This window comes from Crotalus tigris, unplaced genomic scaffold (genome assembly GCF_016545835.1).
Source record: "Crotalus tigris isolate CLP2741 ecotype Arizona unplaced genomic scaffold, ASM1654583v1 scf7180000019031.1477733, whole genome shotgun sequence".
Classification (NCBI taxonomy): domain Eukaryota; kingdom Metazoa; phylum Chordata; class Lepidosauria; order Squamata; family Viperidae; genus Crotalus; species Crotalus tigris.
The window spans coordinates 989,264-1,477,733 of record NW_024097335.1 but is presented as its reverse complement, the minus strand read 5'-3'; the positions used below and the strand labels follow the sequence as shown (position 1 = coordinate 1,477,733).

At 42.6% G+C, this 488,470-nt stretch overlaps 9 protein-coding genes and 1 long non-coding RNA gene across 20 annotated transcripts in view; 5 read left to right on the top strand and 5 right to left on the bottom strand.

Moving 5' to 3' along the window:
• Positions 1-14,045: 14,045 nt before the first annotated feature.
• SUGT1 (SGT1 homolog, MIS12 kinetochore complex assembly cochaperone) lies at positions 14,046-40,276 on the bottom strand. Its single transcript, XM_039358573.1, has 13 exons — positions 40,166-40,276; positions 39,956-40,001; positions 35,630-35,720; positions 33,621-33,690; positions 33,233-33,303; positions 29,703-29,756; positions 26,741-26,763; positions 23,872-23,891; positions 22,916-23,012; positions 21,619-21,726; positions 17,662-17,752; positions 16,197-16,384; positions 14,046-14,572 (listed from the first exon to the last, which is right to left on the bottom strand). The coding sequence occupies exons 1-13, from the start codon at positions 40,192-40,194 to the stop codon at positions 14,471-14,473; spliced, it is 990 nt and encodes a 329-aa protein (XP_039214507.1). The 5' UTR covers positions 40,195-40,276; the 3' UTR covers positions 14,046-14,470.
• A 5,527-nt stretch (positions 40,277-45,803) lies between these two features.
• On the bottom strand, positions 45,804-149,351 carry ELF1 (E74 like ETS transcription factor 1). Of its 2 annotated transcripts, none has more exons than XM_039358571.1 (9): positions 149,178-149,351; positions 88,266-88,553; positions 67,182-67,356; positions 64,044-64,151; positions 60,938-61,093; positions 59,466-59,549; positions 56,073-56,265; positions 54,373-54,846; positions 45,804-47,523 (listed from the first exon to the last, which is right to left on the bottom strand). In XM_039358571.1, the coding sequence occupies exons 2-9, from the start codon at positions 88,335-88,337 to the stop codon at positions 46,902-46,904; spliced, it is 1,884 nt and encodes a 627-aa protein (XP_039214505.1). In that variant the 5' UTR covers positions 88,338-88,553; positions 149,178-149,351; the 3' UTR covers positions 45,804-46,901. The 2 variants fall into 2 exon arrangements, with proteins under 2 accessions (XP_039214505.1, XP_039214504.1); XM_039358570.1 differs by lacking the exon at positions 149,178-149,351 and adding an exon at positions 127,243-127,379.
• An 81-nt stretch (positions 149,352-149,432) lies between these two features.
• WBP4 (WW domain binding protein 4) lies at positions 149,433-162,201 on the top strand. The gene is made up of 10 exons (XM_039358572.1): positions 149,433-149,538; positions 152,671-152,743; positions 154,139-154,201; positions 154,291-154,414; positions 155,631-155,813; positions 156,180-156,235; positions 156,688-156,754; positions 158,314-158,414; positions 159,948-160,120; positions 161,655-162,201. Coding segments are annotated over exons 1-10 (1,038 nt in total). The 5' UTR covers positions 149,433-149,536; the 3' UTR covers positions 161,851-162,201.
• A 535-nt stretch (positions 162,202-162,736) lies between these two features.
• Positions 162,737-169,785, top strand: LOC120314975. 2 transcript variants are annotated; one of them, XR_005558576.1, is made up of 7 exons: positions 162,737-163,787; positions 164,469-164,535; positions 166,159-166,322; positions 167,060-167,284; positions 167,824-167,886; positions 168,764-168,934; positions 169,647-169,785. It is a non-coding gene; the product is annotated as an uncharacterized LOC120314975 (long non-coding RNA). The 2 variants fall into 2 exon arrangements; XR_005558575.1 differs by lacking the exons at positions 167,824-167,886; positions 168,764-168,934; positions 169,647-169,785 and having other exon boundaries at positions 167,060-167,664.
• MTRF1 (mitochondrial translation release factor 1) lies at positions 169,233-182,143 on the bottom strand. The gene is made up of 10 exons (XM_039358579.1): positions 182,061-182,143; positions 179,641-180,068; positions 179,010-179,101; positions 177,437-177,518; positions 176,020-176,127; positions 175,750-175,922; positions 174,394-174,511; positions 173,516-173,652; positions 171,447-171,545; positions 169,233-169,780 (listed from the first exon to the last, which is right to left on the bottom strand). Exons 2-10 carry the CDS (start codon positions 180,050-180,052, stop codon positions 169,658-169,660), a joined length of 1,344 nt encoding a protein of 447 aa, XP_039214513.1. The 5' UTR covers positions 180,053-180,068; positions 182,061-182,143; the 3' UTR covers positions 169,233-169,657.
• A 2,912-nt stretch (positions 182,144-185,055) lies between these two features.
• Positions 185,056-229,696, top strand: NAA16 (N-alpha-acetyltransferase 16, NatA auxiliary subunit). Its single transcript, XM_039358578.1, has 20 exons — positions 185,056-185,259; positions 198,004-198,088; positions 198,731-198,835; positions 199,650-199,807; positions 200,940-201,074; positions 202,596-202,749; positions 204,071-204,190; positions 206,780-206,875; positions 208,604-208,710; positions 209,904-209,976; positions 210,138-210,307; positions 211,405-211,557; positions 213,028-213,156; positions 216,230-216,443; positions 218,777-218,970; positions 222,713-222,821; positions 223,775-223,873; positions 224,014-224,157; positions 225,168-225,265; positions 228,767-229,696. Exons 1-20 carry the CDS (start codon positions 185,206-185,208, stop codon positions 228,965-228,967), a joined length of 2,598 nt encoding a protein of 865 aa, XP_039214512.1. The 5' UTR covers positions 185,056-185,205; the 3' UTR covers positions 228,968-229,696.
• Positions 229,697-239,173: 9,477 nt separating this feature from the next.
• RGCC (regulator of cell cycle) lies at positions 239,174-261,010 on the top strand. Its single transcript, XM_039358580.1, has 5 exons — positions 239,174-239,394; positions 242,482-242,640; positions 255,259-255,366; positions 257,587-257,649; positions 259,506-261,010. The coding sequence occupies exons 1-5, from the start codon at positions 239,283-239,285 to the stop codon at positions 259,511-259,513; spliced, it is 450 nt and encodes a 149-aa protein (XP_039214514.1). The 5' UTR covers positions 239,174-239,282; the 3' UTR covers positions 259,514-261,010.
• Positions 261,011-268,612: 7,602 nt separating this feature from the next.
• On the bottom strand, positions 268,613-330,119 carry VWA8 (von Willebrand factor A domain containing 8). 2 transcript variants are annotated; one of them, XM_039358574.1, is made up of 26 exons: positions 330,020-330,119; positions 328,528-328,604; positions 325,996-326,071; positions 324,557-324,692; positions 324,209-324,328; positions 322,530-322,735; positions 318,063-318,214; positions 316,460-316,568; positions 312,876-313,011; positions 310,457-310,659; positions 306,754-306,870; positions 302,870-302,937; positions 302,653-302,778; positions 300,538-300,647; positions 298,111-298,265; positions 296,661-296,862; positions 293,923-294,004; positions 293,569-293,773; positions 291,680-291,788; positions 290,449-290,605; positions 289,549-289,657; positions 283,108-283,233; positions 281,770-281,928; positions 279,321-279,419; positions 276,780-277,018; positions 268,613-269,038 (listed from the first exon to the last, which is right to left on the bottom strand). In XM_039358574.1, the coding sequence occupies exons 1-26, from the start codon at positions 330,086-330,088 to the stop codon at positions 268,930-268,932; spliced, it is 3,456 nt and encodes a 1,151-aa protein (XP_039214508.1). In that variant the 5' UTR covers positions 330,089-330,119; the 3' UTR covers positions 268,613-268,929. The 2 variants fall into 2 exon arrangements, with proteins under 2 accessions (XP_039214508.1, XP_039214509.1); XM_039358575.1 differs by having other exon boundaries at positions 302,870-302,934.
• A 79,502-nt stretch (positions 330,120-409,621) lies between these two features.
• Positions 409,622-437,866, bottom strand: CCDC83 (coiled-coil domain containing 83). The gene is made up of 8 exons (XM_039358589.1): positions 437,730-437,866; positions 425,763-425,950; positions 421,093-421,219; positions 417,792-417,876; positions 414,632-414,800; positions 413,052-413,219; positions 410,894-410,985; positions 409,622-409,718 (listed from the first exon to the last, which is right to left on the bottom strand). Exons 3-8 carry the CDS (start codon positions 421,188-421,190, stop codon positions 409,641-409,643), a joined length of 690 nt encoding a protein of 229 aa, XP_039214523.1. The 5' UTR covers positions 421,191-421,219; positions 425,763-425,950; positions 437,730-437,866; the 3' UTR covers positions 409,622-409,640.
• A 125-nt stretch (positions 437,867-437,991) lies between these two features.
• The window catches only part of SYTL2 (synaptotagmin like 2), a 72,861-nt gene continuing 22,382 nt past the window's right edge, over positions 437,992-488,470 (top strand). For 3 of the 8 annotated variants that reach the window (XM_039358584.1, XM_039358582.1, XM_039358581.1), the window contains exons 1-10: positions 437,993-438,135; positions 460,799-461,162; positions 466,926-467,074; positions 468,675-468,807; positions 472,636-472,705; positions 473,174-473,276; positions 474,960-475,784; positions 479,083-483,114; positions 485,429-485,530; positions 487,434-487,487. In XM_039358584.1, the coding sequence (XP_039214518.1) occupies positions 461,062-461,162; positions 466,926-467,074; positions 468,675-468,807; positions 472,636-472,705; positions 473,174-473,276; positions 474,960-475,784; positions 479,083-483,114; positions 485,429-485,530; positions 487,434-487,487 (5,569 nt within the window). In that variant the 5' untranslated portion in view covers positions 437,993-438,135; positions 460,799-461,061. Of the gene's footprint in view, positions 438,136-460,798; positions 461,163-466,925; positions 467,075-468,674; positions 468,808-472,635; positions 472,706-473,173; positions 473,277-474,959; positions 475,785-479,082; positions 483,115-485,428; positions 485,531-487,433; positions 487,488-488,470 lie in introns of all 8 variants that reach the window. The other 5 variants (XM_039358583.1, XM_039358587.1, XM_039358588.1 and 2 more) reach the window with 5 other exon arrangements.

Sequence of the window (488,470 nt, the reverse complement as noted above, 5' to 3'; positions counted from 1 at the left end):
GAGAGGAGAGAAAATAGAATGAGAGGAGAGGAGAGAAAATAGGAGAGGAGAGGAGAGGAGAGGAAATAGGATGAAAGGAGAGGAGAGGAGAGGTGAGGAGAGGAGAGGAGGAGAAGAGAGGATAGGTGAGGAGAGGAGAGGAGAGAAAATAGGAGAGGAGAGGAGGAGAGGAGAGGAGAGGAGAGGGAAGAGAAAGGAAGGAAGAAGGAAGGAAGGAAAGAAGGAAGGAAGGAAGGAAGGAAGGAAGGAAGGAAGGAAGGAAGGAAGGAAGGAAGGGGGGAGGGAGACTTTTTACAAAAAGCAAGATTTTGGCACCATCAAATCCGCTTCTGCCCCAAGGATTATCAGGTCCTCAAAGAGAGCTGTGGTTGCCTAGGCAAATTTTGGCAACCATTTTTTGATGAAATCCGTTGTCACCATATGGATTCCTCCCTCACTTCAGACCTTCTGGCTAGGTAGCCCTATCTGTAGACAGAACGCACATCCCAATATCTACTTTCCGTTTTTTGCAAGGCTGATGTTAACTTCGAGCTCAGCAGCAGAGGAAGAAGTAATGAGAGAATGTGGCCGCCGTCCAATATTTTCCTGGACAGAAAAATCCTGAGTTTGCAAAAGAAAAGAAAAGAAAAGAAAAGGAGGAAAAAAAAGGCATTAGAAAATCTGGTTCATGATAGCATCTATAATTAAACAACCGGGTGTTTGTTTGTTTTTTATTCTCCCTACGTTTCGCAGGAAACAAGAGAACGCAAAAGGATATGGAAAGCTTTAAGCTAAAAACAAAAAAACTCAAACAAATAAAACAAAACAAAACAAAAGCTTGCATTCTAATAAGAAATTAGAAAGATGTTGAGGCTTTGGAAAGAGGGCAGAGAAGAGCAACAAAGATGATTAATCTACCTTCCTTCCATCCCTTTTTCCTTCCTTCCTTCCTTCCTTCCTTCCTTCCTTCCTTCCTTCCTTCCTTCCTCCTTCCCTCCCTCCCTTCTTCTTTCCTCCTCCCTTCCTTTTTCCTTCCTTCCTTCCTTCTTTCCTTCCCTCCTTCCTTATACTTCCTTTCATAACCTTCGTTCCTTCCATCCATGTGTTTGTCCATCCATCCATCCATCCAACCCACCATCTTCCTCCGTCTCCCCCTTTTGCTTTTTGACCCTTTTTATTTTTTCTGTTGTTTATTTTTTTCTCCTTCTCTAGTTCTTTTTAACTGAACGCAGGCAGAAAACATTAAAAACACCCTCCCCCACATAAAAAGAAATCAAAATTCAGGATATCCTATGGGCACTTCATAATAACAAATAATGACTTAACATGTTCCAGTTAAATTAGCATTTGCTAAAATCAGAAGGAAATTTAACCTCCCTCCTTCTTTCCATCTTTCTTCCTCCCTCCCTCCTTCCCTCCCTCCCCTTCCTTCCTTCCCTCCTTCCTTCCTTCTTTCCTTTCTTCCTTTTCCTTTCTTTCTTCCTCCCTTCCTTCCTTCTTCCCTCCCTCCCTTCTTCCTTCCTTCCCTCCCTCCCTTTCATCCTTCCTTCCATAACCTACCTTCTTCCATCCCTTTCCTTCCTTCCTTCCTTCCTCCTTCCTTCCTTTTCCTTCCTTCCTTCCTCCCTCCTTCCCTCCCTCGCTTCTTCCCTCTCCCTTCCCTCTCTCTCCCTTCCTTCCTTCCCTCCTTCTTTCCTTTCTTCCTTTTCCTTCCTCCCTTCCTTCCTCCCTCCCTCCCTTCTTCCTTCCTTCCTTCCCTCCCTTCTTCCTTCCTTCTTTCCCTCCCTCCCCCCTCCCTCCCCCCTCCTTCCTTCTTTCCTTTCTTCCTTTTCCTTTCTTCCTTCCTCCCTTCCTTCCTTCCTCCTTCCCTCCCTCCCTTCTTCCCTTCTTCCTTCCTTCTTTCCTTTTTTCCTTTTCCTTTCTTCCTTCCTCCCTTCCGTCCTTCCTCCTTCCCTCCCTTCTTCCTTCCTTCCCTCCCTCCCTTTCATCCTTCCTTCCATAACCTACCTTCTTCCATCCCTCTTTCCTTCCTTCCTTCCTTCCTTCTTCCTTCCTTCCTTTTCCTTCCTCCTTCCCTCCCTCCCTATCTGGAGGGAGGGAGAGCCCGGTTCAAATCCACCCAGACCCAGGAAGGGTTCCTGTTACATTCGCTCAGCCCAGCCCTTCCCGGGACTGAGGGCAGGAAAAACGGGGGGAGGCAGTCCTGGGTGCCAGGCCGAGCTTTGAAAGAAAAGGCGGAGGATGAAGGCATCCATAATTTCTCAGCCTCTCGAAAGAGCTAAAATGGACTTTAAAAGCCATTTCTGAAAGTGTGTGTGTGTGTGTGTTTTTAAAAAAAACCAATGTTTGGAAGGGGAAAAAAAAAACCCTCAGTTCTTAAGAAGCATTCAGCTCTTTTTCTGCAGGCACCGTCCATAAAGCAAAGTTATGAAACCTGATTCAGTTTCCTTTCTTTGTTTTCCCCCTGAAGAAAATTGAATCAAGCACCAATAATTAGGAGAAGCTGTACTGAAAATGGCTGGCCTTGAATGTATGGCTTTGGGGTGGGGGGGGGGTGTGCGGGTGTGGGTGCGCAGTACACTACCTACTGTAAAAATAAAAGTGGAAATGCTCCTAGGAGAGGGGAGGGAGGACAGAGGGAGGCTGTCTTAGGAGGACCCCAGAATAATATTTCTGGAAACAGAACGCCTGATGTTCTCTGCCACAACATCAGTCATGCTGTATCTATTGAGAAAGGCACTTCGGATAAATTGATTTAAAGGGGAGGGAGGGAGGTTATGGAAGGAAGGGATGGAGAGAGGGAAAGGAGGGAGGTTACGGAAGGAAGGATAAAGGAGGAAGGAAGGAAGGAGGATAGAACGGAAGGGGAAGGAAGGAAGGAAGGAAGGAAGGAAGGAAGGAAGGAAGGAAGGAAGGAAGGAAGGAAGGAAGGAAGGAAGGAAGGAAGTAAGTTAGGGAGAAAGGAAAGGAGAAAGGAAGGGAGGGGGTTATGGAAGGAAGGATAAGGAAGGAAGGAGGGAAGGAAGGAGGATAGGAAGGAAGGAAGGAAGGAAGGAAGGAAGGAAGGAAGGAAGGAAGGAAGGAAGAAAGGAAGGAAGGAAGGAAGGGAGAAAGGGATGGAGAGAAAGGAAGGAGGTTACGGAAGGAAGGATAAAGAAGGAGGGCAGGAAGGAGGATAGAATGGAAGGGAAGGAAGGAAGGAAGGAAGGAAAGAAGGAAGGAAGGAAGGAAGGAAGGAAGTTAGGGAGAAAGGAAAGAAGAAAGGAAGGGAGGGGGGTTATGGAAGGAAGGATAAGGAAGGAAGGAGGGAAGGAAGGAGGATAGGAAGGAAGGAAGGAAGGAAGGAAGGAAGGAAGGAAGGAAGGAAGGAAGGAGGATAGGAAGGAAGGAAGGAAGGAAGGAAGGAAGGAAGGAAGGAAGGAAGGAAGGAAGGAAGGAAGGAAGGAAGGAAAGGAGAAGGATGGAGAGAGGGAAAGGAGGGAGGTTACGGAGGGAAGGATAAAGAAGGAGGGAAGGAAGGAGGATAGAATGGAAGGTGAAGGAAGGAAGGAAGGAAGGAAGGAAGGAAGGAAGGAAGGGAGAAAGGAAGGGAGGGAAGGGAGGGTGGTTATGGAAGGAAGGATGAGGAAGGAAGGAAGGAAGGAAGGAAGGAAGGAAGGAAGGAAGGAAGGAAGGAAGGAAGGAATCGCTGGATAAAAATTATGCAGCAACCAAGCAGGTAGGGATTCAGTATAAATCGTGTTTCTGCCCTCATGGAGTCCCTTTCATAATAGTCATCACTAAATTGTGCTGCTCGTTTCACCCAAACGAACGTGTGGCTTCTTTCCTTTGGAGCTAAACCCTGCCTCTTTTAAACCTTCCTGGATATTAAATCCTCCCTACCTGGGAAGAGAGAGAGAAAACATAGATGCCTTGTCTCACCTCTCTATCAGCAAAAGGAGAAATATTTGGACGCAGTCCATTGTACACGTTTAGGAGTTGTATCATTTAAAAACGGGGTGTTTTAATCAAGCTATCGCTGCAAGGAATGTGTTCAGAGGCTGCAAGCAGCTGCAAAATCGGATCCCAAGGAAGAATTTCTGAGTTCGGTTCCAACTGTTTTCATAAACCACAGGCAGACCTGGCTTTGCCCTCCCAGCTGCTTTGAAGAGACACCAACGCAAACTCAAAATCTCCCCTGGGACACGACTGTCACCTTTTCCGGGACGGACTGGTCTTTCAGATGTCTTGGGAGAATAGGAAGGGAAGACTATATTCGTATTTCTGAATTCTGATAATAACGATAGCCATGCTGATTCATACCTGTGTGGGGAGAGGAACCCACAGCTGGCTATCTGCAGATACAGTCCAATTTTTATCCAGCTATTCCTTCCTTCCTTCCTTCCTTCCTTCCTTCCTTCCTTCCTTCCTTCCTTCCTTCCTTCCTTCCTTCCTTCTTCTACATAAACCTACCTTCTTCCATCCATCCATCCACCATCTCCTTCCTTCCTTCCTCTCTTCCTTCTCATTCCATCCATACATCCATCCATTTCTTTATTTCTTTATTTCTTTTTCTTTCTTTCTTTCTTTCCCTTCCTTCCTTCCTTCCTTCCATAAAAGTGATTTATTCCACAGGAACTTAAGGAAGTTTACGATCTGAGAGATTTTTTGCAGAAAGTGACTTAGGAGGTCACCAAAATGGACTTTATGGAACATGCCAAACCAGTTTTGTGTACAGTATAGTCCTGGACTTATAATAGTCTTCTATTCTAGTCTATCCTATTTTATTCTATTCTTCTATATTCCAATATCTGTTCTATTCTATTCTATTCTATTCTATTCTATTCTATTCTATTCTATTCTATTCTTCTATATTCCAATATCTGTTCTATTCTATTCTATTCTATTCTATTCTATTCTATTCTATTCTATTCTTCTATATTCCAATATCTGTTCTGTTCTATTCTATTCTATTCTATTCTATTCTATTCTATTCTATTCTTCTATATTCCAATATGTGTTCCATTCCATTCCATTCCATGATTCTATTCTATTCTATTCTATTCTATTCTATTCTATTCTATTCTATTCTTCTGTATTCCAATATGTGTTCTATTCTATTCCATTCCATTCCATTCCATGATTCTATTCTATTCTATTCTTTTCTTTTCTTTTCTATTCTATTCTATTCTATTCTATTCTATTCTATTCTATTCTATTCTATTCTATTCTATTCTATTCTATTCTATTCTTCTATATTCCAATATCGATTCTATTCTATTCTATTCTATTCTATTCTATTCTATTCTTCTATATTCCAATACCTGTTCTATTCTATTCTATTCCATTCCATTCTATTCTCAGTTCTGTGCAACTACATCTGAATAAAGTGTACACACCCCTCGCTGCTCTTTGCTAACATCTAACAATTGGCTTTTTCCAGATCTACAACTGCAGTGTATATTGATGGAAAAATTCAAGAGGGATCAATGAAAGCAGTTACGGCTAACAATCTTGATATCTTTAAAACTTTAAAAGTGGGAAGGAAGATACAGCTGAAGCTCATGATTTTCAGATATTTAGGACAAGCAATTGAGATCTTTTATCCAGAAAAGTATACCTTCAACAAACGTCATCTTAGATGGCTGAAATTTAAAAAATTGATCCGAGTTGGAACAACCTAAAGAATTTGAGAACACATTCTTTAGAAATAAAAGAAATAGAGCGTTTACTTCTCTATTGAGAAATAAATGCTGAGTACTGATTTCAGATAAATTCTTCTGACTCTTGTTTCAAATTCAAGCACATCTTCACGACGAGTTTATTTTGTCAAAATTACAGGGTCCCATCGATCCCTCTCTCTTTTTTTTCTCCTCTTAATATTTTTCTAGTTCCTTCAATACGGCTTATTCAATAGTGAGGATTCTTAAAAATGGAGAGCCTTTTATGATCCGTTCCTAGGTCCTCTGTGGTTGTTCATGTCACTTTTGTGAAAGTGATATTAAACAAAATTGGCTTGGAGTAAAACTGAATGAGCTTTTTCTCTGTTGCCATTGTGGCGTTGTTGTTGCTGTTTTCTAGGATGTTTTTTTTTTTCCAAAGCAATTTGGAAAAAAAAAAAAAGGGTAAAAAACTGTTTCCCCCCCCCCCAGTTTTTCCATTTTTTTCTCCAGGCCTTCCGCATCTCTAAGGATGAATCAGCAACCTTCTCTTCCAGGCCAGTCTAGAATGCCACACTGGGGTCCTTAAAAACACCTCAATCCAGAGGTGAGGTTATTGGCTGGCCAGGTGATCCCTGATCCAACTCTTTCTATGACTGATCTTGGCTGATCTCAAGAAACTAAGTAAGATCACACCTTAATACTTGGGTGGGTCATCACCAAGTAACTCAAGGGTGAGGTTTATTGAGAAGCTATCCCAGAAGAAGACCACATGAGGTGTTAATAGCACTTTACAACCCCTTGGTAAGGCCACACTTGGAATATTGCAACCAGTTTTGGTCACCATGATGTAAAAAAGATATTGAGACTCTAGAAAGAGTGCAGAGAAGAGCAACAAAGAGGATTGAGGGACTGGAGGCTAAAACATATAAGGAATAGAATAGAATAGAATAGAATAGAATAGAATAGAATGGAATGGAATGGAATGGAATGGAATGGAATGGAATGGAATAGAATAGAATAGAATAGAATAGAATAGAATAGAATAGAATAGAATAGAATAGAATAGAATAGAATAGAAAATATGGAATGGGATAGGATAGGATAGGATAGGATAGGATAGGAGAATAGAATAGAATATAGAATTGAATATAGAATAGAATAGAATAGAATAGAATAGAATAGAATAGAATAGAATAGAATAGAATAGAATAGAATAGAATAGAAAATATGGAATGGGATAGGATATGATAGGATAGGAGAGGAGAGGAGAGGAGAGAACAGAACAGAACAGAAAATATGGAATGAGATAGAATAGAATAGAATAGAATAGAATAGAATAGAATAGAATAGAATAGAATAGAATAGAATAGAATAGAATAGAATAGAGCTGGAAGGGACCTTGGAGGTCCTCTAGTCCAATCCCCTGCTGAAGCAGAACTATACCATCTCAGACAAGTGATTGTCTAGTATCTTCCAACCAAAGGTTTTAGCAGATTCACAAGAGAAGGGAGGGAGGGAGGGAGGGAGGGAGGGAGGGAGGAAGGAAGGAAGGAAGGAAGGAAGGAAGGAAGGAAGGAAGGAAGGAAGGAAGGAAGGAAGGAAGGAAGGAAAATAGAACAAATGAGAGTTTGAGGCAACTACACCACACAAGCAAAAAAAATGAAACTTGCTATTTCGGTCTCTAAAAGAAAGCTTGGAAAATAAGAAAGAGCCGAAATTGTAAAAAGCCTGCATTGGAGACCATCCAAAAAAATAGTAATAATTGTTGTTTCTTGCCAGCCGAAAAGATGGTGGGAGCACCATTAATGATGCCTTTAAATTTATACAGGACAACCACCAGTGAGAGAGGCTTTTACATTTAATCCTCCTTGTCCAGCATTTGCATCACCCTCAAGAGTCAGCCGCGTGCCGGGGAGGGCTTCCAGATTTCTCCATTAGTATGAAGGCTCTGATTAAAAGTCTTGTTCAGTAAAAGCAATTATATTGACCAAAAGCTTGACGTAGGCGTTGAGGAAAAAAAGTGAAGTGTCCCCGAAAGGTTTTTCATTGTCATCTTCAAAGCAATGCCGGGAAAATAACACTTGATTGAACTAGAAAGTTTATTATTATTACTGCACAAAGGGCTGCTCTTCTCCATGGCAGAAGGAGCCTAGCGTAGCCTCTGGACCCCACAGCAAGATTGTGAATGTCCTCTAATAAATTGGGTGTGTGTGTGTGTGTGTGTGTTTGTTTTTGGGTTTTGTTTTTGTTTTTTGGTTTTGGTCAGATCGCCTTCGCTACCTCCCTGGATCAATTTTATCTGTCCAAGTTGTTTGCAGGTTGTAACTGTATTGATTTTGTTTCTTGCTGTCTTTTAGCCAAGGAGATTTTTTTAAAAAAAATCCTACATTTTAATCTCTCCTCTGGCTTTTTTTGTGCTGTATGCTGAGAAGGAGGGAATTTAGGAAGCCCTTTCAACATAAAAATAACAGGAAAGAAAGAAGAAAAAAAGAAAGAAAGAAAGAAAGAAAGAAAGAAAGAAAGAAAGAAAGAAAGAGAGGGAGGGAGGGAGGGAGGGAGGGAGGGAGGGAGGGAAGAGAAAGAAAGAAAGAAAGAGAGAGAGAGAGAGAGAGAGAGAGAGGAAGGGAGGAAGGAAGGAAGGAAGGAAGGGGGAGGGAGGGAGGGATGGAAGAGAAAGAAAAAAGAAAGAGAGAGAGAGAGAGAGAGAGAGAAAGAAAGAAAGGAGGGAGGGAGGGAGGGAGGGAGAGAGGGAGAGCTTCAATAAAAGGCTGATCATATTTCATTATAATTCTCTATATTTTCTGGTTCACACGGACCATACCTGATGGTGCAGTCTTTTTTTCCCTCTTTTGCAATCGATTAATTTATTCGTTCCATTCCTAAGCCCCCTGGAATACACTGGAGATTGGCCGTGATGCATAGGTAAAATGTAAGTAAATCAGGGCTCTTCAAACTTGGCCCTTTGATGACTTGTGGACTTCAGCTCCCAGAATTCCTCAGCCAGGCACGCATGCCTGCCTGAGGAATTCTGGGAGCTGAAGTCCACAAGTCATCAAAGGGCCAAGTTTGAAGACCCCTCTTAAATCTAACAAACAAAATGGAGGCTGGCTGAGGAATTCTGGGAGTTGAAGTCTACAAGTCATCAAAGGGCCAAGTTTGAAGACCCCTGCTCTAAAGAGCTGTGGTGGTGCAGTGGTTACACTGCAGTACTGCTGGCTACTTCTGCTGAATTTTTCCCATCCCCTTTTTGATCATAAAAGAGACCAAAAGCCAGAGCTTTGTTGACAGACATTCAGGCTGTGCTTATTTCTTTCTTTTTCAGCAGCTGGAAAGAGGCGACAGGATCAGCTTTGACCCACAACTGGATCATCAAGAGATCTGCTGCATTGGGTCCATCAGGAGCTACACACAACCTCAACGGATTTGTGAACCTCTCCTGGGCTATTCTGCGTTATCACTTATCACTTCTAGGGATGTCAGTCTGTTTGCAGGCTTATCTTGCCTTGTAAATTGGTGGTTTGCTTGTATCCTGGGTGTTGTGTGAAAGGGACCGAAAGCAACCGATTCTAGATGGCAGACTAGATGCGAAAATACATCCCAGAGTCTCCAACTGACGAATTACAACCTTGAGTATTTTCAAAAACAAAGGAATATACCCTCACCTGTTGCAGACATAAATAAAACAGAAGCCTAGCGTTAATATTTTATGCGCTACATAAATGAAAAGCTGTAACTTAGAAGATGCCTCTAAATGCCGTGAAGAAGGGCAATTTTGTAAAACAAAACAAAACAAAAATCAACTTATATCTCCGAATGAGCTACTTTATGTATCGCTTCTTAGCAATGTACGTTTTCCGACACACAAATGCCTTTTGTCAAGTGAAATTCAGCCTGTTACCCATCCTTGGCTGTATGAAATAAGTGTGCACATTTGCTCCAGTGAAGGGCAATTTTGTAAAAAAAAATAAAAATAAAAATCAATTTATGTCTCAAAATAAGCTACCTTAAGTATTGCTTCTGAGAAAAGTAAGTTTTCCAACAAATTCCTTGTCAAGTGAAATTTAGCCTGTTACACATCCTTGGCTGTATGAAATAAATGTGAACATTTGCTCCAGTTAAGGGCAATTTTGTAAAACAACAAAACAAAAAAAACCAAAAACCAACATATCTCAAAATCTTAAGTATTGCTTCTGAGTAACATGTTTTCCCACAAATTCCTTGTTAAGTGAAATTCAGCCTGTTACATATCCTTGGCTGTATGAAATAAGTGTGAATATTTCCTCCAATTAAGGGCAATTTTGTAAAAAAAACGCACCAAAAAACAAAAAACCAACATATCTCAAAATCTTAAGTATTGCTTCTGAGTAACATGTTTTCCCACAAATTCCTTGTTAAGTGAAATTCAGCCTGTTACACATCCTTGGCTGTCTGAAATAAACGTGAACATTTGCACCAGTTAAGATTGTTAGCTACCCGAGACAATTTTTCCATGATGTAGAGAGAGGATGAATTAAAACTGCATTGAAACTCCCTCTGTTGTTATTCAAATAGGACTGGATTATTACAAAGCTGGAAAAAAGTAATTTCCGTACTCCCTTTTTCTTCCCAAACTGCTGCCAAGAGTGAAAAAGGATGGAAGAAAAGAACTCAAAATTAAAAGTGGGGTTATGGGATCAGCAAAAGCCATCAAAATCTCTCTTTAGGGAAGCTGCTGCTGCCAACAATACCTTAATTTTGCTGCATTCTACGGAAAATATATATATATATAAGGGTTTAGCATAATGATTTGATAGCTGGCGTTGCATCTTGGGTTAGCCAAGATTGTGCTGGGCTTTTGGGGGTATGCAAAAGCCGTTGCCTCCCACCTAGACTGAGTTTTACATCTGCTTTTATTTTTACATTTCATTTTCTTTCTTTTGTCAAAGGAAAATGGGAGCTTTTTGTAGGCAGCGTACACCAATATTTTGATTTAGGGTTCAGCTCCCTCTAGCGATACAGAGAAAATGCGGCATTATTTTATTACAAAGGCAAGCTGAAGCCACTGGACAAGGTAATTTTGGTGAAATGCAAATTCTCCTGTGTTTCTTTGTTTTTTTTAATGTATATTTTATTCATTTTTTATAGTAACTGTCTTCAGTGTTTAATAAGCAACACGTTGTTTGGGTTTACGCGTTTAACATTAATAGAAATACAATTTCCATTCCTATCCATTATTCCGTATTTCTAACCATTTATAAAAAATTTCCCCGGTTCGAAAGTATTCTGAATGCTGCTTCCCCTTCGTTTTCAGTGGGAGCCTATCCATTTCTGCACAGTCCAAAATGGTATTTCTTCATTTTTCCAGTATTGAGCAAATAGAATTCTCGCTGCTAACATATGTAATATTAAGTATACACATTTCTTATCATACTTTCCTGAAATTACGCCTAAAAGAAATAATTCCGGTTTATAGGCTACATGTGCTCCTATCGTCTCCTGGGTTTCTTGCAGTGGCGTGGAGACCAAAACTTAAAAGTCCTGGGTTTGCTATTTGAAAAAGAAAGAAAGACAATCAGTCTGATTTAAATGATTTAAAAGAAAAAAAAAACAAGGGCAAAAGCCGTTTCATTCTCTGAACCTACTGTTGTGTGTCTCTTAAACCAGGGGTCCCCAACCTGTGGGCCGTGGCCTACTGGCCACCAAGCCGTGGGACAGGCTGGCCAATGTGGTATGTGCAAGTGCACACACACACACCCTCACTTGCGCTAGCGCCGTGGCCGCGGGATGCAAAAACAGGACACTGTGCAGCGGCGCACAAAAACGGGCCGCCACTGCGCCTCGGGGTGCAAAAACGGGCCGCCACTGCATTGCAAGGTGCAAAAATGGACACCACCCTGCCACGGAGCACAAAAATGGGCCACCGCCATGCCAAGGGGTGCAAAAACGGGGCGCTGCCATGCCATGGGGCACAAAAATGCCACTGCACCGCGGGCTGCAAAACTGGGCTGCCACCGCAGTTTTGTGTTTTCCCTTTTTATGATAAAAAACAAAATAAATATACTTAAATTTCCACAAACCTGCATCTTGATTAATTCCTGATTGGGCCCCTCCATTGCCTCAATCAGTTCAGATGGAAATTTAAAAAAAAAAACGAGAAAGGATTTTAAAAGTTTCAGCCACTTTTTTATCTCGAGGAGGCCAAAAATAAAAAATAAAAAAGATTAAATCTTTGCCTGGTTATCTGAACGGGATACACAGTATGCGTAGCACCTTTAATTAAAGCACAAAAGTATTTCTTAATAGGCATTTCACACCTGAACAAAATCAAGGAAGTCTTCCAATTGCAAAATGTATCAAGCAGCCATTGGGGTGGAGAGAATTACTCCAAGTTGGCTAGAAGACTCAGTACTCCTCTGAATTTTTCTCTGAGCTCCATGAAATGAGCCTTAAATGACAAGGGAGACTTTTTTTAAAACAAGAGGATTCAGTCATGTGTTACAAAAAGGATAATCTGTGTCACTGCAGGAATTTCTCTCTTTAGAGGTAAAAATAATTTGCTAATGACCTGAGGAACTCTGATTAGTAAGCCTGGTAGAACGGTTTAACGTTTAATTCAGGGAACTACGAAGAGATAATAAGTACCCAGGTTCTTTGAATTATACGGGTGAGGCAATACGAAAACACAGATGGTCCCCGTTCAACAACCGCTTATTCAGTGGCCCTTTGACAACACGGCACACACTGGATCTCTTGGACGGTGCAATATTGCTTAACGATTGTGCCCTCGGCGTTCGGCACCTGGCTCGAAATGACAGCTAAGAGCATCCTGCAGTCGTGCAATCATGGTTTGCGATGTTCCTTGCAGCAGGAATTTGGAAGTTGCAGTCACGTGGAGTCCTTAACAGTGAGAAACTGGTGACATTTTCTATGTCACATGAGAAAAGCACATCTTCCTTCCCCTGTCCGACCACTTCCTACAGGGGCACGATCGAGAGCATCCTGTCATACGACATCACAGTCTGGTTTGGAAGCATCCCTGCTTCAGACAGAAAGGCAGTGCAGAGTGGTGAGGACGGTGGAAAAGATCATTGACAGCTCCCTCCCTCCCATCCAGGACATAGCACAGAAGTGTTGCTTGAGCAGGGTCCACAAGATTGTCTGGGACATGACAGATCCTCTTCATGACCTGTTTTCCTTGTTACCTTCTGGGAGGAGGCTTCATAGTATCCGTAGCAGAACATCCAGATTCAGCCAGTTTCATTCCGTACAGCATTAACCGTGTGATCTCTCAAGCTTCCTCCTTTCGTTATATATTCAGGATGGACAGTATTTAATATTTATTTGTAATGTATATGTAGGGGTGTGGGTCTATACCAGTGGTTCTCAACCTGTGGGTCGGGACCCCATTTGGGGTCGAACGACCATTTCACGGGGGTCGCCAAACAACGCAGTCCGCCATTTTTTTCCCCCTTTTCCTTAGCTGTGCTACTCCCTTTTCTTCTATTGGCTTTTGAAAGCCAATAGAATAGACTCTCTTGCATAGAGTCTAATTCTATTGGCTTTCAAAAGCCAATAGGAATTGTCCAGGCTGTCTCTGCCCTGCTGAGCCCGCCAAAAGTCCCAGTCTGCAAACGGTGCTGCATCAGCTGAGTAATCCTCAACTTACGATCGGTTGAGTAGTCCTCGACTTACGACCGATTGGGGGTCACGGCATTAAAAAGGTTGAGAACCACCGGTCTATACATATGTTATATATAGTATGTTTTAGGTGTGTGTCATGTATGTGTTTCACTTTGAGAGCGGGCAACTAAATTTCATTTTTGATGTGTGCCGTAAAAAAGGACAATAAAGGTTATCTTATCTAACGTGGGTTTTTCCAACTTATAACCGTGGTGCAAAATTTGCACATGGGTCAGAAGCGCCGAGGCGCTTCCGGGTTGAAAGGATGAGGCGATGACATCACTGTTGCCCTAGGGACACCCAGTTTGGGGGCTCCCTGGAGCTGGAGCCAAGGACGGGAACTCAACCACGCCCCATGGCAGTTCTCGGCGACTCGAATGCGGGCTTACTAATCTCCCGCCCAGCCTCCTAACCACTCGGGCCACTGTGGTCCTTTTAATTGCATTGCTTAGCAACAGACGCTAATTACTGTCAGTAAACGAGGACTGCCTTGTGTGATGGTGCTGTATGCTTTAACCAACTTCTTTGTCTGTTGCCGATTTTACTGCACTGAATTATAACACAGTGCTAAACCTCAGAATGCTTACACAGCAGTCGGCTGCTCTTATTATTAATAGAAAGAGTAGCTTGAATCTTAAATTTTATTGTGCAGAAGCATCCTTGTGGGCTCCCCCACAGCTCATTAAACCTCACAACGACAACTGGGGCCTGGCAACCGCTTGGCAAACAAAAGAGCCTGACACAAAAGAGCCTGACTTCTTTCGGTAAAAGTGATATATTTACAATTTTTATTTGGAAGCAAAGTTAAGCCAAAAACAATCTTAACACCACAGCCAAGATGTGTGTTTGCCCCAGTATCTATTGCTAGAGCAAATAAATTATTTTGAGGGATAAGGCAATAATCCTACATAGTCCAATTACGGGCCTTCTTAAATTCTCCAAATGCATCGCCAAGCAGGCCAGTGACTCGGGTTCGAATCCTTCTTAAAAACCACCTTTCACGGGGAACAGCAGAAGGAAAAGACCTCACTCCTGATTACAGCTCTTCAAAATCTTCACGAGGAGGTCTGGCTGTAGGCTGTAAAGATTACGACAACAGGAACCACCTTCTGAACCAGCCTTCGGGGCTTCATCCTCAAGACCTCCGTGTCCACGTACGACGGGGGTACATGAACCGTTGATCGAGGAGATTAGAACTTCTTCCATTCCATGTCTTCTGGAGGATTGACCTCTACTTTTCTTTTACCTACATCTGACCAATTTGTGCTCAAGACTGTCCCGCCCGATTCCATCTGAGAAAACAATTTAATATATGAGCCTTTAATGAAACGAGACCCAGACTTCGTGATTATCAGTTTCTGAAGACATGGAGAGAGAGGAAAACGGCTTTAGGACAAGGCTCAAGTAATTCCCACCACGATTGTTGTCAATTCAGACCCTGTCTAAGCCAGTGGTGGGAAATCTATGGCACGGGTGCCAGAGGCGGCACTCAGAGCCCTCTCTGTGGGCACGCGCACCATCGCCCCAGTCCTAGGCCTTCAGCTGGGTTTTATAAAGCCTTTTCGCTTTAGGCCTCTGCCGCCGTGTACAAAAAAAAAAAAAAGGTTCAATCAGTCAATTTCAACTTCTCGCGGGAAAAAAAAGATCTTGCAAAGTTGGAATTGATTGATTGAACTTTTTAGTCCCACCCAGTCTGCCGTTACCACCACAGCCATGCCCACCCAATGGGCCACGCCCACCCGGCACCGGACGATGCATAAGTGGGTTTTGGGTTCCAGTTCGGCCACTCGGTCTCTAAAAGGTTCGCCTTCACTGACCTAAGCGATTGGGGAAAGAAGGAAAGGGATGAAATTGAGTCCCAAAGGTGTTTTTTGAAAAGGCAACTGGACTTTCTCGTTTTTCTTTGAAGATGTTTCGCTTACCATCCCAGAGGCTTCTTCAGCTCTGACTGGATGGTGGGGAGAATGGCAGGATTTATACTCCTTGCAGACCGCTGGTCATTTGCCTTCTTTTAGAGTCGTTGAGGCCATTTGGAGGCTTATCTGGGTCCTCGGGGTCACAAATGGGTGCAAATGGGTGTGGAGCCTCCTTGGAAATGCTGAAAGGACTTGTTTTGTCAATTGGACATAGATGATATCCTATCCCTGCCCCTCTGTTGCAACACTTAGATGACCCTGAGGACACAGCAAATCCCCAAGTGGCCTCAACGACTCTCTAAAAGAAGGCAAATGACCAGCTGTCTGCAAGGAGTTTAAACCCTTCCATTTCCCCACCATTCAGTCAGAGCTGAAGAAGCTTCTGGGATGAGAAGGGAAACGTCTTCAAAGAAAAGCGAGAAAGTCCAGTTGCCTCTTGAAAAAGCACCTTTGGGGCAATCATAACCTGGATGACCAAGAATCTCCATAGACCAGGGATAGGCCACCTTGGCTCTTTTATGACTGGTGGACTTCAACTCCCAGAATTCCTGAGCCAGCCATGCTGAGGGGAAAGGGAGAGGTTTCCAAGCTGAGCCATGCTGGCTCAGGAATTCTGGGAGTTGAAGTCCACCAGTCATAAAAGAGCCAAGGTTGCCAAACCCCTGCCCTAGGCCGCTTTATGACTCGTGGACTTCAACTCCCAGAATTCCTGAGCCAGCCATGCTGAGGGGAAAAAGAGAGGTTTCCAAGCTGAGCCAGGCTGGCTCAGGAATTCTGGGAGTTGAAGTCCACAAGTCATAAATGAGCCAAGGTTGCCTACCTCTGCCATAGATGAATAAAAATGAGGTTTGTCTTTGGCTAACAGAAAGAAAGATACCTATGCCACAGGTTATTTATCTGTCAAATGCTTAAATTAGTTTACATTTGCAATATGACGAAACCCAGCTCAAAATTTACAGAGCAAAAAGAAAGACGAAATATATATATATATATATCTTACAAATGATTTGTTCATGGCCCGTTTCACTTCATCTGTGCCATCTGAATAAATTTGCTGGAAAAGCTTGTTCAATGCCGCGTCGCCCTCCAATTTTTCATTCTTCTCTTCTTCTTTGATTTCCCCCACTAACTTGTCCCAATTCTTTGTATGATGGGAAGAGGATGGGTAGTGAAGTGTGGGATTTGAAGCTGGAAGACAAATTCGATCAGGCAACATCAACCCCGTGTCTCAACGTTGATGAAATAAAAAGTATTGTATCTGGTATTTATCCACCGAGATATGGCTGAGATATTTCTCTTGAGTAATGATTAATTTTAGCAGCTAAATGGGAAAACTGGATTTTTTTTATTAAAAAAAAAACTTTGCAAGTTCCAACACATACCTTTTTTCTATCACTTTGCTGTAGAGGTGAGAGACAGGCAAAGGTCGTGTGCAGAACACTGCCCCTCCAAAGCTTGTGTTTCTTTTCTCTCTGCATCTATCTCCCCCCCTTCACATCACCATGGCTATGTGAAAGTGTGCAGGTCTGTATGACCTTGCCTGCCTGATAACAGCTAGCTGGCAAACAACAAGATGTTATTGCCAACTATTCCCTGTTTCTGGCCTCTGGCTTCTATATTCTTGAGGATTGGTAAAGGAGTTAGCCAATGAAATGCTATTGCCATGTAGAAACTTTTGCTTCCTGTGATCTCTATATAAACAATAAAAAGCTGCATACCAGCGGCCATTTTTTTGCACCCTGCAATGACTGAGCACCGATTACTACACTTTGCCTTGTGTATCTTTGCTCTGAAGCTATAAATTTACATGTTCTCATTGGGATAGACCAGGGGCCTCCAAATTTGTCAGCTTTTAAGACTGGTGGACTTCAACTCCCAGAATTCCCCATGGCTGGCTGGGGAATTCTGGGAGTTGAAGTCCACCAGTCTTAAAGCTGACAACTTTGGAGGCCCCTGTGATAAAAATTCACAATTTTATTCTCCCAGAATTATCCTAAGAGTCCGGGAAAAACCTAGCTTAGATATCTGAACATAAAATAACCTGCTGGTGAATATTTAGACAGCTGTTCTTTCTTTCTGATGTTTCTTTCCCTTTAATTGGACTTATTGCTTGAATAAATCAGGATTCAAGCCTTGTTCTGTATAGTGTTCGCCATCCTTTTTTTCTATCACGTATTATGGTGTGGTGTGCCAACATTTCAATTTTTAACAGCGCCTCCGAGAACTGTTCATCTCCTCCTTTTGACCAGCTTTGCTTAATGAGAGAGGCCATTATTACTTTGTGAACTGATCAAGACACAAGGCCGGTTTTAATAAAGCATCGTGGCCAACGCAAAAGGAAACACGGGCAGGAAATTTAAATGTGGAAGGAGATTTGATGGCTCCCCTCTGATCAGACGATAAATCCACCCAATCTCTCCTGATGTGCCTTCCAAAACTAAGATTGTTGGTTAGTCAACACAAACCTGGTTCACTTTTTTTCAGATCAGGAGAATTCTCTTGTCCTTCTAGTTTTTCCCAGCGTATAACTTCTGGTTTCTTCATTTTTATCTCAATCTACAGAAGAAAAAGAAATTTAATAGATGAGTCCTTTTGAGAAGATTAGGGCTTGTGACAAATATGAAGGGAAAGATCAGTCATTAACTCTGAGGTGTTTTTTTTTTTAAATGCAGCTTGACCAATTTTCTCTTTTAACTTTGTTTTTTAAAAAGAAAGGAATATAGTTAACAGTAACATTGTGAGATCTATTCAGCCTTTCAGAAAATAGCCTGGACTATAAAATTTTTGCTTCACTGAAATAGCAGAAAGATTAAAGAAATTTTGGACTGAATTTATACATACAGATCAAAATGGATTTTTACCTAAAAGATAAATTAAAAAAAATAAAATAAAAATAATTCAAGAATGATCTTAGATATTTTGGAATATTATGAAATGCACCCAGGGAAGCGGATGTCACTGATATTCCGAGATGCACAGAAGGCTTTTGATAACGTAAATTGGCAATTTATGATTCAACAACTAAACAAAATGGATTTTGGAGAAAACTTTACAAATATAACTAAAACAATTTATAGACAACTAGCTAAAGTAATCGTAAATGGGGATTTTACAGGAAACTTTAATATCAAAAAAGGCACAAGACAAGGATGTCCATTATCCCCATTATTATTTATATTAACACTGGAAGTACTGAATAGAAATATTAGGCAAGACTCAGAAATTAAAGGACTGGAAATAAAAGATGAAAAACATAAACTACAAGCATTCGCAGATGACTTGGTCTTTGTACTAGAAGAGCCGCTTGAGACAAGCCTCAAGTTTATGAAAAAGATAGAAGAATTTGGAGAAGTGGCAGGACTGAAAAAAAACAGAGAAAAGACCAAAGTGATAACTAAAAACCTTACAGATAAAGAAACTAGCCTGAATTAGACCTCTGTTCACACCATAAATACAGGGAAGTTTCAGGATAAACACAGGATTTCTCCCCTCAAGCATTTAAGCATTCTGATTTTTAAAATACAGGAAAATGCTTTTAACTTTTGATTTGGGGAATGAGGTATGCAAAAAACACATCAAATAATCCATCAAGATCTTGACAAGCAATTTGCAGGTTGCCATGTGGCTGAAACTCTGCATAGCAAATGGGTGACATACAGATTTTTTTAAAAAATAAAATAAAATAATAAAATAAACCTGGTTTGGATGGCTACCTGAGAATCATTTATCAGATGGCACAGCAACAGTAGCTCTAAAACGCTCCGATACACTCAGGACTTCACCAATCAATTGAAAGACCTGCAGACTATTTTATCAAACATCCCTAGACAGCTGATCAGAAAACTTAAAACAGCTTCAGTTTAAAAACTTGTTCAGTGTAAGAACTTGGTTAGGGACAAACTTCAAGGTTATACTAATGATGAATCACTTGAACAGGAAGAAATATACCGGGTGAACACCTTCAAACACACAAGACACTCTTATAGCCTACAGCAAATTATTCTTTTATGGACTATTTGCTGCATGCAAAACAATTTACTTGCTGCCAAAACTGGGTCTGGGGCTTTTTAAGGTCCTTCTGTGATGATTGGACAGCTAAAAAGCACAACTTGATGAAAACAGTTTAAGATAAGGTATGAAATGCACTCTGTACATTTAAAAAGGAGAGCTCAGGGACAGACAGGAAACGTAATTCAAATTAAATCTAATCCTTGCTATTTAAGAATCAACCGGAGAAGGCCTGTGTTGACCAAATCAGAGACTTCCAAGTTTTGGTATTCATCAAAAATGATAAGACAGCCTGCAGCCTGCTACGATAGCTTTTAATCTGTGCCGGTACCAACATAGAGTCCAACAAAAGTTTTCCTAGCCTTACGTAAAATATTCAAAAGTGAATGTATTTGTAAATCCACGTTGCAATTCTAAGCAATATTTTTCATTCAAAGGCATACAAGATGGCAGATAATATTGAAATATATTGTATACAAGACCAGCTGGTTCTGGAGGAGACCAAAAAACGATGTGGCTACTTCATTGGGCACGTTGCTTACCTGGCCCATAGAAGGATAAGAAACCTGAAATGTAAAACTGAGAGCGAGGAGCTGTTATATTCTATTAACAGCTCTATAATAATGCTTATTCTTGGACCATTTCGTCTTGGCACAGATACCACTGAGAAAAGGGGGAAAAAAAATCATCTAAATTTTTTTGTCAAGCTTTGAGATAAAGAGTTACAGTGACAAACAAAAATAAATAAAGCCCATTCTCTAAATCAAATTCTCCTCTCCATGGAAACAAACAGAGGCGTTTCACAAGCTATCCCGAATCCATTACAGTGTTTGCAATATTAGAAACAGCAAGTAAATTGTTTATTGTGACAACGGACAAAAATGCTTCCATTTTTCATCGCCAATTGTGTCCTCTCGCAAGAAACAAGCAAAAAATAAAAATAAAATCTGTGCTCATTAAGAACAGTTAACATAATCTCACTGTCATTTGTGATATCGTATGTCCGTTTTCTTACTTGTCTAAAAAAAAAAGCAAAACTAGATTAGCCCCCAACTAGATTGGCAAACAATCCAGCTTAACCATCAGGTTGAAGATTTACACTCTGGAAATTGCTTATTTAAAAAGCAATGCAGCAAATTCATTTTGACAAATTAAATTACTTTTTATTCTATAAACCTCCCTCCCAATCGTTGTAAGAACGGTCCTCAATTTACAAGCAATCAGGTAATGCTGTTTAAAGTAACGATGGACTTAAAAAAAGAAACCCTACTTATTATTGTTTTGTTGCACAGTCAGCCAGATATTCAGATCGGATTTGACATTTTTATCCCTCTATCAAGTCCTTCTCAAGGACTCAGATGGGCAGATGCCACCTCAACCGTTGTTTTTCTGTGTCAGCAAAACAAAAGCTCTAGAATTAAATTGTTGTTGTTAACTGCGAAGTCGTGTCCGACCCATCGCGACCCCATGGACCACGTTCCTCCAGGTCTTCCTGTCCTCTACCACCTTCTGGAGTCCATTTAAATTCACACACCTACTGCTTCAGTGACTCCCTCCAGCCATCTCATTCTCTGTCGTCCCCTTCTTCTATGGCCCTCAATCTTTCCCAGCATTAGGCCCTTCTCCAGTGAGTCCTTCCTTCTCATTAGGAGGCCAAAGTACTTGAGTTTCAACTTCAAGATCTGGCCTTCTAAAGAGCGGTTGGGGTTGATCTCCTCCAGGCCTTCCTGTCCTCTACCATCTTCTGGAGTCCATTGAAGCTCACGCCTGCTGCTTCAGGGACTCCATCCAGCCACCTCCTTCTCTGTCGTCCCCTTCTTCTCTTGCCCTCCATCTTTCCCAGCACTAGGCTCTTCTCCAGTGAGTCCTTCCTTCTCATCAGGTGGCCAAAGTCCTTGAGTTTCAACTTCAGGATCTGGCCTTCTCAAGAGCAGTCGGGGTTGATCTCTTCCAGGATTGACTGGTTGGATCGCCTTGCAGTCCAGGGGGCTCGCAGGAGTCTTCTCCAGCACCAGAGTTCAAAGGCCTCCATTCTTTGGCGCTCAGCCTTTCTTATGGTCCAACTTTCACAGCCATACATTGTAACTGGGAAAACCAGGGCCTGGACTATACGCACTTTTGTTGGCAGGGTGATATCTCTGGAATTAAATTACTGGAATTATTTACATACATTATTTGGCCTTGGAAGGATGTACTGCTGTAAAAGAAAGCTCTAAACTCCAAGGTCTGTCTTACTTCCAAAGATGTCCAGTACCCAAATTTTCCTAGAAAAAAAAAAGCAATGGTGGCTGTTTCATTGGGCACGTTGCTTACCTGACCCATAAAAGAACAAGAAGTGTCCTTGTCTACTTAAGCAGGATAAAAATGTGAAGTGGAGGTGGCAAAATCATGTGTTACTTTTTAAAAAAAATTACCTTGGTTGAAAGAATTTTAAATAAACTTTGCTCTGGAACTATGGAGTGGAGAAGATGAAGTTTTAGCTTGTAGTTTTCATCTGAGGAAAATTTCAGCGATGCCTTTAGCTGTCGAGACAAGACAACATTATCACAATCCGGCCATTAGTAAAATAAAGCAGGCTTCCTAATCGTCATTTTACCTATTCAGAAAAAAGTGAATTCAAATAACCTTCCCTGCAAACTGTTAATATATTCAGGCATAAGAATTCCCCCCCCCCCCAAAAAAAAACAACCACAGAAAGCAGATAGGAAATCAACTGAAGACTGATATATTCTCAGGCACCAGAAAGTGATATCTGATCAAAAAGCTATTAGATTGTTACAAAACGTTTCGATACAATTTTAGATTAAAGGGTAGCAACCGAATCAAAAATTACAAATAAGTAAATAGTTTCTTTTTCTAGTGTTATGTTTTCATTCCTTCAAGTTACAAGAACAGAAAGTAGCAAGTTGTAGAACTGTCAAAATACACAGTGCCAGTAATGAAACCTCGGTCTTTGTTTTCTCCTGCCTTTAAGTACAGACAGTCCTTGACTTACGACAACGGAGCCCAAACTTTCTGCTGCTAAACGAGACGGTTGTTCAGTGAGCTGTGCCCCATTTTATGACTTTTCTCGCTCCAGTTGTTCAGTGAGTCACTGCAATTGTAAAGTTAGTAACCCGGTTGTTAAGTGAATCTGGCTCTCCCCATTGACTTTGCTTGATCCCGGGACGCTGCGACCGTCGTAAACATGAGTCAGTTGACGAGTGTCTGAATTCTGATCACGTGACCATGCTGCAACGGTCGTTAAGTGTGAAAAATACGGTCCTAAGTCACTTTTTTCAATGCTGTCATAACTTTGAACGGCCGCCAAATGAACTGTTGTTAAGTCAGTGGTTCTCAACCTTTCTAATGCCGCGACCCCATAATACAGTTCCCCATGTTGTGGTGACCCCCAACCATTTATACATCACCGGGTGCCAGGGGCGTGGCCAAAGGGGAAAAAAATGGTGGACAGCCTTGTTTGGCGACCCCTGTGAAATGGTCATTCGACCCCAAATGGGGTCCCGACCACAGGTGGAGAACCACTGTGTTAAGTCGAGGACTACCTGTACTGGCAGAGAGCCCCAGAATATCACAGCCAGCGACATTTACACGATCGCCCGTTCCATTCCTCGCTGCATGGTATCCCCTCTCTTTTAGCTGGCAGATGGCTACAGATTATAGCCTGTCAAAAGACGTTTTGCTCCGTTCTGAATCTCAAAACGACGTTACCTCTTTCTCCGAGAAGGTTATGTTTACGTCCTCGTGCTTCGCTTGTTTGATCATAATGGTTACAATGACATGAGAATCTGTCTGGTACCAGTCATACCTTTGGGGAGGGGGAAGGGGGGGGGTTAAAAGAAAAAAAAGATTTGTTAACACAAACATCTGATGCTGGTTTCCTCCTCCTGTATTGACACCTTAGAAGTAAAGCCCAAAGGTGCTTTTTTCAGGAGGCCACTGGACTTTGTTTTTTCTTTGAAGACGTTTCGCTTCTCATCCCAGAAGCTTCTTCAGCTCTGACTGGATGGTGGGGAGAATGGCAGGATTTATACTCCTTGCAGACAGCTGGTCATTTGCCTTCTTTTAGAGAGTCATTGAGGCCACCTGGAGGTTTATCTGTGTCCTCATGGAACTTTCTTATTATGCTTTGAAGACATTTCCCTTCTCGTCCCAGAAGCTTCTTCAGCTCTGACTGGATGGTGGGGAGAATGGAAGGATTTATACTCTTTGCAGACAGCTGGTCATTTGCCTTCTTTTAAAGAGAATCATCATCTATCTCCAATCTACAGCACAGTCCTTTCAGCACTTCCAAGAAGGCTCCACACCCATTTGCACCACTGAGGTGATCCTGAGGACACAGGTGAACCTACAGGTGGCCTCAACGACTCTCTCAAAGGATGCAATACACACACACACACATATAAATACACACAAACACATATGAAAAAAACCCCGAGGTGTCCTGTTCATGTTTAGAGCGAGGCTTCCCTTCACTGACAAACCACGAGGAAATTGGCAAAGCTACTTAACAGGAGTCCTTCATCTGGCTGAGAATGACACAGCTGGCTGAGTACTGTTCTCCGATAGGCACATTAAGTGTGGGTTACAAACAGCGTGCAGAAGGTTCACAGAATTTTTACAAAATGCTGTGGGTCAATACTAACATCATGAACCACAAAACTTACTTGATCTTAGATGGCCACGCCTGGTGTTGCGGAAATACGAGGGACATCACCATCATCATCATGAAAAGATGTTGAACAGTTAAAAACAATGTCAGTTTTTAAGCCAAGTATGATCATATTTATTACATTGCAGGACAGATGGATCTCTTAGATAAGAAAAGGAATCATAGAATTTACATAAAATACTTGAATACCCACAGAGGGAGGGAGGGAGGGAAGGAGGGAGAGAAGAGAAAGAAAAAGAGAAGGAGAGAGGAGAGAAAGAGGGAGAAAGAGGAGAGAGGGAAGAGAAAGAAAGAGGAGAGAAAGGGAGGGAGGGAGGGAGGGAGAGAGAGAGAGAGAGAGAGAGATGTAAGACCCATGAAAACAGGAGGCAAGTAATTGATGACCTGGCCATCGTTCATCCATGACTGGATACCCATTGGCAAAGAGCTACTAATTACACTTCCATGTCCAAAGCAAGGAGAGGGGAACAAACATCTAAAATGGCATTTCTCAGAGAAATTTGTGTCCAACTGGCCTTTCCTAACTCTTCAACCTTCCTCTGCACATACTTGGTGACTGTGTTAGCCCAGGGGTCTTCAAACTCGGCCTTTTTATGACTTGTGGATTTCAACTCCCAGAATTCCTCAGCCAGGCACACTGAAGCCCACAAGTCACCAAAGGGCCAAGTTGGAAGACCCCTGTCTTAAATCTAACAAACAAAATGGAGGCTGGCTGAGGAATTCTGGGAGTTGAAGTCCACAAGTCATCAAAGAGCCAAGTTGGAAGATCCCTGTCTTAAATCTAACAAACAAAATGGAGGCTGGCTGAGGAATTCTGGGAGTTGAAGTCCACCAGTCATCAAAGGGCCAAGTTGGAAGATCCCTGTCTTAAATCTAACAAACAAAATGGAGGCTGGCTGAGGAATTCTGGGAGTTGAAGTCCACAAGTCATCAAAGGGCCAAGTTGGAAGACCCCTATGTTAGCCAGACAGGCCCAAACCAGGAAGTCGTTTCCCTACATGGTTAAGAAAACAGCAGCGCTACCACATAAGCCAATGTATAAATAAGGGAAGTACCACCTTATCTCCCATCCTCCGACAACATTAATTGGGAGTCTTACTGCCCCTTCCCAACACCCCATCAAAATGGGAGTCAAACTTCTTGGGTACGGAGGAGGCAATTGGTACTTTCCTGGATGGGTTACTCCACAATCCTGGCCCATTAACAGTGTGAGAGCTGAGGAGACAATAGGAATGCGTTCACAGTGAATTATTCAACATATGGGCCATATTCTATGCTCATGCAGAAGAAGAGGGGAAAATTCAATATCAATTTACCTGTGGAATGAACCAATATTGCAAATATACTTTTGGACATATTTCTACATAACTGTCAGTTATTGTTTAGGATTCCCAGAATAAAGCAATATTTTCTGTTTATTCTTCTGAGTTATCTATTTGTCTTGGATTGGATGGAAAGCAGTCTGTTCTGTCTGGGACAGAATAGTAAATTGATATTGAATTATCCCCTCTTCTTCTGCATGAGCATCACATGTTGGCATCGGATCTCCAAGCCGTGTGGCTAGGAGACATGAGGCTGGATGAACAAAGGCATTCCGATCTGGCTTGTGTCCAAGAAGTCTCCCAATGACCAATGACCTTTTGAGACTCCTCCCACTCACCCATCAACATACCTAGCATTTAACCCAATAACTGCCAGATATTCTAACATAGTGATACATGCTCTCTAGTTAGGGTTACATAGAGCTATACGGTCCAGAATAGGCCACCTTCTCCAACACTTTCGTGCTTTCCAATTGCAATTAATCTGCAACATGGCAAATCCCAAGATTCGTTTTGCCAGATGCCAGCTGAATCTCACCGGCTATAAATGAAGCGGGGCAAATCCATCAGGAATGGAACCCCCAACCTCCCCCCCCCAGACACATATTATCTTCTTTCCCCTCACATCTGTGACTTTAGGTAAACCACGAAACGTGATGCAATTCCTCAACAATTTTAAGAGGGAAAAAAAACTAAAGAAACATACAAACATATTAAATCTCTTATCACGTTCGTAAAGTATAAATAAAGGATACGAAATGGAAGAAGCCAAAAAGCTTGCACCGGTATTGGTCATGATAAAAAATAATAAAACACAGCAAACATTCTGCCAGTTGTGCAGCAAAATCACAGGAGTTGTTGCTTTATTCCCCCCACCCCCCTTACAAACCACAAATATTCCAGTGTTTTGTATGAGCGGTAAATGGGATTCCATTTATTTAAAAATAAATGGCAGGGCAGTGCTGGGACTGTATAGAGAATGAGCAGGAGTTACGTGCTGTATGCATTAACCTTCTAGGCAATCACCTGCATATGCAATATGTTACTGTGTTTTTGGATTTAATTCTGTTTTTTATTCATTTATTTTTATGAATACTCCTTCAGACTCCTTAATGATCATTCCTTATCCTATTTCCCCACAACAACCATGTGAGGTGGATTGGGCTGAGTAAGAGTGGCTGGCTTTCCGGCCCAAGGCGGGACTAGAACTCACCGTCTCCTGGTGATTGGCCCAAAGTCACCCAGCTGGCTGTCCTGCATAAGGTGGACCTAGAGCTTATAGTCTCATTTCTAGCCTGGAGCCTTAAGCACTAGACATAACTGGTTCTCCGTATATTACAGTTTTACATTGCAGATAATTATCATCTTGCCATTGAAAAATAGCACATTGTTATTGTCACACGGTCACGGAACTACAGGATACGTCTACATTTATTTTTTTAAGAAAAAGGCAAATTTCACATAGACCAAGGAAAAGCTATTTTAAAAGTAACTCCTACAACTGCATTTTTAATCAATTAATCTATTAGGGAAAAATCATACCATTTCAGCCTGTGATCCAGGTGCTGCAAAGGAAAATAATTCAGATTTTGAGACAAAACTCTAACAAAGCATAAGCATGTTTTTTAAGATACATGTAGAGCAATCATACAACACATGAACTCAAATTTTCCCTTTTTCCATCAATACATTTTACTAAATAAATGAGCTTTAATGCGGAACTGAAAGTGGATCTACTCAAGTTAAACATTAATAAGGCTGCATCATTGCATTGATAATAAAGACAGGTCCAACAGATCAAGTACTGAAACAGCTTTGATCAACTTATGTTGTTTCTTTTAATCAAAGGTTTTCCCATGCAACCAAAATCTTCCAATTGTTCAGAATTAGCTTTATTGATTAGTAAATCTAAACAGAGTTGTTTCAAACTCCAAAATCAAAACAAGGAATTTCAACTTGAAACAATATGCGTAACATTTTGCAAAATGCATGCTTATATCTAAAAGGGGGAAAAAAACCCACTTCCAACCATTTTGCCAATGAAGGTCCTACGAAATTAAATGGGTGTATAAAGCCTGGCTTTCCTTAATATGGTATGTCGACTTCTAAGACAGACATTAGCAAAGAAGGATACTAAGGATATTCTGGGCAGAAATTGAGAGGCTGACCCAGAAAACATTCAGCTTCCTATCAGACTGCAGGTAATAAAGAGAACAGGCCAACATAAATCATGTTTAGATCAAAAAACTAGATTCAAGGCCTCCAGCCCGTGCACACAAGTTTTTATAATACAGCAGGCATTTTGTTCCGTGTAACAATTGAATATTATGAGGGAATTTGTTTAGAATGCAACACATTTTCATTTTAGTTAAATGAGCTTAAATATGCTTTTTTAGAAAAAAAAATCTGCAGAAAGGTCCTAAGACTGGCAGTTGCAAAATTTGCACATGTATTGCAGGAAAAAAAAAAGACTTCCAAAATGAACCTACATTTGAAGAAGAACGAAGCAGATTTTTTTCCCCACCTTTATCTTTTACAGAGGTTAGGCAATGACATTTCTTACTGGTATGCTTGACATTGAAAACAAGACATAAAAATTAAATAAAATCCATGCATGTGTGTGCAGGCCAGAAGCAATGTTTTTTTTTCCCCCTCTGTAAGATGAGGTGCTAGCATTATTTGTTTATATTGCTTGCCAGCTAGAGGGAAGTAAAGTACTTTGAGAGCTTTACATTCTCTCTAAAGCAGTGGTTCTCAACCTTTTTAATGCCACGACCCCCCCAACCGGTCGTACGTCGAGGACTACTCAACCGGTCGTAAGTCGAGGACTACTCAACTGATGCAGCACCGTTTGCAGAATGGGACTTTTGGTGGGCTCAGCAGGGCAGAGACAGCCTGGACAATTCCTATTGGCTTTCAAAAGCCAATAGAATAAAAGGGAGTAGCACAGCTAAGGAAAAGGGGGGAAAAATGGCGGACTGCGTTGTTTGGCGACCCCCGTGAAATGGTCGTTCGACCCCAAATGGGGTCCCGACCCACAGGTTGAGAACCACTGCTCTAAAGGCTAAATATTACAAAATAGCTGTAAATCGTACTTTTGACAAGATTTTACAGAAAAAGTTTCTAGAAGGCTTGGCGTGCTCTCGTAACTACATTTCCCAAAAGATGTACAGGTATTCCTTAGCTTACAACCACAGACAAGCCCAAAATTTCCATTGCTAACCACAAGACAGTTGTCAAGTGGATTTGGGCCCATTTTATAACTTTTCCTGCCAGCGTTGTTAAGCGAATCGTTTCCATGGTTGAATTAGTAACACAGTCGTTAAAGGAATCTGGCTCCCCCCCATCGACTTTGCTTGTCTCAAGGTTCCAAAAGGGGATCCGATGATCCCGGGACACGGCAACCGTCGTAAACACGAGTCACTTGGCAAGCGTCTGAACTTTGACCCTGTGACCCTAGGGATGTCGCCATGGTCGTTTAAGTGAGACAAATGGTCATTAAGTCACTTGGTTTCAGTGCCGTCGTCGGCCGCTAAATGGACTGTTGCAAGACAAGGTCTACCTGTCTGTCTCGTTTACCCAAAAGGAAAACAACACTAAACTTAAGAAAATTCTCATGGAATTTACAAATCCAGACAAATCCCACCCAATCCTGCATTCTCTGCTTTGTCAACTGAGGCTTGCCAATTCTATCTGCAATGCAAGAAGTTTTCCCCTTTCTAATACCGGAATGTTGTGATTCCTTGCCAGCCAGTGGACCCGGCAGCTAAGTCTGACAAATCAGAGGAGGAGGAGGAGGAGGAGGGGCCTGAAGTCAGAGGAAGGCTTGGAGGAGCTCTGAGACTTATAGTCGGACGAGGAGCTTGGCCCCTCTACTCGCGCACAGGCTGAGACACAGCTGTGCTGGGAGCCTGAGTTGGACGGTGATGAAGAACCGCTGGGACAAATCCCGGAGGCACGAATGCACAGGCAAGAGAAGCGAGTAGGACAGAGGAATGCAATGGGGTGGCTCCAAAGGCAAAGGAGAAGGCATTAGGAAGCCACGCCTTGGCTGAATTATAAAAGGGAAGGAGTGGGAGGTGCTGATGGCCGAAGGCAACCGTTCAAGTTTCTGTGAACTGCGTCTGTTTGCCTTGGACCAGTGTTTCTCAACCTTGACAATTTTAAGGCATGTGGACTGCAACTCCCAGAATTCCACAGCCAGCAATGCTGGCTGTGGAATTCTGGGAGTTGAAGTCCACATGCCTTAAAATTGTCAAGGTTGAGAAACACTGCCTTGGACATTGATTCAGGTCTGTGAATAATAAAAGGGGATTGTTTTTTTTTCCTGCAGTTCCAGCCTGCTTGTTGGAAGAGAGGTTTCTCCTTGTGAGCTCAACAAGGACTCACGTAGGCTGGGACAGAACAGGGAAGTCCTCGACTTACGAGCACAACGGAGCCCAAAATTTATGACCGACATCTTTAGCCACAACATGAAAGTACAGATACGCAAAGTGGAGCTTACCACCGAGGGCCTCTTTGCATCTTTTCATCCAGACAGGAAAGGCTGAATCAGCACCTGCAGGTAATAAAGATGCAGCGTTATATGGTGCCGTCGACTAAAAACATGGACTGCCTCTTTATTTCTGTTTCTTTTACTCTGAAAGGGACTTGAGACTCTGGCTTTTGTCCCTGAAGAGAGATTTCTAGTTTTTAATTTTGGAAAGAAAAAGAAAAAAGGTAAAAAATAGGCAAAGGCAAAACGTGTGGCCCTCCACCACATCTGTGGACCGTTGACCATCATGAGTATAATATGAAGTGTTAGAAAAGGTAACAGAAAACATTTTTTTTAAGAATGCTGCAGTTTCCCTGCATCAAGCAAGTACTCAGATTGAGGGGGAGGAGGAGGAGGAAAAACACCATTAAATAGAAAATACAACCTGCATCTATTCCCCTATATCAGGGATCCCCAACCCCTGGTCCGTGGACCGGTACTGGGATGCGGCATGCCAGCAACTGGTCCACACAAACAAAGCCCCATCCGTGAGATGCAGGCAGCACACAAAACCACGCACCCTCCGGTCCGTGGAAAAACCTCTCTCCACCAAACCGGTCCCTGGTGTCCCAAAGGTTGGGGGCCTCTGTCCTATATTATCACTCTGAGTTAACTTGGGTTTGGATTAAATACAGGCAACTTTGAAGACTTGTGGACTTCACCTCCTAGAATTCCCCAGCCAGCATCCAGAATTTGGGGAGCTGAAGTCCACGAGGCTTCAAAGTGGCCAAGTTCAGATACCCCTGGATTAAAGGGATAACAAAGCATATTTCCAGCTACTATGGTTAGGTTTAGAATTAGTGGACTTTTAATTCTCTCCCTAAAACTAAATACCTGCAATCTAAGGTACACCTAGAGCAGTGGTTCTCAACCTGTGGGTCGGGACCCCATTTGGGGTCGAATGACCATTTCACGGGGGTCGCCAAACAACGCAGTCCGCCATTTTTTCCCCCTTTTCCTTAGCTGTGCTACTCCCTTTTATTCTATTGGCTTTTGAAAGCCAATAGAATAGACTCTCTTGAATAGAGTCTAATTCTATTGGCTTTCAAAAGCCAATAGGAATTGTCCAGGCTGTCTCTGCCCTGCTGAGCCCGCCAAAAGTCCCATTCTGCAAACGGGGCTGCACCAGTTGAGTAGTCCTCGACTTACGATCGGTTGAGTAGTCCTCGACTTACAACCAGTTGGAGGTCGCGGCATTAAAAAGGTTGAGAACCACTGACCTAGAGGTTTTGCAGGAGAGAAAATCTACGCCTGCCTCGGCAACTGGCAACATCTGCCAACCATCGCAAAGACTTTGTTTGCGTCTTCCTTTTTTGAGATGACTGTTTGAACTAGAAACTCTGGCTTGTTTCTCTCCAGCAGGAAACCATGATGGGATCTCAGCTTCTGCTTCTTGGCCCTGCCTAAGAGACAGAAGCCAGAGTGGGTTTTTTTGTTTTTTTTTTGTACATTACAGCAAGTTAAAGTGAAAGGAGCTTCAATTGTTGGTTTAGCTATTTCCACTGCAGGGGAAAAAAAAATTAAAAAATCAAGTGGCCGTTATGGAACAGAGATCACTAAAAGGCTATTTGCTCACGGTAAACCAAAATCCTTCACAATTTCGGTTTAGCGTAACAAACTAAACGCAGCCGCTGACAGATAAAATAGCAGCAACTGACATTTCTACGAATGGCACGATACGACCTCCGCTGGAAAAGTCCAGCTCAGAGAAACACTAATTAATTTTCCCAAGTGCTTAATCCTTTTGCAATTAAAATGTTTTCACCAAGGAAAGCAAGCAGAGAGGCGGTTCCAATACGCGCTCGCACAGGTTGCCTGAGAATCTTTGTGATGCACAGATTTATGACTGTGATGGAGGCCAGAATTTTGGTCGTAAGCCATGGCAGCTGTCTGTCAAGGCACCCACATGACCAGACCCGATTTTACAATTTTGCGGGGTTTAAACAAACGGTGTGCCTGTTAAGCCAATCGATGCATGTTCCTAGGGCCACTTTTTGCTGGAAACTGGCAAAAAAAATTAAAAATGGTCATAAATCGCAGATATGTGACTGCGGAACGCTGCAACAACACATACATTTGAGCCAGTTGCCAAGTGCTCAAAATGCAGTCCTGTTGACAGCAGTGCATGGGTGTGCAGCCACTAGAACTGGTTCAATAGCTTTTGCACATCTGTTGTAACTGAACCCTCACGAAGCAGCTGGTCGTTTTGCAAAAACTACCTACGTGTTACTTCTATGACCTGAGTAGAAATTTTGTACCCGTTTCCTATGAGCTGCTATATGGCCTGTCTATATTTTAAAGCTGAAATTGTATTGGCACATGGAAAGATTATTTTTTTCTAATTTAAAAGTTTTATAAATTTATTACAATATAAACCCCCCACCCCTTCCCCCCTCCCCCACTTCCCAGAGCTGATTACAGGATAAAAAATAAAATAAACAAACATAATCTAACTAACATAAACCAACTATACTATCAATCAAAACCATAACACACTTTAACTCCTTCTCCAAACAAATTAAATCAAAAATAATAAGATAATTAAAACTATTAATAATTATCTAAAATCTACTCAAAAGCAAGATAATACTTTTCAATCTCATATTTCTTCTGAATGTAATCAATCCATCTTCTCCAAACCATAATATATTTTTCTTGTGATTGATCCTTCAAATAGGCGGAGATTTTCGCCATTTCTGCTAAATCAGAAACTTTAAGTATCCATTCTTCCAAAGTAGGCAATAAGTTTTTCTTCCAATATTGCTCCACCAATAGTCTTGCAGCTGTTATAAGGTTCAACATCAAATTAGTTTCTTTAACATCAAAATCTACAATGGAAAGATTATTTTTCAGATTATTTAAAAAAAAAACTGAAAAAAGCCAGGTTATGTTTAATAAATTCACCAAAGAAAGAGGTTTTTTTTAAAAAAAAAAATCTAGAGAAGACCTAGAGGTGTAGTAAACCACTATGTCATGGTTCCGACAGATGAAACTCTTTAGGCCAGTGGTTCTCAACCTGTGGGTCGGGACCTCATTTGGGGTCGAACGACCATTTCACGGGGGTCACCAAACAACGCAGTCCGCCACTTTTCCCCCCTTTTCCTTAGCTGTGCTACTCCCTTTTATTCTATTGGCTTTTGAAAGCCAATAGAATAGACACTCTTGAATAGAATCTCATTCTATTGGCTTTCCAAAGCCAATAGGAATTGTCCAGGCTGTCTCTGCCCTGCTGAGCCCGCCAAAAGTCCCATTCTGCAAATGGTGCTGCACCAGTTGAGTAGTCCTCGACTTACGACCGGTTGAGTAGTCCTTGACTTACGACCGATTGGGGGTCGCGGCATTAAAAAGGTTGAGAACCACTGCTTTAGGCCAAATGGCTAAAGAAAGCTCAGAACCGTACGGGTTGGAAACACGCAGAACAGGCCTTCATCCTGCAGTGGACAGACAATGGTTAAAATGATGAGGATGATATTTGAAAATCCATGGACCATCATACTTACCATCCTGTTTTTGTCCCTCAGCGAAAGACTTCAGGGCAGAAGTGTAATTTTTCAAATAATATTCACCGATTCTGAGGGACAGATAAAAGGAGGGTATGTCATGCCCTAAAGCTAAAAGCTTTGGGTCAAAAATACACACATGGTTGGAGAAATGACTAAAAAAAAACCACATAGATTTTAAGCCAGGATTGTTTCTGTTAAGAATAATAGGAGCAAACAGTGAGAAAGATTGTATGTACTTAATTTGACATGTATTGACGACACCAACTGCCGCTTGTTATAAAAGGCAGGATTTGGAATAAGCGTACTTTCGGCGCAAAGTCAGTATCTTCACTAAAGAGTAAAAATTACAACACGATGGCATATGGCCAGAAAAACTGGCACCTACCCTTGTCTGAGAAAGGCTACAGCATTATTAGGATCCAGCGATAATGCCTTTTTGGCATCAGTAATTGCATCTGCAAAAAAAAAAAAAAAAAAAGTTGCATTTTTTTTTATAACTGATTACGCAGATGCAAAACACAACAGTTGCTACCTTGACTCTACTATTCCTTTTATGAGATCTCTACCCCTCTTTATTTTCCAGGCTCAAGGCAGGATGCGTAGCCCACTCCCGCCCCTTCCATTTTCCCCACAACGACCACCCTTTGGGGCAGGCTGGGCTGAAAGAGACGGAGACGGTCCTAAATTACCCAGTGAGCTTCCATGAGCAGATTTGAACACAAGCCTTTTTCTAGTCCAATATCTTAGTTCAGTGTTTCTCAACCTTGACCATTTTAAGGCATGTGGACTTCAACTCCCAGAATTCCACAGCCAGCATTGCTGGCTGTGGAATTCTGGGAGTTGACGTCCACATGCCTTAAAATGCTCAAGGTTGAGAAACACTGCCTTAGTTGAGCGTATCAAAAAGAATCTCGTCGTGCTGCAAAATCCAAGTAATTTAGGCTCATCTCCATGCGTTAGAAAATAAATAGCTGGCATAACTCAATGAAGGAGAAACTGATATCTTGAATTTGCTGGACTGAAGTAATGCTACCAGTCTGAAAATCTTTAACAGCAGGTTGTCCTTCATTTGTGTTACGTTTCTACAGAAAACTTAAAACATTTAGCTCACACGCAGGAATGCACTGCTGAAAAGAGGCACTGAACTAGTGTTCAAGGCACAGGGATATTTTCCTATCCTACTTCAGTCACCAAAAACCTACTCTTAGAATTAGAGGACCTTCTGCACTGGAGACAAGGTGGAAATTTTGCCTTTAAGCAGACATAAATTATCTTGAACTGTGTCTTGCCAGGAGGAATGTACAACAGAGGAATGATCCAAGTGAAACAATTTGAAATATATGCGTGCATATATGCACGGAGCATACCAATCAAGCAACTTTATAACTTATGGTACATGACATAATGTATCTCTCCTCTTGTTTGTACAATGTATACAAATCACAGCGATAATGCAAATTGCCGTAGAATCTGGCCAATGGTTCGCTCAATCTAATGCACCAAGGGCCAGAACGTAAAGGTTTTACTGCACCATCAAGGGACTTCTCCAAAATTATTATTTCAAAATAGTGGCCTAAGAATTTAGCGGAAAGGATAATTTCTAAGAAACTTTAAGTAGATATAACACAAGAGGAAGATAAGAATTTTACCTATGTATCAATATTTTTAAAAAATGTGATGATAGCTAGATAGCAAGTGATAGATAGATAGATAGATAGATAGATAGATAGATAGATAGATAGATAGATAGATAGATAGATAGGTAGATAGATCTAGATAAAGATGGTAGGTAGGTAGATAGATAGAGACAGATAAGATGCAAGATAGACAAAGATGATAGACAAGATGTGAGCTAGACAGACAGAGAAAGATGATAGACAGACAGACAGACAAGATGGGAGATTAGCTAGATGATAGATAGATCTAGATCAGTGGTTCTCAACCTGTGGGTCGGGACCCCATTTGGGGTCGAATGACCATTTCACGGGGGTCACCAAACCACGCTGTCCGCCATTTTTTTCCCTTTTCCCTAGCTGTCCTACTCCCTCTTATTGGTGGCCACACCCACTTGGGGGTCACCACAACATGGAGAACTGTATTATGGGGTCACGGCATTAGAAAGATTGAGAACCACTGATCTAGACAAAGATGGTAGGTAGGTAGGTAGGTAGACAGACAAGATGTGAGCTAGACAGACAAAGATGATAGACAAGATGTGAGCTAGACAGACAAAGATGATAGACAGACAGACAAGATGGGAGATTAGATAGATGATAGACGAACAGACAAACAGACAGACAAACAGACAGACAGACAGACAGATAGATAGGTGGGTGGGTGGACGGACAGACAGATTTTCACTAAAGAGGAAAAAACTAGGAAAATAAATGATACCGTGGTAATTCTGTAGAAGAATGTAAGCATAAGCTCGTTGGCAGTAATATTCTGGGTCGTCTGGCTTCTGTTCTAAGGCTGCTGTCAGCTTCTACAAGGCAAATACAAAACATTAACTTGATGTTTCCTGCAAAACCTTACACAGCCTACAGTGAAATCTCTGGCTTGAGAAATCAAACAGAACCGATCAGCAAAAATGCCACTTTAGAAGGAACCACCACCAGAAGCAACTTTTCTGAGCTGGAAAGATAGCTATCCGTAACGGGGGGGGGACACCCTCAGAGCCCTTGTGAAGAAATAAACAGAGTGTTCCAGTATTTGAGGGGTTGCCACAAAGAAGAGGGGGTCCACCTATTTTCCAAAGCACCAGAAGGCAGGACAAAAAAAACAATGGGTGGAAACTAATCAGGGAGAGAAGCAAGTTGGAATTAAAGAGAAACTTCCTAACAGTGAGGACAATTAACCAGTGGAACACCTTGCCATCAGAAATCGTAGGCGCTCCATCACTGGAGGTTTTTAAGAAGAGACTGGACAGCCACCTGTCTGAAATGGTATAGGGTCTCCTGCTTGAGCAAGGGGTTGGACTAGATGACTTCCAGGGTCTCTTCCAGCTCTATTCTGATTTAATCAAGCCAGTACGGATTTTAAAATGTTGGAGAGATGAGTAAAACTCATCAATTGTTATACGCCTGCAGCTACTGTGATGTAAGTAAATTCTACTTCATCTTGGGGTCAATCTGAGGTAAAGAAGCAATTCTCTGGAAGCTGAAACCTTAATATCATATCCGATAAAACCGGTTTTCTTGTGCATAAGGTAGAAGGAAAATAAAGCCTCAATACCCAAATGCATTTGATCTGCTGCACACAGAATTTGCCCATTTCCATTACAAGCCTTCCCCCCCCCGCTCCTTTCGGTTAACACAACCTGCAGCTCTCCAAGCTACAGTACGTCCCCACGACAAATGAGGTAGCAATTAAACAGGGCAAGGACAGAGAATTATGGAACTGAGGTCTCGCTGGCAATGGAAAATGGATTTAATATTTCCTTCCTAATGATCTGCGGGAGAAAAGTATTGCTGAGACATGTTGATTTGCTCTTCATCTGTTCATTTGATCCCAGTGTAAATACTCACACTGGTTTAAAATTATTATTTCATCAGTAGATACAGAAGAAGCGGAAATCTATCACCGCCCCCTGGAACTCAGTAGTGGGTGTAGGCCAGAGAGCTTCACAGCCTTTGCAATGTGTTTGAAACACTATAAAAAAGATTATCTAGACCAGGGGTCTTCAAACGTGGCCCTTTGATGACTTGTGGACTTCAACTCCCAGAATTCCTCAGCCAGATTGAAGTCCACAAGTCATCAAAGGGCCAAGTTTGAAGACCCCTGTCTTAAATCTAACAAACAAAATGGAGGCTGGCTGAGGAATTCTGGGAGTTGAAGTGCACAAGTCATCAAAGGGCCAAGTTTGAAGACTCCTGTCTTAAATCTAACAAACAAAATGGAGGCTGGCTGAGGAATTCTGGGAGTTGAAGTCCACAAGTCATAAAAGGGCCAAGTTCGAAGACCCCTATCTTAAATCTAACAAACAAAATGGAGGCTGGCTGAGGAATTCTGGGAGTTGAAGTCCACAAGTCATAAAAGGGCCAAGTTCGAAGACCCGTTTTAAATCTAACCAACAAAATGGAAGGTGGCTGAGGAATTCTGGAAGTTGAAGTCCACAAGTCATAAAAGCGCCAAGTTTAAAGACCCCTGTCTTAAATCTAACGAACAAAATGGAGGCTGGCTGAGGAATTCTGGGAGCTGAAGTCCACAAGTCATCAAAGGGCCAAGTTTGAAGACCCCTGATTTAAATCATAATTTCTAAAAAGCAACTGTCCTCTCTGTCCTGCAGCGGCTCCTTCTCTGACCCGCTGTTGACTCACCGACAGTCCCATTCACTTTAATGGGAGAGCTGGTGATGTGGCCCTGACACCACAAGGTGAGGGATGTGGCAGGCAGCAGGTGAGTGGATGCCCGCTAACAGGCACTGCCATGATGGATCTGAAATGACAGGTGCTCTTTATATTTAAGGACTCATTCTTGCTGGTAGCTAGAATCCTTAATATTATTATTTGCAAACAAAATGAAGGTTTCCTATTTAGAATAATAAGCTGCCAGGTTAGTAAAACAGCGATATCGGAACCGATTTTAGGTTAATCACACATAGTTGGAAAACTACTCAAATTCTTTTCTTTAACTAAAACACTTACAGATGCATTTCTCTTCAAACAACCATATAATTTGTAATGTACACATATTTGCAAAAGAATGGGATAAAGGAATACTCCTGAACTTTGTTTTATGATTTATAAGATAACCTTTATTGACATTTTTTACTGTGGGCACATCAAAAATGAAATTTAGTTGCCCGCTTTCAAAGTGAACACATACAGGACACTCACCCAAACAGACCATATACAACCTATATGTACTATATACAACATATGAATCTCATGGCTACCGTGAAACTGTGCAAATGCATCAACGCAGTGCATGTTATCTCAGCTTGCAGAGCTTGGATTCGTTGAATGAGTTTACCAAAAATGTAAATATTGTGCAGAATATACAGCTTCCTCCTACATAACTGAGCTCCATTTCATGCTGAATAAATTAAATTATTAATGTGCCTTAAATAGAAAACTATAGATTTTTTTTACGCCAAAAGCATTTTATTAAAATAAATTTGGTAAAAAAAAAATCCAATTTAAATTCTAAAAAATCCGATTTTTTTTTAAATCGTCGATTATTCTCCACCCTGTTGGCAACTGACTCATACCTATGATGGTCGCAGTATCCCAGGGTCGTGTGATCCCCTTTTGCGACCTTCTCTAACAAGCCAAGTCAATGGATTCGCTTTACGACTGTGTTACTAATTTAACAAGTGCAGTGATTCTGGGGCAAACCTCATTTAACAACCGTCTTGCTTAACAATGGTAATTTTCGGCCTGCTTATGGTCATATGCCAAGGACTGCCTGTACATGCATCCACAGCTAACACCAAGCCTCCGATATATTTATGGACTTTAGCTCAGGACAGGGACTGACCTGCTTTTTAAGACTCTTATACGTAAAGTCACGCGTGTGTGTATAAATCCTTTATTTGATCGTATAATTCTCTTATTTAAGAATTTGTTTTACATTCGTTACTTCTTGCATGCCAGCCGTGCAATTTTTTTTTAAATTAACACTGCTGGTTTATTTAGCTAGCTAAATAAATAATAATTTATTTGTTTAGCCGAGTCCCAGATTAAACAAACCAACAAATAAAAGCAATTTTTCTCCCCTCCTTTACTCCCCCCCCCAGCAAAATCCCACTTCCAACTCCAAAACTTGGGAGGAAGAAAAGTTCCAGGGCCTATTTTATTCATTCTTAATTACTTTTTATTTTAAAAGTTCTGGACGACTTCCAATTTCCCACCCGCAAGAGAGGATCAAAACTTTGTTGTGGTTGTTGCTGGGTTGTTGTTGTTCTTCTTGTTGCCCTCTCACTTCACTTCACTTCACTCCAGTCTTCACTGGGGATCTTCCAAGAAAGCCTCCTGGCAAGCTTAGCCTCAACGGTGCATTTTCTGGGAAAGGAGACCACGAGGAGATCCCTGGAGCCATTACTCCTCCCCCAAAACACCATGGGGGGAAAAGGGAGCCAAGACACGGGCGTTGCTTCCTGACCAAAATAATATTTAAAAAGCAGAGTGCTTCCAATGGCCCCTACCACCCACCAGGCAGGCTTAGCCTCAACTGTGCATGTCTGGGAAAGGGAAAGGAGACCACGGGGAGATCCCAGGAACCCATTCTTTCCTAAGACGTTCAGGGGAAAAAAAAAAAAAAGGAGCAGGGATTTTCCATTCCCCCATAGCTGCTCCTTCGGTTCCCTCCACGGGAAGAGGCTGGTGTGTGTGTGTGTGTGTGTGTGTGTGTGTGTGTCCAAGATCACAACCCTGTTGCAGTTTGTTGTTATCATTGCCCTGTCTCCCACCCACCCACCCCACTTTACCATTTTTCTTTTCTTTACCCCTCCCCATGTGCTTCCTTCCAAAACCCCCCAAAACCTCGAACCTTTTCCAAAGCTCCCCCACCCCGACTGCGCATGTCTGGGAAAGGAGACCACGGGGAGATCCCAGGAACCCACATCCTTCACACACACACACACCCAAAAAAGACCGGGGAGGGGGAACGGAGAGCCAAGCCCTGGCCAGGGGCTTTTCTATTCCCCCCCCCCCACCCACCCGTCCATGGCTGCTCCTTCGCTTCCCTCCCCGGGGGAGGCCCGAACCGGCGGCTTACCTGCGCTGCGGCCGCGGGCTCCCGCTCGATGTCGGTCTCGGAGAGGCTGCGGGGGGGAAAGAAGCGTTAGCGAGGGCGGCGGAGAAGGAAGGAAGGAAGGAAGGAAGGAAGGAAGGAAGGAAGGAAGAAAGAAAGAAAGAAAGAAAGAAAGAAAGAAAGAAAGAAAGAAAGAAAGAAAGAAAGAAAGAAAGAAAGAGGGCGCCTGCTCACCCCGCTGAGGAGGCCGCCGCCGCCGCCATGCCGCCGCGAAATGGCGGCCGAGCAGCGTCGCCAGGGGGCGGGGCGACGACGCGGGGCGGGGCGCGACGACGACGACGGGGAACGCCCACCGCGCGGCGCGAGGAAGCCCGGGCGGCGAGGAGGGAGGGAAGAGGGAGGAAGGGAGGAGCGGCACTCGGCCACGCCCACCGCTCTCCTCCGGCTCCGGACTTCTGCGGCGCTCCAGACGGGCGGCGCGTTGGCGAAGGGGGGGGAAGGGGGGGCGCTGCTTGCTTCGGGGTGGGCGGGGCTTTCCAAAGGAGGAGGAGGAAGAGGATGGGGATGATGGGCAGCGGGGCGTGGGTGACTCTTCAGGAACCCTCTCCCCAAACCGGGAGAGGAGGAAAGGAACGGAGTGGGATGGATGGGTGCGGATAAAGATGTGGATGAAGGGTAGATGATGTTGATGCCAAGCCTTAAACAAAGCCATAAATAGACTTTCTCCAGGGAAATGTAATGGAAGTAGTGGGATTGATGGAATGGAATGGAAATGGAATAGAATAAAGAATGGGAATAGAATAGACAATGGAATGGAATGGAATAGAAAATATGGAATGGAATGGAATGGAGGAATGGAATAGAATAGAATAGAATAGAATAGAATAGAATAGAATAGAAAATATGGAATGGAATGGAATGGAGGAATAGAATGGAATGGAATAGAATAGAAAATATGGAAAAGAATAGAATAGAAAATATGGAATAGAATAGAATAGTAAATATGGGATGGAATGGAATGGAGGAATAGGAATAGAATAGAAAATATGGAATAGAATAGAATAGAATAGAATAGTAAATATGGAATGGAATGGAATAGAATAGAACAGAACAGAATAGAATAGATGGAATAGAATAGTAAATATGGAATAGAATAGAATAACAAAACATAAAATAGAATAGAATAACAAAATATAAAATAGAATAGAATAACAAAATAGAGAAGGGACCTTGGAGGTCTTCTAGTCCAGCCCCTTGCTCAAGCAGGAGAACCTACACCGTCTCAGACAGGTGAATGTCCAGTCTCCTCTTAAAAATCTCCATTGATTGAGTGCCCACAATTTTTGGAGTCAAAGCTGTTCCACTGGTTAATTGTCCCCACTGTCAGGAAGTTTTTCTTAATTCCAGGTTGCTTCTCTCTTTGATCAGTTTCCAACCGTTGTTTCTTGTCTTGCCTTCTATGTGAAGACTTAAGGTAGACTTTCTCCAGGAGGATGAGACTAAGAAAGCTGAGTCATCGACCCCTTGACAAAATGATACACGCACATTGTTTTTCCTGGACAATTGTATTGGCAAATTGGGAAATTATCAATGATAATAGAACAGAATAACGGAATTGGAAAGGACTTTGGAGGTCTTCTAGTCAAGCAGCAGACCCCATACCATTTCAGACAAATGGTTGTCAGACAAATCTCTTCTTGAAAACCTCCAGTGAATGGAGCACCCACTTCTGAAGGCAAGCTGGTCAAGTGTCCTCACTGTTATCAAGTTTCTCCTTAATTTCAGGTTGCTTCTCTCTTTGATAAGTTTCTATCCAGGACTTCTTGTGCTGCCTTTAGGTGCATTTATGCAAAGGTGCCAACAAAAGTGTGTATAGTCAAGGCCATGGTTTTCCCAGTTGTGAAAGTTGGGCCATAAGAAAGGCTGAGCGCCAAAGAATGGAGGCCTTTGAACTCTGGTGCTGGAGAAGACTCCTGCAAGTCCCTTGGACTGCAAGGCGATCCAACTGGTCAGTCCTAGAGGAGATCAACCCCGACTGCTCTTTGGAAGGCCAGATCCTAAAGTTGAAAAGTACTTTGGCCACCTAACGAGAAGGAAGGACTCCCTGGAGAAGAGCCTGATGCTGGGAAAGATGGAGGGCAAGAGAAGAAGGGGACAACAGAGAAGGAGGTGGCTGGATGGAGTCACTGAAGCAGCAGGCGTGAGCTTCAATGGACTCCAGAAGATGGTAGAGGACAGGAAGGCCTGGAGGAATGTGGTCCGTGGGGTCGCGATGGGTCGGACACAACTTCGCAACTAAGAACAACAACATACAAAGGTGCGATTATACAGAACAGAATAACAGAATTGGAAGGGACCTTGGAGATCTTCTAGTCCAACTCCCTATTCAGGCAGGAGAATATATACTATTTCAGACAAATACTTGTCTAATCTGTTCTTGGAAATTTGCAGTGATGGAGCACCCACAGCTTCTGGAGGGAAGCTGATCCACTGATTAATCGTTCTGTCAGGAAATTTCTCCTTAATTCCAGGTTGGTTCTCTCCTTGATTAGTTTCCATCCGTCGTTTCTTGTCTTGACTTTTGTTGCTTTGGAAAATAGCTTGACTCCCTCTTCTTTGGGGCATCCCCTCAAATATTGAAAGACTGCTATCATGTCACCCCTAGCCCTTCTTTTCATTAAACTGGACTTACCCAATTCCAGCAACCATTCTTCATTTATTTAACTTCATCTTCCCGAATCATGTTTGTTGCTCTTCTCTCCACTCTTTCCTGAGTCTCAGCATCTTTTTTATATTGTGGTGACCAAAACTGGATGCAGTATTCTAAATGTGCCCTTGCCAAGGAACTATAAAGAGATAAAAATCATTCTGAGTTTTCTGGATTAGTGCAACGAGGGGTATCCAGGTGCACTAATATCATCATTGTAGACAGTTATAGACAATTGTGGAGAGGATTTATTTGACAATGCAAAACTCAATAAACAGGCCAGATTCAGATTTTTAAATATTTCAGTAAAATGCCAGGCTCTCTAGTGCAAAATTCCCATCTCAACTTAAAACGAAATAGCCTGTAAAATGTTATGCTAAAGGATATTTAGCAAACTTACTGAATTGCTTGAAAGGAAATAAATTCCACCAGCTGAACAAAGAGTAAGAATTATTTATTAAGGAAGGGACCACTCTCCACCTTCTTAAAATGCCATCCGTCACGGGCTTCTCAATACAGGCCAGATTTTTACAATGGAGAGAATTTACACAAATTAAAAGAAAAATCACCAAGAACCGAATAATCAAAGTGTGCATAAACACATATGCACAAACTGAAAAGAATATATGTGGAATTTATTTTGTTTTTAGAAAAAGTAAGAGTACATCACACCACTATTACTGCTGGTTCTTGTCAAAACAGTTGCAAAAATTCATTTCCATACATCGCTGAGACTGAATTGTTTGCATTCAAGAAAATGCATTTGCATTGTAGCTATTGAAAAAATATAATTTTCAAAATTTCTTGAACACTCCACATACCACCGTTAACAAAAACCACATCATTTCCTAATTTAACCTTGAGCTAGTTATCCTATTTACGAAGCTCTGATCATTTGTCTTACAACAACATTAAAATAATACTCCCATTTTCCAAAAGGAAGATGATCCTCAATTAAGGCTAATCTAGGACAGCTCCTCCATTAAAAGTAAATTATTTATGACACATAAAAATGTCTTCTATTTGAAATAGTTTTCATGAATCTGATTTTCAAAAAAGCTAGCCAGTAACCTAGGACCTAATTACGTGTTTGAAATGGAATTCACAAATATAAGGCATAATTTAGCTGACTCCCATTTTACAGCATATTCTTCAAATAAGACTGAAATGAAAACCTCAGTTTTCTGAAATTCTACTTATTTAACCTAACAGTAATGTCCCACATCAGGGTAATAAATCACTAAGCAGTGTAACAGTGATAGCCATTAGAAATTAACAAATCCTAAATACCAAAAAAAAAGAGAAGGTATCAAACGTGGCCTTTGATAAGTTGTAATAATTTGCTGCAAAAATTCCAAAAATGCAAGTCAGAAGGTTTGACACACACAACCTTTACAAAACCAAAACATAGTGATAGGAACCCGCTTTTTAAGGCTATCTCCTTGACTTACAACCTTTTGTTTTGAGGGATAATTTGAGGTTACGACTGCATTGGGGAAAAAATTGACGTGACCGTTTTTAACCACCCTTTGCAGCCGCCTCGTAGTCACGTGATCAAAATTTGGAAGCTCGGCAACTGGCATGTACTTACGACGGTTGCAGTGTCCCGAGGCCATGTGATCACCATTTAAGTCCCTCTGACAAAGTCAGTGGGAAAGCCAGATTGACTTAGCGGCTGTCTTAATAACAAGACGGGTTGTAAAATGGGACGAAACGCACTAAAAACAGCTTATCTTGCTTCGCAACAAAAAGTTTGGGCTCAGATAGAGTCGTAAGTCAAGGACTGTGGAGAAGAGCATAAATTCCAGGGCGACTTTGGCGTCTGTGTGAGGGCCTCACGTCACTCAAAACGTTTTATGCCACTTATTTCAGTTATAAATTACAATTACGTCACTGATTCCCATTGGGTTTACACATCCTAAATCAGAATTAGGTTTCACGGCTACTCCTGGGGATCAAATGAGTTTATTTGGTCCTCAAGTCAGCCTGTTGAGATTTATGCTGAAATCAACCGTAGGATTGATCAATATTTGTTAATGGGTGCTTTTTTTTTTGAACGGTATATTCTTAAAATTATTTCATCCTGTTACCTCGAGCGTAATTGCTGTTGTTTTGCCACAAAATTCTCATTGTAAGCCGCCCAAAGTCACTTTAAGTGAGATGGGCCAGGTGGAAATTTAATAAATAATATAAATGATAAAGTGGATGCTGCAATTTCCAGGGTACAGTTGGGAAGTTATCGTTTTAAAATGTTGTCAGGGGACATAGGAACTAGTGTATTATTGCTACCCTGTGGAATTACATGAATAAACTATTCTGGGATGCCGAGAGGCCTAAACCTCAGTGCTTTTATTTGCAAAGTAGTATAGTCTATGGCTTCAAAATCTAAGGGATTGGTTTGGGCAAAACTCAGCAGCACTTTTTCGTGCGGCTGTTGATAAAAACAGGATCGCCAATGTCCGATAACGGATATGGCACAAGAAGAAGAAGAATCTATTGTGGATAGGATATTCAATTTTCTATCCAATACAAGGTTCTCCACACATTAGGAGAAGATAGTCAAGTTGTTCTGAATAACGATTTTAAGGTTAAAAAAAAAAAAGACACAGCTTAATTCTGTATTATTGCATCAATTTATGGATTTCATCCAGGTAGAGAAAGCATGAGAAGAAAGCCAGGAGCAGAACAAATATGTCAGTAAGCCAAAAAAACATGTTTAATTTCATTTATGATGGAAATACTAGGGTTCATACAACTTGAGCAGTACTTATTGACATTGGACTTGCTGGAATACAGTTCTGCAAGATATTTCAGCTGCTGTGAGTTCAGAAATAGTTGGGCTTCTTTCTGATCCTATTATGGATTAAACGTGATGCTAGATTCTTTTAATGTATGTAAAGTTGATCAGAGATGAACGCAGCCAATAATTATTTTATTTGCTGAACCATTACTGCCAGCTTCCGAGGCTTCTTAACGTTCCTTATGTTTAATTTCTCACTCTGGATTCTTAGCTTAGGTTGATTTTAAACAACAAGGGTTGTTAAAGGTTTTTGAGTTTGGGGTTGTTGTTTTTTTGCCAAAATAATAAAGACTTCTGTATCTTAAATCTGTATTTTATTACAGGTCTAACGTCAGATTTCAGACAGAGAAAGAAAACCATGCAAGGATGTTGTACTTGATTTATTTTCATGATAAACCAATTAAAATACAAAAAAGAGGAAACAGTCTCAAGAGGTCCCACATTTTAATCTTTTTTCTTTTAAATACAAATTCACTCTGCAATACAGGAATACATATAACTTTTAGAGCTCTAAACATAATGATCTTATTTGTATCTATAAAATATTGTTCTATGGAAATATTTTCTTTTATGAAAAAAAATCTTTTTTGAGAAATTAAATTACATATTTACAATAGAAAAGGTACTTTGTAGAAATATTTTAATCTCAAAATACTCGGGTTAAGTCCCATATACTTCTATTTTTCATTTCCTTATAAAAATAATTGAAAAAAGCCAACAGCGCATTTCTTTATGCCTCAAGGTTTAAATGGTCTGAAAAATAATTGCACCTGTAGTGATAGCTCCCGCTTTCGTGAGCCAGTTCATCAAACATATTGTCATTATTAAAATAGAAAATATCTAGCAAGTAGAATGCATAAGTGGTGGTAAATATTCTTATTGGTAGAAGGGAAGTACATCTCTTTTGCAAAATGTCTTCTCACTGGGGGGCAAAATGCAACAGAACAAACGAAGATCAGATCGCCCATTGCTTCATATCCATATAAAACAAAATATATTCTAAGTACATTGAATAAAACAGATCTTTGGAATTTACTAAAAAAACAAAACAAAAAAAACCCAAGATAACGGCATGGAAAAAACAAACAAACCCTCCTGAAATTAGCTATTGCTTGAAAGCATCGATTACATTATTATGCAAGATAGACAAATAATACAGGAAGTCTTAAGAAATTTTGAATTTTTGGACAGTGATCAAAAAGAAAAGAACAGTTAAAAAAAAGAAACAGCACGTTCCTTCATCCTTGCCTTTTGAAACAGATCATCTTTTATATGGTGGAGGAAAAGAACCAAGCTGGCAATCAACTCTACAGCCTTACTGCTAAAATATAATTCGAGAAATTAAAAGTAGCTTTATATAATGCCTTGCTTTGGAATCAGAGGTTACATACACAATTGGTGGAGGCGTTTTTCATCACATTCAGGAGAAGAGCAATCATAAAACTCTTTATTTTTCTTCTTAGTTACTCGTAAGGACTCAGTGGCTGGGACTGTTCGCTTTCCTGTTTGATGTGTACAGTGGGAGGGAACCCGTTGGAAGCCGACACCATCACGACAAAAGGCGGCTGATGAAAACTGGGCTCGGAGGGGGTGTCGTCTTCCCCCGCGCCGTTTTCGCACTCCGATTTCACCGTCCCTTGAACAACGGCAGCTTTCGTTTCTGGCGCTTTGATCACGGAGGTGATCACGGCGTTGGAACCGCCGTGGGAACCGCTGGGCGTAAAAGTTACTACGGGGGTGGCGGTGCTGAAGGACGTGGAGGAGGCCACGTTGACCGTCCCGTTGCAAATTGTCTGGACGTTGCTGGTGGTGAGCACCTGGTGGACCTGAGCAGGGCTTAAAACGATGGACGAAGGAGGGGAGATCGGCTTGGAGGACGACTGCAACACGACGTTCTCCTTCAGCACGGTCACGGGCTGCGAAGAGGGGATGGCTTGTAGGATGAACTTCTGGGGCGCGGCTGAAGACGTCGGATCCGCGCTGGCAATCACAGTGGTTAAAGGCACGGTCTGGAGTGTGACGGTGTGTAGCTGCTGGCTTCCGGGAGAAACCACCACTGGGACCTGGCCTGAGGCTTGGATGGTCCTGTTGAAGGAAAGATAAATAACATGGGTCAGAACTGCCACCTTAGGCCTACTCTTGGCGTTTGCTAGCTGCCCGTCTGCCATCAGCCATGAGGGAGGCAGGGAGAAGGATGGGATGGGGGGAAAGTTAACGACTCAAGTCCCAAAGGTGCCTTTTTCAGGAGGCAACAGGGCTTCCTGTTTTTTTTCTTTCTCTGAAGACGTTTCGCTTCTCATCCCAGAAGCTTCTTCAGCTCAGACTGGATGGTGGGGAATAGAAGGATTTATACTCCTTGCAGACAGCTGGTCATTTGCCTTCTTTTAGAGCAGTGGTTCTCAACCTTTTTAATGCCGCGACCCCCAACCGGTCCTAAGTCGAGGACTATTCAACCGGTCATAAGTCGAGGACTACTCAACTGGTGCAGCACCGTTTGCAGAATGGGACTTTTGGCAGGCTCAGCAGGGCAGAGACAGCCTGGACAATTCCTACTGGCTTTTGAAAGCCAATAGAATTAGACTCTGTTCAAGAGAGTCTATTCTATTGGCTTTCAAAAGCCAATAGAATAAAAGGGAGTAGCACAGCTAAGGAAAAGAGGAAAAAAATGGCAGACTGCGTTGTTTGGCGACCCCCGTGAAATGGTCGTTTGACCCCAAATGGGGTCCCGACCCACAGGTTGTGAACCACTGTTTTAGAGTGTCCTTGAGGCCACCTGGAGGTTTACCTGTGTCCTCGGAGTCACCTGAGTGGTGCAAGTGGGTGTGTTTTTTTGCCCTGTTGTTGTGATTCCTCGCCAGCCAGTGGACCCGGCAGCTGAGTCTGAGGAATCAGAGGAGGAGGAGGAGGGGCCTGGAGTGACATCAGAGGAAGGCTCTGAGGAGCTCCAAGGCTTACAGTCTGATGAGGAGCCTTGCCCCTCTACTCACGCTCAGGCTGAGATACAGCTGTGCTGGGAGCCTGAGTTGGACAGTGATGAATAACAGCTGGGACAAATCCCAGATGCATGAATGTGCCGGCAAGAGAAGCGAGTAGGACAGAGGGATGCAACGGGGAGGCTCCAAAGGCAAAGGAGAAGGCATTAGGAAGCCACGCCTTGGCTGAATTATAAAAGGGAAGGAGTGGGAAGTGCTGATGGCCGAAGGCAGCTGTTCGTGTTGAGGAATTGAATTTTTGTGAACTGTGTTTGTTTGCCTTGGACACTGACTAGGTCTGTGAACAATAAAAGGGGATTGGTTTTTTCCTGCGCTTCCAGCCTGCTTGATGGAAGAGAGGTTTCTCCCTGTGAGCTTAACAAGGACTCACATAGGCTGGGACAGAACATCTGTGTCCCTTCATTGTTGAAGATGGGCACGGGCTGTTGGGGATGAGTCTGTGTTGTCTGCATGTCAAACTAAGGCGCAAAAACTTCAAGTGGCCACACTGACTCTCAAAGAGTACTAATGACCAGATGACTGCAAAGAAATACAGTCCTTCCATTCTTCTCCCCCAAATCATCATTCAGCCAGAACTGAAGAACCTTCTTGGATGAGAAGCGAAACGTCTTCAAAGAAAAAAAGCACCTTTGGGACAACCGTGACCTGGATGACGGAAAACCTCCGTAGACACCTAACTGCTCACGGTATCTTCTAGAGACACGACTTCAAGTCGCACATCTGGGAATGGTGCGCGGCTTCGCACCGCCCAGTCTACAGTTGAAGAGACCATCCCCCAAAACGGTTTGTTTGAATAGAGCTGGACGATGGGGAGACCAGCAACGGGAAGGGACGAAGAGGGAAAAGTTAAGCCAGGGAAGTTTTGGCGTGCGAGCCTCAGTTCCGGCTTTGCTCTACTGTACTCCACTTGGCTTTTAGGAAAGTAAACCATTCGCGTCGAATGGAGTCGAGGGTCGTTCTTATTTAAGAGAACAAATTTGGGCAGAGTTGACAGACTGAGGCCTCCCTGGGTTATTTTCCAACACAAAACACATTGTAATATTAATCATTAATGCATGCATAAACTATGACCTGGAAGCAACCTCGTGTTTTTTTTTAATATGGAAAGTCACCTGAAATCCCCTTCCTTCCTTCCTTCCTTCCTTCCTTCCTTCCTTCCTTCCTTCCTTCCTTCCTTCCTTCCTTCCCTCCCTCCCTCATTTTTCTTTCTTCCTCCCTCCCTCCCTCTTCATCTTTTCTTCCTCCCTCTTCATCTTCCTTCTTCCTCCCTCCCTCTTCGTCTTCCTTCCTTGTTCCTCCCTCCCTCCCTCTTCATCTTCCTTCTTCCTCCCTCCATCTTCATCTTCCTTCCTTCTTCCTCCCCCCTCTCATCTTCCTTCTTCCTCCCTCTCTCCATCTTCCTTCTTCCTCCCTCTCTTCATTTTCCTTCCTTCCTTCTTCCTACCTCCCTCTTCTTCCTTCTTCCTCCCTCTCTCCATCTTCCTTCTTCCTCCCTCTCTTCATTTTCCTTCCTTCCTTCTTCCTACCCCCCTCATCTTCCTCCCTCTCTCCATCTTCCTCCCTCTCTTCATTTTCCTTCCTTCTTCCTACTCCCTCTCATCTTCCTTCTTCCTCCCTCTCTCCATCTTCCTTCTTCCTCCCTCTTCATTTTCCTTCCTTCCTCCCTCCCTTCATATTCCTTCCTTCTTCCTCCCTCTCTCTTCATTTTCCTTCCTTCCTCCCTCCCTTCATATTCCTTCCTTCCTTCCTCCCTCTCTCCATATTCCTTCCTTCCTTCCTTCCTTCCTTCCTTCCTTCCTTCCTTCCTTCCTTCCTTCCTTCCTTCCTTCCTTCCTTCCTCGTCCCTTATGTTTGTTCTACTCTTCCTACTTTGGAGAATCATGAAACACTTCGAGATAAAGCCCTCCAGGAAATGTGTATCTTCAACAAAACGGAGGCGGTGGCAACCATCTGCATTCTGCAGCCATAGACTGCTCCATGTTTTCTGGGTACTATTAGCAGAACTTCTCTAAAAGAGAAGGAGGAACAAAATTTTCAGAGCTCAAAACCGAGTTCCCGTGAACAACTTCACCCTCTTTTTTTATATATCACCCAGAATACAAGGGAACCATCGTCGTTTCATTTTTCTCTATTAATTGAACTTTTCTGGGTCATTTAGAATCTCAAACAATAGCTGGAGGGGAGAAAAAAAAACCATTTTCCCATTGTTCAGAATCTTCTACACCCAACGCTGAAAGTCAAGATCAACCCATCACTTCTCATTTTCTTTATCTCAAACCACATTTTTATGGTGGACACCTGAACACAATCAAATCAAATTCTAGCTCAAAATGTAAACCAATTTTTAATCAAGGGATACAACAGCTGTCTCTCTCTCTCTCTCTGCTGGAGCTGCCAAACAGACTCAATCCTTCTGTAGAGTTCCAGCCACATCCTAAATGTGTCCTCCACTCCTTTAATGATTTCCTAAATCCTAACACTTTTTTGTTTTCTACTGAAAAGAGAATATTTTAGAATATTTTAAAGAAGGCAGGATAGCCCCAGCTGGAACTATAGCCAAAATGGTGTGCATCATTAAAGAGATTACACAGAACGCTTTCCTTGTCGTCTGATCCATTCGTTGCAGATCGCATAAAATTAGAATCAGGGCTGCAGTTTCCATGCCCTTGCTCTAAAAAGAGCATGAGAAATAATGCTACATTTAAATGCAAAAAAATAAATATTTGGGTTAGATTACTGGCATAATACAGAATGGCTGGAAAAACAGGAATCAAGCGTGCGTTGCCTAGCCCTGTGAATAACCCCAAATTAAAACATTTGTTCTTCGCCTCTCCTGCTCTTTATTCTTAGTCAGCTAGGCAACTGCAGATCAAGCTAGGAGAAGAACAGATATGTGCTTCTATAATTCCTCTCCTGCCAAAATTAGCCAAACCTAGAGATCTCTCTCATCAGACCAATTTAATTTTGCAACAGTGGTCTTCTACTTAATGCAAGCTCCAACCTTAAGAGGAAACACAATTAAAGAGGAAAAAAAGGGATAGAAAAAATGAGTGTTGGAAAAAACTCCAGCTTCATTTTAGTAATAATAATGAAGTTGGAAGGGACCTTGGAGGTCTCTCTCTCTCTCTCTCTCTCTGTGTGTGTGTGTGTCTGTCTGTCTGTCTGTCTGTCTGTCTATCTATCTATCTATCTATCTATCTATCTATCTATCTATCTATCTATCTATCTATGTGTGTACATATACATAACATATACATGTACATAATAGGATAATAGAATAACAGAGTTGGAAGGGAACTTGGAGGTCATCTAGTCCAACCCCCTGCTCAGGCTGCAAACCCTATACCATTTCGGACCAATGGCTGTCCAGTCTCTTCTTAAAAACTTCCAGTGTTGGAGCATTCACCACTTCTGGAGGCAGGTTGTTCCACTGGTTAATTGTTCTCACTGTCAGGAAGTTTCTCCTTAGTTCCAGGTTGCTTCTCTCCTTGATGAGTTTCCATCTGTTGCTTCTTGTCCTGCCTTCGGGCACTTTGGAAAATAGCTTGACTCCCTTTTCTTTGGGGCAGCCCCTGAGATATTGGAACACTACTATCCTGTCCCCCCTCGTCCTTCCCTTCGTTAAATTAGATATACCCAATTCCAGCAACCGTTCCTTATATTTTAGCCTCCAGTCCCCTGATCCTCTTTGTTGCTCTTCTCTGCACTCTTTCCAGAGTCTCAACATCTTTTTTGCATCATGGTGACCAAAACTGGATGCCGTTTTCCAGGTGTGGCCTTACCAGGGCATTGTAAAGTGGTATTAATACTTCATGTGATGTTGATGTTTCGCTTCTCATGCAAGAAGCTTCTTCAGTTCTGGATGAATGATGATGTGGGGCGGGGGGAATGGAAGGACTGTAATTCTTTGCAGTCATCTGGTCATTAATACTCTCTTTGAGAGTCACTAAGGCCACTTGACGGTTTTTCTGTGTCTTCGCCTGAGTGGTGCAAATGGGTGTGGAACCTTCCTGGAACTGCTGAAAGGACTGTGCTGTAGAGAGGAGATAAGGATGTCATATCCCTCCCCATCTTCAATTTGGAGCTAGATGGCCTCTTGGATCCCTCTTTCAAACCAGGGGTCCTCTCTATCCAAAATGTGGACTGTTCTGTCTTCGAAAGAGCGGCTTTCGTCTTTCAAATGCAGATGGACCACTGAATCTTGCCCTGGAGGGTTTACTCTCCTGTGTTGTGCCCTGCGTTTGTGGTTTGTTTTGTTTCTACAGATCTATACACGTATCACTACATTGTTTTGCACAGATCAGGTCTTATCCACTATATCCAGTTGCCTTTGAAAAAAAAAAAACATCTTTGGGACAAACATGAAGTGGATGGCTAAGAATCTCCGGAGACAATTTGCACACACACAAACAAAAAAAAAACCTAAAAGAACCCATGCATCTTTATGTTTTTTTTCACATAGAGGAAAAAACCCCAAAAGGTAGCAAGATCCCTTTCGTGTACGTCCAGTGGTGGGATTCAAACATGGAAACAACCGGTTCTCTGTGTGGATGCCGTTTCCGGAAGTCCGTTCTGGGCCTGCTGGGCAACAAAACATTAGCTACCGGTTCTGCCGCGTACGTGTCTCCCATTTACAAGGCCTTGGTAAGGCCACACTTGGAACACGGCATCCGGTTTTGGTCCCCACGATGTAAAAAAGATGCTGAGACTCTAGAAAGAGCGCAGAGAAGAGCAACAAAGGTGATAAGGGGACTGGAGGCCAAAGCATATAAGGAACAGTTGCTGGAATTGGGTCTGTCTAGTTTAACGAAGAAAAGGACGAGGGCGGACATGACAGCAGTGTTCCAGTAACCCAGGGGCTGCCCCAAAGAAGAGGGAGTCAAGCTATTCTCCAAAGCTCCTGAAGGCAGGAGAAGAAGCAACAATGGATGGAAACTCATCAAGGAGAGAAGCAACCCAAAACTAAGGAGAAACTTCCTGACAGTTAGAACAATGAACCAGTGGAACAACCTGCCTCCCGAAGCGGTGAATGCGCCAACACTGGAGGTTTTTGAGAAGAGATTGGACAACCCTTTGTCTGAAATGGTATAGAGTTTCCTGCCTGAGCAGGGGGTTGGACTAGATGACCTTCAAGTTCCCTTCCAACTTTATTATTATTATTAAAATGAAGCTGGAGTTGTTGTTATTATTATTGTCATCATTATTGTCATCATCATTATTATCATTATTAGTATTATTGTCATCAACATTATCATTATTATTATCATTATCATCATCATTACTGTCATTATTATTATTATTATCATTATCGTTATTATTATTGTCATCATCATTGTCATTATCATCATTATCATTAGTATTATTGTCATCATTATTGTTATTATCATTATTATTGTGACCATCATTGTCATTATCATCATTATCATTATTATCATTATTAGTATTATTATTGTCGTCATCATTATCATTATTAGTATTATTATTGTCATCATCATTATCATTATCATCGTTATTATTGTCATCATTTTCATCATTATCATTATTACTATATCATTATCATTATTAGTATTATTATTGTCATCATAATCATTATCATTATTAGTATTATTATTGTCATCATCATCATTATTATCGTTATTATTGTCATCATTTTCACCATCATCATTATCATTATTACTATATCATTATCATTATTAGTATTATTATTGTCATCATCATTATCGTTATTATCGTTATTATTGTCATCATCATTATCATACTTATTGTCATCATTATCATCGTTATTATCATTATCATCATTATTATCATCATCATTATCGTTATTATTATCGTTGTTGTTATTATTATCATTGTAACCCTCAGAGGCTTCCCAGGCGAGGGAAAAGAGCATTCGGGGTCTGGGCAGCCAGGCCACGGTGAAGATTCGCTCCGAGGTCCTCACCTGATGTTCGGAACGGAAGGATTCAAGGATTCGTCCAGCAAGTTACCGCTTATGGCCGCCTGCCCTTCCGGGATGGGCTGCACAGATGGCATTAAGTGGACTGTCCGATACAGCTGAGTGGGATGGGCCGGCTGGGCCGACTGCATCGTCCTCAACACTTCGGGGCTCATATGAGGCCGGGGCTGCGGTACAGTCTCCAAGGGCTGCTTAAGTTTGGCCGTTTTGGCATTGACGGGCAACTTTAAAAGGGCCGCCGATCCGCTTCCTTTGGCGCCTGGGTTGGGAGAAGCCTTGGACTTGCCCGCTTGGCTCCGGTTGGCCCCGGGGGTGGAGAGGAGCGTCGAATCGGGAGTGTCTATGCTGGAATTGGGGTCCACGTCATCGATGTAGATGATGTCTTTCGGCATCTCCTTGAACTGGTAGACCAGGCGCTGGCCCTCCACTTTGGCTAGAATGCCTCTTTGGTAATAATATCTGTGGGAGTAAGGGGAGCCACAGCCAGGGTTAAGCTTAGAGGCAAAAAAAATCCACTGAAAAGGTGAATTAAAAAAATAATAATTACTAAGCGAAATGTTTTTTTTTTTTCAGAACATGCAGCTGTTTCCAACCGGTATTTGACCACTATTGAAAACTTTTTTAAGTAGGATGATCTGCACGTTCTGAAATATCTCGGCAGAGTCAGTGACAATGGGTGGTATTAGGTAGCATCCTTCAACTACAGACGGGTCTTTTCTCCATTTGAAGCTTCTGTGGTGGTGATGGTGGTGGTGGTGGTGGTGGTGGAGGAGGAGGAGGAGGAGGAGGAGGAAGGGGAGGAGGAGGAGAAAAGGTGAAAGAAAGAGAAGGACAAGTGGAAGAAAGAGAAGGAAAAGGAGAGAAGAATCAGAAGGAGGAGAAGCAGAAGGAGAAGAAATGGAAAAAGGAGGAGAAGAAGGAGAAGGATGGCAGGAAGAGGAAAAGGAGGAGAAGCAGAAAAAGAAGAAGCAGTAGAAATGGAGGAAGAGGAGGAGGAGGAGGAAAAGGAGGAGAAGAAGGAGAAGCAGAAGCAAAGGAGAAGTGGAAGAAGGATGGAAAGGAGAGGAAAAGGAGGAGGAAGAGAAGGAGAAATAGGAGAAGGAGAAACAGAAGGAGGAGGAAGAGGGAGAGGAGGAGGAGAAGAACAAAGAGAAGGAGAAGCAGAAGCAAAAGGAGAAGTGGAAGAAGAAGGATGGGAGGGAGAGGAAAAGGAGGAGGAGGAGAAGCAGAAGAAGCAGAAGGAGAAACAGGAGGAGGAAGGAGAGAAGGACTGGAAGAAAGAGAAGGAGAAGAAGCAGGAAAAAAAGGAGAAATGGAAGAAGGAGAAGGAGGGGGAGGAGAAGGAGAAGAATGGCAGCTTCTCTATGATGTTAAAACTCACTTAACGACCGTCTCGTTTAGCGCAACAGACGTTTAAGGTTCAGTTGTGGGGTTCCCTGTATCGAAGAACCATTTACCTTTCCAATTTCCCCCCCACAATTCGTTTTTTGTATTGGCAGCAGCACTTCTTACGTCGCAAATGCCGCCTGTTGGATGCTGTCCAACGACGTCCGTTGGCTTTTACGGCTGGTTCAAAACGTTGCGGGTGGTTGGGCGCTAGAAGAGGCCAGGACTTGGGCCCAAAAGCTCTCCAGACCCCTCGGCCACAAAGGGAAGGGGAGCTCCCCCCCAGCGGGTTCACCTACCTGAGCGCTCTGCCCATCGTCTCGTAGTTCATGTCCGGTTTGTTTTTGTGCTTCCCCCACAACCTGGACACCGCCTTGGAATCGACTAATTTGAAGATGCCCTTTTCCCTCTGGGTCCACTTGATGTACTTGGGGCAGGTGGCTCTGTCCTGGAGGAGGGCCAGCAAGAATTCCCAGAGATAGATGGTGTTCCCTGAAACGAGAACGAGGCGAGGGCAAATGGGTCGGGGTTAGGTGACGTCCCTAGGGGATCGATGGGCAGGAGGGGCAAAGAGGGAGGGGCAGGCCTTCTTACGCCCATGCGGTCTCCCTGTCTCGTGAACTGCGCCCGGTTGCCAGTCGACTCCCAGGGGCCAGTCAGAGTGCCGTAAAGTCTCCCGCGGCACGGGGCCTGGTGACTGGAGGGCCCTCGGCCGGCCGTAGGGTCTGCCTGGCCAACCGGTAGAGTTGGCAGGCCGAGTTCTTTCGATATAATAACAACAATAATAATAATACCGTACTTTCCGGCGTATAAGATGACTTTCGCAAGCGTTAAAATCGGCGCCGAAGTCGGGGGTCGTCTTATACGCCGAGTCGTCTTATACGCCGGAAATAACGGTAGTTTCCGGCGTATAAGACGACTTTCTAGGCATGCGACTCGGCGCTGAAGACGGGGGTCATCTTATAAGCCAGGTCGCCTTATACACCGGAATATACGGTAATAATAATAATAATAATAATAATAATAATAATAATAATAATAATAATAATAATAAAGTTGGAAGGGATCTTGGAAGTCATCTAGTCCAACCCCCTGCCCAGGCAGGAAACCCTATACCAGGGGTGTCAAACTCAATGTCACCGAGGGCCGCATCAGCATTGCGGTTGCCCTGGGGGGGGGTGTGTGTGGCCAGAGTGGGTGCAGCCTATTGGGTGGGCATGGATGGATTGGGTGTGGCCTACTGGGTGGGCGTGGCCAGTTCTACATCATTCGCATCAAGGGGGCCTATATCATTCGCCTATAGAGGCCTGGGCAGGAGTGGGACAGATCTGAGGGTCTCTGGCAGAAGGGGATGGGACTGGGGCAAGTGCCAAGGCATGGTCCACTGGGGCAAGTGCCAAGATTAATACCACTTTACAAGGCCTTGGTAAGGCCACACTTGGAATCCTGCATCCAGTTTTGGTCACCACGATGTAAAAAAGATGTTGAGACTCTAGAAAGAGTACAGAGAAGAGCAACAAAGATGATAAGGGGACTGGAGGCTAAAACATATAAGGAACGGTTGCTAGAATTGGGTATGTCTAGTTTAACAAAGAGAAGGACAAGGGGGGACATGATAGCAGTATTCTAATATCTCAGGGGCTGCCCCAAAGAAGAGGGAGTCAAGCTCTTCTCCAAAGCGCCTGAAGGCAGGACAAGAAGCAATGGATGGAAACTAATCAAGCAGAGAAGCAACCTAGAACTAAGGAGAAACTTCCTGACAGTTAGAACAATTAACCAGTGGAACAACCTGCCTCCAGAAGCGGTAAATGCTCCAATACTGGAAGTTTTTAAGAAGAGACTGGACAGCCATTTGTCCGAAATGGTGTAGGGTTTCCTGCCTGAGCAGGGGGTTGGACTAGATGACCTCCAAGGTCCCTTCTAACTTTACTATTATTATTATTATTAAGATGGCCACCACAAAATTGTACATTGGCTCCCAACTGGCCTGGGCCAGGGCCAAGGCAGCGGTGGCCGTTCCCTCACTGTTTCCAGAATGCCTTCGAGGCCACATGAAACCACTTCGCGGGCCACATCTAGCCCCCGAGCCTTGTGTTTGACATGTCTGCCCTATACCATTTCGGACAAATGGCTGTCCAGTCTCTTCTTAAAAACCTCCAGTGTTGGAGCATTCACCGCTTCTGGAGGCAGGTGGTTCCCCTGGTTAATTGTTCTGACTGTCAGGAAGTTTCTCCTTAGTTCTAGGTTGCTTCTTTCCTTGATTAGTTTCCATCCATTGCTTCTTGTCCTGCCTTCAGGTGCTTTGGATAATAGCTTGACTCCCTCTTCTTTGGGGCAGCCCCTCAGATACTGGAAGACTGCTATGCTGTCCCCCCTCGTCCTTCTCTTCATTAAACTAGACATACCCAATTCCAGCAACCATTCCTTATATGTTTTAGCCTCCAGTCCCCTGATCATCTTTGTTGCTCTTCTCTGTACTCTTTCTAGAGTCTCAACATCTTTTTTACATCGTGATGACCAAAACCGGATGCAGGATTCCAAGTGTGGCCTTACCAAGGTGTTGTAGGATGAAGGAGAAGGGAAGGGAAGGAAAAAAGAAGAATAAGGGAAGGGAAGGGAAATTAAGTAGAAGGGAAGAAGAAGGAAAGGGAAGGAAGGGAAGAATAAGGGAAGGGAAGGAGAAAGAGAAGGGGAGGGAAGGGAGGGGAAGGGGTGGCTAAGGAATTAAACAGGGAGATCTCCCATTTCATTTATTATGATCACTACGGTGGACTTCTTATGAAATTTTGCTGGCTTTATTTCCAGCCCCGGTCACTGGAGTAAATAAATACATCAGAAATTACAGCCCAAATGTTGGAGATGTGGAAATTTAGATGCAACTTATTTTCATATTTGGTGGACTTGTAAAGATATTAAAGCTTTTTGGATTAAGATTTGGTGGAATATTCAAAAGATTTTTAAGAAAAAGATAAAGTTTACTCCGCAATTATTTTTGTTGGGTATTATTGTAGACTTGGATGTTAAAGAAACTAATTTGATGTTGAACTTCATAACTGCTGCAAGATTATTGGTGGGGCAATATTGGAAGAAAAACTTATTGCCTACTTTGGAAGAATGGATACTTAAAGTGTCTAATTTAGCAGAAATGGCGAAAATCTCCGCCTATTTGAAGGATCATTCGCAAGAAAGATATATTATGATTTGGAGAAGATGGATTGATTATATTCAGAAGAAGTATGAAACTGAAAAGTATTATCTTGCTTTTGAATAGATTTTACATAATTATTAATAGTATTAATGGTATTATTATTTTTGTCTTAATTTGTTAATATTTGTTTTGAGAAGGAGTTAAAGTGTATTTTGGTTTTGATTAATAGTTTAGTTGGTTTATGTTAGCTAGATTATGTTTGTTTATTTGTTACCCTGTAATCAGCTCTGGGAAATGGGGGAGGGGGGGAGGGGATGGGTGGGTGGGTTTATATTGTAAGTTGTAAAACTTTCAATAAAAAAAATAATACATCAGGACCATAAATAAATAAAAGAATAAACACATAAGGACCATGAATAAATAACAAACAAGGACAAGCCATTTATCTTCCTCGGAGCGCTTGACTCCTGCTTCACCCAGAATTTAACCAAATACGTTCCGGTATTTTCCAAAACTCTCCAACTGCGGGCTCTTTTGCGCTTACCCTTCCCGTCTTTGTTTTTCTTTTTCACGGATATATTTGGAGTCAGGCTGGGTGATTCAGGCCGAGGAACTTTGGGTTTCTTCCCTGCAAAGAAAGCAGCCGTTACAGAAAAATCTCCTAAGAGGAACTAGGGAGAAGAAGACGACATTTAACCCGTTCAAGTCAGTCTTTCTACCACATTTTTAGTCACCAAACTGCAGGGAGCGTTTAAAGTTCCGTACGGGATTTCAAGTCTCCCAAGTTGACAGCCAAACTGTTATTTTTTATTTTTTAATAAAATCTCTTTAAAAAAAACAAACAACAGGAGTAAAAATGCTAATCGTCGCCATTGTCCGTATTACTTTAGGCCAGGGGTCTTCAAACTTGGCCCCAGAGTCAGCCTTTTGCCCCCAACAATCTGGGTCCTCATTTTACCGACCTGGGAAGGACGGAAGGCTGAGTCAATTTTGAGCCGGTCAGGATCGAACTGCTGGCAGTGAGCAGAGTCAGCCTGCAATATAGCATTCTAATCACTGTGCCAAGAAAGGAAGGAAGGAAGGAAGAAAGGAAGGAAGGAAGGAAGGAAGGAAGGAAGGAAGGAAGGAAGGAAGGAAGGAAGGAAGGAAGGAAGGAGGGAGGGAGGGAGGGAAGGAGGGAGGGAGGGAGGGAGGGAGGGAGGGAGGGAGGAAGGAAGGGGCAATAGCAATAGCACTTAGACATATACTGCTTCACAGTGCTTTACTGCCCTCTCTAAGTGGTTAACAGAGTCAGCCTTTTGCCCCCAACAATCTGGGTCCTCATTTTACCGACCTGGGAAGGACGGAAGGCTGAGTCAACTTTGAGCCGATCAGGATCGAACTGCTGGCAGTGAGCAGATTCAGCCTGCAATATGGCATTCTAATCACTGTGCCATCAAGGAAGGAAGGAAGGAAGGAAGGAAGGAAGGAAGGAAGGAAGGAAGGAAGGAAGGAAGGAAGGAAGGAAGGAAGGAAGGGGCAATAGCAATAGCACTTAGACTTATATACCGCTTCACAGTGCTTTACTGCCCTCTCTAAGTGGCTTGCAGAGTCCGCCTTTTGCCCCCAATAATCTGTGTCCTCATTTTACCGACCTGGGAAGGACGGAAGGCTGAGTCAACCATGAGCCTATCAGGATAGGATCGAACTCCTGGCAGTGGGAATGTTTTTTATAGCAATGGCATTAGCACTTAGACTTATATGCCGCTTTACAGTGCTTCGCAGCCCTCTCTAAGCAGTTTACAGAGTCAGCCTGTTGCCCCCAACAATCTGGGATCCTCATTTTACTGACCTGGGAAGGACGGAAGGCCGAGTCAACCTTGAGCCGGTCAAGATCGAACTTCCTGGCTGTGGGCAGAGTCAGCCTGCAATGCTGCCTTCTAACCACTGCGCCGCCAGGGCTGCAACGTGTACTTAACCCTTGAACGTAAAGTAGAATAACTCTAGGTCGCTGTGGAGGACTTTCTACTTCTTTACCTCTTCTCTTCTTTGGCTGCTCCGGCGTGCTGGGCGATTCGGAAAACGCCTCTTGGAATTGATGAACCTCTACGACTTCCGGGATGCCGTCCAGAGTGACCGAGACGTGAGTAATCGGAGCAGCTTCCATTTCATCCTCGGCTTCGAAGACGTGCGCTTCCGAAAAACAACAACAGAACCGTCACTGAACCTTCGTAAAGATTGTACTAAAGGTTGTAACGATCGAGTGGCGGGATTCTTCGCAGGCAAAGTCTCCCAAAACAGAGGCGGTTGACTGTAAATCGTTTTATTCTGACTCATTAAAAAAAAAAGTCAAAATACATAGAGGTGGTCCTTGCCTTATGACCACAACTGAACCGAAAACTTCTGTTGTTAAATGTGACATGTATTAAGTGAGTTTTGCCCCATTGTACAGCCGGTCTTGCAAACAGCTGTTAAGTGAATCACTGCAGTTGGTAAGTTACTAACAAAGTTGTTAAGTGAATCACTGCAGTTGGTAAAGTTAGTAACACGGTTAAGCGAATCTGCCTTCCCCCGTTTGCTTGTCAAAAAGTTGCAAAAGGGGAAATCACGTGACCCCGGGAGACTGCAACAGTGATAAGTACATGTCAGTTGCCAAGCTTCTGAATTTTGATCACATGACTTGGGAATGCTGCAACGGTCGTAAATGTGAAAAACGCTCATTAAGTCCCTTTGTTCAGTGCCGTTACAACTTTGAACGGTCACCAAGTGACCTGTTGTAAGCCGAGGACTTAACCTGTACTATATTTATTTATGTAATGTATATCTCTCACATTTTGTCTTGGGAGATTCAAAGGACCCGTTTATCCCAAGAAATAATAATTCCATCTGAGGGCAGACAGATTAAAGCAGTGGTTCTCAACCTTTTTAATGCCGCGACCCCCCAACCGGTCGTAAGTCGAGGACTACTCAACCGGTCGTAAGTCGAGGACTACTCAACTGGTGCAGCACCGTTTGCAGAATGGGACTTTTAGCGGGCTCAGCAGGGCAGAGACAGCCTGGACAATTCCTATTGGCTTTTGAAAGCCAATAGAATTAGACTCTATTCAAGAGAGTCTATTCTATTGGCTTTCAAAAGCCAATAGAATAAAAGAGAGTAGCACAGCTAAGGAAAAGGGGGAAAAAATGGCGGACTGCGTTGTTTGGCGACCCCCGTGAAATGGTCGTTCGACCCCAAATGGGGTCCCGACCCACAGGTTGAGAACCACTGGATTAAAGAGACCACAACAGGACAAAATTGCTACGGGGACTCCGTAGCTAGGAGGGAAATGCAATTTAAATTTCCCCCCATCGTAGTCCTATACATCATACTTGGCTTTCTAAGCTTTTGTTGAAAAAGTCACTTTGGGAAAGTTTTTTTTTTAACGCGTCGCTGCTTCCCTGTAAAAGAGGAAATAAATATAATGCCACGCGGTAGTCCGGATGGCAGTACAAATAGAACAAATGGCTGAATTCAAAGCCGGCTAATTCCCCCCCCCCCCAATCCATCACTGCTGAAATGACGGATGCGTGGGAATGTGTGTGGATGGGAACAAAATAAAGATCAACAAATCAGGAATCATTTGGACGCCTAATCGCGCTGTGAATGCAAGACGGGGAAAGAGCGTTGTATGGATGTCAAATATTTGAGCACGCTCCAGCCCACCCAAGCGCGTTTTCGCATTTCATGAATTTCAACGGGAATTCAAGCTGAAGAAATTTAATTAATATAATTTCAGAGAAAAATGATGACTGTTTAGATTGGGATGTTTTTAATAATTTATGGGATGTTTTAAATTACTAGGATGGATTTTTTGTATGACAACAAAGACATGATAAGGCATGATAAGTAACTGGAGAAAATTTGAATTTTGTTTAATGAATTTAAATGAATTAAGGTTTAATATTATCTCGTTATTTTAAAGACATGGATTGACTTTGGGATTACATATGTATTGGGCTGATCAATATTTTATTGCTATTAGGATATCTGTTGTGTAGTAGAAGAAGAAATAAATGAGATTGGTGATAAAAGGAGGGACGTGAGAGATTAAGAATTAGAATGGATAATCTCTTGTTTTAAATTTAAACTATTGTAATTGTAAACTGATAAAGTTATAATGCAGGTTTAATAGTGATAGAAATTTAAAATAGAAATGGAATATTTAAATGTATCATGTTAATTGAGGGGAATAGAGAGGGGATAGTGAAATTTATTGAGTTGTGTTGTTTATGTATATCTTTACTTTTGAATGTTTGGCCACCCAACCACCACGGTGGGTCCTGAGTACTTTTTAAGAATTTAAAAAAAACAATAAAATGTGTTAAATATACACATATACATATACATATATACATATACACACACATACATACATACATACATACATACATACATACATATATATATATATATGTAGGTCTTTGGTTGTTCGGGTTTTCTCCCGCGTAAAATTGGAAGTGTCTTGGCGACGTTTCGACGAAGTCCCATTCGTCATTTTCAGGCTGGTGTTTTCAGCTTTGTGCTTCGAGTTGCTCCTAGAAGCACGAAGCTGAAAACACCAGCCTGAAGATGACAAATGGGACTTCGTCGAAACGTCGCCAAGACACTTCCAATTTTACGTGGGAGAAAACCCGAACAACCAAAGACCTACATACAAACACCTGCGAAAACCTCAGAAAACATAATATATATATATATATATATATATATATATATATATATATATATATATATATATATATATATATATATATATATATAATTTCAAAGGAGAAAAACAAAACAAAACAAAAAAAACAACCAGGCGCACCGATTAAGAGCTTAATCTCGCTCTTTCTTCCCCAGATAACGTGGCGGAAAAGGATATACTTAGAAAACTGGAAAATTATTACCAATAAATGAATTTCCTTCCCCGGCTTTTACTAAAAACGCCGTTCTAAGCCTATCCGGAGAACCTGCTCAAAAAGCAAAGCTTCCCTCTTTTTTTTTTCTTTTTGCAATATCTTCGCTCAACAGAGCTTTTGCAGAAGCAGGCAGAATTTCTTACTTTTATTTTTTTATTTTTTCCCCTCCTGGCTGAGTTGCTATCCTACTGAGACTTACTTGATCTTTTTCCGTCCAACATGGGGCCTGGGGAATCCATATTGAGGAGAGCCTCGGCCGCTTCAATGGTCTGCATTGTCTCGTCTCCATTGTGGCAGGATGCTTCAACTAAAATTTGGGGGGGGGGGAATATTAACAGATATTAACAGAGGGGTCAATGAAAACATCTTTTCATTTGTCTAGTCCAGGGGTAGGCAACCTTGGCTCTTTTATGACTTGGGGACTTCAACTCCCAGAATTCCTGAGCCAGCATGGGGGAAACTTTGGCCCCTTCATGACTGGTGGACTTCAACTCCCAGAATTCCTGAGCCAACATGGGGGAACTATGGCCCCTTCATGACTGGTGGATTTCAATTCCCAGAATTCCTGAGCCAGCATGGCTCAGCTTGGAAACCTCTCCCTTTCCTCTCAGCATGGCGGGCTCAGGGATTCTGGGAGTTGAAGTCCACCAGTCATAAAAAGGCCAAGTTGGAAGACCCCTGTCTTAAATCTAACCAACAAAATGGAGGCTGGCTGAGGAATTCTGGGAATTGAAGTCCACAAGTCATCAAAGGGCCACGTTGGAAAATCCCTGTCTTAAATCTAACCAACAAAATGGAGGCTGACTGAGGAATTCTGGGAGTTGAAGTCCACGAGTCATCAAAGGGCCACGTTGGAAGATCCCTGTCTTAAATCTAACCAACAAAATGGAGGCTGGCTGAAGAATTCTGGGAGTTGAAGTCCACGAGTCATCAAAGGGCCAAGTTGGAAGACCCCTGGGCTACTTGAATGTGTTCTACACCTTGGAAGGCCGCTTAGACTGATTTCAACGGACCCCAGAAATACAAGAGTAACAATAATTTCAAAGAAAACGGGGTGACCAATAATAAAAGTAGCTGAATTCAACGTTTAATACAGCGTTGAATTGTGTCCTGGAGAGTTATCCTATAGTGTCTGTATTGCATATTTCAGCTAATTATCTGGTTGGCTCACTTAAATGCTATTAGGATATTGTTCAGACCTTCCTTCCTTCCTTCCTTCCTTCCTTCCTTCCTTCCTTCCTTCCTTCCTTCCTTCCTTCCTTCCTTCCTTCCTTCTTTCTTTCTTTCTTTCTTCCTTACTCACTCACTCAGTCTTTTCCTTCCTTCCTCCTTCCCTTTCCCATCAACTTCCTCCCTCCCTCCCTCTCTCCTTCCCTTTCCCATCAACTTCCTACCTTCCTTCTCCCTCTCCTCCCTCCCTCTTTTCCTTTCTTCTTTCTTCCCTTTCTTCCTCCCTCCCTTCCTTCCTTCCTCTCACCTTTCCTTCCTTCCTCCCACTCTTCACTCCCTCCCTTCCTCCCTCCCTCCCTCCCCCTCCCTTTCCTTCTTTTTCTTGGCAAAGGGCAAAAAAATCACTTTTATTTCTGCAATGCTATTTTCTTTGTCTGCAGTCCTCAACACCTCTACAAAACTCTTGCAGCAACTGCCTGCTTCCACTACACAAACAGTGGCAGGCAAAACAACATCCCAACGAGTCACGGATTGCCCACTTGCTTTTAGAAATAAGGGACAGCCTGCCCTGATGGATGGACTGTTTTCTTTTCAAAACGCTAGACACCTTTTCAATACAACAACTTATTCATTTTAATCTATAATTGAATAGCCTTGTCTGTTTTTTCCCAAGTGATTAGACGGTCAGAAAACAAAAATTAAAAAAAAAAAAGTCTGGTGGTGTATTTTAAGGTCACCAAGAGAGGGTCCACTAATCTAAAAAATGTACAATTTAGAGTATACCGAGAGAATAAGCTTGAGAAGGGGATGGGCAAAAATGAAAACTAAGACACAAGCGTCACAAAAGGATATCGATAAGATACTAGTAATTCAGTCAAAACTACTCCAAGAGAACAAAGGCAGCACAACCTAACACAAAGGGGGAAAAAAAGCAGGGGGGGGCATATAACCAGTTTATGAGCAGACCCAAAAGTCTGTGGAAAATGGTCATAAATCTTTTTTTTCTGCCTCATTTTAATGGTCGCTAAATTAACTATTGTAAGTCAAGGGCTACCTGTATTCTAGTGAGAACAGAATAATTGAGTTGTGCCTTCGGAAATGTGCCTTCAAGTATAGCTCTGCTAAGGGATTTAGCTTCAGAATGACAGAAGGACAGAGCTGGAAGGGACCCTTGGAGGTCATCTAGTCCAACCCCCTGCTCAGCCAGGAGACCCTTACAGAATCATAGAATAACAGATTGGGAAGAGACCTTGGAGGTCATCTAGTCCAACCCCCTGCTCAAGCAGGAGACAGTTACAGAATCAGTGGAAAGGGACCTTGGAGGTCTTCTAGCCCAACCCCCCCGCTCAAGCAGGAGACCCTTACAAAATCATAGAAGAACAGAGCTGGAAGGGATCTTGGAGGTCTTCTAGTCTGCTCAGGCAGGAGACCCTTACAGAATCATAGAATAACAGATTGGGAAGGGACCTTGGAGGTCACCTAGTCCAACCCCCTGCTCAAGCAAGAGACAGTTACAGAATCAGTGGAAAGGGACCTTGGAGGTCTTCTAGTCCAGCCCCCTGCTCAAGCAGGAGACAGTTACAGAATCAGTGGAAAGGGACCTTGGAGGTCTTCTAGTCCAGCCCCCTGCTCAAGCAGGAGACAGTTACAGAATCAGTGGAAAGGGACCTTGGAGGTCTTCTAGTCCATCCCCCTGCTCAAGCAGGAGACCTTACAGAATCATAGAATAACACAGTTGGAAGGGACCTTGGAGGTCTTCTAGTCCAGCCCCCCGATCAAGCAGGTGAACCTACATCACTTCAGACAAATGCCTGTCCAGTCTCTTCTTAAAAACATCCAGTGTCTGGAGCACCCACAACTTCTGGAGGTTGATTCATCTTCCCCACTGTCAGGAAATCCCACAACCTCAAACACCCACAACTTACTACAAGAGAAGAGAGACAAAATGAGGTCCCGGCTGGGGCAGGATAGCAACCAACCACGTGGAACAGAAGCACCTGTTTCACGTCATCCGTTTCAGGGAGCGAAACTCCCCCAAATAAACGCGACAATCAAAACGAGTCAACCGCAACTTGGCTAAGGACGCAAATTGCACCCAGGGAGTCACGGTGCCTTCCCCAAGAATGGAAAATTTAAAAATAAAATAAAATAAAAAGACTTTACACACCTGTAAGGGTAATATCATCGTCTTCTATAATTTCTTCCTCCGCCACGTCCAGCGAATTCTCCGTGATCATGTCGCTCGGCTCCGTCACGCACGATAAGCCCGAGTAGTTGTTCAGCAGATCGGCGCTCGGCACGTGCTCCACGATGACGGCGGGAAAGATCGACGGATCGCCCAGCTGTTGGAAAAAGAGGCCGGGGGGGGGGGAAACTTTATCAGAAGATGCAAACGAGACATCGCCGAAATGGTGCAAAACGGGACGTCAGCTAGAAGAAAGAGATGGTTTTGTAAATACATCTCCCCAGCTTGGCTCTAGAATGTTCTGGGTTTTGTCACAATCTAAAGGTCTCCAGGCTTCCTCTGTTAAGTCAGGGCCCATGGCTGAATCACTCCCTTACCTACGAATGGGGAGGGATGTCAAGAGCTACAGGGCTATATTAATTGGAAGAGGAGGAGGAGGAGAACAATGACTGTGGATCCTTGGTGCTCTTTGAGCTTGCTTGTTTTCTTGGAGGCGTTTCATTAGCCAAACTATCAATGCTAGAAGGAAAGGGTGGTTGTGGGGGGGAGGAGGAGGAGGAGGAGAAGGGGGAGGAGGAGGAGGAGGAGAAATACTAACTGTGGAGTCCTTGGTACTTTTTGAGTTTAGTTTTCTTGCAGATATTTCATTACCCAACTGAGTAACATCATCAGTATTAGAAGGACATGGGGTTTCTGGAGAAGGAGAAAGGGGGGAGGAGGAGGAGGAGGAGGAGGAGGAGGAGGAGGAGGAGGAGGAGGAGGAGAGGAGGAGAAATGCTAACTGTGCAGTCCTTGGTGCTTCTGAGCTTGCTTGTTTTCTTGCAGGCATTTCATTAGTCAAACTAGGTATCAAGGATAGTTCGATAGCTATAGAAGGAAAGGAGGAGGAGGAGGAGGAGGAGGAGGAGGAGGAGGAGGAGGAGGAGATTGGGCAAATAAAATCTGAGTTGACCTGACATTCAAATCAGAAAGGCTGGAAGATTAAACCTGTTATTTCTTTCCAGCCCAATGAAAGGTGATATATTGCCCAATTAAGAGAACCATGAGTTTAAATTAGTCACCTTAATTACTCTTCAAGTATTTGCAGCCTGGTTGATGAATACCATGTTCCATTGCTATATTGCTAAATTATTATTAAAGTTTCTCAATACTTAAGGCGTAATCCCCAACTGAAGTGTACGACACAACACAATTAGTGAATCCAGCGGTTACACAGCAGCACATAGAAAGCGCAGCGAACAGCAACCTATTGCACTGTGTTAAACTTCAGATTAAGACCCACCCTTTAAAAATGTCCCATGTAATACACAGAGAAGACAAATAAGGCGGCATTCTATGTAATGCTCAAATGATTATATATATGTACTTAATTCAAACGCACTTTCATACATTTTTATTTTTATTTCTTTAGGCGTTCAAATGTGTACGCCGCCCAACTCACAATATTGCAGTAACAGATCACACGATTCACAAAGAAGAAATGTTCTGCCAAGCAACTAAGATGCTTATCTAAAACAAACCCCTACAATTTCGGTTCGTTTTCAATATTAATAACCTTTTGGTTATTAATGAACGCATAAAAAGGGCTGAAGAATCCGGGTAATTCAAAGAGATGACAAGAAACGATCCCTTGGAAGATATTTCTTTGAGCCTTCTGTAGAATCTTAATTTTGATTGTGTTTGCACAGCAACTTCTAATTTAATGGCAAGAATCCCTCACCATGATAGCATAAGCAGCTGAGCATACTTTTTTTGTTTGTTTAAAAAAAATGAAATGAAATGATGAAACGTAGACTCAGCTGACTAAGGTTCTGGAGAACATTAATAGAGGTGCCATGGAAGAGGAGAGAGAAGAACTTCTGGATTTTTTTGGTACTGCCTTTTCTTTTTATTTTATTTATTTTTTTATTCTCATTGGCCATGTATGCAATTGCAGCTCCTCTCATGACTGCCTTGGCTGTATCCCATAGATTTTGGATATTAAGTCTCCTCTTTCTTGTTGGTCTGGAAGAATGTCCGCATTTGTTCTTCCATCTTATATTTGAATTCTTTTTGATTTAAGATTGCCTTTTTTTATTGAAAGTTTATAAAATTTTACAATAAAATACTCCCCCCCTCCCAAAAGATTGCCTTTTTAAAGGTCCACCTCGTTGTTGTCTTCTGTCCTTTCCATTTGATTATAATAGGGTTATAGTCTGCCCATGTGTTGATATCTATTGTTACATCATCTACGTCTGAATTTCGTTCTTTCGTTGTCCAGACCATATCAATTCTAGACCATGATTGGTGACGCCCTGAATAATGTGTAAATTGTTTTACATTCAAATTTCTCCCCCTCCAACTATCCTGGATATTAAGTTCCTCTGCCATTTTGAAAAAAGTTTACCAGGCAATATTCTTCTAGTTCCTTTCTTTGTGTTCTCACTTTTATAGTCTAATTCTCTATCTACAATTGCACTGAAGTCGCCAATTAAACAAATATTCTCATTTTCAATACAATTTTATTGTTTTTTTTTTTTACATCAAAATGCTCAGGAAAACACCGTGGTGAAAGGGTAATCAATCATAGCAAAACAAGTCACATATGTATAGCTAAAATTAATACCTTAAAGTCTTATTAATATGTTTGTTTAAGATTAATTGGAATATGTTAATTAATTAGTGGAGTTTAAAAGCAGGAGTGATTTATATAGATGTAATAGGGATGATTTTGTGGATTGATTGAATTTTAAGAAGAAATAGATTAAACTAAATTTGTTATATTATATGAGGGAAATAGAGGGGGAAATTTTTTAAGGTATATTCTCATTTTCAATATCACCGATAATCTTATGTAATTTCTTCTAAAATTGTCTTTGTCTCTCATTGGGGGGCATAGATTCCTAGCAGGGCAACTTTATTATTATTATTATTATTATTCAGGAAAATTTCAATTATCAGTATTCTACCTTCTTTGTCCTGATAAATTTGTTTTGCTGGGATTCTTTCCTTGACATATATCATTATTCCTCCTTTTTTCTGCGGTGAGAGTGACACAAATTTAGTTCCTAACTTGGGGTAGTTTAATAGATCTTGGTGCTGGCTCTTTATATGTGTTTCTCGTAAGATTATTATGCCTACTAAGCTTGTTCACTATTTTATTTCTCTTAGCCGGTGAGTTTAAACTATTTACATTTAGTGACAGTGCTGTTAGTTCTTCTGCATTATTGCTTACATTTTGATCTTGTCGCTCTCATCGATCTGTCTTCTTTAGATTCTGTATGTCTGCTTTCATCAAGAGAGACTTGTCAGGGACATCTACCTGGATCAGACCTTGCTCAAACTCAAAAAAAAGTTCCACGTCTCTGGAGATTCTCAGCCATCCAGGTCCTGGTTGTCCCAAAAGTGCTTTTTTTTTCCCCAAGAGGCAACTAGACTTCTTGGTCTTTCCTTGAAGACGTTTCGCTTCTCATCCAAGAAGCTTCTTCAGTTCTGACTGAAGGGTGGAGGAGGGAAGGATTTATATTCCACGCAGTCATCTGGTCTTTAGTGCTCCCTCTGAGAGTTGTTGATTCTATTCTCTGCCCTTCAGTCAGAACGGAAGAAGCTTTTTGGAGGAGAAGCGAGACCTCTTCAAGGAAATATAATGGAAGCCCAGTTGAAAAAGCACCTCTGGGACAAGGCAAGGTCCAGTCCACAAAGATTTCCAAGGAGAGAAATTCAAACTGACTTGTAATGCTCAATTTGGAACGTGTGGTTCGGCGTCTTTCCGATGATTCCGACCTGTTTAGCTTATAGCCGAGTCATACGGAAATTCAGCCCGCAATGTAGAGGTAGATTTGGGGTTCTGTCTAGGTCTCTTCCTGCCTTTTTTTTTTTCCAGAACAGACTAGCTAGGGAGAAGAAGGGCTTTGTTCACCATAGCAAGAACTTCTGCCTATTTGTTTAGCTCAGGGGTAGGTCACCTTGGCTCTTTTATGACTGGTGGACTTCAACTCCCAGAATTCTTGAGCCAGCATGGGGGAACTGTGGCCCCTTCATGACTTGCGGACTCCAACTCCCAGAATTCCTCAGCCAGTATGGGGGAACTTTGGCCCCTTCATGACTCATGGACTTCAACTCCCAGAATTCCTGAGCCAGCCTGGCTCAGCTTTGAAACCTCTCCCTTTCCCCTCAGCATGGCTGGCTCAGGAATTCTGGGAGTTGAAGTTCACCAGTCATAAAAGAGCCAAGGTGGCCTGCCCCTGGTTTAGCTTAATATTCAAATGCTACCACCAGCAAACAATGATAAGATTTTGATTTTCACTTGAAACGCTAGTCAAAGTTTTATATAAAGCTAAAGACTCCACTGTTACATCCAGGCAGTTTTCAAGAGAGCAATAATGGCTTATCTCTTCTTCTCCTAGGACTTTTTTTTTTTCATTTCTTAATCTAGTCTACAGCCTCATCTTCCTGAAGATTTCCCATCTAAGGTGTAACTGTATCTATCTATCTATCTATCTATCTATCTATCTATCTATCTATCTATCTATCATTTTTTGTTTTTCTGTGTCTCTTTTGTCTCTGTCTCTGTCTCTATCTATCTATCTATCTATCTATCTATCTATCTATCTATCTATTATGTTTTCTGTTTTTGCATGTCTCTTTCTCTTTCCCTGTTTTTTTGTATCTCTCTATATCTGTCTGTTTGTCTGTCTGTCTATCTATCATCTTTTCTGTTTTTGCCTGTCTCTTTCTTTTTCCCTGTTTTTCTTTGTATCTCTCTCTATATCCATTCATCCATCCATTCATCCATCCATCCATCCATTCATCCATCCATCTATCTCCTTTTATTATTTTTACAAGCAACCCAAGGCAGCAAACATATCCAACACATCTTCCCCCTTCTATTTTATTCACAACAGCCCTGTGAGGAAGGTTGGGTTGAAAAGAGAGGGACTGGCTCAAAGTCACCCCAACAGCTTTCATTCCTAAGGTGGGACTACAACTCACCGTCTCATGATGATTGGCCCAAAGTCACCCAGCCAGCTTTCATGGCCAAGGGGGGGGGGGCTGAATTCACGGTCTCCTGCTTTCTAAGCCTGGTGCCTTAACCACTACACCAAACTGTCTCTCATCAAACCATCCAACTCTGCTTAGGTTTTCTACATCTACGAAGATCAAAAATCCCATCTGCTGGGATAAATACATATGTTGCCACTCTAGAAAGAGTGCAGAGAAGAGCAACAAAGATGATCAGGGGACTGGAGGCTAAAACATACAAAGAATATTTGCAGGAATTGGGTATGTCTAGTTTAATGAAAAGAAGGACGAGGGGGGACATGATAGCAGTCTTCCAGTATCTCAGGGGCTGCCCCAAAGAAGAGGGAGTCAAGCTCTTCTCCAAAGCGCCTGAAGGCAGGACAAGAAGCAACGGATGGAAACTAATCAAGGAGAGAAGCAACCTAGAACTAAGGAGAAATTTCCTGACAGTTAGAACAATTAACCAGGGGAACAACCTGCCTCCAAAAGCGGTGAATGCTCCAACACTGGAAGTTTTTAAGAAGACACTGGACAGCCATTTGTCTGAAATGATATAGGGTTTCCTGCCTGAGCAGGGGGTTGGATTAGATGACCTACAAGGTCCCTCCCAACTTTACTATTATTAGTATTACTACTACTTCTACTACTATTACTACTATTATTATTACTCCCTTGTCATTTCCAATTTTAACAACATATTCCAAATTCAATTTTGAGTTATTACAAATTCAACTTGTAACAACCAACCTAAGTCACCTGCAAAAAAAGCTAGATGGGTTTGAAAGTTTAACAAGCCCCATCATGCAGACTTCCTCCGACAGGAAGTGAAGCGGCAGCCGCCGCCCCCACCACTGGAACGGAGAGCAAGGTTGCAACAAATAGATGTTAAGCAATGCAGCATGAATTCCTCTGAAGTTGCCTACGATTCAAAATAACCAATCTGTTTGAGGTTGGCGAATGGATCAATATTCCCCTACTGTCTACGCTGCTAACGTCGGATGTTTTGCATTGACAACAGATGAAAATGTAGCCATCTTTTTTTCCTTTCACTTTCAGAGTTAGATGATGCTGGGGGGGGGGGGAATGTGAATGAGAGTCTAGCTCTGTGGTGACGAACCTATGGCACGTGTGCCACAGGTGGCACTCAGAGCCCTCTCTGTGGGCACGCGCGCCGTCGCCCCAGTCCTACGCCTTCAGCTGGGTTTTATAAAACCTTTTCACTGTGTGCAAAAAAAAAAAATGGCTCAATCAATTTCAAATTCTTGCGGGGAAAAAAAAGATCTCGCAAAGTTGGAATTGATTGATTGAACTTTTTAGTCCCACCCAGTCAGCCGTTACCACCGCAGCCACACCCACTCACTGGGCCATGCCTACCCAATGGGCTACACCCACCCAATGGGCCATGCCCACCCAGCACCCAAAGATACATAAGTGGGTTTGTGGTTGCAGTTTGGGCACTCGGTCTCTAAAAGGTTCGCCATCACTGGTCTAGCTAGACATAACAACACTAAACCTAGTGTGAGAATCAAGGTTATTGAGCCCAGAGCTGATAAAAGAATTGGGCTGGAGAACTGGAAAGGAAGCCGTGAGCTTCAAGCTAATTGGGGAATGTGATTTATGACTGTTAATTGGAGGAAGGAATTGTGCTTTGATACTATGTGCTATGGGGAGGGGAATTCAGTTTTTGGCTTTGATTATGTAAGTGCCGATATTATGCTACTCGAATAAAAGGTTCTTTACGTAAACAGTGCCTCAAAGTTCTTTTGAAGAGTTTCATCTGTCGGAACTGTGACACCTACATTTCCACCAATCCACAGACTTAGCCCAGGGTCTACATGAGGAGTCCCAAAGGTGCATTTTCCAAAAGGCAATGGGACATTTTTTGTTTTTCCTGGAAGACGTTTTGCTTCTCATCCAAGAAGCTTCTTCAGCTCTGACTGGATGATGGGGAGAATGGCAGGATTTATACTCCTTGCAGACAGCTGGTCTTTCGCCTTCTTTTGGAGCAGCGGTCTTCAAACTTGGCCCTTTTATGACTTGTGGGCTTCAACTCCCAGAATTCCTCAGCCAGCATGTCATAAAAGGGCCAAGTTTGAAGACCACTGCTTTACAGAGTCCATTGAGGCCATTTGGAGGTTCACCTGTGTCCTCTGTTTCCTTGAGCATCTTCAAAGAAAAACAAGACAGTCCAGTTGCCTCCTGAAAAAAGCACCTTTGGGACAACCATGACCTGGATGATCTGAGCATCTCCATAGACCTCTACATGAGAAAGGTATGAACCAGTGCAAAAATCACCTAGCAAACTTCACAGCCGTGTTTCTTGAACTTGTGTCTTCCGGCAATTGTTATTGTTCACTTGCAAAGTCATAGCCGACTCTTCGTGACTATCATGGAACACAGCATGCCAGCCCACCCCCTTGTCCTCCACTATCTTCTGGAGTTTGCCCTAACTCATGTTCATTGCATCAATGACACCATCTAACCATCTGCTGTCCCCTTCTCCTTTGGCCTTCCCGTCTTTCTCAACACCTTGGTCTTCTCTTCTCATTTGGTGGCTAAAGTATTTGAGCTTCAGCTTCGGTCTCCGTCCTTCCAAAGGACGGTCAGGGTTGACTTCCTTTAGGATCGACCGACTGGACCTCCTTGCGGTCCAAGGAACACCCAAAAGAGTTTTCTCCAACACCACAGTTCGAAAGCATCCATTCTTCGGCGCCCAGCCTTCCTTGTGGTCCAGTTGTCACATTTTTCGGTGCCGTTGTAACTTTTGAGAGCTCATTAAATGAACTTTTGTAAGTTGAGGACCACCCATATTTCTGCTGCATTCAGGATATTGCTCAATATGCATGTTAGAGGCTGAACTTTCCAGTTAATAAGTTTCAGAAAGGCTCCAACATCCTTCTGGTAAATTATTTGATTCCCAAATTGCTATCTTGCAAAATATTCGCGAGGGCATCACCAATTTGGATTTTATATGCTCCTGAGAGGAGGAGGAGGAGGAGGAGGGGGAGGAGGAGGAGGAGGAGGAAGAGGACGAGAAGAAGAAGAAGAAGAAGAAGAAGAAGAAGAAGAAGAAGAAGAAGAAGAAGAAGAAGAAGAAGAAGAAGAAGAAGAAGAAGAAGAAGAATAAGAAGAAGAAGAGGAGGAGGAGGAGGAGGAGGAGGAGGAGGAGGAGGAGGAGGAGGAGGAGGAGGAGGAGGAGGAGGAGGAGAAAAAGGAAGAGGAGGAGGAGGAGGAAGAGAAGGAGAAGGAGAAGGAGAAGGAGAAGGAGGAGGAGAAGAAGAAGAAGAAGAAGAAGAAGAGGAGGAGGAGGAGGAGGAGGAGAAGAAGAAGAAGAAGAAAAAGAAGAAGAAGAAGAAGAAGAAGAAGAGGAGGAGGAGGAGGACGACGCTGGATCCCAAATACGTGGCTTAAAAAAATGATGCATTGTTTTAAAGGTCTTGAGAACTCTTCAGGAAAAAAAATGTTATTTCACCATAATAATAATAAAAAAAGAAGAAGGATGAGTTAACAGAAGTGGAGGAATTACATGCTTTTTCATGATGTATTCCTCTATTAACACTCAAGATCTAGTGTAAACGTTGTGACTCGCTATGCAGATTTATGGATTTAAAATACGATCCAGATGAATTTCCCAAGAAAATGCAACCCTTACAATCTTTCTCAGGAATGTGATGCTTTTTTTTTTTTTAATTTTTACTGGATATGGTAAGATTCAATCATCCCTTACCAGGAGGGGAGAATATAAGCAAGAGACACATTTCTGTCCCCTAAATAGAAAATATATAGCGGCAAATCTCTATCTTAAATAGGGTGAAAGTGGGCTGAAACTTAACAGACACAAACACAAAACCTCTTCACTTAATCCAAGGAAAGCGAAGAACAAATACTAAATGAGTTTATAAACCTACCCAGTTTAGTAAACGATACAAGATAGTTTTGGAATACTGGCACGCTCTAAGCCGAATATAGGTCAACAGTTGTGATGTGGTTGCAAAAAAAGACAAACACCGTTTTCAACTGCACAAATGTCATTTTCATGTTAACTTCCTTGCTCTCATCCCACATGCCCGATTCTGGACATCGTTTTTAAGGTCGACTCAGACTCCGTCCTTCCCAGGTCAGTAAAATGAGGACCCAGATTGTTGGGGGGGGGGGCAAGATGCTGACTCTGTAAACCGCTTAGAGAGGGTTGTAAAGCACTGTGAAGCGGTATATGAGTCTAAGGGCTACCGCTGTCTAATATCCTAATATCTAACAGCCAACCAAAAACCCTGGTGGTTCAGTGGACAAAATGCAGTATTGCAGGCTGACTCTGCCCACTGCCAGACAGTTCGATCCTGACTGGCTCAAAGTTGACTCAGCCTTCCATCCTTCCGAGGTCGGTAAAATGAGGACCCAGATTGTTGGGGGGCAAGAGGCTGACTCTGTAAAACTGCTTAGAGAGGGGCTGTAGAGCACTGTGAAGCGGTATATAAGTCTAAGTGCTAACGCCATTGCTATGAAAAACATTCCCACTGCCAGAAGTTCGATCATGTCCTGACCATCTCAAGCTTGACTCAGCCTTCCGCCCTTCCCACGGTGGTAAACTGAGGACCCAGATTGTCGGGGGCAACAGGATGATTCTGTAAACTGCACAGAGAGGGCTGTAAAGCACTGTGAAGAGGTATGTAAGTCTAAGCGCTAATGCCACTGCTATGAAAAACATTCCCACTGCCAGGAGTTCTGCGCTAGAAAGTCCAATCCAAGGCAGATTTGCAGAGGCAAGTCCTCCTATGTTCAGAAGTGTTTACTCTTTTTTTTTTGTGATCCGAACTCATCCCTTGTGAAAAATTGTTGTTGTGGTTAGTTGCAAAGTCGTGTCCGACCCATCGCGACCCTGTGGACCACGTTCCTCCAGGCCTTCCTGTCCCCTACCATCTTCTGGAGTTCATTTAAGCTCACGCCTCCTGCTTCAGTGACTCCATCCAGCCACCTCATTCTCTGTCGTCCCCTTCTTCTCTTGCCCTCCATCTTTCCCAGCATCAGGCTCTTCTCCAGTGAGTCCTTCCTTCTCATTAGGTGGCCAAATTACTTGAGTTCCAACTTTAGGATCTGGCCTTCTAAAGAGCAGTCAGGGCTGATCTCCTCTAGGACTGACCGGTTGGATCGCCTTGCAGTCCAGGGGACTCGCAGGAATCTTCTCCAGCACCAGAGTTCAAAGGCCTCCATTCTTTGGCGCTTAGCCTTTCTTGTGGTCCAACTTTCACAGCCATACATTGCAACTGGGAAAACCATGTGAAAAATACAAAATACCAAAGCCAGTGCAAAAGACACTGAGTGGCTGATCATAAATCGGAGATTACCCATAATGTTTTCTTGGTTGATTTTAATTATCTTTGCTCTATGCTCTCCCAATCTCGTACAAGGCAGCTCTCTCTTAAATTCCTACGTAAGTCATTCTTTGGGAGGGTATCTCTGGTGCTCGTGATTAAAATCTGCCAAAGAATTCTGCTTGTATTTGTAATGTTTAGTGTATGAAGAAGGCTATTATTTTAGTTCACTTCCTCTTTGGTTTTTTTTTTTTTTGCAACGCTCATCTTAAAAGGGAAGTCGCACAGAGCATATAAAGGAAGTTTTTAAGAGTCTGATTCTGCAATTGTAGTTGCCAAGCTCCTTCAAGTTGAGAGGACTCTTTTTTTTTTAAACTGATATTTTCCATGGGTTAGGCAGCAGGTCCATCATCCCCCAACAGCCCGTGGCCACTGCAAAGGTTACAGCTACTGTAAGAGCTTGATTTTCTTACAAAAGTCAAGAAATAGCTTTCCTACTAAAGTTACTCAGAATAGAATAGAATGCAGAATAGAATAGAATAGAACAGAACAGAATAGAAAATATAGAATAGAATAGAATAGAATAGAGAATAGAATAGAATAGAATATAGAATAGAATAGAATGTATGGAATAGAATAGAATAGAATAGAATAGAATAGAATAGAATAGAATAGAATAGAATGGAATAAAATAGAATATATGGAATGGAATGGAATGGAATATATGGAATGGAATGGAATGGAATGGAATGGAATAGAATAGAATAGAATAGAATAGAATAGAATAGAATAGAATAGAATAGAATAGAATAGAATAGAATAGAATAGAAATTAGAATAGAACAGAATAGAAATTAGAATAGAATTGAAAAATATCCTGGAATAATTTCAGCAGGCAGGCCAAATCAAATCGCTCCGTTCTTTCAAGTGAACGTGGATTTGAGGCAAATGCTTTGACGACGATACCATATTTTCATGGGACTTTAAAAACAAAACACACCACCTTTGTTTAGATAATGTTCCTTCTTAAAAGCAAGTAGACCACACAAAGCACATCCAAAATATTTGTAGAGTTCTATAAACAATATATAAATTGAGCTCGTAAAATGATTAAATTAGTAACCGCGCAGCCCGAGAGTCAACTCAAGCCAAAATAGAAATTCTAAAAGCTCAGAAGGGAAATCCATAGAACTAAACCGATCACAGCTAAAACTGAGCAACTTTCTCAGGACCGTGTCAAATGTTAAATACGTTTTGAGCGTCAATTAATTATGGCTATAAGGTTGCAGGTGAACGTTTTTGTGACTTACCGTATACGCACCAATCTGACATGCAGATACTTCAAGATTTTGAAACCAGTGGCTAGGCGCAGGTCATTTATCCAGAATTGTCGTAAACAATTTTCCAAGCCAAAGCCATGACTGGAATATATTTTCATTTGAACAATTCTATTTTTGACTCTTGTCTTACTTAGCAATTAAAACACTCAGGGCCATGCTTGAAAAAGTTTCGAAAGAGTTGAAACTTTTCAAACTGCACATGGAATCAGTCATGAATTATACTTATTCCATATACAACTCTTTTGAAACTTTTAAATTCCACTTATTCCACTCTATTAATTGATCCCTTTTTTTAAAAAAAAATGAGCATATTCGTTCATTCACTTTTCCTTGTCTCCATTTCTATAAACATTGCATAAATTGAGTGGTAGCAGTTTATCCTTATCCTTATACAATAAATCAAAAGGCTGCCTAACCACTCGGAAAGAAATTCCCAGGCTAAGCCAGTTACGTTGCTATGTTCTGTTAATTTTATTTACAGGACTTATGTGGTTATCCCATGAGATGCCTCATAAGATGAGTCTAGGCAGCTCACAACAGTCAACATGTCACTCTTTTTTATAGGATGGTTGAAAAACAGGAATATTTGACACAGAACTGTGCAGAGAAGAGCAACAAAGATGATTAGGGGACCGGAGGCTAAAACATATAAAGAACAGTTGCTAGAATTGGGTCTGTCTACTTTAACGAAGAGAAGGACAAGGGGGGACATGATAGCAGCATTCTAGTATCTCAGGGGCTGCCCCAAAGAAGAGGGAGTCAAGCTATTCTCCAAAGCACCTGAAGGCAGGACAAGAAGCAACGGCTGGAAAATAACCAAGGAGAGAAGCAAGAAATTTCCTGAGAGTTAAAATAATTAACCAGTGGAACAACCTGCCTCCAGAAGCGGTGAATGCTCCAACACTGGAAGTTTTTAAGAAGAGACTGGACACCATTTCTCTGAAATCGTATAGGGTTTCCTGCCTGAGCAGGGGGTTGGACTAGATGACCTCCAAGGTCCCTTCCAACTCTTCTATTCTATTCTATTCTATTCTATTCTATTCTATTCTATTCTATTCTATTCTATTCTATTCTTTTCCATTCTCATTCCATTCCATTCTAAACTAGTTTACAAAAAGGAATGAAAAAAAACATCAGCTTAATGTCAGAGAATGCCAGGTACTTAACACTCGTAATATGTAGCTCTCCAAAAACAAACTGAGCCAGAAGAAGAAAATGGAACTGGAAAAGCACTAGTTAAATTTCTACATTGGCAATTAACCGCCAACATGGTTTGATGCAAAATGTCTTTTCTCAACCTCATGGGCTAAAATATGAATATAACAGAACTGGCCTGCCTCATTAGTACAGCCGTAAAGGGGATCACCATCGTGAAGTTCTTTTAATGTCCCAAAGATGCAACTGGACCATCTTTTGTTTTTCTTTGAAGACGTTTCGCTTCTCATCCCAGAAGCTTCTTCCGCTCTGACTGGATGGTGGGGAAATGGGAGGATTTATACTCCTTCAAGACAGCTGGCCATTTGCCTTCTTTCAGAGAGTCCTTGAGGCCACTTGGAGGTGTACCTGTGTCCTCAGGGTTTGTCTTCACTACTCAGGTGATACTGCGGACAAAGATAAACCTCCAAGTGGCCTCAACGACTCTCTAAAAGGAGGCAAAGGACCAGCTGTCTGCAAGGAGCATAAATCCTTCAGCTCTCCACCATCCAGAGCTGAAGAAGCTTCTGGGATGAGAAGGGAAACGTCTTCAAAGAATAATAAGAGAGTCCCATGAGGACACAGGTAAACCCAAGTGGCCTCAATGACTCTCTAAAAGGAGGCAAATGACCAGCTGTCTGCAAGGAGTATAAATCCTTCGGTTCCCCACCATCCAGTCAGAGCTGAAGAAGCTTCTGGGATGAGAAGGGAAAGGTCTTCAAAGCAAAACAAGAAAGTCCAGTTGCCTCCTGAAAAAGCATCTTTGGGACAACCAGGACTTGGAGGACTTCAGAACCCCCTTAGACAAGTTCTTTTAATATTCAAAAGATGCTACATACACACTTATGGGTAATTATTTGGCAGAAACGCCAAACACAAAGACTTCAGATCACATCCCTGCAAGTGATTGTAGCCCACAGGCATTTTACTCTGGAGGAGTCATATATGTCTACGTAGAGGAAGTGATATTAAGGAAGCAGGCCACTACTGGAGGAATTAGTAGGGCACATTTGAAGTGGATACAGGAAGTCCTTGATTTATAACCGTCCATTTACTGAAGTTATAACGGCATTGAAAAAAGATATATATATATAAATTAAAAAATTATCGATAAATGTAATAAATATGTTTTTACTTAGTGGTAATAATAAAAATCACTAGCTTAAATATGAGATAGTAGACATCAAGTGAAAAAAGAGAGGAAGTATTCAATATTGAAATAAGAGAAAATTTGGTTATTAAATTTAAGGTATTTGGAAATTACTAGAAAACAAGAATATTACATTTAAGATATTTGGAAATTACTAGAAAATGAGAATATTACCAGAAAATAAGAATATTATATACAATATAATACATCCATTAGTTGATGTAATATTAGATCTTGTGATGAATTGCTGTAAAGGAAATTGGGGTTATTTAAAACTTGGAAACTATAAATATTAAACGTTACATTTAAATATTAATGGGAAACTAAAAATTGGGGAAAAAAAAAACTTACCAGGACACTGATTGTCTAAAAAGATTGAATGTTAAAATAACTGGGATATGTATAAACATTATGGATCAGTGTAAGAAAGTTATTTTTATTACATCGATATAATAAGAATTGTATTAATTTAAATGGGAGTCAGTAAATACCAAGGGGAAAAGAGAGGAAATATTGAATATTAAGAGTTTGTGATCTGTACTAAAGGTATTTGTGCGTTATTGGATTATGGACCGACTCAGCCGCCACGTTCCTTTTCAACTATTTAAATGTAAAACTAGAAAAATCAATAAAATTTTCTAAAAAAAAAAAAATAACAAGTGACCGGCGATCACTTTCCACACGTGTGACCCTTTTGCAGCATCCCCAGGGTCACGTGATCAAGATTTGAACTCTTGGCAACTGGCATGTACTTAAAACGGTTGCAAGTGTCCTGGGGGGAGGGGTCACGTGATCCCCTTCCGACAAGCCAAGTCAAGGGGGGTAAGCCAGATCCACTTAACAGCCCCTTTGCCAGACAGGTCGTTAAAAGAGGGCAAAAACTCACTTTACAGCAGTCTCACTTAGTGACGGAAATCTTGGGATTCAACTTTTGGTCGTCAATGGAGGACCACTTGCGAGTAGAAAAAAAAAAGGCAACACGGTCAAGAAGCCTTCCCGGTTTTTCGCCCGCTGCAAAAGACCTTCGCCACAGGGCATCTAAAGAGACGTACCCGTGCATATGCCAAAGCAATAAATTAGGATTTGTTGCCCCATCTCTAATTTTTTCGTTGAATACAAGATCTGTAAATGACAAAGATATAAGATTGTGCTTTTTACACCTTTCTAGATCGTTTCTGAGCGTTATTTCAGAAACGTGCTTTTAAGTATAGCTCTGCTAAGGGATTTAGCTTCAGAATGACAGAACAGAAGGACAGAGCTGGAAGGGATCCTTGGAGGTCATCTAGTCCAACCCCCTGCTCAGCCAGGAGACCCTTACAGAATCATAGAAGAACAGAGCTGGAAGGGACCCTTGGAGGTCATCTAGTCCAACCCCCTGCTCAGCCAGGAGACCCTTACAGAATCACAGAAGAACAGAGCTGGAAGGGACCCTTGGAGGTCATCTAGTCAAACCCCCTGCTCAGCCAGGAGACCCTTACAGAATCATAGAAGAACAGAGCTGGAAGGGACCCTTGGAGGTCATCTAGTCCAACCCCCTGCTCAGCCAGGAGACCCTTACAGAATCATAGAAGAACAGAGCTGGAAGGGACCCTTGGAGGTCATCTAGTCCAACCCCTGCTCAGCCAGGAGGCCCTCTATCATTGGATGTCCAGCCTCTTCTTCAAAACTTCCAGTGTCGGAGCATCCACCACTTCTGGAGGCAAGTTTTATCTCCTATTGACTACTCAGGTTAATATTCTATTATTATTATTTTCCTCCAAGGAATTCAGGAACGCACGTATTTCTCTTGTTCTCCCAGGAAAGGAGCTTAGACTGGAAAACGGGGACTGGCTCAGGACCACCAGTTCCCAGCCTGAGTCGATGGGACCTTCCAAATCCTGTTTGCAGATAAGAACAAAACTAAGGGAGGCTCCAAGATCACCTCAGATGGGGACCGCAGCCAAGAAATTAAAAGACGCTTGCTCCTGGGGAGGAAAGCTATGGCAAATCTAGACAGCATACTCAAAAGCAGAGACATCACCCTGCCAACAAAAGTGCGTATAGTCCAGGCCATGGTTTTCCCAGTTGCAATGCGTGGCTGTGAAAGTTGGACCCTAAGAAAGGCTGAGTGCCAAAGAATGGAGGCCTTTGAACTATGGTGCTGGAGAAGACTCCTGGGAGTCCCCTGGACTGCAAGGCGATCAAACTGGTCAGTTCTAGAGGAGGATCAACCCTGACTGCTCTTGAGAAGGCCAGATCCTGAAGCGAAAACTCAAGTACTCTGACCACCTAATGAGAAGGAAAGACTCCCTGGAGAAGGGCCTAATGCTGGGAAAGATGGAAGGCAAGAGAAGAAGGGGACGACAGAGAATGGGGTGGCTGGATGGAGTCCCTGAAGCAGCAGGCATGAGCTTAAATCAGTGTTTCTCAACCTTGACAATTTAAGGCATGTGGACTTCAACTCCCAGAATTCCACAGCCAGCATTGCTGGCTGTGGAATTCTGGGAGTTGAAGTCCACATGCCTTAAAATTGTCAAGGTTGAGAAACACTGGCTTCAATGGACTCCAGAAGATGGTAGAGGACAGGAAGGCCTGCAGGAACGTTGTCCATAGGGTCGCGATGGGTCGGACACAAGTTTGCAACTAACAACAACAACAACAACAGAAACACAGCAGTCTCCTTTTCCAGACGAACAAACTCAAATGAAACAATGGGGGGGGGGAGAGAAAAAAAATGCAAGCAGCTTCTTTTGATAATAAAATGGAACCTTTATCTTATCCTGGCACTAATAGCTGTTTTACCAGTGAGGAAAAAAAAGGAATGTGAAAAGGGAGCCTGCTTTAAACTACTTTCATTAGAACCTTGTGGCTTAATCTCCCACCAATAATCTGGCAGGCAAGAAGAATTTACTGCCTCCTCACTGGGAAGCACCCTCCAGCAAGGCCAGCTACAATCTTCAAAGAAAAGTCTGGCAACTCTGGTGGAAAAAAAAACCAAACCAAAACAAAACAAAAAAACCCAGATACACGACCAGAATTAGCACCAAGATTTCTGTTGCTAAGCAAGACGCTTGCTAAGTGAGTTTGGCTCCATTTTACAACCGTTTGTGGCACAGTTATTAAGGGGATCACTCCAATTGTTATCAGTTAGTAACACAGTTGTTAGGTGAATCTGCCTTCCCCCCACCCCCATTGGCTTTGCTTGTCAGAAGGTCACAAAAGGAGATCATGTGACCACCGGTATGCTGCAACTGTCATAGGTACATGCCAGTTGCCAAGTGTCAATATAATGGAATGAAATAGAATAGGAAATATGGAATGGAATGGAATGGAATGGAATAGAAAATATGGAGTGGAGTGGAGTGGAGTGGAATAGAATAGAATAGAATAGAATAGAATAGAATAGAATAGAATAGAATAGAATAGAAAATATGGAGTGGAGTGAAGTGGAACAGAACGGAACAGAATAGAAAATATGGAATGGAATAGAATAGAAAATATGGAATGGAATGAAATGGAATGGAATGGAACAGAATAGAATAGAATAGAAAATATGGAATGGAATGAAATGGAATGGAATGGAATGAAATGGAATGGAATGGAATAGAATAGAATAGAATAGAATGGAATGGAATGGAAAGGGATGGGATGGGATGGGATGGGATAGAATAGAATAGAATAGAAAATATAGAATAGAATAGAGTAGAATGGAATGGAATGGAATGGAAAATATGGAATAGAATAGAATAGAATAGAATAGAATAGAATAGAATAGAATAGAATAGAATAGAATTCAGAGTGAATAGAATAGAATAGGATAGAATAGAAAATATGGAATGGAATGGAATGGAATAGAATAGAATAGAAAATATGGAGTGGAGTGGAGTGGAACGGAACGGAACAGAACAGAAAATATGGAATGGAATTGAATGGAATAGAATAGAAAATATGGAATGGAATAGAATGGAATAGAATAGAATAGAATAGAATAGAATAGAATAGAATAGAATAGAATAGAATAGAATAGAGCTGGAAGGGACCTTGGAGGTCTTCTAGTCCAGCCCCCTGCTCAAGCAGGAGAACTGATGTCCAGTCTCTTCTTAAAAACCTCCAGTGATGGAGCGAGCACCCACGATTTCTGGAGGCAAGCTGTTCCGCTGGTTAATTGTCCTAACTCTCAGGAACTTTCTCCTTAATTCTAGGTTGCTTCTCTCTTTTGGTCACATAAACCATGAGGATGCTGCAATGGTTGTAAGTGTGAAAAATGGTCATAAGGTCACTTTCTTCGGTGCCGTTGTACCTTTGAACGGTCATTCAACGGATGACCGTAAGTCAAGGACCACCTTGTAAACGGCTTGCAATAAGTACCAATTATAAAAGCTACCCTACAACACACATCCCCCTTTGACTATTACAGTTCAGCTGACCTGCATGTGTATTTCTCCCTATAATTTGAATCCTGCGTCCCTACAGCATAAATCCGTGGGCAGGGAGTGAAAACTGTATTATATAGGGAGGGGTGGGGGGGGTAATATCAAATAATTGCTAATAAATCTTACATAGCATGCTTCAGGTAGCTCTGCATAATGTAATAGCCCCTGTTACCCCTCCAAAATTACATATTTTCTCTAGCAATCCTTTATGGCTGATCTCAATTAAGTGGGACCCGGGGTACCTTCCCAACCTAAATTACATCCTTGAGCAACAAACAAAGAAGATCCAATAGATTTGCTGCAATATAGACTAACAACCTGGAAAGAAGTAAACAGCCTCACCCAGGAGAGAGATTTAGCCATCTTTGCTTTGCAAAAAGTCATTATTTTTTTTTCAAAGGCACCATAAGCCAAAACCTGTTTTTGTCTGATCAGAAAGTGTGCAGGACATAGATAAAGAAAAAAGAAAAAAGACAGGGGGGGGGGCTGTCTAAAAGCATCCAATTTAGTTTCTGAAATCAGCCTGTTTCGGGTGTTGTGTTGAAGTGCAAGGTCGCACCGGACTTTCGTGGGCGTGTCGAGGGCCACAGGCCAAAACAGACAAGAGCTACACAAAGCTGTTTGAAAAATAGGCGGAGGACATAAAGATAATTTAAGGGTAATATTCCTAACTATTAAATCATTGAAGTGTTAGCTTTTAGCACAGGCAGTTCTCATGCCGATCCCCACACACCTTAGCTGCCCCACAGATTTAAAATAAGCACAGCTAGTCCTCAACTCACAATGGTTTAGGACCATCCAAAATTACAACGGGACTGAAAGATGCTGACTTGTGACCGTTTTTTTCACACCGACGAGCCATGGCAACTGACTTGTACTTATGACCGGTTACAGCCTCCCCACGGTCACGTGATCACAATTCTACCATCGGGCCGGGCTATAATTTTGAAAATTTTGGACTGTGCAGAAATGGATAGATTAACTTTGGAGATGAAGGAGAAAGAAGATTCAATTTTTAAAAAAAACTCGGGAAAAATCTTATTGATGGTTAGAAACACGCTAGAATACGATCAGAACTTAAAATGGAATTGAATTCTAAAATTGAATAGAATAAATGATAGATTGTTAATTGTTATTTCTTAGATTAATAAAAGCGTTATTATTAGTGACTTTAAATATGAATGGTGATGATTAGAATTTGTTGATATGTTATTGTGTGAATATTTATTTAGAGGAATTTTATTTACCTATCTAATTTTAGTTATATGATTATAGTTAACTTTATCTTTGTAATTGTTTAGTATTATACAAATTATGTTTATTTAATATTTAGATCCGGACGATAGCCTGTTTGTTAAAGCTTAGGATTATTATGGGGGTTACCCCATTATTGTACCTACCCTTTTCCTACCCCAAATTCCTATTCGCACTCCGCCCTCATACACACACACACACACACACACAAACACAGTGTTTTTTGTAAAAAAAAAAAAAAAAAAGGTGCCGGAACTCACACACGTCATACAACCCACCTTGCTTACTACCCTACAAGTTTCCATCCTAAAAAGGTGCCGGAAATCCGTTCTGGGCATTCTATGACAAAAAAATACACACACACACACACACACACTCAAAATTTTGTACTCCGTTCTGGGCATTCTATGACAAAAAAAGCCGTGTGTGTGTGTGTGTGTGTGTATGTGTGTGTGTGTGTGTGTGTGTGTGTGTGTGTATTTGTTTTCTGAGGTTTTCACGGGTGTTTGTATGTAGGTCTTTGGATATTCGGGTTTTCTCCCACGTAAAATTGGAAGAGTCTTGGCGACCTTTCGACGAAGTCCCATTCATCATCTTCAGGCTGGTGTTTTTGGCTTCGTGCTTCTAGGAGCACGAAGCACGAAGCTGCACGAAGCTGAAGACCCCATCCTGAAGATGACGAGTGGGACCTCGTCGAAACGTCGCCAAGATGCTCTCAATCTTAAACGGGAAAAGACCCGAATACACCAAAACCTGCATACCTATACCCATGAAAATCTACGAAAACAAATATACACACACACACAGACACATACTCTCAAAATTTTGTAGCCGACAAAGAGTTAAAGGGAAACTAGTATAGCTATTTCGAGCTATTTAGCTCTCATCAGCTAGCCATACACACACACATATATATATACACACACACACACACACACACACACACAACCAGCGGAACCACCTGCCTCCAGAAGCAGTGAATGCTCCAACACTGGAAGTCTTTAAGAAGAGACTGGACAGCCATTTGTCCAAAATGATATAGGGCAGTGGTTCTCAACCTTTCTAATGCCACGACCCCATAATACAGTTCCCCATATTGTGGTGACCCCCAACCACTTATACATCACCGGGTGCCAGGGGCGTGGCCAAAGAAAAGGGGGGAAAAATGGTGGACAGCCTTGTTTGGAGACCCCCGTGAAATGGTCGTTCGACCCCAAATGGGGTCCCGACCCACAGGTTGAGAACCACTGGTATAGGGTTTCCTGCCTGAGCAGGGGGTTGGACTAGATGACCTCCGAGGTCCCTTCCAACTTTGTTCTTTGTTATTATTTATTGTTATTATATATAACGCTAATGTAAATTAGGGCTTATCTAATAGAGTCAGCTTCCTAGAGATATATTCCTTACCTGCTGTTCATCCTCCATGACATTACTGGCGAATTCAAACATCAGATCATTTTGCTGAACCACGGCTGCCATAGTAAAGCATTCCAAAAGTCTCAATTCAGCATGGAACAAAAATGCTTCTTCAGCATTAAGAAGACAGGACTTATGACCGCGAGGGATGAGTCTGTATCGGTGGCGGGAGGGGGGGGGTCGGTTGAATTTACTCGGGCCAGAGAGAAATTCTTATCCAGTCGGTCTTCCTTTTCGAGTGTCGTTTGAACACTGTTTCTTGGAGAAAAAAAAAAAAACCTAAAAAGAGAGAACAACAACAACAAAAAGAAGATTAAGTCGGTATGAAGAACCAAATAAAAAACACCAACGATGCAGATCTGAATTAGGCCGTGCTTTGGTTTGACGGGACTTTGTTTCGCATCTCTTAAGAACAGGCAAGAAGCATGGATGAATCTTACCAAATATGAAGCATGTGACTTTTTCCATTCCTCTCTCTTTCTCTCTCTCTCCCTCCCTTGCTTCTTCTCTCTCTCTCTCTCTCTTTCTCTCTCTCTCTTTCTGTCTCTCACTCACACACACACACACACAGAGACAAAAAGATAGCTGCCAGAAAGACAATTAAACACAAACAATCCAGACTGAAAACACAAAGGAGACCCACACACCAGAATCAGAGTAGAGCTGGAAGGGACCTTGGAGGTCTTCTAGTCCAACCCCTCGCTCAAGCAGGAGACCCTATAGTACTATTTCAGACAAGTTGGCTGGTCCAGTCTGTTCTTTAAAGACCTCCAGGGATGGAGCCCCCACAGCTTCGGAAGGCAAGCTATTCAATCAGCTGGAAGGGATCTTGGAGGTCTTCTAGTCCAGCCCCCCGTGCTCAAGCAGGCGACCCTAGACCATCTCTTCTTTAAAAACCGCCAGGGATGAAGCACCCACAACTTCTGAACGACAAACCAACCGTTCCGGGGGGGGGAGTTAATGGTTAGCAACTGCCAGCAGATCCCATTTGCAATGCTTCCACCATCAACCCCCCTTTTTAATCAAAAGTCTCTCTTCGCAGCACTTCTTAAAAAAATAAAAAACAACAATCTTTGAGAGGCGTAAAACACACACACACGCACCCCTGTCTCAGACCCACTTTGTAGCAGACCTGGAGGCATTTATTCCTCTCTCTCCCCCCCCCACCCAGTAATACGAAAACACCCCACCGTGAGTGCATTCTTATCTCTCAAATTGGCTTTGTAAGCAGGAAGAAGGAAACACTGACCACGTCATGGCAAGCGAAACATGCAAAGAGCTGCGAGCTACGACAACGCTTCAGTAAACAGAAAAGCACCAATATGTGCGATTGTTGGGGGGGGGGAACCTGGAGTTCCCCTCCTCCCCTCCCTCTACTAAAAGAGTTGAGCGGGTGGTGGTAAGCTACACAGCCGCCACAAACCACTGAAGGATTAGAAACACACCGAGCGAGCGAGGATATGCACACCCAGGTAAGTCCTCCACTTACGACGGATCCGGGAGCGGCCGCTCAAAGTAGCAACGGCACTGACAAAAGTGGATTTACGGAAATGAATCTATGGAAATTCTCCGTCGTCCAGGCCGCGGTGGTCCCAAAGGTGCTTTTTCAGGAGGCAAGTGGACTTTTCTTGTTTTTCTCCTCTGAAGACGTTTCGCTTCTCATACCAGAAGCTTCTTCAACTCTGGGGAAATGGAAGGATTTATACTGCTTGTAGAAAGTCGTTGGGGAAACAAAACAGCCACTTCATAAATGCAGGGCGCAACACAAGAGAGCAAATCCCATCAGGAGAAAATTCTGGATTTAAAAGGCAAAGGCCGCTCTTTGGAAGACAGCAAAAGTCCACATTTTGGACAGAGAGGACCGCTGGATTGAAAGAGGGGTCCAAGAGGTCATCTAGATGCAAACTGAACAGAGGGGGAGGGATATGACATCATCTACCTCCAGTCTAAAACATCGTCCTTTCAGCAGTCCCAAGAAGGCTCCACACCCATTTGCACCACTCAGGTGACCCCGAGGACACAGATAAACCTCCAGGTGGCCTCAAGGACTCCCTAAAAGAAGGCAAATGACCAGCCGTCTGCAAGCAGTATAAATCTTTCCATTCCCCACCGTCCAGTCAGAGCTGAAGAAGCTTCTGGGATGAGAAGGGAAACGTCTTCAAAGAATAATAAGAAAGTCCCATGAGGACACAGATAAACCTCCAAGTGGCCTCACCGACTCTCTCAAAGAAGGCAAATGACCAGCTCTCTACAAGGAGTATAAATCCTTCCATTCCCCACCATCCAGTCAGAACTGGAAGAAGCTTCTGGGATGAGAAGTGAAACGTCTTCAAAGACAAAACAAGGAAGTCCAGTGGCCTCCTGAAAAAAAGCACCTTTAGGGTGACTTATGACAGTTTTTTCACAGTTACGACCTTTGCAGCATCCCCCCCCCGTGGATTGTCTGATCCAAATTCGGAGCCTTGGCAACTGGCTCATACGTACGACTGGCGCCGTGTCCCAAGGACGCGTGATTCCCCACGACGAGCAGAGTCAGATACAACCGGGTTGCTAACTTATCCACGGCTGCGATTCCCCTTAATGACCGCGGCAAGAAAGCATCATGAAATGGGGCAAAATTCACTTAGCAAACGTCTCGCTTAACGACGGCAGAAATGTTGGTCTCCATTGCCATCGTAAGTTGAGGTATATAGCCTGTATAGGTATGTGTGTATTTAGGCAGGCATGCATATCAACATCTCAAAAGGGAGGCGTTGCACTTAATATTTTAACCGTCGTTTCTGCAAATCCCTTTTTCTTTTTGGAAAGGGGAAGAAAAGCCTATTTTAATAAATTCGGTCCTGATTCCATCACTACGAAGCAAAACAACAAGGGGGTCCTCGGTTTATAGCCACAAATGAACCCAAAGGTTCTGCCACTAAGCAAAACAGTTGCGAAGCGGGTTCTCCCCCCCCCATTTTACGGCTTTTGTCACAAGTGTTCAGGGAAATCACAGCAGTTAAGGTAGCAACACGGTCGTTAAGCGGATCCAGTGTCCGCCCCCCCCCGTTGACTTTGCTTGTTAGGTCGCAAAAGGGGATCATGTGACCCCGGGGGGCTGCGACTGTCATAAATGTGAGTCAGTTGCCGAGCATCGCCATGTAAATCACGTGCTGCAACGGTCGTGAAGGGTGAAAATTGGATTGTTAAGTCTCTTTTTTTCAGCGCCGTTGTAATTTTGAACGGTCGCTAAATGAACGGTTGTAAGTGGAGGATTGCTTGAATTAAGCCAGACATGCCTTACATGCCCCCCCCTTTCTCAAGGGCCACTGTGGGTGGGTTTTAATGTTTTTTATAATAGGGACAAAATAACATAAAACGTTAATTCTGCACACTTTCTCAACTGTAAAAATGATGCCAGCACCTTCCTGGCGAACAAACCCCAGCGAGGCATGAACAGGTTAAATAAATATTTGGATTGTGGTTGTGTCCTCTTCTTTCTCCATCTACTTTTTCTGTCGGGACACCACGAGATCATCAAGGTGGACCCAGGCTCAAAGCAACGCTAGCCTAGAACAGGGGTAGGCAACCTTGGCTCTTTTATGACTGGCGGACTTGAATACCCAGAATTCCTGAGCCGGCCATGCTGGGAATTGGCCGTGGACTTCAACTCCCGGAATTCTGGGAGTTGAAGTCCACGAGTTCATAAAATAGCCAAGGTTCCCCACCCCTAGCCCAGAATGTTGTTATATGGAGCACTGTCCTGTGGGGGAAAAAAAAGGTCACCTGCTAGAACTATGGCAACGATAATTGTTTTGTTTAATCCTGTCCTAATTTGAGAGCTTTCAACATTGGAGACAATTTTAAAGTCAAACAACTCCCAAATGGCGAAGTCCAACTCTCTCTCTAAGGCACATGAGCAATACAGATGCCCAAAAAAGGACGGTATTATATCATTTATGTGATTCAATGGCCCCCGTCACTGTAGTTATGGACTGGACTGGACTAGACTAGACTAGACTAGATAATATGGAATGGAATGGAATAGAATAGAATAGAATAGAATAGAATAGAATAGAATAGAATAGAATAGAATAGAATAGAATAGAATAGAATAGAATAGAATAGAATAGAATATTAAAGCAAAGCAAAGCAAAGCATTAGAATGAAGAATAGAAGTAGGGTAGAATAGAGTATTGGAATGAAGAGTAGAGTAGAGTAGAGTAGAGTAGAGTAGAGTAGAGTAGAGTAGAGTAGAGTAGAGTAGAGTAGAGTAGAACAGAACTCAACTCTTTATTTGGCCAAGTATGATTAGACACAAAAAGGAATTTTGTCTCCAGAGCAGAAAGGCATACAGTCTTTAGAAAATGGGGGTTAAACATTAGGTAATTAAGTCTGCAAATCAAAAGTCTGGGCCAACAAAGTAACTTACTATTGAAATACACATTATCTTAGGATTGCAATTCTTTAGGAGTAGGACTATTTGGAAATAACGCTTGTGCATTTGATGCTGTGATAAACACATGGTCTTCCTTGAGTGCAAATCACCCATTAGTGGTTTGTCCCTACCTGGGCATCTAGCACTGCTATCATGCAGAGATTAACAATGGGTGTGTATTTCATTTCATTTGCATAAAGACCTACCACAGCTATGCTAGGACACGAGATTAAAAGCACTCTGAGATTCAAAAAAAATGTATGCAGAAGAGAAAAAAACACAAGGAGACTTATCCACTGGACTTTGAACGCTTAGCTGTTGAAAAACTGGATGCAGGTTCTTGTGTATTCACACCTATCGTGCTTGTGGTATTGCAGTGTTTCCCAAACTTGACAATTTTAAAGCGTGAGGACTTCAACTCCCAGAATTCCACAGCCAGCAACGCTGGCTGTGGAATTCTGGGAGTTGAAGTCCTCATGCCTTAAAATTGTCAAGTTTGGGAAACACTGTGGTATTGGGTCAGATTTATTTCCACATTTGTTCGACAGAATTGTCATCTTCAACACTTGTACGACATTTCAACCAGATGATCATCCAAAAAGTACCTCCAGATCAACCATGACATGTATATAGAGGGAGGGAGGGGGAGGATGGATGGATGGATGGAAAGTAAGTAAGTAAGTACTTAATAGATGGAATGAGAAGAAAGAAAGAAAGAAAGAAAGAAAGAAAGAAAGAAAGAAAGAAAGAAAGAAAGAAAGAAAGAAAGAAAGAAAGAAAGAAAGAAAGAAAGAAAGAAGTGGATGGAGGGAATGGGAAGGAAGGGAGGAAGGAAGGAAGGAAGGGAGAGGGAGGGAGGAGGGAGATGGTGGATGGATGGAGGAAGGTAGGTTGATGTAGAAGAGGAAGGAAGGAAGTACTTAATAGATGGAATGAGAAGAAAGAAAGAAAGAAAGAGAGAGAGAAAGAAAGAAAGAAAGAAGTGGATGGATAGAATGAGAAGGAAGGAAGGGAGGGAGGGAGGAAGGAGATGGTGGATGGATGGAAGAAGGTAGGTTGATGTAGAAGAGGAAAGAAGTATTTAATAGATGGAATGAGAAGAAAGAAAAGAAAAGAAAAGAAAGAAAGAAAGAAAGAAGTGGATGGATGGATGGGAAGGAAGGAAGGAAGGAAGGAGGGAGGGAGGGAGGGAGGAAGGAGATGGTGGATGGATGGAAAAAGGTAGGTTGATGTAGAAGAGGAAGGAAGTACTTAATAGATGGAATAGGAAGGAAGGAAGGAAGGAAGGAAGGAAGGAAGGAAGGAAGGAAGGAAGAAGTGGATGGATGGAATGGGAAGGAAGGAAGGAGGGAGGGAGGAAAGAAGCGATGGATGGATGGATGGAAGGCGGTAGGTTGATGTAGAAGGGGAAGGAAGGAAGGAAGGAAGGAAGGAAGGAAGGAAGGAAGGAAGGAAGGAAGGAAGGAAGGAAGGAAGGAAGGGAAGAAGGAAAGGTTTTAGAACAGCCTTCCCAGATCCCAGATTTGAACATAACTGATCATCTATGGGGAGATCTCAAACATGCAACCTCTGCAAGGTCCCCTAAAACCACCGCAGAGAGAGCTTTCCAAAGCAGAGTTTGGGGTGGGGTGGGGGGGAATCCTTTTTCTTCTTGAAGATGCTTAGCTGGCTACAGGAAGTGTTTGCAAGCTCTGACTTCAGCTGTTCCAAACTGCTCGGTGAAAGAACGGCCACCTTCCTGTCCTTGTGACAGCCGCTGTTTCCTAACTCAAAATCTGCAAGCCGCCCACCCTAAACAAGCAGGCATGCAAATGCACACCCACGCCACCTTTGACGCCGCGCGACATGGTGGCTGGGTCGACCCTGCCTGCTTTGGGATTCGCCCGAGGAGGCAATTTGCCCGGGGGGGGGGGCGCCTAGACTTTTGCTGGCGGCTGCAGAATCCTGCCTGAGCTGTTCTTACAAAACATGCTGAAGGCAGCTTTTGTTCGATTCAATTTGTTTTTTTTTTTTTTTAATGCAAGATCTTATCAAAATTTGCAGCTTTCATCACAAACAGGAGCAAGAAGGGGGAGAATAGATTCGTCCTTCTTACAAGAGAACACCTACGCGTCTCTGACACGGGGGCAGATCAACCAAATTCAGAGGGGGTTATTTATTTGCCTTTATTTTATTTTTTATTTTTTTACAAAGAACACAAGGGAGTGAACCCTCCTATTTCCCCCAAAACGACAACCCTGTGAGGCGAGTTGGGCTGGAAGAGAGAGAGAGAGAGTAATTGGCCCAAAGTCACGAAACTGCCTTTCACGATTAAGGTGGGACTAGAACTCACGGTCAGCTGGTGATTGGCCCAAAGTCACCCAGCTGGCTTTCATGCCTAAGGCGGGACTAGAACTCGCCCTCTCCTGGTGATTGGCCCAAAGTCACCCATCCAAATTTCATAGCTAAGGCGGGACTAGAATTCACTGTCTACTAGTGATTGGTCCAGCTGGCTTTCATGCCTAAGGCGGGACTAGAACTCACTCTCTCCTGGTGATTGGCCCAAAGTCACCCAGCTGGCTTTCATGCCTAAGGCGGGACTAGAACTCCCAGTCTCCTGATTCCTAGCCTGATTCTTTAACCATTAGATCAGGGGTTCTCAACCTTGGCAACTTTAAGACTTGTGGACTTCAACTCCCAGCTTTGCTGGCTGAGGAATTCTGGGAGTTGAAATCCACAAGTCTTAAAGTTGCCAAGGTTGAGAACCCCTGCATTAGATCAAACTGGATCCTGGCTCCTTATTATTGATTTTTTCTGTTACAAATAGCTAGAAGGGGGGGGGAGACATAGAAAGGACAGTCAAAATGGCTCCCAGACTAAGAGCAAGTTGTCTTCCTGTTGCTGCAACTTCACACCACGTTTTGAAGGAGGACGTGGGATGGAGCTTAAAGTTGACTTCTCAACACAGCAGATGCTCCTTGCAGTGGCTATTTCTCCTTGGTCCTCATGGCAATCCAATGGGCTAACTTAGCCCCACCGGAGCGTATGTGCTACTCCAACCTTCTATGTAAAGTGTGCTGTCCTACACGCTGGGTACAGTTTCGGTGCCTACCTATTTATTTACTGGACCTCGCAAGTCCTCACTTAAGCGAGACTTTTGTTAAGGGAGGGGTTTTTTTGCCCCATTTCACGACCTTTCCGGCTGCAGTTCTTAAGGGGATCCCGTTCTCAACCTGCGGGTCGGGACCCCATTTGGGGTCGAACGACCATTTCACGGGGGTCGCCAAACAACGCAGTCTGCCATTTCCCCCCCCTCTTTTCCTTAGCTGTGCTACTCCCTTTTATTCTATTGGCTTTTGAAAGCCAATAGAATAGACGCTCTTGAATAGAGTCTAATTCTATTGGCTTTCAAAAGCCAATAGGAATTGTCCAGGCTGTCTCTGCCATGCTGAGCCCACCAAAAGTCCCAGTCTGCAAACGGTGCTGCACCAGTTGATTAGTCCTCGACTTATGACCGGTTGAGTAGTCCTCGACTTACGACCGGTTGGGGGTCGTGGCATTAAAAAGGTTGAGAACCACTGCGTTAAGAGAATCGGGCTTCCCCCCCCCAACTTTGCTCATCAGAATGGTGCAAAAAGAGATCACGTGACCTGGGGGGCGGCGGCACAGCAACGGTCGTAAGTACGAAGCAGTGGCCAAGCCCCTGAATTGGGATCGCCTGATCCACGGGGATGCTAACTTTGAACGGTCAGGTAAATGAATCGTTGTTAAGTCAGGGACTTAACAACCGTGTAAGGGAGCAAGTGCAATTTTAACAACGCCACCATTGCAGAGAGCAAAGTGGGGTCTTTTGCAGACGTTTGTGGTACAGTGTGACAATTAAATTCCCCCCCCCCCCGCGTGTTTTCACCGGGCTGGCTAGTGATGACTTATGCAGCCGCCAGACAAGCATTTGGATTCAAGCGTTGATGTTGGTTGTTCCAGCTGCAACCAATGGAATGGTGGCTGATTTCTTTGCCCCCCCCCCCTTTATACACTATTTTCTGGATTCTTTGGGCGCCTCTCTGCTCCTTGCACTCCATAAGGCCAGATAAGAGGCCAGGCTGCTGACTTCAACAGAGCAATGATAAATTCCTTTTTTGTGGAATGAGTTTATACTCGCTGAGTAGTGACTCAAGGTCAGGCATCCAATGGCTAGGCCACAAAATTCTTCTTTTTTCTTTTTTCCCTATCGTTTGGGAGTCGGCTGAATTGTTTTGTGTAAGTTGTTTTCTCACAACAACAAAAACCTGTGAGGTGGGATGGGCTGAGAGAGAGAGAGAGAGAGAGAGAACAAGAAAGAGAAGGAGAGAAAGAGAAAGGAGAACAAGAAAGGAGACACACAGAGAGAGAGAGAGAGAAAGGAGAAGAGAGAAAGAATAAGAAAGAGGAGAGAAAGAAAGAAAAAGGAGAACAAGAAAGAGAAGGAGAGAGAGAAAGAGAAAGAAAAAGGAGAACAAGAAAGAGGAGAGAAAGAGAGAAAAAGAAAGAACAAGAGAGGAGACAGAAAGAGAAAGGAGAACAAGAAAGAGAAGGAAAGAGAGAGAACAAGAAAGAAAAGATGAGAGAGAGAGGAAAAGAAAGGAGAACGAGAGTGAGAGAGAGAAAGAGAAAGAAAGAGAAAGGAGACATTTTTCCCCCCCTTTTCCTTAGCTGTGCTACTCCCTTTTATTCCATTGGCTTTTGAAAGCCAATCGAATAGACTCTCTTGAATAGACTCTAATTCTATTGGCTTTCAAAAGCCAATAGGAATGGTCCAGGCTGTCTCTGCTCTGCTGAGCCCGCCAAAAGTCCCAGTCTGCAAACGGTGCTGGGATGAGAAGCGAAACGTCTTCAAAGCAAAACAAGAAGGACCAGTGGCCTCCTGAAAAAAAGCATCTTTGGGACAACGAGGACCTGGAGGACCGTAAAGGGGATCACCATCGTGAAGTTCTTGTAATGTCCCAAAGATGCAACTGGACCATCTTTTGTTTTTCTTTGAAGACGTTTCGCTTCTCATCCCAGAAGCTTCTTCCGCTCTGACTGGATGGTGGGGAAATGGGAGGATTTATACTCCTTCAAGACAGCTGGCCATTGGCCTTCTTTCAGAAAGTCCTTGAGGCCACTTGGAGGTGTACCTGTGTCCTCAGGGTTTGTCTTCACTACTCAGGTGATACTGAGGACAAAGATAAACCTCCAGGTGGCCTCAACGACTCTCTAAAAAGAGGCAAATGACCAGCTGTCTGCAAGGAGTATAAATCCTTCCGTTCCCCACCATCCAGTCAGAGCTGAAGAAGCTTCTGGGATGAGAAGCAAAACGTCTTCAAAGCAAAACAAGAAAGTCCAGTTGCCTCTTGAAAAAGCATCTTTGGGACAACCAGGACCTGACTGATGGAGAATCTCCACAGATATCACACATCCTTATTTTACTTCATACTTCCGGCTGTAACATTCCCTATATATTCAGCTTATGTGTTACGTAGGGATGTACCACCTTCAACACAATCAACAAGCCACTTTCAACTCCATATTCACCAACAGTCTATAATTAAACCAGCCTTATTGTGTGCATTCTCTTTATCAACCGGCATGTAATAAATGTTCCAGTCTGTATATAGCCTGTGCTGCAAAAAAATCTCTACTCTTCCCAAGTTTTGCTTATTTGTCATTTTTTTATGTACCAATTTTAGTTTAGCGTAATGCTTTGTAGTTTTCGCATTCGATCTTGCTGCTTGGAGTCAGGCAACTGTTAACAGCATTCTGCTAACCCAAATGCAACTTTCACACCAGCCATTACACAAACACCGGTTGCACAATAATTCCATGAACAAAAAAAACCACACCTATATTCTAACATTTTTTTCTAGTTACACTGGCTAATCCTATGGCTGCAACATTTAACCCCGTTAGCATTATTTCTTTTTCAACTTTTTTTTAAAGATATTAAATATGTCACTATGACCTCCCATATATTATTGTACAAATGTCTAAAATATTCATGTAAAGATCACGTGAAGGGTTAATACCACTTTACAAGGCCTTGGTAAGGCCACACTTGGAATCCTGCATCCAGTTTTGGTCACCACGATGTAAAAAAGAGGTTGAGACTCTAGAAAGAGTACAGAGAAGAGCAACAAAGATGATCAGGGGACTGGAGGCTAAAACATACAAGGAAAGGCTGCTGGAATTGGCTATGTCTAGTTTAACATAGAGAAGGACAAGGGGGGACATGATAGTAGCGTTCCAGTATCTCAGGGGCTGCCCCAAAGAAGAGGGAGTCAAGCTATTTTCCAAAGTGTCTGAAGGCAGGAGAAGAAGCAACAGATGGGAACTAATCAAGGAGAGAAGCAACCTAGAACTAAGGAGAAACTTCCTGACAATCAGAACAATTAACCAGTGGAACAACTTGCCTCCAGAAATGGTGAATGCTCCAACACTGGAAGTTTTTAAGAAGAGACTGGACAGCCATTTGTCCGAAATGGTATAGTCTTTCCTGCCTGAGCAGCGGGTTGGTCTAGATGACCTCCAAGATCCATTCCAACTTTATTATTATTACTATTATTACTGATCATCGCACAGTCAGCCAGATGTTCAGACTGGATTTGGCATTTTGTCTACCTATCGAGTCCTTACCCAGGACCTGGGATAGGCAGATGTGGATGTTACTATTATTACTATTATTATTATTATTACTATTATTATTACTATTATTATTATTATTATTATTATTATTATTATTATTATTTATAACTCTTCCTTCACCCCAAATCACGTCATCCATTTTACTTGTAATTTTGTTCGGTCCTCTCAAACATTTTCAAAACTTAGTTTTATTTCCATCAGTAAATGGAATGAATGAATGAATGAATGAATGGTTCTGCATTATTTCCAACTCCTGATAGAGAATATTTGTAACTCATGGTTGAAATGAAGGATCCTTGGTGCTCTCTGAGCTTGGTGGTTTTCTTGCAGACGTTTCGTTACCCAACTAGGTAACGTCATCGGTGCTAGGAGGAAGCAGGGCTTGTGAGGAGGAGGAGGAGGAGGAGGAGGACGAGGAGGACAACGACTGTGGAGTCCTTAGTAATTTTCTTGCGGACATTTCAAGACCCAACTAAGGAACATCATCAGTGCATTCACCCAGAGCAATCAAAACAATACCAATTTATGGTATTCTGACCCATAGCTAGATTTTTTCTTCCACAATTAAACCTGTATCTTCCACTTTCATGTCTGTATACATCAATCTCAACGCCAGAAATTGGACTGCGTTCATTCAGAAACATCTATTAAATCCCTGCCCTTCACAAACAATAATCTACTGGGGGTTTTCCATTTGATTCCATTTTCATCCAAGCTGTTTACTCTCTTACATTCTCAACGGTATTCTTTTCTCGGTGGCAGACGGTTGCAGGAACTGGGTATGTCTAGTCTAATGAAAAGAAGGACCAGGGGGTGACATGATAGCAGTCTTTCAATATTTGAGGGGCTGCCCCAAAGAAGAATTGGGGGGGGTCAAATTATTTTCCAAAGCACCAAAGGGCAAGACAAGAAGCAACGGATGGAAACTAACCAAAGAGAGAAGCAACCTAGAACTAAGGAGAAACTTCCTGACAGTGAGAAGAATTAACCAGTGGAACAACCTGCCTCCAGAAGCGGTGAATGCTCCAACACTGGAAGTTTTTAAGAAGAGACTGGACAGCCATTTGTCTGAAATGGTATAGGTTTCCTGCCTGAGCAGAGGGTTGGACTAGATGACCTCCAAGGTCCCTTCCAACTTTATTACTACTACTATTACTACTACTACTACTACTACTACTTCTACTACTACTACTACTACTTCTATTCTTCCCTTTGCATAGCCCTATCCAGCACAAGAAGGGTGAGAGTTATAGACTAAATATTTGTAAAATATAAGGCTGCCTGCCTCTGCCTTAGCATATTCTTTTACGAATAGAATTTGATGTTTTATTTCCTCTGCGTCGGCATGTCAATTATTTTGGAGCGATCTCGTAAGCGATTTATTTAAATAAAATAAGCCATTTATTTTCCCCTGAGTTTTTGACAGCATCCAAACAACCAGAATGAAAATACACAGCCGTTTTCATCAGCGTGCAAAAATAGAGACTGGAATATTCACAGCCATTTGTCTGAAATGGTATAGGGTTTCCTGCCTGAGCAGGGGGTTGAACTAGATGACCTCCAAGATCCCTTCTAACCCTATCATTTTGTTCGGTTAACCTTCTATATGCCACCGTCAACACCAGATGGGCCCACAGATACTGACCCCCACCCACTATCTATCGCAGCTTTGTTCAATTAAGGCTTTCACACCACACTTTCTGGGAAGACGGAGGAACAGCAAATGGGCTGTGTGTGTGTGTGTGTTTCACGTAGCCTTCATCTGGGGAGTAGGCAGCCATATTAACTGAATAATATGGATAAATAAAAGTAAGGAAAGTGCTACTCAAGGCGTGGCCCGTCTGGGCCCTATGCCTGCAGCTTAGCCCACTCCCAGTCTTATCTTTACCATTGCTCACGCTATCTTAGCCAAGTTTTAATCCGGAGACAGACTGCTACAAGCCAACATAGTCCTGCCGACACGCCCACCAATTCGGACACAGGGAAAGTTTTCCTTCACTCCGGAAAACTCACGCCAAAATTAGCGACACATAAACTGGGCGAGATTCGAACCCTTGTCACGGCACGCGGCTCTCAATACACAGCGTATTCAAAAACTCCGGAAGGAAGACCTCACCTGTGACCGAATTCTGCAAGCTTTCCATATTTAATTCTCACTTTACGCTCCAAAGTGTGAGTACGGATTTATAAAGACAATCCCCGGCTTTATGGCAGTTCCTTTAGTGCAGCGGTTCTCCACCTGTGGGTCGGGACCCCATTTGGGGTCGAACGACCATTTCACGGGGATCGCCAAACAACGCAGTCCGCCATTCCCCCCCCCCTTTTCCTTAGCTGTGCTACTCCCTTTTATTCTATTGGCTTTTGAAAGCCAATCGAATAGACTCTCTTGAATAGAGTCTAATTCTATTGGCTTTCCAAAGCCAATAGGAATGGTCCAGGCTGTCTCTGCCCTGCTGAGCCCGCCAAAAGCCCCATTCTGCAAACGGTGCTGCACCAGTTGAGTAGTCCTTGACTTACGACCGGTTGAGTAGTCCTCGACTTACGACCGGTTGGGGGGTCGCAGCATTAAAAAGGTTGAGAACCACTGCTTTAGTGACTCTCCCAAGTTACAGCGGCCCTGGAGGAAGTTAACCCGTGACCGTCTTTCACACATACGGCCGTTGTGGCAGTCCCACCATGGCGGGATCGACATTCAGAGGCTCGGCAACTGGCATGTACTCAGGACGGTTGTCGTGCCCCGGGGTCACGTGATCCCCTTTGACCACCGTCTCGCAAGCAAAATCAATGGAGGAAAGTCAACTTCGCTTAGCCGCCCTGTTGCTAATTCAACCGCCCCAGTGATCGACTGAAGAACTGCGGCAGGAATGGTCACAAAACGGGGCAACATTCACTGGACATCCGTCTCACTTTTGGGCCCCACTTTGGTCGTACGTTGAGGACTGTCTGTGTTTTCTCCCCTCCGTTTGCCATCGACAAGGATCGGTATGAACTACCGTGCCCCGGCTCTAGCCGAGCCACTGATACACATTCAGTTAGACTTGAAATTCCAGTTCTTATGCATTGCTGTCTTATTTTTCCAGGAATTACTCTGTCCTACCCTGATGTCAAAATACAAACAGTCAAGACCTCTTAACTCTTGTAAAAACAAACCATTACATACCTAGATATGTCTGTACTTGCTGCCTCACACTTAACCCCTTTGAATAGCAACTGGACACCTTCACACGAAGGGACATATTTGTCTCTGAGCTGGCTGGCTTTCTGGCAGACATTTCATGACCCAAACTAGGTAACGTCATGAGTGCGAGAAGGGAGGGGGATTTATGGAGAGGAGGAGGAGGAGAAGGAGAAGAAGAATACCGATTGTGGGGTCCTTGGTACTTTCTGAGCTTGCTGGTTTTCTTGCAGACATTTCATGACCCAACTAGGTAACATCATCAGTTCTGAAGGGAATGGGGTTGAGGAGGAGAAGGAGAAGAAAAGAAGGAGAAGGAGAAGAAAAGAAGGAGAAGGAGAAGAAGGAGAAGGAGAAGGAGGAGAAGAAGAAGAGGAAGAGGAGGAGGAGGAAGAGGAGGAGGAAGAAGGAGAAGAAGGAAGAAGAAGAAGAAGAAGAAGAAGAAGAAGAAGAAGAAGAAGAAGAAGAAGAAGAAGAAGAAGAAGAAGAAGAAGAAGAAGAAGAATAAGAAGAAGAAGAAGAAGAAGAAGAAGAAGAAGAAGAAGAAGAAGAAGAAGAAGAAGAAGAAGAAGAAGAAGAAGAAGAAGAAGAAGAAGAAGAAGAAGAAGAAGAAGAAGAAGAAGAAGAAGAAGAAGAAGAAGAAGAAGAAGAAGAAGAAGGCCGATTGTGAGGTCCTTGGTACTTTCTAAGCCTGCTGGTTTTCTTGCAGATGTTTCATGACCCAACTAGGTAACATCATTAGTTCTAAAGGGAATAGGGTTGGCGAGGAGGAGGAGGAGGAGGAGGAGGAGGAGGAGGAGGAGGAGGAGGAGGAGGAGGAGGAGGAGGAGGAGGAGGAGGAGGAGGAGACCACATTACAAAAAAGTTGTTGAGACTTTGGAAAAAGTACAAAGAAGAGCAACTTAGATTATTAGAGGCCTGGAGACAAACACATATGAATTGCAGGAATTGGGTATGGCCACTCTAGAGAAGGATGAGGGGGGACATGATAACAGTCTTCCAGTATTTGAGGGCTGCCCCAAAGAAGAGGGAGTCAAGCTATTCTCCAAAGCACCTGAAGGCAGGACAAGAAGTAACGGGTGGAAACTAACCAAAGAAAGAAGCAACCTAGAACTAAGGAGAAACTTCCTGACAGTTAGAACAATTATTCAGTGGAACAACCTGCCTCTAGACCAGTGGTTCTCAACCTTGTTAATGCCACGACCCCCAACCGGTCGTAATTCGAGGACTACTCAACCGGTCGTAAGTCGAGGACTACTCAACTGGTGCAGCACCGTTTGCAGAATGGGACTTTTGGTGGCTCAGCAGGGCAGAGACAGCCTGGACAATTCCTATTGGCTTTTGAAAGCCGATAGAATTAGACTCTATTCAAGAGAGTCTATTCTATTGGCTTTCAAAAGCCAATAGAATAAAAGGGAGTAGCACAGCTAAGGAAAAGGGGGGAAAAAATGGCGGACTGCGTTGTTTGATGACCCCCGTGAAATGGTCGTTCGACCCCAAATGGGGTCCCGACCCACAGGTTGAGAACCACTGCTCTAGAAGCTGTGGGTGCTCCATCACTGGAGGTTTTTAAGAAGAGACTGGACAGCCACCTATCTGAAATGGTCTAGGGTCTCCTGCTTGAGCATGGGGTTGGACTAGAAGACCTCCAAGGTCCCTTCCATCTCCATTCCGGTTGAACAAAGTAGGCTAGAAAGCAAGACATTTTGCAAAGTTTAAAGTTTGAAAAACATAACATAATCCTAGTCTGGCCCTAATAGAAAGCCAAGGCCAACAGCTACGTCAGGAACCGAAAAGCAAGCCATGAGTAAAGAAGGTCCTCCTTACACAAGCTAGCACATACCCTTATTACGATGACATTAAATTATCCAAACCCAGAGAGTCTCTTTTGCTATTTATTTTATTTTTTTCATCCGCAATCTCTTGTAGGAAACTCCCTTTGCTGTTTTAGGAAGTCCCCCGGCTCCTCCCATGACACAGCCTACCGGGGTTTGCCCTTGTTTGCTGCTCTCGAGCTATTTTCGATATGAGATTCTGGACAGATTTGCTTTGGAGCTGACCAGCCCTTTCTGCGCTCCCGGTTCCCAGAAAAGAAATTGGGCAATCCTCTAACACAGTGGTGGCGAACCTACGGCACGCGTGTCAGAGGCGGCACTCCGAGCCCTCTCTGTGGGCACATGCGCCACGCCCCGGAGATGGCAACTGTCCCTCTTCAACCAGCCGCCCGCTAACTCGCCGAGGTCCCACGTGGCCGGATGCATCCCAGCATGGCTGGTTTCCCCACCCCTTCATCCCTCCTGACCTCGCATGCTCTCCTTTTCCTGGGCACAACCCACTACATCGCCTCCTCAGCTGTCGGCCGGCCGGCCGGCCAGCTCAGAGGCGGCTTCTCTGAACTGCTGGCAGTGGGCTGCGCAGCCCCAGAGTGTGCTGGTCAAGGGGCCGGCAGGCTGTGGCTGCTGACGGACTCTGTCACTCCCAATGTGCTCACTGGTTTCTGTGTGCTGGCAGTGGGCTGCGGAGCCCCAAAGTGTGCCGGTCGAGGGGCCGGCAGGCTGTGGCTGCTGACGGACACTGTCGGCCCCCATGCGCTCGCTGGCCTCTGTGGGCGAGGGCCGATGGTGTCAGGCAGCAGCCACCCCGACCGCTGCCTCGCCTTGCGACAATGGCACTCCTGCCCTGCCTCGCCTTGTCTCATCCCGCAGGACGAGCCTCCTGTCCAAGACTCCCTGGATCTCCCCCAACCCTGCCCTCCCCACGAGCAACATCAAGGTGACCACGCCTACCTTGGCTACACCTACCCAGTGCCATGACCACCACAGCCACGCTCCCCCAGCGGGCCACGCCCGCCTGGCACCCGGCGATACGTAAGTGGGTTTTGGGTTGCAGTTTGGGCACTCGGTCTCTACGAGGTTCACCACCACTGCTCTAACGAGACGCAAGTAGAGTGAGCAGTCACTCAAGGTTGGGTTCCCGTAATGTTGGAGACCGGTCATCAGGTGTATTTCCAAGGGGGGCCTTTTAATAAGAAGTCTGTTCATTTGCAAGTCACCATCAAGACGTCTTTCTCGTATGAAGTATGCACTTTGTATGTTTGTGGACATTCTCAGCCACTGAAGTCATGGTTATCCCAAAGGTGCTTTTTCAGGGGGCAACTGGACTTCCTTGTTTTTCTTTTAAGACGTTTCGCTTCCCATCCAAGAAGCTTCTTCAGCTCTGGCTGGAGGGTGGGGAGTGGAAGGATTTCAAAAAAGTACTAATGACCAGCTGTCTGCAAGAAGTAGAAATCCTTCCATTCTCCCCACCCTCCAGTCAGAGCTGAAGAAGTTAAAAAGAGATTAGGCCCCCTACTCACTTGTGCACCTTGGCTGATCCTAACAAAAAGTAATAATAATAATAATAATAATAATAATAATAATAATAATGGAGGGGACCCTGGAGGTCATCTAGTCCAACCCCCTGCTCAGGCAGGAAACCCTATACCAGTGATGGCGAACCTTTTAGAGACCGAGTGCCCAAACTGCAACCCAAAACCCACTTATGTATTGTCGGGTGCTGGCTGGGCGTGGCCCATTGGGTGGATGTGGCCCATTGGGTGGGTGTGGCCAATTGGTGGGCGTGGCTGTGGTAGTAACAGCAGACTGGGTGGGACTAAAAAGTTCAATCAATCAATTCCAACTTTGCAAGATCTTTTTTTCCCCGCGAGAAGTTGAAATTGATCGATTGAACCTTTTTTTTTTTTTGCATACAACGATGGAGGCCTAAAGCGAAAAGGTTTTATAAAACCCAGCTGAAGGTCCAGGACTGGGACGACGGCGTGCGTGCCCACAGAGAGGGCTCTGTGTGCCACCTGTGCCATAGGTCCGCCACCACTGCCCTATCCCATTTCGGACAAATGGCTGTCCAGTCTCTTCTTAAAAACTTCCAGTGTTGGAGCATTCACTGCTTCTGGAGGCAGGTTGTTCCACTGGTTAATTGTTCTCGCTGTCAGGAAGTTTCTCCTTAGTTCTAGGTTGCTTCTCTCCTTGATTAGTTTCCACTTGTTGCTTCTTGTCCTGCCTTCAGATGCTTTGGAGAAGAGCTTGACTCCCTCTTCTTTGGGGCAGCCCCTGAGATACTGGAACACTGCTATCACATCCCCCCTCGTCCTTCTCTTCATTAAACTAGACATACCTAATTCCAGCAACCGTTCTTCATATGTTTCAGCCCCCTGATCCTCTTTGTTGCTCTTCTCTGCGCTCTTTCTAGAGTCTCAACATCTTTTTCACATTGTGGTGACCAAAACTGGATGCAGTATTCCAAGTGTGGCCTTACCAAGGCATTGTAAAGTGGTATTAAACTTTCACGTGATCTTGACTCTACCCCTCTGTTAATGCAGCCCAGCACTGTGTTGGCCTTTTTGGCAGCTGCAGCACACGGCTGGCTCCTATTTAAGGGACTGTCCACTAGGACTCCGAGATCCCTCTCACTGTATTGCCCAGCAGCCAATATTGGAATATATATTTTATTTGCTACACAGTCTTTCTTGCCAGCTGAGCTACCCGGAATAAAAATGAAAAGTGGATATAAAATCGTGGTGTTCATTTTAAAAATTGTGTTTAAACCCTCCTGAAAGCGGTAGGAACAGAAGCTCGTGAAACGAAACGCACAAACACGCGCTCAAGATTCTCGAAATGCACTTCAAGATCCAGACTGAAACAGGAAATGCTAGTTTAGTTATGACCTTTAATTGTCTACCAGACAGGTTTCGAAAGAGGAATTGGTGTCCCATCTCAAAACACTTTAAATTCGTAGAATTTAAAAAAAAAAACAAAAAACAAGGAAGAAGGCAAAAAGACATTTGGGCCTTATCTTTTTTCTTACTTGGTAAGTTTCAAACGGAGAAGGAAGTAAAATACAATAGAGCAATTCTCCATCTCCAACCACATTCGACCTTCCAAGGTTGTAACAAATGCAAGATACGAGAGTGGTCCTCGATTTACACATTTACAAATTTCAACGGCACCCAAAAAAAAAAAAAATGTGACTTACAACTGTTTTTCACACTTAGAACCGTGGAAGCATCACATGATCAAAGTTCAGAGGCTTGGCAACTGACATGTACTTACGACGGTTGCGGAGTTCAGGGGTCACGTGGTCCCCTTTGGCGAGCTTCCGACAAGCAAAGTCAGTGGGGGCGGGGGGAAGCCAGGTTGGTTTAACAACCTTGCTACTAACTTATAACAACTGCCGTGACTCACTTTACAACGGGGGGGGGGCAAGGAAAGTTGGAAACTGCAGCCAAACTCGCTTTGTCTCGCTTAACGGCAGAATGTGCAGCTCAGTTGCAGTCGTAGGACAAAGGCTGCTTGCAAATACGCATCTCTCAAATAATATAGGCTGAAGCAAGAGGCTAGGAAGGGAAGGAAAAGAAAGAAGGGGAAAAAAAATCTATTATCTCCTTGTCCTGTCTCATTCTGAACGAGAAGGTGAGAAAAATAGATTTTTTTTTCCTCTTTTCTTTCCCTTCTGGACTCTTAATAATAATAATAGTAAAGTTGGAAGGGACCTTGGAGGTCATCTAGTCCACCCCCCTGCTTAGGCAGGAAACCCTATACCATTTCAGACAAATGGCTGTCCAGTCTCCTCTTAAAAACTTCCAGTGTTGGACAAGGGAGGGAGGGAGGGAGGGAGGGAGGGAGGGAGGGAGGGAGGGAGGGAGGAAGGAAGGAAGGAAGGAAGGAAGGAAGGAAGGAAGGAGGAAGGAAGAAGGAAGGAAACATCCACATCTGCCTATCCCAGGTCCTGGGTAAGGACTCGATAGGTTGCCCAAATCAACAATGTGCGATGATCCCAATAATAATAATAATAATAATAATAATAATAATAAATAATAATATAATAATATACCCCCAGTGAGGCACTACCTTGACGTGGTTGTGGGGCTTGTGTACTCTGAGGAAGATGAGAGCTATGCCAGAGGTTCAACCATACTGGACAGGTCTCATCAGAGGAGTCAGACAAAGAGTGTCTCTCCCATAAAAAATATGGTGAGACGTAAATTTCAGAATGCCATACCGGCTCGGACGTCGCCCGGGTTAACAAGGTCCGCACTAGATATTGGAGTTCCTGGATATCTGGTGAAAAATGGGTTACAGGACTCAGGACTGTTGGCTGAGCAACCAGGGCCAGCAGCTGCAGAACTACTGGAAGAAAAGGTGTTTACCCGTCGCAGATACACAGTGATGGAAAACAAAGAAATAATGATCTGTTACTACAGATCAAGTCCAACAAGAAGAGGATATCTAAAACGAATGCACCAGTTCTGGAAAGAACAACATCCAGAATCAGAAATAACAGAACAGAGACTAGCAGATCAACGCCGATTTATAACACGAAATAAAATATTCACAGAAACAGAATTGGACGAACTGCAAAGGTTTACCCAGGGCAAAGAAATCAAAGCCTTACCAGAAGTAATTCAGAATGTAGAGGCAAACCAGGGGGAGTTGGCAGTGAAGGAATCTAGCAGAGATATACAACTGTTCTCATTTGGAAATCAGGCACCTCTACCTCAGGAAGAACAAAACCCTCTAACTAAAGAAATAAAAGAATTGAAACAAAGAATAACTGAGCATCTAGAACAGCACAAAAACAATAGAATAAGGCTACCTGCATTGAAGCTTGTTCCAAAGAAACAGCTAGCACAAGCATTAAAAGATGCAAATACTGCAATATCAAGTATAAGCACCAATTCACTGCAAGAAACAAACCAACTAATGTACAGCACAGCTGCAGTTATAACAGAATACCTGGGATGCAAAATCAACAAAGAAGAAAAACAAACAAACAGTGCACCAGAAAAATGGAAGGTTAGACTAGAAAATAAGATCAGCAAGTTAAGATCACATGCAAGCAAGCTAGAACAGATGAAAGAAAAGAAGCTGAAGAACAAGAAGACCAAAGAATACCTAATCAAGAAATACCACTTAGAAACAAGGAAGATCAAGGAAGCACTGGAAATAATAAAGCAACAAATAACAGCTATAGCCAGGAAAATCAGTAGATATGAAGCTCGAATTGCAAACTATAGGCAGAACCTCCAATTTCAATCCAATCAGAAACGTTTCTACCAATCCATCAATGGAGAAACTGCAAGGAATCAGTCAGTACCTGACAAGGAAGAAACAGTGCAGTTCTGGAAGCAGATATGGGATAACCCAAAGAAATACAACAAGGATGCGGCTTGGTTAAAAGAGGTGGATGCAAATAAAACAGAAGTTGAAATGAAAGAACTAGCAATAACAACAAAAATGGTAGAAAAAAGAGCAAAGAAAATCAAAAATTGGTCAGCACCAGGTGAAGATGAACTGCATGGGTTTTGGTTGAAACATCTAACTGTTATACACCCACTCATTGCCAAACAGTTCAACAATATACTACAAGGAGGAGAAATTGAAAAGTGGCTAACAACTGGGAAAACCTACCTAATAATGAAAAATCCAGCAAAAGGGGCAACACCAGGTAACTACAGGCCAATTACCTGCTTACCAACAACTTTCAAATTACTAACTGGTGTAGTAGCTGATGCAGTGCAACAGCATCTAGTTGAAAACAATCTCTTTCCACCTGAGCAGAAAGGAAACCGCCCCAATAGCAGAGGAACAAAAGATCAACTCCTAATAGACAAAATGATCTTGGAAAACTGCAAGAGAAGGAAGACCAACCTGAATGTAGCATGGATTGACTACAAAAAGGCATTTGACTCTCTGCCACATGATTGGATAATAAAGTGCCTAGAAATAACAGGAGTCAGTAGAAACATCAGAAAATTTGTGCAAAGATCGATGGCACAATGGAAGACACAGTTGCAGATCAATGGTGAGAGGCTGGGAGAGGTTAATATCAAGAGAGGAATATTTCAAGGAGATTCATTATCACCATTACTATTTGTTATTGCACTGTTTCCTCTGTCAACAATACTGAATAACTCAGGACATGGCTATCAAACATCAAAAACATCTGCTAGACTATCCCACCTCCTCTACATGGATGATCTGAAGCTGTATGGAAAAACATCATCTGAAATAGAATCGCTGCTCAACACTGTCAGTATATATAGCCAAGATATTGTAATGGAGTTTGGCTTGGACAAATGTGCCACACTTACTATCAAACAAGGAAAAATAGTGAAAACGGAAGGAATCAAGATGCCCCACGAAAATAACATTAAGAATCTGGATGAGGAAGAGTACTACAAATACTTGGGTATCCTTCAAGCTGACAACATCAAGCACACTGAAGTCAAGAAAAAGATTAGAGGTGAATACATCAAGAGAGTGAAGAAGATCTTAAAATCCAAACTCAATGGAGGAAATACCATAAAGGCAATCAACACCTGGGCAATCCCAGTCATTAGGTACACAGCTGGAATAGTGGACTGGACTCAAGCAGAACTAAAAGCAATGGATAGGCAGACCAGAAAAATAATGACAATGAATCATGCCCTTCATCCACGCAGTGACATTGATAGACTTTATCTACCAAGGCAAATAGGTGGGCGTGGAATGCTACAAGTACATCAGATGGTTGAAGAAGAAAAAATGGCTTTGGAAGAATATCTGAAGAACAATGATGAAGATGCACTGAAATTAGTATATCAGGAAGGCTTACTAACTACTGGAGAGACCAAACTGGCCTACAAGAAAGACCAAATGAAGAACAGAATAGAGGCATGGGAAGACAAAGCACTACATGGCCAATACATGAAAAAAATAGCTGGGAAAGCAGATAACAATAAAACCTGGCAATGGCTAAGAGCAGGAAAATTGAAGAAAGAGACCGAGGGACTAATTCTGGCTGCACAAGACCAAGCCTTAAGGACAAATGCATACAAAGTCAAAATTGAGAAGACAGCAACAGACAGTAAGTGCCGCCTATGCAAAGAAGCTGAAGAAACAGTGGACCACTTGGTAAGCTGTTGCAAGAAGATTGCACAGACTGATTACAAGCAGCGGCATGACAAAGTAGCAACAATGGTGCATTGGAAGATCTGCAAAAAATATCATTTGCCTGTAAGCAAAAACTGGTGGGATCATAAAATAGAGAAAGTCATAGAAAATGATAAAATTAAACTGCTCTGGGACTTCAGAATTCAAACAGACAAGCACCTGCAACATAACACCCCAGACTTAACAATTGTCGATAAGAAAGACAAAAAAGTCTGGATAGTGGACGTGGCAGTGCCTGGAGATAGCAGAATAGAAGAGAAAGAACTGGAGAAGATAACAAAATACAAAGACCTACAAATAGAAATAGAAAGACTGTGGCAAAAGCAAGCAAGGGTAGTACCAATAGTCATAGGCTCCTTGGGTGCAATCCCAAAACAACTGGAGCACCACTTGAACACCATTGGCATTGACAAATTCGCTATTAGTCAATTGCAAAAGGCAGCCTTACTAGGAACTGCTTCCATCCTGCGACGATATCTGTAATACCATCAAACATCCACATCTGCCTATCCCAGGTCCTGGGTAAGGACTCGATAGGTAGACAAAATGCCAAATCCAGTCTGAACATCTGGCTGACTGTGCGATGATCGATAATAATAAAGTTGGAAGGGACCTTAGAGGTCATCTAGTCCAACCCCCTGCTCAGGCAGGAAACCCTATACCATTTCTGACAAATGGCTATCCAGTTTCTTCTTAAAAACTTCCAGTGTTGGAACATTCACCGCTTCTGGAGGCAGGTGGTTCCACTGGTTAATTGTTCTAACTTGTCAGGAAGTTTCTCCTTAGTTCCAGGTTGCTTCTCTCCTTGATTAGTTTCCATCCGTTGCTTCTTGTCCTGCCTTCAGTCGCTTTGGAGAATAGCTTGACTCCCTCTTCTTTGGGGCAGCCCCTGAGATACTGGAATACCACTATCATGTCTCCCCTCATCCTTCTCTTCATTAAACTAGACCTACCCAATTCCAGCAATTGTTCTTCGTATGTTTTAGCTTCCAGCCCCTAAATCATCCTTGTTGCTCTTCTCTGTACTCTTTCTAGAGTCTCAGCATCTTTTTTTATTTTATTTTCTGCCTGCTGCAGCCAGCAACATTTTCCCTTCATAAAAAAAAAAAGATAGAAGAAGCAGCAAGATGATTAATGAGGTGGGGAAATAAAGCACGAAAGGAGTCATAATGGTGATATAATCACTTTGGCACAGTCGATGTGTGCCTTTGCACGGGTTGCCAGGAATGGGAGACACGAGTTCTCACGCCATCCTGACATTATTTTAACATGGAACAACCTGACTTCCATCGCAACCTAAGAAAAATGAATATGATCTCATTTGGGTGGCCCCTTTTGTCTATTGCTTGGCTTTGGAAACTTCCCTCCTTGCACCCTGGACATAAAGAGTTTCAACTCATCCTCTCGGGACGCCGCTATAGGGCATCACACGCCAAAATAACCCGACATGGGGACAGGGTTTTTTCAGAATAACAGAGCTGGAAGGGACCTTGAAGGTCATCAAGTCCAACCCCATGCTCAGGCAGGAAATCCTACACCATTTCGGACAAATGGCTGTCCAGTCTCTTCTTAAACACTTCCAGTATTGGAGCATTCACTGCTTCTGGAGGCAGGTGGTTCCACTGGTTAATTGTTCTGACTGTCAGGAAGTTTCTCCGTAGTTCTTGGTTGCTTCTCGCCTTGATCAGTTTCCATCCGTTGTTTCTTGTCCTGCCTTCAGGCGCTTTGGAGAATAGCTTAATTCCCTCTTCTTTGGGGCAGCCCCTGAGATACTGGAAGGCTGCTATCATGTCACCCGTATTTCTTCTTTTTTTAGACTAGCCAAACCCACGATTTCTGGTGGCAAGCAGTTCCACTGGTTAATTGTCCTCACTGTCAGGAAGTTTCTCCTTAGTTCCAGGTTGCTTCTCTCCTTGATGAGTTTCCACCCGTTGTTTCTTGTCCTGTCCTCTGGTGCTTTGGAGAATAGTTTGACCCCCTTTTCTTTGTGGCAGCCCCCCAAATACTCGAAGACTGCTATCATGTCTCCCCTATTTCTTCTTTTTTTAGACTAGCCAAACCCATGATTTTTGGTGGCAAGCAGTTCCACTGGTTGATTGTCCTCACTGTCAGGAAGTTTCTCCTTAGTTCCAGGTTGCTTCTCTCTTTGATCAGCTTCCATCCATTGTTTCTTGTCCTGCCCTCTGGTGCTTTGGAGAATAAATTGACCCCCCTCTTCTTAGTGGCAGCCCCCCAAATATTGGAACTCTGCTATCATGTTCCCCCCAAGTCCTCCTTTTTTCCTGGTCCCATCACTCCGTTGAACACCTGATCCTCACGGTACTGTCTTATGTCTAAGTGTATTTACCCATGTTTTATGGCTGTAGTGTTGTCATTATCCTTCTCATCTTCTCTACTATCCCTTTTTATATCGCTATCTGTATTATCGTTATGATTATTATGATTACTCGGCTGTTTTGCGTGTACACCAAAGAGCTTCTGTCGCGGAGGTACATTCCTTGTGTGTCTAATCACACTTGGCCAAATAAAGCACAGGTAGGCCTCAGCTTGTGGACCACGACTGAAACCCAAAATTGCTGCTGCTAAGAGGAAAAACAGTTCTTAAGTGAATTTCCACCCTTTTTAATTCCTTTTTCACCAAGACTGTTAAGGGAATCACTGCAGTTGATAAGTTAGTAACACGGTTGTTAAGTGGAATCCGGCTTCCCCAATTGAAGGTCGCAAAAGAGGATCACCTGACGCCGGGACTCCGCAACCGCCGTAAGTACCTGCCAGTTGCCAAGCCTCTGAATTTTGATCACGTGACCACGGGGGTGCCGCAATGGTCGTCAGTGTGAAAAATGGTGATAAGTGCCTTCCCCCCCCCCCCAGTGCCATTGTAACTTTGAATAGTCATTAAATAAAGTGCTGGACTACTTGCATTCTATTCTTCTCTTCTGAGAGCAGAATGCAATGAAATTTCATTTTAATGTATGTCGATTAGTGTACATTCAAAGTGATAATAAAGTTATTATTCTATTCTGTTCTGTTCTGTGTTCCATTCCATTCCATATTTTCTATTCTGGGTTCCATTCCATTCATTCTATTATTCTATTCCTTCTATTCTATTCTATTCTATTCCATTCTATTCATACTTTCGATTGTATGTTCCATTTCATTCCATATTTTCTATTCTATATTCTATTCCATTCCTATTCCACTCCATATTTTCTATTCTATATTCTATTCCATTCCTATTCCACTACATATTTTCTATTCTATATTCTATATTCTATTCTATTCCATTCCATATTTTCTATTCTATATTCTATTCCATTCCATTCCATATTTTTTATTCTATATTCTATTCCATTCCTATTCCACTCCATATTTTCTATTCTATATTCTATTCCATTCCTATTCCACTCCATATTTTCTATTCTATATTCTATATTCTATTCTATTCTATTCTCGTGGCTATCCAATATATGGATATTCTATTCTATTCTGTTCTGTTCTATTCTATTCTATGTTGTCTATTCTATTCTATTCTACTCTACTCTATTTTCTGTTCTATTCTATTCTATATTCTATTCTATTCTATATTCTATATTCTATATTCTATATTCTATATTCTATTCTATATTCTATTCTATTCTATATTCTATTCTATTCTCGTGGCTATCCAACATATTCTTTTTTCTTCTTTAGAGCACTGTTATACAGTGGCCAACATGAAAATAATAATAATAAGGGAGCAGAGTATCTTGATTCATCTCTTCTGGTGGTCTAACTGACAGGAAGCAGGCCCCAGCTCTGATGCGTAAGTGACAAGTGTGTTTCCTGCCTTCACCGCGGCTGTGTCTTTCCTTGACAACTGCTTATAAAACCTTCCCTGCTACAAGGCCCAGTCGTGGAGACAAAGCTTTGGGTGCGACACGCTTGGTGTGCGGATGTACCTTCAAGTCAATCTTGGCTCCTACCTAGACAAGACCCTCCAGTTTTCTTGGCGATGTTTTCTGGAAGTGGGTTGCTATGACTTGCTACTCAGGCTGGCTAGCGTTGTTCCTTTGGTGGTTCCTGATCTGGTGCCTCTACAGCTTGCAGCAAGGTCCAGTTTGGTGCAGTGGTTAGAGCAGGGGTCTTCAAACTTGGCCCTTTGATGACTTGTGGACTTCAACCTGGCTGAGGAATTCTGGGAGTTGAAGTCCACAAGTCATCAAAGGGCCAGGTTTGAAGACCCCTGCTCTGACCACTACACCAAATGGGTCCTTGCTGCAAGCTTTAGACAAAAAACAACAACAAAAAAACAAAAACCCACAGTACAAAGGGGCCACAATTCGCTTAACAAATGTCTCGCTTAGCAACAGAAAGTATGGGTCAATTGTGGTCGTAAAGTCGAGGACTGCCTGTGATGTTTAGTTTTAGTTTTAGTTCAGTTTTAGTTTAGTTTCGTTTTAGTTCAGTTTTAGTTTAGTTTAGTTTAGTTCAGTTTTAGTTTAGTTTTAGTTCAGTTTTAGTTTAGTTTAGGTTTAGGTTTGGTTCAGTTTTAGTTCAGTTTTAGTTTAGTTCAGTTTTAGTTCAGTTTTTGTTTAGTTTTAGTTTAGTTTAGGTTTAGGTTTGGTTCAGTTTTAGTTTAGTTCAGTTTTAGTTTAGTTTTACTTCAGTTTTAGTTTAGTTTAGTTCAGTTTTAGTTTAGTTTTAGTTCAGTTTTAGTTTAGTTTAGGTTTAGGTTTGGTTCAGTTTTAGGTCAGTTTTAGTTTAGTTCAGTTTTAGTTCAGTTTTAGTTTAGATTAGTTTAGTTCAGTTTTAGTTTGGTTTTAGTTCAGTTTTAGTTTAGTTTAGGTTTAGGTTTAGGTTTAGTTCAGTTTTAGTTTAGTTTTAGTTCAATTTTAGGTCAGTTTTAGTTTAGTTTAGTTTTAGTTCAGCTTTAGTTCAGTTTTAGTTTAGTTTAGTTTAGTTTATAATCATCATCATGATAGACTTGAAAGGGACCTTGGAGGTCTTCTAGTCCAGCCCCCTACTGAGGCAGGAAACCCTATATCATTTCGGACAAAGGGCTCTCCAGTCTCTTCTTAAAAACTTCCAGTGTTGGAGCACCCACAACTTCTGGAGGCAGGTTGTTCCACTGGTTAATGGTTCTAACTGTCAGGAAATTTAGTTTAGTTTAGTTTATAGTTTAGTTTTGTTCTTAGACCCAAACAACTGAAAAAGGTAACAGTTTTGGTCACCACGATGTAAAAAAGATGTTGAGATTCTAGAAAGAGTACAGAGAAGAGTGACAAAGATGATCAGGGGACTGGAGGCTAAAACATACAAAGAACAATTGCTGGAATTGGGTAGGTCTAGTTTAATGAAGAGAAGGACGAGGTGGGACAGGATAGCAGCCTTCCAATATCTCAGGGGCTGCCCCAAAGAAAAGGGAGTCAAGCTATTTTCCAAAGTGCCCGAAGGCAGGACAAGAAGTAACGGATGGAAACTAATCAAGGAGAGAAGCAACCTAGAACGAAGGAGAAACTTCCTGACAGTCAGAACAATTAACCAGTGGAACTACCTGCCTCCAGAAGTGGCGAATGCTCCAACCCTGGAAGTCTTTAAGAAGAGACTGGACAGCCATTTGTCTGAAATGGTATAGGGTTTCCTGCCTGAGCAGGGGGTTGGACTAGAACACGGATAGGCCACCTTGGCTCTTTTATGACTCGTGGACTTCAACTCCCAGAATTCCTGAGCCAGCCACGCTGAGGGGAAAGGGAGAGGTTTCCAAGCTGAGCCAGGCTGGCTCAGGAATTCTGGGAGTTGAAGTCCACGAGTCATAAAAGAGCCAAGGTTGCCTACCCATGGACTAGATGATCTCCAAGGTCCCTTCCAACTTCATTATTATTATTATTATTATTATTATTATTATTATTACTATTATTCAACAATGGCTGTGTAGAAATACAGTAGAGTTGATAGTAATTTTTCAAACCAGCAGATGCTATACACAGGGTCCCTCTGGGCACAACTGAGCCCAGATTTTACATTGCTAAGCGAGACTTTTGTTAAGTGAGCTTTTGCCCCATTTTACGACCTTTCTCGCCACGGTTGTTAAGAGAATCACCGCAGTTTGTTACATTAGTCACCCGGTCGTTAAGTGAATGCGGCTTTCCCCCCCCCCCAGTTGACTTTGCTTGTCAGAAAATGGCAAAAGGGGAACCACGTGACCCCGGGGGTCAGTGCAACCGTCATAAAAAGGAGTCAGTTGCCAAGTGTCTGAATTTTGATCAAGTGACCATCGAGATGCTACGACGGTCGTGTGAAAAACGGTCGTAAGTCATTTTTTTCAGTGCGGTTCTAACTTCAAGCGGTCACGAAGCGGACCGATGTAAGTTGAGGACTACCTCCACGTACGTTTCAATTAGAACTTGTAAAATCAAGTATTGATCCCATCCTAAACCCTGCCTGTCAGTCAGCAAGTATGCTTTCCTCTTTCATCAAATCCAGGACAGGTGGTCCTCAATTTACAGCCCTTCGTTTAGTGACCACTGAAAAAATGGGACTTAACAATATTTTTTTTTTTTGGACACAGTTTGGTCACGTGATCAAACTTCGGGCAGTTGGCAACTGGCGTGTACTTGCGACGGTTGCAACGTCCCCCCAGGGTCACGTGATCCCCTTTCGCGACATTCTGACGAGCGAAGTCAACGGGGGGGGGGGGAAGCCGGATTTGACTTCACAACCGTATAACTGACTTAAGAACCGCCATGATTCGCTGAACAATTGTGGCAAGGGAGGTCGTAAAGCGAGGAAAAACCCACTTAACGCCTGTCTCGGTTAAGCAAAGGAAATTTGTGGTCATAAGTTGAGAACCACCTGTAGTTTCCAAAATACGTATCTCACATCCAAAGCCAGGTAACCCAGGTTGACGTGTGGGAGAAAGGGAGGCAGACACTTCAAGTTAATAGTGTTTTTTTGTACATTTACAGCCAGCTGAAGAGCTTTAAACATCCAAGAGCTACTTCTGTAAATTTTGATTGGGGGGGAAGAGGGGGGAGAAAGAAAAATAGTTATTAAAGGAAGTGAAACTTTTCAGAAGCTGGCTAGTTTTCCCTTGTAGGACCTAGCTCAAAAAAAAAAAAAAAAAGAACCCAAAAAACCCCCACGTCTTTGTTTAGGCTTCTATCCTGTCCATAAAGAAGGCTTTATTAGTTTTTTGAATAAGAAATTTTGGCTGCCTTTTACAATGATAAATTTCAAAGACTGCCACTCCAAGAAAAAAAAAAAAAGTCAGGCCTTTCGTCATTAATTTTTATACGGTGTCAGATTACTCATTAAAATAGCATTCAGGGGTTTTGGGGTTGTTGTTTTTTTTTGCACAATAAATACTTACAGCTCACCAAAGTTACGGTTGCACTAGAAAATTCAGCGTTCGAATCAGAACTTGGTGAAATTTGTGCCTTCAATTAAACACAAGGAAAAGTTGACTCAAGGGGAGCAAACTAAACCGAATGTGAAAGGACAGGAGGACAAAAAAAAAAACCTGGTGCTGGGGTTTCAGCAATCAGATTAATCTTCCTTATTCAACTCTGGGGTTATTTTGATTCCTGTTTATAGGAATTCCCCTTTTTGTCAAACCAACATTCCCTATATGAACGTTCTGTGTGTTCATCTTTCTGTCTCAATTTTGCAATCCCTCTTTATAAAGAGCAGCTTTTTAAAGCATGGTTAAAGATTGCAGTTAGTTGCTAGTCCAGCATCTTGACAAAAATCTGTTATTTTGCAAAGGCCTGAATTGTACGTTTTCAAAATCTTACTCATTGGTTTTGCCCATTTTTGTCGTTAAACGGGACATTTTGAATGTTGATCACGTGAGGGGGGAATCAAAGGTCCTAAGTGTGAAAAACGGTCGCAAGTGTGAAAAACAGTCACAAGTCACATTTTCAGTGCCATTGTTAACCTTGAACGGTCGCTAACAAACTGTTGTAAGTCAAAGGTTACCCGTATAGAAAAATATAAACATTAAAAAAAAGAGTAAGATTATTTTAGAAATAGAACAGTTCCAAAACTTGGACCACATTGTTTGTTAGTCCTATTTGCCTCTTAATAAAATAAAATAATAAAATAAAATAAATACAATAAAATAGTAATATAAAATAATATAATATAAAATAATATAAAATAAAATAAAATAAAACAGTAATATAAAATTTATTTATGAGACTTATATATCGCTTAGAGAGTGCTTGCACTTAAAGCGGTATATAAGTCTCATAAATAAATAAATAAAAATAATATAAAATAATAAAATAAAATAAAATAAAATAATAAAAATAATATAAAATAAAATAATAATATAAAATAAAATAATATAAAATAAAATAATAATATGAAATAATATAAAATAAAATAATAAAATAATATAATATAAAATAATAATAAAAATATATAAAAAATAATAATAAATAAAATAAAATAATAAAATAATAAAATAAAATAAAATAAAATGGCATTCCCAAATCTGACACCTTCTGGGTTCAAATCTGAACTGCATTTGCATCAACTATGACCAGCCTTGGGGGAAAAAAAGCTCTTTTGGGGCTGTTTTCTATCAATTTGTCTCCATAACACGGAGCCAAGTCACCAAGTTGTTGATCTTGCGAAGGATTGCTCAAAGGACTCTTCCAATCATAGGAAGGAGAAATGAAACTACGGTCTGAAAACAAACTGCCATGTTAGTCAGTTTTATTGCAAAAAAAAAAAAAAAAAAGAGCTGTAGGTTCAACGATAGGAAAAAACTGCTTTAAACGACCATCTTCCACATCAGCAAAGATCGTTTTAAAGACGTTTTGAGATTTCAAACAGGACACTAACGCTACACTTTTTTGCATTTGGAAGCAATCTCATTGTCTTTTTTTTTTTTTTTTTTTGAGAAATTGTTTGCGCCTACCAGACCATCAGCTTTTAATTCTGTTCCTATTCTCCAAGCATGAAAACAACTTCCACTTCCAAAGAACTAAGACTTCCCCTAATATTTACACTGTGCTGTCTCCACAATCTCCAGCACAAAGGTCATTTCAACAAGCAGGCTCAGACAACAGGAATAGCTAGAATGTGTATTGAAGAAAATACTCAGTGGCATTCTTGGAGAAAAAAAAATAATAGAAAATAAGTCCATTTCTGCCCCTTGCGCTGAAAAACCATATCCGTCCAAAAAAAACAAACAAACAAGCTCTTTTAAAATGAGTTTTGAGATGCTGGCCTGGGTGTTAACAACTGCAAATATCAGCTTGTACGCTATAATTCAAATATGTAATAATAACAACATGGGCTCCTAAAGCATAAAAACCCAGATTTTTAGTTTCAGCTCTCTCTGTTTTATTTACAGTGATTCAGTGGGGATTTCAGACAAAAAATGTACTCAAGCCTTCGTGATTCATCAGAAAGACAAATGGAAATATATATTCAGGGAAACCAATTTTGTAGTGTTTGTTATATTTGTTTTTTTTAAGCACATGAAATGTACTGTATGCAAAAAGCAGAGAGCACAGTCTATTAATAATGGGGGGGGACCCTTAAAATTTTAAGGCGGATTATGGTAACAATAAATATTCTATAGCTTTTTCAAATATGATTGTATTTTATTCTTACAATCCTCGCTATAAACCTGTAAGATTGCACATTTGGAGAAATATTGAAAGTGGAGTTAGCAGCGAGAGGACGGCAAATAAATTTAATAAATCAATCAATCTAGATGGATTCTTTGAAACCGTTGCCTGACCTATTTTTCTGTCCCAATACTAATTAAAATTCCAGTCTGTGCCTTAATATCACATGCTTGAAGTCCAACCTCTATGTGTCTGGACTGATATTCAATATAAAAGTAAATTTATGCGGGAAGAGGTTAAAAAAAACTTGTTGATATCTGGCGCAGAATTCGTGACCCCGCTGAAGTCACCAAGGGATTCTCTATTTCAATTTAAAATTGTATTTTCATGTTAGAGGAACAATCAAGGGTGGTGGTGTTTATTTCTTTTCATTGTTATTTTACATTAATATCCTATCCTCCAAGAATTCAGGACAGGGTATGCAGCACTTTCTCCTCCAATTTTGTCCCATAATGGTGTCCCCAAGGATGCTTTTTCACGAGGCAACTGGACTTTCTTTTTCTTTTCTTTGAAGACGTTCTAGAAGCTTCTTGGATGAGAAGCGAAACGTCTTCAAAGAAAAACGACAAAATCTAGTTGCCTCGTGAAAAAGCAACTTTGGGATAACTTTGATCTGGATGATTAAAAATCTCCATAGATAACACCAGGGGTCTTCAAACGTGGCCCTTTTATGACTTGTGGACTTCAACTCCCAGAATTCCTCAGCCAGCCTCCATTTTGTTTGTTAGATTTAAGACAGGGGTCTTCAAACATGGCCCTTTTATGACTTGTGGACTTCAACTCCCAGAATTCCTCAGCCAGCCTCCATTTTGTTGGTTAGATTTAAGACAGGGGTCTTCAAACGTGGCCCTTTTATGACTCGTGGACTTCAACTCCCAGAATTCCTCAACCAGCCTCCATTTTGTCTATTAGATTTAAGACAGGGGTCTTCAAACTTGACTCTTTTATGACTGGTGGACTTCAACTCCTACAATACCTCAGCCAGGCACGCTGGCTGAGGAATTCTGGGAGTTGAAGTCCACCAGTCATAAAAGGGCTAGGTTTGAAGACCCCTGGACAACACTAATGGTGGCTCAAAGTAACTTGTGTAATTGTGAAGGAATCTCAACACTGGCTTCCCTGGTTCTGCATGGACGTATCCATGAAACCGCCAGCGGTCGAGTCAAAGGAGACTTTGCTCCATAAACAAGGCGACGCGCATCTTACACTTGTTTAAATCCATTCCATAATGAACCATTCACGGTCCAGCAAAGCCAACTTTGGTTAGTCTCATTTAGCCCTAATTAATGAGAAAAACGCTAAGAAAATTCAACGGTTTTAAAAATCGTCATACGCATGCTAAGGCTTTCATAGCTACATTGCAAAGACTTGGTTGATAGCTAAGTTGCAATGTTGCCTCACATAAACATACCGTATATGCCGGCATATAAGGCGACTTCCGCAAGCATTAAAATCAGTGCCAAGGACGGGGGGGGGGGTCGTCTTATACGCCGAGTCGTCTTGTACGCCGGCATATATGGTATTAGTAGGTTCATTATACACACTCTACGGGTAATCCTCAATTTGTGACAGGAATTGGGATGTAAATGTCCATGGCTCAGCAATGCAGTCATATAAAGTATGATGTCACAGGACTGCATCACTTAGTGGGGGCAATCCAGAGCAATAGCACTTAGCAATAGCACTTAGACTTATATACCGCTTCACAGTGCTTGACAGCCCTCTCTAAGCGGTTTACAGAGTCAGCTTTTTGCCCCCAACGATCTGGGTCCTCATTTTACCGACCTCAGAAGGATGGAAGGCTGAGTCAACCTTGAGCTGGTCAGGATCGAACTCCTGGCAGCGGGAATGCTTTTTGTAGCAATAGCATTAGCATTTAGACTTATATACCACTTCACGGTGCTTTGCAGCCCTCTCTAAGCGGTTTACAGAGTCCGCCTTTTGTTTCCAACAAACTGGGTTCTCATTTTACCGACCTCGGAAGGACGGAAGGCAGAGTCAACTTTGAGCCGGTCAGGATCAAACTCCTGGCAGTGAGCAGAATCAGCCTGCAATACTGCATTCTAACAGGAAGGAAGGAAGGAAGGAAGGAAGGAAGGAAGGAAGGAAGGAAGGAAGGAAGGAAGGAAGGACATTAAGCACTTAGACTTACATACCGTTTCTCAGTGCTTTACAGCCCTCTCTAAGTGGTTTACAGAGACAGCCTATTGCCCCCCAACGACCTGGGCCCTCATTTTACCGACCTCGGAAGGACGGAAGGCCGAGTCAACCTGGAGCCGGTCAGGATCGAACTGCTGGCAGCCCGGCAGTCAGCAGAATTAGCCTGCAGTACTGCATTTTTAACCCCTGCACCGCCATGGTTCTTGAGCAATCCAATGGCCGTTGTAGAACCCAAGACCAGCGGGTTGTTAACGATCCGAGCCATTCCTGCTTGCTCCATCCCAGCCCAGACTCTCAGCGAGTAAGGGTCTACTTCTTCTGCCTAATGTCCACCTGCCTCTCTGCCCTCCTTTTCCCACCTCACACAGTGGCGTTCCTCGGTGGCGGTGGCAGTCCTGCAACAGCCTTCAACAGTCTCAGCTGGCCGACGCTGCCTCCCGACCTGTATTTTCATCCCAGCTGAGTGCCACCTCAACTCCCAGGCCGTGAGCAGCCATCGCCACACAAAGTCCCAGCCACCTTGCGCTCCACGGACCCTTCGGCGCCCAGCTGGCCTTCGGCGTCCTCCTCCTGCGGTTGGAGAGGTACAGCTGGGCTACCTTATGTGAGGCAGATGCAGGCCACCCCAGGCCGCCTTCTCCAGGCCCACCTGCCGGTTCTCCAAAGGGCCAGGAGACTAATTTGTAGCTGGGGGTTGAAATGAGGGGGTCCTGGGTGCTCTCTGAGCATGGTGGTTTTCTGGCAGAGGTTTCATTACTTAAGCTAACATCCACAGTGCTAGTCAATGCTAGTCACTAGCAGCGATGATGCTCCCTAGTTTGGATAATGAAAGGTTTGCAAGAACACCACCAAGCGCAGAGAGCACCAAGGACCCCCCCCCCAGTCTTCCTCCTCCTCCTCCTCCTCCTCCTCTCTACATACCCCACTCCCTATCACTGATGACATTACCTAGTTGGGTAATGAAACATCTACAAGAAAACCACCAAGCTCAGAGAGCGCTAAGGACCCCACAGTCTTTTTCCTCCTCCTCCTCCTCCTCCTCCTCCTCCTCCTCCTCCTCCTCCTCCTCCTCCTCCTCCTCCTCCCTGCATCCCCCACTCCCTCCTATCACTGATGACATTACCTAGTTGGGTAATGAAACGTCTGCAAGAAAACCACCAAGCGCAGAGAGCACCACGGAGCCTTCTCCAAATTGTACCTGCCTTTCTCCAAATGGCGTGCCCCATTCTCGCGAAGCTTCAGAGGGCCTTCAGAAAGCTTCCAAGGTCTTCTAAAGCATTGTGAGAACCACACAACTGTTGTTCTCCAGGTAGTGCACCCCATTCTCACGATGCCTCAGAAGGTCTCAGAGGCTTTCCAAAAACCATAGTGCTCTTTTTAAATGTTTCGATATCGCATCTCAAAAATTGTTACAGTCCACTAAAACAGTGGTTCTCAACCTTTTTAATGCCGCGACCCCCGACCGGTCGTAAGCCGAGGACTACTCAACCGGTCGTAAGTCGAGGACTACTCATCTGGTGCAGCACCGTTTGCAGAATGGGGCTTTTGGCAGGCTCAGCAGGGCAGAGACAGCCTGGACAATTCCTATTGGCTTTTGAAAGCCAATAGAATTAGACTCTATTCAAGAGAGTCTATTCTGTTGGCTTTCAAAAGCCAATAGAATAAAAGGGAGTAGCACAGCTAAGGAAAAGGGGGGGAAAATGGCGGACTGCGTTGTTTGGCGACCCCCGTGAAATGGTCGTTCGACCCCAAATGGGGTCCCGACCCACCGGTGGAGAACCACTGCACTAAAAGAACCTCTGAAAAGCCTTATCTCAAAAGGCAGAAAGAATCTAGGTTATTTTGTCCCAGGGCCAAAAAAAAACAGGGCAATTTCATTTTCCATTTCTATTACATATTTTCAACAGGTTCAGAAATTAAAGCCTCGTATTGTTAACAATTACGTTGTTAATTATAAAATGACTAATTCACAGCGAAAGAAATGCAGGTGCGCATCACATTATAACTTACTCTAAATAAAAGTCAGTCTGACCGAAGTTGAATAAATCCTGAACTGTCATAGAGGTAATCAGGATGATCGCTGTTAAGTTTTCCACATTCCCTGGTTTTTGAACCAAGTAAAAGGCACAACAGGACAAGAATTAAACATATACGGCATCAGAATCAGATCTGGCTTCCATTTATTTGCTCCAGGAACAGAAGAAAACAATCCCAGGGCTTCTATGGGCCATTGGATTCATCATTAAGCAGCAGGAATGCAAAACAAAATACTTTTGACATGCCCCAATGGCCTTCATCCTCCACCAGACTCAACTAGACACACAATCCTGAATTATGTATAAAATCAAATCACTTTCAGGACAGATTCACCCATAATCATCTGCTGTTAAATAACCAGTTTGTGAAACTAGTTAATAGCAATATATATATTTTCCTGTATGGAGCACAAATGAGGACTGCAGTTCTTAAGTTTTAAAAACTAAAGAGCAAAGTTCCTATTATTCTCCATCCAAACTCCTAAATCTAGGAAACACTGCTGCTTAAAATACTAAAAAAAAAAAGCCGCTGAAAACCTTATTTTTATTTTTAAAAATAAAAATAAGGTTTTCAGCAGCTTTTTTTGTTTTTGTTTTTAGTATTTTAAAACGAAATAAAATGGCCCATCTTTCTTTTCTCGGGCAAATTTTCAGTTCAAGAAACACCAGACGTTGCACCACCAACAAGAGGGAACGCAAGATCTAAAATCCTTTATCGCAATCTTCCTTGATCTAGTGTCCCTTCAAACATAATAGATATATTAAGAGATCCCCATCATCCGCAGGAACGATTACTAGATTAATACCAGGTGAGGCTGCAATCTTTGATCTGGAGGGGATCCAAGCTGATTTAAGGCAATATTTTTGGGGGGGCCAGGCTGAAATCAGGAGACCAACAAGACCTGAACATTTCTTGGCCTTCAGAAGTTGGGGGTGCTTTGTCTTCAGAAGTTGGGGGTGCTTCGTCGCTGGACGCTTTCAAGAACAGACTGGACAGCCACTTGTCAGAAATGGTGTAGTTGAGCAGGGGGTTGGACTAGATGACCTCCAAGGTCCCTTCCAACTCTGTTATTCCGTAAGACATTTCAAGTCTCTTCTCCTCCTCACTCTTTCCCCCCACCAAAAAAAAAAAAAAAACCCAGACTCCTTCACACAGCATTTGACAACTTAGTCACAACCCAAAGCTTTGACAACTATCTCTGCCAAAGCTCTTTCCAAGTCATTAAGCCTAGCAAGATGTCATCGCCGGTATGAAGCAATAACAGCCATACGGAATAAGTCAACCACAATGAACAACATAGAACTACAGAAAACACGCTTCGCAGAAAACACGCACATTCTCGGATAAATAATCCAAATATTTTACTGAGGTGCCAACAGAGGTTTTTTTTTTAACAAACGTGTCCGTTCCACACTTCAAAACTACAACAGGCAAGGAATACGCTTTACGTCCAGTTGAGAAAGGCAGCTGAAATGCCTAAAATGAATTTATTTGTATTCCGTAGGGCTGACTTTAGTCCAATTCTGTGTCCTTCTTCTCATTCAAGAGAGCCTAATACACATTTAGCGGTAAAGTCGTTAGATCGACAAGCTTCCTATAAACCCGGTTTGTTTGTTTTTTTTTTAACCAGAATCAACTGAAAAGCTATTTTTAGTTTTAGTTTTTCCTCTCTTGACTCTCCTAAACAAAATTTTAAAAGAGAAGGCAAAACATTCTCTGTTCCATATTGCTTCTTAAATGCAATTTAAGCCTGGGACCTAGTTTCATTTATTAACCGAGTCAAAATGCACACACCCGGGTTTGCGTGTGTGTGTGTGTGGCTTTTTTTAAAAAAAAATAAAATACACTCGGCGTGTACATAATCCTCCACCGGAAACAATCCACAAAAGTTCTAGAGTTTTCACAAAATTGAGTCAATCGCAATTACCTGGCTCGGCGTGGCTTGTTGCAGGGGTCCCCGAAAGCTAGACAATCCTTAGAAAATTACCAAGCGCTGGTGTGTTTGTATGTGTGTGTGTGCGTGTGTGTGTGTGTGTGTGTTTGCAGTTAAAATGGCTTCTGTAGATTGGGGAAGTGGGTGCCTGTGTGTTACAGCTCGTGAGTCATACGTGAAACTAAGTGTTTCAGCTTAGGCACGCCCAGGTTGCTGTGAGCCCAATTACTCCGCCAGGTCAAACATGCAAATCCTTTGCAGGTAAAGAGGGAAAAAGAGAGGAGCACCTGAAGCAGCCAGCCACACCTTAGCTAGCAAGGAGCAAAGGCCAGAACAATTGCTTAAATAGAGGTGGGACGCACACAGGCCTGCACACATTCAACAAGTGGACCCAAAAAAATAAAAATAAAAAAATAAAAATAAAAGAAGACCAAGAGAACTTTTTTTTTCTCTCTCTCTCTCTCTCTCTTTTCCCAGATCAGGCTCCCTTGCACACTCTCCCAGCTGAATCCATGAAGCAATCCGATGTTTAGCAAAGTTAATGATCAATCTTAGGATCCAAAGCCGTTTGGCTCTCTTTTATTTTCAAGTGGAGGGGTTGAGGATGAATCGGAATAGGATTCGGTGGGCTGCGGGCCAGACTTTGCTAAAGGAGCAGGAAAGGATGGGGCAGGGGGGGGGAACTTTTTTTTTTCTCTCTCTCTCTCTCCTATCTTTGTTAACAGAAGATTACGGGGATTTTATGATAATTATTATTTTATTTTTTTTAGGAATTTCCCTCCCTTTCCCCCCCCCCTCTCTTCGAAAGCGAGATGGCAAGTGTGCAGTTCTTCCCCATTTGCAAGGCTTTCTTGAGAAGCCACACTTTGAGAAAGGAACTTGGGGCGGAGGGAAAAATTTAAAAAAAAAAAAAGTCATCTGTCTGAAAGCGGAACAGGAGTCAGAGGTGGTTGCCTTACTGAGGACTAGCAACGAAGCAGAGGAACGTCGAAAAGGAGCTGCTAAGCCCGGTTCAGGAGACGGACCCAACTGCTCAAGGCAGGCAGCCCTGGCGCTTTGTTCCAGAACCAGCCGGCTGCACAACGGGGCGTATCCTCAAGAAACTCACAGCTGATAGTACACATTAGGAGTGGCTTCAGGTATTATCGTAAAGGACAAGCAGGTAAGCGATGCCTCCGCTCCTGCTCGCCCACCTGGCCCGGCACTGCTTGAACCCACCCAGGGGGGTGTTGGATATCATCAAACACCCCCCCCCCCGCCTGAAATCACCAAAGCATAATGGTGTCTCTTTCCACAAGGCAAACTCCAGGAAAATAAGAGCGTAAACCTGAAGGCAGGTGCTAAAGGTAATAAAAGAGAAAGGAAAGGAAAGGAGAGGAGAGGAGAGGGAGATAGTGGAAAGGAAAGGAAAGGAAGATAGAAGAAAGGAAAGGAAAGGAAAGGAAAGGAAAGGAAAGGAGAGGAGAGGAGAGGGAGATAGTGGAAAGGAAAGGAAAGGAAGATAGAAAAAAGGAAAGAAAAGGAAAGGGAGATAGAAAAAAGGAAAGGAGAGGAGAGGAGAGGAAAGGGAGATAGTGGAAAGGAAAGGAAAAGGAAAAGGAAAAGAAGCCTGCACGTTTAGCCCAATACAGATAGGGAAGATGTGGTTCCATGATCATAATGTTGGATTTCCAGCCTGCAGAATGATAAGGGGATTGGAGGCTAAAGCATACAAGGAACGGTTGCTGGAATTGGGTATGCCTAGTTTAATGAAGAGAAGGACGAGGGGGGACATGATAGCAGCCTTCCAATATCTCAGGGGCTGCCCCAAAGAAGAGGGAGTCAAGCTATTCTCCAAAGCACCTGAAGGCAGGACAAGAAGCAATGGATGAGAACTAACCAAGGAGAGAAGCAACCTGGAACTAAGGAGAAACTTCCTGACAGTGAGAACAATTAGCCAGTGGAACAACTTGCCTCCAGAAGCTGTGAATGCTCCAACACTGGAAGTTTTTAAGAAGAGACTGGACAGCCCTTTGTCCGAAATGGTGTAGGGTTTCCTACCTGAGCAGGGGGTTGGACTAGATGACCTCCAAGGTCCCTTCCAACTTTACTACTATTACTAAGTGTTTGTTTGAATTACAACAGCACTGAAAAACTTAGGAAGTTAGGACCCTTTTTTTTTTTTTTTTTACACTCACGACGGTTGCAGCATCCCCAGGGTTACGTGATCAAAATTCAGAGGCTCGACTTATGACGGTCACAGTGTCCCTGGGATCCTGCGATTCCCCAGACCAGCAAAGATAAAGGGGAAGCTGGATTCATTTAACGACGGCACGATCCATTTAACAACTGCGGCAAGGAAGGTCCTCAAATGGGGCAAAACTCACTTAACGACAGAAATGTTAGGCCCAGTTCTGGTCGTTAAGTCGGGGACTACTGTACTCAAGAGAATTGGGGTGGAGGCAGCTGAAGTTTCCGTTTCTGATGTTCGCTTCCTGTCCTGTGCTTCTATCATGGTTTGCTAATTGATGTCAGGTTGTTTCTCCCAGGTCGCCTCTGGGGTTTTCTACAACTAGTCCTGAAGGTGAATGGGCAGCCCTAGGCCAGACCCCCCCTCTCTAACCATAGTTTATTCCAGGGGTCTCCAGACATGGCCACTTTAAGACTTGGGGACTTCCAGTTTCCCAGAATTCTTCAGCCAGGAGGAATTTTCTGGGAGTTGAAGTCCACAAGTCTTAAAAATTGCCAAGCTTGGAGAATCCTGGTTTATTCCATGGAACGGGATAAAATGGGATAGAGAATAATAATAATAATGATGATGATGATGATGGTGGTGATGTCCCTTTGATCTGTTTGGAGATAAGACAGACATCAATCTCATGTTGAATTTGATAACAGCTGCAAGGTTATTGGTAAGGCAATATTGAAAGAAGGATTGTTTGCCTACTATAGAAGAATGGACGCTTAAGGTGTCAAATTTAGCAGAAATGGCTAAGATTTCTGCTTATTTGAAGGATCATTCACAAGAAAGATACATTTCGGTCTGGAGAAGATGGATAGATTATATTCAGAATAAATATGGGACTAAAAAGTTCCACTTAGTTTATGAATAAATTTTAGAGTATTATTATTATTAATAGTTTATTATAGTAGAATTTTATTAGTTTTATTATTATTTTTAGTATTAGTATTGTTTAACAATTTGGATATTGTATTGTTTAATAATATCGACTTGTTTATATTATTATGTTTTATTTTTAATTTGCTTATACCTATGTTAAAGGGGAGTTAAAGCGCATTCTGGACTTGGTTATTTATATAGTTGGTTAATGGTAGTTAGAGTTTGATTATTATATTTGTAACCCTGTACTCAGCTCTGGGAAGTGGGGGAGGGAGAGGGGGGGGGTTTAGGGTGGGTGGGCTTTGGGGTGTATACTGTAATTTTTATAAAACTTTTTAATAAAAAAAAAAGACAGACATCAATCTCATCAGCACCAACGCTACAACAATTATGACACAGCCTATGCGCACACAATTTTTTTTTTTCCTGGGTCAAGGTTTATGGAAGGATTACAAAACTTGATGAGACCCACAGATTCTCTGGGACAAAGCAGATCTGGGGGCCTGTTTCATAACATAAATGTTTGGAGATAATGTTGAACTACTAGACCAGTGTTTCTCAACCTTGACCATTTTAAGGCATGTGGACTTCAACTCCCAGAATTCCACAGCCAGCATTGCTGGCTGTGGAATTCTGGGAGTTGAAGTCCACATGCCTTAAAATGGTCAAGGTTGAGAAACAGTCTACTAGACTTTTCTGAAGGTGACAGCAAGTGTTGCAACCAAGAGTTACAGCAAGCTAAAAAGAAAAAATCTCCCGTTGACTTTCCAGAATGTCTGATTCACAGATAAATCACAGAATAAAATTCTATTAGAATTCGGCACAAGGGGTTCCATTCAAGCCTCCTCAGATGCCAGCGTGTTGCTATGAAATTCAACACCTTAAATCAGTGGTAGAAGGATCAGCCGTCTACCAACAAAAGTAATTGCCTAACAACAGTCGCAGGACAATTAATGCTCAGGGGACTGCCAAACGTTTAGAATGGAATTGAATATTGCTGGAAGGGACCTTGGAGGTCTTCTAGTCCAACCCCCCAGTCAAACAGGAGAACCTATACTACTATCTCAGACAAGTGACTGTCCGGTCTCTTCTTAAAAACCTCCAGTGATGGAGCACCCATGATTTCTATACCATTCTTTAATCCAGTGATTCTCAACCTTTTTAATGCCGTGACCCCCAACCAGTTGTAAGTCGAGGACTACTCAACCGGTCGTAAGTCGAGGACTACTCAACTGGTGCAGCACCGTTTGCAGAATGGGACTTTTGGCGGGCTCAGCAGGGCAGAGACAGCCTGGACAATTCCTATTGGCTTTTGAAAGCCAATAGAATTAGACTCTATTCAAGAGAGTCTATTCTATTGGCTTTCAAAAGCCAATAGAATAAAAGGGAGTAGCACAGCTAAGGAAAAGGGGGAAAAAAATGGCGGACTGCGTTGTTTGGCGACCCCCGTGAAATGGTCGTTCGACCCCAAATGGGGTCCCAACCCACAGGTTGAGAACCACTGCTTTAATGATTCCATTCCACTATTTAGAATAGAATAGAGCTGGAAGGGGCCTTGGAGGTCTTCTAGTCCAACCCCCTGCTCAAGCAGAAAAACCTATACTATCTCAGACAAATGACTGTCCGGTCTCTTCTTAAAAACCTCCAATGATGGAGCACCCACGATTTCTGGTGGCAAGCTGTTCCACTGGCTGATTGTCCTCACTGTCAAGAAGTTTCTCCTTAATTCCAGGTTGTTTCTCTCTTTGCTCAGTTTCCAACCATCGTTTCTCGTCCTTCCTTCTGATGCTTTGGAGAATAGCTTGACTCTCTCTTCTTTGGGGCAGCCCCTGAGATATTGGAAGACTGCTATCATGGCCCCCTTTGTCCTTCTCTTCATTAAACTAGACATACCCAATTCCAGCAACCGTTCCTTAAATGTTTTAGCCTCCAGTCCCCTAATCATCTTTGTTGCTCTTCTCTGAACTTTTTCCAAAGTCTCAACATCTTCTTTGTAGTATGGTGACTTCTGTGCAAAAGAAACTGAAGATCAAGTTAAACGAAGTGACTTCCTGAGTTTAGAAGTCCTTAACTCAAGGAACGCCTGCTTGGCAATGTTCTCAAGTCAAAGAAACGTGGTTTTATAGAACTATGGGCAGCCCTGAGCCCAAATTCTCTGTTAAGTGAGACATTTCTTCAGTGAGCTGTGCTCAACCTTCCGATTGTTTTTGCCACCGTCGTTAAGCAGATCACGGAAATTGAGCGAAATGCACAGTCAGTAAGCGAATCCAGCTTTACCCGCCCCACCCGCAGACTTCGCCTATCAGAATGCTGCAAAAGGGCAATCGGATTAGATAACGTTTATTGGAGGACCTGGACAGACTTGAACATAGGGCACTATCTAATAAAATGAAATTCAACGGTGAAAAAAACAAGGTTTTGCATTTAGGCAAGAAAAACCAAATGCACAGGTATAGTATAGGGGGTACCTTGCTCCATAGTAGTAACTGTGAGAGGGACCTCGGAGTCCTAGTGGACAATCTCTTAAATATGAGCCAGCCGTGTGCTGCAGCTGCCAAAAAAGTCAACACAGTGCTAGGCTGCAATAACAGAGGGATAGAATCAAGATCACGTGAAGGGTTAATACCACTTGGTAAGGCCACACTTGGAATCCTGCACCCAGTTTTGGTCACCACGATATAAAAAAGATGTTGAGACTCTAGAAAGAGTGCAGAGAAGAGCCACAAAGATGATTAGGGGACTGGAGGCTAAAACATATAAGGAACGGTTGCTGGGATTGGGTATGTCTAGTTTAACGAAGAGAAGGACAAGGGGGACATGATAGCAGTTTTCCAATATCTCAGGGGCTGCCCCAAAGAAGAGGGAGTCAAGCTATTGTCCAAAGCGTCCGAAGGCAGGACAAGAAGCAACGGATGGAAACTGATCAAGGAGAGAAGCAACCTAGAACTAAGGAGAAACTTCCTGACAGTGAGAACAATTAACCAATGGAACAACCTGCCTCCAGAAGTGGTGAAAGCTCCAACACTGGAGGTTTTTAAGAAGAGACTGGAGAGCCATTTTTCCGAAGTGGTATAGGGTTTCTTGCCTGAACAGGCGGGTGGACTAGATGATCTCCAAGGTCCCTTCCAATTTTATTATTATTATCGATCATCGCACAGTCAGCCAGATGTTCAGATTGGATTTGGCATTTTGTCTACCTATCGAGTCCTTACCCAGGACCTGGGATAGGCAGATTATTTATTATTATTATTATTATTGTTGTTGTTGTTGTTGTTATTTTTTCCCCGTGGGCCCAACGGTGCCCATTAAAAATGAAATTTAGTTGCTCGCTCTCAAAGTGCACACATACACACATTTAAAACACACTATGTATAACATACCGTATGTGTAGACTTACACCCTTACATATAAGTAAAATACAAATATTAATCGCACGACCGTCATAAAGATGAGTCAGTTTGTCGAGCGTCTGAATTTTGGCCACGTGACTCCTGGGGATGCTGCAACGGTCGGTCGTTTAAGCAAGGAAAAAGGGTCGTCGGTCGTTTAAGCAAGGAAAAAGGGTCGTAAGTCACCTTTTTCAGCGCTGTTGTAACTTTGAAAGATCACTAAGCGGGCTGTCATTAAGTTGAGGACTACCTTTACACTGAGAGCTTCTGCACTGAAGACAAACTCCTTGTGTGTCTAGTCACACCTGAGCCAATAAAATATTCTATTTCTATTTCGGTTTAGAGCAGCAATCGGCGGCTTGTAAGAAAGACTTGACTGTTGTTGTGTGTTTTTTGTGTTGCTGTTCTCCTAAACAAGAGTTGCCTGACCTGTTTTGTAGCAAGAGCAAAGCTCAACCCTTATGTTCATCTGGAAGGGGGGGGGGGGAGGAGAGTAATTTGACACTTTGATTTACTCCTGGCTTAAAAGTGCTATTCAGGAAAAGCCATCCCGTAATCCAGAAAGGGAAAACACACAAACTTCAACAAAATCATGGCATGGGGAGTGTTGTTTTTTTTTCCACTTGTGCATCAGAACAAAGATGACATTTTTTGCAGGAAATTTATACCGTTATTAAAAAAGGGGGGGAGTCAACCCTGCCAAATTTTGCAGCAAGTTGGGTAAGTATTTTCAGATGTCATTCTTTGATAAACAAGGATATTAATATAGTCCCTGCTTTTTTTTCGGGATTTGATTAGCAGAAAGGAAGGCTAGGGTCAGATTTAGTAAAAACAAGTGGAATTTTCAGGCTAGCCGACCTTGCTAGTTCAGACTACTGAAAATCTTTTTAATAGCACCGTTCAATTGAAAAATTACTGCCCTTATCCTCAATCTCTCTCTCTCCAGAGACACTGTCTAGTGTACAGATAGTCCATGCCTTAACACAATTGATCCCAAAATTTCTGTTGCTAAGCCAGACGGCTGTTCAGTGAGTTTTGCCCCCATAAATGAGGAAAGACGGAGTAAAAAGCGACAACCTGGTACAATTTAAACTCGCCGTTGAAAAAAATGAAAATCAAAAGATTGAAAGGGTCTACATTTAGGTAAGAAAAATCAAATGCACAGGTATAATATAGGGCAGGGGTAGGCAACCTTGGCTCTTTTATGACTCGTGGACTTCAACTCCCAGAATTCCTGAGCCAGCTGTGCTAAGGGGAAAGGGAGAGGTTTCCAAGCTGAACCAGGCTGGCTCAGGAATTCTGGGAGTTGAAGTCCACGAGTCATGAAGGGGCCATAGTTCCCCCATGCTGGCTCAGGAATTCTGGGAGTTGAAGTCTGCAAGTCATGAAGGGGCCATAGTTCCCTCATGCTGGCTGAAGAATTCTGGGAGTTGAAGTCCATGAGTCATGAGGGGGCCATAGTTCCCCCATGCTGGCTCAGGAATTCTGGGAGTTGAAGTCCACGGGTCATAAAAGAGCCAAGGTTGCCTACCCCTGGTATAGGGGGTACCTTGCTCAACAGTAGTAACTGTGAGAGGGACCTCAGAGTCCTAGTGGACAATCACCTAAACATGAACCAGCCGTGTGCTGCAACTGCCAAAAAGGCCAACCCAGTGCTGGGCTGCATGAACAGAGGGATAGAATCAAGATCACTTGAAGTGTTAATACCATTTCTCCGAAATGATATAGGGTTTCCTGCCTGAGTAGGGGGTTGGACTAGATGACCTCCAAGGTCCCTTCCAACTTTACTATTATTATTATGGATCATCGCACAGTCAGCCAGATGTTCAGACTGGATTTGGCATTTTTGTCTACCTATCGAGTCCTTCCCAAGGACCTGGGATAGGCAGATGTGGATGGCGCAGCAGTTAGAGTGCAGTACTGCAGGCCACTTTAGCTGACTGTGTTCAGCAGGTCAGCGGTTCAAATCTCACCGGCTCAAGGTTGACTCAGCCTTCCATCCTTCCGGGGTAGGTAAAATGAGGACCCAGATTGTTGGGGGCAATGTAAATATATATATATACATTGCTTACTGGTGTACACCGCTTAGAGAGTGCTTGCACTTAAAGCTGTATATAAGTCTCATAAATAAATAAATAAATAAATGTTTGATTGTATTAGAGATCTCGTTGCAGGATGGAAGCAGTTCCTAGTAAGGCCGCCTTTTTCAATTGACTAATGGCAAATTTGTCAATGCCAATGGTGTTCAAGTAGTGCTCCAGTTGTTGTTGTTGTTATTATTATTATTATTATTATTATTATTATTATTATTATTATTAAAAGAGAGGAGGGAAAGGGCAAAAAAAAGGGATGACACAAAAAATGGAAATGATGAAATAAACAGATCATTTGAAAGACAAGCTACACGAAAGAGATCCTGAGTTGTGTCCCAAAGATGCTTTTTTTCCAAAACAGAACCGGAGTTTGTTTTTTTCCTGGAAGAGGTTTCGCTTCTCGTCAGTTCTGACTTCAGCTTCTTCAGTTGATGCTTGCAGCGACTTTCCGACAAGCAACGACAATGGAGGAGCCAGGTTCACTTAACAAGCATGTTAGTGACTTAACGACTGCAATGATCCATTTACCAACGATAGTCAGAAAGGTCGTAAAATGGAGAAAAAAATCACTTAACCACTGTCTCCCTTTGCAAGAGAAATTTTGAGCTCCAAAATTTTAGGCTCGTAAGTAGAGGACTATCTATATTTCCCCCAAACGTTAAGCCTCCCTGTACAGTTTAACATACTACCCAAAAATAAAACTGTACTTCATCACAATGTGTGAAACTAGCCACGGGTGGAAACCAGGGTCCACGTTTGAAGACCAAACGCTTCTGTTAGCAGACAGGCTATTTTCCTGTCTATTCTGCCATCTTGCGCATATCTCAAAATCGGTCCGAAAAACTCAGCAGAGGAAAAAGAAAAAAAAAATGGCATTCTGCTTCCTTTTGCAAGAAAATTTTTGATCTGGATTAGATTTAAACTTTTTGTATTAACGGGTTCTAAAACACCACCGCGCCTGACAGCCCTTTAATTATACACAGCCTTTGATCACCACTTCATGCGTGGATCCATATCCCCACCAATCAATATCCATTACGGAATTTATCCTTTAAAGTGCAAATTCCTTTTTTGCATTGAGGATTAAGCAATTGCAGCTCGGAGGCCGCGCTGCCAATTTTCCCTCTCCTAGGTCGAACGTGCAAATATCACAGGCCGTCCTTGACTTAGGACCACAATTGACCCCAAAATTTATGCCGCTAAGCGAGGCATTCGTTGGGTGAATTTTGCCCCATTTTATGACCTTTCTTGCCACAAGTTCTTAAATGAATCGTAAATTAGTAACATAGTTGTTAAGTGAATTCGGCTTCCCAACTGGCTTTGCTTGACGGAAGGTCGCAACAGGAAAGCACGTGACCCCGGGACACTGCAACCGTCGTAAGTATGAGTCAGTTGCCAAGTGGCCGAATTTTGACCCTGGGGACGCTGCAGTGGTCGTAAGTGTGAAAAACGGCTGTGTCACTTTTCCCAGTTCTGTTGCGACTTTGAATGAGTTGCTAAACGAACTGCTGTAAATCAAGGATTTACAGCCGCCTTAGCTCTTTTATGACTCGTGGACTTCAACTCCCAGAATTCCTGAGCCAGCCTGGCTCAGCTTGGAAACCTCTCCCTTTCCCCTCAGCGTAGCTGGCTCAGGAATTCTGGGAGTTGAAGTCCAAATCTTTATAGCCTTGGGCAGGAGTAGGCAACCTTGACTCTTTTATGACTGGTGGACTTCAACTCCCAGAATTCCTGAGCCAGCATGGCTCAGCTTGGAAACCTCTCCCTTTCCCCTCAGCATGGCTGGCTCAGGAATTCTGGGAGTTGAAGTCCACGGGTCATAAAAGAGCCAAGGTTGCCTACCCCTGGTATAGGGGGTACCTTGCTCAACAGTAGTAACTGTGAGAGGGACCTCAGAGTCCTAGTGGACAATCACCTAAACATGAACCAGCCGTGTGCTGCAACTGCCAAAAAGGCCAACCCAGTGCTGGGCTGCATGAACAGAGGGATAGAATCAAGATCACTTGAAGTGTTAATACCATTTCTCCGAAATGATATAGGGTTTCCTGCCTGAGTAGGGGGTTGGACTAGATGACCTCCAAGGTCCCTTCCAACTTTACTATTATTATTATGGATCATCGCACAGTCAGCCAGATGTTCAGACTGGATTTGGCATTTTTGTCTACCTATCGAGTCCTTCCCAAGGACCTGGGATAGGCAGATGTGGATGGCGCAGCAGTTAGAGTGCAGTACTGCAGGCCACTTTAGCTGACTGTGTTCAGCAGGTCAGCGGTTCAAATCTCACCGGCTCAAGGTTGACTCAGCCTTCCATCCTTCCGGGGTAGGTAAAATGAGGACCCAGATTGTTGGGGGCAATGTAAATATATATATATATACATTGCTTACTGGTGTACACCGCTTAGAGAGTGCTTGCACTTAAAGCTGTATATAAGTCTCATAAATAAATAAATAAATAAATGTTTGATTGTATTAGAGATCTCGTTGCAGGATGGAAGCAGTTCCTAGTAAGGCCGCCTTTTTCAATTGACTAATGGCAAATTTGTCAATGCCAATGGTGTTCAAGTAGTGCTCCAGTTGTTGTTGTTGTTATTATTATTATTATTATTATTATTATTATTATTATTATTATTAAAAGAGAGGAGGGAAAGGGCAAAAAAAAGGGATGACACAAAAAATGGAAATGATGAAATAAACAGATCATTTGAAAGACAAGCTACACGAAAGAGATCCTGAGTTGTGTCCCAAAGATGCTTTTTTTCCAAAACAGAACCGGAGTTTGTTTTTTTCCTGGAAGAGGTTTCGCTTCTCGTCAGTTCTGACTTCAGCTTCTTCAGTTGATGCTTGCAGCGACTTTCCGACAAGCAACGACAATGGAGGAGCCAGGTTCACTTAACAAGCATGTTAGTGACTTAACGACTGCAATGATCCATTTACCAACGATAGTCAGAAAGGTCGTAAAATGGAGAAAAAAATCACTTAACCACTGTCTCCCTTTGCAAGAGAAATTTTGAGCTCCAAAATTTTAGGCTCGTAAGTAGAGGACTATCTATATTTCCCCCAAACGTTAAGCCTCCCTGTACAGTTTAACATACTACCCAAAAATAAAACTGTACTTCATCACAATGTGTGAAACTAGCCACGGGTGGAAACCAGGGTCCACGTTTGAAGACCAAACGCTTCTGTTAGCAGACAGGCTATTTTCCTGTCTATTCTGCCATCTTGCGCATATCTCAAAATCGGTCCGAAAAACTCAGCAGAGGAAAAAGAAAAAAAAAATGGCATTCTGCTTCCTTTTGCAAGAAAATTTTTGATCTGGATTAGATTTAAACTTTTTGTATTAACGGGTTCTAAAACACCACCGCGCCTGACAGCCCTTTAATTATACACAGCCTTTGATCACCACTTCATGCGTGGATCCATATCCCCACCAATCAATATCCATTACGGAATTTATCCTTTAAAGTGCAAATTCCTTTTTTGCATTGAGGATTAAGCAATTGCAGCTCGGAGGCCGCGCTGCCAATTTTCCCTCTCCTAGGTCGAACGTGCAAATATCACAGGCCGTCCTTGACTTAGGACCACAATTGACCCCAAAATTTATGCCGCTAAGCGAGGCATTCGTTGGGTGAATTTTGCCCCATTTTATGACCTTTCTTGCCACAAGTTCTTAAATGAATCGTAAATTAGTAACATAGTTGTTAAGTGAATTCGGCTTCCCAACTGGCTTTGCTTGACGGAAGGTCGCAACAGGAAAGCACGTGACCCCGGGACACTGCAACCGTCGTAAGTATGAGTCAGTTGCCAAGTGGCCGACTTTTGACCCTGGGGACGCTGCAGTGGTCGTAAGTGTGAAAAACGGCTGTGTCACTTTTCCCAGTTCTGTTGCGACTTTGAATGAGTTGCTAAACGAACTGCTGTAAATCAAGGATTTACAGCCGCCTTAGCTCTTTTATGACTCGTGGACTTCAACTCCCAGAATTCCTGAGCCAGCCTGGCTCAGCTTGGAAACCTCTCCCTTTCCCCTCAGCGTAGCTGGCTCAGGAATTCTGGGAGTTGAAGTCCAAATCTTTATAGCCTTGGGCAGGAGTAGGCAACCTTGACTCTTTTATGACTGGTGGACTTCAACTCCCAGAATTCCTGAGCCAGCATGGCTCAGCTTGGAAACCTCTCCCTTTCCCCTCAGCATGGCTGGCTCAGGAATTCTGGGAGTTGAAGTCCATGAGTCATAAAAAGAGCCAAGGTTGCCTACCCCTGGTCTATAATATTCCAATAGCTTGCCTCCATCCATCTTTAACTATCGAAAAACAGCGTCTTATGAACTTAAACCAGGCAAATTGTAAAGGTGTATGAGGCACACAAAGAGGGCAGCAGAGACGTCCCTTGGCGGCCGCCATTTTTTATCAGCCGTAAAATATTATTGGCTGCCCAGACTTTGCAGCAAGAATGAAAACTTTTCGTTTTTCTCAATATCTCCTTCTCAACTATAGGCCGTTCTTGACTTAACAACAGCTTATTTAAGGACGGTTTGGAGTTACAACGGCACTGGGGAAAAAAGTGAGTTAGAACCGTTTTTCACACTTACGACAAGGGTGAAGCATCCCCGGGGTCACATGACCAAAATTCAGATGTTTGGCAACTGACTTGTATTTATGACGGTCGCAATGTCCCGGGATCAAATGATCAAAATTCGGACGCTCGGCAACTGACTCGTATTTATGGCGGTCACAGTGTCCCCGGGTCACGTGATCAAAATTCAGACGCTTGGCAACTGACTCGTATTTATGACGGTCGCAATGTCCCGGGATCACATGATCAAAATTCAGACGCTTGGCAAGTGACTCGTATTTATGACGGTTGCAGTGTCCCCGGGTCACGTGATCAAAATTCGGACGCTCGGCAACTGACTCGTATTTATGACGGTCGCAATGTCCCGGGATCACATGATCAAAATTCGGACGCTCGGCAACTGACTCGTATTTATGACGGTTGCAGTGTCCCGGGATCACGTGATCCCCTTTTGCGACCTGCTGACAATCAATGGGGAAGCCAGATTCACTTCACAACCGTGTTACTAGCTTAACAACTTCAGTGATTCACTTAACAACTGTAGACAGGAAGGTTGTAAATTGGGGTAAAGTGTACTTAACAAGTGTCTTGCTTAGCACAGAAACTTTGGGCTCAGTTGTGGTTGTTGGTGAAGGATTACCTGTACAATCATGGCAGGGGACCCCAGGCAATCAAGATGACCTCATAAGGAATCTTAAAACTTTTTGGTTATTAAATCTGGGGCCTGTAGGGTAAAAGGAAACTACCAGGAACCACCAGGGTAACATGTTCCAACAGAGCAGAAAGAAGATTATGATTACTTTCATAATTTTCCCCAGCTTATACAAACATTAGTCATTATCCTGGGATCCCCACTTGGATGCCCAGAAATATATTTTAATGCTATGCTTATAACCTTAAAAGCTGTCGCGAAACTCTTTTACTCAAATTTATATAGCCCATATCACCAACCCAATTCTGGACCAGCACGCTGCAATCGAATAACAACAAATTATACATTTGCTATTACATTGTTATCTACACTAGCAAATATTTCAGAGTTTTTAAAAAGTTGTAATAACAATGGGAAGGCTGTTAGGGAGGGGTTAAAAGCTTCACTAAAGTTTATTTATTGCCCTACTTATAACTCGCTCCAATCCCAAAGGACACTGGGCAGCATATATCTGAAATAATTCAAGATTTCCCCGTGCAAAAAAAAAAAAAAAAAAAGGGAATAGAGACACCCTAAATCACACCATTTAAATCAAATTCCAACAGAAACCTCCTATGGCACAAGAAATATGATCTACTGCTCAAGAGATTCGGTATTTATTAGCCTTATACTTTAGCTGATGTCTCAAAGCAAACATTTTTCACCCAATTCAGATTTTTAAGGCATCTTTATGTTCTAGTCCTGCTTTAAAAAAAAAAATCATTTCATAGAAACAAAACCCCAACCAGGAAAACTCCCAATATTTATGATCACAGATCTAAATAGATGCACTAGCAAAAAACCAAGTAAAGATCATTTCATAGAAACAAAACCCCAACCAGAAAAACTCCAAATATTTATGATCACAGAGCTAAATAGATTCACTAGCAAAAAACCACCTAAAGATCTTTGTAACTATGTCAGCAAACATATAGACAATACATACTTTTGAAGTTCAGAGTTCCTCATCTACAGTAATTTACAGTAGATCTCGGTTTACGACCACATCTGAGCCCCAAATTTCAGAGATTTACAGTAGTCCTCAGTTTACGACCACAATTGAGGCTCAAATATCTGTTGTTGGGACATTGGTTAAGTGTGCCCTGTTTTACGACTTTGCTTGCCTCAGTTGTTAAGTGAATCACTGCAGTTGAAAAGTTAGTAACCTGGTTGTTAAGTGAATCCGGCTTCCCGCATTGACTTTGTCAGAAAGCCGCAAAAGGGAATCACGTGACGCCCCCGAGGACGCTGCAACCGTCATAAATGCTGTCAAGGATCCGGATGTAAATCACGTGACCCTGAGGATGCTGCAACGGTCCTCAGTGTGAAAAATAGCCATAACTCGCTTTTTTCAGTAATGTTGTAACTTTGAACGCTCACTAAATGACCTGTTGTAAGTCGAGAACTTGCCTGTAGTAAGTAACTCAAGCACAGCAATTTTCAGCAATTTTCAAATGGAAAAGGTGTTTAAAGTGAGCTCTCAGTGTTAGAATTGGACCTTTTTAATTTTTTTTTTTAAATTGGACTAAGGGTGGACCTGTGACATGGCTACCTTTGTTGAGCTCTTCAAAATAATACTTGGGGTCAAAAATCCCCTGAAATGTTGTCTTCCCACGGGTGACAAAATAGCAGATGTAATGCAAACAAAACATCGTGTAATGTTTAAGGCCAGCAAAAATAAACTCCAGAAAGAAAATGCCCGTGGTGTTTTTTTTTTTTTTTTTTTTTTTTTTTTTACAAACCAGGCAGTATTTTAAAGGGCATCTGACACCAAGGTACTCTGGGCATAAAATAATAAAAACAAAATATGGGAAGCAAAGACCCAGGGTTCACCTAGAGCAGAGGTCTTCAAACTTGGCCCTTATATGACTTATGGACTTCAACTCCCAGAATTCCTCATCCAGGCACGCTGGCTGAGGAATTCTGGGAGTTGAAGTCCACAAGCAGAGGTCTTCAAACTTGGCCCTTATATGACTTATGGACTTCAACTCCCAGAATTCCTCATCCAGGCACGCTGGCTGAGGAATTCTGGGAGTTGAAGTCCACAAGTCATCAAAGGGCCAAGTTTGAAGACCCCTGTCCTAGAGGGAAAAGCCCACAACCAACCTAAGGATTTTTCTACTCACCTGAGCCCAAGGCCTGAAGGAAGAACCAGGTCTTCAGGACTTATGTAAAGGACAGTGGGATAATACAGGTGATCCTGACTTACATCGTCCCATTTAGTGACCGTTTAAAGTTACAAAGGCACTGAAAAAAAGTGAGTTATGACTGTTTTTCACACCACTGCAGCATCCCCAAGGTTCTGTGATCAAAATGCAGACGTTTGGCAACTGACCCACATTTATGACAGTTGCCGTGTCCTGGGGTCAAGTGATCCCCTTTTGCGACTGTCTAACAAAGGGGAAACCACTTAACAATCGGGTGGCTAGCTTAACAACTGGAGTGAGTCACGTAGCCACAGTGGCACGGAAGGTCATAAAATGGGGCCAAACCCTCTGAACATCTGTCTCGCTTAGCCACGGAAACGGTCGTAAGATGAGGATTAACCACCCAAAAGTTAGGAGTTGCTATTCATTGGTCAGGAAAGAGATTTTGCAGTCAGGCTGGGTAGCTAATGCAATTGTGAAATCAATGTGCGACGGCTGTAAAAATGCACATCCCGATGACTGAACTCATTGGGAAATAGCACAGGTGATACCGTAATAAAATGATAAAACTGCCATTACAGATTTGCCATCACATCAAATCAAAGGACTGGAAAAACTGCAAGGAAAAAAAAAATGGGCAGCAGCCAAAGTGATTAAGAATAACAATGCAGGGACATTAAACTATTCGTAATTACTTGACTTTACAGCACATTATTATCTGTGCCATCCCAGCAAGCATACCTTAAATAGTAGTAATAGTAATAGTAGTAAAGTTGGAAGAGACCTTGGAGGTCATCTAGTCCAACCCCCTGCTCAGGCAGGAAACCCTACACCATTTCGGACAAATGGCTGTGAATATTCCAAAAGTTTAAAAGCTTCCTAAATGCATTGGGTTAGGAGAGTGGCCTGACACAGGAAACATTTCTTACAAATATATGGGGGGAAAAAAATCTGATGTTAATTTAACAAATTTATATGAATTTATATGAAGCAATTAATGGTATACCTGTTCCGTGCCAAATAATCTAACAAACAATATAACTAAACTATTGCAACAACAGAATTGTTTAAAGTTTCATGCCAGGGAAAATTTGTAAGATTTCACAATCCCAACATCTTAAATACCGGATTATTTAATGTAAAGAGGCCTGCAAAAATTTTAAGTATTTAAATTATGCACAACTTCTGGGCTATTCAAATCAGCTTTCAGTATTTCACAGACTGCTCCATGACTTCACAATAAATATCAGAAAGTTAACCCGTCTGAATTTGTTTATGAAATGTAAAAGCTAACTGAAATCTAAATCCATGATTCAATACATGTATTTATCCATTTGATGGCAGTCATTCAGTCACTAAATATATAATTATGTATTGAAGATTATGACAGAACTCTTATTTGCATATTAACATCCGGGTGGAGAATGGGATCAGATCTGAAAGAAAATAAGGCTCTCGAGAACAGAGATCTTTTTCCCCATGGTACTATAAGCTTTCCTACTACCACAATAAGTTACATATATCCTAGAGGTTCTCCTGCCTGAGCAGGGGGTTGGACTAGAAGACCTCCAAGGTCCCTTCCAGCTCTATTCTATTCTACTCTACTCTACTCTACTCTATTCTGAATTCTATTCTATTTGTTATGAATTCTATTATTCTATTCTATTCTATTCTATTCTACAATCTTTCTATTCTATTCTATTCCATTCTAATTATTCTATTCTATTCTGTATTGTATTCTATTCCATTCCCTTCTATATTCTATTCTATTCTGCTCTACTCTATTCTAGTTCTCATTTTATTCAGCGGTAAACAAAATGAAATTGACTACTACTACGGTATTACATCTAGTTTTGATTTTCAGATACCAATAAATATTTATTTGTGAAGTTTTGTGGGACAATATACTTCCCCGTAACACAGCTTAATTTTTGCTGTTTTGAAAACATAATTAGAGTATATTTATTTTTAAGGCTGACCTTGGGATGAGGTTATTAAAAAAAAAAGGCTATGCCTCTTGGCAACTATGCTGAAACAAAACACAACTGCACTGTGTTCATTCGTTGGCAGAATGGATACTGCTTACTGTACAGCTTGCCATACACACATATATGGCATTATGACATTATATAGTGTAATTGGGAGGGGTACACATAGGGAGACAGAATAGAGAATGACAAACTTGGAAGGGACCTTGGAGGTCTTCTAGTCCAACCCCCTGCTGAGTCAGGAGACCCTACACCATTTCAGACAAATGGCTAACCAGTCTCTTTTTAAAAACTTCCAGTGTTGGAGCATTCACAGATTCTGGAGGCAGGTAGTTCCACTGGTTAATTGTTCTCTCTGGAAATTCCTCCTTAGTTCTGGGTTGCTTCTCTCCTTGATTAGTTTCCATCCGTTGCTTCTTGTCCTGCCTTCAGGCGCTTTGGAGAATAGCTTGACTCCCTCTTCTTTGGGGCAGCCCCTGAGATACTGGAACACTGCTATCGTGTCCCCCCTCGTCCTTCTCTTCGTTAAACAGGACATACCCAATTCCAGCAACCGTTCCTAATATGTTTCAGCCTCCAGTCCCCTGATCATCTTTGTTGCTCTTCTCTGCATCCTTTCTAGAGTCTCCACATCTTTTTTATATTGTGGTGACCAAAGCTGAGGTCATTATAAATACTTCATTGTGACTGAAAATCTGTAACATTAAACCTCATTCATACATATATTATTCCCTCCAAATTCTGATTTTTTAGAATACTTTTTCATAATCAGCCTTTTCACAGCATTGATCCAATTATTAGGAACCAGATGTTTGCATTATTTTAGGTTCAGTGTTTAATTTAAAATGCCCATTCACAGTTTCAATGACAATGTGAAGAATCACATGCTTATTTCAAACTATTTTACAGATAGTTCTTGGCTTACAACCACAATTGCGCCCAAATTTCTGTTGCTATTTTGTTAAGTCAGTTTTGCCCCTTTTTTGTCACGGTTGTTAAATGAATCACTGGAGTTGTTAAGTTAGTAACACAGTTGTTAAGTGAATCCCCATTGACTTTGCGGGTCAGAAATTCGCAAAAGGGGATCACGTGACCCCGGGACACTGCAACCGCCGTAAGTACATGTCAGTTGCCAAGTGTCTGTATTTTGATCACATGACCACGGGGAAACCACAACAATTGTAAATGTGAAAAATAGTCGTAAGTCACTTTTTTTCAGTGCTACTGTAACTTCAAACAATCTGTTGTAAGTTGAGGACTACCCATATTTTGTTGTCATTAAAAGCTATCTTTCCCATAGAACACTAAACTAAGGTTTAAGGGATGAGCTGGCAAAAGCCTTGGAATTGAGCATTTCTTCCAGAACAACTTCCACTGCGAGGAAAAATTCAAAAACAAATTGTCCTGTTTTGACTGTCCCACAGCTTACTATTATGGCTGTACAGTACATGAATAAACTGAGGATCTGAACCACGTTTCAACCGAAAGAACACATCTTCAAATCGTGGCTTGCAAGCTGTCTTGCTTCAGATTTACTTAAGGAAATCCGAAATTTAGGAACTGGATTAAGTTCCTGATGGCCACAACGGCTAAACTCAAGTCATTAAAGCAGTGGTTCTCAACCTGTGGATCGGGACCCCATTTGGGGTCGAACGACCATTTCACGGGGGTCGCCAAACAACGCAGTCCGCCATTTTTCCCCTTTTCCTTAGCTGTGCTACTCCCTTTTATTTTATTGGCTTTTGAAAGCCAATAGAATAGACTCTCTTGAATAGAGTCTAATTCTATTGGCTTTCCAAAGCCAATAGGAATTGTCCAGGCTGTCTCTGCCCTGCTGAGCCCGCCAAAAGTCCCATTCTGCAAACCAGTTGAGTAGTCCTCGACTTACAACCGGTTGAGTAGTCCTCGACTTACAACCGGTTGAGTAGTCCTCGACTTACGACCGGTTAGGGGTCGCGGCATTAAAAAGGTTGAGAACCACTGCATTAAAGGGAAGAAACAGACAAGCATCTCCCCTGTCATGTGAAAACCAGATTTAGTGACAGGAGAGGTTTTTTTTCTCTCTCTCTCTTTTACCCTGGGCTAAATTCTGACTTTTGTAGTGAGTGGCTGGCTACTGGTCGGTTTGTCTTTGGCAAATCAGGAAGCATCAGAACAACACAGGATAAAACTAAATCCATCCAATTGACATAAGAAGGAACAACATGCAAGTTTGTTCTCAGTTCGGGGTCCGATGCAGAAGACACAGTTTTAAGCCGCCTGTCCCCGAAGGCGTGTCCCCAAATTTCATCAGCAAAAGAGACTATAAGGAAGAGGCACCCAAACTCCTGCAACCAAATGCAACCCCCCCACCCCCATGCAATTTTTAAACTGCACCACCCTTTTTCTTCCAGTGAGTCAGATCCCCCAACAGCCTGAATCAGACACATTCAAAACTATGCAGCTCGACTGGTTTCAGATTAGTGCAGCGTGACGTGTAAAGCAGGCCATGATGGCTTGTTCCATAAACAGTTGTTAAAGCAAACTGGGCAAGCAACCCAACAGCCACCGAGCCTCTAGCTAGCGGTTGACGGCAGCCCTTGGGCTTCCCTTCCCATTTGCCCAATGTGGATATACTGCAATGCCTCAGTTTTATAATATTAATAACAATAATCTAGGTGGTTGCAAAATCACAGAGCCAACTCAAGAAAGCCGAAAGGAGGAGGGGGATATTTAACTTCTGAAATTCCTAGGAGGAAGAAAACTTTTAGGCAGCTTTAGAGGGAGGGAGGGGGGAGGAAAGGAAGGATTGAGAGAGAAGAGAAGAGAAGAGAAGAGAAGAGAAGAGAAGAGAAGAGAAGAGAAGAGAAGAGAAGAGAAGAGAAGAGAAGGATCAAGATGGTAGGTAGGTAGGTAGGTAGGTAGGTAGGTAGGTAGGTAGGTAGGAAGGAAGGAAGGATTGAAATGGAAGAGAAGAGAAGATCAAGATGGTAGGAAGGAAGGAAGGATCGAGATGGAAGAAAGAAGAAAAGAAAAGAGAAGGAAGGAAGGAAGAAAGGATCGAGATGGAAGAAAGAAGGAAAGAAAAGGAAAGAGAAGGAAGGAAGGAAAGATCGAGATGGAAGAAAGAAGGAAAGAAAAGGAAAGAGAAGGAAGGAAGGAAGGATCGAGATGGAAGAAAGAAGGAAAGAAAAGGAAAGAGAAGGAAGGAAGGAAGGAAAGATCGAGGTGGAAGAAAGAAGGAAAGAAAAGGAAAGAGAAGGAAGGAAGGAAGGATCGAGATGGAAGAAAGAAGGAAAGAAAAGGAAAGAGAAGGAAGGAAGGAATGAGATAGAAGAAAGAAGGAAAGAAAAGGAAAGAGAAGGGAAGGAAGGAAGGAAGGAAGGAAGGAAGGAAGGAAGGAAGGAAGGAAGGAAGGAAGGAAGGAAGGAAGGAAGGAAGGATCGAGATGGAAGAAAGAGAAGGAAAGAAAAGGAAAGAGAAGGAAGGAAGGATTGAGACAGAAGAAAGGAAGGAAAGAGAAGGAAAGAGAAGGAAAAGGAAGGAAGGAAAGAAGGGAGGGGGGAGATGGAAGGAAGGAAAGAAGCAAAGGAAAGAGAGGAAGGAAGGAAAGAGAACGAGGGAGGAAGGGAAGGAAAGAAGAAGAAAGAAAGGAGAAGAGAATCACCCCTTCCAATGTATTTAATGGGACGGATTTGGCGAGTTTCCTCCAAGTTCCCCCACTGGGGGGGGTCAAGGCTCCCCCCTGCAGACCCCGCCCCACCGCCAGGAAAGCAGGGGCGGCTTTGGGGGTCTCCGAGGGCTTCAAAAAGCTGCTCCGGAGCGCCTCTGACCCCCCAGGAGCGCCAAAGGGGGGGGCCTCCACCCAACCCCCCCCTCTAGCCCCCCCTCCTAGGCAGGCCTGACCCCCCCTCCCGGCTCTCCCCCCCCGCTTCAAGAGGGAGGGAGCGAGCCCCGCCGAGCCGCCCCAGCCTACCTCGCAGGGCTGTTGTGTCGACGGGCAGGGGGAGGGTCCGGCCGAGCGGCGGAGAGGCAAGCCCAGAGGAAGGAGATCCGCGGCCGGCTCGCCCGCCCGCCGCCTTAGGCAGTCCGACCGGGCCCGGCTTGGAAAGCCCCGAGACGCCGCCTCGCCGAGCGCCGGGACTCCCCGCCGCCTCTGGGACCAGAACGCCGCCGGGATTGGCCCTCGCAGGCTGCCGTCCTCCACGCACGGCGCGCGCGTGACGTCACCCGCCTGCGCCTCCCCTTCCCCCCTCCTCCTCCGGGAGCGGCCAGTTCCGGGTTCGGCTGTTCCGCCGGTGGCGCCGCCGCCCCCCGCGCTCCAGCCGGGAAGCCATGTGAGTCTCCTCCCCTCCCCGGCTCGGGGGGCTCCGATCCCGGCCTTCTCCCCGAGGCCTCGCCCGGGGCCTCCCGCCAGGCCCAGGGCCTGCCTTGGGCTGATCGGGTGGCTCTGAGCCGGCGCTTTCCCCTGGGGAGGCGGTTTGGGAATGTATAAATAATAATAATTGAGGTTAATGAGGGGAAAGAACCGTTTTGATTCTGAATTAGATTGATTGGGAGGCTTTGGGCCGGGCCTTTCCCATTGGGTCCCACCACTGTAAATTATAAATAATCTAATAATGGGAAACAATAGTTATGATTCTCCATTGGGCTCCTCAATCTGTCGATTTATAAATAACAATTACATTAATAATGGGAAATAATAGTTATGATTCTGCATTGGGCTCCTCAATCTGTCAATTTATAAATAATAATTACATTAATAATGGGAAATAATAGTTATGATTCTGCATTGGGCTCCTCAATCTGTCAATTTATAAATAATAATTACATTAATAATGGGAAATAATAGTTATGATTCTGCATTGGGCTCATCAATCTGTAAATTTATAAATAATTACATTAATAATGGGAAATAATAGTTATGATTCTGCATTGAGCTAATCAGTCTGTCAATTTCTAAATAATAATAAACAATAATGGAAAATAATCATTTTGATTCTGAATTAGCTTTATTGAGTGGCTTTGGGCCGGCACTTTCCCATTGGGTCACACCACTGTAAATTATAAATAATCTAATCATGGGAAACAATAGTTATGATTCTGCACTGGGCTCCTCAATCTGTAGATTTATAAATAACAATTACATTAATAATGGGAAATAATAGTTATGATTCTGCATTGCGCTCATCAATCTGTAAATTTATAAATAATATAAATAATGGGAAATAATAGTTATGATTCTTCATTGGGCTCCTCAATCTGTAGATTTATAAATAATAATTACATTAATAATGGGAAATAATAGTTATGATTCTGCATTGGGCTCATCAGTCTGTCAAATTATAAATAACAATTTACAATAATGGGAAATAATCGTTATGATTCTGAATTATATTGATTGGGTGGCTTTGGGCCAGTGCTTTCTCACTGGGTCCCAAACTAAATTATAAATAATAATTTGATAATGGGAAATAATAGTTATGATTCTGCATTGGGCTCATCAGTCTGTAAATTTATAAATAACAATTACATTAATAATGGGAAATAATAGTTATGATTCTGCACTGGGCTCATCAGTCTGTCAATTTATAAATAATAAACAATAATGGAAAATAATCATTTTGATTCTGAATTAGCTTTGTTGAGTGGCTTTGGGCTGGGGCTTTCCCATTGGGTCACACACTGTAAATTATAAATAATAATCTAATAATGGGAAATAATAGTTATGATTCTGCATTGGGCAAACCAATCTGTAAATTTATAAATAACAATTACATGAATAATGGCAAATAATACTTTTGATTCTGAATTAGATTGGGTGGCTTTGGCCCAACGCTTTCCCATTGGGACACGATTTGGAAATTTATAAATAAAAATTTAATAATGGGAAATAATAGTTATGATTCTGCATTGGGCTAATTAATCTGTAGATTTATAAATAACAATTAACAATAATGGGAAATAATCATTAGGGTTCTGAATTAGATTGGGTGGCTTTGGGCTGGCACTTTCCCATTGGGACATAATTTGGAAATTTATAAATAGTAATTTAATAATGGGAAATAATCGTTATGATTCTGAATTATATTGATTGGGTGGCTTTGGGCCAGGGCTTTCTCACTGGGTCCCAAACTAAATTATAAATAATAATTTGATAATGGGAAATAATAGGTATGATTCTGAATTGGGCTCATCAATCTGTAAATTTATAAATAAGTACATTAATAATGGGAAATAATAGTTATGATTCTGAATTAGATTGATTGGGAGGCTTTGGGCCAGCGCTTTCTCACTGGGTCACACAACTGTAAATTTAAGCAATAATTTAATCATGGGAAATAATAGTTATGATTCCACATTGGGCTGACCAGTCTGTAAATTTATAAATAATAATTAACAATAATGGGAAATAATCATTAGGATTCTGAATTAGATTGGGTAGCTTTGGGCTGGCACTTTCCCATTGGGACACAATTTGGAAATTTATAAATAGTAATTTAATAATGGCAAATAATCGTTATGATTCTGAATTAATTTAATTGGGTGACTTTGGGCCAGGGCTTTCCAACTGGGACACGATTTGGAAATTATTAATAATTACATTAATAATGGGAAAGAATTATGATTCTTGATTGGGTTAACTGGGTGACTTTGGGCTACCTTACTGGGTTGTTGTTTTGCTTTGTTGTATGACTTCACAGAAAGAGGAGTGGAACCCACTTCCAGTGGAAGTAGTGATTCAGTCCTCAGCAACTGAGTTTAAACATGCTTGGGACAAACACACGTCCATCCTCTGACAAAAATTATAAAATTAAATAAAATATAAAAATAATTAAAATAATTCATTTTAAAAAGAACAAAACACAGATAAAGGGTAGACTTGATGGACTACTGCAGGGGTAGGCAACCTTGGCTCTTTTATGACTGGTGGACTTCAACTCCCAGAATTCCTGAGCCAGCCATGCTGAGGGGAAAGGGAGAGGCTTCCAAGCTGAGCCATGCTGGCTCAGGAATTCTGGGAGTTGAAGTCCACGAGTCATGAGGGGGCCATAGTTCCCCCATGCTGGCTCAGGAATTCTGGGAGTTGAAGTCCGCGAGTCATAAGGGGGCCATAGTTTCCCCCATGCTGGCTCAGGAATTCTGGGAGTTGAAGTCCACCAGTCATGAAAGAGCCAAGGTTGAGGACCTCTGATATAGGACAGGGGTCGGCAACCTTGGCTCTTTTATGACTCGTGGACGTCAACTCCCAGAATTCCTGAGCCAGCCATGCTGAGGGGAAAGGGAGAGGTTTCCATGCTGATCCATGCTGGCTCAGGAATTCTGGGAGTTGAAGTCCACAAGTCATCAAAGAGCCAAGGTTGCCTACCTCTGGACTACTGTATCTTTTTCTGCCGGTCAATTTTCTATGTTTCTGGTTTATTTTTTTTTAAAGTCCTACCGTTTTCTTTCCGATCTCTCTTTTCCAGGGCTGATTACTGGAAATCTCAACCCAAGAAATTCTGCAGTTATTGCAAGTGCTGGATAGCCGACAACAAACCGGTATGATGGACTTCTGGTTATATTCTTAAGCAAATCTAAGTCCTGGAATTTGGGCAACATTTTAAATTAAAAGCTTCGTCAGAGGGTCAGCATTTGATACGTTATCACAAAGGCCACTGGACTTTCTTGTTTTTTTTCTTTTGAAGACATTTGGCTTCTCATCCGAGAAGCTTCTTCATCCAAGAAGCTCTGAAGAGGAGCTGAAGAAGCTTCTGGGATGAGAAGCGAAACGTCTTCAAAGGAAAAACAAGGAAGTCCAGTTGCCTCCTGAAAAAGCTCCTTTGGGATAACTAGGACCTGGATGACTGAGAATCTCCATAGACAGCTGATTTGTTGTTTGTTTTCTAGCTTTTTTCCTGTAGCTGGCAGGATAGAACAAATGGTTTATTTATTTATGTCAATTAATGCCTGGGCATTTGGTGTTTAATATTTTCAGGGTTAGTTGTATCCGGATTCTTGGGGTTCTTTACAGTATCACCTTTATTTGACACTCCTCATAGCAATTTATACGGTTGAGGGCACCTTTTAAAATCAATTAAAATGCCTGCCTGAATGGAATGTCCTTGATTTGATTGCAGTTGAAACCATACTTGGTCAGGTTCTTTGAAAGAATAGACGTGCTTCAAATAGGGTTTGAAATATCTACCTTAGCTGTCGGCCTCAGGTGGATGTGCTTTTGTGGTTGTTAGTTGCGAAGTCGTGTCCGACCCATCGCGACCCCATGGACCATGTTCCTCCAGGCCTTCCTGTCCTCTACTCTCTTCTGGAGTCCATTGAAGCTCACACCTGCTGCTTCAGGGACTCCATCCAGCCACCTCATTCTGTGTCGTCCCCTTCTTCTCTTGCCCTCCATCTTTCCCAGCATCAGGCTCTTCTCCAGTGAGTCCTTCCTTCTCATTAGGTGGCCAAAGGACTTGAGTTTCAGTTTCAGGATATGGCCTTCTAAAAAACAGTCGGGGTTGATCTCCTCCAGGCCTTCCTGTCCTCTACCATCTTCTGGAGTCCATTTAAGCTCACGCCTCCTGCTTCAGGGACTCCATCCAGCCACCTCATTCTGTGTCGTCCCCTTCTTCTCTTGCCCTCCATCTTTCCCAGCATCAGGCTCTTCTCCAGTGAGTCCTTCCTTCTCGTTAGGTGGCCAAAGTACTTGAGTTTCAGCTTCTCAAGAGCAGTCGGGGTTGATCTCCTGCAGGACTGACCGGTTTGATCGCCTTGCAGTCCAGGGGACTCGCAGGAGTCTTCTCCAGCACCATAGCTCAAAGGCCTCCATTCTTTGGCGCTCAGCCTTTCTTATGGTCCAACTTTCACAGCCCTACATATACATACCGGTAGTTATAAAGTTGATTTTTCTCTAAGTTTAGGAGCCTCTCTTTCTTTTCCTTTTTTTTTTTCCAGAGCATCGATTTCCACGAAAGAGGAAAGAACCACAAGGAAAATGTGGCGAAGAAAATTAGCGAGGTAACTCGAAGCGGCCGCCTTGAACCTGAATGGGTCGTCTTCCCAAATGCGGCGTCACGCATCCCGCTCCACCCTCTTTTAAATTGCAGATTAAGCAGAAAAGCTTAGACAAGGCGAAGGAAGACGCAAAAATGGCGAAGGAATTCGCAGCGATGGAGGAAGCCGCTACGAAGGCCTACCAAGAAGACCTGAAAAGGCTCGGATTGAAGGCAGGTAAGAGCCAGGACTATCCGACGGAAGAACCATCAGGCCAACATCCCTCTGGTTCTTTCAAGCAGCTCCCCTTGACACGAATATACAGAACCCATAAAAATGCAGGCAGTCTCCGACTTCTGGGATTTTTAGTGCCGGTTCAGAGCTACAACGGTGCTGAAAAAAGTGACTTATGACCATTTTTCACGCTTCACGACCGTCCCAGCATCCCCCGGGTCACATGATCAAAATTAGGACGCTTGGCAACCGGCATGTACTTATGACGGTTGCAGTCACGTGATCCCCTTTTGCGATCTTTCGACAAGCAAACTCAAGAGGGATTCAGTTGTGGTCGTAAGACGAGGACTGGGTGTAAAAATACTCCAGTTTGGTAAGATTTGCAGATATTACCCCTGCTAGCTATAAATGAATTAGGATAGGATAGGATGGGATGGGATGGGATGGGATGGAATGGAATGGAATGGAATGGAATGGAATGGAATGGAATAGAATAGAATAGAATAGAATAGAATAGAATAGAATAGAATAGAATAGAATAGAATAGAATAGAATTAAGAAAGAATAGAAATAGGAAAGAATGGAATGGAAATAGAAATAGAAAAGAATCAAAATAGGAAAGAGTAGAATAGAATAGAAAGAATAGAATAGAATAGAATATATGGAATGGAATGGAATAGAATAGAATAGAATTAAGAAAGAATAGAAATAGGAAAGAATGGAATGGAAATAGAAATAGAAAAGAATCAAAATAGGAAAGAATAGAATATATAGAATGGAATAGAATATATGGAATGGAATAGAATAGAATAGAAATACGGAAGAATAGAAATAGGAAAGAATGGAATGGAATGGAAATAGAAATAAAAAAGAATCAAAATAGGAAAGAATAGAATAGTAGAATAGAATAGAAATAATAGAATAGAAATAATGAATAGAAGAATAGAATAGAAATAATGAACAGAATAGGATAGAATAGAGCTGGAAGGGACCTTGGAGGTCTTCTAGTCCAGCCCCCTGCTCAAACTACGGTAAGCCTTAAGAAGATCCATGGGTCTGTCTGGCAGAATTTGCTTTGTGGAATTTCATTGACACCATATTCCACTTGGCACACATCGCTGGAGTTCCAGAGATTTGAAACTGAATATCCAATATTCAAACGGTGGTGGAGTTCTGTAGCTGTGAGGTGGGCATTAAAATCGACTACTCCGTGTCTCAGAACCTGTAGCACAGCCTTCATTGCCGGTAAAGCAGGAAGAAAAGAAGGAGAAAAAAGAGAAAAAAGAAAAGAAGGAGAAAAAGGAAAAGAAGAAAAAGGGGAAACAAGCCAGTGGAACAAAGGAATGGGTGTGCGGATTTTCTCCTGAAGGCTACACCTATTATTACAACACGAAATCTGGAGGTAAATTTGCAGCTAAACTCCTTTTATACATCATGTATGCCAGTGTTTCCCAAACTTGACAATTTTAAGGCATGAGGACTTCAACTCCCAGAATTCCACAGCCAGCAACGCTGGCTGTGGAATTCTGGGCATTGAAGTCCACATGCCTTAAAATTGTCAAGTTTGGGAAACACTGATGTATGCCATCAAAACAAAACACAAAGTGATATTTAGCAATAGATTTCTCCTTTCTTTTTTAAAAAATTGCCAGTCATTCTTCCTCTCTATATCCTTTTACTATATATCTAATACTGCATGAATGATTTTTTTTTTTCCTGGATGCCAAATTAAACCTTTTTTAAAAAAAAACCTTCTATTGTTATTAAGAATCACAGTGGGAGCAACCAGAAGGATTTCATGACACCTGTCAGAATTCTCAAAAGGTAAGTAATGTTTATTTATTATTATTATAGGTATTGTAAAAAAAAAAAAAACCAGTCTTCATTATTTAAAATGTATTCTCAATTCGCTGAAAAAAAAATCAGTTGACTTGCATCTGTTCCGAACGGATATGATTAGGAATACAGTTCTCTAAGGATGCATTTATTAGCCAGAATCTCTAAATTAATTTAAGAGCATTATTTCCAACACATAAGGGGGGACCACTCTGTCGGACGTAAGGGGGGACCACTCTGTCAGATTCTGCAATAATTGAATTGTATTATTGCCAAGAAGGAAGGAAGCTTACGGTGGATAAGGGATGATCTTTCGGTTTTAAATAAATGTGATCTTCCTGGCACTTCCGACAAGGTCAAATGAAAGCAAGGTAAAATGAGAAATGAATGAGATTTTAATTAGCCTTTATTGCTGAGTTGATTTAGCCTTTGTTTTTCAGGAAGCAGTTTGGATAGAAGGAATAGACGACAACGGTCACACCTATTATTATAACAAAGACACTGGAGGTGAGAGATTTTATACACGGGCTGCTGGGCCAAGCTACAAAGCCACACCTGTTAGACAACGCATGTATTTCTGCGGATAAAAGAGAGAGGCAAGGAAACCCCTTTGAAATTTGGGGAATTTGCCTAAAGGCTCTCACAAAATGGCTTCTCCACGATGGACGTGGCCCATCCGTCTTCCCATCCCCAGGAACTGTTTATAGGAATGTTCACCTGTGTTCTTTTTCCTGGGAAGGTGGACCCAGTGGGCAGCAGCTAACCCATCACCTATTAAGCTGGACCTAGAGGCATCGTTGTATCCGTTCCCAGTATGTTTTGCGGAATGTCTAAAGGAAGAATCCTTGTGGGAATCAAATTCAACTCCTGGGGACTTGGTGCCGTTTCCAGATCATTGTTGCAAAAGGAATTTGCCGTCCCTTTCTTCCTCTTTCCCTTTCCCTTCCTTTTCCTTCCCTTCCCCTTCGCTTCCCTTTTCCTTCCCTTTTTCTTTTCCTTCCCTTCCCTCCCACTTCCTCTTCCCCACCTTCCTTTTTCTTTCCTTTTTTCTATTTCCTTTTCCTTTCCTTTTTTCTATCTCCCTTCCCTTCCGTTTCCTTTTCTTTCCTTTTTTCTATCTCCCTTCCCTTCTTTTTCTTTCCTTTCCTTTTTTATATCTCCCTTCCCTTCTTTTTCTTTCCTTTCCTTTCCTTTTTTCTATCTCTTTCCTTTCCTTCCCTTCCTTTTTCTTTCCTTTTTTCTATCTCCCTTTCCTTTCCTTCCCTTCCTTTTTCTTTCCTTTCCTTTTCTTTCCTTTTTTTTCTCTCCCTTCCCTTCCGTTTCCTTTTCTTTCCTTTTTTCTATCTCCCTTCCCTTCTTTTTCTTTCCTTTCCTTTCCTTTTTTCTATCTCCCTTTCCTTTCCTTCCCTTCCTTTTTCTTTCCTTTTTTCTATCTCCCTTTCCTTTCCTTCCCTTCCTTTTTCTTTCCTTTCCTTTTCTTTCCTTTTTTTCCTCTCCCTTCCCTTCCGTTTCCTTTTCTTTCCTTTTTTCTATCTCCCTTCTTTTTCTTTCCTTTCCTTTCCTTTTTTCTATTTCCCTTTCCTTCCTTCCTTTTTCTTTCCTTTCCTTTTTTCTATCTCCCTTTCCTCTCCTCTCCTCTCCTTTAATAAACTATTTGTTCAGTTTTTCCAGTCTCTCAAACATGCAGCCTTCAATCCTTGTATGTGGCATGACGACGCTGCTCCTTACTCTTAAACACTGCTATTCCACATTTATTGCATTATTTACTGTATACACTGAGGCTCTGTTTTTAAAAGACAGAGTGTGAAATAACAGAAAATAAGCTACAGAGGTCCAGCCTTGATTCCTGATGGGGTCCAGCAGTTTTAACAGGGATCTAAGAGTACCTCTTAGGTTAGCGAAGCGCGAAAGAAACGTTTGCTTAATCTTATTAATTTGGCCCCGTTGAAATATATGTTACGGCCTTTATGTGTGGGATTCTGTTTCTAACGAATCTGCTTTTCAGAAGATTCATTTCCAGACTGGTCACATAAGACAAGGTTTTGTTTTTTTAATATATTGTCTAGTATCAACATGGGAGAAGCCTGCAGCTTTCGTATCTTGTTCAATAAAGAATAATCCAGACGAAAACTCCTCTGATGAGAACAGCAAAAATGAATCACAAAAGGTAATATTTAATAATAATAATAATAATAAAGTTAGAAAGGACCTTGGAGATCATCTAGCCCAACCCCCTGCTCAGGCAGAGAACCCTACACCATTTCGGACCAATGGCTGTCCAGTCTCTTCTTAAAAACTTCCAGTGTTGGAGCATTCACCGCTTCTGGAGGCAGGTTGTTCCACTGGTTAATTGTTCTAACTGTCAGGAAGTTTCTCCTTAGTTCCAGGTTGCTTCTCTCCTTGTTTTTCTATTTTTCTTAGATTGGCCACCTATTAATGTTTCCCAGGTTCCTTGATTGGGCTATCATTTATTGCTTGATGCTGGGTCTAGAATGAATCTTGCTGTTAATCCCTATTTATCTGGGTGTTGATTGCTAGCGAGGAAGTGTTTGGGTGTTTTTCCTTTTGGGCATGTTGGTTGTCTCTTTTGAATGGTATGTATATGTTCTTGGTGTGCCTGTTGATAACTGTTTTGTCTGATGTGTCAAGCTTCCAGGAATTCTCCAGCATTTTTGGACTTAGCTTGGTCTAAGATGCTCCAATTGAAATTAGGCTTAAATCTGTCCACATGCTGGGCAATTAAGTAGACTCTTACAACAAGCATTTGGTAGACTCTTGCAACAAGCATGTAGTAGACTATTGCAACAAGACAGTAGAATGGCCTGCCTTCAGACATTGTGGGCACTCCATCACTGGAGGATTTTAAGAAGAGACAGTCACTTGTCTGAGATGGTATAGGTTCTCCTGCTTGAGCAGGGGGCTGGACTAGAAGACCTCCAAGGTCCCTTCCAGCTTCTATTCTATTCTATTCCATTCCATTATTCTATTCTATTCTATTCCATTCCATTATACCATACCATTCCATTCCATTATTCTATTCTATTCCATTCCATTCCATTCTATGTTGAATGCTCCAACACTGCAAGTTTTAAAGAAGAGACTGGACAGCCATTTGTCTGAAATGGTATAGGGTTTCCTGCCTGAGCAGGGGGTTGGACTAGATGACCTCTAAGGTCCCTTTATTATTCTATTCTATTTTATTATTCTATTCCATTCCATTATACCATACCATACCATACCATTCCATTCCATTATTCTATTCTATTCTATTCTATTCTATTCTATTCTATTCTATTCTATTCTATTCTATTCTATTCTATTCTATTCTATTCTATTCTATTCTACACTTGCATTTTCCCAAAGGGAGATTTATCTATCATTACATTGTAGCTATAGACACAAAGACACCAAGGACAAGTTATAGCCTATATACTGTAGTTATCATTTGTATAGCAACACGCCGTTACTGACAAAATAGCCCACGTGGTATCCGTAAAAATAGGGAGAGAAGCTTGAGTAAACTCAAGGTAGTGGTTGAAAAAATGATTAGTTTTTTTTTTTTTACCTCCAAGATTGTATACTCACTGAGTATAAAAATCCAAATAGCTTACCTTCGGACTCCTTTCTTTTTTCCAAAGAAAGTCATGTTCTTGTTAACAACATCACTGCCTAAAAGGATGTTCTTTTCCTTGTTTCTCAGAGGAAGACAGGCAGTGATGGAGCAAAGGCTCACAAGCCCCAAAAGGTTGGCCCTTACGGAGAATGGCAGCAGGTCAGAGAAGACAAGGTGGGCCGTGAGAAGAGTCCGGCGCAGTCGTCTCAGAAGTCCACACCTTTGGGCAAATGGGAGAAGATCACCGAGGACAATCCAGAGTGAGTCCTGCTTATCTTACCTGGAAATGCTTGGCCAGTGACAGCTGGATTTGGGCAGAAGGGACACCGATAACCCAGTGTCCAAACTGCACTGCATTGTATTTCTCTGGTTCATGGTTCATAGGGATAGGAACTGATATGGCTGAATATGCAATTCTCTCTGTAAGGAACTTGCTTCGTAGGTATATACAGGACACCGTGCATTGGTGTCACGTCTTTATTTACAATACTGGCCTGGCTAAGCAGTTATGGCAGTAAGGGAGATGGGTGGTTTAGAAAGAGGGGGAATGGAGGAGAGGAGTAGGATAGAATGGAATGGAATGGAATAGAAGAAATATAGAAATGTAGAAAATAGAATAGAAATCTAGAAAATAGAATAGAAATCTAGAAAATAGAATAGAAATCTAGAAAATAGAATAGAAAATAGTGCGGAAATATAGAAAATGGAATAGAATAGAAGAAATCTAGGAAATGGAACAGAAATCTAGAAAATGGAATAGTATAGAAATCTAGAAAATAGAATAGAAATCTAGAAGATGGAATGGGATAGAAGGAATATAGAGGTATAGAAAACAGAATAGAAATCTAGAAACAGAATAGAAATCTAGAAAATAGAATAGAAATATAGAAAATGGAATGGAATAAATAGAACAGAACAGAATAGAATAGAATATATGGAATGGAATGGAATGGAATGGAATAGAATAGAATAGAATAGAATAGAATAGGAGACAGATAGACATCTAGCTTATAAACACAGGCATATAAACTAGTGAGGGATTAAAGTAAAACATGTTTGAAAATTCTGGGACGTAAGGCATTTAATTTGAGGAAGCAGATCATTCACAAACATACTTCAAATCTACACTTCAGAGTAATTTACTCTTCAAAAGATTTGACATCCATCTGGACTCAATTTCACTTTAAACCCAAATGTTCAAAGCAAATTACCATTTTATTTTATTTTATTCTTTTAAGTAAGTTTGGTTCTTTTCACTGACTTTTTTTTTTAACCTACACATTTTGCCTGTGTGTCATACTTGGAGATAAATTTTCGATTTTAAAGAAGAGGCTCAGCAGAATGAGAGGGACCCTGTTTCATGAGCACTGGTAGATAGAGGCAGGTTTTGTTCGTGTAGCTCAGTGAGAATCTTCCTACGTGAGAAGATAAGAGCTTTTTATTGCACAGGATAACTTTTTGTACAGCAGGCGAAGTGGCTTGTGAGCGTGAGACGGGCGGTCTCTAAATTCGATAATAAATGTTTGCCAAAAAATATACCCCCTCCTCCCTTATATCTGCCATTATTAATAGCTAGAGCTATGTCACTTCTCTACCTGCAGGTTATAAATTGGGTGAAACTTTGCCGGCCACAACGTGGTTTCGGCTTGCCGTTTTCAGGAAAAAGATACCCTGAGTTAAACGATGTTTATCTACGGCGAGGGGGCTTCGGGCCTAAATTGGCCACCAAAACGAGCCCGTTTTATTTTATTTTTTAAATACGTTTTTGTTCAACAAACTTCTCATTTCCTTTAGCGAGAACGTCGACCTGGAACTTCCTAGCACGGAGAGCGTTCCGGTTTTAGAAGTAGCGGAAGAGGCCAAAATGATCTTTGAAGAAAAAACCGTCACGTCACTGGGCGAGGCAGCGGAAGAGACGCCAGTCTTCAAAAAGCGGAAATTTGAAAACGGAAAACCTCGAAACATTCGACAGAGACTCAGCGATCACTAACAGCGCGGCCGCATTGTTCAAAAAAAAAAAGCACGTCGAGGACGCGGGGGGAAAAAACAACCACGAAGTGTTTTAAACGATTTTTTTACGAGACGTGACTGTAAAAGCGTAATTTTTTTAGCGCTCAGCGAGTGTAAAATGTACAGAATATTTCTTTTTTTTTTTTTACAGCCAAGTTATTTCAGTTTGCTGGATTTCCTCCCCCCCCCTGTTTGTGAGGTCATGTAAATATAATATTTTTTTAAAATACCGGATCAAAGGAGTTCGGTATATCTTACCAATCAGTAAATTGCTGTGAGTCTTTTTTTTCCCCCTCCCCAGAAAAATAAATGCAGTAATTACTTAACGACATATTTCTCTATAAGTTTTAGTGGATGCTGGGTTACAGGAAAAATAAATGTAAAATATCATGACGTATTTTCATGAGGCATGAAAAATCAGGATCACATCTAGCTTTGATGCTAAATAGGAGTTAATAGAATTCAAGAAGAGTTGAACTTGGAGCATTTGTGGACATGTAATGATTTTAGGCTGAGTCCCCGCTTGACTCCACCCCCCAGGGTCTGCCTGCTTTTTCTACAATGGCAGTGTCGTTCTAAAACTGTAGTGTTAGTCGTATGGCTGATCCTCCTTATTCTCAGATTCCGTTATTTGTGAATTTCACCTCCATGGCCATTTGCAGATAAGCACAGAACAGCGAAAAAAATCAAGTCACCCACCCTCATTGAGGGGCTGCCACAAAGAGGAGGGGGTCAATTTATTTTCCAAAGCTCCAGAAGGGAAGACAAGAAACAACAGATGGAAACTAATCAAGGAGAGAAGCAAGCTGGAATTAAGGAGGAATTTCCTGACAGTGAGAACAATCAGTAAAATTGCCTCCAGGAGTTGTGAATGCTCCAACGCTGGAAGTTTTTAAGAAGAGATTAGACGGCCACTCGTCTGAAATAGTACAGGGTTGCCTGCCTGAGCAGGGGGTTGGACTAGATGACCTCCAAGGTCCCATCCAGCTCTGTTCTGGTAGATTGAACTGCAATGTTCCCAGCTGAGGTCAAACGAGGTGACACTCTGCCACCTTAGCACTCATACAATGAGATTATTACTGCAATTAAAATACTTAACCCCCCCCCAAATTATATTCCCAGCCAAACTTTGGTTTTTCCACCCCAAACTTTCATGCTTGAAAATACGAAATATTTGAAAATATGAGAGCTGGTGTCCTTTTTTGAATATTGGTAACAGCAGTAGAAAAAGTTTAGAATCGCAATAAACTGGGCTTTTTAAATCAATATCATTGCCGGGATTGTGAGTTGAAAACAGTAAGGGGTCATCCCTAGTTTAACCCTTCCACTAACACAGTAATAGGATGGAAAGTTGCCTTGTTTACACTCTTTCTACCTAAAACTGGGTGACCATTTTCAAGGATGCATTGGGCCTTCTTCGAAACATAGGCCCTTAACTGGAACAAAATGGAGTAGTATATAACCATTGCCAGCAAAGTTTTCATTTTTTTTTTCCTTTATACATTGTCTTTATTATTTTTTTTTCTTTTGTCTTTTCTCTTTTCTTGCTTCTTTGCCTTCCTCTTTGCTTTCTTCCTTTTTCTTCTTTTCTTCCTCTTTTTTTTATCAATCTTTTTTATTATTTTTTTCCCCATCAACATATGTTAATTTTTCCATTCAACAAGTGGTCTAGAGTTCAGCAAAGTTTTCAGATGTACTCAGTCATGGGTAACAAAGAGCTTGAAAGCACGTTAAAAATTAACATTAGTTTTGTTGTGGTGAGTGTCTATGCAACAGACGGCTATATTCCAATAACTGTCTCCACGTAAATCAGTTTTCTCTAGATGCTATTCAAAGCTCTGACTTTTGCAGTAGCAACCTGAGAAATACATGAAATTGAAGAAGAAGAAAAGCAACCGTCGAATTAAAAAAAAACAGGTAAGTAAGAAAAAAAACTTTTGTGATATTGTATGGAAAAAAAAGAACTTTTATTCCTTTGGCATTTTAACGATGCGACGGGGCTCACATTGAACACTGCCTTTAGAAATATTTTGCGGAGTTGGGTCCTCAGAACTTCCAAACTATCTTTTAAAGGAAGGAAAGGCAGGATTCAGCCCAAAAGGTCCACTAGGCTGAATTATCTTGAATTTTATAGACCGCCTTTAAATATGTTTAAAATGGAGAGCGCTGCAATAAAACGATAAACTAAGATTCCTTCCCTTGTACTGTTTTTCATCGATAAAGCCAGTATTTAAATTGCATCGATAAAGCAATTTAAATTTAAATTGCTCTTTTTAATGAAAGGGTTATTAAAATAGGATCATATTCTTTACCTTTGACACCAAAGGTAATTAGGATGTTACTGTTCGGGGGAAAAAAGTGTATTTCTCATTGCAGACAAAGAAAAGTGAAGTTTCTGTATGGGATCTAAATATCAGGGAACCAAGGCTTCTTATTAGCCTAACCAATTTGATTAAACGTCAGGCACTTTCGCACCTTGTAAGAAAATGGATTTGTCTGAAAATATTGCTACCAGACCCCTATTGATCGCTGATAAAAAAAATAATGACATTGGTATGAGGTACGGCATACATTTTAATAGAAATCCTTTATTTCTAGCTGGCTTTTCTCTTGAATCAAAGCACCCTCTGGTTCCTGAATCAGAATGGCAAAAAAAGCTCAAGAGGTAAGACAAAGATATTTTATTTTGTCAGAATCCTTTTTGGATCTAACACGTCTAAATTATTTTAAGTACGTATGAGACCAGCGGATGCCTAAGTTTCCAGCTGACTCTGTTTGCTGGCAAACGGTAGGGTGGTGCCATCAAAATCACATGAGTTTTGCATCCGTGTAAATTTTCCAGATCTTTCACTCCAGATTTTTCATTAATCCCTTCAGAAAATACTAAGAAATATTAAGAAATGTGGGTTTTTAAAATAGTGCCCCTGCTCCTTATAACTAACAGTAAAAAAAACCCCACATTTCTTAGAATATTATTGTTATTGTTATTATTAGCATTTTATTAGCATTTTATTGTTGATATACATGGTGTTTATTCAGTGTTGATTAAAGATTATCAACACTCTAATCCAGGGGTAGGCAACCTTGGTTCTTTTATGATTCGTGGACTTCAACTCCCAGAATTCCTGAGCCAGCCACACTGAGGGGAGAGGGAGAGGTTTCCAAGCTGAGCCATGCTGGCTGATGAATTCTGGGAGTTGAAGTCCACGAGTCATAAAGGGAGCCATAGTTCCCCCATGCTGGCTCAGGAATTCTGGGAGTTGAAGTCCACGAGTCATGAAAGGGCCATAGTTCCCCCATGCTGGCTCAGGAATTCTGGGAGTTGAAGTCCACAAGTCATAAAAGAGCCAAGGTTGCCTAGCCCTGCTCTAATCCTTAGGCCATTAAGGGAGGGAGGGAGGACATGGAAGGAAAGGAAGGAAGGAAGGATCGAGAAGGAAGGAAGGAAGGAAGGAAGGAAGGAAGGAAGGAAGGAAGGAAGGAAGGAAGGAAGGAAGGAAGGAAGGAAGGAAGAAGGAAGGAAAGAATGATTGAAATCATTGAAATGATTGAAATGGAAAGAAGGAAAGGGAAGGAAAACGGAGGGAGAATCTATGCTAATTAAAATTTAAATGTCAGTGTTAATGAGCTGAGGATTGCACAAATACTTTGATGCAACCTGCAGCAGTTTTTTTTTTTAGTTTTACATCTACTGTAAATTCTGGATACATTTTTTTTTAAATGAGGTAATGAAAACAGAAAGCAATTCATCTAAATCCGTGTTTTTCAAACTCGGCAACTTTAAGATGTGTGGATTTCCACTCCCAGAATTCCCCAGCCAGCATGGTGGCTAGAGAATCCTGGGAATTGAAGTCCTCCTTAAAGTCCCCCAGTTTGAAAAACATGGATTAGAATGTAAAAAGTCAGGAGTGGTTTTGATTCTTCATACCGCTGCTTTGATGACAGGCTTATCTGGAAAAATTACATATTTGTAGGGTTGTTTGCTAAAAGTGAAGCTTGGTAGACTCTATGGTGGGTTAATCTGTAAAAGTTGCAGATTGGCTTGAATGAGTAGAGACATAAGAGAAAGTCAAAGGAGAACCTGCTTTATAGATGAATTTTCCCCTTGGCTCTATCCTTTATTTGGCCAGGATGAAACTCCACCTTAGAAAAAGCCTAAATGTGTCATTCCAGCCTCTAAAGGATTGGACTTTGGGAAATAAAGACAGTGCAACCCTGATTTTGACAGTCCACTGTTGACTGCATCAAATGCTGGATCATGTCCTACCACTGTCTTCTCATGTACCAGGATGCTGTCATCAATCTCCAGTCCCTCAGAGATCTTGGCAAGCAACTGAGCTTCGAGTGGCCCATGGTGGCCTATGAACTGGGATTCACACGTGCTGAAATTAGCCATATCCATGCCCTCACCCCGGAGAAGAGGAGTCAAGCCCAAAAGATGCTGGAACACTGGTAGGATAATCCTGACAAAGTATAGAACAAATCCAAAGTCTTTGGCATTGACATAAGCTCTCGAGATCTAGACTTATTATCTTCAAATTCATCAAGAATTATCATGATCCGAGGTTGGTGGGTAGGTGGGTGGGTGGATGCATGGATGGATGCATGGATGAATAATTGAAGAATAGAATAGAATAAATGAAGAATAGAATAGAATAGAATAGAATAGAATAGAATAGAATAGAATAGAAAAGGAATAGAATAGAAGGGAGAATATAGAATGGAATGGAATGGAATGGAATGGAATGGAATAAGAACAAGAACAGAACAGAACAGAACAGAATAGAATAGAATAGAATAGAATAGAATAGAAGAATGGAATGGAATGGAATAGAATAGAATAGAGAATGGAATGGAGAATATAGAATAGAATAGAATAGAATGGAATGGAATGGGAATGGAATGGAAGGGAAGAGAAGGGAAGGGAAGGGAAGGGAAGGGAATGGAGAATATAGAGCAGAATAAAACAGAATAGAATGCGGAATGAAAGAAGAGAAGAACAGAAGAACAGCTTAAACCCTGAGCTGCAAATATTCTCTTAGAACTATGAGAGGATTACTTGAACAGCAAAAGGTACAAAGACTGGAGAAGAATGAACTCTTCAAACTAAATACAGAGACCGTTGAATGACGGGGCATCTGCTTCCTTCTGCAATGATTCTGACTCTCTCCGTTGGCCATTCTCTCCAGGTATGAACGGTCGTGCAACAAACTGAACAGGACAAAGCTGCTTCAAGAGGCTTTGGAAAAATCGGGCAGACAAGACTTGGCCGATAGGCTTCGTTGTCTCCACTGGGGCCATCAGAAGCTGAGCGATAAGGTGGAGCTGCCCTCGGCGTTCCCCTTTCTCATCACTGTGTATAAGACGACGAACAACAAAGAGCAGCTCAAGAAAATTAACCAGCTTACTCAACGGTAAACCAGCCACCTCCCCAAATCCTCAACTCAAGAGCCAAGCTGAGCTCAACAGAACTCTTTAAAAAAGTTAAGAATAGGATATACTCCCACAAGAACAAGAAGTCCGTTTTATACGTCAGTCGGGACCCTTCTGTATGATCAACTGCTGTTTGATTTTTATTTTATTTTTTTTTTCAATTTTTAAAGTTTGAATCCAGGAGATCTGAATTTAAAACAAAAAAACAAAAAACCAGCAACGTAATTTAAAATAAAATCCTATGAATTGCAGTTGGGAGAAGCTGTAGGTTTCCTGATAGATTTAATGCAACAGATGGAATGCAAATTGTACCTGGTGGATTTTAATAAAAGCACCCAGAAATGGAATTTAAAATTTAAAACTTGGGAGTGTGTGTGTGTTTGTGTACAATTCCACTGCATTTTTGGCTTTGTGTACCCTCTGCATCGTTGAGACTTTTTTTTTTACCTGCATTTTTAGCAAAATCTGCCACGGCAACACGTGAATTCCAGGTAAAAAGCTGCACCCTGTCTCTCCACAGGTAGTCCTCGATTTACTGACAACTGAACGCAGAATTTATGTTGCTAAGTGGGACATTTCCTAGGTGAGAAACCTGTGAAGCGAGTTTTGCCCCATTTTGCGACTTTTCTTGCCCCGTTTGTTAAGGGAATCACTGCAGTTGTTAAATTGGTCATGCTTCCCCCTGGATTTTGCTTGTCAGAAGCACGCAAAAAGGGGATCACGTGACTCCAGGAAGCTGTGACCGTTGTAAATATGAACCAGCTGTCCAACCTCCGAATGTCCATCAGTGACTCCGGGACGCTGCAACCGTTATAAGTACATGTCAGTTGCCAAGCGTCTGAATTTTGAACAGGTGACCCGTGGAGTGACTGCAACAGTCATAAGTGTGAAAAATGGTCATAAGAAGTCACTTTTTTCAGTGACCGTTGTGACTTCGAAGAGTCACTAAATCAACTGTTAACAAGTCTAGTACGATCTCTACTTAAAACCAACTAGAGCAGTGGTTCTCAACCTGTGGGTCGGGACCCCATTTGGGGTCGAACAACCATTTCACGGGGGTCGCCAAACAACGCAGTCCGCCATTTTTTTTCCCCCTTTTCCTTAGCTGTGCTACTCCCTTTTATTCTATTGGCTTTCGAAAGCCAATAGAATAGACTCTCTTGCATAGAGTCTAATTCTATTGGCTTTCAAAAGCCAGTAGGAATGGTCCAGGCTGTCTCTGCCCTGCTGAGCCGGCCAAAAGTCCCATTCTGCAAACTGTGCTGCACCAGTTGAGTAGTCCTCGACTTACGACCGGTTGAGTAGTCCTCGATTTACGACCGGTTGGGGGTCGCGGCATTAAAAAGGTTGAGAACCACTGAACTAGAGCCATCCAGTTTTCAGAAGCAAATCGGTGTTTGTTTTTTCTTCCTCTCTACTTACTCCCATTTTTATCCATCCCCTATTCCTTATATTCACAGAGTGAACTTCTGCACTTTTAGTATGACCTTTGCTGAAGAAAAGTTTTCATCATGGTTCAGTCCAAGCCGGGCATAAACAAAATGGAGACTGCTTTAGAAAGAAGGTTGCAGTTTATTGAAGAGGAGAGCCAGACAGAAAGATGGATCTGGAAGAAAAGAGAACGAGCACATGTAGGGAGTGGGGTTTTATACCTTCTTGAGCCTTTGTTTGGAGTTGTTTCCTGTTCCTGTTTGAGGCTTTGTATTTCCTGTGTTGTGTATTCTGACCTGTGTCCCTTTGGCATCTGTGGGTTAATCCTATTATATCCTGTCTTAAGAGTTTGGGTGGGGTATGTAGCTGTAAAAACAATAGGGCTGCTGGAATTGTTTTTACAGCTGTTTTGAATATACCTGTTTCCCTTACTTTGCTTTGTGCATTTATTGTAGAGAATATAGATTGGAATATAGCTTCAAATAATATTGGTTGATGTTTTTTTTTTTTTTAATTGCGAGTGAACCAAACTTTTTGCAACAATAATCAATGGTATAAATTTCATGAGGGCATCGACTTGGTGAGCTTTCAGTTACAGGTTGGAGTCCCCGTGTGAGTTCCATTCATCGGCAGTCTTCAAAAGCTTATCGATTTGGTTCTTATTTAATTTGCTGTTAAATCTATTTGTGCTCTCTCCTCCCACTCTCGTAAACCAGTCAGAACACTAGACACTAATGAATTTGCTGCTTTGTGAAGTTCTGTACACATTTTGTAGACAGCGGGGGGAGAAAAATGTAGATTATTCCTTTGGAAAATGATTGTGAAATCAGAAATTAAACAAAGGGATCGGTGTTTCTTACATGGTTCTCTTTAATTTTACAAATACAGAATAAAAGGCCTTTTTTTTTTCAGTTCATTCATCGTCAGGAGCCCGCTGACAGAGATTTCAAATTGTTTTCCAGCTGCTCAGCCAGCAGTTTCATCTGTGAAGTCTCCAACAAGCTGCTGATTAGATTATCCAGATGTTCCTTACCATTTAAAAATTCCTACCAAACAAAGCAAACATTTGAAGGAGTTGCTGTGGACGGAGAGGATCAAAGCAAGTGTTATCTTTTATTGTGACAGATCTGGCCAACATAACGCTCCAAATCTACTAGTCAAGAGGGCTATGAAATTATTCCGAAGCACTTCAGATCTTATGATGTACATTTATTATGTAGTAGAATAGAATAGAATAGAATGGAATGGAATGGAATAGAATAATAGAATAAAATAGAATAGAATAGAATAGAATAGAATAGAATAGAATAGAATAGAATAGAATAGAATAGATACTGGAATATAGAATAGAATAGAATAGAATAGAATAGAATAGAATAGAATAGAATAGAATAGAATAGAATAGAATAATAGGATAGGATAGGATAGGATATTGGAATATAGAATAGAATAGAATAGAATAGAATAGAATAGAATAGAATAGAATAGAATAGAATAGATATTGGAATATAAAATAGATATAGAATAGATATTGGAATATAGAATAGAATAGAATAGATATTGGAATATAGAATAGATATTGGAATATAGAATAGAATAGAATAGAATAGAATAGAATAGAATAGAATAGGTATTGGAATATAGAATAGATATAGAATAGAATAGATATTGGAATATAGAATAGATATAGAATAGATATTGGAATATAGAATAGAATAGAATAGATATTGGAATATAGAATAGATATAGAATAGATATTGGAATATAGAATAGAATAGAATAGAATAGAATAGAATAGAATAGAATAGAATAGATATTGGAATATAGAATAGATACAGAATAGATATTGGAGAATAGAATAGAACAGAATAGAATAGAATAGAATCTTTTTAAAAGAGCTTTGATTTCAAGAGAAGAGTTTGAAGCAGACAAGAATTTTGGACAAACATGTCTTTCCATTAAGTCAGCTCCATATTGTCATCGTTTTAGAGAAACAGCTGTCAGCCCATCTGCCCACATCCAGTTTTGTGGCCTCTGTAGTTTTACCACTGCTTAGGGGTGACACGATAGCAATGTTCCAATATTTAAGGGGCTGCCACAAAGAAGAGGGGGTCCCACCTGTTCTCCAAAGCACCTGAAGGCAGGACAAGAAATGGATGGATGGAAACTAATCAAGGAGAGAAGCAACATGAAACTAAGGAGAAATTTACTGACAGTGGGGACAATTAACCAGTGGAACCGCCTGCCTCCAGAAGCGGTGAATGCTCCCACACTGGAAGTTTTTAAGAAGAGACTGGACAGCCATTTGTCTGAAATGGCATAGGACAAGGGTAGGGAACCTTGGCTGTTTTATGACTGGTGGACTTCAACTCCCGGAATTCCTGAGTCAGCATGGCTGGTTCAGTAATTCTGGGTATTGAAGTCCACAAAGAATCCATAAAAGAGCCAAGGTTCCCTACCCCGGATAGGGTTTCCTGCCTGAGCAGGGGGTTGGACTAGAAGACCACCAAGGTCCCTTCCAAATCTGTTATTTTATTGGTGGCTCATGCAAATGTTTGCCCGTGCAATTGTTCTCAGTTAGCTTTTGAATTAAAAGCAGCCCACAAAAGCTGAAAAAGGAGCAATATATTCAGGTTTAGCCCTTTCATACATCATCACTGCCCCTTGGGTAAACTACAGCTGCTACTGGTTGCTGAAATAAAATATAAATACCTTGATATCACGGACGTCGTAGGAAATCCGATGGTCAGTGACCCGATCTTGATTGAAGTTATACGTGCGAATTCTCTCTGACTGGGATCTTGTCCCTAACTGTGAAAGAAGGAAGCAGGTGGCCCTCAACTTACAACTGAGCCAACATTTCTTTCGCTAAGCGAGACCATGGTTAACGCAGATGTCAAGGTCCCGACGGATGATCCCAACGAAGGAAGCCCGGCGGAGACATTCCAATCCCTCATGCAAAACTTTATTGAGCACAGCGTATCGGCACAGATGAAAGGAAAAGCAACTCTGATTCAATTGGTGCCAGAACAGCAAATTAAAAGCATAGAAATTCCCCCCGACGGCGCAAGTCCCATTCCTCAATTAAGGATCAGACAATTGTTATGAGAGAAATCTTCCATTTTTTCGTAAACCAAATGAAGGACCTTGATTCCCAGACTTCGCAGCTGACATCCTCAAGTGCGCACGCTCCATTCATCCGCCCTGCCCCCCTGGATCTGTAGGCGAGCCATGAAAAATGGCCAAAGCATCCTGAGGTTTCTTTGAAGCTTGACCACAGAATTATCAGAAGATTCTTTTATAGTGTGTTACAACACACACTATCTTCCTGGGCTCCAAGATCACCATAGATGGGGACTGCAGCCAAGAAATTAAAAGACGCTTGCTCCTGGGGAGGAAAGCTATGGCAAATCTAGACAGCATACTCAAAAGCAGAGACATCACCCTGCCAACAAAAGTATGTATAGTCAAGGCCATGGTTTTCCCAGTTGCAATGTGTGGCTGTGAAAGTTGGACCATAAGAAAGGCTGAGCGCCAAAGAATGGAGGCCTTTGACCTGTGGTGCTGGAGAAGACTCCTGCGAGTCCCCTGGACTGCAAGGCGTTCAAACTGGTCAGTCCTAGAAGAGATCAACCCTAACTGCTCTTGAGAAGGCCAGATCCTGAAGTTGAAACTCAAGGACTTTGGCCACCTAATGAGAAGGAAGGACTCCCTGGAGAAGGGCCTAATGCTGGGAAAGATGGAGGGCAAGAGAAGAAGGGGACGACAGAGAAGGAGGTGGCTGGATGGAGTCACTGAAGCAATAGGCGTGAGCTTAAATGGCCTTCAGAAGATGGTAGAGGACAGGAAGGCCTGGAGGAATGTTGTCCATGGGGTTGCGATGGGTCGGACACGACTTTGCAACTAACAACAACAACAACAACAACACACACTTGGCAATTTTTAGTTTCTTGTAATCACCTTACACTTCTGCATGGGTTTTTCAGTTGGGTTGCAAGGAGTCCAAATGGTTTTTCATCTGGCTGATGACTAGGAAGAAGAACACACAAACCAGCTGGGCTTTTGCTGTTGTGACCTGGACAAGGCAGGACGAGGAATGCACAGTACACTATTTGAGTGTGCATCTTGTTTTTCAACTACCTCACAAGGCTAACTAGGGCCTACGAAGCCTGTATTCACTGCAGGAAGGCTGTCCCGTGTCTCTATCTCCCACTTCTACAACGTCAAATGAGTCTTTCTTTGATGAGGTACCCTGATGATGTTACCTAGTTTGGTAGTGAGACGTCTGCAAGAGAACTAGCAAGCTCGGAGAGCACCACGAACATCACATTCCTCCTCCTCTTCCACTTTGCAAGCCTCACCCCCTTTCAGCACTGAGAATGTTACCTAGTTGGGTCGTGAAATGTCTGCAAGAAAACCACATGGAAGCCGAGAATGCGCCAAGGAGCCCACAGTTCTCCTCCTCCTCCTCTCTGCAAACCCCACTCCCTTGTAACACTGATAACGTTACCAAGTGGGGTCACGATTGCTGCCGATGGATTTCAGCAATCCCAAGAAGGCTCCACACCCATTTGCACTACCCTGAAAACACAGACGAACCACCAAGTGGCCACAACGACTCTCTAAACAAATGCAAATGACCAGCTGTCTGCAAGGAGTATAAATCCTTCCGTACTCCACCATCCAGTCAGAGCTGAAGAAGCTTCTGGGATGAGAAGCGAAATGTCTTCAAAGAAAACTGATTACAACTGATTCAGAGGGGGGAAAAAATAGGATCTTACCTGCAGCTTTCTCGTACTTTGTTGTTCGTTTATTTCCTTCATCACAGTCTGAAAGTAGAGCTTTTCTCTCAGAGTCTGCAGGGCTGTTTCTTTATTCATTAGCTGAGACCGGGCCTGCTGACATTCCACCACGATCCCTTCAAAAGACGAGAAAGGATCCGACCGACATCCACAAAGTAATTTTTGCAGACCTCTGAGACTTAACAAGACCATCTCTGCCCTTTAATTAATACCCAAAAGTCCTCTGTATAGCTGTTTTAAATTTTAGATCTTTTGCTGACAAAGAATTGAAGGGAGACTAGCATAGCTATTTCGAGCTATTTAGCTCTCATCAGCTAGCCATACCCTTCTGAGATTCGAACCTGGGCTGCTTGCATGTTAGGCAGCTGTATTAACCTCTAAGCTGCCTAACATGCAAGCGGCCCGGGTTCGAATCTCAGAAGGGTATGGCTAGCTGATGAGAGCTAAATAGCTTGAAATAGCTATACTAGTCTCCCTTTAATTCTTTGTCAGCAAAAGATTTAAAATTTAACACAGAAATAGTTTATCGCAGTAGCTCCTAGATTGGGGCTGAAAGGCAAAAGTAATCATAGCAGTAGACCAGGTGTTCTACTAGACCGGTTTCACCGGAAAAAAAATTCATTTTTCTCACATAGAATGTATTTTTTGTACCATGAAGCATCGCAAACATGTTGGTCTTAAGATAACTTGGGGAAACACATATAAGGCACAATTTTGTGTAGGCGATAAATAATAAAGTAAAGGCGTACAGCTAACCTTGAGGTCTAAGGGGGGGGGGAAGCCTATTAGAATATTAGAAGCTAGGACATTAATACTGGACTAATATTTATACATGTCTACACCCAGCAACATCTTACCTGTAGGGATGTGCACAACTCGAACAGCGCTGTCTGTTTTATTAACGTGCTGTCCTCCGGCACCTTTGGCTCGAAATGTATCAATCCGTAAATCGCTGGGGCTGATTTTTATCTGTACCTTGAGAAAGAGAAATCTGATGTGTAATTTTATGGGGAGGAGGAGGGATGGATGAATGTTAGGGAGGGAGGGAGGGAGAGAGGAAGGAAGGAAGGAAGATATGGAGGGAAGGAGGGATGGACGAAGAGAGAAGGGAGGGACGAAGGAAGGAAAGAAGAAAAGGGGATATGGAGGGAGGGAGGGAAGAAGGGAAGGAAGGAAGGAAGGAAGAAGGGGAGCAGGAAGGAAGGCAGGAAGGACAAAGGAAGAAAGGAATGGAAAGAAGAAAAGGAAGGGGGATATGGAGGGAGGGAAGGGAAAGGAAGAAAGGAAGGAAGAAGGGGAGGAGGAAGGAAGGCAGGAGGGAGGGACAAAGGAAGAAAGGAAAGGAAAGAAGAAAAGAAGGAAGGGGGATATGAAGGAAGGGAAGGGAAAGGAAGGAAGAAGGGGAGCAGGAAGGAAGGCAGGAGGGACGAAGGAAGAAAGGAAAGGAAAGAAGAAAAGAAGGAAGGGGGATATGGAGGGAGGGAGGGAAGGGAAAGGAAGGAAGGAAGGAAGAAGGAGGAGGAAGGAAGGAAGAAGGGACAAAGGAAGAAAGGAAAGAAAAGAAGGAAGGGGGATATGGAGGGAGGGAAGGGAAAGGAAGAAAGGAAGGAAGAAGGGGAGGAGGAAGGAAGGAGGGACAAAGGAAGAAAGGAAAGGAAAGAAAAGAAGGAAGGGGGATATGGAGGGAGGGAAGGGAAAGGAAGGAAGAAGGGGAGGAGGAAGGAAGGCAGGAGGGACAAAGGAAGAAAGGAAAGGAAAGAAGAAAAGAAGGAAGGGGGATATGGAGGAAGGGAAAGGAAGGAAGGAAGGAAGAAGGAGTAGGGAAGGAAGGAAGAAAAGGAAGGGATATGGAAGGAGGGAAGGAAGGAAGGAACAAGACAAGACAATAAGATGGATACAGAAAAGGAGGAAAGGAAGGAAAAGAGAGAGGAAGGATAAAGGAAAAGAGGGAGGGAAAAAGGAGATCCAGCAACAGATATAAATGAAATTCATCCTTCTAAAACATGGATATGTCTGCAGCCTCTTGCAAGATGGAGTCATACCTATGGAAAGAATTGATCTGATGCTAGCTTAGATGAGGCCTTCAACAGAAGGAGAGAGACAGAGAGAGAGAGAGACAGAGAGAGAGAGAGAAGAGAAGAGAAGAGAAGAGAAGAGAAGAGAAGAGAAGAGAAGAGAAGAGAGAGGACTAAAAGCCGTGAACACACACCTACCTCCTCGGACAGAGGGAGGACAATGACCGTCATGGTGCCGGTGTGGATCCGCTGCATTCTGGACGACAAGCCGGTCTGGGGGATGCGTTGCACCCGGTGGGTCCCTCCTTCAAACTTCAACTGTCTGTAGACCTGGTTTCCCAAAATGCGGGCGGCTGCATGGTGGAGACCCCCTTAAAAAAGCAACATATCTTTCAATGGGGGGGGGGAAGAGGAGGCGACCCGTGGAGATATTTTTTGGGGGGAGGCTGTCAGAGGTGCTTCTCCTACCATAATCAGCTCGGCAGTACTTGGTGATTTCAAAAGTCCAGCCTTTGTATCCGGCGTAATTCTGGTACATGTCGAAAACTTCTCTCGTAAATTGCTGGCAAATATCACCTGGAAGGTAAAATCCTCTGAAATATCAGCTCGGAGCAAATATTTTGAATACGGTGCCTACAATACAGGTGGTCCTTGACTTACAACAATCCGTTTAGTGACCGTTCGGAGTTACAAACGGCACTGAAAAAAAAAAGCACCGAGACCATTTTTCACTTAGCGACCGTTGCAGCCTCGCCACAATCCTTTATGACAAACAACAGACAACGTTCTTTGCACATTACGTTACATATGCAAAATGTTTTCACATGTACAAAATTCAGGCATAAGGGAAACAACTTGTTTTTTGTCTCCCTTGACTTGGCTCTTTGATGACTGGTGGACTTCAACTCCCAGAATTCCTCAGCCAGCATGGGGGAACTATGGCCCCCTCATGACTCGTGGACTTCAACTCCCAGAATTCCTCAGCCAGCATGGTTCAGCTTGGAAACCTCTCCCTTTCCTCTCAGCATGGCTGGCTCAGGAATTCTGGGAGTTGAAGTCCACCAGTCATAAAAGAGCCAAGGCTGCCTACCCCTGGATTAGAGCTTTGATTAATATTGATCCATTGGTAATCCTCGACTTTCAACCGTTCATTTAGTGACCAAAGTTACAAGGGCACTGAAAAAAAGGGACTTACAACTGTTTTTCACCCTTTTTCACCCCAGGGTCACGGGATCAAAATTCAGACGCTTGGCAACGGACTCATATTTGTGACGGTCGCAGTGTCCAGGGTGTGTGTTTCTGTCACGTGATCCCCTTTTTACGACCATCTGATAATCCAAGTCAACGCGGAGGCCAGATTCATTCCACAACGGTGTTATTAACTTAAACCACTGCAACTGATTCGCTTAACAAGCAAGGTGGCGAAATCGGCCAAAACTCACTGAACACCTGTTGCATCACTTAGCGACAGAAATTTTGGGCTCCACTGTGGTCATAAGGCGAGGACTACCTGTGTACTAAAACCCAAAACTAATAGATGAGGAAGGCCACAGAATAAATCAGTTCTGCAAACCCAGGAACTTTGTTTGGAATCACTTTGTACTTGTGATGTCATAATAATAATAGTAGTAGTAGTAGTAGTAGTAGTAGTAGTAGTAGTAGTAGTAGTAATAAAGTTGGAAGGGACCTTAGAGGTCATCTAGTCCAACCCCCTGCTCAGGCAGGAAACCCTATACCATTTCAGACAAATGGCTGTCCAGTCTCTTCCTAAAAAACTTCCAGTGTTGGAGCATTCACCGCTTCTGGTGGCAGGTTGTTCCACTGGTTGACTGTTCTCACCGTCAGGAAGTGTCTCCTTAGTTCTAGGTTGCTTCTCTTTGCTCACCTCCCGTCGTCCTGCCCGCTGTGACTTCTAAAAGGACATCGTTTTTGTCATATTTGTCCCTCGGCGTCATCTTCTCGCAGAGCTGAGGACAGAAAAACAAAAATCGGTCGACAAATAAGCTTACAACTCCATGCCAACGGTGTTTGTAACTTCCATTTCGGATCTTAAGAGGTCCCTTCATAGTTACAGGGGGTCCTCGGCTTACGACCGCAATCCAGCCCAAAATTTCTGTGGTTAAAATGAGATATTGGTTGCATTTGCCCCATTTTACGACCTTCCTGTTAAGTGAATCGCGGCCGTTGATAAGTGGGTAACACGGTTGTTAAGTGAATCCAGCTTCCCCCACTGACTTGGCTTGTCAGAAGGTGGCAGAAGGGGATCACGTGACCTTGGGACATGGCAACGGTCATAAGTACCAACCAGTTGCCAAGCCTCTGGAGTTTGATCGCATGACCAAATGGGGATGCTGCAAAGGTTGTTAAGTCTGAAAAACGGTCATTGTGCGTGCTCCATCACTGGGGGTTTTAAAGAAGAGATTGAACAAGCATTTGTCTGAAATGATGCAGGGTTTCCTGCCTGAGCAGGGGTTGGACTAGATGACCTCCAAGGTCCCTTCCAACATTACTCTACTCTACTCTACTCTACTCTATATACTCCACTCCACTCCACTCCACTCTGCATTCTATTCTATTCTATTCTGTTCTGTTCTGTTCTGTTCTGTTCTATTCTATTCTATTCTATTCTATTCTATTCTACATTTTACTCCATTCATTCTGCATTTTGTTTCTATTCTATTCTATTCTGCATTCTACTCTATTCATTTTCTATTCTATTTATTCTATTTCTATTCTAACTTCTCTATTCTATTCTATTCTACATTCCATTCCATTCTGCATTCTGCAGTCTGTTTCTATTCTATTCTACTGCATTCTACTCTATTCATTTTCTATTCTATTTATTCTATTCTATTTCTATTCTAATTTCTTTATTCTATTCTATTCTAATTTCTCTATTCTATTCTATTCTATTCTATTCTATTCTATTCTATTCTATTCTATTCTATTCTATTCTATTCTATTCTATTCAGTGTTCCAATATCTCAGGGGCTGCCCCAAAGAAGAGGGAGTCAAGCTATTCTCCAAAGTGCCTGAAGACAGGACAAGAAGCAACGGATGGAAACTAACCAAAGAGAGAAGCAACCTAGAACTAAGGAGAAACTTCCTGACAGATAGAACAATTAACCAGTGGAACTACCTGCCTCCAGAAGCGGTGAATGCTCCAACATTGGAAGTTTTTAAGAAGAGACTGGACAGCCATTTGTCCGAAATAGTATAGGGTTTCCTGCCTGAGCAGGGGTTGGACTAGACGACCTCCAAGGTCCCTTCCAACTTTTTTTTATTACTATTATTATTATTATTATTATTATTATTATTCCATTCCATCCATAGAATATTCTGTTATCTGTTTTTTTTTCTTTTTGGGAAAGTGGATGTGTTCCCTTGAGCAGTTTCAGCTACACGACACTCCTGACATTGCAGACCACAGTAGCTGGACTCAGCTGGCTTCTGCTCACCTCTAGATAGAGTCCTTTAATCTTCTGGTTCGTGCTTTCCTTCTCCTCCATAGCAAGTTCTAGCAGAGATTTCTCCTCTGATTTAGTTAGCTCTGTAATCAAAGGGCCAAACAAAGGAAACAGAAAAGAGAGGAGTAAGTTATACTACACGTCTGAAACTCAAGAGAGGGGGGACGGTTCCCTTAGATGTAGTGGAAGCAAAGAAATTGTGGGGCTTCCCCAAAATGAATGCCAAAAAAAGAGAGAAAGTTCTATGCAGGCTGTCCTCAACTTACAACAATTCATTTAGTGACCATTCAAAGTTACAACGGCACTGAAAGAGTGACTTACGACAGTTTTGCAGTTACGACCTTTGAAGCCTCCCCGTGGTCACGTGATCAACATTCAGAGGCTTGGCAACTGGCTTGTACTTACGACGGTTGCAGCGTCCCCGGGGATCACGTGGATCCCCTTTTGCGACCTTCTGACAGGCAAAGTTAACAGGGGAAGCCGGATCCCACAACCGTGCTGCTTAATTTAATAAGCGCCGTCGTAAAAACGGGGCAAAGCTCGCTTAACAAATGTCTCGCTTAACGACAGAGGTTTGGGATTCGACTGCGGTCGTAAGCTGAGGACTACCTGCAGAACGAACCTGTACACATTTTTTCCAGTTCCTGAATTTGTTTTTCAGCCTCTCGAATTTCTTGAAATGTCGCCACAAAGGGGGACAACTCAGCCCGCCGTTCAGTGAGGTCCCTCCTCCGAAATTCGTTCACGGCGCAGGTGCTCAGCAGCGTATCGATCCGTTCGTATTCCCGCTTCAACGTCTGTAAATATTCCTGCAAGGGGCCGGGGTCCCAAAGCATCCCCAAAGCCCTGGGGCTGGCATGGAAGGTCCTCGCAGGTGCGACGATCTCCCACCATGCGCAGCCCTGCCAAAGGATTTTCAGCTCCATCCAAAGAGCCCTTCTTTTAGCAAGGGATGGGAGAGGGTCTCTCCGGGGGGACTTGTGGCATTTGTGAAATAGGAATCTGAAAACAGGACTTGCTGGGTGAGGCTTCATCCTCAGGTTGAGCCCTCTGGAATACACAAATGAAACCATAGCATTATTATTATTATTATTATTATTATTATTATTATTATTTGGTCTTTCTTTCAAAAGGGGCTGTCTGTCTGTCTGTCTGTTTATCTAACTGTCTGTCTGTCTGCCTACCTACCTACCTAATCTGTCTGTCTGCCTACCTACCTGTCAATCATCTGTCTATCCAGCTATCTACCATCTATCTATCCATCCATCATCAATCATCTATTTATCTGTCATTCGTCTATTTCCAACTTTATCTATCTATCTATCTAATCTATATCTATCTATCTATCTATCTATATCTTATCTATCTATATCTTATCTATCTATATCTTATCTATTTTATATTTTATCTATCTATATCTTATCTATCTTATCTATTTCCAATTTTATCTATATCTATATCTTATCTATCTATCTATCTATATCTATCTATATCTTATCTATCTATATCTTATCCATCTATCTATATCTTATCTATCTATATCTTATCTATCTATTTCCAATTTTATCTATCTAATCTATATCTATATCTTATCTATCTATCTATCTATCTATATCTTATCTATATCTTATCTATCTATATCTTATCCATCTATCTTATATCTTATTTATCTATATCTTATCCATCTATCTTATATCTTATCTATCTATATCTTATCTATCTATCTATTTCCAATTTTATCTATCTAATCTATATCTATCTATATCTTATCTATATATCTTTTCTATCTATCTTATCTATCTGTCTCTATCTATCTATCTATCTATCTATCTATCTATCATCTTTCTTTCATGCCTCTCTCTTCTTTCTCCTCTCTCTCATCTCTCATCCGTCTATCTATCTATCTATCTATCTATCTATCTATCTATCTATCTATCTATCTATCTATCTCCCATCTTACTATTTTTATAAACAACCCAAGGTGTCAAACATATCCAACACACTTCCCTCCTCTTATATTCCCCAAAACAGCAACCCTGTGAGGTGGCAAGGGCTGAGAATGAATAACTGGTCCAAAGTCACCCAACTGACTTTCATGGCTAAGGTGGGACTAGAATTCCCAGTCTCCTGGTGATTGGTCAAAGGTCACCCAATGAACTTTCCTAAGGTGGGACTAGAACTCATAGTCTGCTGGTGATTGGCCCAAGGTCACCCAGTCAACTTTCCTGCCTCAGGCAGGACTAGAACTCATGGTCTCTTGCTCTCTAGCCTTCAATGAATTCTTGGGATAGTAAATGAGACTAATATCATGAAATCTGAAGCCAGTGGAAGCCAGGCTAGGAAAACCTGTGCTACTTGAACATCTGAAACACAGTTGCAAGAGGCTTTGCAATACAAAAAACAAATCAATACCCTCATTTTCTCTTAGGTAACTTTTAAATTACAAATAAAGCACCAGAAGTTACATCTGAGGTGCTTGGTGATTTTCTTGCAAGACGTTTCATTACCACCCTAGCTAACACCATCAGTGCATCATTAGAAGTTACACAGTGCGATTTTGCAACATGTGAATTAAACGAGCAAAAATGAGCAGCGTAACTCAATCTTAGGCATGCCATTAAGAAATGAACCCCTCTTTTCCTTCCCCAGATTATTTTCAAATAGCCTAAAATAGCTGCCAGCACTCAGACTGACAACTGCTTCTGACAACTGCTCCAGCCGAGCAAGGCTCAAACCAAACAAAGTGAAGAAAGCTGCAGAAAAACGAGACCTGCGTCTGCCAAGCAGGAAACTTTCAGAGCCACCTTTAAAAAGCTGATTGCAAAGCGAAGCTATTTCTTCCTAAATTTATTCCCAGGAAAGATATGACTTTTCTTCCTGGCTTGCTAGATCCACCAGCGTTCTGGTTCAAAAGCTGCAGAAAACAAACGCTCCTTTTCTCCCAGTCCGTTTGCAAGCCAAATGCAAATCCAGACAAACAGGCCCTGTATTGCAACTTTCATTTTTGCAAAAAAAATAAATATAAAAATGTCCATCTCTCACCTTGAAGGGCTCCAACGGGAGCTGAGGCCGGCTTGAATAAGGAAGCGGCAGAAGACCGAGCAAGGAAGTGGGAGAAAAACCACATTTCCCAGCAGCCCTCTGGGTTTTGAACTACCACTCCCACAATGCTTAGCGGGAGATGCTCGAGTTAACCTCTACCGTGCCGCAACCGTATAAAACCCCCGTAAGGCTTGCAAAAACAAGTGGGATTTAAGAACGTGGAGAGAATTTTCCCACGTTACTTTCTTTTGTGGCCCAGCATTTTGCAATTTGGCTTTTTCCTCCTCCTTTAAATCTCGCTCCCTGTCTTTTCCAGTTTTCTCAATTTTTTTCCCCCCTCCCAAAGGACTTGTTTTGGAGTGGTGGTAAATATGGGCTTTAAAAAAAAAAAAGTGGCAGCTTTAAGACGGCTGGACTTCAACAGCATTCAGTACTGGAGAATTCTGAGAGATGAAGTCCACCTGTCTGAAAGTTGCCAAGTTTTGAAAACACTGGTGTGTTTTGTATTTCTTTTTAGAATGTTATAATGATGATCAGAATAGAATAGAATAGAATAGTGAATAGAATAGAATAGAATAGAATAATGAATTGAGTAGAATAGAATAGAATAGTGAATAGAGTACAATAGAATAGTGAATAGAGTAGAATAGAATAGTGAATAGAGTAGAATAGAATAGTGAATAGAATAGAATAGTGAATAGAATAGAATAGAATAGTGAATAGAATAGAATAGAATAATGAATTGAGTAGAATAGAATAGTGAATAGAGTAGAATAGAATAGTGAATAGAATAGAATAGTGAATAGAATAGAATAGAATAGTGAATAGAGTAGAATAGAATAGAATAGTGAATAGAGTACAATAGAATAGAATAGAATAGTGAATAGAATAGACTAGTGAATAGAATAAAGAATAGAATAGAATAGAGAATAAAATAGAGAATAAAATAGAGAATAAAGAATAGAAATAGAAAATAGAAAAAAGAATAGAAATAGAGAATAGAAATAGAGAATAGAATAGAAATAAAGAAAAGAATAGAAATAGAGAATAGAATAGAATAGAAATAGAGAATAAAATAGAGATAGAAAAGTTGATGCTTATTCCTGTCACCGAACACATCTCTGAAAAAGCAAGCCTCAATAGAAATGTCAAAAAAATAAAATAAAATAAAATAGCAACGTAAGATCTTCAGATCCCTTCTGATCTGCTGGTTGCAAAGATTTTTGCCGTGCTGATCAGACAAAAGATAAATAAAACAGAACAGGACAGTCTGACTTGGATATTTTGTAGAAGGGACATCCTTTTCTCACCAGCGCTTTCAGTCCCTTCTTTGTCTCTAAATGGACATCATTTTACCAGCATTGTAGGCTAATAGCCCCATCTTTCAGTTCTTCTATATAAACTCTAGAAGTTCTCCTGCTTGAAGACCTAGAGGTGCATGTATATCACATGTACATTAAAATTAGGAGATAATTTATGCAAGGTTGTGTCAGTTAATATAAATGGTATAGGTTCTCCTGCTTGAGCAGGGGGCTGGACTAGAAGACCTCCAAGGTCCCTTACAGCTCTCTCCTATCCTATCCTATCCTATCCTATCCTATTCCATTCCATTCCTTATTCTATTCTATTCTATTCCTTATTCTATTCCAGTGGTTCTCCACCTGTGGGTCGGGAACCCATTTGGGGTCGAACGACCATTTCACGGGGGTCACCAAACAACGCAGTCCGCCATTTTCCCCCCTTTTCCTTAGCTGTGCTACTCCCTTTTATTCTATTGGCTTTTGAAAGCCAATAGAATAGACTCTCTTGACTAGAGCCTAATTCTATTGGCTTTCAAAAGCCAATAGGAATTGTCCAGGCTGTCTCTGCCCTGCTGAGCCCGCCAAAAGTCCCATTCTGCAAACGGTGCTGCACCAGTCGAGTAGTCCTCGACTTACGACTGGTTGAGTAGTCATCGACTTACGACCGGTTGGGGGTCGCGGCATTAAAAAGGTTGAGAACCACTGTTCCATTCTATTCTATTCTATTCTATTCTATTCTGTTCTGTTCTATTCTGTTCTATTCTGCTCTATATTTTCTATTCTATTCTATTCTATTTCTATTCTATTCTGTTCTACATTTTCTCTTCTCTTCTCTTCCATTCCATTCCATTCTATTCCATATTTTCTATTCTATTCTATTCCCTATTCTAGGGATCTTGGAGGTTTTCTAGTCCAACCCCCTGCTCAGAGAGCACTAGAGATGTTCCAGGCCATTGGAAAGAAGTGTGTAATTCACACTTAAGAGAACAACAGAGTTGGAAAGGACCATGGAGGTCATCTAGTCCAACCCCCTGCTCAGGCAGGAAACCTTATACCATTTCGGACAAACGTTTGTCCAATCTCTTAAAAACTTCCAATGTTGGACCATTCCCAACTTCTGGTGGCAAACTGTTCCACTGATCAACTGTCCTCAGTGTCAGGAAGTTTCTCCTTAGTTCTTGGTTGCTTCTCTCCTTGATTAGTTTCCCTCCGTTGCTTCTTGTCCTGCCTTCAGGTGCTCTGGGCTGGACTAGAAGACCTCCAAGACCCCTTTCAACTCTGTTCTTCTGCAGAGCTCGCCTCCAGAAGCTGTGGGTGCTCCATCACTGGAGGTTTTTAAGTGGCCAATGGACAGCCCCTCATCTGGAATGGCATATAGGGTGTCCTGCTCGAGCAGGGGGCTGGACTAGAAGACCTCCAAGGTCCCTTCCCGCTGTTCTCCTGTTAAAGGGCGGGATTAATTGAGAAGCTTTAGGGCGCTCCAACACGGGAAGTTTTGAAGAAGAGAGCCGATAAACCCCCTCGTCTGGAACGGCCGAGAGGCTCTCCTGCTCGAGCAGGGGGCTGGACTAGAAGACCTCCAAGGTCCCTTCCCGCTCCGTTACCGGAGCGTTGCGTGCAACTCTGCGCCGGCCTCTCCCCCAGCCCCCACCCCCACCTCCTCGGAGCCTTGCAGATCGGGAGCGCGCGCGGGGCCTCCGGGAGCGCGCGGGGGCGTCGCGGTGCACGAGCGCCGAGCCGAGCCGAGCTGAGCCGAGCCGGGCTGGCGGGGCCCAGCGGGCGAAGCCCCGGACGGCGCTCCTGGGCCGGAGAAGAGGCGGAGGCGGAGGCCGCCTGGGCTCGCCATGCCGTCGGCGCCGCTGCCGCCCAAGGAGAGCAACCTCTTCAAGCGGATCCTGGTGAGCCAGCCAGGCCCGGGACGGACCCCCCCCCCCAGCCGCGGGGAGGGGTCCTTCCTGGCGCCCCGACCCCCCCAGGCCTCCCCCCCGTTGGAAAGACCCCCCCCCGAGCCCCCGGAAGGGGCCGCGCCTCCTTGGCCGCGATGCACCCGGGGGTGGGGTGGCAGGGGGGGGGCTTTGTCCTTGCAAAGAGCAGACAGACCCCCCCTCTCTCCCTCCCTCCCTCCTCCCCCCCCTTGAGGGGCTTCGCCCCCACAAAAGGCGCCCCCCCGCCCCACCCCCGTCAAAGTTGGCTCCTTGCATCGGGCGCCCCCCCTCCTCCCTTTCTCCCCCCCCTCCAAAAAAGCTTGCCTGGCTCTTTCCACCCCCCCCCTCCACCAACCCCTCTTTGGCCCACTTGGCCACGCACGGTGGGTAAAGGTGGGGGTGGAGACAGCGGGGGTGGGGGGGGGAGGTGTTGCGGTCTGGGCTTTCTTGCCTTGCGATCCTACGAATGCCCGGGCGCAAAGGATAGGATCGGGGGGGGGTGCTGAGCAGAGGGGCTTGGAGAAGCAGTTTTGGTCCTCTCTCTTTCTCCTCCCCTCTCTTTCTCTCTTCCCTCTTACTCTCTCCCTCCTTCCCTCTCTCTCTCTCCTTCCGTCTCTTTCCTTCCCTCTCTCACTCTCTCCCTTCCCTCTCTCTTCCCTTTCTCTTCCCTCCCTCTCTCCTCTCTCTCTCTCTCTTTCCCTCTCCCCTCCCTCCCCTCTCTCTCCTTCTGTCTCTTTCCCCCCCTCTCTCTCTCCTTCCCTTTTCCCTCTCTCTCTCCTTCCCTCTCTCACTGTGTCTCTCCCTTCCCTCTCTCTTTCCCTCTCTCTTCCCCTCCTCTCTCTCTCCTTCCTTCTCTCTCTCTCTGTCTTTCCCTCTCTATTCCCTCCCTCTCTCCTTCCCTCTTCTCTCTCTCTCTTTCCCTCTCTCGCTGTGTCTCTCCCTTCCCTCTCTCTTTCCCTTTCTTTTCCCCTCCTCTCTCTCTCTCTCTCTCCTTCCTTCTCTTTCCCTCTCTCTCTCCTTCCCTCTCTCACTGTGTCTCTCTTTCCCTCTCTCTCTAGTCCCCCCCTCTCTCCTCTCTCCTTCCTTCTCCCTTCCCCCCCTCTCTCCCTCTCTCTCCTTCCCTCTCTCACTCTTTCCCTTTCTCTTCCCTCCTTCTCTCACTCTTTCCCTTTCTCTTCCCTCCCTCTCTCTCTCTTTCCTTCCCTCTCTCCCTCTCTCTCCTTCCGTCTCTTTCCCTCTCTCTCTTCTTCCCTCTCTCACTGTGTCTCTTTTTCCCTCTCTCTTCCCTCCCTCTCTCTCTCTCTCCTTCCTTCTCCCTTCTCTCTCTCTCTCCCTCTCTCTCCTTCCGTCTCTTTCCCTCTCTCTCTAGTCCCTCCCTCTCTCCTCTCTCCTTCCCTCTCACTGTGTCTCTCCCTTCCCTCTCTCTTTCCATCTCTCTTTCCTTCTCCCTTCCCTCTCTCTCTCTCTCTCCTTCCCTCTCTCTTGTCTCTCTCTTTCCCTCTCTCTTCCCTCCCTCTCTCCTCTCTCTCTCCTTCCTTCTCTCCTCCCTCTCTCCCTTCCCTCCTCTCTCTCTCCTTCCCTCTCCCTCTCTCTTTCTCCATTACTCTCTTTCTTTTTCCCCCTCTCTCCTCCCCTCCCCCTCTCTCTTACCCTCCCTCTCTCCCTCCATCTATTCTTAATCTTCTTCAAAATCTTCTCCCTCCCCACTGCATTAGAAATGGAAACTGAGGCAGGTTAAAATACTGATTTGATTGTGCGGACCTGCTTTGAGTAGCACTCCTCACGGGTGGGAGGTTGACAGGGTATAAGTGTGATGCTGTTGTGGATAAACACTCTTTGCCGCTTCCATTCTTACCTTGTCCATATCCAGTCACTGACCACTATTCTCCTAAGACCCCAAAATACACCAAACTCAACTATGGTTTACAAGTTTACAGCCGCACTGAAAAAAGTGTTTTATGACCAATGAAGGAGAATATTTGCGGCCCGGGGTTGAAATGATGCCCTCTGAGCTTAATTGTTTCTTTGCAGACATTTCATGACCCAAACTAGGTAACATCATCAGTGCAAGAAGGAAGGAAGGAAGGAAGGAAGGAAGGAAGGAAGGGGAGGAGGAGGAGGAGGAAGAAAAACTGTGTGGTCCTTGGTGCTCTCTGAGCTTGGTTGTTTTCTTGCAGACGTTTCATGACCCAACTAAGTAACACCATCAGTGATAGTACTGTAGTACTAACGTAGTAGCATTGATGATGTTACCTAGTTTGAGTAAGGAAACGTCTGCAAGAAAACCACCCAGCTCAGAGAGCAGCAAGGACCCCTGATGACTTAGGACTTTTACCAATGCTGGTAAAAAAAAAACTTTTTCCCGCTTACGACAATTTTAGCATTCCTGTGGTCACATGATCAAAATTCAGATGTTTGGCAACTGGCATGTACTGAAGACAGTTGCAGGGTCCCGGAGTCACGTGATCCCTTTTGCGACCTTCCGACAAGCCAAGTCAATGACTGTCTTACTAACTTAACAATTGCAAAAGTTCGCTTAAAGAACTGTGGTGAGAAAGGTCGTAAAATGGGGCGAAACCCACTTAATGACTACCTTGCTTAGCAAGGGAAAATTTGGGCTCAAGTTGGGATCATGGATCAGGGACTACCTGTATTGCACAGGCTAAATAGAACACAGCTGGGCCAAGCCAGAATGAAATTAGACCATGTGATAACCAAGTGCAATAAGCATATCGGGCTCTGAAGAGTTCATTTAAAACCTCTATTTAATTTTTAATATCTTTTTTCCTAGATTGTAGGGTTCATGGATTGTACGAATCTGTTTCTCTTTCTCCGTACAAGCGACTAGAAGGGTAGCTGCCAAACTATCATTGCTGCATATATTTATACAGTAGTGGGTTGCCTGCGTTTTAAGGATTTTGCACAAATATTTTACAATGCTACATTTCCTCTTGGTGAGGAACTGTTGGTCAACGGTCCGCTAAATGAATGAGAAAATCGTTTAGACCAGGGGTAGGCAACCTTGGTTCTTTTATGACTCGTGGACTTCAACTCCCAGAATTCCTGAGCCAGGATAGGGAACTGTGGCCCCCTTATGACTTGTGGACTTTAACTCCCAGAATTCCTGAGCCAGCATGGCTCAGCTTGGAAACCTCTCCCTTTCCCCTCAGCGTGGCTGGCTCAGGAATTCTGGGAGTTGAAGTCCACCAGTCAAAAGAGCCAAGGTTGCCTACCCCTGGTTTAGACTGTCACGGTAAACAAGAGTCCATAGGTTGTACCACAGTGACTTCCAATAGCAGAGTCCGTGTGGCCTTCAAGAAATAAGGAGACCCCACCATGATGGGGCCGGCCTCTCTTTTCCAGAAAGCTGGCCTTGTTTCAACAAATTTGCTCTTTTTAATTGCAAATAGTTGAAATTCACCCACCTGGGAGTGAGCTTTGTGAGTTTAGAGCAAGATTTCTCAATCTTAGCAACTTTAAGAAGTGTGGACTTCAACTTCCAGAATTCCTCAGCCAGTCATGTCAGCCATATTGGCTGGGGAATTCTGGGAGTTGAAGTCCACTCTTCTTCAAGTTGCCAGGGTTGAGAAACACTAGTTTAGAGCAGAGGTCTCCAACCTTTCTCAGTTGGCGAACCGGATGGAAAGGGGGGGAAGCATTTTACACCACTCATGCACATGCACGCACACACAGAAATGGGGCCGCGAGCACGGGCAACACAAACGGGGGGATGCTAGCGTCTGCATGACACTAGCACCGCCCTGTTTTCGCCACACGGCACCCCGTTTTTGCCCCGTTTCCCCCATGCAGCCCTCCATTTCCTCTGTGCAGCGCCATTTTCCCTGTGCGGCACCTTGTTTTCCCCCGTGTGGCACCCTATTTTTGCCCCATTTCCCCCGTGCAGCGTCCTGTTTTCGCCTCATTTTCCCCACGCGGCACCTCATTTTCCCTGTGCGGCATCTTGTTTTCCCTGTGTGGCGCCCTGTTTTTGTCCCATTTCCCCCACGCGGCACCCCATTTTTGCCCCGTTTCCCCTGCACGGCGCCTTTTTCCCTGTGCGGCACCTCGTTTTCCTCATGTGCCCTGTTTTTGCCCCATTTTCCCCACACGGCGCTCCGCTTTTGCCCCATTTGCTCTGCGCGGTGCCGTTTTCCCCATGTGATGCCCTGTTTTTGCCCTGTTTCCTCCACACAGCGCCTCATTTTCACTCCGTTTCCCCTGTGCGGCACCTTGTTTTTTCTGTGCGGCACCTTGTTTTCCCCGTGTAGCGCCCTGTTTTACACATTTCCCCCACATGGCGCCCCGCTTTCGCCCTGCTTCCTCTGCGCGGCTCTCTTTTCCCTGTGCGGCAACTTGTTTTCCCCGTGTGGCACCCTGTTTTTGCCCCATTTCCCCCACGCAGTGCCCCATTTTTGCCCCGTTTTCCCTGGGCAGTGCCTTTTTCCCGGTGCGGCAGCTCATTTTCCTCATGTGGTGCCCTGTTTTTGCCCCATTTTTCCCACACGGCGCCCCGCTTTCGCCCCGTTTCCCCTGCGCGGCTCTCTTTTTCCCTGTGCAGCATCTCGTTTTCCACATGTGATGCCCTGTTTTTGCTGTTTCCCCCGTACGGCGCCCCGTTTGCGTAGCGACGGTGCTAGCGCTAGTGTGGATGAGTGTGCACACACTGGCCAGCCTGTTCTGTGGCCTGGTAATGGGCCACGGCCCACAGATTGGGGACCTCTGATCTAGAGGACCTACATGTATACATGTAACCCTCGACTTAACATCTGTTCGTTTAACAATGGTTCAGCGTTAATAACAATCTTGGAAAAAGTAACTTATGACCTGTATTCTCGCTTAATGACTGTCTCACACACACACACCACTTCTGCTGTCGTGTGGTCGCAATTCAGGCTCTTGGCAACCAGCTTGAGTTATGACCAATTGCAAAATCCTGTGGTCACATGATTGTGTTTTTGGGATTAAGCTGGATCTGCTTTCCAGCCACTGTAAAAATGGTCGTAAAATGGGGTCCAGCTTGACTTACACCACAAGTTAGGATGGAAATTCTATGGTCGTAAGCCGAGGACTATCTGTAGAAGCTTTTTAACTCTCTTTATTGATGGGCAGGTTGAAGGCAGTGGACTTGTAATGCATTGACAATGATAGGCCCACATTGTAATCTTTTGTGACTGGTGGACTTCAACTCCCAGAATTCCTGAGCCAGCATGGCTCAGCTTGGAAATCTCGCACTTTCCCCTCAGCATGGCTGGCTCAGGAATTCTGGGAGTTGAAGTCCATGAGTCATTAGGGGGCCATAGTTCCCCATGCTGGCTCAGGAATTCTGGGAGTTGAAGTCCACAAGTCATAAAAGAGCCAAGATTGCCTACCTCTGGCCTAGGATTAAAGCTAAATTAAAGCCTAGTTTCCACTGTTTATATTTTATAATTTCATTTGTCCCCTAACAGGGGTTCAACACAAGATTCAGCAAAGAATAGGACGTAGAAATATCAATAGATCATATGCTGTAATAAGTCATAAAGATACTAATAGATAGTATGTCCTAAGAGCTGTGAGGAAACAGCTCAGAAAAATTCTATACAATCTCCTTTTCTTAATATTAGCATTATTTATCTAGTTATGGCAAATAGACACATTAAATAGACCATTTGTCTGAAATGGTATATAAGGTTTCCTGCCTGAGCAGGGGGTTGGACTAGATGACCTCCAAGGTCCCTTCCAACATCATCATCATTATTTTTATTATTATTATTGGTTGTTGTTATTGTTGTTGTTGTTGTTATTATTATTATTATTATTAAATATACTCTGTGTCTTCTTTTGACAATAGTCAGATATACCTTTTTTTTTTTTTTTAAATCCATTTGGTTGATCCTGAAATGCTAGAAGTTGGGTTGAGTGTGATCCACCATTTTCATTTTACCAAAATAAAAGTGGAAAAGACATTGTTGAAATTGGCCAGGTGCTAAAACCCAGAAGTATCCAAAAAAAGTACTTTTACCTACCAATGCTTAAGTGTTAAAAAACATTATTTGCAAATCATACTGGTTGGGTGTGATTCATATGCATAACAACCCCTTGTGGTTTCCTTGTTTGTGGCTCAGTACAAAAAGTTGTTTGATGGTGAGGTGGGCGGCATATAAATTTAATAAGTAAATAAGTATGAAAAGAAATGCACAAGTATTGTCAGCTCTCCATCCTCAGATTATTTTTTTTTAGCATGTCCCTGACTTATGATTGAGCCCCAGATTTGTGTTGTGAAGCAAGGCAGTTGATAAGTGAATTTTGCCCCATTTTAGTCCGTTTGTTTTTTTTTTAGTAAATCTGCGGTCATTAAATAAATCGGACTTCCCCCCCCATTGACTTTGCTGTCAGAAGCCAGGTGGGAGGGTTATAAAAGATGATCAGATGAACCCTGGAACAATTGAATTAGCATAAATACATGCTTCTGAATTTGGATCACCTGTCCAGGGGATGCTATAAGCGTCGTAAGTGAGAAAATTGGTGGTAAGTCACTTTTTCAGTGCCGTTGTAACTTCAAACGGTCCTTAAATGAATGGTTGTAAATGAAGGAGATCTCTCTCCCCCCTTTTCTTAAAGTCTTAATTTCTTTGGTTTATTATTTTTACTCCTTTTCTGTGTTCTGAATAAGCCTGACTATTACAAAGGGGAGATAGATAGGAGAGAGAGAGAGAGAGAGAGAGAGAGAGAGAGAGAGAGAGAGAGAGAGAGAGAGAATAGGTGGAAGTGTAGATAGATAGAGAGAGAGAGAGATGGGTAGGTGGGTGGGTGGGTGGGCGGGCGGGCGGATGTGATTGGATGGATGATTGATAGAGTCAGAGAGATACTGTAGGTAGATAGATAGATAGATAGATAGATAGATAGATAGATAGATAGATAGATAGATAGATAGATAGATAGATAGATAGATAGATAGATGATAGATGGATGGATGGATGGATGGATGGATGAAAGAGGATAGGAGAGAGATGGATGATTGATAGAGATACTGTAGATAGATGAGAGATAGATATATAGATGAAAGAGAAAGGATAGATAGATAGATAGATAGATAGATAGATAGATAGATAGATAGATAGATAGGATAGGAGAGAGAGATGGATGATTGCTAGACAGAGATACTGCAGATAGATGAGAGATAGATATATAGAAAGAGAAAGAGATAGATAGATAGATAGATAGATAGATAGATAGATAGATAGATAGATAGATAGATGATAGAGAGACAGAGATATGGTAGATTAGATAGACTGTAGATCAGTGGTTCTCAACCTTTCTAATGCCATGACCCCATAATACAGTTCCCCATGTTGTGGTGACCCCCAACCACTTATACATCACCGGGTGCCAGGGGCGTGGCCAAAGAAAAAGGAGAAAAAATGGCGGACAGCCTTGTTTGGCGACCCCCGTGAAATGGTCGTTCGACCCCAAATGGGGTCCCGACCCACAGGTTGAGAACCACTGCTGTAGATAGACAGACAGATAGATAGATAGATAGATAGATAGATAGATAGATAGATAGATAGACAGACAGACAGACAGACAGACAGACAGACAGACAGACAGACATGCTTGTTCAGTACAATAATGTATTACATTATGAAAACTACCTCATTATCGTTCTGGGTAGAAGCTTCCAAATCAAAATGTAATATGTGAAACATGGTGAACTTTACACTAAATTCTAAGTCAAATCTCCATAGCTTAAAAAAAATAATTGGATTTTAGAAATAAATCTTCCTGCTTAGCCAACAAATTACAGAGGCATGAGTGCACCTGTAGTGTTGTTGCATACATTCACATAATTATTCATGTGAAACGGGTTGAGTTCTTTTAAACCATGAGCTGCTACTGTGGGGACTGAGTTCTGGTTAATAATTATTGTATCCTAAACTGCTTTATGCTTTAAACATGTGGTGAGTTATGATTGCAGATTGAGATTTAGCCCTTGTTCTCCCAGTTCCTGGTTTGTATTTGAAAAACACCCTGAATTGACTGTTGATTGCTAGACAGCCATGAATGGTAATAACCAATAAGCATGTTAGTAATATATTAAGAAATAGATTTCTGGAAATAAATTTGTGCAATATTAGAGCAGTGGAAAAGAATATACTCTTGAAAAATGCAGGATAAGTTAACCATCTTTGTGGTCATTTTCGCTAACACCTGGGTCACCTACAGTGCAGAATCAAAATTTTTAAAACGGTACATTGCTGTATAAGGCACAATATCATAATAAAAGGAAAACAAATAGCATTGTGGTTTAACAGTGTGCATTGTCTACAATAGTGAATTCTCATTCTCAATGGTAGAAATTGACCAGGATGCTTATAATGCTAGCCTATTCTTTATTTAGCACCTTATGGGAATCTAGACAATGAGTTTGTAATCCGAGCTTTATGGCTTACTGTGGTGAATGAATGTAGCCATTGTAGCTTATTTAACAAACCACGATCAGATATACAATTGGTTGACATGAACTACAAATACCGCCTGTGTATATTCATCATCACTGAATATGCTAGCTGTGTTCATTAATTAAATACGTCATAGTGTAATTTGATCATTTTTGACTATTTATTGGTGTTTTATTGGGAAAAAAACCCATATGATATAAAGACCTGCCATTACATAAATTGATGCCCCATGAAATATAGTGTCATTTATTTTGCACATTATAAATAATCCATTATATCGACAGCAGAGATAGCACGTGAATTCGTATTTTAACGTTATGCTATTTTATTTTTTAAAAAAAACGTAATTACACGTTACATAAATAGAGAGGATGCAGAAATGTATATTTCTTTTACTTTGTTCCATGCCTTGAAAATCATAAATGCATTGTTTGATCTTCGGTTTTAGATCATATCCGTGCGAAAGTACAAGGTTTGACATCTAAATGGTTTTATACTGGCAGTTTTGGCAGCAGAAAAATAGCTAATAAGAATTAAATTGTTCTGAATGTTCTCATGGCTTGGAAAGTGGCCACTTTTCTCTTGTATTACTGTCATTAAATTGTTCAATAATTGCGATTTTTGTAAAGTGGCTGTGAAAGCAACTGCAAGTGGCGTAGACTTTTTTCGTGTGTTTTTTTTTTCTCTTACAATGTGAAACAGTTTTGCCTAGTGGTTAAGTCCTAGGCTAGAAGCCAGCAGATTGTGAATCCTAGTCCCATCTTACTTTTTTCAGCGCCGTTGTCAATTTGAACGCTCACTAAACGAACCGTCGTAACTCAAGGACTACCTGTATGTATCTTTTCTTCCTGTTCTTCGCCTAGCAATGCTCGTCCTCTTTAGCAGAAAATCTTGTTCCGGCTATTTCTTGCTTGCAATGTGGTTTTAGGAATGCCTCTTAGCAAGTCACTCTAACACTCTGCTGTCTGCTAAAAATAAATCCCTAATTTTAGAACAGCAAAGAGATTCCTTTTTCTAGAAGACAGCAAAGTTTGCCGTGTGCGACGAGCTACTTTTGACACCTTTCCTTAACCCAGCGTTTTAAATGTTCACGCATGCAAAATGATAAATGTAATCAGTGACAATAGCTGTTAATTACAAGTGTTTGGCTGAGGATGAGTTCAACTCTTATTTTAGCCCAGACTTTTAATGTTAGTTGTAGTCTGGATTGCTTTGGTTTCTTGGTAATCGGTGTAAATGGAGAGGATTAGCCAGAATTTCTAACCTTTTTTTCCCCAGTTATACAATTCCACTTTTACTTTTTCAGATATGAATAGAAGTTTATTGATTCAACCATTCCTTCAATAGCAATAGCAATAGACTTATATACCGCTTCACAATGCTTTATAGCCTTCTCTAAGCGGTTTACAGAGTCAGCATATTTGCACCCAACAATCTGGGTTACCAACCTAGGAAGGATGGAAGGATGTGTCAACCTTGAGTTGCTAAGAATCGAACTCCTGACTGTGGGCAGAGTCAGCCTGCAATACTGTATTCTAATCACTGCGCCACCATGGGAAGGAAGGGAGGGAGCGAGGGAGGGAAGATGGATAGCAATAGCACTTAGACTTATACCGACCGCGGAAGGATGGAAGGCTGAGTCAACCTTGAGCCGGTGAGAATCGAACTCCTGACTGTGGGCAGAGTCAGCCTGCAATACTGCATTCTAACCACTGCACCACCATGGCTTTTCAACCTACTAGACCAGCGATCCCCAACCTTTCTGGCTTGCTGGACTACCGGGGGGGGGAGGGGATGGTTCCGCACGTGCAGCGGGCAAGTGGTAGGTGTGCACGCACACCATTCGCACAAATGGAGTTTCGCGCACAAGCACACATGCTTGTGTGGCCAGGTTCCAAACAGCCCCGTACAGGCCATAGCCCAGGGTTTGGGGACCCCTATACTAGACTAATTAATTTAAAAAAAAAATACCTCAAGGCAGTATACTACGATGTTTCTTTCATTGGTGTTTTGGGTCCAGCCATCTTATACAGTACACTTCTTAATTGCAGGATTCAGCCCTAACAGACATTTCCATTGTTGATGGATTCTGTGTCATTAAATTGGTGTCGATTCTTAGATAAATTTTCTTCGTGACTTTCTCCATTGCCTTTGTTGCTGTGTCTGTCCCACTGAGTGGAGAAATTGAAAAAGGAACAGCTTTCAATACAAAAAGATGTTCACTATTCTGCTCTCAATGTGGAGAAAAATAAACAGCTTACTCTCTTGCAATCCCTTTCTCTTAAATATGAGCCAGCCATGTGCTGCAGCTGCCAAAAAAAGCCAACACAGTGCTAGGCTGCATTAACAAGAGGGATAGAATCAAGATCACGTGAAGTATTAATACCACTTTACAAGACCTTGGTAAGGCCACACTTGGAATACGGCATCCAGTTTTGGTCACCACGAGGTAAAAAAGATGTTGAGACTCTAGAAAGAGTGCAGAGAAGAGCAACAAATGGGATGCCACTGCACCTCGGGGTGCAAAAATGGGACACCGCCACGCTTTGGGGTGTAAAAACAGGATGCTGCCTTGCCACAGGACACAAAAATAGGATGCCACCGCAACTTGGGGTGCAAAAACGGGCCACCACCTCACCTTGGGGCGCAAAAACAGAACGCTGCCTTGCCGCAGGGCACAAAAATAGGACACCACTGCACCCCAGGGTGCAAAAACGGGCCACCGCCACACCTTGGGGCGCAAAAACATGCCACCGCGCTGCGGCATGTAAAAATGGGCCAACGCCACACCGTGGGGCGCAAAAACGGGACACCGCTGTGCCACGGCTCCTCCTTTTCCCTTACCTCCACAACTCAGCTCAACATTTCTGTTGCCAAGCGAGACATTTGTTAAGGGGGTTTTGTTCTGTTTTACCACCATTTTTTGCCACTGTTGTTAAATGAATCACTGCAGTTGTGAAGTTGGTAGCACGGTTGTGTTCGGTGAATCTGGCTTCCCCATGCACTTGACTTGTCGGAAGGTCGCCAAAGGGGATCGCGTGACCCCTTGGGGCACTGTGACAGTCATAAATACGAACCAGTGGCCAACCCTCTGGATTTTGATCACATGACCTGGGGGAGGCTACCATTGTCGTAAGTGTGAAAAACGGTCGTATGTGTGAGAAACAGTCGTAAGTGACTTTCTTCAGCGCTGTTGTAACTTTGAACAGACCATAAATGGACTGTTGTAAATTGAGGATAGCTTGATTAGAATTATGGTTAGTTCTCCTTTGTGTTGCCTGCCATATTTCACTGAGTACTGTATTCAATCAGTTCATGTAGCCTTTCAATTGAGTAACAAGGGCTGGGGTGCCCATATTAGAGGGTCTTATAAATAGGGAATGTCCTTCTAAAGTATCTTAGGAGTGTATCGTATTTTGGTATAGTCCAGGGGTAGGCAACCTTGGCTCTCGTGGACTTCAACTCCCAGAATTCCTGAGCCAGTATAGCTCAGCATGGAAACCTCTCCCTGTCCCCTCGGCGTGACTGGCTCAGGAATTCTGGGAGTTGAAGTCCATCCATCATAAAAGAGCCAAGGTAGCCTTCCCCTGGTATAGTCCTCCCCTTTTTGTTTGTTCTCTCTTGAAAGGTGTATTTATTATTTATTTATTTAAGAGAATTTATATAGCCGCCCACTCACTCGTAGCGACTCTAGCTTATTCTCAGCAGGGAAAGAGCAGGCAGAGCTGGGGCTGGAGTTAAATGCGTCATCAGTTTAGAGTCTTTCCATTGTCACAAATGGTCCAAGTCCAACTCTTCCTGAATTCTGGAACACTGGAGGTTTTTAAGAAGAGATTGGACAACCTTTTGTCTGAAATGGTATAGGGTTTCCTGCCTGAGCAGGGGGGGGGCTGGACTAGATGATCTCCAAGGTCCCTTCCAATCTGTTTATTCTATTCTACTCTACTCTACTCTATTCCTTATTCTATTCTATTCTATTCTTCCATTCCATTCCATATTTTCTATTCTATTCTACTCTACTCTACTTATTTCCATTTCCATTTCCATTGACTCTTATCTGGCAGCATTTTAGTGTTGAACTTTAGTTCTGACCAGGTTTTTGTGTATAGGCTTGAATAAATTTTCAGTGCAGCAACCCAACCGGTGATTCTGATTCTTGGCGACTGACATTAATCTGTCCAACTCAAGTTGACATATTCATCTATTGCACGTGTGTGTGCATTGCTGGTTTTGATCTGCTAAATCACTTGTCATGTTGGTTTTTTTTCCCCTTCCTTAGAAATGTTATGAACAAAAACAATACAAAAATGGACTCAAATTCTGTAAGATGATCCTCTCCAATCCAAAGTTTGCTGAACATGGAGGTAGGTTTGAAATGGCAGTTACTTTCTTTCCTCAAAATGGTGCAATGAACCTTTGTTTACTAAGAGGCCGTTGCCTCACAGATAGTTTATGGATGTCATCTTTGGGGAAATCCAGCTTTTACCTCTATACTTCCTGAAAGCATATTTAAAGTGTGTCTCTTGATTCAGTATTCCTAAAGTTGACCCTTTTTCTTTTTCACTTACTTATGTTTTATTAATTTTCTAATTTTACAATCAAATAATTAATAAACAATGTGTTGTCTGGGTCCATTAGTAATTCAGTGGTCTATATTAACTTCTTCAATCTAAATCCAATATTATATCATCCAATGTTTCCTCTCTTCTTCCGGTGGCACCGGTTTTCCCACACTAGGCAAATACAATTCTTGTTGTTATTAATAGATATTAATAGATTAATATCAACATCTTCCTTACGTTTTTCTCATAACATCAATCACGTCAGTTTAAAATATCTTTTCTAACCAAAAGATATCTTAATTGCGTTTGCACTTAACTATCTATATGTTCAATCGGTATTCTGTTTTTGCTTTTTTTTTTTTTTTAATTTTAATTTCCCATCAGGGTTCAAAACGTCTCTTACGGTTTATAATTTCAAAAGTAAGACCCTCTTCCTTTTTCCAGAGACGCTGGCAATGAAAGGGCTGACGCTGAATTGCTTAGGGAAAAAAGAAGACGCGTACGAATTTGTCCGTAAAGGACTACGTAACGATGTCAAAAGCCACGTGTGTATCCTTTGAAATTATACATCGGTTTTGCTTAGCAGGTCTCGCTCTCAGACTTCATTCTGAAATATGCAGTATCTTGTCCACATAAAATGAATTAAAGTGATGATTATTACCGTATTTTCCGGCGTATTAGACGACTCGGCGTACAAGACGACCCCCGTCTTCGGAGCCAATTTTCATGCTTTAGAAAGTCGTCTTATATGCCGGAAAATACGGTATTATTTTTAGACTACTCTGCCTTATCAAATTGGGGACGAGAAACGAGTCCCTAGTTTCTTCAACGACCTCAGATTGAGCCAAACATTTATGTTGCTCAGTGAAACGTTTGTTAAGTGTGTTTCGCTCCATTTTGTGACCTTTCTTTCTTACAGCTCTTAAGTGAATCCCTGCAGCTGTTAAGTTAGTAACAAAATTGTTAAGTGGACCTGGCTCGCCCCCCCCCCCCATTGACTTTGCTTGTCATAAGATTGCCAAAGGGGATCACGTGATCCAGGGATAAATATGAGTCAGTTGTCAAGTGTCTGGATTTTGATCACGTCACCATGGGGATGCCGTAACGGTCGTGAGTGTGAGAAACGTCACTTTTTTCAGTGCCATTGTAACTTTGAACAGTCACTAAACGAACTGTCATAAATGGAGGACTACATGCCTCTGTTTACCCTGACAGAGTTAAGTTAGAGCTATCCCTTGGGTGTGCTTCTCGTCTGGACTACGTCCCAGGGCAGACCCCCAAATCCGCGATGAGCAATTTGCGCTAAGGCCGGCATAATTTGCCTTCAGCAAACAGGATCTGCCCGTTTCCTTAACTCTGTTAGGTTGGCATGTTTACGGACTCTTGCAGCGCTCCGATAAAAAATACGACGAAGCGATTAAGTGCTATCGAAATGCTCTGAAGCTAGATAAAGACAACCTGCAGATCCTCAGAGACCTTTCGCTGCTGCAGATCCAGATGAGAGATCTCGAAGGATACAGAGTAAGTGCTTATGTTTCATCAATCAATCAATCAATCAATCATTGCCTCACTTAAATCCATTTGTCTGCAGCACTTAATCACTCATTGAAATGCTAAATGGATTTGTAGAGCAGATAGATAGATGGATGGATAGATAGATAGATGGACGGATAGATAGATGGACAGATAGATAGATAGATAGACGGATAGATAGATAGATAGATAGATAGATAGATAGATAGATAGATAGATAGATAGATAGATAGATAAGATAAGATAAGATAAGATATAGATAGATAAGATACAGATAGATAAGATGTGTGTGTGTGTGTATAGAGAGGATGGATGGATAGATAGATAGACAGATAAATAGATAGATCAGAGATGAGAGGATGGGTGGATGGATAGATAGATAAGATAAGATATAGATAGATAAGATACAGATAGATAAGATATGTATGTCTGTGTGTATATATAGAGAGAGGATGGATAGATCAGATGAGAGGATGGGTGGATGAATAGTTAGAGAGATAAGATAAGATATAGATAGATAAGATATGTATGTGTGTGTGTGTATAGAGAGAGAGAATGGATGGATGGATAAATAGATAAAAAGATAGATCAGAGATGAGAGGATGGGTGGATGAATAGATAGATAAGATAAGATATAGATAGATAAGATACAGATAGATAAGATATGTATGTGTATGTATATATATAGAGAGAGACTGGATGGATAGATAGATCAGAGATGAGAGGATGGGTGGATGGATAGATAGATAAGCTAAGATATAGATAGATAAGATACAGATAGATAAGATATGTATGTGTGTGTGTGTATATATATATATATAGAGAGAGAGAGGATGGATGGATAGATAGACAGATAGATCAGAGATGAGAGGATGGGTGGATAAAAAGATAGATAGATAGATAGATAGATAGATAGATAGATAGATAGATAGATAGATAGATAGATAGATAGATAAAACTAATCATCTAAAACCCCGAATTTATTTCTGAGACAGCTTTTCTTTGGCTTTTTTCTATTTCTGATGGCTTTGATCCTTCGTATCATTGATTTTAAATTTTTCATTAAGAATGTGCCTTGTTTAGAATGCTGTTTTTAGCTGTGTTTGTTATTTCTTTAAAGGAAACCAGATATCAGTTACTTCAGCTCCGACCCACTCAGAGAGCCTCATGGATCGGCTATGCAATTGCATACCATTTGCTAAAAGATTATGACATGGCCTTAAAATTGTTAGAAGAATTTAGGAAAACCCAACAGGTAAGATTTTATTTAGAAGAGGACCGTCCTAATGTCCGCGGATAAGAATTTTGGGTAGCTGCATTTCTCTGTGAGAGTGACTCCTATTTTAAAAAATCACATCACCAAAGCCTGAAGGAAATAAAATGCAGTTTTTAAAATGAAATGCTGCTGCTTTTAATTAATAATTAACTTTTGCTTCAGTTCGTAGAAAATCACTGCACATCATAATGTGGTATGGATTTTAAGTTTAAAAAAAAAACAAACACAAACCAGAGTTTTCCATAAAACGATTTTGTTCCTCAAAAGTGAACTGTTACCTTTGTCCAGATGTTGTATAATTTACAATGCAAACATACATATCCACCACTGAGTTCAGTGGATCTTCATTCGAAATTAAAGATCTGTTCATTAATTTCAAAGGGATAGTAGAAACCAGAAAGAGGGCAGAGAAGAGCAACAAAGATGATCAGGGAACTGGAGGCTAAAACATATGAAGAACAGTTGCAAGAATTGGGTATGTCTAGAAGGATTAGGGGTGACATGATAGCAGTCTTCCAATATTTGAGGGGCTGCCCCAAAGAAGAGGGAGTCAAGCTATTCTCCAAAGCACCTGAAGGCAAGACAAGAAAGAATGGCTGGAAACTAATCAAGGAGAGAAGCAACCTGGAATTAAGGAGAAACGTCCTAACGGTGAGGACAATTAACCAGTGGAACAGCTTGCCACTAGAAGTTGTGAATGCTTCAACACTGAAAGTTTTTAAGAAGAAACTGGACAACCCATTTGTCTAAAATGGTAGAGGGTCTCTTGATTCAGCATTGGGTTGGACTAGAAGACCTCCAAGATCCCTTCCAACTCTTGTATTCTGGTATTCTGTTATTTGTTATTTTTTACACTCAAAGGCATTGTCCTTATATTCTCTTTTTAGTAAGTTTTCAGGTATGTAAACAGTTTATCAAAGGAAGAAGCCAAAAGTCTGTCCCAACCACATTTTAGAATGTAGGCTAATATGAGCAGAAATATATTATAATGCTGGCCTAGCCATCATCACTTGAAACAACCTTTTCTGATGCTGACGTTGCCCATTTATTTATTTATTTATTTATTTATGAGACTTATATACCGCTTTAAGTGCGAGCACTCTCTAAGCGGTGTACACCAGTAAGCAATGTATATATATATTTTACATTGCCCCCAACCATCTGGGTCCTCATTTTACCTACCCCGGAAGGATGGAAGGCTGAGTCAACCTTGAGCCGGTGAGATTTGAACCACTGACCTGCTGAACACAGTCAGCTAAAGTGGCCTGCAGTACTGCACTCTAACTGCTGCGCCACCTCGGCCCATATATCAAAAGCGACAAAAGTCCGGCGGAATAGAAGAAATCGTCCAGTCAAATGATCTATTCTGCATTGTTTCAAGTGCAGATTTTTCCTAAACTTCACGTTTTCTGGTTTCTTCATTTGAAAAAAAAAAAAAGAAGCATTTTGATGTCGTAACGCTACCCAACCAAATATCAAATCTATTGGGTTGTTTTTCAGGTCCCCCCAAACAAAATCGACTACGAATATAGTGAATTAATATTGTATCAGAATCAAGTGATGAGAGAAGCAGACCTCTTTCAAGAATCGTTGGACCACATAGAGACTTACGAAAGGCAAATCTGCGATAAACTCATGAAAGACGAAATTAAAGGTAATTTAATTTTCGTAAGCCTCTTAATTATCCTCCATTTTTCATAGCCCTGTTCCTTTTCTTAGCGGAACTTTAAATCGGAGGTTTTCCCCAATCCGCCATCCCTTTGTATAAAACTGGAATTTAAAGGGTATAATTTTTCTCATTTGAAAAGTGCTAGGGTTTTTTTTTCCCCCTCCCAAAAAGCAACAGGACTTTTCTGGTGTTTTTTTTTTTTTCTTTGAAAATGTTTCGCTTCTCCTCCCAGAAGCTTCTTCAGTTGCACTGGGTTGAAGCTTCTTGGATGAAAAGCAAAACTAGCGTTGATACCAATTTGGCGCCAGATAAGGGTAAACGGAATTCAAGAGGGATTGGGTTTGGACCATTTATGATAATGTAATATACTCTGCGTTTATTATTAAGCCCTGACTGCTCTTTAGAAGGCCAGATCCTGAAATTGAAACTCAAGTACTTTGGCCCCCTAATGAGAAGGAAGGACTCCCTGGAGAAGGGCCTAATGCTGGGAAAGATGGTGGGCGAGAGAAGAAGGGGACGACAGAGAACGAGGTGGCTGGATGGAGTCACTGAAGCAGTAGGCGTGAGCTTCAATGGACTCCAGAAGATGGTAGAGGACAGGAAGGCCTGGAGGAAATCAACCCCGACTGCTTTTTAGAAGGCCAGATCCTGAAGTTGAAACTCAAGTACTTTGGCCACCTAATGAGAAGGAAGGACTCACTGGAGAAGAGCCTGATGCTCGGAAAGATGGAGGGCAAGAGAAGAAGGGGACGACAGAGAAGGAGGTGGCTGGAGGGAGTCCCTAAAGCAGTAGGCGTGAGCTTAAATGGACTCCAGAAGATGGTAGAGGACAGGAAGGTCTGGAGAAGATAAACCCTGACTGCTCTTTAGAAGGCCAGATCCTGAAGTTGAAACTCAAGTACTTTGGCCACCTAATGAGGATTCACTGGAGAAGAGCCTGATGCTGGGAAAGATGGAGGGCAAGAGAAGAAGGGGACGACAGAGAAGGAGGTGGCTGGATGGAGTCACTGAAGCAGCAGGCGTGAGCTTCAATGGACTCCAGAAGATGGTAGAGGACAGGAAGGCCTGGAGGAACGTGGTCCATGGGGTCGCGATGGGTGGGACACGACTTCGCAACTAACAACAATATACTCTCCCCCACCACCATCCCAGACATACCCGGGGTACACCAGATGGATATCGGAATTAACTATGCTGTTATTGTTTTCGAAGCCAGTGTAAGAATTGACCCTTTTCAGCGCCCAAAGCTTTCCCATTTTTATTTTATTTTATTTTAAAGTCAGGTGTGATTATATTATTGCTGCAGGGGAAATGCTGCTGAATTTGGGACGCCTGGAAGAAGCGGCTGAGATCTACCAGGAACTTATTGATCGGAACGCAGAATGTTGGAGTTACTACGAAGGCCTGGAAAAAGCTTTGCAGCCACGTACGAAAAGGAATTATACATTTCGCTTCCAGCAGTTTAAGGGGGTGGGGGCTTTGAAAAAAATATGGTGTCCCAGGAGCCTTTCATTTGAAGGAATATGGATTGTCTTTGACGTACACCCGAAATTGAAGTGAGTTTTGTCCCATTTTAAGAAGCGATTGGACAGCCATTTGTCAGAAAGGGTATAGGGTTTCCTGGCTGAGCAGGGGGTTGGACTAGAAGACCTCCAAGCTCCCTTCCAGCTCTATTGTATTCTATCTCCTATTTACAACAAGTGGCCTCAACGACTTTCAACCTTTTCACCCATTGTACCACTTTTAGTATATGGCAATATCCGAGGACCACCAGTCGCCTAGCAAGGTGTCAAAAACTTGATAACCCAAAAAAAAAAAAATCGATAAAGTACAGGTAGTCCTTGACTTACAACAGTTTGCTTAGTGACTGTTCGAAGTTACTTTGGCACTGAAAAAAGTGCCCCCAAGCCACAGCCGAGCAAGACACCTGTCCGAGGGGGGTGTTTGGTTTTTATCTCCCCCCCCCCGTCTGCTGGGTGGTTGCAGCAGGTTTTGGTCAGTTACATGACCCTGGGACACTGTGACCATCATAAATATGAATCAGTTGCCAAGCATCTGAATGCAAATCACAAGACCCTGGAGATGCTGCAACACTCCAGCTGATCGGCGCTTCTTCTGGGCTCAGCGGAAGCTCCAGGATCAGTGCTGCTTTCCAGCTGATTGGTGCTTGTTCAGGGCTCAGCAGAAACACCAGGATCAGCGCTGAGCTCCAGCTGGAGCCTGGCACAGATCCTGGTGCTTTCCCTGAACCCTGACAGCCCCGAAGAAGCGCCGATCAGCTGGAAAGCGGCACTGATCCTGGCGCTTCCGCTGAGCCCTGACAGCCCTGCAGCTCCAGCCGTCTCTCGCTCAGGCTTCTGCGGTGCTGCCACCGGTTCAGCTCATTCCTCTCCTCCGCTACTTTTCTAGGATGGTCGCATACTACCTGCCAGGTGCCAATGTACCACAGGTGGTACCCGTACCACTGGTTGAAAAGCCCTGGTCTAGAAGATCTCCAAGGTCCCTTCCGACTCTTGTTATTCTGGATTCTGACACCCACACACCCCAAACACGGCTGTTACGTGAATCTCTTACCTTGCTTGTCAGAAGGTCACAAAAGGGGATCACGTGACCCTGGGGCACTGCGACCGTCATAAATATGAGTCAGTTGCCGAGCGTCTGAATTTTGATCCTGAGATCTTGAGCCCATACCAGTGGTCGTAAGTGTGAATAACGGTCATAAAGTCACTCTTTGCAGTAGTGTAATGTTGAACAGTTGTAGGTGAGGACTGTCTGTGGATATTCGTTGCAGTCTCTCTAAGCTTAAACTGTGGGTTGCATTGTGGCGTTTGATTGCAACGCCCCTGCAAGATGTTACTTGAAAATAATATCTCCTTGTCTGAACACGAGATATTTTAACTATTTCAGTGGTTTGTTGTTCGTGAAAAGAGCCTACTCAATTCGATATTGCTTCTAGTAATTTTGAGCTTCTCTGTTGGAGGGAACTTTATGCTCTGTGTTTATTTGGATTTTTTAAAAAAAAAACATATTAAATTATAACTCGAGTTTAAAAAGGATACGTTGAGCCGTATCCAAATTTAAACGAAGGGAAAATGGGATGGGACGCTATTTGCTGGGGAGAAGAGTTCACACAACGAAACTCTGTTGTTTAAGGACGTGGGTTGTGAGTTGTAAAATGACTTGTGAAAAGGAAACAAAAATACTTGATTTATTGCTTGCACGAATATAGACTCAGCTCGCAGGAAAACATCAGGCAAGTGAAATAGAATACAGTCGTGACCAAAATTGTGGAAACCTTTTGGGAAAAGTGTACAGTAGAAATGCCACCTTTGGTTAAGTTTCCACCCATTTTTCTTCTAATTTCTTTATAACTGTAGCCTTGTTCACTTAATAAGACTATTTTACATCGCTTTCTGGATGACCGGTCAACTCTTTGCACCATTACTTTAATTTTATTACGTTTTACAAACTCACTCAATGAAAGAACACCCAAAAACCCAACCAACTTTATAGCAATCACATAACACAGACAAATGTCCGTCTCTCAGCTTCAATACATGACATCAATCACTAGATTCTACTGTGATCTGATTGGCTCATGGCCAAAACAAAATGACACCTGATTGGCTTTCTAAACACTTATGCCCATTGGCTATAATCAGGTGAAGGAAAGCCACCTGAGATCAACCTAAGCAAATGGTGCTTCCTTTTTCTGGTTATTTGGCTATAACCTTTCATAGAATATAGTACAGATAATTGAACAAACTTTGCTGCATTACATTCTTGATTAAATTATCTTTCCACTGGTATATAATTTTATGGTACTACTCCAAAAAAAAGTGATATCAAACCTCAAATGTACATTTTTCCCAAAAGGTTTCCACAATTTTGGCCACTACTGTAATTGGATTTTGCTCAGCATAGTAATGCAGTGTTCTGCATTACTGCTTGTTCCTGAACCGTGTGACTTTCAAGACATAACAACTCCAATTTTACATTTGTCATCCATCCATAGATTCTTTAGAAGAGAGGCTAGAAACATATGAAGAAATAAGCAAGCGACATCCCCGGGCTGTTTCCCCTAGAAGGCTACCTTTGAACTTTGTCACAGGTAACGTTGCTGCTTTTCTGTATGTAGTACTGCTTCGCGATATTTAAAAAGTTTTGGCTGGTTTATTTTTTTTCCATTTCCATTTCCTCTGCAATGGAAAATTCGTCTTTGGTGTTTTTGTTTTTCCAAAATATATATTTTATTTTGTTTAGGCACCGCCATGAACCAGAAAGCAATTTTCAGACACAAAGCATTCCGGCGTAAGAAAACCATGTGGGCTTTTAAGAAAAGCTCCGTGTAGCTGGATTTTATTCAGATCCAATAACCCGTAACAGTTGTTGCTGTGGCTAAAAGCTGTTTCCTGGGAATTTGGGGATATTGATCATTTAATCGGAAAGACTCAGCTAGCTCTTTGCAATCAACACGAGTGATGAGTTTGGAGGTTTTGCCCACCTGCCAGAAAGATACCCAAAGTATTTTTTTGTTGTTGTTATTTATTTGTATCCCGTCTGTTGTATTTTTATGAACAACCCAAGGCAGCAGACATTTTCCCCAAAACAATCCTGTGAGATGAGCTGGGTTGAGAGAAAGGGACTGGTCCAACCTCACCTAGCTGGTTTTCATGCCTAAGGCAGGACTAGAACCCACAGTCTCTTGGTGATTGGCCCAAAGTCACCATCCAGATTTCATGCATAAGGCAGGATTAGAATTCACCGTCTCCTGGTGATTGGTCCAAGGTCAACCAACTGGCTTTCTTGCCTAAGGCGGGACTAGAACTCACTGTCTCCTGGTGATTGGCCCAAAGTCACCCATCCAGATTTCATGCCTAAGAACTCACAGTCTCCTGGTGATTGCTTAGGTTGATATCAGGTAGCTTTCCTTCATCTGATTGTAGCCAATGAGCATGAATGTTTAGAGAGCCAATCAGGTGTCATCTTGTTTTGGCCATGAGCCAATCAGATCACAGTAGGATTCAGTTATTGATGTCATATATTGAAGCTGAGAGGAGGACATTTGTCAGTGTGTTACGTGATCGCTATCAAATTGGTTAGGTTTTTTTTGGTGTTCTTTCATTTAGTGAGCTTGTAAAACGTAATAAAATTAAAATAATGGTGCAAAGAGTTGGCTGGCTGCCCAGAAAGCAATGTAAAATAGTCTTATTAAGCGAACAAGGCTATAGTTAGAAATTAGAAGAAAAATGGGTGGCATTTCTGCTGTACACAAGGTTTCTACAATTTTGGCCAGTACTGTAATTATAAAAAATATTGACTCCCATCACTTTCTAAATTGAAATTGCAAAACAAGATTGTTCGTCAAAACTTTGATAGCTTGCATGCAAACCAGCCATACGCGGGGGGGGGGATGAGTAATTCTTATACATATTTAGGTATTTTCTGTATAATTCACAATCAATTTTGCATTTGATGTATTCCAGCATCTAATATTAGCCGCTAGTTTTAATAGGTGATGTAGTGACTGAACACCTTGTGACTATTGTTAATTCCATCCAGAGATGCAGTAGCAAACTCTCATGTACTGTACCTTATGGGTTTTGAGAACGAATTCCTCCCCAGCAGTCTAAAAAAATCAGGTTGCTTAACTGCAATCTACATATATTATGCAAATTGACCCAATTTCCACACCATTTTTCTGGGGGAATGCAAGTTACAGTATAAACTTCTCAAAATAGTTTTTTTTTTAAATATTGCCATTTTTGAAATTTTTTCGTACTTTATGCAAAATGAACGTAGAGTTCTTGTGATATAATTGATATGTTTTTGCTTCTAGGTGAAAAATTTAGAGAACTGTTGGATAAATTCCTACGGGTTTACTTCAGTAAAGGTTGCCCACCCCTGTTTACTACTTTGAAATCTTTGTATTACAGCACAGAAAAGGTCAGTTTTCTTACAATCCTAGCATGCATACGTGTGCACACACACACACACACTAATACATATATGAATATATAAAAGAGCATTTACTTATTTTACAAACCATTTAACAATAATTGTTACTGTCTGGCAATATATGTTGGATGGAACCAGTGGGGAAGTGGGTTCTTGTTGGGGGAAAAAAAATAAACCAGATTATACCACTCAGTGTAACTTCAGGAAAAAAATATGGATATACTAAGTCCCACAATGGAAGAATCAATGAAGCTGGCAGAGAGGGTCACATTCCTTGCTTTGATTAAATGAAAGAATGCATTCCATTTTGTTTCAACTTGGAAACCGCTTTTAGATTCTATGCTTGAGATAGAAAAACAGTGGAATTCTGATTTTGGGATTTGCTATTTAGATAAATGTGTTATTATAGAAACGGTTACTAGAGACGAAATATGCAAAAGTGGAAAGTTGAGCCTGCAATGTTAATACCTTTATTCTACCGTGCTGAAAATATTTGAAAGTCAATGCTTTTTTTTTAACCCCATACTTCTCTCTCCCCCTTTTCTCCCTCTCCCCCTTTCCCATTATCTTCATTTTAACTTGTATTTTGTATTTGATAAGCTTAATAAAATGTTAAGGGGGAAAAAATACGAAAACACCCAACATTTTATTGGGAAAATAACTAGGGTTGCTGCAGAAAGAGACTCTAGATGGCAGCAAAGAGAGGCAGGCAACGCTCTTTATTGCCATCTAGTGGTTTTCCAAGGAAGTGTTTTCAAGGATGTATAATAGTGCAGGAGTTATCAACCTCTGGGCTTTTTGCAACTGGGTCACGGAAACAGCATTCGAGCATACGCACGTACATCCTCACTTGTCCGAGCAGCGGGTGAGCGTGTGCACGTGTGCTCCATCTGTGTATGAGTGGCGGGTATACATGCAAACTGTGCAAATGGAGCTTTGCGCACATGCTTGCTAACCGCTCATGTGGAACCATCCTCTCTTCTCCCCCCCCCCCCCCCCGTTGGGGAACTCTGTAGTAGTGTGAGTTATACAGAAAGCTCCTTAACATTCTAACAAATAAGAAATCGCAATGTTACTTGTTCGTTGAGTGATGTGCTTTCCATAGCGAACAAATGAACATTAATTGAGGCAGTGACCACGGGAGTGTATTTTCACACAAACATCTAAACTCTCGTTTGTAGATTTCAGCCATCCAGGAGCTCGTGATTGGTTACGAAGCTTCTTTGAAGACCTGCCACATGTTCAGTCCAGATGGTAAGCTTCAGAGCTGAGGAACAGAGCTGAAATAACAAAGTTTAATGAGTGTAATCTGGGCTGGTATATCTTCACAGGGGGAATCTGTTTTCTGAGAACCCAGCATTTTGATAATACATACTTCTAGTTAAGTGTTGGGAAATGTTCTGTGTGTGTTGCAGAAAATGGAGAACAAGAACCGCCAACGACGCTGCTTTGGGTTCGTTATTTCCTTGCCCAGCACTTTGATAAGCTTGGCCAATTTTCCTTGGCATTGGATTACATTAATTCTGCTGTGACTAGTACTCCGACGTTAATAGAGTTGTTCTATTTGAAAGCCAAAATTTATAAGGTAATTGCACTTCCTTAAACAGCTCGTATTCGGAATATGTCATCGGTGTGTATATATTTGGTATAACTTGATAATGCAACTGAAGACAAAGCTAGATAGTGAAGAGCAGGATGATTTGACTTGTAGAATAACTAGAGAAGAGTAGTAGAGAAGAGAAGTATGGAATGGAATGGAATTAGAATGAAATGGAAGTAGAATTAGAATGGAAGTAGAATTAGTATAGAAGTAGAGTAGAGCAGTATGTAGTAGAATAGAACAGGATAGAATAGAATCTTTATTGATTAAGTCATTTGACCTTGTAGAAAATATTTATGGGTTGTTACCAACCCCCAAATATGAATTCAGGGACTTTCTCCCAAGATGGCTGCTGCACAGTAAGAGCTCTTTTTTTTTTCTTACCAACAATCTACTGATTTTACTACCAAAGACGGTTTTTTGGCAGTGCTGCTCCCTTATTTTGAAGGGGAGCATGGAGGAATGACCCAAGAGGACTTTTGGATAATTATGGACCCAGTTGGGAAGTGAGGAGGTCTTGAGGATTCCAATTCCCTCTGGAAGCGATCAAAAAGTTAACTGGGCATCTACACTTTCCTGTCGTCAGTTTCGTTTTCTTAAGCATGCCTGGGTATTAACTTCCACTTTTTGAATTTATTGTTTTCATTTTTGCTTTTTGTTTTTAAAAAAAATGATTAACTGTTGAATGCTGATTTACAGACGTCAATTCAGAGCAGAACATGATGTTAGAGTACCAGTGCCTCTGAACCTGTAACATTAGGAAGAAAGAGAATTAGGATTTGGCTTTTCTACTACTTGTTGTTCTTGAGAAATCTAGGTTTGCTCTAATGTTCTGCAATTACTGATGTGATTTGTCAACCATGACAGTTTTCTAATTATGATCTTTTTTTATTTTTATCAGTATAGTCCGAGTTTATTTCTTACATAATGAAATAGGATAGAGATGGCTGTCATTTTATCCTTCCAACATTTCGAGCAAAGGAGATTTTTAAAAAAAAAAAAAATGCTACCTTTTCAGACTCTGCCTGATGCACTTGTTATTGAATGAAATGAAATTAAAAACAGATTCTCTTGCCCCCTAGCATGTAGGCAACCTCAAGGAAGCTGCCAAATGGATGGATGAGGCCCAATCCCTGGATACGGCAGACAGATTTATCAATTCCAAGTGTGCAAAGTACATGCTGCGAGCAAATATGGTCAAGGATGCTGAGGAGATGTGTTCCAAGTTCACACGGGTAAAAGAAAAATAATTTATTATCACAAAAGGTTAATAGAAGTAAACCTTGGTTTTCCTTTTCTTTTTTTTTAAAGAATGCATCTGTTGTTATATACTTTTTTGCCGAGTCATCTCAAATACACTTTTGATATATTTAGAGATGTCTATTAAGTATAAAATAGCACTGTTTTTGTTTTTTAAAAAATTGAGTCTGAATAGAAGTAGTGATACATTTCTAGGAAGAACACATTTCTTCATGTGTTAAGAGAGAGAGAGAGAGAGAGAGAAAAAGAAAGAAAAAGAAAGAAAGAAAGAAAGAAAGAAAGAAAGAAAGAAAGAAAGAAAGAAAGACGGAGTTGTAAATATAATGAGGATAATGTATTGGAGTGATTGCTGTGATGAGGGAGGAAGAAATGGAAGGAAGATGGAAGGAGGGAAAGAAGAAATGTAGGGAAGAAGGAAAGTAGAAATGGAGAGAGGGAGGAAGAAAAGAAAGGAAGGAAGATGGAAGAAAGGAGGAAAGAAGGGAAAGAAAGAAAGACGGAGTTGTAAATATAAGGGTAATGTATTGAAGTGATTGCTGTGATAGGAAGGGAGGGAGGCACGAAGAAATAGAGGAAGGAATGAAGGAATGGAAGAAGGAAAGAAGAAATGAAGGGAGGAAGAAAAGAAAGGAAGGAAGATGGAAGGAAGGAGGAAAGAAGGGAAAGAAAAAAGAAAGAAGAAAGAAAGACGGAGTTGTAAATATAAGGATAAGGTATTGGAGTTATTGCTGTGATAGCAAGGGAGGGAGGCACGAAGAAATAGAGGAAGGAAGATGGAATGAAGGAAAGAAAAAATGGAGGGAAGGAAGGAATGGAAGAAGGAAAGAAGAAATGAAGGGAGGAAGAAAAGAAAGGAAGGAAGATGGAAGGAAGGAGGAAAGAAGGGAAAGAAAAAAGAAAGAAGAAAGAAAGACGGAGTTGTAAATATAAGGATAAGGTATTGGAGTTATTGCTGTGATAGCAAGGGAGGGAGGCAAGAAGAAATAGAGGAAGGAAGATGGAATGAAGGAAAGAAAAAATGGAGGGAAGGAAGGAATGGAAGAAGGAAAGAAGAAATGAAGGGAGGAAGAAAAGAAAGGAAGGAAGATGGAAGGAAGGAGGAAAGAAGGGAAAGAAAAAAGAAAGAAGAAAGAAAGACGGAGTTGTAAATATAAGGATAAGGTATTGGAGTTATTGCTGTGATAGCAAGGGAGGGAGGCACGAAGAAATAGAGGAAGGAAGATGGAATGAAGGAAAGAAAAAATGGAAGGAAGGAATGGAAGAAGGAAAGAAGAAATGGAGGGAGGGAGGAAGAAAAGGAAGGAAGAAGAAGGGAAGGAAAGAAAGAAAGAGTTGTAAATATAATGAGGGTAACGACAGTATTGGAGCATATGGGGAAGGAAGTATTTTTACAGGGCCTCTTAATAGATTAAGACTATTTCTAAAGTACTTTTCTTGTTTCCCAGGAAGGGACCTCGGCCACGGAGAATCTCAACGAAATGCAGTGCATGTGGTTTCAGACCGAATGCGCTCTCGCTTTTCAAAGATTAGGAAAATATGGCGAAGCTCTGAAACAGTGCCACGAAGTGGAGAGGGTAAGACGATCAACGGATGGATTTCTCTTTTTTTTTCCCCTGATCCCCACTTCTCCCTAACGAACGTGGGCTGGATTCACACGCCCTCCGAAGAGCATCAGTAAGGAAAGGATCCCAAATTCAACAGGATCCGGCCGCAAAACAGAACCGAACCCAAAGGAGAAAGAATCAGACTTACTACCACAGGGTAGTAAGCTCCTTTCTAAGCAAATCTTTCTGATTTGAACTTAAGTTTCTTGGGGGAAAAAACAACACCCAGTCTTCCTTTCAAAGGAATGGCAGGGTTGGAAAAGGCTTTGTAAAATTGTAAAGCCTGGTGTTGTTGTTTTTTCCCATGTTGGAAATTATGTCGTTAAAGTGTTGCTTCGTTGTAAGACGAGAGCGAGTTCGCAAATCAGCCACCGCCATTAAACAGGCACTAAGGAAAGATCACACTGCCATCCACCAAAATCATCTCAGAAACCCTTAGCAGATGATTTCACCCAGTAGTATCGCCGTAACACGCAAGCCAACCACAGCCCTTCAAAACATCCTAAGTCAGTGATGGCGAACTTTTTAGAGGCCGAGTGCCCAAACTGCAACCCAAAACCCACTTACTTATCGCAGAGTGCCAACATGGCAATTTAATCTGAAGAATGAGGTTTCAATTTAAAAAAAAAAAACAACTCATCCATTAACCTCTTTTGTCTTAAAAGAAAAACAGAATAACAAAGCTTTCAATGATACAAGCAACTTTTTTGCGTTTGGCACGCTTTGGAACCATTAATGTGATTTTTGCTGTTGTATACCTGCTGATCATTTGCCTAAGCTTGGCTCATATTTTGTAAGTTTGAGAGCAACACATGCAGCACTCGGGTCATCTGTTAGTCTTGTTTCTGGTGTCAGATTGGATATAATTCAAAGCTGAAAAGAGCGCGCTCACTCCAGAGGCTTGTTTTGGCTAGGAAGGGGCTTGAAAAATGTTTTTTTCCTGCGAAAACCTAGCCAAAGAGCGAGGCGCACATGCCCATACAGAGGGCTCCGAGTGCCCCCTTCTGGCACCCATGCCATAGGTTCACCACCACGTCATAAGTACACAAAAATTCCAGCAACCCCAGAAGAAAAAAGAGGAGTCATCTACAACCTAAATTGTAAGAACTGTAACAATGACAAACGGGCTGAAGACTGGCAGAAGGCATCCAATGAACACCAACTGGCAGTCAGAAGACATGGTGATAACTCCTGAATTTTACAACAGATGGACAGATTTTCACCCTAGTTAGGAAACCATGAGCATCCTGGACCACGCCAAGATGCTGCTATCACATGTAAAAAAGATGTTGAGACTCTAGAAAGAGGGCAGAGAAGAGCAACAAAGATGATTAGGGGACTGGAGGCTAAAGCATATAAGGAATGGTTGCTGGAATTGGGGATATCTAGTTTAATGAAGAGACGGACGAGGGGGCACATGATAGCAGTCTTCCAATATCTCAGGGGTTGCCCCAAAGAAGAGGGAGTCAAGCTATTCCCCAAAGCGCCTGAAGGCAGGACAAGAAGTAATGGATGGAAACTGATCAAGGAGAGAAGCAACCTAGAACTAAGGAGAAGCTTCCTGACAGTTAGAACAATTAACCAGTGGAACAACCTGCCTCCAGAAGTGGTGAATGCTCCAACACTGGAAGTTTTTAAGAAGAGACTGGACAGCCATTTGTCCAGAAAGGTATAGGGTTTCCTGCCTGAACAAGGGGTTGGACTAGATGACCTCCAAGGTCCCTTCCAACTTTATTATTATTATTAAGTATATACTTCGTTTATCAATCTTTTCTGGCATAATACATAATTAAAAAAAAGTTCAAGTTTAAAATCTACATGTTTTCCCAACACCTTTTCTAGCCAAGTATGTATTTTTTTTCCCAGTACCTCTTTGCTTTAACATATGTCCACCATACATGATGACAGGTAACCTGACTTATGTTTTTACATTTCCGACATTCTTAGATTTATTTAAAAAAATGCATTATGGTGGGCCAGTTATTGGCAAGCAACACACCATCTTTGTAAAGTTCACTCATCCCTAAATGATCAACTGCAACATGTATGTGTTTTGGGGCTTTGCCATGAGAGCAGTTTTCCAGTAGTTGAGAGGTTGTCAGAAATACTTTGGAGAATAGGTTGAAACTATTCCCCAAAGCCCCAGAAGGCAAGAAAAGAAACAACGGATGGAAGATTATCAAGGAGAGAAGCAACCTGGAATTAAGGAGAAACTTCCCGACAGTGAGGACAATTAACCAGTGGAACAGCTTGCCACCAGACGTTGTGGGTGCTCCATCACTAGCGGCTTTTAAGAAGAGATTGGACAAACATTTGTCTGAAACAGTCTAGGGCAGGGATAAGCAACCTTGGCTCTTTTATGACTGGTGGACTTCGACTCCCAGAATTCCTGAGCCAACATGGGGGAAGTATGACCCCTTCATGACTCATGGACTTCAACTCCCAGAATTCCTGAGCCAGCATGGCTCAGCTTGGAAACCTCTCCCTTTCCTCTCAGCATGGCTGGCTCAGGAATTCTGGGAGTTGAAGTCCACGAGTCATGAAGGGGCCAAAATTTCCCCCATGCTGGCTCAGGAATTCTGGGAGTTGAAGCCCACGAGTCATAAAAGAGCCAAGGTTGCCTATCCTTGTCCTAACCATATATACCCTGTACCAGGGGTAGGCAACCTTGGCTCTTTTATGACTTGTGGACTTCAACTCTCAGAATTCCTGAGCCAGCATGGGGGAACTATGGCTCCCTTGATGACTGGTGGACTTCAACTCCCAGAATTCTTCAGCCAGCATGGGGTAACTATGGCCCCTTCATGACTCGAGGACTTCAACTCCCAGAATTCCTCAGCCAGCATGGCTCAGCTTGGAAACCTCTCCCTTTCCCCTCAGCATGGCTGGCTCAGGGATTCTGGGAGTTGAAGTCCACAAGTCCTAAAAGAGCCAAGGTTGCCTACCCCCGCTCTAGGTTCTCCTGCTTGAGCAGGGGGCTGGACTAGAAGACCTTCAAGCTCCCTCCCAACTCTGTCATTCTGTTCTCTGCTCTGTCTTTCAGCACTTCTTTGAGATCACAGACGACCAGTTTGACTTCCACACGTACTGTATGAGGAAGATGACCTTGCGTGCCTACGTCGACCTCCTGAGGCTGGAAGACGTGCTACGGAAACACGCTTTTTACTTCAAGGCCGCTCGATCGGCCATCGAAATTTACTTGAAGCTTCACGACAACCCCTTGGCCAGCGAGAGCAAAGAACAGGAAGTGAATTCAGGTACGTTAAGCTTCCGTCGCACAGAGGTTTGGATTTGTTTCCGAACGGCAATTCCAGATGTCGGTTTATTTGCCCGATAAGAAATCCAGAGTCGTGTTTGGCTTTGTTTTTCAGCCTGATGCAGATACAAGTTGTTGGGCTTTTCGTTGTGGTGTTTCAGAGGGCAAAGAGAGTCCTGGGAGTATCTGAGTTTGGTGGTTTTTCGTGCAGACGGTTCGTGAGCCAAACTAGGTCACGTCGTCAGTGCTAGGAGGAAGTGGGGTTTATGGGGGAGGAGGGGGAGGAGGAGGGGTGGGGGCTGTGGAGTCCTTGGTGCTCAGTGAGCTTGGTGGTTGTTTTGCAGACGTTTCATTAGCCAAACTAGCTAACTTCATCAGCGCCAAACTAGGTAACATCACGTGTACTAATGATGTTACTTAGTTTGGGTAATGAAACATCTGCAAAACAACAATCAAGTTCAGAGAGCACCAAGAGCCATACAGTCCTCCTCCTCCTCTTCTTCTTTTTCTTCTTCTTCCTCTTTCTCCTCCTTCTCTTCCTTCTTCTCCTTCTTCTTCTCCCTCTCCCTCTTTCTCTTCCTCTTCCTCTTCCTCTTCCTCTTCCTCTTCCTCTTCTTCTTCTTCTTCTTCTTCTTCTTCTTCTCCTCCTCCTCCTCCTCCTCCTCCTCCTCCTCCTCCTCTCCACAAACCCCACTCCCTTCTAGCACTGATGATGTTACCTAGTTTGGTAATGGAACGTCTGCAAGAAAACAAGATAAGAGAGCACCAAGAACCACACAGTCCTCCTCCTCCTCCTCTCTGCAAACCCCACTCCCTTCCATTACTGATGATGTTACCTAGTTTGGTAATGGAACGTCTGCAAGAAAACAAGATCAGAGAGCACCAAGAACCACACAGTCCTCCTCCTCCTCCTCTCTGCAAACCCCACTCCCTTCCATTACTGATGATGTTACCTAGTTTGGTAATGAAATGTCTGCAAGAAAACAAGCAAGCTTGGAGACCACCAAGGATCCCACAGTCCTCCTCCTTCTCCTCCTCCTCCTTTCCACAAATCCCACTCCCTTCTAGCACTGATGATGTTACCTAGTTTGGTCATAAAATGTCTCCAAGAAAACCACCAAGCTCAGAGAGCACCAAGGATCCCACACTCTCCTCCTCCTCCTCCTCTCCGCAAACTCCACTCCCTTCCAGCACTGATGATGTTACCTAGTTTGGGTAATGAAACGTCTGCAGGAAACAACCAAGCTCAGCGAGCACCAAGCCCCCCACATTTCAGCCCTAAGCTACAAATATTCTCCTTTATCAGTAATTAGAATACAGGTAGCCCTCATAATCATTCAGTGACTGTTCAACGGCGCTGAAAAAAAGTAACTAATGGCCATTTTTCACACTTACGAGCTATGTAGCGTCCCCGCACTCCCACAATCCAAATCCAGACGCTTGGCAAACGACTCATACTTACGATGGCCGCACAGCGTCCAGCGGTCCTGTGACCCCCTTTTGCGACCGTCTTGACAATCAGAGTCAACAGGGAATGCCAGCTTCATTCAACAAGTGAACAACTGCAGTTGATTCGCTTAACCCACAGGGGCAAGAACAGTCCTAAAATGGGCCCAAACTCACCGAAGAAGTGTCTCGCTTAGCGACATAAACTGAGGGCTCAATTGTGGTCGTAAATCGAGGAGCACCTGGAGAAGCTGAATGCAGGGGCTAAATTTGTATTTTCGTAGCCTTTCGTGATTTTTGTTAAATCTCCTGACCTTGGATTCAGCCCGTGTCCAAACAGACTGTTGTGATTCCTCACCAGCCAGGGGACCCGACAGCTGAGTGTGAGGAATCAGGCGGAGGAGGGGGGGCTGGAGTCACATCAGAGTCAGAGGAAGCTCTGAGGAGCTCCAAAACTTACAGTCTGACGAGGAGCCTGGCCCCTCTATTCACGCTCAGGCTGAGACACAGCTGTGTGGGAGTCTTGAGTTGGACAGTGATGAAGAACAGCTGGGACAAATCCTGGATGCACGAATGCGAGTAGGACAGAGGAATGCAATGGGGCTGCTCCAAAGGCAAAGGAGAAGGCATTAGGAAGCCACACCTTGGCTGAATAATAAAAGAGAAGTTGTGGGAGGTGCTGGTGGTTCGTGTTGAGGATCGAGTTTCTGTGGACTGTGTTTGTTTGCCTTGGACATTGACTCAGGTCTGTGAGCAATAAAAGGGGATTGGTTTTTTTCTTGCAGTTCCAGCCTGCTTGTTTGGAAGAGGAGTTTCTCCTTGTGAGCGTAACAAGGACTCACATAGGCTGGGACAGATCACAGATGTTCTGTTTTTTTTTTCCTACAGAAAATCTTTCTGCCAAAGAACTGAAGAAGATGCTTAGCAAACAACGGCGGGCGCAGAAGAAAGCCAAGCTGGAGGAGGAGAGGAAGCACGCCGAACGAGAGCGGCAGCAGAAGAGTCAGAAGAAGAAACGAGACGAAGAAGAAGAAGAGACCAGCGGCCCCAAGGAGGAACTAGTTCCTGAGAAACTGGAAAGGGTAAATCCGACTTTTGCCTCGTTGCTGGGATTTGTGGCCTTGCGTGGTTCCTCCTGGACCAGGGGTAGGCAACCTTGGCTCTTTTATGACTGGTGGACTTCAACTCCCAGAATTCCTGAGCCAGCATGGGGGAACTATGGCCCCTTCATGACTCCTGGACTTCAACTCCCAGAATTCCTCAACCAGCATGGGGAACTATGGCCCCTTCATGACTGGTGGACTTCAACTCCCAGAATTCCTCAGCCAGCATGGGGGAACTATGGCCCCCTCATGACTCATGGACTTCAACTCCCAGAATTCCTGAGCCAGAATGGGGGAACTATGGCCCCCTCATGACTGGTGGACTTCAACTCCCAGAATTCCTGAGCCGGCAGGGCTCAGCTTGGAAGCCTCTCCTTTTCCCCTCAGCGTGGCTGGCTCAGGAATTCTGGGAGTTGGAGTCCACGAGTCATAAAAGAGCCAAGGTTGCCTCCCCCTGCATAGAATATTAAGCCCATTATGACCCAAAAGGCGGCTTTGGGGGAGACAAACCCAGTTAGCAGGTTGCCCCTTGACCTTCACAAGAAACCACCAGAACTGAAGGCTTTAAACTAAGGATCGAGGCTTGCATGAGAAACCATGATGGACCCCATTGCTTTTTATTATATTTCATGAAATTAGGGAAACTAACATGAGAGACAACTCCATACAGCCCAAATATGAATTGAAATCGGAAGGGACTATAACCTAACAAGCCCGGAGAGCGTAAAAAAGATGGACTGGATTGCATTGAGTAGTTCCTATATATAATAGATTACAATCTGGCTCTTTTGTGCTTTGCTTCAGGTGCTGTGCAAATCCATCTTTTATGTCATAACTCTGTAAACAAGCCGGACGATTGTAGCCTATAAAACCAACCATGATTATAAAATCCTGACTTAGCAGAATACATGACTCTAGCTAGTGGCATGAGGCAGCTTCACACGTGGGATGAATGTTTACAACTGAGAAAAGAAGAGGCCTCGTGTTTGATGATGCTACGGCCGTAATGTGGTTTATTGTGTCTTCTGCTTAGCACAGGGGTAGGCAACCTTGGCTCTTTTATGACTGGTGGACTTCAACTCCCAGAATTCCTGAGCCAACCATGCTGAGGGGAAAGGGAGAGGTTTCCAAGGTGAGCCATGCTGGCTCAGGAATTCTGGGAGTTGAAGTCCACCAGTCATAAAAGAGCCAAGGTTGCCTACCCCGTCCTAGACGTAACGCAGGAGAAGATCAATCTAACTCCTAAAAACTAATCATAGGCAATCCTTGACTTACAACAGTTTGTTTAGTGATCATTTGAAGTTAACAAAGGCACTGAAAAGAATTATACTTTGAATACCAGATATTGTTACGAGTTGAGATAAAGAAAACTTTGGTCATTTAAAACTTGGAATTATAAATATTAACAGTTAAATTTGAATTTTGATTTGCTCATAAAGGTTAAATGTAAAGGTTTTATATATATATATATATATGTTTTCTGAGGTTTTCGCAAGTGTTTGTATGTAAGTCTTTGGTTGTTCGGGTTTTCTCCCGCGTAAAATTGGAAGTGTCTTGGCGACGTTTCAACGAAGTCACATTCGTCATCTTCAGGCTGGTGTTTTCGGCTTCTTGTTCATTGTTTCTAGAAGCACAAAGCCGAAAACACCAGCCTGAAGCTGACAAATGTGACTTTGTCGAAATGTCGGCAAGACACTTCCAATTTTACATGGGAGAAAACCCGAATAACCAAAGACCTACATACAAACACCTGCGAAAACCTCAGAAATATATATATATGTATGTATGTATATATATATATATATGTATATATATGTATATGTAGGTCTTTGGTTATTCGGGTTTTCTCCCACGTAAAATTGGAAGTGTTTTGGCGACGTTTTGACGAAGTCTCATTTGTCATCTTCAGGCTGGTGCTTTTGGCTTCGTGCTTCTAGGAGCACAATGTGACCATTGCTCCTAGAAGCACGAAGCCGAAAGCACCAGCCTGAAGATGACGAATGAGACTTCGTCGAAACGTCAACAAAACACTTCCAATTTTACATGGGAGAAAACCCGAATAACCAAAGACCTACATACAAACACCCGCGAAAACCTCAGAATATGAATATATATATATATATATATGCTAAAAACCTATTGATGAATGTAATAAATATGTTTTTACTTAGCGGTAATAATAAAAATGACCAGCTTAAATATGAGATAGTAGATATTAAGAGAAAAAGAGAGGAAGTATGAAATGTTGAAATAAGAGAAATTTTGCTTACTACATTTAAGATATTTGGAAATTACCAGAAAATAAAAATGTTACATTGTATTGTTAATTAGTTGGTGTAAAATGGTGAGAATTCAAATAGATAAGACGTGTATCCTGAAGATTAGATCTTGGGATGAGTTGTGATAAAGGGAATTGGGGTTATTTAAAACTTGGAAATTATAAATATTAAACGTTAAATCTAAATATTAACGGGAAACTAAAAATTGGGAGAAACTAACCAGGACATTGATTGTCTAAAAAGATTGAATGTTAAAACAACCAGGATGTGTATAAACTAAAAATTATTGATCAGTGTAAGAAAGTTATTTTTATTTCACCGATATAATAAGAATTGCATTAGTTTAAATATGTGACAGTAAATACCAAGGGGAAAAGAGAGGAAATATTGAATGTAATAATTTGAGATCTGTAGTAAAGATATTTGTATGTCATTGAATTATTGATCAACTCAGCCGCCACGTTGCTTTTTCAAATATTTAAATGTAAAACTAGAAAATCAATAAAAATTTTCTTAAAAAAGAAAGAAGAAAAAATTGGCTTACGGCTGTTTTTCACATTTACAACTGTTCCGACATCCTCACGGTCACGTGATCAAAATGCTTGGCAACTGACATGTACTAGTGACGGTTGCAGTGTCCTGGGGTCATGTGATCCCCTTTGGCGACCTTTTGATAGGCAAAGTCCATGGGGGAAGTCCGTTTCACTTAACAACTGTGTTACAACTGCAGTGATTCATTTAACAACTGTGGCAAGGACTCTTCCAGTTGGGAGAAATTGTGTCTTAACCAATTCCTACAACTTGGATGATGGTTGTTACTTTTAGTCACTAGACAACAGCCGGGGCAAGTAAGACTACCTTTGCTACTAGAGTTACAGGTATTTGAGCCCAGACTGTCCGTTGCTAAGTGAGACATTTTTCAGGTGAGTTTTGCCCCATTTTACAACCGTCGTTGTTAAGCAAATCATTGCAGTGGTTAAGTTAGTTACATGGTTGTTGTGAATCCAGCTTCCCCCATTGACTGTGCCTGTCAGAACATCGCAAAAGAGGATCACGTGATCCCGGGCTGCTGCAACAGTCATAAGTACATGCCAGTTGCCAAGCGTCTGAATTTTCATCATGTGACCATGGGGATGCCAAAACGGTCGTTAAGTATGAAAAATGGTCGTAAGTCGCTTTGTAACTTTGAACATCACTAAATGAACTGTTGTAAGACGAGGACTTCCTGTAGATTAGAACCAAGAAGTCAAGCTGTCTTCTGAAGCGATGGAGCACCTCAACCTGTCTCTCCTCTTTGATCTCAGCATCACTACTCAAATATTACGATGAAGGGGGGGGGAAAGACCAATGACTCTGGCACCAAGTTACAACAAGCTTACTCTTTCACCTTCTTTTCATGTACTCTCCCTTGTAACCTACTCAGATCTCTTTTGTTGAGACAGGTGGAAAATCCGCTGGAGGAGGCCATTAAGTTCCTTATCCCTCTGAAGAGTCTTGTGGCAGATAACATAGATACCCACCTACTAGCCTTTGAAATCTACTTCAGGAAAGGTAAAAACCCACGCAGTTGTAACATGCACGAATAAGCCGGTGGTTTTGTAAGGCTTGCATATGTACTGTACCCTCTGCCAATTTTACATTCTAATCAACGTGTATTGAATTTGCTTAGCATCTAAAATTATCTGTACAGAACACAGGGAGAAGTTATGGATTAGTTTAATTAAATCTATTTTAGGTAGCGCTGCAATAGTCAGATATATTTCATCTCCTGCATAAATGTGTTAATCTTGAAGAAAGATGCTTGGCTATCATATAATGTACAGTATTTCTCTAATCTATCTAATTTATATAGTCCAGTTCAACAAGCAGGTCTCTGTTAATAATATTTTCAAAGATGATAGATGGATGGATGGATGGATGGATGGATGGAGGATAGATATAGATATAGATATAGATATAGATATGATAGAAATAGAGATAAAGAGAGAAATACAAATGACATAGATAGACCAGAAAGACAGACATAGATATTGATGGATGGATGGATGGATGGATGGATGGATGGATGGGTGGGTGGGTGGGTGGGTGGGTGGGTAGGTAGTAGATAGATAGATAGATAGATAGATAGATAGATAGATAGATAGATAGATAGATATAGAAACAGATATGATAGAAATAGAGATAAAGAGAGACAGGCAGATGACAGAAAGATAGACAGAGATAGATAGGTAGATAGATAGATAGATAGATAGATAGATAGATAGATAGATAGATAGATAGATAGATAGATAGATAGATAGATAGATATGATAGCGATAGATAGACAGACAATACATTTGTTTAAAGGATTCTTTATGTAATTTATATAGTCCAGTTCAACAAGCAGGCCTCCTCCACTTCTTATATTTGTATTTATATTTATACACACACACACACATATATAAGCCTTTTCCCATGGGGCCTTATTTAAATAATAAAACTGCATATATTTTTTTTCAATCCAGGAAAGTTTCTGCTAATGTTGCAGTCTGTTAAAAGAGCTTTTGCTATTGATGACAGCCACCCCTGGCTCCACGAATGTCTGATTAAATTTTCCAAGTGCGGTGAGTATGAAATGAAATCAGCCGCTTGCTTTGGGGTAAAATTCTGCTGAGTTTGCTAAAGAAAAAAAAAAAAACAGCAGCAAATATCTTTGTTTTGCATCCTGACTCGAGGTCGTAACCCGTCTTCTTTATATTCTTAGTGTCAAACCACAGTAACTTGCCAGATATCGTGAACAAAGTTCTCACCCAAGAAATGGAGAAGATTTTTACTAGCAAAGATTTGGAAAGTTTTAACGAAGAATTTCTCAAACGTAACTCTACCTCTATACGGCACCTGCTCTCAGGTGCGTATGGACCGGTGTGTTTAAACCCTGATACGCTGATAAACCTACATTTCACTGCAGGAATAAACTTATGTGCAACAGAACAGGGACTAACACAATCCGGCATGCTCAATTCTTACGGCAAAATTTTGCAAATTCATTACCGTTTTCTCCTCCAGCAGTCCTCGTCTTAACAATGGAGCCCAACTTTTATTAAGGGGGACATTTGTTAAGTGAATTTTGTCCCATTTTACAACTTTTCCTGCCGCGTGTGTTAAGCGAATCACTGCCGTTGTTAAGTCAGTAAGCCAGTGGTTAAGTGAATCTGGCTTCCCCCGTTGACTTTGCACAAAAGGGGATCACGTGACACACACACACACCCCCGGATACTGCAACTGTCATAAGTACATGCCAGTTGCTGAGCATTTGGATTTTGATCACGTGATCGTGAGGACAGCCGTAAGAGTGAAAAAACGGTCATAAGTCCCTCTTTTTCAGTGCCGTTGTAACTTTGAACCGTCACTAAACAAATCGTCACAGTTCAGGACAACCTGTATTATAAAGCATAGGGTCACAAGCCTAGATTGAGCGATAAATAAGCCAGGTTATCTTTTGATTTAATTTCCATGACTTCTGATGAATACGCAGACTTAACTTTGTCTTCTCATGCAGAGAGAGGAAGAAGGAAAAATACATTTCTGTATTTGTGTTGTTGTGACTGCCTTTTAATTTCATTGTCTCGGTGTTTGGTCAGCGGGAAGATCTTTTTCCACGTAATAAACATCTCTGATGTTCGTCTCTCAGAACAGGGATAACAGCATCCGGCAAATAAATAAATATATTCTCCTAATGCAATAATAGATTGAATGTCTTCCTTTTTTTTTTAATCTTAAGATACTTCTCTACGTAATTGTTTCGAATGGATTAATATAAATTATAGTGGGCCGCAGCAGCTAAAAGCCTGGGTTTTTCTTTAGATAAAACCAACATCCTTTGCTTTTAATAAGCTGCTTTTTTCCCCCCTCGTGCAGGTGCCAAAATGATGTATTTCCTGGATAATTCAAGGCAAGAGAAAGCAATTGCCATTGCTACCCGACTTGACGAAATGACGAGAGACAGAAACGTGAAGGTAAATATAACGAGTTTAGGATCCCAAATAACAGATCCTTTAAATACATATTTCGTTATTACTTGAAGGAATGGCCTATCACAGTGATGGCGAACCTTTTAGAGACCGAGGGCCCAAACTGCAACCGAAAACCCACTTATTTATCGCAAAGTGCCAGGGCCACATCACCATTGTGGTGCCTTCGGGGGGGGGCAAGGAGACGCCTCTGATTGCCGCCTCTGGCACACAAAAACCGGGAGGGGCGCAAAAATGGGGCACCGTGCGGCAAAGCGCAAAAATGGCCACCGCAGCGCCACGGGATGCAGATACAAGGTGCTGCACCATGCAAGAATGGGGCAGGGCTAGTGAGTATCACGCAGGCATTAGCCCTGCCTCATTTGCAGCGTGTGCATACTCCCGGCCCTGTGCGCGCACGCGTGCATGTAAAATGCTTCCCCTTCCCTTTTCTTCCAGTCCGCCAATTGACAATAGTTGGTGACCTCTGCTCTACCATTTCTACTCGAGTTTGCTAGTTGGCCGCTTTGCCTCCTTTGTGCTAGGCAGGGCTCCTGCTCCGGGTGGCGGTGGTGGCCTGATGGACTTGCTGCTGGCGGCAGTGGCACGCGTGCCAACAGAGAGGGCTCTGAGTGCCGCCTCTGACACGCGTGCCATAGGTTTGCCACCACTGGCCTATCAGGTGCCAGGGTGGAGCTGTTCTGTCCCAGCCAACGTGAGTCCTTGTTACGCTCACAAGGAGAAACCCTTCTTCCAACAAGCAGGCTGGAAATGCAGGAAAAAATCAATCACCTTTTATTATTCACAGACCTGAGTCAATGTCCAAGGCAAACAAACACAGTTCACAGAAACTCCATCCTCAACACGAATGGTCGCCTTCGGCCACCAGCACCTCCCACCCCTTCCCTTTTATTATGCAGCCAAGGCGTGGCTTCCTAATGCCCTCTCCTTTGCCTTTGGAGCCGCCCCATTGCATTCCTCTGTCCTACTCGCTTCTCTTGCCGGCACATTCATGCATCTGGGATTTGTCCCAGCTGTTCTTCATCACTGTCCAACTCAGACTCTCAGCATAGCTGTGTCTCAGCCTGCGTGCGAGTAGAGGGGCCAGGCTCCTCATCCGACTGTAAGTCTTGGAGCTTGTCAGAGCCTTCCTCTGATGTCACTTTGGGCCCCTCCTCTGATTCCCCAGACTCAGCTGCCGTGTCCACTGGCTGGCGAGGAATCACAACGGGAGCTTCCGAGTCCAGAATAATTTTAAACGTGAAAAATAAATGTTGAGCATCAAGGAAATCAGGAGATTCAGGCAGCTCAAATGGGCATAAAGATTTATTGCAAGCTTCAGCTCTCTACAAGAATCTGAGCTACTAACGGTCAGGGGAAATTAGCGGGAAATAAGTAAGGCATTCAAGGTGGCCTGGACTGAGATCGCTTGCGGGCGTGCAGGGACTCGTGACTGATGATGCCTTTGACCCCTCCCTCGGGCTCAGCCTGGTCATCTCCTCTGCAGGTGGTCCTTGGTTTACGACCTCAACCGAGCTCATTTCTGTCACTAAGCGAGACATTTGTTAAATGAGTTTTGCACCATTTGCCACAATTGTTAAGTGAATCACTGCTGGGTGCAGTTACCAAGTCAGCACAACAAGGTTGTTAAGCGAATCTTGTTCCCCCACTGACTTTCCTCGTCAGAATTTCGCAAAGGGAGATCATCTGACCTGGGGACCCTGCACCCGTCATAAATAGGAGTCAGTTGTCAAGCATCTGAATTTTGATTGGGACTGTGGGGATGCCTCAACGGTCGTAAGTGTGAAACATGATCATAAGTCACTTTTTTTCTTTTTTTTTAAAAAAAAATATTTTATTAGTTTTCCAGTTTTACATTTGTGTGTTTGGAAGGCAATGCGGTGATTGGGTTAAACAATAGTTCAATAACAAAACCTTTGGTAGGTATCTCAGATTGCATCATCAAATGTTTCCCTTAACATTTGCTAATTCATATTTAAGCTAGTAAACTTCTAATTATACCAAACTCAGTGAAAACTTCATTATCGCATTTATAAATACATTTTTTTTCGCTTATACATAGCTTAATAAATCTCGATAAAACAATCCATATTGTTATTAAGTTTTACCTAATTTTTAATTACAGTATTCAAATTTAACCTTTAATATCCATAGTATATAACTTTCAGGTAGCCCAAATTTCCTTTATCTCACTTTATAAAAATTCTAATGTCTAATGCACATATTAGTTACTTAAATATAATCTTATTCTATTTCATAAACATTTTCTATTCTCACCCTAATACATCGCCACCTTAATAATAGAATATCCCTTATTAGTTCAAATTTATCATCTATACCAGTGGTTCTCAACCTGTGGGTCGGGACCCCATTTGGGGTCGAACGACCATTTCACGGGGGTCGCCAAACAACGCAGTCCGCCATTTTTCCCCCCTTTTCCTTAGCTGTGCTACTCCCTTTTCTTCTATTGGCTTTTGAAAGCCAATAGAATAGACTCTCTTGAATAGAGTCTAATTCTGTTGGCTTTCCAAAGCCAATAGGAATTGTCCAGGCTGTCTCTGCCCTGCTGAGCCTGCCAAAAGTCCCATTCTGCAAACGGTGCTGCACCAGTTGAGTAGTCCTTGACTTACGACCGGTTGAGTAGTCCTCGACTTATGACCGGTTGGGGGTTATGGCATTAAAAAGGTTGAGAACCACTGATCTATATTATCTGGGCTAGTCAATAATTCAGACCTATTTCCTAATAATTAGTTTACATTTCCCTTATAAATCTAAATCCTCAGTGTTAGACAGACTAATCCAGTGTTGGCAAACCTGTGGCACGGGTACCAGAGGCGGCACTTGGAGCCCTCTCTGTGGGCACGGGCGCCGTCGCCCCAGTCCTAGGCCTTCAGCTGGGTTTTATAAAACCTTTTCGCTTTAGGCCTCCGTCACCATGTGCAAAAAAAAAGGTTCAATCAATCAGTCAATATCAACTTCTTGTGGGGAAAAAAAAGATCTTGCAAAGTTGGAATTAATTGATTGAAGTTTTTAGTCCCACCCAGTCTGCTGTTACCACCATAGCCACGCCCACCCAATGGGCCACACCCACCCAATGGGCCACACCCACCCAGCACCCGACGATGCATAAGTGGGTTTTGGGTTGCAGTTTGGGCACTCGGTCTCTAAAAGGTTCGCCATCACTGGACTAATCCCTTATTTTTTACTATTTTCCAACTATTTTAAATCTGGTAATCAAATTTCCCTTTGTCTCAAAATCTCCCTTTAGCCCATTAGCTGACAGTTTAAAGTCCTCTCTAGTAAACCAAAAAGCCTTAAATTTTCAACCTAATTGTAGCTTTTTTTCTTCTCCAAGTCACTTTTTTCAATGCCGTCCTAACTTCAAACGGTCACTAAATTAACTCTTGTAAGTCGAGGACTGCCTGCATGAAATCTGACGAGCAATCCGGCTTTTGACATATCTGCTTGTGTTGTTGTTACCTGCAGACTTTAACAACGGTCTTGGATTTCTTGCGTGACGGCACCTTTGGAGACTGTCACAGCCAGGGCGAGGCGTATCGGACAGCGTGCCACAAACTGTTCCCGTTAGCGACGGCCTTTATGTCCCCCGCCAGCGAAGAGGACGGTTGCTTTGCCCCCGTGAATCGTATGGCCATCAATCACGAAGGGCTAACCAATGAGATTTGAGAACGGAAGGCGGGACTCGCTCCTGACAGTCCAGGGATCTTCCGGGATCTTTCGACGGGATCGCATCGGAACTGCTCAGATCTCCAACTCGGGAAACTGGGGGCAAATCTACTGTGCCGTAAACTCCTTTTTTTTCCCCTCGGCAAGAGCTGCCAATGTTGATGTACACAACCCTTTTGGTTTAATACTGGTCATGTTTATACTTGTACAGCTATAAATCTTTCTATTCTGAATCCTAGGCCGATAAATTCCACTGCCTATACCAGGGGTAGGCAACTTTGGCTCTTTTATGGCTCGTGGACTTCAACTCCCAGAATTCCTGAGCCAGCATGGCTCAGCTTGGAAACCTCTCCCTTTCCCCTCAGCATGGCTGGCTGAGGAATTCTGGGAGTTGAAGTCCATCAGTCATAAAAGAGCCAAGGTTGCCTACCCCTGGCCTCTACCAATAAATACAATCGCCTCTTTCAAGGAAGATGTCCATAAGGGGAGAAGCAGTGGCCGCCATCTTGGCTTCGTCCCCGTCCCTGGAGAGTCCTGCATGTGAATGTTAAAGAAACCAGGATAAATATATCCTCAGACATGTTTTTCATCGGTTTTAGGTTTTTGTGGGTTCCTTGGTGCTCGCTGAGCTTGGTTGTTCTCTTGCAGATGTTGCGTTGCCCGACTAAATGTCTATGGAGGTTCTCCGTCATCTAGGTCACGCTGGTCCCAAAGGTGCTTTTTCAGAAGGCAACTGGACTTTTATCTTTGAAGACGTTTCTCTTCTCACCCAAGAAGCTTCTTCGGCTCTGACCAGATGGTGGGGAGTGGAAAGATTTATACTCCTTGCAGACAGCTGGTCATTTGCCTTCTTTTAGAGGGTCCTTGAGGCCACCTGGAGGTTTACCTGTGTCCTCATGGGACTTTCTTATTATTCTTTGAAAACATTACCCTTCTCATCCCAGAAGCTTCTTCAGCTCTGACTGGATGGTGGGGAATGGAAAGATTTATACTCCTTGCAGACAGCTGGTCATTTGCTTTCTTTTAGAGGGTCCTTGAGGCCACCTGAAGGTTTACCTGTGTCCTCAGGGTCACCTGAGTGGTGCAAATGGGTGTGGAGCCTTCCTGGAACTGATGAAAGGACCGTGTTGTAGGTCGGAGATGGGTGGTGTCATATCCCTCTCCCTCTGTTGAGGGAGGGCTGTTCAGTTTTGACATAGATGGGAGGTTCTTCCTCCATGTCTGGAAAAACAGCCAGATCTTCAAGGTTTTCCCAAAAGTGAGCAGAGTTGAGAACTTCTGCAAGGTGTTCCACAGAGAAGATGTGGCCTCAACGACTCTCTAAAAGAAGGCAAATGACCAGCTGTCTGCAAGAAGCTGAAGAAGCTTCTTGGATGAGAAGCGAAATGTCTTCAAAACAGCAACAACAAGGAAGTCCAAATTGCCTCTCGAAAAAGCACCTTTGGGATACATTGACCAACTAGGTAACAAACAGACGGCAAACCCCGCCCCCTTCTAGCATTGATGACGTTACCTAGTTGGGTCATGAAACGTCTGCAAGAAAACTACCAAGCTCAAGAGGACACCAAGGACCCCTCATTTGAACCCTCAGCTGCAAATATTCTTTTCCACTTCTTTCAAAGCATGGATCCTAGATGATGTGCATCTGGGCATAGTTTTGTCAGTTTCCTAGCGTTGTATGGAAATTCTGATTGAACTGGAAAGGTGCATTTGATTTTTTAAAATTGGAGAATGTGTTTGTTTTTTTTAAACGGTAAATTATTTTGGTTCACGATTCCTTTCAGTGATTCGTTGAACACTGACCGCCATTAAGTTGCCATTATTGGAATTAATAAGAGCCTTTGTTATTAATTAGGGAGTTGTAAAACATTTCACTTCCAACGCAGAATGCGGCCCCAATAATAACAGGGAGCTCCCTTAAAATGTTCGAGAAATGAATCGAAAACCCACAGTCGCAAAAATATTGTGGTATCACATGCTGCAAAGCTATTAACGTTCAGAGGTTTTTTTTTTTTAAAAGCACAACTTAGTCCAACTATAAATCGCATTGCCTCTTTTTTCCCCATTTTATTTTTTTATATGTTACTGTTACAGGCATTTTGCATATAACCTATCGACGTTTTGATTCAGTTTTAAATTTTTGTGTTTTTTTCTCCCCTTTTAGGAGATAAAGAACGATTCCTGAAAATGTAAAAGGGAATTCACTGTGGCTTGTATAAAAAAAAAAAAAAATAGTTTAAAAAAAAATAAACAATGGAACCAGTTTGCTTTCATTCCCCCCCCCCCAGTAATGTAAATATTTAAGATGACTGAGGTCCTATGCAAAATTTAAAAAAAGGGGGAAGTTTTACCAAGATGTCATTCAGACAATCTCCTTTGTCATTTACTTAGGATCAATAGTTGAATGAAAAACTTACCTGTAAAAAGTCAACAATGTAATGCTGTAATAAATTATTTTATACACTTGGTGCTGGCTATTGTGTGTTTTAATATCAACTGAACACAGGATGGATAAATATTTTCAAGTCTACAACTATATTAGAGTGAAAGGACTCGGCATAACAATCACCAATGTACTCTGCCTTTTCTGTAAAGGTGTACCAGGCAGTCCTCGACTTACGACTGTAATTGAACCCAACATTTTTGTTGCTAAGTAAGACAGTTGTTAAGTGAGTCGTGATCCATTTTACGACCTTTTTCCCCATTGTTGTTAAGTGAACCTGGCTTCCCCTGTTGACTTTGCTTGTCAGAAAGCCACAAAAGGGGATCCACTGCAACCGTCTTAAGTACATGCCAGTTGCCAAGCGTTTGAATTTTGATCATGTGACCATGGTGCTGCAAAGGTCGTAAGTGTGAAAAACTGTCATAGGTCACTTCTTTCAGTGGCCTTGTAACTTTGAACAGTCACTAAATTAACTGTTGCAAATTGAGGACTAGCTGTGATCATATTGTATTGGTGCCCAGTATTACCTGCTTAATGACGGGAGTTTTAATTTTGCGGAAGTCACATGCACGAGACGATGTCTTTTATCCCATGTAGATAACATCAAAGGTTTTTCTCCTGGAACAGATGGCGGATTAGATATTGTGTCAATCAGATCTTTACAAGGCATGAACTAGCATGAGGGAAGTTGGGATATAAACAATATTTTTTTAAAAAAAAAAGCTTGAAAACAAATTACACAATTTGTTTAAAAAACATTTTAAAAAACTATAAAATAAGCAACCTAAATCTACAGGGAGCGTTAAAAATATTAAATATTTTTAAATATTAAAACACACACATCCAAAAACTTAATTCAAAATCTTTTAATATTTATCAAATCTGTATGCCGGCCATCTCGCCGAAGAAAACTGTAGGCGACTTACAGACATTAAATAAAACGCCGTATAAAACGTTAAAATGATAGATAAGGATTTAAAATTTAATTAATTGCTTGATATTAATTAAAATAAAACTCAGCAGAATGGAAAGGGAGGATGTTCTCCATTAGCCACTTCCATTGAGGCATACAGATAGATGAGAGAGAGAGAGAGAGAGATACTAGATACTAGATAGACACTAGATCAGCAGTTCTCAACCTATGGGTCGCGACCCCATTTGGGGTCGAACGACCATTTTACGGGGGTCGCCAAACAACGTGATCCGCCATTTTCCCACCTCGGGGCGCCTCCGCACATGCGCGCCGTGCATGGGGGCGCCGCCGCGCATGGCACCGCCACGCTTGGGGGTGCGTCCGTGTGACGGGGGTCGCCACACAAACGTTGAGAAACGCTGCACTAGATAGATAGAAAAATAGATAGATACTAGATAGACACCATATGATAGATAGATAGATAGATAGATAGATAGATAGATAGATAGATGATAGATAGATATACTAGATAGACACCAGATAGATAGATATACTAGATAGACACCAGATAGATAGATATACTAGATAGACACCAGATAGATAGATATATAGATATAGAAAAATAGATAGATACTAGATAGACACCAGATAGATAGATAGATATAGACAGATATAGAAAAATAGATAGATACTAGATAGACACCAGATAGATAGATAGACAGACAGACAGATAGATGATAGGTAGATAGATTGATAGATGATAGATACAGATACATAAGATGCATATAGATGATGATAGATGATAGGTAGATAAATAGATAGATGGATGATAGATAGATATGGAGTTTTTAAAGTATTTTTTCGTGCTAATTTTCTGTAATTTTTTGTTCTAAATTTTTTTAGTTGTTTTTTTATATATATAATTTTTATCCAACCTTCCTTACCGTAGTAGTCTATTTACCAGAATAAAGATTTGGTGGATAATTAATGCCTCACCTCCACTTGGATATTTAAAGGTGGCGCACTCATAATAGAAGACCTTTTAAACGTCAGATATGCCTCAAAACTAGGAAGGAGGGAATAGTCCAGGGTTGAAATATAAGGAACCCCGAAGGTTATAAAGTGGCAGCAGGGAAAGCCCAGATATTATGTCCACCTTTATTTCTCCACTAGAGGGAACATAGCTTCTTCGGTAGGAAAATATCTCCCAACAACTAACAAATATAATTTGTAATCCTCAAAATGACTATATGGTGGGGGAAAAAAATAGCAAAATAACCACTGTTCTACCTCCATCTTCAGTAACGTACTTTTGAGATCGTTCTACTAACCACGTGGACATACTGTTCTGGGTGGAAAAAAAGTAGAATGGGACCCCTTACATGAAGTTCAAGGTGAAAAGAATAAAAAGCTAGAAAGTTACGTGGTAGATGAACCTCTGTGTGAAAATTATGAACTTGGACATGAAAAAACAGAAAGGTAAACAAAAAGTCCACCTTACTTAAGTTCTCGGAAAGAACATACAATCTAGAATCATTGGGCTGGACATCTTCTAAGGCAGGGGAAAGGAAGGGAGGAGGAGGAAGAGGGGAGGGAAAGGGGAAAGGAAGAGGGAGGAGGGAAGGGAAGAAGGAAAAGAAAGTGAAAGGAAGAGGGAGAGGAAGGAGAAGGGGAAAGGGAAAGGAAGAGGGAGGAAATGAAAAGGGATGGGAAAGAGAAAGAGAAAGGGAAAAGGAAAGGAAGGGAAAAGGGAAAGACAGAGGGAAGAGAAGGAGAAGGGGAAAGGAAGAGGGAAGGGAAGAGAAGAGAAGGAAGGGGAAAGGAAGAGGGAGGAGAAGGGAAAGGGAAGGGAAAGAGAAAGGGAAAAGGAAAGGAAGGAGAAAGGGAAAGAAAGAAAGAAGGGGAAGGGAAAGGAAGAGGGAAGGGAAGAGGGAAAGGAAGAGAGAAAGGAAGCAGAAGGGGAAATGACAGAAAGAGAAAGGAAGAAGAAAGGGAAAGGAAGGAAAAAGGGAAAGAAAGGAGGGAAAGGGAAGGGAAAGAAGGAGAAAGGGAAAGGAAGCAGAAGGGGAAACAAAGACGGAAAGGGAAAGAAAGGGGGAAGGGGAAAGGTAGAGGGAAGTGAAGGAGAAAGGGAGGAGGGGAGGGAAGAAGGAAAAGAAAGTGAAAGGAAGAGGGAGATGAAGGAGAAGGGGAAAGGAGGGAATGAAAAGGGAAAAGGAAAGGAAGGAGAAAGGGAAAGGAAGGAGGAGGGGAAGGGAAAGGAAGGGAAAGAAAGAGCGGAAGGGAAAGGAAGCAGAAGGAGAAAGGAACAGGAAAGGGAAGAAGAAAGGCAAGAAGGAAGTGGAAGAGGGAAGAGAAACCACAGACGGCACCAATCCCGGTCTTCAACGCTTCCCGCACCTTGTCAAACGGGGACCAGGCCCGCTCACCAGGCGCTCCCCCTCCCAACCAGTCCAGCCAGGCGCTCCTTCTGTCGGTGTGGGAAGTTTGCACTGACAGCTCCTCACAAGACTTCCTGCCTTTTCTCCTCACTTTTCCTTTTCCTTCTCTTTTTTTAACTCTCTGAAAAACTAGGGAGGATCCTTTTCCAAAAGGCGCCTCGTGCTCTCTCTCTCTCCCCCCCCCTTCCACCTGGGGCTGAGAGATCCCGTGCAGGATGGGACGTTCTGCAGCCTGCGGCCTGCCTCCCAAAGCCATTCCCGCAGGCCCTGATACCCAGATAAGGGGGAAGCCAATGTAATCACAGGGGGAGCTTTATCCAACTCCAAGGACTGATGCATCACCCTTTCACTGGGTCGGGAGGAATTTGCACAAACGTTGCCTTGTCTTTTGTTTACCTCAGCTTTCTCCCCACCTATCTGCTCAGGGCCAGGGAGCTGTTACGTTTTTTGACAATAGGGGAGGGGACAGGAAGAAATGCTTATTTACAACCTCTCCTTTTGTGCCAAAAGTGCATTTTCATGAGGCAACTGGACTTTCTTGTTTTTCTTTGAAGACGTTTTGCTTCTCATCTAAGAAGCTTCTTCAGCTCTGACTGGATGGTGGGGGAATGGAAGGATTCATATTCCTGTATCCCTATAGTTATAAATCCTTCCATTCCCTCACTATTGAGTATAGAGAAGAGCAACAAAGATGATCAGGGGACTGGAGGCTAAAACATATAAGGAATGGTGGCTGGAATTGGGTAGGTCTAGCTTAATGAAGAGAAGGATCAGGGGGGACAGGATAGCAGTCTTCCAATATTTCAGGGACTGCCCCAAAGAAGTGGGAGTCAAGCTATTCTCCAAAGCACCTGAAAGCAGGAGAAGAAGCAACGGATGGAAACTCATCCAGGAGAGAAGCAACCTAGAACTAAGGAGAAACTTCCTGACAGTGAGAACAATTAACCCGTGGAACAACCTGCCTCCAGAAGCGGTGAATGCTCCAACACTGGAAGTTTTTAAGAAGAGACTGGACAGCCATTTGTCTGAAATGGTACAGGGCCGTGGTGGCGAACCTATGGCACACGTGCCACAGGTGGCACACAGAACCCTCTCTGTGGGCACGCGCGCCGTCGCCCCAGTCCTGGACCTTCAGCTGGGTTTTATAAAATCTTTTCGCTTTAGGCCTCCATCGTTGTACGCAAAAAAAAAAAAGGTTCAATCAATCAATCAATGTCAACTTCTCGTGGGGAAAAAAAAAGATCTTGCAAAGTTGGAATTGATTGATTGAACTTTTTAGTCCCACCCAGTCTGCTGTTATCACCGCAGCCATGCCCAGCCAATGGGCCACAATTGGCCACGCCCATCCAAAGGACCATGCCCACCCAATGGGCCACGCCCACCCAATGGGCCACGCCCAGCCGGCACCCAACAATGCATAAGTGGGTTTTGGGTTGCAGTTTGGGCACGGTCTCTAAAAGGTTCGCCATCACTGGTATAGAGTTTCCTGCCTGAGAAGGGGGTTGGACTACATGACCTCCAAGGTCCCTTCCAACTTTATTATTATTATTATTACTATCCAGTCAGAGCTGAAGAAGCTTCATGGATGAGAAGTGAAACGTCTTCAAAGAAAAAACAACAACAAGACAGTCCAGTTGCCTCCTAAAAAAGCATCTTTGGGACAACCAGGACCTCGATGATGGAGAACCTCCATAGACATTAACCTCTCCTTTTCTGTCTGGGAGTCAAATATTTCTCTGTCATCGTGGTTGGCATTCCAGATGGGCCAAAAAATAAAATAAAGTCTCTCCCTTTCTTGGAAATTCAGGAGAAAGGAGAGTCTGACTTGCAGTTCTGGATGCAGTCGCTTTTTTTTTTTTTTTAACTTTTCTGGGTTTTTTTGGGGGGGGGGGAGAGAGGCTGATTACAGCTTTGCATCCGAACGGGAGCAAGAATGAAAATCCTGACTTTAAAACAAGACAGCCAAACAGGAGCCTGCAAACAGGAGCCTGCAGGGAAGGGAGGGAAGAAGAAGAAGAAGAAGAAGAAGAAGAAGAAGAAGAAGAAGAAGAAGAAGAAGAAGAAGAAGAAGAAGAGGAAGAGGAAGAGGAAGAGGAAGAGGAAGAGGAAGAGGAAGAGGAAGAGGAAGAGGAAGAGGAAGGAGGAGGAGGAGGAGGAGGAGGGGAGGAGGAGGAGAAAGAGAAGAAGGAGGAGGAGAAGGAGGAGAAGAAGAAGAAGGAGAAGGAGAAGGAGAAGAAGAAGAAGAAGAAGAAGAAGAAGAAGAGGGGGGGAGGAGGAGAAAGAGAAGGAGAAGGAGGAGGGGAGGAGGAGGAGGAGGAGGAGGAGGAGGAGAAGAAGGAGAAGGAGAAGGAGAAGGAGAAGAGAAGAAGGAGAAGAAGAAGAAGAAGAAGAAGAAGAAGAAGAAGAAGAAGAAGAAGAAGAAGAAGAAGAAGAAGAAGAAGAAGAACCTAGAAAATAAATTACTTTGGCAATAAATTACTAGTTGACCTTCCCCGCAATTACTCCATTAAATATAAATATTTTTTAAATATAAATATAAACTTTATTGTCACTGTATACACATACAACGAAATTTAGGTGACACTCAAAGACCAGGTCCCACACACATAATCCCCAAACACACTCCCACCCACCACAATTCCCCACCCCTAAAACTGCCCAAACATCCACCCAACAGACCAAGTAATACTGTCCAACAGTTCATTGATGGTGATTCTGGAGGTTCCACTTCAGTTGGGTTGCAAAGGCGGCGGCGGCGGGGGGGGGGGGCTATTGATAAAGTCAGATGCCTTTTTGGGGGGAGGTGTTGGCTAACAGTTGAGGATTTCACAAAAGAAACTCTTGTCTTTTTTTAGCCATTGGATTAGATAAAGAGACCCTTAAACAATACTTGGAGAGATTTCCTCATTCTTTGGTGGCTCCAAAACTGACTTTATCCGTTCTGATCAGAACTGGAGGTTGCAAAGCAAGAGGGACTCTGATCATGGACAGAGGCAAGATTATTATGTAGGGGGCTGCTAAGAGCAAATCCACGGGGAAAATCTTCATTAATTGAATGAAAAGAAGGACTAAAGGTGGCATGCAAGTAGTATTCCAATATCTAAGGCAGTGTTTCTCAACCTTGACCATTTTAAGGCATGTGGACTTCAACTCCCAGAATTCCACAGCCAGCAATGCTGGCTGTGGAATTCTGGGAGTTGAAGTCCACATGCCTTAAAATGGTCAAGGTTGAGAAACACTAACTAAGGCTTTGCTACAAAGAAGAGGAAGCGACTGGAGCAACGGGTGGAAACTAACCAAAGAGAGAAGCAACCGAGAACTAAGGAGAAATTTCCTGACAGTGAGGACAATTAACCAGCGGAACCACCTGCCTCCAGAAGTTGTGGGTGCTCCAACACTGGAAGTTTTCAAGAAGAGATTGGACAGCTATTTTGTCTGAAATGCGATAGGGTTTCCTGCCTGAGCAGGGGGCTGGACTAGATGACCTCCAAGGTCCCTTCCCACTGTATCATTCTATTCTAAAGTGTTTCTTCTGAATGCAATCCTCAAAAAGGATTCCCGAGCTGAAGGACCCACGGGGGCTTCTCCTCGACTTGCAACGACAAATTGAGCCCAAAGTTTCCATTGCCAAGTGAGACATTTGTTAAGTGAGTTTTGCCCCGTTTTATGACCTTTCTTGCCACAGCTGTTAAGTGAATCACTGCAGTGAAGTTAGTAAACCAGTTGTTAAGTGAAACTGGCTCTCCCCCCCCCCTTGACTTCGCTTGAGAGAAGGTCGCAAAAGGGGGATCACGGGACACACACACCCCGGGACCCTGCGACCGTCATAACTATGGGTCTGTTGCCAAGCAGCTGAATTTTGAACACGTGACCTTCCCCTCCCCTTCCCCTTTCTTCCTCCTCCTCCTCTTCCTCCTCCCCCTTTCTTCCTCCTCCTCTCCCTCTCCTTCTTCCCTTCCCTTTTCTTCCTCCTCCTCTTCCTCCCCTTCCCTTCCCCTTTCCTCCTCCCTTTCTCTTTCTTCCTCCTCCTCTTCCTCCTCCTCCTCCCCTTTCTTCTTCCTCCTCCTCCTCCTCCTCCCCTTCCCCTTTCCTCCTCCCTTTCTCTTTCTTCCTCCTCCTCCCCTCCCCCTTTCTTCCCCCTCCTCTTCCTCCTCCTCCCCTTTCTTCCTCTTCCTCCTCCTCCCCTCCCCCTTTCTTCCTCCTCCTCTGCCTCTCCTTCTTCCCTTCCCCTTTCCTCCTCCCTTTCTCTTTCTTCCTCCTCCCCTCCCCCTTTCTTCCTCCTCCTCCCCTTTCTTCTTCTCCCTTCCCCTTTCCTCCTCCCCCTCCTCCTCCCCTTCCTCTTTCCTCCTCCTCCTCCTTTTCCTCCCCTTTCTTCCTCCTCCTCCTCCTCCCCTTCCCCTTTCTTCTTCCTCCTCCCCCCTTCCTCTTCCCCTTCCCTCCTGCTCCTGCTCCTGCTCCTGCTCCTCCTCCCTTCCCCTCCCCTTTCCTCCTCCTCCTCCTCCTCCTCGCCAGCGGCTGATGCTGGCACCGGACGGCAGCGCCGCGCCCTCGCCTCCTCTCTGCCGGCTCTCCAGCTCGACCGCCGGGGCCATGAAGCCTCTCCAAGCGCAGAAGCCCCCCGGAGCCCAAGGTGAGTCGGTGTGTGTGTGTGCGTGTGTGTGTGTGTGTGTGAATGCCTGGGGACCGGGAGGGTTCCGCCGCTGCTGCTGCTGCTGCCGCTGCCGCTGCCGGGGAAGGGCGCGCGGGCGCGGGGTTGGCGATCCCGCCCGGTCGACTCTCCTTCTAATCCGGGTGCCGCGCCCTCCGCGCCTCCCTCCGGCTGGGCTCCCAGGCGAGGCGGGGTCGGGACCCCCGGACTTCTCCAATTCCCCCCCCCCATTCTTGGCTTCCCTCCGTCCCCCTCCATCGGAAGGGGAAGAAGGAGTGGCCCAAGGAAGCCGGGCGGGAGCCTTTAGGCTCCATTCCCACGAGACGCTCAGCCCCCCACCCTTTAAGAAACTGGACACGTGAACGCTGACCCGAGTTGGCGGCCGGTGGGAAGCCAGTTCGACGCCTTCCCGGCCGGTTCCACGTGGGATGTGACGGGGGGGGGGCCCTTCCAAGGGGGCGACGCAGGAGAAACTTGCCCACCAGGAGCTTCATCTGAAGTCTGCAGGGTTTTTGGGGTCTCCTCCGCCCCCCCCCCCAGTGCCTTGAACCACCCACTACTAGCCCAAGGCTTGACTTTGCCCATTGTCCTAGTCTTTAATAATAATAATAATAATAACAATAACAACAACAACAACAACAACAACAACTGTTGCTGTCTTCTCAATTTTGACTTTATATGCATTTGTCCTTAAGGCTTGGTCTTGTGCAGCCAGAGTTAGTCCCTCAGTCTCTTTCTTCAATTTTCCTGCTCTTAGCCATTGCAGAAGATAACAAAATACAAAGTCCTACAAATAGAAATAGAAAGACTGTGGCAAAAGCAAGCAAGGGTAGTACCAATAGTCATAGGCTCCTTGGGTGCAATCCCAAAACAACTGGAGCACCACTTGAACACCATTGGCATTGACAAATTCGCTATTAGTCAATTGCAAAAGACAGCCTTAGTAGGAACTGCTTCCATCCTGCGATGATACCTGTAATACCATCAAACATCCACATCTGCCTATCCCAGGTCCTGGATAAGGACTCAATAGTTAGACAAAATGCCAAATCCAGTCTGAACATCTGGCTGACTGTGCGAGGATCCATAATAATAATAATAAAGTTGGAAGGGACCTTGGAGGTCATCTAGTCCAACCCCCTGCTCAGGCAGGAAACCCTATACCATTTCAGACAAATGGCTGTCCAGTTTCTTCTTAAAAACCTCCAGTGTTGGAGCATTCACAGCTTCTCGAGGCAGATTGTTCCATTGGAGGCTGAGAAGGGGCTTCCTAGCCTTAGATCTTGGCTGTGTGGTCACACCTGAGTGCTTGAGGCACACCTAGTTGCATCTGAGCAGGCTTGTAGGGAGGCAGCCAACTGGGTCTTGGTCTCAGGTGTTCGGCTCATGTGAACATACAGCCACGGAGAACATCGCTCGGACGTTTGCTCCGGAAAAAGCACCTTTGGGACAACCAGGTCCTGGAGGACTCAGAATCTCCGTAGACATTTAGCCGTGCACTTCGGGATGAACCCCCTTCGAAGGGTGCCGGAGTAGAAATTTCCAGAAAACGTTGTGGACTCCGGGAACCATTTGCGCTTCAGATGGAGATGCAGACCACACAGACACATCTCCAACAGCCTCCGCTTGTCTCCAACAGTGAAGGGACACATCCTGTAGCCAAGAAGGCTCCACAGCCATTTGTACCACTCAGGTGACCGCCAAGGACACAGGTCAACCTCCAAGTGGCCTCAACGACTCTCTAAAAGAAGGCAAATGACCAGCTGTCTGCAAGGAGTATCAATCCTTCCATTCCCCACCATCCGGTTAGAGCTGAAGAAGTTTCTGGGATGAGAAGCGAAATGTCTTCAAAGCAAAACAAGACAGTCCAATGAGGACACAGGTAAACCTCCAGGTGGCCTCAATGACTCTCTAAAAGGAGGCAAATGACCAGCTGTCTGCAAGGAGTATAAATCCTGCCATTCTCCCCACCATCCAGTCAGAGCTGAAGAAGCGTCTGGGATGGTAAGCGAAACGTCTTCAAAGAAAAACAAAGAAGTCCAGTTGCCTCATGGAAAAAAGCACTTTTGGGACAACCGTGGACCTGGATGACTTGAGAATCTCGCCTTCAGAAGTTGTGGGTGCTCCAACACTGGGGGGGTTTCTCGGAAGAGATTGGACAGCCCCCTGTCCAGAATGGTTATAAGGCAGGGATGGTGAACCTTTTAGAGCAGTGGTTCTCAACCTGTGTGTCGGGACCCCATTTGGGGTCGAACGACCATTTCACGGGGGTCGCCAAACAACGCAGTCCGCCATTTTTTCCCCTTTTCCTTAGCTGTGCTACTCCCTTTTATTCTATTGGCTTTTGAAAGCCAATAGAATAGACTCTCTTGAATAGAGTCTAATTCTATTGGCTTTCAAAAGCCAATAGGAATTGTCCAGGATGTCTCTGCCCTGCTGAGCCCGCCAAAAGTCCCATTCTGCAAATGGTGCTGCACCAGTTGAGTAGTCCTCGACTTACGACTGGTTGAGTAGTCCTCGACTTACGACCGGTTAGGGGTTGCGGCATTAAAAAGGTTGAGAACCATTGTTTTAGAGACCCGAGTGCCCAAACTGCAACCCAAAACCCATTTATGCATTGTCAGGTGTTGGGTGGGTGTGGCCCATTGGCTGGGCATGGCCTATTGGCTGGGTGTGGCTGCGGTGGTAATGGCAGACTGGGTGGGACTAAAAAGTTCAATCAATCAATTCCAACTTTGCAAGATCTTTTTTTTTCCCGTGAGAAGTTGAAATTGACTGATTGATTGAACCTTTTTTTTTTTCCACATGGCGGCGGAGGCCTAAAGTGAAAAGGTTTTATAAAACCCAGCTGAAGGCCTAGGACTGGTGCGATGGTGCCCGTGCCCACAGAGAGGGCTCTGCGTGCCACCTCTGGCACCCGTGCCATAGGTTCGCCACCACTGTTATAGGGTCTCCTGCTTGAGCAGGGGGTTGGACTAGAAGACCTCCAAGGTTCCCTTCCAGCTGTTATTCTGATATTAGCTGTAGGCCAGTGCTAGGATGAAACGCTTCTGTCTTCTGCTTTGGCAGATTTGTCAGAAGATGGTGGAGAACTGGCGGAGGTTCTGGGTGAGTTTGATGCGGTGATGGAGGACTTCTCCTCCTCCGTGAAGGAGCGACACTTCCAATACGAGGAACATCTGGAGAAGATGAAGAGGCGGAGCAGCACCAGCATCAGCGACTCCGAGAGTAAGGCCCTTTCGTCTCCTTTCCTATCTTTCCCTCTCCACGGCGTCCCTTAATCTTATGCTGACCTAACCAAGCATCCAAAATGATTTCTGGCGTACGTAGTCCACAAATTACAACCTCAGTTAGGACCGTAATCTATTATAGTACTGTATTATGGGATGGGGGGGCGGGAATTAGAGGGGGGGGAAAGATGGCGGTCTCAGTAACATGGATGAAGGACCGCCCCTTTTTAATATGCATTGCTCCACCCATAAAAGGGCGGGGTTTTGATCATGCATGTCCAATCAAGAATAGAATAAAATGTAGAATAGAATAGAAATTAGAATAGAATAGAATAGAATAGAAATTAGAATAGAAATTAGAATAGAATAGAATAGAATAGAATAGAAATTAGAATAGAATAGAAATTAGAATAGAATAGAACAGAAATTAGAATAGAATAGAATAGAATAGAATAGAGAAAGAATAGAAGAGAAATTAGAATAGAATAGAATAGAAATTAGAATAGAGAATGAATAGAATAGAATAGAGAAAGAATAGAATAGAAATTAGAATAGAATAGAATAGAAATTAGAATAGAATAGAAATTAGAATAGAGAATGAATAGAATAAAATAGGAGAAAGAATAGAATAGAAATTAGAATAGAATAGAATAGAATAGAATAAAGAATAGAATAGAATAGAAATTAGAATAGAGAATGAATAAAATAGAAATTAGAATAGAATAGAATAGAGATAGAATAGAATAGAAATTAGAATAGAATAGAGAAAGAAGAGAAGAGAAGAGAAGAGAAGAGAAGAGAAGAGTTGAAAGGGACTTTGGAGATCTTCTAGTCCAACCCCCTGCTCAGACAGGAAACCCTATTCCCTTTTAGACAAGCCGTTGTCTAATATTAACTGGGTTTTTATTATTATTATTAATAACTGGTTAATCACTGTCTGTGGGTTTTTTTTTAAAATCCCTTTCCCGTGTTTGCTGCTGCACCCATTTCATATATTCTGCAGCTGAACACACACACACACAGAAATGCTCGAAAGAGATCATTTGATGACATAGGCGGTCCTTGACATACAACGGTTCATTTAGTGGCCCTTCAGAGTTAGAAGGGCACTGAAAAAAGGTGACTTATGACCGTTTTTCACACTTACGCCCATTGCAGCAGCATCCCCACGGTCACGTGATCAAAATTCTGCCATTTGGCAATTGACTCGTATTTATGACGGTTGCACGTGATCTCCTTTTGCGACCTTCTGCCAAGCAAAGTCAACGGGGGAAGCCGGTTTCGCTTTAATGACCGTGCTGTTAACAACTGCAGGGGATTGACAAGAAAAGTTGTGACGTGGGGCAAAACCCACTTAACAACTGTTTTACTTAGCAACAGAAATTTTGGGCCGTAAGCTCTCATTTCGGCTTGTGGGCTGCCTTCCCTTGCCTCTGTTTGTTTACTAACTTTTATTTATTGATTTGCCATTTATTTTGCCTCTGCCTGTTTGATTTCCCCCTCCTAAATCTCTCTCTTCTCCACATACCCCCTCCCTAATTGGAGCACATTTTGCGATTGCAACTCAGCAATTTGAACCTGGTTCGGGGTATAATGGCTTGTTTCACCGCTGCTAAGAGTTTACTAAGTCGTTTTTTTTCCCCTGAGGCTACCCCAGATGGTCTTGATCAGGTTGATTGTTTATACAGCTCGGTTTCAGAAAAGGAATGTGTTTGGTTTTTTTTTTAAATTTTTCTACCTGCCAGCTCCCTGCGCGTAAGTGCCCAGGGTGCTCATGGACAGGAATGTTTTTCTCGTGCTTGTATCTTGTGCTGGTTTTAGGATCTGAGCCGTGAAATCTTGTGTGCTTCAGAAGGATGAGTTTGTCGAGTGACTGGCTGCATTTTCTAGCGTGAACTGACTTTGTGGTCCTGCAGGGGACTTTTGAACTGTAAAACGGTCTTTTCATCCGATTTACGTTTTTTGCACAGACGTCGGAGAGAGACGCTTCTTCTGACATTGATAGAGTGATAAATTTCAGACCTTCAAATCTGACTTTTGTCGTGGGTCCTCCATCACTGGAGGTTTCCAAGAAGTGATTGGACAGCCACTTGTCTGTAATGGTAGAGGGCAGGGCTAGGCAACCTTGGCTCGTTTATGACTCGTGGACTTCAACTCCCAGAATTCCTGAGCCAGCCATGCTGAGGGGAAAGGGAGAGGTTTCCAAGCTGAGCCATGCTGGCTCAGGAATTCTGGGAGTTGAAGTCCATGAGTCATGACGGGGGCCATAGTTCCCCCATGCTGGCTGAGGAATTCTGGGAGTTGAAGTCCACGAGTCATGAAGGGGCCATAGTTTCCCCATGCTGGCTCAGGAATTCTGGGAGTTGAAGTCCATGAGTCATGAAGGGGCTATTTTCCCCATGCTGGCTCAGGAATTCTGGGAGTTGAAGTCCATGAGTCATGAAGGGGCCATAGTTCCCCCATGCTGGCTGAGGAATTCTGGGAGTTGAAGTCCACGAGTCATGAAGGGGCCATAGTTCCCCCATGCTGGCTCAGGAATTCTGGGAGTTGAAGTCCACGAGTCATGAAGGGGCCATAGTTCCCCCATGCTGGCTGAGGAATTCTGGGAGTTGAAGTCCACGAGTCATGAAGGGGCCATAGTTTCCCCATGCTGGCTCAGGAATTCTGGGAGTTGAAGTCCATGAGTCATGAAGGGGCTATAGTTTCCCCATGCTGGCTCAGGAATTCTGGGAGTTGAAGTCCATGAGTCATGACGGGGGCCATAGTTCCTCCATGCTGGCTGAGGAATTCTGGGAGTTGAAGTCCACGAGTCATGAAGGGGCCATAGTTCCCCCATGCTGGCTCAGGAATTCTGGGAGTTGAAGTCCACGAGTCATGAAGGGGCCATAGTTCCCCCATGCTGGCTCAGGAATTATGGGAGTTGAAGTTCACAAGATGAGGGGGCCATAGTTCCCCCATGCTGGCTCAGGAATTCTGGGAGTTGAAGTCCATAAGTCATAAAAGAGCCAAGGTTGCCTACCCCTGTCCTATACCATATATACCCTATACCAGGGGTAGGCAACCTTGGCTCTTTTATGACTGATGGACTTCAACTCCCAGAATTCCTGAGCCAGCCATGCTGAGGGGAAAGGGAGAGGTTTCCAAGCTGAGCTATGCTGGCTCAGGAATTCTGGGAGTTGAAGTCCACCAGTCATAAAAGAGCCAAGGTTGCCTACCCCTGGTCTAGGGTCTCCTGCTTGACCAGGAGGTTGGACTAGAAGATCTCCAAGGTCCCTTCCAGCATGATTCTGATTGATGGCTCTCTAGCCTTCTTATGGTTTAGAGATTTATCCACGTATTTTTCTCCGTGCACTTTTCGGACGGCTTATGAGAGGGGTCAGTAATGGCACCCCCTTCTCTCTGATCTGGATCTCCGAATTGTGAAACTTCATGCAGCCACTTGACTCCTAATCTCTTAGGCAGATCAGGCTCAGCCACTAATCCCCTGATGTGAAGAGGCATGGGCTGTTGCATCCAAGCAGGCGGGGGTGAACTGCCTTGTGGCTGACCGTCGGTGGTCCGAGGAGTCCTGCTACGGAGACCGAATAATTTGCAGAGTGTCTAGAACTGGAAGACCGTCGTGGAGCTGAGAGTAGCTAGCCTGTGTTTTCACATCCATTTGGAAGAAAAAGAAATGCTCAAATTGCTTATATTATAACAACAACAACAACAACAACAACAACAACAACAACAACAACAATAATAATAATAATAATAATAATAATAATAATAATAATAATAATTTAAAAAGTTCCACTGGTTAATTGTCCTCCCTGTCAGGAAGTTTCTCCTTAATGCCAGGTTGCTTCTCTCCTTGATGAGCTTCCACCCGTTGTTTCTTTTCTTGCCTTCTGGGGCTTTGGAGAATAGTTTCAACCTATTCTCCAAAGTATTTCTGACAACCTCTCAAATACTGGAAAACTGCTATCATGGCAAAGCCCCAAAACACATACATGTTGCAGTTGATCATTTAGGGATGAGTGAACCTTACAAAGATGGTGTATTGCTTGCCAATAACTGGCCCACCATAATGCATTTTTAAATAAATCTAAGAATGTTGGAAATGTAAAAACATAAGTCAGGTACCTATCGTCATGTATGGTGGACATGTGTTAAAGCAAAGAGGTACTGGGGAAAAAAAAATACATACTTGGCTAGAAAAGGTGTTGGGAAAACATGTAGATTTTAAACCTGAACTTTTTTTTATTAGGTATTATGCCAGAAAAGATTGATAAACAAAGTATATACTTAATAATAATAATAAAGTTGGAAGGGACTTTGGAGGTCATCTAGTCCAACCCCCTGCTCAGGCAGGAAACCCTATACCTTTCTGGACAAATGACTGTCCAGTCTCTTCTTAAAAACTTCCAGTGTTGGAGCATCCACAGCTTCTGGAGGCAGGTGGTTCCACTGATTAATTGTTCTAACTGTCAGGAAGTTTCTCCTTAGTTCTAGGTTGCTTCTCTCCTCGATTAGATATGGCCATTGCTCATCCCTGTCTGAAATGGTCTCTAAGAGGTCTCCTGCTTAAGCAGGGCTGGACTAGAAGACCTCCAAGGTCCCTCCCAGCTCTGTCATTCTGTTACGCAGTGTTTCTCAATCTTGACCATTTTAAGGCATGTGGATTTCAACTCCCAGAATTCCACAGCCAGCATTGCTGGCTGTGGAATTCTGGGAGTTGAAGTCCACATGCCTTAAAATGGTCAAGGTTGAGAAACACTGTGTTAAAGGGTGTGATACATTTAGAAGTTGTGGGTGCTCCAACACTGGAGGTTTTTAAGAAGAGACTGGACCGTCCTTTGTCTGAAACGGTGGAGGTTGTCCTGCTTGAGCAGGGGGTTGGACTAGATGACCTCCCAGGTCCAACGTTCCAATTGCTTATACAGCCAGGCCGCTGAGCTTCAGCTGCTTTGTCGAATTTGGCTTCCCAGCATGGAAAAATGGCAAGACGGCCTTCCCACCCACCCTCTTACAAACGGCAGCTTTTGTAGTGAAAGCCGAGAGGCGGGAAAAATAGGAATCCTCTGAGCTTTTTTTTTCTTGGAATAAAAGGCTCTTTTATGCTACCAAAATCATAACTCAAGTCAGGGGGGTTTTTTTGCTCTCCGCGGACATTTAGCCACGCTCTGCCCCAGATCTGCAGCTGGGCATCAGTTCTTCCACATCCTTGGCATCCGAGTCCCTTTCCCTCCCACATCTGGAGAGAGTTGGTAGTACCAATTCACGAGGTTGCCCAGTTTCCTTGGCAACGTTTTTTATTTTTTTTTTGCAAAATGTCAGTGTGGGAACAACCGGGCTGGGAGGAGGCGGGCTGCGAAAACTCATCTGCGGCTGCTGGGGGACATTTTGTCTGTAAACAACTTTTATTGAAGGAAGAACACGCATCCTCCCCTTTTAATTTCCTCCGACTGCTGGCAAATTCACACCAGCTTCTTGATTAAACCCACCACGGCAAAATCCTCAGCAAGCCTGTGGCTTATTATCTTTCCCCCCCCCCTGCTAGTAGATCAGACCAGGATAGAATCAACAGCAGGCTGCCGTGGAGGAAATGTGAGGCAAAACAACAGAATCATACAAGAGCTGGAAGGGACCTTGGAGGTCTTCTAGTCCAGCCCCCTGCTCAGGCAGGAGACCCTACACCAGTGGTTCTCAACCTTTTTAATGCTGCGACCCTCCCCAACCAGTCGTAAGTCGAGGACTACTCAACCGGTCGTAAGTCGAGGACTACTCAACTGGTGCAGCAGCACCGTTTGCAGAATGGGACTTTTGGCGGGCTCAGCAGGGCAGAGACAGCCTGGACAATTCCTGTTGGCTTTTGTCTATTCAAGAGAGTCTGATCTATTGGCTTTCAAAAGCCAATAGAATAAAAGGGAGTAGCACAGCTAAGGAAAAGGGGGAAAAAATGGCAGACTGCGTTGTTTGGCGACCCCCGTGAAATGGTCGTTCGACCCCAAATGGGGTCCCGACCCACAGGTTGAGAACCGCTGCTCTACACCATTTCAGACAAATGCCTGTCCCGTCTCTTCTTCAAAACCTCCGGTGTTGGAGCACCCACAATTTCTGGTGGCAAGCTGTTCCACCGATCGATTGTTCTCACAGTCAGGAAATTCCTCCTTCATTCCAGGTTGCTTCTCTCTTTGGTTCCTTTCCCATCCGTTGCTTCTTCTCCTGTCTTCAGGGGCTTTGGGGAACAGGTGGACCCCCTTCCTCAAATATTGGAACAGTGCGGTCCTGTCAATCACTGCCATCACGCAATCTCTCGTGTCTGTTCAGTTTCTTCTGCTGTGCCGTCCAGAGGGGACATCCAGGTAGTCCCCGAAGGCTATAACGCCTGTTTGAGAACCTCCCCTGTCTACGTTAAATAAGGTAACCCTCGACAAGAATTCAGCCCAAAATTTCTGTTGCTAAGCGAGTCGCTGCAGTGGATAAGTCAGTGACACAGTTGTGAAGTGACTCCAGCTTCCCCCCCCCTTGATGGAAGGTCGCAAAAAGGGATCATGCGACCCCGCGGGACGCCGCAACTGTTCCTAAATACGAGACAGTTGACAAGCGGTCGAATGTTCATCCCGTGACCCGTGGGGATGTGGCAACGGTCCTGAGTGTGAAAAACGGTTGTCAGTCGCTTTTTTAGTGCCCCTTGTAACTTCAAACAGTCACTAAATGAATTGTTGAGGACTTCCTGCACCGTTCTGGAGCCCTTGTTGTGTGCTGTGCTGCTGATGAAGCAGGTGTGTTGTGAGAACCATGTGTAAGACAGACGTTTGTGTAGGGGTGGGGTTCAGCTGGATTTCCGGAAGTGGCATCCACGCAGAGAACCAGTTGTTCACATATTTGAATCCCACCACTCCTCGCTTTCTTCTCTTTTGGGTCTTTTCCTTCCTTCCTTCCTTCCTTCCTTCCTTCCTTCCTTCCTTCCTTCCTTCCTTCCTTCCTTCCTTCCTTCCTTCCTTCCTTCCTTCCTGTGGTAGGATTCAGCCGGTTCGCACCACTTCGGCAGAATGCTAGCCAATTTTTTGTTGCCCAGAATGGACTTCCGGAAGTGGCATCCATGCAGAAAACCGGTTGTTCACATATTTGAATCCCAACACTCCTTCCTTCCTTCCTTCCTTCCTTCCTTCCTTCCTTCCTTCCTTCCTTCCTTCCTTCCTTCCTTCCTTCCTTCCTTCCTGTGGTAGGATTCAGTCGGTTCGCACCACTTTGGCAGAACCGGTAGCCAATTTTGTGTTGCCCAGAATGGACTTCCGGAAGTGGCATCCACGCAGAGAATCGGTTGTTCACATATCTGAATCCCACCACTGCGTGTATGGAGTTCTTTTCTCTAAGGAGTAAGTTTTCCCTCATGTTGGCCTTGTGTCAGAAGCAGAGGGAGAGGACTTTACTTTAAGATTAAACAAGTGTCTATAAATCAGCGGGGGTTTTAGCTTTTATTCTCCCGAGGATTCCTTTAAACCTTTTTTTTTTAACTTTTTGAGTGTATGCAGTATATTTTCATGGTGTCAAAGCAATGGTGGGTCTCTATTTGCTGATGGTGTCTCACAATCATGGGTCAATGCCAAGGCTTAGAGGAGGATTAACAAAAAATCTATCAGCAGATAAATCAGGCTAATAAGAAGACAAATTAGGCAGTTCTTCCACTTTTTTCTTCGGGAACTTCGTGGCGAGCACTAAATCTTTGTTGAAAAGTCTGTGAGGAAGGAATTTAGGTTGATTTAAGCTGCTTTAATATTTTCGTGACTTTGACCGTCAAATGAGATATGATGGTGTTGGGAGGTAGTACGTGGTTCAAAGATGAAATTGTGAATTGTTGTTCATTTCCTTCTGTTTTTTTATTTCGTAGGTTCCTTTTTTTTCATTTTTATTTTTTGCAAAAGACACCGTGGGAAAGAGTTCGCTCTTTGAAATGGTCCCACTCTTTTTTTCAGGCATAAAACAAACGAGATATGTAATAAATCAAGAACGAAGCATAGTTGGCAAAGCGTCTCTGGGCTTTAGTGATAGAATTAGCCCCCAAACTGAATTGTGTGGTAGCCTGGATGCCTACAATAATAGAATTACACGGACTGTGGGATCTAAATGATGGCTCTCGCAAACCACTCGATCTTTAAAAATCTCAACCGGTTTATTCCAGTGTGTTACAGAGTTTCACTGTGTCGCCTTTTAGGCAAATTTAAAGAAGGTCTACTACAGCCACTCAAAATCATGCTGACGATTTCGGAAGCAACGTAGACGGATCTTCATAGAAGATCCTTTGGCCTCGTTACTATCCCTCTGAAAAAAATAGGAAACACGCCCTCTCGGATCTGTGTTCCTGTTTTCTGCTGTTTTGTTTCGTTACCTTCAAAATGGATCACAGAAGCCACATGATGGAACTGGAAGGTGGCACAGGATCATCTAGTCCAGAGGTTTTCAACCTTTTCACTCATTGTACCACTTTTAGTATATGGCAATACGGGATCATCTATTCCAGGGATTTTCAACCTTTTCACCCATTGTACCACTTTTAGTATATGGCAATATCTGAGTACCACCAGTCGCCTAGCGAGGTGTCAAAAACTTGATGACCAAAAAAAAAGTGATAAGTACAAGTAGTCCTTGACTTACAACAGTTTGCTTAGTGACTGTTCGAAGTTACAGTGGCACTGAAAAAAGTGCCCCCCAAGCCACAGCCAAGCAAGACACCTTCCTGCCCACCCGGTGGCGCGCTTCCTCCTGTCCGAGGTTTTCTTTGTTGTGAGCATTTCTGTTGGGGATTGGCAGCGGAGGTGGGGGGGGGTGTTTGGTTTTTATCCCCCCCCCCCGTCTGCTGGGTGGTTGCAGCAGGTTTTGGTCACTTCACATGATCCTGGGACACTGTGACCATCATAAATATGAATCAGTTGCCACGCATCTGAATGTAAATCACAAGACCCTGGAGAGGCTGCAACATTCCACCTGATCGGCGCTTCTTTTGGGCTCAGCGGAAGCGCCAGGATCAGTGCTGCTTTCCAGCTGATTGGTGCTTCTTCAGTGCTCAGCAGAAGCATCAGGATCAGTGCTGAGCTCCAGCTGGAGCCTGGTGCTGATCCTGGCGCTTCCGCTGAGCCCTGACAGCCCCAAAGAAGCGCCGATCAGCTGGAAAGCGGCACTGATCCTGGCGCTTCCGCTGAGCCCTGACAGCCCTGCAGCTCCAGCCATCTCTCACTCAGGCTTGTGCGGTGCTGCCACCGGTTCAGCTCATTCCTCTCCCCCACTACCACTTTTCTAGGATGGTCGCGTCCCACCTGCCAGTGCCCATGTACCACAGGTGGTACCTCTCCCACTGGTTGAAAAGCCCTGTTCTAGAGTGTCAACAACTTATCTGGTGTTATGAGTGGTGACTGTGCCTCCTTTTAACACTGGAGAGGATCTGTTCCTCCTGAGCTGTAAAGTCCTGCAGCCAAGACTTCGAACGTTCACTCTTTGTAATGCAGTGGTTCTCAACCTGTGGGTCGGGACCCCATTTGGGGTTGAACGACCATTTCACGGGGGTCACCAAACAACGCAGTCCGCCATTTTTTTCCCCTTTTCCTTAGCTGTGCTACTCCCTTTTATTCTATTGGCTTTTGAAAGCCAATAGAATAGACTCTCTTGAATAGAGTCTAATTCTATTGGCTTTCAAAAGCCAATAGGAATTGTCCAGGCTGTCTCTGCCCTGCTGAGCCCACCAAAAGTCCCATTCTGCAAACGGTGCTGCACCAGTTGAGTAGTCCTCGACTTATGACCGGTTGGGGGTCGCGGCATTAAAAAGGTTGAGAACCACTCTTGTAAAGGAAGAGGGAAGGCCTCATCTTTGGCCCATATGAAATGAGTGAACTCATGTGGTGCCTGCAGCCTTTATTCTGCTTAACCGCCTAGTGCAAAACAAGCTCCCTTTTAGGGAACGAAGGAGATTGCTAGGGACCTTTTAGTGCAGATACAAGCGTGAGCCTTCCCACCGAGGAAGACTTTCCTAGCTCAGCAGCTTTTCACGGATGGAGAAAGAATTGGGGGGGAGTTTCTCCTCCTGACCAACGGGAAACGTCTATGAAAAGGCCAAATAAAGCAGCTAACGTTCTAATTTCGTGCTTGCGTTAAATAAGGAAAGAAGTCAAATGACCGCCAGGTTGCTGCACAAAGATTTGTCTGTAGTCGCTGGAGGAAACAGCTAGAACATAATTAATTGGTTTGTATAGTAGAGGAACAAGGAGAAGTAGTATTTCAAGAGTGGTGATGGAAACAGCCGTTTAACCCCGAGGAAGGAAGGAAGGAAGGGACGGAAGGAAGGAAGGAAGGAAGGAAGGAAGGAAGGAAGGAAGGAAGGAAGGAAGGAAGGAAGGAAGGAAGGAAAAGACCGAAAAGAGAAGAAAGAGAGGGAGGGAGGGAGGGAGGGAGGGAGGAAGGAAAGACCAAAAAGAGAAGGGAGGGAGGGAGGGAGGGAGGGAGGGAGGAAGGAAGGAAGGAAAAGACCGGAAAGAGAAGACAGTGGGGGAGGGGAGAGGGAGGAAGGAAGGAAGGAAGAAGGAAAGACCAAAAAGAGAAGAAAGGGAGGGAAAGAGGGAGGGAGGAAGGAGGGAAGGAAGGAAGGAAGGAAAGAAAAGACAGGAAAGAGAAGAAAGTGTGGGAGGGGGAGGGGGAGGGAGGAGAGAGGAAGAAAGGAAGGAGGAAGGAAAAAGAAAAGACAGGAAAGAGAAGAAAGTGTGGGAGGGGGAGGGGGGAGGGAGGAAGAAAGGAAGGAGGAAGGAAGGAAAGATCAAAAAGAGAAGAAAGGGAGGAAGGAGAAGGAAGGGAGGAAAGAAGGAAGGAAGGAAGGAAGGAAGGAAGGAAGGAAGGAAGGAAGGAAGGAAGGAAGGAAGGAAGGAAGGAAGGAAGGAAGATGGACCAAAGAATGGAAGGAAGGAAGGGGGGAGGGAGAAGGAAGGGAAAAATAGAAGAAAGGGAGGGAGGGAGGGAGGGAGGGAGGAAGGAAGGAAGGAAGGAAGGAAGGAAGGAAGGAAAGAAGGAACTCAAGGTTGCTCCATTTTGATTGAAACTGGCCAGGATCCCAATTCTTTCACGGTACCCTACAACTACAAAGTAGGGCTCCTGCTTTGTCCTGCCCCAAAGGGCTGACAATTAAACTGCTTATATACAATCCAGCTCTGCATATTTTCGGGAGCAAAATGCTCTTTTGCCCGTCGGAGCCCTCCTACCTGGTGCAGAGGGAGCTAACGACAGAGAAGGCCCACCTTTCCTGAGCTGAAGACTTGGTGGTCCCATCCATCAGAGGCTGAACATTGGGAGCTGCTAATGGCAGGATTCGGTCCCCTATCACACCACTTTGCACCGGTGAGGGTGTGTCCAGGGAAAGAACATGTAAAAAGAAGACCCGATTATCTCTTTCGCTTTCTGTTTTTTTCCAAACGTGGTTTCGTAGCAGCGGTTAACTGCTGCTTAGGACCTTGGCCTATATTTAAGTGGAGCTCTTGAGGGTTTTTTTGGCTGAACTCCGGAACAGAAATAACTGGAGCTAACCGTAAATTATTTCAGTGGCCAAGGCAAGCATCCATCTTTTTCCGATTCCAAACCCTTCATTAAGTAGGTTTTGCCTCAGCCCGAAGAGACTGCAATCGCAGACTCAGAAAATTGGAAAAGGCCTCTTTAACCACCGAATCCCACTGCAAGAGCTGAAATTAAAGCATCCTCAACAACGGCCTTATCTAGCCTCCAACATGGACACTTCTGGTGAAGGGAAGCCCACCAGACTTGTCCAAAGCCTTTTGAGGATGGGAGCAACAAATAAACCACCACAAACAAACAAACACGCTTAAGCAATGGAAAGAACGGTGGCCTATATGTGAACGCTGCTTTGGCACATATTTAAAACTGGTGATTTTAATATGGATAACTGGTCTACTAAGCTAGCTGTGGAGGCTTCAGGAGACCCCCTCCCCGCCCTCCGGCTCCAAGTCTCCTCTTTTTTAAGAAATAAAATCAGGAACTATCCGGTGATAGAAATTTCAAACACTTGATTGACGAGGGGTGACATGGCAGCAGTGTTCCAATATCTCAGGGGCTGCCCCAAAGAAGAGGCAGTCAAGCTCTTCTCCAAAGCGCCTGAAGGCAGGACAAGAAGCAATGGATGGAAACTCATCAAGGGGAGAAGCAACCGAGAACTAAGGAGAAATTTTCTGAAAGTTAGAACAATTAACCAGTGGAACAGCTTGCCACCAGAAGTTGTGAATGCTCCAGCACTGGAAGTTTTTAAGAAGAGATCGGACAGCTTTTTGTCTGAAATGGTATAGAGTTTCCAGCCTGAGCAGGGGTTTGGACTAGATGACCTCCAAGGTCCCTTCCAACTTTATTATTATTATTATTATGGATCATCGCACAGTCAGCCAGATGTTCAGACTGGATTTGGCATTTTGTCTACCTATCGAGTCCTTACCCACGACCTGGGGTAGGCAGATGTGGATATTTGATAGTATTACAGATATCGTTTTTGTTATTATTATTATTGTTGTTGTTATTGTTATTTTTAATGTTTTTGTTGTTGTTATTATTATCATCTGTTTTCTAATTCTAGTCGACCACTTTGTTCCAGGTGCAGATTCGCTGTGTGGACACAGCCTCAGCTTTAGCGACGAAAAATTACATTCCTCTACGCCGTCCACTCCATCGGTGTCTTCTCCCACGATAGTGTCTCGAAAAGGTAGGGTTTGAAGGCTCATTTAAAAAACAAAAAAATTCTCCAGCAGGAAAACCACGATTGCCCAAATGTGGCCATGTTGGCATGCTGCAACGATTCTAAGTGTGACAACTGGTCACTTTTTTTTCATATGCTGTGGTAGCTTTGAGTGGTCATTGAAGAGCAAGGGCACGTAGACCAGGGATCTTCAAACTTGGCCCTTTGATGACTTTGGACTTCATCTCCCAGAATTCCTCAGCCAGCCTCCATTTTGTTTGTTAGATTTAAGACATGGGACTTCAAACTGGGCCCTTTTATGACTTGTGGACTTCAAATCCCAGAATTCCTCCCAGAATTCTGGGAGTTGAAGTCCACAAGTCATAAAAGGGCCAAGTTTGAAGACCCCTGACATAATGTGAGGGGAAAATAATGCTAACTCAGAAAGAGCTAAACCGATGTTTCTTAGCCTCAGCCATTTTAAGAGGTGTGAACTTCAACTCCCAGAATTCCCCAGCCAGCTGTGCTTTGGCCCCAACCTGCTCTTCTACCTTATAACATCACACAATGCAGGGGTCTTCAAACTTGGGCCTTTTATGACTTGTGGACTTCAACTCCCAGAATTCCTCAGCCTGCATGCGTCTGAGGAATTCTGGGAGTTGAAGTCCATAAGAGATAAAAGGCCTAAGTTTGAAGACCCCTGACTTAGACTTGTATGCCGCTTCAGAATGTTTTTACAGCGCTTTACAGTCAGCATTATTTGTCCCCAACAATCTGAGTCCTCATTTTACTGACCTCGGAAAGATGGAAGTCAACCATGAGCCGATGAGAATCGAACTACTGACAATTGCCAGAATTAGCCTGCAATACTGCATTCCCTGAATGAATGGCCTATTAGTCAAGGATTATCTGTACTTGCTCCATTGAACTGTCCAGGAATGTAATTCTTGGAAAGTTTTGCTCAGTTCCATTGGCTGTTAGGAAAGTCTGGATTTGATTCTTAGTCTGGATTAAGACACTGAATGTCTATGAGCATTAGCTATAGAGTGCAGAGAAGAGCAGCAAAGATGATTAGGAGACGAAAGTCTGGAACATATGAAGAACGGTTGCAGAAATTGGGTAGGTCTAGTTTAATGACGAGAAGGACGAGGGGGGACATGATAGCGGTGTTCCAATATCTCAGGGGCTGCCCCAAAGAAGAGAGAGCCAAGCTATTTTCCAAAGCACCTGAAGGCAGGACAAGAAGCAACGGATGGAAACTCATCAAGGAAAGAAGCAAGCTAGAACTAAGGAGAAATTTTCTGACAGTTGGAACAACTAACCAGTGGAACAACCTGCCTCCAGAAGCGGTGAATGCTCCAACACTGGAAGTTTTTAAGAAGAGATTGGACAGCCATTTATCCGAAATGGTACAGAGTCTCCTGCCTGAGCAGGGGTGTGGACATGACTAGAGAGGATCTCCACGGTCCAAGCTATCTCTCACATGATGGCAGTTCAAAACATTTAACTCGGAGCTTTGCTAGTATCACACTATTGAGGAGCTATTGTAGATTTCTACAAAATGAAGTTGGCCAGATGAAGACTCTTTAGACAGGAAAAAAAAAAAAGCAGAAATAGCAGAGGATTGAAGGACAATTTTGCTGGAATCACTGGCTCTTGTGTTACAAATTAAGGGGCTGAGTCAGCTAATATCCATTTTGCTGACCATCCTTTTCATCCGTTGGATATATATATATATATATATATATATATATATATATATATATATATATATATATATATATGTTTTCTGAGGTTTTCGCGGGTGTTTGTATGTAGGTCTTTGGTCATTCGGGTTTTCTCCCGCGTAAAATTGGAAGTGTCCTGGCGACGTTTCGACGAAGTCCCATTCGTCATCTTCAGGCTGGTGTTTTCAGCTTCGTGCTTCCTTGAAGCATGAAGCTGAAAACAGCAGCCTGAAGATGACGAATGGGACTTGGTCGAAACGTGGCCAAGACCCTTCCAATTTTACGCGGGAGAAAACCTGAATAACCAAAGACCTACACACACACACACACACACACACACACACACACACACATTATTATTAATATTATTCTTCATTTTACCATTTTACAAAAAAGGGCCCCCAATATTATTCTTCATTTTACCATGTTACAAAAAAGTACAGAGTCTCTCAGGAAAGTAACCACGAAGCCAACATTTCTTTGGCGTAGACATTCCTCATGTTTGTTTTTTCCTTTCCAGCAAAACTTGGAGACACCAAAGAACTGGAAGATTTTATTGCAGATCTTGATAGAGTTTTGGCAGGTAAGTAATCAACCTGGATTCCCAGCAGATACCTGGGCAAGGACCAAAGGAGACAACACTACATTCCTGCCCAGGAAACAATGAACAGATATCACCAAGGTGCTTTTTCTGGAGACAACTGGATTTTCTCGTTTTTCTTGGAAGACGTTTCTCTTCTCATCCCAGAAGCTTCTTCAGCTCTGACTGGCTGGTGGGGGAATGGAAGGATTTATACTCCTTGCAGACAGCTGGTCATTTGCCTTCTTTCAGAGAGTCGTTGAGGCCGTTTGGAGGCTTATCTATGTCCTCAGGGTCACCTGAGTGGTGCAAATGGGCGTGGAGCCTTCTTGGAACTGCTGAAAGGACTGCGTTGTAGACTGGAAATAGATAGGTGATGTTGTATCCCTCCCCCTCTGTTGAGAGAGGGCGGTTCAATTTTGAGCTAGATGGCCTCTTGGACCCCTCTCTCAAACTATCTCCACTCTACAGCACTGTCCTTTCATAGCAGATCCAGGAAGGCTCCCTACCCATTGCACCACTTAGGTGACCCAAGGGACACAGATATTGCCTCCAAGTGGCCTCAACGACTCTTTGAAAGAAGGCAAATGACCAGCCATCTGCAAGGAGTATAAATCCTTCCATTCCCCGCCATCCAGTCAGAGCTGAAGAAGCTTCTGGGATGAGAAGCGAAACGTCTTCAAACGAAAACAAGAAAGGTCCAGTTGCCTCCTGAAAAAGCACCTTTGGGACAACCAGGACCTGACTGATGGAGAACCTCCATCGACAATGAACAGCCATGTCCCTGTACACAAAGGAGATCCACCAGGACAATGTCAAAAAAAGTCACGATGACAACTAGATCCCTTGTACAAATGTACCTTGAACACTGTACCTCAGTGGTTCTCAACCTGTGGGTCGGGACCCCATTTGGGGTCGAACGATCATTTCACGGGGGTTGCCAAACAATGCAGTCCACCATTTTCCCCCCCTTTTCCTTAGCTGTGCTTCTCCCTTTTATTCTGTTGGCTTTTGAAAGCCAATCGAATAGACTCTCTTGAATAGAGTCTAATTCTATTGGCTTTCCAAAGCCAATAGGAATTGTCCAGGCTGTCTCTGTCCTGCTGAGCCCGCCAAAAGTCCCATTCTGCAAACGATGCTGCTGCACCAGTTGAGTAGTCCTCGACTTACAACCGGTTGAGTAGTCCTCGACTTACGACCAGTTGGGGGTCGCAGGATTAAAAAGGTTGAGAACCACTGCTGTACCTGAACACAGGAACATATTTAGACTTCTTACATGCAGGGAGATACATGCATTAAGGTTGAATTGATGTTTGACCTGGACGCTTCCAGTGAGAATCTGAATACGGGTTGTCCTCAGGTGACAACCACAACAGAGGCTCAAATTTCCGCCATTAAGCGAGACAGTTCTTAAGCAATTTTTGCCCTATTTTACAACCTTTCCTGTTGCATTTGTTAAGGGAATCACTGCAGCCGTGAAGTTAGTTAGTGAATCTGTTTTTTTTCCCCCATTGACTTTGTGGGTCAGATTAAAGTCGCCAGCTGGGACTCTGAGACTTTGAAACCGTCGTAAGTACATGCCAGTTTCTAAGCCTCTAAATTTTGCTCACGTGACCGTGGGGGCTGTAAGTGAGAACAGTAATTCATAAGTTACTTTTTTCATTGCTGTGGCAACTCCCAATGGTCACTAAATGAACGGAGGGCTACCTTTATGAGGTTAGTGCCTTTAGCTCTGATTTATTTCATTCAGTGTTCAAAGCCTGTCTCATCATTTCAATGACATTGCAAACGTATCTTGAAAGAGCATTTATACTACGCAAACATCAGAGTAACATTTATTCCATCTGATCTTTGTACAGGTATGTGAAACACTCTGTTTTGACCCCAAGCCCGCCTTCAAAAGGATGGGATGGAATTTATTCCGGCAACCTACCATCTGATGGGAAGAGACACGCGAATCCTTCTTTTCTCGGAAAATTTTCCAGCAATTGCCTCTTAACGTGTTTAAAGCATTGTAATTGTGATTTTTTTTCCTATCTGCAGACTGAATCAAAAATAACACAAGAGCTCAAGCTTTTTTTTTTAAAAAAAAAAAACCCTGTAGCTTAACATTAATTTAAAAGGGCCTTTTACGAAAAGATTGGAAATTCTATATTAACTTTTAAACGTTTTCGTGATAATATATTTTTGTACACAAATAAAAGCTAAACTGGAAATTAATATATACATAGAGGGGGAGAAAGAGAGGGATTGAACAGATGGGTGGAGGGATGATAGGGTGCATAAATGAATTGATGGACGGACAGATGAAAGATGGATGGATGGATGCTAATTGAGGATGGGTATAGATGAGTGAGTGGAGGGCTAATTAATTAAGATAAATGATAAATGAACACGTAGATGGGCGAACGGATGTTTAATTGCATGAGAGGGTAGACAGAGAGAGAAAGAACATGGTAGACAGATAAATAGATGACAGAATAGATGGCTAATTGAGTAATAGATGGAATTGATAAAAGGATGATAAATTATAGTGGATGGCTGGATGGCTGATTGAAAGAGAAAATGATAGACGGATGGGAGATAGAATACATGGGTAGCCAGATGGATGTTTAATTGATTGAAAGAGAAGATGATAGATGGCTAGATAGATAGATAGATAGATAGATAGATAGATAGATAGATAGATAGATAGATAGATAATTGATAGAGAGAGGGGGGGATGATTGGCAGAGAGAGACATGGTTTAAAGGGCTACTTACTGTTTTACATTTGTGTCCTACCTTTTCCTCTATAACCTCATAGTAATTAATTGGAATAGTCTCTATCTAAGTCAGGAGCAAACTTTTTCAGATATTGCCAGATTATTCCATCCTTTTAGTTCTGGATTTTGGCACTTGCCAGCTTTGTGAAAGTTTCATTCTGTTCATTAATGCTGTTGTGTACGCTTACAAACCATTCCTTACCTGATCATTGTCGTAGCTTACTCAAGGGTCACCACAAGAGGAACAGAAGCTTAATTGTTGTCTCAACAGTTATTGTCTCGAGCGTTATGTTCACAGCCAAAGTTCCCTTTTCTGTCTGAATAATATTAGCAGGAAAACAGCCACAGAGGGTTGACCTTGCAAAAAATAATAATAATCCTCTTCAAATGCACGGTCAAAGCAACAGCGTGCTTAATAAAACCTAAACCTTGAAAACTCAAACATTTCCCAGTTGCAACTTATTTCATGATTATTTTTAATGTTCCACACAAAAGACAATTGTGAATGGCAATTAACAATAGCCTGGACAAATGTTTTTTTATCGGTTGTACATATTTCCTGCCGTGCAATAAATGAATTCTCCAAAATAACAACTCAAAGCAACCTCAGGTTCTTTCTTTCTTTTTTTTTTTAAAATCACATTTCTTATCTGGCAACTTTGAAAATGGAAGACCGCAATTGCATCCAGTAGGATAGAAGAAAGAAAATTACAATTTCCAGGAAGCTCTGGGCTGGTGGACGATGGAAAATTAGGATTTATCATCATCTGGAAGGTTGCAAACTATCATCTCTGCCTGGGGATAACATAAACCATCTCTTCTGAGCACTAGGAGTTATAAATCCCAGAGTTCTGTGTGTTTCCTTAAAATGTGATGCAACTTTTGAGTTCTTTCGGTTTCCACATTAGCATAATGTTACATTTTGCTGGTCTGGAATTGATCTCTAAGAGGCTGATCTTACACCAGCTTGGAAGGGAAGGTACTTTTCGTCTTCATCAGCTGATGAGATGCCTCGTTCCAGGGCGTGGTCTCACCTGGGGAGCACCCTGTCAAAGGATATGTGTGTGTGTGTGTGTGTGTGTGTGTGTGTCCCCTTAAAGAAACTAGGCTCCATTTCTTTGCTTCGATCAACAAGAATTGATTGATGGAGGAGGCTGATCCATCGTTTTCCCTGGTCCTCGGTCGGGCCGAAGTGCCCCTAAATCAGTGATGGCGAACCTTTTAGAGACTGAGTGCCCCAAAATCACCCCCACTCCTGTCCCTGCTCCGCCCTGCCCACTGGGCCACCCACCACCTCCATAGATCACCCAGGCAGCCCAGCAATGCCATGGCAGCCATGCCCCAAGCATCTGCGCACGACAGGGCGCAAGGGCAGAGTCTTGTCCCCGCTGCCCGGTTACCATGTTCTTGGTTGCGCTGCTTCGCGTGGGCCGCACCTGGGGGCAACTCTCCTCCGGAAGGGCTGCTGGTGAGGAGGGGGCTGTGGGAGGAGGCGGGGCTGGGGAGACAGTGCATGTGCCCACAGAGAGGGCTCCGAGTGCCGCCTTTGGCACCCGTGCCATAGGTTCGCCACCACTGCCCTAAATTAATCTATATATTATTTTGACTTTAAGGAACTTTTAAGGAAACTGATGCCAGCTAGCTGTGAAAATAATCAGTAAATCACATCATTTACATTCTTATTCTTTTCCAGAGCCCTTACTAAGCCATGCCATTCTCTACTAATCACTTACAGAACCTTTACTAAGCCATGGCCTTCTTTACTAACTCTTTGCTAAACCCTTAGTGAGTCATGCCACTAAGCCTTTACTAAACTTTTAATAAGGCATGACACTCTTTACTAACCCTTTACAGAACCTTTACTAAGCCAAGCCATTCTTTGCTAACTCTTTACTTAATCTTTACTAAGCTATGGCCTTTTTTACTAACAATTTATTGAACTTTTACTAAGCCATGCCAATCTTTACTAACCATTTACTGAACTTTTACTGAATCTTTACTAAGCCATGCCATTCTTTACTAACCCTTTACTAAGCCATACCATTTTTACTAACCCTTTACTGTCCTTTCTTTATTAACCATTTACAGAACCTTTACTAAGCCATGCCACTTTTTACTAACCCTTTACTGAACCTTTACTAAGCCATACCATTTTACTAACCCATTACTGCCCTTTTTTTATTAACCATTTACAGAACCTTTACTAAGCCATGCCACTCTTTACTAACCTTTTACTGAACCTTTACTAAGCCATGACATTCGTTACTAACCCTTTACTAAGCCATACCATTTTTACTAACCCTTTACTGCCCTTTCTTTATTAACCATTTACAGAACCTTTACTAAGCCATGCCACTCTTTACTAACCCTTTACTGAGCCTTTACTAAGCCATGCCATTCTTTACTAACCCTTTACTAAGCCATACCATTTTTACTAACCCTTTACTGCCCTTTCTTTATTAACCATGTACAGAACCTTTCCTAAGCCATGCCACTTTTTACTAACCCTTTACTGAATCTTTACTAAGCCAAGCCACTCTTGGCCTGCTTGAGTGTGCAGCGCAGAGAGCAGGCAGGCCGTCTGCAACAGGCGGAATACATAAGCAGGCAAAGAGAAGGAAAGCTACTTAAGAGCTACTCAGTGGAGGTGGCGTCTCTGGGGAGGATGCAGGAAGCAATGTGCAAATACACAAATGTGTGTGTCCGTTCATTTTAGACCACCGCAATTCCTGCCGCTGGTCCCCGGCCACCAGAAGAGATGGTACAGCTCCACAGGTTGGGCTTTCTTCCGGTGTAGAAAAGGGATATTCATCTTAAAATCACAGAGATGGCGTATTTCCTAAGCTGCTGTACAGGCAGTCCTTGACCTGCGACTAAAACTGAGCCCAAAATTTCTGTTGCTAATCGAGACAGTTGTTAAGTCGCCGTTGCCTCATTTTACGACCTTTCTTGCCACACAGGCGAATCACGGCAGTTGTTAAATTAGTAACACGGTTGTTAAATGAATCTTGGCTTCCCCCGCTGACTCTGCTTGTCAGACATTCGCAAAAGGGGATCGCGTGACTCCGGGAGACGCCGCAACCGTCATAAATACGAGTCAGTGGCGAAGCGTCTGACTGGGGATCCCCTGATCCACAGGGATGCTTCCACGGTTGCTCAAGCGTGAAACACGGTCACAAGGCCCCCTTTTCACTGCCAATGTAACTTCAAGCAGTCACTAAACGAATCGGTCGTTAAGTCGAGGACTGCCCGTAGCTCTCCGGCCTCTTTCTCCTCGCAAGGGCTTCGTGGAGCAGGCAGCTTCCCAAGACTGATTTGCTGACGAGAAGTCTGCAACGCCTGTTCTCACGCATCGGTCCAGTTTGACTGGAAACTGGGGTGGGAGGTCTCTCTCTTCCTCCTCTGCTCAGCCCCCTCCCTTCCTTTTAATTTTAATTAATGAAGCCTTTCATTCCGGTGAACGCCGCGAAAACCGTAGGCACAAGAGGCTCTTTGGGCAAAAAGAAGAACAGTTCCAACGTTTTCAGGGTTGCTCACAAGCAACTCAATGAATTCTGAAGGCAGAATTTGTTTGTAAAAGAGGTTTCTTTTGTTGTTGTTTTATTTCCTCCTTTTTGCTTGCAATTGAAAACAAAAAAAAGGACACGGACTTTCCCCCTGCATTTGGGGGAGAATAGGAACCGAAAAAGATGGCAAATCGACACAAACGTTTTTTGTTTTGTTTTTTAAAGCCAAGAGTTGAGAAAGTAGATTTTTAACTGCTTTGCACATCCGGGGATGCAGCTTTGAAGGGCTTTTCAAAGCAGCATCTCATTTGAGTGGTGGTCCAATCTGCATGGATGACATTGTTGGCAACTTGCAAATTGCAAAAAACTGAGAACGGGGCAATGTGTTTAACACCCAGGGTGGAAACGTCGTGTCCATTTTCCTAGCCTTCAGACAAGAATATGTCACTTGATGATCCATAAGTTGTTCTTTTCTGGACACTGCATAGATAAATAACAGAATAACAGAGTTGGAAGGGACGTTGGAGGTCTTCTAGTCCAGCCCCCTGCTCAAGCAGGAGATCCTATACCATTTCAGACAACTGTCCTGTCTCTTCTTAAAAATCTCAAGTGATGGAGCACCCACAGCTTCTGGAGGCAAGGTGTTCCACTGATTAATTGTTCTAACTGTCAGGAAGTTTCTCCTTAGTTCCAGGTTGCTTCTCTCCTTGATGAGTTTCCACCCGGTGCTTCTTGTCCTGCCTTCAGGCACTTTGGAGAATAGCTTGACTCCCTCTTCTTTGGGGCAGCCCCTGAGATACTGGAACACTGCTATCATGTCCCCCCCTCGTCTTTCTCTTCATTAAACTGGACATCCCCAATTCCAGCAACCGTTCCTTGTATGTTTTAGCCTCCAGTCCCCTGATCATCTTTGTTGCTCTTCTCTGCACTCTTTCTAGAGTCTCAACATTTTTTTTACATCGTGGTGACCAAAACTGTGTGCAGTATTCCAAGTGTGGTCTTACCAAGGCTTTGTAAAGTGGTATTAATACTTCGCGTGATCTTGATTCTATTCCTCTGTTAATGCAGCCCAGCACTGTGTTGGCTTTTTTGGCAGCTGCAGCACACGGCTGGCTCCTATTTAAGTGATTGTCTACTAGGACTCCGAGGACCCTCTCAGTTACTACTATTGAGCAAGGTACCCCCTATACTATACCTGTGCATTTGGTTTTTCTTGCCTAAATGTAGAACCTTGTTTTTTTCACCCTTGAATTTCATTTTGTAAGATAGTGCCCAGTGTTCAAGTCTGTCCAGGTCCTTCTGTATCTTCACCTGATTTTGATTCAGTGCCTGGACTGTATTAGCTTTTTTGGCTGCTGCCTTGTAGCTAATAATTCAGTCTGTCTGCATGAAAGGTGATCTTCTTGCTAAGGTTTTGGACGTCCTTCTAAGATTTAGAACTATCTGGCCCGTTTGTGCATCAGGAAGCTTGTTTTATTTCCTTGATTTATAGACCGTTCTTTGCGCCCCGTACCTGCAATGACTTGTGTTTTGGGGTGGCTTTGGCTGTGCCCAGTTTTTCTTTTTGATGGCCAGGACGCGTTGCAATCGCAACCCTTGGCACGCTACGCAAGAACGAACCTGGGAGATAGCTTACAAACGGTTCCCACCTCGTCTCTGCATGTGACGACTTGCCCATCGAGCAGAAAGGGAGTAGGTTTGGGAAAAGATGGTCTTTTGCAAGAAAAACACACATTTGATAGACAAAACACAGACAACATAAGACGGAAGTAGAGTTAGAGTCACCCAAATACTTTATGTATAACACCAAGGAGTTTTCTCTTCACGTTTCTCTTTTTTTATATATAAAAATTTTTATTAATTTTTTTTTTCATCAACATATATTAATTTTTCCAATCAACAAGTTGTCTGGAGTTTGCTGTGCTAATACATGTTCACTTCCTAATCCTTCATTCTCTTCTCTAACCAAGAATAAAATAAGTTCCAAATTTGATAGTGGTCTGTATCTTCCTTATCTTTCAACCTCATAGTTGATCTGTCCATCTCTGCACATTCCCATATTTTCCTGGTTATTTCTTCCTCTGATGGCAGTCCTTCATTCTTCCAGTATTGTGCAAAAATTATTCTCGCTGCTGTAGTGATGTGTAAGATTAAATATAGTTTCTGCTTATTAGTCTTTTCAGGCATAATACCTAGTAAAAAAAGCTCAGGTTTAAAATCCACTTGTTCGCCCAATATTTTCTCTAACCACATATGTATATTTTTCCACTAGGCCTTTGCCTTACAATATGTCCACCAAATGTGGTAATACGTGCCTATGTTACGTTTACATTTCCAACATCTATCTGACATATTTTTGAACATTTTTGCTACATTCACGTTTCTCAACGCAGGCCCACACCCAGCAGCCAAACATTATTTAGCCACTGCAGAATCCAGACATTCCATCACAACTGGGTGTTGGTCTGCTGCCCAGTTGTTGAGGAGAGACAAGTTGTTATCTTCCTCCTCTCGTGTGGTGCCACAAAGGCTACCAGCCTCTCTCGAGAGGAGAGGGTTGGCTTTCCTAAGCAGATTCCCCTCCAGAAGAATTTTATTTCTCAAGGTTTGCGCAAAAGAGGCATGAGGATGGAGGGAGACCAGGCAACTGGGCTGCTCTGAGCATGTTGTTGACGAGTGGGAGGCATTTTTTCCCAGCACAGAGGCTGGAGAAATAGAAGGATCCTCTGTTGAAATAAGGTTTTTTTAGAAAAAAAAACCTCACATTATAGCAATAGCACTTAGACTTATATACCGCTTCCCAGTGCTTTACTGCCCTAAGTGGTTGACAGAGTCAGCCTGTTGCCCCCCAACAATCTGGGTCCTCATTTTACCCACCTCGGAAGGAGGGAAGGCTGAGTCAACTTTGAACCAGTCAGGATCGAACTCCTGACTGTGGGCAGAGTCAGCCTTGCAGTAAGGGAGGGAGGGAGGAAGGGAGGGAGGGAGGGGAGAGAGGGAGGAAGGGAGGGAGGAAAGAAGGGAGGGAGAGAGGGAGGGAGGAAAGAAGGAAGGGAGGGAGGGAGGAAAGATAGCAATAGCACTTGGACTTATATACTTCTCCACAGTGCTTTACAGCCCTCTCTAAGTGGTTTACAGAGTCAGCCTCTTGCCCCCCAACAATCTGGGTCATTTTACCCACCTCGGAAGGATAGATGGCTGAGTCAGCCTTGAGCGGGTCAGGATCGAACTCCTGGCAGTGGGCAGAGTTAGCAATAGCATTTAGACTTATATCCCACTTCCCAGTGCTTTACAGCCCTCTCTAAGCAGTTTACAGAGTCATCCTGTAGCCCCCAACAATCTGGGTCCTCATTTTACTGACTTGGGAAGGCTGAGTCAACCTGGAGCTTGGTCAGGATCGAACACCTGGCAGTGGGAATGTTTTTTATAGCAATAGCATTAGCACGTATATACCGCTTCCCAATGCTTTACAGTCCTCTTTAAGTGGTTTACAGAGTCAGCTTTTGGCCCCCAACAATCTGGGTCCTCATTTTACCGACCTCAGAAGGATGGAAGGCTGAGTCAACCTTGAACAAGTCAGGATCGAACTCCTGACAATGAGCAGAGTTTTGCCTGCAATACGGCATTCTAAACAATGCGCCACCATGGAAGGAAGGGAGGAAGGAAGGGCAATAAACACTTAGACTTATATACCGCTTCACAGTGCTTCATAGCCCCTCTCTAAGCGGTTTACAGAGTCAGCCTTTTGCCCCCAACAATCTGGATCCTCATTTTACCAATCTCAAAAGGATGGAAGGCCGAGTCAACCTTGAGCCGGTCCGGATCGAACTCCTGACAATGAGCAGAGTTTTGCATGCAATACGGCTTTCTAACCACTGTGCTACCAAGGAAGGAAGGAAGGAAGGAAGGAAGGAAGGAAGGAAGGAAGGAAGGAAGGAAGGAAGGAAGGAAGGAAGGAAGGAAGGAAGGAAGGAAGGAAGGAAGGAGGGAAGTAAACACTTAGACTTATATACCCCTTCACAGTGCTCTCTAAGCGGTTTACAGAGCCAGTCTGTTGCCCCCCAACAATCTGGGTCCTCATTTTACCGACCTGGGAAGGACAAGTCAACCTTGAGCGGTCAGGATCGAACTCCCGGCAGTGGGCAGAGTCAGCCTGCAATGCGGCATTCTAACCACCGCGCCACCACGGGTCTTTAAATACAGGGAGTCCTCAACCTACGTGTACAATTGAGCCCAACATTTTAGGGGTAAGTGGAGGCAATAGTTACATGAATTTTGCCCCATTTTACCCCTTTTCTTGCCACAGTTGTTAAGTGAATCACTGCAGGTTAAGTGAGTATCACGGTTTTATTCACACTTGCGACAGCTGTAGCGCCCCTGAGCTCACGAGATGAAAATTCAGATACTTGGCAACTGACTCATAGTTACGGCGGTCGCAACGTCTGTGGGGAGGTCATGTGATCTTTTGCAAGCTTCCGCCAAGCGAAGCAATGGATTCACTTAACAACCAGGTTACTAACCTAACATCTGCAGTGATTCACTTAACAGATGTGCCTATAAAGGTTGTAAAACGGGGCATAATTCACTTAACACGTGTCGGTCTCAGCAACGGAGACGTTGAACTCAATTGGGCTGAATTGGAATTGTGTACCAATTCAAAAGAATTATTAAAAAAAAGAATCAGTCAGAAACATCCTGGGTGTCATTCTCTTTAATAGGTCCTGGGCACAAAATGTATTTAAGGGAGCCTGTGTAGAAATCTTTAATTGATTCATAGAGATCTTTAATTTATCCCAAAGCTCTGATCATGTTTTTAAACCATCCCCTTTATGAAAGGATGCCATAGTTTAGCTCACGCTGATTGAAGTACAATATGCACTTCAATGTAAAGTATATTTATTCAGTATAAAGTTAGGGCAATCATTAGTGCTTCAACTCTAATTAGCAGGTCATTTAAATTATTCTGAATTATTCTGTGTTGAACAGTCGGTCTAGTCAATGAAAACCTTTTTTCTAGGAACTGGAGAGCATGGTGGATGTGAAAATTTGCTGCAAAATTTGCGGGATTTCTTTGGTATCCATGGCAATGAAAGACCGGCCGGCCGGTAACGTCCTTTGCAATCTGAAGATCAGAAAAGGAGAAAAAAATAAATACATTACTGCTGTAGATTTCATCACTTTTAATCAAACCCAGAATTTTTCAGTAAAATTCATCGCTCGAAGAAAAAACCCGAAAAACAGTTCTAATAATAATAATAATAACAACAACAACAACAACAATAATAATAATATTGACAGACTTTATCTACCAAGGCAAATAGGTAGCTGTGGAATGCTGCAAGTACATCAGATGATTGAAGAAGAAAAAATGGCTTTGGAAGAATATCTGAAGAACAATGATGAAGATGCACTGAAATTAGTATATCAGGAAGGCTTACTGACTACTGGAGAGACCAAACTGGCCTACAAGAAAGACCAAACGAAGAACAGAATAGAGGCATGGGAAGACAAAGCACTACATGGCCAGTACATGAAAAAAATAGCTGGGAAAGCAGATACTGGTAATAACAAGACCTGGGAATGGATAAGAGGACTTGGGCAGTAGGCAAAAATGCCAAATCCAGTCTGAACATCTGGCTGACTGGGTGACGATTAACAACAACAACAACAACAACAACAACAACAATAATAGACGAGAAAGAACTGGAGAAGATAACAAAATACAAAGACCTACAAATAGAAATAGAAAGACTGTGGCAAAAAGCAAGCAAGGGTAGTAGGCGCCTTGGGTGCAAGTCATAGGCGCCTTGGGTGCAATCCCAAAACAACTGGAGCACCACTTGAACACCATCATCGGCATTGACAAATTCGCCATTAGTCAATTGCAAAAGGCGGCCTTACTAGGAACTGCTTCCATCCTGCGACGATACCTGTAATACCATCAAACATCCACATCTGCCTATCCCAGGTCCTGGGTAAGGACTCGATAGGTAGACAAAAATGCCAAATCCAGTCTGAACATCTGGCTGACTTGCGATGACCCATAATAATAATAATAACAACAACAACGGACTTCCGGTGGTTAAAGCGGTGGAGATGGCGGCTACTTTGTAGCCGTCCTCCTGAGAAGGTGTCAGATCCGCGGAGCACAGCGTTTACCAGCTGGCCCGCGGCTCGCAATCCCCTTCCCGGGCGAAGGGAAGGGGTAGAGATCGCATGAATAGAGGTAGAACCTCTTAACTCTCCCTGGATTTTTATTTTTAGGGGGGTAGAAAGAGGGTTCCCTCGGAGTTCATTGCCTTCTCCGCCTCTCAGCTGTCTTTGTTTCTTCGGAAACAAAGCGAGACGCCGCTACCATCTCCGTACTTAAAGAAAACGTGAGTAATCTTAAACCGGACAGAACTGTTTAAAGGATTTTATTTATAGTTTAGCTTTATTTTATTTTTTTTTAGTTTATTTAGTTTATTTAGTATGTGTTGATTTTTTTTTTTATTTTTTTGAGCTTTCTCTTTTTTTTTCGGGCGGAAAAGTGAGAGTGAAAGTAAAATGGCGTTTTGAAAGTTTTTTCCTTCAAAAGACGGATCGGCTGAATTGTTGTTTAATACTGCTTTTTTTTTTACTTTTTTACTTTTTTATTCTTGGGGACTTTTAGATTGATCTTATTTTATTCTATTTTATCTTATTTTTAATTTTTTTTTTTTGGATTACTTATTTTTATCGGTATTTTTAAGAAGAAAGGAAGATAAATTAAAATGGCTTCAAAACGACAACCAGCTACTGCAGCTTCTAAAGTAACTTCTTCTCCTGCTACTTCTACTGTGCAACAACAACTTAAAATAATACCCTCAGTGCAGCAACCTAAATCCACTCCACCTTCACCTCCCCCATCTGGCACATCAGCACAAGACATTAAAGAAATAATGGTAAGTGCTGTCTCACAGTTTAGGGAGGAAATGAAACAACTTTTGGACCAGAATAAATCTGAAACTAAGGAGGAAATGAAGAAAGAGATGAAGGAGCTTTTAGAACAGAATAATGCTATTTTGAGGGATGATATACTTTTAGCTTTATCTGGAATGGCCTCAGTGGTTGTGAAGCTGGACTCCAGAGTAGAGGAAATTGAAGAAACAGTTGAACTTTTGGATTATAAATTTCAAGATATGGAGAAAAAAGTGGAGACTTCACAAGATGATATTCTTATGTTCCAGTATAGACAGATGGAATATGCTTTGAGAATAAGGGGTCTGAAAGAAGATAAAACTCAAGATTTGATGGAAATGGTGATTAATGACTTGGCTGTTATTTTGAATATTGATAAAGAAGAGTTACGTGGGGATGTGGAAAGAATTTATAGAGTTAATTCTTGGATTGCAAAACAGAGGAATTTGCCTAGAGATGTGGTGATATATTTTGCTAAGAAGTCTCTGCGAAATCAGATTCTACAAATTTTTTATAATAAAAGATTTCAGATTGCTGCCCAAGATATTATTATTTTAAAGGAAATTCCACCTAAAATTTTAAGAAGCAGAAAAGATTTTGCTTTTTTAGTAAATGAACTTAAAGCAAGACAAATGCCATTTAGATGGGAGATTCCGATGGGCATTGTTTTGAGCCATGCGGGGACACGTTATAGACTTAATACAGTTGCTAAAGCTAAGGAATTTTATAAAACGGTCCTGGGAGCAGGCTCTCCTTTGCCCATGATGCATAAAGTCTTGAGTGACAAAGAGATGGAACGGACTCAAGGTACCAAATATGAAATTGTATTATGATGCTGTAGTATTGACATTGATTAGCGACTGGGTGAATTTAACAAATACAGAAATACTTCATTTGGAAGGTTGGGACCTACTTTTTGGATGGCATGCCTACTTAATATTTAATAAAAAAGTGGATTGGGTTTTTAAGTCTCATATTATAAGAAACTCTTTGCTAAGAGTGTGGAGAAAGTATTATAAAAGTGACTTCAAAATACCATTATGGGCTATACCTCGGCATGCCATAGAAGGTATAAGGAAAGGGGTAAATATGGACAAGGTCTCTTACGTACAGTTACTAAGATGGGATGGCCAAGACTGGCAGTTAAAATCTTTGGAAGAATTAACACATGAAAATTTAACTTATTCATGGTTCCAATATAGACAAATAGTGGATAGATGGAAGATGGATTGTAAAACGGGCTGGCTTAGAGAAGATGAAATTTTTTTAAAACAAGTAAGAGATCAAAGGCCAACCCATATTAAGAGAGTTTATGGGGTTTTAGTGGAATTAGATTCAGAACCTGAACTAGTTAAAGATTGTATGATTAAATGGGCACAGAATATTGGTGAAACGATTTCAATGGATACTTGGGAACTTATTTGGATAAGAAATGTTAAATTCACACAAGCGCAAAATTTAAGAGAGAATTTTTATAAGATGTTTTATAGATGGCACCTTGACCCAAAGAAAATGTCCATTATGTACCCTAATCTACAGCCGAAATGCTGGAGATGTGGATATTTGGATGCTACCTATTACCATATTTGGTGGACGTGTAAGCATATAAAAGCTTTTTGGATTAAGATATGGTGGAATATTCAAAGAATTTTTAAAAGGAGGGTAAAATTTACTCCGCAATTATTTTTACTAGGTATTGTTATTGACTGTGATGCTAAGGAGGTTATATTGATGTTAAATTTGATTACAGCCGCTAGGTTGTTAATAGGACAATATTGGAAGAAGGAATCTTTGCCTACTTTACAAGAATGGTTTCATAAAGTTTCGTATTTGGCAGAAATGGCAAAGATTTCGGCTTTCTTAAAGGAGCAATCTCAAGAAAAATTTTTTGCGGTATGGGAAAAATGGATAAATTTTATACAACATAATTTGGATATGGAAAAATATTATTTAGCCTTTTTATAATTTGTAATGATTGTTTTTTCTTTCTTTCTTTCTTCTTTTTCTTTTTATATATATACATTTTTTACGTATTATTATTCATATATATATTTTTTTTTTATATATATATGCTTTATTTTTCGTCTACTTTCTTCTTTCTTCTTTCTCTCTCTCTCTTCTTTTCTTATTTCTTTTTTTTCTCTTTTAGTATATATTATTCATTTTAAAGTTTATATTATATATATTATTATTGTGATTTTTATTATTATTATTAATTATTTTATAAATTGCAAATGTTATTTTTAAAATATTTGTTAAATAATCCTATATTCAGTTCTGGGAAGTCGGGGGGGGGGGGTGGGGTGGTTGGGGAGGGGGGGGTGGATTCTTATTTGTAAAACTTTTGAAAAATTTTAATAATAATAAAAAAAAAATAATAACAACAACAACAACAACAAATTCGCTATTAGTCAATTGCAAAAGGCGGCCTTGCTAGGAACTGCTTTCATCCTGCGACGATACCTGTAATACCATCAAACATCCACATCTGCCTATCCCAGGTCCTGGGTAAGGACTCGATAGGTAGACAAAATGCCAAATCCAGTCTGAACATCTGGCTGACTGTGCGATGATCCATAATAATAATAATAATACCACCTTTTGAATTATAAAACGAAGAGGTCAGAACGTTTAAGGAGAACAAGCCTTGGGGATGGGGTGGGGTGTATATTTTCTAGAGATCTGTGTTCAACATCACAAGTCGTGAGTAGCACCGAAACCACAATCCCCAACCATTTTCTTTAACGCAAAGACATCTATTCAGAAATGGGAGCGTGTTTTGTGTGATGAGGTCAGAACCCAAGTATGAGAAAGGATCTTTTTGCTGGTTTGCAAAATGACACGTTAATCGGACTTTCTCAGGCGTGGGAGCGGTTTTTTTTTTTTCCAGGGTAGAGAATATGGTGAAATTATTGGGGGGGGGGTAAGGGGGCTTTTATTTATTCTAGCCAATCCTGAACTGAGCAGACTATCGTGGGTTCATAAATTTGAACTTGGCCGGGGATAGTTAATCATTATTTGAAACTGAACCGGCCTCTGTTTTTCCTGACATCAGCTGAATTTTGTTATGATTCATGCTCAAAGAAGCAACTTTTGTCTTCAAAGCCAGGGCTACAGAAAAACAGCTGGGATCAGCATCCTTCTTCTAAAGGAGCGTGCAGACGTGCTGCTCTTCTCCTACTTAGAATCCTAGGGCTGGAAGGGACCTTAAAGGTCTTCTAGTCCAACCCCCCTGCTCAAGGCAGGAGACCTTATGCCAGTGATGGCGAACCTTTTAGAGACCGAGTGCCCAAACTGCAACCCAAAACCCACTTATGGATTGTCGGGTGCCGGGTGGGTGTGGCCCATTGGGTGGGTGTGGCCCATTGGGGTGTGTGGCCCATTGGGTGGGCAGGGCTGCGGTGGTAACGGCAGACTGGGTGGGACTAAAAAGTTCAATCAATCAATTCCAACTTTGCGAGATCTTTTTTTTCCCCGCAAGAAGTTGAAATTGACTGATTGATTGAACCTTTTTTTTTTTGCACCCAGCAGTGGAGGCCTAAAGCGAAAAGGTTTTATAAAACCCAGCTGAAGGCCTAGGACTGGGGCGATGGCGCCCGTGCCCACAGAGAGGGCTCTGAGTGCCGCCTCTGGCACCTGTGCCATAGGTTCGTCACCACTGATATAGGGTTTCCTGCCTGAGCAGGGGGTTGGACTAGATGACCTCCAAGGTCCCTTCCAACTTTACTATTATAAAAGGGCTCTGAGTGCCACCTCTGGCATCCGTGCCATAGGTTCGCCACCGCTGCCTTATGCCATCCTAGGCAATCTTTTTTTGAAGACTTCCAGTGTTGGATCATTCCCAACTTCTGGAGGCGGGTTGTTCCGTGGATGAATTGTTCTCACTGTCAGGAAGTTCCTTCTTTATTCTAGGTTGGATCTTTCTTTAATGATTTTTCATAATAAGAGCGTTGGAAGGGACCTTGGAGGTCTTCTAGTCCAACCCCCTCCTGGAGACCCTATACCAGTGGTGGCGAACTTATGGCACGTGTGCCAGAGGGGGCAGTCGGAGCCCTCTCAGTGGGCACGCACACCTTGCTCTTTGGCTAGGTTTTCGCAGGAAAAAAACATTTTTCAAGCCCCTTCCTAGCCAAAACAAGCCTCCGGAGCGAGCACGCTGTTTTCAGCTTTGAATTATATCCAATCTGACACCAGAAAGAGACTTAACAGATGACCTAAGTGCTGCATGCAGTGTTGCTCTCAAACTTACAAAGTATGAACCAAGGTTAGACAAATGATCAGCATGCATACAACAGCAAAAATCACATTAATTGTTCAAAAGCATGCCAAATGCAAACTTTTTACCTTTCAGTAAAAAGTTGCTTGTATCATTGAAAGCTTTGTTATTGTGTTTGTCTTTTAAGACAAAAGATGTTAATGGATGAGTTGTTTTTTTTCTAAACTAAAACCTCAGTGTTCAGATTAAATTGCCGCGTTGGCACTTTGCGATAAATAAGTGGGTTTTGGGTTGCAGTTTGGACGCTCGGTCTCTGAAAGGTTCTCCATCACTGCCCTATACCAGGGGTAGGCAACCTTGGCTCTTTTATGACTGGTGGACTTCAACTCCCAGAATTCCTGAGCCAGCATGGCTCAGCTTGGAAACCTCTCCCTTTCCCCTCAGCATGGCTGGCTCAGGAATTCTGGGAGTTGAAGTCCACCAGTCATGAGGGGGCCATAGTTCCCTCATGCTAGCTCAGGAATTCTGGGAGTTGAAGTCCACAAGTCCTAAAGGGGGCCAAAGTTCCCCCATGCTGGTTCAGGAATTCTGGGAGTTGAAGTCCACGAGTCATAAAAGAGCCAAGGTTGCCTACCCCTGGCCTAGACCATTGTTTTGCCACCTCAGTAACTTTAAGACATGTGGACTTCAACTCCCAGAATTCCTGAGCCAGCCATGCTGAGGGGAAAGAGAGAGGTTTCCAAGCTGAGCCAGGCTGGCTCAGGAATTCTGGGAGTTGAAGTCCACAAGTCATAAAAGAGCCACGGTTGCCTACCCCTGGACTAGACACACCTACCATGTTTTCCCGAAAATAAGACCGGGTCTTATATTAATTTTTGCTCCAAAAGATGCATTAGGCTCGCCTATTTTCCGGTTAGTGCTTATATTTGGGGCAATATGGTATTAAATGCGTCCATCTAACTGACAATCTTATTTTCGCGGTGGGGCTTATATTACGAGCATCCTGAAAAATCACGCTAGGGCTTATTTTCCGGTGGCGGGGTATATTGGGGAAAACATTTTTAGTTCCTAGTTCCATTTTTCCCCAGTTGCAATGTACGGCTGTGAAAGTTGGATCACAAGAAAGGCCGAGAGCCAAATAATGGAGGCATTTGAACTCTGGTGCTGGAGAAGATTCCTGCGAGTCCCCTGGACTGCAAGGCGATCCAACCAGTCAGTCCTGGAGGAGATCAACCCTGACTGCTGTTGAGAAGGCCAGATCCTGAAGTTGAAACTCAAGTACTTTGGCCACCTGATGAGAAGGAAGGACTCCCTGGAGAAGAGCCTGATGCTGGGAAAGATGGAGGGCAAGAGAAGAAGGGGACGACAGAGAAGGAGGTGGCTGGATGGAGTCCCTGAAGCAGTAGGTGTGAGGTTAAAGGGACTCCAGAAGATGGTAGAGGACAGGAAGGCCCGGAGGAATGTGGTCCATGGGGTTGCGATGGGTCGGACATGACTTCACAACTAGCAATAACAACAGCAAAAAGTTCCATTTTTAGCACCCTTACGGCTGGGAGTGGAACAAGTCAGAAGATCACCCCTATCCTTCTTTTTCTACACAGGTATCGGCTCCCAAGAACGGGATCTAGGAAGATTTGGCCAGAAAGCCCGCTAACCACCATGCCTTGCTCCTTATGATTCTTCCTGAAGTTTGGTCTCTTCAGCTTACCGGTCTGCTTGATCCCCCAGGGACCCAATGAAGATGGCGAAGGCGTTCACTTTGGGATCGATGGTCAAGGCCTGTGCAAATCGTGCAGGCGGGATACCGTATCGCTCCAGATTGGCATCGCTTAGGACGATGACGAAATACTCGTCGGCGTCGTCTTTGGCGATCTCCCGAATGGCGTGCTCGGTCCCTTCCAGGGTGTGATCTCCGCTCATGCAGAACTGAGCGTGGGCGTGCATCACCTGGGCGGGAAAAAAATGAGGATCCCTGAAGCCGGCGTGTGTGTGTCTGTGCAGCGATTCGAAGGCAGCACTGCAGGCTGACTCTGCCCACTGCCAGGAGTTCGATCCTGACCGGCTCAAAGTTGACTCAGCCTTCCATCCTTCTGAAGTCGGTAAAATGACGACCCAGATTGTTGGGGGGTAAGAGGCTGACTATAAACCGCTTAGAAAGTTATGTGAAGTATTGGGAAGTGATATATAAGTCTAAGAGCTATTGGTATTGGTCTATCTATCTATCTATCTATCTATCTATCTATCTATCCGTGTATCTATGTATTTCTGTCTGTCTATGTATCTGTCTGTCTGTCTGTCTATTTATCTATTTATCTCATCCATTTCTGTCCCATCCATCCATCCATCCATCCATCCATCCATCCATATCTCTCTCTATCTCAGCCATCCATCCGTCTATCCATCTATCCGTCTATTTCTGTGTCTGTCCGTCCATCCATCCATCCATCCATCCATCCATCTATCTATCTGTGTATCTACCTATTTCTGTCTATGTGTCTTTGTGTCTGTCTGTCTGTCTATCTATCTCATCCACCTCTCTCTCTGTCTCATCCATCCATCCATCCATCCATCCATCTCTCTGTATCTCATCCATATCTCTATCTCAGCCATCCATCCATCTATCTATCTATCTGTCTATCTATCTATCCGTCTATCTGTTTATTTCTGTCTATCTATCTATCTATCTATCTATCTATCTATCTATCTATCTATCTATCTATCTATCTATCTATCTATCTATCTATCATCTGCCATGGTGGTGTCACGGCTAGAATGCCGCATTGCAGGCTGACTCTGCCCACTGCCAGCAGTTCGATCCTGACCGGCTCCAGGCTGACTCAGCTTTCCATCCTTCCGAGGTCAGTAAAATGAGGACCCAGATTGCTGGGGGGGGGAGCAAAACTAAACAAGCGGTTGTAAATAGAGGACTACCTGAACTCAGCTGGGGTGAAGTTCTCCCCTTCTTTGGAGGTCACCCCTTGACTTGGGTGACTTTCCTGCTTTAGGGCATTAAGGCATTAATGTTTATTTATGCCAGTTAAGAGGCTTAATCCAAGCATTAAGGTGACATTATCTGCTGCTTATGTTCAAGGCTGCTCTACAAGAATTAGGTCAAGAAGCTGAGAAGGAAGCAGGATTTCCTCTTAGGATGCGTTGACAGCCCGTCATGAGGGGAGCGCTATTTCTGCCTCCGTGGAAAAGAAAAACCAGTCAATTAATTCAATAAATTCAAAGATTAAAAACAATACGCTCTTATCCCAAAAGTGCTTTCCTTGAAAAGGCAACTGGGCTTTCTTGCTAATGAAGCTTCTTTCAGTTCTAGCTCCAGATTCTGGGATGAGAAGCGAAACGTTTTCAAAGGGAAAAAAAAAAAAAACCCAGGAAAGTCCAGTTGCCTTTTGGAAAAGAAAAGAAAGGGGAAAAAAGGAAAGGAAAGGAAAAGAAAAGAAAGGAAAAGAAAGGAAAGGAAAGGAAAGAAAGAAAAAGAAAGGAAAGGAAAAGGAAAAGAAAAGGAAAAGAAATGAAAGAAGGAAAGGAAAAGAAAGGAAAGGAAAAGTAAGGAAAGGAAAGGAAAAAAAGGAAAGGAAAGGAAAGGAAAAGAAAGAAAGGAAAGGAAAAGGAAAGGAAAAGAGAGAAGAAAAGCAGCTTTGGGACAACCAGGACAGGATGCTTGAGAATCTCCGTAAACATAATCTGATATTTATTTACTGCACCTAAATCTCACTGTTTTCCTACAGAATTTTACTCCGTTTCTAGTCTTCCTTCTCTCTCTCTTGCATGGGAGCAATTAAAAAAACCTTGAAATACAGTAATAGGAAATATTTATAGCTCAGGTTTTAGATTTTTTTTAAAAAATACATAAAATCAAATCTAAAACCCCAGCTACAAATATTTCCTATTATTTCAAAGTTAGACGGGCGTAAACCGATTGAGACTTGATCTTCCACCCAACCAACATATTGATTTAGATCCAACCTATCAACATGTAAGAAGCCAAGACCCCCTGAAGTGCCAATCAACAAGAGAAACCAATCAGCTGCTCGGAATTCAAATATAGCTCCAAACAACGGACCGCCCAGGAGGACGGCACAGTTAAAATCCTGCTGATGACGTTAGCTAGTTCGGTAACGAAACGTTCAGGAATTATATGGAAACAAGCCTGGAGGGAAAACCACAGCCAAAATGAGAAAACGCTTTCGCTAAAAGGGAAACATTTCGTGAAATTAAAAAAACAAACAAACCCCTGTACCTTTAGGATCTCTAGTCTTTGCTTATTGTCCTTGGGCACGTTCTCGTTGGGGACTAGGACAATGTTGAATCCGTCTCCCGAGTGGGCGAGGATATTGTACTGCATGGAAAAAGAGGGGAGCAAAGATGCTGAAGCAGCAAAGACATCCGTTGTCGTATTTAAAAAAAAAAAAAGAGCCAAGGTTACCCTTTTGCAGCATTGTTGCACTATCTAAGACACACACACACACATAGTTGGTTCTTGTGATGTAAAATCCTTTTGCTAATATGCCAAGGTAGTCCTTGACTTATAACAATCCATTTAGGGACTGAGGCTACAAGGGGTCTGAAAAATTGGGACGTGTGACTGTTTTTCGCCCTTACAGCATCCCTGGGATGACGTGATCCAAATTTGGATCCTGGGCAGCTGGCATGTGCTATATTTACGAGGGTGGCAGCGTTCCTTGTGTGTGTGTGTGTGTGTGTGTGTGTGTGTGTGTGTGTGTGTGACATGTGATCCTTTCTTGCAGCCTTCGGGCGAGCAAAGTCAACGGGGAAGCCGTATTCAATTAACAACGGTGTTGCTAATTTCACAACTGCCGTGATTCGCTTAACGGCTCTGGCGAGGAAGGTGGTAAAATGGGACAAAACTCACTGAGCTGTCTCGCTTAGCGACGGGAACCTTGGGCTCAGTTGAGGTTGTAAATCGAGGACTACCTGAATTGGGTTTGTTAAAAATGCCACACTTAAGACACTCGGCGTGCTTGTCAAATACCTAACCGATTTAGGGTTAATATTGGAAGAAGGATACTCTGCCTTCTTTAGAAGAATGGGTATTTAAGGTTTCTAATTTAGCAGAAATGGCCAAAATTTCTGCTTATTTAAAGGACCGTTCACAAGAGAGATATTTCAACGTATGGAGAAGATGGATAGAATATGTTCAGAAGAAGTATGGAACTACAAAGTTTCATTTATTTTATGAGTAATGGATTTGTTTATAAACTTATGATGTTAAAGTCTGAAGAGAGCTAAGGGTTAGTATGATTTTGGTTATTGTATAATTAGTAAACTTAAATAGATTATGTTTAGTATGTTTGTATAAGCCTGTACTTAGCTGTGGGAAGTGGGGGGGAAGGGGGTGGGGGGAGGATGGGTTGAAATTTAAGTAGTTCAGATAAGTAGAAATAGTTTTTATTGTATATAATATTGAGGTTTCAATTTGGAGAGAGGAATTGCTCAGGCATTTCCCCCGGACCGCATCCGGAGTGAGAGGATAGAACAGTGGTTTTCAACCTTTCTAATGCCGCGACCCCATAATACAGTTCCCCATGTTGTGGTGACCCCCAACCACTTATACATCACCGGGTACCAGGGGCGTGGCCAAAGAAAAGGGGGAAAAATGGCGGACAGCTTGTTTGGCGACCCCCGTGAAATGGTCGTTCGACCCCAAATGGGGTCCCGACCCACAGGTTGAGAACCGCTGGGATAGAAGAAGGTGAGAAGTAAGTAGGAAGGTGGAGGAGAGGGGGTGAGTGAGAAAGAGAAAGAAGAGGGAAAGAGGCAAGTTGGTCAGAGGGTGGATGCGGTTTGGGGGGAAATGGGTGAGCAATACCGAAAATGGTGTGTATTAATTTGTTTTATTTTTTTATCTGAAGTATTTTTAAGAATGTAATGTATTGTAAAATTGAAAATAAATTTTTTTTACAAAAAAAAAAAAAAAACCTAACCGATTTCGAGATCCAGGAGGCCAACTCTTTGACAGGAGTGGCCAAAATTGTGGAAACTTTTGGGGAAAAAGTGTATTTTTGAGGTTTGAGGGCTGATAACACCCCTTTTTTTGGAGTAGTACCATAAAGTTATATATCAATGGAAAGATAATTTAATCGAGAATGTAATGCAACATAGTTTGTTCAATTATCTGTACTGTATGCTATGAAAAGTGATAGCCAAATAACCAGAAAAAGGAAGCACCACTTGCTTAGGTTGATCTCAGGTAGCTTTCTTTCACCTGACTGTAGCCAATGAGCGTGAGTGTTTAGAGAGCCAATCGGGTGTCATCTTGTTTTGGCCATGAGCCAATCAGATCACAGTAGGATTCGGTTCTTGATGTCCTGTATTGAAGCTGAGAGGAGGACATTGGTCGGTGTGTTATGTGATTGCTGTTAAGTTGGTTGGGTTTTTTTTCTGTTCTTTCACTTAGTGAGCTTGTAAAACGTCATAAAATTAAAGTCGTGGTGCAAAGAGTTGACTGGTTGCCCCGAAAGCAATGTAAAATAGTAATTATTAAGTGAACAAGACTACAGTTATAAAGAAATTAGAAGAAAAATGGGTGGAAACTTAACCAAAGGTGGATATTTCTACTGTACACTTTCCCCCAAAGGTTTCCACCATTTTGGCCAACTCTTGTATGCTTTCTCCTAAGCAACCTATCTACCCACGACTAGTCAGATCTGGTTCCATCCGAGAGTCACCTTAAATTTCTGCTCGTAGTTCTCAAAGGCTTCCATAACCATGCACACGGCTTCCATGGACCGCTCCAGTCGTCTGTCCACGCCATTGAAACGGTACATGCTTCCGGAGACGTCCACCAGCAAGGAGAGGCGCTTGCATTTCTGCTGAGGACTTCCAAGCTGTAAAGGGAGAGATGACAAATTTTTTAAAAAATTACATGTCAACCCGGGGCGAGAGTCCACAAGTCCAGAAGTGACCTCTGTGGAACCATCTGGTTAGAGAGGCGTTTCTCAATGTAAGACTTGCGGACTTCAATTCCCAGAATGCCCCAGTCAAGTCCCAGATGTCTAGCAGCAACATCTATGGAACCATCTGCTTAGAGTTTCTCAACTTAAGATGTGTGGACTTCAACTCCCAGAATTCCCCAGTCAAGACCCAGATGTCCAGAAGCAACATCTATGGAACCATCTGATTAGAGAAGTCCTTCTCAACTTAGGATATGTGGACTTCAACTCCCAGAATGCCCCAGTCAAGACCCAGATGTCTAGCAGCAACATCTATGGAACCATCTGGTTAGAGTTTCTCAACTTAAGATGTGTGGACTTCAACTCCCAGAATTCCCTAGCCAACAGCCAGATGTCCAGAAGCAACATCTATGGAACCATCTGGTTAGAGTTTCTCAATGTAATACATATGGACTTCAACTCCCAGAATTCCCTAGCCAACACCCAGATGTGCAGAAGCAACATCTATGGAACCATCTGGTTAGAGTGGTCCTTCTCAACATGATATGTGGACTTCAACTCCCAGAATTCCCTAGTCAAGACCCAGATGTCTAGCAGCAACACCTATGGAACCATCTGATTAGAGATGGTGATTCTCAACTTAAGACGTGCGGACTTCAACTCCCATAATTCTCCAGCCAGCATGGGTTGAAATCCACATATCTTAAAGTAGCCAAGGATGGGAAACACTGGATTAGAATAGCCCACACACCGGTCACATATAACACCAACCCTGATTAGACCGGCACAGATCTTCAGATGCACACATCTGGGCCACTAGAGTCAGAGATTCAACCCATTTTGTGTTGTCCACGTCGCTAAGAAACCATGCCAATAAACTCATTGTAGTCGCTGTGATTCACGGCCATAATATGTCAACTGTCATCTTCACCAGCTGGGGAAATTTCCAGAAATTATTCATGATTGTGCTGGAGAGAGTTTGTGCTGGTTAGGCATGAACACAGACTTGAGAAGGGGTTAATTTTCCCCGTGATGTCCCTTTTTTCAGTGAAATTACACACAAAGTCTAGGAAAACAACTGCTGAAGGAGCTGGTTTATCACATTTAATGTACCTGTGGGTCAAGTTCTCCACGTCGTTTGTAGATGGTTTTTTCCCCGGTCAGGCTATCGATGATCTTGGCATCGTCCAATTCTCCAACGGCTTGGTGCCTTAACCACTGTCTTTCTTTCCCTTTGGCCTACGGAGGAATAAAATACCATAATCGCCTTTAAGCCTACGTTCTGTTTTTTTAATTAATTTATTTTTTTTGATGGCGTATGTTCACCGAGTGGGCTAAGGCAACCCGTGTTCCAGATTCCGCAATCAGCCTTGGCACGGGTTCTCGAAACGAACTCACGAACAGGCAGGTCTGTCTATGGAAGGAAAAACAACGTTCACCTCTTACGTTTATGAAATACATTCTTTTTCCGGCTCCAGATCACGCCCGGGACACGGACCGTGAAAGGCTAGAATTGAATCAAAGACCTGTTTTTGACAACCTGGGTAATTCCCGCATGCTGACAAACAGGGGTTTACCGAGTCAATAAATCCCATTTTAGCAAACAAAACCTAAGCTCAGAAAATTAGCTTAGGAGTGGCCTATATATGGAACGATGCATATAACGTACACAGGGTTTGAGCCTTTGATTTGTGGCTGACAGGCAGATGAAAGGAAGTAAATAACAGAAGGTAAAGAAATTTCAGGTTCATGGAGAGTACATTTAATTGCCCTCCATACTCTTTGCAGCAAGAATGGGTATTGTTAAAAATCCAAAACTAAAGGAATGTCCCACGGGAAGACTACTACTTTCAGGGTCTTAGTAGAAGGATGGATGAAGTTCTGTTCATAAGGAACCCAAGGTCAGAGGTTAGAAAGTTGGAAATAGGAGGAAATGTGGGTTCTGTGAGGAAGATTTATAATGGATTGGTAAATATTTGGATTGTTATGCAATTAATGCTAATGTGGGAAATACTATTTTTAACTATATGACTGCTACTTCCGAGTATAGGATTATATTTTGATAAGATTATTATGAATGTGATTATTATTATTATTTTTATTATTATTATTGATCAAAGCACAGTCAGCCACATGTTCAGACTGGATTTGGCATTTTTGTCTACCTATCGAGTCCTTACCCAGGACCTGGGATAGGCAGATGTGGATTTTTGATGGTATTACAGATCCCATCGCAGGATGGAAGCAGTTCCTAGTAAGGCCGCCTTTTGCAATTGACTAATGGCGAATTTGTCAATGCCGATGATGGTGTCCAAGTGGTGCTCCAATTGTTTTGGGATTGCATTATTATTATTATTATTGATCAAAGCACAGTCAGCTAGATGTTCAGACTGGATCTGGCATTTTTGTCTACCTATCGAGTCCTTACCCAGGACCTGGGATAGGCAGATGTGGATGTTTGATGTTATTACAGATCTCGTCGCAGGATGGAAGCAGTTCCTAGTAAGGCCGCCTTTTGCAATTGACTAATAGCGAATTTGTCAATGCCAATGGTGTTCAAGTGGGGCTCCAGTTGTTTTGGGATTGCACCCAAGGAGCCTATTACTATTGGTACTACCCTTGCTTGCTTTTGCCACAGTCTTTCTATTTCTATTTGTAGGTCTTTGTATTTTGTGATCTTCTCCAGTTCTTTCTCGTCTATTGTGCTGTCTCCACTATCCAGACTTTTTTGTCTTTCTTATCGACAATTGTTAAGTCCGGGGTGTTATGTTCCAGGTTGTTGTTGTTGTTATTATTATTATTATTATTGACCTAATGATGCAGTTGTCACAGAACAAGGTCGTCATCCAGGCCTCAGCTCTGCACCTTATGACAGGGGTAGAACAACACACCTACATTCATCCACAAACACACACACACACACACACACACACACACACACACACATCACAATGAGTGCCTCAGAAAGCTAGCAGGACATGTCTTCCACGTTTCACGTTTCTCTTTTTTGTTTTTCTTTGAAGAAGCTTCAAACCTGGGAACTTCCCGTTTGCAAGAAGCAGCACTACCACCGCAGACGCTGCGTGATATCAGCTGCGGCCGAAGGGCGAAGGAACAACGGGATCGCTACTTCTTCTTCTTCCCCACCCCAGACAAGAAATAAACAATGGTTTAGGTCAAAAAAGCGAGCCTCTTCCTTGTCTCGACGTTCCAGGCAGCAGGGGACGGTCTGTTTGCACATTTCCTAGGAAGACAATGCAGACTCAGGAAGCGAGCCGGAAAAATTTTCCCCTTGAACTCTCGACAGCCTTTTGCTAGCCGAAAAGGAAAACGGATGTACGTCCTTTGCGGACAATGCTGTAAAGATTCCTGATGGGTTCAGAAGAGACACGGTCTGGATGGAGCAGACTCGGCTTGGTCAAGTTTAATGAAAGGTCTAGCCCAGCGGTTCTCAACCTGTGGGTCGGGACCCCGTTTGGGGTCGAACGACCATTTCACGGGGGTCACCAAATAATGCAGTCCGCCTTTTTTTCCCCTTTTCCTTAGCTGTGCTCCTCCCTTTTATTCTATTGGCTTTTGAAAGCCAATAGAATAGACTCTCTTGAATAGAGTCTAATTCTATTGGCTTTCAAAAGCCAATAGGAATTGTCCAGGCTGTCTCTGCCCTGCTGAACCCGCCAAAAGTCTGCAAACGGTGCTGCAAGTTGTCTGCAGCGAAGGCGAGCTGTCTGGAAGCTTCCACCCCTCCCTGCTGAGCAACTACTAAAAATGTAAGTAAAAGAGGGCCAGGGGTGGGAGGTGGGAGGCCGGCGGGCGCAGGGAGGGTTGCTGGCGCGTGTGGGGCCCGGCGGGTGCCTTACCTCCCTTGGGCTGGGCCAGCTGGTGGTCGGCCTGCGCCGTCTCTGCCACTTGCCAGCTACGCCTCAGCTGGCGCAGGGGGCGGCACCACGATGTGCGGCACTCCAGGGCAGGGAAAGTCCTCGACTTACGACCGGTTGGGTAGTCCTCCACTTATGACTGGTTGGGTAGTCCTCGACTTACGACCGGTTGGGGTCGCGGCATTAAAAAGGTTGAGAACCACTGGCTCTAGCCTAATGGAAAGGTTAATAGTGCCTTGGTAAGAACACACCTGGAATAAACGTCTATGGAGGTTCTCCGTTATCCAGATCCATGGTTGTCCCAAAGATGCATTTTTTCAGGAGGCAACTGGACTGTCTTGTGTTTCTTTGAAGAGGTTTCGCTTCTCATCCCAGAAGCTTCTTCAGCTCGGACTCTGAATCCTTCCCTTCCCCGCCATCCAGTCAGAGCTGAAGAAGCTTCTGGGATGAGAAGGGAAATGTGTTCAAAGCATAATAAGAAAGTTCCATGAGGACACAGATAAACCTCCACGTGGCCTCCACTTCTCTCTAAAAGGAGGCAAATGGCCAGCTGTCTACAAGGAGTATACTGTAAATCTTTCCATTCCCCACCATCCAGTCAGAGCTGAAGAAGCTTCTGGGACAGTGGTTCTCAACCTGGGGGTCGGGTCCCCATTTGGGGTCGAATGACCATTTCACGGGGGTCGCCAAACAACGCAGTCCGCCATTTTTTTCCCCCTTTTCCTTAGCTGTGCTACTCCCTTTTATTCTATTGGCTTTTGAAAGCCAATAGAAGAGATTCTCTTGAATAGAGTCTAATTCTATTGGCTTTCCAAAGCCAATAGGAATTGTCCAGGCTGTCTCTGCCCTGCTGAGCCCGCCAAAAGTCCCAGCCTGCAAACGGTGCTGCACCAGTTGAGTAGTCCTCGACTTACGACCGGTTGAAGTCCTTAACGTACGACCGGTTGGGGGTCGTGACATTAAAAAGGTTGACAATCACTGTTCTGGGATGAGAAGTGAAACATCTTCAAAGAAAAACAAGAAAGTCCAGTTGCCTCCTGAAAAAAGTACCATGAGACACACCTGGAATGTTGCATCCAGTTTTGATCACTCTAGAAAGAGTGCAGAGAAGAGCAACAAAGATGATTAGGGGACTGGAGGCTAAAACATACAAGGAACAGTTGCTGGAATTGGGTATGTCTAGTTTAATGAAGAGAAGGACAAGGGGGGACATGATAGCAGCCTTCCAGTATCTCAGGGGCTGCCCCAAAGAAGAGGCAGTCAAGCTATTCTCCAAAGCCCCTGAAGGCAGGACGAGAAGCGATGGATGGAAACTAACCAAAGAGAGAAGCAACCTGGAAGTAAGGAGAAACTTTCTGATAGTGAGAACAATTAATCAGTGGAACAGCTTGCCACCAGAAGTTGTGGGTGCTCCATCACTTGAGGGTTTCAAGAAAAGATTGGACAACAATTTGCCTGAAATGGACTAGGGTCTCCTGCTTGAGCAGGGGGTAGGACTAGAAGACCTCCAAGGTCCCTTCCAACTCCGTTATTCTCTTAAGTGTGAGTTGCCCGCTTCTTCCTAATGGCCTGGAATATCTCTAGTGCTTGGTGCTCCCTCAGCTTGCTTGTTTTCTCGCCAACATTCCATAGCACTGAGGATATTATCTAGTTTGGTCATGCAATGTCTGCAAGGAAACAGCCAAGCTCAGAGAGCACCCAAGACCCCACAGTCGTCTTCTTCTTCTTCTTCTTCTTCTTCTTCTTCTTCTTCTTCTTCTTCTTCTTCTTCTTCTTCTTCTTCTTCTTCTTCTTCTTCTTCCTCTTCTTCCTCTTCTTCCTCTTCTTCCTCTTCTTCTTCTTCTCCTCCTCTTCCTCTCCTCCTCCTCTTCCTCTCCTCCTCCTCTCCTCCTCCTCCTCCTCTTCTTCTTCTCCACAAACCCCACGACCTTCTAGCACTGATGACGTTCCCTAGTTGGGTCATGAAACATCTGCAACGAAACCAACGAGGACCTCTCGTTTCAACCCTGAGCTAGAAATATTCTCCTTTACTGGCAATCTCTGGTCTTCCTAAGAGGTTCTGGATACCAACATCTGAACCATCATTAGGAAACTGGAGATTTGAAACTGAAAAGCACGTTTAGGCTGACCTGTTTCCAGACAAGACCCTGGATTGGATGGCCATTGTCTTATTAATACAAGCAGAGGACCTGCAGCATTGTACATGGAGCCTTTTCCCCCATCTAAAATAGATGCGTTATAATATTTGGGATTTGTGCCAGGTTTTTTTTTTTACCCTTTACAAAGTAGAGGTTAGATTTTATTTCATTTTTTTTTAAAAAAAAGATAATTGCATATGTCCAACACTCATCATGCTGCACGTACAGATGGAGTACAGGTTGAACAAATGGCGTATCATTGCTGGAGTCAATGATGCTGCAGTGATGTATCAGCCCGCTGAGATATAAATCAAGATTTCTTTCAAAACAGCAACGTCCAGACTGCAATTGCCTCCTTGCATTTGATGCCCAAACTTGTTTAAACCTGGCTTACCTTGTCCTGAGTATCAATCATTCATGGTAGTATTTATTTACTACCTGTTTTTTTCATCTGAGTAGGATACACTGGGTTTATACAACATTATAGTATACAGTCTGAGGACTCTTTGGTGCTTTCTGAGCTTGGCTATTCCCTTGCAGATGTTTCATTAGCGCATTGATGATGTTCCCTAGTTGGGTCATGCAACGTCTGCAAGAAATCCACCAAACTCAGAGAGCACCATGGACCCCACGGTCGTCGTCGTCATCGTCCTCCTCCTCCTCCTCCTCCTCCTCCCCTTCTAGCACTGATGATGTTCCCTAGTTGGGTCATGCAACGTCTGCAAGAAATCCACCAAACTCAGAGAGCACCATGGACCCCACGGTCGTCGTCGTCATCGTCCTCCTCCTCCTCCTCCTCCTCCTCCCCTTCTAGCACTGATGATGTTCCCTAGTTGGGTCATGCAACGTCTGCAAGAAATCCACCAAGCTCAGAGAACATCAAGGACCCCACAGTCGTCCTCCTCCTCCTCCTCCTCCCCTTCTAGCACTGATGATGTTACCTAGTTGGGTCATGAAATGTCTGCAAGAGAAAAACCAAGCTCAGACAGCATATGGACCACCACCACTACTGTCATCTCCTTCTCCTCCTCTTCCCCTCGTCCTCTTCTAGCACTGATGATGCTCCTTAGTTGGGTAATTAAAAACAACGAAGCTCAAAGAGCACCAAGGATCCCTCACGTCAACCCTAAGCTACAAATATTCTCCTTTATTAGCATACAACTTACTTAACAATGCTTGGAATCTAGTGTTCAGGCTGTAATGCTCACGACAGCTTTCAGACCAGTATTAAGGTAATTTATTTATTTGTCAGCTTTGCATCATCCCATTGCATCCTGCCATCCCGCACAGAACAAACCCTATTTAGTTAGGCCACTATTGCTAGAAAAGTCCAGTGGGACCCGCAAAGAGATAGTTGATTAACCCCTCGGAGGGATCTTTGCAGCCTTTTGTTTCCAAAAAAAAAACCTTCCTCCTGCTCAGAACGTGAAAACAAATGATTTCTTAAAACACAGTGGAGGGAGGTCGCCTGTGCAAAAGGCTGGAGGATGCAGGAGGAGAGAAAAAAACACAGATCAAAATGACAACACCAGGATTACCTGTAAGTTATCCAGAATAATTCGGAGGGACTGAACTTGTCTTCGAACAGCGCCAGAAAACCGTTCGTAAGTCGAGGCGTCGTATTCGCTCATCTGGATCTCTTTTAATCTGAAGCAAAGCAATATGGAAGTGAAGGAAAACTGGTTCTTTTCTACAGAACAGATAGACAGATAGATGGATAGACAGATATGAGGAAGGAAGGAAGGAAGGAGGAAGAAAGGAAAGGTGAGGGAGGGAAGTAAGGAAGGAAGGAAGGAAGGAAGGAAGGAAAGAAGGAAGGAAGGAAGGAAAGAAGAAAGGAAGGATGGGTGAGGGAAGGAAGGAAGGAAGGAAGAAAGGAAGGATGGGTGAAGGAAGGAAGGAAAGAAGGAAGGAAGGAAAGAAGGATGGGTGAGGGAAGGAAGGAAGAAAGGAAGGATGGGTGGGAAGGAAGAGGGAAGGAAGGAAGGAAAGGTGAGAGAGGGAAGGAAGGGCAAGGGAAGGAAGGAAGGAAAGAAAAAAGGGTGGAGGAAGGAAGGAAAGAAGGAAGGAAAGGGAAGGAAGGAAGGGTGAGGGAAGGAAGGAAGGGTGAGGAAAGGAAGGAAGGGTGAGGGAAGGAAGGAAGGAAAGAAGGAAGGAAGGAAAGAAGGAAGGAAGGGTGAGGGAATGAAGGAAGGGCAAGGGAAGGAAGGAAGGGTGAGGGAAGGAAGGAAGGAAAGAAGGAAGGAAGGAAGGAAGGAAGGAAGGAAGGAAGGAAGGAAGGAAAGAAGGAAGGGTGACGGAATGAAGGAAGGGCAAGGGAAGGAAGGAAAGGTGAGGGAAGGAAGGAAGGGTGAGGGAAGGAAGGAAGGAAGGAAAAAGGAAGGAAGGAATCACCACTAAAGAAAGGGGAATGCAAACACAGAAAGAGGGAGGCTCACCTCTGCTTAAAGGCCTTTTCGCCCATCTCTCTGGCGGCCTTTTTCACCTCTTCGGGTACCGCGTCTTTCTCGGCTTGAGAGATTTGGTACACCTGGTGACCGGCATCCAGCCGATAGGGACCCCCTTTGCCTCCCAAGCCTGCGGTGTCTCTCCCACCTGGAAAAGAATTCCCAACCACGCTGTTGACCAGGAGTGGACAGCCGTTTGCTTATTTCATTTGCCCAGCTTGCAAACTATGAACGAAAGCTAGGTGGCAGCAAAGGGTCAACGTTTTCTGTCTCTCTGGGTGGCCACCTAGTGGCCATTTGGATTCTGCACAACCCAGGCCTGAGAGCCTTAACGCTTTCAGAACGAGGAAATTATTGGAGACTTTGATGGACTCAATTGTACCAACAGAAGACAATATTTGTAGCTGAGGGTTGAATTGTGAAGACCTTGGTGCTCTCTGAGCTTGTGGTTTTCTTGCAGACGCTTCATGACCAAACTAGGTAACATCATCATTGCTTCACTGATGATGTTACCTAGTTGGGCTAACCACACTCCCTTCTAGCACGGATGATGTTACCTAGTTTGGTCATGAAGCGTCTGCAAGAAAACCACCAAGCTCAGAGATCACCAAACATCCCCAGTTGTTGTTGTTGTTGTCATGAAACATCTGCAAGAAACCACCAAGCTCAGAGATCACCAAGCATCCCCGGTTGTTGTTGTGGCTGCTGCTGCTGCTGCTGTTCTTCTTCTTCTTCTTCCTCTTCCTCTTCCTCTTCCTCTTCCTCTTCTTCTTCTTCTTCTTCTTCTTCTTCTTCTTCTTCTTCTTCTTCTTCCTCCTCCTCCTCCTCCTCCCCCCCTCCTGCTCCTTCTTCCTTCTGCTCCTGCTTCTTCTTCCTCCTTCTCCTCCTCCTCCTCTCTGCATACTCCCCTCCCTTCTATCACCTGTTGATGTTCCTTAGTTGGGTCATGAAACGTCTGCAAGAAAACCACCAGGCTCAGAGAGCACAAGGAGCCTCACGATTCAACCCTGAGCTACAAATATTGTCTTCATGTCCAAACTAGGTAACATCATCAGTGAGGCACTCCCTCCTAGAATGGATGGTGTCACCTAGATTGGTCATGAAACATCTGCAAGGAACCCACCAAGTTCAGAGGGCACCAAGGACCCCAAACCCAACTGTCCTTTATGCCACAGACTTAGGTTGAAGCTACACGCCCAGCAATGAAAAAATGATTTTGTACCTGTCCCACCAGCCCAAGTGTTTCCTCCAACATGGGGGGCGTTGTCTGGGTCTATCCTCCCATGTTTAGGGGACCTGACGTCCAAACCACTGTCTCTCTGGATGGTGATCTGTTTGAGGGAATGCAACAGGCGAAGCTGAGAATTAGAGGAGAATCCATCTGGCCACATTTAGGAGACAGACATGGGACAACCTTGACCGAGTAGTAGTAATTCCTTGGCCTAAAAGAATCAAACAGGTTCTTCAGAAATAGTCCCCTCCCCCCTCTCAACCCAAATCACCTCACAAGGTTGTTGTGAAAGAAGAAAAAGGCAGATTTTTTTTTAATGTGGGCCAATATACTCATTGTAAAAATGACAATAAAGATTCTCTTCTCTTTTCTTCTCTTCTCTTCTCTCCTCTTCTCTTCCCCTGTATTCTATTCTATTCTATTCTATTCTATTCTATTCTGTTCTGTTCTATTCTGTTTTTATTCTATTCTATTATTCTCATTCTGTTCTATTCTATTTTTATTCTATTCTATTATTCTATTCTGTTCTATTCTATTATTCTATTCTGTTCTATTCTATTGTATTCTATTTTTATTCTATTCTATTCTATTATTCTCATTCTATTCTATTTTTATTCTATTCTATTATTCTCATTCTCATTCTATTCTATTTTTATTCTATTCTATTCTATTATTCTATTCTATTCTATTATTCTGTTCTGTTCTATTCTATTGTATTCTATTCTATTCTATTATTCTCATTCTCTTTTTATTCTCTTTTTATTCTATTCTATTCTGTTCTATTCTATTATTCTATTCTGTTCTGTTCTATTCTATTCTATTCTATTTTTATTTTATTCTATTCTATTATTCTCATTCTCATTCTATTCTATTCTATTATTATTCTTATTCTATTATTCTCATTCTAACAAACAAAATGGAGACTGGCTGAGGAATTCTGGGAGTTGAAGTCCGTGAGTCATAAAAAGGCCAAGTTGGAAGATCCCTGTCTTAAATCTAACAAACAAAATGGAGGCTGGCTGAGGAATTCTGGGAGTTGAAGTCCACGAGTCATCAAAGGGCCAAGTTTGAAGACCCCTGCCCTAGAACAAGCACATTGCAGGTGCTTGACCTGGCCAGGTGATTTGTTCTCTTCCTCTCAACTCCGTGGGATTTGACATGTGTAAGTGGCTGTTAAACGGAAGCCAAAATTACAATCAGAGCATAATTCTCTAATATTTGAGGTTGTGTTGGGGGGGGGGGGTGTGTCGCTTGTGACCTTAAAGCCTAAACTTTATCCAAACACATTTTGGTGATGTAAAAATTATAATAAACATGAAACCTGGCAAATCTCACTAGTGCAAGCACAAACCCCCAAGAACTAAAACCAAGAGCAATTCGGCCCTTGACTAACGTGGCAATGATTCACGCTGAATTTCTGGATTCGACTACGGTCGTAAGACGAGGATGACCTGTATCACGGCTTCGAGGATATTCACCTTTTTTGACCAGCAGAGGGCAGTAACGCCACTCGATAACCAAGAGAAAGAACGGGACAGACCAGTTGAGAAAGCTGAAAAGGTCGGCAGAAATTTTCGTGTTTTTTTTCCTTTTTTTCTCTCTCTCGCGACCTAGGAAAGGCATTTGAAGGCTCCCAAAGCAGGGGTGTGCAAGGTCCGACAAACACAAAACACTGCGCACGAGGCGAGTCTTTGCTTTCTGCATCCTAATCACCCCATTGGGTCTGAATGATGCGGAATGATGATGTTTTCCGAGAAGCCATTATTTTGTTAGAAAATGCTTCTGAGTCTAACCTGCAGAAAGAGAGAGGGGGGGGGGGAAGGAAAGGGACAGAGGGAGGGAAGGACAGAGTCTCTAATATTCAAAATCCTTCTTCTCACCTGCACGGGCCTGCCATCTTCTTGGCCAATCATGGTTCTCCACTCTTGGAGGGATTTCTCCAGGCTTGCTAGATTGGTTTCCCACAGTCTGACGTTGCCCCCCATGTCTACAGTCACCACTCCGTTTTTCCCCAGTGAAGCCAACAAGGCGTCCGTGTCTGAAATCGTGGCTAGCCAGGATGTGTACGGAGACAGATTCGTGGATCTGAAAAACCAAAAGAAGCTGTTGTATAAACTGTACCACTTTCTGGGTTTTTTTAAAAAAAAACAACCTATCGAAAACAATGTTTTTCTGTAGATCCCGCAACCCCGATCGTTGATGTGAGCCATTTTGCAGAACGAAATAAGAATTACCTGGGGATAGGTATATATTTAACTTTCTTGGTTGTAAGATCTGCAATTTCCAAGTATCCAGCCGTTTCGGGAGGCGTAACGTCTGCAAACAGAAAAGTTTGGGAGAGATTTTTATCATCCTAACTCATCTTCCCAATAAATCACACCTCTATCGTGTAGTACATTTTATCAGGCGGGGTACTGGAAATTATGGGAAAAACTCACAAATTATTCCCGCAGCGAGTTATATAAGGGAAGGAAACAAAGGCAGGTGTTTTACTCAGTTGAATGCTGAAATATATAAACAGATAGTCCTTGACTTACAACAGTTCAGTTAATGGCTGTCACCAAAGATACAACGGCACTGAACAACGTGACTTATGACTTATTTTCACACTTACGACCGTTGCAGCATCCACCGGGTCACATGATCTGAATTCAGAGACTTGGCAACTGGCATGTACTTATTTTTTTTTTAACAAAATTTTATTAAATTTATAAAGATAAGGAAAAATAGGAAAAATACAGGTATGGTAAAGGGAAGGGTAAAAAGGAAAGGGAAAAGGGAAGGAAAAAGGGGATTAGGGTAAAATAAGGATAGGTACAATCACATATTTCAACAAACAAGCAATTGTCCGGTTCATAATAATGAGTAAGTATCATATTCAACCATTTTTAACAAAGCTTAAACTGTAACATATTAAAAATAATTAGCAAACAAATACGTTAATCTATTAAGTAAACGCTACTAATAAAATCACACACAAAAAAGAAATAAAATAAAACAAAATAAATAAATAAATCCTAACAATCAAAAGTAACAAATAAAAATCAGGAAATCAGGAAAAGTAATCGTATCATCAAAATGTTAGTTAGAACTCGGTTAAAAATCAGACATCTATTCTAAAATATTAAATCCTTCCAGTTGTAACGTGTCTCTAACCATTGATAAAATTTTTCCCAAGTTCTAAAATAAATTGAATCATCTTTTTCTTTCATTTCTAATGTTAGTCTATCCATTTCTGCACACTCTAGAATTTCGGTAATAATAATCTGGTCAGATGGTAGAGTCTCATTTTTTTCCAAAATTGGGCAAATACTATCCGTGCAGCAGTTAAAACATGCAATATCAAATAGTCATTCTCTTTACCTTAATTAGGTCTTAATATTCCTAACAAAAACAATTCTGGATTAAATTCTATTTGTAGTTTCACCATCTTTCCCAACCATCTATGAATCTTAGACCAGTATTTCTTAGCGATAGGGCATGTCCACCAGGCATGGTAATAAGTGGGCAACTGGCATGTACTTATGACGGTTGCAGAGGGTCACGTGATCCCATTTTGTGACCTTCACACAAGGAGCGTCCATGGGGAAGCCAGATTCACTTAACAACCCCGTTACTAAATTAACAACTTACGCGTTTCACTTAAGGGTGTAAAACGGGACAAAATTTACTTAACTGTCTCACTTAGCAACCAGAAACTGTGGTTGTAAGTCAAGGAAGACCTGTAACTTGAATTACTTCTGCGGTTAAGATATTTAAGGGAAGGAAAGGAGGCAGCTGCAATATAAATAAACACGAATAAAAGGTTAACCAAGCCTGAGCTGCATTCCCCTTCAACCACTCATCGCAAGGGCTGGCTGGAAAACATATTTAAGGAACATTTTTAACAGCTCCAGAAAAAAAAAAGGGAACAGCCAGAGAGAGACGCTGAGATAAATGAGTTCAAGGTTCTGTTTTCCCCCTCTTTTGCAGCATAAGTGTCATGGCTCCGACAGATGAAAGTCTTCAAAGAACTTTGAGGCATTGTTTACCTTCAAGAATCTTTATTCAAGTAACATAGCATCGGCACTAAACACAGTCAAAGGCAAAAACTGGATTCCCCTCCCCTGAGCACACAGTATCCAAGCACAATTCCCTCCTCCAGTTAACAGTCATAAATCACATTCTCCAATTAGCTTGAAATGCAGGCTCTCCCTTCAGTTCTCCACCTGCCAATTCTTATCATCTCTTATTTCAATAACCTTGGTTCTCACGCTAGGTCCAGTATTGTTATGTCCATCTAAACTCTCATGCACATTCCTGCCTCCTCCCCCCCCCCAGCATCATCTAACTCTAAAAGTAAAATATAAGAAGAAAAGGGTGGCATCTGTAACTGTTGTCAAAGCAAAAACATCCGATGTTAGCAGCGTTGACCATAAGAGATTATAAAGAGCGCAAACGCGGTGTTTCGATGGCTTGAACATTGGACTTCTCCCTTCGTGACCACAGAGGCCTCTAGTCCTTAATTCCTCTGAAATGGAAACTCCAAGAGACAAATGACTCACCTTTTCAGCAACGGGGTTAATACACCTGTGTTGTTTCTCTGAGTCATATATGTGTGTATGTGGTGGGTTGTTAAGCCAGTAACATGGTTGTTACTCCCTCCCCATTGACTTTGCTTATCAGAAGGTCGCAAAAGGGGATCACGTGACCCTGGGGAGGCTGCAACCGTCGTAAGTACAAGCCAGTTGCCAACTGTCTGAATTTTGATCACGTGACTGTGGAGGTACTGCAACGTTTGTGTGAAAAACGGCCCTAACTCCCCTTTTTTCAGTGCCCTTGTGACGCCGAACAGTCACTAAACGAATGCTTGTAAGTGGAGGACTTCGTGTCTATGAGGTGGGGAAAGGCTGAGGAAGAAGTCGCGCTATTGTTGCCAGTTAGATGGGACCTGAGGAACGTAGGACACAAGGGAAAGAAGACGCCGTGTTACCTTTCGGATAGAGCTCCTTCAGAGGCACGTCTCCGGGGGCTAAGATCCTCACCACTTGGTTCGCGGCAGCCAGGGTGACACAATTGGTGTGCTTTGCCGTGCCGCCGCGGCTTCCTCTCCCGTAATAAAGCGGGTCAGCAGGCGAATGTGGTCGGCTGCTCAGGGGGGCGCCTCTCTTGCAGCTGAAGACCTCGTTGGGGGACTGTGGGGCGCGAGGCGCGCGGGGCGGTTAAGTGACATTGAGTCCCGTTAAAAATCAAATGAAAGAGAGAGAAAAACAGAGAGAGAATAAGGAGAAAGAAAAAGAGGAGACTGAGAAAGAGAAAGAGAAAGGGAGGGAGGGAGGGAGGAAGGGAAGGAGGCGGGGAAGGAAAGAAGGAAGGTGAGAGGGAGGGAAGGTGGAGAGGGAAAAGCAGGGAAGGAAGAAAGGAAGAAGGGGGAGGCAAGGAAGGAGGGAAGGAGATGGGAGGGCAGGAGCCGAGGTGGTGCAGCAGTTAGAGTGCAGTACTGCAGGCCACTTTAGCTGACTGTGTTCAGCAGGTCAGCGGTTCAAATCTCACCGGCTCAAGGTTGACTCAGCCTTCCATCCTTCCGGGTAGGTAAAATGAGGACCCAGATTGTTGGGGGCAATGTAAATATATATATACATTGCTTACTGGTGTACACCGCTTAGAGAGTGCTTGCACTTAAAGCGGTATATAAGTCTTATAAATAAATAAATAAATAAATAAATAAATAAATAAGGCAGGAGGGAGGGAGGGAAGGAAGGAGAGAAGGGAGGGAGGGAGATAGGAGGGCAGGAAGGAAGGAAGGGAGGGAGGGAGGAAGGGAAGGAGGCAGGGAAGGAAAGAAGGAAGGTGGGAGGGAGGGAAGGTGGGAGAGAGGAAAGCAGGGAAGGAAGAAAGGGAAGGAGGGAGGGAGGGAAGGTGGGAGGGAGGGAGGGAAGGAAGAAAGGGAAGGAGGGAGGGAGGGAAGGTGGGAGGGAGGGAAGGAAGAAAGGGAAGGAGGGAGGGAGGCAAGGGAGGGAGGGAGGAAAGGTACGAAGGAGGAAGGGAGGGAGGGAAGGCGGGAGGGAGGAAAGGAAGAAAGGGAAGGAGGGAGGGAAGAAAGAAAGGGAGGGAGGGAGGGAAGGTGGGAAGGAGGGAAGGAGGAAGATGGGAGGGGATGAAGAAAGGAAGGAAGGAAGATGGGAGGGAAGAAAGGAAGGCAGGCAAGCCATTTTAAAACAGATTAAACCTTAATTTAATCCCTGCAGTTTACAAACAAATTTCTCCAGGATTTTTAATTGAAACATATTTCAGGATGCTGGACAACTTGCCCAGATTCCATCCTTTATCTACTCTAAACGAGGCATCTCAGAGCATCACGACCACTGGGGAAAGCACATAATCAGGGATGCAGGACTTTCAAAAACCTCAATGGGAGAAAAGCCCTTTTCCCAAAGGCCTACCATGAGATCCGGGAATCCAATCACCACCGTCGCGTAATCTTCCTGGCTGGAGAAGACTCGGTTGGGAGCGCTGATTTTCTGCTCAATGGCTCGGCTCAAGTTCTCGGAAGACAGCGGATCCCGAGAAACAGCCCGGGGCACGTAGCTTTCAAGGACTGGGAAGAAGAGCACAACAAACCAACAAACACACAAGAGATCACCTGGACCCAAGCCGTCAATCGAAGCAAAGGGCGGGCTGATGCCTTGCGTTACTTACCGTTCAGGAGTTAATCGAAGGAATCAATCTGAACATCTCTCGGAAACAGATTTTTTTGGGTAGATATTACCTTTAGTTTTGTTTTTCTTTAATGTTTTAAATTAGCCCCCCTATCGCGAGAGCTTTGAAGCGGGCGTTCATCGTTGTGCACGCGACATTCCGATGAACAAAACCGGGCACTCCACAATCGATAGAAATTAAAATGAAAAGGAATCGGCTTTTCTATGAAACAGGGCGGTGGATTTACGGCAGGGGTCTTCAAACCTGGCCACTGTGAGACTTGTTGAGCTGGCTGAGGAATTCTGGGAGTTGAAGTCCACAAGTCTTACAGTGGCCAGGTTTGAAGACCCCTGATTTACAGTATCTCAGTAGGGACACAACATTTGCTGGACTTCGGTTAGCGAGGTGTGCGACTACAGCGGTCCTCGGCTTACGGCCACAATGGAGCCCCAAATCTCCGTCGCTCAATGAAGCATCCTTCTGCTAAGTGAGGTTTGCCCCATTTTACGACCTGGCTTGTTGCCATGGTGGTTTAAAGGAATCACTGCGGTCGTTCAGTTAGAAACACGGTCGTTAAGAGAACCTGGATTCCCCACTGACTTTGCCAAAGGGGATCACGTGACCCACGGGGACACTGCGACCGTCGTAAATACGAGTCAGTTGCCCAGCGTCTGGATTTTGATCCCGCGACCGGTGGGGGGAATGCTACAACGGTCACGAGTGGGAAAACTGGTCATAAATTGCTTTTTTCAGTGCCCTTGTAGTTTTGCACCGTCGCGAAACAAACGTAAGTCGAGAACAATTTGTTCCTTTTTCAAAGCATCTGCCGGCCTTTTAAATAAAAGCCACTTTTCAATGCCTATTTTGATCTTTTAGCTGACTTTGTTCCTCCTGGCAAATTAGCAGGAAAGATTTTTTTTTTTTCCCCACAAGCTTCTCTGCCAGCAACACTCGGAGGCTGCTGCTTCTTTCAGCTTCTCTGGAGATGACAGCTCGTCTCATTTGGGATCTTCAGGCAAGGCAGAAAGGTGCTATTTCCATTTGCTACACCCTCCCTTACTTTTTTCACCACTTTATCTGACTCTCTTTTATTTTTAATCGTGTACTGTAAAACTGCCACAAAGGGAACACTAGGTGTTGCCTACGTCACTGTTTCTCAACCTTGGCAAGTGTAAGGTGTGCGGACTTCAACCCCCAGAATTCCCCAGCCAGCCTGTGGGGACTTCAACCCCCAGAATACCCTCGTCAGCAAGCGTGGATTTCAACTCCCAGAATTCCCCAGCCAGCCTGTGTGGACTTCAGATTCCCAGAATTCCTTAGACAGCAAGTGTGGACTTCAACTCCCAGAATTCTCTAGCCCAGTGGTTCTCAACCTGTGGGTCGGGAGCCCATTTGGGGTCGAATGACCATTTCACGGGGGTCGCCAAACAACGCAGTCCGCCATTTTTCCCCCTTTTCCTTAGCTGTGCTACTCCCTTTTATTCTATTGGCTTCTGAAAGCCAATAGAATAGACTCTCTTGAATAGAGTCTAATTCTATTGGCTTTCAAAAGCCAATAGGAATTGTCCAGGCTGTCTCTGCCCTGCTGAGTCCCATTCTGCAAACGGTGCTGCAGAAAGTCCCATTCTGCAAACGGTGCTGCACCAGTTGAGTAGTCCTCGATTTATGACCAGTTGAGTAGTCCTCGACTTACAACCGGTTGGGGGGTCACGGCATTAAAAAGGTTGAGAACCACCGCTCTAGCCAGCCTCTGTGGAACTCAACTGCCAGAATTCCCCAGCCAGCCTGTGTCGACTTCAGAACCCAGAATTTCTTAGCCAGCAAGTGTGGACTTCAGATTCCCAGAATTCCTTAGCCAGCAAGTGTGGACTTCAGATTCCCAGAATTCCTTAGCCAGCATTTGTGGACCTCAACTGCCAGAATTCCCCAGCCAGCCTATGTGGACCTCAACTGCCAGAATTCCCCAGCCAGCAAGCTTGGGAATTCTGGGAGTTGAAGTCCACACATCTTCAAGTCGCCAAGGTTGAAAAACACTAGCCTATGTGAAAATACCACGTCCAGCAAATCTCTCCTTTGAAGCCGTCTCTTCTTAAACTTTACAATCCCATAATTATGCAGACAAAGAAACAAAAACCCCAAAGATGCTGACAATTTGGTTTTAAATTCCATACCCGTGGTTAGTCCAAATCCAGTTTCTCCTGGTTCCTCGGTCAGTGTGTGTAATTGGCAGATGCCAGTCTCTTCCACAGCCAGGTGTAGCGGCTTAGTCAACAGGTACTTCCTGGAAACCACGAGGGATTTATCCATGTTTTAAATGGCAGGTTTAAATTGGCCAAATTTAATATCCTGTCTTTTTTTCCCCAGGGACTTTAAAGTGGCAGGCAGGATTCTTCCCCACTTCTGCTGATTTCCCAGTAGGGGAAGTTGAGTCCCCAATAGGAACTAGGACAGGGGGTAGGCGACCTTGGCTCTTTTATGACTTGTGGACTTCAACTCCCAGAATTCCACAGCCAGCATGACTCAGCTTGGAAACCTCTCCCTTTCCCCTCAGCATGACTGGCTCGGGAATTCTGGGAGTTGAAGTCCGTGAGTCATAAAAAGGCCAAGTTGGAAGACCCCTGTCTTAAATCTAACCAACAAAATGGAGGCTGGCTGAGGAATTCTGGGAGTTGAAGTCCACGAGTCATCAAAGGGCCAAGTTGGAAGACCCCTGGGCTACTAGAATGTGTTCTACCTTGGAAGACCGCTTAGACTGATTTCAACGGACCCCAGAAATACAAGAGTAACAATAATTTCAAAGAAAACAGGGTGACCAATAATAAAAGTAACTGAATTCAACATTTAATAAAGCGTTGAATTGTGTCCTGGAGAGTTATCCTAGTTCAGTGGTAGGCCACCTTGGCTCTTTTATGACTGGTGGACTTCAACTCCCAGAATTCCTGAGCCAGCCACGCTGAGGGGAAAGAGAGAGGTTTCCAAGCTGAGCCACGCTGGCTCAGGAATTCTGGGAGTTGAAGTCCGCAAGTCATAAAAGAGCCAAGGTTGCCTACCCCTGACCTAGGATAACTCTCCAGGGCACAATTCAACGCTTTATTAAATGTTGAATTCAGTTACTTTTATTATTGGTCACCCTGTTTTCTTTGAAATTATTGTTACTCTTGTATTTCTGGGGTCCGTTGAAATCAGTCTAAGTGGCCTTGCAAGGTAGAACACATTGTAGTAGCCCAGGGGTCTTCAAATTGGCCCTTTTATGACTTGTGGACTTCCACTCCCAGAATTCTTCAGCCAGCCTGAGGGAACTATGACCCTTTTATGACTTGTGGATTTTAAGTCCCAGAATTCCTCAGCCAGCATGCCTGGCTAAGGAATTCTGGGAGTTGAAGTTCACAAGTAGGGGTCTTCAAACCTGGCCCTTCTATGACTTGTGGACTTCAACTCCCAGAATTCCTCAGCCAGCGTGCCTGGCTAAGGAATTCTGGGAGCTGAAGTTCACAAGCAGAGGTCTTCAAACCTGGCCCTTTGATGACTTGTGGACTTCAACTCCCAGAATTCCTCAACCAGAGTGAGGGAACTATGACCCTTTTATGACTTGTGGACTTCAACTCCCAGAATTCCTCAGCCAGGCATGCTGGCTGAAGAATTCTGGGAGTTGAAGTCCAGAAGTCATCAAAGGGCCAAGTTTGAAGATCCCTGGCTTAAATCTAACAAACAAAATGGAGGCTGGCTGAGGACTTCTGGGAGTTGAAGTCCACAAGTCATCAAAGGGTCAAGTTTGAAAACCCCTGGCTTAAATCTAACAAACAAAATGGAGGCTGACTGAGGAATTCTGGGAGCTGAAGTCCAGAAGTCATCAAAGGGCCAAGTTGGAAGACCCCTATAGTAGCCCAGTCAGGACATTATCTCAGCATGTATGACAATGAGCAGTGTCTTCTAATCCAGAAATAAGTGATTATTATTTGGGCATATATCCCTGTCAGCCATGGTCACCAGCTGCTCCTTGAGCAGGAGCTACAAGTCCAGGAAGACACCCCCCCCCCCAAATTATGCACCAATTCTGCTCAGGGGAAGAACAATTTCTGCTATTTAACCGAGCCGTGTTTCTCAACCCTGCCCGCTTCTTAAAGAGGGGTGAACTTTAACTCCCAGAATTCCGCAGCCAGCAAAGCAAGCATGGCTGGCTGGGGAATTTTGAGAGCTGAAATCCACAGCTCTCCAAGAGGCCCGAGATGGAGAGAGAGCGATAGGTAGACGGTGTAAGAGGATGGCATTAGAAAGGGCGTTCCTACTGGTTGGTTTTATTTTCCACCAGAAGCCACCGGTCTTCGGCCACTAAAAAGACAGACTTGAGACTGATGGGGAGGGAGATGGTGTGGGCGTTGCCCTCCAGGACGTCCATCACGGTAAGAGAGCTCCTGAAAGATAAAAATGTTAAAAAAAAATCAGGCTCAGGAGAAGCTCAGGAGGCCTGTGCAAGTAGGAAAAAAAGAAGGAATCCATTCTTACCCTTCCTCTTTGTAGAACACCAGCCAATTCTTATGCGCGAATTCCTTGCACATTTTGTGACTTGTCTTCTTGGAAGGAGGAGGAGGAGGAGGAGGAGGAGGAGGAGGAGGAGGAGGAGGAGGAGGAGGAAAAGACAGAATAATCAATGACAGTTCTTCGGTCAAATTGCCCCATTCGCTAAAACTTTGCGGTGTTTCTCAACCTTGACCATTTTAAGGCACGTGGACTTCAACTCCCAGAATTCCACAGCCAGCATTGCTGGCTGTGGAATTCTGGGAGTTGAAGTCCACATGCCTTAAAATGGTCAAGGTTGAGAAACACTGCGCTAAAGCTTAAAACAGTGGTTCTCAACCTGTGGGTAGGGACCCCATTTGGGGTCGAACGACCATTTCATGATAGTCGCCAAACAATGCAGTCCGCCATTTTTCCCCCCTTTTCCTTAGCTGTGCTACTCCCTTTTATTTTATTGGCTTTTGAAAGCCAATAGAATAGCCTCTCTTGAATAGAATCTAATTCTATTGGCTTTCAAAAGCCAATAGGAATTGTCCAGGCTGTCTCTGCCCTGCTGAGCCCGCCAAAAGTCCCATTCTGCAAATGGTGCTGCACCACTTGAGTAGTCCTCGACTTATGACCGGTTGAGTAGTCCTCGACTTACGACCGGTTGGGGGTCGCGGCATTAAAAAGGTTGAGAACCACTGGCTTAAAACCTCTTTGTTACAAGAAGGCTTGTTCTAGAAAAAGATTCTTCAACACAGATTTAACACGGAGGAGAAAAACGTCAAGGTCCGACCCCAGAAGTGCTAACACCCATTTCTTATTCTCTCTGCTAAATAAGATACGGGCAGTCCTGGACTGAACGACAGTTTACTTAGTGACGGTTCCAAGTTACAACGGCATCGGAAAAAAGTGATTTATGACCGTAAATGATGTAGCGTTTCCTGCTTGAGTAGGGGGCTGGACTAGAAGACCTCCAAGGCCCCTTCCAACTCTGTTATTCCGATATAGGTGATTGCTCAAACCAACCTTTGGAGACCCCTGTATTCTTTTCGTTCCTTTGCCGTAGACCTGCAACCTGTCTTACGAAATTTCACTACGTGAATGAATATTTAATATTACCTGTATTGACAGCTGTGAGAATAGTATTTCCCCCATTTTGGAAAAATGAAAATCTACCACCTGACCAGATTATAATCACGAAAATCTTAAGAATGTGCAGAAATGGATAGACTAACTTTAGAGATGAAAGAGAAAGAAGATTCAGTTTATTTCAAAACATGGGAAAAAATTTTTTATCAATGGTTAGCAATACGATGGAACGAGAAAGGACGGTGAAGTTTAACAGGATGAATGATATTTATTAATTAAGCTTTACTTTTATGATTATTATTATTAGTGATTATAACTGTTTAGTATTATAACTCCAATATCTCTGGGGCTGCCATAGAGAAGAGGGAGTCAAGCTCTTCTCCAAAGTGCCTGAAGGCAGGACAAGAAGCAACGGATGGAAACTAACCAAGGAGAGAAGCAACCTAGAACTAAGGAGAAACTTCCGGACAGTTAGAACAATTAACCAGTGGAACTACCTGCCTCCAGAAGCGGTGCATGCTGCAACACTGGAAGTTTTTAAGAAGGGACTGGACAGCCATTTGTCTGAAATAGTATAGGGTTTCCTGCCTGAGCAGGGGGTTGGACTAGATGACCTCCAAGGTCTCTTCCAACTTTATTATTATTATTATCATCATTCATCGCACAGTCAGCCAGATGTTCAGACTGGATTTGGCATTTTGTCTACCTATCGAGTCCTTACCCAGGACCTGGGATAGGCAGATGTGGATGTTTGATGGTATTACAGGTATCGTCGCAAGATGGAAGCAGTTCCTAGTAAGGCCGCCTTTTGCAATTGACTAATAGCGAATTTGTCAATGCCAATGGTGTTCAAGTGGTGCTCCAGTTGTTTTGGGATTGCACCCAAGGCGCCTATGACTATTATTATTATTATTATTATTATTATTATTATTATTATTATGGATCATCGCCCAGTCAGCCAGATGTTCAGACTGGATTTGGCATTTTGTCTACCTATCGAGTCCTTACCCAGGACCTGGGATAGGCAGATGTGGATGTTTGATGGTATTACAGGTATCATCGCAGGATGGAAGCAGTTCCTAATAAGGCCGCCTTTTGCAATTGACTAATAGCGAATTTGTCAATGCCTATGGTGTTCAAGTGGTGCTCCAGTTGTTTTGGAATTGCACCCAAGGAGCCTATCACTATCATCATAATCATCATAATCATCATCATCATTATTATTATTATTATTATTATTATTATTATTATTATTATTTACTGTCATTTAATATTTGTACCCGGACGATAGTCTGCTTGCTAAAGCGTTGAATTGTTTTATTGGGGGTAACTCCACTATTGTATCTACCCTTACCCTTATCCCAACCCCATCCCCTAACCCCATCCAATATCCATACCGATCTTATCCCTTCCCTACCCTTATAAAACTCAGTAAAACATTTATATATATAAAAAATAAATTTCACTACGTGTCTCCACAAATAAACCTTCTTAAGACAGCCTCTCTCAGCAGGGTTAAAGTTGAACAAATAAGGGGCGAAGCGTGAAGCCGCAGGATTGTGTAAGGAGGAATGTTAAGCCTTAAAGAAACTTAAGACACAACAGTGTCATATTAGGGGGAAAGGTACTGGAATTGCTCGTTAAAACTCGTGTATTCAGATAAGACACTGAAAAAGGGAAATCCATATGGGATTTTAGGGACCCAGGGATTACCCCTTACGGGAAAAGAGCTGGTCTGGAAGGCTTCTACGAAATCCAGATGCAGAACTGTGTTTAAAGACGGGAACTAAAATATACCAACAACTTATCCTTGCAACTTTAAGATGGATGGACTTTGCCTCCCATAATTCAGCCAGGAGTCCTGGTTGTTTAATGAAGGCTTTGTTCGCCCCACAGGCAACAATTAATCCCCGTAACAAGATGGATTGAAGTCATTATTTTATTTCCACAATGAGATGTCACAGATCCCATGGGCACCAAACCAGGATCTTTTAAGAGCTATAAAAACTCAGAAAGTTCAAAAAGAGGGCAAAGTTGCTTTTTTTTTTTTAAACAGAATTATACTAACTTATTTTATTTTGTCGCTGTTATTTTATTTTCTTTTTATTTTCTTTTATTATTTTTTATTTTCTTTTATTATTTTTTATTTTCTTTTATTATTTTTTCTTCTTTTATATTTTCTTTTCTTTTTTAACTTTATTGTATTTTTACTATTTTATTTTTTATTTTTTAATTTCATTTCATATTTATTGTATTTTTTATTTTTTTCATTTCATTTAATATATATTGTATTTATTTTTTTAGTTTCATTTCACATTTCATTTATTTTATATTTTATTTTACTTTACTTTATTTTATTATTTTTACACTTTATTTTATTTCATTTTATGTTTATGCCGTCCATGCATCCATTTGTCTGCAGCCATTTGCAGCTGAAATGGTATAGGGTTTCCTGCCTGAGCAGGGGGTTGGACTGGATGGCCTCCAAGGTCCCTTCCAACTTTATTATTATTATAGTTGTTAAGTTAGCAACACGGTCGTTAAGTGAATCCGGCTTGCCCTTTGACTTTGCTCGTCGGAAGGTCGCAAAAGGAGATGGCGTGATTCCCTGGATAATGCAACCGTCGTAAGTCCATGCCGGTTGCCAAGCCTCTGAATTCTGATCACGTGATCAAAATGGGACTTTTGATCGCACGATCAAAAGTCCCTTCCCCCCCCCAGTGCCGTTGCAACTTTGAACGGTCACTAAATGAGTGGTTGTAAATGCAGGGCTGAGACAGGTGACTGAGATGTCTTACCTCCTGCTCTTTGGCTCCCCACCAAGATGTTCCTTTATGCGACGCCTGGATATCCGGTAACAGGGTGAGTCGGCTCACGGCCCCCGTCGTTGTGTCCAGCAATAAAATAATGTGATTCTATAAGAGAAAAGGAAAAAAAAGAGAGTAACTCTACACACTTTGGAAGAAATGCAAACCTAGATCCCTTTCGCTTAAGAGTAACGCAACCCAGGTTGGAACTGAGGGTGAATTTTGACAGGTCGGAAAAAACTAGATAAATCTTTTTTCCCCTCCGAGATTTTTTTCCCTTCCGCCAAATTTTGTCGTCATCCCGAGTTCGCTACAGGGCATTTTCTTCTAGTGTGGAAAATCCCTATTTGTTTTCCTGCAGCAAATCGTCCCCCCCCCCTGCACATTCCTAGGGGGGGCCATAAACCATCAACGGTGGGCACCCGGCCAGACTCAGATGTGTTCCTGAAAGCGCATAAGTTCATTTCAATTTTTCGCAGTTTTTAAGGGGAAGACGTGTAAAGGATTATACTCTGAGCCTACAACGGGCGTGACACAGTTAAGAGAGGCAGTTTGGTCCAGTGGTTAAGGGAGTGGGATAGAAAACGAAAGACTGTGAATTCCAGTCCTGCCTTAGCCATGGGAGGAGGAGGAGGAGGAGGAGGAGGAGAGGGAGAGGAGGGGTGGAGGAAGAGAAGAGGAGGAGAAGGGGAAGAAGGAGGGGGGAGGAAGAGGAGGAGAAGAGGGGAGGAGGAGAAGGAGAAGAGGGGGAGGAGGGGAGGAGGAAGAGGAGAGGAGGAGGAAGGAGGAGAGGGGGAGGAGGGGAGGAGGAGGAGGGGAGGAGGAGTATAAGGAGAAGGAGAAGGGGAGAAGGAGGAGGAGGAGAAGAGGGGGAGGAGACTATAAGGAGAAGGGGAAAGAGAAGGAGAGAAGGAGAAGGAGAAGAAGGAGAACATAAGGAGGAGAAGGAGGAGTATAAGGAGAAGGAGAAGGAGGAGGGAAGGAGGAGGAGAAGGCGAAGAGGGGAAGGAGGGGAGGAGGAAGAGAAGGAGGAGAAGAGGGAGAAGGAGGGGAGGAGGAGGAGGAGAAGGAAAAGGAGGAGAAGGAGACTATAAGGAGAAGGGTAAAGAGAAGGAGAAGAAAGAGAACATAAGGAGGAGAAGGAGGAGTATAAGGAGGAGAAGGAGGAGGGAAGGAGAAGGAGAAGAAGAGGGGAAGGAGGGGAGGAGGAAGAGAAGGAGGAGAAGGGGGAGAAGGAGGGGAGGAGGAGGAGGAGAAGAAAAAGGAGGAGACTATAAGGAGAAGGGGAAAGAGAAGGAGAGGAGAAGGAGAAGAAAGAGAATATAAGGAGAAGGAGGAGTATAAGGAGAAGGAGAAGGAGGAGGGAAGGAGGAGAAGGAGAAGAAGGAGGGGAGGAGGAAGAGAAGGAGAAGAAGAAGGGGGAGAAGGAGGGGAGGAGGAGGAGAAAGAAAAGGAGGAGAAGGAGACTATAAGGAGAAGGAGAAAGAGAAGAAGGAGAAAAAGGAGAACATAAGGAGGAGAAGGAGGAGTATAAGGAGAAGAAGAAGACTATAGAAGGTCACTGAAATAATTCTCTTCGGATTGAAAACTGTACCGTCAGGAAGGAAAAAAAAAACCAACCCAGATAGCCGTCTCGTGATGCAGGCAAGAGACCTCGAATGCATCATTAAACGGGCAAATTGATTGCTCGGAACCTCCGTCATTATCACACAAAGAAACCGTGTTTTTTTTTTTTTTTTTGACTTCGGCCTCTCTCAAGCGACAAGATCATCCTGCTGGATTTGAACAGTACATTACAACGTCCCCATGAAACAGCCCCCCCCCCGCTTCCTAGAAGGGGACTCCGGGAGAACAGTGACAAGGACGCCCAAGTTTTGTTTCCAATTTCTCCCCCCCCCTTCCTTCTCCTTGCTGCCTATCTGCAGGCAGCAAAACGCAAAACTGGAAAACCAGGAGACCCTTCCAAGCTTCCACCCCCCCTCCCCAAAAGAAGGGGGGGGGAGAACTGTCCTCTTTGGCTTTGCCTTAAATTCAGGAGGGGAAAACTGCTCCGTGCAACCGGGCGCACGTCCCTTTTTCAAACTCTTTCCAGATGTTCACGGCTCCCCTCTGAACAGGTTCCTGACCGATCCCCAAATAGAACATTTGCGTCAAAATAGAAAAATTGCATCAACGGGCGAATATTTCTCTCCTCGCCCAGGCTCTGGAAGATGCTTCAGAGGGGGCTGGGAAGCATCGGCCCGCTTTGGGGCGATGTTTATTTTTCAGTGGGAGAAAAGCAACCCTCGGCTGACCTCCGGCTCCCCAGTGCTTTCGCATGCCAAAGGCTCCGCAGATGTCACTGGCATTCTTCGTCCTGGCTGCCTTCGGCCCTTTTATTTTTAGCTTCTGTGGAGCTTCCCTTGCCTTGCGGCAGTTTTGTGGCTGGGCCAAGTTTGGCCCTCTCTCAGCAGCCGCCGAAGACGTTTGTGCAAAGGAGGGAGCAGGGACCGAACTGGGGGCGGGGGGAAGGGATGGTTGAAAAGGGATGGGGGGGGAGAAGAGCTTGAAAAATAGGCCAAGGAGGCAGAAAGGAAAAAAAGAAGATGGCATATTTAAATAAGAGTGCAGAAAAAATGAGCAGCCGGAGATGTTCGGGGGGCTGGAGGCTAAAACACGCAGAGAATGGTTGCAGGAATTGGGTGTTTTTAGTGTAAGAAAGGGGGAAGGGAAGGGAGATAGAAAAAAGGAAAGGAAAGGAAAAAAGATAGAAAAAAGGAAAGGAAAGAAAAGAAAAAGGAGATAGAAAAAAGGAAAGGAAAGAGAGATAGAAAAAAGGAAAGGAAAGGAAAGGAAAAGAAAGGAAAAGGAAGATAGAAAAAAGGAAAGTGAAGGAAAAGAAAGGAAATAGAAAAAAGGAAAAGAAAGGAAAGAAAAAAGGAAAGGAAAGGGAAAAAAGGAAGAGAAAAAAGGAAAAGAAAGGAAAGGGAGATAGAAAAAAGGAAAGGAAAAGAAAGGAAGATAGAAAAAGGAAAGGAAAGGAAAAGAAAGGAAAGAGAGATAGAAAAAAGGAAAGGAAAGAAAAGGAAAAGAAAGGAAAGAGAGATAGAAAAAAGGAAAGGAAAAGAAAGGAAGATAGAAAAAGGAAAGGAAAGGAAAAGAAAGGAAAGAGAGATAGAAAAAAGGAAAGGAAAGAAAAACAGGAAAGGAAAAGAAAGGAAAGAGAGATAGAAAAAAAGAAAGGAAAGGAAAGGAAGATAGAAAAAAGGAAAGGAAAGGAAAAGAAAGGAAAGAGAGATAGAAAAAAGGAAAGGAAAGGAAAAGAAAGGAAAGAGAGATAGAAAAAAGGAAAGGAAAGGGAAAGGAGATAGAAAAAAGGAAAGAAAGGAAGGAAGGAAGGAAGGAAGGAAGGAAGGAAGGAAGGAAGGAAGGAAGGAAGGACACAAATCAAATAGATGCCTGCCCACCTTTGCCCATGGAAATTCATTACAAACTTACTTGTACCCTGCATGCTAATACAGCATCGCAAACTCCTCTTCTCATTCCTTATCTGATCGTTGCCTAATTTTAAGGTCTCTTTGTTTCCAGGTCAGACCTTCACCATGAACGGAGACGGGCACAAGGATGGGCTACGGCACCCGGGAGACCATGACAATGGAGGGACTTCCTGCTCTCGCTAACCCTCTCAGACGAAGTGGCCTCCCCTTCGACTTACCTGCTCTTCGTGTAGGACTACTTGACCTCGGAGGGGACCCCCGAGGGGGGCCAGTCGGACAAAGGGTTGCCACATGCCCCGCAGTGTCCGTGGGAAGAGGTCGTAGAGGTCCACGTAGTGTCCAGTTTTACTCGATACGTTCATAAAATACAAGGAGACGGGATTGCAGGTGGCCACGTAAAGGGAGGTTTCGCCTTCGCGCTCTTGAGCGGGACGGGCCGAAAATAAAAGAGAGAAGTTGTGAGTTCAGGATTTCCCTGTGATCAAAGCATCCCTGTCATAATCAGAGGTCATTCTTTCCCTGACAAGGAGGCCCGCGTCATCTGTCACTCGAGAGTCACCCGCAAGTCAGAATAGAAAAGCGCCACAAAATGCCTCTCCTCATTTCTTCCTTTGAGTCCTTGAGTTACGAACACAATTGAGCCCCGGTTTATATTCTACGGTGAGTTGATAAACTATGTTCTGTTCTAGAATATAAACTGACAGCAAGCCACACTCCTTACTAGCCCTGGTGATGTTGCCTAGTTGGGTCATGAAATGTTTGCAAGAAAACGACCAAGCTCAGAGAGTATCAAGGAGCCCACAGTTCTCCTCCTCCTCTTCCCTCTTGCACTGATGATGTTCCCTAGTTGGGTCATGAAACATTTGCAAGAAAACAACCAAGCTCAGAGAGCGCCAAGGACCCCACAGTCATTGTTGTTGTCTTCCTCCTCCTCCTCCTCCTCCTCCTCCTCCTCCTCCTCCTCCTCCTCCTCCTCCTCCTCCTCCTTCTCCTCCCTTTCTTCTTCTCTGCAAATTCCATGCCCTTCTACCACTGATGATATTCCCTAGTTGGGTGATGAAACGTCTGCAAGAACACAACCAAGCTCAGAGAGCATCAAGGAGCCCATAGTCTTTTCCTCCTCCTCCTCCTCCTCCTCCTCCTCCTCCTCCTCCTCCTCCTCCTCCTCCTCCTCCTCCTCCTCCTCCTCCTCCTCCTCTCCTCCTCTTTCTTTCCCCAAACACACTCCCTTCTAGCACTGATGATGTTACCTTGTTAGGTAATGAAATGTCTGCAAGAAAACCACCAAGCTCAGAGAGCACCAAGGACCCCACAGTCTTCCTCCTCCTCCTCCTCTTCCTCCTCCTCCTCCTTTTCCTCTTCTCTGCAAACCCCACACCCTTCTACCACTGATGATATTCCCTAGTTGGGTGATGAAACGTCTGCAAGAAAACCACCCAGCTCAGAGAGCAGCCAGGATCCCTCATTTCAACCCTGAGCTACACATTTTCTCCTTTACTGTTGTAAGTTGGTAAGTCACGAGCCTGGCCAGCTGCCCAATTTGGCTGTGGTTGAAATTTTCGGTATTCGTGCCACATTCTGGCCTCAGCTGAATTGCAGCAATTTCCTCTATTTCTGGGAAGCAAATACTATCCTAAGCTAGCACAGGTATGCAAAATTATCTTGTCCACGAGAGGATCGGCTCAATGCCGGTTTAATGCGCATTACCACATTTTTGACAAGTGTCTGGAAGACTCCTCGTGGATGGGAGGCAATTATGATTGATCCTCTGGGTGATTCTCTCTAGCTGGGGAAAGGATTAGTAAAGGCAGCATGGGGGACTAAATAAGGATTATTCTGCAGCAGGTTTGCCCTATACAGTTCACTCTTTAAAGAGGGAAGTGATGTGCTGTTAAGAGTTGTGCTTAATGGGCAACCACATCAGAGAGAAAGCATGCAAAACGACAGTCTTAATTTGCGAGCAAAATAATTCATACTAATATCCGTTTAGATCACCTCAGATGGGGACTGCAGCCAAGAAATTAGAAGACGCTGGCTCCTGGGGAGGAAAGCTATGGCAAATCTAGACAGCATACTCAAAAGCAGAGACATCACCCTGCCAACAAAAGTGGGTACAGTCCAGGCCATGGTTTTCCCAGTTGCAATGTATGGCTGTGAAAGTTGGACCATAAGAAAGGCTGCGTGCCAAAGAATGGAGGCCTTTGAACTCTGGTGCTGGAGAAGACTCCTGCGAGTCCCCTGGACGGCAAGGCGATCCAACCGGTCAGTCCTGGAGGAGATCAACCCTGACTGCTCTTTGGAAGGCCAGATCCTGAAGTGGAAACTCAAGTTCTTTCGCCACCTAATGAGAAGGAAGGACTCCCTGGAGAAGAGCCTAATGCTGGGAAAGATGGAGGGCAGGAGAAGAAGGGGATGACAGAGAATGAAGCGGCTGGATGGAGTCACTGAAGCAGGAGGCGTGAGTTTAAATGGACTCCAGAAGATGGTAGAGGACGGAAAGGCCTGGAGGAACGTGGTCCATGGGGTCACAATGGGTCGGACACGACTTTGCAATTAACAACAAAAATATCCGTTTAGATTACTTGCACGGCTTCTAAAGCATTACTTGTTCACCGAGAAAGAAAGCGCATACTCTACCTTGTGACGCCACATCACAGACTAGGTTCACCTGGTTCAAAGGCAGGGTCCAGAATGCTAGCTCTTCTGTAAAACTCAAGGCTCTGCCTTCGTGTCTTTCCAGAGGGAAGGCCTGCACGTTTAAATATATCGGACCCTAAGAGAAATGAAAAACGAAGAGTCCTGAAACCCACAACTGAGACGAAACAAAACAAGCTTCTTAACAAATCTTGCCAAGCGGGCTAGCTGAAGCAAGATAACTACAGGATGCAAGATAATTAGAACCAAGGAGAAATTTCCTGGTAGGGAGAACAATTAATCAGGGGAACAACCTGCCTCCAGAAGTTGTGGGTGTGTGGAGGTTTTTAAGAAGAGATTAGGACAGCTATTTGTCTGAAATGGTATAGGGTTTCCTGCCTGGGCAGGGGTTGGTCTAGATGACCTCCAAGGTCCCTTCCGAGTCTGTTATTCTGTTATTCCTTCCTTCCTTCCTTCCTTCCCTCCCTCCCTCATTTCTCCAACACTGGAGGTTTTTAAAAAGAGACTAGGACAGTAATTTATCTGAGATGGTATAGTGTTTCCTGCCTGAGCAGTGGGTTGGTCTAGATGACCTCCAAGGTCCCTTCTGAGTCTGTTATTCTGTTATTCTTTTCCTTCCTTCCTTCCTTCCTTCCTTCCTTCCCTCCCTCCCTCCCCTCCCTCCCTCCCTCCCTTCCTTCCTTCCTTCCTTCCTCCTTCCTTTCTCCAACACTGGAGGTTTTTAAGAAGAGACTGGACAGCCATTTGTCTGAAATGGTATAGGGTTTCCTGCCTGAGCAAGGGTTGGACTAGATGACCTCCAAGGTCCCTTCTGAGTCTGTTATTCTGTTATTCTTTTCCTTCCTTCCTCCTTCCTTTCTCCAACACTGGAGGTTTTTAAGAAGAGACTGAACAGCCATTTGTCTGAAATGGTATAGGGTTTCCTGCCCGAGCAGTGGGTTGGTCTAGATGACCTCCAAGGTCCCTTCTGAGTCTGTTATTCTGTTATTCTTTTCCTTCCTTCCTTCCTTCCTCTTATCCAACACTGGAGGTTTTTAAGAAGAGACTGACAGCCATTGTCTGAAATGGTATAGGGTTTCCTGCCCGAGCAGTGGGTTGGTCTAGATGACCTCCAAGGTCCCTTCTGAGTCTGTTATTCTGTTATTCTTTTCCTTCCTTCCTTCCTTCCTCCTTCCTTTCTCCAACACTGGAGGTTTTTAAGAAGAGACTAGGACAGCCATTTGTCTGAAATGGTATAGGGTTTCCTGCCTGAGCAAGGGTTGGACTAGATGACCTCCAAGGTCCCTTCTGAGTCTGTTATTCTGTTATTCTTTTCCTTCCTTCCTCCTTCCTTTCTCCAACACTGGAGGTTTTTAAGAAGAGACTGAACAGCCATTTGTCTGAAATGGTATAGGGTTTCCTGCCCGAGCAGTGGGTTGGTCTAGATGACCTCCAAGGTCCCTTCTGAGTCTGTTATTCTGTTATTCTTTTCCTTCCTTCCTTCCTTCCTCCTTCCTTTCTCCAACACTGGAGGTTTTTAAGAAGAGACTGGACAGCCATTTGTCTGAAATGGTATAGGGTTTCCTGCCTGAGCAAGGGTTGGACTAGATGACCTCCAAGGTCCCTTCTGAGTCTGTTATTCTGTTATTCTTTTCCTTCCTTCCTCCTTCCTTTCTCCAACACTGGAGGTTTTTAAGAAGAGACTGAACAGCCATTTGTCTGAAATGGTATAGGGTTTCCTGCCCGAGCAGTGGGTTGGTCTAGATGACCTCCAAGGTCCCTTCTGAGTCTGTTATTCTGTTATTCTTTTCGTTCCTTCCTTCCTTCCTCCTTCCTTTCTCCAACACTGGAGGTTTTTAAGAAGAGACTGGACAGCCATTTGTCTGAAATGGTATAGGGTTTCCTGCCCGAGCAGTGGGTTGGTCTAGATGACCTCCAAGGTCCCTTCTGAGTCTGTTATTCTGTTATTCTTTTCCTTCCTTCCTTCCTTCCTCCTTCCTTTCTCCAACACTGGAGGTTTTTAAGAAGAGACTAGGACAGCCATTTGTCTGAAATGGTATAGGGTTTCCTGCCCGAGCAGGGGTTGGACTAGATGATCTCCAAGGCCCCTTCCAACATTATTATTATTAAGGGGATCGGGTGACCCCGGGACAGTGTAATTGTCATATATACGAGTCAGTTTCCAAGCGTCCAAATTTTAATCCCGTGATTATGGGGAGGCTGCAACGGTCGTTAAGTGTGTGAAAAACGGTCGTAAGTCATTTCCTTCAGTGCTGTAGTAACTTGGAATGGTCACTAAAGGGACTGTTGTAAGGCGAGGACTGCCTGTGCTGCTGAGTTCTGTCTAGAGGACCGGTTGGTGCGTTCAGCTGTTGAAAGAGCTAATGCGGAATTGAAAGCTATTTCTTCTTCTTTGTCTTGTGCCCTATCCATTATCGGACATTGGCGATCCTGTTTTTATCAGCCGCCGCATGAAAAAGTGCTGCTGAGTTTTGTCCAAACCGGTCCCTTAGATTTGGAAGCCACAATGTTCTTCTTCTGCCTGGACCTCATTTGCCTTCCATCTTTCCCTGGAGGATTAAATGGAGTAGGCCGAATTTTTCTGGGTGTCGCATCGCATGTCCGAAATAGTCTAATTTTCGTTTTTTAATTGTGTTGACGATTTCCCTCGGCTTTCCCAGGCGGCTGATCACCTCCTCGTTTCTGATCTTGTCAGCCCAGCTTCTACGTAACAGCCACCTGTCAATCCACGATTCTAGTCTCTTCAGGTGGCTTTCTGTCAGAGACCAACTCTCTACTCCACGGAGCAGGAGAGAAAAAATATAGCATCTGACGAGCCTGATTTTCAGTCTTAGGCTTATGTCGTGACTGCAGAAGCTATTTGGAAGACGAATTCGGGCAGTGACAGGGGTAGGAGATGAAGCGACAATGTGGCCGGTAAAACACTCGTGCCAAAAGGGTTGAAATGATCGCGGGGGATCTTTGGAGTTTAGGAAGGGTTAAAACTCAAAATGGCAATCTTTTGCCTCTGCTCCTCGCCCTTAATGTGTCCACGAAATAAACCACAATGGAAGGGTCGAAATGTAGGTATGCTACGTTTAAGTCACCATCATTGTAGGGTTTTAGAATCACCCATTCTGGGCTGTCCACTTTAGACTTCTGCATATTTCTTTACTATAATAAATCACTTGTGATCCAGCCACTCACATCTTCTTTCTTTAATTTGAAAATCATCACCCCTAATCAGGAAGTCATTCCATGGTTCTTTGTATGTTTGTGTGTGTGTTTTGCAGACATTTCATTACCCAAACAGCATCAACACTGATGATGTTCCTTAGTTGGGTCATCAAACGTCTGCAACAAAACCACCAAGCTTAGAGAGCACCAAGGACCCCACAGTCCACTTCCACCTCCTCCTCTCCATAAATCCCCCTCCCATTCTAGCACTGATGATGTTACCCAGTTGGGTCATGAAACGTCTGCAAGAAAACCAACAGGCTCAGAGAGCACCAAGGACCCCTCATTTCAACCCCCAGCTACACATATTCTCCCCTATCAACCTTAAGCTTGTACTCAGTCTCACAGACCTTCACGTCTACGCGATGAGTTTCAGTAGGACACAACAGCCTTCGTCGCGATTTCCCCAAATGATTGATTTTCCAATAGCCCATAAATTTTGTATCCGGCAATGGCAATCTGACCAGAAAAATATCACTGTGATTAATTTGGCAGACATTTCTCTTGAGTCGACAATACTTTTTTTTGCTACTGAGTCTCAAACAGTCAGGAATGTGAGAATCCACAAAGACACAGCTTCCCTTTACTGGAAATTCAGGGGAAACGGTGAGCAATGACTCCTTCGTGTATCACTTGTACATTACTCACTCAATCTAGTTGCTTTTTCATAAACAGGACAAAAAGGATAAGATCCGCTCTAACTTAAACCGGGAATCTTTAAGGGGAAAAAGAGATAATAAGGCTACTAAAGTACGAAGGCAAAATGGATGGAAGTTTAAACAACTGGTAATATTGCCTAAGAAATGTTCATATGCCACACTGAAATGGTATACAGAGCAATATTATAACTATTAACTAAGCCATAGTTCAATGGTTTCTTGGAGGCAGGTTTTAAAACTAGCATATTTCAGAGGAGTGGGAAGTAATTGAATAAATATCTGTAATTCTGTCTGCGAGATTTTACATCTCTCGAGTTAAGGATGATTCTAGAGATGGTTTATTCACTAACCACTGAATGAGATCTATAGCGAAAAAAGTGGACTTATCTCAAAAAACAGACAAACAACAGAACCAGCTTTTACAAGTCTGTTTCGCATAACCTTTGCAAGCATACAGGGAAATACTTGTTTTAATTTAAGATGGTTTCTCCAGGTTGCTATGGTTTGAGCGTAAAAATGCGACCCTGTAACATACTCCTACAGTGCTACTATTATTATTATTTATAGACATCCAGGTATCTGATGTTCAGTAAATAAGCATCCCATAAAACAGGGTCTCCATAAATAACATTAAGCAAACTAGATACCTTGACACAGTTTGGAATTAATGCAAGGCAGCAGAAAGAAAATTTTGTTTTGGTCGTCCAATTGGAGGAAACAATGTCTGTTATTCACGAACTTCTGTTAAAATACGAAAATGCGTCAGCAGGGTGATTTGCGTGGTTGCTGTAATGACATCATTACAAAATGATGTTAACCACCAGATAAATTTGACAGGTGCCAGGCAAGACCTGTTGAATCGAGATCTTTTAATCTGAATTTCCACAGTACTTTGGGGAAAGTGTCTCGTGCCGGATTTAAAAGCCAAGTCAATTCACTTCATTTCCATTTAAAAAAAAAAAAGTTACAAACCAAGCTTTGCCCGCAGGACAACGATAAATTAGGAAAAGACCAATCAATGAATAGAAACCGAAAAGAATCAAAACAAATATTTCCCTTTATTTATTTCCATTGCACAAATCACCCATGTTAATTAGATTTTTTTTTAAAAAAAACAAACAACTCCTCCATTCGAACATATTGATGTATCCCGTAAATGTACGCCGATCGTGTTGTATAAATAAATAATTATGCAAGTGGATGACCATTCCGGAGGAAAATACACACGGAATTTTGCTTCAAGCGTTCCAGGTTTTTACAACTAGCAGCAAATACAGCAGACAATGAACCTTACTCCTTGGCCATCTGTACGTTGTCGGCCTTGGCACCGATAGGTATTCCGTGTTTATGCAACGTGCTAATTAATATCTCACGCATTTCTTTGTTGTAGGAGTCAAAATCGAAGACGTTCCGGACCACGTTCGCAAGTCCTTCTGTCGGAAACTTCTGCGGAGATTAAGAAAGGGACAGAAGAAAAAAAAACAAACAAAAAACAAAGCGTTGAGTTTGTTGTGGGTGATGGAAAGTGTGACTTGAAAGCTCACAGAGGTTCCCTTACACAACACACACGCAAATCTAGGTGTTTGCCACCCACTTCTCCGTGGATTGCAATACCTAGAAACGTGTTTGTCAAGCCTTTATACATTTCAAGGGGAAATTATGAATGGGCTATTTAATTAGGAGTGATGGGACAACAACTTGAAGGCAGGACAAGAAGCAACGGGTGGAAACTAATCAAGGAGAGAAGCAACCTAGAACTAAGGAGAAACTTCCTGACAGTGAGAACAATTAATCAGTGGAACATCCTGCCTCCAGAAGCAGTAAATGCTCCAACACTGGAAGTTTTTAAGAAGAGACTGGACAGCCATTTGTCCGAAATGGTGTAGGGTTTCCTGCCTGAGCAGGGGGTTGGACTAGATGACCTCCAAGGTCCCTTCCAACTTTACTACTACTATTATTATTATAACTTCAAATTGTGTGGTCTTTTAAACAAACAAACCCTTGCATTCAGAGGGCTATATCCAATGTCCTGCTCACACAATGGCACCTCTTCCCCTCTCTTTCCCTTCAAACTTTTTTTTCGGGAACGTGAGGGAATGTTGGGTGCAAAGGATCGGGACCATACACTGAGTTGCAGTTAGGAGGTTTATTGCTCAAGGTTAGATACCAGAATCTGGTCAATGAAAATTCAGATCAAATTGGCGCCAGATAAGGGGCAATGGCGTTCAAGAGGGATTGGATTTGATGACCATTTGTGACAACGTAAGGATTCTGAGCCGATGCTGCATTTCACTCCAGCCCCAGCTCTTCTCTGCCTGCTCTTCTGCTACAGGAAGAAAGATAGGAAGAAGACATTATTGGAGACAATTTCGGAGATTAAACTTTCCGAGCGTTATTTATTTTGGGGACTTTTGATGCAACCTTGCGATTCTATTACTGCCCACAGCGACCGGTAAGGAAATCTGATTGCATTACTAACGGACTGTGTTAACTGTGGTATTGGAACTGATCCCTAGCTACTTCCATCCTAAGACTTTCCAAATCAAAAGGCACTCTGTACTGCAGTGGTCTACTTTCCTCCTTAACGATCATTTTGTAGGGGGGAAAAAAAGGAATATCCAAAATTTTGAACAGAAGGGGTCAGCCCATGCTCCGAAGCACCCGAGGACAAGACAAGAAGGAACGGATGGAAGCTAGAACTAAGGAGAAATTTCCTAACAGTGTGAACAATTAACTGATGGAACTCCTTGCCTCCAGAAGTTGTGGGTGCTCCATCACTGGAGGTTTTTAAGAAGAGACTGGACAACCATTGGTCAGAAATGGTATAGGGCAGGGGTAGGCAACCTTGGCTCTTTTATGACTCGTGGACGTCAACTCCCAGAATTCTGAGCCAGCCATGGCGCAGCATGGAAAGCTCTCCCTTTCCCCTCAGCGTGGCTGGCTCAGGAATTCTGGGAGTTGAAGTCCACCAGTCATAAAAGAGCCAAGGTTGCCTACCCCGGTATAGGGTTTCCTGCCTGAGCAGGGGGTTGGACTAGAAGACCTCCAAGGTCCCTTCCGACTCTGTTATTCTGGACTGTGACACCCACATAGCCCAAACATGATGTGAATGAAAACAGCTACTACATGAGAATAGGTTAGCTTGAGGTCATACAAAGCTCCTTGTATGAAGGGATGTCCAATTTTTCCAAGGCACATTTTTCTCCTCTCCTTTTCAGACTTACAAATGAAGCATTTATTCGGTTGCGAACCAGAGAGAAAATCTGAACCATCGGTGATCAGCTGGATTTGATAGCTAAATAAATCAGGCTGTGAAGAGGCACATCCTGAAGCTGACTTTGCTTGCCAGCAGTATAAATACCTTTCAACTAAAACTGATTACATTTGTGTGTGTGTGTGTGTGTGTGTGTGTGTGTGTGTGTGTGTGTATGTATGTATGTGTATATGTGTGTGTGTATATGTGTGTATACACACACACACACACACACATATATGTATATGTATAAAACACCCTGATTTCGCAGAGGAACGCTTAGCAGAGCCCTACAAGTATAGAAACAGATATTGTGTAATGATTTAAACTTCCTTCCTCTGTTCCCAAGCTGTGAGATTGTATCACTTCCCTCCTTCCTTTCATCCCAACTGGTTCCCATTACCTGCTAGACACTGGGGGGGGGGGAATGCCTCTGTGTCCTAAACAATGACGTTTGTTTCTGCGTGCTACTGGTTGAAGAAAATCTAAATAAATCCAGTGAATCCCTTGATCCAGATCCCTGGGAAGCACTTGAGGTTAAGCCAAGACTGAATTCAAACCAGAAACTGAAGTGTGTGTGTGAATTAAGACCGTCCCTTGCTTTAATGTCATAATTATGTCCATTCCTTAGTTATTTTTAGATTCATTTATGGAACAGTTCAGCCTCCAGCTTGTTCAATCATGACGGTTCTTTGGCATAAACAAGCCTTCCAGGATCTTTTCCTTCTTTTTAACTATTTAAGATACTGGGAGATACTTGAAAGAAAAAGCTAGAATCTTCTGAAAATGCAGCATATGCCACGTAAAGAACTATTCGGTAGACGTATTCTTAAACAGCCAGCTCTGATGCCAGATATTCAAGACATTGGGTCTGGTTTCCATGTCTGGTTATATCAGGTGTGAAAGTCCACCTGTGAAGGTTCAATCCAGTCAATTTACTGCTAAAAGCCTATGAACAGGAATGATAATAATAAAGTTGGAAGGGACCTTGGAGGTCATCTAGTCCAACCCCCTGCTCAGGCAGGAAACCCTATACCATTTCGGACAAATGGCTGTCCAGTCTCTTCTTAAAGACTTCCAGTGTTGGAGCATTTACCGCTTCTGGAGGCAGGTTGTTCCACTGGTTAATTCTTCTAACTGTCAGGAAGTTACTCCTTAGTTCTAGGTTGCTTCTCTCCTTGCTTAGTTTCCATCCGTTGCTTCTTGTCCTGCCTTCTCAACTAATGATCAGCACCTGGTTAAAGCTAGATAAGAGGCAAGGGCACTCAAAGAGAGTTGGACTTTAGTTCACTTGTGACTACTTAGGGATTCTAGGTTGATCCCTCTTTTAACTCCAGCCCCGGGTTCTGCCACTCCTTCTCCTACAGGTTAAGACACTTGGCAGATGGCTTTTAATTCAGTATTTCTTAAAGTTGGCAATTTTAAGATGCCTAGACTTCAAGTTTCCGATTTCTCCAGCAAGCCATGCTGGCTTGGGACTTCAAGGAGTTGAACTCTCCACATCTTAAAATCGCTACGGTCGAGAAATGCTGGTTTAATTGATCAATTAGTCAGGAGCAGGACAACGATGAGGAACTCACGCGCCACGGTACTCCCACACCATTTGCTCTATGTTCTACTGGTCCCACTGACCAACTACACCTGAAATACTGTGTCACACCTCAGTGAAATAAAGATACTGAGGAACCAGAAAGAGAGCAAGGATGAGGAATCAAGTTAGACGAGGGGTTTAGAGGCTAAATCTTTTTCTTTTTAACAACACAGGCAACCAAACAGGATGAAGAGAAGACTCTCTTTGAATTGTATGGGATTTTTCAGGGCACAAAACAATGCAACCATATCGGGAAGAATTCTACTCTTTTCACTTACAGGAAGGGAGTAAGAGAATAAGAGAGCTGGAAGGGACTTTGGAGGTCTTCTAGTCCCACCCACCCCCTGATCAACCCTACACCGTTTCGGAGAAATGGTTGTCCAAACGCTTGTTTAAAAACTCCAGTGTTGGAGCAACCCACAACCCAACAAAAGGAACATGACACAGCTTGGATTCACACCGATCCAAAAAATCAGAAATTAAGCCAGTGGTTCTCAAACTTTCTAATGCGGCGACCCCACAATACAGTTCCCCATGTTGTGGTGACCCCCAACCACTTATACATCACCGGGTGCCAGGGGCGTGGCCAAAGAAAAGGGGGAAAAAATGGCGGACAGCCTTGTTTGGCGACCCCCGTGAAATGGTCGTTCGACCCCAAATGGGGTCCCGACCCACAGGTTGAGAACCACTGAATTAAGCCATTCATAATTAATTGAACGAGGAAGGACACAAAAAGAGTCCCTGCTTCTATCTCAATGAGGACACGTTTCTTTAAGATTTGGTGACATCAAAGGCGAAAGCATCCTTAGAAACATCTTCTGAAACACGCCAGGCTTTCCAAAGGTTAAAAATAGCCTTTAAAGTCAAATAATAATTGATTAGTGAACAGTCCAGTATTAGGAACAGTCATACACTACCTGTAAATGCTTGACAATGTTCACGACTTCTCGAGTTGAGTAAGGATAATTGATAATTCCTTGGTCGGCCAAACTTCGCAGCTCTCCAAAAGCTGCTACCAGTTTCTGGAGAACTGAGTCTGGGACATCGGGCCCGTACTGTCGAAGCATGGCTAGTTCTGAGTTTGGTTTTGGGTTATCAACTGCATGACAGCTAAATATGTCTCCTGGAAGAGGCAAGAAGAAGAAAGGAGAAAATGGCATCCAATAGGTTAATTCATTTGTTTGTCAGTCGCGAAGTCGTGTCCGACCCATCGCGACTCCATAGACAACGTTCCTCCAAGCCTTCCTGTTCTCTACCATCTTCTGAAGTTCATTGAAGCTCACGCCTACTGCTTCAGTGACTCCATCCAGCCACCTCCTTCTCTGTCGTCCCCTTCTTCTCTTGCCCTCCATCTTTCCCAGCATTAGACTCTTCTCCATGGAGTCCTTCCTTCTCATGAGGTGGCCAAAGTCTTTGAGTTTCAACTTCAGGATCTGGCCTTCTCAAGAGCAGTCGGGGTTGATCTCCTCTAGGACTGACCAGTTTGATTGCCTTGCAGTCCAGGGGACTCACAGGAGTCTTCTCCAGCACCATAGTTCAAAGGCCTCAATTCATTTATAGTACTTAATAAAGAAGAAGACTTTGCACTGTAGTGTACTAGAGTGAACTCACAGGGGTGCTGCGAAATATTTTAAACTTTTAAAGAAAACACAAGAGGTTTAAGCTTAGCTTGCTTACTACAACTACGACTAGCCCTTCAGCAAGAAGCTTATTTTTTTACTCATATTCATTTTTTTGAAAAAAAAAAATAATTTTAGATTAGGTAACCTTTATTGTCATTTATTCCTGGGGGCACAATGGCACACATTAAAAATGAAATTTAGGTGCTTGTTCTCAAAATTACACATACACAACCCACATTTAAAACACACTATATGCAACATATGTATAGACCAGGGTTAGGCAATCTTGGTTCTTTTATGACTCGTGGACTTCAACTCCCAGAATTCCTCAGCCAGCATGGGGGAGCTATGGCCCCCTCATGACTCGTGGACTTCAACTCCCAGAATTCCTCAGCCAGCGTGGGGGAACTATGGCCCCCTCATGACTCGTGGACTTCAACTCCCAGAATTCCTCAGCCAGCGTGGGGGAACTATGGCCCCCTCATGACTCGTGGACTTCAACTCCCAGAATTCCTGAGCCATCATGGCTCAGCTTGGAAACCTCTCCCCTTCCCCTCAGCGTGGCTGGCTCAGGAATTCTGGGAGTTGAAGTCCCCAAGTCATAAAAGAGCCAAGGTTGCCTACCCCTGGAACAGACCTACACCCTTGGACTAAAATACATACTTTAAATTTTTGAAGAAAATAAGCTTAGCTTTCTTACTACGCTACTACTAGCCCTTCAGAATGGAGCTTATTTTTTTTTTTTTTTTGAAAAAAACATTTTTCTAGGAAAAATTACGCATGGCCCAAAATACATATTTCTTTTCCCAAAAAGCAAAGGAGCAAGAGAGTCTAAAATAAAGAAACGGTTTTAATACACCTACACTTTGAGGTCCGTCCGTCCCCCCTGCAACCAGACTAGTGAAACGAAAGTAGCATCTTTTCATAGACAGGACCATAAAATAGCAGCTTTTAATCAAGTGTGTGTGACTTACCAAGTGTTCCAAAAAAGTCATTTCCCAAGAAAGGGAATCCCGGCCTGTTTGCTAAAACAACCATCCTAAAATCCGGATGCATTACTATGACATTTTTTCTCCCATCTGCAGCATCAGCATCTGGAAGATTAGACAAACAAAAACAGCCTTTTCAATCTGATTAAGACTTTATTCCGGAAAGCAATGACTTGCTTATCAAAGGATACTACAAATTACTATTAATTAATCACTAAAGCCCTCCATTTCTCTGAAGAAAATTACATCTCCAGTTATGTTATTAACAGCTCTTAATTTATTAATCCGTAAGAAAGTCAGCTACTGGAAGACTTTCTCTCTGGGACGGCTTACTAGAAACAATGCGTCTCCCGTCGGACAGAATCATCTCTCCGCTCTCCACCAAAGTTTTCAAAATGCAGGTGACGTTTGTGGGTGCCTTGTCTGCCTCGTCAATCATGAGGATGTGCCCCTTTTTGACAGCTTTCACCTAGAAAGAGATGATTGGGATGAGACAAACGTTGGCGGGGAAAAAAAATATTACTAATATTAGAAATCTAGTCTTTCCAGCCTAGATGCAACACAGTGGGTTCCCATTCTGATATGAAGGCTACTTTTATTATTATTATGGACAAGGCAAGCCAAGCAAAGATATTCCTAGGTCATCCCCCCCAAAAAAGAAAAATATCTATTTCACAAATTTGATGAATGTGGATCAGAAGAAAACTGTCTGTCCGTCTATCCGTCCGTCCATTCGTCCGTCCATCCATCTATCCACCTATCCTCTTTTTTTCATCTATCTATCTATCTATCTATCTATCTATCTATCTATCTATCTATCCTCTTTTCTCTTTCTTCTTTCTACCAATCCATCCAATCTATATCTATCTACTATCTCTCTATCCATCCACTTACCCATACACCTATCCTTTTTTATCTATCTATCTATCTATCTATCTATCTATCTATCTATCTATCTATCTACTATCTATCTATCCATCCATCTATCCACGTATACGTCTTTCTTTCTTTTCTTTTTCTATCTATTCTCCATCCACCTACTTTTTTTATCCATCCATTCATCCATCCACCTTTCTTTCTTTCTCTTTTTCTTTCTCTATCTATCTACTATCTATCCATCCATCCACCTATATGTCTTTCTTTCTTTTCTTTTTCTATCTATTCTCCATCCACCTACCTTTTTTATCCATCCATTCATCCACCTTTCTTTCTTTCTTTCTTTCTTTCTTTCCTTCTTTTTCTTTCTCTTTCTTTCTTTTCTTTCTTTCTTTCTTTTTCTTTCTCTAGCTATCTATCTACTATCTATCTATCCATCCATCTATCCACCTATACGTCTTTCTTTCTTTTCTTTTTCTATCTATTCTCCATCCACCTACCTTTTTTATCCATCCATCCATCCATCCATCCATCCACCTTTCTTTCTTTCTTTCTTTCTTTCTTTCTTTCTTTTTCTTTCTTTCTTTCTTTCTTTCTTTCTTTCTTTCCTTTCTCTATCTATCTATCTATCTATCTATCTATCTATCTATCTATCTATCTATCTATCTATCTATCTATCTATCTACTGTATCTATCTGTATCTACCTACCTACCTACCTACCTACCTATCTTATAAATTATAATAACCTAATTTATTTAGGGGACAGTCTTCTTACAACGTGAACCCTGGATTTACCAGGGACTCCACGCAGAGGGGCCTGCCCCACGAGCGCATGGGTTCTCTCAGATTTTAACGACGGAAGCAGCAACCCAGTCGCCCCTTGCAAGAGACTTACGAGTGGAGAGTCCTCGTACACAATCAGGCCCTCTTTCACGGACGGCTGAAGCGTCAGGCTCTGCACGGTGGTGTCCCTAGGGCGGCAAATCAGGGACAGGCTTCTAGTCACGGATCCCAGCTGAGCACCTCAGTGCATTGGGGAAAGTGGGGAGGGAGGGAGGGAGGGGAAGTTGCATTTGCAAACATGCTGTGCTATTTTCTACTCCCTGATTCACAACGGGAGGCAGCATACATTTTTCTTCTCTTTTAATCACTTCTGCCGGTCACCGAGTGTTCCCTTTTCCAAAGGCCAGCAGGGGCCATTTAAAGCCCTAACATTAAAAGCTGGTGTTTTGAGTCCAGTCGGAGGAATCTAAGTGCCTTAGTGGATCTGTAGTACAGGTAGCCCCTGGCTTGCGACAATGGGGGCCAGAATCTCCACTGCTACGTGAGGCCGTTGTTAACGGAGTATTGCCATAGTCCCGGCTGACTCTGCCCACCGCCAGGAAGTTCGATCCTGACCAGCTCAAGGTGGGCTCAGCCTTCCGTCCTTCCGAGATCGGTAAAAATGAGGACCCAGAGGGTTGGGGGCTCATATGCTGACCCTTTAAACCCCTTAGAGAGGGCTGTAAAAAAGCACTGTGAAGCGGTATATAAGTGCTATTGCTAGGGCTATTTTGCCACAGTTGTTAAGCAACTCCCTGCGTAAAACGAACTGTCGTTAAGTACATGCCAGTTGCCAACTGTCTGAATTTTGATCACGTGACCGTGGGATATTACAACGGTCATGAGAGTGAAATATGGTCGTTAAATCCCATTTTTCAGTGCCGTTGTAACTTTGAACGGTCACTAAACGAATGCTTGTAAGTCAAGGACTACCTGTATATATAACTCCCCCACTTCCACAGAGGGGGGCTCTGGTTTCTCTTCAGATTTTGTGTGTGTGTGTGTGTGTGTTTCTGTGTATGCATATGTATGTATATAAAAGCAGTTTTTAAAAATATGTTTAATGTTTATTTATATTTCATATCAGTCTACTCCCTCAGAGAGACATTCTGGTTTCTCTTCACATAATATGTGTAATAGTTTTCTAAAATATTTTTAACCTTTATTTATATTTTCATATTTCTTAACTGCCCACTCCCTCAGAGAGGGGTTCCAGTTGCTCTTCACATTATATATATAATAGTTTTCTAAAATATTTTAAACCTTTATTTATCTTTCATATTTCTTAACTGCCCACTCCTTCAGGGAGATTTCTCTTCACATTATATATGTAATAGTTTTCTAAAATATTTTTAACCTTTATCTTTCATATTTCTCAACTGCCCACTCCCTCAGAGAGGGGTTCCAGTTGCTCTTCACATTATATATGTAATAGTTTTCTAAAATATTTTTAACTTTTATTTATCTTTCATATTTCTCAACTGCCCACTCCCTCAGAGAGGGGTTCCAGTTGCTCTTCACATTATATATGTAATAGTTTTCTAAAATATTTTTAACTTTTATTTATCTTTCATATTTCTTAACTGCCCACTCCCTCAGGGAGATTTTTCTTCACATTATATATATATAATGGAGTTCATGTGTTTAACAAAAATTAATAGACAATAGTTAATTACCATAAACAATATGTTATTTAATTGCTCGATGGTCTTCTTGCTAATATATATTCAAAGTTACATATCACATTCCTTTCTCTCTAACTGGTTTTTCTAGCCATTGATAGAAATTATCCCATGTTCTAAAATATACTGTCTTCTTTCTCTTTTCTCTTTAAAGTCAATCTGTCCATTTCTGCACACTCTTAAATTTTTCCTTAATTAATTCTTCTTCAGTTGATAAATTTTCATTTTTCCAATGTTGGGCAAATACAATTCTTGCTGCAGTTAGTAGGTGTGGAATTAAATACATACAAACTTTCTCATAATTTGCTCCTATTATTCCTTACTAAACTAATTCTGGCTTAAAGTCTATTTATTTTTTTAGTCATTTTCTCCAACCATAAATGTATTTTTAAGCAAAATCTTTTTGCCTCAGGGCATGTCCACCAGATATGGTAATAAGTACCTTACCTGGTCTTGTTTGCATTTCCAACACTTATTGCAAGTATTTTTAAACATTTTTGCTAATCTCACTGGTCTCCTATGCCATCTGTAAAACATTTTATGTAAGTTTTCTTAATATGCCACTGCTTGAGTTAATTTGACATTTCTGGTTTCTCTTCAGATTATATATATAGTAGTTTTCTAAAATATTTTTTAACCTTTATCTTTCATATTTCTTAACTGCCCACTCCCTCAGAGAGGGAATCTGATTTCTTTTCACATTATATATGTGATAGTTTTCTAAAATCTTTTTAAGCTTTATTTATCTTTCATATTTCTTAACTGCCCACTCCCTTAACTGCAATCTGAAGAGAAAACAGAGCCCTACTCTGAAGGAGTGGGCAGTTAAGAAATATGAAAGATAAATAAATATTTTTTAAAAAGCCTTTTGCCTAACTCCAAATGTTGACAGCAAGAATCCCACCCTCCAAAGCTCGGCTCACCTGTGCAGCTGCAAATATTCTCTGGGTCGATTTAACAGCTGGAGGAATCTGTCGACCACTTTATTTTTCCCCACACCCTGCAACAACAAGGCAACCACAATGAGGGATATTTTAGAGGGGAAGATAGCGTGGAACAGTCTCTACAAAGGAACTCAATTTGCCAGCTAAAATGAGAATCGTCCTCAGTTTCTGGCACTAAAACTCCAGGCCACGACATCCCAGGTAAATACAAAAAGGATGATGATCAGGCTACATCCCACTTAAAACCATTATTAACTCACCGAACTCCTTGCAAACAAAAGAGTTTAATTGCATCATTTTTTTAATCAAAAGGGAAGGTTGATTTGCTGTAGAGTTAACGGCCGTAATGCCTCGTGGCTACATGCAGATAGTTCTCGGCTTGTTGTTGTTAGTTGCGAAGTCGTGTCCGACCCATCGCGACCCCATGGACCACGTTCCTCTAGGTCTTCCTGTCCTTTATCATCTTCTGGAGTCCATTGAAGATCACGCCTGCTGCTTCAGTGACTCCATCCAGCCACCTCCTTCTCTGTCATCCCCTTCTTCTCTTGCCCTCCATCTTTCCCAGCATCAGGCTCTTCTCCAGTGAGTCCTTCCTTCCCATTAGATGGCCAAAGTACTTGAGTTTCAGCTTCAGGATCTGGCCTTCTCAAGAGGAGTCGGGGTTGATCTCCTCTAGGACTGACCGGTTTGGTCGCCTTGCAGTCCAGGGGACTCGCAGGAGTCTTCTCCAGCACCATAGCTCAAAGGCCTCTATTCTTTGGCGCTCAGCCTTTCTCATGGTCCAACTTTCACAGCCATACATTGCAAGTGGGAAAACCATGGCCTGGACTATATGCACTTTTGTTGGCAGGGTGATGTCTCTGCTTTTTAGTATGCTGTCTAGATTTGCCATAGCTTTCCTCCCCAGGAGCAAGCGTCTTTTAATTTCTTGGCTACAGTCCCCATCTGTGGTGATCTTGGAGCCCAGGAAGATAAAATCTGTCACTACCTCCATTTCTTTCCCACCTATTATTTGATCCCAAAATTCCTGTTGCTCAGCGAAAAAGGGACTTTTTCCCCGTTTTACAACCTTCCTTAACAACTGCAGTTGTTAAGTTAGTAATGTCGTTAAGTGGAATTCGCTCCCCATTGAGTTTGCCTCTCAGAAGGACCCAAAAAGGGGTCATGTGACCCCAGGACGCGGCGATCGTCGTAAGTACGAGTCAGGGGCCAAGCGTCTGAATTTTGATCAGGGGATGCCGCAACGGTCGTAAGTGTGAAAACGGTCGTACGTCACATTTTTTTTCAATGCCGTTGTAACTTTGAACGGTCCCTAAATGGACTGTTGTTAAATTGAGGGCAGGCCCGTATTCGGAAGTCACGCTTACAATTTCAGGGAAACTGACTCGTTGGCAGAACAGATAAAGAGCTTTGAATATTTAAATGCGCAAAATGGATTGGATAGGGAAAAAAAAAATGTGATTTCTCTTACCTGGTTGCCCACTAAAAGAAGATGCTCTCCGAGCAAAAAGTCTTTTAACATGTCTTCCATCACCATCATATGCTAACATGGAAAAGAAAGCCATGTTTTAAAATTGGGAAGAAAAGAAAAAGGAGTGAGTGAAAACACTGAAGTATGAATGCTGTTGTGATTCTTCTGAGTCAGCCGCACAGAATTATACTCGTCGGAGAATCATTACGACGAGGGGTCCCTGGTGCTCCTTCAACTTGGTGGTTTTCTTGCAGACGTTTCATGACCCAACTGGGCAACATCATCAGTGCTAGGAAGTAGTGTGTTTTTTTGGAGAAGAGGAGGAAGAGGAGGGGGGGGGGCTGTGGGGTCCTTGGTGATCCTTGAGCTTGGTTGTTTTCTTGCAGATGTTTCATGACCCAACTAGGTAACATCATCAGTGCTACAAGGAGTCCTAGCTAGCACTGATGATGTAACCTAGTAGGGTCATAAAAAGTCAGGAAGAAAATAAACAAGCTCAGAGAGCACCAAGGAACCTACAGTCCCCCCCCTCCTCCTTTTCCCCTTCCTCCCCTATAACCCCACTTCCTCCTAACATTGATGATGTTACCTTGTTGGGTCATGAAACATCTGCAACATCTGGTGAAAACCACCAAGTTCAGAGAGCACCAAGGACCTCACAGTCGTCGTCCTCCTCCTCCTCCTCCTCTCCACAAACCCAAACCCTTCTAGCATTGATGATGTTATCTAGTTGGGTCATGAAACGTCTGCAAGAAAACCACCAAGCTCAGAGAGCACCAAGGACCCCACAGTCATTCTCCTCCTCCTCCTCCCCCTCCTCCTCCTTCTCCCTACAAACACCTCTTCCTTCTAGCACTGATGATATTCCCTAGTTGGGTCATGAAACGTCTGCAAGAAAACCACCAAGCTCAGAGAGCACCAAGGACCCCCCTCTCCACTTTCTCCTCCTTGGGACAGCAAAAGAAGGGAGAGAAAGGAAGGTACTACTGGTGAGCAGACCAGTACTAATGCTACACTGGGAGATGCTGAAAGGTTTAGAATAGAGATGACTATGCACCTTACTCATTCATAAAATTGGTCCAGAATCCTAATGTCTGAAACAACAAAAATGTTCTTAAATTTCGTTTCTGCTGAACCAGGATCTGCTCTAGATTGGCCCATCAGAACCCCAAGAACACAATACGCTTGTTTGGGGTTTAAAATGGAACACACTTTCCAGATCATTCACACACACAAGAACTAAGAAGGCAGCAACGATGCACCCAATAATCTTGGATAGGTTCCAGAACTTAGCTAAATATAGCTAACTACACACAATGGAAAGAAATGCAAAACCTCTTGACTTGGGAGCAAAATGGACAAGGCCAACAAATTCGGAGTGATTGGGTATGGTTAGGAGGGCACTGACTTTTCTAGGCTGCCCTATCTATGTTTCCTGGTAAAATACATGGGAAAATCCCATAGGAGGAAAATTCCACTTAGGGTTAGGGTTAGGTCACCATGAATGCGTAGAGCAAAATGGACATCGCCAACAAATTCAGAGTCCTTGGGTATGGTTAGGAGGGCACTGACTTTTCTAGCCTGCCCTATCTATGTTTCCTGGTAAAATACATGGGAAAATCCCATTGGAGGAAAATTCCACTTAGAGTTAGGGTTAGGTCACCATGACCTCGGACAGGAAAATGGACATCGCCAACAGATTCGATGCTTGAGGTATGGTTTAGGAGGGCACTGACTTTTCTAGGCTGCCCTATCTATGTTTCCTGGTAAAATACATGGTAAAATCCCATAGGAGAAAAATTCCACTTAGGGTTAGGGTTAGGTCACCATGAATGCGTAGAGCAAAATGGACATCGCCAACAAATCAGAGTCCTTGGGTATGGTTAGGAGGGCACTGACTTTTCTAGGCTGCCCTATCTATGTTTCCTGGCAAAATTCATGGGAAAATCCCATTGGAGGAAAATTCCACTTAGGGTTAGGGTTAGATCACCATGAACTCAGAGAGCAAAATGGCCATCGCCAACAAATTCGGAGTGCTTGGGTATGGTTAGGAGGGCACTGACGTTTCTAGCCTGCCCTATCTATGTTTCCTGGCAAAATACATGGGAAAATCCCATAGGAGGAAAATTCCACTTAGGGTTAGGGTTAGGTCACCATGAACTTGTAGAGCAAAATGGACATTGCCAACAAATTCAGAGTCCTTGGGTATGGTTAGGAGGGCACTGACTTTTCTAGGCTGCCCTATCTATGTTTCCTGGCAAAATTCATGGGAAAATCCCATTGGAGGAAAATTCCACTTAGGGTTAGGGTTAGGTCACCATGAACTTGTAGAGCAAAATGGACATTGCCAACAAATTCAGAGTCCTTGGGTATGGTTAGGAGGGCACTGACTTTTCTAGCCTGCCCTATCTATGTTTCCTGGTAAAATACATGGGAAAATCCCATAGGAGGAAAATTCCACTTAGGGTTAGGGTTAGGTCACCATGAACTCAGAGAGCAAAATGGCCATCGCCAACAAATTTGGAGTGCTTGGGTATGGTTAGGAGGGCACTGAGTTTTCTAGCCTGCCCTATCTATGTTTCCTGGGAAAATACATGGGAAAATCCCATAGGAGGAAAATTCTACTTAGGGTTAGGGTTAGGTCACCATGAGCTTGTAGAGCAAAATGGACATTGCCAACAAATTCAGAGTCCTTGGGTATGGTTAGGAGGGCACTGACTTTTCTAGCCTGCCCTATCTATGTTTCCTGGTAAAATTCATGGGAAAATCCCATTGGAGGAAAATTCCACTTAGGGTTAGGGTTAGGTCACCATGAACTCAGAGAGCAAAATGGACACCGCCAACAAACTCGGAGTGCTTGGGTATAGTTAGGAGACCACTGACTTTTCTAGGCTGCCCTATCTATGTTTCCTGGTAAAATACATGGTAAAATCCCATAGGAGAAAAATTCCACTTAGGGTTAGGGTTAGGTCACCATGAACGCGTAGAGCAAAATGGACATCGCCAACAAATTCAGAGTCCTTGGGTATGGTTAGGAGGGCACTGACTTTTCTAGGTTGCCCTATCTATGTTTCCTGGCAAAATTCATGGGAAAATCCCATTGGAGGAAAATTCCACTTAGGGTTAGGGTTAGATCACCATGAACTCAGAGAGCAAAATGGCCATCGCCAACAAATTCGGAGTGCTTGGGTATGGTTAGGTGGGCACTGACGTTTCTAGCCTGCCCTATGTATGTTTCCTGGCAAAATACATGGGAAAATCCAATAGGAGGAAAATTCCACTTAGGGTTAGGGTTAGGTCACCATGAACTTGTAGAGCAAAATGGACATTGCCAACAAATTCAGAGTGCTTGGGTATAGTTAGGAAGGCAGTGACCTTTCTAGGCTGCCTTATCTATGTTTCCTGGTAAAATACAGGAGAAAATCGCATTGGAGGAAAATTCCACTTAGGGTTAGGTTAGGTCACCATGAACTCATAGAGCAAAATGGACAATGCCAACAAATTCGGAGTGCTTGGGAGTAGTTAGGAAGGCAGTGACCTTTCTAGGCTGCCCTATCTATGTTTCCTGGTAAAATACATGGGAAAATCCCATTGGAGGAAAATCCAACTTAGAGTTAGGGTTAGGTCAACATGAACTCATAGAGCAAAATTGACATTGCCAACAAATTTGGAGTGCTTGGATATGGTTAGGAGGGCACTTAGTTTTCTAGGCTGCCCTGTCTATGTTTCCTGGTAAAATACATGGGAAAAATCCCATTTAGGAAAATTCCACTTAGGGGTAGGGTTAGGTCACCATGAAGTCGTAGAGCAAAATGGACATAGCCAACAAACTCAGAGTGCTTGGGTATGGTTAGGAGGGCACTGATCATTCAACCCTGCCTTTTCTATGTTTCCTGATAAAATACATGGGAAAATCGCATTTCGGGAAATTCCACTTAGAGTTAGGTCACCATGAACCCGTAGAGCAAAATGGATATTGCCAACAAACAGAGAGTGCTTGGGTATGGTTAGGAGGGCACTGACCTTTCCAGTCTGCCCTATCTAAATTACTTGGTATAATACATGGGAAAATCCAATTTAGGGAAATTCCACTTAGGGTTAGGGTTAGGTCATCATGAACTCGTAGAGCAAAATGGACATTGCCAACAAACATAGAGTGCTTGGGTATGGTTAGGAGGGCACTGAGGATTGCAGTCTGCCTTGTCTATGTTTCCTGATAAAATACATGGGAAAATCCCATTTAGGAAAATTCCACTTAGGGCTAGGGTTAGGTCACGATAAACTCGTATAGCAAAATGGACATTGCCAACAAACTCGGAGTGATTGGGTATGGTTAGGAGGGCACTGACCTTTCCAGCCTGCACTATGTATGTTTCCTGGAAAAAACAAAGGGAAAATCCCATTTAGGAAAATTCCACTTAGGGTTAGGTTTAGGTCACCATGAACTCCTAGAGCAAAATGGACTTCGCCAACAAACTCAGACTACTTGGGTATGGTTAGGAGGGCACTGACCTTTCCAGCCTGCCCTATCTATATTTCCTGGTAAGGTAGATGGGAAAATCCCATTTAGGAAAATTCCACTTAGGGTAAGGGTTAGGTCACCATGAAGTCGTAGAGCAAAGTGGACATACCCAACAAACTCAGAGTGCTTGGGTATGGTTAGGAGGGCACTGACCTTTCCAGCCTGCCCTATCTATATTTCCTGGTAAAATACATGGGAAAATCCCATATAGGAAAATTCCACTTAGGGTTAGGGTTAGGTCACCATGAACTCGTAGAGCAAAATGGACATTGCCAACAAACATAGAGTGCTTGAATATGGTTAGGAGGGGTCTGAGGATTCCAGTCTGCCTTGTTTATGTTTCCTGATAAAATACATGGGAAAATCCCATTTAAGAAAATTCCACTTAGGGCTAGGGTTAGGTCACCATGAACTCGTAGAGCAAAATGGACATTGCCAACAAACTCAGAGTGCTTGGGTATGGTTAGTAGGGCACTGACCTTTCCAGCCTGCACTATGTTTGTTTCCTGGTAAAATACATGGGAAAATCCCATTTAGGAAAATTCCACTTAGGGTTAGGGTTAGGTCACCATGAACTCGTAGAGCAAAATGGACATTGCCAACAAACTCGGAGTGCTTGGGTATGGTTAGGAGGGCACTGACCTTTCCAGCCTGCAGTATGTTTGTTTCCTGGTAAAAACAATGGGAAAAACCCATTTCGGAAAATTCCACCTAGGATTAGGGTTAGGTCACCATGAACTCCTAGAGCAAAATGGACATTGCCAACAAACTCGGAGTGCTTGTGAATAGTTAGGAGGGCAGTGACTTTTCCAGCCTGCCCTATGTATGTTTCCTGGAAAAAACAATGGGAAAATCCCATTAAGGAAAATTCCACTTTGGGTTAGGGTTAGGTCAACATGAATTCGAAGAGCAAAATGGACATAGCCAAAAAACTCAGAGTGCTTGAGTATGGTTTAGGAGGGCACTGACCTTTCCAGCCTGCCCTATCTATATTTCCTGGTAAAATACATGGGAAAAATCCCATTTAGGAAAATTCCACTTAGGGGTAGGGTTAGGTCACCATGAAGTCGTAGAGCAAAATGGACATAGCCAACAAACTCAGAGTGCTTGGGTATGGTTAGGAGGGCACTGATCATTCAACCCTGCCTTTTCTATGTTTCCTGATAAAATACATGGGAAAATCGCATTTCGGGAAATTCCACTTAGAGTTAGGTCACCATGAACCCGTAGAGCAAAATGGATATTGCCAACAAACAGAGAGTGCTTGGGTATGGGTAGGAGGGCACTGACCTTTCCAGTCTGCCCTATCTAAATTACTTGGTATAATACATGGGAAAATCCAATTTAGGAAAATTCCACTTAGGGTTAGGGTTAGGTCACCATGAACTCGTAGAGCAAAATGGACATTGCCAACAAACATAGAGTGCTTGGGTATGGTTAGGAGGGCACTGAGGATTGCAGTCTGCCTTGTCTATGTTTCGTGATAAAATACATGGGAAAATCCCATTTAGGAAAATTCCACTTAGGGCTAGCGTTAGGTCACGATAAACTCGTATAGCAAAATGGACATTGCCAACAAACTCGGAGTGATTGGGTATGGTTAGGAGGGCACTGACCTTTCCAGCCTGCACTATGTATGTTTCCTGGAAAAAACAAAGGGAAAATCCCATTTAGGAAAATTCCACTTAGGGTTAGGTTTAGGTCACCATGAACTCCTAGAGCAAAATGGACTTCGCCAACAAACTCAGACTACTTGGGTATGGTTAGGAGGGCACTGACCTTTCCTGCCTGCCCTATCTATATTTCCTGGTAAAATAGATGGGAAAATGCCATTTGAGAAAATTCCACTTATGGTTAGGGTTAGGTCACCATGAACTCGTAGAGCAAAATGGACATTGCCAACAAACATAGAGTGCTTGGGTATAATTAGGAGGGCATTGACTTTTCTATACTACATTATCTATGTTTCCGGGTAAAATACATGGGAAAATCCCATTTAAGAAAATTCCAATTAGGGTTAGGGTTAGGTCACAATGAAGTCGTAGAGCAAAATGGACAAAGCGAACAAATTCAGACTGCTTGGGTATGGTTAGGAGGGCACTGATCTTTCAACCCTGCCTTTTCTATGTTTCTGGGTAAAATACATGGGAAAATCGCATTTTGGGAAATTCCACTTAGGGTTAGGTCACCATGAACCCGTAGAGCAAAATGGATATTGCCAACAAACTGAGAGTGCTTGGGTATGGTTAGGAGGGCACTGACCTTTCCAGTCTGCCCTATCTATATTTCTTGGTAAAATACATGGGAAAATCCAATTTAGGAAAATTCCACTTAGGGTTAGGGTTAGGTCACAATGAACTCGTAGAGCAAAATGGACATTGCCAACAAACATAGAGTGCTTGGGTATGGTTAGGAGGGCACTGAGGATTGCAGTCTGCCTTGTCTATGTTTCCTGATAAAATACATGGGAAAATCCCATTTAGGAAAATTCCACTTAGGGGCTAGGGTTAGGTCACGATAAACTCGTATAGCAAAATGGACATTGCCAACAAACTTGGAGTGATTGGGTATGGTTAGGAGGGCACTGACCTTTCCAGCCTGCACTATGTATGTTTCCTGGAAAAAACAAAGGGAAAATCCCATTTAGGAAAATTCCACTTAGGGTTAGGTTTAGGTCACCATGAACTCCTAGAGCAAAATGGACTTCGCCAACAAACTCAGACTACTTGGGTATGGTTAGGAGGGCACTGACCTTTCCTGCCTGCCCTATCTATATTTCCTGGTAAAATAGATGGGAAAATGCCATTTGAGAAAATTCCACTTATGGTTAGGGTTAGGTCACCATGAACTCGTAGAGCAAAATGGACATTGCCAACAAACATAGAGTGCTTGGGTATAATTAGGAGGGCATTGACTTTTCTATACTACATTATCTATGTTTCCGGGTAAAATACATGGAAAATCCCATTTAAGAAAATTCCAATTAGGGTTAGGGTTAGGTCACAATGAAGTCGTAGAGCAAAATGGACAAAGCGAACAAATTCAGACTGCTTGGGTATGGTTAGGAGAGCACTGATCTTTCAACCCTGCCTTTTCTATGTTTCTGGGTAAAATACATGGGAAAATCGCATTTTGGGAAATTCCACTTAGGGTTAGGGCACCATGAACCCGTAGAGCAAAATGGATATTGCCAACAAACTGAGAGTGCTTGGGTCTGGTTAGGAGGGCACTGACCTTTCCAGTCTGCCCTATCTATATTTCTTGGTAAAATACATGGGAAAATCCAATTTAGGAAAATTCCACTTAGGGTTAGGGTTAGGTCACCATGAACTCGTAGAGCAAAATGGACATTGCCAACAAACATAGAGTGCTTGGGTATGGTTAGGAGGGCACTGAGGATTGCAGTCTGCCTTGTCTATGTTTCGTGATAAAATACATGGGAAAATCCCATTTAGGAAAATTCCACTTAGGGCTAGCGTTAGGTCACGATAAACTCGTATAGCAAAATGGACATTGCCAACAAACTCGGAGTGATTGGGTATGGTTAGGAGGGCACTGACCTTTCCAGCCTGCACTATGTATGTTTCCTGGAAAAAACAAAGGGAAAATCCCATTTAGGAAAATTCCACTTAGGGTTAGGTTTAGGTCACCATGAACTCCTAGAGCAAAATGGACTTCGCCAACAAACTCAGACTACTTGGGTATGGTTAGGAGGGCACTGACCTTTCCTGCCTGCCCTATCTATATTTCCTGGTAAAATAGATGGGAAAATGCCATTTGAGAAAATTCCACTTATGGTTAGGGTTAGGTCACCATGAACTCGTAGAGCAAAATGGACATTGCCAACAAACATAGAGTGCTTGGGTATAATTAGGAGGGCATTGACTTTTCTATACTACATTATCTATGTTTCCGGGTAAAATACATGGGAAAATCCCATTTAAGAAAATTCCAATTAGGGTTAGGGTTAGGTCACAATGAAGTCGTAGAGCAAAATGGACAAAGCGAACAAATTCAGACTGCTTGGGTATGGTTAGGAGGGCACTGATCTTTCAACCCTGCCTTTTCTATGTTTCTGGGTAAAATACATGAGAAAATTGCATTTTGGGAAATTCCACTTAGGGTTAGGTCACCATGAACCCGTAGAGCAAAATGGATATTGCCAACAAACTGAGAGTGCTTGGGTATGGTTAGGAGGGCACTGACCTTTCCAGTCTGCCCTATCTATATTTCTTGGTAAAATACAGGGGAAAATCCAATTTAGGAAAATTCCACTTAGGGTTAGGGTTAGGTCACAATGAACTCGTAGAGCAAAATGGACATTGCCAACAAACATAGAGTGCTTGGGTATGGTAAGGAGGGCACTGAGGATTGCAGTCTGCCTTGTCTATGTTTCCTGATAAAATACATGGGAAAATCCCATTTAGGAAAATTCCACTTAGGGCTAGGGTTAGGTCACAATAAACTCGTATAGCAAAATGGACATTGCCAACAAACTCGGAGTGATTGGGTATGGTTAGGAGGGCACTGACCTTTCCAGCCTGCACTATGTATGTTTCCTGGAAAAAACAAAGGGAAAATCCCATTTAGGAAAATTCCACTTAGGGTTAGGTTTAGGTCACCATGAACTCGTAAACCAAAATGGACATTGCCAACAAACATAGAGTGCTTGGGTATGGTTAGGAGGGAACTGAGGATTGCAGTCTGGCTTGTCTATGTTTCCTGATAAAATACATGGGAAAATCCCATTTAAGAAAATTCCAATTAGGGTTAGGGTTAGGTCACAATGAAGTCGTAGAGCAAAATGGACACAGCGAACAAATTCAGACTGCTTGGGTATGGTTAGGAGGGCACTGATCTTTCAACCCTGCCTTTTCTATGTTTCTGGGTAAAATACATGGGAAAATCGCATTTTGGGAAATTCCACTTAGGGTTAGGGCACCATGAACCCGTAGAGCAAAATGGATATTGCCAACAAACTGAGAGTGCTTGGGTATGGTTAGGAGGGCACTGACCTTTCCAGTCTGCCCTATCTATATTTCTTGGTAAAATACATGGGAAAATCCAATTTAGGAAAATTCCACTTAGGGTTAGGGTTAGGTCACCATGAACTCTGTAGAGCAAAATGGATATTGCTAACAAACTCAGACTGCTTGGGTATGGTTAGGAGGGCACTGAGGATTCCAGTCTGGCTTGTCTATGTTTCTTGATAAAATACATGGGAAAATTCCATTTAGGAAAATTCCACTTAGGTTTAGGGTTAGGTCACCATGAACTCGTATAGCAAAATGGACATTGCAACAAACTTGGAGTGCATGGGTATGGTTAGGAGGGCACTGACCTTTCCAGCCTGCCCTATCTATATTTCCTGGTAAAATACATGGGAAAATCCCATTTAGGAAAATTCCACTTAGGGTTAGGGTTAGGTCACCATGAACTCGTAGAGCAAAATGGACATTGCCAACAAACATAGAGTGCTTGGGTATGGTTAGGAGGGAACTGAGGATTGCAGTCTGCTTGTCTATGTTTCCTGATAAAATACATGGGAAAATCCCATTTAAGAAAATTCCAATTAGGGTTAGGGTTAGGTCACAATGAAGTCGTAGAGCAAAATGGACAAAGCGAACAAATTCAGACTGCTTGGGTATGGTTAGGAGGGCACTGATCTTTCAACCCTGCCTTTTCTATGTTTCTGGGTAAAATACATGGGAAAATCGCATTTTGGGAAATTCCACTTAGGGTTAGGTCACCATGAACCCGTAGAGCAAAATGGATATTGCCAACAAACTGAGAGTGCTTGGGTATGGTTAGGAGGGCACTGACCTTTCCAGTCTGCCCTATCTATATTTCTTGGTAAAATACATGGGAAAATCCAATTTAGGAAAATTCCACTTAGGGTTAGGGTTAGGTCACCATGAACTCGTAGAGCAAAATGGACATTGCCAACAAACATAGAGTGCTTGGGTATGGTTAGGAGGGCACTGAGGATTGCAGTCTGCCTTGTCTATGTTTCCTGATAAAATACATGGGAAAATCCCATTTAGGAAAATTCCACTTAGGGGCTAGGGTTAGGTCACGATAAACTCGTATAGCAAAATGGACATTGCCAACAAACTTGGAGTGATTGGGTATGGTTAGGAGGGCACTGACCTTTCCAGCCTGCACTATGTATGTTTCCTGGAAAAAAAAAAGGGAAAATCCCATTTAGGAAAATTCCACTTAGGGTTAGGTTTAGGTCACCATGAACTCCTAGAGCAAAATGGACTTCGCCAACAAACTCAGACTACTTGGGTATGGTTAGGAGGGCACTGACCTTTCCTGCCTGCCCTATCTATATTTCCTGGTAAAATAGATGGGAAAATGCCATTTGAGAAAATTCCACTTATGGTTAGGGTTAGGTCACCATGAACTCGTAGAGCAAAATGGACATTGCCAACAAACATAGAGTGCTTGGGTATAATTAGGAGGGCATTGACTTTTCTATACTACATTATCTATGTTTCCGGGTAAAATACATGGGAAAATCCCATTTAAGAAAATTCCAATTAGGGTTAGGGTTAGGTCACAATGAAGTCGTAGAGCAAAATGGACAAAGCGAACAAATTCAGACTGCTTGGGTATGGTTAGGAGGGCACTGATCTTTCAACCCTGCCTTTTCTATGTTTCTGGGTAAAATACATGAGAAAATTGCATTTTGGGAAATTCCACTTAGGGTTAGGTCACCATGAACCCGTAGAGCAAAATGGATATTGCCAACAAACTGAGAGTGCTTGGGTATGGTTAGGAGGGCACTGACCTTTCCAGTCTGCCCTATCTATATTTCTTGGTAAAATACAGGGGAAAATCCAATTTAGGAAAATTCCACTTAGGGTTAGGGTTAGGTCACAATGAACTCGTAGAGCAAAATGGACATTGCCAACAAACATAGAGTGCTTGGGTATGGTTAGGAGGGCACTGAGGATTGCAGTCTGCCTTGTCTATGTTTCCTGATAAAATACATGGGAAAATCCCATTTAGGAAAATTCCACTTAGGGCTAGGGTTAGGTCACGATAAACTCGTATAGCAAAATGGACATTGCCAACAAACTTGGAGTGATTGGGTATGGTTAGGAGGGCACTGACCTTTCCAGCCTGCACTATGTATGTTTCCTGGAAAAAACAAAGGGAAAATCCCATTTAGGAAAATTCCACTTAGGGTTAGGTTTAGGTCACCATGAACTCGTAAACCAAAATGGACATTGCCAACAAACATAGAGTGCTTGGGTATGGTTAGGAGGGAACTGAGGATTGCAGTCTGGCTTGTCTATGTTTCCTGATAAAATACATGGGAAAATCCCATTTAAGAAAATTCCAATTAGGGTTAGGGTTAGGTCACAATGAAGTCGTAGAGCAAAATGGACAAAGCGAACAAATTCAGACTGCTTGGGTATGGTTAGGAGGGCACTGATCTTTCAACCCTGCCTTTTCTATGTTTCTGGGTAAAATACATGGGAAAATCGCATTTTGGGAAATTCCACTTAGGGTTAGGGCACCATGAACCCGTAGAGCAAAATGGATATTGCCAACAAACTGAGAGTGCTTGGGTATGGTTAGGAGGGCACTGACCTTTCCAGTCTGCCCTATCTATATTTCTTGGTAAAATACATGGGAAAATCCAATTTAGGAAAATTCCACTTAGGGTTAGGGTTCGGTCACCATGAACTCGTAGACCAAAATGGACATTGCCAACAAACATAGTGTGCTTGGGTATGGTTAGGAGGGAACTGAGGATTGCAGTCTGGCTTGTCTAGGTTTCCTGATAAAATACATGGGAAAATCCCATTTAGGAAAATTCCACTTAGGGCTAGGGTTAGGTCACCAGGAACTCGTATAGCAAAATGGACATCGCCAACAAACTCAGAGTGCTTGAGTATGGTTAGGAGGGCACTGACCTTTCCAGCCTGCCCTATCTATATTTCCTGGTAAGGTAGATGGGAAAATCCCATTTAGGAAAATTCCACTTAGGGTAAGGGTTAGGTCACCATGAAGTCGTAGAGCAAAGTGGACATAGCCAACAAACTCAGAGTGCTTTGGTATCGTTAGGTGGGCACTGACCTTTCCAGCCTGCCCTATCTATATTTCCTGGTAAAATACATGGGAAAATCCCATATAGGAAAATTCCACATAGGGCTAGGGTTAGGTCACCATGAACTCGTAGAGCAAAATGGACATTGCCAACAAACTCAGAGTGCTTGGGTACGGTTAAGAGAGCACTGATCTTTCCAGTTTGCCCTATCTATATTTCCTGATAAAATACATGGGAAAATCCCATTTAAGAAAATTCCACTTAGGGCTAGGGTTAGGTCACCATGAACTCGTATAGCAAAATGGACATTGCCAACAAACTCAGAGTGCTTGGGTATGGTTAGGAGGGCACTGATGTTTCCAGCCTGCACTATGTTTGTTTCCTGGTAAAATACATGGGAAAATCCCATTTAGGAAAATTCCACTTAGGGTTAGGGTTAGGTCACCATGAACTCGTAGAGCAAAATGGACATTGCCAACAAACTCGGAGTGCTTGGGTATGGTTAGGAGGGCACTGACCTTTCTAGCCTGCACTATGTTTGTTTCCTGGTAAAAACAATGGGAAAAACCCATTTCGGAAAATTCCACCTAGGATTAGGGTTAGGTCACCATGAACTCCTAGAGCAAAATGGACATTGCCAACAAACTCGGAGTGCTTGTGAATAGTTAGGAGGGCACTGACTTTTCCAGCCTGCCCTATGTATGTTTCCTGGAAAAAACAATGGGAAAATCCCATTAAGGAAAATTCCACTTTGGGTTAGGGTTAGGTCAACATGAATTCGAAGAGCAAAATGGACATAGCCAAAAAACTCAGAGTGCTTGAGTATGGTTAGGAGGGCACTGACCTTTCCAGCCTGCCCTATCTATATTTCCTGGTAAAATACATGGGAACATCCCATACAGGAAAATTCCACTTAGGGTTAGGGTTAGGTCACCATGAACTCGTAGAGCAAAATGGACATTGCCAACAAACATAGAGTGCTTGGATATGGTTAGGAGGGCTCTGAGGATTCCAGTCTGCCTTGTTTATGTTTCCTGATAAAATACATGGGAAAATCCCATTTAAGAAAATTCCACTTAGGGCTAGGGTTAGGTCACCATGAACTCGTATAGCAAAATGGACATTGCCAACAAACTCAGAGTGCTTGGGTACGGTTAAGAGAGCACTGACATTTCCAGTTTGCCCTATCTATATTTCCTGGTAAAATACATGGGAAAATCCCATTTAGGAAAATTCCACTTAGGGTTAGGTCACCATGAACCCGTAGAGCAAAATGGATATTGCCAACAAACTCAGACTGCTTGGGTATGGTTAGGAGGGCACTGAGGATTCCAGTCTGGCTTGTCTATGTTTCCTGATAAAATACATGGGAAAATTCCATTTAGGAAAATTCCACTTAGGTTTAGGGTTTTGTCACCATGAACTCGTATAGCAAAATGGACATTGCAACAAACTTGGAGTGCATGGGTATGGTTAGGAGGGCACTGACCTTTCCCGCCTGCCCTATCTATATTTCCTGGTAAAATACATGGGAAAATCCCATTTAGGACAATTCCAGTTAGGGTTAGGGTTAGGTCACCATGAACTCGTAGAGCAAAATGGACATTGCCAACAAACTCAGAGGGCTTGGGTATGGTTAGAAGGGCACTGATCTTTCAACCCTGCCTTTTCTATGTTTCGTGGTAAAATACATGGGAAAATCGCATTTCGGGAAATTCCACTTAGAGTTAGGTCACTATGAACCCGTAGAGTAAAATGGATATTGCCAACAAACTGAGAGTGCTTGGGTATGGTTAGGAGGGCACTGAGGATTCCAGTCTGCCTTGTCTATGTTTCCTGATAAAATACATGGGAAAATCCTTTTTAGGAAAATTCCACTTAGGGTTAGCGTTACGTCACCATGAACTCGTATAGCAAAATGGACATTGCCAAAAAAAACTCGGAGTGCTTGGGTATGGTTAGAAGGCCAGTGAACTTTTCAGAATTACCTACCTATGATTCCTGGTAAAATACATGGGAAAATTCCATTTCGGAAAATTCCACTTAGGGTTAGGGTTAGGTCACCATGAACTCCTAGAGCAAAATGGACATCGCCAATAAACACAGAGTGCTTGGGTATCGTTAGGAGAGCACTGAGGATTGCAGTCTGCCTTGTCTATGTTTCCCGAAAAAATACATGGGAAAATCCCATTTACGAAAATTTAGGTTTGGGGTTAGGTCAACATGAACTAATAGAGGAAAATGGACATCGCCAACAAACAGAGAGTGCTTGGGTATGGTTAGGAGTGCACTGAGGATTCCAGACTGCCTTTTCTATGTTTCCTGATAAAATACATAGGAAAATCCCATTTAGGAAAATTCCACTTGGGGTTAGGGTTAGGTCACCATGAACTCGTATAGCAAAATGGACATTGCCAACAAACTCGGAGTGCTTGGGTATTGTTAGGAGGGCAGTGCCCTTTCCAGCCTGCACTATGTATTTTTCCTGGTAAAAAGAATGGGAAAATCCCATTTAGGAAAATTCCACTTAGAGTTAGGGTTAGGTCACCATGAACCCGTACAGCAAAATGGACATTGCCAACAAACTCAGAGTGCTTGAGTATGCTTAGGAGGGCACTGACCTTTCCAGCCTGCCCTATCTATATTTCCTAGCAAAATACATGGGAAAATCCCATTTAGGAAAATTCCACTTAGGGCTAGGGTTACATCACCATGAACTCGTATAGCAAAATAGACATTGCCAACAAACTCGAAGTGCTTGGGTATGGTTAGGAGGGCACTGACCTTTCCAGCCTGCACTATGTATGTTTCCTGGTAAAAACAATGGGAAAATCCCATTTCGGAAAATTCCACTTAGGGTTAGGTCACCATGAACTCCTAGAGCAAAATGGACATCGCCAACAAACTCAGACTACTTGGGTATGGTTAGGAGGGCACTGACCTTTCCAGCCTGCCCTATCTATATTTCCTGGAAAAATACATGGGAAAATTTCATTTAAGGGAATTACACTTATGGTTAGGGTTAGGGCACCATGAACTCGTAGAGCAAAATGGACATTGCAAAAAAACTAGGAGTGCTTGGGTATAATTAGGAGGGCATTGACTTTTCTATCCTGCACTATTTATATTTCCTCGTAAAATACATGGGAAAATCCCATTTAGGAAAATTCCACTTAGGGTTAGGGTTAGGTCACCATGAACTTGTATTGCAAAATGGACATCGCCAACAAACACAGAGTGCTTGGGTATGTTTAGGAGGGCACTGATCTTTCAACCCTGCCTTTTCCATGTTTCCTGGTAAAATACATGGGAAAATCGCATTTCGGGAAATTCCATGTAGGGTTAGGTCACCATGAACCCGTAGAGCAAAATGGATATTGCCAACAAACTGAGAGTTCTTGGGTATGGTTAGGAGGGCACTGAGGATTCCAGTCTGCCCTGTCTATGTTTCCTGATAAAATACATGGGAAAATCCTTTTTAGGAAAATTCCACTTAGGGTTAGCGTTACGTCACCATGAACCCGTATACCAAAATGGACATTGCCAAAAAAACTCGGAGTGCTTGGGTATGGTTAGAAGGCCAGTGACCTTTTCAGAATGACCTACCTATGATTCCTGGTAAAATACATGGGAAAATTCCATTTCGGAAAATTCCACTTATGGTTAGGGTTTGGTCACCATGAACTCCTAGAGCAAAATGGACATCGCCAACAAACACAGAGTTCTTGGGTATGGTTAGGAGAGCACTGAGGATTGCAGTCTGCCTTGTCTATGTTTCCCGATAAAATACATGGGAAAATCCCATTTACGAAAATTTAGGGATGGAGTTAGGTCAACATGAGCTAATAGAGGAAAATCGACATCGCCAACAAACTCGGAGTGCTTGGGTATGGTTGGGAGGGCACTGACCTTTCCAGCCTGCCTTATCTATATTTCCTGGTAAAATATATGGGAAAATCTCGTTTCAGAAAATCCCACTTAGGGTTAGGGTTAGGTCACCATGAACTCCTAGAGCAAAATGGACATTGCCAACAAAGTCGGACTGCTTGTGAATAGTTAGGAAGGCACTGACTTTTCCAGCCTGCCCTATGTATGTTTCCTGGAAAAAACAATGGGAAAATCCCATTAAGGAGAATTCCACTTTGGGTTAGGATTAGGTCACCAGGAACTCGAAAAGCAAAATGGACATAGCCAAGAAACACAGAGTGCTTGGGTATGATTAGGAGGGCACTGACCTTTCCAGCCTGCCCTATCTATATTTCCTGGTAAGGTACATGGGAAAATCCCATTTAGGAAAATTCCACTTAGTGTAAGGTCACCATGAACCCGTAGAGCAAAATGGACATTGCCAAGAAACACAGAGTGCTTGGGTATGATTAGGAGGGCACTGAGGATTCCAGTCTGCCTTGTTTATGTTTCCTGATAAAATACATGGGAAAATCCCATTTAGGAAAATTCCACTTTGGGTTAGCGTTAGGTCACCATGAACTCATATAGCAAAATGGACATTGCCAACAAACTCAGAGTGCTTGGGTACGGTTAGGAGAGCACTGGCCTTTCCAGTTTGCCCTATCTATATTTCCTGGTAAAATACAAGGGAAAATCCCATTTTAGAAAATTCCACTTAGGGTTAGGTCACCATGAACCCGTAGAGCAAAATGGATATTGCCAAGAAACTCAGACTGCTTGGGTATAGTTAGGAGGGCACTGAGGTTTCCAGCCTACATTGTCTGTGTTTCGTGATAAAATACATGGGAAAATCCCATTTAGGAAAATTCCACTTAGGTTTAGGATTAGGTCACCATGAACCCGTATAGCAAAATGGACATTGCCAACAAACTTGGAGTGCTTGTGAATAGTTAGGAGGCCACTGACTTTTTCAGCCTGCCCTATATTTGTTTCCTGGTAAAAACAATGGGAAAATCCCATTAAGGAAAATTCCACTTAGGTTTAGGGTTAGGTCACCATGAACTCGAAGAACAAAATGGACATAGCCAACAAACTCAGAGTGCTTGGGTATCATTAGGAGGGCACTCAGGTTTCCAGCCTGCCTTGTCTATGTTTCGTGATAAAATACATGGGAAAATCCCATTTAGGAAAATTCCACTTAAGGTTAGGGTTAGGTCACTATGAAGTCGTAGAGCAAAATGGACATCGCCAACAAACTCAGAGTGCTTGAGTATGGTTAGGAGGGCAATGAGCTTTCGAGCCTGCCCTATCTATATTTCCTGGTAAAATACATGGGAAAATCGCATTTCGGGAAATTCCTCTTAGGGTTAGGTCACCATGAACCCGTAGAGCAAAATGGATATTGCCAACAAACTCTGACTGCTTGGGTATGGTTAGGAGGGCACCGAGGTTTCCAGCCTGCCTTGTCTGTGTTTCATGATAAAATACATGGGAAAATCCCATTTAGGAAAAGTCCACTTAGGTTTAGGGTTAGGTCACCATGAAACCGTATAGCAAAATGGACATTGCAACAAACTTAGTGTGCTTGGGTATGGTTAGGAGGGCACTGACCTTTCCAGCCTGCCATATCTATATTTCCTGGTAAAATATATGGGAAAATCCCATTTAGGAACATTCCTCTTAGGGTTAGGGTCACGTCACCATGAACTCGTAGAGGAAAATGGACAGCGCCAACAAACTCGGAGTGCTTGGGTATGGTTAGGAGGGCACTGACCTTTCCAGCCTGCCCTATCTATATTTCCTGGTAAAATACATGGGAAAATCCCATTTAAGAAAATTCCAGTTAGGGTTAGGGTTAGGTCACCATGAACTCGTAGAGTAAAATGGACATTGCCAACAAACATAGAGTCCTTGGGTATGGTTGGGAGGGCACTGACCTTTCCAGCCTGCACTATGTATGTTTCCTGGTAAAAACAATGGGAAAATCTCGTTTCTGAAAATTCCACTTAGGGTTAGGGTTAGGTCACCATGAAGTCGTAGAGAAAATGGACATTGCCAACAAACTCGGAGTGCTTGAGTATGGTTAGGAGGGCACTGACCTTTCCAGCCTGCCCTATCTATATTTCCTGGTAAGGTACATGGGAAAATCCCATTTAGGAAAATTCCACTTAGGGTTATGGTTAGGTCACCATGAAGTCGTAGAGAAAATGGACATAGCCAAGAAACTGAGAGTGCTTGGGTATGGTTAGCAGGGCACTGATCTTTCAACCCTGCCTTTTCTATGTTTCCTGGTAAAATACATGGGAAAATCGCATTTCGGGAAATTCCAATTAGTGTTAGGTCACCATGAACCCGTAGAGCAAAATGGATATTGCCAACAAACTGAGAGTGCATGGGTATGGTTAGGAGGGCACTGACCTTTCCAGCCTGCCCAATCTATATTTCCTGGTAAAATACATGGGAAAATCCCATTTAGGAAAATTCCACTTAGGGTTAGGGTTAGGTCACCATGAACTCCTAGAGCAAAATGGACATTGCCAACAAACTCGGAGTGCTTGTGAATAGTTAGGAGGGCACTGACTTTTTCAGCCTGCCCTATGTTTGTTTCCTGGTAAAAAGAATGGGAAAATCCCATTAAGGAAAATTCCCCTTAGGGTTAGGGTAAGGTCACCATGAACCCGTATAGCAAAATGGACATTGCAACAAACTCAGAGTGCTTGGGTATCATTAGGAGGGCACTGAGGTTTCCAGCCTGCCTTGTCTATGTTTCGTGATAAAATACATGGGAAAATCCCATTTAGGAAAATTCCACTTAGGGTTAGGGTTAGGTCACCATGAAGTCGTAGAGCAAAATGGACATCGCCAACAAACTCGGAGTGCTTGTGAATCGTTAGGAAGGCACTGACTTTTCCAGCCTGCCCTATGTATGTTTCCTGGAAAAAACAATGGGAAAATCCCATTAAGGAAAATTCCACTTTCGGTTAGGGTTAGGTCACCATGAAGTCGTAGAGGAAATGGACATTGCTAACAAACTCGGAGTGCTTGAGTATGGTTAGGAGGGCACTGACCTTTCCAGCCTGCCTATCTATATTTCCTGGTAAGGTACATGGGAAAATCCCATTTAGGAAAATTCCACTTAGGGTTATGGTTACGTCACCATGAAGTCGTAGAGAAAATGGACATAGCCAAGAAACTCAGAGTGCTTGGGTATGGTTAGGAGGGCACTGATCTTTCAACCCTGCCTTTTCTATGTTTCCTGGTAAAATACATGGGAAAATCGCATTTCGAGAAATTCCAATTAGGGTTAGGTCACCATGAACCCGTAGAGCAAAATGGATATTGCCAAGAAACTCAGACTGCTTGGGTATAGTTAGGAGGGCACTGAGGTTTCCAGCCTACATTGTCTGTGTTTCGTGATAAAATACATGGGAAAATCCCATTTAGGAAAATTCCACTTAGGTTTAGGATTAGGTCACCATGAACCCGTATAGCAAAATGGACATTGCCAACAAACTTGGAGTGCTTGTGAATAGTTAGGAGGCCACTGACTTTTTCAGCCTGCCCTATATTTGTTTCCTGGTAAAAACAATGGGAAAATCCCATTAAGGAAAATTCCACTTAGGTTTAGGGTTAGGTCACCATGAACTCGAAGAACAAAATGGACATAGCCAACAAACTCAGAGTGCTTGGGTATCATTAGGAGGGCACTCAGGTTTCCAGCCTGCCTTGTCTATGTTTCGTGATAAAATACATGGGAAAATCCCATTTAGGAAAATTCCACTTAAGGTTAGGGTTAGGTCACTATGAAGTCGTAGAGCAAAATGGACATCGCCAACAAACTCAGAGTGCTTGAGTATGGTTAGGAGGGCAATGAGCTTTCGAGCCTGCCCTATCTATATTTCCTGGTAAAATACATGGGAAAATCGCATTTCGGGAAATTCCTCTTAGGGTTAGGTCACCATGAACCCGTAGAGCAAAATGGATATTGCCAACAAACTCTGACTGCTTGGGTATGGTTAGGAGGGCACCGAGGTTTCCAGCCTGCCTTGTCTGTGTTTCATGATAAAATACATGGGAAAATCCCATTTAGGAAAATTCCACTTAGGTTTAGGGTTAGGTCACCATGAAACCGTATAGCAAAATGGACATTGCAACAAACTTAGTGTGCTTGGGTATGGTTAGGAGGGCACTGACCTTTCCAGCCTGCCATATCTATATTTCCTGGTAAAATATATGGGAAAATCCCATTTAGGAAAATTCCTCTTAGGGTTAGGGTCACGTCACCATGAACTCGTAGAGGAAAATGGACATCGCCAACAAACTCGGAGTGCTTGGGTATGGTTAGGAGGGCACTGACCTTTCCAGCCTGCCCTATCTATATTTCCTGGTAAAATACATGGGAAAATCCCATTTAAGAAAATTCCAGTTAGGGTTAGGGTTAGGTCACCATGAACTCGTAGAGTAAAATGGACATTGCCAACAAACATAGAGTCCTTGGGTATGGTTGGGAGGGCACTGACCTTTCCAGCCTGCACTATGTATGTTTCCTGGTAAAAACAATGGGAAAATCTCGTTTCTGAAAATTCCACTTAGGGTTAGGGTTAGGTCACCATGAAGTCGTAGAGAAAATGGACATTGCCAACAAACTCGGAGTGCTTGAGTATGGTTAGGAGGGCACTGACCTTTCCAGCCTGCCCTATCTATATTTCCTGGTAAGGTACATGGGAAAATCCCATTTAGGAAAATTCCACTTAGGGTTATGGTTAGGTCACCATGAAGTCGTAGAGAAAATGGACATAGCCAAGAAACTGAGAGTGCTTGGGTATGGTTAGCAGGGCACTGATCTTTCAACCCTGCCTTTTCTATGTTTCCTGGTAAAATACATGGGAAAATCGCATTTCGGGAAATTCCAATTAGTGTTAGGTCACCATGAACCCGTAGAGCAAAATGGATATTGCCAACAAACTGAGAGTGCATGGGTATGGTGAGGAGGGCACTGACCTTTCCAGCCTGCCCAATCTATATTTCCTGGTAAAATACATGGGAAAATCCCATTTAGGAAAATTCCACTTAGGGTTAGGGTTAGGTCACCATGAAGTCGTAGAGCAAAATGGACATCGCCAACAAACTCGGAGTGCTTGTGAATCGTTAGGAAGGCACTGACTTTTCCAGCCTGCCCTATGTATGTTTCCTGGAAAAAACAATGGGAAAATCCCATTAAGGAAAATTCCACTTTCGGTTAGGGTTAGGTCACCATGAAGTCGTAGAGGAAATGGACATTGCTAACAAACTCGGAGTGCTTGAGTATGGTTAGGAGGGCACTGACCTTTCCAGCCTGCCTATCTATATTTCCTGGTAAGGTACATGGGAAAATCCCATTTAGGAAAATTCCACTTAGGGTTATGGTTACGTCACCATGAAGTCGTAGAGAAAATGGACATAGCCAAGAAACTCAGGGTGCTTGGGTATGGTTAGGAGGGCACTGATCTTTCAACCCTGCCTTTTCTATGTTTCCTGGTAAAATACATGGGAAAATCGCATTTCGAGAAATTCCAATTAGGGTTAGGTCACCATGAACCCGTAGAGCAAAATGGATATTGCCAAGAAACTCAGACTGCTTGGGTATAGTTAGGAGGGCACTGAGGTTTCCAGCCTACATTGTCTGTGTTTCGTGATAAAATACATGGGAAAATCCCATTTAGGAAAATTCCACTTAGGTTTAGGATTAGGTCACCATGAACCCGTATAGCAAAATGGACATTGCCAACAAACTTGGAGTGCTTGTGAATAGTTAGGAGGCCACTGACTTTTTCAGCCTGCCCTATATTTGTTTCCTGGTAAAAACAATGGGAAAATCCCATTAAGGAAAATTCCACTTAGGTTTAGGGTTAGGTCACCATGAACTCGAAGAACAAAATGGACATAGCCAACAAACTCAGAGTGCTTGGGTATCATTAGGAGGGCACTCAGGTTTCCAGCCTGCCTTGTCTATGTTTCGTGATAAAATACATGGGAAAATCCCATTTAGGAAAATTCCACTTAGGTTTAGGATTAGGTCACCATGAACCCGTATAGCAAAATGGACATTGCCAACAAACTTGGAGTGCTTGTGAATAGTTAGGAGGCCACTGACTTTTTCAGCCTGCCCTATATTTGTTTCCTGGTAAAAACAATGGGAAAATCCCATTAAGGAAAATTCCACTTAGGTTTAGGGTTAGGTCACCATGAACTCGAAGAACAAAATGGACATAGCCAACAAACTCAGAGTGCTTGGGTATCATTAGGAGGGCACTCAGGTTTCCAGCCTGCCTTGTCTATGTTTCGTGATAAAATACATGGGAAAATCCCATTTAGGAAAATTCCACTTAAGGTTAGGGTTAGGTCACTATGAAGTCGTAGAGCAAAATGGACATCGCCAACAAACTCAGAGTGCTTGAGTATGGTTAGGAGGGCAATGAGCTTTCGAGCCTGCCCTATCTATATTTCCTGGTAAAATACATGGGAAAATCGCATTTCGGGAAATTCCTCTTAGGGTTAGGTCACCATGAACCCGTAGAGCAAAATGGATATTGCCAACAAACTCTGACTGCTTGGGTCTGGTTAGGAGGGCACCGAGGTTTCCAGCCTGCCTTGTCTGTGTTTCATGATAAAATACATGGGAAAATCCCATTTAGGAAAATTCCACTTAGGTTTAGGGTTAGGTCACCATGAAACCGTATAGCAAAATGGACATTGCAACAAACTTAGTGTGCTTGGGTATGGTTAGGAGGGCACTGACCTTTCCAGCCTGCCATATCTATATTTCCTGGTAAAATATATGGGAAAATCCCATTTAGGAAAATTCCTCTTAGGGTTAGGGTCACGTCACCATGAACTCGTAGAGGAAAATGGACATCGCCAACAAACTCGGAGTGCTTGGGTATGGTTAGGAGGGCACTGACCTTTCCAGCCTGCCCTATCTATATTTCCTGGTAAAATACATGGGAAAATCCCATTTAAGAAAATTCCAGTTAGGGTTAGGGTTAGGTCACCATGAACTCGTAGAGTAAAATGGACATTGCCAACAAACATAGAGTCCTTGGGTATGGTTGGGAGGGCACTGACCTTTCCAGCCTGCACTATGTATGTTTCCTGGTAAAAACAATGGGAAAATCTCGTTTCTGAAAATTCCACTTAGGGTTAGGGTTAGGTCACCATGAAGTCGTAGAGAAAATGGACATTGCCAACAAACTCGGAGTGCTTGAGTATGGTTAGGAGGGCACTGACCTTTCCAGCCTGCCCTATCTATATTTCCTGGTAAGGTACATGGGAAAATCCCATTTAGGAAAATTCCACTTAGGGTTATGGTTAGGTCACCATGAAGTCGTAGAGAAAATGGACATAGCCAAGAAACTGAGAGTGCTTGGGTATGGTTAGCAGGGCACTGATCTTTCAACCCTGCCTTTTCTATGTTTCCTGGTAAAATACATGGGAAAATCGCATTTCGGGAAATTCCAATTAGTGTTAGGTCACCATGAACCCGTAGAGCAAAATGGATATTGCCAACAAACTGAGAGTGCATGGGTATGGTTAGGAGGGCACTGACCTTTCCAGCCTGCCCAATCTATATTTCCTGGTAAAATACATGGGAAAATCCCATTTAGGAAAATTCCACTTAGGGTTAGGGTTAGGTCACCATGAACTCCTAGAGCAAAATGGACATTGCCAACAAACTCGGAGTGCTTGTGAAGAGTTAGGAGGGCACTGACTTTTTCAGCCTGCCCTATGTTTGTTTCCTGGTAAAAAGAATGGGAAAATCCCATTAAGGAAAATTCCCCTTAGGGTTAGGGTAAGGTCACCATGAACCCGTATAGCAAAATGGACATTGCAACAAACTCAGAGTGCTTGGGTATCATTAGGAGGGCACTGAGGTTTCCAGCCTGCCTTGTCTATGTTTCGTGATAAAATACATGGGAAAATCCCATTTAGGAAAATTCCACTTAGGGTTAGGGTTAGGTCACCATGAAGTCGTAGAGCAAAATGGACATCGCCAACAAACTCGGAGTGCTTGTGAATCGTTAGGAAGGCACTGACTTTTCCAGCCTGCCCTATGTATGTTTCCTGGAAAAAACAATGGGAAAATCCCATTAAGGAAAATTCCACTTTCGGTTAGGGTTAGGTCACCATGAAGTCGTAGAGGAAATGGACATTGCTAACAAACTCGGAGTGCTTGAGTATGGTTAGGAGGGCACTGACCTTTCCAGCCTGCCTATCTATATTTCCTGGTAAGGTACATGGGAAAATCCCATTTAGGAAAATTCCACTTAGGGTTATGGTTACGTCACCATGAAGTCGTAGAGAAAATGGACATAGCCAAGAAACTCAGGGTGCTTGGGTATGGTTAGGAGGGCACTGATCTTTCAACCCTGCCTTTTCTATGTTTCCTGGTAAAATACATGGGAAAATCGCATTTCGAGAAATTCCAATTAGGGTTAGGTCACCATGAACCCGTAGAGCAAAATGGATATTGCCAACAAACTGAGAGTGCATGGGTATGGTTAGGAGGGCACTGACCTTTCCAGCCTGCCCAATCTATATTTCCTGGTAAAATACATGGGAAAATCCCATTTAGGAAAATTCCACTTAGGGCTAGGGTTAGGTCACCATGAACCCGTAGAGCAAAATGGACATTGCCAACAAACTCGGAGTGCTTGGGTATCGTTAGGAGGGCACTGACCTTTCCAGCCTGCACTATGTATGTTTCCTGGTAAAAACAATGGGAAAATCCCATTTCGGAAAATTCCACTTAGGGTTAGGGTTAGGTCACCATGAACTCCTAGAGCAAAATGGACATTGCCAACAAACTCGGAGTGCTTGTGAATAGTTAGGAGGGCACTGACTTTTTCAGCCTGCCCTATGTTTGTTTCCTGGTAAAAAGAATGGGAAAATCCCATTAAAAAAAATTCCCCTTAGAGTTAGCGTTAGGTCACCATGAACTCGAAGAGCAAAATGGACATAACCAACAAACTCAGAGTGCTTGGGTATCATTAGGAGGGCACTGAGGTTTCCAGCCTGCCTTGTCTATGTTTCGTGATAAAATACATGGGAAAATCCCATTTAGGAAAATTCCAGTTAGGGTTATGGTTAGGTCATCATGAAGTCGTAGAGCAAAATGGACATCGCCAACAAACTCAGAGTGCTTGAGTATGGTTAGGAGGGCACTCACTTTTCGAGCCTGCCCTATCTATATTTCCTGGTAAAATACATGGGAAAATCGCATTTCGGGAAATTCCACTTAGGGTTAGGTCACCATGAACCCGTAGAGCAAAATGTACATCACCAAAAAACACAGAGTGCTTGGGTATGGTTAGGAGGGCACTGAGGATTCCAGTTTGCCTTGTCTATGTTTCCTGATAAAATAAATGGGAGAATCCCATTTAGGAAAATTCCACTTAGGGTTAGGTTTAGGTCACCATGAACTCATAGAGCAAAATGGACATCGCCAACAAACTCAGAGTGTTTGGGCATGGTTAGGAGAGCACTCTGGATTACAATCTGCGTTGTCTATGTTTCCTGATAAAATACATGGGAAAATCCCATTTAGGAAAATTCCACTTAGGTTAGGGTTAGGTCACCATGAACTCGTAGAGTAAAATAGACATAGCCAACAAATTCGGAGTGCTTGGGTATGGTTAGGTGGGCACTGAGGTTTCCAGTCTGCCTTCTCTATGATATTTGATAAAATACAAGGGAAAATCCCATTTAGGAAAATTCCAGTTAGGTTAGGGATAGGTCACCATGATCTTATAGAGCAAAATGGACATTGCCAACAAACATGGAGTGATTGGGTATGGTTAGGAGGGAACTGACTTTTCCAGTCTGCCTTGTCTATGTTTCCTGTTAAAATATATGGGAAAATCCCTTTTAGGAAAATTCCACTTAGGGTTAGGGTTACGTCACCATGAACTCGTATAGCAAATTAGACATTGCCAAAAAACTCGGAGTGCTTGGGTATGGTTAGGAGGGCACTGACCTTTCCAGAATGCTCTACCTATGATTCCTGGTAAAATACAAGGGAAAATCACTTTTAGGAAAATTCCATTTAGGGTTACTTTCAGGTCACCATGAACTCGTAGAGCAAAATGCACATTGCCAACTAACTCGAAGTGCTTGTGTATGGTTAGGCGGGCACTGACGTTTCCAGCATGCCTTGTCTATGTTTCCTGATAAAATACATGGGAAAATCCCTTTTAGGAAAATTCCACTTAGGGTTAGGGTTAGGTCACCATGAACTCGTAGAGCAAAATGGACATTGCCAACAAACATAGAGTGCTTGGGTATGGTTAGGAGGGCACTGAGGATTGCAGTCTGGCTTGTCTATGTTTCCTGATAAAATACATGGGAACATCCCATTTAGGAAAATTCCACTTAGGACTAGGGTTACGTCACCATGAACTCGTAGAGCAAAATGGACATTGCCAACAAACATAGAGTGCTTGGATATGGTTAGGAGGGCTCTGAGGATTCCAGTCTGCCTTGTTTATGTTTCCTGATAAAATACATGGGAAAATCCCATTTAAGAAAATTCCACTTAGGGCTAGGGTTAGGTCACCATGAACTCGTAGAGCAAAATGGACATTGCCAACAAACTCAGAGTGCTTGGGTACGGTTAAGAGAGCACTGACCTTTCCAGTTTGCCCTATCTATATTTCCTGGTAAAATACATGGGAAAATCCCATTTAGGAAAATTCCACTTAGGGTTAGGTCACCATGAACCCGTAGAGCAAAATGGATATTGCCAACAAACTCAGACTGCTTGGGTATGGTTAGGAGGGCACTGAGGATTCCAGTCTGGCTTGTCTATGTTTCCCGATAAAATACATGGGAAAATCCCATTTAGGACAATTCCAGTTAGGGTTAGGGTTAGGTCACCATGAACTCGTAGAGCAAAATGGACATTGCCAACAAACATAGAGTGCTTGGGTATGGTTAGGAGGGCAGTGAGGATTGCAGTCTGGCTTCTCTATGTTTCCTGATAAAATACATGGGAAAATCCCATTTAGGAAAATTCCACTTAGGGCTAGGGTTAGGTCACCATGAACTCCTAGAGCAAAATGGACATTGCCAACAAACTCGGAGTGCTTGTGAATAGTTAGGAGGGCACTGACTTTTCCAGCCTGCCCTATGTATGTTTCCTGGAAAAAACAATGGGAAAATCCCATTAAGGAAAATTCCACTTTGGGTTAGGGTTAGGTCAACATGAACTCGAAGAGCAAAATGGACATAGCCAAAAAACTCAGAGTGCTTGAGTATGGTTAGGAGGGCACTGACCTTTCCAGCCTGCCCTATCTATATTTCCTGGTAAGGTAGATGGGAAAATCCCATTTAGGAAAATTCCACTTAGGGTAAGGGTTAGGTCACCATGAAGTCGTAGAGCAAAGTGGACATAGCCAACAAACTCAGAGTGCTTGGGTATGGTTAGGAGGGCACTGATCTTTCAACCCTGCCTTTTCTATGTTTCCTGGTAAAATACATGGTAAAATCGCATTTCGGGAAATTCCACTTAGGGTTAGGTCACGATGAACCCATAGAGCAAAATGGATATTGCCAACAAACTAAGAGTGCTTGGGTATGGTTAGGAGGGCTCTGACCTTTCCAGCCTGCCCAATCTATATTTCCTGGTAAAATACATGGGAAAATCCCATTTAGGAAAATTCCACTTAGGGTTAGGGTTAGGTCACCATGAACTGGTAGAGCAAAATGGACATTGCCATCAAACTCGGAGTGCTTGGGTATGGTTAGGAGGGCACTGACCTTCCCAGCCTGCACTATGTTTGTTTCCTGGTAAAAACAATGGGAAAATCCTATTTCGGAAAATTCCACTTAGGGTTAGGGTTAGGTCACCATGACGTCCTAGAGCAAAATGGACATTGCCAACAAACTCGGAGTGCTTGTGAATAGTTAAGAGGGCACTGACTTTTCCAGCCTGCCCTATGTATGTTTCCTGGAAAAAACAATGGGAAAATCCCATTAAGGAAAATTCCACGTTGGGTTAGGGTTAGGTCAACATGAACTCGAAGAGCAAAATGGACATAGCCAAAAAACTCAGAGTGCTTGAGTATGGTTAGGAGGGCACTGACCTTTCCAGCCTGCCCTATCTGTATTTCCTGGTAAGGTACATGGGAAAATCCCATTTAGGAAAATTCCACTTAGGGTTAGGGTTAGGTCAACATGAAGTCGTAGAGCAAAGTGGACATAGCCAACAAACTCAGAGTGCTTGGTTATGGTTAGGAGGGCACTGATCTTTCAACCCTGCCTTTTCTATGTTTCCTGGTAAAATACATGGGAAAATCGCACTTCGGGAAATTCCACTTAGGGTTAGGTCACCATGAACCCATAGACCAAAATGGATATTGCCAACAAACTGAGAGTGCTTGGGTATGGTTAGGAGGGCACTGACCTTTCCAGCCTGCCGAATCTATATTTCCTGGTAAAATACATGGGAAAATCCCATTTAGGAAAATTCCACTTAGGGCTAGGGTTAGGTCATCATGAACTCGTATAGCAAAATGGACATTGCCAACAAAGTTGGAGTGCTTGGGTATGGTTGGGAGGGCACTGACCTTTCCAGCCTGCACTATGTATGTTTCCTGGTAAAAACAATGGGAAAATCTCATTTCGGAAAATTCCACTTAGGGTTAGGGTTAGGTCACCATGAACTCCTAGAGCAAAATGGACATTGCCAACAAACATAGAGTGCTTGGGTATAATTAGGAGGGCATTGACTTTTCTATCCTGCATTATCTATGTTTCCGGGTAAAATACATGGGAAAATCCCATTTAGGAAAATTCCAATTAGGGTTAGGGTTAGGTCACAATGAAGTCGTAGAGCAAAATGGACAAAGCGAACAAATTCAGACTGCTTGGGTATGGTTAGGAGGGCACTGATCTTTCAACCCTGCCTTTTCTATGTTTCTGGGTAAAATACATGGGAAAATCGCATTTTGGGAAATTCCACTTAGGGTTAGGGCACCATGAACCCGTAGAGCAAAATGGATATTGCCAACAAACTGAGAGTGCTTGGGTATGGTTAGGAGGGCACTGACCTTTCCAGCCTGCCCTATCTATATTTCCTGGTAAGGTACATGGGAAAATCCCATTTAGGAAAATTACCACTTAGGGTTAGGTCACCATGAACCTGTAGAGCAAAATGGATATTGCTAACAAACTCAGACTGCTTGGGTATGGTTAGGAGGGCACTGAGGATTCCAGTCTGGCTTGTCTATGTTTCTTGATAAAATACATGGGAAAATTCCATTTAGGAAAATTCCACTTAGGTTTAGGGTTAGGTCACCATGAACTCGTATAGCAAAATGGACATTGCAACAAACTTGGAGTGCATGGGTATGGTTAGGAGGGCACTGACCTTTCCAGCCTGCCCTATCTATATTTCCTGGTAAAATACATGGGAAAATCCCATTTAGGAAAATTCCACTTAGGGTTAGGTCACCATGAACCCGTAGAGCAAAATGGACATTGCCAACAAACATAGAGTGCTTGGGTATGGTTAGGAGGGCACTGAGGATTGCAGTCTGGCTTGTCTATGTTTCCTGATAAAATACATGGGAACATCCCATTTAGGAAAATTCCAGTTAGGGTTAGGGTTAGGTCACCATGAACTCGTAGAGCAAAATGGACATTGCCAACAAACATAGAGTGCTTGGGTATGGTTAGGAGGGCACTGAGGATTGCAGTCTGGCTTGTCTATGTTTCCTGATAAAATACATGGGAACATCCCATTTAGGAAAATTCCACTTAGGACTAGGGTTACGTCACCATGAACTCGTAGAGCAAAATGGACATTGCCAACAAACATAGAGTGCTTGGATATGGTTAGGAGGGCTCTGAGGATTCCAGTCTGCCTTGTTTATGTTTCCTGATAAAATACATGGGAAAATCCCATTTAAGAAAATTCCACTTAGGGCTAGGGTTAGGTCACCATGAACTCGTATAGCAAAATGGACATTGCCAACAAACTCAGAGTGCTTGGGTACGGTTAAGAGAGCACTGACATTTCCAGTTTGCCCTATCTATATTTCCTGGTAAAATACATGGGAAAATCCCATTTAGGAAAATTCCACTTAGGGTTAGGTCACCATGAACCCGTAGAGCAAAATGGATATTGCCAACAAACTCAGACTGCGTGGGTATGGTTAGGAGGGCACTGAGGATTCCAGTCTGGCTTGTCTATGTTTCCCGATAAAATACATGGGAAAATCCCATTTAGGACAATTCCAGTTAGGGTTAGGGTTAGGTCACCATGAACTCGTAGAGCAAAATGGACATTGCCAACAAACATAGAGTGCTTGGGTATGGTTAGGAGGGCACTGAGGATTGCAGTCTGGCTTGTCTATGTTTCCCGATAAAATACATGGGAAAATCCCATTTAGGAAAATTCCACTTAGGGCTAGGGTTAGGTCACCATGAACTCCTAGAGCAAAATGGATATTGCCAACAAACTCAGACTGCTTGGGTATGGTTAGGAGGGCACTGAGGATTCCAGTCTGGCTTGTCTATGTTTCCCGATAAAATACATGGGAAAATCCCATTTAGGAAAATTCCACTTAGGGCTAGGGTTAGGTCACCATGAACTCCTAGAGCAAAATGGACATTGCCAACAAACTCGGAGTGCTTGTGAATAGTTAGGAGGGCACTGACTTTTCCAGTCTGCCCTATGTATGTTTCCTGGAAAAAACAATGGGAAAATCCCATTAAGGAAAATTCCACTTTGGGTTAGGGTTAGGTCAACATGAACTCGAAGAGCAAAATGGACATAGCCAAAAAACTCAGAGTGCTTGAGTATGGTTAGGAGGGCACTGACCTTTCCAGCCTGCCCTATCTATATTTCCTGGTAAAATACATGGGAAAAATCCCATTTAGGAAAATTCCACTTAGGGTTAGGTCACCATGAACCCGTAGAGCAAAATGGATATTGCCAACAAACTCAGACTGCTTGGGTATGGTTAGGAGGGCACTGAGGATTCCAGTCTGGCTTGTCTATGTTTCCCGATAAAATACATGGGAAAATCCCATTTAGGAAAATTCCACTTAGGGCTAGGGTTAGGTCACCATGAACTCCTAGAGCAAAATGGACATTGCCAACAAACTCGGAGTGCTTGTGAATAGTTAGGAGGGCACTGACTTTTCCAGTCTGCCCTATGTATGTTTCCTGGAAAAAACAATGGGAAAATCCCATTAAGGAAAATTCCACTTTGGGTTAGGGTTAGGTCAACATGAACTCGAAGAGCAAAATGGACATAGCCAAAAAACTCAGAGTGCTTGAGTATGGTTAGGAGGGCACTGACCTTTCCAGCCTGCCCTATCTGTATTTCCTGGTAAGGTACATGGGAAAATCCCATTTAGGAAAATTCCACTTAGGGTTAGGGTTAGGTCACCATGAAGTCGTAGAGCAAAGTGGACATAGCCAACAAACTCAGAGTGCTTGGGTATGGTTAGGAGGGCACTGATCTTTCAACCCTGCCTTTTCTATGTTTCCTAGTAAAATACATGGTAAAATGGCATTTCGGGAAATTCCACTTAGGGTTAGGTCACGATAAACCATAGAGCAAAATGGATATTGCCAACAAACTGAGAGTGCTTGGGTATGGTTAGGAGGGCTCTGACCTTTCCAGCCTGCCCAATCTATATTTCCTGGTAAAATACATGGGAAAATCCCATTTAGGAAAATTCCACTTAGGGTTAGGGTTAGGTCACCATGAACTGGTAGAGCAAAATGGACATTGCCATCAAACTCGGAGTGCTTGGGTATGGTTAGGAGGGCACTGACCTTTCCAGCCTGCACTATGTTTGTTTCCTGGTAAAAACAATGGGAAAATCCTATTTCGGAAAATTCCACTTAGGGTTAGGGTTAGGTCACCATGACCTCCTTGAGCAAAATGGACATTGCCAACAAACTCGGAGTGCTTGTGAATAGTTAAGAGGGCACTGACTTTTCCAGCCTGCCCTATGTACGTTTCCTGGAAAAAACAATGGGAAAATCCCATTAAGGAAAATTCCACTTTGGGTTAGGGTTAGGTCAACATGAACTCGAAGAGCAAAATGGACATAGCCAAAAAACTCAGAGTGCTTGAGTATGGTTAGGAGGGCACTGACCTTTCCAGCCTGCCCTATCTGTATTTCCTGGTAAGGTACATGGGAAAATCCCATTTAGGAAAATTCCACTTAGGGTTAGGGTTAGGTCACCATGAAGTCGTAGAGCAAAGTGGACATAGCCAACAAACTCAGAGTGCTTGGTTATGGTTAGGAGGGCACTGATCTTTCAACCCTGCCTTTTCTATGTTTCCTGGTAAAATACATGGAAAATCGCATTTCGGGAAATTCCACTTAGGGTTAGGTCACCATGAACCCATAGACCAAAATGGATATTGCCAACAAACTGAGAGTGCTTGGGTATGGTTAGGAGGGCACTGACCTTTCCAGCCTGCCGAATCTATTTTTCCTGGTAAAATACATGGGAAAATCCCATTTAGGAAAATTCCACTTAGGGCTAGGGTTAGGTCATCATGAACTCGTATAGCAAAATGGACATTGCCAACAAAGTTGGAGTGCTTGGGTATGGTTGGGAGGGCACTGACCTTTCCAGCCTGCACTATGTATGTTTCCTGGTAAAAACAATGGGAAAATCCCATTTAGGAAAATTCCAATTAGGGTTAGGGTTAGGTCACAATGAAGTCGTATAGCAAAATGGACAAAGCGAACAAATTCAGACTGCTTGGGTATGGTTAGGAGGGCACTGATCTTTCAACCCTGCCTTTTCTATGTTTCTGGGTCAAATACATGGGAAAATCGCATTTTGGGAAATTCCACTTAGGGTTAGGGCACCATGAACCCGTAGAGCAAAATGGATATTGCCAACAAACTGAGAGTGCTTGGGTATGGTTAGGAGGGCACTGACCTTTCCAGTCTGCCCTATCTATATTTCTTGGTAAAATACATGGGAAAATCCAATTTAGGAAAATTCCACTTAGGGTTAGGGTTAGGTCAGCATGAACTCGTAGACCAAAATGGACATTGCCAACAAACATAGAGTGCTTGGGTATGGTTAGGAGGGCACTGAGGATTGCAGTCTGGCTTGTCTATCTTTCCTGATAAAATACATGGGAAAAACCCCATTTAGGAAAATTCCACTTAGGGCTAGGGTTAGGTCACCATGAACTCGTATAGCAAAATGGACATCGCCAACAAACTCAGAGTGCTTGAGTATGGTTAGGAGGGCACTGACCTTTCCAGCCTGCCCTATCTGTATTTCCTGGTAAGGTACATGGGAAAATCCCATTTAGGAAAATTCCACTTAGGGTTAGGGTTAGGTCACCATGAAGTCGTAGAGCAAAGTGGACATAGCCAACAAACTCAGAGTGCTTGGGTATGGTTAGGAGGGCACTGATCTTTCAACCCTGCCTTTTCTATGTTTCCTGGTAAAATACATGGTAAAATCGCATTTCGGGAAATTCCACTTAGGGTTAGGTCACGATGAACCCATAGAGCAAAATGGATATTGCCAACAAACTGAGAGTGCTTGGGTATGGTTAGGAGGGCTCTGACCTTTCCAGCCTGCCCAATCTATATTTCCTGGTAAAATACATGGGAAAATCCCATTTAGGAAAATTCCACTTAGGGTTAGGGTTAGGTCACCATGAACTGGTAGAGCAAAATGGACATTGCCATCAAACTCGGAGTGCTTGGGTATGGTTAGGAGGGCACTGACCTTTCCAGCCTGCACTATGTTTGTTTCCTGGTAAAAACAATGGGAAAATCCTATTTCGGAAAATTCCACGTAGGGTTAGGGTTAGGTCACCATGACCTCCTAGAGCAAAATTGACATTGTCAACAAACTCGGAGTGCTTGTGAATAGTTAAGAGGGCACTGACTTTTCCAGCCTGCCCTATGTATGTTTCCTGGAAAAAACAATGGGAAAATCCCATTAAGGAAAATTCCACTTTGGGTTAGGGTTAGGTCAACATGAACTCGAAGAGCAAAATGGACATAGCCAAAAAACTCAGAGTGCTTGAGTATGGTTAGGAGGGCACTGACCTTTCCAGCCTGCCCTACCTGTATTTCCTGGTAAGGTACATGGGAAAATCCCATTTAGGAAAATTCCACTTAGGGTTAGGGTTAGGTCACCATGAAGTCGTAGAGCAAAGTGGACATAGCCAAATAACTCAGAGTGCTTGGTTATGGTTAGGAGGGCACTGATCTTTCAACCCTGCCTTTTCTATGTTTCCTGGTAAAATACATGGAAAAATCGCATTTCGGGAAATTCCACTTAGGGTTAGGTCACCATGAACCCATAGACCAAAATGGATATTGCCAACAAACTGAGAGTGCTTGGGTATGGTTAGGAGGGCACTGACCTTTCCAGCCTGCCGAATCTATTTTTCCTGGTAAAATACATGGGAAAATCCCATTTAGGAAAATTTCACTTAGGGCTAGGGTTAGGTCATCATGAACTCGTATAGCAAAATGGACATTGCCAACAAAGTTGGAGTGCTTGGGTATGGTTGGGAGGGCACTGACCTTTCCAGCCTGCACTATGTATGTTTCCTGGTAAAAACAATGGGAAAATCTCATTTCGGAAAATTCCACTTAGGGTTAGGGTTAGGTCACCATGAACTCCTTGAGCAAAATGGACATTGCCAACAAACATAGAGTGCTTGGGTATAATTAGGAGGGCATTGACTTTTCTATCCTGCATTATCTATGTTTCCGGGTAAAATACATGGGAAAATCCCATTTAGGAAAATTCCAATTAGGGTTAGGGTTAAGTCACAATGAAGTCGTAGAGCAAAATGGACAAAGCGAACAAATTCAGACTGCTTGGGTATGGTTAGGAGGGCACTGATCTTTCAACCCTGCCTTTTCTATGTTTCTGGGTAAAATACATGGGAAAATCGCATTTTGGGAAATTCCACTTAGGGTTAGGGCACCATGAACCCGTAGAGCAAAATGGATATTGCCAACAAACTGAGAGTGCTTGGGTATGGTTAGGAGGGCACTGACCTTTCCAGTCTGCCCTATCTATATTTCTTGGTAAAATACATGGGAAAATCCAATTTAGGAAAATTCCACTTAGGGTTAGGGTTAGGTCAGCATGAACTCGTAGACCAAAATGGACATTGCCAACAAACATATAGTGCTTGGGTATGGTTAGGAGGGCACTGAGGATTGCAGTCTGGCTTGTCTATGTTTCCTGATAAAATACATGGGAAAAACCCCATTTAGGAAAATTCCACTTAGGGCTAGGGTTAGGTCACCATGAACTCGTATAGCAAAATGGACATCGCCAACAAACTCAGAGTGCTTGAGTATGGTTAGGAGGGCACTGACCTTTCCAGCCTGCCCTATCTGTATTTCCTGGTAAGGTACATGGGAAAATCCCATTTAGGAAAATTCCACTTAGGGTTAGGGTTAGGTCACCATGAAGTCGTAGAGCAAAGTGGACATAGCCAACAAACTCAGAGTGCTTGGGTATGGTTAGGAGGGCACTGATCTTTCAACCCTGCCTTTTCTATGTTTCCTGGTAAAATACATGGTAAAATCGCATTTCGGGAAATTCCACTTAGGGTTAGGTCACGATGAACCCATAGAGCAAAATGGATATTGCCAACAAACTAAGAGTGCTTGGGTATGGTTAGGAGGGCTCTGACCTTTCCAGCCTGCCCAATCTATATTTCCTGGTAAAATACATGGGAAAATCCCATTTAGGAAAATTCCACTTAGGGTTAGGGTTAGGTCACCATGAACTGGTAGAGCAAAATGGACATTGCCATCAAACTCGGAGTGCTTGGGTATGGTTAGGAGGGCACTGACCTTTCCAGCCTGCACTATGTTTGTTTCCTGGTAAAAACAATGGGAAAATCCTATTTCGGAAAATTCCACTTAGGGTTAGGGTTAGGTCACCATGACCTCCTAGAGCAAAATGGACATTGCCAACAAACTCGGAGTGCTTGTGAATAGTTAAGAGGGCACTGACTTTTCCAGCCTGCCCTATGTATGTTTCCTGGAAAAAACAATGGGAAAATCCCATTAAGGAAAATTCCACTTTGGGTTAGGGTTAGGTCAACATGAACTCGAAGAGCAAAATGGACATAGCCAAAAAACTCAGAGTGCTTGAGTATGGTTAGGAGGGCACTGACCTTTCCAGCCTGCCCTATCTGTATTTCCTGGTAAGGTACATGGGAAAATCCCATTTAGGAAAATTCCACTTAGGGTTAGGGTTAGGTCACCATGAAGTCGTAGAGCAAAGTGGACATAGCCAACAAACTCAGAGTGCTTGGTTATGGTTAGGAGGGCACTGATCTTTCAACCCTGTCTTTTCTATGTTTCCTGGTAAAATACATGGAAAATCGCATTTCGGGAAATTCCACTTAGGGTTAGGTCACCATGAACCCATAGACCAAAATGGATATTGCCAACAAACTGAGAGTGCTTGGGTATGGTTAGGAGGGCACTGACCTTTCCAGCCTGCCGAATCTATATTTCCTGGTAAAATACATGGGAAAATCCCATTTAGGAAAATTCCACTTAGGGCTAGGGTTAGGTCATCATGAACTCGTATAGCAAAATGGACATTGCCAACAAAGTTGGAGTGCTTGGGTATGGTTGGGAGGGCACTGACCTTTCCAGCCTGCACTATGTATGTTTCCTGGTAAAAACAATGGGAAAATCTCATTTCGGAAAATTCCACTTAGGGTTAGGGTTAGGTCACCATGAACTCCTAGAGCAAAATGGACATTGCCAACAAACATAGAGTGCTTGGGTATAATTAGGAGGGCATTGACTTTTCTATACTACATTATCTATGTTTCCGGGTAAAATACATAGGAAAATCCCATTTAAGAAAATTCCAATTAGGGTTAGGGTTAGGTCACAATGAAGTCGTAGAGCAAAATGGACAAAGCGAACAAATTCAGACTGCTTGGGTATGGTTAGGAGGGCACTGATCTTTCAACCCTGCCTTTTCTATGTTTCTGGGTAAAATACATGGGAAAATCGCATTTTGGGAAATTCCACTTAGGGTTAGGGCACCATGAACCCGTAGAGCAAAATGGATATTGCCAACAAACTGAGAGTGCTTGGGTATGGTTAGGAGGGCACTGACCTTTCCAGTCTGCCCTATCTATATTTCTTGGTAAAATACATGGGAAAATCCAATTTAGGAAAATTCCACTTAGGGTTAGGGTTAGGTCACCATGAACTCCTAGAGCAAAATGGACATTGCGAACAAACTCGGAGTGCTTGTGAATAGTTAGGAGGGCACTGACTTTTCCAGCCTGCCCTATGTATGTTTCCTGGAAAAAACAATGGGAAAATCCCATTAAGGAAAATTCCACTTTGGGTTAGGGTTAGGTCAACATGAATTCGAAGAGCAAAATGGACATAGCCAAAAAACTCAGAGTGCTTGAGTATGGTTAGGAGGGCATTGACCTTTCCAGCCTGCCCTATCTGTATTTCCTGGTAAGGTACATGGGAAAATCCCATTTAGGAAAATTCCACTTAGGGTTAGGGTTAGGTCACCATGAAGTCGTAGAGCAAAGTGGACATAGCCAACAAACTCAGAGTGCTTGGGTATGGTTAGGAGGGCACTGACCTTTCCAGCCTGCCCTATCTATATTTCCTGGTAAAATACATGGGAAAATCCCATATAGGAAAATTAGGGTTAGGGTTAGGTCACCATGAACTCGTAGAGCAAAATGGACATTGCCAACAAACATAGAGTGCTTGGATATGGTTAGGAGGGCTCTGAGGATTCCAGTCTGCCTTGTTTATGTTTCCAGATAAAATACATGGGAAAATCCCATTTAAGAAAATTCCACTTAGGGCTAGGGTTAGGTCACCATGAACTCGTATAGCAAAATGGACATTGCCAACAAACTCAGAGTGCTTGGGTACGGTTAAGAGAGCACTGACATTTCCAGTTTGCCCTATCTATATTTCCTGGTAAAATACATGGGAAAATCCCATTTAGGAAAATTCCACTTAGGGTTAGGTCACCATGAACCCGTAGAGCAAAATGGATATTGCCAACAAACTCAGAATGCTTGGTTATGGTTAGGAGGGCACTGAGGATTCCAGTCTGGCTTGTCTATGTTTCCTGATAAAATACATGGGAAAATTCCATTTAGGAAAATTCCACTTAGGTTTAGGGTTAGGTCACCATGAACTCGTATAGCAAAATGGACATTGCAACAAACTTGGAGTGCATGGGTATGGTTAGGAGGGCACTGACCTTTCCAGCCTGCCCTATCTATATTTCCTGGTAAAATACATGGGAAAATCCCATTTAGGACAATTCCAGTTAGGGTTAGGGTTAGGTCACCATGAACTCGTAGAGCAAAATGGACATTGCCAACAAACATAGAGTGCTTGGGTATGGTTAGGAGGGCACTGAGGATTGCAGTCTGGCTTGTCTATGTTTCCTGATAAAATACATGGGAAAATCCCATTTAGGAAAATTCCACTTAGGGCTAGGGTTAGGTCACCATGAACTCCTAGAGCAAAATGGACATTGCCAACAAACTCAGAGTGCTTGTGAATAGTTAGGAGGGCACTGACTTTTCCAGCCTGCCCTATGTATGTTTCCTGGAAAAAACAATGGGAAAATCCCATTAAGGAAAATTCCACTTTGGGTTAGGGTTAGGTCAACATGAACTCGAAGAGCAAAATGGACATAGCCAAAAAACTCAGAGTGCTTGAGTATGGTTAGGAGGGCACTGACCTTTCCAGCCTGCCCTATCTGTATTTCCTGGTAAGGTACATGGGAAAATCCCATTTAGGAAAATTCCACTTAGGGTTAGGGTTAGGTCACCATGAAGTCGTAGAGCAAAGAGGACATAGCCAACAAACTCAGAGTGCTTGGGTATGGTTAGGAGGGCACTGATCTTTCAACCCTGCCTTTTCTATGTTTCCTGGTAAAATACATGGTAAAATCGCATTTTGGGAAATTCCACTTAGGGTTAGGTCACGATGAAACCATAGAGCAAAATGGATATTGCCAACAAACTGAGAGTGCTTGGGTATGGTTAGGAGGGCTCTGACCATTCCAGCCTGCCCAATCTATATTTCCTGGTAAAATACATGGGAAAATCCCATTTAGGAAAATTCCACTTAGGGTTAGGGTTAGGTCACCATGAACTGGTAGAGCAAAATGGACATTGCCATCAAACTCGGAGTGCTTGGGTATTGTTAGGAGGGCCCTGACCTTTCCAGCCTGCACTATGTTTGTTTCCTGGTAAAAACAATGGGAAAATCCTATTTCGGAAAATTCCACTTAGGGTTAGGGTTAGGTCACCATGACCTCCTAGAGCAAAATGGACATTGCCAACAAACTCGGAGTGCTTGTGAATAGTTAAGAGGGCACTGACTTTTCCAGCCTGCCCTATGTATGTTTCCTGGAAAAAACAATGGGAAAATCCCATTTAGGAAAATTCCACTTAGGGTTAGGGAAAGGTCACCATGAACTCGTAGAGCAAAATGGACATTGCCAACAAACTCGGAGTGCTTGGGTATGGTTAGGAGGGCACTGACCTTTCTAGCCTGCACTATGTTTGCTTCCTGGTAAAAACAATGGGAAAATCCCATTTCGGAAAATTCCACTTAGGGTTAGGGTTAGGTCACCATGAACTCCTAGAGCAAAATGGATATTGCCAACAAACTCGGAGTGCTTGTGAATAGTTAGGCGGCACTGTCTTTTTCAGCCTGCCCTATGTATGTTTCCTGGTAAAAACAATGGGAAAATCCCATTAAGACAAATTCCACTTAGGGTTAGGGTTAGGTCACCATGAACTCGAAGAGCAAAATGGACATAGCCAACAAACTCAGAGTGCTTGGGTATCATTAGAAGGGCACTGAGGTTTCCAGCCTGCCTTGTCTATGTTTCGTGATAAAATACATGGGAAAATCCCATTTAGGAAAATTCCACTTTGGGTTAGGGTTAGGTCACCATGAAGTCGTAGAGCAAAATGGACATCGCCAACAAACTCAGAGTGCTTGAGTATGGTTACGAGGGCACTGACCTTTCGAGCCTGCCCTATCTATATTTCCTGGTAAAATACATGGGAAAATCCCATTTAGGAAAATTCCACTTAGGGTTAGGGTTTGGTCACCATGAACTCCTAGAGCAAAATGGACATCGCCAACAAACACAGAATTCTTGGGTATGGTTAGGAGAGCACTGAGGATTGCAGTCTGCCTTGTCTATGTTTCCCGATAAAATACATGGGAAAATCCCATTTACGAAAATTTAGGGATGGGGTTAGGTCAACATGAGCTAATAGAGGAAAATCGACATCGCCAACAAACTCGGAGTGCTTGGGTATGGTTGGGAGGGCACTGACCTTTCCAGCCTGCCCTATCTGTATTTCCTGGTAAGGTACATGGGAAAATCCCATTTAGGAAAATTCCACTTAGGGTTAGGGTTAGGTCACCATGAAGTCGTAGAGCAAAGTGGACATAGCCAACAAACTCAGAGTGCTTGGTTATGGTTAGGAGGGCACTGATCTTTCAACCCTGCCTTTTCTATGTTTCCTGGTAAAATACATGGGAAAATCGCATTTCGGGAAATTCCACTTAGGGTTAGGTCACCATGAACCCATAGACCAAAATGGATATTGCCAACAAACTGAGAGTGCTTGGGTATGGTTAGGAGGGCACTGACCTTTCCAGCCTGCCGAATCTATATTTCCTGGTAAAATACATGGGAAAATCCCATTTAGGAAAATTCCACTTAGGGTTAGGGTTAGGTCACCATGAACTCGTAGAGCAAAATGGACATTGCCAACAAACTCGGAGTGCTTGGGTATGGTTAGGAGGGCACTGACCTTTCCAGCCTGCACTATGTTTGTTTCCTGGTAAAAACAATGGGAAAATCCCATTTCGGAAAATTCCACTTAGGGTTAGGGTTAGGTCACCATGAACTCCTAGAGCAAAATGGACATTGCCAACAAACTCGGAGTGCTTGTGAATAGTTAGGCGGCACTGTCTTTTTCAGCCTGCCCTACGTATGTTTCCTGGTAAAAACAATGGCAAAATCCCATTAAGACAAATTCCACTTAGGGTTAGGGTTAGGTCACCATGAACTCGAAGAGCAAAATGGACATAGCCAACAAACTCAGAGTGCTTGGGTATCATTAGAAGGGCACTGAGGTTTCCAGCCTGCCTTGTCTATGTTTCGTGATAAAATACATGGGAAAATCCCATTTAGGAAAATTCCACTTTGGGTAAGGGTTAGGTCACCATGAACTCGTAGAGCAAAATGGACATCGCCAACAAACTCAGAGTGCTTGAGTATGGTTACGAGGGCACTGACCTTTCCAGCCTGCCCTATGTATGTTTCCTGGAAAAAACAATGGGAAAATCCCATTAAGGAAAATTCCACTTTGGGTTAGGGTTAGGTCACCATGAAGTCGTAGAGAAAATGGACATTGCCAACAAACTCGGAGTGCTTGAGTATGGTTAGGAGGGCACTGACCTTTCCAGCCTGCCCTATCTATATTTCCTGGTAAGGTACATGGGAAAATCCCATTTAGGAAAATTCCACTTAGGGTTATGGTTAGGTCACCATGAAGTCGTAGAGAAAATGGACATAGCCAAGAAACTCAGAGTGCGTGGGTATAGTTAGGAGGGCACTGACCTTTCCAGCCTGCACTATGTATGTTTCCTGGTAAAAACAATGGGAAAATCCCATTTCGGAAAATTCCACTTAGGGTTAGGGTTAGGTCACCATGAACTCCTAGAGCAAAATGGACATTGCCAACAAACTCGGAGTGCTTGTGAATAGTTAGGAGGGCACTGACTTTTTCAGCCTGCCCTATGTTTGTTTCCTGGTAAAAAGAATGGGAAAATCCCATTAAGGAAAATTCCCCTTAGGGTTAGGGTTAGGTCACCATGAACTCGAAGAGCAAAATGGACATTGCAACAAACTCAGAGTGCTTGGGTATCATTAGGAGGGCACTGAGGTTTCCAGCCTGCCTTGTCTATGTTTCGTGATAAAATACATGGGAAAATCGCATTTCGGGAAATTCCAATTAGTGTTAGGTCACCATGAACCCGTAGAGCAAAATGGACATTGCAACAAACTCAGAGTGCTTGGGTATCATTAGGAGGGCACTGAGGTTTCCAGCCTGCCGTGTCTATGTTTCGTGATAAAATACATGGGAAAATCCCATTTAGGAAAATTCCACTTAAGGTTAGGGTTAGGTCACCATGAAGTCGTAGAGCAAAATGGACATCGCCAACAAACTCAGAGTGCTTGAGTATGGTTACGAGGGCACTGACCTTTCCAGCCTGCCCTATGTATGTTTCCTGGAAAAAACAATGGGAAAATCCCATTAAGGAAAATTCCACTTTGGGTTAGGGTTAGGTCACCATGAAGTCGTAGAGAAAATGGACATTGCCAACAAACTCGGAGTGCTTGAGTATGGTTAGGAGGGCACTGACCTTTCCAGCCTGCCCTATCTCTATTTCCTGGTAAGGTACATGGGAAAATCCCATTTAGGAAAATTCCACTTAGGGTTATGGTTAGGTCACCATGAAGTCGTAGAGAAAATGGACATAGCCAAGAAACTCAGAGTGCTTGGGTATAGTTAGGAGGGCACTGACCTTTCCAGCCTGCACTATGTATGTTTCCTGGTAAAAACAATGGGAAAATCCCATTTCGGAAAATTCCACTTAGGGTTAGGGTTAGGTCACCATGAACTCCTAGAGCAAAATGGACATTGCCAACAAACTCGGAGTGCTTGTGAATAGTTAGGAGGGCACTGACTTTTTCAGCCTGCCCTATGTTTGTTTCCTGGTAAAAAGAATGGGAAAATCCCATTAAGGAAAATTCCCCTTAGGGTTAGGGTTAGGTCACCATGAACTCGAAGAGCAAAATGGACATTGCAACAAACTCAGAGTGCTTGGGTATCATTAGGAGGGCACTGAGGTTTCCAGCCTGCCTTGTCTATGTTTCGTGATAAAATACATGGGAAAATCGCATTTCGGGAAATTCCAATTAGTGTTAGGTCACCATGAACCCGTAGAGCAAAATGGACATTGCAACAAACTCAGAGTGCTTGGGTATCATTAGGAGGGCACTGAGGTTTCCAGCCTGCCTTGTCTATGTTTCGTGATAAAATACATGGGAAAATCCCATTTAGGAAAATTCCACTTAAGGTTAGGGTTAGGTCACCATGAAGTCGTAGAGCAAAATGGACATCGCCAACAAACTCGGAGTGCTTGTGAATCATTAGAAAGGCACTGACCTTTCCAGCCTGCCCTATGTATGTTTCCTGGAAAAAACAATGGGAAAATCCCATTAAGGAAAATTCCACTTTGGGTTAGGGTTAGGTCACCATGAAGTCGTAGAGAAAATGGACATTGCCAACAAACTCGGAGTGCGTGAGTATGGTTAGGAGGGCACTGACCTTTCCAGCCTGCCCTATCTCTATTTCCTGGTAAGGTACATGGGAAAATCCCATTTAGGAAAATTCCACTTAGGGTTATGGTTAGGTCACCATGAAGTCGTAGAGAAAATGGACATAGCCAAGAAACTCAGAGTGCTTGGGTATAGTTAGGAGGGCACTGACCTTTCCAGCCTGCACTATGTATGTTTCCTGGTAAAAACAATGGGAAAATCCCATTTCGGAAAATTCCACTTAGGGTTAGGGTTAGGTCACCATGAACTCCTAGAGCAAAATGGACATTGCCAACAAACTCGGAGTGCTTGTGAATAGTTAGGAGGGCACTGACTTTTTCAGCCTGCCCTATGTTTGTTTCCTGGTAAAAAGAATGGGAAAATCCCATTAAGGAAAATTCCCCTTAGGGTTAGGGTTAGGTCACCATGAACTCGAAGAGCAAAATGGACATAGCCAACAAACTCAGAGTGCTTGGGTATCATTAGGAGGGCACTGAGGTTTCCAGCCTGCCTTGTCTATGTTTCGTGGTAAAATATATGGGAAAATCCCATTTAGGAAAATTCCAGTTAGGGTTATGGTTAGGTCATCATGAAGTCGTAGAGCAAAATGGACATCGCCAACAAACTCAGAGTGCTTGAGTATGGTTAGGAGGGCAGTGACCTTTCGAGCCTGCCCTATCTATATTTCCTGGTAAAATATATGGGAAAATCGCATTTCGGGAAATTCCACTTAGGGTTTGGTCACCATGAACCCGTAGAGCAAAATGGATATTGCCAACAAACTCTGACTGCTTGGGTATGGTTAGGAGGGCACCGAGGTTTCCAGCCTGCCTTGTCTGTGTTTCGTGATAAAATACATGGGAAAATCCCATTTAGGAAAATTCCACTTAGGTTTAGGGTTAGGTCATCATGAACTCGTATAGCAAAATGGACATTGCAACAATCTTGGATTGCTTGGGTATGGTTAGGAGGGCACTGACCTTTCCAGCCTGCCCTATCTATATTTCCTAGTAAAATATATGGGAAAATCCCATTTAGGAAAATTCCTCTTAGAGTTAGGGTTAGGTCACCATGAACTCTAAGAGCAAAATGGACATTGCCAACAAACTCGGAGTGGTTGTGAATAGATAGGAGATCACTGACTTTTCCAGCCTGCCCTATATATGTTTCCTGGTAAGGTACATGGGAAAATCCCATTTAGGAAAATTACCACTTAGGGTTAGGGTTAGGTCACCATGAACCCGTAGAGCAAAATGGATATTGCCAACAAACTGAGAGTGCATGGGTATGGTTAGGAGGGCACTGACCTTTCCAGCCTGCACTATGTATGTTTCCTGGTAAAAACAATGGGAAAATCCCATTTCGGAAAATTCCACTTAGGGTTAGGGTTAGGTCACCATGAACTCCTAGAGCAAAATGGACATTGCCAACAAACTCGGAGTGCTTGTGAATAGTTAGGAGGGCACTGACTTTTTCAGCCTGCCCTATGTTTGTTTCCTGGTAAAAAGAATGGGAAAATCCCATTAAGGAAAATTCCCCTTAGGGTTAGGGTTAGGTCACCATGAACTCGAAGAGCAAAATGGACATAGCCAACAAACTCAGAGTGCTTGGGTATCATTAGGAGGGCACTGAGGTTTCCAGCCTGCCTTGTCTATGTTTCGTGATAAAATATATGGGAAAATCCCATTTAGGAAAATTCCAGTTAGGGTTATGGTTAGGTCATCATGAAGTCGTAGAGCAAAATGGACATCGCCAACAAACTCAGAGTGCTTGAGTATGGTTAGGAGGGCACTGACCTTTCGAGCCTGCCCTATCTATATTTCCTGGTAAAATACATGGGAAAATCGCATTTCGGGAAATTCCACTTAGGGTTAGGTCACCATGAACCCGTAGAGCAAAATGGATATTGCCAACAAACTCTGACTGCTTTGGTGTGGTTAGGAGGGCACCGAGGTTTCCAGCCTGCCTTGTCTGTGTTTCGTGATAAAATACATGGGAAAATCCCATTTAGGAAAATTCCACTTAGGTTTAGGGTTAGGTCACCATGAACTCGTATAGCAAAATGGACATTGCAACAATCTTGGATTGCTTGGGTATGGTTAGGAGGGCACTGACCTTTCCAGCCTGCCCTATCTATATTTCCTCGTAAAATATATGGGAAAATCCCATTTAGGAAAATTCCTCTTAGAGTTAGGGTTAGGTCACCATGAACTCTAAGAGCAAAATGGACATTGCCAACAGCTCGGAGTGGTTGTGAATAGATAGGAGATCACTGACTTTTCCAGCCTGCCCTATATATGTTTCCTGGAAAAAACAATGGGAAAATCCCATTAAGGAAAATTTCACTTTTGGTTAGGGTTAGATCACTACGAACTCGAAGAGCAAAATGGACAGAGCCAGAAAAATTAGAGTGCTTGAGTATGGTTAGGAGGGCACTGACCTTTCCAGCCTGCCCTATCTATATTTCCAGGTAAGGTACATGGGAAAATCCCATTTAGGAAAATTACCACTTAGGGTTAGGGTTAGGTCACCATGAACTCTAAGAGCAAAATGGACATTGCCAACAAAATCGGAGTGCTTGAGTATGGTTAGGAGGGCACTGACCTTTCCAGCCTGCCCTATTTATATTTCTTGGTAAGGTACATGGGAAAATCCCATTTAGGAAAATTCCACTTTGGGTTATGGTTAGGTCACCATGAAGTCGTAGAGAAAATGGACATAGCCAAGAAACTCAGAGTGCTTGGGCATGGTTAGGAGGGCACTGATGTTTCAACCCTGCCTTTTCTATGTTTTCTGGTAAAATACATGGGAAAATCGCATTTCGGGAAATTCCAATTAGGGTTAGGTCACCATGAACCCGTAGAGCAAAATGGATATTGCCAACAAACTGAGAGTGCATGGGTATGGTTAGGAGGGCACTGACCTTTCCAGCCTGCCCAATCTATATTTCCTGGTAAAATACATGGGAAAATCCCATTTAGGAAAATTCCACTTAGGGTTAGGGTTAGGTCACCACGAACTCGAAGAGCAAAATGGACAGAGCCAGAAAAATTAGAGTGCTTGAGTATGGTTAGGAGGGCACTGACCTTTCCAGCCTGCCCTATCTATATTTCCTGGTAAGGTACATGGGAAAATCCCATTTAGGAAAATTACCACTTAGGGTTAGGGTTAGGTCACCATGAACTCATATAGCAAAATGGACATTGCCAACAAACTCAGAGGGCTTGGGTATGGTTAGAAGGGCACTGACCATTCCAGCCTGTCTCTTCTATGTTTCCTGGTAAAAACAATGGGAAAATCTCATTTCGGAAAGTTCCACTTAGGGTTAGGGTTAGGTCATCATGAACTCGTATAGCAAAATGGACTTTGCCAACAAAGTCGGAGTGCTTGGGTATAGTTGGGAGGGCACTGACCTTTCCAGCCTGCACTATGTATGTTTCCTGGTAAAAACAATGGGAAAATCTCATTTCGGAAAATTCCACTTAGGGTTAGGGTTAGGTCACCATGAACTCCTAGAGCATAATGGACATTGCCAACAAATTCGGAGTGCTTGTGAATAGTTAGGAGGGCACTGACTTTTCCAGCCTGCCCTATGTATGTTTCCTGGAAAAAACAATGTGAAAATCCCATTAAGGAAAATTCCACTTTGGGTTAGGGTTAGGTCAACATGAACTCGAAGAGCAAAATGGACATAGCCAAAAAACTCAGAGTGCTTGGGTATGGTTAGGAGGGCAGTGATCTTTCAACTCTGCCATTTCTATTTTTCCTGGTAAAATACATGGTAAAATCGCATTTCGGGAAATTCCAATTAGGGTTAGGTCACCATGAACCCGTAGAGCAATATGGATATTGCCAACAAACTGAGAGTGTTTGGGTATGGTTAGGAGGGCACTGACCTTTTCAGTCTGCCCTATCTATATTTCTTGGTAAAATACATGGGAAAATCCAATTTAGGAAAATTCCACTTAGGGTGAGGGTTAGGTCACCATGAACCCGTAGAGCAAAATGGACATTGCCAACAAACATAGAGTCCTTGGGTATGGTTAGGAGGGCACTGACCTTTCCAGCCTGCCCTATCTATATTTCCCGGTAAATTACATGGGAAAATCCCATTTAGGAAAATTCCACTTAGGGTTAGGGTTAGGTCACCATGAACTCATAGAGGAAAATGTACATCACCAAAAAACACAGAGTGCTTGGGCATGTTTTGGAGGGCACTCAGGATTACAATCTGCGTTGTCTATGTTTCCTGATAAAATACATGGGAAAATCCCATTAGGAAAATTCCACTTAGGTTAGGGTTAGGTCACCATGAACTCATAGAGCAAAATAGACATAGCCAACAAATTCGGAGTGCTTTGGTATGGTTAGGTGGGCACTGACGTTTCCAGTCTGCCTTCTCTATGATATTTGATAAAATACAAGGGAAAATCCCATTTAGGAAAATTCCAGTTAGGTTAGGGATAGGTCACCATGATCTTATAGAGCAAAATGGACATTGCCAACAAACATGGAGTGATTGGGTATGGTTAGGAGGGAACTGACTTTTCCAGTCTGCCTTGTCTATGTTTCCTGTTAAAATATATGGGAAAATTCCTTTTAGGAAAATTCCACTTAGGGTTAGGGTTACGTCACCATGAACTCGTATAGCAAATTAGACATTGCCAAAAAACCCGGAGTGCTTGGGTATGGTTAGGAGGGCACTGACCTTTCCAGAATGCTCTACCTATGATTCCTGGTAAAATACAAGGGAAAATCACTTTTAGGAAAATTCCATTTAGGGTTACTTTCAGGTCACCATGAACTCGTAGAGCAAAATGCACATTGCCAACTAACTCGAAGTGCTTGTGTATGGTTAGGCGGGCACTGACGTTTCCAGCATGCCTTGTCTATGTTTCCTGATAAAATACATGGGAAAATCCCTTTTAGGAAAATTCCACTTAGGGTTAGGGTTAGGTCACCATGAACTCGTAGAGCAAAATGGACATTGCCAACAAACACAGAGTGCTTGGGTATGGTTAGGAGGGAACTGAGGATTCCAGTCTGCCTTGTTTATGTTTCCTGATAAAATACATGGGAAAATCCCATTTAGAAAAATTCCACTTTGGGTTAGGGTTAGGTCACCGTGAACTCGTATAGCAAAATGGACATTGCCAACAATCTCAGAGTGCTTGGGTACGGTTAGGAGAGCACTGATCTTCCCAGTTTGCCCTATCTATATTTCGTGGTAAAATACAAGGGAAAATCCCATTTTGGAAAATTCCCCTTAGGGTTAGGTCACCATGAACCCGTAGAGCAAAATGGATATTGCAACAAACTTGGAGTGCTTGGGTATGGTTAGGAGGGCACTGACCTTTCCCCCCTGCCCTATCTATATTTCCTGGTAAAATATATGGGAAAATCCCATTTAGGAGAATTCCTCTTAGGGTTAGGGTTACGTCACCATTAACTCGTAGAGGAAAATGGACATTGCCAACAAACTCGGAGTGCTTGGGTATGGTTAGGAGGCCACTGACCTTTCCAGCCTGCCCTATCTATATCTCCTGGTAAAATACATGGGAAAATCCCATTTAGGAAAATTCCACTTAGGGTTAGGGTTATTTCAATATGAACCCGTAAAGCAAAATGGACATTACCAACAAACGTGGAGTGCTTGGGTATGGTTAGGAGGGCACTGACATTTCTAGCCTGCCCTATCTATATTTCCTGGTAAAATACATGGGAAAATCCCATTTAGGAAAATTCCAATTAGGGTTAGGGTTAGGTCACCAGGAAGTCGTAGAGCAAAATGGACATTACCAACAAACTCAGAGTGCTTGGGTATGGTTAGGAGGGCACTGACCTTTCCAGCCTGCCCTATCTATATTTCCCAGTAAATTACATGGGAAAATCCCATTTCGGAAAATTCCACTTAGGGTTAGGGTTAGGTTACCATGAACTCGTAGAGCAAAATGGACATCGCTAAAAACACAGAGTGCTTGCATACGGTTAGGAGGGCACTCAGGATTACAATCTGCGTTGTCTATCTTTCCTGATAAAATACATGGGAAAATCCCATTTAGGAAAATTCCACTTAGGTTAGGGTTAGGTCACCATGAACTCATAGAGCAAAATAGACATAGCCAACAAATTCGGAGTACTTGGGTATGGTTAGGTGGGCACTGAGGTTTCCAGTCTGCCTTGTCTATGATATTTGATAAAATACAAGGGAAAATCCCATTTAGGAAATTCCAGTTAGGTTAGGGTTAGCTCACCATGATTTTCTAGAGCAAAATGGACATTGCCAACAAACATGGAGTGACTGGGTATGGTTAGGAGGGAACTGACTTTTCCAGTCTGCCATGTCTATGTTTCCTGATAAAATATACGGGAAAATCCCTTTTAGGAAAATTCCACTTAGGGTTAGGGTTAGGTTACCATGAACTCGTAGAGCAAAATGGACATCGCCGAAAAACACAGAGTGCTTGGGTATGGTTAGGAGGGCACTGAGGATTCCAGTCTGCCTTGTCTATTTTTCCTGGTAAAATACATGGGAAAATCCCATCTAGGAAAATTCCACTTAGGGTTAGGGTTAGGTCACCATGAACTCCTAGAGCAAAATGGACATCGCCAACAAACTCAGAGTGCTTGATTATGGTTAGGAGGGCACTGACCTTTCCAGCCTTCCCTATCTATATTTCCTGGTAAAATACATGGGAACATCCCATTTAGGAAAATTCCACTTAGGGTTAGGGTTAGGTCACAATGAACTCGGAGAGCAAAATGGACATTGCCAACAAAATTAGAGTGCTTGGGTAGAGTTAGTAGCGCACTGAGGATTCCAGTCTGCCTTGTCCATGTTTCCTGATAAAATACACGGGAAAATCCCATTTAGGAAAATTTCACTTAGGGCTAGGGTTAGGTCACCATTAACTTGTATAGTAAAATGGACATTGCCAACAAACTCAGACTGCTTGGGTATGGTTAGGAGGGTACTGACGTTTCCAGCCTGCACTATGTATATTTCCTGGTAAAAACAATGGGAAAATCCAATTTCGGAAAATTCCACTTAGGGTTAGGGTTAGGTCACCATGAACTCCTAGAGCAAAATGGACATCACCAACAAACTCAGACTACTTGGGTATGGTTAGGTGGGCACTGACCTTTCCAGCCAGCCCTATCCATATTTCCTGGAAAAATACATGGGAAAATTCCATTTAAGAAAATTCCAGTTATGGTTAGGGTTAGGTCACCATGAACTCTTACAGCAAAATAGACACTGCCAAAAAATTAGGAGTGCTTGCGTATAATTAGAAGGGCATTGACTTCTCTATCCTGCACTATCTATGTTTCCGTGTAAAATACATGGGAAAATCCCATTTAGGAAAATTTCAGTTAGTGTTAGGTCACTATGAACCCGGAGAGCAAAATGGATATTGCCAACAAACTCAGAGTGCTTGGCTATGGCTAGGAGGAGACTGAGGATTCCAGTCTGCCTTGTCTATGTTTCCTGATAAAATACATGGGAAAATCCCTTTTAGCAAAATTCCACTTAGGGTTAGGTCACCATGAACCCGTAGAGCAAAATGGATATTGCCAACAAAATCAGAGTGCTTGGGTAGGGTTAGGAGGGCACTGAGGATTCCAATCTGCCCAATCTATATTTCCTGGTAAAATACATGGGAACATCCCATTTAGGAAAATTCCACTTAGGGTTAGGATTAGGTCACAATGAACTCGGAGAGCAAAATGGACATTGCCAACAAAATCAGAGTGCTTGGGTAGAGTTAGTAGGGCTCTGAGGATTCCAGTCTGCCTTGTCCATGTTTCCTGATAAAATACATGGGAAAATCCCATTTAGGAAAATTCCACTTAGGGTTAGGGTTAGGTCATCATGAACTCATAGAGAAAAATGGACATTGCCAAATACCTTGGAGTGCTTGGGTATAGTTAGGAGGACACTGACTTTTTCAACCTTTACTATGTATGTTTCCTTGAAAAATCCATGGGAAAATCCTATTTAGGAATATTCCAGTTAGTGTTAGGTCACCATGAACTCGTAGAGCAAAATGGACATTGCCAACTACCTTGGAGTGCTTGGGTATAGTTAGGAGGACACTGACTTTTCCAACCTCTACTATGTATATTTCCTGGAAAAATGCATGGGAAAATCCTATTTAGGAAAATTCCAGTTAGTGTTAGGTCACCATGAACTCGTAGAGAAAAATGCACATTGCCAACAAACACAGAGTGCTTGGGTATTGTTAGGAGGGCACTCAGGATTACAATCTGCCTTGTTTATGTTTCCTGATAAAATACATGGGAAAATCCCATTTAGGAAAATTAGGGTTACGGTTAGGTCACCATGAACTCGTAGAGCAAAATGGACATTGCCAACAAACATAGAGTGCTTGAGTTTGTTGGCGAAGTCCATTTTGCTCTAGGAGTTCATGGTGACCTAACCCTAACCCTAAGTGGAATTTTCCGAAATGGGATTTTCCCATTGTTTTTACCAGGAAAAATACATAGTGCAGTCTGGAAAGGTCAGTGCCCTCCCCCCATACCCAAGAACTCCGAGTTTGTTGGCAATGTCCATTTTGCTATACGAGTTCATGGTGACGTAACCCTAGCCCTAAATGGAATTTTCCTAAATGGTATTTTCCCATGTATTTTATCAGGAAACATAGACAAGGCAGACTGGAATCCTCAGTGACCTCCTAACCATACCCAAGCAGTCTATGTTTGTTGGCAATGTCCATTTTGCTCTACGGGTTCATGGTGACCTAACCCTAACCCTAAGTGGAATTTTCCTAAATGGGATTTTCCCATGTATTTTACCAGGAAATGTAGATAGGACAGGTTGGAAAGGTCAGTGCCCTCCTAACTATACCCAAGCACTCTCAGTTTGTTGGCAATATCCATTTTGCTCTACGGGTTTATGGTGACCTAACCCTAACTGGAATTTCCCAAAATGCGATTTTCCCATGTATTTTACCAGGAAACATAGAAAAGGCAGGGTTGAAAGATCAGTGCCCTCCTAACCAAACCCAAGCACTCGGAGTTTGTTGGCTATGTCCATTTTGCTCTATGAGTTCATGGTGACCTAACCCTAACCCTAAGTGCAATTTTCCTAAATGGGATTTTCCCATTGTTTTTACCAGGAAACATAGAAGAGACAGGCTGGAATGGTCAGTGCCCTTCTAACCATACCCAAGCCCTCTGAGTTTGTTGGCAATATCCATTTTGATCTACGGGTTCATGGTGACCTAACTGTAACCCTAAGTGGAATTTTCCTAAATGAGATTTTCCCATTATTTTTACCAGGAAACATAGAAGAGACAGGCTGGAATGGTCAGTGCCCTTCTACCCATACCCAAGCCCTCTGAGTTTGTTGGCAATATCCATTATGATCTACGGGTTCATGGTGACCTAACCGTAACCCTAAGTGGAATTTTCCTAAATGAGATTTTCCCATGTATTTAACCAGGAAACATAGAAAAGACAGGCTGGAAAGGTCAGTGCCCTCCTAACCGTACCCAAGCACTCTGAGTTTGTTGGCAATGTCCATTTTGCTCTACGAGTTCATGGTGACCTAACCCTAACCCTAAGTGGAATTTTCCGAAATGGGATTTTTCCATTGTTTTTACAAGGAAATATACATAGTGCAGGATGGAAAGGTCAGTGCCCTCCTAACTATACTCAAGCACTCTGAGTTTTTTGGCGATGTCCATTTTCCTCTGTGAGTTCATGGTGACCTAACCCTAATCCTAAGTGGAATTTTCCTAAATGGGATTTTCCCATGTATTTTATCAGGAAACATAGACAAGGCAGACTGGAATCCTCAGTGCCCTCCTAACCATACCCAAGCACTCTGAGTTTGTTGGCAATATTCATTTTGCTCTATGGGTTCATGTTGACCTAACTCTAAGTGGAATTTTCCTAAATGGGATTTTCCCATGTATTTTACCAGGAAATATAGATAGGGCAGGCTGAAAAGGTCAGTGCCCTCCTAAATGTACCCAAGCACTCCGAGTTTCTTGGCAATGTCCATTTTGCTATACGAGTTCATGGTGACCTAACCCTAACCCTAAGTGGAATTTTCCTAAATGGGTTTTTCCCATGTATTTTACCAGGAAATATAGGTAGGGAATGCTGGAAAGGTCAGTGCCCTCCTAACCATACCCAAGCACTCCGAGTTTGTTGGAAATGTTCATTTTGCTCTACGAGTTCATGGTGACCTAACCCTAACCCTAAGTGGAATTTTCCTAAATGGTATTTTCCGATATATTTTACCAGGAAATATAGATAGGGTAGGCTGAAAAGGTCAGTGCCCTCCTAACCATAACAAAGCACTCTGAATTTGTTGGCGATGTCCATTTTGCTCTATGAGTTCATGGTTACCTAACCCTAACCCTAAGTGGAATTTTCCTAAATGGGATTTTCCCATTGTTTTTACCAGGAAACATACATAGTGCAGGCTGGAAAGGTCAGTGCCCGCCTAACCATACCCAAGTAGTCTGAGTTTCTTGGCGATGTCCATTTTGCTCTAGGAGTTCATGGTGACCAAACCCTAACCCTAAGTGGAATTTTCCTAAATGGGATTTTCCCATGTATTTCATCATGCAACACAGACAAGGCAGGCTGGAAACCTCAGTGCCCCCCTAACCACACCCAAGCAGTCTGAGTTTGTTGGCGATGTCCATTTTGCTCTACGAGTGTATGGTGACCGAACCCTAACCCTATGTGGAATTTTCCGAAATGGGATTTTCCCATGTATGTTACCAGGAAATATAGATAGGGCAGGCTGAAAAGCTCAGTGCCCTTCTAACTATACCCAAGCAGTCTGAGTTTGTTGGCGATGTCCATTTTGCTCTACGAGTTCATGGTGACCTAACCCTAACTCTAAGTGGAATTTTCCTGAATGGGATTTTCCCATGTATTTTAACAGGAAACATAGACAAGCCAGACTGCAATCCTCAGTGCCCTCCTAACCATACCCAAGCACTCCCTGTTTGTTGGCTATGTCCATTTTGCTATACGAGTTCATGGTGACCTAACCCTAGCCCTAAGTGGAATTTTCCTAAATGGGATTTTCCCATGTATGTTACCAGGAAATATAGATAGGGCAGGCTGAAAAGCTCAGTGCCCTCCTAACTATACCCAAGCGGTCTGAGTTTGTTGGCGATGTCCATTTTGCTCTACGAGTTCATGGTGACCTAACCCTAACTCTAAGTGGAATTTTCCTAAAAGGGTTTTTCCCATGTATTTTATCAGGAAACATAGACAAGCCAGACTGCAATCCTCAGTGCCCTCCTAACCATACCCAAGCACTCTATGTTTGTTGGCAATGTCCATTTTCCAATACGAGTTCATGGTGACCTAACCCTAAATGGAATTTTCCTAAATGGGATTTTCCAATGTATTTTATCAGGAAACATAGACAAGGCAGACTACAATCCTCAGTGCCCTCCTAACCATACCCAAGCACTCCGAGTTTGTTGGCGATGTCCATTTTGCTCTACGAGTTCATGGTGACCTAACCCTAACCCTAAGTGGAATTTTCCGAAATGGGATTTCTCCATTTTTTTTAACCAGGAAAAATACATAGTGCAGGCTGGAAAGGTCAGTGCCCTCCTAACCACACCCAAGCACTCCGAATTTGTTGGCAATGTTCATTTTGCTATACGAGTTCATGGTGACCTAACCCTAACCCTAAGTGGAATTTTCCTAAATGGGATTTTCCCATGTATTTTATCAGGAAACATAGACAAGGCAGATTGCAATCCTCAGTGCCCTCCTAACCATACCCAAGCACTCTGTGTTTGTTGGTGATGTCCATTTTGCTCTACGAGTTCTTGGTGACCTTACGCTAACCCTAAGTGGAATTTTCCTAAATGGGATTTTCCCATGTATTTTACCAGGAAATATAGATAGGGCAGGCTGGAAAGGTCAGTGCCCTCCTAACCATACCCAAGCACTACGAGTTTGTTGGCAATGTTCATTTTGCTCTACGAGTTCATGCTGACCTAACCCTAACCCTAAGTGTAATTTTCCAAAATGGGATTTTCCGATATATTTTACCAGGAAATATAGATATGGCAGGCTGGAAAGGTCAGTGCCCGCCTAACCATACCCAAGTAGTCTGAATTTCTTGGCGATGTCCATTTTGCTCTAGGAGTTCATGGTGACCTAACCCTAAGTGGAATTTTCCTAATTGGAATTTTCCCATGTATTTCATCATGAAACACAGACAAGGCAGGTTGGAAACCTCAGTGCCTTCCTAAACATATCCAAGCACTCTGAGTTTGTTGACGATGTCCATTTTGCTATACGAGTTCATGGTGACCTAACCCTAACCCTAAGTGGAATTTTCCTAAATGGGATTTTCACATGTATTTTATCAGGAAACATAGACAAGGCAGACTGGAATCCTCAGTGCCCTCCTAACCATACCCAAGCACTCTGAGATTGTTGGCAATATCCATTTTGCTCTACGGGTTCATGGTGACCTAACTCTAAGTGGAATTTTCCGAAATGGGATTTTCCCATGTATTTTACCAGGAAATATAGATAGGGCAGGGTGGAAAGGTCAGTGTCCTCCTAACCATACCCAAGCACTCCGAGTTTCTTGGCAATGTCCATTTTGCTCTACGAGTTCATGGTGACCTAACCCTAACCCTAAGTGGAATTTTCCTAAATGGGATTTTCCCATGTATTTTACCAGGAAATGTAGATAGGACAGGTTGGAAAGGTCAGTGCCCTCCTAACTATACCCAAGCACTCTCAGTTTGTTGGCAATATCCATTTTGCTCTACGGGTTTATGGTGACCTAACCCTAACTGTAATTTACCAAAAATGCGATTTTCCCATGTATTTTACCAGGAAACATAGAAAAGGCAGGGTTGAAAGATCAGTGCCCTCCTAACCATACCCAAGCACTCTGAGTTTGTTGGCTATGTCCATTTTCCTCTATGAGTTCATGGTGACCTAACCCTAACCCTAAGTGCAATTTTCCTAAATGGGATTTTCCCATTGTTTTTACCAGGAAACATAGAAGAGACAGGCTGGAATGGTCAGTGCCCTTCTAACCATACCCAAGCCCTCTGAGTTTGTTGGCAATATCCATTTTGATCTACGGGTTCATGGTGACCTAACTGTAACCCTAAGTGGAATTTTCCTAAATGGGATTTTCCCATTGTTTTTACCAGGAAACATAGAAGAGACAGGCTGGAATGGTCAGTGCCCTTCTACCCATACCCAAGCCCTCTGAGTTTGTTGGCAATATCCATTATGATCTACGGGTTCATGGTGACCTAACCGTAACCCTAAGTGGAATTTTCCTAAATGAGATTTTCCCATGTATTTAACCAGGAAACATAGAAAAGACAGGCTGGAAAGGTCAGTGCCCTCCTAACCGTACCCAAGCACTCTGAGTTTGTTGGCAATGTCCATTTTGCTCTACGAGTTCATGGTGACCTAACCCTAACCCTAAGTGGAATTTTCCGAAATGGGATTTTTCCATTGTTTTTACAAGGAAATATACATAGTGCAGGATGGAAAGGTCAGTGCCCTCCTAACTATACTCAAGCACTCTGAGTTTTTTGGCGATGTCCATTTTCCTCTGTGAGTTCATGGTGACCTAACCCTAATCCTAAGTGGAATTTTCCTAAATGGGATTTTCCCATGTATTTTATCAGGAAACATAGACAAGGCAGACTGGAATCCTCAGTGCCCTCCTAACCATACCCAAGCACTCTGAGTTTGTTGGCAATATTCATTTTGCTCTATGGGTTCATGTTGACCTAACTCTAAGTGGAATTTTCCTAAATGGGATTTTCCCATGTATTTTACCAGGAAATATAGATAGGGCAGGCTGAAAAGGTCACTGCTCTCCTAACTGTACCCAAGCACTCCGAGTTTCTTGGCAATGTCCATTTTGCTATACGAGTTCATGGTGACCTAACCCTAACCCTAAGTGGAATTTTCCTAAATGGGTTTTTCCCATGTATTTTACCAGGAAATATAGGTAGGGAATGCTGGAAAGGTCAGTGCCCTCCTAACCATACCCAAGCACTCCGAGTTTCTTGGCAATGTCCATTTTGCTATACGAGTTCATGGTGACCTAACCCTAACCCTAAGTGGAATTTTCCTAAATGGGTTTTTCCCATGTATTTTACCAGGAAATATAGGTAGGGAATGCTGGAAAGGTCAGTGCCCTCCTAACCATACCCAAGCCCTCTGAGTTTGTTGGCAATATCCATTTTGATCTACGGGTTCATGGTGACCTAACTGTAACCCTAAGTGGAATTTTCGTAAATGGGATTTTCCCATTGTTTTTACCAGGAAACATAGAAGAGACAGGCTGGAATGGTCATTGCCCTTCTACCCATACCCAAGCCCTCTGAGTTTGTTGGCAATATCCATTATATTCTACGGGTTCATGGTGACCTAACCGTAACCTTAAGTGGAATTTTCCGAAATGGGATTTTTCCATTGTTTTTACAAGGAAACATAGACAAGGCAGACTGGGATCCTCAGTGCCCTCCTAACCATACCCAAGTACTCTATGTTTGTTGGCAATGTCCATTTTGCTCTACGAGTTCATGGTGACCTAACCCTAACCCTAAGTGGAATTTTCCTAAATGGGATTTTCCCATTGTTTTTACAAGGAAACATAGAAGAGACAGGCTGGAATGGTCAGTGCCCTTCTACCCATACCCAAGCCCTCTGAGCTTGTTGGCAATATCCATTATGATCTACGGGTTCATGGTGACCTAAACCTAACCCTAAATGGAATTTTCCGAAATGGGATTTTTCCATTGTTTTTACAAGGAAATATACATAGTGCAGGATGGAAAGGTCAGTGCCCTCCTAACCATACCCAAGCACTCCGAATTTGTTGGCAATGTCCATTTTGCTATATGAGTTCATGGTGACGTAACCCTAACCCTAAGTGGAATTTTCCTAAATGGGATTTTCCCATGTATTTTATCAGGAAACACAGACAAGGCAGACTGGAATCCTCAGTGCCCTCCTAACCATACCCAAGCACTCTGAGTTTGTTGGCAATATCCATTTTGCTCTATGGGTTCATGGTGACCTAACTCTAAGTGGAATTTTCCTAAATGGGATTTTCCCATGTATTTTACCAGGAACTATAGATAGGGCAGGCTGAAAAGGTCAGTGCCCTCCTAACTATACTCAAGCACTCTGAGTTTGTTGGCGATGTCCATTTTCCTCTGTGAGTTCATGGTGACCTAACCCTAATCCTAAGTGGAATTTTCCTAAATGGGATTTTCCCATGTATTTTATCAGGAAACATAGACAAGGCAGACTGCAATCCTCAGTGCCCTCCTAACCATACCCAAGCACTCTGAGTTTTTTGGCAATATTCATTTTGCTCTATGGGTTCATGGTGACCTAACTCTAAGTGGAATTTTCCGAAATGGGATTTTCCGATATATTTTACCAGGAAATATAGATATGGCAGGCTGGAAAGGTCAGTGCCCTCCTAACCATACCCATGTAGTCTGAGTTTGTTGGCAATGTCCATTTTGCTCTAGGAGTTCATGGTGTCCTAACGCTAAGTGGAATTTTCCTAATTGACATTTTCCCATGTATTTCATCATGAAAGCCAGACAAGGCAGGTTGGAAACCTCAGTGCCTTCCTAAACATATCCAAGCACTCTGAGTTTGTTGGCGATGTCCATTTTGCTATAAGAATTCATGGTGACCTAACCCTAACCCTAAGTGGAATTTTCCTAAATGGGATTTTCCCATTGTTTTTACAAGGAAACATGGAAGAGACAGGCTGGAATGGTCAGTGCCCTTCTACCCATACCCCAGCCCTCTGAGCTTGTTGGCAATATCCATTATGATCTACGGGTTCATGGTGACCTAAACGTAACCCTAAGTGGAATTTTCCGAAATGGGATTTTTTCCATTGTTTTTACAAGGAAATATACATAGTGCAGGATGGAAAGGTCAGTGCCCTCCTAACCATACCCAAGCACTCTGAGTTTGTTGGCAATGTCCATTTTGCTATATGAGTTCATGGTGACCTAACCCTAACCATAAGTGGAATTTCCTAAATGGGATTTTCCCATGTATTTTACCAGGAAATATAGATAGGGCAGGATGAAAAGGTCAGTGCCCTCCTAACTATACTCAAGCACTCTGAGTTTGTTGGCGATGTCCATTTTCCTCTGTGAGTTCATGGTGACCTAACCTTAATCCTAAGTGGAATTTTCCTAAATGGGATTTTCCCATGTTATTTATCAGGAAACATAGACAAGGCAGACTGGGATCCTCAGTGCCCTCCTAACCATACCCAAGCACTCCGAGTTTGTTGGCAATATCCATTTTGCTCTATGGGTTCATGGTGACCTAACTCTAAGTGGAATTTTCCTAAATGGGATTTTCCCATGTATTTTACCAGGAAATATAGATAGGGCAGGCTGAAAAGGTCAGTGCCCTCCTAACTATATCCAAGCACTCCGAGTTTCTTGGCAATGTCCATTCTACTATACGAGTTCATGGTGACCTAACCCTAACCCTAAGTGGAATTTTCCTAAATGGGTTTTTCCCATGTATTTTACCAGGAAATATAGGTAGGGCATGCTGGAAAGGTCAGTGCCCTCCTAACCATACCCAAGCACTCCGAGTTTGTTGGCAATGTTCATTTTGCTCTACGAGTTCATGGTGACCTAACCCTAAGTGGAATTTTCCGAAATGGGATTTTCCCATTGTTTTTACCAGGAAAAATACATACGGCAGGCTGGAAAGGTCAGTGCCCTCCTAACCATACCCAAGAACTCCGAGTTAGTTGGCAATGTCCATTTTGCTATACGAGTTCATGGTGACGTAACCCTAGTCCTAAGTGGAATTTTCCTAAATGGGATTTTGCCATGTATTTTATCAGGAAACATAGACAAGGCAGACTGGAATCCTCAGTGCCCTCCTAAGCATACCCAAGCACTCCGAGTTTCTTGGCGATGTCCATTTTGCTCTACGAGTTCATGGTGACCTAACCCTAATCCTAAGTGGAATTTTCTTAAATGGGATTTTCCCATGTATTTTACCAGGAAATATAGATAGGGCAGGCTGGAAAGGTCAGTGCCCTGCTAAACATACCCAAGCACTCCGAGTTTCTTGGCAATGTCCATTTTGCTCTATGAGTTCATGGTGACCTAACCCTAACCCTAAGTAGAATTTTCCTAAATGGGATTTTCCCATGTATTTTACCAGGAAATATAGATAGGGCAGGCTGAAAAGGTCAGTGCCCTCCAAACTACACCCAAGCACTCCGAGTTTCTTGGCAATGTCCATTTTGCTATACGAGTTCATGGTGACCTAACCCTAACCCTAAGTGAATTTTCCTAAATGGGTTTTTCCCATGTATTTTACCAGGAAATATAGGTAGGGCATGCTGGAAAGGTAAGTGCCCTCCTAACCATACCCAAACACTCCGAATTTGTTGGCAATGTTCATTTTGCTCTACGAGTTCATGGTGACCTAACCCTAACCCTAAGTGGAATTTTCCTAAATGGGATTTTCCCATGTATTTTATCAGGAAACATAGAAGAGACAGGCTGGAATGGTCAGTACCCTTCTAACCATACCCAAGCCCTCTGAGTTTGTTGGCAATATCCATTTTGATCTACGGGTTCATGGTGACCTAACTGTAACCCTAAGTGGAATTTTCGTAAATGGGATTTTCCCATTGTTTTTACCAGGAAACATAGAAGAGACAGGCTGGAATGGTCAGTGCCCTTCTACCCATACCCAAGCCCTCTGAGTTTGTTGGCAATATCCATTATGATCTACGGGTTCATGGTGACCTAACCGTAACCCTAAGTGGAATTTTCCGAAATGGGATTTTTCCATTGTTTTTACAAGGAAACATAGACAAGGCAGACTGGGATCCTCAGTGCCCTCCTAACCATACCCAAGTACTCTATGTTTGTTGGCAATGTCCATTTTGCTCTACGAGTTCATGGTGACCTAACCCTAACCCTAAGTGGAATTTTCCTAAATGGGATTTTCCCATTGTTTTTACAAGGAAACATAGAAGAGACAGGCTGGAATGGTCAGTGCCCTTCTACCCATACCCAAGCCCTCTGAGCTTGTTGGCAATATCCATTATGATCTCCGGGTTCATGGTGACCTAAACCTAACCCTAAATGGAATTTTCCGAAATGGGATTTTTCCATTGTTTTTACAAGGAAATATACATAGTGCAGGATGGAAAGGTCAGTGCCCTCCTAACCATACCCAAGCACTCCGAATTTGTTGGCAATGTCCATTTTGCTATATGAGTTCATGATGACGTAACCCTAACCCTAAGTGGAATTTTCCTAAATGGGATTTTCCCATGTATTTTATCAGGAAACACAGACAAGGCAGACTGCAATCCTCAGTGCCCTCCTAACCATACCCAAGCACTCTGAGTTTTTTGGCAATATTCATTTTGCTCTATGGGTTCATGGTGACCTAACTCTAAGTGGAATTTTCCGAAATGGGATTTTCCGATATATTTTACCAGGAAATATAGATATGGCAGGCTGGAAAGGTCAGTGCCCTCCTAACCATACCCATGTAGTCTGAGTTTGTTGGCAATGTCCATTTTGCTCTAGGAGTTCATGGTGTCCTAACGCTAAGTGGAATTTTCCTAATTGACATTTTCCCATGTATTTCATCATGAAAGCCAGACAAGGCAGGTTGGAAACCTCAGTGCCTTCCTAAACATATCCAAGCACTCTGAGTTTTTTGGCAATCTTCATTTTGCTCTATGGGTTCATGGTGACCTAACTCTAAGTGGAATTTTCCGAAATGGGATTTTCCCATTGTTTTTACCAGGAAAAATACATACGGCAGGCTGGAAAGGTCAGTGCCCTCCTAACCATACCCAAGAACTCCGAGTTAGTTGGCAATGTCCATTTTGCTATACGAGTTCATGGTGACGTAACCCTAGTCCTAAGTGGAATTTTCCTAAATGGGATTTTGCCATGTATTTTATCAGGAAACATAGACAAGGCAGACTGGAATCCTCAGTGCCCTCCTAAGCATACCCAAGCACTCCGAGTTTCTTGGCGATGTCCATTTTGCTCTACGAGTTCATGGTGACCTAACCCTAATCCTAAGTGGAATTTTCTTAAATGGGATTTTCCCATGTATTTTACCAGGAAATATAGATAGGGCAGGCTGGAAAGCTCCGTGCCCTGCTAAATATACCCAAGCACTCCGGAGTTTGTTGGCAATGTCCATTTTGCTCTACGAGTTCATGGTGACCTAACCCTAACCCTAAGTAGAATTTTCCTAAATGGGATTTTCCCATGCATTTTACCAGGAAACATAGAAAAGGCACGGTTGAAAGATCAGTGCCCTCCCAACCATACCCAAGCACTCTGAGTTTGTTGGCTACGTCCATTTTGCTCTACGACTTCATGGTGACCTAACCCTAACCCTAAGTGGAATTTTCCTAAATGGGATTTTCCCATATATTTTACCAGGAAATATAGATATGGCAGGCTGGAAAGGTCAGTGCCCTCCTAACCATACCCAAGTAGTCTGAGTTTGTTGGCAATGTCCATTTTGCTCTAGGAGTTCATGGTGTCCTAACGCTAAGTGGAATTTTCCTAATTGACATTTTCCCATGTATTTCATCATGAAACACAGACAAGGCAGGTTGGAAACCTCAGTGCCTTCCTAAACATATCCAAGCACTCTGAGTTTTTTGGCAATATTCATTTTGCTCTATGGGTTCATGGTGACCTAACTCTAAGTGGAATTTTCCTAAATGGGATTTTCCCATGTATTTTACCAGGAAATATAGATAGGGCAGGCTGAAAAGGTCAGTGCCCTCCTAACTATACCCAAGCACTCCGAGTTTCTTGGCAATGTCCATTTTGCTATACGAGTTCATGGTGACCTTACCCTAACCATAAGTGGAATTTTCCTAAATGGTATTTTCCGATATATTTTACCAGGAAATATAGATATGGCAGGCTGAAAAAGTCAGTGCCCTCCTAACCATACCCAAGCACTACGAGTTTCTTGGCAATGTTCATTTTGCTCTACGAGTTCATGGTGACCTAACCCTAACCCTAAGTGGAATTTTCCTAAATGGGATTTTCCCATGTATTTTATCAGGAAATATAGATAGGGCAGGCTGGAAAGCTCCGTGCCCTGCTAAATATACCCAAGCACTCCGGGTTTCTTGGCAATGTCCATTTTGCTCTACGAGTTCATGGTGACCTAACCCTAACCCTAAGTAGAATTTTCCTAAATGGGATTTTCCCATGCATTTTACCAGGAAACATAGAAAAGGCAGGGTGGAAAGATCAGTGCCCTCCTAACCATACCCAAGCACTCTGAGTTTGTTGGCTATGTCCATTTTGCTCTACGACTTCATGGTGACCTAACCCTAACCCTAAGTGTAATTTTCCTAAATGGGATTTTCCCATATATTTTACCAGGAAATATAGATAGTGCAGGATAGAAAAGTCAATGCCCTCCTAATTATACCCAAGCACTCCTAGTTTTTTGGCAGTGTCTATTTTGCTGTAAGAGTTCATGGTGACTTAACCCTAACCATAAGTGGAATTTTCTTAAATGGAATTTTCCCCTGTATTTTTCCAGGAAATATAGATAGGGCAGGCTGGAAAGGTCAGTGCCCTCCTAACCATACCCAAGTAGTCTGAGTTTGTTGGCGAAGTCCATTTTGCTCTAGGAGTTCATGGTGACCTAACCCTAAGTGGAATTTTCCGAAATGGGATTTTCCCATTGTTTTTACCAGGAAAAATACATACGGCAGGCTGGAAAGGTCAGTGCCCTCCTAACCATACCCAAGAACTCCGAGTTAGTTGGCAATGTCCATTTTGCTATACAAGTTCATGGTGACGTAACCCTAGTCCTAAGTGGAATTTTCCTAAATGGGATTTTGCCATGTATTTTATCAGGAAACATAGACAAGGCAGACTGGAATCCTCAGTGCCCTCCTAAGCATACCCAAGCACTCCGAGTTTCTTGGCGATGTCCATTTTGCTCTACGAGTTCATGGTGACCTAACCCTAATCCTAAGTGGAATTTTCTTAAATGGGATTTTCCCATGTATTTTACCAGGAAATATAGATAGGGCAGGCTGGAAAGGTCAGTGCCCTGCTAAACATACCCAAGCACTCCGGGTTTCTTGGCAATGTCCATTTTGCTCTACGAGTTCATGGTGACCTAACCCTAACCCTAAGTAGAATTTTCCTAAATGGGATTTTCCCATGCATTTTACCAGGAAACATAGAAAAGGCACGGTTGAAAGATCAGTGCCCTCCCAACCATACCCAAGCACTCTGAGTTTGTTGGCTATGTCCATTTTGCTCTACGACTTCATGGTGACCTAACCCTAACCCTAAGTGGAATTTTCCTAAATGGGATTTTCCCATATATTTTACCAGGAAATATAGATATGGCAGGCTGGAAAGGTCAGTGCCCTCCTAACCATACCCAAGTAGTCTGAGTTTGTTGGCAATGTCCATTTTGCTCTAGGAGTTCATGGTGTCCTAACGCTAAGTGGAATTTTCCTAATTGACATTTTCCCATGTATTTCATCATGAAACACAGACAAGGCAGGTTGGAAAACTCAGTGCCTTCCTAAACATATCCAAGCACTCTGAGTTTTTTGGCAATATTCATTTTGCTCTATGGGTTCATGGTGACCTAACTCTAAGTGGAATTTTCCTAAATGGGATTTTCCCATGTATTTTACCAGGAAATATAGATAGGGCAGCCTGAAAAGGTCAGTGCCCTCCTAACTATACCCAAGCACTCCGAGTTTCTTGGCAATGTCCATTTTGCTATACGAGTTCATGGTGACCTAACCCTAACCCTAAGTGGAATTTTCCTAAATGGTATTTTCCGATATATTTTACCAGGAAATATAGATATGGCAGGCTGAAAATGTCAGTGCCCTCCTATCCATACCCAAGCACTACGGGTTTGTTGGCAATGTTCATTTTGCTATATGAGTTCATGGTGACCTAACTCTAACCCTAAGTGGAATTTTCCTAAATGGGATTTTCCCATGTATTTTACCAGGAAATATAGATAGGGCAGGATGAAAAGGTCAGTGCCCTCCTAACTATACTCAAGCACTCTGAGTTTGTTGGCGATGTCCATTTTGCTCTAAGAGTTCATGGTGACCTAACCCTAACCCTAAGTGGAATTTTCCTAAATGGGATTTTCCCATTGTTTTTACAAGGAAACATAGAAGAGACAGGCTGGAATGGTCAGTGCCCTTCTACCCATACCCAAGCCCTCTGAGCTTGTTGGCAATATCCATTATGATCTACTGGTCCATGGTGACCTAAACCTAACCCTAAGTGGAATTTTCCAAAATGGGATTTTTTCCATTGTTTTTACAAGGAAATATACATAGTGCAGGATGGAAAGGTCAGTGCCCTCCTAACCATACCCAAGCACTCTGAGTTTGTTGGCAATGTCCATTTTGCTATATGAGTTCATGGTGACCTAACCCTAACCCTAAGTGGAATTTTCCTAAATGGGATTTTCCCATGTATTTTACCAGGAAATATAGATAGGGCAGGATGAAAAGGTCAGTGCCCTCCTAACTATACTCAAGCACTCTGAGTTTGTTGGCGATGTCCATTTTCCTCTGTGAGTTCATGGTGACCTAACCTTAATCCTAAGTGGAATTTTCCTAAATGGGATTTTCCCATGTATTTTATCAGGAAACATAGACAAGGCAGACTGGGATCCTCTGTGCCCTCCTAACCATACCCAAGCACTCCGAGTTTGTTGGCAATATCCATTTTGCTCTATGGGTTCATGGTGACCTAACTCTAAGTGGAATTTTCCTAAATGGGATTTTCCCATGTATTTTACCAGGAAATATAGATAGGGCAGGCTGAAAAGGTCAGTGCCCTCCTAACCATACCCAAGCACTCCGAGTTTCTTGGCAATGTCCATTTTACTATACGAGTTCATGGTGACCTAACCCTAACCCTAAGTGGAATTTTCCTAAATGGGTTTTTCCCATGTATTTTACCAGGAAATATAGGTAGGGCATGCTGGAAAGGTCAGTGCCCTCCTCATTCCTTATCCAAGTTTTTTGGCAATATTCATTTTGCTCTATGGGTTCATGGTGACCTAACTCTAAGTGGAATTTTCCTAAATGGGATTTTCCCATGTATTTTACCAGGAAATATAGATAGGGCAGGCTGAAAGGTCAGTGCCCTCCTAACCATACCCAAGCACTCCGAGTTTCTTGGCAATGTCCATTTTGCTATACGAGTTCATGGTGACCTAACCCTAACCATAAGTGGAATTTTCCTAAATGGTATTTTCCGATATATTTTACCAGGAAATATAGATATGGCAGGCTGAAAAAGTCAGTGCCCTCCTAACCATACCCAAGCACTACGAGTTTCTTGGCAATGTTCATTTTGCTCTACGAGTTCATGGTGACCTAACCCTAACCCTAAGTGGAATTTTCCTAAATGGGATTTTCCCATGTATTTTATCAGGAAATATAGATAGGGCAGGCTGGAAAGGTCAGTGCCCTGCTAAACATACCCAAGCACTCCGGGTTTCTTGGCAATGTCCATTTTGCTCTACGAGTTCATGGTGACCTAACCCTAACCCTAAGTAGAATTTTCCTAAATGGGATTTTCCCATGCATTTTACCAGGAAACATAGAAAAGGCACGGTTGAAAGATCAGTGCCCTCCCAACCATACCCAAGCACTCTGAGTTTGTTGGCTATGTCCATTTTGCTCTACGACTTCATGGTGACCTAACCCTAACCCTAAGTGGAATTTTCCTAAATGGGATTTTCCCATATATTTTACCAGGAAATATAGATATGGCAGGCTGGAAAGGTCAGTGCCCTCCTAACCATACCCAAGTAGTCTGAGTTTGTTGGCAATGTCCATTTTGCTCTAGGAGTTCATGGTGTCCTAACGCTAAGTGGAATTTTCCTAATTGACATTTTCCCATGTATTTCATCATGAAACACAGACAAGGCAGGTTGGAAAACTCAGTGCCTTCCTAAACATATCCAAGCACTCTGAGTTTTTTGGCAATATTCATTTTGCTCTATGGGTTCATGGTGACCTAACTCTAAGTGGAATTTTCCTAAATGGGATTTTCCCATGTATTTTACCAGGAAATATAGATAGGGCAGCCTGAAAAGGTCAGTGCCCTCCTAACTATACCCAAGCACTCCGAGTTTCTTGGCAATGTCCATTTTGCTATACGAGTTCATGGTGACCTAACCCTAACCCTAAGTGGAATTTTCCTAAATGGTATTTTCCGATATATTTTACCAGGAAATATAGATATGGCAGGCTGAAAATGTCAGTGCCCTCCTATCCATACCCAAGCACTACGGGTTTGTTGGCAATGTTCATTTTGCTATATGAGTTCATGGTGACCTAACTCTAACCCTAAGTGGAATTTTCCTAAATGGGATTTTCCCATGTATTTTACCAGGAAATATAGATAGGGCAGGATGAAAAGGTCAGTGCCCTCCTAACTATACTCAAGCACTCTGAGTTTGTTGGCGATGTCCATTTTCCTCTGTGAGTTCATGGTGACCTAACCCTAACCCTAAGTGGAATTTTCCTAAATGGGATTTTCCCATTGTTTTTACAAGGAAACATAGAAGAGACAGGCTGGAATGGTCAGTGCCCTTCTACCCATACCCAAGCCCTCTGAGCTTGTTGGCAATATCCATTATGATCTACTGGTCCATGGTGACCTAAACCTAACCCTAAGTGGAATTTTCCAAAATGGGATTTTTTCCATTGTTTTTACAAGGAAATATACATAGTGCAGGATGGAAAGGTCAGTGCCCTCCTAACCATACCCAAGCACTCTGAGTTTGTTGGCAATGTCCATTTTGCTATATGAGTTCATGGTGACCTAACCCTAACCCTAAGTGGAATTTTCCTAAATGGGATTTTCCCATGTATTTTACCAGGAAATATAGATAGGGCAGGATGAAAAGGTCAGTGCCCTCCTAACTATACTCAAGCACTCTGAGTTTGTTGGCGATGTCCATTTTCCTCTGTGAGTTCATGGTGACCTAACCTTAATCCTAAGTGGAATTTTCCTAAATGGGATTTTCCCATGTATTTTATCAGGAAACATAGACAAGGCAGACTGGGATCCTCTGTGCCCTCCTAACCATACCCAAGCACTCCGAGTTTGTTGGCAATATCCATTTTGCTCTATGGGTTCATGGTGACCTAACTCTAAGTGGAATTTTCCTAAATGGGATTTTCCCATGTATTTTACCAGGAAATATAGATAGGGCAGGCTGAAAAGGTCAGTGCCCTCCTAACCATACCCAAGCACTCCGAGTTTCTTGGCAATGTCCATTTTACTATACGAGTTCATGGTGACCTAACCCTAACCCTAAGTGGAATTTTCCTAAATGGGTTTTTCCCATGTATTTTACCAGGAAATATAGGTAGGGCATGCTGGAAAGGTCAGTGCCCTCCTAACCATACCCAAGCACTCCGAGTTTGTTGGCAATGTTCATTTTGCTCTACGAGTTCATGGTGACCTAACCCTAACCATAAGTGGAATTTTCCTAAATGGTATTTTCCGATATATTTTACCAGGAAATATACATATGGCAGGCTGAAAAAGTCAGTGCCCTCCTAACCATACCCAAGCACTACGAGTTTCTTGGCAATGTTCATTTTGCTCTACGAGTTCATGGTGACCTAACCCTAACCCTAAGTGGAATTTTCCTAAATGGGATTTTCCCATGTATTTTATCAGGAAATATAGATAGGGCAGGCTGGAAAGGTCAGTGCCCTGCTAAACATACCCAAGCACTCCGAGTTTCTTGGCAATGTCCATTTTGCTCTACGAGTTCATGGTGACCTAACCCTAACCCTAAGTAGAATTTTCCTAAATGGGATTTTCCCATGCATTTTACCAGGAAACATAGAAAAGGCACGGTTGAAAGATCAGTGCCCTCCCAACCATACCCAAGCACTCTGAGTTTGTTGGCTACGTCCATTTTGCTCTACGACTTCATGGTGACCTAACCCTAACCCTAAGTGGAATTTTCCTAAATGGGATTTTCCCATATATTTTACCAGGAAATATAGATATGGCAGGCTGGAAAGGTCAGTGCCCTCCTAACCATACCCAAGTAGTCTGAGTTTGTTGGCAATGTCCATTTTGCTCTAGGAGTTCATGGTGTCCTAACGCTAAGTGGAATTTTCCTAATTGACATTTTCCCATGTATTTCATCATGAAACACAGACAAGGCAGGTTGGAAACCTCAGTGCCTTCCTAAACATATCCAAGCACTCTGAGTTTTTTGGCAATATTCATTTTGCTCTATGGGTTCATGGTGACCTAACTCTAAGTGGAATTTTCCTAAATGGGATTTTCCCATGTATTTTACCAGGAAATATAGATAGGGCAGGCTGAAAAGGTCAGTGCCCTCCTAACTATACCCAAGCACTCCGAGTTTCTTGGCAATGTCCATTTTGCTATACGAGTTCATGGTGACCTTACCCTAACCATAAGTGGAATTTTCCTAAATGGTATTTTCCGATATATTTTACCAGGAAATATAGATATGGCAGGCTGAAAAAGTCAGTGCCCTCCTAACCATACCCAAGCACTACGAGTTTCTTGGCAATGTTCATTTTGCTCTACGAGTTCATGGTGACCTAACCCTAACCCTAAGTGGAATTTTCCTAAATGGGATTTTCCCATGTATTTTATCAGGAAATATAGATAGGGCAGGCTGGAAAGCTCCGTGCCCTGCTAAATATACCCAAGCACTCCGAGTTTGTTGGCAATGTCCATTTTGCTCTACGAGTTCATGGTGACCTAACCCTAACCCTAAGTAGAATTTTCCTAAATGGGATTTTCCCATGCATTTTACCAGGAAACATAGAAAAGGCAGGGTGGAAAGATCAGTGCCCTCCTAACCATACCCAAGCACTCTGAGTTTGTTGGCTATGTCCATTTTGCTCTACGACTTCATGGTGACCTAACCCTAACCCTAAGTGTAATTTTCCTAAATGGGATTTTCCCATATATTTTACCAGGAAATATAGATAGTGCAGGATAGAAAAGTCAATGCCCTCCTAATTATACCCAAGCACTCCTAGTTTTTTGGCAGTGTCTATTTTGCTGTAAGAGTTCATGGTGACTTAACCCTAACCATAAGTGGAATTTTCTTAAATGGAATTTTCCCCTGTATTTTTCCAGGAAATATAGATAGGGCAGGCTGGAAAGGTCAGTGCCCTCCTAACCATACCCAAGTAGTCTGAGTTTGTTGGCGAAGTCCATTTTGCTCTAGGAGTTCATGGTGACCTAACCCTAAGTGGAATTTTCCGAAATGGGATTTTCCCATTGTTTTTACCAGGAAAAATACATACGGCAGGCTGGAAAGGTCAGTGCCCTCCTAACCATACCCAAGAACTCCGAGTTAGTTGGCAATGTCCATTTTGCTATACAAGTTCATGGTGACGTAACCCTAGTCCTAAGTGGAATTTTCCTAAATGGGATTTTGCCATGTATTTTATCAGGAAACATAGACAAGGCAGACTGGAATCCTCAGTGCCCTCCTAAGCATACCCAAGCACTCCGAGTTTCTTGGCGATGTCCATTTTGCTCTACGAGTTCATGGTGACCTAACCCTAATCCTAAGTGGAATTTTCTTAAATGGGATTTTCCCATGTATTTTACCAGGAAATATAGATAGGGCAGGCTGGAAAGGTCAGTGCCCTGCTAAACATACCCAAGCACTCCGGGTTTCTTGGCAATGTCCATTTTGCTCTACGAGTTCATGGTGACCTAACCCTAACCCTAAGTAGAATTTTCCTAAATGGGATTTTCCCATGCATTTTACCAGGAAACATAGAAAAGGCACGGTTGAAAGATCAGTGCCCTCCCAACCATACCCAAGCACTCTGAGTTTGTTGGCTATGTCCATTTTGCTCTACGACTTCATGGTGACCTAACCCTAACCCTAAGTGGAATTTTCCTAAATGGGATTTTCCCATATATTTTACCAGGAAATATAGATATGGCAGGCTGGAAAGGTCAGTGCCCTCCTAACCATACCCAAGTAGTCTGAGTTTGTTGGCAATGTCCATTTTGCTCTAGGAGTTCATGGTGTCCTAACGCTAAGTGGAATTTTCCTAATTGACATTTTCCCATGTATTTCATCATGAAACACAGACAAGGCAGGTTGGAAAACTCAGTGCCTTCCTAAACATATCCAAGCACTCTGAGTTTTTTGGCAATATTCATTTTGCTCTATGGGTTCATGGTGACCTAACTCTAAGTGGAATTTTCCTAAATGGGATTTTCCCATGTATTTTACCAGGAAATATAGATAGGGCAGCCTGAAAAGGTCAGTGCCCTCCTAACTATACCCAAGCACTCCGAGTTTCTTGGCAATGTCCATTTTGCTATACGAGTTCATGGTGACCTAACCCTAACCCTAAGTGGAATTTTCCTAAATGGTATTTTCCGATATATTTTACCAGGAAATATAGATATGGCAGGCTGAAAATGTCAGTGCCCTCCTATCCATACCCAAGCACTACGGGTTTGTTGGCAATGTTCATTTTGCTATATGAGTTCATGGTGACCTAACTCTAACCCTAAGTGGAATTTTCCTAAATGGGATTTTCCCATGTATTTTACCAGGAAATATAGATAGGGCAGGATGAAAAGGTCAGTGCCCTCCTAACTATACTCAAGCACTCTGAGTTTGTTGGCGATGTCCATTTTCCTCTGTGAGTTCATGGTGACCTAACCCTAACCCTAAGTGGAATTTTCCTAAATGGGATTTTCCCATTGTTTTTACAAGGAAACATAGAAGAGACAGGCTGGAATGGTCAGTGCCCTTCTACCCATACCCAAGCCCTCTGAGCTTGTTGGCAATATCCATTATGATCTACTGGTCCATGGTGACCTAAACCTAACCCTAAGTGGAATTTTCCAAAATGGGATTTTTTCCATTGTTTTTACAAGGAAATATACATAGTGCAGGATGGAAAGGTCAGTGCCCTCCTAACCATACCCAAGCACTCTGAGTTTGTTGGCAATGTCCATTTTGCTATATGAGTTCATGGTGACCTAACCCTAACCCTAAGTGGAATTTTCCTAAATGGGATTTTCCCATGTATTTTACCAGGAAATATAGATAGGGCAGGATGAAAAGGTCAGTGCCCTCCTAACTATACTCAAGCACTCTGAGTTTGTTGGCGATGTCCATTTTCCTCTGTGAGTTCATGGTGACCTAACCTTAATCCTAAGTGGAATTTTCCTAAATGGGATTTTCCCATGTATTTTATCAGGAAACATAGACAAGGCAGACTGGGATCCTCTGTGCCCTCCTAACCATACCCAAGCACTCCGAGTTTGTTGGCAATATCCATTTTGCTCTATGGGTTCATGGTGACCTAACTCTAAGTGGAATTTTCCTAAATGGGATTTTCCCATGTATTTTACCAGGAAATATAGATAGGGCAGGCTGAAAAGGTCAGTGCCCTCCTAACTATATCCAAGCACTCCGAGTTTCTTGGCAATGTCCATTCTACTATACGAGTTCATGGTGACCTAACCCTAACCCTAAGTGGAATTTTCCTAAATGGGTTTTTCCCATGTATTTTACCAGGAAATATAGGTAGGGCATGCTGGAAAGGTCAGTGCCCTCCTAACCATACCCAAGCACTCCGAGTTTGTTGGCAATGTTCATTTTGCTCTACGAGTTCATGGTGACCTAACCCTAACCATAAGTGGAATTTTCCTAAATGGTATTTTCCGATATATTTTACCAGGAAATATACATATGGCAGGCTGAAAAAGTCAGTGCCCTCCTAACCATACCCAAGCACTACGAGTTTCTTGGCAATGTTCATTTTGCTCTACGAGTTCATGGTGACCTAACCCTAACCCTAAGTGGAATTTTCCTAAATGGGATTTTCCCATGTATTTTATCAGGAAATATAGATAGGGCAGGCTGGAAAGCTCCGTGCCCTGCTAAATATACCCAAGCACTCCGAGTTTCTTGGCAATGTCCATTTTGCTCTACGAGTTCATGGTGACCTAACCCTAACCCTAAGTAGAATTTTCCTAAATGGGATTTTCCCATGCATTTTACCAGGAAACATAGACAAGGCAGACTGGGATCCTCTGTGCCCTCCTAACCATACCCAAGCACTCCGAGTTTGTTGGCAATATCCATTTTGCTCTATGGGTTCATGGTGACCTAACTCTAGTGGAATTTTCCTAAATGGGATTTTCCCATGTATTTTACCAGGAAATATAGATAGGCAGGCTGAAAAGGTCAGTGCCCTCCTAACCATACCCAAGCACTCCGAGTTTCTTGGCAATGTCCATTTTACTATACGAGTTCATGGTGACCTAACCCTAACCCTAAGTGGAATTTTCCTAAATGGGTTTTTCCCATGTATTTTACCAGGAAATATAGGTAGGGCATGCTGGAAAGGTCAGTGCCCTCCTAACCATACCCAAGCACTCCGAGTTTGTTGGCAATGTTCATTTTGCTCTACGAGTTCATGGTGACCTAACCCTAACCATAAGTGGAATTTTCCTAAATGGTATTTTCCGATATATTTTACCAGGAAATATAGATATGGCAGGCTGAAAAAGTCAGTGCCCTCCTAACCATACCCAAGCACTACGAGTTTCTTGGCAATGTTCATTTTGCTCTACGAGTTCATGGTGACCTAACCCTAACCCTAAGTGGAATTTTCCTAAATGGGATTTTCCCATGTATTTTATCAGGAAATATAGATAGGGCAGGCTGGAAAGCTCAGTGCCCTGCTAAATATACCCAAGCACTCCGGGTTTGTTGGCAATGTCCATTTTGCTCTACGAGTTCATGGTGACCTAACCCTAACCCTAAGTAGAATTTTCCTAAATGGGATTTTCCCATGCATTTTACCAGGAAACATAGAAAAGGCAGGGTGGAAAGATCAGTGCCCTCCTAACCATACCCAAGCACTCTGAGTTTGTTGGCTATGTCCATTTTGCTCTACGACTTCATGGTGACCTAACCCTAACCCTAAGTGTAATTTTCCTAAATGGGATTTTCCCATATATTTTACCAGGAAATATAGATAGTGCAGGATAGAAAAGTCAATGCCCTCCTAATTATACCCAAGCACTCCTAGTTTTTTGGCAGTGTCTATTTTGCTGTAAGAGTTCATGGTGACTTAACCCTAACCATAAGTGGAATTTTCTTAAATGGAATTTTCCCATGTATTTTTCCAGGAAATATAGATAGGGCAGGCTGGAAAGGTCAGTGCCCTCCTAACCATACCCAAGTAGTCTGAGTTTGTTGGCGAAGTCCATTTTGCTCTTGGAGTTCATGGTGACCTAACCCTAAGTGGAATTTTCCGAAATGGGATTTTCCCATTGTTTTTACCAGGAAAAATACATACGGCAGGCTGGAAAGGTCAGTGCCCTCCTAACCATACCCAAGAACTCCGAGTTAGTTGGCAATGTCCATTTTGCTATACGAGTTCATGGTGACGTAACCCTAGCCCTAAGTGAAATTTTCCTAAATGGGATTTTGCCATGTATTTTATCAGGAAACATAGACAAGGCAGACTGGAATCCTCAGTGCCCTCCTAAGCATACCCAAGCACTCTATGTTTCTTGGCGATGTCCATTTTGCTCTACGAGTTCATGGTGACCTAACCCTAATCCTAAGCGGAATTTTCTTAAATGGGATTTTCCCATGTATTTTACCAGGAAATATAGATAGGGCAGGCTGGAAAGGTCAGTGCCCTGCTAAACATACCCAAGCACTCCGAGTTTCTTGGCAATGTCCATTTTGCTCTACGAGTTCATGGTGACCTAACCCTAACCCTAAGTAGAATTTTCCTAAATGGGATTTTCCCATGCATTTTACCAGGAAACATAGAAAAGGCACGGTTGAAAGATCAGTGCCCTCCCAACCATACCCAAGCACTCTGAGTTTGTTGGGTATGTCCATTTTGCTCTACGACTTCATGGTGACCTAACCCTAACCCTAAGTGGAATTTTCCTAAATGGGATTTTCCCATATATTTTACCAGGAAATATAGATAGTGCAGGATAGAAAAGTCAATGCCCTCCTAATTAAACCTAAGCACTCCTAGTTTTTTGGCAGTGTCTATTTTGCTGTAAGAGTTCATGGTGACTTAACCCTAACCATAAGTGGAATTTTCTTAAATGGAATTTTCCCCTGTATTTTTCCAGGAAATATAGATAGGGCAGGCTGGAAAGGTCAGTGCCCTCCTAACCATACCCATGTAGTCTGAGTTTGTTGGCGAAGTCCATTTTGCTATACAAGTTCATGGTGACCTAACCCGAGCCCTAAGTGGAATTTTCCTAAATGGGATTTTCCCATGTATTTTATCAGGAAACATAGATAAGCCAGACTGCAATCCTCAGTGCCCTCCTAACCATACCCAATAACTCTGTGTTTGTTGGCTATGTCCATTTTGCTCTACGAGTTCATGGTGACCTAACACTAACTGGAATTTTCCTAAATAGGATTTTCCCATGCATTTTTCAAGGAAACATACATAGTAAAGGTTGGAAAACTATACCCAAGCACTCCAAGGTATTTGGCAATGTCCATTTTTCTCTATGAGTTCATGATGACCTAACCCTAACCCTAAGTGGAATTTTCCTAAATGGGATTTTCCCATGTATTTTACCCGGAAACATAGATAATGCAGAATAGAAAAGTCAATGCCCTCCTAATTATACCCAAGCACTCTATGTTTGTTGGCAATGTCCTTGTCTATGTTTCCTGATAAAATACATGGGAAAATACCTTTTAGGAAAATTCCACTTAGGGTTAGGGTTACGTCACCATGAACTCGTATAGCAAAATGGACATTGCCAAAAAACTCGGAGTGCTTGGGTATGGTTAGAAGGCCACTGACCTTTTCAGAATGACCTACCTATGATTCCTGGTAAAATAGATTGGAAAATCCCTTTTAGGAAAATTCCACTTAGAGTTAGGTCACCATGAACCCATAGAGCAAAATGGACATTGCCATCTAACTCGAAGTGCTTGTGTATGGTTAGGCGGGCACAGACCTTTCCAGCCTGCCTTGTCTATGTTTCCTGATAAAATACATGGGAAAATCCCTTTTAGGAAAATTCCACTTAGGGTTAGGTTTAGGTCACCATGAACTCGTAGAGCAAAATGGACATCGCCAACAAACTCGGAGTACTTGGGTATGGTTAGGAGGGCACTGACTTTTCCAGCCTGCCCTATCTATATTTCCTGGTAAAATACATGGGAAAATCCCATTTAGGAAAATTCCACTTAGGGCTAGGGTTAGGTCACCATGAACGTGTATAGCAAAATGGACATTGCCAACAAACTCGGAGTTCTTGGGTATGGTTAGGAGGGCACTGACCTTTCCAGCCTTCACTATGTATTTTTCCTGGTAAAAACAATGGGAAAATCCAATTTCGGAAAATTCCACTTAGGGTTAGGTCACCATGAACTCCTAGAGCAAAATGGATATCACCAACAAACTCAGACTACTTGGGTATGGTTAGGAGGGCACTGACCTTTCCAGCCTGCCCTATCCATATTTCCTGGAAAAGTACATGGGAAAATTCCATTTAAGAAAATTCCACTTATGGTTAGGGTTAGGTCACCAAGAACTCTTACAGCAAAATAGACAGTGCCAAAAAACTAGTAATGCTTGGGTATAATTAGGAGGGCATTGACTTTTCTATCCTGCACTATCTATGTTTCTGGGTAAAATACATGGGAAAATCCCATTTAGGAAAATTCCAGTTGGTGTTAGGTCACTATGAACCCGTAGAGCAAAATGGATATTGCCAACAAACTCAGAGTGCTTGGCTATGGCTAGGAGGACACTGAGGATTCCAGTCTGCCTTGTCTATGTTTCCTGACAAAATACATGGGAAAATCCCTTTTAGCATAATTCCACTTAGGGTTAGGTCACCATGAACCCGTAGAGCAAAATGGATATTGCCAACAAAATCAGAGTGCTTGGGTAGGGTTAGGAGGGCACTGAGGATTCCAGTCTGCCTTGTCTATGTTTCCTGGTAAAATACATGGGAAAATCCCATTTAGGAAATTTCCACTTAGGGTTAGGGTTAGGTCACCATGAACTCGTATAGCAAAATAGACATTGCCAACAAACTCAGAGTGCTTGGGTACAGTTAGGAGAGCACTGTACTTTCCAGTTTGCCCTATCTATATTTCCTGGTAAAATACAAGGGAAAATCCCATTTTAGAAAATTCCACTTTGGGTTAGGTCACCATGAACTCGTAGAGCAAAATGGACATTGCCAACAAACTCGGAGTGCTTGGGTATAGTTAGGAGGACACTGACTTTTCCAACCTCTACTATGTATGTTTCCTGGAAAAATGCATGGGAAAATCCTATTTAGGAAAATTCCACTTAGGGTTAGGTCACCATGAACTCGTAGAGCAAAATGGACATTGCCAACAAACTCGGAGTGCTTGGGTATAATTAGGAGGGCATTGACTTTTCTATCCTGCATTATGTATGTTTCCGGGTAAAATACATGGGAAAATCCCATTTAGGAAAATTCCACTTAGGGTTAGGGTTAGGTCATTATGAACTCATAGAGAAAAATGGACATTACCAAGTACCTTGGAGTGCTTGGGTATAGTTAGGAGGACACTGACTTTTCCAACCTCTACTATGTATGTTTCCTGGAAAAATGCATGGGAAAATCCTATTTAGGAAAATTCCACTTAGGGTTAGGTCACCATGAACTCGTAGAGCAAAATGGACATTGCCAACAAACACAGAGTGCTTGGGTATGGTTAGGAGGGCACTCAGGATTGCAATCTGCCTTGTTTATGTTTCCTGATAAAATACATGGGAAAATCCCATTTAGGAAAATTCCACTTAGGGTTAGGGTTAGGTCACCATGAACTCGTAGAGCAAAATGGAGATCACCAACAAACTCGGAGTGCTTGGGTATGGTTAGGAGGGCACTGACCTTTCCAGCCTGCCCTATCTATATTTCCTGTTAAAATACATGGGAAAATCCCATTTAGGAAAATTCCACTTTGGGTTAGGGTTAGGTCACCATGAACTCGTAGAGCAAAATGGACATTGCCAACAAACTCGGACTGCTTGGGTATGGTTAGGAGGGCATTTACTTTTCCAGCCTGCTTTATCTATGTTTCCTGATAAAATACATGGGAAAATCCCATTTAGGAGAATTCCACTTAGGGTTAGGGTTAGGTCACCATGAACCCGTAGAGCAAAATGGACATTGCCAACAAACTCGGAGTGCTTGGGTATAGTTAGGAGGGCACTGACCTTTCCAGCCTGCACTATGTATGTTTCCTGGTAAAAACAATGGGAAAATCCCATTTCGGAAAATTCCACTTAGGGTTAGGGTTAGGTCACCATGAACTTGTAGAGCAAAATGGACATTACCAACTAACTCGGAGTGCTTGGGTATGGTTACGAGGGCACTGACTTTTCTCGGCTGCCCTATCTATGTTTCCAGGTAAAATACATGGGAAATTTCATTGGAGGAATATTCCACTTAGGGTTAGGTTATGATGCCTCTTTCAGCAGCCATGCAACCTCCTGGTGACCAGTGGATCTGCTTCCCATTCATTTTCTGTCCTGCAGAAATCAACTTACTTCTTCTTTTAGCCACTCGTATTCTTTAATCTCCCTGCGGCTGATCTTGTCTATGTGCTTAACAGCATTCTGTGAAAATAATCCGAATACACCAAAAATCAAAACTGTAATCTTTGCATTGATAGAAACAAGACAAAAAAGTTAAGGCAAGATGCCACAGGTATATATCAGAAATGTCACACCACTCTGTCCGTTTTGTTTTCCTGCACCTATTAATTTAGCAACTAATGATATGTAGTAAAGGTGAGTCCTCAACTTATGACTGTAATGGAACCTACCCATCATAGTTGTAAATCATGATGGTTCTAAATTGGCTTGCCCACATGACCAGCCTGATTTTACAATTTTTGTAGTGGTTATTAAGCCAACACTGAGGTTGTGAGGTGATTGTTACAATCATTAAGTAAACAATGCAGTCATCAAGCAAACCAATATTTGCTCTGGACTGGTTTTGCTGAACCCACAAAGTAATTGTCAGTCTCTGGAAAAACCATCATAAAATGTGATTGCTAAGCACCAGAAATATGATCAAATGACTATGGGAGGATAAGATGTTGAAGCTTTGGAACTGGGGGAGAGGTCCATCATAATTTTGAACAGCTTTAAGTCAAGAACTACTTGTATAAAGGCATTATAATGTTCTAGATTAGAATAATGTATCTATACTATCCACGGTATATTCAACAACATCAGCTACTGAAAAGGAATTTGGTAGTATTTTTTCCAGGTAAGAAACCTGTGTCTTAAAAGACACAAGTTTTTATGTTGCATCTTTTTTATATGACTATTAATAAAATGTTATTAAATGGTACCACTTGATTCCTCCTGAATTTCGCACCATAGATAAACATGACTCTCTCCTACTAAGTTTACTGAAGCTAAACAAAACACGTAAACTAAGAGGATAACAGAACTGCTAAGAAGAATTGTTTTGCTAAGTGGCTGGAATGTGATTGTGTGATTGCAGGCACAGTGCAGTAATTGTAACTTTGAGGACAGGTCATAAGTTTTTTGTTTTAGTCCATTATAACCTTGAATAGTTGCTAAGTGACCAGTGATAAGTCGAAGCTTCTGTATGCCGTCCTTTTCTATTTCTCCCTCCTGTGTTGAGATTTCAAGTCCCAGAATTCATGAGTGTGACTGGGGCATTCTGGGAAATTTCCAATGTATCAGGCACAAGCTAACTCTGAAAAACCAGATCAGGAGATGCCTCTGAGTGTCTGGAATAGCAAAATCAAACATACCTCAGTGGCCCATTCTTTCTTTAACTCCAACTGTCTCAAAGTGTTTTTGTCAATTTTATCCTTTGCTTCTTCCAAAGAAATTCTAAAAAATTCTTAAAAAGAGAAGAGGGTGGTTAGGAGATGGAACATGCATAAAAAAGATCTACGGTCAAGCCTTTTTAAGATGCTATCCAGAATGTAAATTATTCCAGAATTAAAGACAGGAATTCTGGTTTCTCTCAACTTTGTGTTACCATATAATTCAATGTTACTTGAGCAATGATTGTACAGTCTCTCTAAAAAAATGAAGTGCAAATTTTTTGCTTTTTTGGCCAATACACAAAGCTTTCTTCAACTAGTGTTTCCAGATGTTTTCTTTCTGCTGTTCCCAAAGTTTCCCACCAGCACAGCCAAGAGGAATACAGGCTCCTGAAACATCTGGAAGACGCTATGTTGATTCAGCCCTGTGGTTCCATCTGTCCTGAGTTTCTCCAACTTAACATCTGGAAATAATTAGGAATGGGAACTTCTTGACTCCACACTTGACATTACACTGAATCGGCCAACTGGCAATACAGAAATAAGCGGGATGAGGATCTTACAGTGTTTCTCAACCTTGACAATTTTAAGGCATGTGGACTTCAACTCCCAGAATTCCACAGCCAGCAATGCTGGCTGTGGAATTCTGGGAGTTGAAGTCCACATGCCTTAAAATTGTCAAGGTTGAGAAACACTGTAAAGTTAGGATATTAAATTTAGCGGCTGGAACAGTGGAGTGTACAAAGATCCAGGACACACAGTGGTAGTTGATTGGTTGGAGAGTGCTGACTCCTGCATGAGGCAATCTACACTATCATTGGTTGCTGTGAGTGTAAAGGGGGAGTTTCCCTTTTTTCCCGCCTTTTTCTTCTGTGCGCTTTTTCCCCCGCCTTTTTCTTCAGCTTGCTCTGTATGGTTTGGGACTAACAGAATATGAATGACCTGCTCAAAGAGCCAATCATCACTCTTTATCTCAGCCCCACCTACTCTACTGGGTTGTTCTTGAGGGGAGAAAACTGAAGAAGGATGTTTGATGAATGCATGTCATCTTTTACTGCTGAAGAAAAAGTGGGATATAAGTTTAAAAATGCAAAAACTCTCTCCTCCATGTCTGCAGGTTATAAACTAGTGGTGCCAAGGCTATTAGGTGTATCAAATTCTATTTGGAATGAAGACAATTCCAGGAGCGCTTTGAAGTTTCTGAAAGTAGCCTCCTCTTCTCTTAAGATCACATGGCAGCGGTGAGGAAGTTTTTACACAGCCCCGTTTGCTACAATTGCAGGTATGCAAGTATCACCACCCAATGGCTACCTCGGAAATTGGATATGTCATTAGATTGAGATGAACACGGCAATTCACTGTTCCCAAAGTTGACCTCAGTCTGGAATTAAAGAGAATCAACAGAAATGGAATGATGGCGACAGCTTGTCCTAAAGGTGCTTTTTCAAAAGTCAACTGACTTTCTTTGTTTTTGGGCTTGAAGAAGTTTTGCTTCTCATCCAAGAGGCTTCTTCGGTTCTGACTGAATGGTGGGGAATGGAAGGATTTATATTCCTTGCAGTCATCTGGTTGTTAGCACTCTGAAGTTGGGTCATTAGCTCTCTGAGAATCATTAAGGCCACTTGGGGTTTATCTGTACCCTCAGGGTCACCTGAATCAGAGTGCAAATGGGTGTGGAGCCTTCTTGGAATCGCTGAAAGGACTGTGTTGTAAACGGGATAGGTGGTGCCATATCCCTCCCCCTCTGTTGATAGAGAGCTGCTCAATTTTAATATAGATGGCTTCTTTTGCCCCTCTTTCAAACCAGTGGTCCTCTCTGTCTAGAATGTGGATTTTGCTATCTTCAAAGATAAACCCCCCAATTGGCCTCAATGAGTGTCAGAGAGCTGACAACTGACCTTCAGAGTGCTAATGGCCAGATGACTACAAAAATATAAATCCTTCCATTCCCCACCCACTCAGTCAGAACCCAGGAGGCTTCTAGGATGAGAAGTGAAATGTCTTCAAGCAAACAAAGAAGCTCCAGTTGCCTTTTGAAAAAGCACTTTTGGGATAGCCATGACCTGGATGACTAAGAATCTCCATTAACCCGGTGATAGTTTGAAACCAACTTCTTAGTAGGCCTCTAACAGACCCTTACCTGTCATTTCGTCAAGATCTTCCTTCAACTTTTTAATATCCTGTTCCAAGAACTGAATCTGAGTTGAGTGATCGGTGCTTCCCACATTTTTGTAAGCAGTCCAGTAGTCTATTTCAGTTTGTTTTTGGATAAGTTTCTGTTCAACATAATGTATCTGGAAACGCATATCTAGTGCAAGGCAACAAGGCATCATTTTCAGTCCAGTTATAGTATGAATAACAGTGGTTGCTTCACAGAACTATTGACAAATATAGGGAGACCTGTATTTATACTAGGACTCAATGTACCGACTTCCCAAACCAATTAACATCACAAGTGTCATGACTTCTTTCACAAGTGATGCGGTTTTGTTTTTATTTTTACTTTTATATTTAGATCCTGCTTGTTCCTCAGAAGCTTAAGGCAGCATGATAGCATTTCCTGTTCCCATTTTTCTCAGAAGCCATGGCTCTATGACAGGGGTCTCCAAACCTGACCACTTCATGAACTTCAATTCCCAGAAATCCCCAGCCAGCATGACGAATTCTGGGAGTTGAAGTCCACAAGTCTTAAAATAGCCGTGATTGGAGATGCCTGCTCTGTGAGATAAATTGAGAAGAATTTAAAAAAGTAGCCCCACGTCATCTAGTGAATTTATGTGGCCAAGGGTAGACTAAAATCTGAAGATTCTCCTCTTTTTTTTGATCAAACCTTTTATTAGTTTATAATATACGATACAATGAAAATACAAAAGTAAATAGCGGAAAAGATGGGGAAGGGAAAAAGGAGTAGAGAAGTGAGGTAAGGGAGAAAAAAAGAAGAAAAAAAAGACATTGACTTATGACTTCCTTCGGTGCAATAGAATATCAGCTTCAAACCTCGACTTTTTACTTATACAAAATAATATAAACAAGCCATTTCAATAACATCAAGTCTATCTAATCGGTAAAACCCACAATCAAAGTTTCATTTTTTTCCACCTCAAGAAAATTCTCCTCTTAACCACTTCACCTTGCCAACTATCTTAGTTTTTAGATTTATGCTTGCCTCTCATTCAGGTGCTCAAAATGGAACAGGTACAGGTAGTCCTCTATTTACGACCACAACTGAGCTCAACATTTCCATTGCTAACCTAGACAGTTGTTAAGTAAGTTTTGCCTCAGTTGACGACTTTTCTTGCCACAATTATTAAGTGAACCACTGCAGTTGTTAAGTTAGTAGTACGTCTGATAAGTGAATCTGGCTTCCTCATTGACTTTGCTTGTCAGAAGGTCACAAAAGGGGATCACGTGACCTCAGGAAATTGCGACCATCATAAATTCTGGCCAGTTGTCAAACATCCACATTTTGATCAAGTGACCACGGGAATGGTGCAACGATCATTAAGTGTGAAAACGGTCATAGTTCCTTTTTTCAGTTCATTGTAACTTTGAACGGTCAATAAATGAATGGTTGAAAGTTGAGGACTACCTGTACACCTGTCCCCAATTTTTTCCCCATCAGCATCAAAGGAGCCACTCAGGAACATCCTATGGGGAAAAAATCCTTAAAACCCTCCCGAAATTATCCTTGTTCTTTATCCCTCGAGAAGCATAGCTCACCTCTAATAAGTTTCTCCTGATCCTTGATGTACTGCCATTTGGCCATCATGGCTTTCTCAACATCATCCCGAGTAACAATTTCTATTTTTTCAAGCTCCTTCTCCTGTTCTTTCAGGTTCGCTAGTAGAGCTCGGATGTGTTCAATCTGTTCAGATTTGAGATGCTGATTCTGGGGGTGGGATAGAGAAGGCGTACTTTTGATGGTTTGAAAAAGTAAAGCTTGCGAAACTCATTCAGGCGTGGGAACGCAAAACCACCCAACAATTTGGAATAATGTTCACTGTCCTTGGATGGTTCCGATGGAAATAATGGACTCTATTTGTGCTTTATTTATTTAGCGGACAGTATTTACATGGCCACCTTTCTCACGAATAGGGCATCCAACACCCTAGTTAAAAATCCCATAGCTATCTAAAATCAATAAAAAAAATAAATAAACAGAGAAAGTAAACAGAGAAAACCCAAGAACTTAGGACAACAGATTCCTGTAAGTGCAAACTTCACTCCCTTCTGGCACTGATGATGTTACCTGGTTTGGTAATGAAACATCTACAAGAAAGCCACCAACTTCAGAGAGCATCAAGAACCCCACAGTGCTCCTCCTCCTCCTCCTCCTCTTTCTCCTCCTCCTTCTTTCCGCAAACCCACTCCCTTCTAGCATTGATGATGCTACCTAGTTGGGTAATGAAAGATGTGTAAGAAAACCCCAACTTCAGAGAGCATCAAGGACCCCTGTTTGATTATTTTGCCTTGGTGCAGAAATATTTTAACCAGTAAGCTGCAGCTCAACTCCAGCCCTATCCCACACAATATGTCACTGCTTCTTTACATAGGATGAACATAACCTTTATTTATTTATTTATCTAGTTTATGTATATAGCCACCCAATGTTGTCATTAATGCAATGAACATGGATTTGGGCAAATTCTGGGAGACAGTGGAGGACAGGGGGCCTGGCAAGCAATGCTCCATGGAATTGCAAAGAGTCGGATATGATTTAGCACCTAAACAACAAAACAGAGCCATCCATCTCACAAAAACATGACCTTAGATCAGTGGTTCTCAACCTTTTTAATGCTGCGACCCCCAACCGGTCATAAGTCGAGGACTACTCAACCGGTCATAAGTCGAGGACTACTCAACTGGTGCAGCATCGTTTGCAGAATGGGACTTTTGGTGGGCTCAGTAGGGCAGAGACAGCCTGGACAATTCCTACTGGCTTTTGAAAGCCAATAGAATTAGACTCTATTCAAGAGAGTCTATTCTATTGGCTTTCAAAAGCCAATAGAATAAAAGGGAGTATCACAGCTAAGGAAAAGAGGAAAAAAATGGCGGACTGCGTTGTTTGGCGACCCCCGTGAAATGGTCGTTCGACCCCAAATGGGGTCCCGACCCACAGGTTGAGAACCACTGCCTTAGACAATAGTTAAAACCTCCATAACAATTTAAAAACAATCAAAATAAATAAACAAAGTAAATGGATAATGTTATGCCCCGAGCCTTGCAAACGGCTCGGGCGTTTGCAGGCAGTCCCGGGCAGGTGCAAAGCTGCCCGGGACCAGACAGGCTGTCGCCAGCGCCGTGCGCATGCGCAGGTGCTGGCGCGGGAAAAGTATCGCATTTACCCGGGAAATGTCTATATAAGAAGCTGGGAGGTTTTGGGAGCTGCTGAAGCCATCTACTTGTAAGCTGAACGCAGAATAAAGAAAACTGAGAACTCCAACTGCTTCTCGTGTCTGCTTCCCGCCAAGGACTCAACAGATAAGACCCAGGAAACTTGGAGAACAGTACAAAACTTCATGTCCTACAATCACCTTGCAGATTCTCTAGACAGGGCTCTTCAGACTTGGCCCTTTTATGACCGGTGGACTTCAGCTCCCAGAATTCCTCAGCCAGCATGCCTGGCTGAGGAATTCTGGGAGTTGAAGTCCATAAGTCATAAAAGGGCCAAGTTTGAAGACCCCTGCTCTAGGATCAACAAGTCTAGTGGGGAAAAAAAAAACATTTTGTAAAGACCTTTTGTAAGGCTGACAGAGATGGGGCTAACGTCATCTTGGGAGGTTATGGGTGGGAGATACATGCCACCAACTGAAACTGTGTTACTCACTAAGCTAGAAAATTCCTGTCGTCATTTGTGATCCCTAACTTGCCAAAGACACAATGCAGGGGAATAGTGCTATCTCGGTTTTGCTGGACGAGGTAATTCAAGGACAAGGATTGGTGGATTCTTGGCAGCCCTCCCCCCGCTCCCAGCAAATGTCAACATCTGGCAGCAAAACATCTGCTAATCGCTCTGCTCCATGTGGGAAGGCATTGGGGAGGAGGGCAAGATTTTACAAAGAGATAGATCAGCAGATTTAGCCATCTGTCAAGGTGTTGCTCCCATTTTGTCCAACTGTTTGGCACAAATGCATTCAGAGGAAGTCTAGAGAAGGGATGTCCAACTTTGGCAACTTTAAGACCTGTGAACTTCAACTCCCAGAATTCCCCAGCCAGCCTGAAGAACTGAAAAAGCTTCTTGGATGAGAAACAAAAAGTATTCAAAGAAAACACTAAGAAAGTCAAGTTGCCTTTTGGGGAAAAAAAAACATTTTTGGGTTAACCTTGACTTGATGGCACATCAATCAGTCAATCCAGAGCATTGCCAATCTCTCCATCTTTAGAAACCTGGAGCCATTGCTGCTTCTCAGAAGCAGTTATTAGACATTTAAAAGCTGGTATGTGAGGAACTGATTCTCAGTTCTATATCAGAAGTCCCCAACCTTTTGAGCACCAGGGACCAGTTCCATGGAGAGAGGTTTTTCCACAGACCGGAGGGTGTGTGATTTTGTGTGCTGCCTGCATCTCACGGATGGGGTTTTGCTTGTTTGTGCAGACCGGTTGCTGGCATGCCGCAGCATGGTACTGGTCCACGGACCGGGAATTGGGGACCCCTGTTCTATATTACAAACAGGTGTTTTGTAACTAAGACAGGATCCCTCCTGAACCAGTAGTGGGATTCAATCGGTTCGCACCAGTTTGGCAGAACCAGTAACTAATTTTTTGTTGCCCAGGCCCAGAATGTACTTCCGGAAGCGGCATCCCCCCAGAGAACCGGTTGTTCACATATTTGAATCCCACCACTGTCCTGAATCACAAGGTGGTTTATTTGCGTGCTTACTCTTTCTTTGCTTCTCTCATTCTCTACTTCCAGTTGCTTGATTTCACCGAGAAGCTGATCAATGACCTCTTCCTTAATCTGAATTCTGAAGGTAATTAAAGACAAAAATAAGCTGTCACGCTTTCAGAAAACACAAGCTCTCTTTGCAAGCAAACAAAGAATACAAGTGGGAGAAACAGGTCGAACATTTGAATTCTTTGCTTCAGGTTTTATTTAAAGGACTGCAGTGAAACCTTGATTCAATGAATGTTGATGCAACAGACCGAAATCCCAATTTTTGCGATCATTTTACCACAATGTTTATCATTTGCAGAATGCAAATGAAATTGAGCAACATAAATGAGGTTATTTGCATTGCCATATACTGATTGAAATGGGCAATTGAGAGTAATGGCTGCCCTGTCATCCCAACAAGTCTGTTAAGCCAGATTTTAATGTGACTAAAATGGAACATGGAAAATATAATCTCATTTGCAAAACACTTTTTCTGCCAACTGATTAATCTCGATGAGCTGGAAGCACACATTTAGTGATGATTTAATCAAGCATTTAACAACTATTTTTGCAGAGTTTCCCATTATTGTATCCCAAAAAAGCTGACGGCTAATAGTTCCTATCCCATTTCTTTATAGTTTTATGCAGAATGAGGAAAAAATAAGATAAATCAACCATGCACCCCCAAAGTAGACATAATTGTGGGAAGAACCATTTTTTGCTGCTTTTTCATTCCTCAGTGTATTAAAGAAGTCCACTAAACTTTAAGTATTGTGGACTTCAACTCCCAGAATGGCTGCCTAAGAAATTCTGGAAATTTAAGTCCACATGTGGCAGCTGAGATGTAGTTCTTAGTAGGGCCTTGTTTTGTGTGTACCCTCTAGGACTTGGAGTGATCATGAAATTTGAGTTTGATCATGGATCTGGAGTTTCATCGTGGAGGGGACAGAATTAATTAACTCAGTGGCCAGCAATGGCAACTTAGATGTAGTTCCTAGCAGGGCCCTGCTTTGTGTGTACCATCTAGGACTTCAAGTCTAGGACTTGAAGTGATCATGGAGGGGTAACATTAGTTAACCCAGTGGTCAGCTGGGGAATAAATTTAACACAGCCTAGACTGGAATTAAATCTAATCAGGTTCAATGGTTATTCAGTTGAATCTTTGACTCTGCTTATTTATTTACAGGTCAACACTCTATGCCTGTTGAATCTCTTGGACAGCGAGACAAAATATTATAGAAAAATAATTTTCAAACTTTTTCAGGCTGTGAAAATAATTAGACAAAAAGTAATCACAGAATCCTCAACCAGGAGGCAAAGCTCTAAAAAAGGGGGGGGGCTATGTTTCGAGTGAACCTTTTCTTTCTCTTGGTCTCTTATGAAATTCCATCAAGCTCATATGAAATCTTTAGGTTCCCTGCTGTAGTGAATATATTTCCCAGAACATGGGCTGATTTATTTGTTACCAAACAATAAAGTCATTATGAAAAAATGCCAGTGACTACCGTATATCAAATGCAAAGTTCTATTTTTAACTGTCAAGAGTTTAAATTTTGTGCATTTTTTTCTCCTGCCTGCTCTACGTAAAAGCTACCAGTGATTTTGGATAAGAGAAACCATTTCCATCAGTTTGTGTGAACCACATTTTATAATTCCCCCTTCCCCTTAACACTCCCCTGTTAAGTGTTGCATACACATTGGCTCTCTAAATTAAAATATTTACTTTTAACTTCAAAGCAGTTTATTATCTTCCTGTATATTCTGCTGATTTATAATTTGGCTTTCCTGCGATTAGATTTCCGCTCTGTTCCACTGGTTGGAAAAACAGTCTTAGACTAAACTTTGCACAGGAATTTAGATCTTAGCATGATGTTATGGTTCCGGCTAATGAAACACTTGAAAGAACTTCCAGGCATTTATTTTCCTAAAAGTCTTTTATTGTTGCAAAATGTCGACACATGCATAATGGAGAGATGCTAAGATCTAAATTCTCTTCCTCAGGGCAGTTAAATTATCAGCATGTTCCCTCACTAAATTAGCCATAATATATCACATTATCCAATTAGTGTGAAGGTCAAAGGTTTCCTTCCTCTTTCCTTCCCGGGCTTTACCCCCACCCCTCCTGCTCTGTATTAACCCCATAAATACCAGACAGTTCTGCCTATTGTCAAAAGCAAAAATATACAATATTTGCAGCGTTGACACCTGGTTTTGAATTGTCATTCTTATTTTTGACTGGTTTGGAAGCTTACAATTCCTTGTACCAATTAAGTCTGAGCTCTTGGAGAAAGTGTGGGATATAAACCTAATTGATAAATAATGGAAATACATCAAAAGATAACTGGGGGAATTCTCACTAACAGCTCAAGGAAAGCTTAGCACAGAAATGTAATTGACTATCAAACAATAAAGTAATCCTAGAAAATGGTAGATGCGAGAAGACAAAATTTAATGAAATGTTCTACAAGAAGACATGGAAGAATGGCAAGAATCATGAACACAAACATGTTACAATTGTCATCCTAATAACCAATAACTGAAAAAAGTAGAGATAGTCCTTGACTTACAACTGTTAACTTAGCAACTATTCAAAGTTATGACGGATCCTGAAAAACACATTTATGACTCGGATTCAAAGTTCTGACAGCCGCCCACCCTCCCTCTAGTCACGTGACTACATTTTGGATGCTTGACAACAGGTCTGGCTGTTTGCAGCATCCCACAATCATTATGATATTTTGCAGTGGGGTTGGACTAGAAGACCTCAAAGGTCCCCTCCAACTCTGTTATTCTGATAGTTTTTAAAAACAGCAGAAAACGGGATTTTTTTTTTATTGTGTTCAGTCATTGTAAATCCTACGTTTTAAAATGGTTTTTTGCTGGAAGAAAGTATTTTTTTTTGCCAGTAAAAATATTTTTTTTTAAATTCTGTAAAAGTAAATAATTAGTATTTACTTTTAGCATCTGGCAAAAAAACACCCATTGGATAGAATTGGTTCACTTAACAACCATCATATTCATTTAAGGACTGTTGCATTTGTTTAATAACTATGGCATTTGTTTAATGGCCAAAGTGTTTGTTTCATGACCACTGGAAAACAAAAAACAGAAAAACCCATGACTTCAACAACTATAATTCCAGGCTCAATTACAGTCGTAAATTGAGGATTACCTCTATAGATCTACTCCTGCCATCCTATAAGTTCAACTGGATAGAGAATAGTAGTATTGCTATCCCACAAATAGGTAGTCAGTTCACGAAATAGAGCTAAAGTAAAATTTTGAATTTTTTACGACTTATACATACTGAAATGCCAACAGGGCTTCTGGAAAATAGGTTCTAGGCTCTTTGGATATTTGTGAGATCCCTTTTTTCTTTTTATCCTTCTTCTTTTCCTTTGCCATGGCTTATGTCTTTAGGAGGTCAAATAAATCTAGAGATCAAGAAAGATAATACATTAAGACAGCACCTAAGCAGTGGGGCTGGTGATTCCAACACAATCCTACTGAGATTTCTGAGAAATCTTTTCTACTATTAATATTGATTTCCTGAGGATGAGGTACAGACTGCAGACTAAATAATTATTTATTTAGCTTTCCTCATTATCTTTAGAACAGTTCTAGGAGAAAGGCCTATTTATGAATTGAAAGCTAAGTTTTGGAAATGTTTATGGAGATTCTCAGTCACAGTTCTCCCAACGGTGCTTTCTCAAAAGGCAACTGGACTTTCTTTGTTTTTCCCTGAAGACTTTTCACTTCTCATCCAAGAAGCATCTTCAGTTCTTTTTCAGAACTGAAGAACCTTCTTGGATGAGAAGCGAAACATTTTCAAGGGAAAAAACCCCAAGAAATTCCAGTTGTCTTTTGAAAAAAGCACTTTTCGGATAAGTTTTGGAAAGCAAATCTCCAGTGGGTGCAAACTTTAATTATTACTGCTTGGGTTGAATAAACATTTGCAACCCATTTTAACCAAAGGAGTTGAATAAAAGGCACATTTGTCGTTTTCAGGGCTGATATGCGAATATCAATAAGGAATGAAAAAAAGATGAGAGCTTTACACGGTTATAACGTAAAACAGGTTTTTGTATAACTTCGAAACACCAAGATTTTCACCCCACTAATGAATTCCTTCTATCATAACTAAAATGAAAGAAGATAAAACTTTTATTCTGTCCAGCTTTTGAAGATCTAAAATGGCTGGTCTGGGATTTAAAAAAATGAATATAAAGTAAATTCACAATTCTGGCTTGTTGCATATGTGAGAGAAGGTGCATCTTTCAAAAAATTGTTTGATTTCTTTCTGATTTCTCCATCATGGAGATTTTTAAGAAGGGACTCAAGAGTCATTTGTCTGAAATGGTGTAGGGCAGTGGTTCTCAACCTTTTTAATGCCGCGACCCCCAACTGGTCGTAAGTCGAGGACTACTCAACTGGTGCAGCACCATTTGCAGAATGGGACTTTTGGCGGGCTCAGCAGGGCAGAGACAGCCTGGACAATTCCTATTGGCTTTTGAAAGCCAATAGAATTAGACTCTATTCAAGAGAGTCTATTCTATTGGCTTTCAAAGCCAATAGAATAAAAGGGAGTAGCACAGCTAAGGAAAAGGGGAAAAAAATGGCGGACTGCGTTGTTTGGCGACCCCCGTGAAATGGTCGTTCGACCCCAAATAGGGTCCCGACCCACAGGTTGAGAGCCACTGGTGTAGGGGGTTGGACTAGAAGACCTCCAAGGTTTCTTCCAACTCTGTTATTCTGTTCTGTTCTTCTTCTCAATCCTTAAGAAGTCCATTTAATGATTTCAGAATGCTCTGGGTTTTTAAAGTAGAAAAAACATATCTTGGCTGTTGTTCCCAGTTCTTTATTTATGCTAAAAAGCAAACGAAAACTCAAACACAAACCCTGTTTCTGGAATTGAGATACGCTCCCCTTTAAAAAAATATTTTTTCCCAATTAGAAATGATCGTGTTGTGTGTCAAAAGCAATCATGATTCTTCCAGATGACAATCCAAAATAAGGGAATGGAATGTACTACAAATATCTTTGTTCGCCCCAAATACCACAGTTATGGAGTTTGCTGTCCAAGTGTGATTGTCCCCTGAAGAATTCCAAAATGTGGAACATATGGCAACACTTTAATAAAATAACATATTACAAATATTACTTCACAAACAGTACAGCATTTTATTAGAACACACTGTAAAGTATTGAATGCATTTATTTCATATAGACATGCAATGTTTTTAATTAGGTAAGCTGCTTTATGAGAAACATCCAGATTTGGTCAGCCTTACCCTAGTCCCTCTAAAATTAAAAGAATTTGAGGTACATGTTATAATTTAACTGTATGTAATTTAACTATATAACATAACTGTGAGAGGGACCTTGGAGTTCTAGTGGACGATCACTTGACTATGAGCCAGCGGTGTGCAGCAGCAACTAAAAAAGCTAATACAATCCTGGATTGTATAAACAGAGGGATAGAATCAAGATCACACGAAGTATTAGTACCACTTTATAAAACCCTAGTAAGACCAGAGCTGGAATACTGCAACCAATTTTGGTCACCATACTACAAAAAAGATGTTGAGACCTTGGAAAAAGTTCAGAGAACAGCAACTAAAATGATCAAAGGCCTGGAGACTAAAACATATCAAAAACGGCTGCAGGACTTGAGTTTGGCTAGTCTAAAGAAAAGAAGAAACAGGGGCGACATGCTAGCAGCATTCCAGTATTTGAGGGGCTACCACAAAGAAGAGGGAGTCAACTATTCTCCAAAACACCAGAAAGCAGGACAAGAAACAATGGTTGGACATTAACCAAAGAGAGAAGCAACCTGGAATTAAGGAGAAAATTCCTAACAATGAGGAACAACTTGCATTCAGAAACCATGGGTGCTCCATTATTGGAGGTTTTTAAGAAGGGATAGACAGTCACTTGTCTGAAATGGTATAGGTTCGAGTAGGGGCTGGACTAGAAGACCTCCAAGACCCCTTCCAGCTTCTATTCTATTCTATTCTATTCTATTCTATTCTATTCTATTCTATTCTATTCTATTCTAGTTCTGTTCTGTTATTTCTGTTCTGTTCTATTTCTATTTCTATTCTGTTCTATTCTAATTCTATTCTATTGTTGAAAGAAAAATCTTCATCAGGGTCCAGTCCAAGCAGGGAATAAACACAATGAGACTGCTTTAGAAAGAAGATTGTAGTTTATTGAAGAGCAAAGCCAGACAGAAGCATGGCTCTGGGAAAGCTGACCACATGTTGCTGGGAGTGGTGGGTTTTTTATACCTTCTTGGGCTATTCTATTCTATTCTATTCTATTCTATTCTATTCTATTCTATTCTATTCTATTCTATTCTATTTCTTTTCCATTCCATTCCATTCTTTATTGTCTCATTGCGTTCAGTATATCTCACAAATAACTTAGCTTGCATGCTGCTATTCCAGGCAGCAATCAGAAGACATTTTAAATATAGAAGAGAATGAAAAGAACTGAGATAAGAACATACTTCCTTTAAACAGGAATTAGGTTGCTTCAGGTTTTGCATGAAGAAAGAAAGAAAGAAAGAAAGAAAGAAAGAAAGAAAGAAAGAAAGAAAGAAAGAAAGAAAGAAAGGAAGGAAGGAAGGAAGGAAGGAAGGGGAACAGACAAAAGAAAGACAGGAAGAATGGAAAGAAGGGGAAAGTGAGCATGAAAGAAGAAGGAAAGAAGATAAGAAAGAAGGAAGGAAAAGGGGAAGAGAAAGGGGCAAAAGAAAAAAGAGAAAGTAGGAAAAGAGGATGGATGGATGATGGAAGGAAGAAGAAAGAAAGGGGAAGGAGGGAGGGAGGGAGGGAGACAGACAAAAGGAAGACAGGAAGAGTGGAAAGGAGAAAGGTAGAAGTGAGCAAGAAAGAGGGAGGAAGGAAAGAAGATAAGAAGGAACGAAGGAAAAGGGGAAGTGACAAAAGAAAGAAGAGAAAGGAAGGAAAGAGGATGGATGGATGATGGAAGGAAGAAGAAAGAGAAAGGAAGGAAGGAAGGAAGGAAGGAAGGAAGGAAGGAAGGAGAAAGGGAGACAGACAAAAGGAAGACAGGAAGAGTGGAAAGGAAAAAGGTAGAAGAAAGAGAGAGGAAGGAAAGAAGATAAGAAGGAAGGAAGGAAGGAAAAGGGAAGGGACAAAAGAAAGAAGAGAAAGAAAGGAAAGAGGATGGATGGATGATGGAAGAAAGAAGAAAGAGAAAGGGGAAGGAAGGAAGGAAGGAAGGAAGGAAGGAAGGAAGGAAGGAGAAAAGGAGACAGACAAAAGGAAGACAGGAAGAGTGGAAAGGAGAAAGGTAGAAGAAAGAGAGAGGAAGAAAAGAAGGAAGGAAGGAAGGAAGGAAGGAAGGAAGGAAGGAAGGAAGGAAAAGGGGAAGGGACAAAAGAAAGAAGAGAAAGGAAGGAAAGAGGATGGATGGATGATGGAAGGAAGAAGAAAGAGAAAGGGGAAGGAAGGAAGGAAGGAAGGAGAAAAGGAGACAGACAAAAGGAAGACAGGAAGAGTGGAAAGGGGAAAGGTAGAAGAAAGAGAGAGGAAGAAAAGAAGATAGGAAGGAAGGAAGGAAGGAAAAGGGGAAGGGACAAAAGAAAGAAGAGAAAGGAAGGAAAGAGGATGGATGGATGATGGAAGGAAGAAGAAAGAGAAAGGGGAAGGAAGGAAGGAAGGAAGGAGAAAAGGAGACAGACAAAAGGAAGACAGGAAGAGTGGAAAGGGGAAAGGTAGAAGAAAGAGAGAGGAAGAAAAGAAGATAGGAAGGAAGGAAGGAAGGAAGGAAGGAAGGAAGGAAGGAAGGAAGGAAGGAAGGAAGGAAGGAAGGAAGGAAGGAAGAAAGGAAGGAAATTTTGCCACCCTTCCTCCCATCTCCCTTTCCCGTTGCCAATGCAGGCGCCCACCGAACTTTCCCTCCTGCTCAGCAGCGCCGCCCTCCCGCCCTGCAGGGGAACCGCCTTACCCAATTTCTCCTTCTTGGAGGAAGATGGGAGGAGGGAATTCTGCTTCCAGCTGCTGCCTTTTGATTGGCTGCCACTGCAAACTTTGCTAGTTGCCGGGTAACTGCGCTAAGATAGTCCAAGGAGCATACGGTCGGTCTCTTCCTGTGTGTCTTTCTTTTTAACGGGAAAACGGCTCCCTCTTGTGTCACTGTTTAAAAACTGCCGTAAATTAGACGCTAATGAAGAAAGTTACGGGCTAATTAAAAAAAAGTCTTATTTTTTAATTTGGTCTTCAAAAACAGAGTCATTGCTTTTGTTTCCTCTGAATAATAACAGTGACCATGCAATATTTTCTTGGAAATAAAATAAAGAACAAAGCTGAAAAAGAGGCAAATTTGAAAGAGGTTCACAAGGATAACAAATGTTTATATAACGTACCTTACAAAGGAAAATTCAAGAGCAAAAACAAGGAAAGAATTATTTAATAACTCTAGAGGACTGCTTTCTGAAATAAAGAACTATCCTTTATAATAAAGGATATATGGTTGCTGTTCTCTATGTATACATATTCCAATATGTCCATGTAATTATTTTTTTCTCTTTTATACAGCTTTTATTGGCTCATTATTTTTATTGTGTTTAGGTGCATTTTCCTTTCTTTTATAGTCAAATCAATTTTTTAAAAAAACAGCCTTGAAAAAAACTCAAAGGACGGGACATACCAAGATTCTGGATGACTCTCAATCAACTACTACCTGAACAATTTTAATTTTTTAATCATCTCCCTTTGGCTCATTTGCTACAGTGCTTTAATTTCTGCTTCAACAACTTAAGAGTTTTTTGGTTTTTTTTAGAAATTTTAATTCTACCCTTTTGCAGAGAATAGGTTGATAACAAATTTTACTTTATAAAGGAAGAAAGAAAGGAATGAAAGCGAGGAGAAAGGCAGAAGGAAGGAAGGAAGGAAGGAAGGAAGGAAGGAAGAAGGAAGGAAGGAAGATCTCCTCAGAAATAAATTGTGAAGGCAAATATCTACTCTTGCCAGATTTACTTATTTATTTATTGGGTTTACATGGCTGCCTATCTTATACAATGACTATAGGTGGCTTACCACAATCCATCAAACATGGTTTAAAACACTGTGGTACTAAACCAAACATCCTCCCAGCTCAACTCTCCCCAATGCTAGCCCAATGCTTGGTGAAAAAGCTGCCTGGGGGATTCTGGGAATTGAAGTCCACATATCTTAAAGTTGCTAAGGCTGAGAAACACTAGTTTTCCTCTTATTTAATAATTCTCCATTTACTCATGAATGTTATTTTGTTCAGGAGAAGCATCCCCCTTTTGCTACATTCATCCCCTATCAAAGCAAAAGAGATTTAAGGGCCGAATATCTTGGTAAACAAAACATTATAGTCCAGTGATTTGGCATGAACCTCTCTTACAGTTCCCAAACAGTCCAATTTTCTTATCAAGTAAAAACATGTTTAAATATTTATTTAGCAGGAGGAGGCAGTTATTCTTGTCAGTTGGCTCATGACCTCAATTCCTTTTGGGTGGATTTCTCTTCCATGAAAGCTGAGTTAGCACATACTCCAGCTACACTAAAATAGGAATTGGCCGGCTTGTGGTCACCTCTATAACAAAATAAAAGACAGTAAGTTGCTTGTGTTACTAAAGCTGGGAGTTTAAACTACACCCCCAGCTTTGATTGATCAAATCCTTCCATCCAATTAAATGAGTTTTTTAGATTTAAAGACAGAAACGGGAAGACAAGGAAAGCTTATTTGCGTTGACAAGGAGTCAGATTAGTCACACCATTATACCAAGATGCATTTTTAAAATTTAAAATAGTTGCACAAAACTCTAAACCCCACAACCAAATAACAGGTGACCACAGGGTACCATATAACAACAACAACAACAATAAAGTCTGGATAGTGGACGTGGCAGTGCCTGGAAACAGCAGAATAGATGAGAAAGAACTGGAGAAGATAACAAAATACAAAGACCTACAAATAGAAATAGAAAGACTGTGGCAAAAGCAAGCAAGGGTAGTACCAATAGTCATAGGCTCCTTGGGTGCAATCCCAAAACAACTGGAGCACCACTTGGACACCATTGGCATTGACAAATTCGCCATTAGTCAATTGCAAAAGGCGGCCTTACTAGGAACTGCCTCCATCCTGTGACAATATCTGTAATAACATCAAACATTCACATCTGCCTATCCCAGGTCCTTGGTAAGGACTCGATAGGCAGACAAAATGCCAAATCCAGTCTACAATGATCAATAATAATAATAATAATAGTAATAATAATAATAATAATAATAATAATAATAATAATAATAATAATAATAATAATAATAATAATAATAATAATAATGTTGGAAGGGACCTTGGAGATCATCTAAGGTCCAACCCCCTGCTTAGGCAGGAAACCCTATACCATTTCAGACAAATGGCTGTCCAGTCTCTTCTTAAAAACTTCCAGTGTTGGAGCATTCACAGCTTCTGGAGGCAGGTTGTTCCACTGGTTAATTGTTCTAACTGTCAGGAAGTTTCTCCTTAGTTCTAGGTTGCTTCTCTCCTTCATTAGTTCCCATCCATTGCTTCTTGTCCTGCCTTCAGGCGCTTTGAAGAATAGCTTGACTCCCTCTTCTTTGGGGCAGCCCCTGAGATATTGGAAGACTGCTATCATGTCCCCCCTCATCCTTCTCTTCATTAAACTACTAGACATACCCAATTCCACCAACCGTTCCTTATATGTTTTAGCCTCCAGTCCCCTAATCATCTTTGTTGCTCTTCTCTGTATTCTTTTAATCTCCTTCTCCCTTTTTGTTCAGGTATGTCACCAAGAGGTCTGAGGTTGTCCTTGAAATCTGATAGCCATAACTTTGGGTTCAAGGAAAACAGAAGTTGTAGCTAAGTTATTATTATTATTTTTTAAAAAATCCATGTTCTAAAAGCACAAAATAGCAATTGCTTCAGGCTGGGATGAGTTGATGAAGCTCAAAGCCTAGAAAAGACCAAGGAATGGGTGGTGATAGAATTAAGTTGGTGGCACACATGTTAATATGACTTGTAAGATTAGATTGGATTGTATAATTGGACAACCACTTGTCTGGAATCCCAAAGATGCTTTTTCTTGAGGCAACTGGACTTTCTTGTTTGTTTGTTTTTTGAAGACCTTTCACTTCTCATCCAAGAAGCTTCATCAGCTCTGACTGGATGGTGAGGGATAGAAAGATTTATACTCCTGCAGACAGATGCAGCATCTTTGGGATAACTGTGACCTGGATGACTGAGAATCTCCATAGACACTTGTCCAGAATATTTTAAAGATTCCCGCTTTGATCAGGAGGTTGGACTAGAAGACCTCCAAGGTCCCTCTTAGCCTTATGATTCTATTCTATCAAATCTGAAAAGAATTGAATTCAGTGAGTTATGGAAACATGTTTTTCTTTTGGGTAAAGACATTCAAGATTCCAGGTGGCTTCCACTGAGTCATTTATTAAACTATCTGTTCTTTTCAAGCTGTATTTTGTGGCTTGACTGGTGCTACCACATTCTCTACAAGGAAATCACCTCCTTCAACATCAATATTTACCAAAGGTTCTTTTTTTTCTTCTTTTTTTAACTTAGTGCAGATAGACTGTTTTGCTTTCTGCTGCAGTTTGTTCACCTTCCAATCAAATTGGTTATGCAACGACAACACAGTTTGTCTTGAAACTGGGCTTCATTGTGGTTTTCCTAGCTATTCTGGGCAGTTGGTAAGTAGATCATGGGATTCTGAAGTATACCTCAGCTGCTTTGAGACTTCTAGTTTGGCCCCACCAGCACGCATGTTAGCTGCAGAATTTGCCCAAATTCATGTTCATTGCATCAACGACATGATCTAACCATCTCATCTTCTGCTGTCCCTTTCTCCTTTTACCGTCCATCTTCCCCAACATCCGGGTCTTTTTCCAAGGAGTCCACTCTTCTCATTTGGTGGCCAAAGTATTTGACCTTCAGCTTCAGGATCTGCCCTTCCAAAGGACAATCAGGGTTGATTGGATTGGATCTCCTTGCAGTCCAAGGAACTCTGAAGAATATCTGATATAAAAATCCCAGATGGAAAATGTATGTCCTTTCTACATCCACTTGGGACTTTTTATCAATGTTGTAGAAAGCTTGATCACTAACAATCCCTGTGTTAAGAGCAGGGGGTCTTCAAACCTGGCCCTTTTTTGACTTGTGGACTTCAACTCCCAGAATTCCTCAGCCAGCATGGGGGAACTATGGCCCCTTCATGACTTGTGGACTTCAACTCCCAGAATTCCTCAGCCAGTATTGGGGAACTATGGCCCCTTCATGACTTGTGGACTTCAACTCCCAGAATTCCTCAACCAGCATGGGGGAACTATGGCCCCTTCATGACTTGTGGACTTCAACTCCCAGAATTTCTCAGCCAGCATGCCTGCCTGAGCAATTCTGGGAGTTGAAGTCCACAAGTCATAAAAGGGCCAAGTTTGAAGACCCCTGGTGTTAGAAGTTTCATTTGTTGCTTAAAGCTGCAGCTCCCGTTTATACACTTATATTCCAAGACGATGTATTATTGTTATTAGTGTTTTCTTTTTAAGCTCAGTTTTATTTTCGCATTTTGATTCAACTTTGTATTTGGAATCTGTTTTTCTTTTGTTAACATGTTATTACCAGCACTAAAAAAAAAGAGACACACTTCTTTTAATGTACCTTACAGTTATAAAGCTAAGGAAAAAAGAGCAAAAAAGACAAGGCAGAGACGGGATATCCAGAGAACAATTTGTTTCTTTTTTCTTTTGGCTTTGTTTATCATATATTGTGAAATTTGAACTGAGGTCTGTGGGTCTCAGAAGATTTCTTTAATAACTATGTTTTAGGAAAACTAGATGGGCTCCATATTCATATGGAATGTCAATGAGGTTCTGTATTCTGCATAAATGTAATAATTCAGACAACACAATTAACCTGAGCTAATGAATTAATCCATTTTCTGACTTCATGCAATCCACGGAAACATAAATGGCCAAACTGGCTGTGCTTCTATTGTATGCTCAATTATTAAAAAAAAAAAAATCAAGATTAATCCTAAAATAAGCATTGCATGTTGTGTGAAAGCAGCCATAAAGACTTTTGTTGACCTGAGTTTAAGGTTTAAGATTATTATTGTGTGGCAGAAATGGCAAAAATTTCTGCTTATTTAAAGGATCATACACAAGAAAGATGTATTACTGTATGGGGAAGGTGGATAGATTATATTCAGAAAAAGTATGGAATTAAAAAGTTTTATTTATTTTATGAATGAATATCAAATATTATAGAGAATTGTTTTATAGGTTATGGAGTTAAAGGTTAATTATGATATTTTTTTTCTTTCTCTCTTTTTTTTCTTTTTTCTTAATTATTATAATTTTCTTTTTTTTTTAACCCTGTATTCTGCTCTGGGAAGTGAAGGGGGGGTGGAGGTGGGAGGGAGGGTAAGGGGGGGTTCTCTATTTTAAAATTTTATTGTATTTTTATAAATGATTGTATGTTTTAAAAAATAAAAATTTTCAATAAAAAAAAGATTATTATTGTGTGAACATAGACAGTAGATCTTCTGAAGACTCTTCGTAATCATTTGCAATGCAAGGGATTTCTCAATAGTGGCAAAAATTGGTCATGGCTACAGAAATGAGAATTACAGGGAAAAGAAACTTAGTGGCAGTGATGTCTCACTGCAATACAGTTTGATTTTAAATGGATTTATATGGATTAGGAGCACAAAGAGTTGAATCAGAACAAGCTAGTTCAAGACAGTTGATTATAACGTATGTTGATAACTATACTGTGAATAACAAGAACTAAAAACTGCAGACATTGAGGCATACAATTGTGGGAAGTCAGCCCCCAGAGAAGGAAATATTAAAAGTGCATAAAAATATATTTTCTCAAAGGATCTTAAAGAGGCAGAAAAGCATGCCCAATTTTTAAATAGCCCCAAGTCTCCCCCCCCCAGCAGAAACCAGCTCTGTAGAAATGCAGATGTAATAATTCATTCAGGAAGGTTGGAGCCCTCCAGCTAGAAGCTTAGGAAGACAAAGACACCTAAAATCTACATATCCCACCCAAACTAAGACAGGACATAATAGGACAGTAGTGGTGAACCTATGGCACGCGTGCCAGAGGTGGCACTCGGAGCTCTCTCTGTGGGCATGCATGCCGTTGCCCCAGCCCCACCTCCCCCCGCAACCCCCTCCTCACCAGCAGCCTGCCTGGAGGAGAGGCTCCCCCAGGCGTGGCCCACACAGAGTAGCACAGCCAAGCACATGGCAGCCAGGCAGCAGGGGCAAGACTCTGCCCTTGCGCTCCATCACGTGCAGATGATGCTGCAGGGTGCGGGCGGAGGGCATGGCCGCCATGATGCTGCAAGGCTGCCTGGGAGATCTGTGGTGAGTGGCTCTGCGGGTGGATGGAGTGGGGGGCGGAGCAGTGGGCAAAGCGGAGGTGGACCGGGGGGGGGGGTGGGTGGGCTGGTTTTGAGGCACTTAGTCTCTAAAAGGTTCGCCATCTATGTAATAGAATTAACTCATAGATACCAAAGGGCACACTCAGACTCAGGTCAAAGTTCATGCCACAGGAACAACTTCAAACAAAAGGCTTCAGAGGGTATAAAAACCCACTCCCTACATGTGCTCTCTCTCTCTTTTCTTCCAGAGCCATCTTTCTGTTTGGCTCTCCTCTTCAATAAACTGCAACCTTCTTTCTAAAGCAGTTGCCATGTTGTTTATTCCTGGCTTGGACTTAACCCCGATGAAGACTTTTCCTTCAACACAATAATCCACTTACCCAATAAGCTTTGCCAGTTTATTCCAACCAAGTTTGAGCCAATGATGAAACACAGTTGATTTCCCCCCTCCCCCAATTGTGAAATGTCAGCTTTCTCTATGTTGTGGCCAATTTTGTACTGCAGATAGTCCTCAACTTATGACCCAGGCACCAAAATTAAGCCTGAAATTACAGTCATAAGTCATGGTGTTGGTTAAGCGGGTCATCATTAACGGGGCCTGATTTTATGACCTTTTTTGTGGTGGTTATTAAACAAATGCGGTGGTTATTAAACAAACCCATTTTATCCAGTGGATGTTTTTTTGCTGGAAACTTAGTTCAAAGTTATAACAGCACTGAAAAAAAAGTGACTTTTGACTGTTTTTCACAGTTACCACCTCGGCAGCATCCCCGCAGTCAAGTGATCAAAATTCGGACCGTTTGGCAACTGGTTCATATTTACGATGGTTGTAGTGTCCCGGGGGGTGTCACGTGATCCCCTTTTTGCAACCTTCTGACAAGCCAAGTCCATAGGGAAGCCAGATTCACTTAACAACCAGGTTACTCACTTAACAACTGCAGTGATTTCACTTAACAACCGGGGCAAGAAAGATCGTTAAAATGAGGCAAAACTCGCTTAAGAAATGTCTCACTTAACAACGGAAATTTTGGGCTCCATTGTAGTTGTAAGTCGAGGACTACCTATAAATGGTGGAAATCAGCAAAAAACGATGATCATCGCAGTCCTGCGACTGTGGGATATAAATGTGAGCCAGTTGCTAGGCACCCAAAACCTGATCATAGAGGAGGTTGTGGCTGCCAGAAATCTGGAACCAGGCCATAAGTACCTTTTTTTGCAAGGGGGATCTGTCATAAATTCAAATGGTCCATAAACAAGGACTAGCTGTACTTGAGATCTTCCAAGCGTATCTTCAGATAAGTCCAATCAGCCCTCGTAATTCCAACAGAGCAGGGCGAAGCTCTGTTTCAGAACAGAGTATTAAAGCAGATCTTCAATATTATTGCTCTTCTTCTTGTGCCATATCAGCTATCGGACGTTGGCGATCATGTTGGCGATCCTGTTTTTTTTTTTTTGAGTATTAAAATTAATTTTTATTTGGCCAATGAGTTCCATTCCTTGAGCATCATGGATGCTTAAAACGAATTCCATTGAAACACATCATCCTCTTTGTAATACAGACTTTCCATGGCTCTCAAGTATCCCCACAAAACTACTAGTTATCAAGTGTCCTTTTTGTTGCATTCAGAGAAGTTATTTTCCAACAGTCCCCAGAAAACCCATTTGCAAAATAATGTGTATCAGCATCCGCATGAAAAAATGCTGCTGAGTTTTGTCCAAACCAGTCCCTTAGATTTTGAAGCCACGATGTTCTTCTTCTTCTGCTTCTAGCAGACCGGGAGAGTCTTAGCATCATTTAAGGGGCATCCATACTCGGGATCATTGTTAGGTTTTGCTGCCATTAACATGATATTTCTGGGAAATATATAGTGTAGTAGTCTTCCCTTTGCTTTCTACAACGGTGGGCACAGGCTGTTCACGGGCTGCCACCACACCGTGTGCTGCTCTTCTGAATCCGTTCCAACCAATATGGTCTCCGCCTTCAGTCGATACTGGGGAGCCAGCTGCCCTCACCAGGCCTGTTGGTCCACGGGAGGTATTTGATTCCCTCCAACCTGCCATTACAGCATAAAAGCCGTAATGGGTAGGCCCCCCAATCTGCCACCCAGGGACGTGCTCTGTGGGGGTTCCAGGCTCCTCCTAAATTACTTTAATTAAATTACTTCATTCTTTTTTTTTTAATGCAAGGAGAGCACTTAAGAAAGAATCTGTTCTTCTATCCTGAAGTTAAGAGCTATTGGTTTCGGTAGTCCTCTACTTGCGACCACAACTGAGCTCCAAATTTCTGTGCTAAGTGAGATGTTTGTTAAATGAATTGTTCCCCCGTTTTATGACCTTTCTTGCCATAGATATTAAGTGAATCACTGCAGTTCTTAAGTTGTTGCACTTGTTAAACGAATCTGGCTTTCCCACTGACTTTGCTAGTCGGAAGGGTACAAAAGATGTTCACGTGACCCCGGGACACTGTGACCGTCATAACTATGAGCCAGTTGCCAAGCAGCTGAATTTTGACCACACGACCATGGGGATCACAGTTGTAAATGTGAAAAACAGTCATAAGTCACTTTTTTCACTGCTGTCGTAACTTCAAATGGTTCACTAAATGAACTGTTGTAAGTCAAGGACTTACAACCTGTAGTAAGGACCTATATTAAAAAGTGTGCTGCACAAACCAGAGAACTCTGCTTCTTTTAACAGTGCAATTTATGGATGTAACCAGTAACACTTCATTCTCTCAGACGTGTAAACCGGGCTTTCATTCGCTGGAGGGAAACATTTAAAATATTTTCAGACAATGAGGAGGAAAAGTTGATTTTCTTGCTGTCACTCGGCCAGTTCTTATCTCTGGGTTGAAAATATTTTAACTCGAATACCCTTCTCCACCCCTCGTTTTTCTGTTTCCAATACCAGCGCAACCACATTCCATTTTCAAACTGGAGAAATAAATGTAATGAGTCTCTCCTAAAACAAACACACATCAGCTTAACTTCCTTATTCTAAGGCAGAGCTCCAGATGCATGTCTTATAAATACACACTTCCTTTTGGCCAAATGATCTTTCTGCATGGGAGAACATCAAAGGCAAGAAATTAAAAGTCTCGGTGGAACTGGTGTCATGTGTGAAATACGAAATGTCAGGTCTGGGGAAGGAAGCCCAACCTAGATATAATTCACTTAACGGAAGAATTCGGTTTTCAAAATAAGAAGGCAAAATGTTTTAAATTCTGGGTAGAATCTGGAAGGCTTCCTTTAAACCAGTTGCTCTGCAATGATTATTTTAGGGGTTTAATATTTTAGTGATTACTATTTATATGTTAATGTAAGTGATTATATTTAGTGATTAATATTTATCTGTTACTTATATGTAAGGGTGTGGGTCTATACATATGTTGTATATAGTATGTTTAAATGTGTGTTATGTGTCATGGTTCCGATAGATGAAACTCTTCAAAAGAACTTCGAGGCATTATTTATCTTAAAGAATCTTTATTTTGAGTAGCATAGTATCGGCACGTACATAGGCAAAGCCAAAATCTGAATTCCCCTCCCCTGAGCACATAGTATCAAAGCACAATTCTCTCCTCCAATTAACAGTCATAAATCACATTCCCCAATTAGCTTGAAGGGCGGACTTCCTCTTGTGATTCATTTTAGCCTTGGGACCAAGCGGGTGGGTGAGGCAGGTGAGTATCTTATTCCTTGTTTATGCACTTGAATTTGCATTAGATTGGAGAAAGATTTTCAAATGCCTGTAACACTGATCACAAATCAACATAGCAGCTGGTCCTTTTTGCGTGTCACATGCACTATGTTAGATAGAGGTAAATAGAATGGAATGGGATGGGATGGGATGGGATGGAATGGAATGGGATAGGATGGGATCGGATACAATAGAACGGAATGGAATAGAATGGAATAGGATGGGATAGAATAGAATAGAATAGAATAGAATAAAATAGAATAGAATAGAATAGAATAGGTCTAGCCCACTGCTTTATGCTATTATTAGAGAGTCACAGAAATTACATGAATGCTGGGAGATCCACGGTACTCTCTGAACTTGGTTGTTTTCTTGTAGATGTTTCATTACCCAACTAAGTAACATCATCAGTGCTGCAAGGGAGTGGGGTTTGCCCTGTCACTGTTAGTCGGAGAGGTTTTGGAAGTTCTTTGGTGGGCTATTTACAGTTAGCTTGTTGGGCAGTTCTTTGATTGGGCTATTGTTTACTTCTCTGATGCTAATCTATGCTCATCTGGATGTTGATGGCTGGCGGGGAGGTGTTTTGGTCTTTTTGTCTCCTTTTTGGCTGGTTGATTCTCTTTTGCACAGAATGCAGATATTGTTTATATCTGTGTCTGTTGATGGCTAATTTGCCAGAGTGCTAGGCTTCTAAGAAATTCAAATAAAAGAGAATATTTGTAGCTCAGGGTTGAGATGAGGGGTCTTGGTGCTCTCCGAGCTTGGTTGTTTTCTTGCAGACGTTTGATTACCCAAACTAGGTAATACCATCAGCGCTGGTCTAGAAATGTTCTAGCGGGTTTTTTGGGGATTTGGCGTGGTTATTTCAAACCTGAGCTACAAATATTCTCCTTTATTGGTTACATCAATGAGATTACGGGTACCAGTAGTCTTTGACTTTGCTTAGGGACCGTTCGCAGTTACAACAGTACGGAAAAAAAGTGACTTACAATCATTTTTCACATTCATTGGACAGTTGCAGTATCCCCATGTATGAAATTTACATTCGGATGCTTGACAACTGATTCACATTTATGACGGCTGCAGTGTCCCGGGGGGTCACGTGATCCCCTTTTGCGACCTTCTGATAAGCAAAGTCAATGGGGAAGCCAGATTAGTAACAACCGTGTTACTAATTTAACGACTGTAGTGCTGCACTTAACAAACGTGGCACGAAAAAGTCGTAAAATGGAGCAAAAAAACTCAACAAATGTCTCACTTAGCAACCTCACTTTTGGGCTCAATCGTGGTCATAAGTTGAGAGGCTTAGACTAGAAGACCTCCAAGGTCCCTTCCAGTTCTGTTATTCTATTCTATTCTGTTCTGTTCTAATTCTATTCTATTCTATTCATATTCTGTTTTATTTCTATTCTATTCTGTTCTAATTCTATTCTACTTTCTATTCTATTCTGTTCTAATTCTATTCTATTCATATTCTGTTATATTTATATTCTATTTCTATTCTGTTCTGTTCTAATTCTATTCTATTCATATTCTGTTCTATTTATATTCTATTTAAATTCTGCTCTGTTCTAATTCTATTCTACTTTTTATTCTATTCTATTCTGTTCTATTTCTACTCAGTTCTGTTCTAATTCTATTCTATTCATATTCTGTTCTATTTATATTCTATTTCTACTCTGTTCTGTTCCAATTCTATTCTGTATTCTATCCTATGTATTCTGTTCTGTTCCGTTCCGTCCCATTCCATATTCCATTTTATTGACTACCTGTTCCGTATTTTCATTCTAAAACACGAACGACATACCACTAACCTCTTAAGGTCGCTGGAGGACCACTAGCAGCTCGCAGCGAAAACGAAAGAGAAGGCAGGGGAGAGGCAGAAGGAAGGGACAGAGGCGAGAAAGAGGCGCGCCGGCAGCTAGCGAGCGAGCGAGCGGGCTAGTCTCAGCTCAGAGTGCCAGGAGGGGCGCGGCGGGGCGCGGCGGGGGCACGCCCATTTCCCGCTGCTGCTCTCCCATTGGTGGAAGAGCGGAGAGGCGGGGCTGCCGAGCCGGGAGCACCCCCCACCCGCCGGGCGAGCCGAGGCTCGGCTCTCCTGCTTTTCGGAAAGACCCAACTCGAGCGAAGTTTCCCAATCCGAGGAGCCGCACGGGAACTCGCGAGGGCCGGCGCAGGTAGGCGGCTGCGGCTGCTAAACCTGTCGGAGGCGCTTTCCAGGTGTGTTTCCGCGGGCGTGGCCGGGCGATGGAGGAGGGGGCGGCGAGGGGCCCCTGCCCGGGGGAAGAGAAGCCGCTTCCCCACGTGCAAACTCGTCTCTCCTGCCTCTTTGCCTTGGTTCTAAGGGGGCGATCGGATCTCCGCGCCCTGGGCGGCTTTTCCGACAACCCCGGGGTGGTGGTGGAAACTTGCTCTCTCCCCCCCCCCCTCAACTGCCTTCTCCAAACTGGCCCTCGGCCGGACGACGGTTCCTTTCCTCCCTGGTCGAGCTGGCTCAGAGTGATGGGCGTTGGAGTAGGAGATGGAATTGCTCCGGCTTGGGCAAAGAGGTTTTACAGTACGCGGAGCGGTTCTTGTCGCGGCTGGTGTTGGACGGGACGGTAAACCATGGTTTGCCCGAACTTGTCTTTATTGAATTGTCCCCCCCCCCCCCGTGAGCCGGGTTCACACGACGCAGGGAATCCAGGCAGGACGCGCCCTGGGCCGGGACTTGTGGAAGAGTCCGGTTCTTAAGCTGGATGCGGTGCGCAATTTTCTATCGGGTGTATCTTGGGCTGTCCGTTTTTCAACGGCACAAGCTGGCTGTTTTTTAAAAGCTACTTGCAGGTTCTTCAAAACGGGTTTTCTGAAGGGTTGCTGGTATTTATGATGGCTTTGTTGGCTTTGTATTTCACTTTTGCTCTGGAATATGCAGCAGCGGGATGCGATTTATAACAAGCCCTTCCTATTTGGGGGGGGGTCTTTATCTCAGTCAACCGTAAGTGAGTGATCCAACCGAAGTCACAAATCAGGTGGGCACGATCCTTTAAACACCTTTCCTGTTCCTGTTAGTCCTCGACCTATGCCCACAATTGAGCCCAACATTTCTGTCACTAAGTGAGACAGTTAAGAGCCTTTTGCCCCATTTCTTGAGTCAATCACTGCAGTTTTTAAGTTAGTGTCCACGGTTGTTGAGTGAATTTGGCTTCCCCGTTGACTTTGCTTGTCAGGTCCCAAAAGGGGATCACATGACCCCCCCAGACGCTGCAACCATCGTAAATATGAGTTCCCGTGACCATGGGGATGCTGCAACGGGCGTAAGTGTGAAAAATGGTCATAAGTCACTTTTTTCCATAGTTTTTTCAAATGGTCATTAAAGGAGTGTTTGTAAGTCAAGGACTATACATACACCACCCTGCACTAACAGGAATTATATTATTAATCTATTAATTGCTGATGTGTAGTTTTTTTTTTTTCTCATGACATGTTTCTGTCCTGGTTTTCCCAAAACAAATAATACACAAGATGACTTGGAAAACAAGCTGGGAAAGTGAACAAACCTCCCAGAAGGCAGAGCTTGGGCATCTGCCTGGAGACATAGCCAGCAAGAGAATAAAGTACATTTTGTTCCTTTTTCCTGCCTGAGCAGGAGGTTGGACTAGAAGACCTCCAAGGTTCCTTCCAGCTCTGTTATTCTGTTATATCATGTTAGGATAGTTGGCTAACTCAGTTTTCATCCACTATGTAAATAGTAGTAGTAGTAGTAGTAGTAGTAGTAGTAGTAGCAGTAGTAATAATAATAGTTGGAAGGGACCTTGGAGGTCATCAAGTCCAACCCCTGCTCAGGCAGGAAACCCTATACCATTTCAGACAAATGGCTGTCCAGTCTTTTCTTAAAAAATTTCAGTGTTGGAGCATTCACAGCTTCTGGAGACAGGTCGTCCCACCGGTTAATTGTTGTAACTGTCAGGAAGTTTCTCCTTAGTTCTAGATTGTTTCTCTCTTTGGTTACTTTCCACCCGTTGCTTCTTGTCCTGCCTTCAGGCGCTTTGGAGAATAGCTTGACTCCCTCTTCTTTGTGGCAGCCCCTGGGGTATTGGAACACTATAAATACAGGTAATCCTCTAATTATGATCACAGTTGAGCTCAAAATTTCTGTTGCTAAGCAAGACAGTTCTTAAGTGGTTTTGCCCCATTTTATGATTTTTTTTTTTGCTACAGTTGCTAAGTGAAACACTGCAGTTGTTAGGTAAATGACATGGTTGTAAAGTGAATCTGCTCCCCCATTTAATTTATTTAGCGCAAGCCTTCCCCATTGAGTTTGCTTTTCAGAAAGTCACAACGGGATCACGTGACCCTGGGACACTGCAACCGTCATAAATATGAGCCGGTTGCCAAGCACCCCAGTTTTGATCAGGTGACCATTGATGCTGCAATGGTCATAAATGTGAAAAACTGTCGTAAGATTTCACTGCTGTTGTAACTTTGGTTACTCAGTGCATGTTTGCAAGTTGAGAATTGCCTTGTATGCGGTTCAGAGACTAATATGTCTTCATTTTTTATTAGCATTGTCAAAGATGTAATCAGATAAGGAACAAAACAGCCACAAGAATATCCACATACTAAACAGCATTTCTTTCCCCTTTAGACTAGATATTGGAAATGCAAGGTTTGGGCAGATCTAACCCTGAAAAAAGTGACTAGAAGTTTTGTGTTCATGTTTAAAATACAAAGCAGCTCATTTTGGATGTGATTGTGGTAAACCTTCCAGCAAACCCACCAATCAATATACCTAAATATCAATATACGTAAATATTGGGAACAGGCTTCAGTGATGTCACTTGCATCATAATGCTGGGCTTGTGATAGCTTTTGTCACGCAGATGATGCCAACATGATGACGATGTCACAACCTCTCAGAATTCCAGGGCTATCTGGGCTTAAAAGTATACATTCTGGACTGCTTTCAAGAGTTGCTGATCTAAAACTGATGAAGTCTTTTATAGACTAGCCTATGGAATAGAATAATAGGCTGCAAAGGGATCTAGGAGGTCTTCTAGTCCAACCCCTGTCACAGGTAAGAGATTCTATACCAGGGATAAGCAACCTTGGTTCTTTTATGACTCGTGGACTTCAACTCCCAGAATTCCTGAGCCAGCATGGCTCAGCTTGGAAACCTCTCCCTTTCCCCTCAGCATGGCTGGCTCAGGAATTCTGGGAGTTGAAGTCCACGAGTTATAAAAGAGCCAAGGTGGCCTACCTCTGGACTAGGCCTAGGCCGCTTTCTGACTCGTGGACTTCCTCCCAGAATTCCTGAGCCAGCATGGGGGAACTAGGGCCCCTTCATGACTTGTGGACTTCAACTCCCAGAATTCCTGAGCCAGCATGGGGGAACTAGGGCCCCTTCATGACTTGTGGACTTCAACTCCCAGAATTCTTGAGCCAGTATGGCTCAGCTTGGAAACCTCTCCCTTTCCCCTCAGCATGGCTGGCTCAGGAATTCTGGGAGTTGAAGTCCATGAGTCATAAAAGAGCCAAGGTTGCCTACCCCTGCTCTATACCATTCTGAATAAATGGCCGTCCAATATTGTGTTAAAAGCTTCCAGTGATATAGTACCCACAACTTCCTGAAGCAAGCTGTTTTACTGAGAAATGATTGATCTCTTTCATGATCCATCTGTTACTTCTTGTCCTGCCCTCAGGTGCTTTGAAAAATAAGCCAATCCCCTCTTCTCTGTGACAGCCGCTTAAATACCATGTCATCCATCTCTTCATTAAACTAGACCTAGGTCCCTCACTTGTTGGGCCTGGGGGCTAAAACATACGGAAAATGGTTACGGGACTTGGGTTTGGCTAGTCTAAAGAAAAGAAGAAACAGGGGAGACATGATAGTAATGTTCCAGTATCTGAGGGGCTGCCACAAGGCAGAGGGGGCCAGGTTGTTCACCAGAGCACCAGAGGACAGGACAAGAAACAATGGTTGGAAACTGGTCAAGGAGAGAAGCAACCTGGAATTAAGGAGAAACTTACTGACAGTGAGGACTATCAGCCAGTGGAACAGCTTGCCTCCAGAAATTGTGGAGGCTCCATCACTGGAGATTTTTAAGAAGAGATAGACAATCACCTGTCTGAGATGGTGTATGTTCTCCTGCTTGAGCAGGGGGCTGGACTAGAAGAACTCCAAGGTCCCTTCCAGCTCTATTCTATTTAGTTCTCCATATAGATCAGTGCCTCTCAGACTTTACAGGTAGACCTTGACTTACAACGTACATTTAGTGATTGTGTGAACTTAACGACACTGAAAAAAGTGACTGACAACCAGTCCTCACACTTAATGATTATCGCAGAATCCTCATTCAGACACTTGGCAACCAGCATGTATTTCTGACAGCTGCAGTGTCCCAGGATCATATGATCTCCATTCGTAATTTTCCAAACTGTCTTCCGACAAGCAAAGGCAATGGAAGAAGTTAGATTTGCTAAATAAACAGATGATTTACTTAACAACTATGGTGAAAAAAGGTAAAATTGGGCATGGCTCACTTACAGTAGTGGCCAAAATTGTGGGAACCTTTTGGGAAAAGTATATTTTTGAGGTTTGATGGCTAATAACGTCCCTTTTTTTGGAGTAGTACCATAAAATTATATATCAATGGAAAACTAATTTAATCAAGAATGTAATGCAACAAAGGTTGTTCAATTATCTGTACTGTATTCTATGAAAAGTTATAGCCAAATAACCAGAAAAAGGAAGCACAACTTGTTTAGGTTGATATCAGGTAGCTTTCCTTCATCTGATTGTAGCCAATGAACATGAGTGTTTAGAGAGCCAATCAGGTGTCATCTTGTTTTGGCAATGAGCCAATCAGATCACAGTAGGATTCAGTTATTGATGTCATGTACTGAAGCTGAGAGGAGGACATTTTCAGTGTGTTATGTGATTACTATCAAGTTGGTTGGTTTTTTTGGTGTTCTTTCATTTAGTGAGCTTGTAAAACATAATAAAATTAAAGTCATGGTGCAAAGAGTTGACTGGTTGCCCAGAAAGCGATGTAAAATAGTATTGTTAAGTGAACAAGGCTACAGTTATAAAGAAATTAGAAGAAAAATTGATGGAAACTTAACCAAAGGTGGCATTTCTACTGTACACTTTCCCCAAAAGGTTTCCACAATTTTGGCCACTATTATAACCACCTTGCTTAGCAATTCTAGTCCCAATTGTGGTTCTAAGTGAGAGATCTTCAAACCTGGCCCTTTTATGACTTGTGGACTTCAACTCCCAGAATTCCTCAGCCAGGCATGCATGCCTGGCTGAGGAATTCTGGGAGTTGAAGTCCACAAGTCATAAAAGGGCCAAGTTTGAAGGCCCCTGTTCTAAGTCAAGGTCTATGTGTAATTATAGGTAGTCCTTGACTATAACAATTTGTTTCATGACCATTACAGCAGCCTTGAAAAAAGTGACTTTATGATTGTTTCTCACACTTACAGTGATTGCAACCTCCCGATGGTCACATGATCAAAATCTGACCACTTTGCAAGTATCTCATATTTATGATGGCTATAGTGTTCCAGGATCATGTGCCCTTTTGACACGCAAAGTCCACGGGGAAGCCAGGGTCACTTAACAATGGTGTATACTAACTTAAGAACTGCAGTGATTCATTTCACAACTGTGGCAAGGAAGGTCATAAAATGGGGCAAAATTCACTTAACCATTGCCTCGCTTAGCAACAGAAATGTCGGGCTCAGTTGTGGCTGTAAGTCAAGAATTACCTGTAGCCCAGTTTTGCAAGTTATCCCCGTTTCCCTTTCTTAAAGCCAATCCAGATATATTTGGCCTTGCAATTAGTAGCCTTTTGATGGTTCAACTTATGAGATTTGTCCTACAAGTTTCAGAAAATGGGAAAAAAAAGATAACGAGGGGGAACACATACCATTTTACTCACCTTGCAGGAATGGAGACAATGTTGAACAACGTTGGTGAGGCATGTGTGTTCTTGCTTCTGGGAATGGTATTTGAGCCAGAAAATTATCAATGGCTCTTATCAGACATAGGAGATGTTCTACAGAGAATGTCCAAGAATATCAGCTTGGACATCAAGTAGATTCCTTGCCTTTCCTTCTGTTCTTTTAGCTTTAATTTGGGGGGGGGGGTTAAGGAAGCAGGGAAAACTGGCATGTTGCAAAGGAAAATGTTAGATTTCTTGCATTACTCCTGATCTGGATGGGATTGAACTTTCCTTTACATCAGGGGCTCCAAACTTGGCAACTTTTAAGACTTGTGGACTTTCAATTCCCAGAATTCCTCAGCCAGGTCTGACTTGAAATCCACAAGTCTTAAAATTGCTAAGATTGGAGACTCTGGCCTAAGAAATCAGCTTTACCACCTGGAGGTTCTCTTTGATGCTGGACAGCTCCATGACGTCATTGATGGAGGGAGCTGTGGCTTTTACAAGTAGTCCTTGGGTTATGACCGTGATTGAAAGGCTCAGTTATGGTCATGATGGCCACAATGTGGATCATCACATAACTGGACCTGATTTTATTATCTTTCTTGTGGTTGTTAAGCAAATGCCAAGCCATTAAGCGAATCCATTGTTTACTAGGCAGTGGTGGATCACCACATAACTGGACCTGATTTTATTATCTTTCTTGTGGTTGTTAAGCAAATGCCAAGCCATTAAGCAAATCCATTGTTTACTAGGCAGTGGTTTTTGCCCGAAACTAGTTATGTAAATGAGGTTTCTGGAATAATGTCCTAAATCACAGTCACATAACCATGAGGGGGGGGGCTAGATACGTCAAGGACTACTTCTAATCAACCTTAAAAAGAGGCCATTTCAAAGCTTATGAATTCCTTTTTAGGGTTGAACCTTTGTCAGTCACTCCTGGCGTGGAAAGGAGAAACAGAATTCAGTAGAACTTGTCTAGCAGTAAGTAAACAGTGAGCAAAATTGTACTGGTGAAAGGAGGAAGCTGTTGCAAGTTTATAATTCCCTTTACAATGAAAACAAGTGAGCCAATTAAGAAAAAGGTGATTTGTTATTTTGCACTTTTGCCTACAGCCATTGTTGACTGGTGATTCATTTTGTGAACCTTAACAAGACACAAAAGGGCAGTCTTCTCCTACTGCAGGGGTCTTCACACTTGGCCCTTTTATGACCTGTGGACTTAAACTCCCAGAATTCCTCAGCCAGTGTGCCTGGTTGAGGAATTCTGGGAGTTGAAGTCCACAAGTCATAAAAGGGCCAGGTTTGAAGACCCTTGTCCTACTGCCTGTCCCAAGGCAGATTAGAAATGTACTGATTGAAATGATCCAGATTGTTTTGCAAGAGTTAGTGACACACCTCTTCCTTGCTAGATTTTTCTGTTTAACAACTTGTGCTGTGGGTCGAACACATTCCAAATTGGGAGCAGGATCTTAATATCAGGAGTCCCATCTGCACTTTGACAAGGACGTTTAGGGAGTTTTTTTTTTCTCCTTAGCGATAATTCTAGTAGACTTCGCCCAGTTTTGGTCAGTCATGGTGGCCTCACCTACTATGGGGCAGGTCTGCCTTAGGTGCATATGATTTTTTTTTGGAGTGTTGAAAGAAAAGGCAAAGGAAAAAATGAAAATAGGTAAGAATGTCCTTATGGGAAGAAAGGAATAGAATAGAATAGAATAAGAATAAGAATAAGAATAAGAATAGAACCTGGAAGGGACACTGGAGGTCTTCTAGTCCAGCCCCCTGCTCAAGCAGGAGAACCTGCACCATCTCAGACATTTAATTGTCTAGTCTTTTCTTAAAAATCTCCAGTGATGGAGCACCCATGATTTCTGGATGCAAGCTGTTCCACTGATTGATTGTCCTCACTGTCAGGAAGTTTCTCTTTAATTCCAGGTTGTTTCTCTCCTTGATCAGTTTCCAACCATTGTTTCTCGTCCTTCCCTCTGGTGCTCTGATGAACAAGCTGGCCCCCTCTGCCTTATGGCAGCCCCTCAGATACTGGAACATTGCTATCATGTCTCCCATATTTCTTCTTTTCTTTAGACTAGACCAAGTCCTGTAGCCGTTTTCCGTATGTTTTAGCCTCCAGGCCTTTGATCATGTTAATTGCCCTTCTCTGAATTTTTTTCAAACTCTCAACATCTTCTTTGTGATATGGTGACCAAAATTGGCTGCAGTATTCCAAGCGTGGTCTTACTAGGGCTTTATAAAGCGGTATAGTACTTCGCTTGATCTTGATTCTATGTCTCTGTTTATACAACCCAGGATTGCTGCTGCACACTGCTGGCTCATAGTCAAGTGATCGTCCACTAGGATGCCAAGGTCCCTCTCACAATTACTGTTTTTAAGCCAGGGAAGGAAGGAAGGAAGGAAGGAAGGAAGGAAGGAAGGAAGGAAGGAAGGAAGGAAGGAAGGAAGGAAGGAAGGAAGGAAGGAAGGAAAGGTGGATCTCTGTGCTCAGATTAGGCCTGGAGAAAGCAGATAAGGAACCATCAGCTTCCTTATTTGTTGATTCTTCCAACTACCCAGTTCTTGCCTTTGTGGTTTGTGTACTGTTTGCCTAAAGTTTGCAAGGTTATTTCCTGAGCAAGGAGATTTGCCTTCTGCAGAAAAACGTTTATGCATCTGGCGAGTGATGGAATATATAACTAACTTGGGAAGATCAGCATCTCTCATGCAACACATCAGCAAACTTTTAATCTACAGATTGTGACATTCCCATGAAAGCCAGTTCTGATTTTATCCTTCAGAAATGCTAAACCTCTTGCCTTAACTTCTCATGTTCCAGTTAAAGGAAAAATACAAAGGTCAAAAACACCCATGCCAAAAATTCTTGCGTGATGTAAGATGCAGCCCCAAGAATTGTTTTAGTCTTCTGGCACTGAGAAGAATAAATGTTCCAAATGTTTGTCTCTTCATCTGTTCCCTCCTTCCTCATACCAACATGAGGAACCCCAGTTCAACCTTTAAATAGCTACCCATTTTTATGGGACAGGAATGGAATGGAATGGAATGGAATGGAATAGAATGGAATAGAATAGAATAGAATAGAATAGAATAGAATAGAATAGAATAGAATGGGAGAAACTTGATTAATACACTCCACCCTTTCCTTAAATTAAAATCCCATGGCTAGGTATTGTTACTGATTGTGATGCAAAGGAGGTTATATTGATGTTGAACTTGATCACAGTCGCAAGGCTGTTAGTAGGGCAATATTGGAAGAAGGAATCTTTGCCTACTTTGCAAGAGTGGTTTTTTAAAGTATTTTATTTGGTGGAAATGGCAAAGATTTCGGCTTTCCTAAAAGAGCAATCGCAAGAGAAATTTTATGCTGTATGGGAAAAATGGATAAATTTTATACAATTCAAATTGGATATGAAAAAATATCATTTAGCTTTTTTATAACTTGTACATAAACTCTGTTTTTTCTTTCTTTGCTTTTCTTTTTTAAACACTTTTTCTTTTTAACGTTTATATCCCTTTTATTTTTATTTTTTTTATTTTTATTTTTTTATTATCTTATAATTTGTTTAATTTTTTCAATTAAGCCTATACTCTGCTCTGGGAAGCTCGGGGGGGGGGGGAGGGAGGGGTGGTTTGGGAGGGGTTGGGGGAGGGTTGTATTGTTTTGTTTATTTCTGTTGTTGTTATTGTTGTTTTTTTGTTTTTGTAAAAGCTTTTAAAAAATTTTCAATAAAAAAAAAATTAAAATCCCATGGGCACATTATATTCAGCCATAGTTTAACCTTGGTTTATTCACTAAATCCACATTTGGCTAGAGTTACATCCCATTCCATCTGAGAAACGAAATCTGAATCTGAAATATTTCTTTATGGGAAGGAAGGAAGGAAGGAAGGAAGGAAGGAAGGAAGGAAGGAAGGAAGGAAGGAAGGAAGGAGAAGGGAAGGGAAGGGATGGTGGGCTGGAAAAAATATCTCAGAATGGACCTTCCTAAATTTTCAAGAAAGTAAAAGTAAGGAAAGGGAGAGGTGTTTTCAGACTTGCAAGAATCTATTACCGTAACCTTACCATAAAGGAAGTTTTAGGACTCATGATTGGACTACCTGCTTCCTCATTGGACTACTTCAAAGGGCTGCCTTTGACAAACTGAGATTTATAAATTAAGTCTTGAGGTTTATTCTGCAGATATGTAGAACGAAAGGATGAAGATGAAACAAGGCAATCCAGATTACAGTTGAGTACAATGTATGTAACCTATACTGTATGTTAGGATAAGGTCAAGGCAAAGGCAGCACACTCACATCAACAGTTCCTCTCATAGTTGTCAGGCTGTCAGGGTACACCCTGGGACTGATATGTATCCACACATACATACACAAACACACACACACTTTCTCTCTGTAGCCTAAATCTTACTGCTGGCTTGTGTTGCTTTTCTGCACTAATTACAGGTTTTCTAGTATCACCAATAAAACTAGTTTATCAGGAGTTATGGTCTTGAATCTTAGCTCACAAGCTTTCTAATTCAGGTATCACTCTCCTTTCTTTCTTCTTTTCTTTCTTTTTTCCTTCCTTCCTTCCTTCCTTCCTTCCTTCCTTCCTTCCTTCCTTCCTTCCTTCCTTCCTTCCTTCCTTCCTTCCTTCTTTCTTCCCCTCCTCCCCCTCCTCCTTGTGAGATAGGCATCTTATAAGATAAATAATAATTTAGTAAGCCTCCCTTGCCTAATTTAGCGCTTTCTTGATGTAGTAGGAAGTGGAATTTACAAGCATTGTATCTTTGGATTTACAACATTTTTTTGCTGGTAACTTGTATTTACTTCTAGTTTCTGGCAATATATATATATATATACCCATTTTAGACAGTGGATTTGCTTAACAACCATGGTGTTCAATGACTGCAGATTTGTTTAATGACCATGGTAATTTGCTTAACAACTGCTGAAAAAAAATGTCATAAGATCGGGCTGGTCACGTGATGACCTGAATGACCTGTACGACTTATAACTGTAATTTTGGGCTCAATTATGGTCATTTTATGACAGTCAAGAAGTGGTTCCTCTAACCCAGGGGTCCCCAACCCCTGGTCTGTGGACCGGTACTGGGCCGCAGCATGCTAACAACTGGTCCACACAAACAAGCAAAGCCCCATTCGTGGGATGCAGGGAGCACACAAACCCACACACTCTCTGGTCCGTGGAAAAACTTTTCTCCACGGAATCGGTCCCTGCTGTAACTGATCTTCAAAATTTCAGTTGCCATGATCCCATGGTCACATGATTTGGCACGTGTCCCAGATTTTCAATGGTTGCAGCATCCCGCAGTCATGTGATTGCGATTTGTGATCTTCCCTGCCACTTTCCACAAGCAAAGTCAATGGGGAAGCCAGCAGGAAGTCAGCAGTCGTAATCAAGTGATGTCCTTGCGTTAACTGACTATGAGGATTTGCATAACAACAGTAACTGCTAGACTGCTGGATCTGCCGTTGCTACGCAGCATGTCATAGAACCTGCTTTATGACCACACTACTTAACAGTGTATAGGAATGTTGAAAGGTCTTCTGTGGTCTCCCAGTAGGCTTTCATGGAAGTTGAACTCAATACTCTATACTGCTTTTCACATTTTGTATTGGGTGAGTAGAACTTTTCTCTAAAGAAGAGGGGGCAGTTTATTTGTAGCACAGAATCCAACAATTACTTGTAGTGTAGAATCAAGATCATGTGAAATGTTAGTACCATTTTATACTGCCTTGGTAAAACCGCATTTGGAATATCGCATCCAGTTTTGGTCGACACAGTATAAAAAAGATGCTGAGACTGGAGAAACTAGAGTGCAGAGAAGAGCAACACAGGTGATTAAGGGACTGGAGGCTAAAACATGTGAAGAAAGGAGGCAGGGGTTGGGTATGTCTATTCTAGTGAAAAGAAGGACCAGGGGATGACATGATAGTAATATTCCAATATCTCAGGGATTGTCACAAAGAAGAGGGAGTCATGTTATTCTCCAAAGCACCAGAAGGCAGGACAACAAGCAATGGATGGAAACTAATCAGGGAGAGAACCAACCTGGAACTAAGGAGAAATTTCCTGACAGTGAGAACAATTAATCAGTGGAATGACTTGCCTCCAGAAGCTGTGGGTGCTCCAACAATTGAGGCTTTTAAGAAGAGATTGGACAACCATTTTTCTGAAATGGTATAGGGTCTCCTGCTTGAACAGAGGGTTGATTCATTGTCCTTATTTTTCTGGTCTTCCTATCAAAGGCTTTTAGTTCTGCTTGAGTTCATTTCACTATTGCAGCTGTGTATCTATCTAATGACTGGAATAGCCCAGGTGTTTATTGCCTTGATGGTATTTCCTCCACTGAGTTTGGACTTTAACATCTTCTTCACTCTCATGATATATTCACTTCTAACCTTCTTCTTGATTTCAGTCTGCTTGATGTTGTCAGCTTGAAGAATGCCCAGGTATCTGTGGTGACCATCTTCATCCAGACTCTTGACCTGATTTCCATAAGGCATTTTGATTCCTTCAGTTTTCACTATTTCCCCCCTGTTTTATGGTGTAAAGCAGGGGTCTTCAAACTGGGCCCTTTTATGACTTGTGGACTTCAACTCCCAGAATTCCTCAGCCAGCGTGCCTGGCTGAGGAATTCTGGGAGTTGAAGTCCACAAGTCATAAAAGGGTCCAGTTTGAAGACCCCTGGTGTAAAGAAACAGGTTGTGAGGTGGATCTGTCCCTTTGCACGAGCTACAATCTGTGGTAAAAATCTGACTCGATTAAAACATGGTCCATGTTTTATTTTTGGTCATGTTAACTTGGCTGTGATAACAAATTGAATATTAGAGATATTCTACTAAGATAATAGTATATTAGACATAATATGGTAAGGACTAACCACAGATTATTTTTTTACTGCAAGAACCTGCATGCATGAGGAAATAGCAGCCTAGAGCAATTATTATGGCTGTAGTGAGCTTAGTATGCAAATACTACAGGTTGTGGCCTGCAAACCTGTCTTCCTGAAATTATGGGGTGTGAACTGTCTCATGCTTAATATTTTCAAGGAAGAGGAATTTCCACTTGTATAATTGCCAGGTAATCAAATTAGCAGATACAAGTCATATGCTTTTTTTTTATTTTCCTAGCCAGCTAAAATTTGCTTGAGGGATTGAAATATGGAAGGCGTCATATGAACCTCCAGATGAATTACTCTGGTTTATTTTAATGACTTCTTGATAATTGCGTCTTTGTCAGACCTGAATCTGGGATAGAAAGGAACCTTCTTACAGAACAGTTTTACATTTATTTGTACCACTGAACTTCAGTCCTGTGTATAGGTTGTCCTTGACTTACAACCGGTTGCTTAGCGACCATTCAGAGTCCTGATGGCTCTTCCCAGGGGTACTTAACTTCCTGTTCTTAAATTCCGTTGGCCCCTCCCTCCAGTCATGTGACTCTTTTGGGGCTCTAGGCAACTGGTCCATATCCTACAGTCACGTGACCCTGTTTTACGACATTTTTGCTGAAAAAGGGCACTTCTGATTTTCGACAAATCCAGTCCAGGGCAAACAATTGGTTTGTTTAATGATCATGGCATGATTTTTTAGAACCATTGTGATGCTTGAAGACTGTGATGTTCACTTAAAAAAGTTTTTAAAAAATCAGGCACGGTCACCTGATGGACCTGCTTTATGACTGTCAAGACTTACAACCAATATTGCAGGCTCAATTAAAGTTGTAAGTTGAGGACTTTATTAAGAATTAGAAATCCCTTGTAGACTTTTTGCTTAAACAAAATAAAACAATTAGATTTGGGTCACTAGAAAGAATAAGTTGTAGAAAGTTACAGAAGGAATTACTGTACGATGAAATGTTGAAGAGGTTGGATGGCTAAGAGAAGGATCAGAAGCCACTTCTTTGTAGACTTTATTTTTGTTCTTTTCTTTTTTTCTATCTTTTCTCTCAGTTTTTCTTTTCCTTCCTTTTCTTTTTTTCACACTTACTATATTCTTTCTTTCAGTATACTGATAGATGTAAAATCTTGGTCAGTGGCTCAGAGTTAAAAGTCTGGAAAGTTTGAAGTCAATTTGGAAGTGTACAGTTAAGGTTTCTGTAAATTGGGTTTTTTTTCTCTTTCTTTTAGATTTTCTTCTGTCCAAATAGGGGTATCTTTATGTGGAAAAAATAAAATATAAACCTTGAGGTCAGAATCAGGGAGATAGTAATTAGGATATGGCTATTCTACCAGATATAAAAGAACATCTAAGCACAATGACAAAGGTACATAACTTCCAATGTGTTGGAGAAAAGTCTTCATCATGGTTCAGTCCAAGCCAGGGATAAACTACATGGCGACTGCTTTAGAAAGAAGGTTGCAGTTTATTGAAGAGGAGAGCCAGACAGAAAGATGGTTCTGGCAGGAAAGAGGAGAGAAAAAGGGGCTGAGCACATGTGGGGAGTGGGTTTTTATACTCTCTGGAGCCTTTTGTTTGGAGTTGCTTCCTGTGGCCTGAACTTTGACCTGAGTCTGAGTGTGCCCTTTGGTGTCTGCGTGTTAATCCTAGTATGTCCTGACTTATAGTTTGGGTGGGGTATGTAGATTTTAGGTGTCTTTGTCTTCTGCATTTGTATAGAGCTAGTTTCTGCTTGAGGGAGGGAGACCTGGGGCTATTAAGAAAACTGGGCATGCTTTTTCTGCCCCTTTAAGAACCTTTGAGGAAATATTTTTCTGCCCTATTAATATTTCCTTGCTGACTTCCCACAAATGTTTCAAGTCTGCACACAGGAAACTACTGTGTTAGGTTACGTCAGGATTTAAAGTTGAGCAGCCTTTAGTTTTATAACATTAGAATATTTTGTGCGTCTGTTGCTCTGGATCTCTGTTAAAGAATTTCCTTAGAAGATTGTAATCCAGGGTTGGGTAACTACGGCCCCTTTACGACCAGCGGATTTCAACTCCCAGAATTCTGGGAATATGGTTGCCTCAGGATTTCTGGGAGTTGAAGTCCACAGGTCATATAGTTACCTAGCCCTGCTGTAGTCATTTAATGAATTAGGTTAAGGGCTGCTCAACTTTAAATAAGAAAGAAGATAAGGCATTTTTAGGGACTTGATTTTCTAAACATCAGTCTTACTAGAGGTAGTCCTTGATTTACATCCATTCTTTTAGCGGCCATTTGAAATTGCACCGGCACTGAAGAAAGTGATCCTTGCACTTACAACCATCGCAGCATCCCCGCGGTCACATGATCAACCAACAAGTATTCATGATGGTTGGAGGATCCCGGGGTCATGTGATCCTCATTTGCCCTCTTCCCAGCCAGCTTCCGTCAAACAGTCAATGGGGAAAGGCAGATTGCTTGACGGCTGCATGATTCATTTAACAATTGCAGTGATTTGTTTAACAACTGTGGCAAAAAAAGTTGTAAAATCTAGAATGACTCACTTAACATTACCCTGCTTAGCAACAGAAATCCTGGTTCGAATTGTTGAGGTCTATTTCTACTCCAGTGGTGGCAAACCTATGGCACGCGTGCCAGAGGCGGCACTCAGAAGCCTTTCTGTGGGCACACGTGCCATGCCCCAGAGGTGGCAACCGTCCCTCTTCAACCAACCGCCCACTAACTCGCTGAGGTCCCACGTGGCCAGATGCATCCCAGCACAGCTGGTTTCCCTCCCCCTATCCCATCCCTCCTGGCTTCGCATGCTCTCCTTTTCTTGAGCATGACCCACTGCATTGCCTCCTCAGCTGTCAGCCGGCCGTCCAGCTCAGAGGCAGCTTCTCTGAACTGGTGGCGTTGGGCTGCGGAGCCCCAAAGTGTGCCAGTCGAGGGGCCGGCAGGCTGTGGCTGCTGACGAACACGTCACCCCCCCATGCACTCGCTGGCCTCTGTGTGCGGGGGCCGATGGTGTCAGGCAGCAGCCGCCCCGGCCCCTGCCTCGCCTTGCCCTGCGACAATGGCACCCCGCCTTGCCTTGCCTCACCTCACCCTGCAAGACGAGCCTCCTGCCCACAGCCCCACCTGCCAGAGACCCTCTGGATCTCCCCCAACCCTGCCCGGCCCTCACAGGCGTCCGTCCCCGTGAGCAACATCAAGGTGACCACACCCACCTTGGCCATATCCACCAAGTCTGCCATGACCATCACAGCCATGCCCACCCAGTCGGCCATGCCCACCTGGCACCTGGTGATAAATAAGTGGGTTTTGGGTTGCAGTTTGGGCACTCGGTCTCTAAAAGGAGAAACTTCCTGACAGTTAGAACAACTAACCAGTGGAACAACCTGCCTCCAGAAGTGCTGAATGCTCCAACACTTGAAGTTTTTAAGAAGAGACTGGACAGCCATTTGTCTGAAATGGTATAGAGTTTCCTGCCTGAGCAGGGGGTTGGACTAGATAACCTCCAAGTCCCTTCCATCATCATCATCATCATCATCATCATCATCATCATCATCATTATTATTAAGGTTCACCATCACTGTTCTACTCAAAACAAGCCACTGAGACTAATTTTGAGGCGTGGTGATGTCTTGCAGATACAGACGGTGAACAAGTGGTATTTAAAGTAGCATTTGCTGTTTGTACCAAATCCCATTTATTAAACACAAGTGTGACAAATAAGTTGGACTAATATCTCATTAAAGATCAGCTTGAGTTAACAGTTTAGCCAGTGCTGCCCGTGATAGGGCTTATCAAATGAAACTTTTCCTGGGCTGTTGCTGTTGTTATCTTTATTGTTCAGCCCTTCTTTGCTTTTAGATAGGGAACTGAACATGGAGGGAAAGGGGGGGGGGAAGAGAAGAGAATCGGAAGTTTCATGCTGAGTTATTTAGAAACATGCTAGAATTACTTCTTGATCAACAACACTGCAATGAAAGATAGAAAATACATCCCGTTAGAAACATTATGAGTAATTTATCTCTCTCGCTGAAAAATTATGCTCTGAATTTCCTGCCCCTTTATCTGAGTAATTCAGATGCCCTGCTTGGCACATGGGAAAGAATTGGCAGTGGCTCTGGACAAGCCACTAAAATAATTACCAGTTGACTTTCTGAAGCATCTGGCAAGAGATATGTAAGTTGCAAACTCACTAAAACTGGAGAATTTGCTTTTTCTTGTCCCTGGACGAAACTAAAGCATACCACCTCCGTCGTCAGTGGTGACCATAAAATAAGTTTTCAGGAGTACATTGAACAGGAGACCAAGAGATGTTGCTAAATGAATGGATGTAAGTTGAGAACTACCTGTATGTTTTTTGACCTACCTGGTTTGCCTGCCATCCAGTCCAAGAGTTTATAAACTGGATTGGAGTCTAGCAATATTGCAAGATCTTAAGAAACTCTTCCTAAGATTCAGCATGAACTAGAATGGAATGGACTGGGGGTGGGGTGGGATAGAATAGGAATAGGAATAGGAATTTGTTGTTGTTAGTTGCAAAGTCGTGTCCGACCCATCACGACTCCATGGACAACGTTCCTCCAGGCCTTCTTGTCCTCTACCATCTTCTGTAGTCCATTTAAGCTCACGCCTACTGCTTCAGTGACTTCATCCAGCCACCTCATTCTCTGTCGTCCCATTCTTCTCTTGCCCTCCATCTTTCCCAGCATTAGGCTCTTCTCCAGTGAGTCTTTCCTTTTCATTAGGTGGCCAAAGTACTTGAGTTTCAACTTCAGGATCTGGCCTTCTAAAGAGCAGTCAGGGTTGATCTCCTCTAGGACTGATTGGTTTGAACGCCTTGCAGTCCAGGCAATAGGAATAGAATAGAATAGAATAGAATAGAATAGAATAGAATAGAATAGAATAGAATAGAATAGAATAGAATAGAATAGAATAGAATTCTTTATTGGCCAAGTGTGATTGGATACACAAGGAATTTGTCTCCTAGTGCATAAGCTCTCTGTACATACAAGCAACAAGTGATAAATCATGATCATAATCATAAAATACAGTCAACGTAAATCATAAGATACAAACAACAAAGTGATAATCAAAAGATGCTAAAGGAATATGTAATAGGAAAGATGAGAAGGATAACAGTAATACAGCCCTGCTATGTGGTTTGACATCCCATGGCATAAGACAGTGTTGTGGGAATTAGTTATTTAGCAGAGTGATGGCATGGGTGAAAACCTTTCTGTATCTCTAGTTGTTTTGGCATGCAATTTCCTAAAGCAGTGGTTCTCAACCTTTTTAATGCCGCGACCCCCAACCGGTCGTAAGTCAAGGACTACTCAACCGGTCGTAAGTCAAGGACCACTCAACTGGTGCAGCACCGTTTGCAGAATGGGACTTTTGGCGGGCTCAGCAGGGCAGAGACAGCCTGGACAATTCCTATTGGCTTTTGAAAGCTAACAGAATTAGACTCTATTCAAGAGAGTCTATTCTATTGGCTTTCAAAAGCCAATAGAATAAAACGGAGTAGCACAGCTAAGGAAAAGGGGGAAAAAATGGTAGACTGCGTTGTTTGGTGACCCCCGTGAAATGGTCGTTCGACCCCAAATGGGGTCCCGACCCACAGGTTGAGAACCACTGCCCTATAGTAGCATCTTGAGGGGAGAAGTTGAAACAGTTCATGTCCAGGATGTGAGGGGCCTATAGAGATTTTCTCAGCCCTCCTTCTGACAGGTCCTCAGTGGAAGGCAGGCGGGTTGCAATTGTTTTTTCCGCAGTTCTAACTATCTGTTGAAGTCTGTATCTGTCCTGTATCTGTACTGTGCCAAACCAGACAGACTCAATAATTCCTGTATCAGCAGCTCCTAGTTACTACTTTGTTGGACTATTACAAGATGCTGCATCTTGTAGATTATTCAAAACCCGCAACTGCTCCAGCATGGGCAGTTTTCAGTTCTCCGGTAGGCCCATATAACACCATTGCTTTGCAGTTTTGTTAGCCTTCCAGGAAACCTTGATTTGGGAAGAGTCAGATGTTGTAACCAGGTTGATAGCAGAGCTCTCCATATCTGGAATTCTGATTGGAATATACATTTAGTCCTCAACTTACAACCGTAATGGCTATAAGTTGTGATGGTCATAAAAGGACCAATTTTATTGGCCTTTTTTACGGAAGTTATTAAGTAATCACCACAGTCATTAAGTGATTGCCGTGGCTGTTAATTAAACCAATAGCTCACTGTGGATGCGGTTTTGCTAAAAACCAGACGTGAATGCTGATTTTCAGCAAAATCGGTGTAAAATGTGATTGTGTGACTGAGATGCTACAAACAGTTGTTAATTAATTAAAAATAAATGCTAGGATTCATACACGTGTTGGTGACTTAGAAATGTGACATATATAAAAAATAAATGTAGATTTAGTATGTGTGAAAGTTTTAATCTGAGATTGCCAACATCTAAGTTAATTTTTTTTTTTAAAGGTTATATATGAGCCATTTTCTGTGGGCCTTAATTTAGAAGACTGTAAATCAAAAAGTTCCAAGTTTTGAACTGTAATATCTAAGAACAGTGGGAAAAAAATATTGCAGACCAATATTGTAGACCAAATTTAACATGTTCACCAACTGTAATTTAGTTTTCTCTGTGTTCGTCAGATTTATATTCAAAGCCCTAATTATATGCCAGTAAAGCACGCAGATGTATTCTAGACCACAATGTATTTTTGAGGCTGGATAAATTGCCCACAATGGTCTGATTACTCAACTGTCTAGATTTTAAAAACAATTTTAAAACCCCTAAAACTGAGAAGGTTAGTAAAAGTTCCCTTTTTTAATGCTCCAAAAATAAGTCCATGAAAGTTGACATCATAATAAAGTGCTACAAGCTTATTTTGCATGGGTATATAATTTTTAAATATATAATTTTTTAAAAAGAGATGTTGCCACCCAGGATATGGACTTCAACTCCCAGAATTCCTCTGGGTCACTGCTGGGAATTGTGGGTTAGGGGCCACACATTTAAAAGGCTAACACTTATGACCCATTTTCACAAGACTATTGCAGTATCCCCACGGTCACATCATCAAAATTCAGACGTGTGGCAACGGACCTATATTTATGACAGTTGCGGTGTCCCAGGTTCAGGTGACCCCCTTTTGTGACCTTCTGACAAGCAAAGTCGACGGGGAAACCAGATTCACTTAACAATTGTGGCAAGAAAGTTCGTAAAATGGGGCAAAACTCACTTAACAACTGTCTTGTTTGTCATTTGGGCTCATTTGGGACTGTAAGTCAAGGACTAGCTGCAGTTCAATGCTTTAATGGAAAATAAGTTGGGATTTCAAACATTGGCAGGAAACATATTAATATATGTTAATGACCCAGAACGACCCAGATTGGATCCTGTAGCATATTAATACTTTATATAAACAAAGGAAGGTTTCTTAGACTGTTATTCAGCCATTAGTCCATCTTAGGGGTGTCAGTTGACCAGAATCTCGTGGTTTCCTGCCTCTTACGCCTTATCTACACTGACTTGATCAACAGCCAATCTGTTTCCTGCCATTCTTTCCAATATAAAATATTATTTACAGAGAGGAGAAACATTCAGCTCCAATTAGTGGGCTGTGGAAATTAATGTATTTAAAATTCCAAGTCAGATGGGGGTAACTTGAACACTAATTGGGCATATCCAAACCAATTTGGAATCAAATACTGCTGTAACAAAATAATGAGTTGACTAGAGTGACCTTAGTGTTTATTTAATAGTAACAGAATAACAGAAGAGGTATTTGGAGGTCTTCCAGTCCAACCCCATACCATTTTGGACAAATGGCTGTCCCAAGTATTCAAAGCTCTTCTTGAAACCTCCAATGATGGAGCATCCATAGCTTCTGGAGGAAGCCATTCTACTGATGCAATTGTTCTCTCTGTCAGGAAATTTCTCCTCAGTTCTAGATTGCTTCTCTCCTTGATTAGTTTCTATCCATTCCTTCTTGTCCTGCCCTCAGGTGCTTTGGAGATCCTTATTCACCTTTGGAATACTTATACAGAGAAGAGCAACAAAGATGATTAGGGGACTGAAGGCTAAAACATATAAGGAATGGTTGCCGGAATTGGGTAGTTTAATGAAGAGAAGGACAAGGGATGACATGATAATAGTGTTCCAATATCTGAGGGGCTGCCACAAAGAAGAGGGAGTCAAGCTATTCTCCAAAGCGCCTGAAGGCAGGACAAGCAACGGATGGAAACTAATCAAGGAGAAAAGCAACCTAGAACTAAGGAGAAACTTCCTGAAAGTTAGAACAGTTAACCAGTGGAACAACCTGCCTCCAGAAGCGATGAATGCTTCAACACTGGAAGTTTTTAAGAAGAGACTGGACAGCCATTTGTCTGAAACAGAATAGGGTTTCCTGCCTGAGCAGGGGGTTGGACTATATGACCTCCAAGGTCCCTTCCAACTTTATTATTATTATTAGCCAGATTGGGGGACGGGTTATTGTGAACAAAAACTGTGAGTCACCAGGCATGAATGCTGATTTGATGGCACATAATCAAACTGCTAACCATAATCAAACTACCCAAAAAAAGTAGAAGGAAATGGAGAATCAATCAGTCAATCAATGAATCAAAAAAATCTCTATTAACCCTAAGGAAATTGGAATTTGGGACACATTCTGCATTTTCCTGACTGTTGTTCTTTTGACTGTGAGAACAATTAATCAGTGGAATGGCTTTTCTCTTCCAGGGCTTTGCTAAAAGTGTACTTGCTAATAGCTGAGCTATATATGTTGTTAGCATTGCGGAAGTCCCCAAGGATGTGGTATATGACAGGGGGAAGCTCACAATACAAGTTTTGTATTGTGTTTATTTATAAATGATACTCTTACAGTCAACACAGAATAAATGAAATGCAAATCTATACTGTATGTCTTATTATAATAATAATAATAATAATAATAATAATAATATAATAATAATAATAACCCCAATAATAAATCCACTGACAATCCAAATTGCCGACTTTGCAATGACAAAGTTGAAACTGTTTCACACCTAATTTGTGAGTGCAACAAAATCGCGCAAACTGATTACAAATCTAGACATGACCGAGTTGCTAAATTAATCGACTGGGCCTTGTGTAAAAAATACGACTTGCCTGTGTCCGAAAAGTCGTGGGAACATAGGGTGGAAAAAGTTGTTGAGAATGAGAGGTTGAAGATCTTGTGGGACTTTCGAATACAGACAGATCGCCATTTGAAACACAATACGCCAGATATCGCAGTGGTAGAGAACTGAAGCATACAGCTGATTGTTATCGCTGTACCAAGAGATGCCAGAGTTGAAGAAAAAGAACTGGAAAAAATTACGAAATATCGCGACCTGGCCATTGAAACTGCACGATTATAGATGACACGTGTAACAGTGGTACCCATTGTCATCGGGGCACTGGGAACTATGTCCAAAAACTTTGCAAAACACATCAAGAAACTGCAGCTTCCTGCAATAATTCCAGCAATGTTACAAAAAACTGCGCTTACTCAGAACATCTTATATATTAAGGAGATACCTGGTTGACACCTAGGATGCTGGTGGAAACCCGTGTCAGCCATCAGCGCCAGCCAATTTGAATGTTCAGTTGACTGAGGTTCATGTTTAATGAATTAATAATAATAATAATAATAATAATAATAATAATAATAATAATAATAATAATAATAGTTGGAAGGGACCTTGGAGGTCATCAAGTCCAACCCCTGCTCAGGCAGGAAACCTGTACCATTTCAGACAAATGGCTGTCCAGTCTTTTCTTAAAAAAGTCCAGTGTTGGAGCATTCACTGCTTCTGGAGGCAGGTTGTTCCACTGGTTAATTGTTGTAACTGTCAGGAAGTTTCTCCTTAGTTCTAGATTGCTTCTCTCCTTGATTAGTTTCCATAAAGTGCACTTTGTTCAGTTTGTAATGTTGTGATAATAGAATCTTACCTTATCAATCTGATCTCTGTCGTCCCCATGTTTTCTTCTAATAGAATTGAATATTTCTCTTCTTCTTGTCCTGCAGATGAAGACCTTCTTGACGTAAACACCTATCACATGACATCTGTATGATGAACACCATCCAGGAATACAAAGTCCTCTTAAGAGACTCTTGGCTATCGAAGTATAGCTTGCTCAAACGCTGCAACAGAATTTAGATATTATTTTTTTTTAAAAAAAGAAGTTGCATTTGCTGCGGTGGCCCTTCTCCTTCATAGACCTACAAGCGCTGGCCTTGCCGGTAAAGATTTTTAGACTGCTTTTTCTTCTTGGCGCTAAACTGACAAGATGATCGACTTGAGTTTCCTTACGGATGAAGAGCAGGAGTCGATTTTGAAAGTGTTGCAGCGGGATGCGGACTTAAAGAAGATTGAAGAGGAGAGAATCAGGTAAGGGTCTCAGATAATTCCACACTGCAGGCCAAGCTGGCTTGGAATTGGGTATGTCTAATTCAGGGGTAGGCAATCTTGGCTCTTTTATGGCTTGTGGACTTTAACTCCCAGAATTCCTGAGCCAGCCATGCTGAGGGGAAAGGGAGAGGTTTCCAAGCTGAGCCATGCTGGGTCAGGAATTCTGGGAGTTGAAGTCCATGAGTCATAAAAGGGCCAAGGTTGCCTACCCCTGGTCTAGTTTAATGAAAAGAGGGGTGACATGATAGCAGTCTTACAGTATCTCAGAGGCTGCCACAAAGAAGAGGGGGTCAACCTATTCTCCAAAGCATCTGAAGGCAGGACAAGAAGTAATGGATGGAAACTCATCAAGGAGAGAACCAATCTAGAAATAGGAAATTTCCTGACAGAACAATTAATCAATTGAATGTCTTGCCTCCAGAAGTTGTGGGTGCTCCAACACTGGAGGTTTTTAAGAAGAGATTGGACAGCCATTTATTTGTCTGTTTGGCCGCATTCTTTAATTATTATGATTTTTTTTACATTGTTTCATTTTTTTTACATTTCTATTACTGTGTTTTACTAGTTATTTTTTTTAAAAAAAGTCAACCAATTAAAGATGTGACTGCAAAAAAAAGCAGCATGGAAATTATCAGTGCATATATTAAATGTGATTTTATTGAAATGATTTATGGATGTTTTCTTTGTCAGTTGTGACCTATACATTGAAGAATAATAGTCAACAATAGGCTCATTTATGACTGTGCTAAAGATTCCTTTGATTTTTATTTAGTAGTGAACATACATAAAGCACACCAACATAAAGACAAAAAGGAAACATTACTTAAACCCCAAGAATATTAACATTCATTTATTTTAACTGCAAGAAAGAAATGGAGATAATTTTATTTTCCTGCAGAGTTCAAGTTTGAGAACTGTTTCTGAAAAAAACCTGCCCCTTTTTTTGACCAGTTTTTATAATAGGACATTCTAGAGCAGAGGTGTCCGACATTGGCAACTTTAAGATGGCTGGCTGGAGAATTCTGGGAATTGAAATCCACGCATCTTAAAGTTGCCAAGATTGAGAATCCATGTTCTAGATAACTTCTAATGGAGAACACGGATTCTATGAAAGTTTTGTCTCCAGCCAAAGTCTATGACGTATCTTCTTGGTTGTAATTTTTTTGGTTTGTGGTTTTAGACTTTCCTTGCTTGAGATCTAATCTGGCCTGTGGCATTTGTCTGCATTCCATTCTTAGGACTTTTTTTGGGTGAGAGGTGAATTAAGAGCCACACAGCTAACTACATTTTAGCCTTTGCGCAAGATCTAATAAACATCTAGCAAGATGTCCCAGTCTGCTCAGTGAGCTGACGAAGAAGGGGAAAACTTTAAATTCAACCAGTAGGTCTGCAGTACTCATTGGTTTGTGAGTGTAATAACGGCATACAGATACCCAGTGGGTTTAAAGATAGGTTAAAAATAAACTGGCACTTTTGGACTCTTACCACCAAGCCACTGGCACCGTGCAGTCTGAGAAAGTGAAGTGTTGTGGTTGTGTTTACACCAGGAAAACACCCTCTGCTGTTTGTTCTAGGTTTTCTTTTGTGGCAGAAGTCTTTAGAATAGTGTGTGTGTGTGTGTGTGTGTGGTGCTTTTTCTGCTTTAAACTCTGCATGTCAGCTAATCTGAGCATGTAAACTGAGAAGAAAAAACAATGATCTGGTTGATGCACAATTCTCAATCTAGATTCTGCGGGTATACCTTTAGTGCAGTGGTTCTCAACTTGTGGGTCGGGACCCCATTTGGGGTCGAACGACCATTTCACGTGGGTCGCCAAACAACGCAGTCCGCCATTTTTTTCCTGCTTTTCCTTAGCTGTGCTATTCCCTTTTATTCTATTGGCTTTTGAAAGCCAATAGAATAGACTCTCTTGAATAGAGTCGAATTCTATTGGCTTTCAAAAGCCAATAGGAATTGTCCAGGCTGTCTCTGCCCTGCTGAGCCCACCAAAAGTCCCATTCTGCAAACAGTGCTGCACCAGTTGAGTAGTCCTCGACTTACGACCAGTTGAGTAGTCCTTGACTTACGACCGGTTGGGGGTCGCGGCATTAAAAAGGTTGAGAACCACTGCTTTAGTGCTTATCTTTGTCCTCCTTGTGGACCCAGCTACAAATGAGGTTATCCAGAGAGTTGTGACTAGGTGCAGAGGTAACCGTTTGCAAAAACAGGGACATCACCAACTTCTTCCAGTTTCTACCCTGAAGCACAGCAAACAACTGAAGACCTGCTTGTTATGTTCTGCAAGAAATTTTGGATCACCTGATCTGTCTGTCTGTCTTTGTCACTCTACCTACCTACCTACCTACCTACCTACCTACCTACCTACTTATCTACCTACTGCTTACCTATCCATCCATCCATCCATCCATCCAGTGGTGGGATTCAGCCAGTTCGCATCACTTCGGAAGAACCGGTAACTAATTTTTTGTTGCCCAGGCCCAGAATGGACTTCCGGAAGCGGCATCCACACAGAGAACTGGTTGTTCACATATTTGAATCCCACCACTCCACCAATCCATCTATCTTTCTATCTACTTACCTACCTATCTACCCACCCATCTTCCTCCCTCCCTCCCTCCCTCCCTCCCTCCCTCCCTCCTTTCTTTTTCTTTCTTTCTTTCTTTTTATCATCTGTCTATCTATCTATCTATCTATCTATCTATCTATCTATCTATCTATCTATCTAATTTTAAAGCCATCCATCTATTCACTGAGCAAGGTGAGCATAACACCTTGTGGCATTTTGTAGATTGGACATTATTGTTTCTTCTAAGCAGGATAGCTCAGCGGTTAAAGACCCTGAGCTTGTCAGCTGGAAAACTGACAAGCCTGGATTTGAAACCTGAGTGCCATGTGATGGGGGTGCCCCAGCTCCTGTCCAGCTAGCAGTTTGAAAGCATGCAAGTTCAAGTAGATCAATAGGTACCACTTTGGTGGGAAGATCATAGTGTTCCGTGCGCCTCGGCATAAAGCCATCCTGGCCACATGTCCATGGAAGTTTCTTTGGACAATGCTGGCTCTCTTAGCTAGGAAACGGGCATGAACACCACCCCTCAGAGTTGGGCACAGCTGGACCAGGGAGACCTTTACTTTATCTTTAAGCAGGATGCAAAGGAGAGGGAAGTCAACTTGTTTGTTTGCTTATTGTATTACTCAGCTGGGCTGGGTTCCTCCTCTTTAGGAAGTCAAGGGTAAAAATAAGCTCTAAACCTTCATGTATGAGAAGTTACAGGGATTATCAGGTGGCTGGTAGAAGAGTTAGAGACGGAGAGCTTGTTTTCTCCATCTGAAGAACTGGTGAAGGAGAATTCCTGTGACCAAGTGAGCTGTAATATACAAGTCAGGAGATCTTAATTCTGCTGCTTATTGGATCAGTCTGTGATGTGTGCCAGAGTTTTAAATTTCCACTTGGCTCCTCTGCCCTGAAGGAGGAAAGGAGAAATTTAGCCATCAAACCATGTTCTAACAAGGTCTCTAAATCAGTGGTTCTCAACCTTTTTAATGCCGCGACCCCCAACCGGTAATAAGTCGAGGACTACTCAACCGGTTGTAAGTAGAGGACTACTCAACTGGTGCAGCACCATTTGCTGAATGGGACTTTTGGTGGGCTCTGCAGGGCAGAGACAGCCTGGACAATTCCTATTGGCTTTTGAAATCCAATAGAATTAGACTCTATTCAAGAGAGTCTATTCTATTGGCTTTCAAAAGCCAATAGAATAAAAGGAGTAGCACAGCTAAGGAAAAGGGGAAAAAAATGGCGGACTGTGTTGTTTGGCGACCCCCGTGAAATGGTCGTTCGACCTCAAATGGGGTCCTGACCCACAGGTTGAGAACCACTGCTCTAAATGCTAGAATACTTTATAATATATATATTCTTGGTTTGTCACTCTCTTTTTTTAACACATTTTATTGTTTTTTTAAAAAATTCATAAGAAAAAGTACTCAGGACCCACCTTGGTGGTTGGGTGGTCAAACATACAAAAGTAAAAATATACATCAACAACACAACTCAATAAATTTCACTAACCCCTCTCTATTCCCCTCAATTAACATAATACATTAAAATGTTCCATTTCTATTTTAAATTTCTATCACTATTAAACCTGTATTATAACTTTATCAGTTTACAATTACAGTAGTTTAAATTTAAAACAAAAAATTATCAGATCTAATTCTTAATCTCTCACATCCCTCATTTTATCATCAATCTCTATTTCTTCTTCCACTACACAATAGATATCCTAATAGCAATAAAATATTGATCAGCCCTATTTATATGTAATCCCAAAGTCAATCCATGTCTTTAAAATAACGAAATAATATTAAACCTTAATTCATTCAAATTCATTAAACAAAATTCAAATTTTCTCCAATTACTTATCATGTCTTTTGATCGTTGTTTTGAGATCTTAATTGGGCTTCTTATGTTCAGGCAGTCCTTGACTTACAACAGTTCATTTAGTAATAAATGTAGATAATGCCTTTTGTCTAATCCAAGAAGTCAATTTATCCATTTCAGCCAAATCTGTCAACTTCAACAACCATTCCTTCCTAGTGGCTAGCGTCAAGTCTTTCCATGCATAAAATAACCTCGCTACAGTAATCATATATTGAAATAAAATTTAATGAAAATTAATTGGTTGGCTGTTCACTTGTTTCAGGATTTTTTTTGCACTGTAGTGTTCATTTGTGGGAAGCATTTTTGGGGTGCATTAAGGGTTTTAGAGATGGGCCAATCAGAACAGATTCATCATCTCCGGCTAATATGGCCATTAATTGGAAAAATACGTGTTGTCAGTTTTGGTCAAATATCTATTTCCACTTGTATACACTCTAAAACATATTCATTCCTTTTATTCGATTTATATAGCTTCCGATCATGCAACTGCTTGTCTGAACGGCAGTCAGAAAATTAAACCAACGAAACATGAATAAATAAGGGTAACTAAGAATAAAACAACTATAGCACAATTGAATCCCAATCTTAAACCATACAATTCCAGTCGTGTCAGAAATAAGCCTTTATAGCTAAGACTATTTAACCAACAGCAGACAGAAAGCATGAATTCTAACCAATAAAAGTTGTCCAAACACAAATGAGGTATAAAGTTTCAGAAATCCTTGACCTTTTCATCACTCCTTCTAACAATTGATTTAAGGTTAGGATTAACAGCAGGCCCGTAAAGATAGACATTGCTGTTAACAGGTGGAATTTTTGTCTTATGACCAGTCATATTTATTCAGAGGGTGTTCCATAACTGCAGGTAGAAAGAATCACATTGTGGTAAGACAGAGGAGGTGGTTTAAAAAAGAAAAGTCCCATTGATATGCATTGGGCAATTCCAGTTAAACAATATCTTCATGGAAACCTATTGGATTGGCAAAGAAAAAAGAGCAAATATTTGAATTCTCTGGAACTTAAAAACATACTTAGAAAATTAGTTAAAATATATTATTTGTTTGCTCTCAGACCTATCCTATTCTGGTTGCAATATACAGATTAGTCCTTACTTAATGACCTGTCGGTTAGTGACTGTTCAAAGTTACGACGGACCCCGCCCAAAAGGTACATACGACCTGGTTCCATAGTTCCTCATTCATTCATTCGTTCATTCTCTAGTTCTACTGAATTACAGTTAAGCTTTTCTTGGTTCCCTACAACCCCAATATAATAACCACCATATTTTTCATTATTTTTCTAGGAATTTACCTGAAAAAGTAAAGAACGATGCCCAGGTCAAGAATATGAGCGGGCAGTGGTTTTATGAAGCCAAGTCAAAGAGACACAAAGAGAAAATACAGGGAGCTGATATTATCCGAGCATCAATAAGAAGGAAGCCCTTGACAATAGGTATGTCAATTTGAAAAAGAAAAAAGAAAAAGAAACATGGCTTTTTGAAAAAGGAAAAATGTTTGTTTAGGCAGATCTTCCGTCAAGAACACACTGTGTTATGGTTAAAATGAGGAAGAGCTTTCAGTGGTCTGGATTCAAGTCAGTTTTCTTCCAGCCTTCAGCCTTTTAAATGTTTGGGACCTCAACTCCCATGTTTGAACTGAATTCCAAGCCAGCACAATCAGTCGCTCTCCCTAACTGGAGAATCTACCTATCTACCTGCCTGCCTGCCTGCTTGCTATCTGTCTGTCTGTCTGTCTCTGTTGGTCTGTCTGTCTGTCTGTCTGTCTGCTTGCCTGCCTGCTTATTTATCTACTTGCCTACCTATTTACTAGGTACCTATCTATTGACCTAGCCACCCATTTATCTACCCCACTACCTGTTTGTCTGTTTGCCTACCTGCCTCTCTACTACCTGCCTGCCTCTCCACCTGCCTGCCAGCCTATCTGTCTGCCTACCTGCTTGCTTGCTTATCTAACTGCCTACCTTCCTGCCTCTCTACCTACCTGCCTGCCTCTTTATTACCTTCCTGCCTCTCTACTTACCTGCCTGCCTCTCTACTTACCTGCCTGCCTCTCTACCTACCTTCCTGCCTCTCTACTACCTTCCTGCCTCTCTACTTACCTGCCTGCCAGCCTATCTACCTACCCACCTGTCTGACTACCTGCTTGCTTGCTTATCTGTCTGCCTGCCTCTCTACCTACCTGCCTGCCTGCCTACCTACCTACCTGGCCACTCACTCTCCAAGCAACCCAGAATCAGTGGAAGTCAATATATTAAATGAAGACTCTCTCCCTCAATGAAAATGCTTAGATGACTTATCCACACTCCATCTTGTTCAAGAAATAACTGGGTGTCTGCAGAACAACTAATTTATCTTAAACGGGTAGTCCTCAAATTATGACCAAAATTGGGACCAGAGAGTTTGTTGTTAAGCAGAGTGGTCACTAAGACTGTACCTGATTTTATAACCTTTTTGCTGAGGTTGTTAAGTGAGCCACCAAGCGACTGTGATTTGCAATCTCCCGCCGGCTTCCCCATTGACTTTGCTTGTCAGAAACCAGTTAGGAAGGTTAAAGATGGCGATCATATGACCCCGGGATGCTGCAGCCATCTTAGATAACCTGCACCTGAATTTCGATCACATGACTGGAAATGCCCCGATAGTGATAAGTGCACGGACAGATTGTGTCACTTTTTTCAGTGCCGTTGTAACTTCAAACCATCGCCAAATGAAGTTGAGGACTACCTGTATAACAAACTTTCACAGGTCATTATTTCATTATTTTGAAAAGTGCTGCAAGTTTGTAGAGCATTTCATATTTTAAAAATGATGCCTTTCTTAACAATAGGCTAGAATAAAATTACCGAAGCGTCAGTTAGGATGTAGAATCTCAAATGTATTGAAAGTAATAAACAGTAGTGATGTTCCTGTTTCATCTTTCATGTTGATCAGGAAAGAAAGTGTCGTTAAAACGTGCAGGTTCAAAGTGTATGTATGAGTGGACAAAACAAAAGCTAATTTTCTCCCGTTTTCTGTCTCTGTCTTATATTTTAGCTGAGCTGAGTCAGAGTAAGTTGGGCAATGCCAAAAGCAGCTGGGTGAACAATGTCAACAAAGAGATCTTTGTGTCACCAGAACAGTTGGGTGTCATACAAGATAAGGAAGACGAGTCCAAATCTAACCACAGGTTAGACATCGCCTGACATTTGCGGATTGTCTATATTACCTATGATCAGATATAAACTTGTTTAGAAAATTACCTGCCGTGCAGTGGTGGGATTCAGCCGGTTCGTAACACTTCGGCAGAACCGGTAGCTAATTTTTTGTTGCCCAGGCCCAGAATGAACTTCCAGAAGTGGCATCCACACAGAGAACCGGTTGTTCACATATTTGAATCCCACCACTGCTGCCATAGACTACCCCTGTTCAGAATTTAATTCATTGGGGCACCAGTGTTTTATTTATGCTTTAATTTCATTCCATAATAAGCTTCGTTACAAGTGCATCCGGCCCTGTCAGGTTCTGTAATGGCTTTATTTGACTGCCAGGTGCAAGAAGTCAGGAGCCAGGATAGACTTCACATGTACTACAAGTTTTATTTCATGCTACCTATACACAAGGTCTCCAGAGATTTTCAGTCATCCAGATTATGGTGCTTTTTCACGAGGCAACTGGACTTTCTTGTTTTTCCTTTGAAGACGTTTCACTTCTCATCCCAAAAGATTCTGCAACTCCTTCCATTCCCCACCATCCAGTCAGAGCTGAAGAAGCTTCTTGGATGAGAAGCGAAACATCTTCAAAGGAAAAACAAGAAAGTCCAGTTGTCTCGTGAAAAAACACCTTTGGGATACCTAGACACAAGAATCTGAATTACTAATGGTCAAGGCGAATTGGCACCAGGTAAGAGTTCAAAGGGTGGGGGGCGGACTTAAGTCTCTTACATAAGCTTAGAGCAGGGGTCTTCAAACTTGACCCTTTTATGACTTGTGGACTTCAGCTCCCAGAATTCCTCAGCCAGCGTGCCTGGCTAAGGAATTCTGGGAGTTGAAGTCCACAAGTCATAAAAGGGCCAGGTTTGAAGACCCCTGGCTTAGAGATTCCAAAGTGATGATGCATTTGACCCCATCCTCAAACTCAGCCTGGTCATCTCCTATATTAACCCAGGTTTGAATTTCTACTCAGAGGTGGAATCTTGGGCAGTTTCTTTCAGTCTAGCCTACTTCCCTGATTTATGAGGAAAAAAAGCAAGAGAATCTGTGTTTCCCTTAATCCTACCCCTTGTTCATTACACAATCAAAATGACTTACCCTTTAGAATTCTACAGAAAATTGTAACATTTTCAGACTAATGGGTATTAGATAACCCGTGCCCCACTGGGTTATCATTTCAGAAATATTTCCTTAGTTAAACCGATAAACAGAATGAGCAGGGGAGAGCAAAAAAGCAGTAGGACTTGCAGTGACTTTTGACTTCCTGGCGGCTTCCCCATTGAGTTACCTTGTGGGAAACTTGCAGATAAGTGGCTACTGCTGGGTGGGGAGGGAGTGGAGAATTGCGAGATTGGCTGGGAAACCGTCACAGAACACTGAAAATGACAATCATATGTCTACAGCAACAATTGACCAGCAGTGCAGTAGCAGCCAGAACTGTAGCGGCCACAATATTTTTATAAAAGGGTTTACAAGTGAAAGGTCTTTCTTTCTTTCTTTCTTTCTTTCTTTCTTTCTTTCTTTCTTTCTTTCTTTCTTTCTTTCTTTCTTTCTTTCTTTCTTTCTTTCTTTCCTCTCTCTTTCTCCCCCCCCCGAACTGTGGAAAAACAGTTATAAGGTTTTTCCTTCCTTCCTTCCTTCCTTCCTTCCTTCCTTCCTTCCTTCCTTCCTTCCTTCCTTCCTTCCTTCCTTCCTTCCTTTTTCATGAAAAATATATATAGGATATTTTTCCACTGCATTTTCTCCTACAGATATTCCAAAACTAGAAATAAATGTGCCCAGGATTATGTTTCTCTGTCTCTCTGTCTCTGTCTCTGTCAGTCTGTCTCTCTGTCTCTCTCTCTCTCTCTCTCCCTCCCTCTCTCTCTCTCTCTCTGTGTGTACACACCACTTTTGTTTGAGGTGAGGGAGGGCTGTGCTTCTCCCTCTAGTAATATTTACTTGTCTTTCTGTGGGTGGAAGGAGAAAAGTAATCTTAAGGTAAAAGGTATTTAAGATACAGCATTAAAAGTAAAAGCCCACATAATTGGAATTCTTTTAGGAATGGATCATCTGAGACACTTTTTGTCATCCCTAAGGCTGGCATACATTTAGTTGGATTATTAAACATTTGTTTTTCAGTTCCTCCTCTCTTTTGTGCAGTCACGCCTGCTTTCATTGTGTGGGCACATTATAATATCTTCAAGGTATGGTGGAATATCCAGAGAATTTTTAAAAGGAGGGTAAAATTTACTCCACAATTATTTTTGTTAGGTATAGTTATTGATTGTGATACAAAGGAGGTTATATTGATGTTAAATTTGATTACAGCTGCGAGGCTGTTAGTAGGACAATATTGGAAGAAGGAATCTTTGCCTACATTGCAGGAATGGTTTCTTAAAGTGTCTCATTTGGCGGAAATGGCAAAGATTTCGGCTTTCTTAAAGGGACAAACGCAAGAGAAATTTCTTGCCGTTTGGGATAAATGGATAAAATTCATACAATTTAAATTTGATATAAAAAAATACTATATAGTTTTTTCATAATTTTTAACTCTCTCTCTATATATATATTCTATTTTATATTCTCTTTTTTTATAAACATAATTTTTTTTAACTTTTTTTAATTAAGCCTATATTCTGCTCTGGGAGGCCCTGGGGGGGTGGGGGAAGGGGGGGTTTGGGTAGGGGTGGGGGAAGGGGGGTTTTGTTGGATAATGTTTGTTTTTTATTTGTATATATTGTTTTTTGTTTTTGTATTGTCTTTTATTTTCTGTAAAATTTATAAAACTTTTTAATAAAAAAAAATACCTTCAAGGTATTAGGTGTTGTCCTGTACATACTTATTTTATTTTATTGTTTTGTTTTGTTTTGTTTTATTATTTTATTTTATTTTTATTATTTTTATGTGTTTGAGTGAGTGTTGATTCCAGGAGATTACCGGGCGAGTACCTGCAGTTTTCAAGGTTTTTCAAAAAAGTTTTGCCATTGCCTTCTTCTTAGGGCTGAGAGAGAGGGACTGGCCCAACATCACTCAGTGTAGAAGAGGAAGAGGAAGAGCTGGGGTGGAGTTATGAGAGTCATCAGTCTGGCATCATTACATCGCCACAAGTGATCCAAGTCCAGCCTCCCTTGAATTCCATTGATTCTTATCTGGCGCCAATTTCGTACTGACTGTTAACTGACTAGATTCTTGTGTATACAGGTTGAGCAGTAAATCTTCTGAACTAGAACTTAATGTGTGATCCTGATTCCTTCTGCCTGACACCCAGCTGGCTTTGTGTGAATCTGGCTTCCCCATTGACTTTGCATGTCAGAAGGTCACAAAAGGGGAATCACATGACCCCAGGACACTGCAACCGTCATAAATATGAGTCAACCTAGAACTAAGGAGAAATTTCCTGACAGTTGGAACAATTAATCAGTGGAACACCCTGCCTCCAGAAGTTGTGAAAGCTCCAACACTGGAAGTTTTAAAGAAAAGACTGGACAACTATTTTTCTGAAATGATATAGGCTTTCCTGCCTGAGCAGGGGGTTGGACTAGAAGACCTTCAAGATCCCTTCCAACTCTATTATTGTTGTTGTCGTTGTTATGTAAATTGCAAAGCATCTGAATTTTGATCATATGACCATGGAGACAGTCATGAATGTGAAAAACAGTCATAAAATATTCAGTGCCACTGTCACTCTGAACCGTCACTAAATGAATGATTATAAGTCAGGGACTACCTGTACCTAGGTTTCCTTAATTAAAAGTCCTGGCACTTAAGCCTGTTTAGATGGGTGACAAGATCTAAATTTCTTTTCTTATCTCTTTTTTCTTCAGTCCTAAAATGTCCAATACATTACAGAAACCCCAGGAAGGAACAAGGAAGCCAGCTCTTTCACCATCTAAGGTGAGTTATCCTTAGTATCCAGCGAAGGTAAAATGCCTAAATGAATATTTAAAAGAAGCAGAGAAAGCAACAGTCCTTTAGCAATAGCAATAGCACTTTTTCTGCAGTTCTAACTATCTGTTGAAGTCAGTACCTGTCCTGTTTGGTAGCTGTACCAAACCAGACAGTTATAGAAATTCAAATGATCTTCCATCAAATTTCCATTATAACAAACAGCCTCTTTAATGGAAGCAAGTCTTAATGAATGGAGTAACATTTATCTTCGTTAAAAAGCACTAACAGTGATTCTTGGTTAATGCAACTTTTCTCTTTCTAAAATCAGGGATATTGTCAAACCCAAAATGCTTATCAGCTTTATCCAGAATGACCAGTGATTGCAGTTGAGATACAAAAGCGTTTGGAGGGCTTTATTTTCTCTGTTGTTCTTTCTTTCCATGTTTTTAAACCATATAAATTAAACCGTTCCAGCAAAGGAAAAATCCGTTTAATGACTCATCTGGACCAGAAGATAATGCCAAAACTGAGTACTCGGAAAATGGAATGGTTAATTCATCGGAAACCACAGAGGAAGGTGAAGATTTTTTTTAAAAAAAATTATCTGCACAGTTTCTGTAGAATAATCAAAACCTTAAACAAATGTTACAATCTATTTTGGTATCATATTAGCAAGTCCTACTTTACAAAGTTATTTAGCAAAAGTAATGTGTGGAATGGGGGTGGTTTGGATATAATGGGCGAAATTGTGCAGTACAAAATGATATTAAGATACCTCCTGTCTCTATAAAATCATAGCAATTATATGATTGTGTTTTTGTTTATTCAGTGTTTTTGCATTTGGGCTCTTTTATCAGCGCTTCGCAAATAATTGCAATTTACAACGTATTGTGCTGGAAACTGGTTTATTTCTGGTTTTCAGCAAAAATGCCTGTGGATTTGCTTAATGACCCTCACATTCTCAATTAATAACCAGGGCATTCATCAAACCACTGCCATAAAAAAGGTTGTTAAATCTGGTGCAATGACAGGACGGCCCGCTCAGTGACCAGCACAACTTATAACCATAATTCCAGGTTCAGATATGGTTGTTAAGTTGAAGCCAGATTACACTTACCAGAACTGTTTCAAAGAGTTGATTATGCAGTATTGTTGGAGTAGAGTAATCATTGATCCATATATTGGATGTAGGATCATCTACTCCTCCTATTCCTCCTCCTTCTCTCCCCCCCTTCTCCTCCTTGTCTTTGTTGATTCCTGGCAACCGCTTAGACTAGTCCAGGGGTAGGCAACCTTGGCCCCTTCATGACTCGTGGACTTCAACTCCCAGAATTCCTGAGCCAGCATGGCTGAGCTTGGAAACCTCTCCTTGTCCCCTCAGCATGGCTGGCTCAGGAATTCTGGGAGGTGAAGTCCACAAGTCATAAAAGAGCCAAGTTTGCCTACTCCTGGACTAGTCCCTGCAGTTTTCTTGGCAAGATTTCAGATGTGGTTTGCCATTCCCTCCTTCCTAGGGCTGAGAGAGAGGGACTTTCTCCAAGGTGATTAATCTGGCTTTGGGCCTAAAGCAGTACTAGAACTCATGGTCTTCTGGTTTCTAGAACCGCTATATCAAGCAGGCTCTCCATGTGCCAATTAGCCAGATTTTACAAGCATGCCACAAGAAACAAAAGCTACTTAAAATATGTTTGGGTTTCCTATATTTAAAAAAATCTTTTTCACTCTGACCTTAAGCCAATATTTTTTTTCTTGATCCGAAGCCTAGCCTTAGTATGCAGCAAAATTGGACAAACGGACTTGCCTTGTATTGAAGAGGTCACACATGGAATTGTTCACCTTATACGCTGGAAACTACCAGTATTTCCGGCATATAAGACAACTCGGCATATAAGACCACCCCCGTCTTTGGCGCCGATTTCAGCGCTCGCGGAAGTCATCTTATACGCCGGCATTTACGGTAACATAATAAAAGTAATTCTGATTTTACTATTCCTATAGAATAAAGTTAAATCTTAAGCCATGTGACTTTGCACCCTTAGAAAGTATTTAATAAGCAGTTTAGCATCAATTCTTTTTCAGACCTATCATAATACATGGCTAGCTAGGGAATTCTGGGAGTTGAAGTCCACAAGTTTTGAAGTAGCCCAGTTTGGAGACCCCTGGTCTAAACCGTTAAGCAGTTCTTATCTGCAGTTTGTTTATAACCTTTTCTTTATATGTGTGTATCTCTCTTTCTTTCTCTCTCATTCACCTCCCGTAGAAAACCAACGCAGAGCAAATTTACCGAACTACAGCAGAGCAGAAGCATCGGCACAACCTTCTGTAGAGTTTAGGCAGACGGGAAAACTGCCTGTACCCAAAGCGAGGAAGAATGTCCACAAGACCTCAGATGCCAACTTGCAGAATAAAGATTCCTTATCTAAAGCATCTAAAAGGATCAAGCAGGTCAATAGCCAAGGAAGGCCGCCCAAGAGCATCCTCAAACGAAGCTCAAGTTCAAGTTCCACAGATTCTGAAGTGTTGCGTCTTAGTCAAACCTTGGAACCGTCTAACAAAAGTGGGCTGCCAACCTCCACCATCCTTGAAGATGTTGCAGAGAAGAGCTGTCCCTCAGGAGAAGACTATTCTCAAAACTCACTGGACAGACTAAAGCAGGTCAGGTTCTCCTCCAGTGTAAGTAAGAATGAACGTCCACCAAACCTTGAGTTGCACGAGGGCAAAGAACTTGGGGAGTTCAACTTGCTAGATACCAACTCCACTAAAGCCGGTGAGAATGAAGTAAATTATTTGGACAGTCCATCTTTTCCAGCAAAGCCAGCACGGTCCTATTCACCAGCTTTAGATGGTAACGTGAAGGATGGACAAGAATCTCGAGACGGAAAAACACGTTCAGGTTCTTACAGCTTGAATGACTCAAATCTGCCATCGTTGGTGAAAAGTCCTCCTGCAGAAGCTGCACTTCCAGGGGAACCATCCAGGCAGATGGGTCCCAGCACCATGGACAATGAAACTCTTCCAAGCGTGACTCAGCCCAAAACTAAGCAGCTGAATCCTGAGCCTTGTGACGCCACACAAGGCAGCACTGGTAAGAAGTACAATGAAGCCAATGAGATAACATCTAATCAAATTGCCACTCTTGTTTCATCCTATCTTCAGCCTTGTTTTTAGGAGTATGATAGTCCAGGAAGTCCTCAATTTACAGCCATTCATTTCATGACCGTTCAACGGTGCTAAAAAAAGTGACTTATGAACATTTTTCGCATGTAACAACCCTTGCAGCATCCCTGTGTCACGTGATCAAAATTTAAACGCTTAGCAACTGGCATGTACTTATGACAGTTGAAGTGTCCCAGGCTCATGTGGTCATCTTTTGTGACCTTTTGACAAGCAAAAGTTAATGGAGAAGCCATATTCACTTAGCAACCGTGTTACTAACTTAACAACTGTGGTGATTCACTTAACAACTGTGGCAATAACGATCGGAAAATGGGACAAAATTCACTTAACAACTGTCTTGCTTAGCAACAGAAAGTTTGGGCTGAATTGTGGTCGTAAGCCGAGGCCTACCAGTGCTTTTAGTATCTTTGCCTTTTTGTTAATTTCTCATCATCATATTGTTGTGTACTTGCTAATTATTTTATTCAGGATGCATTAAACAATGATGGAAATAGCAGCAACATTGTACAACAGAATTAGAATTAGCAAGTTATTATACTTAAGGAGACTTGGTTTATTTTTCATGTAGCTGGTAAGTAATAAGACTTGGAGGAAGATTTTGCTGTGGTGGTTGAGAGGTCCACGCTAGGATTCCAGAATCTGAACTTAAAATAGAAAAGTCCTTCTTTATTCCAATTGTGCATCTTGTTTTCTAATTTTTGGCAAACGGTTGTTTATTGTTTAGTGTGGACAAACTGGTTTCTTTCCATAGCTTGTGGCCAAACTGTCAGGCACAAGTATTCAGGGACAGGAGTTGCATTCAAAGTACTTCAAGTTTATTCCATGCTACCTATACACAAGAATCTGGTCTACTAATGGTCCAGGCAAATTAGCACTAGATAAGAGTCAGTGGAATTTAAGGAGGGCTGGACTTCGGTCTCTTGTGACTTTGTTGTGACTCCAAACTGATTACGCATTTGACCTCGCCTACAAGCTCTGTCTGGTCATCTCCTACATCGACTTTGACCAGGAATTTTAAATCTTTCATCTAAAATACCAAGGCATTGGCTATATTTGGTTTGATGATGAGAAGGCTAATGGGAGACATGATAGCAGTCTTCAAAGCTTAAAAAGCTGTCCCAAAGTAAGCATGGGTTTAATTTAAAGAGTAGGTCAAGAATCAATAGGCGAAAGCTTTATAAAGAGACTCAAACTTGAAATGAGGAGGAATTTCTTGACTGTAAGAGTTACAAAGCAATGGAACAGCTTGACTTCTGGAAGTATAGGGCCTTCATCGCTGGAGGTTTTCCAACGAAATTTGGATAACTATTTGATCTAGTTGTTAAGGCACCTGCGGGAGACCATGAATTCAAGTCCTGCCTTGGCCATGAAAGCCATCTGGGTGATCTTGGGCCAATCACCGGGCGACTGTGAGTTCTGGTCCCATCTTAGACATGAATGCCATCTGGGTGATTTTGGGCCAATCACCAGGAGACAATGAGTTCTAGTCCTCATTAGGCATGAAAGCCAGCTGGGTGACCTTGGGCCAATCACTCTCTCTCAGCCAAACACACCTCACAGCTGTGTTTGCAGTAAAAAGAGGAGGAAAGTACATTGGCTCTGTTCACTGCCTTGAGTTATCTGTAAAAATAATAAAGGTGGGATATAAATAAAAAATAAAATAAATGATATAAGGAGGCTCTCTTTTCTGAGCAGGGAGTTTGAAGACACTTCAACCCCTATGATTTTAGAATCCTTCTACAAAATGTACTAACAGCTGCATTTTCAAAACAGATTAGCAGGTTGTTCAAGACTTCTGCTGGATACGAACATTTATACATGTCTGAAGAATTTGTATAGGGAAAAATACTTTCCTGTTGGCATCTTAGATCTGCTAGAGCTACAGGTAGTCCTCGACTTACAGCCATAATTGGGACTGGAAAAATTGTCATTGAGCAGTGCAGTCATTAATCACGTGACTGCCACCATTTTTAATAAGCTTATTGATACAGTTGTTAAGCAAATCATGTGGTAATTAAGCGAGATATCATATGATTGCTATATGTGACCTTCCCTGCTGGCTTTCCCATGGACTTTGGTTATTGGAAGCATGCTGTGTATGTGTGTGTGTACAAATGCGATCAGGTGACCCTGGTTGCTGCAACATCATAAATGCGAACCGGTTGCCAAGCATTTGGATCGTGATCATGTGACTGTGGGGATGGTCACGAGTGCAAGCCCTGGTTGTGCATCGTACTCCTGTTAGAAGCACTGAGGCCGGTGGAAGGATTAGCCACTGACAGCTGGGAGCTCCTGTCATGCCCTGGCAGGAGCTGGAGCAAAGGACAGGAGCTCACCCCGTCCCATGGCAGCACTCAGGTCTCAAACGCAACCCATCATCCTAAACATGGGACCCACCATGCTTCTGCAAGCACTGGTTTTAAGTAGCTTTTTCGGTGCTGTTGTAATTTCAAACAGTCGCTAAAAAACGGTCATAAGTCAAGGACCATCTGTATATTACGAGAGGGAGTCTGTTCTTATGTGCCTGTATTCTTCCTGACTCATTAGAGTAAAGGCCATTGAAGACTTCACCCTATTTTTTCTACTTTTCGGCTGATTAAGTAATTTCTACTCATTCTAGTGTTCAGGGAGATTTTTTTTTTTTTTAAATGCAAATGCAGGATGCGGAATGTAAATAAATAACATGTGAATAGCTTTAGTTAAAAAACACTGATTATGCAGTTGGACATCCTATGTAATAATTGAAGTACAAATTTAATTGATTGGCTGATGTAAAACCCTATAAATTGGACAACATCTTTTAAAATTAGCTTTTAAAAATGCAAGCATTTTAGCTGTCGGACAATGTTTTGGGAAGTATTTGGTAGCCTGGAAAACTGCCCTCAAAGATAGTCACTTTTACAATTCAAAATACACCATCTAAAAATGAAATATATTTTTCTTTAAAGGTATATAGCAGAGCTGTGGGGAACTAGGGTGCTTTCGTGAGGTGTGGACTTCAACTCCCAGAATTCCTAAGCCAATATGGCAGGCTCAGGAATTCTGGGAGTTGAAGTCCACCTGTTGTCATAAAAGCGCCATATTTCCCCACCCCTGGTATGTAGTCAGGCCATCTAGGCAGCTTGAAATCAATTGATACCATTAATTTGGGAGGCTACCATTTTTTTTTTCTGTTTCTCAAGAAATATTGGCTGTGTCTCTTGTAGGCCAGGAGTTGCGTTTGGCTGAGGCAGAGGAAGCTGAGTTGTCAAACACCGGCTGTGCAGACCTTAAACAAGGTAAGCCTGATCTTGTGGGTCGCAGTGTTGACAAACATGCTGCTGAAAATTTGAAGGCCGCTGATGAATCCATATCCAAAGTGCTAGACTGGTTCAAAAGAAGTTCCAGTACTGCTGATAAAGAAACAGTTTTGATAACGCCTCAGCAAAGGCAATTTACAGAGGAGATGGACGCCCCAAAGTCAGTGAAATTGTCTGCAATTGGAGAAGATAAGGAGTCAAATACAGAGCTGTTAAATCTGAAATCCTCTCTGTATGAAAGAGGAGAGTCAACGAGCAAAGACTCAAGGTTCCAGGATATCTTAAAGCAACCAGAACAATTATCATTTTCAAAAAGCGAAAGTCCAAGTGAAGTGGTCCTAGGTGACCAAGCTCCTTTGAATCGAAGCAAAGAAAACGTGAATGCAGCTTCTCACAATATTCATATCAATAAGAGAACCCGTTTCCAGACCATTGATCAGAGCGAGGACAAAATGGACGAAAGCAACCGAAAAGACATATGTGAAGTTGCTTTTGAAGACAAAACATATATGGATTTGAAGAACTCTGAGGCTTCTTTCCGAAGTGGAGTGAAAAGAGAAACCAGTTCACAGATATACACTGATGGAGAGAGAGATGTTAAATCTTTCTTGGAAGAAGAAAACAGTGAGCTTAAATCTGGAGAAACTCTAAAAGATCCTGAAGGAAAGGACTGTAATTTTCAAGACACCGAAAATAAGCCCCACGCCAACAATAGAAGTAACCTGGTCCTGCAACAACATGAGTTAAGACAACCATCGGTGATAGGAGATAAGAAAAGAGTCAAGGATATGAAGGCTTTCTGGGAAGGTGGGAAGGTGACTCCAGAGCTTGGAAATAAGGAAGTTCTTACAAATGAAAATATGTCTAGTAATACACAAGAATACGGTAGGATAAAACCAGTGAGCGGATCTTCTGGATATGTAACAAGTGAATCTGACAATGAACAAAGCAAATATAATTTAGTTACCTTCAGAAAAGTTGAGCTAAGTGAGGAGGAGTCTGAGATGAAAGGTGATGATGTTACGTGTTCAGGAACGAGCAGGCCCATCCAAGGAGATAAATGTACAGAAAACCAAGATATTAATATATCTAACGAAGTACTTTCGAATGACCAGAAAAATGCTAACATTATAGGAGTGTTGAATGAGAGCAATTTGCAGCCGAGTTACAGAGTGATGGCATCTCCTAAAGAAAGTGAAAGGCCAAAAGCCACTGTTTTAGAAAAAGGGACTCTTCAGCCAAAGTCTCCTTTTAAGATTCATTCATTGAAAGAAAAAATGGATGAAGAATCCAGGTCTCAAATGCTCAACCCTTCCCAATTCCAGAGCCTGAGAAACTTTTGGGATATGGGGACTAAACCACAGAGCAAAACTGATGAGACCATCCCACAGACACATAGGAGTAGCAGCACTGGAAGTTGCACGAAAGAGTTACAAGAAAGAATTGGAAGTAGCCAAGCCATTTTGGATGATGGAAGATCTGGTTTTTCTCTTCAAGAAGAGGAAATGAAGAAACCCACTGCTAATACTTCACACCAAAGTCCTTTAGCAGAAGCCATGTTTTCCCCATCAGCAACTACAGTACCCATGCATTTAGATTATGCCCTAACAAGGGACGATGACTCATCTCCTGTGCTTCCAGGAAAGGAACATGCAGGAATAAAAGAAATTTCACCGGAAATACAGCATAATAAGGTTGTTAACAGTGGTTTTCAACCAACAGCATTGGTGGAAGAGTTCCAGGAGTCCTCTTGTCCACCAATACATGACAAAGGGATTCCATGTGTAGAGTTAGTAGGAAAGGGTCAAATGGCTCCCAATGATCAGATTCAAGAACCTAGTTTTGTCCCTTTAGGCACAAATGGAAAAGCTGGTCTTAAAACAAGTGAGGTCGTAGAGATTGTAAGTAGGACTTTGGTCCCACCAAAAGCTGCTGGTGCTGATGCTTTTAGTACGAGTTTGGAGAAATTGCTTAAGGAAACTTCTGATCTACAGGCCTCTCTCAGGCATCATATCATAATGGATGTTTCTGAACCAGCAGACCTTACATCAGAAAAAAGGGATTTTTTTAATAAGGTGATGGAGCGCAGCCATCATTCTTATCCCAGTGATCCAGAAGAGAGCAGAGAGGGGTCTCAAACAGAAGGAACTATGGAAAAACATCACTTACTCCAAACTCAGCCTGTGGAGTTCACAACCAGCATGGGAAGTTTGCCTAGATCGTTGGAAGAATTAAAACCCGTGCCTGTGAAAGTCTCTAACAAAGAGGATGGGCAAATGTATTTCAGTGATAATCGTGCTTGGGAAAAGAACTTGCTGATTCCATCCCTAGAGCTCATACAACCTGATACCTGTGGTGCAGCTCAGAACAGAACAGACTCTCCTGAAGAAGATGTTTTGGAGACGGTATCCAAAAATAACGTCCCACCAAACAGAAAATGCAGCGATTTGAACGCTAAACTCATCCATCTGTTGAAAGAATCGGCAACATGGCCCAGGACCCAGGACATTTTGGAAACATCATTTGATGATGTTCCTAAAGAGAATCAACAAAAATCGTATCAACAAATGAATGAAAAGAAAGACTTTGCTTCACTCCAAACATCCAATCATTTGAGAGAGGCTGTGGGTGAGACTGCTAAGGAAAACAAAGATACCAACAAAGACGGTAGAGTGCTGATTGTCATGCAAGATGGCACAACGGAAGTAACTAAACAATATGCAGATCCTAAGGAGAGAATCCAGGGTGAATTAGCTGGGAAGCAGCCTGTGGACACGATGGAAACAGTTGTGAAAACTATGAAACCAAAATCATACGATCCTGCAGCATTTAGAGCCAATTTAAAACAAATACTTGACGAAGATTCAACAGGGTTACTTGGAGACATAAAAATTCCTAAACTGACACATTCCTCATTACAGCCTGATCAGTCTGTGAGCTCAGCTTGTGCCAAAGATACATGGAATAGTCAGGAAGTAATTGAAAGAGTAGAAAAATCTACTGTTCCTTCTAATTCCAGACAGGTTGAATTCAAAGCCCGTTTCCAAACGTTACTCAAGGAAAACCCTGAAATCTTACCATGTAGCCAGAAAATCACAGAGAACAGCAACGGGATGCAAATAAACAAAAAGTCTACTGAGAACATAGGTTTTATCAGTTCACAGGAAACAGACTGTGGTCAAGAAGTTAATGAAACTGCAAACAACATTAGCGCACTACCCAGATTTCAGCCAAGAGAATTTAATTCTAGCTTACAGAAATTACTTAAGGAAGCTGCCCAGACACCACCTTCTCAACGTTTAAACCTTCCTCAAGAAGAAACTATAATGAAATCTGTTGTTCCGGCAAAAGATGGTCAGGCATTAAAATCTAATTTAGAAAAATTAATTTCGGAACATTTGGATCCTGCTTCTCGGCCACCCACAGTCGACTGCCAGAAAGTCACCAGCGATTCAACATCTAATTTAGATGAACAAAGGTCACCTGTAGAAATGTCGAGGGATTATCGTAGTGAACTTAAAATCCCACTTACAGAGAAGGCTTCCAAGCAAACTGACGAAGGAGCAAAGCTTTCAGAGGACATGGCCTTCCAAAAAATAATCCATCTTAGTCTAGCATCTTCAGAAACCCCATGTCTGGAAAAAGATAAGGATTTTTCTTCCACAGCCGATAAGGCAGAGGACAGAAGTATTCAAGGGAAAGAAGCAGAGTTTTCCACTTCATTAATTGATGCCAACAGAAGCCTGATGGTGGAGCGTGGATTGCAAAGGTCAAGCACCCCCCTTGCTGGAAGTCCTATCCAAAGTGGGGAAGTGGAGCTTTATCATGCCGCCCCTCCTGCTGGCGATGGCCATGATGTTGATGGAGATGCCAAGAATTGTGAATCAGATTTTTCGGACGGAAATAAATCCGTTCTGGGAAGCCAAAGAGATCCAATATGTGAGCATTTAAAAATTATTTCATTCTTATCTGGGTCTGTTTTATAAAGATTGTTAGAAAGCCACCTGGATGCTACATACTCATTCCCCCCCCCCCCAAAGCAAAGATGTCCTGACTTACAATTCAAAGGGCATAGGTTCTTTCGTCAGGATTTAAATGGAAATACATTTTACTCTAAATTAGGAAAAAAAAATGCTTATGTATTTTCTCAGTAGTTCCAGAACATCGGGCAAAAAATCTGTGCAGTAATCTAATTTATGATGGCTTCCTATCTTCCTTTTGTCCAATCAGTTAGAAGCCAGAAATGGTAGCATATGTTCTGAATAATATTTTTTAAAGGATTTCTTTATACCAGCCAGATATAAGTTTGGATCATCCTCCTACAAGATTAATTTCCTACCTTAGTTTGGCAGAGAGACATGATCAATACTGTAGACAGCCCTTTCACTTTGACAGCACAAATTGTTGGAAATTCTAAATAGTCACTTTTCCGAAGTTCGTTTTAGCTTCAGTTTAGCAAATTGAGACAACTTCACCAGAGGAAGACAAGGAAAGGGTTTATTCAGGCATTGCTTTTCAATCAATTGGAGGACTTGACTTCAGTAAACAGTTTTGAGTTAAATTTGCTCCATTGTGATTCGTAAGAGAATTGTGCCCAGCAAAGTAAATTTGAGATATCCATTTTTTTTTATTCCAAGCAATCTTGCACAGCTGGAAACGAGTGCAATATTTTATTTTATGCTTTCTCAGCTCTTCCTTCTACACCTGCTTTCTTAACATATCTGAACCACTGAGATTGCTTGCAAAAATTCCTCCTGATTAGAAGGAATGAGGAGAAACTTAAGGCGTTTCTTAAGATCAGAAGGAATGATCTTAAGAAAGTTTAAAGAAAGTTAAGGAATTTCTTAAGATCAGAAGGAATGAGGAGAAACTTAAGGAGTTTTTTAAGATCAGGAGGAATGATCTTAAGCAAGTTTAAGGGAACTTAAGGAGTTCCTTCAGATCAGAAGGAATGAGGAGGAACTTCCTAACAGAACAATAAACCCAGTGGAACAGCTTGCCTTCAGATGTGGGTGCTTCATCACTGGAGGTTTTTAAAAAAAGACTGAACAGCCACTTTTCTGAAATGGTACAGGATCTCCTGCTTGAGCAGGGGGTTGGACTAGAAGACCTCCAAGGTCCCTTCCAATTCTACTCTGACTAAATGGTTTAAAACCTTTCTGATAGTAGATGCTGCTGTCTGCTTGAATATCTACTATAACTTCAGGATGGCTTCCTGCTTTGCTTAGCTATCTGCTCTGTTCTTTAGCTCTTCCAACAGCACCAGTTCTCACGATTCAAAAGTTGGTTCTCATGCCAGCCTCTGGCTGTGATTCTCTTCCAGCCAGCCCAACAAATCGCAACCTGGTCTTTATCAATCATTTTTTCAGAATCCTATCAACCTCAAACTTTCCTTCCCGTAGCAACAATAACTAAGGCAACAGCGACTGACTAAGCCCATCACGCAAGAAGAAAGACACGTTCTTGGCATTTGATAACCTGTCATGAAACTACTCGTGAAGTAGCGATGTTAGATGACACGTCCAAACAGATAAAAATATATCTTGATGAAGAAATGGGGCTGTAGAAGGCATGAGATTTTACTTTTCATTATAAGGGTGGAATTACATACAGGTAGTCCTTGACTTACAACCACTTGTTTAGTGAGCAAAGTTGCAATGGCACTGAAAAAAAATGACTTAGGACAGTTTTTCATACTTACGACCATTGCAGTATCCCCATAGTAATGTGATCAAAATTCAGAGGCTTGGCAACTGGTGTGTACTTAGAACGGTTGCAGTGTCCCGGGGTCCGGTGATCCCCTTTTGCGACCTTCTGACTAACAAAGTCAGTGGAAAAGCCAGAGTCACTTAACAAGCATGTTACTAACTTAACAGCTGCAGTGATTCCCTTAACAAGAAAAGTCATAAAATGGGGCAAAACTCACTAAACGACTGTCTTGCTTAGTAACAGAAATTTTGGGCCTCAACTATGGTCATAAGTGCAGGACCACCTGTATGACAAGAAATGTGGAATTGTCCCATTCAGTGGCCGTCCTGGCAAATTTCAGCTAGGGAAGGGAAAAGCGAGGTAGTGAATAGTGAAATAATTTCAGATCACCATGAGAAGGAATGGTGATAAGGGCTGGCATTCTTATATTCTTTGATTTCTATTTTTAAAACTTGGGTGAGTTAACCCAGGTAAAGGTAGGTTATCCCGGTTGGGACATTCATCTGTGTGTTGTGCCGTGCTCATATTTTTTGTTTTGAAACAGGTTCGGAGGAAGAGTTGAACCCCGTTATGAAGGCTCTGAAAAGGAATTCAAATAGGCAAATTCCTTCCAAAAGTGTAGAGGACATACCATCAGCCACCTCAAGTGAGCAAAATCTGACATTTTTCCATGCCCTTAATATTTCTCATTGAGTATACCTTTGTCCCAGTCTGTCCACCGTTGTCGTTTTGTGTTACGTTTGGAAGGAGTAAACACCTTGAAAAGTTTTCATCAAGCCAATATATCTACAAAGCTAATCACTATAGGAGGGATTGAAAAATGTTATATAAAGTTGTTTACCGGGATTGTTTCAGAAGATGCCTTGTGAGACGGCTCACACCCTGCCTTGATCAATGCTATAGCTGTTGGTGGATCCAAATCCATCATGTCTCATCCCAGTTTTTATTACAGGCAATCCTCTCTTAAGAACCACTGAGTTTAGATCAGCAAATCAACGACTGAGTTGCAAAAGGAAGTGGCTCCCAATTGCAACTGTGCTTATGATCTTAGTTCAGCTTTCCTTTGCTTTACCGACGTAGGTCATAAATTCAAGGATGGGTCACTCATAAAACTAATTTTTCATCTTCATTGTAACTGAACGGTCACTGCGTGAGACCTTTGCTAAATGAGGGCTATCTGCACCTGCATTTTATTTCCATTACTTCCATTATTCCACATGGTGGATAATGCTGATTTGATTAAGTCATTGGCATGCAAATTGGATGAACTGCATCAGTAGAAAAATGCTGTACATCAATTATTTTTGAAATGTACTATACAGATAGTCCTGGACTTTAAAAGCCATTCATTTACTGACCATTTGAAATTACAACGGCACAGAATAAAGTGACCTGTCACCATTTTTCACACAACCACTGCAACATACCCATGGCCACATGATTAACATTCAGACACTTGGTAACTGGCATGTACAGTAGTGACCAAAATTGTGGAAATCTTTTGTGAAAAGTGTATGGTAGAAATGCCACCTTTGGTTAAGTTTCCACCCATTTTTCTTCTAATTTCTTTATAACTGTAGCCTTCTTCACTTAATAATACTATTTTACATCGCTTTCTGGGCAACCAGTCAACTCTTTGCACCATAACTTTAATTTTATTACATTTTACTAGCTCATTAAATGAAAGAACACAAAAAAAAAACCCCAACCAACTTGATAGCGATCACATAACACACTGACAAATGTCCTCCTCTCACCTTCAATACATGACATCAATAACTGAATCCTACTGTGATCTGATTGGCTTATTGCCAAAACAAGATGACACCTGATTGGCTCTCTAAACACTCGAGCTCATTGGCTGCAACCAGATGAAGGAAAGCTACCTGATATCAACCTAAGCAAGTTGTGCTTCCTTTTTCTGGTTATTTGGCTATAATGTTTCACAGAATACAGTACAGATAATTGAACAAACTTTGTTGTATTCTTGGTTAAATTATCTTTCCATTGATTTTTATGATACTACTCCAAAAAAAATGGTGTTATTAGCCATCAAACCTCAAAAATACACCTTTCCCAAAAGGTTTCCACAATTTTGGCCACTACTGTACTTATGACGGCTGCAGTGTTCCTTGGGTCATGTGATCACTTTTTGTGACCTGAGAAGCAAACTCAATGGGGGACCCAGATTTATTTAACAACCATGTTAGTGACTTAACAACTACATGATTCACTTAACATCTATTGAAAGGTCGTAAAATATGGCAAAATTCCCTTAAAAACTCTCGCTTAGCAACAAAAATTTTGGGCCTCAATTGTGGTTGTAAGTTGAGGACTGCCTGAATATAAATTGTACTAAAAATGTTGATAGATATCTTTCTCCTCTTCCTGTGGTACAGTACATGTGGTTTGTAAAGAAGGCTTTTTCAGAACTTGACTTTACTCCAAATTTCATTTTGCTTCTCTCCCATCTCTAGAAGCTTCAACCTATAAGGATATCCTGAACAGCTGAATTATCTAATTGTGCCACCATTTTTCTTCTTGCACAGATAAAGAAAAAATAAACCTTGCCAGGGAAGACTTAGTGCTTAGTGCTGAAGATGGTAATTATTTTATATGTAGTTGCATGAATTTAAATGTTCTACTTTAATGAAAATGTATGCATTAAGTATTCTGTGTCTTCAGTGACATAGTTAATAGCTAGGCTTTAAAATCGTTAAAATATTGCATGATTTAAACTTTGGATTGGCCTGTGACTTTTGATTTAATGCCATGTATAAAGATGACTCTCTCAGAAATATAGATTGCATTCCAGACTATGTTGCTCAAGTTTGAACCCACAGCCTTCAGCAAAACTCAGAATGTGCATAAAATGTGTGCCAAATCTTACATAAACTATGACATGCCATCATAATTGAAATTAAAATGGGCAGAACATTCCTAACTTCCTAGAATATTTGATTATGATTAATTGACCAGTCGGTGATGGATTGCTTTGGAAAAATGGATGGATAACCCCAATCAACTGATAGGAAGGCACGGCATAAATATGACTCACAGAATAGCCCAAAGCACATATTCCAGTAGAGAAAAGTTAGAGTAGAGTAGAGTAGAGTAGAGTAGAATAGAATAGAATAGAATAGAATAGAATAGAATAGAATAGAATAGAATAGAATAGAGCTGGAAGGGACTTTGGAGGTCTTCTAGTCCAGCCCCCTGCTCAAGCAGGAGAATCTATACCATCTCAGACAGGTGAATGTCCAGTCTCTTCTTAAAAATATCCAGTGATGGAGCGCCCACGATTTCTGGGGGCAAGCTGTTTCACTGGTTGATTGTCCTCACTGTCAGGAAGTTTCTCCTTAATACTAGGTTGCTTCTCTCCTTGACCAGTTTCCAACCATTGTTTCTCGTCCTGCCCTCTAGTGCTCTGGTGAACAACCTGACCCCCTCTGCCTTGTGGCAGCCCCTCAATACTGGAATACTGCTATCATGTCTCCCCTATTTCTTCTTTTCTTTATACTAGCCAAACTCAAGTCTCTCAGCCATTCTTCGTATGTTTTAGTCTCCAGGCCTTTGATCGTCTTAG

Bases quoted from the DNA above. Each gene is read 5' to 3' on its own strand.
- RGCC (XM_039358580.1), top strand. From the start codon at position 239,283: ATGCTGGCACCGGACGGCAGCGCCGCGCCCTCGCCTCCTCTCTGCCGG. The intron at 242,641-255,258 runs GTAAGGCCCTTT...ACTTTGTTCCAG, and splicing joins CAGCATCAGCGACTCCGAGA to GTGCAGATTCGCTGTGTGGA. The intron at 255,367-257,586 runs GTAGGGTTTGAA...TTTCCTTTCCAG, and splicing joins CACGATAGTGTCTCGAAAAG to CAAAACTTGGAGACACCAAA.
- ELF1 (XM_039358571.1), bottom strand. From the start codon at position 88,337: ATGGCAGCCGTGGTTCAGCAAAATGATCTGATGTTTGAATTCGCCAGT. The intron at 59,550-60,937 runs GTAAAGAAGTAG...CTTTCTTTGCAG, and splicing joins GCAGCCAAAGAAGAGAAGAG to GGAAGAAACCCAAAGTTCCT. The intron at 56,266-59,465 runs GTAAGCGCAAAA...TTCTCGTTTCAG, and splicing joins GAAAAACAAAGACGGGAAGG to GGAACACCATCTATCTCTGG.
- SUGT1 (XM_039358573.1), bottom strand. From the start codon at position 40,194: ATGGCGGCGGCGGCGGCCTCCTCAGCGGG. The intron at 29,757-33,232 runs GTAAGTATGATG...TATTACCTGCAG, and splicing joins TGAGGGACAAAAACAGGATG to GTGCTGATTCAGCCTTTCCT. The intron at 17,753-21,618 runs GTAATTTTTTTT...TTTCTTCTGTAG, and splicing joins TTAAAATTCTTTCAACCAAG to ATTGAGATAAAAATGAAGAA.
- VWA8 (XM_039358574.1), bottom strand. From the start codon at position 330,088: ATGATGGTGATGGAAGACATGTTAAAAGACTTTTTGCTCGGAGAGCAT. The intron at 302,938-306,753 runs GTAAGACATCTC...CCTCCTTCCAAG, and splicing joins GGGGAGCCAAAGAGCAGGAG to AAGACAAGTCACAAAATGTG. The intron at 294,005-296,660 runs GTAACACGGCGT...TTCTGTTTGCAG, and splicing joins GAAGGAGCTCTATCCGAAAG to ACGTTACGCCTCCCGAAACG.
- NAA16 (XM_039358578.1), top strand. From the start codon at position 185,206: ATGCCGTCGGCGCCGCTGCCGCCCAAGGAGAGCAACCTCTTCAAGCGG. The intron at 198,089-198,730 runs GTAGGTTTGAAA...TCCTTTTTCCAG, and splicing joins AAAGTTTGCTGAACATGGAG to AGACGCTGGCAATGAAAGGG. The intron at 199,808-200,939 runs GTAAGTGCTTAT...ATTTCTTTAAAG, and splicing joins GAGATCTCGAAGGATACAGA to GAAACCAGATATCAGTTACT.
- WBP4 (XM_039358572.1), top strand. The intron at 154,415-155,630 runs GTAAGAGCCAGG...TCCGTGTCTCAG, and splicing joins AAGGCTCGGATTGAAGGCAG to AACCTGTAGCACAGCCTTCA. The intron at 156,755-158,313 runs GTGAGAGATTTT...TATATTGTCTAG, and splicing joins TTATAACAAAGACACTGGAG to TATCAACATGGGAGAAGCCT.
- CCDC83 (XM_039358589.1), bottom strand. From the start codon at position 421,190: ATGGCAAAGGAAAAGAAGAAGGATAAAAAGAAAAAAGGGATCTCACAA. The intron at 410,986-413,051 runs GTAAGGGTCTGT...TCTCTTTTTAAG, and splicing joins AGATCTTGACGAAATGACAG to AATTTTTTAGAATTTCTTTG. The intron at 409,719-410,893 runs GTATGTTTGATT...TTATTTTCACAG, and splicing joins AGAAAGAATGGGCCACTGAG to AATGCTGTTAAGCACATAGA.
- MTRF1 (XM_039358579.1), bottom strand. From the start codon at position 180,052: ATGAAGCCTCACCCAGCAAGTCCTGTTTTCAGATTCCTATTTCACAAA. The intron at 177,519-179,009 runs GTGAGCAGAAGC...TTCTGTCCTCAG, and splicing joins TTAAAGGACTCTATCTAGAG to CTCTGCGAGAAGATGACGCC. The intron at 175,923-176,019 runs GTAGGAGAAGCA...TGCTTTTTTAAG, and splicing joins GTACTGCCGAGCTGATTATG to GGGGTCTCCACCATGCAGCC.